This window comes from Balaenoptera borealis (assembly GCF_965194805.1).
Source record: "Balaenoptera borealis genome assembly, chromosome: 11".
Lineage (NCBI taxonomy): Eukaryota > Metazoa > Chordata > Mammalia > Artiodactyla > Balaenopteridae > Balaenoptera > Balaenoptera borealis.
Window position 1 is genome coordinate 111,516,528 of NC_138868.1, and position 562,310 is coordinate 112,078,837.

Sequence of the window (562,310 nt, forward strand, 5' to 3'; positions counted from 1 at the left end):
CTGGGTGAAAACCCACCCCAGCACTTAGTAGCTGTGTATTAACCTCTCGGACTTCTCCGAGCCTCAGTTTCCTTTTCTGTTAAATGGGAAGGACAATCGTTTCAACCGCTCTGGACAAGGTATAAACAGTAAGTGAAACAATCCATGGGAAAAGCGCTCTTCGAGTTCTGAGACTGAGACTCTTATCTGGCCACTGGCCTGGAGAAAGAGAAGCCGTGCAGCAACGAGCAGCGAGCCCAGCTCCTGCAGCAGCAGCGGGCACCTGCACCGCGCATCACAGCTCCGCGCAGCCCTTCTCGACCATTTCATCTGATCGCGACAAAATCTTATAAGCACAGCTGTCACTGCCCTCACTAGAAGTAAGAGCTAGGACCTCCTTTTACCCACCACTCTAAGTCAGATCCTGTAAGAGTGCCTGGCAAATCAAGTGCGCTCAACAGACAACAGGAGTCATCACTGCTGCTCTTATGCTTCATCCTCATGATAATCTCACCCACTTAGAGGCGGTGTTTAACGGCTAAATGAGCAGGCTGGGAGCCACACAGTATACGCTACACTCCTGGCCCCTCATGTACGATCTTTACCATCTTGCGCCAGTGTCTTTACCTCCGCGTGTCTGACTCGTCGTCTGTGAAGCGTGGGCGCTGGCAGCACAACAGCGTACGGCTGTTGAGAGAAGTGAACGATATGACCGCGCTTACAGCAAAGGCTGAGTAGGTGTTACCCATCACTGCTGTGATGATCGTTACCGTCACCATCAGCATTAACCCTGTGAGTCAGCACAACAAAGGATCCTTTAAAAATAAAATGTAAAAGTTTATAAAGACTCTGAGAAGTCAACAGCACAAAGTCACAAATGAGCCTCCAGCGGGAGAGGAACCAGAGCCCCGCCGGCTGTCTACCAGCCAGGGTTCCTGCCGCCACCCCCTGCTCCCCCTTCACCACAGCTGGACAAGCGGGCAGACTCCTGCCCCGGCGCCACCCCCACCCCTGCAGAGAGCGGCCGTAGCCACAGACACACACACTCTCTTTTCCCGGTCCCGAGACAGACGCTACATGCCGCCCATCCAGCCGCCACCGCTTCTCTTCGTCCTTGTAACAGAACCTCACCGGGCGGGGAGAGCCATGCAGCCAGGCCCAGGGACGAGCCGCCCCACTGCCCTGCAACAGTCACAGAACCTGAATTCCCCTGTGCCATTCCTGGCCAGTGAGATGCACGGGGATGCAGCTGAAGCCTTGGGGGAACTTACGGGACCCCACCCACTGTCCGCTCCAGACACAGTGTCCCCCAGCCAGCTGTCCTCACGTCTCCTGAAAAAGGGACTCCAAGCTGCCATCCTCCCTGTCGTCACCCACCACGTTCACAGCCTCACGTCCAGCTTGGACCCTTCTCCGAGGCCTTCGTTCATTCATCAACACCTACCCGTGCCCAGCACCCGGCTGGTTGCTGGAGAGGCAGCTGTGAACAGGGCGGCCATCCCTGTCCTCGGGAAGGTGCCTACACTGTTGTCAGCAGCTCAGAGCCCAGCGTCAGTCTTCAAACCACCTCCCAACCACCCTATGGGACAGGCAGAGCAGAAATCAATACTCGTGTGTGTGTGTGCGCGTGTGTGTATTCTTTAAATGTTTTAAATGAGTCTCAGAGAAATTAAGCCACTTGCCCTTGATTAGACACATCTAGAAAGTAACAGAGCTGGGACTTCAAGTTTGATGTTCTTTCCACCACAGGAAAACTTAAATTCTAAGAAATACGATTCAAAGAGGCCTCCTAGGGTCAGAGACGTCCCGCAGTGATGGAGGAGGCCGCTCACACAGCCACCCGCTCACGCCCAGCAGCACCTGCGGTGGCCGAGGGTGGGGGATGGGAGGGAACTGGGCCCGTGCTCAGGGGATCACGACCAAGTAACCAAAACTCGCAAGACCCCCCACCGAGGGTCCTTCTTTGGGGAACTCTTCTGCCTCTTTGCCTGTATCTGTTTCCACTGTACCCAGTCCATGAAGAGCAGGAGAGGGCTTACTCCTGGCTACAGAGCAGGAACCCTGATGGGGCCTGTGATGCCGAAGGTGACAGGGAGAGAGAGCGAGAGAGGCCCCTGAGAGGAGGAAGTCTGAGAGGGCTGTTCATGCCCGTCTGTTCTGTCAGCCTGTGTTCCTTACACGGCCTTTCGTGTTCAGTGACAAATGGAAACAGCAATCCCAGAGGACGGCCCCCAAGGCTGTTCATCGCTACAGGGACCCTCACCCCAGTGACCTTGGGGAGATGCTTCTTCCACTGCGGTTCATTCAGGCCTCACGCGCCTGTGACAGATTCCATTCGGGGAGGAGGCCCACGGTCTGCACGTCAGACCTTCCACGCCCGGGGGCGGTGGTGGGTAGGGGCACCGTGGAGAGACGCAGGGGTCAGTACCGCAGACGGGGTGTGGGCCAGCCAGGGTCTGCGTCTCCAGGGGGTCGGCTAGGCTGCACTGCCTCAGCTCAGCCCCTACTGGGCACCCACCGAAGATGAACAAAACATCAATCTTGCCCTAAAGAATCTTACCATCTAGCAAGTCTGACAGGACCACAAATGAAAAAAAAAATTTAAATACAGTATGAAAAGAAATTATGCTAAAGAGAGAGATAGCGAGATATGGAACATGATCCCATTGGCAAGTTAGGAGCAAGGAGAAAGAGGAAACATTTCCAGGGGATGTGGCATTTGAGCTGGGCCTCAAAGGGCGAGTGGAATGTCCAGGACAGGGAATGGGGTGGGGGGCGTTCCAGCCTGAAGACACAAGGTCCACACCGAGTCGTAGGAGAGGATGAAGCCTGCAGGACAGCCCACTGGCGTGTGGACAAGCAGGGCCCTCGCCGTCTGGGAGGGTTGGGTCTGACCTAATGGGCATGGGGCGTGGAGTAGGAGAAACTGGAGGCCCCACCTCATCGTTCACAATAACTCTGGGAAGTAAAGAAAGGCACGAACCGAAGACGGGGATGACATCCGTACAATCCTGCCCACCACCTGCTCACCGAGGAACGTTCGTCCAAACCGAACTTCCCGATGCAAAGCCTGGAGGGTCCTGGGGTTGAAGCTGGGAGGGTCTCAGATCTGGGGGTCTGGCAGGGAGGCCGCCTCGACCCACAGTGCAGCTTCCTCCTCCCCTCTCGCGGGCCTTTCTGCCTGTCGCGAAGTTACGCTTGGTCACTGACGACATCCCCCAGGCTTCTCCCCGCTCCTTCAAAGCCCAGGGCGGTGGATGCCTAGATGGAAACACAGCTTTTCTGATGAAAAAGACCCCTGAGAGCTGGAGGCAAGGGGAAGCGACCACTGTCTCTGTGCTGCACTGATCGTAACCACATCACTGGGATCTCAGCAGCGTGCAGGACGCCGTCAGAAGCTGCACGTGCCTTGCTCTGGCCCTGCTCAGGGTTACTTTGACTCCCATTTTACCCATGAGCCCAAGGCCACAGTCAGCCCAGCCTTCGAGTCCCTCAACGCACCCTGTTGAGGGACTCCTACATGGCTCCCAAGGCCAGGCGACTGGACCCAGCACAGAATAAAGAACAGGCCTCAGAGCCAAGACCCAAGACCAGCTGGACCCCAGGGTCCTGGCCAGGCGCAGAGAGGGGGAGAAAGTACCGATCAAATCACAATTGCTTTCCCCGCTCCAACAATGCGACCACCATCGGTTCGACAGTCCCATCCCCAGAGCAGTGCGGGGAAGCGGGTGTAGACACCCGGGCTGATTTGCCCGAGGACTCCTGCACTCTGGAGCAGCGGAGGGCAGGGAGGGGCAGGAGGGCAGACAGCACAAACTGTGTGCTGGCTCTGCCACCTCTGATACCGCCACCCTGAGAGGGACACTCGCACCTGACAGAGGGGACAGCCCACGGCTGGAGGAGCTAAAGGGCTCAGCCATGGCCACACAGCCAGCAAAGGCAGGGCAGGGACACACTCAATGCTGTTGCCCCCACCCCTCCCCGAGAGCTGACAATGGCCCCATAAAAGGCAGCCAAAACAGTGTCAGCCCCAAGGAAAGCACCTGGGTGCGCCCTTTGCTTCCCAAGGCCTCACTGGTCCTGATGGCAGGAGACCCACGTAGAGAAACGCACACACCCCAGGCTGACAGCTGGACGTCTCCCCTGCAGGAAGCAGAGACAACCCCCTCCAGGAAGAACTCAGAAAGCACTAGAAACCTAAGGGGCCCTGGATGGGGGGGATGAAAGGTGAGACAGGCAGGAAAGTGAGGGCGTGGAAGGGACTAGAGCTGAAGAGGGCCCCGCGGGAACCACGCTCTGCATGACTTGTCTCTCTGCTTCTCTCCCTTTTGTTAACTCTGGGACCAAAGCAGAGCAGGACTCCGCTGGGTGGTCACGAGCTAATTGGCCGAAGACGCTTCCGAAGACCGGGTAGAGGAGGCAGCAACGAGAGCAGCACGTTCCCTCCCAGGCTGACCCAGGAGTCCCCAGGTTCTCTTCTGCCAACAAAGGGCCCGAGGACAGCTGTCTCAGAACAACCTGCATGGGCCTCATAAAAATGCAGGTTCCTGGGCTCCCTCCCCAGGCCACCCAGTAAAACGAGTCGGGTGGCGCTCAGCCATCTCCATCGTTAACAAGTGCCCTGGCACTGTGGTGGGATTCTGACGCCCACCAGCTTCGCACAAAGCGGACACAGGACTTAGGCCCTGAAAAGGGACTCCAAAGCCCCAGCACTGTTTGCAGTGACGCTCCTTCCTTTGGCTGCTATGCCCTGCGTAGCCCCCATCCCTCCCTCGTGAAGGGGGTCCTGGAAGCCCCGAGTGGCGTGCAGGCAGGGACTGGGCTTTGTGGGCTAGGAAGGTGACCGCCCTCCTCCTGCCTCTGCCTGTGGCCAAACAGAGCAAGGGGCCTCCTCCCCCGTAAAACTAAGGCCTGAGGTCCTCTGCCTGCTCCCCAAACAAGGGGCCCCGAGTGGGCGGAGGAGCTGAGTGCGGGCGCTAACGGAGGTGCTGGGAGCCGGTGAGCCCTACGTGGTGGACAGTGTGGCCAGAGGCACCATCGAGGGACCGGCAGCTGGCAACACCAGGGCAACAGCACCCTCTGCTGGACACAGGACACCACACCACCCTCCCGCCTGGAGCAGGCCAAGCCGGACGCCTCTCTCCCCAGACCCCAAGGGAGCTCAAGGCCAGAGGAAGTACCTTTCCTCAGTCGGCACACGGGCCCAGAGAAGGCCCCTCCCAGGGCGTGGGGCGTCCCCGGGTCCAGCTGGTCCCCAAGGCAGGCCTCCAGAGCCCGCGGAGCTGGCAAACCTCACCCACCCGAGGGGCCAACCTGACTCGCCTGTGCGTGGGTCTGAAAACACAGAAGGATCCATGACCCATAAAGCCTTTATTAGCTCTTTCAGCTTCATTTAACTACACAAATGGCTTGGTCACAGCTGACTGGTCCCAAATTTGCCAGTGATTTTCTTTTAATTTACCGTGGCTCAGTCCCCCTGTAATACAGGTAGAGGAGGCATATTTGTTCCCAAACTCCCCTCCTGGGGTTAATCACGCACAGAACAAAACTCCATCTGAGCCACTTAATGATTTCATTTCCACCCAGGGTCTGGAGGAGCCGCGGCTACAATACCAGCGCGGGTCCCTCGCTCCCCACACTCCAGGCGCTTGAGCGTGAGGGCGGCCGTCTCCTTACTGTCACCTCCGGCCGGGCCCAGGACTGCGGTCTCCCTTCCTTCCCGGGGGCTACAGCGCCCCTGCTCCTCCAGGTGCCTGAAGCTGCAGCCGAGCGCACGCCGCCCGCCCCCGGCCAGCACGCACGCCGGCTCCTTTCCTCGGGCACCCTGGCAGGGTCCACGGGGTTCTCTGGCGCACACCTGTAGGGTACCCGCCTCCTCTCCCGCCATGATCTCCACCACACCCCGCCTTCCAAACATTCAGGGCCAGGCCCGCGTCCCTAACTGTCCTCCACACCTTCCCGTAGGGATGTCCCCTGCCTAGAAGACCCCTCCTCGTTGCCAGAGCCTGGAGAAGCCTCTGCTCAATGTCCCCTCGCAGGGAAGTCCACACCTTCTCTCAAGCAGAGACCACTCCCTCCTCTGCTCTCCCGTCTGTGCTCACGCAACCCTGCGTTATGTCTGTGCCTGTCGGCCTTCCACCACCCTGAGCCCCTGAGGACGCGACAGAATGCTCGCCTGGGGAGCCGCTCGCGGCTGCATGTAAACGCTCGGGACGCTTCATTTGAGTTGTGGCCCTACCATAGTTCACGGATGTGGACGTGAACTGTAGTCACCATTAAACTAAGATGCTCAAAGGCCTCCCACCTGCTCACGCTTCCCACGTGGCGATAAAACCTAAACCCTGCGGCGCACACAGGCTTCACCTTCAGGAAACCAGTTTTTGCATGGAAATGGCACCATCTGGTGGTTTCCGGCAAAACTGGCGCTCAGTTTGGACTGTGGAGCAGGTGTTGTCCCTTCACGGAACTGTGACCCAGGAGCCTGAGGCTGAGAGGCCTGGCCAGCTGAGCGTCTCTTGGCGCCTCCCCAGGAGCGTGAGGAGAGGTCGGGAGGGCAGAGCTTCTGGGACTGCAGAGAGTGGCCCGTGGACCTCTTCCCTGCCTCCATCCTCCTGCCGAGGTCTGGACTGCAGCCCTGCCCACAAAGGTCAGCCTGGTCCTGCCCCGGGCACTCTCAGGGGCCACCCCTCCAGCCTGGCCCTGTCTGTCCATCCACCTGCTGGACATCACCTGCAAGGCCACCTCAGGCCCCAAGCTGAGCCCACCCCATGAGACCCCTTCCTGGGCAGTGCACCCCTGTCGCCAGCTGTCCCCACGTGCCTCCTTCCCCGCTCTGCAGGTGCCACCATCACCAGCTCACCTCCGTCCTGTCTCAAGCCCGTCCCCTCGCTCCCTGGGGACCCCTCCTGGGACCCCCGCCCCCATCCTGCACCGCAGCCCGGTTCCACAGGTAACACTCCTGCGCTTCCCACCTCTGCTTCCCACCCGCGTGGCCCGGCCCGGGCCCCGCTCAGCTCCCTCCCCTGTGCCCCTCTCCTCCGCTCCTGTCCAGCCAGAGCAGCCTTGCTGCTTTTCCTCCTGTCCTGGAGCCCCTGCCTGGCCAGTCCTACTGCCGCTCTTCTCGCTCCCCTACCCGGCTACACGACCAGGCAGAGGGAAGCTGGGAGGGGACGGCGATGGGAAGCAAGTGCAGGCATTCCGGACCTCCAGGTATAGCGGGGCAGGTGGCTAAGGACCCGTCCTACCTCCACCCCCTCCCCTCCACCGTGTCGGGCTGGCCAAGGTCACCACCACCACCACTACTGTCCACCAAAACGACCCCTCACCCCAGCGTACTGCACAGAGGTATGGCCTGAGACGGCCTGCATTCCAATCCTGGCCATGCATCTAATGGCTGCGTGGCATCAGGAAAGCCACTGAACCTCTCTGAACTTCCAGTTCTTCATCTGCAAAATGAGGTGATGATTCAGCTCTCTTCTCCGATCAGGGCAAGTTCCCATTATATATAGTACTTCTCCTTTATGGTAGTTGTGAAAATTGTGACTAATGTAGTCTAAAACTCGTCTCCCCTGTCAAACCAAAAGTTCCACCAGGACAGGGACGGGGGTTTTGTTTACCGCATGTTCCCCAGCCCAGCCCAGCCCAGCCCAGGGCCCACACACAAAGTGGCTGAGAAAGGAGGCCTGGAGCCAGAAGGCCAGGCTGGGCTCCATCACTCCTCAATCACAAAGTGACTCTGGTCAAGGTAACCACCTCTTGGTCTTACGTGGCCTCCTCGCTAATAACAGAAGTATCTACACCAAAGGGCTGCTTGGGTTAAGCGCTTACAGTCCCTGGTACGTGGTAAGAGGTCACCAAACACTGGTGTTATTCTACTAGACACTCAGTAAATGTGAGAACGATATCTCCAGTCTCTGGTCTGTGTGTGAAGAGCTTGGAAGTCCTCACCCATCCTCGCAATAAGAAAAAAAGCTGAATAAACCGAAGAGCAACAACTCTTCCCAGATCCATCAGAGAACTAAGGTCACGGGGTAAACCGCTGACCTGAAACCAGGAGAGACAGACAGGTGGATACAGAGACTCACAATGTACCAGAGCAGAACCTCAAGGAACCAGGGCCAGGGAGCCAGGCTTAAACTATAGCTGATGGAGTGCTGGTAACTCAGTGTGGACAGGCTTGGGAGTTAATGAGTCCAGGAGGCCAGTCCTAGGAAGGACCTAAGGAGCCCCACCAGGTTCTCATAGTGAAAGATCAGAGAAACCTCCCCCACCCCCATTTCCCAGCAAGAGGAGGGGGAAGTAGCCATTTTGAAATATGTCTTAAGCATTCTGTTTTCCTTAACAAAGGCCTGCTCTCAAGGAAAACTATTTTGCCAGAGCCTACCTGGCCGAGGGAAGGAAAATATTCAACTGTAGCCCCCTCCCGCTTTCCCGTCCCTCCTGAGGTAGGAGTGGGGGAAGAGCTGAGAAACACATGTGAAGGTCACAGGCCAGGGGCACAGGTTAACTGAGACCAAGACCAAGTTAGAGGATTACAGGATGCTCCCCTCCCTGCCCCTCACACCTCACCACATCAACAGGGCTCCTGTAAAGTAAGAGGGGATTACACCTCAAAGAACTGCAAGCTTCAGGCCCTATTTAAGGAGGAATCTCTAGGGAAACCCAAAGACAAAAAGCAAGGACATGAAAGGAAATTTTAGCCTCTGACACCACAGCTGCTGGAAGGAGTAAACACAGCCTGACCCCTAACCAGATAAGTATAAAACCTCACACTGGGCTTCCCTGGTGGCGCAGTGGTTGAGAACCTGCCTGCCGATGCAGGGGACACGGGTTCGAGCCCTGGTCTGGGAAGATCCCACATGCCACGGAGCAACTAGGCCCGTGAGCCACAGCTACTGAGCCTGCACGTCTGGAGCCTGTGCTCCGCAACAAGAGAGGCCACGACAGTGAGAGGCCCGCGCACCGCGATGAAGAGTGGCCCCTCTTGCCACAACTGGAGAAAGCCCTCGCACAGAAACGAAGACCCAACACAGCCAAGAATGAATAAATAAATAAATAATAATTTAAAAAAAAAAAAAAACCTCACACTGAAGGCCTGCCTACCTCAGTTCCTCTATCTCATTCATCTTACCTGGCTTTCAGCAAAAAACTACAAGGTATGATGAAAGGTGAAACATACATTCTGAAGAGACACAGCAAGCATCAGAACCAGACTCGGACATGGCAGAGAGGTTGGAATTACCAGACTGGGAATTTAAAACAACCTTGATAAATAGGCTAAGGGCTCTAGTGGAAAAGGTGGACACCATGCAAGAACACATGGGTAACATAAGTAGAGAGATGGGAACCCCAAGAAAGAATCAGAAGGAAATGCCAGAAATAAGAAACACTGAAATAGAAATGAAGAATGCCTTTGATGGGCTCATCTGCAGACTAGACATGGACAAGGAAAGAGTCAGTGAGGTTTAAGAAATGTCAATAGGAATTTTCCAAATGGAAAAGCAAAGAGAAAAAAAAAAGAATGAAAAGAAGTGGAAGAGAATATGCAAGAACTGGGGGACAATTACAAAAGGTGTAACATTTGAGTAATGGGAACACCAGGAAAGAAACAAAAAGAACAGAAAAAATATTTGAGGTAATAATAGTTGAGAATTTTCCAAAATTAATGACAGACCCCAAACAACAAATCCAGGAAGCTCAAAACACCAAGCAGGATAAACACCAAAACATCTACACCTGAACATATATTCAAACTGCAGAAAATCAAACACACACAAAAAAACCTTGAAAGCTGGGGTGGGGGGACCTTACCCAGAGAGGAGCAGGATAAAAACACATCCAACTTCCCTTCAGAAACCATGCCAGCAAGAAGAGAGTGGAGCAAAATATTCAAAGTGTTGGGGGGAAAAAAAAGACAAAAAACCCTAGACTTCTGTACTCTTCAAAGCTGTCCTTCAGAATGAAATGGAAATACTTTCTCAGACAAAGGAAACTGTTGCCAGCAGACCTGCCTTTCAAGAAATATTAACAGTTCTTCAGGAGGGAAAAGGATGTAGGTCAGAAACATGGGTCTACATAAGGAAAGGAAGTGCTCTAGAGGAGGAGTAAATGAACATAAAATAATTGAGTGAAACAGACACGCCACACCTCCCCCAGGAAGTCCTCCTGCCCCAGCACAGCCCTGCCCCTAACACCCCAGGAGCCCCAGCACAGCCTGCTTCACACAATGGTAGGGGCCTGTCAGCTGTCTCCCCACAAGGCTGAGAGCCTGCGTCCCCAGAGGCAAGCCTGTGAGGTGCTCAGGGTCCAATGAATGAACGATGGCAAAGCACTCACACCAGAGGCCGGGATGGTGGTTAAACAGTGCATCTCTTTATCAGCAGTTCAGCAAGAAGACTCCAGTGCTGCCACTGTCACAAGGAAGGGCTCACCCACTGGATTCTCTCTGCCCAGGTGTGGTAACTCCTCAGGTCAAGGTCGGGTGGACATCCTTCCGACACAGGCTGCTCCTCGACCCTGAAGGGCATCAACCTGGGAGGCAGGGAAATGCCCAGGGGTGCATCACGGAAATGTGTGAAGGCTGACAGGCAGGGCTGGCGATGCCTCCTTAAGCCCGCTGCTCTCGACATTCACAGAGCAGGATGCAGGAGCGGGAAGACCCACGAGGAGGAGAGGTGGTGTGTCAGGCAGAGCTGGTACGGGAGCCTGGCTCTGCACCTTCAAACACAGAGGTGCCAGCAGGCACCCCCGACTCCTCGTCCCTGCTGACGTTAGCAAACCACTGACACAGCGCTTGCCACGTGCTGGACCCCACGGTCCACAAAGCAACGTCCTAAAGTCAGGAAACAGGCACCAGGGCATGAAGCAATCACCCACGCTGGAGCTGGAAGAAAGCCAGCATCTGCTCCCCAGGGTGGCTTCATCTCTACTGTGAGTACAGCTGCACCACCACACCCTCCTCTTACAGTCATCTGGGTCAGATGAGAAACCTAGGCAAAGCGCCTTGTGCAGAACTGGCATACAGCAAGTGCTCAATAAATGCCAGCATACACCTTCACGGCCCTCCTCTAAGTGTGCTGCTGGCCCCCCCGCCAGCCGCCACGACGATCAGCATGGTCTCTCCTGCGTGGCAGGGGTGCAGCAACCTTTCCCGGACAGAGGCCTCCTGGAGAGGCATCTCCTGGCCTCGGCACGCCACCTTCCACAGCAGCACGGACAGCCACTGCCGTGACCACTGGTACTGCGTGCAGGCCGAGAGGCCACACGACCCAAGGTCACGGCTCTGATCGGGGGCTGGGCCAAAACCTGTGCGCCCTCGCTCCCACCCCAGTGCCGTGTGACCCTGTGACTCAGAGAGGGGCCAGCAGACCAGCAGCGGCTACGCCCAACAGCTCTAGCAACTCAGAGCTGCAGGTGCCATCGCAGCCTCGACCGCACATCCCCTGAGACCCCTGGGCCCGTGGACAACTGAGAAGCACCGGTCTGAGACCCCACAGTGAAGAGTCAGAGACGCAAATCTGACCTTGACTCCAAGTCCTTCTGGAAATCTGAGAGGCGTGGCAGGAGCCTCAGGCAGCTGCCTGCTCCCCGACCCCCAGTGGCCCAGGTGCAGGCCCTCGCTGGTATTCTCAAGCCCCACCCAGTGTGCCGGCTCCCTGCCCAGGGAGGCCGCCCTCTCGGCCCGGCCCCTCACCTGTCAGCCCTCTCACCTGCTGCTCTCAGCAGTCTGAGTAGGAATTTCTCCTGTGAAGCTCCTGAGATGCTTCATCCATAAGATGGCATATGCTGCAGGGGACAGAGGAGAGGAGAGGAGAGGCAGGGGGGAGACCACAGGGTGGCAGAGCCGCCCCCCCCCCAGAGGACAGACCCAGACCGCCGCACAGGGCCGGGTGGGGCAGCAGCCCGAGCCTGGGCCCAGGACCTGAGTCCTGGGAAGAGGCGCTCAGCCCAGAAGGGCCCCTGGCTTGGCCGGGCCCAGGGCTGGAGCTAAGGAAGACCCACGGAGAGGCCAGCAGCGCTCCACCCACCTGCCCCCAGTTAGGAACCGAAATCAACTCGTCTCGAACGCTTACCTTCGTCTCACCTGCTCTATCCGTTCTCGCATGGCATCATTTCTCACCTCGCTTGGCACTTGGAAGATACGGGTATGGCTGCAAAACACCATCAGACGTTGGGGTTCCCGGGTTCCTTCTCTACTAACCAGTCACCGTGGAACCTCCAGGGTTGGAATCATGGGGGACCATAGCTCTGACCCTGTCGCCATGAGCTTTTGAGCTGCACCTTCACCCTCCTTGTACCAGTAACACAAAGCGTTCTTTTTACTAACCAAGTACCCCTGAGCCCCCCAACGATCCTGGGCAGGTAGCAAATGGTCCTAAGGAGAGTCAAGGAGACGGAGAAGTTACGCGCCTTTGCTAGAGTTACAGAGCGGGTCTGAATTCCTCTCCAGCTTTGTCACCAGCTCTCTCTCATCAGCATTGTGCCACAGTCACTATGGTTCAGAGATCCTTCTAGAACATTCTGTCACAAAGAAGCTGCAGGCTCCTCTTTGCTGCTGTTGTTTTTGTTTTATTTCACTGTTCTGGACTTGCCTTCCTCACCACGGTCCACTTCATGCCCTTCCCAACTCCACATCCCAACAAACCCTCACAAACCCTCCACTCCAGGAAAAGCAGCCTGCCCACTGGACTCCCCCATTCCTGACAGTGCCTTCTGGGTAATGCCTTGCTCTAGGTGCTCTGGGGTTTTCCCTGTGAATTTAGCTTTGATACCGCCTGTGAGGACCCGCAGCCCAAACGTGCTCCAGAACGTGGCTCGTAGAAGATGGAGCTGGTCAGTGCCCAGAGAGAGAGAGAAGCAAGGACAGAGGGCCTGAGGGGACAGGGGGACGCCTCCGAGAAGAAGGGGACACAGAGGACTGGACGGGGTTGGCCGAGGTGCCAGGCTCCTGCCCGTGTGGAAGGCCCCACCTGGCTCGGGCTCCTGTGTGTCCAGTCCCTGCCCAGACACAGGTCAGCCCAGGTGAACGTCCTGCTAGGAACCCTTCTGAAGCCTAGGCAGCAAAGCCGAGAACCTGTGCAGCCCGGGCCCCTACTGTGCCCTCCTAGTGGTGTCCCCAACATGTCCTTCAGGGCTCACATGCTTCTCCACCCAGGTCACTTGTATCCTTTCAAATGGGGAACTTGGTTTATGTTGTTCTCTCTTCCAGAGGCCCTAGCAAACATCAGGTGGCCAGTACACATCTACCATATAAATGAGCATTCAGTGGTGCTTAATAAAGGGATATGCAACCCTGACTACGTACTTCATGAAACTAATAGGAGGATACCAAAATCAGCGGATCGGAGGGAGAACCAGGCTGAGTTTATTGGTTTAAAATCTCCACAGAATATCCAGAGTGGAAAACTTGTATGTAGATAATTGACTGATTTCTGTCCCATGTCTCCAAAGCTTTAACCTACTTACGCTACACAGCCAAGCTCTAAAAAATACCAGAGGGTGATGTTCGTATTATCCAAACCCCTTAAGAAACTGCAACAGCTGGAGCTGGTGGCGTGGCCAGGCTGGGGGAGGACAAGCCTCCCACAGGCAGGGCGGTGGACGGGGGACAGTCACCAACGTTCATGATTTGGGCGACCTTGGCCGGCTTCCCGTCCAAAAAAAACCTTTCCCAGGGAGGCTTCAAATTAGACCACTCCTCTTATGCAATTCTTGAGCATTTGAATCCTCTTTTAAAATGCTAATGCCACTGGAAGGGGTAAACACAGGAAAACTGTACATCCTGAAGCAAAAACACATTTCTTGAGAAACATATCTTCCTTGATAGGAGAGAGTAAAGCTGGCGATGGGGACACAGGAAGGAAGCCAAGTCCAGAGATGAGAGAGGGCTCCTTCACAGCGGGGGGAAGCCCAGCGGAATCCCACAATGACTCTACTGGGAAAAGAGACCCAAGTGAACATGCATCCCAGAAGGAGGCAGGGAAGCGTGTGCCGAGGCAGTGAGCCAGGTTCCAGGCCCAGCTCCCCTGCCTGGAGCCTTGCCCTTCAGAGCCAGGAGAGGCGGTGTAGATGGTCTGTGCAGGCTGGGGCTGACAAAGCAGCTACTGTGGAGCACAGAATTCTAGGCTCGGGGCCGAGAAACCTCCTCTCACCTCTGCCCAAGACGAGGGCTTTGGCTTTTGCACTTTACGAGCTTATTTTCTTTTATCTCTTTAAAGTGCAGCCACTTCTGAACAAATCAAGTGCAAAAACAACAGAAATCTGAAATTTATTCAGAAGCGCTTAAGAAATGGTAAGCAAGCCCAGTTTTCCAACCCCTCTAGTCATTTTAAAATTTAGCAATGAGCTGGGATTTCAAGATAGCAAAAATATTCCCTTAAGACCCCAAAGTAAGGGCTTCCCTGGCGGCGCAGGTTCGAGCCCTGGTCTGGGAAGATCCCACATGCCGCGGAGCAACTGAACCCATGTGCCACAACTACTGAGCCTGCGCTCTAGAGCCTGCGAGCCACAACTACTGAGCCTGGGCGCCACAACTACTGAAGCCTCCACGCCTAGAGCCCGTGCTCCGCAACAAGAGAAGCCACCGCAATGAGCAATGAGAAGCCCGCACACTGCAACGAAGACTTAACGCAGACAAAAAAAAAAAAAAAAGACCCCAAAGTCAGGCTGAAAAACTCAGTCAAAGGAGTCGACGTCTCTAGAGAAGGAGAGCCGTGGGTTTGGGTTGGCCAGTAATCCCGAAGAGGGGGGCTTGTGCCTTCTCTGCTTCCCCCTCCCCACAGTGTGCCTAGCTCGGGGCAGATGAGATGCTTTACCTCCATCTTATGAACTGGATTCTTGTTCTTTCCTCCAGGACCTCCTGACTCTGGTTTGTTAACAAATCAGACTTTGAGAGGTGGTGCTTCACCTAGGAAATCCGGGTGGAGTCCAGTGGTTACTGCCCAGCAAGGACTCCACGGCCAGGGTGGAGCCCAGCCTGGACAAGCTCTGCCCACTTGCCCAGGACCCTTTGCGGTAGGACCCGCCTCCCCCTTCCCCTCCCCTCGCTCCCCCCCCCAGGATGGGCAGCTCAAAGGTTCCATTACCACGTCTCTGGTCACATGTACATCTTGGCCATGCGTGGGAGGGCAGTTGGTGGACATCTTCTCCTTTATGTCCTGGGAAGCCTCTTCTTCAGTCTGAAAGGCAAGCAATTTCCCTCAGAAAGTGTCACTCTATCTGGCCCCAATTCTCCCTCCTCTTCCTTTTCCCTTTTCTTCTTCCCCATCACAACACACACATGCGTGCCCACACAAACACGCTATATCGCACAGTTCCTGCAATTAGCTTGTCTACTGCTACCTTCCTGTGGAATTCCAGGGACTCAGTAAGTCATGGGCCCAAGGTCCTCCTGAGACACCCTGCAGCGGGGCCACGCATCTGAAACCCCCTCCCCTCCCGTGTGCCTGAGAAGCAGGGTGGGGCTGGTGGTGACGCCAGCCCGTCTCTGGCGAGGGGACAGCCCGGGTCCTTCCGGACATGTGGTGGATCAGACACGGCTCTAGGCAGGCTGGTGGGCAATGAGCTTGGGTTTCCTGGGTGCAGGGGGAGGGACGTCCAGCTCCCTGCACCCACTGAGGCCAGCTCTCTACAATCTGTGGTACCCCGAGTCCCAGAGGAATCTCACTCACCTTTTTCAACCAGTGCTGTACTACAGACACAGCCTCGCTCTCCACAACTTCCACGTCCTGCAACAAAGTGGTAAGTCGATGCCCTCAGAATACAGAGAGACCCAGCCCCTCCTCCATTATCCACAGTTAGCAGTGTGAGAGCTTCTCTCCAGAAGTGCAGCAGGGGCTCAGAGGGGAAACGACACCTGACACACTTTCCACCTGGCTACCTCCAGCCCCACTTACCGAACTGACTTTTGGTGGGAAGGGGAACCCGGCACCTTTCCGGGCGAGAATGTACACAATCCATGTTGTAATTATCATCTTTGGACTTATGCCAGGCCTCCTTCGTGGCTCCCTCCTTCCATTGAAGCAGGCTGAGAACTCCTCTGGCACAAGGACGTCCTCGGAGGGAGGTGCCCACCTGATTGGCTGGCCAATGATGATGTGACAATGACCTCCTTTAATCCCCAGGGTCAGAGTGGAGGTAGAAAAGAAAGGTGAGGAAGTGTCCACATTAGTGATGGCCACAGCTCAGAAATGGAGGTGGGAGGTGGGCAGTCAGGATATGAGCCTGAGGAAGATACAAGGGGTAAGTTACTGAATCAAAGACAGAAATTTTGGAGGGCAGGGGAGGCTTATGGCTGGTCACCCACTCTTGAGCACTGCTAAGCAGGAAGAGATTTTATAGTCAAAAGAATAAATTTGTAACAAAATAACCTGGGCCCTCTAGACATTCGTTCAAACCATGCCACAGCTTTTCTTATTCTTCCTCTTACAAGTGGGGAGAAAGGGCCTGTCCACCCAGAAAACATCAAAGATGGAGGAACAAAACTCTCAACAAGGACATTTTACTTTTGTGTCTACTTTGTTTACACAAGTAATTCAAATCACAAAAAATAATCCAAACAATAAGAGGTAAAGGGTAAAAAGTGCAAGTGCCATTTCTTGTGAAGCATATTTCCTGATTTTCCCAAGTCACCCATGGTGGACTGCCTAGGTGGAAGGACAGTTAAGTGGAAATGAAAGGGGGATTCTGTTGTGACTTCACAGTTGGGGGCAAACAATTGACAGGGGCTCAGCTGCTATTCCCATCCAGAACCTTCACCAGGGAAGTGAAGTTCACAATATCCTAAAGCAAATGTTTAGCTGCTCTCAAAAGTAGTTGTAGCCTAACCCTGAGACTGTTCTCAAGGTCTCAGAAATGAGGGTTGTAATCCTGTCTCCACCACTAACTTGTTATGTGATGTTGACCCAATCATTAGTCCCTCTGGTCCTAGTTTCTTTGTCTTCAAAATGAAAAGAAAAGAATAATGTCTCCAGTTTTCTTCCAGCTCTAATAGTCTATAAATGTTCTATTCTGATTCTTCTGAAGAGTATAGAAAACCTTTATCTCACTCTCCCCAACTTTCCTAAAATAGCCACTATATCTCCTCACTCTCAACAAATCATCTCAACTTTACATCTTCTCTAGGCTATGCCAAGGCAACAAACAAGTCCCCAAATGAAAGCTGAGACTCACTCTCACTCTCAAAACACAAGTTCAGGGTAGCTGTGCTCCATGTGGTGACTTAGAGATACAGGGATGAATCCGTCCTCTGGCTCCATGCTGTCAGGATGTGACCTCTGTGACTGCCAAGCAAAGGAAGGGAACACATGGAGGAATAAAATCACCTCTTCTGTTCCAGCCCAAAGGCTTCTTCTTAAAGCTTTTTGGCCAGTATTAGTCATATGACCCCAAACCAATGCCAAGGGAGACTGGAAGCTGTAAACCAGCAGATGAAATTACTCATCAACACCTCTGTTTCTGCTACTATCTCCTAAAAACTGTTTCCATCCTTACTGATGTAATTTTATTGTTTGAATACTTAAAACATCAATGTTATTCAAAATTTAAAACTACATGAAAAGACAAACTCAGGGAAGTTCCATCTCCTTCCGTCTCTTCAACTTTGTTCTTCAGAAGGATTTTCATAAGTTTCTAGGCTGTGCATCTGTGTTTATGTTTCCAAAATGAAACACATACATAAATCTATTCTCACATTTTATTACTATGTTATGAAATGCATACAGTAAAATATATAAATACATTCACAGCTCAGAAAAAAATTTTAAGCATGTGTGCACACATGCGCACACACACATATGTGTTTATATACACACACGCACACACATACACATGTTTAACCACCACCCAGATCAAAATATAGAACATTTCCAGCACCCCAACAGGCCCCCAGACCCACAAGGGGACCGACATTTTGACATCTATCACCATAACTGTTTTGCCTAGTATCCCACTGTATTACCATAACACAAATTATCTATCAAATTTACAACTGATGGACATTTGTGTTATATCTAGTTTGACGCTTTTTAAAGTAATGCTGCTACGAACATTCTTTTACCTATCTTTTCCTTGACATAAGCACTAAATCTTCTGTACATATACATAACAAAGAGCAGAGTTGCTAGGTCATAGGCTTTACATATATTTGGTACTAGTATATAACAAAGAGCACTGGGGACTTCCCTGGTGGTGCAATGGATAAGACTCTGCACTCCCAATACAGAGGGTCCAGGTTCGATCCCTCATCAGGGAACTAGATCCCACATGCATGCCGCAACTAAGAGTTCACATGCCACAACTAAGGAGCCCGCCTGCCGCAACTAAGGAGCCAGCGAGCCGCAACTAAGGAGCCCACCTGCTGCAACTAAGACCCGGTGCAACCAAATAAATAAACAAAACATTTAAAGAATAAAAATAAAAACAAATTCTCACAAAATGTTAAAAAAAAAAAAAGAGTACTGCAAGGCGGTTGTACCAACTACTGCCTGTAATAGTTACTTAACGTTTCTGCCAACACTTGTTACTGTCACTCTTTTAAAGTTTAGACAAATGATTGGAGTTATAATGCTAATCAGGAATAGTTTACTTTTCACTTAATTAAGTGATTAATGGCATTATGCATTGGAGCTATATGGTAACTCTATTTTTGAGGAACTGTCAAAATCTTTCCTAAATGGCAGCATCATTTCACATTCCCTCCAGAACTACATGAGAGTTCCAATTTCTCCACATCTTTGCCAACATTGTTAGCACCTGTCACTCTGATATGAGAGATTCTAGTGACTATGAAGTGGTACCCATTGTGGTTTTGATTTGTATCTCTCTAATGATTAATGATGCCATGCATCTTTTCATGGGCTTATCGGCCATTTGTGTATCTTCTTTGGAGAAATGTCTATTCAAATCCTTTGCCATTTTACAATTGACTTAATTGTCCTTTATTGTTGAGTTGTAAGAGTTCCTTATATATTCTGTGTACAAGCGTCTTACCAGATACATGCTTAGCAAATATTTTCTCCTATTCTATGGGCTGTCTTTTCACTTTCTTGATATCATTTGAAGAACAAAGTGATCAATAAAGTCATCATTTATCACACAAAATGATGAAGTCCAATTTATCTATTTTTACTTTTGTTGCTTGTGCTTTTGGTGCCATACCTAAGAAACTGTTGCCTAGCCCATGGTCATGAAGATTTATTCCTTTGTTTCTTCTAATAGTTTAATAGCTGTAGCTTTTACATTTACGTCTTTGGTCTATTTTCAGTTATATACAGTGTGAGGTGGGGGTCCAATCTCATTCTTTTGCATGTGGAATCCAGTTGTCCTAGCACCATTCGTTGAAAAGAAGTACTTTCTCCATTGAACTGTGTTGGTACCCTTGTCAAAAATTAATTAACTATAAATGTAAGGGTTTGTTTCTGGACAGTCAATTCCTTTCCATTGATATATGTATCTATCCTTATGTCAATGCCACACTGTCTTGATTACTATAGCTTTCTAGTATGTTATGACATTGAGAAGTGTGAGTCTCCAACTTTGTTCTCTTTTTTAAGATTATTTTGGCTATTGTGAGTTCCTTGCATTTCCACCTGAATTTTAGGATCAGAATTGTCAAGTTTTGCAAAAAGAAAAAAAAAGCCTGTGGCATCTTCATAGGGATTGCATTGAATCTGTGGATCAATTGCAGAGTACTGTCATCTTCACAACAATCTTCCATTCCAAGAACATGGAGTGTTTTTCTATTTATTTATATATTCTTTAATTACTTTCATTGAAGTTTTGTAGTTTTCAACGTACAAGTCTTGTACTTCATTTGTTAGGTTTATCCCTAAGCATTTTATTCTTTTTGATGCTATTGTAAATGGAATTTTCTTAATTTCATTTTTGAATTTGGCATTTCTTCTATATAGAAATATAGTGGATTTTTAAGTATTAACCTTGTATATTATAACTTTGCTTAAATCATTGTTTGTAACAGTTTTTAGTGGTTTTCTTAGAATTTTCTACATACAAGATCATGTCTTCTGTGAATAGAAATAATTTTCCTTCCTTTCCAATCTGGATGCCTTTTCTTTTTCTTGCACAACTGCCCCAGCTATGCATTGTTAAATAAATGTGGAGAGAGTAGATATTCTTTTCTTGCTCCTGATTTTAAGAGAAAAGCATTGTCTTTTATCATTAAGTATGGCATTAAATGAGGGGTCTTTGTAGATGCCTTTTATCAGGTTGAAGACTTTTCCTTCCTATTCCTAGATTTTGAGTGTTTTTCTCACCAAAAAGCATTGGATCTTGCCAAATGCTTCTTCTGCATTTGAGATGATCATGTGGTTTTTGTCTTTCACTCTATTAATATCGTGTATTTTATTAATTTTTGATTTTCCGATGTTAAATGAATCTTGTACTCTTGGGATAATTCCACTTGTATATAATTCTTTTTATATGTTGCAGGATTCAGTTTGCTAGTATTTTGTTGAGGATTTTAGACCTAGATTTATAAGAGCTATTGGCCTATAGTTTTATTTTCTTGTAATGGTCTTGTCTAGTTTGGTATCAAGGTAATACTGGCCTCATAGAATGAGTTGGAATATGTTCCCTTCTCTTATATTTTTGGAAAGAGATTGCAAAAGATGGATAATATTAAACATCTAAATATTTGGTATATATTTAACTTTTTAAGAAACATCAAGCTTTCTTCAAAAGAGGCTGTGACATTTTACATTCCCACCAGCAATGTATGAAAGTTTGCATTTCTCTGTATCTTCATAACACTCATATTTGTCTTTTTATTTTATAAATTTATTTTTTTATTTTTTGGCTGCGTTGGGTCTTCGTTGCTGCGTGCGGGCTTTCTCTAGTTGCAGCGAACGGGGGCTACTCTTCGTTGCAGTGTGTGGGCTTCTCATTGCAGTGGTTTCTCTTGTTGCGGAGCACGGGCTCTAGGCGTGCGGGCTTCAGTAGTTGTGGCACTTGGGCTCAGTAGTTGTAGTGCACAGGTTTCATTGCTCTGTGGCATGTGGGATCTTCCCAGACCAGGGCTCAAACCCGTGTCCCCTACGTTGGCAGGCAGATTCTTAACCCACTGCACCACCAGGGAAATCCCTGTCTGTCTTTTTAAATCATAGCCATTCTAGTTGGTGTGTAAAGAGGTATATCATTTGGTTTTAATTTGTATTTTCCTAATCATTTATAATGTCAATAATCTTTTCATGTGTTTATTATCTACATACTTTTTTTTTTTTTAATCTTTTGGCCACACCACACGGCATGTGGGATCTTAGTTCCCTGATCAGGGATTGAACCTGCACCCCCTGCACTGGGGGTGCAGAGTCTTAACCACTGGACAATCAGGGAAGTCCCTACATATACTTTAGTTGGTGTAATATCTATTCAATTTTTTAAATTAGGTTTGTCTCTTTTTTGTTGAGTTTTAAGTTCTTTATATATTCTGAATGCAAGTCTTTTATCAAATATGATTTGCAAATGTTTTCTCCCCATCTGTAGCTAGTCTTTTCATTTTCTTAATAGTTTCTTTCTTTTTTTTTTTTTTTTGAAAGGAAAAAGCTTTTACTTTTGATAAAATCAAATTCTACATTTTTGATGGAGTATGCTTCTGGTGTCATATCTAAGAACTACAAGGTCATGAGGACCTTTTCCCTATGTTTTCTTCCAGAAGTTTTATAATTTTAACTCTTATATTTAGGCCTATGATCCACTTTGAGCTATTTTTTGTGTGTATAGCATGAGGAAGGATCTGAATATATCGTTTTGCATATAAATATATAATTATACCAGCATCATTTGCTGAAAAGACTATCCTTTCCTCCCACTAAACTGCCTTGGCAGCTTTGCTGGAAATTCAATTGACCATAAGAGTTTATTTCTGTATCTCAATTTTGTTCCATTGACCTACATGCCTAGCCTTACACTAGTACCACACTGTCTAGATAATTATAGCTTTATAGTAAGTTTTCAGACAAAGTAGTATAAGTTCTCTTTTTTTTTTTCTGGCTATCCTAGGTCCTTTGAATTTCCATGTAGAATTTAAAATTAGCTTACCAATTACTTTTTTAAAACATACTGTTGGAATTTCGATAGGCATTGTTTTGAAGCTATAAATCAATTTTTTCTAAGTTGTCTAGTTTGTTGGCACAAAGCTGTTCATAGTATTCTCACAGAGCCTTTTTAATACCATGGGGTCAATGGTGATGTTCCTTCTTTCAATTCTGATTTTGGCAATTTGTGTCTTCTCTCTTTTTTCCTGCTCATCATAGCTAAGTATTTGTGTTTACTATTGTTGTTAATCTTCTTGAAGACCACCTTTTGCTTACATTGCTTTTCCCTATTTTTTTTCCTCTGTTATTTTTTGGTTTTCTATTTCACTGATGTCTAATGCAATCTTCATTTTCCCCCCTTGTGTTTGCTTTGGGAATAAATTCTGTTTCTAGAATGCAATGGAGAAATTCTGCCTGAGTTTCCAATCTGTGGGCCTGCCCTGCAGATCGTGGACTTGCCAGCCTCCACACTCACGAGTCAATTCCTTAAAATAAGTCCCGCAGGTAGAGAGACAGGTAAATAGATGATATAGGTACAAAGATGACATAGCTATCCTATTGACTGTTTCTCTAGAGAAGCGTGAATAATACGGACTTTAGTACCAAGAATAGTTCTAGAAGAACAGAATTCTAAGGATGTTTTCTGAATTGGCTCTGGGGTTTCTGGAATTGGTTCTCCAGAAAGCATTTTCCATAACAAGATGTGGTAATAGAGATATTCATAATATAAATATTGGATCCTCCTAATCAAATACTTACAAGAGGTAAGGTTCTAGGTGACTCTGAATTCGATACTTTAGAACATTTCTGTCTAACAAGTATAATAAGTTTGACTGGCTGCGCCTAATTACAGTAGACAAAGTGGGGCAAGAAAAGGATGAGCTTAGGGATTCAGATTCCCAGTTTAAGCACTGCATAAATGACCTGCAAGTTTCAATAGCTTCCCTGAAAGAAACCTTTATCTCCTGTCACAGTGCTGAGATTACCTTAAACCAAACCCACAGTCTCACCTTGCAAGTGGCTAAATTACAACACAAGTTGAATTTCCAACCTCACGAGGTGCCTGCTGGTACCGTGAAGGTATTGATTGAGAAGTAATGGGATCCTGAAGACTGGAATGGGGACGTATGTGCAGATCCTGATGAAGCTGGGGATACTGAACCCTGACATTCTGCTGAGTCTTCTTTGCCAGCAGAAGCAGTGCTTTCACCAAGTTTGAAGAGATTAATCCTGCTTTGCCTCAGGAAACTGTAATGGCCTAACCCAAGATACTTGCCTTGCAAGACACTGTTGATTCTCCGCAGGACCCGTCCCCACTACCCCTCTTGGCTTTTACATTTATAATTGCACTCAGCGGTCCTTAACAGGTGAGGGACAAAGTGTGTCCCACGAGGAGCTGCACTACACTCTCAAAGAACAACGTGATTTTTCTAACTTCTACATATATGAATCTGGGGAGAGTGTGTGGGTGAATATTAAGGGTCTAAGATGATGGTGGAAGGAACCTAAAGTCAGATCTGGACCAATTTATTGATGTGGGTCCACTGAGCAGATTCTCATTTAATATTACAGCTTGAGGAGTTAGAAAGCGTTCTAACAGTTTGTTTGGTTGAAACATGGACCAGCAGGTGACCTACACTCAATGAATTTGAAATGCCAGAATTGCTTTGGTGTGCTTTAGAGAAAGGTATCCAAAGGTTTAGGGAGGTTGGAATGCTCGAGTGTACTTATCGTGTAAGACATGCTCACCCACCCTTGGGGATCCAGAGGACACACCTTTCACCATCACTGTGAGGAATAAATCTGAGGGGAGCTCCAGCATCCTCGAAGAGCTCAGAGGTCACACTTCTCTGTAGGTCAGAAATTACAGTGGCAACTGCTGCCACTGAATTGGGGGGATCTAAATGCAATGGGGTACTTGGATCCTGAGTAGCAGGGGCCAAGTGGCAACACTTAATCATCAGAGGCAAGGTGGGCGTGATTACTGTAATGGACAGCTGAGTGAAAGCAGTAATAAAAAGTCTTGACTTACAGAGACCTATGGTGTTGGCTAGCTGCTCATGGTATCCTTAGATGTGAAATAGATTGGCGGTCCACTAAATTCTCGCTTGATCTATTTAAGTGGGAGAATTTTAGGTCAAGTGAACAGAAGTCAACTTGAATCATAAAAACAGAGCCATGGCCCTTTGACCAATTCTGATTTGAGCCAGTGTACAGACCCAGAACTCCTTGAATTACGGAGAGGCCAGATCCCCTTGAGGAAGGACCCTACTACACTACGAAACATGCCTACTGTTAACCTTTCTCCTGGCCCCCCTCAAAGGGACTTACAGCTTTTTACCAGGGTGACTGTGCCTGGATGGAAAGAAGTTAAACTTTTCGGGGATTACTGCACCCTGACTCTGAACTCATACTAATTCTAGGAGACCCAGAAAGTTACTGTGGTCCCTGAGTCAGAGTCAGGGCTTACGCAGGTCAGGTGGTCAGTGAAGTTTTAGCTCACGTCTATTTCACAGTGGGTCCAGTGAGTCCCTGAACCCATTCTGTGGTTATTTCTCTACTTCCGGAATGCAAAATGACAATAGACATAATGAGCAACTGGAACAATCCCCACACTGCTTTCCTAACCTGCAGAGTGAAAGCTATTACGGTAGGAAAGGTCAAGTGAAAGCCACTAGAACTGCCTCTACCTAGGAAAACAGTAAACCAAAAGCAATGCCACATTCCTGGAGGAACTGCAGAGATCAATGCCTCCCCGAAGGACCTGAAAGGTGCAGGAGCAGTGATTCCCACCACATCCCCATTCAACTTGCCTATTTGGTCTGTGCAGAAGACAGATGGATCTTGGAGATTGGCAGTGGATTACTGTAAAGTTAACCAGGTGGGGACTCCAACTCAGTTGCTGTTCCAGATGTGGTTTCACTGCTTGAGCAAATTAACACATTCCCTTGTACCAGATATGTAGAAATTTATCTGGCAAGCACTTTTTTCCCAGTGCCTGTTAGTGAAAACCCCCAGAAGTAGCTCTGCCACTTAGGCCATGTGACCCAGTAGTTCAATGGTGCTTGAACTATCAGTGGCACATAGGGATGCTATCTGGAACCTTTGGCAGCCCCTACAGGTAAGTCACAGCGGGAACCATTAGGATTTGGCAGCAAAGCTCTGCCATCGTCTATGGACAGCTACTCTCCTTTTGATATACCGCTTTTGATTTGCTATTGGGCCCCAGTAGAGACTGAATGCTTAACCATGGACCACCAAGTTACCATGTGACCTGAGCTCCTCAGGAATTGGGTGTTGTCTGACCCACCAAGCCATAAAGTTGGGCACGCACAGCAGCACCCCGTCAGTAAATGGAAGTGATATCACTGAGATCAGGCCCAGGCAGGCCCTGACGGCACAAAAGAGTTACGTGGCCCAAATGTCCATGGTCCCCACTCCTGCCACACTGCCTTCTCTCCCAGTCTGCACCAATGGCCTCCTGGGGAGCTCCCTACGATCAGTCGACAGAGGGAGAGAAGACAGGCCTGATTCACACATGATTCTGCAGGATACGCAGGCACCACCTGAAAGTGGGCACCTGCAGCACTGCAGCCCTCTCCAGGAGAACACGGTGAAGGGAGATCCTCCCAGCGGGAGAACTTGGAGCAGTGCACCTGGTCGTGCACTTTGCTTGGAAGGACAAGTGGCCAGACCTGCAGTTGTATACTAATTCATGGGCTGGGGGCAATGGTTTGGCTGGTCAGGGACTTGGAAGGAACATAATTGGAAAACTGGTGACAAGGAGGTCTGGGGAAGAGGTATACGGATAGACCTCTCGGAACGGGCAAAACACATGAAGACATTTGTGTCCTATGTGACTGCTCACCAAAGGGTGACCTCAGTGGAGGAGGATTTTATTAATCAAGAGGACAAGATGACCCGTCCTGTGGCTCCCAGGCAGCCTCTTTTCTCAGCCACCCCCGTCATTGCCCAATGGACTCATGAACAAAGGGGCTCTGGTGGCAGGGATGGAGGTGATACATGGGCTCAGCAACATGGACTTAACTCGTCAAGGCCGACCTGGCAACAGCCACTGCCGAGTGCCCAGTCTACCAGCAGCAGAAACCAACACTGAGCCCCTGCCATAGTGCCATTCCCTGGGGCGAGCAGCCAGCTACCGCACAGCAGGTTGATTACACTGGCCTACGTCCATTATGTAAGGGACAATATTTCGTTCTTACTGGAATAGACACTCACTCTGGCTGTGGATTTGCCTTCCCTCCACACAGTGCTTCTGCCAAAGTACCACCAGTGAACCTACTGGATGCCTTATCTCCTCTCACGGTGCTCTACACAGCACTGCTTCTGATCGAGGGGCCTTACGGCACTTGCAGTGCAGCCATGGCCTATTCTAGCACTCACCTCACCACACTCCCTTCCATCCTGTAGCAGCTGACTTGCTAGAACAGCGGAACGGCCTTTTGGAGACTCAACTACAGCACCATCAAGGTGGCAACACCTTGCAGAGCTGGGACAATGTTCTCCGAGAAGCGGTACATGTCCTACACCAATACCCAGTGTATCGTTATTCCTCCCATGATCAGGGTTCAGGGGTCCAGGAATCAAGGGGCGGAAACGGCAGTGGCACCATGCACTATTACCCCTAGTGACCCACCAGCAAAGTTTTTTCTTCCTGTCCCCACGATCTTATGCCCTTCTGGTCCAGAGACCTTAGTTCCAAAGGGAGGGCAGCTTTCACCGGGAAACAGAAGGACTCCATGGAAATGGTACCTAATACTGTTGCCCGGCCACCTTGGGCTCCTCATGTGCCTCTGAATCTAGAGACCAAGCAGGGAGTTATCCTACTGCCTGGGGTGAGGAAGAGTATGATGGAGCGCAGCAGAGCCACCAGAGTGTCTCTGAGCACCGTCATGGCCTGTGGCTAAGGTCATGGAAAACTGCAACAGCCCAGTTCAGGCAGAAACTGTTAATGGCCCAGACCCTGTTATTAATTTACCAACGATGTCCTTTATATTACGCTTCTGTTTCACGCTTAAGAAAATAAATCCTACCCCAAGGCCATGAAGACAGCCTCATGTCTTTTCCTAGAAGCTTTCATACTGATACCTATGTTCGTGTCAAATTCGTCTTGTGTGATGTGTGATGACTTAGAATCACGCAGTGCTACCACAGAACGTGTCTACCGAAAACCCGTGACGTGAGTGGACCCGAACACTTTGCACCCAAGCTGCTCAGGTTCAACTGCACGTACACACAGCAGTGCCACGGAGCCGGGCGGGGGGCTGAGCATGGTGCCCGCTCGCCCAAGGCCCCGCGAAGAGTTACCTTCAGCCTCCGGTGCCCTCGCCCTCAGGGACAGCTGTGACCAGACGGGGGGAGCCCTCTTGCCCAGGAAGACCAGGCTCCTGCGCCCTAGAGCTGGTGGTCGCTGAAAGACTCTTTCTTCACTGGTTACCTCCTGGGCGTAAGAGTGGGGCCACCAGGCCCAGGTGGTAGAGAGGTGGCCGCTGGTAGCACCCATGAAACCGGGGCCAGACTAAACGCCCCAATCGTAACACCACCAATGTCGTAAACCTGGGGTCCACACGTAAACACACTCAGCCGTAAACCAGGCCCAGGCATGAACCCACCAAGTCATGAACCACGCCCAGAGATAAACCACGGGTCCAGACGTAAACCGCCCCAGTCGTAAGCCGGAACCAGACGTAAACCAGGGGCCCTGCCGTAAACCTGGGGCCCAGACGTAAACCGCCCCCAGTCGTAAGCCGGGCCCAGACGTAAACCTTGGGCACAGATGCACCCCGCCCCCAGTCGTAAACCCGGCCCAGCGGTAAACCTGGGGCCCTGCCATAAACTTGGGGCCCAGACGTAAACCATCCCCAGTCGCAAGCCGGGCCCAGACGTAAACCTGGGCCTCAGAGGCAACCCCCCTGAGTCGTAAACCCGGTCTAGCGGCAAACCTGGGGCCCTGCCCTAAACCTGGGGCCCAGACGTAAACCGTCCCCAGCCGCAAGCCCGACCCAGACATAAACCTGGGGCCCACAGGCAACCCACCTGAGTCGTAAACCCGGCCCAGCGATAAACCTGGGGCCCAGACGTAAACTGTCCCCAGTTGTAAGCCAGGCCCAGACGAAAACCTGGGGCCCAGACGTAGACCAGGCCGAGACGTAAACCTGGGGCCCAGATGCAACCCACCTGAGTTGTAAACCCGGCCCAGCGGCAAACCTGGGGCCCTGCCGTAAACGTGGGGCCCAGACGTAAACCGTTCTCAGTCGCAAGCCAGGCCCAGATGTAAATCTGGGGCCCAGATGCACACCCCCGCCCCGAGTCGTAAACCCGGCCCAGCGGCAAACCTCGGGCCCTGCCGTAAACCTGGGGCTCAGACGTAAACCGTCCCCAGTCGTAAACCGGGCCGAGACGTAAACCTGGGGCCCAAAGGCAACCCCCCTGAGTCGTAAACCCGGTCTAGCGGCAAACCTGGGGCCCTGCCCTAAACCTGGGGCTCAAACGTAAACTGTCCTCAGTCGCAAGCCGGGCCCAGATGCAACCCCCCCCTGAGTCGTAAACCCGGCCCAGCGGTAAACCTGGGGCCCAGACGTAAACCGCCCCCAGTCGTAAGCCGGACCCAGACGTAAACCTGGGGCTCAGATGTAAACCGGGCCGAGACGTAAACCTGGGGCCCAGAGGCAACCCCCCTGAGTCGTAAACCCGGTCTAGCGGCAAACCTGGGGTCCTGCCCTAAACCTGGGGATCAAACGTAAACTCCCCAGTCGCAAGCCGGGCCCAGAAGTAAACCTGGGGCCCAGATGCAACCCCCTGAGTCGTAAACCCGGCCCAGCAGTAAACTTGGGGCCCAGACATAAACCGTCCCCAGTCGTAAGCCGGGCCCAGACATAAACCTGGGGTCCAGATGCACCCACCTGAGTCATAAACCCGGCCCAGCAGTAAACCTGGGCCCTGCCGTAGACCTGGGGCCCAGACGTAAACCGCCCCCAGTCGTAAACCCGGCCCAGATGTAAACCTGGGGCCCAGACGTAAACCGCCCCCGGTCGTAAACCCGGCCCAGCAGTAAACTTGGGGCCCAGGCGTAACCTCCCCACCCCCACTTAACTCAGAAGCCGGACACCGGCCAAACCCCCCACCCCGCCCCTGGAGCTGCTCTCCGCTCCCGTGAGGAGACTGCGCCGTCAGAGCCTGAGCGCCCAGTGACCCCTGGGTCAGACCCAACGCCGACCCCTCAGGCGACTCTGTTACCCTGAGGAGCCTCTGACAGGACGCCCGGCCGTCAGGCGACTCCGTGACAGGACGGCCGCCTGATGGGGAGTGTGCACCGCCCTCAGGTGGGTCTGCGGTTGGAACCCTCGCTTCTCGGGTGCGGTCCCTCCCAACGGGGGCGGGGAGGGGCGTGTTGATGGCGAGACCGCCGCCCTCCCGCCCGACCCGGGGCCGCTCGCCCAGGCGCCTGGGAGGCCTCGCCGGGTCCGGGCAGCTCCGGGGGCTGGTCCGCTGCACCGGAAGCCCCGTGACCATTTCATGGTGTCTCTGGTTTTTCGGTTTTGGTTTTTTTGGTGCTGAAGATTTTCTGTGTGTGTGTCATCTAGCTTTTCTCTTACGCTGAATTATGAAATATGTTTAGGAGGATTTTTTTAATCTGAGATTACAGCACACTTTCTGCTAGTTCTTTTATGATTTTATTTACCTCATAGGTTGTTTCTAGACTCAGAATTATTTTGGTTAAAGATATGAATTATCCAAATTTAGGTTTTTCTAGGTGGCTGTACAGCCCTAGTTCCTGAAGTATCAGTCGTTCCCCGCTGATTCGTCCGTCTGTTTGCGTCTCTGCTGACAATTATTTGGGGTGTACACAGAGCGTGAACTGCTAGGTCGTTTTCGGATTCTGCGTTACACGTTTTGAGGGGCTGCTTTCTGCAGTGGCCGCACTGGTTTATATTCCCCCACGCAGTGCATGAAGGGTCCAGTTTCTCCACATCCTCACGGACACCTTATTCTATACTTATTTCCTTAGATTTTTATTTATTTTTGTTGTTATAGCTGTCTTACTGACGTGGTATGTCATTGTGGCTTTGAATTGCATTTCTCTAATGACTAACCATATTGAGCATCTTTTCATGTATTTATTGGCCATTTGTATATCTTTGGGTAAGTGCTTATTACAGTCCAAATTTTAATTGGGTCATCTCTCTTTGTTATTGAAGTGTAAGAGTTCTTTATATATTCAGAGTACAAACCCCTTTTACATACGCTATTTGCAAAAAATATTCTCCCATTCTGTGATTGTCTTTTCACTTTTTTGATCATGTCCTTTAAAGCACAGAGGTTTTCAATTTTAAAGTCAAAATTCCTGTTTTTTTCTTTTGTTACTCACGCTTTGGGTGTCATACCTAGGAATTCATTGCCAAACCTAAAGCCTTGACGATTTACTCCTAAGTTTCTTCCAAAAGTTCAGTAGTTTTAGCTTTTATATTTAGGTTATTAATTCATTTTAAGATGATTTTTGTATGTGGTTGATGTAGGGGGCCCACTGTCATTCTTTTGCATGCGGATATCCAGTTATCCCAACACTGTCTCTCAGAGAGACTATTCATACCCGTTGACTGGTATTGCCATACTTGTCAAGAATCAATTGGCCATGGATGTCTGGGTTTATTTTTGAAATCTCAATTCTATTTCATTGGACTAGGGTATCTATTCTTATGGCAATACCATATTCATTTTTTATTACCATAGCCAGCCTTTGATTAATTTCCAGAGTTCTCAAAGTGTTGATTATGAAAATTTTTGCCATTTTTTTGTTGCTTTTTTGAAGGTGCAAATTTTGAGAGGTCATTATATTCCCATCCTCATGGATGACCAGTTTGTGTTCGTTTTTGCAAATATGTGCAAAATTGTTCAATAGTCATTGTGTATTTCAAACTTCATCATTATAAGAGTATTCATTTATCTCTCTCTCTCATTTTTTTTTTCCGTCCCTAAATAAAAGTTTGTCTGATATTCAAGTAGTAACTCTGGCTTTTTTATTTTTTTGGTTGCAATGATTTGTGATGTCTTTTAACATCATTTTATTTTATTTTAATTTTGAACTTGGAAGCTAACTGCAATTGGAGACATCCCATCCTATTTGTAAAACATTTTATTTTGCAGTATAATATACATAGAAGAGCAAATATCCTAGAAGTATGCCTTTCAAAGAACTTTCACAATCTTGACACATCTGTGTAAATAGCATCCAGCTCAAGGAAAATAACATTACCCAAACCTCAAAAATCTGCTCACATTTCCCTTCAGTTGTTTCTACCCTTTAAGGGTAACCTTTATCTTGACTTCTAATAGTATAGATTAGCTTTGCGGGTTTTTTTCTTTTTTTGTGTACTGTATGTAAATTATGTATTTACTCTGCATTTTCTTTTGTGTGACTTATTTTGCTAAACTTTATGTTTGGTTGTTTCTCTCATTGCTGTGTGATGTTGTAGACCATTCATTCACATTCTGAATATTATTCTGTTATGTTAACTATACCATGATTATCCAGTCTTCTGTTGAAGGGCACTTGAGTAGTTGACATTTTATGGATATGAGGAATAGTGCTGCTAGGAACATGCTGGTCTGTCTCATGGTGCATATATGTTTGGGTACATATTTATTAAGTGTAATCTAAGAGTGAGATTACTGTGTACGAGTATGGGTATGTTCAATTTTAGTAGGCGCAGGCAAAGAGTTTTCCAGCAGTATTTCCAGTTCATTCATATGAACTCTATAATACTTAGCATTTTAATCTTTTTATAAATTTTAGCCACTCTGGTGGTGTTATGGTTCATTGTGTTTTTCATTTGCATTCCTCTAATCAAGTTGAGCGCCTTTCATGTGCATATTTTCCGTTTGCATACATTTTTTCAATTGCCTTTACAAGTCTTCTGCCCAGTGTACTACTGAATTTTCTGTTTCCCGTAGTGATTTCTAGGAATTCTTTATGTATTGCGGATGTGAGTCTTTTGTTGGTTGTATGTATATATTACAAATGTCTTCTCACACTTTGGGTGTTTGTTATGTTCTAATAAACAAAAGTTCTTAACTTTGAAAAAAAGATTCATTTATCTTTTCCATTCATATAATCCTTATCCACTGAATTGGAGTAATGCCTTTGTCATAAACAGATGGCAGTGCATTGTAGAGCTATTTCTGGGTTCTCTTTTCTATTCTATTAATCTGTCTCTTTTTTTTGGCATCAATAGCACTCTTCCTTAATTTTTATTTTATCTTTGGTCTTGGTATCTAGTCATATAAATCCTCCTGCTTTTTTATTCTTTTTCATGATCATCGTGGCTATTCTAGGTCTTTTGCATTTCCATGTATATATTTAGAATCAAATTGGCAATTACCATAAAAAAAAACTTCTGGAATTCTGATTAGTATTTTATTGATTCTGTAGCTCAACTTGGAGAGAAATGATATATTTTTAAAGAGATTCCCATTTTTGAACATGCTATATCTTTCCATTTTTTTTTCATTCTACCAATGTTTTATAGTTTTCAGTGTACAGAGTTTGCATATCTCACTAGATTTATCCCTAGATAGTTGATATTTTAGTGCTACTTTCAACTTATTTTCTTATTTCAGTTCCATTCTATTTCAACTGCTTAGTGAATAATAAACAGATTTTTTAATATTGTCCATGTATCCAGTAACCTTGTGAAATTCACTTATTAATAATGGTTATTTATAGATTCTTTTGGTTTGTCAGTGTTATTAATCTTTTCAAATAACTATCCTTTGTTGATTGTCGTGTGTGTGTGTGTGTGTGTGTGTGTGTGTTCAATCTCAATAATGTCTACACTTATTACTTGTTTCTATGTTCTTTGGATTTAGTTTATTGTTATTGTTTTAGTTTTTTGAGATGGTATTATCACTGATTGTCAGCTATTTTTGTTTTCTAATATATGCATTTAGAACTAAAAATTGTTCTCAGAACATTGCTTTAGTTGACAATAATGATATTTTCAATAACAACCAACCCAAATTATTTTCTGACTTACATTGGGGTTTCTTCTTTGACCTTTACTTTATGTAGAATTGTGTTCCTTAACTGAAAAGCTTTTGGTGATATTCTAGTTATTAATTTATAAATTAATTCCACTGTATTCAGAAAACTACTCTGACTTTGGTCTTTTGAAATGAACTGAGGTTGGTGTTCTGGCCCAATGTATAGTGTATTTTGGTAGCACATAAAAGAATAAGTACATTGCAGATGTTGAAGGTCTACATATGTCAGTCAGTTCAAGTTAATTGATCATGTTATTCCCTTCTATATCTTTAGTAATTTTTTCCTTACTTGTTTTATAAGTTACTGATACAAATATGCTAAAATCTCAAACTGTGATTGTGCATTTGTCTATTTTTTCTTTTAATTCTGTCAATTTTGATTTCATAAATTTTGAAAGTATGCTATTAAGAACATACAAATTTAGCATTGATGTGCCTTTCTGTTAAACTGCTACTTTATCATCATTAAATAGCCCTATTGATCAAAAATAATATTTCTTACCTTAAATTTGACTTTAATGTAGCTATAGCAGCTCTCTTTTTGTTAGGACTCTTTATATTTTTAAATTTTATTATTTCCCATCTTTTTGTTTACTTATATAATATGCTCCTACAAAGGATATACAGTTCTGGGTTTTTATCCAGTCTGACAGTGTTTATCTATTAATTGGATCATTTAGTTCATTTTAAGTCAATGTAATTACTAATACATTTTAGATAGTTTTAAGATTAATATCTTATGTTTTTCTATTTATATAATCTGTTCTTTCCTATCCTTTCCTTATTTTATTTTAGATCACATATTTAAATTATTTCATTTTTTACTTAGAGGTTGGCTGTTCCTTTCAGCACTTTAAAGATATCTCCACTGTCTTCTGTCTTCCATTGTCTATGTGGAAAAGGTTGTCATAAATCTTATTCTTGCTTCTTTGAATTTAATGATTTTTTTTCCTGAACCTTTTAAGATTCTTCTCTTTATCTTTGGTTTTCAACAGGCTATGATGTGCCTGGTGTGTTTTGCTTTGTATTTATCTTCCTTGTGATTGATTCATTGAGCATCTCGAATCTGTGGGATAGCTTTCACCAGTTTGGGAAATTTCTCAGACAAGATCTCTTCCATGCTTCTGCCCACTTTTTCTTTCTTCTCTGTCAGGGACTCCACTTATATGTATATTAGACCTTCTAGTTTGTGTCCCACATGTCTCTTTTGCTCCATTCCTTTTTTTTTTTTTTTCTTTTCTTTTGTTTTTTGTCTCTGCACTTTGGTTTGGATATTTATTATTATCCTAGCTTCCAGTTCCCCAACCCTATCTTCTGCCATGTGTAGTCTGCTCTTAAATATATTTTTCTGCTAAACATTTAGTTGTGCCCTTTTAAGATTTTAAGTTTAGCTTTTTAGGCTACCTCCCCCATGCAGTTTCAAAATCAGGCAAATATCTTGAGGAAAAGGCAGGTTGAGTATTTGAAGAGGCTCCTCTCTCTAGCAGGACTTGGTCTCCTTAGTGCCATGAAATTACAGGATAGTTTATTCTGCCTTTTCCAAGTCCTTGGCCTAGCTCTCCAGCTATGCACAGCCCCAATCTCAGGAAAACGTCCTTTGGGAAGAATTTACCATACATTTGGAGTCCCTTGAGTTTCCAATCTGTCACACCAGCTCTGTGTGATCCCTAAAGCTTCCTGATTTCTGTTCTCCCAGTAAAGTTCCTCTGAGGGGGCCAAGACTAAATGTAAGTCTGGGCCTGGAATCAATAAATGCCTCCAGAGAAGAAAATCACTGGCAATGGTCAGCTTTCCTCAGAAGGGCTCCATTCTCTCTGGAATTTCAATTCTCTCCTTCATTTTTGCTTACATGATCTCCAAAGTCTTTTAAAATACACTTTTGTAATATATCTGGCTTTTTAAAGTTGGGCTGCTGTCATCCAACCCAGAAGAAAACCTACTCTTATTTTCTCTTCCCTCTTACTAAGAGAAGCGCACACACACACACCAACCTTGAAAATACGCCCCCCCCCCCCCCCCGCTGCAATCATTGTCTCCTGATATTCATGCCCTCGTCCAGTCGCCTCCCACTTTGAATATGGCTGGACTCTGTGTACACAAGGCTAGTTTATAGAAGACATTGCAGCCTCTGCTTTGGTCTTTCCAACTGCTTGATTTGGGGGACGTTGGAGGACTGCACGTGGAGAGTCACTGGCCTCCACCAGCAGCCAGAATCAACTTACCAGTCACGTTGAAAGCAGATCTTCCAACCCCAGGAAAGTCTTCATGCCTGTAGCCCCAGCTAAGATCTTGGCAGCCACTCCATGAGAGACCCTAACCCAGAACCACCCAGGGAAGCTGCTCCCAAATTCCTGATCCGCATAGACGCAGAGAACAGAATGGTGGTTACCAGGGCGGGGGAAGGGAAGTTGTTGTTCGGTTGGTGTGGAGTTTCAGTTCTGCAAGATGAGATCTACTGGACGGCAGAGTTGCAGTGCTGTGTTGTGTGCCCAACAGTGTGTTATAGGGTAGATTTCATGTTAAGTGTTCTTACCACCCAGAAAAGGGACACAAGGAAACTTTTGGAGGTGACAGAGTCACAGGTGTATACATATGTCCAAACTCATCAAATTGTATACGTTAAGTATTTTACTGAACACAAGTCCATGTGCCCGACACACAGTGAGGCCAAACAATACTAAACCGTCGGAGTTTGGAGCAGAAAAATGTTTATTACAGGGCCATGCAAGGAGATGGGTGGCTCATGCCTTTAAAACCCCGAACTCCCCGAAAGCTTTCAGCAAAGCCCTTTTATACGAAAGGTGAGGGAGGGGCGTGGTTTGTTGTTGCAAGCTTCTTGGTGTGAGATCCTTCATTCCTGAGGTCAGGTCATGGTCAGGTAATGATGTTCCTGTAAATCTCCACCAAAACAAATGTTATTCTCGGTTCTGACAAGCAAGGGCAAGGTCCCAAGTCACAGCTTTCACCCTCCGAGGTCCAGGTCCTGGCTAAGAGATGGGTGTCCCTGCTCGAGCCAGTTACCCTGTCCGGGAACATCCGTCCAGCACTCAGTCTGGGTCCTCCCACCAGTGCCCAGGCCCGGCTGAAGAGGCAGATCCTAGCTGACGGTGCCCTCAGGGCCAGGTCCCCAGACCCTGGCCAGACGTCATCACTGAGGGAGCCAGGCACCCAGGACCCAACTGGCCCTCAGGCTCTGCAGGCCGTCCAAACAGGGATTGGTGGGGGCGGGTCCTGCGGACTGCAACCCATGCAGACTTCCACTGCCACTAGGTCGCGGAGGCGGGGATGGGGGAGAGGTTCGCCGCTGCCTCAAGGCCTGGGCCCAGCCAGTGGGCGGCCGTGGCAAGGGCTCTGGAGCTCTGCGGGGCACAGGCCCCAGCCTTCTCCCCCGGCGCCAGCTCACACGCCGGCCCCAGGGAGAAGGCCACGACCTGCCTCTTAGCGCACTCTCGCAGCCAGGACCACCACCCCGCCAACCACTGGCCCAGCGGGGCCTCTAAACCCAGCACTGTGGTCTCTCGTAATGGTTGCCTGGTAACGGCTGTGCACCGCCCCGCTGCTATTACAAGTATGTGCACTTTTTTGTACATCAATTATACCTCAGTAAGGTTATTAAAAAAAAGAACTGAGGGCTTCCCTGGTGGCGCAGTGGTTGAGAATCCGCCTGCCAATGCAGGGGACACGGGTTCGAACCCTGGTCTGGGAAGATCCCACATGCCATGGAGCAACTGGGCCCGTGAGCCACAACTACTGAGCCTGAGTGCCTGGAGCCTGTGCTCCGCAACAAGAGAGGCCGCGATAGTGAGAGGCCCGCGCACCGCGATGAAGAGTGGCCCCCACTTGCCACAACTAGAGAAAGCCCTCGCACAGAAACGAAGACCCAACACAGCCAAAAATAAAATAAATAAATAAATAAATAAATAAATTTAAAATTACCTTTCTCTTCTTAAAAAAAAAAAAAGAACTGAGATAATAAATATTTACTGTTGCTTAAAACCATTAAGTTTAGGAGTAATTTGTTATGAAGCAATAGATAAATAATACTAAATGTATATATATGCATTTTTTGCACCTTTTTTCAATTTAATAATATAGCCTAGAAATTATTCCATGTGATTTCATAAAGATCTTTCTCATTTTTTTTGTAGTTTATAATACTACATTATGTACCTGATTGAATCTGCCTCTTGTGAATGTGTACCTCCAATATTTTCCTACTGAGGTAACACATTAATAACCCTGTGTACGTTTGTTGTCGTCATGGTTGTTGGAGGTGGGGCTTCGGGGTAAATCTGTAGAGGTAGGCTTGCTGCTTCCACGTGTGATGTACATGTAGTTTTGTGAGATGTTGCTAGATTTCCCTCCATGGGGTTGTACCGTTTTTACTCCCACTGGCAGGATGTGAGCATACCTACTTCACCAGGGCCTCACCAACAGAGTGCTTTACCAAGTTTTTGAAGTTTTGCCAACCTGATAGATGAGAAATGGCATCTCTGTGTAGTCTGATTTACCTTTCTGTAATTATGAGGAAAATTGAGCACGTATTCATTTGTTCAAGAGCCTTTACATTCTTTGCGAAGTCTTCACATGTTTTACCCATTTATCTATTGAACACTTAGTTTTTACTTTTATTCTTAAAAGTTCTTTATACATTAGGTATATTCGTCCTCTGTTTATGCTATATGTTGCGAATATTTCCTCCCAGTTTGTCATTTTCATTTTGGCCATGCTTTGCATGGCCTTTTTGCCATGTAAAAATCTTCCTAGCTTTTACACAGTCAAATTTATTAATTTTTTAGTTGCATCTGGATTTTGAGTCATAGTGAATTATATAGGAATTCATCCATGTTTTCATCTAGTGCTTGTGAGAGTACTTGTTTTTACATTTATGTCTCCAATTTGGGGGAAGTTTATTAAGAATATCAGTTTTCCCTGTGTATCAGTTATTGATTGCTCAATAATGCTACATTAAAAAATCAACTATAGGGCTTCCCTGGTGGCGCAGTGGTTGAGAATCTGCCTGCTAATGCAGGGGACACGGGTTCAAGCCCTGGTCTGGGAAGATCCCACATGCCGCGGAGCAACTAGGCCCGTGAGCCACAACTACTGAGCCTGCGCGTCTGGAGCTTGTGCTCCGCAACAAGAGAGGCCACGATAGTGAGAGGCCCGCGCACCGCGATGAAGAGTGGCCCCCGCTTGCCCCAACTAGAGAAAGCTCTCGCACAGAAACGAAGACCCAACACAGCCAAAATTAAATAGATAAATAAACTAAAAAAAAAAAAAAAAATTTAAAAAATCAACTATAAAATGTCGTGGCATATAACAATACGTGTTTATTCCCTATCCTTCTGGAATCAGTTAGGTGTCAGCTAGGTATCTCTCCTGACCTTGGCTAGGCTCATCCACGTATCTGGGGATCAGCTGGTCTACCCTGGCTTCCTATATCGGCTGCCTCCAACTGGAGCAGGTAGAGCAATGTGGCCCTGCTCCATGTCCCAGTAGTCTTCCAGCAGCTACCGCGGACGTGTTCTCGAAGCAATGGCAGAAGCACAGTAGAGCAAGCCTTAAAGCACAGGCTCACTCAAACTTTTGCCTGTGTAACAGCTGCTGAAATCCCAGTGGCCAAAGTAAGATACCTGATCAGGTCTAAAGTCAAAGAGGGAAGGCTAAAAAGCTACACAGCAAAGGATTTGAATACAGGAAGGGGTAAAGAATTGAGGGCATCCACTGCATCCTGCGGTCTCCTGTGTCTAGTTCATCCTAGAGCTCTGCTTATCATCTCAGGCTTCTTGAAAGTCTTTATCGCTCACTGTCTCTATTTTCTCATCTCCCCTTCCGCTGTATTTTGGCTTCATCTCTTCACCTTTCCACTAGAACTCTTTTCAACACAGTTGCCAGTGGGCTCTAAATTGCCAAATCCAACATGCATTTTTGGTCCTATTTTATGGGACAGAACATGTTAGTTGAGCATTAATCTGAGTCCTGATTCTGCAGGCAGATGTCTGTGCCAGACTCTTCCAGCTACCCCTCAGGACCATTCTCCACCCTGTTCTCCCTGCTCTCTTCCACTGTGGGTTATATCAGTGTACTCCTGTGCTAGCTGGCTTCAGTCTGTGGAATCCTTGTCAGGAGATTGGAGGGAGAAAGGAGAATAAGATCAATGTATTTGTTCCCTTGGTCCCATACCTGAGGTTATCTGGGGCTGGCTATGTCCTTTGTTACTGCTCCTCTCAAGGTGGCCTGCTCTGTGACTCCTTCTCCTTCCCAATTATGGTGACCTCTCCTTCTCCTCTTGCCTCCAGGCCTAGGATGGTGGCAGTCAGCCACTAATTGCCCTCGGCGCCTGCACTGCCCCACATGGTCTTCCTACGCCCCTCCCACACCTGTGAGATAGTTCCTTTATAAATAAGCCTTCCTCTCATCACCTGCTTCCTGGTGGAACTCTGACACAGCGTGGCATCATTCATCACCCCCCTCTCCGTCTCATCATGTCCATTTACATGTGGGCTTGGATGGTGCTCCTTCTCCTCACCTAATCGCACCCAGTAATTTACACTGAGGCAGAGAGGGAGAAAATGGAGACAGTTCCTGATCCCTACCTTTGAGATTCTAGGGCCTGAGGTGTCCTCACAGGAAACAAAAACAAGCACATAAAGTAGAAGGAGCTGGCACTTCACGAATACAGTGTGTGGCTCTCGCCAGGCTGTGGAGCTCAGCACTAACATGCATCCTTCCGGTCTACTTGGCAAATAAGATATGGAGTCATTGAAATGTACGGTTTCAGCGAAAAGCTATCATGATTTTCACCCCAGCTCGTGAAGACGTGCAGGTGATATTTACATGACCTTTCTGTTATCCTTGACCGTACTGACCACTTCCTCCTTATTGAGACTCCCCACCCCCTGGTTCTCCTTCCCTTTCTGACCTATCCTGCTAGGTCTGCTTCTTAGCAGGCCCCCTTTTCTCTGCCTGCCCCTTAAACATTGATGTTTCCCAGGATTCTGGTTTTGGCCCCCTGCTCACTCCTCTTGCCATGTTTGCATAAGGAATCTCAACCACTTCCATGATCTAACATGAGGCTCCATTTGTTCTTCCTCTGCAACACATTGACTTAGGGACGTGTTGGAAAAAGCCAGGGTCAGGCGAGGAACCTGGTGGATCCCAGCGAGAGCTTGTTGTGCAGAGATTCTGAGCCCCAGGGGGTGGGAAATAACAGCCATGGGACTATGCCTAGTCTCTCTGTCTTCCAAGGAGCAGAGGGAGAGCTGAACACGTGAGCTGAGTCTTCTCTTGTCCCAAGCCTAGAAGGATGAGAGATGATCAGGGAGCCGAGAGGTTCATCTTGGTGCCTTGAAAGAGGGTTGGAAACTCCCTGCTCCAATATTGCTTTCACAAGGAGCCAAAAAATGATATTTGCAGATATGCATGGTCCAGAGACTGTATCACCTATGAACATATCTGAGAAAAGAACTTGAGAAAAGACTTTACTCTCAAAAAATTTTTTCAAGTCAAAGACTTTAAGATAGAGGATGATGGAAAAGAAACAGTGGTAGGTAATAAACACATACAAAGTCTTATATATGTACATAGATACATTCATAGATATCATTTTATATACGTATGTAGTCAAATACATTGAAAATGAACATTGAGAATGTGTAATTTAAGAAATAAAAATTCTTAAAATTTATTTATTGCAAGATAAATTCTAATAATAGCTTAGAATAAATATACTAAGCTATCTCAGCAAAACCTAGATATTAGGTGGGGAGGTAGAAATGTTCAAAGATGTCATTTCAGATCAGGAAAGAGGAAAGTAGGGATGTGAAAATGTTCTAAAGCCTTATCATGTGCAGGGTGTGGGAAGCAGTCAGATAACAGGTGGGGAAGGACATATGGACTTAATAATTAGGAAAGGGAATATAATCATTAATGGAATGGGAAACAATAGTTAATTTAATAAAAGGGTAAAATAGCAATAAATAGCAACTGAAAAATAAATAGCAAACCTGGAAAAATAAGGAAAAGGAAAATCAGGAAACCACAAAATAAAAAGAATAAAAAATATTAAATAAATTAGAATGCTATATAGTGTAACAGTTGTTACTCAGTGTGAATGAACTGAATGTTCCTTGGAAAAACAGACCTTGTTAGACTGAATTAAGAAACATATTTATAGGGCTCCCCTGGTGGCGCAGTGGTTAAGAATCCACCTGCCAATGCAGAGGACAGGGGTTTGAGCCCTGGTCCAGGAAGATCCCACATCCTGCGGAGCAGCTAAGCCTGTATGCCACAACTACTGAGCCTGCACTCTAGAGCCCGCGAGCCACAACTACTGAGCCCGTGCGCCTAGAGCCCGTGCTCTCTCTGCAATGAGAAGCCCGCGCACCGCAACGAAGAGTAGCCCCTGCTCACTGCAACTAGAGAAAGCCGCGCACAGCAATGAAGAACCAACAGCAGCCAAAAATAAATAAATAAATAAATTTATTTTTTAAAAAAGAAACATATTTATAAATATGCTATTTAGAAGAAAAAAAAAAAAAAGACAGCATACTTTAAACAAAGATAAAGGTAGGTTGGAGACTTCCAGTGTTGGTAAGAAGGCCAACCAGATAACCTAAAAGCTTCCTTCCTCAAGGTCCTAGAATGCTGGATAAAATAAAACAAGCATACTCCTGAATAGATAGCCGAGTTTATAAGAAAGCATGGGTTATTGTCAGTAACCAAAAAAGTGAATTGGAAACCAGAGTCCTAACCTTGAGCCAATGCTATAGTTGACCTAAATGGGGGTGCCTGTGGAGGGGGTTGGGGGAGGGTCCAGACCTGTAAGTAAAGAGCTGAGGTTTTAACACTGAGTGGCAAGGTATGAGTTGTATGCCTGCATAAGGCAGAGTGTTGCCCTGACATGCATGTAAATCCAGGACCCCTGAAAGACCACATCCTCTTGGCAAGGAGGCTCATGTCAATCAAGAGCACTTCTCCGGCAATGGGGAACCTGTGAGCCATTAGCTACCAACACTCAAAGAAGCTGGGGGTGGATGCACTTGTCCAGTGTAGGGGATCTGGGTGGGACACTACAGCACCACCTACTGTGCTCCCAAACCTTGAATTGGTGTCCTGGGAAACTTCCACTCAGCAGTCATCAAATTCTGCTATGCTGTCAGAAATTTCCTGCCTCCTAGGCCAGGATTCATCAGTGGTCACTGTCCGACTTTCTCAGCCACTCTGTCCCCACCATTCCACTGAGGCTACCCTCGTCAACATCATCAGCCATCTCCCTCTATGCTGTCCAAACCTAAAGTCACTTCTCTGTACTTACCTGAATTTTCTTCACTCAGTGGCTTTTAGTACCTCTCTTACGCACCCCTTCTCTTCTCTTTCGACCCTCTTCCTAGGATTCACATGCCACCTCTCTGAGGATGATCCCCCAATCCATATCTCCAGCCCCAGTCTCCCTCCGGAATTCCAGACTCATATATCCAGTTACCTACTTGGCATCTCAAAAACGATGTCTAATAATCATTTCAGATGTTACAAACTCTTGACTTGCCTCCCCTTTCATATCTCCTCTTCCTTCAGTCTTCTCATTCTCAGTCACCCAGTTAAAATTTAGGAGTCATTCTTGATTCCTCTATCTCCCTCACCACTCACATCGCCTCTTTCAGCAAGCCTGTCAACTCTCCTTACAAACATGTTCCAAACTTACTTCTCTCCATCTGGACTAGGACCACCCAGGTCTAACATGCCATCTTCTCAATGTTGACTACATTAGTGGTCTCTCACCAGCTTCCTGCTTCTGCTGTTACTCTCCTGCTCTTACCACCAGCAGTTAGAGGGATCATGCCTTTTCCCAGTCTAAAAGTCTCCAATGACTTTGCGCCACACTAAAATAAAGTCTGACTCCTTGTGCTGGTTTACAAAGCCCTGGCTTCCCACTCCAGCCTTATCTTCTTCTCCTCTTTCCCTACACACTCAGCATCCCACTGCTTTTTCTGGTCTTCAGACGTACCGAACTCAGTCCTGCTCTGGGGTCTCTGCATTAACTGCACCCTCTACGTGGATGATCTTCTCTGTAGAACTTTACCTGGCTGGTCTATTGGTATCACCAATGAGACAAGGCTTAAATGTTACTTTGGAGAAGTCTTCCCTAACCACCCAGTTTAAAGCAGCCAACCAGTTGCTCTATGTAATGCCCATTACAATTTAATATGGATGGGTTGATTGATTGATTGATTGATTGGCTGGCTCCCTACACCAGAAAGTAGGCTGTGGGAAAGCAGAGACTCTATCTGCTGGTTCCAGGTCATTCTCCTCCCCTTCAGCCTGTTCCTTCGAGGTGTAAGCCTTTCAAATCTACCGCCTTTCCCCTCTCCTCGTTGCTGACATCTCCCATCCTCAAGACTCCCTTTCATTCATTGATGGCTTTAGCCCCTGCCTCAGTCTTCCTCTCCTCCAACTCTGCCATCCCTCTCAGTGATGGCCTACCTAGGTGATCTACCCACCATCCTGGCCTCTTAGCTCTTCAAGCTCCTCATCTTCAGTGAACTTTTCTCTCACCCTGTCTGAGCCATCCACTCCCACAGGCACATCATGGACCTGGTCATTACCAGAAATTCTTCTTCCTTTAAATTATGAACATGTCTTACCAAGATCTCACCACAGGCTCCTATTCTTCAAGCACAGTGGCTCAGCACTGCCCCTCCCCCAAAAAACAGGTGTTAATCAAGACTCCAAACCACTGTACCCATCATCTTATATTTGTGCATATGAGTCTTGTTCTCTTATTTACTTATCAACTTTAGATTCCATGGTTTATTATGGTTATTATTTTATAATCTCCCTAAACTACCTTGTCCCTCTACCTCCATCATACGTTCTGAGAAAATCCACTAGTCTGGATAAACCCCAGTGTATTATCACCAACCTCGGATTGACACAGAAAACAGCCCAGCAATTCTCAGCAATTCTCATGTGAGCTCATTTACTCTTCATAGTTTTTCCACCACCATGACCGCTCAGACTTTTCATCTGATAACCTCGTCTCTCACTTCAAAGGAAAACACAAGTCATCAAAAGAGAATCCGCCCCACCAATTCCCATGACATCTGGCATCTTCCTCCTTCCTGTCCCAAACAATAAAATAGCTCAGCTTTTCTCAATGGCTGGTTCATCCGTGTGTGGTCTGGATCCCCTTTACTGTCCTTGTATCAAGGACCTTGTTACTTTTGTTATCACCTCTCTCTCTTGTCATTAGTTTCTTCCTCTGTTGGTTCATTCCAGCAGCATAAAAACATACTTTATTTTGTTGTTGTTGAAATGTAAAAACATACTTTAATATCTCCCAACATAAAAGTGAGTAAAGCTCACCCTGTGACATCATGTCCTCATTGGTAACTATCCCATTTCTCTGTTCCCCTTTGCTACAAGGTGTATTAGCTCTGTCTTTTATTTTCTGTATTCTGATGCTTTTTTTATTCTGGAGCCTTGATGACCCTGGAGGGACTGCCCCTCCCAAGATTAGCCACTTTCCAGAGAGAGCAGATAACGTGCCCATAAGTGCACTTTTCAAATACAGGCCAACCAATCCAGTGCCTACAGCGCAGCCACCTCCTTTATCAGACTCTCACACTCCAGGACGTTATTCCCCACCCTAACCACCCCAGGGCCAGGTACCAACCAACCAGTGGCAGCCCCTATGCCCTGCTGAAATTACTCAAATCAGCCCATCCTAAGCCTGCCACCCTGCCTCGCCCATTCCTTCCCCTGGAGACCACAGTAAAGGCTCCTACCCACAGTCTCCCCCAACCCCCAGCTCCTGACCACCCTGGTGCTTCCCCATGTGGCCCGTTATGGCATGGTATGTCCCCCTGTCCTGGCACTGTAACAAACTATTTTTTTAATGGCAATTGTCTCTTGATCTGTTGGCCTTACTATATATACACAAATGTCCTATATTTTAAAACACCAGGCTTCTCAAAAGTGTGTCTCTAACTGCTGACTTCCCGTGCCTCACCTTACTCCAGCCCGGTGTCTGTTCCATCATCCCACTGACACTGCTCTTACCGAGGTTACCAATAACCTCCTTGTCCAGTGATGCCAAATAGAAGAGGTGTTTTCTAACTCGTTCATTCTTTCAGTAAGTTTTTAATAAGTCCCTCTTTTGTGATAGGCACTCGGGCCCCAACAGTGAACAGGACAGACAGGGCCTAACCCCCAAGGAGCTTACACACTAATGAGGCAGACACACGATGAGCAAGTGTATCAGAGTGTTAAGGGCACTTAAATCCTGCTGCCTTCAGATTGGCAACCCAGACTGAGGACGAACAGGAGCTGTGTGCCTCTCCTTCTCAAGAGGGCCGTTACCTCCAGCACCCCCTCCCAGGGGGCAGCCTGGCCGGCCCTAGCACCATGCACCGGGCCTCTGCAGCCTGCGGAGGCTCCAGGGCAGAGTGGCTGCCTGGCCAGGAGACACTGTAAAGGCTCTGGCACATCCTCTCCTCGCTGTGCGGGTTCAGAACGGGTGTGCTTCCCCTCGAGCCAAATGAAACAAGGGCTCCAGGACAACCCGCCCCAGCAGGAAAGCGCGTCATCTCTCTCGTTGGAATGGCCAGTGGCTGAGCTGCAGAGCCTGTGACTCAACCTAGGGCCTAGGGGGTCCTGAGGGACCGCCCGGCATCCCTGACCCCTGACATTTGAGCCTGTATGCCACCCTGCACCCCACCGTGTGTCGAAAGGAGGGAACCTGGCAAGACCAGCTTCCTCAGGAAGGATACATGGTTTGCCCGCGTTCATCAGTTACTAAACGGGGAGCCGACATTGTAAATGCAGATGGTTTAGGGGCTGGGGCTGAGGCACAAGGAGAAAGGCACGGTTTCTCAAGAGCAGAGTGATCCGGAGCTGAGATCTCAGGGTCCTGGGGAAAGGACCCTGTCCCCGGCTGGTGAAGAAACAAAAGCATCTTGAGATCCTTCCTTGACAACATGTTTGTAGACAAAGGGTCTGAGGCCCCTGACCATAGAGGAAAAGGGTTCAGTGGAAATAGGGGAAAGGGCCCCAGAAGGGGAGGCTGGGGACACAAAAGGAGCTTTGGCTGGTTTACAGATCTGACCCGGCCACACCCTGTACCATGCCATCGACAAGGTGACGAAGGGTCCCTTCCTGCCCCAGGACCAGCCCGGTCTGTCCTGCAGCCTAAATCAAAGGGTCTGGATCCCTGAAATCAGCATTCTTGAGGTTTATGAAGTCCATTAAGTTTTCTTGGCACATGGTCTCTCCCACCTTTTTTTTGTCACCGTAATTTACCTGAATTCCCATTAATAGGTGTACTGACATTGCTCAGTAGGGCTCCGAAGTCTCATCCCCTACGTGACCTCACTGGGGACACAGCTGTCCTGGGGCTGGTTTGTGTCTGTCTGAAAGTTAGCCTAAAGAAAGCAGTACTGGGCCAGGACTCAAGACTGAGGCCTCTTCTTGCTTTCTAGGCAACTTCTTGCTGCCTCAAAGCCTTTGTGGAACAAAGAGGGGTATGGAAGGAGGAAAGGAAAGGAGGGAGGGAGGGAAGGAGGGAGGGAAGAACGCAGGGATGGTGTAGGCAGTGGGGGGGAGGGGGGAGGGGAGAGGAAAGAAGGGACATTGGTTGGTTGGCTCTAATGGGTCTCACTGCCCACTCCTGTCTCTAAAAAAAGAGAGACCACCACCTGTTTTACTTAATCCATAAGGTCACCATGGGCACCAAATGAAATACACGTAAAAGAATGTTCTAAAGTGTGGAGCACTGCGTTAGCATGAAGTTAGGGACAATTTATAATAGATTAAAGGCCCTTAAATATCACAGTTGAACACAGAGGAGGGCCTCCTGACCTAAACTATTTATTTCTCCTCAGTACTTAATTTTTTTAAAACTTAGCTTTGTCCATTTTCTCAGCCATCCAGGGGTCTGTCCCGGCTCACAGCCTGGTGCAGAGGAGTTTGAAGGGTTGGCACTTTTGTGTGAAAATGGGAGACTACAAAATACTTTAAGTATCTGCTTTCAAAAATTAAGACCAGAGTATATGAAATACCACAAAGATTTTCATTAAGGCTCAAAAAGAAAAAGGACTGAGGAAACAGGAAACAGACACTAGGAGAATTGTGACAGTTCATTGAGGCAGAGAAAGCCAGATAGATACTAGGAGGCGCTCTCCCGGCACAGCAGACCCGGGGCGCGCAGCTTTTTAGGGCATTTATATGGAGACTTTTTACCACGGCAGGTGTTTTTAAATTTGTAGATGGACCTGGTTTTTTTTTTTTTTTTTTTTTTTGGCTGGTGGGTTGGCTGTTTTCTTCACTTGGAACCATGAGCATAAATAGAAATATCATATTTTGGTATTTTCCCTCCACCTAAAGACCAGATGAAACTAAAAATAAGCATAGTAGGAGCTGATAGATTACCAGAGTATTGCCGAGACAGAACATAAGGAAGAGAGGCTGTTAAGGAAGAGGAGGGGTGCCGGCGTGGTGCGGGAAGGTGAGCTGATCTCGCAGTCGGTCCCGCAGATCCACCCCAGGGACGACAGCCCCTCCGAGTGGGAGGAAGCGCGTTCACCACGGAGCAGGCGCTGCACCGCTGACTTGTACGTGAATGTTGCCGCGGGCCCGTTAGAGCTGGGACCCGCTCAGACAGGTGGAGTCAGGCCCCAAGACTGTATTCATCACACAACTGAAGAGTCGGCTATCTTCTCCCTGTTCTTAAAGATGTCAGGCATTGTGAAGTCTGCAAGTTAAAAACTTTATGAGTGGTCCGTTCAGCTTTTGCTCAGGGGCTGACTTCTGAGCGTGAGGGCCCCCCGCCAGCACGGATTCAAACTGCAGCCCACGCTCCTCCTCACTCCACCTGCCCCTCATCCTGCCCTAGTTTCTTCCCAAAGCTCTTAGCACCTTATTCTACAACATGTGATTTTCTTATTGCGAAAATTGCTTGCTGTCTGTCTCCCTACCACTAGAATGTAGGCCTAGAAGGGTAGGAGCCTTGCCTACTTGTTCACGATGGATCCCGAGTGAATTGTACAGTGACCCACACATGATCTACCCTCAATGCACATCTGCTCAGTGAGTGAAGAGTATTTCCTTCACCTCCAGCCTCAAATCCTTTCACAATCATGTTGAGCCATGAGTTTAAAATCTGGGGTCGATTAAGGAAACCAAAAGCCAGAGGTGAGATTAGATGGCATCAGAAAGTACCTCCTAGGTATAAATAAAAGTTAGAAAATGAACTTTTTTAGCAAATGTTTATTTATATCAAAATACAAAACATTTCTGAAGCAGAGTAATGTTACATGAGAAGCAGTTAAATCCTAAACTTCTTTAATTTTAACTTGCAACACTCCCGGCATTCCTTCACTGGCTACACATCTTGTCTCCCATTGTGCCCTTTCTTTTCCCTTTGCTTGTTTGCCCTTGTCTGTGTTTGCTTGTTTTGCTCTTTAACTCACTATATGAACATGCAGTGTTACTGGCGATGCATTGGTTAGTATCCAGCAAGCCTGGAAATGCCAGCAAGGGGAGCCCGGCACAGTGACCTGAGCCGAGGCTAGCCACAGGTCCTCTCCTAACTGAGTCTGGGGTGTCACTCAGCTTTCAACTGGCAAGAGCCTAAGGCCAAAGGTCACTGTCTGTGGTAGGCAGGGCAGGCGTTATTGCTTAGGCCACAGAGCAGGCGTGGCCAAGGGGCACCTCTGGCCGGGTCTTCTTTGTGGATTGGGAAGAAGGGGTTGGGCAGCCTGAAGGGGTGGCAGCTGGAACAGGCCCAGGCCCAGGACGGGAGGTCAGGGGACCCTGCAGGAGGAACCCCTTCTCCAAGAAAGCAAGCCGGAGCTGGGAAGGAGAAAGGTTCCTGCCCGCCCTGACAGTCTGTTATTTGGTGGTTGGAGGTGCCTGCCTCTTGGATGGGCCCTTTATAAATGCTTAGACTTCGGAGATTTTGAGGAAAAAGCACCTGGTTGAGAGTGTAGCTATTTCCATAAACCTCCATTCCCCGACAGAGAGGAAAGGGAAGGAGACAGGAAACGGGGGAGGACACCCTACCCCTCTCATTACAACCAGCCCACTCCCAGAGCCAGCCTGGGTCTCCCCTTCAGGCCCCCGGTTGGTGCATTCACTTTGGCATTGTGCACCTGTAGCACACCTACACACATACACCCCAGCCCCCCCACATGCACACACATGCACACACACACACAAATGCCTGGTGTCTTTCCAGAGTCTACTCAGGAAGCAGAATGGTGCCCCATCTTCACCATCATCCTCTGCTCCAAGGGGTCTCCTTGGCCCACAGATACCCGAGACCCAGGCCCAGGTTGGGCACACACTGGCATTCCCAGGCTTTGAGAAGAGGGTGACAGGACAGGGCACTCACCAGAGGCAGGTTGTACAGAGTGTAGAATATGTTCATATAAGGCTTTGGTACAGCACCGGTTAAATGTTCTTATCGTTTGATTTCTAAGTTGTCTCTTAGAAGAAAAAAAAAGCTTACTGAAAAAATAGTGTTTTTATTTACTTTTGAGTTACATACCTGAAGTTCAAAAAGTAAGCCTCTAGTTGCCATTCAGATTCACACTCAAAGGTGTTCTGTGTGCATCTGTACAATTTGTTGGTTTGTCTTTAATGGTTAACCAAAGTCAGCCAACCAATACCATGAAGTCAGCTGCCCATGATAACTGACTTTTTCCAGTGCATACATACAGAAAAGAGAGAGAGAGTGAGAACACAAAAGCCACCCCTACGTCTCCCACCCCAAACCCCTAGGGGAAAAATCAAATAGAGGACAAAATACAGCAAGATTTAAGGAACCAGTTGGATGAAGGAGGTTCAGTCCAGCTGGCCTCTTCAAGAACAGCACCATAAAGCACCCTAGCGCAGTTACGTTGTAGTACTCAACATTCGAGAAATGGAAACGAGGTTTGAAGGATCTTCACGAGAAGACCTGGCATGGATGAGGGCAACCCCCAAAGAAAGTTGAAGAAGGAAAAAGCGTTTGCTATGAGAGCAGCAACTCCCATGACCAAACCGAGAGTCATACCCAGATTCCTCAGAAAAGAACTAATGCAAGAGGCCCCGGGCAGACAGAGGCGCAGGGCTGTTGGGGTGTGGTGAGGGGGCCGCGGGACCCCTCCCCGCCCCTCTCCGTGTCTGCAAGCCACTGGGTGAAATGGGGAAAAGAAATCCACACACATGCTTCCAGGTGCGCGATGGAAGAATCATACCCAGGGTGATAAAGTCTCTCCTGGTGGAAGAGAAAAAGCTGGAGACGAGAGGAACCGGGCATCACTGACATGAAGCCGATAGAGTCCCTTCAGGTCAGCGGCTGTGAAGAGGAGGAGCAACTGGTGAGCGCACACCCACCCGCGCCCCTACCTCTGGCCCCGCAGATGGCGGTTCGGAAATGAAATCTGAACGAGGCATTAAGACCTCTGGAGACGGATGTATACGACTTGGCAAGGGGGGCTTTAAACTGCTATTCTTCCCTAAGCCAGCCACTCCGTCTAAAGTCCCAGCGATCAAGACCCCTGCACACAGCGACCCCTCCCAGGCCCTGGGCACGGCAGCACAGAAGAGACCCCTACATGCCAACACCAGGGCCAGACCCTCAGGGACAGGGAACGTGCCATGTGGGTTCTCCTGTTCTCCCACTTTCTGCCTCGACGTTGCGCAAAGTGGGTCAGCATGAACACCTACAGCAAAGAGGGCGCAAGGGCCAGAGGGCAATGGGCAAGCCCCGCTTCCCCAGCTACTACTCGATGACCGAGGAGAAAGGATACGGCCCACGCTGCTCCTTGGGTGAGCAACGCCCAGTGAATCTGTCTACTCCAAACCCTGTTCCATAGAGCGGACAGAGGTAGCAAAACTAAAACAACTCTGTAGACGCCCCCACCACCTACCAACAGGGAGAAGCCCCAACATTCAATATCCCTTCCACCACAGGGAGACCAAGGAGTATGGCACAAGCACATGGGGCGGCACGTGGCTCCAGGCCCCAAAGACCTAACCAGAGCACCCATCCCACCCGCCTGTCTTATCAACTGAGAGGTTCAAAGACAGAAAACTTTGCTTACTCCACATATAATCAAATCTCAATCCATTTTGCCCCACCTGCCTTTGTGAAAGGCTGGTTCTTCAGAGAAACTGGAGATCTCGGCTGGGCTATCTATCCTTTCCCCGCCAATGTCTACCCTTTCGCCATCTTTCTGAGGCTCAGGGCCAGGATCACAGACCAGGTAGAGATAAATATCACATCCCCTTCAAGCTCTGAAATCTCAAGGTAGGGCTATGTCCCTTGTCTTCACTTTTCTTCCCATAAATGAAGACTCCAATTGGAGGTAGAGGGATGGGATGGGAATGCACAGGTCAGTGACTCCTTGATGCTAAGGACCACATCTAGGCTCTCATATGGAAAGAAGCAAGAGTTTGAGAGTAACCCCAGACCCAGAGGGGTACTAACCCTCTGAGGGGCCTGTGATGCCGAGGTGATTTGTTTCGCTGGTTGCATGGTACCAGAAGTGGGACAGGGTCTGTGGAGAAAGAGAGAGGATCGCTCTAAGAGCCAGAAGAACAGTAATGGAAAGCCCTCTTGGTGTGGAGGTTTTGGCAGGTTGGAAAAGGGTGCAAGCCGGGAAGGGACATAGAATGTGCTGCTTTTCCTCTTGTTCAACCTCCCTGAAAAATCTTACAAGAAACATCTGGCCATATCCTCCTTTGGCCTCCTGAGAAGATTGCAGGAAACATGAGTTACCTGCCAAGGATGGACACACAGCCAGTGGGACCCAGTACTGGAGCTCCCCCGGTATTGCATGGACAGAGCCCATTTTCCTTCAGTATCCTTGGGAAATGAGAATGTCTTGAGCAGGAATGCAAGGGACTAAGGACAGTGCCTGAGTGAATGCCAGGGCCCCTTAAGTCTACAGTATGGTGGGAGAAGGGTCAGGAGTCAAACTCGAGCTCCACCCCTACCTGTTCTTCCCATTAATACCCCAAATGTAAAAAAATACCCTTCCCATGGCTGAGGCATCTGAATTCCTCTAATGACCAGACTCCATGAGACAAAAGCTCTTGGCTACCATGACACTCTAGTTGGGGAGGAGGGGTTAGTATTGCATTTTTTTAGTTGACCAGCCGGGCGTGGGCAGAGAGACTGCCTCCACAGGTCTCTCCTGGCTGTCTGCACCATTTGGCCCTGCACCAGCTTCAAACACATCACTCTGAGCTCTTGGCAAGTCAACGAAAAAGCTAGCACCCAGAGACGATTGCTGAGGCTGCAGGGTGCGTGGTCCTTGCAGCATATTTGAGGTCTTGAGTTCTCAGCAAGGTAATCTTCAGGGCACACAAAGTTTCTTGCTCAAGTGCCACTGAGTGCCTACTCCCCAGACTCTCCAGTTCTGGGTCAGACTCTACTGATACACTGTTCAGTTCTGGAAGTCCCAGGCCAGGTGCCAGAAGGAGGGTCCAGCGGCCCCATCCTCCCCATTATGCCCCAAGTTCTCCTCTCACTTCTCCTCCTCCACTCAGTGTCCCAGGATTGGACCATTCTGTTTCCAATGCCACCTAGTTTCCAATTAAAATAATAACTGGAAAAAAGCGTCTATGATGTATTTATACCAGATACCACACCCACACTGATTCCAAGAATCTGCAGCAAGAATGACCAGGGTGTTCTTCTCCAAGACCAAGCCCATGCCATTGGCCTCACAGAACTCTCCTGAGATGCCACACCCTGCAGAAGTGCTTGCGTCAAAGTGCCACAAACCAGGATAGGTACTGCCGTCAGCCCCCAGGTAACCTCAATGAGGGCACCACCCCCAGCAATACGGAATATGGGGACGGACTCAGAGTCTTCCCCTCTCCACACTCACTGTATTAAGCACCTGTGCCAAAGCTTTCAAGCCGCAGTGTCTCCTCCCAGTAACAAGAGACGCTGTGGATCCTGACTCTCCAGGGCTATCAGATCCAGTAGCTTCCCACAACCCTCGGCTCACTTGTCCTCTCTTCAGGAGCACTGTTTGTTTTGTTATTTTTTAAACTTTTACGTACACATTTCCATCAGAAAGACCCAAGCAACTCTGAACAGAGAGTGTCTCAAAAGACAAGGCATGGAGGATGGATGGCGAAGGAGGGGGCACCAAGGCATGAGCTAGAATCCCAGGTCACCCCAGGTGGTCCTGCTCCACACGACTCTAAGCACAAGTACAAAAATAAAGCCAACTATGACTGCATATAGATATATAGACAAGCTAGATAGATAGACTTTATATAGGTTTTCTGTCCATTTATATATGTGTGCCGAGGGCATGAATCCCCGATCCTCTCACCCGGCTTTAGTCTCTTGCCCTCCCATTTCCCACTCCCCAGATGTCCCACTACCTGAAGCCTCCCAATCATGACTACTGCATACTATCCCTGCACCCACCCCCCCTTACATAAGCTCCCCTCTCTCCTTAAAATAGAACAAATTATATATATTTATATAATTTTATATACAATCTCCATAAAAAATACACTAAAGATGGTATATTACTAATTTCACCCTCCTACCAAAGTAGGAGTTGCTTCGCAAAGAAAGACTCAACCAAAAAGAGGGTCTCCTAGGCCTGAAGCTACTCAGGCCAATTAGTGTGTCCCTACAAATCTCTTCTACACATATACACACTCAAATACATACCACAAACACACCACACATACACACCACACCACAAACATACCATACACACCACACAACACACCACATACCACATGCATAGGTACACACACATACACACCACACCACACACACCCCACACCACACACACACACCATACAAACGTCACATACCACATGCATGCGTGCGGACACACACACACACACTCTCTCTCTTACTTCCTGAGCCCAGGAAAGGAACATGGACAAGACAGCTGGCTGGGGCTAGAGACCAGGGAGATAGCCTGGTGACTGCAGAGAGACAGGTGAGACAATCCCACCTCTCTGCCCCAGCCTGGACACTGTCTGCTCACAGCAGACCCCTCTTGGTTCGCAGTAGGCAATAGAAATATTCGTTGAGAGTGACTGACAATTTCCCTTCCAAAGACTGCAAGATGGCCGTCAGGAGGTCTACTCCCCACGCCAGAAACAAGGTCCCTTAGATGCCATAAGCCAAAAGGGACCAAAAAGCCCCTAAGCCCTCATCAACCAACAGGAGGAAAGTCGGCATTTGCCCCTTCCATGTATGTCGTACATCATCAAAAGCATGCTCGCAGTGTTTCTAAGGCTGAAAATGCAAATCCCCCCTCCCCAGCCCAAACCTTCTCCCCTCTCAGATTCCCTTCCCCACCCAACCACTTCCCCATCGTAAACCATGCACAAGGTCAGGATCCCTGGAGCCGTGAAGAAGTGGGATAGGAAGGAAAAGGAAGTAACTGGTGTGTATATGGGGCGGAAGGGAGAGTGTGGCCTGGGTCCTAAAATAACGCCAGGGAATCCAGTGCCAGGGAGGGGAGGGATTGGTAGAGCATATTTCTTCAAGCTCCGAAAGAACAAGAGGCCCAGCAGCCATTCATGTCACCATCAAGTGGGATGGGAAAGACAGATGGCAAAGGACCAGGGATAGGAACTGAGAACTTGTACCACTTCTCCCTGACCCCCGAGTCCAGCTCTCCCAGCCAGTGATCTGAAGCTACTGTTTCTTCAGCCTTCTTCAGAAACCCTAACTACCACTGCTGACCCACCACGGAGGAGACTGTCCAAGCGAGTTTATGAATGGCTGCTGTTCTACCAGAGTATTTAGCAGTCAAGATGCACCAGCTCTTCTAGAAGGTATGGGCCGCCAGCCGTGATGTTTGCACTTATGCCTCACTTTTCCTCATCCTACACAGAAACCCTTGGGGTGTGGGAATGTCTTTGGATAAGAGTCAACCTATTGATTTATTCTTCTATCTTAAAACAGGTCATAGAAACACTTCTACCCTCTCAGTAACCCAACAAACAAAATATTATATTTGCTCATGAAAAACTCATTTGAAAGCGCAGACAGGGGGCCCAGAAATAAAGCACTGGGCCAGTGTGGATTCCCTGCCAGTCAGAAGGGGCGGTAACGGACACCCCTAACCAAACATCCAGTTGCTAAAGCGCTGAGGTCCAGTCTGGGCATTGATCCTTGGTTTATCAACTTTTTAAATTCTGCCTCTTGACGTGAAAGGAGGCAGACTTGGAGACATCAAAGAGGACAGAAGAATGGCTGGTCTGATTTCAGGGTGAACCCTTTCACCCTCCTACGTCCACCAGACTGGTAGCTTTCATCTCAGAAAAGAAAAAAGGTGAGGACGAAAGCTGTAGGAACACAGCCTCCGTGTAGCTCTGTGATCTGGAGCAGTCTTGCCCCCTCAGGAGGAAAGGCGCAACCCAGCCTCAGCCCCTCCTCTCCATCCCCAGTTTCAGATCATGGAAGAGGCCACCTGCCCTTCTCCTTATGAGAACAGACGCAAATCCATAAGAACAGTTCTTCCTTCTCCACTAACACAGAGCTGGTGGTAGCATGGGGACCTCAAGACAAGTCTCCCAGCTTTGGGCCTGAGGAGTCCCCACATCCTCAGGCCCTGACATCACAGAGAATGATGTCAGACCCTGATGTCCCTGACATCACAGAGAATACGTCCGTGCTTGGTTTGGGCACTCAGTGTCGTAGGCTGACTCTAGAGGGAGCAAGGAGGTCCAGCCAAGAAGCAAGACCCCTTTGGGATCCAAGACTCACCCCCAGGCTTCTTTCAATGACTGGATCGCCCCCCTCCAAAGGTCTTCACTGCCTCCACCCCCAGCCCACCCCACCCCAGGGCAGCCTCTCCTCTTTCTCTTCCTGGGACCACCCCCAACCTGTACATGGCACCCTGAATGGTAGCTAAGTTACCATGTGCCCAGAGAAAAAGGTAAGCTTGATGTCCCTGGCTTTGGTCTTCCTGTCACATCCATCCCCGCCTCCCACTCCGGGGCCGACCTGGCTGTCTACTCCCCTTCCGGCCTTACAGACACACGGCTGCCGACCTCCTCTCCACACTCCAGCTCTCTAACGCCCTTTCCAAAACACTCCTGGGCCCTCTCCTCTAAGCAACAATGCAGCCCCACGGGGCTCCGAGCCTCCAGCCTCCCTTTATTTTGAAGATAGAAAGGCAGAGCTGAGCCATGGATGCCCGCTTCCCAGAGCGGGTGGGGGACGAACTCAGGGGAGCCCCCAGGCACCTGCCTACCCTCTACCTTCCTGCTGTTCCCCAACAATCCCTGTGATGCCCCCCGAGAGCTCTGTCACATGCAAGCAAAGCAAGCCTCGGATTAACCATGAGCTTTTCTTTCCCTATATTTCTCTACATAGTAATAAAATGTACTTTATGTACAGTTCCTCCCCCCCAGCCCACCCCAATCCCCCAAAAGGCTTTTTCTAACAAAATTGGAAGAAACAGCTCCAGCTACGCACACCTTGGCCCCGAATTCTAATCCTGGCGAGTGACAAAGTCGCCCTGATGCTCTGTGAAGTCTGTTTCCTCCCTGAAGCTATCTTGTCAACCTTTTAAGAAAAAAAAAACCCAAAAAACCCTAGTCAGGAAATTTCACCTGTGAATCCTACCAGGTTTCCTCTGCATGAAAAGGGCAAAGGAAAACAGCTGAAATCAGTTTAACCCCAAATTTTAGATCTCAAATCAAAACTACAGAGTATTGAAAAATATTAATAATGACTCCAATCCACCCCTGCTTGAGACACCGCCACGCACACGATCATGGGACATGGGCCCCTCCTCAAAGGGGGTGCAGACCCTGCCCGCCCTGTGGGATGCAGCATCCTTCCCCTGGAGAAAGCAGAGTCTCAGGTCTCTCAGACCCGTGTCTCTGAGGAAAGCTGAGGGAGACAGACTGGGAGCTCACGGACAAAGCTGACCACCGCGTGCTGGGCGGGGTCCACACTCAACCCCACCTGGTCAGCCAGCAAATCAAGAAACAGGAAACCCACTTTCCTTATTGCTTGTTTTTCCCCAAACAACTTATGGCATCACTTTACCCTTTCCCTGGTCTCCGAGTCACCTAACCTGAAACAGCTGCAGTCTCCAGGCAAGATGCAGGATGAAGGGGCAGGTTACTTCTATGCAAGGCTACCAGATCATCCAAGGGGCAGTTTGGAAGGCACCTGATCTCCCATGGACTGGAGCGTGAAAGTCAGAGGAAGCTTCAGAGTCGTCACTGTAATTGTTCAAGGGCAGAGTGCAAAGGACATCTGGTCCTTAGAAATGGCTGTCCACCATGCAGACATTCACAAGCACACCCTCTCGCACATGCACACACCCAGCACTTCAGTGTGCGCCTGTGACATCCCTGTCTCCATCTCATGGGCAGAGGGAACTGTATTCTGCCAGTTTCCATCGCAATCCTTACAGGAAGTACTGAACCAGCTCCCCAAGGCGCAGGAAGGCTGCCAGTCTCCGTGCACACTGTCACAAGAAGGAAGCCCTCTTGGGAGGAGAAATGAGTCCGAAGCTGTTGAGAGATAGGTCGGCCTTATATCCTTCCCCAGCTTTGGGGACACCCAGCACAGCTGCCACCCAGTGGCCAGCAAAAAGCACAGCTCCAACCATTTGGTCTTATCTGCTGAGGTACAGGGCACAGCCAGAGGAAGGAAGGAAGGAAGGAAGAAGTCAGCACCTTTGTCACCACTGGGGATGGCTCACGGGCGGGGCCCTGTATGCCACCCTAAAGAAGCAGAGCCTTCCCCCATCTCCTCTTCTGTTGTAACCTTGGGGCCTATAGTCCCAGCACGGGGCTCAGAAAGGGTGGCCTACTTCACCCTGAAGACGCACAGCCCTGACGTCCCACGCACAGTCCAGCAGGATCTGCTCTGCTCGAGAAACAGCCACCATGAGAGTGCAGACAAAGGCCACAACTGACCCCAGGGCCCAGAGGAGGTGCCCGTGCATCCCCTGTCGGGCACGGTGGCAGAGGTAGTGCTGCCTCAGGAAAGAAGCAGAGTCGCTGCTTCGCTGGAGCTGCCGCCCGGAGGGTGGCTTGGACTTGGACTTGGTGTCCAGCGAAGTGCACTGGCCAGAAGGTGCAGGTTCCACCCGGGGGCTGGGCAGTGGACACAGAGAGGCCACAAATGCTGCCCCTGCCACTTCTTTCTCCACGATGTGTCACATTTGGAAAGAAACTGTGGTTTTGTGACTTCTGAGGCAGAGCCTCAAGGGTGGAATTGGTCCCCACTCGCTGGGCGAGAGAAGGAAGCATGGGGCGGGTCTGCGTGGCAGCGGATTCACCCCTAGGATGGAAGCTCCCAGGGATGTGCAGCTGCCCACTCTCGGGCCGCCTTGCCTGGGTCACCGGGCTGAGAGCCACAGAAGTCTCCAGTGCTTTGACTGGGCCAACATCCAAGCAGGTATCTGGGGACAAGGGATGTCCCCAAACCCACCAAGACAGCAGCACCAAGAAGGAAGTACTTGGCAGAACCTGAGAGCCCCCTCGGTTCTCGGGTGGCCAAAAGAGCAGGCTCCTGCACGAGAGGAGGAGAAAGAGGCCAGACGCACCCCATCCACACTCAGGCCTTCTGCCCGGTCGAGGGCAGTACCGTTACCTTACTGGAGGAGAGAGATACATCGGTAGTCGCTATAAGACGACCTCGCAGAAGCTTCTGGGTGCTAAGAGTCTGAGTTAGCACAAGAATCCGGCAGGGAAGGATGGAGCCTGGCTCCTGCCTCCCACCCCTTCCAGCTTCACTCCCAGGCCTCAGCCCGTTCTGCATAAACAGACCTGGGGGAGGAGGGGGCCTGAGCACCTCCAGAACCCGGAATCTGAGGCCCCCAGCTTTATCTGATCCCATCCTGTGGGAGCTCAGGCCTGCGGCGGGGTGCACGTGGGGAGCATGGAGAGGAGCGCGGGCGGGCTCCCCACATGTGGCAATTAATCAATCTGGGGAATTAGCTCCCACAAAAGGAAAGGAGGAATCCAATCAGGGCTTTGGAACAGCACTCCAGAGGGTGCGGAGCCAGGCTGGGATATAAATAGAGCCGCGGCGCGTGGTGCTCGGCACAGATGGCTCCAGAGTGGGAGGCCCTCGGCCACAGGGCTCCCGGCCTGGCTGGACCAAGGGGCTGACGATGCGCTTGAGTCTGAGCACAGGCCCACCTCCCAGCCCCGCTGCTAAGCAGCTTCTACTTCTGAGCCAAACCATGAAACGAAGAGAGATGCCCGTCTGGCCGTTCACCAGCCCCCTTTCTTCACCCAGAACCAAGAAATAAAGGCTGTGTTTAGTTCTGTGGTAACTCACTGCTGAACCCCCCAAAGCAGGCAGCAGGAACCATGGCAAGCCCCTGCTTCCACTCTGAATGGGAGAAGGTCAAGACAAACGGGGAATTCAGCTGAGAAGGCATGAATCCCATTTCAGAAGGACTCATTCCCGAGATATAGACACCAGGGCCCCCGCCAGCCCCTCTCACAAAGCCCACATGCCAGCTGCCCTCTCCCTCCTCCTTCCATTGACCACAGAAGTAAACAGCATTTGCTTCCACGTACATATATATACATAAAGAAACCCACAAACTACACACATACGCATTTGCATCTATATCTATATATATGTAGAGTCTGGAAGATGGCAGGAAGTCCAGCCCTCTTTCAGGACTTGAGAAACTGAACAGAAGCAGACAGCAGTGAGAGCCATTGCTTCCTCTTTTGCACTCCAGAGAGATTTGAGGAGGTGGGAAAAATCCATCCAGTGAAGAGGGGAAGGCGGGGGAGGAGGCACCTCTCTCCCCGTCCCCAGTTCACTTCCCGAGCTCTACACACAGCCACAGCGGCCAGTCTGCCCTCAGCCCTCTCTCCTGGACACGAGGCCGGCAGGCCAGGATGCGGAGGAGACACCCGCTCAGGCCAGAGGGGGAACAAGCAGAACCAGGGTCTGAGCAGCCCTGGAAGCTAACGGCCAGCCCACCCCTCCACCGGCAGGAGAGGACGAAGCCCCGCACACCCGTCGCCCGTGCCCACCCTTGCCCCTCGGCCAGCACCCTCGCCCAGGGGACGCTGGAGTTGCGGCATCACAGCAAAGTGGCGTGGCTGGGGTCATCGTGCTCCACGCTGCTGAGAATTGCCGTCTGGTCTTCCGGAAGCTGGCGGTGGCACAAGTCTGAGAGGCGGGCAAAGGGGTCGGGCCGGGAGTGTCTCTTCTTCCTCCGGAGGCAGACAGCTTCATCGGGCCACAGGACCTGAGAGTTTGGAAGGTTCTGAGCCTGGGAGGCAGAACCATCTGGGGAGGAGCAGGTGCACACACACAGGAAAAGAGAAGAGAGCGGTGAAAGGGAGAAGGCAGCCTCACCCCCCCCAGCCGTCCTCTGTGGGCACGGTGCCCGGCCTCTAGAGTCACACGCCGGAATCACCCCAGTGTAGAATGTGCAGCAGAGAAACCATGCAGGGCCCGCGCCCGGGGCCGCCCCAAGTGCTGTCCTAGTGAGAGCCAGGAAGCAGGACGGCTGTGGCTCTACTTCCTGCAGATTCACAGATCTAGTCAAGCAACATCTCTTTTTCATCTTGTATTTAATACTGAATATATTCAGTACCTTTTATCTAATATTTCTTCTATTTATCGATATTAAAGAAATATTCATACGTCTCTTTTAGTGCCTCCTGGGTAGCAGGCATCATTCTAGGTACTGGGGGTGGGACTCAGCACACTTTTCCCACCGCCTCCCCCAAGCAGTGACGGACGTCACACAGATTTTATCCATACGCATTAGAGTCAGGTCTGGCCCACCCTGGACTGCCAGGGCCATCCCTCTGCCTTATGGTCCTTCTGGGGACACAGAGGTAAAGTCCTTGCATTCTAGAAGATTATAGTTCAATGTGGCAATGGGGAGAAAGAGACAAACTATAAAGACTTAAAAACTACAGATATAAAACTGTCAGATACTGCAAGTGCTACCAAGAAAGATAAAATAGGATCACTAGACGGCAAATGAGTGAGGCACTGCTTCTATTCTGAAGGAGTAACACCGAGGTGAGTCTTGAATTATGAACCTGCCACAGACCTGGGGGAGAAGTGTTCCCACAGTGTGAAAGCCCCAGGCTAAGAGCAAACGTGACCTGTTCTGGAGACTGAAGGAAGGCCATCACGGTAACGCAGAGTGAGCAGAGTCGGTGAGGCAGGAAGGGCAGGCAGAAGTCTGTTCTGATTGCACGGGGAAGCTTCTGGAGGGTTTTAATCAGAAGTGTGTGTGTACGTGTGCATGCATGTATGTGTGTGCACACTCCCGTGACTTTCTAAAAATCACTCTGGTCGCTGTGTGTTGAATACACCGCGGGAGCCAGGACGGAGGCAGGAGGGCCAGAGAGGAGGCGCTGCTTTGGGCAAGGTGAGAGATGGGAATGACTCGTAATTCAGCTTTAGCAATGGAGACAGAAAAAAGTGGTCACATTCAGGATGTGTTTTAAAAGTTAAGTCAACAGACCTTACCAGATGGACTGGATGTAAGACGTGAAAGGAAGAGGGTCAAGGATGAAGTACCCTGAGCAACTGGGCAGGTAGGAGTGCCTTTTATGAAACTGGGGAAGAACCGAGGAGAAGCACATCTGGATAATCAGTAACTCTATTTTGGACACGGTAAAGGCTTCCAGAACATCCAGCTGCGCATGGAGCAGGCACCTGGAAATATGAGACTTGAGCTCATGGACAAGATCTGGGCTAAAGACGGGGGGCATTTGGGAGTTGTGAACATATGACAGGGAACAGGACCGCTGCAAGCAGAACAACAGAGAATACAGGCATCTCGTGGGACTTCTTTGCAAAAAAAAAAAAAAAAAGGATAATAGATAAATGATAGGTAGGTAGGTATGTAGACGGGTCTTAACCTGAAATGGGCTTAAATGGGTTGAAAACTCAGCTTTGGGCTCTAATTTCTCCCCCAAAACCTAAAAAATTCATTTTCTTTCTCTCTACCTCAGTATTCCAACCTATAAACTAACAGGATAATAGTACCACCTGAAGGCTAAGTGAGAACTAAGTACTCACTGCCTCCCAAAGATTCAAGGGCCTCTGTGTATCACTCTTCCATAACCCAGCCTCTGCAGAAAGTTGCGCTCTGGTAGATAAGAAAGACTGGCAAGGAAGCTGTGCAATGGTCTTCTTGGACGGCCTGTCACAGCACTTCTAAAACCACTGGTAAAAAGAGAGCACGTGATAAATATTAGGGAATTTTCTAAGTCTGAAAAAGGGCTGAATTATTTTTGCACTATATTAGAAGCTACCAATCGCTGCTGGATAAACATCACACATTTCAGTAGTGGTGTCCTTTTTATGAAATAAGGCAATTTCACTCTATCTCATGGAGGAAAGTCTGGCCAGCCCGCAGAGGCTGAGTCCATGCCACAGTGACCCCTTAACACTGAGTAGGACCCCACAATTTCATGTCCAACCAGAGGCCTGAAATGATAAAGAGGAAATATTTAAGGAGATAGGGATATGTCCAAGGCATATGGCAGAATGAGAAAAAAAAGTACTATTTATGTTGTTAAAAAATACAGGGGACTTCCCTGGTGGCGCAGTGGTTGAGAATCCGCCTGCCAATGCAGGGGACACGGGTTCGATCCCTGGTCCAGGAAGATCCCACATGCCGCGGAGCAACTAAGCCTGTTCACCACAACTACTGAGCCTGCGCTCTAGAGCCCGGGAGCCACAACTACTGAGCCCGCGTGCCTAGAGCCCGTGCTCCGCAACGAGAAGCCACCGCAATGAGAAGCCCGCGCATTGCAACGAAGAGTAGCCCCCGCTCGCCGCAACTAGAGAAAGCCCGCACACAGCAACAAAGACCCAACGCAGCCAAAAAAAAAACACACTAAAACAATGCCATGTATTTTCTAAAGGTGTATGCACAGAAGGGTTCTGAACACACACCCCCCCAAGAAGGATGGTTCCCAGGCTGGATGAAACGGAACTGGGAGGATGATCAGAGACTTTTAACCTTACTTTCCTCATTTTTTGGTATGAAAATTCTATTTGCGTATTACTTGACAATTAGTATTTAAGAGAAGCAAAGAACGAGATAAGCTGGAGGAGTCGATTGTGCAGAGGACCCAGGGCTGGGATCCTGAGCCAGACAAGTCCATAGCGGCAGGTCAGGGTGGGAAGAGAGGAGCAGGGTGCTTCTCGACATTTACCGGATCGTTTCTTTGACTTCGAGGAGCCCTTGGATGACTTTTTGGGCTTCTTTATCCGTTGGTATTTCAGAGCCTCCAGCCTCTCAGGTACAGCAGCATTCCCAGGCGCAGGTGGATGTGTCCTGGAAGGGACAATTGGAGAGGCACAGGTCAGCTCCCGGACGAGAGAGCTTTGGAAGAGGAGCTGGAAGAAAGCCAAGTAGCTGACCCAGAGGAGACAGAGCACAGCTCTACGGAGTCCCAGGTGCCCGCGACGGCTCCTTGACACCTGCCTTCCTGCTGCTCCTGGAAGAGAGAACCCCAACGGGGAGCTCCAGCAGTGGGAGGCCGGCTGCAGGTGGACACCGATCTGCAGAGCCATCAGATGACCTAGGAAAGGGGGAGACGGGCTTGAACGGCGAGCCCATCACATGGCACTCAAGCTGGCGCAAGGAAGTTGGAGAAGGAAGCAGCTTTGACGTCTGAAGTGTGTGGATCGTCACAGTCAAGACCTTGCAATGAAAAGTAAAGGGCAGATTAAAGGAGGGGGAGAACCCCCCCACCCCACTGACTGTCCTCCTCCGGGAAAGACAAAGCCGGGCCGGACGGGGACCCGATGCCCAGTGACATCATCCCCTCCATCGCCAAGATGCAGGCAGAACCCCGGCAGCCAACAGCAGCTAACAGCTGTCGTCCACCAACATTTCAGCAGCAGACTGGGCTCAGGCTTCATCAGTCACGTGAGAGAACAGAAGAGTATGGAAGTGGGTTGTGACAGCGAGAGTGTCCAAATCAGGCAGGCTTGCAAAGCCCGTGACATCCGCAGCAGGTATCCAGTGGGTCCATATTTTAAGGTTCGACAGAGAAACCAAGGTTATGGGAGAGGAGACCAGCTACGTCAGCATCTCTTTCTGCCCCGGTTGTCGAGTGGGTGTAGCCATTTGCCTAACAGAGCAACTGCATGGTTAGGACAACGGCAACAACTTAACTGGAGCCTGTGCTGCCCAGGTGACAAAGGGGCCCAAAGAGAGCTGAGAGGATGGACTGTCTGTGACAGTCTGCACTTACTGGAGAGAACTGTTCAAGGGTCATAAAAGAAGAAAATCTAGAAGACATGGATCAATGCCATTTCTTCTCAAAGTAACCCAAACTTGGACCCTGAGGAGTAAGGGGGGGAAGGGAGAGACAGGTCACTCTTTCTTTCCCTCCAGTGCTGGCATTAGCACGCCATCAGGGAAGCAGGGACACTCCAGGACCCTGGTGGATGGGGGCGAGTCACTCTCCCTCCATCCCCACACCTCCCTCTTCCATCTCCCTCACAATCAGTGGTGGGTAAATTCTGATAGGAGGGAGTAGGACAGCCAAACCTGTGAGGGGAAAAAAAAGTCCCCAGTGGTGAACAAGCAATCTAAGGTTTAAAAAAAAAAAAGAGGGGTGGGAAGACTACAGCCGCATCCCCCCAACATCAGATATCTCTGCAGGGATGAGAAAGAAAAACATACAGACTAATTGTAGATAAGCCTCTGGTTCCTGGGGTTTCTTGCACTAACTGACAGTGAAGCAACCTACATCTTCTTTGATGGATGCCATCATTCCATCGTCCTTTAGTAGATAAAGCATGGAGAAGCTCCTCCCAAGTTCAGGTCAGAGACGTATTAATTTTCAACAGCCCCCTAAGAGCACAGAACTAAGAACCCAGCTACATGCACACACGGTCTCAGAGAGAAGGAGTCCAGCTCACCACTGGAGGTCGGGTCTTCACCCCGAAGACCTGACTGCCAACTCCCCCTTCCTTCCTCTTTCACAAACCCCACAGCCTACCCATGGACCCTGCACAGCAGCAGTTGGAAGGAAACTTGGGAGGCAGACAAAGGTTGGAGATGGCCAGGGCACGAGGGAGCATGACTTCCCAGAGCTGATGCCACGTCCTCACCCCCCGCTCATCCTGGACTAAGGCTTCTTCGTGCTGCCTAGAAGGAAAAAGACATGAATCCACAGCTCAGTTCATCTGCCTTCCGGTCCTGGCCAGCGTCATCCAAAAGGCCATACAAATGAATGGTGTACAGTCTGAGGCGGCGCATGACAAGCAAGTGGACCCAGGGTCCAGTAAGCAAACAACGCAATTCAGGGTGACCCTCTGGGCATGAGAGAAATGGGTACAGGGTGCCCCCAGAAACTCCTAGGGATTCTCCAAGCCAGCTGAAACTTCCAGGGACAACATTATTATTACAAGCAACATATTACTACTATTATCACTTTTATCATACAGCATTTACTTACCACTTACCATGCCAGGCACTGATCTATGTTCCCTGCAGTAATTTTCTTTAACCCTTACAACATCCCTAAGAGGCAAATACTGTGCTGACCCCACTTTTCAGATGGAGAAACTGAAGTTAGAGAGGTTAGGCAGTTTGTCTTATAATCCAGTTATCACGGGATAAGAGCCAGGACTCTCAACATCAGATAAACTGCGTGTCCAGCTTCTTCCTCAGGGAAGCAGGTACAGAAGCTACATGGAAGGAAAACACTGCTTTCGCATTCACCTGAGCAATCAGCCTGCCCTGCACGCACTCGCTGCCACAGTCACTGACATTCTCTGCTTCGGTGGCAGAGCCAGAGAAGACAGACCAGGGAAGGAGAAAGCTGGCTCAAGTGATGCCCTCAGGCAATGATTCCCGAGCAGCAACAATCCACTGAGGGGGGTGGGGGGGAAGCCAATTTTCCCTTGTGAAGCAGCCAAGCTCCAGCTCTTCCAAGACACCTGCTGTCCACCTGTTTTCGCATTTGGCTTGGTGCTCAGGGCTCAGATGCACGACCCGAGAAGGCTCCCCAAGGCACTGGAACGCTCTCCCGGTACAGGAGGCAAAAAATAAAACCAAGGGTCTGGAAGGACGGGAGGTGCAGGGGAGGGGGCAAAATTGGTCTTTACATTCAGCTAATTATGTAGAAAAGTCACATGAAATGTGTCCCAGCAGACTGGAATCAAACCACCTCCCTTCCCTGGGAAGGGGGAAGGGGGACCATGTCCCCTATCAATGCCAAGCCCCCCAGGGGACTTGCAGGTGCCGATGACATTCAGACAGTAGGAAGCTGGGTGAAGCAGCTCCATCCCATCCCTGGAACAAGGGCAGCAGGTCGGCCAGGGCTGACCAGTGGGGTGCCCTCCAGGGAGGTGAGGCCGGAGCTCTCTTTCCAGTCAGCCCCAGTTCTTCCAGAACACACAAGAATTCAGCAAACTTGGACCCCATCCCCCAGAAAGTACGAGCATTACTGAAAGGTGAAGGCCTGAAATTAAAGCCCAGGGGCTTCTCCGGACCGTGTTCCCCATGAACCCCAGTTCTCTGTCCCACAGGTGTTTCTTTGTGGTTCACACCTACCAAAGACAGCCTGAAATTGACCTTAACACTCTCTTTTTCTCTCTCTCACTTGTTATAAAATCCATACAAAATCCAAATCACAACCATATAGCCCCAGAGGCCTTAAGCTGCGTTATATCTCTATGCTCACCCAGAGCAGTGGAAGACAGACACAGCCAGGTTCAGAAAGGCAAACCACAGGGTAGGACAGTCGAAATCCTCCGGACTTTTCCTGCCCTCCTGCCCCAAGAGCTGGCCGTTACCCCCAGCGGCTGCTGTGCCCGGTGACAGGCAGGGCAGTGACGAAGGAGCACTTCCTTCCTCTCCTGAGCGCACGCTCTGATGTCTGACTACAGGACTGGGGTGGAGACCGAGGAAACCCACTCACATCCACGGTGTAGCCAGGACATGGGTGAACCCACCCTCTGTCACAGCACAGCCAGCCAAGAGTTCGGAGATCGGTGCCCACCAGCTGCGCCCACAGACAGCCCCCCTCTGGTGGGCCCAGTGTGTGGCCTCCGAACTCGGGAGAGGCTTTTACCAACGGGACCTCCTTCCCAAGGTTCACCCAGTACAAGGGGCCCCAGCACGCTCCCAACCCACCTGCCTCATGGAGGCCAAGGTCAGTATGAACAGGAATGGGGATCAGAGGGGATGCAAGAACAGGGCCGCTACTGGTGTCAGACAGGGAACTGAGAGCCCCATCCACAAAGGGACAGGTCCGAGAAGGGAGCTGGGAGGAGGAGGAAAGGGGAGAGGAGGAGGGGCGGGGCGGAGAGTGCGGGAGCAGGAACGGGAGAGCGAAGGAAGTGGGAACAGAGCAAGGACACACGTAGACGAGACGAGTCACACCTTCTCCAACGACACCCAGCGGGGACACGTGCAAAGGCAGAGTGAGGGGGGCGTCCGAGGAGGAGCCTGGCTCCTGCAAAGGCCCAGCAGCCTCCGCCCAGAGCTCTCAGCAGGCAGCACGGTGAGGGCCCGACCCCCCAAGGCTGGAGAGCTGGCCGGCCCGGGCGGAAACCAGCCCGCGTCGCGCCCCTGGTTTCTGGGTTTACCACAGCAGTGAGAGGACACTCAGCAACCCCCCCGGTCTGGCAGGTGGGGACACCGGGGAGGGGGTCACAAACGGGGCCCGGGCCCAGGCACTTTCCCGGAGTGGAGTGAGAGCTGGGCCTGGAGTCATCACTCCTCTGGGGGCAGCAGGGGGCGGTCACAACTGGGGGCAGGGAGGACAGCAAGAAGGTGGAGGGCGGTCCCATCACTGTCACCCCGTTGGCCGCTCATAACTACGCTGTCCCTGGTCTCCCCGAGCTCATGGCTGTGGCGTGGCACCTGGCCAGCCTCACACAATCCCGCAACCTCTGGCTGCGGACACTCTCATAGCTGCAGATCATGAGGAGATGGCACGGCCGTCCTGTTTACGGGAGGCCATCCTTACGACTAGAGGAGACGGATGGTCACGAGTTAGGACCGTGAGCCCTCCTGCCGTCTCCAGGTGGGGAAGGGACGCAGAGACTTCAACCCGGGAAGCCAGAAGCGCCCAGAGGAGGCTCCCACTCCCATCTGAGGGCCTGGTGCCTGCACTTGCTTGTTGCCAAGCACGGGACGGGCGTCCGCGGCAAAAGGAAGCACCTTGCCAGCTGCCGTGACACTGAGCAGGCCTCAGGTGACCACAAAAACCTCTCAAAGAGACTTGGCACCCCTCTGCTGTCAAGGTCCTGAGACCTCCACCTGGAAGAGGAGTCGCCCACGTGGACAGCAGAGCTGCCTTCTGCCCGGGGGCCTGTCCTCTCCTCCAGCGGAGCTCCTCCAAGACCCCTTCCCGGAGCTGTGGCCCAGGGAGATCAGGAGTGGCTACTGCAGGGGCCTTGAGAGCAACGTGAGCCCGCGGGCGAGGTCCACGCCTCAGTCCTGTGACGGCCAACAGGCTGCAGGGCAGGCTCAGGAGTGGTGGCCTCCCCCTGCCCCTGCCCCTGCCCAAGAGGATGACAGGCGGCCTCGTCCTGAGGAGGACCCGGCTGGTGAGGAAAGGAGCAGGGCCATAGCCCAGCCCCGTGCTCCTGGGAGGACCGACCATCAGGAGGATCCCGAGAGGACAGTGAGGGAGCGGCCACCCCAGGGGAAGATCTGCACCCAGGGGGCTTAGGGAAGAAGGGGGTCTCTACGCCTGCTACTGGGGAAAGCGGGCAGAAAGGGGCCGGTGCTCCGAGACACCACGTGCCCAGCCAGGTCTCCAAGGTGCAGAGGTGCAAAGCGCTCGTAGGCATTCTAGGCCCCTCAGGGTGCATGCAGGGCCCCAAGGGCTTCTGTGGGGAGCTCTGGGCAGCAAGATGGCGAGGTGTCTGAGTGCAAAAACTGCAGGGAGGCTCTGGGAGGGGCTCAGAAGCTGCAGCGAGGCGGTGCGAGCGAGGCCCGGCAGCTGTGGCAGCAGCAGGGCGTGGGGACCCAGAAGCCGCGCGCCATCGGAGCAGAGGCTGCCGCCCCACAGAGGGGTGAGGGCTGCGGTCTGGATTCCCCTGTGGAGGAAGCGCTGGCCCTGCGGAAGCCCGCTTCCGTCCGCTGGTCCGCCCCCTGCCCACCCACCCAGCCGGAGCTCCCTTACCTATTGAGCTGAAGAGAGGCTTGTCTCGACAACACTGCCCAGATAGCTGAGATCAATCAGAAACAAAGCGGTTATCAACACGGGTGCGAGGGAACCACCCACGCACACCCAGAGGGAAGGGGAGGAGCACGGGGACCAGAGAACCGACAAGCGACAAGCGAGGCCAGAGAATGGGGTGAGGAGCAGTAAGGAGAGAGACAGAGACCCAGACGGCACGATGGGACGAAGCAGATGAGGGCTGCACAAAGCACAGACGACAGGGCACAGCCCCCCGCATCTCCTGCACAGACAGCACGCAGCTCTCCTCCACCTCCCGAGCCCGCTCCCCACCTGAGCCGGGGTGGGAGGTGAGGCTTGTGCTTCCAGGTACCAGAGTGGGGGGGAGTGAAGGGGGCAAGGGAAGGGCGCTGGGCTCCCTCCTCTCGACCTCCTCCCGTCTGCCTACCACCAGGCCAGCCTCCTCTGGACTCTGCTCCCCTGCACAGGCGGCCACATCAAGAAGAGACCAAAGGACGGAACCGGGGCGGGGGGGCAGGAGGGATGGGGGACTACGGACGGTGCAGGCTCTTCCCAGCAAGTCGGGCCAACCCAAAGAAGATGGAGAAGGAAGAGAGACGGACAGAGGACGGACTTGGGAGGAAGTAGTCGGAGGAGGAGGGAGGAGAGCAGAAGAAAGACCAGAGAGAAAGAACACGGGCAGGCGTCCAGGCTGACTGGTACCTGGCACACCAGCTGCTACAGTTTACAGTGGGCTCCCCCAGGCCGGCTGATCGCAGGGGCTTGTCTGTCTGTCTGTCTGTCTGCAGCTCCCTGCGAGGCACACAGGTTGGGGTGGGGTGTGTGGCTCGGGCACACGGTTCAGAGGCCTGAGATTTTGCTCCCAGCCTCCAGGACGCAGCCTCCAGGGAGGCTGGGGGGCCAGGTGGAGGGGGGAGGCGGCACGCACTAGGCTGCCTAAGGGCAGGAGGTTGGGGACGGGAGCCTGCTGGTCCAGGGAAGTCAGGCCCCAGGGTCCTGCTTTCAAGGAGGAGAGGCTGAGGAAGAAAAGGAGGCTGGATACAAGGTCTCTGGGCCAACCCTGGAACCACCCAAAGCCAGGCTCACGGGGACGTGGTGGGCTCTCCACTCCAGAAGGCCCCGGGGGACCACTCATGGGGACACACCACACCCCCCCCCCGGCCATGTCCTCTCCCCGGCCCCCGGATGGCCTCCTGAGAGCTCTGGGCTGGGTGGGGAAGATCCCTCACGCCCCTGGCAGGGTACCTGGGCAGGTAAGCCACACCCCCACCCCAGTGACCGCGCCCTGCCTCTGCCAAGACCAGCGCTCCTCTCCCGAAGGGACGCTGCAGCGTGTCCCGACAAGCCCTGTCAGTCGGTGGATGGAAGGGCGAGGGCAGGGGAGGGAGGGGAGGAAGACGACCAGGCGGAGGTGGGCAGGAGAGGCCGGCTCACACTCACCCTGCAGCAGGTAACGGCGGCGGGGGGGGCTCCGGTCTGAGCAGCTCCTCCCCCGCCCTCCGAGGGGAAGGCGTCTGTCCAAATACATCCAAGTGGTCCACAGGCCCCGCGGGGCCCGGCGGAGGGGAGGGGTAGCCCGTGGCCAGAGTGGTGAAGCCCACCGTGGGCCGGTAGCTGGGGCTGCCGCTGCGGCTGCTCTGGGACGGGGAGCCCGTGGACGGCGTGGACTTGCGCGAGAAGCTGACGGCAGCCGGCGGCTGCAGGGCGCTCTCCGACGCCTCGGCGGGCTGCAGGAGGCCGGGGCGCGGCCGGGCCCGCGCGGCGAGCTCGGGGGAGCTGGTTCGCGAGCCGAGGGGGCTCTGGGTCAGAGGCGAGAGCCGGGAGGGCTGTAGCACCACTTGATGTAAACTGGGCTCGGTGCGCCTGGCCTGCCGGGGGCTGGGCCGGGCCCGGGGCTGAGGCTCGTACCACGGGGTGTCCAGGCCCAGCGTGCTGGGGCCGCCGTGCGCCCCCGGCTCGGCTGGCTCGGGGTAAGGCAACACGGGTATGCCCATGCCTTGGCTGGTGTGTCTCAGCTGCCCTTGGCTCACCAGAGGTTGCACAGGCCTGTCCTGCCACTTGGCGGCGGGGGGCACTGGGGCAGGGCCTCTGCCCGGCGCCTTGCCAGCCCAGCCCGTGGGCGCCTCCAAAGACAGGATGCCCGGGTAGGCTGCGGGCACCTGCAGGGAGGCGGGCGGCAGTCCTCGGGGGAGGCCGGCCGCAGGCTGCAGACTCTCGGCCACATCACACGGGTGCAGCTGGTGGGGGAACATCACGGCCGGGGTCTCCAGTCCCCCAAAGGGGAACTCCGGCCGGCCCCAGGGCTCTGGGGAGCGCCCGCCGGTGGGCGTCTGAGTCAAGGGCAGCGTACTGTTGGAAGCATTCTCTCCGTTCTCCTCGGGGATGGTGGCGTGGCCGAAAGGCCCCTCGGCGTGCAGAGGCGGCGAGGACATGACAGAGCTCAGGGGGCTGCCCACCTCCGGCATGTAGAAGGGGGGCGGCTCCACCTCCCCAGGGCTGCTGCTGCTGAGGTACCCGTAATACTGGCCGTGGTGGAAGGGCCGGGGGGCGGGCGGCCTGGCTTGGCCAGTGGCCTGGAGCCGGCCCTCCAGGCCGCCGGGGCCCTCCAGGCTGCGGGGCTGGAACCGAGGGCTGTATGCTGGTGGTGGCAGGTAGGACTCCTGGCTGGATGACAGAGGGGTCAGCTGGGACTTGAGGGCGGCCACAGACGCGGGCACCAGCGGGTCTTCATTCTCCTCGTCCGACTGGCGGAACTCAGGGTACATGTCGGTCTCCTCCGCAAAGGGGAAGCCCTCGATGCGCCGAGCCTTAGCAGAGGGCTCCGCCTCGGAGGGGTCCATCACGAAGCGGCCGTCGGGGCCCCTGCTGATGAGCTCGATGGGCGTCGTGGCCTCCGCCTCGGCCTCCGCCTTGGCCACGCTGTACTTCTTGCTGCTGATGGCCCTCTTGGTCTTCTTGTACAAGGACAGCTCCTTCTCCCGCACGGGGCTCAGCATCCTCTTGGCCGCCGGCTGGCCCTGGTCGTCGGAGGACTCGGACGGGGCGCGGAGCGTGCGGATGCTCTCGGGGCTGACCTTGCCGGAGGACAAGCTGGGGACAGGGAGAGAGCAGGAGGCGTGAGGCGGCTCAGAGGACACTACTGCTTTCCGTTCTCCCTGCAAAGCACCACAAGCGCCTAGGAGGACACTCGTGAGGAGGAGGAATGCTGGTGGGCTGCGTGTGCCGGCGAGAAAGACTCTGGCCGACTCTCCACTCCCAACTGTCTAGGCGTGTGCTGTCCACTTTCCAAACGGACGCCTCATTTCCACGTTTATTCTGCCTGCTCCTATGTTTGCTACCTCTCCCCGGCCACACCTGCAACTTCACTCCCAGGCTGCTCAAGGAATGCAAGCTCATTTTAAGAGTAACTTAAGCAAAAGGCACATTAAGAAGATACACCTGTTAGAACGGAAAAAAAATCAAAGAAACAGCTCGTCTACTATTCTGGGTCATCTACACTACTGCTCCCCCGCTTAGCGCGGACAACTTAAAATTACCATGCAGGTCAGTTAAGGGAAAAGAGCTTGGAAACACTGTCACAGGGCAGAGCAAGCCCTCCACCCTCCACCCCAGACAGCCGTACCCTGTCTCTCTGGGGCTGGACCACTTACGGAGACTCCAGGCTCTTCCTGCAGTGCGTGATGGAGAGTGGAGGGTCTGGAGGGAGAAAGAGGGGAGCCCGCTGAGGCCTGACGCCACACAGCCCTCCCCAGCTGTCAGCAGGGCCCAGAGCAAAGCCCCGCTGGGAAGCAGCACCCTAGCATCTGGCACGTCCGGGTCCAGGATCACGTGCCCCCACCGGGTCTGCCTCCACCCTCGTTTCGGTCCCAGCCGACTCTCCCACCATCAAAGCAAGTCCCGTCGGCAGCTCTGCCCACGAGGTCCCAGTTTCCCTGTTTTCAAGGCAACACCTACCTTTCTTGCGCTTGAGCTTCCGCTTGCGCTGCTTGTTGACAAAGCAGGCAGCCAGGGTGCTGAACAGGATGGCCGCAGCCAGGAAGCATATGGTGGCCACGATTCCAGCCAGTACCGGCCGAGCCAGGCCATCCTCGGTCAGGTCCGGCTGCGGGAAGATGTCTGGGGGGGATAGGGGGAGAGCACGGGTTAGACCCTCCCTCCCCAGGGCCCCAGGTGGTTCCACAACTGTGTAGGACAGACATCACTAAGGCTCCGCCCTAAAGATGAAGAGGTGGCGTGGCGGGAAGACAGAAGAAAGGGCGTTTACAGAGCCGAGGAATCGCTACCTGGCTTGTGGAGAGGAAACACCATCTGTTATCTTTTCCCTGTGGGACGCCAGCTCTGTGATGGTCTGCGCTGGCCCAGCACCTTACCAGCCACCCTCACCTACCAGCACGCTCTACACGGAACCCGTGACTAGCTGACTGGACACTGCAGGGGCCTAAGCGTCACACGGGCATCGTGACTCCCACCAGCCTCTCTACAGGACCAGGGCCCAGAGGGTGAAACTCTGCAGCAGCAGCAGCGGGGCTGTTGCCCCAGGACGCAGGTGCCCCTTCCTAACCATCACGGTGCAGGCAGGCAACTTCCGCAGGGGGTCAGCACATCCTGGTCCCCACAGGCGTGTGCTGGCACGGATAGGGGCATCAAACAACGTCCCTGTTCTGCAGGCAGAAGTGAGCCTCACTTGGTGCCCAGGTTCGCAGAGCTCAGAGTGACAGCCAAGACTGGACCAGTCCACTGCGTCACTTGTCACCTGACAGCTGTGTTAGTAAGTGCTGCTCTGCAGGCTCATCAAAGGCGAAGCCTATGTATCTTGATACATTTGGCCAGAATCCATTGCCATGTCGATGACAGCGATGGATTAAAACAATCCAGATCATGCTGACTGGCTGAGTAGAAAATGAGGGCTCAGCCTTTGGAAGTGGGAGGCTTCAAGACAGGGACGCTGAGGTAGCTGCATCCTTGTTTACCACGGGAACCTCCCCACTACCGGGAACCAGACATAAAGCCACCGAATGCAGAACAGTTCACGAGAGGCACCCCCAAACCCTCAAGTCCTCTCTTCTAGCTTGGCTGCAGCTCTCTTCCCTGGAGGGAAGCCAAGACAGAAGTACGTTTGTCTCTGCTGCTACAGCAGGCACCTCCGTGTAGAAAAAAACAGCTCCACAGTGCCTAGTACACGCGACAGAAGTCACAGCCGCTCCCCCCCGGGCTTTCTCGCCCGCCCACCCCCGCCCTCCCCGCTGCCCCCGTATCTCTCCCAGGCCCGAACACGAGCTTCTTGGCCCAGGTCTTGCCCACTGGCTCCGAGGGTCTCTGCAGGCGCTGCCTGAGGACGTGAGCCACTGCTGGATCACTAAGCAAAAATCTCTTCCCAAACCAAGGGAACCACTTCTGGGGGAGGGACCTGCTACACGTGAGGGAGTATAGCTGGAGAAAGATGAACAGAAATGGGACCAGGGCCAAGAGAAAGAAAGATACATGGAGAAAATGCTGGGGAGTTGGCTTTATTTAGCCTGAAAATATCTACGGAGAGGAAGGAATGGAGGAAAACACCACCAAACAGCAATTTTCCAAATGAAACGCCCTAATCATGAAGCCGTCTTAACGAGAGGCGCCAGTAAGTACTGCTGACCTGCTTCTGTCTCTTTGCTCCAATTCGCCCCCCGCCCCACAAGAGGATGACACTGGAAGAACAGAAATGTTATAGCAAAAAGGCTTAAGTCCTTTTTGACCATTCTAACAAGAACCTTAACTGGATTTCTTTCTGTGGTTACCTTATAGAAACGGTCATGAACGCAGCTCTTTAGATGGAGAAATCCTACCCACCTGGCAGGCTTCAGCTGGCGCTCTCCCTCTACTTCCAGCTCAGCCTCTTCCCACAAGAGCTGTTCCACAGACGCCGCCCCTCCCCCAAGTACCTGTGCTGGAGACGCCGGCGATGTTGCTGGGCTCGCTGATCAGATCCTGCATGACAGCCAGGACCCGGAACTCATACCACGTGTCCTACAGCCCCAGGGAGGACACCCCATCGTCAGCCAAGCGACCTGGACCTGCGGCAGCCGCCCATCCTCCCCCCACCCCAGCTCTGCGACTCGGAGTATCTGCCGATTTCCATGGGATAAATAACTCCCACCGTGGCCGATTTCAAGCTACCAACGTGAGGTCATTGAAAGCAGAGTTGGGCAGAGATGCCACGCGGGCTCTCAGGAGCCGATCCCAGCTCCGGAGTATGCAGGGAAGGGAGACGGGAAGATGGGTGAGACAGTGGGCATCTGAGAAATAAGCTGCTGCCTCTCCAACTAGAGAGACATCCCGGTTTAAGGGGAGTCAGCTGGAAAAAAGTACCGCCTTCTCCTCCAGGGGCTCGGAATTGTTAAAGGAGGGACCCTACTCTGGGCAAGTGGGAGACAACCCTTCTGGGAAGCCTCTGCCCACATCAGACTCCAGCAGGGAGCTGGGCCCCCAGCCCACCCTGGCTCGTGTCGGCACCTGGAGACCCCTCAAGCGGGAACAGCACTCCCCGCGGCCACAGGGCAGGCCCTGAACCTGCGGACCTCAGCTGCAGCGATCTGAGGAGGATCCCAAACCCTGGCCGGAGACCCGGGAGCACAGGAGTGCAGGTGTGGGACGGCACGCAGCCGGCCCACACACACCCGAGCTGGTCACTCAAAGCTTCCGGCGATTCTAGGAAGAGTCACGTCACTTCCGGAATTGAGAAAAGCAGGGAAAACGCTAGGCACCTCACCTGGGACAGGTCCCTGGCAAAGAAGTCCCCGTCAGTGCCGGGTATGGCGTCATCCAGCGTCTCCCAGCGCTCTCCGACGCGGAACTCCAGGATGTAGCGGTCGATGGGGAAGCTGTGGTTGGCAGGTGGGAGCCAGGACAGGAGCACACCCTGCTGGGTCCGGTTGGCTGTGAGGCACCTCGGTGGGGTAACCAGCACCAGGGGTTCTGGAGTTGTGACAGGGAATGCTGCGGGGGAGGGAGAGGTGATGGCGGGGGTGCCGAGGCCGCTGCAACCCCTCTACCCACACGTCCCTGTGGGGGCAGTGACCCGAGGGCGATGAGGGCCACATCCCCAGGGTGCAGGCATCAATTCAGGACACGTGTCCCATGAAGAGCCCTCCTGACCCAAGGGAAGAGGGCAGGGCAGGTGGGCCCGAGCCTCCTGACTCCATTTCCAGAGCACTTCTAACGACACACACAAGGGCATCAGATTCCGTGAAAGGAAAAGAGTCAGGAACTTCATGGAAGAAGGAAATGTAATTATTTTTTGAATAAGACAGTATCTTTGAAAAGATACTACAGGGACTTCCCTGGCGGTCCAGTGGTTAAGACTTCACCTTCCAATGCAGGGGGGTGTGGGTTCGATCCCTGGTCAGTTTCAACAAAGACTTTAAAAATGGTCCACATCAAATATATCTTAAAAAAGAGAAAAAGATACTACAAAACGTATCTTTCATTCTCTTCCAAGGAAGGAGGAACATCTTCCCTCAGCACTGCTGACTCCATCAGTTCCCCTCTGGCCCAGGTGGAAAAACAGGCCCCAGGTCGCAGGTCTCCGGGGCGGGGTGAGCCAGGCAAGAAAGAATGCGGGACAAGGTCAGCGGCCAACCTCTCTGGCCGCAGACAGGGGCCAAATGCAACAGGAGGCGGGCGGGGTGAGCCGCTGGGTCAGGGAGGAAGAGGCAGCAGCCCTACGCCTGCCACCAGATGAGGCCGGGGGCCAGAGGAAGGGCGCAGCGGGAGTACAGGAGGAGGAGGAAGGACCCCCAACCCCCCGGGAGGCCACAGAAAGAGGCAAACATGGGGCCAACAAGGAATGATGGAACTGAAGCTCTTCCATCCATCTGAGGACACGTCAGGGCAGCCCACAGCGCTCAGACGGGGCACGAGGGCACCCTGGCCCGGACAAAGCACGCGGGACGGTAGGACAGACCCTTACTGGGAGGTCAGTGTTGGTCGTATGAGGCACTTAGCAAGGCGCCCGCATACAGCGGGCGGGAAACGTCTGCTCTCCATCCCAGCTCCTCCAGGAGCAGCCCGGCCCGGCCTCACCTAAAGTGTTCACAGTGACCAGTTCACTGAAGGCGCTGGTGCCCAGCTTGTTCTGGGCCAGGACGCTGAACTGGTATGCTGTCTCGGGCTCCAGGGCCTCCACCAGCAGCCAGCTGGGTCCCGGAGGCACAGGCAGGGACAGCCAGTCGTGGGGCCCGAACTGTGCCCGCTTCATCCTGCCCGAGAGAGAGAGGATCGGGGACAAGGGCGCGGCGTGGGTTACACTGGAGACTCGAGAGGGCACACAGGTGCTGGAGTTGGGGGTGCTGCCCCAGCCTCCCCAGGTTAAAGGTCAGGAACAGGTCACGACCCCCCAGCTGTGGCTGTGCCGGTCCCCATGAAGCCAGGTCCCCAGCCACTACTGGTGCCTATTCTCTGAAAAGGGACCCTTGGCGTTACTGATGCTCGAGATACTGGTCAAATTACCAATTGCATTCTGGGAGAATCTCACCCTGGTCAGAGTCCTAAGAGTGGCACAGCCCTGGGAGTGAGGACACTGGGAACAAGGCAGGTACCAAAGTGGGAAAGTGGGGATAAGCAGGACCAGGGGGAGGCCGGGTGCCCTTGGCCACCCAGCCTGCCGGGCACAGCCAAAGTGGGACCTGCGTGACTCCGAGGGCTCAATCTGTCCAAGCAGGCTTGAGTCACTGAGGAGGAGCTGGGCACAGGACAGAAATGACCAGCGCTTCCCCACGATGGGGACCAGGACCCCTAAGGCTTTCTGGGTTAGAAGTCACCAAGGAAGGCCGCGCTGTGGCTACAGAACACTGGAACCAGGGGTGAGGGTCGACCCTTGCTCTGCGGCCCACCTGACTCCCTGCCAGCCATGAAGCCAGCGCCCAGGCGCAGTGCCCGGCGCCACCACGGGGAGGACACGTCGTCCTGTGGGATTGGCCACGCAATCCCTCAGCAGCCCAAAGACCCCCGTGGAGGCCAGGCCCCTGCAGGCTAAGGGCTCATGGCTCACAGCTCAAGCCTCTGCCCAGGGATCGGAGCAGAGGCAGCCGAAAGCCCAGCAAAGAGAAACCAGCGTGGGAAGGAGGCCTCCGCAGCCCCGTGACCGCCCTTCCCCCGCCCAGCACCACAGCAGGCAGCAGAGTGACAAAGCGAAGCAGAGCCGCAGGCAGCGAGGGAACCAGTCCATGCCCAGACCTTCAGCTCGGGCCTCCCCGAAGGCGGCCACACGCCCTGCCCTGGCCACGCAGCCGCCTGGCAGCGTCCCGCCTGCCCTGGGGAACAGGTGGGGATGGGAGCGGGCTCCGTTTCAACTCCGAGCCCCCCAAGCTCACCACCTAGGTCCAGCTGGCATCCGTAACTCAGAACGCCTCGGTAATCAGAGTCTGGGAAGCAGGCCAGGTCCCTCTTAACCTCCGTGCTGCTGAGCAGTGTACAGAGGGCTCTCCCTGAATCTCCAGGTGCCCCCGGCCATGCTGCCTCCTCCCCCCAGACCTGGTGAGCCTGGCTGGGGATACACACCCAGAAGAGACAGGGCTGGAAGGCAGAGGGTGAGGGCTCACCCGCCCCACTCGAGGATGTCACCCATGATGCAGGTGGCCGCTGCTCGGCTCAGCAGACGGATGTGGGGAGAGAAAATCCTGAGGCGAGGGGTGGACCCCAGCCGAGGCGCCTCTTCCCAGCTTTTCTGCACCTCCTGTCCTCAGCCTGATTCATGCATTATTAAGATGTCTGTCTACCCCGAGGTGCGGAAAAGATCTCAAATCTCTGCACTTCGCTAAGTGCACGTATAACCAGGTACAAAGACGACAGACACACAGTCCTAGAGAGAAAATGCACGTGTGCACAAAAGGCCAGGAAGGTGAGCGCCACTTCACACTGGTTTCTGGAACCACTGGTGCAGGGCCAGAATAAAAGTTAGATCTGTGCTTGTGGCTGGCTGTCTTACGATGCCCTTGAACATCAGGAGTCTCTTCCGGGCTCCAGAGAACAGAGGAAGCTGGAGGAGCGAGCCAAGGACAGGGAGGGGCCGCGAGGTCAGCTGGGGACGCACAGCACAGGGCGATGGACCATCCAGGCCCCAGCCCCGTCGTCATCCCAGACACCCCACCCCCCCTGGAGCCTGGTCACCGGGCAACACACCCCCCCCATCCGGAGGGAGGTAGGGCAGGTGGAGAGCCACACCCTTCTCATAACCTGTCCCCTGACCCCAGGGACTGACGGTGGCGGGGGGGATAAGCAGAGAGCAAGGCGTGCGGGGGTGACTCACAGAGGTCCGTACCAAACAGAGAATGTCTGCTCAAATCCTCCATCGTAGCCTGGCTCCCAGGACACGTTGGCAGTTGTCATGGAGACCTGGACCCGGACACTGCCCGGGGAATGGGGGCTGGTGCCTGCAGGCCAAGGGGACACCTCAGGCGGGAGGAACTGAGCCCGCGGAGCCGGGCTGTGACCTCGTGCACCTGGCAAAAGCGGTGCCCCGGGGGAGAGACGGGGACAAGGACGCTCTGAGGAGCTGCACCCAGCCCTGCTGGGTCATGGGGCTGCAGGAGGAAAACCGTCCCGCAGGCAGGCTTGTCCTTCCAGCAGGAGATGCGTGAGCATAGGAATAAGGGCCGGAGGGAAACCAGCCCCTGGTCATCTGCCCCGACCAGGCCTGCGCTCGTCTGGAGAGCATGGAAGCGCTGCCGACGGCCACAGGCAAAGCCCAAAGGCCCCCGTCCCACACAGCTCTCTGGCCTGAGACCCAAACACCAACGTGAGAGCCGCCCACCCGCCCAGCACGGCAGTCAATGGCTCCGGCAGGAGCTTGAGTCCTGGGCCCACCACTCAGTGCAGTGACGCCAGGCAGGGCGTCCCACCCAGACCAGCCTCGGTCTCAATGAGCGAGCGTGGGGGGAACCTCAGCTCCCACCTCACACACGTGTGTGGTGAGGCGCCACCAGGTGCTGAGCCTAAAGCTGGTGGTAAATGCTCAAAAAGCACGGGCTGTTGTACGACTGTGGCTGTCTGTCCCCAGAGGGGCACGAGGTCCTGGGGACGAGGTCTCAGGCAGAGGAAGTGGGCACACGTGCCCGGAGCCCCAGGTAAGGGGACACCTGTGCCAGGCCCAGCCCGGACCTGGGAGCAGACAGCCCCGCACCCAGAGCCCGGCCCGCCTTCCCACACCCCATACCGATGACAGTCAGGTGGGTGCTGGCAGTGATGCTGGTGACCACATTGGTGGCGACGCACTCCCACTCCCCGTGGTCCTCCTTGCTCAGGGCGCGGAACTGCAGGCTCCCGCCGGGCAGGGCGTTGTGCTTGCTTCTGCTGGGCTTCCCTACCTTGGCCGAACACGGGGGCCGGCGAGGAGGGAGGGAGGGAGGAGGGGCAGGGAAGAAGAGAAGCCACCGACACTCAGGGATCCAGGAAGGACAGGGGCGGCACCGGGCCCCAGCCCGCAGCCCTCCCTGCCCCCCCGCACCAGGAGTCACCGTCGCTACTCGGCCCCCGCCCCGTCGGAACAGCGCCGTTCCCAGGCCGCGCCCCTACCGCGCTCCCCGGGAGCCCCGGAGCCCAGAGGTACCTTCCTCCACGTGATGACGGGGAAGGGGTCCCCGGCGGCGGCGCAGGGGATGAGCAGCTCCCGGCCGGCCTCTTGCCTGTACTCCCAGCCTGGTAGCACCGTAAAGTACGGGGGGTCCTAGGAGAGCAGGCGAGGCCGTGACGTCGGGCGTTTCAGGCGCCCGCCGCCCGCATGGAGCCGCCCGCAGCCCCGGCCCCACCTTCAGGACGAGCCTCGCGGGGGAAGACTGGCCCATGGTCCCCAGGGTGTTGTAAGGCACGCAGGTGTAAGTGCCAATGGCCTCCTCTGTGGCCTCCTCGATTCGGATGGAGCCGTCCTCCAGCAGCGTCCAGCCCAGGTTCTGCTGGGGCACAGACAGCGCGGGGGAGCTGGGGTCAGGGGCCGGTGCTCGGCCCAGGCCCCGCAGCCGGACCTGAGCTGCTCTTCCGTGCGCAGGCTGGGTGCGGCGTCTCGCGGAGCGAGAGCGGCCAGGCCCTGCCGGACTCGGCCCCCGGGAAACAGCTTTGCTCTCCCAAAATCCTGGGGGGAGGGGAGGGGCCCCGGCGGGAACCACATCCCCAGAGGCGGCACCTCAGGGCCGGGGGCCTCCCGCGACCGGCACACGGCCCTCTGGCACCTTCTCAACCTGCAGGGGGCGGCCGTCCTTGTTCCACTTGACCACGGTGGCCGGTGGCTCTGCGTCCACGGGGCAGCGGATGTAGCCGTGAATTCCCACAGGCACGTAGATCACGGGGGGCATGTTGAGGACGCGGGCTGGGTCTGCAGGGCCGGGGGTGTGGGGAGGGAAGCAGAGGTGAGAAGGCGGGGCGGGGGCCGAGCCACCCCGCAGCCCAGGGCCCCCACTCGGCACAGTGCCAGGTGTCGGCCCAGCGGGGGCCACGAGATGGCAAAGCCCACCCCCCGGGCCGACCGCCCGGAGGCCACAGCAACCGTCCTGTCTGTCCAGCCCTGCATCCTTAAGAACACCCGTCTGAATGCACGGAGGCACCGCTGCTCCTGCCGCCTGCAGCTCCCCGCACAGCTCCGCCCGGAGACTCAGCAGCCGGCAGGGACCCAGTGTCCGCCTCCCCAGCCCCTAGACTCCCAACCTCAAAGCCAGCAGCCGGCCTCTCGTAAGACCCATTCAGCATCCGGGACACATAAGATAGCAGCACCCCTCCCGAGTCTCTGCGGGACCCCAAGCCCTTCCTCGCCCCACATCCTCTGCGGACGGCGGCCAGGGGCGGAACCACAAGGCCGCGTTTCTGCTCTGCCTCGGTTTCCCATCTGTGCAGGCGGGCTGCAGAGTCAGCCACGGAGCCGCTGGAACCTTCTCGGGAGAGCAGGGGCAGCAGCCCTGTGCCGTGGGTGAGTCACCCCCTCCGAGGCTCCCCGGGTTCCCCCCAGGACTCCCCGGGAGGCGGCGGGGATGAATGGGCGGCTCTGGTAGCGTCTGGAGCCCTTCGGAGAAGAGCATTACATAAATACCAGGCCGAAGTATATATTTAGACATAGCTTCCTACTTTTGTATGGTAGGTGTTTTTTTTTTTCCCCTCCAAGGTTTTCAAAGGGTTTATGAATGGGAAATACTCTGAACACTGCTTTTTAGCAGAAACAAAGATCCTTGTCTCACCCACCTGAAAATCTCACCCCCCGGGTTCTCTTTGAAGGCAGGAAAGAGGTAAAAAACGACAAGTGGGAGTGGGTGATGGTGCCAGAGGGAGACAGGGAAACGCTTCCCTCAGCAGACACGGCCCCAGCCTGGAGGATGGGAGCCTTGGTCCTGCTGGATCATCGTCCTTCGGAGACCACCCCTGCTGGCCCTCTCCCTCCGCCATTGCCCCCTCCGTGCCCGGGTGACACAGGCAGAGGGGTTCTGCTCCGCAAGGAGCCTGCCCTGCCCTTGGCACCTTCACAGCCTGGGCACACAGTAGGTAACTTATGAAAGCTTTTTCTCTTCTGGGTGGGACAGGCCTGGGGCTCTGGGTCACACAGCTTTCCTTGGGCCTCACAGCTTTCCTTGGGCCACACAGCTTTCCTTGGGCCTCACAGCTCTTAAGAACTCGGGGCTCAAAAGACAGCAGCTGAGGGTTGTCCTCGGCTGTGGACAGCGGAGAGGAGGCCCCCGCCCCCACCAGCAGCGTCACTACGTGAGGGCGTGAGGTCGGGACTCAGGGGGCCCACCGCCAGGCCCACACTCTGCCTGCCTCCCGGGGTCACCAGCTGTTCTGCTAATGTCCTCAGCTCAGATGCCACCTCTGGGCCACGCCTCTCCAGACGGTCACACTCTCGCCCGCCCCTCCGTGCTGTGGGAGGGAGTGGTTCTCGCACACGAGCCCTTGTGTGATGGCGCGCCTGTCACCTACCACGTCAAGGGGGGCCTTTGTTGTCAAAGTGACGGAGCCATCCTCCAATCAGGAGCAAGAGATGAGCCCCCGGCACTCATCCTCTCCCCCACTCGAGACCAGCGAGCTGAGTGATGCCGCACAGAAGCCCTCGGTCGCTCCGGCCCAAGAGCAGCCCCTTCCCCCGGGTCTCGGGCAGCCCTGGGAGGCGCGGCAGGGAAGCCGCCAGGGGCCCGGTGCTGGGGAAGCGGATTCGTCACCCCAGAGAGGATCTGTCCCCCTTGCCCACCCAGCAGGGGAGCAGAGAGCGGCAGGAGAGCTGCCCCACTGGGTGTGAGCTACATGCCCTCAGATACTGAGGAAAAAACACCTCGTTCAAGGTGCGGACAGAGGAGCTGGCCAGCACCGGCACGAGGACGGTGTCCAGAAGGCCCTCCTGTCCCTGAGCCCAACCGGGGCGAGGCTGACGGAACGGATTAGCGGACACGGGCGGCCGTGCGGCCCGGAGAAGAGCCTGGCGGGGGCTCGATTCACCTCCGCTGACCAGCCCAGGTCAGGCCTCCTCCCGCGCTGTCCCGTCCCCGCCTCGGCCCCTCCTCTGCCCACGCTGCCTCCACACAGCCCTCCAGCCCCCTGTGTGGCCAGCGTGGCCTGCGCCTGCCCCACTCACACTGCACGGTCAGGTACGCCGAGGCCGAGGGCGAGCGTCCCAGGCTGTTGCTGGGGACGCAGGTGTACTTCCCCGCGTCCTCAGGCTTCACCCGGAAGATGATCAGGGTCCCATCGATCAGGATCCGCACCCTCAGCTTCAGGTCGCTGCAGGGACACAGAACGCGGGACACGATGGCGGGGGGGCAGGGGCAGGCGTCTTCCCTTCCACGCTGGACAACGTGCCAGCGAGTCCTCCGCACAGCTGAGGAGGGGGACAGGCGCCCTCTGCACACACACTGGCCTCAGCATGACGGACACTCGGACCGGACGCCCCCAACCCCCGCCAGCTCCCCGAGCCCAAGGGCAGCCCCTGCTCGGAAGCCTCACCCCGGGGGGGCCTGGCTGGGCCCCAAGGGAAGGGCGGGCACTCACTTCTGGAAGTAGACATTCTCGTCCTGCCAGTACCAGGTGTAGGTGAGGTTGCCGGGATAGGCCTCTGCCCGGCAGGTGAGCAGAGCATCCTGGGATATGTTGACAGTGATGTTCTCAGGAGGGGAGACGATGAAGGGAGGCCCTGGGGGGACAGGAACAAGTGTGACCTCTCCTGGTGGGGGGGTGGGGGGGGACCACAGCGCTGGGCTCCCAGGAGGCTCCGACCCTCAGGAAGGGGCACCCCAAGCCGGGTAGGGACAGCGGGGAAGGCACTGGTCCAGGAGCTGGCAGCACAGCCAAGCGGTTGTCATGGAGACGCATCCAGCTGCTGCCTGTGCTCAGGTTCTTCCTCTCCCTGCAGGTCCCAGGGATGCAAGGGGTCCGGAGGTGTGGCCGTGTGCTCCCAGCCCGCTGTAGACGCCCGCCCCACGCACACCCCCTCTGTAAACCCGGCTTCCGAGCAGCCAGCCCACACACACACACGCACACTCACATACACACACGCACTGGGCCCTCCCTGCCCCTCCTTCTCTGCAGCGGAGCCCAGGGCAGCACACGTGCAGGAAGGAGAAAGGAACCGCCTTGCCACTGGGAGAGTAAGAGGCTGCGGGCTGACCAGATAGGGGTGGCGAGGCGGGTCGGGGAAGGGGAGGAGAGGGGTGGAGCTCCAGCAGCCCCGGCGGTGCTGGTCTTCCAGACAGGCCCTAGTCGCGGAAGCAGCGCGCAGCCCCCACCCCTCGAGCAGGACGGAGGCCGCCCCCTCAGGGGGCTTCGGGGCCCCAGGCAAGGCAGACTGGCATCTCAGGTGCTGACCCCACAGGCGCCAGCCCCACCAAATGCCCTCTGTGTTATTTAACCCTCTGGGGTTGGACGGAATTCCTATCTTTGTTTACTGATGCCATCATCAGAGGGTGGAGGCCTGAGAGAGGGCTCCTGCCCTGGGGAAGGAGGAGGCCCAGCAGGACGCCCTCCGGACATTCAGAGAAAGCAGAAACCCACTCGGCATGGCGCCTCCTGCCACCTCACGGGAGGGCCGCCGCAGGCCACCAAGGAGCCCCACGATAGGGGGAGGAGCTCCCACCACCCCCAGCTGAGCCACCCACGCCCTGGGAAGAACCCCCCAAGCTCAGTGGGGCCGGAACTCCCTGCCAGAGGCCCTGGTGTAGAGGCCAGGTCGCTCTCACCTTGGACGAGCAGGTGGGTGGTGTGGATGGCCTCCCCCTGGATGCTGTACGCGCGACAGGTGTAGGCACCTCTGTCCTCCCGACTGACCGATGTCACCGTCAGGCTGCCGTCACTCACCTGGGGCCGAGGAGAGTCAGGCTCAGCTGCCAGCCCTGGGCCCGCCAACTCCATCCCAGGTGGAAGTGGCCTGGGGCCCATGCACCTGGGGACACGGAAGCAGGCTTCTCCCTCCGAGCACACGGGTGCCAGCCGCTCCGCCTGCCGCCTCCAGCCCCACCTGCGCCTCCGCAAGCGGGACAGGTCGCGGGGCCGGAGGCGCAGGGCAAGGAGGAGAGGGTGAAGCGGCCGCGGCAGAGCTGCACTCACCTGGTACTTGCCGCTGGCGCCTAGCAGCGTCCCCTCCTTCAGCCAGGTGACAATGGGCTTAGGGTTCCCAAAAGCTGTGCAGGTCATGGTGACACTGCTGCCCTCCTTGGCCTCGATGTACTGGGGGGGTGTTTCTGTAAAGGTGGGAGGAGCTGCAAGAGACCCAAGGCACGGGGTGGGGTCAGCCAGCGGCCCTGCACACAGCAAGGGCCCTGCACTGGGCCACCCCACGAGGCCGGCGCCCTCCAGGAGGTGGGAGGTGACACAGGTGACAGGCCCTGCCTTGTGGGGGGGGGGACCTGGAACTCAGAGGCAGTGTGGCTGGATCCCAAGTCTAAACTTTCGCCATTGCATACACCCGATTCCCAATAAAGGACTGTTTGTCCAGCACCCACAGGGAGGCCCCCCCATGCTGAGCATCAGGGATGCGGCAACAGACGAGGCCCCCGTCACCCCACAGTCATCCAGACACCCCTCCTTCTGCAACCCCGGCCCAGCCAGGCCCACGATTCTGGGACACTTGCCATCTGAGCCCTGTCAGGCCTAGCGTGGATCACAAGCAGGTGACAAAGAAGCGCCCAGGCTCTGCAGCGACAATAACCCGCCTTCCCCGCAGCTGCCTTGGGGACCAGGCCGACAGCCCAGTCTACGGGCTACCCCCTTCCGAATTCTCGATGACCGTGCCAGGCTGTCCCCCAGCACCTGCCTCGGAGTTCTGACTAAAATCCCATCCAGCATGAATAACACACTCTGTCTCACCTGTCTGAGCTGCCTATAGAAGCCACCTGATCAACCCCAACTCCCTGGACGATCATTCGGGGTCTTCTGGAGTGGGGGGCAACTGCTGACACTAGCCTAGGGTCCACAGCACCGGGCTCAAGGCTCCAAGTTCAAGTCCAGCTGCCACTCGCTCTGTAACCCTGGGCTCAGCCGCTCTGGGCTCTACCTAAACCCCACCCTCCAGACCAGTGGCAGGGATTAGCGAGGTGAAGTCCGTGAAAGGAGCTGGTAAAACGTAAACATGTGAAACGGTGGCCATTCTGTCATCGCTGTCATTGCTGTCGGCCGCCCAGGGCTCCTGAGGCCCCGACGAGAAGCTGTGAGAGGGGTCTCCTCGGAGGCTGCCCTGCCCCAGGCCCAGCACACGCTGGGGGTCGCGGCCACCCACCACCTGCCACCAGCCTCGCCTCCCGTCGCACACCCCTCAACTCTGCTCCGACACAACAGCCTTCCCGCCTTCCTACACATGCCAAGGACTTCCATTCCTGGGGGCTCTGCGTCGGCCATCCCCGCTCCTGGGCTGTACCCACATCTCACCCTTTCGGTGCCTGCTCGCCTTTGCTAAAATGCCACCCCTGCCTCACCTGGTCAGCCGGTCTAGGAAGGCACCTGCTGCATTCCTGTCTCCTCAGACTGTTTAAAGCACTTACGACCAAGTCTCCTGAGAGCAGAGATTTCCAAGAATCCCACTATGTGCCCAGCTTTTAGCGCAGTTCCTGGCATGTAGGAGAGTCTCATCAAACATTGGTTGAACGGACAGATGAATGCAATGAAAGATCCGCACACATGCACGCATGCACGCACACACACACACACACACAACAGGCCAACACAAACGCAAACATAAAACCGAAGACAAGACCACGGCGAGACGGCTTTCTTCAACATCTCCCCACCCCTCCGCTGAGCGTGGCCCCAAAGGGGGCACAGGAGTGAGGGCTGGGCAACCAGGAAGCAGGCTTCCTCACGCACGACACATCCTTGAGAAAGTCCATCCTCACCCAACGTCTAACACACCAAAAGTGACGGTAAAACTCATTCCAAGTCCTTGCAGAGGGAACCTGGCATCCGAACCCCAGGCCCCTCCTGGCCTGGCCGTGCGCTCACCCCAGCAGAGCCCTCCCGCCACGCCTGCCCTTGAACTCCAGCTCACACAGCCGTGGCCTCTGTTACCTCTGTGTCACGCTTAAAGAAAAGATAATATGGTAAATTACATCCTGAAGTGACAAATTAATTACTAATTACATAATTACTTTACTATTTAGGTGCTAATCAGGAAAGCACTTTGAACAATTTTGAGTTTTCCGGAAAATAATGGTTTGACTCCCGATTATTTACTGGATTAGGTGTGAGCTTACCAGCTGCATTTCTAGGCTTAATTCTTTTTTACAAATGCCCTATAATTAATCGTGCACGTTAGAAATAGGCTGGTCTCTCCTCCAAGCAATTCATCGACCTAAAGCAAGGTTTGACTCTGGCTTTCCAGGTATTTTATATGCAATAAAGAAATAATTGGGTTTGTTTCCTCCCAACTGGTCTTCAAGAAAACACAGAAGGAGAATAAGACAATCTGTGATTCTAATTTTTCATTTTCCAAAGGTGATCCCAGTCAGAAATGCCTGACATTAAATATTCTAGTTTGGAAGCAACGGAATGTTGGTGCTCCAAACTCTTTCCTTCGATAACGGAAGTATTTACGCGGGAAGGAACCTCAGAATGCAGGAGGAAGAAAGGGTGAGATCGCTCACCTTGGGAGGTGCCTGTGGTGTCCACACTTTGAGAGGGAGGCCCCTGGTGAGGGAAAGCATCCGATGATGAGCCCCAGTGCTAAAGCCTGACCCTTCCGGAAGAACAACCTGCCAGGTTGCCTAAATGCGCCGGCTCTCCTTCCTCTGGGCCTCCAGGCATACTGTTCCCTCTGCCCTGGAACACCCTTCCCGCCTCCTGCCCCCGCACCTGGCAGACTCCTCCTCCCCGAAGGGTCTCTGCCCAGGGGAGTCCTCCATCCCTCACGCTCCCAAAGCCCATACTGCAATTCTCCCTGGACCTGACTGCCTCTTGACGTGTCCTTCAGAGCTGGGTCTGGGTCACACCCACTGCGTTTCCCCATAGCCTGCCAAGTGGATGTTCAGAAGTGTGTGTTGAATGGGTGGTCGTGGGTGTATTCCCAAGGGCTCTCCGACCACCACACACAGGCCACCTCTCCCAGCCTGAGGCGCCTCCTGTGCGACCCGACTTCATCCTTTTCTCCCTTAAGGAAGAAGATAACCAGCATCCTGCACACAATGACCCCGCGCAGCCAACCTTCCAGGCGCCGTGCCAGACATCTTCATCCACAGCGTTTCCCTTCATCTTCACAACGGCCCTACAAACAGGCTCTGTTCTTGGAAACACAAAAGGGAAGCTCAGAGAGGTGATATGGGTGCCAGGGATCAGACAGCTAATGCGGTGGATTCGTGAAATAAGCCCAGTCTCATCGGGTCGCGTTCCGTGCCGGTCCCTCCGAGCAACGAGGAATTCCCAGCCATGAACTCCCCCTGGGGCAGACGGAGCCCGAGCTCTAACAGGACACACGACTCCGGACGAAGCTCTGCGTCCCGGCTCGGAGCGTCTGCGCATGCCTGCTTCTCCGCTCGCTGGACCGGACCCATTAGTGATGTGAGGGGAGGAGGTGGGGCTGCAGGAGGCGTCGGCCCGCCTCGGGAAAGGGCACAAGAAAGCAAGTAGCGTGGGGCTCTCGGCTCGGTGCTCGTCAGTGACGCTGTCAGCAGCAGGTTTACCTTCCTAATTATGTTTTGCTTGGGCTAATATTAAGCCGAGTTTTCACTCTGGGCACACACAACAGCTGGCATCGAAAAGGGATGACTCAAAAACTCGCGGGTGGTGGGGACAGCCCAACCAAGATTTATAATAAGCCTCCAATCGGTCTCTGGGGACTGCCCAGCAGGAGCCGCCTGCACCCAGAGGCTCAGGCAGCCTGGACCACTGATCCAGGGCCACCGTCCCTAAGTTTGCTTTCCAGAGACCAATGCTCCGGCTAAAATAATCTGTTCTTCCAGGGCCCTGGATGGGTTTTCAAGGCGGAAGGAGCATGGCCTGACCCGACCCCACAAAGCAGGGACCGTCGAGGCTCAGAGAGACTTGCAACCCAGGCAACCGCCCATTCCTCTCTCCCGACCGCGGCACCCAGGGTCACAGACATCACACCCAGAAAGACCCAAGCAGTGGGGGGCGCGTCCAAAGCACATGCACTGTTGACACCTCAATTACCAGCTCAGCGTCTGCAACACGCGGCGGCTGAACACGTCGGCTCATAAACTGAATCAAGAGTAACTGTACGGTCAGAAAAACAAATCAAAGCAAAAACCCTGCTCCCCTCCACCGTGGGGACCACTTCTCCTTCCACTTTCTCCCGGTTCCGGCGCTCCCTGGCTCCTCAGGAATGTCCCCTCCCAAGGGAGGGCTCCCAAGGGCACAGGGGACCCTCGGTCCAGGGAAACCCCGGCCCCCTGGGAAGCACGGCACAGCACGAGGCCCGTCACCCTTCACCTGGGCGGTAAGTACCCGCGGGCATCAGAAGGTTACCCTCTGGATGGGGACCAGCAGGATCCCTGCCCGGCCCTGGGTTTGCTCTGCTGCTGCCAATCATCCAGCGTAGAGACTGGCGCCCAACGGTTACCGAGGCGAATGGACTAAAAGAAGGCTGTAACGGGGAGATGCCCGGAGAGGGTCTTCCTGCGGCTGCGCCCGAGTCCGCCCCGCAGATCCTCAACCCTACCGGTTTCAGATGCCGGTTTCCACCTCCCTGCGCTGGGCTCTGATGACCCCGCCCGCGGCAAACGCCCTGGTGCCGGGAGCTGCCAGGCCTCTGCGCCCACGGCCCCCGGGGGCTCCAGGACGAGCCAGGGGCCTGGGGCCCCCAGCCCGGAGGCGCACACGCACGCACCACATATGCAAGCTCTCACGCAGGCACGCATGCACGCTCACGCGCCTGCGCGCACACTCACGCAAGCACGCACCACGCACGTCTGCCCGCTCACTCGCACGCACGCACGCACCACGCACAAGCCCGCGCGCGCGCACGCACGCACCGTGGATGGTGAGGTGCACCCAGCTGCCGTTGTGGAAGGTGTCGTATTGCTGGTCCAGCAGGAGCACCTTGCACTCGTACCAGCCCTGGTCCTCGGCGCGCAGCTGCTCCAGCCGCAGGGACGCCTTGTCGTGGAGGCTCGCGCGGCCTGTGGACAGGGGACAGAGCGGGTCAGGGCCGCGCAGAGCACCCTTGCGACCCCAGTCCGCCGCCCGCCGGGCAGGCCCAGAGCAGGGCGGCCCCGAGAGCCCCAGCCTCGCTGCCCGCCAGCTGCACCGAGGAAGCCTCAGTTCCCTGCAACTTCCCGTTCTCTTGGGGCCAAGGAAAGGCAGGAGGCATATGGAGCTGGCGGGAAGGGGGCCAGAGAGCCCAGAAGAAGAGGAGCGGGACCCCGCCCCAGCAGGTCCCCGTGGCTGCCACACCCAGCACCCTGTCTGCCCAGCACCCCTACGGGGGGCGGAGAAGAGGCCGCTGGGGACAAGGTGCCGGCGTCCCCTCCTAGTCCTGTCGCGGAGGCCAGAGAGCAGAGCGCTCATCCAGCCAGAGCCCAGGTTCCGAGCTCGGCCGCAGGGCCTGTAGCCCGAGAATGAGGAGCGGCTGGCAGGCGAGCAACGCCCCGAGCCACCCTCCCTAACTCCGTCCCCTTCCCCAGAGCAGCCCTCGGGGTCCCCCCTCCGCTCACTCTCCACTCGGGCCCACCCCTCGCCCCAGTGTCACGACCTCCTGTGCTTTCCTCCTTGTCTCCTCAGCAATGGCAATCTGCCTACAAACCAGACAGTCAAAACCAACCAGGGCTGGAGAGACATAGACACAGGAGGAGAGAGAGGGACAGAGAGAAAACTAGAAGCTGAGAAAAATGCAATGCAGACCTCAGAAATCAGAGGTAAAGATAAAAGCTGTGTCCCACCAGTTTCCTCTCTTCCTTTAAACCCCAACACACGCGCATGCGTACACACACTCAGAGATGCATGCACACACACACACAAGCCCACGTGCAACCCTCGCACAGGCACACGCCCTCCTCCTTGGCGGGCAGGCCCTGACAGTGACTCAGTGAGGCCACCGCTGGCAGGAGTAATTGCAGAGCAAGACAGCACTGGGGCCACAGGAGGAGGGAGGAGGGCGGAGGGCGGCCGGAGGACGAGGCAGCGAGTGGAGCAGGCGCCCCGACACTTCCTCGCACTCAGGACTCAGGACGGGATGAGGCCCCAACTTCAAAGCCAGAGGGAGGGAGTGGGCAAAGCCAGACAGAGCAAACCCCGCGGCCGCCATGGCTCTGACGCAGCTGCTCCCGCCGAGCCGCCCTCCCGCCGGCCTCCTCTCCCACCCATCGGCCCCTGGCCTCCCTTCTCCTCCGGCCTCGGCCCCTGCGGCCCAGTGGGGCTGTGAGGAGGCTCTGTGTCTGCCCCACCTCCGCGTCCCTCTCCTCATGCCACTTAACTAAAGCCTCCCAGAGTGCAAAGGATGACGGGAGGACAGAGACAGCGACGGGAAAACAGAGATACGAGGCCCGTCGGAAAAGACAAGAGGCCACGAGACACAGGCAGGAGGGACGGTGCGGGGGCCCCGGAGCCAGGCGGGAAGGCCTTACCTGCATACTCAGGGTCCACATGGGGCGGGTAGTAGCCAAACTTGATGAAGATGGGGATGGGCACCCCGAACTTGAACCACTCGACGACATAGGGCGGGGGCTGCCCCGTCACCGGGTGGACCACGTCGCATCGCAGGACCACGCTCTCGCCGGCCCTCGCGGTCACGAACTCGGGCTCCTCTCGCAGGCCGTGGGCACCTATCGGGACAGCCACACAGGAAAGGAGGTGAAAGGAGATCCTGCCCGGCCCCCACAGAGGCCACCCCTGCCCTGCCAACCCCACAGAGCGGAGCCCGACCGCGCCCTCCCCCATGACACCCCCGCCAGCTCTGAGGAGCGTGGCCACTGAGAAGGTGGAGGGGCCTCGGCCCCTCTGCGGACACCGTGGCCCGGGCGCTGCAGCGGGTGAACAAGGGCCGTCTTCCTGCACCAGGATGCTTCCCACCGGAGCCCGGCAGGAGCTGCAGAGCCAGCCGTCCTCCCACGCCCCGCCCCCAGCTCAGCCTGATGTTCAGGGCACAAAGCGAGGGTGCTCCACGCAGGAGCGGGGAGCCCTAACAGGCTGAGCAGAGGCTGCTCGTGGCATCACCAGAGGGAAAACCCTGGGGGCCGGAGCTGGCCTTTCTGCCCCTCCTCCCTCTGTCCGCTGCGCCTGCCGCCGAGGGGGGAGCGGGAGGGGCCTCCAGCCCGCCAGTTTCCACGCCCCAAGCCTATCAGGCTGCGAAGCCCCAGACATCACCATTAAGGCCGCAGGAGGCTAGGGGCGCAGGAGGGGGACCCTGGGGCCGCTAACCTCAGCCAGCTAAGGGGAACATCCCCACCTCCGGCAGAGGACGAGGCGCACGGCTGGATAGGGCTCGGCCACCCTCCCGAAAGGGCCTGGAAGGGACGGGCGATGAGGCCAGCCCCACCCCCAGCCGCAGAGAGAAGCGGTTAACCCAGGCTCCGCCCCGAGGCCTGCACCCCCCACCTCCAGCCCAAAGGCACCTTGTCCAGCTCCCTTCCCAGTGAAAGAGGCCCCTCCCCCTGCCTTCCCTCCAGTTCCCACACTACCCTCCCACCCCTCCCCTCCCCGCAGTCCCGGCTGGGCCCCTCCAGGCAGCACCAGGGACAGCAGCCTCCGCGGAGGCTTCCAGCCGGGGACGCCCAGGAGAGGCGCGCCTGTCCTCCGCGTGCCTCTGGGCCTGATTCTGACCACACCTCCCTCCCCTGCGGGCTCCTGCCCCGCTCCTCTCGTCCGTCTATCCTTCGTGTCTCTGTGTCTTTCTGACCCTCTGGCTTTGGCTCCTCCTCCAACGGCCGTCTCGCTGTGTCCCTGTCACTCTCTCTCTAGCTCCCCGCTACATGGGTGATTCTGTCTACCTGCCAGTCTCTCCCCACCTCCTCGTTTGCATGTCTCTATCAGCGCGTGTGTGTGTTGGGGCAACGTGTGGGGTTCCGTTCGCCTGTGCCGGGGAAGGGGTTTTGCTTTTCCACTGCCCGGTCTCCGTGGTGCGCTCTGCCTCCATCTCTCTGGGTCTGTGTCTCTGTCTGTCTCTCCTTTTCTCCCTCCCGCTCCAGCTCCCTCTCCTCCTGCAAATTGCGGAAGAAGGAGGAGGCAACCCTTCCAGAAGCTGATTGGCTACCGGTGACATCACTGTTTTCTAGAGAAAGAGCTAAGATCACAGAGTATTTTTGGAGCAGAGCAGAGTGTTGCCCTCACCTGCCTGAGGCCCCAGCCGGTTTCCCAACCCCCCCAGCTCTGCTTTAGGCTAAGTCTGAATCCCAGCCCCTCAGGGAAAGCGCAGCAGGCACCCCCGCTACCCCAGGGGCACCAGGTGGGGACAGAGCCCGCCTCGCAGCACCCGGGCACAAAGGCTGATCCTGGACCCTGCAGGGATGGGCAAGGAGCAGGCCGCCTGAGCGAGGAGGGAAAGCAGCGTGTGTGCACGCGTGTGCGCGTGTGTGTACGTGTGTGCATGCACGTGTGAGTGTGTAGACTTTGGAGGAGAAGAAGAGAGGAAATACAGGAGGCAGGGTAAGAGGAGGGGGCTCCTCCCGGGGGCCATCACCTGGGGGGCAGAGGTCTCCACAGAAGGGGCTCCTTCCCAGGCTCCGGCCCCAGCGCCTGGGGCAGGGGGCAGGGTCGCTTGCCCCCCTCTCACAGCGAAGGCTCTGGAGGCTCTGGCGGGGTGAGGGTCTGCACCTGGGCTGCCTCATTCTCACCGCACAGCAGCGAGGCAGCCTCTTCCACACCGGCCCCCGCCAGCCTGGACTCAGGGCTACGCACCCACCCCGCCAAGGCCCACCCGGGCCTCAGCCCCGCCTCCACGATTCTTCCCGAGGACCCTTCCACCAGCGGCCGGCAGCTGGGAGAGGACACGGTGAGGCCAGCAGTGCAGAGACAGGGAGCAAAGCCAAAAGAGACCCGTTTCCCAGGAAGAAGGCCGGGGCGGGGGGAGGCCCTGCCCCAGCTTCCACGCTCAGACCAGCCCTCCTGGCTTTCTGAGTCCTAAAATATTTATCAGTTTCCCTCATCTCCTCAACACACACCCACACACACACACACACACACACACACACACACACAGCGTGTGCTCTCACTCCATCACCCACGAGCACTTCCCCCTCAGCCTGAGCCTTTCTGAGCCAAGCATGTCTAATAAAACACTTTCTCCAGAAAAGCTCACTGCAAAAAAAAAGTAAACATTGCTGGCAGCAGAGACGGAAGAGGGGCTTGATGAAGGAGAGAGATGACCTCAACCCTAGGAGGACACGACCGAAGTCGAAGAGTGAAAGAGAGTCCAGGGGCAAGAATGGAGACAGATGGTCAGGGTGCGAACAGACAGAGACAGAGAGAGACAAACAGACAGGCAGAGCTCAGAGGCACACAGGACTCAGCCTGGGACTCAGAGACACAGGCCTTCAGAGGGCCCAGAGCCAGGAGGGGACAGAAGGGAGCAGGAAGGGGGGGGAGGGGAAGACAGGGATGGGTGGTGACCCGAGGGGGAGGGCTGCAGGAGGGGGAGGCCCCAGACCCCTCCCCACCACAGAAGGCTGCAGCAGCCAGGGACAAGGCCGCGAGCCTCAAAGTGACGCTGGCGTCCGCAGGGTGAGCACCGCTGGGGTGGGAGGTGTTCTGGCTGCCACACACCCCTTTCGGAGAAGGCAGGACACAGCTGCACCCGGAGGAGCAGAGCAAATTTGCATCTTGGGGACGCACGCTGGTGGGCAGAGAGGGCAAAGGAGGACGCGGTGCCCCTGCGGTCTGGCTGACCTTTCCGAAAGCCCACAGGGGACAAATCTCCTGCTCTCTGGGCCAGGTGGTGCCCGGCGGGTAGCCGGGTCCAGGGCTGCCACTGGATCCCCGGTGAGCACAGGACCAAGGGGCATCCAGGGCCTGGCACGCCCCCCCCCCCAAGCTGGGGCTCTTCCACAGGCGGGGCTGGGGGAGGAGAGGTGCCAGGACGGGAAGGTCTGACGGCGGGGAGAGCCGGCCACCAGGCAAACTCGGCTTCCTCTAGGCCGCTCCTACATACCCGGCCCGTGCTCGGTCGCAGCACTAGCTGACAGGCGTACTACCATCTCCATTTCACAGGTGAGCAGGCTGGGGGCCCCCTGGCTGGCTCAGCCGCCCGCCGGGCAGCGGGTCGAGGCAGGTTCCAGCTGCTGTGTCTCCCCTTGGCCCCCGCTCACCCGACCACAGGCCCAGGGACCAAGGACGAAGGCCCCTCCCGCGCCGACCCAAGAAGCAGTCCCCTCCCCTCCGCTGAGTCAGGCCAGCCCCTCCACACCGCACACTCTGGACAGGTTCTCACAGCCAGAGCTCTGCAGCCCCGGACCCAAGAAGGATGACGGTGGGGTGCGCCTGGGTCAGAAGGCAGCTGCCGGCGCTGGGCTGAGCCCCCTCCACCTGGGACCCGGGAGCTCGGGCTGGGTGTGGCGGCGGCGCCAGCCTCCTCCTCTGTGAGTACAAGTCCTCCGGGAGCCTCCCCTCCCCTCCCCCTCCCCCTCGGGCACCGGGCTCCCAAACCACAGGCCTGTTGTCTAATAATACCAGCGCCAGCCACCACCTCCATCTGCCAGCCTAAAAATAATCCCTGCTGAGTCCAAAAAAGGCACAGCCCCCAACAGTCCCCCAGTCCCTCCTCCCTGACACGCCAGGGGGTTCCAGGAGATTCCAGGGAGCTTGTGATTGGGCTCCCCCGGAACAGCACCCACCCCCTACCCGGGGGGTGGAGAGCCAGAGGCTTGCACGAGGAAAGCGGAGGACAGACATACCACCCAAAGCCAAGTGTGAGATGGAGGAACGGCTGTGTCCACGTCAGGCCGCGCCCTGGCTGTCCCTTCCAGAAGGCAGGTGGGCCAGAGGGCACCGGGACAGCCTGCCTCCGGCCAGGACCTCCACCCCACCCCCCGGCAGATCCAAGGAGAGGTCCCCACCCTCTGCAGTCTCCCCAGTGCTGTCCTCACGGCCCTTCGGCCCCCACGCCCCATCAAACTCTCAGGACCCAAGTCAAGGGTCAGTTGAGCCCAGCCTGGCCCTGGCTGGGAACCTTCCCATCTTCTCTCGAGGCCCTGGGGGAGGGGCAGGATCTGCAGGCCCCCTCCTCCGTGGGCGCCTCTCCACCCTAACCCTCCTGGCCCAGGCAGCCCGAGAGGCAGCAACGAGGCTATTAGCAGCCTTAATTTGCTCTGGGCTAGATTGTATTTCCAAGAGCCTTTCCCCAGGAGCCACTGGCAGGAAGCAGTCAGCAATCCGCCTGCAGTGGCTCCTCCAGGGACAGACCCAGCGACACCCACCCTGCCCGCCTGCCGGACGGGCGCAGGCCTGGTCCAAGTGCCCGCGAGCCGGGAGAGCCCTCGGGTAAGGCGCCAGGTGGACACGAGTAAGGGGGGGGATCGAAGCCCTTGTCTGCTCGTAGTGAAGCGTCAGCAGCGCTCCCTACTCAGAAGCCAGAAACCAGGACAGCGGCTCCCCTCGTACAGTGTGTGCAAGTTACCTGCCACAGCCTGTGGCCGGGGCCTGGACCAGGAGGGAGCTCGGGGCGGGGCGGGGTGGAGGGACGGGCTGAGAGCAGCACCCACTCCCCCGCTTCCAGGAGGACAGGCAGGCTGGCTGAGACCTTGCTCACAGTCTGGCCCACGAGGAACTGCTCTCCAAAACCTTCGTAGAGGCCCCGACTCTGCTCACCAGTCTCCTGCTGATTCACGCAAGAGAGGACAGAAAAGCAGGAAGATTCCTAAGAAAAATAGGTCAGCTGCCTCGGGCAGGCTGGGCTCACCCCCGTGGGCAGGGCCAGGCTACAAGCTGCCTCTGCGCCCGGCTCCCCAGGGACCCAGCCCCTTCTCCACTCAGGAGTCTGGGCTACTGGGCAGCCGAGGCCAGAGCCCACCTTACAAGACAGACCCGTCTTCTGCGTCCCCGGGGCTCTGCCCGTGTGTGTCCCCACTGAGGCTTTCTCTCGGGGAGTTCAGGCATCCTTCAACCAGCCCCTGAGCTGAGCTTCTGGGCTGCCCAGACTCAGGTGTGGAGCAGGGGGCAGGGAAGCCAGGCGTCTGCTCCAAGTCTAGCCTTACTGCCGCCCACGGCCATCAGCACTCAGACGGGAGTGATGCCCACCTCGTTCCTAGAGACTCTGGGTCGCCTGTCTGCTGCATTCACGTGCACATGCAAACACACAGCTGCACACACAGCGTGCACACACGCGCGTGTGCAGTCACCTCCAGCAGCTTCCACCAGTGACAGCTCTTTCCACAATTCAGATCCACTCTCACACAAGCTGCTTTACCCATCCTCGGGCTCAGACAGGAAAGAGCTGCTCCCCGAGACCCGAGACCCGGGCCCAGCCTGAGGAGGCATGGGACGTGCCGGGGGACAGGGAGCCTTTCAGAGAGAAGAGAGCTCGTCCCTCTCGGGCCTCACCCCCTCGCGCCCAGGTCCGCCCCTCACTCCCTCAGCGCAGCAAGGCTGTGGCAGCCAGGCCCGAGGAAGGGAGATCTGAGGGAGGAGAGCACAGGGCCAGCAGCCAGGACAGAGGGCAGCCAGAGCAAGGCTGGAGTTCAGCATCTCCCGGCCAGGCAGCATCTGCTCCTTGGGTAACCAGATCCCAGCTTTCTGTCTCAGAGCCTCAAACCTGAAACCACCGGCCCTGGGACCCGGCAGCTCCAGGTCCAGCACACGCCGATCTTGGGGCCAGCAGCTGAAAGCTGATTCTTCCCACACACACCCTGCTCAGCTTCTCCTGAGCGCGGCCTGCCAGACACACCCCTGCCTCTAGCGTGTGTGCTGGGGACGCACACATGCCACTTGGCCACGTCCTGCTCAGCTGAGAGGCTGCCCGTGGGTCTCGCAAGCAGCCTCCAGGCCTAGACCTCCTCCCTCCCACCTTCGCTGCCAAAGGGAGGGAGGAGGGTCAGGGCCAGGCCAAGAGCACAGGGCACTGGTCCAGCTACCAGCAGGATCTGAGTCAGAACCCACTTTATCTGGGGACACTAGTCATGCAGGATTTGTAGTCAACAGGAGGAGGCAGCCTTGGCGGTAAAGGCCCGGGTCCTCCCCCCAGGCTTGTTCAGCAAACGTCTGGGATGCAGACTCCATAGCCGTCTTCCAGGCTCTTCTGCACGCCCTCCCCAACCTCTCCACTGCCCCCCGGACGCACGTGACTCAAGCCCATCCCTCCCTCAGTCCCAACCCTCTTGCCCCTCTGCTGGAGCAGCCCCTGCTCAGCCAAACCCTAAGACTGGCACCGCAAAGTCCCTCCCCTCAGGAATCTCCCGGAAGTCGCCTCTGCCAGTCGGAGAACAGCTGAGCTCACACAGCAGCATGTGAATGCTGGCAGTGTGCGGGCGGCAGCCTCACAGGCCCGTCTCCTGCCCCCGGAGGCTGTGCGTGATGAGCTGCCTGCCTCCTGGGCTCGCCGCATCCTTCCCACAAGGCTCTGGCCACTGACAAAACTCCAGGTTTACAGATCTTTCGAAGGATTTCCGAGCAGCCCTCCACGTCTCCCCGGACAAGGTCTGCCTGGGAAACCAAACTTGGTTCCCGACAGAGGCAGCATCTGAACTTTACCCCAAGGCATTCCCAGCTCCCAATGCCCTGAATGGCTCAAGGGAAAGACATTGAGAGGGGGGCCTGGAAGCCCCAGACACTGAAACCATCGTCATCATCATTTACTTACTTACTACAGAACGCTAATGTTCACAAAAACCCTACAAGCTCAGGCTAACCCCCTATGAGGCAAGTGACAATCAGAGAAGCGAAGCAACGTGTCCAAGGTCACAGGCCAGCAAGTAGCCAAGCCGGACTTGAGTCCAGGTCCTGTGACTAGACCTAGGTCCTTCACCACCACACGCAGAGCCCCTTTGGCTAAAAAGACCCCCAAGACCCACAGGGGTGGCGGGCAGGGGTTCATGTCCAGCCACCCCAGACAGAAGAAGGCAAAAGCTTCATAACCAACAGCCTTCAATGCTGGGAAGTCCTTCCTTCTGTCTAGCCGCTTTGTGTGTTGCTGTAATAAAGCCCATTTTCCTTTATTCTGTGCTTAAACTTGCAAAAAGTCCATCCGCCTCCCCTGAAGTCTCAGGCTTGGAGGCTATTTCAGAGCCTCCCTTCGGAGTCTCTTTTTTATTCAAAGATCCCAGCACATCCTTTTGTGCTTTCAGCCACAGTCCCATAGCAGGAACATACCAAAAACTGGAGGGGAGGAAGCTGCGGGCATCGGAAGACTACAAGGGAATGGGGGGAGGGGGGCCTGAGGCTAGAGACAGGTTCTCAAGCGCAGCTCGAACCACCTCACACCCCACTCCACGAACTTCTGCGGTCACTCTGGCCTCAGTTTCCCCACCTGACAAAGGGAGAGTTTTAAAACCATCCAGGTCACACACCATTTAACAAAATCACCCTTCCTTTGGCCCTCCTCTGTTTGTATTCACACCCCCCCAAACAGCACGGAGACCTATTCCATTCCAGAAACTTTCCCAAATCACTTCCCCTCCCCCTACACAGCCCCAGACACGGCGAGGAGAGGACCCTCCTGCTCGAGCGCGGCCGGACGCGGGGTATCCCGCTGCGGGTCCTCCTGCTGCCGCCCACCCCCGGCGGTTCTCCCCGGAAGCCATCCCTCCCGGCCCTACGAACCTGTCCGCAGCCGGGTCGTGTCTGCGCGCTGAGCACCGTGAGCTCCCGGCACCTCCAGGCTCCGCTCCTACTTCCATACAAGGGCCGAGAGCCGCGGTGTCACACAGAGGCGGGCAGGTGGCTCTGCCGTCTCCAGAGCACAAGCCCGCGCGCTCACGCGCGCATCACCCAACGCGCGGGCTTCCCTCTGGCCTCTTCCCAGCTCAGACCGGAAAAACGGAAAGAGGAAAACCTCCCTCCGCCCGGAGACGCGGCAGTGGGGACCCCCTTCCGCCGCCCTCGCCCCCGGCCAGCTGTGTCCGGCTGCGGCGCGCTCCCGGGGAACTTTTGCCCGGCCGGTCTCAGGTGCGGCGGAACGGGGCGCGGGCAGGGCCAGCCGAAGGCGGCCGCTCCTCGCAGCCGGCGAGGGACCCCGCGCGGAACCAGCTCTTCTCCTCTCGCGGGGCTCCGTGCGCCCCGCCCTGCGAGGGGACCCGACCTCCAGCTGCCAAGACGTGTGGTCCGGAGAGACGCGAGCCGGAGCCAAGCCCCACAGCGGCTCTCCTACGGAGCGGTGGCGCTGCGCGGGGTCCAGCGTGCCGCAGCCGCCCGAAGACCCGCAAACTCCCCGGCAGCAGAGTTCAGAAAGCCGCCGCCTCCCCAGCGCTCGCGGCGGCGGCTGCGCCCGCGAAGGGCACCGGGCGCGGCACCCGCTGTGAAGCCCTGGGGCCAAGGGTGGCGAAGTGGACCCAAGCCCGAGGCGTCCTCTCCCGAGCGCCGGCAGCCCGGGCTCAGGCCCTTCACGCCGGCCGCGGCCTCGGCCCCCGCCCTCCCCGCGGTGCTCGGAGCGCGCCCGCCGGGAGGGCGCGGGCTCGGCGGGAGGACGGGGCCGAGAGCGCCGGGAGGCGCAGGGGAGGGACGCTGCACTTCAACTCACCTTGAGCCGCAAGACCTCGGGCGCTGATCACACTTGCTATCAAAGTGGCCACATACCAAATCATAGTACTACCGCGCGCCAGCCAGGAGCCTCATCCTATCGCAAAGTGCCCCGCGCCGCCTACGCCCCGTGCCGGTGCTCCCGCGGCTCCTGCGGCTCTTGCAGCCCGGGCGGCCCGCTCCCCATCCCTCCACTGCTCCGCTCGGCTCGGCGCGTAGCCTCCCGCCCGGCGCAGCGGCACCTGCACTAGAACCCAAGCGGAGCGCAGCCAGCGCCGAGGAGAAGCCCGGCGGCACCGCCCCAGGCCCGCCCCCGCCGTCCGCCCATTGGGCGCGGCTCGCGATCCCGGGGCCCGATTGGCTGGGACGTCTGCCCGTCGCGGCGAGGGGGGAGAGCCCATTCAAGGTGCGTTGACGTGTGGCCAGCCCAGAGCCGCAGAATCATGCGCATTGCCGGGGAGAAGGCGCTACCGCGTCTCCGCTCGGTTCTGCTCCCTGCTCCCGCTGCCTGGCAAGTTTCTGGGGGAGGGAATGTGGCTGCCGGGCCGGCTAACGGGACCCTGGAGTCTCGGGTACTCTGCTGGTCTGAGGGGTCGGCGCCCCCGCCCACCTAGTGAACCCAGCATCCGGTTTCCATACAGCAAACAGGCGTCCCGGGAGGACGGTGCTGATTCAGTGATGGGGAAACCCGGGAACGGCAGCCTGGGGAAGCTGGGAACGTCCTTCGCCGGAGATCTTTTCCAAGGGGTCACGCGCTACCGCCACCACCCCCTTCCCTTCCACACACGGCCACTCTTTTCTCCCCAACGCACCCCCTCCCACCCAAACGTGAGATTACGTTCAGCTCCATCCAGCCCGAAGGCAGGGGGATGACTAAAATGACCTCTAAAAGTCGCTAAGATTTGGGGTGATTCATTGGCTCAGCTGCGGGAGAGTCACGGGCCCCGTCGGGAACACACGTGTGCATACTGCCACCCCCAGTGCGGGTCATAGTTGCTCATCACCACGAAATCTCGACTTTGAGCAGTGAAAGTGTTTGTTCTTCTCCTAAAAAGGCTGTCTCCTCAAGCACAAGGTTCCTCCCCCCTCCCCACCCGCCTGGGAGCCTGGCCCCATCTCAGCAGCATGAAGCCAAATGGATTTGGGGAGCAATGTAGGGGTCTGGGATGGAGGGACCCAGGGAAAGTGGGCTTCTTATTCCTACAGTAGAGGACAGGGAGGAAACTGGAAGGTGTTCATGTTTCCCAATCTCATCCCCTCCCCCAGTGCAGTTGTATTTGCAGAAGAAATAAACAAGTGTCATGGAAACATCTACTACAAACAATCCCCTCACACGGGCGTTCTGAGGCTGCAGTGAAGATGCCTGTTCTTTCAAGGAGTGAGAGCAGTGGTGAGAGGGGCACAGCTCCCCAGGATGGGCTGCTGCCACAGAGGGGAGACAGAGGGGCGGCAAAGGGGAGCTCACTGGTTCTAGGACATGGAGCTCAAAGAAAAAAAAAAAAGAGGGAAACTTGCTTCTAAGAAAACACACACACACACACACACACACACACACACACACAGACCATGCATCAAAAGTGGCCTGAACACTGGAGAAACAGCCTTCCCTGGAAGGTGAACCCTCTTAGCTCACCGCCAGCCAGGAGATGGAAAGCTGGGACCCCTTCCCCAGCAGAGCAGCAAATACACTGGTAAAGTTTAGCATTTGGATGTAACCTGGAGAACCAGAATCCTGCCCTGCCCAACTGCTCCAGTCATGAGACAAAACTCTGGTGATACAGGGACAGTTCTCCCTGAGCCATCACTTTAGGGTCTCTTTCTCTGCCAAGATGCCTTTCTTGGGGATGTGAAATGAGTTGGAAGCTCTGGTCCCCCACTGAAGGGCTGATTCCCAGCCAGCGTGTCCAGGAACTAGAGCTCTGCCCTCAACATATACGTGTAACCAGGGTCCTAGGGCTATGAGCCTTAAGGGATCCCTTTGCAGAACTAACGATAACAGGATTCTCTTTGTAAAGCCCCTAAGCAGCTAGCTGGCCTAAAGAGAAATGCTGGGTTCCCCCAGGGCCGCCCCAGTCCCTAGCCCTTTGTAGGCATAAACACGGCAGAGGAGTGGGAAACATTCTTCTAGGGGCCTGGAGGGTAAGGAAAGGGGTGGAGCCACTCTCACCATCATCTTGACTGTATTTGCTTGGCCATTGACTTTGTCCTACTCAGCATAGTGGTTTCTGCTAGGGAACTAAAACTCTCTGTCAGATTGAAAGGAAAAAATAACATAAAGAGCTTAAGAGCGTGAGTTCGGTTGGGAAGGGTTTCAAAAGATCTATCTGAAAAGGGAACTAAATTTCTTCTGGCTAAATCTACCGGAAATGCAGCAGAACAGGGGAGTGAAGGCAGAGAGAAAAGGGAGGAAAGTTGAGATTCAAAGGTAAAAGTTAGCGTCATCCTCAGACATGTCTCAGTTTGGTTTCATATCAACTCAAAAGAGATGTACAATATCAGGTCACAGGGAGGAATGAGACAATTAAGTCTTTCCCTCTTGGCACGTGGCTAATCTCGGGACCCAAGAAGGATGGGACACGTCCAGTAATGGACTCAAGGTGAGCATGGACCCCAGCATCCAAGACGGACATGAGGGAAGGATGTATGCCACTCCTGGGAGCAGCTCCTGGGTGTACCTGGTGAGTCATCAGTGTCTCTAATAATGCAGGTGTGTACATCAGGTAAGGGAGTAGATGTCATCCCTCCTACATTTTGGAAATGCAAAATGCTAGTCTTATCAGTTCCTCCATGTAAAACCATCTAGCTACCTACCCACACATCCCCCTGGAGCCCTGAAGGACAGGTGTCTGCGGAAGCTTCAAATCTAGAAGAGGAGGGGGTACTCACTCCCTCCTCACATCCACTGAGCACATAGGGCTCAAAACCAGTTGTTCACTCACTGTCATCCCCCCTTCCTCAGTGGTCCCAGACCTCTTTGTAGAATCTAGGTGAGGACGGCCGTCAGAACAGCTGCTTGTGAGGAAGAGAGGCATCTCCAAGTCCAAGTAATTTACCCCAGTGAGCACCAGAGAGGGTGTTTAGTGTTTCTATAGTCAGGAACTGTATCGGTTATCTTGCCATATAAAAAAAAAACCATCCCAAAATGTAGCGACTTAAAGCAACAAGAGTCAATTATTTGCTCACAAATCTGCAATTTGGGCAGGGCATGGTGGGGACAGCTCTTCTCTGCTTCGCACAACATCTGACCAACCGGTGGAGGGAAGCGGTGCGCTGGAGGCGGCTTACTCATGTGGTCAGCAAGTGATGCTGGCTGGCAGCCAGGGCTGCAGGCAAAGGACTGCAGTTATTCTCCAGGTGGGCTTCTCCGCGGGACGCTTGGGCTTCCTTACAGCATGGTGGCTGGGTTCCAAGAGCTGGCATCCCAGTAGAACCAGGCAGAAGATAGACTTCCCTTTATGTCCTAGCCCTGGAAGACACATAGCACCACTTCCAATAGAGTCAAAACCCAGCCCCGATTCCAAAGCAGGGAATGTAGATCCCTACCTCTTGATAGGAGTGGTGTCCACATCCCAAAGCTCATGGGATGGGAGGTCGTGCTGCAGCCACTGGGGAAATGATACAACTTGCCAGGAAAACAGTCTCCAAAATTCAGCCAAAAATGAACTCTAGAGGAAATCCCTAGAAAGAAAGCATTTGTAGACAGACAGTATCTAGATCTTAGAATTTTCTCGCTTGAATTCAAGCTGCCACCACCAGTCCCAGGCACACAGGGATGTGAGCGTGACCATTACAGAAGCCTAGCCCATTTATGAAGCAACTTCTTTCACCTTGTTTTCTCTCAATATGCCAGAGACCAGTCAGCATGTTTAAAAGAACTTGGAAGGAGAGAAGAAAATAAACAAAGGAAATTGGATTTCCGAAGTATAAATATCTCATCTTAAGATCTGATGCAGGAGAAGTGGGGAAAATCTTTGCAGGATTCTAAACCTTCTTATCATAAGAATTTTCCATCTCAGCTCAGAATGCTCACAGATCTTTGCAGGCACCTGCAGCCTCTGGCCATACGTTGTTTTTCTGGACCCGAATAGCTGTTCTAACAGTCCACTTTGTCCTCTCCAAAAATAAATTCCTGGAGACTTTGCTTTTTAAAACTCAAACTTCATTATGATTCTAATTTCCCAGAATATCCAGTATTCTCCTGCTCAGTTACAGTTTCCCTGAAGGCCACATCTTGGTGAGATGGAGGTGGTGACTGGCCCAGAGACAGATCCAGGCCTTCCTGGCTTAAGACACCTGTTCCCACCACATAGGATTATTTTATGATGTCTCATCCAGATGGGTCCCCAAACATGGGAGGGGGTCTACCAGGACCCCACCTGTTACAGAGCGTGATACTGCAGAACCGTGTGTATGGTAGGATATAGCAGGTGGGCGCCAGTTCTTGGAATTTTAGCCAAACTGTATTCGTTTTTTGTCTGGCTGAAAGAAGATCAAGTTTTTGCCCAAGGAAGAAAGTAGAGCCATAATTTAGGACGATTTTTATCTGAAAACCAGACGATAACCCTCTCAGCCTTACCAACCATGCTCCTCTCCCTTCGTGGCTATCCAGGCCAGCTATGAACAGTCTCAAAGAAGACGTGTTTCATGTTTTTGTGGCTTAATGTAAGAATGCAGAAAAGAGGTTCTCTGCTTTGCATCAGATCTGTCCTACAGAGCTTAGGAGCCCTAATGACAGCCCTCCCTGTGAAGTACCCACAGGAATACGCGGCCGTGACTCTTCAGAAACCCCTCACCTTGCCAAGGGCTGCGTCACAGAGAATGTGATTCACAGGACTCCACCTGAGTCTGCCCTTGCCTGCCCGGGACTAAAGGCCCAGCAGCAAGGCACTGGAGCAGGTGGAAAGCTGTGGCCCTCACTTACACGCTCTGGCTTCCAGGTGTCTAAAGGGGGCCATCCAGCTCTGGCCCTAGCAAGCTGGGAGTCTGGGTCATTCTTTTGTCTGAGCCATACTCTCTCCATCCATAGAGGGGACAGGAGAAGGTAAGGGGGATGAGGGTCTGCAGGAGAGGAATCTGAAAGGATGTATGTGCTATTTCTGTCTCCGGTTCTGTGCCCCTGCTGCATTACATCCGAGAAAAACTGGGCCCAGCCTCATCCCAAGACTGTTGACTGACCAGGGATTCTAGTATAGTGTGGAAGCTTCTACAGAGGCACATGGAGCCATGGATTGGAGCTCCTGGCATCATTGAAATTGGCAAAAGATTGATGTCAGCGGAGGATCAGGAATTTATGGGGACTCTGCCAAAGAACAAGTCATGCCAGCACGCAGGAAATGGAGAGATCAAGGAGCAGGGCTCAAGGAGCATCAGAGGAAGGAATTCTCCAACTGACAGGCAGCCTCGGAACCAGCTTGCAGTCAGCACTGTGCCAGGCACCGAGGAGGAGGACAGAAGAGTGACAAGCCAGCATCCCTGTCCCCCGGGAGCTTAGTATCCATTTGGAAGGATGAGGCTGAGCGCTTGAGCAACACTTATTACTCTGTCAGCGGGGGCCTGGGGGCAGACTGTGGTCCAGGCTCGAGCCTCCAGAAGGTGGAGACGGGTGAGAGCGGAGTGGAGGGCGTGCGGGGGCCTGGGGAGAGACTGTGGTCCAGGCTCGAGCCTCCAGAAGGTGGAGACGGGTGAGAGCGGAGTGGAGGGCGTGAGGAATGAGCTAAACCTTCGGTGAAGGAGCAAAGGAGGCAGGATGGGGAACAGATGCTGCTGCCAGGGAACCTGCTGGTCTGGGAGCCCCGAGGGCAGAGCTGGCCTGCCTCACTCTCTGCTCTCCGTACCCTGGTGCCTGCCAGGCAGCAGCGTTCAGTGGGCGTGCGTGGGGATGGACCTACAGGTGGGGTGGTACGGTGACATGGGGACAGCAGAGACTGCTCTGGAGGACTGAGGAACCAGGTGGGCCAGGAAAGGTGAGGAGGAGGAGCGGCAGATAGGAGAGAGGGAGGGAGGGGGAGGCGAGAAACAGGCTGAAGAGAAGCATCCCTATCAGCTCAAGTGAAACCAAGGGGCAAAGAGGGGTGGGGACGAGGGGCCCAGGCAGTGAAAGGGGAGGGGCTGCGCTTCTGCTTTGGACACAGATGGAGGGCGGGGGTGGGGTGCAGCCACAGCTGGAGGGCTCGAGCGGGTCTATTTCTGGCACACATTCGGCCCCCAGCCCTCTCTTTCTCGGGCCCCTCCACACTTGGTTCTCAGCCCCCGCACAAAAGGGCCTTGTGCGGGAGCGCTAGGACATGCCCAGGGCATCTTTATTCTGTGCCCCCCCTCCCCCAGAGCCTTGGCATGAGCATCGCTCTACCAGGTGCAGGAAACAGGACGGGGGGCTGGGGACCAGAAAGGAGCCAGAGGTCGGGTGCGGATGCAGCCCCACCCTCCCGTCCCCAGGCCCCTCTGCCCCCAGCGGCTCAACCCTCACCCCCCGCCCCTTTGTCCCTGCCCCCCTCCTTCTTTCACTGCCCCCTCTATCACGAGCCCTCACTGCCCAATTTTCTCTCCTTCTCTTGCTCTCTGTTCCTCCCCTCGTTGGGTTTCAGAGTCGTATGGGGAGCCTGGAGACAGAACCGGATTTATTCTTGGAAAAAGCATCCATGGCAGAGGGTACCACAGCAACAAGTTGCCATGGTGCTTGGACACAAGGTAAATATGGTGTAAAGAACAAGTTGCTGGACCCAGAGTCAGGAGACCTGAGTCCCCTCCCTGCCTTGTCTCACCAACAGTGCGTCCTTAAGAAAGTTGTGCGACTTCCCTAAGCCTCGCTGGGAATTCCAGAAACGTCCAACCATGTAATCAGCAGCTGGCACTCACAAATGCGTACTGAGCACCTACTGTGAGCCAAACACCCCGCAAGGTGCAGGATGAGCAAGGCAGACACACCCTTGTTGTCACAGAACTTACAGCTAACAGCCGATAGGGTTGTTCAGAAGAATACAGAGAGCTAAAGGGTCAGTGCAGTGGCCAGTCCATAGCCGGAGAAGGAGGTGTACCAGAAGCCCCTGTGGGACGCAGCTGCTTTGGCGCCGGTTAAAATTAGAAGATGGTGCTGAACCTCTAACCTTGCTTGCAGCCCCGTGTCTGTGTCTAGGTGGTTAGAAAATAGGAAACAACGTGACAGGGTGAAGATTTATCTGCACAGGAGACAGGATTGCCGACCCAACCTGGGAAGAACCAGCTATAGGGAGATTCTGGCGTGTGTTCTGAGAAGGGTGTGTTCCCTGGGGTAGGGTGGGAGAAAGACGTAAACAATGATGGGCACCATTTTGGAAAGGAGGAGAATTCTTCCAGAGCCCCAACTTCTGAGGGCTTCAAAGCTAAGCTCCCTCCCCCCTCCTTTTCTAGGAAACCCACTTGGAAAAGCCCATGGCCTTGCGGAGTGGGGGGAGAGTCATGGCTGTCAGGGAAGCCCGGGGCAGGAGGGTTTGTGGGAGAGGCCAGTTGAGGCGCTGAGAAGATCCCATGGGGGACCCAGGACAATGAGCCCATAGAAGGAGGGCTGTGCAGAGAGGGGGGGCGGGGGGAGGCTGCCATGACGGCTGCTCTCCTGGCAGCCTCCCAAGGTTAATTGAGGGGCACCAAGACGACCCTGCTCCATTCCAACAGGAGGGGGGCTGGTTTGAAAAGAACATTTGCTGTGGGAGAAAGGGCCTTTCTCTGCCCGGGGCTGCTGTCCTCTGTGGAGGCTCTTTGAGGCATGAGCCCTGCAAAAAGGCGCGAGGCGCGGGGCGCAGGGCCGGGTGGATGGTCTGCAGCCTCAGCAGCAAATGGTCGTCCCTGGGGGACGAGAAGGGGGTCAATGGCTGATTCCGCTGCCTTCAGTCCCCTGAGAGGTTGTTCTCTCTATGCAGAATTCCAGCGTGTGACTGTCCCCCATGAACGACGGGTATTTACAGGGGGGCAGAAAGGGAGAGAAGGGAAGAAGCAGCTGGAAATCGGGCAGCACGTTTAGAGGGTGGGGTCAGGGGTTCACAGCCCAGGAAAATATGTGGACCCGTCCCAGGTCCTTGCCTAGGTTGAAGCCTTTGGCATGATAACGCCAAGGCTTTACCATGTGGCGTGTTTGTACCACTGGAACCCACCTCTCTCCACAAACACACACAGTGCACACACCTTTGCAGGGACTCACACATGAAAAATCACACACGTGATGCGGGACACGCCTGTGCCCACCTCCATAGGCAGGATCTCTTCTGACAGCCACGCACGTGTCATGTCCACCTCTGTACACGCCTGCAGCGTGCATATCCTCCCGAGCTCTCACACGGCAGGCGGGGGCCTCAGCCTCCCGGCCCCGAGCGTGCCACGTGCCCGGACCTCCTGCCTTCCCGGCCAGGACGCCCAGCAGGGCATCCGGTCCTCTTGCCTAAGTCAGGCCCCAAGGAGCCTTGTCCAGTGACGTCCACCTTCCTCAGACTCGCCCTGAGCCCCGCGTCCAGGCGGCTCTGGGCTTCGCCCCAATTCTTGTCTCCGGGGGCCCAGCTCCCCACCCCGACCTGTGCAGACGCTGGGGAGTGGCCACCAGCAGGTGGCGCCAGCAGGAGCCGCCTGTAACCCCGTCTGGAGGAAAAGCGGCGGTGCAGGTGCATAATCCCCTCTCTGTGTCGGCCGAGCCCCGTGAGTGGATCCGAGCACCAGGCCAAGGAGCGCCGCTGCCAAGGGGCCGGAGGGGAGCACGGGAGCAGGGGCTGCGGAGAAGAGGAGCCGAAGGTCAGGATGGGGAGGTGCAGGGCGGCAGCCGTGTGGACGCGTGCGCTCACGTCTGTGTGCGTGTGCCCTGCACCACTGCCGGGCTGCCTGTGCCCGTGGATGTGGAAGACGCAGGTGTGGACAGGCTTGAGGGTGCAGGTGCGTGTGTGTGCGCGTGTGCACCTGCGTGAGCGGCTCGGGGCGGGGGCGGAGATGAAGCCCGGCTCGCGGGGCTCCTCCCCACGCCGCACCGCCAGCACCACACGCCGCAGTCGTTCACCCCCGTCCACACTCTCCACACCACACACTCCAGGGACACACGCTCTCACCGCCCACGCGGACAGGTGCTGTGGCACCACGTTCGGACCTGCCCGCCCACGCACTTTCACACATACATGTGGCCTTGCGCAGAACCACGGGGATGCAGATAGATGCCTCCAAGACGCTCGCCGGTGCCCAGCACCCGCGTCACGTGTGTGCACACTTGCACATTCCGTGCCGTATCCGTGAGCTCTCGGTGCCACCGCTCCCAGGAGAGACGGCTCTCCCAGCCACACAGCATCCCAATTTCTGAGCCACCAGAGCCCCTGGTCTGAGGAGTGTGAGAGCAGAGTCAGCACTGCGGACAGCGCCTCCGCCTGCAGGGGACCCCTGGGCCGTTCTGAGGGGGAGGACCCTGGGGCTCCCTGATCTGCACCCAGAACAGCACTGGAGTCAGAGACGTTCAGGTCCCAATCCGTGGACTTTGGGGTCTTATAAACGGGGGCTATTGTGAGGATCACATGAGCTGAAGACCACAAGGGCCCCAGCACCGTACCTGGCAGGGTGGCAAGGACGGCAGCTCTGGGTTCCAGGCCATGACCCTCTAGCCCGGGAGCTGACTAGTCCGTGCAGAGAATATTGATTTGATTGGTAAGAGGAACTGAGAGCTGGTGATCTGCGTTTGAGCTCCAGCCTTGCCAAATTTTACCTCTGAAACCGGGCAGCTCGCTTACCCCGCTAAGTCTTGGGCTCTCCTTTTATTGACCAGAAGCAGCTAACACTAACCGAGCCTCCTACACACTGGCCCTATTCCCAGCACTTTACAAAGAGCAGATCACTGAACCCTCGTGACGCTAGGTGGGACGCTCTGCTACATCCCCATTCTACAGAAGAGGAAATGAAATCCCTTGCCTAAGATCCCACCAGCGGTAGGAGCTGAGGCAGGGCTGGGACCCAGGCAGCTGCCTCCAGAACGCGTGCTCGTAACCGTGAGGCTGCACTATCTCCTCCTCAGTGTCCTGCGCGCCAGTGACGTCATAGGCACAGTTTGTAGTTTGCAGACCACGAGGCCTGTCACAAACGTGAGGGCCAGTTGTTATGCCTCCCGGCCTGGCTCGTGCTCCGAGTAACTTCACGGGAGCGAGAACCGGGATGAGTGCCGGAAACAGGACGGGCTCGGTGCCACCTGGGCCTGGCACGTCACTCCAAGAAGAGAGGGGGTCCACGCCCCAGCCGTGAGCATCCTTCACTGGGGCTACACTCTTCTCAGGCCATGATGGCCTGGCGCTCAAACGACTTTGTGGAGCATTACAATCATTCTCAAGTCTCCCGGGAAGTGCCTCTCAATTCTAACTGCGGTCTCCCCAGCTCCCTTCCTGTCAGCACCCTCAGCCACAGCCCTAGTGTAGACCGTGTCACCTGCGGTGGCATATTTGGGAGTTGCTGTGATGGGACAGCCGCTGCTGTAGCCCAGAGCGTCCTAGGAGGGTCTCAGAGCAGAGCCAGGGTGAGCGTGCATCAGGCCCCCCTGCCGCCTCAAAAAGCAGGACGTGGAGACCAGGAACTCTGTTTGCAACTTGCTTCGGGGAATGGAGACCCCTGAACAGTCCTTGAACCCCAACCTGACTCATCCTGGAGAAGATTCTCTGATTCTCAGAAAAGAATTGCTCCACAGATGTGGGGAAAAGCCCCATCTTTTTGGAAGCTCCCTGCCCCCCGACCTCACTCGGCTCCACATAAGACAGACTAGTCACTGGCTGGGGACGGAGAGTCCCTTAAACCCCTCACACCACCCCAACTCCTGCTTTTCCCAACCCTCCTTTCCAGAATCTTCCCCAGCCTGGTCCTTCCTGCCTTCCTCTCCTGGCTGATGACCCATCAGGACAGAGTCCTTTTCGTCTGCCCCTCAAGCTGGCAGCGTGAACCCAGGCGTTCACTAGGAATGGCTGTGAGCCTGATGCTATTAGCAGAGCCATGAAGGCGCACAAGCCTCCCAGCTGTCTTGTTCCCACCCCTTTTCCATCTCCTATCGTGTCCCCCTCAACTCAGTCTGGATCCCCCTCCTGCGTAAGAAAGACACAGCATCTCACCCTCTAAATTCCAAAGAATGAGGGTCTTCAGGAGCACGCACTGAACTGGGGAGGCTGGAAACCCTGTGAAGGGGTTGCCGTGAACCCCAGACATCCTGGCTCTAAAGGGTCGTCGTCCCGCCCCCTCTTTATTCGTGGCTTGGACCGTACACCTCCCAGCACCTTCCCTTCTCTTTCCACCTACCGCAGGCCCACACGGTGCCCATCACTCACATCCTCTCGCAACCGTCCTCGCCCTGAGCTGGAACAAGCTTTTCCTGATGTCCTCCTTCTCCTCTTCTCAGCCCGTAGCGCTGTGCTTCTCCACAAGCGGCTCCTGGTCCACCTGCGTTAGGAGCACCTGGAGCATCGGTGAAAATCTCAGGTCTGGGCCCAGCCCTCCTGAGAAGCAGGAAAGGCCTGAGGACTCGCCCTGCAGAGCCCCTTGTGGCTCAGGCCCACACTTTGAGGACCTGCTGCCCTAATGTGCAGGAACCAGCCTCCAAAGCCATCCTTACTCACAAGCCTTCACCCCAGACACTTGCATGTCTGTGCTGCACTGGAGAATCGCTGGTGCAGCCCCAGGCTGGGCTGGGACGGTGCACAGCTCCACCCCGACTGTCCGCGGTGACTCGACTGTCCCCGTGCCCCTGGCCTATGCCTCCTCATCTGTAAGATGGGGTGATGCTTGTTCTCTCACCTTAAAACTATGCTCTAAGGTTGAAACGAGAAAAGAAAAGTGAAACCTTGTGGAGAAGCTAGAAGCCTTGACTAAATTACATGTGTTTTTATTATTATGTAAGCGATGCATGGGAGGGGGCGACGGAGCATCTGTCAAGGGATCCCGTGCTCGTGCCCCGGCAGCAAGGCCAAAGCTAGGAAGCTTGGCCCCCAGTCCTCACCCTGAGCCCGTCCCAAGCCCAGCGAGGAAGGAAGGCTCGTTGGCAGGAGGGCTCGTGGCAGAATCGCTCAGACCCCCTTGAATAAGTCTCCCTTCCCCGGCGCCCTGGCTACCCAGGCCACCAGCCTGTCAGGCGCAGGGCCCAGCCTCTGCATCTGCTCCTCAACTCTAATCACTCTGGCGCCAGCCCTGCAACCAAATTACAATTGATCCTTCACTCCTCCTGGGTCAACGCCATCGACCCGGAACAGGGGGACGAATACAAACTCCCCTCGAGGAAAGCAACGGCCCGAGGTCAAGCCCAGCACAGACCTGCCCACCCACACTGTGCACGTGAGCACGTGGGCACACACACGCGCACGTGCACTCGGGCACACACAAACATGCACGTGCTCTCGGGCACATACGCACACGCGCGCGCACGTGCCCAGGAAGGCACACGGGTGAGTATGTGCACAAAGGGCACCAGCCACACGTAGGTGTTCGCGTGGAGACACATAGTCTGATGCCATTCCTGGATACTCTCGTGCGTGTGTACACAAGTGTCCACAGACACACGCGCACACGTGGGGGCACGCACCTGCCGTTGCACGAAGAAGAGGCCCTTCGGAGGCACAGAAAGAGCATCCCGGCCAAGCGGAGAGCAGACTTTTAGTCCTCCGCAGCCCCTCCCGCTCGCTCCCCGCCTGCACACTCAGGGCCCACAGGCTTGATTCACACCCACGTGCTCCTGACACGCCTCACCTCTGGGACGTGCCCTGTCTGCTAATCTCTGCGGGGGCTGAGCAACGCCCGTCGACTTCCTCAGTCGGCAACGCCCACTGCAGCTCAGCCGGGCTCCCGCTGCACCGCCGTCCGAAGAGAAGCCTGGCGCGCGTCTGCACCGGGGCCCCGAACAGCGGGCAGTGAGGTGCCCAGCCATCCAGAAGCCAAAGCAACGGAAAGCCACCAGCGCGCTCCCGTCGGCTGCGGCGTGGGGACCAAGAGAGAAGGTCAAGTGTAGAGCAGAGAGAAGGCAGAATGGGACCCCCGCTCGGTACGGCCCACGCTGAAGCCCAAGGCCTCAGGCTGCGCGGACCTCTGCCCTCGAGGTCAAGTTCATCCACTCAGCCTCACACACACACCCAGGCCGCTGGCCTCACGCCAGATCCCCCTCTGGATCGAGTCACAGAAGCACAGAATGTCAGAAATAGAAAAGGCCCGGGTATTATTGGGGACCCCGCCCCATCCTCTCAATGCCCACCTTTCCTTGAGGACTTTCTGGATAAGTGACCGTCCGTTATGTAAACATGTCGGAACCTTCATCCAGTCCCAGGATGAACAGCTCTCAAGTTCTCTCCAGATAGAGTCAAAACCTTCCTCCCGACAGCATGCACCACGTGGCATGAAGCAGAAGGAAAGCCATTGTAATCATAAATGGCCAGTTCTGCTACTGCGGCTACTTCCGGAAAGGGTCACCGTTTCACAGCGTTCCTGCTCACAGCTCCCAAAAGGAGGCGCTGTGAAGAGGCGGACGACCGGGCCCCAGGCGGTCTGCCCCTCGAAACACATGCAGGTGACTTTGACCTCCATCGTGCAAGACGAGACGTTGGAAAAGTCCAAGATGCTTTCAGCCTTTGCAGGAAGCCTGACTTGGGTTCCGGCTCTCATTCTGTAGACTGATCTTCCTAAGTGACAGTGGGGGTCCTCTGGGTTCACAGGATCGTAGCAGATGCCACGTCCAAGGTCTGAGACGAGCATGTGGGCTGCCGGGCGCACCTGCACATGGACGCCCAGCCTCGGCCCAGCTGTAGACTCTGGCCCTCAGCCCAGGAAGCAGGGTCCCTGAAGTCACATTCTCCACTTTGTTTGAACCTTCTCTGCATGACCCAGCACCCCTCACTCACGCAGAGCCTTCCCAGCCCCTCCCTCTAGGGCCTGAGGACCCTCAGCCACGCCCCTGCCCCCCCGCCAGGCTGTAACTGCTATTCATCCCTCCGTCACTCCAGGCAAAACAACAGAGGGTCCGTCTGGAGGAGAGAAGCCTGTGGGGGACCCCGGGGTGGCTCTGCCACCCCATGTCACTCCCCCGCCCCACCATCTCTATGGAGAGGTTGGAAGCCGCCCCCCACCCCACTTGATGCTGTGATTCCAGGTGTGAGTCAGGCCCCGTCCTCGACACGCACCCACACAGGATCTGGACGCCGAGCAGGTGGAGGTGATGTGCCTGCAGCCTTGGCTGCTGGGGGCCTCCGGGTCGCCTGCCGGAGCTTCCGTGTTCATTCTTCATTTTCTGCATTTGGTAAACAGCAGCCTCTCCATCCGACTGTCTGATCCCCGGAGTCTACGGTCTGGGGCCAGTGGCAGCTCCAACCTCACCGGGCTCGGCCCCCCGGCAGCCTCGGTGCGTCAGCGGCCCGGATTCTGCACTGGTCTGGGAGGTTCTAGTCGTCCCAACAGTGAACCTGCCTCTCCTGCCCTCCAAGCGTGCAAGCCCCTGCGACCCTGTAGCACACCCCTCTCTGCTTGGAATCTCTAGAGGGGAGACGTCGTCCTTCTCTGGACCTGGACAAACAAGGTGGCGCTGGGTCAAGGGCAGTTTGGGAGTCAACTCAGTGTAGCGGGTTCTTGATGAGCACAGACTGTTTGTTTACCCTGGCCCGGTGCCCACGCAGACAGGTACACATCGAGGGCAGGGGGAGCAGAGTCTCACCCCCCCAGCCGGCGAAGCTCAAGGGAGAGAGGCGTGTGGAAGAAAGGGGGCCTTGGCAGGCGGGCAGGCGGGCTCGGGCCTGGCTCCAGGGCTCACCGCTGTTGAGCGTTGGCACGCTGCCTACGCTCTGTCTAGGGCTCGGCTCCTTTGCTTTGCCCCTCCTGCCCCTCCTCTCCTTTGTCTCCATCATTCATCTGCCCAGACGCAGGGCGGTGTCCTCTCCCCAAGGTCCCCTGGATCTCCACCATCAGTGCCTCTGTTCTACACTGACCTCTCCCATGACCTCTCTGCATGGTCCATACAAAGTGCTCAGTAGACCGAGGGCTTCCCTGGTGGCTCAGTGGTTAAGAATCCACCTGTCAATGCAGGGGACACGGGTTCGAGCCCTGGTCCGGGAAAACCCCACATGCCGCGGAGCAACGAAGCCCGTGCGCCACAACTACTGAGCCCACAAGTCTCAGCTGCTGAAGCCCGTGCACCTAGAGCCCGTGCTCCGCAACAAGCGAAGCCACTGCAATGAGAAGCCCGCGCATCACAACCAAGAGTAGACCCAGCTCGCCACAACTAGAGAAAGCCCACACACGGCAACAAAGACCCAACGCAGCCAAAAATAAATACGTTTAAAACATTTTTTAAAAAACCAAAGTGCTCAGTAGATTGAATCCATCTGATTCCCATTCCAATATTTCTTCTTTCACACACACACACACACACACACACACACACACACACACACACACACACAGAGAGAGGAAGAAGCTATCTGTCTTAGGTCGGGTTCCCTAGACACAGAACCTGAGATGGGGATCCTTGTGAAGGGATTTATTGGGGTGGGAGCTCCCAGGAGGAAGCTAAGAGGCTAGGGAGGAAGCCAGGAAAGATGGGGTTCCGTGTGAAGTCGCGCTCTCCCCTGGAGTCCCCAAGCCCCCGCCTTGAGGAGAGGCCTTTGTAACCTGCAGGTCGCCCAGGCAGGGACACGACCTCCCCAGTGTTTCCCTGCAGGGCAGCTGCGGCCGTAAGGCAGCCAGATGAAGGGCCTGGGAGGAGCGCCGCCTGTGAGAGGAATGGAACAGCAAGTGCACTGCAGGATGTCTGGCGAGTAACACCTGGACAGACGGGGTCAGGTTCCGAGTCCAGCTGCCTTCCTCCCCCTCCAGCTGAGCCAGAGTGGGTGGAGCAGATTCCGGCCAGGACGGCAAGATGGTCACAGCAAAGACCTGGCTGTGCTTGCAGGTATGTGGGGATTAATTAGGCACCATAAAGCTGCAGGGCGTGACTCTTCTCACCCGCCACAAGCAGGCCTGTTGTCTGGGTCGCAGTGAATTCTGAACAGTCTGGTGGGACCCGTGGGCCACCAAAGGGCACAGCAGGTGGAAGAGGCCTTACTTGCCAAGGCCACCTCCTCTTAGCATCTTCCCAGGAGGCAAGGGGATGTCTGGCACCCCCTCTTTCCGAGCAGCCTGTAAGCCGGGGAGGGACAGGAAAACTTAGTGCTGGGAAAGCAAGGGCAGCCTGCAAAGACACAGCAAGCAGGGGCTGTGTGGCCTGAGTCCGTCCTTAGTATTCCCTTAGCCCAGAGAGAGAAAGAGCAGAGCTGGCCAGAGCTGGCCTTTCCCAGAGAGAAGGCACAGCCCAGGAGCCCGCAGGGTGCCCTGGGCCCTTGGGCTTTGGCCAGGAGGGACAATGCCAGAGTGACCTGATGTCTGGGCTTCCCCTTCCAGGGGACTGACGTCAGAGCTGCTTGCTGCCTGCCTTAAGGAATCTCCGATCTTGGCTTGTTTGGTTTCTCACCTCTAAGCCAGGAATCTTGAGTCCCACATGCCCTACAACAGACTCCCAGGAGGCCAGAGTCACCAGAGCCGGAAGAGCAGCGCTCTGGGGGCCTCCAGTCCCTCTGGCCTCAGCCCCACTGCCTTCCCTTCTCCCACCTCCCCCTGCCTGAAAGAAGCAGGTGGTGATTCCTCTCGGAGCAACTTTGCCCCAAGGGCTACCTGCTCTGGCCGAGAAGAGACAGCGACAGCAGCAGGTCCCGGAGAATCCATCTGGAGACTGTGGATGCCCGAGCAGCGACGCCCGCACGTGCCCCTCCGGCCGCGGGTCCCCGGCAGGCGCCCGCTCTGCCTCCCAAGGATACACGGCGAACGGTGGCTCCCTGCTCCCGGGGCCACGTCGTACGGGCAACAACAAGGTCGGCTCTGGTCTACGGGGCGGCGCGGCGCCGAGCATTGAACACGGGGTCGCACTTTACAATAGTTAAGAGTCTTTCCCACGTGGTGAGAAACTGCTGGACTTTCAGGTGTAGCCAAGCAGATGGGACTCAGGCTCCAGGGGAGGTGGGGAGGTGGGTGACACAGGTGGGGCGAGGAGGGGCCTGGGGGACAGAGCATGTGCACACGTACGGTCTGCCTGGGTCAGCGCGGCCCTGGCCGGTCTCCAGGCTAGAGCCTGCCCTCGCTCCCTCTTGTAACCCCCAAGCCCTCCGGCAAGCGTCACCCACTCACCTCTCCAACCTCTGGATGCCACTTCTGGTGGAAACGCTGCACTGGCTCCGCTCCGGAAACTCTTCCTTCTCCCTTGAGCCCTTGTCTTAAGCAGCAGCCGGAGCTGGGAATGCAGAAGACTGGGGGGGATTCTGAGGTCATGCAGAGGTCAAGCCGCCCATCCCGCTTCCTCCTGTCACGCTCCACAAACCACGGTAACTTAGAAGACAATGCTCAGCCGGGCCACGGAGCCCGCACGCCTAAATGCCTCCCCAGCCCCGCGGCGCCCCTGCGTGGGGGACAAAGCCGGCCTGGCGTGGTCTTGAGGTCTGGGCCGCAACCCCCCGTGGAGGAAGCAACACCCAGAGCGGCCGGGGTCTCCTCCACTTCACCAGCGAGGACAGGGAAGCAGAGGTCAGAGCGTTTCTCCCTAAGGCCCCTGCCAGGAGCCCCCAGGTCAGGACAGGTCACCAGTGGGAGAGAAAGAAAGTCCGGGGCAGAGACCACACCTGCAGCACCTGGGCCCCAAACCATCCTCGCCCTTGGCGCATGGAAAGCCACCTCCTTCCCGCTTGTGCATGAAACGAGCAGGGCAGCGCTGGAGCCTCCCCGACAGCCAGCGGTCCCGTTAGGAAGCCAGATGCACTTCCTGCCCTCAGGGTCCTCTTACCCTCACCTGAGCTAACAGAGCGAGAAGCCAAATCGCTGATGCGGTGGAAGACGTCAAATGGTGTTTCCTGTAGGTATTGTCTCCAGCCTAATGTTGTATTAGCATAGCTCTGCCTGGTGATCACCATAGTATTATATACTAATTACAGGAGAACGAGGCACACACCTGCTTCTCTCCACAGTCCAGGACAAGATGCCTAGATCCTGAGCTCCACACCTGCCTTCCCGTATCTGTGCCTCCACCCACCGTGGGGGCCGGCCGTGCGCTCAGCACCCCTTCCTGCAGGTGAAGACAGGGGGTCATCTTCCGTCCGTCTTCCAAGCTAACAATGTCCGAAGCCAGAGTTTGGAGCCCACACATCCCTGCCACCCACTGGCCTGTCTTTCATACCCTCAGGTGGAAAAAGCTAGCAGGCAAACTAAGATCCGAAAGAGATGAAAGAAAATTCTGATGGTTTGCTGGGATCCAGAAGAAGGCAGGAGAGGCTGGAGCCGTGCTTACCCGGGCCTGGGCCCCTCGTCCACGGCTGACTCGGCTCTGCTTTGTCAGGCACTCACTCGTCCCCTTAGCAAGTATCTGTTAAGCCTCTGCTCGGCAGGCACCGCTCCTACCCTGGAACTTCACTCCTGACGGAGGGACCACATCAGGCCGTGGGGACGCAGCGTGAGAGGTCTTGGTCCCTGACCCCTCGCGAGGACACTGACCGACAACGCAGGATACCGGGTAGCGTTGTGACCTCATGAGTAGAAGAGCCAGGGCGGGCAGTGCGGGAAGAGACAGGACACAGGAGCAGCTCCCAGCCCTCCAGGGACGGCTGACTCCCACCAAAGGGCCCCGCACGCGGGAGGCACCCGCGCTCCTCGTCATGGGACTGCCACTTGCCAGCGGTGACGGACACAGCGACTCTGGGGCAACGAGAGCTGTCAGGACACAGAGGCAGTGCGGCCGCAGCAGCACAGGCGAGAAGAGGAGAGTAAGAGCTGAAATCTATTAGCAGCAGGAAACCCATAACCGGGTCTGAGGCCAGGAAAGGGACCTGCAAAGAAAAGTCTATTCATGGTGTATTTCCTTCTTGTCGCAGTAAATGGTCGGCCAAAGAGGCCTTGCTCTGTGTTAAAACCCTGCTGTCCTTTCAAAAGTGCACGCAGACACCCTGCATCGCAGCTGCCGTGTGTACGTGGGGGCGGGGGGGACGCACCCCTCCCACTCACAAGCACAGGGCCTGTGGTGTCTGAGGGCTCACACTCCAGTGACGGGCAATCCTAGGACTTGTGCCTCGGGATAAACGCCACCCTTTCCTCTTTTAAAGATATTTTTATTTATCATATAATTATTATACAGCAGCAAATGCGGCTCTTTTTTCCTTTGGTGAAGAGTTCTAATGAATTCCTACCCACATATAGGTCCGTATAACCACGATCCTGAGCAGGCCACGTGACAGCGCCATCACCTCCCCCAAAACTCCCTCCACCACCCCTTAGTACGCAAGCCCTCACCCACCCCGCTGATCCGCTCCCCATCACCACCGCGTGTGTCTAACAGACGGAAGCACGCGGTCCATAGCCTTTCCCACCGGCTTTCCCACCAGCGCGTCTGAGCGAGTTGCTGGCCTGTTTCCTGCACCCGCGGCTCACGCTGTCTGCTGAGCGTGTCCCCGGGGGATGGACCCGAGTTTGCTCCCCTACCCTTTAGGCCCGCCTCATGAATCCTCCGTCCCTTCCTCACATCGTGGGCAGAGGAAGCGAAGGGAAGACACCTTGCCCTTCCATGTCTCTCCTTGAGCGGGTGTGGGCTGGGTCCCCCACAGGTGAGCACGCCCTGTGACTGGGGGTGCACACGACCGAACTGTAACCCTGACGAGGGGACAGTGTGGGGTGTCAGGAGGTGCTGGGTGCTTTGGAGCAGAACAGAGGAGGGCAAGGGGAGTCAGCGGTGTGGGCAGGGGGCGGGCTTAGGGACGGAGGAGGAGACATCTGGGCCAAGCCTTGAAGGAGAGAGTGGAGCCCCTTGATTCCTGAAGCCGAGCAGCCTGGCGAGGAGACCCTTCGAGGAGGGGAGGTCCCGCTGGAGCACAGCTCGCGACGCACGCCGGCTCGGGGGAGGGGCAGGTCCTGCAGGCCTGGGGCTCAGCCTCCCCCTGGGACCGCGACATCCCAGAAGATCCTGGGGAGCCAAGCATGGGAGGGCACCGAAGCCCACCGGAGCACGTGCCCACGGAGGGGGCGGCCTCCCTAACCCGCCACAGCTACACCCAGCCCCCCAAGCAGCCCCAAACCAGAGACCCTCGGGTCCTGACCAAGAGTCTATTCTGCTCCCAGGAAAGTGGCATCCTGGTCACACTCTGCCCGCACATCAGCAGGGCGACGCCGGGGCCAGATGCAGCCCGAGTCCTCGGGGCTCAGGCCTCGCCAGGCTGAGGTCACGGGGCCGGAGTCCACAGGCCTCTGCGAGAGAACCTGTTAAGCCCTCTGAGAGCCCAGCAGAAGGGCGCTAATCCTTGCCTTCGTCGCTGGCTAGCGTTCCAGATCTCATTAGCATTTATAGAAGTTGAATTAATCCTCCCTTGATAATCTGGTGGTTATTGATTTTTATTTTTAACTCTTGTTTGATGAAGACAAATAAAGTGCCTTCCACGGTGCAGATGTTCCCAGGGGTGCCGAGGAAGGGGAGAGGCAGGACCCGGGCATTCAGACAGGACCCGGGCATTCAGACAGGACCCGGGCATTCAGACAGGACCCGGGCATTCAGACAGGACCGAAGAATCTCTTGTGGCCGAGTCAGCTGGTCCTGGGAGCAGGACAGGACATCAGAGTGGCCAGAGTCAATTCAACTGGACGGGGACAGAGGAGAGCCCCAGAGGGGACCTAGAGGCCCAAACCCCTAACTCCCCAGTTAGGACCACCTGCAGCTGGTGGGGGCAGTTCTGACTCACCTTCATCGCAAGCAAGTTAAAAATAAGCATCAGTAACCAACAGCTGGCAGAGAGGAGGGGCCGTTTTGAGAAGCAGGCGAAGTGGGACGTCCCAAAGCCAGGCAACGAGGTGCAGTCCCTGACCCCGCAGCAGGCCTGGCCCAGGACCCTTGGGAGGCTGTCCCTTGCCCACACCTCTCAGGACCCAGCCCAGAATGGAGCTGCTGCTTCTCCAGGCTGGAGCCGCGGTGGCCGCCGCACCAGTGCCTTCACAGTCACGACGGTGCAGTGGCCAGGCCTGGTGCCGGATGACGTGGCTCCAGCCTGAGCTCGGGCTCATCCCAGCGGAGGGAGCTGGACGCTTTGCAGGCCACGGGGCCTTGGTTAAGGTGTGTCACAGGTATACCGGGAGGCAAGGGCCTGCAGGGGGCAGGTCTCAACAAGCCTCACCCATTCCTTCATGTTCTGTTTCCCTCAGAAGACAAGATCCACTGGGTAGAGAAATTGGTTTAAATTATAGAAGATAAAACACTTGATTAGACATCTCATCTAAACCAGGGGCCAGAGATTCTGCAGGAATATACGGGGTCCTTGGAATATATATTAAATTCCCAACTCTTACCCACACAGAGCTTAAAAATCAAGCTGGGCTGTTACAGACATGGAGGAAGCAGAAGTCAGACTCTCCTCCACGTCCACACAGACATCGGTGCACGGCTCAGACTCCGTTCTGCCAGGAGCAGGGGCAGGACGACGGGAGGGTGGAGGCTGCCGTCTTGCATCTTCTGCCCACGACGCCGTGTTCAGCCCTCACAGGTCTGCAGATGAGGAAACCGAACTCAGATGAGCCACGTGACTTAGAACCCGGCTGGGGTTCTAAGCGTGTCTGTCACTGTCGGCCCAGGGCCCCGGCAGCCGCCCCTCCGCCCGGATGCAGAGCGGGGAGACCTCAGTCCAGCAAAGAGTCTGGACCAGGGGACTCACCAAGTCACCCGGAGCCTGGGCCCGTCCCGACCGTGCTCTTGGCTCCAGCGTCCCCGAGTGCATCCGAGGCCCCTAACTGCCCCGTTAGCACAGACTCCAGCCCCCTCCTCACCTGCCCCCCTCGGCTTTCAGCCCCAGGCCGGGCAAGCTCCAGGGAGGGCAGGGCCCGGGTCATCGCCAGGCACAGAGACCTTTCTCCACGGAGAAATCGTCACCTCTCGCTCCTGGTGTGGAGACCAGCTGACTGGGAAGGCTGCATTAACCTCCAGTCAAAACTGCTCTGTAATACGAGCTGTGACAAAATTGTCACGTTAGATGGAGCTGAATAAAGTCAGCCGGGCGGCCGGCAGAGCACAATTTTACATCATTTTGACAGCCTGCATTAAGCAGCTGCAGGCGCCACCGGGAAATTACCTCCAAGCTCAGCCCAAATTACAGCCACTGCAGCACACGCAGCCTTCGCGGGGTGGGAGGCTGCCCGGGGGGGCTCTTCCTCTCCTGTCCTCCCACAGCCAGGAGGGGAAGAAAACGGCCTTTAGTGCAGTTCGGGGTGTTTAAAACGCAAAGTTCTACCGAGAAGGTGTCAAAGCTCTTACTGGCTTCATTCAAATGTTCATGAATCGGGCTGCGTCCATCCAGCAGACAGAAAGGGGCTCCAAGGAGCAAAATGAAGGACTTCCACAGGCAGGGCGGGGGGAGGAAGTTACCAGCAGCACGCCGGTAAGGCTGGCCGTGGCAAAGCCACCCTCCCTCAGGGGCCGGGTGGCAGGGGTCTGCCCGACAGACCACCCCCCTAGTGCGGACCAGGTCATTCCACATGGACTGGTTCAAGAGTCCACTCCGGAGAGGCTGAAGCTGTGATTAAGTGAGGTATGAAGTCTCGGTTTGGTGACGGGGCTTAAGCACACGTGACTCCACTTTAGGCCTGCTGTCCTCTTTCTAACGGGGAGACCGGCTTCCTTCCATCTGACCAGGAGCCCCTGGGCTTGCACTTCTGTACGGTCTCCCAGGTGAGCCGTCCGGGAAACACACTGGATGAGGGAGGGAGGGGAGGTGGGAAGGAGGGAAGGAAGGAAGGGAGGGAGGGAGGGAGGGAAGGAAGGAAGGAAGGACGGAAGGAAGGCAGGCGAGAGGGAGGGAGGAAACCACCAACAGCCAGGAGCAACCAGGTGTATTAATTATTCGAACAGCCTGTGCTTAAAGGTTCAGGGTGGCCTTCTGCAGAAGTAACCATCCTCACAGGCTTCGTGGCAAGTAAGGAAATCTGTACATTTAGCATTTTCCCAGTGGGGAGCTTGGATGGCCAGAGGCTTCCTGCCCCTGGAAGGGGGAGGTAATGAGAACTAGGACCTCAGGGGTCCTGCGGACGCCCAGCCTCGCAGAGGCAGAGGAGGCCTGAGCTCTGCGGGTCTCCACCTCCCAGCCCAGGTGTCCCAAGTACAGTTTGATGGAGCAGGCTGGGCTGGGAGAGATTGAGGGGGGAGGACGCAAAAGGGCGTGAGGCTCTGAATATTCATGACGCTAATTAAGCAACAGCTAATTGGAAAATGCTGGATTTTATTAAGACCTCACACTTATATCGCTGCAACATAATAACAGTCATCTAATGGGCACTTTGGGTTCCTTCCAGAGTTTCTTTCCTCTCTCCCTGGCTGTTAGTGTGCAGGAGAGAGCGTGGCAGTGAGCAGGCCAGGCCGAGGGAGCCGGCCTTACAGCTTGGCTTGGGGCCCCGGAGCAGAACGTTAGACCGGAGGACCCGGGGGCACTGCCCACGTCATCAGGGGCGGGGCTGCAGAGGAGGCTGGTCTTCCCCCTCCCCTCTCCGGCGGTCCTGAGATGGGGGAGGCAGGGAGATACACGGAAGGAAGAGGGCGGGGGGAGGAGTGCAGACCTGGGGTAATGCTTTGCACTCAGCAGACAGTTGGTGCTGATGGCCGAACAAAATGGCCTTGGGGTGGAGTCATGCTGGCACCCTCCCAAGAGCTGGGACCCGGCCACTTCCGTGCCCCCGGGAGGACGCTTCTCACAGCCTGTGTCAGCCTGAGGCACAGAAAACAGCTCGGAAGTAATTTGGGGCAAACTCCCGTCTACTGGTTTAATTTCCCTACCCTGCAGACAGAAAGAGACACCACTCGGAAGGAAACTGCGTAAACAGGGAGAAGTGCCCTGGAGCCTCTGGGCGGTGCGGTGCTGGGGACAAGGTGCAGGCCCACCGGCTCTGCCTGAGACTTGCGGGGACGGGGACGGGGCAGCGTATGGAGCGGGCCAGAGGGCGCGGTCCCGGAAGCCCCCTGCCGGTCGTTTATGAGGGCAGCACAGCTCAAACACGCTCCGAGGTCACATCCCACTTGACCATGGAAAGGACGGAGAGGGAGGAGCAACAAATGTCTAGTTAGACAATCAAAACTGAACATCAGAATCAGGGGAAACGGCCACAGACACCCTGGTGAACAGTGCTGGACTAATCCTCTGCAGGACAGCCTTGGTCACCAGCGGCCGGCAGCCCCTTCCCTGGCAACAAAGACGCAGTGAGCCGCCCACGGACCCTGTGATGGGGAGCAGGGAGCCGTTCCTGAGGCGATTTCACTGTCCTGCATCTGCCAGGGACCCCATCCGCCACCCTGCCCAGCCAGCCCAGCCCACAGGCCCCTTGGTGACCCTCTTGGGGTGGGAGTTCTCCCCCAGGCAGGGGGGCAGGCCCGCTGAGGAGGAGGTGGCCCCCGGCCCCCTCTCAGGCAAGGTGCTCCTGACCGAGGGACGGAAATCAGGCAGGGCAATGAGCGTCTCAGGGAGGGGTCACTCTCTGGGGACTTGTTCACAGGAAAAGGAAGACCAGAGGCCTGAACTCTGATAATATCCCAGTGGTTCGCCTTTTGTAAAAACTGGTAAGAAAGGTTTTTTTATTGACAAGAAAAAATGTTTGTTCTGTTTAATCAAAAAAGGCAAGTTGGAGAGCAGCATTTTTTGTGCAGATTAAAAGCAAACAATATGTTCGTTTAAGTTTTCTCCCATCGGTTTGCTACTAGGAAGCTCTCCCTTCCCCGTTTTGGGGGAGCGCATTACATCTGTCCTGGGAACCTAGATTCAGGCGCACTGTCATCTTTGGCCACGGCTCACCCACCCTCTAGCACCAAAATGAGCTTGCTGGCGAGGGTGTGGAGGAAGGGAGCCCTCGTGCACTGCTGGTGGGGATGTAAGCTGGTGCAGCCACTGGGGAGAACAGCATGGAGGCGCCTCAGAAAACTGAAAATAAAACTGCCATCCGATCCAGCAATTCCGCTTCTGGGCAGAGAAAACAGAAACACTAATTTGAAAAAATATCTGCACTCCCATGTTCACTGCAGCACTATTTACAATAGCCAAGACATAGAAGCAATCTGAATGTCCATCTATGGGTGAATGGATAAAGAAGATGTGGTACATATATAAATAAAGAGAAGTAAATCTTGCCATCTGCAGCAACATGGGTGGTCCTTGAGGTCATTATGCTCAGTGAAATAAGTCAGACAGAGAAAGACAAATACTGTATGATCTCACTTATATGCAGAATCTAAAAACCAAACAAAACAAGCTCATACCTACAGAGAACAGATTGGTGGCCACACAAGTCGGGGGAGGGGGAGGGGGGGTGTGAAATGGGTGAAGGGGGTCAAAAGGTACAAACTTCAGTTATAAAATAAATAAGTCATGGGGATGTACAGCATGGCAACTATAGTTACTAATACTATTTTACATATTTGAAAGTTGCTCAAAGAGTAAAGCTTTAAAGTTCTCATCACAAGAAAGAAGTTTTTTTGTAGCAATGCATGGTGACAGCTGTTAACTAGACTCATTTTGCAGTGTACACAAATATCAAATCGCTGTGTTGTACACCTGAAACTAATATAATGTTATAGGTCAATCATACCTGGATAAAATCACTTTAAAAAAGGAAAACAGGTGATGGCGAGATGCGTTGATGGATGGATGGGTGTAGGACAGCCGTGAACAGAGGTGATGGATGCGGATACACACAGCAAGGCAAAGCTCGGGGATTGACAGGACTGTGCTGTGTGACGGAAAAGGCGGGCCTGGCTTCAGTGAGAACTCGGGGTGTGCACCCGGCAGCGGGGTGGGTGACGCTGGCCCAGAAACGAGGGGGCCTCCGTGCCTGTGAGCACAGGGCCAGAAAGATGGGCGGGGCAGAGGTCTCAGCAGCCTGGACCTCGCACAGAGGGAGGGACCAGCCCCGGCCCCCGGCCCCCGGCAGGGCCTGTGTGGGCCCAGCTCCAGGGGGCACCAGGTCCACATCCACGCTGTCCTTCCTCCAGGCCACGACCCAAAGCCGGTGCCTCCACCCACCAGGCCGCCTCCGAGGACTCCGCGCGGAGAAAGGCCGTTGTTTTCCAGACTTCCAGGTCTTCTCCCCTCTGTTCTCCACGTGACCGCGCTTCTCTGGGGGTCCAGGACCCCCATGGCCCAGCCTCCCCGCAGCCTCGCTCCCGGCCTCCCTGCCCAGACTCTGCTGTGGCCGTGAACCTCCTCCTGAGACACAGAAAGCCCTGCCCACGGGACAGCTCACTGTGGTCCCCGGGTGGCTCGGGCCCGTGAGCCAGCCATCCTCCCCGACGCAGTGAGGAGACCCCCAGGACAGGATCCCACCTCCTCTCCCCCACCCCCGCCCTCTCCCTGCGGCAGGCAGGTACCGCGCACAGTGTCCACACCGGGCTCCAACTTGGAACAGCTCACAGAAGATGCCGGGGGGTGGGTGGGAGCGCGCGAGGCCTCGGCTTGCCCGCTTCTCTGCGCCCTCGCCATCGACACCAAAAGGCCCGGGCAGCCTCCTCCAGACCTTCCCGAGCCCCAGCCCTCCGGGGAGGAAAGCAGGGCGGGCAGCAGCCCCAGCTCATCTCCAGGAAGGGGCAGCCCCCGTCCCCCCTCCCCCCGCGCTGTCTTCCGTCTCCCCGGCCTCTCCCTCTGAGGCTTTAGGTGACAGGTTTGGCCGTTCCTCACCCCACCGTCTGGCCACCTCCCCGCCAGCCCCGGTTTCTGCTCCCTGAGTCACCCTGACCCCGGCTGCCACTGCCGGCAGCCTCCGTGCCCACAGCCGTCTCTCCCTGTGAGTGACAGCTCTGCTACATCACCCTGTGTGGCTCGGGCAGCGCTCCGCGTCCTTGAAGACCTTCTCCTGCCTGCAGCGCACGCGTGGCTGCCCCCCGCCCTCTGCAGCTCCCTCCAGACGCTGCGGCCGCCCTGTTCTCCCACCTCGACCTCCCCAGCGTCGGGAGACATTGTCACCCCAGCCCTGATGCACCACGTGTACAACCTTGGCAAACTTCTGACCCTTTCTGAGGCTGTTCTCTCTGTGAAACAGCAATGATAGTGCATCTTCCTTAGCCAGCCGCACGAGACGACCGGGAGGTGAAATGAGATCCTGTGTGTGGGTTTGCTGAGCACCGTTAAAAACGGTTCTTACTATTCTTATTCGTACAAGACAACACACCCCAAACCTGATCACCACCAGGTGGGGCCGGGGTAGTTTTAGTGCCTCGGGACTGTCACCTCCCACTTTCCCCATGACTTACCCCAGCAAGCTCACTCCACTCGGGTCTTAACACACGGGAAGACTATCAGGGCCCTACATGACTGTGATGCTTAATTTTGTGTCAACTTGACTGGGCACAGGATGCCCAGGTATTTGGACAACATTATTTTGGGTGAGCCCATGAGACTTTCGGATGAGATGAACGTGTGAATCTGCAGACTGAGAAAAGCAGATTGCCCTCTCCCGTGTGGGTGGGCCTCACCCAATCAGCTGACGGTCCGAGTAGAACAAAAGGGCTGACACTCCCACGAGTCAGAGGCAGCTCCTCCTGCCTGACAGCCTTGAGCTGGGACAGCAGTCTCTTCCTGTCTTCGGACTCAAACTGAAACATCAGCTCTTCCTGGGTCTTGAAACTGCCGGCCTTCAGACTGGACCTCACACCATCTTCTCTCCCGGGTCCAACTTGCTGACTGCAGCTCTTGGGACTTGTCAGCCTCCAAAATTGCATAAGCCAGTTCCTTATGATAAGTATCTTCCTATACACGTGTCCTGTGTATAGTGGCCCCTGTTAGGCAGTGTGTAGGAATGGAAATGCACTGGGGGATTTTTGGTTGTCAGAACAACTTGGGAGATGAGGTGCTATTAACAATTAGCGGGCTAAACACCACCTAACACCCACGCCCGTCTCACCCCAAATGCCCACAGCGCTCCTTTCAGAAACTCTGGATCGATGCCCGCCGGCCTCTCCAAGTTCGTGCCCTCTGCCAAAGCCACACTGGCCTCCTTTCTGCATCCCAGACACAGCCAGCTCACTGCTGCCCAGGGGTTTTGCCCTCGGCCTGGAGCCGCCTCCCCACCCCCAGACGGTGGCGTGGCTGCTTCTTTCTCGTCCGTCAGGTACCACCACCCAATGCAAGGTGGTCCCTCCACCCAGACACGCTCCAGTCCCCCATTCTACTCACCAGAGCCCTCAGAGGTGACCGTGGCTGTCGCGTCCCGCTTCACCGCTGTCCGTCTACTCGCATGGGGACCGGATCATCCCGTCACTCAGCCCCATATTCCCAGAACAGTGGGAGCTCAGTGAGTGTTGATTAGACCTAGATTGTGCATTCATAGTGAGCCAGACGCTGTGCTGGGCACGGAAAGTACAAAGTAGAGCAAGCCCTCTCCCCTGACGCGGCGGTCCTGGGGGAAGGCCCAGCTCCTACGTGTTCACCAAGGTGTTGGTACGACCAGGTTTTGGCCCCGGTCCACGGGAGTGCTGGCGCCACTTCACCTCTACCTGCTTGACCGCAGATACCCCTCTACTTCCTCCAGCTCCACCAGCCTTGCCCCCAGGCCCTCCAGAAGCTGACTCGCGGGGTGCCGACCACCCACCAGGGCCCACTTGCCCCAGGGGCCCCCTCACACCTGCCAGTCCAGAGCTGCCCCTCGGAAAAGCCCCCGAGGGCCAGCTGTTGGCCCAGGAAGCAGCCTCGGCACAGGGTTCCCACAGCCCCTGCTCTGTCCAGACCTGATTTCTCTCAGTCCTCCTCCAACTCGGGTTTCCAGAACCCCAGCCTGCCTTGTGCATAAACCCGCTCAGGTCCAGACCAGCAGACCACCTGCCCAGGACCGGGTGCCGACTGACCTTTGACCTGGTCCTCGCTGGCCCCCTGCACTCGGGGTCGATGGAGTCCCATCGCGATGGCGCGTTGGCAAACCTCTTACCTGACAGCACCTCTAGAAGCCACGTTCCAGGGCTGTGCGCAGACAACAGCGGCGGAAACAGGACAGATGTTGTAAGAATCCTCAGTGCTGCCAGCGACGCTGACCGGATCCTCAGCCAGACGCCCCCCTCCCTGCCGCCCCCCTGCCTGTAGTTCAGCGCTGTCTCCGGAAGCTTTTTGTTAAAAATGTAAATGTTGGGCTTCCCTGGTGGCGCAGTGGTTGAGAGTCTGCCTGCTAATGCAGGGGACACGGGTTCGCGCCCTGGCCTGGGAGGATCCCGCATGCCGCGGAGCGGCTGGGCCCGTGAGCTACAACTGCTGAGCCTGCGCGTCTGGAGCCTGTGCTCCGCAACAAGAGAGGCCGCGATAGTGAGAGGCCCGCGCACCGCGATGAAGAGTGGCCCCCGCTTGCCGCAACTACAGGAAGCCCTAGCACAGAAACGAAGACCCAACATAGTAATCAATCGATCAATAAATAAAGCTTTAAAAAAAAAAAAAAAAAAAATGTAAATGTTATTCTTAATATACAACCCGGGAGACGTGGAACAGCAGTATTACCAGGTTCTCATTGTATCATAAGAACAGATCAGACACGAGCTGGGAGCCAGAAAAGCAAAGCGCACCGGAAAGGAAGGGGGAGGACGCGCCGAGACAGAGGATTTTGTTTCAGAATTTCGCCTCGGGTCACACCTTGGAGCCGGTCTCCCGGGAAGGGAGCGCCCCAGGCAGGTGGGGATCACCAGGTGTCACCGCGGCACAGTCTGCTCTCCAGTGGCAGCAGCCCTGCATCCCCACCCCAGGGGTGCTGATCTGATCTCTGCCCTGTCCCTGCAGTGGGAACAATCACCTGTTTGCCTGAGGTTGGTTGATACAAGGTTGAAATTATTCTGGAAATGTAAGAGGAGAAAAGCAAAAGGGGAAATCAGAAAACACAGCCACTGCTTTCTCCCAGGGCACCTGTTTGTGCAGGTGGGAATGACCTTCTTAGAGACAGAGTTTCCAAGTGTCCTCAGGATTTGAGATTTCTGTTCATTCAAAATAACATCAAATCTATAAATGTCCCATTTTCCTTCAAACTGAATAAGTTATGATATAACAGCAGCGCACTCTAATAAATAACATAATTTGCAATATAGATTGTAGTCAAACTTTCTAATATTATGTCTTTTCATTGGATCTATAGATTTGTATCAAGCATATCTAACATAGTTGTTGAAACCACCTGGCAGCTGGGAACTGAGGCCTCACCTGGGCCTCCAGCCGGAAGGAGCTCCTGGCTGAGTCCTGCGGGACAGCCCTGGGCACCTGGTCTAGGCAGGGCTGGCCCTCTGCCCGCAGCCCAGCTGCCAGCCCCACGCCTTGCTCTTCACCCCGGAACTGAGGGAGGGATTCTTCCCACAGGCATTTGAGTCCCCAATTTAACCGTGAAGATTCTTCGGCCTTCTCTCGGTCACTAGCCAGCTGTGTCGGGGACGTTTGTATCTGGGGCCAGTCTCCCCACGTCAGTGTTGTCTGATAGGACTTGGTGCCGTGGTGGACACGGTCAACATGGTGACCTCTTGCCAGCCACAGGTGGCCTTTCCTCAGGGTAACACAACTGGGGAACTGAGGCTTTAATTCTATTTAATCATAGTTCATTTTTAAAATAATTTTTACTGGAGTATAGTTGATTTACAATGTTGCATTAGTTTCTGCTGTACAACAACGTGAATCCGTCATACAAATACATATATCCACTCCTTTTTAAGATTCTTTTCCCATATTGGTCATTACAGAGTATTGAGTAGAGCTCCCTGTGCAATACAGTAAGTTCTTAGTAGTTATCTATTGGGTTGGCCAAAAGGTTAGTTTGTTTTTTTCCGTAAGATGGCTCTAGTAGCGCTTTGCTGTCTTTAACTTCGTTCAAAACAATTTTGCTAGATTGTATTGTGACAGCTGTCATATCAGTGTGCATTTTAAAAAGACTTATCAAAATTAGTGAATTTTTGTGTAGCCATTTTAATATTGAAGATGGAAGAAAAGCAACATTTTTGGCATATTATGCTTTATTATTTCAAGAAAGGTAAAAACGCAACTGAAACACAAAAAAAAGATTTGTGCAGTGTATGGAGAAGGTGCTGTGACTGATCAAACGTGTCAAAAGTGGTTTGCAAAGTTTCGTGTTGGAGATTTCTTGCTGGACAACGCTCCGCGGTCGGGTAGACCAGTTGAAGTTTATAGCGATCAAATCGAGACAGTAATTGAGAACAATCAATGTTATACCATGCAGGAGATAGCTAACACACTCAAAATATCCAAATCGAGCCCTGAAAATCATTTGCACCAGCTTGGTTATGTGACTCGTTCTGATGTTTGGCTTCCACGTAAGTTAAGCGAAAAAAACCTTCTTGACCATATTTCCGCATGCGATTCTCTACTTAAACATAACAAAAACGTTCCGTTTTCAAAACAAATTGTGACGATGAAAAGTGGATACTGTACAATAACGTGGAACGGAAGAGATCGTGGGGCAAGTGAAATGAACCACCACCAACCACACCAAAGGCCGGTCTTCATCCAAAGAAGGTGATGTTGTGTATATGGTGGGATTGGAAGGGAGTCCTCTATTGTAAGCTCCTTACGGAAAACCAAACAATTAATTCCAACAAGCACTAACTTGTTGGAACAGTTAGACCAACTGAAAGCAGCACTCAACGAAAAGCGTCCGGAATTAGTTAACAGAATACACATAATCTTCCATCAGGATAACGCAAGACCACATGTTTCTTTGATGACCAGGCAAAAAGTGCTACAGCTTGGCTAGGAAGTTCTGATTCATCTGCCAGGATGAATATTCACCAGACATTGCACCTTCGGATTTCCATTTATTTCAGTCTTTACAAAATTCTCTTAATGGAAAAAATTTCAATTTCCTGGAAGACTGTAAAAGGCACCTGGAACAGTTCTTTGCTCAAAAAGATAAAAAGTTTTGGGAAGATGGAATTATGAAGTTGCCTGAAAAATGGCAGAAGGTAGTGGAACAAAACAGTGAATATGTTGTTCAATAAAGTTCTTGGTGAAAATGAAAAATGTGTCTTTTATTTTTACTTAAAAACCGAAGGCACTTTTTGGCCAGCCCAATATTTTATATACAGTAGTGTGTACATGTCAATCCCAATCACCCAATTTATCCCTCTCCCCCATCATAGTTAGTTTAAATTTGAAGAGCCAGATGTGGCTTGTGGGCCCATTTCAGTTGGTGACCACATGGCCCCCAGACACCACTGTCACCCTGGGGTTGTCTGGCTCCGATCAATGGCCAGCCCATCCTTCCCTGTCGGTTACGAGATCACTGACATTGGAACTTATGTTTCAACCCCTATTTAGTCCAAGAAGAGATGCCTTACTTTCATCATATTTGCAAAGCAGATTTATATCTTTAGCTTTTCATTATACCTTTAACCTGCTGGATGACCTGTGTCTCTTCAGTTTAGGGTATAAATTCCGCTGCTTCCCCAGGAGCTGCTCCCCCATGGGTGCCTGAGAAGCTGAGACAAACTGCCTGACAGGAAGGGAGAAAATAAAGTTATGTCATGAAGACCCTCAACATCAAGGAGTTTAGACACAATGCCCTAAGACGTGAAAAATTGTTGACAATTTCAGAGCCGAAAGGGACAAAGGGGGCAGGCATTTAAGGAAAACCTGGTAGATGTAAAGCCTAGCAGAGCTGAATTCGAGTCCTTTAACCAGCTATGAATAAGCGACTTAACCTTTCTGAGCCTCAATTTCTATGTCTGTAAAAAGGGGATAATTCTCACCGGTATTTGTCAGGGCTCTCCAGAGAAACAGAACCAACAGGATGTGTATAGAGAGAAGTTTATTTTAAGGAATTGGCTCACATGATCATGTAGGCTGGAAGTTCCAACACCTGCAGGGTGGAGGCCCAGGGGAGCAATGTTGCAGCTCAAGTCCAAAGTCTGTCTGCTGCAGAATTCCTTTGCTCAGGGGACGTCAGGCTTTTGTTGCATTCGGGCCTTCAACTGATTGGACGAGGCCCACCCACATCATGCAGGACACTCTGCTTTATCCTAAATCCACCGATTTAAATGTTAATCTCGTCCAAAAATACCCTCGTAGAACTATCAGACACACTGCAGAACCACGTCTGACTTGCATCTGCTCACCTTGGCCCAGCCAGGTGGACACACAAAGTTGCCCATCACTGCCCCGTAGTGAGGGTCACAGTCACTCATGTATTTGGCAGTGTTTTGTCAACGCTGGAAGAACGTCGTCATGGGGGAAAGAGTGTCCATGGTCTGGAGGCCGCATGCGGAACTGAGTGAGAGGGTGAATGGGGTCCTCGCTGGCAGAAGGCAGGTCAGTGCAGAGACAGCTGGGATCTCGGGGCCCTGGCTGCGTGTGGAGCGGGGGAGAAGTGAGCGTGGGTGGCTCCTTAGGACACGAGAGGATGCAGAAGACAGATCCCAGAGGTGGTCTTGTGGCTGGGTCCCGGGGGCCGCGGACACTAAAGCAAGGACTTCCGTTTACTCACAGGGGCAGGAAGCCCACCCCAGGCCGGCCTCCTCGCCTACGCAGGTCACTGTGGCTGCCTCTGCACGTGCTGTGTGTTCACTGGAACCTCCTCCCTCAGCTTCCACGCAGCCCCTGCCTCACTCTGCTCAGGCATCTGCTAAACATGAATAAGCGTCTGGGGAAAGCTTCCCTGATCACTCTGCATGTAATCTCCGTGCCTGGGGCCCGACCTCGGTCTTTCTTTGTCAAGCAAGTGCCTGACGGGCTGTGCCTGCAAGGCACCCACTTCTGGGCAGCAGGGGTACGGGCATCTCGCATAACCACGCGGCCGGACCCCCAGCCAGGCCCCTTTGCTTTAGAGACCCTGGTTGACTTCAGAGACTGACGGCTGGGGCCACTTGTTTTCTCTCTCTGCGCTTTAAATTCCTGCTCTTCTGTTTTAAAGTCACCAATAAAGCCTGAGCCTGTGACACCCCAGGCCCCCACCCTCGACCCCAGTGAAAGCAGAGCCCCAGGCCCTGCTCGCTCGCTCACCCCCCACCCCGCAGCCCCTCACAACTCGCTGCGTGGCCCCAGGTGTGCCGTGTAGTTTCCAGGACGCGATGGTTGTTGCTGAGGGCATCTTGCAATCAACGAGAACAACAGGGCCTGTCCTGCCACAGCGCTGGTTACGGATAGGCCGAGACCAGCAGGCAACAACCACACACGCAACAACCACACGCGCGGCAACCACACACGCAATAATCACACACACAATAATCACACAACAACCGCCCACACAACAACCACACATGCAACAACCACCCACACACAGAACAATCACACATGCAACAACCATACACAACCACACACATAATCACACCACCACACGCAATCACACACTATGATCACACGCACAACCACCACACACACCCCATCTCTAACCACCCCCCCAGCCTTGCCCGCCCCCTGGTTTCCCTCGTCACTTCCAGGCAGTTTGTGTACCTGCTCCCTGTCTGGCTTGCCCACTAGCAGGACGGCTCCGAGAGGGGAGATCACGTCCCTCGTCTCCACCATGTCTCTGATGCCCAGAGCCGCATCCGGCATGTATCGGAGACACAGATAACTTGCTGAGTGAACAAGTCAGTGAACAGATGAGCCTGTGAGGAGGACGGGAGAGGCCAGAGCCGATGCTCCGGCCCATCTTTCCCCCCTCCCCCGCCCAGGCTGCGGTGGACCCTCCCAGTGTCACTCGAGGCCCCGCGGCCCTGGGCGAGCCCGGAATGCCCAGCGCCGCGGGGCCTCCTGGCAGAGCAGACGTGGCCCTTAGGAGCTTCGTCTCCAGGAGCCAAGCGGGAGCTGCTCTCAGGGCTTGGCCTCCAGACGCCGGGTCCTGACCCAGAAGGAGTGGCAGGGATGCCCCCTGGTGCCCGGCTCCCCCGGAACTCCCTTCAGGGACAGTCATCGCCCTCCTTCCCCCAGCAGCCCCATCCCCACGACCCCGTGGAAGGAAGGGGCCTGTGAGACGGGCTAGGGGGGCCTCCACCTCCCTCCTTTCTCCCATCCGAAGGGAAGTAGCTGCCCACAGGAGTGATTTTAAAGAAAAAAAAACTTACTTCATGAGTAATATTTCCAGATAAAAAGTGCCAGGCACGTAGGAGGAACTTATTATACGTGTTTGAAAGGAAAGAATAAGGAAACTTTGCCAGCCTCCAGGTGGGGTGGGGAGCTTGGTGACCACGCCGGACCACAGCCGAGAGCCACGGCCGGCTGTCAACGTGGCATCGCGTCGCCTCCCTCAGCGTGCTCCTTCCCGCCCACCTGTGAGGACAGAGATGCTGTCTGTACACGGGGACCTTAAACAGGAAACAGGTGCAGCGCCCCTGGGGCTGAGAAGGCGTAATTACAGCTTTTCCAGACCATTCGCCGCCGACAGCGTGCTCTCTGGGCACTGGCTGGGAGGACTCTCTTCCAAAGTGGGGAGCCCGCCGCGGTGCCGGCCGAGGCAAGGCCACGGGACAGCCGTGGGAGGCAGGCCAGTCATCCCGCCCCTCTGGGCAGGACCGAGGCGGACCGTGGCCACCTCTAGACCCCTGCACGGTGCACACTCGCCGCCGAAACAGAGGACTCCACGGAGGCCCCTGGGGATCGAGGGCCTGGGCCAGAGTCAGGAGACCTGCTTCTGGTTTCAGCTCTGCCTCGACCTCGGCGTGTGCCCGGAGCCCGGGTTTTCATCTGTCTTCTGGAAGGGGGCGGCAACACGTCCTGAGGCTTGGGAGGATTTCACGAGGTGCTACATGCGAAGGCTGAGCACAGGGCCGGGCCAGTCCACGGCCCCCTCTGGCCCTGCTCAGAAGGCTCTGCCTCACTGAGCGACGTGCCTCTGTGAGCTGGTGGAGGAGACTGGCCCCTGGATGTCCACCCCCAGCTCTGTCCCTGAGTCTCTGGCCGTGAATCTCACCCTTAACCCGTCACCTGATGAAAACAAGAGGCCTTGGGCAGGAGGAGCCCAGGAAGCTGCGTCCGCTGTGGGCAGACGAAGTGCCTGTCCTCTGGAGGGAGCAGGACGGGGCGGGGCGGGCACGCACTGGGGGAGGAGGCCGGGGGTCTCCAGATTCTCTCCAGGTCTGCAGTTTGTTTGCTTGCTTGGTGAGCGGTCGAAGCAGGGGCTAAGGGGACACGGGGACACTGGTGGTAACGTCCCACGACACCACGCTTGCACTTAACATCTCCTCTTGTCCCAGAGCCCAGAAAATCCTGGTCGGATGTGACACCTCTACCAGGAAAGGCTTTGCGACAAGGCCGGTCTGCTGGCTGGAGGCCTGTGGCGGCATCATTAGTACCGTCCCGGGGTGACCAGCCATCTGGGGACCGAAGTGTTCCCAGGACGTGGGACCTGGGTGAGTGTGACAACCAAGACAGCCCTGAGCACCGCAGTGGGCGGGTCCCCATCCTCCCCGTGCCAGCGAGCCCCTCCCAGTCATTCCAAACCAGCCTTCCTGCTCGAAGCCCTCCAGCCCGTACCTCCCTCCGTCCCTGCTTGCAGGAGAGAGACAGGTGGGCAGGGCTGTGCCCGTCTGTGTCTTGGGCACTTTCAGGGCAGGACTAGTCCTTCTAGAAGCTGAGCTGGGTTAAGGACTGAAGGTGGACTCCAGAGGTGGGTGAGAAACCAGAGGTCTGAGCCATTTTATTAATGAAAAACCACCCACTTTGTTTACAAAGCTGGGCCCAGCCCCTCAAAGTCTCCCCCTCGGGACTGCAGATTCCTACTTCCTGGCTGTACTTGTGAAGGCGGTGACATGCTGCTAACAGATCTGACAAAAACATGTGTAATTTAGACACAGCAGCAAGGCGGTGGTCTCCTCCCTGGGCCTGCGTCCCGGGGGTCTCCTCTGCCCCTTCACCAAAGGAGCTGAGGGCCAGGACCAGGGCTTAGCGGCCTGGGTCAGAACCTTGGGTCTAAGGATCTAAGATGTTTCCTACTTTCAGAGCATTTACACCTTTCTAACCGCGATAGTCCTTACCTCACCTCATTTTTTTTCCAGAAGAGTTTTATTTATTTATTTTTCCAGCTTTACTGAGATGTGATTGACACAGAACATCGTGTAAGTCAGCTCATCACTTCGTACACCTTGAACACGTCACCCCTTGACCCCGCGCAGCCTCCTGAGCTCCAGCCCCCTTGTGAGCTGCACCAGGTCCAGCCTGTCTGTTTGCCGCTCAACAGCAGTATCCAACAAGCCCGCCAGGCCCTGCGGCGGCCTGGGCAGGCGAGGAGAGAGTCACGGCCACATCCTGACGGGTAAAGCCACAGGCTCCAGTGGCCTGAGACGCGGCCCAGATGTCCCCGCCCCCAGGGGCCCCACTTTATCCATCTCAGCCGGGCCTGAAGCCAGAGGAAATACCTTTCAGGACAGACTGTACCTGCAGAGCTGTCGGCGAGAACTCTGTGGGTCTCTAAATGCTGCGCTCGTTCAGACAGATACCAAAATATAACAGAGGTGTCAGCTTTTAAAAACTGCATCTTCTATAGTTTTCTCAAGTTAAAGGAGCTTACAGCAACATCACGTCCTCTGGGTGACTGCCTGCAAAGACCACACGTGCACACACACACGTGCGCACACACACCAGTGCTGAGGATGGGTGGGCTGAGGTTCTTCCCACAGTCCTTCTGAGTTATCAGCACTGATGGAGAGACAGATGTCAGAGAGGCCAGTGCAAAGGACAAGGACCCCCCCAATCAATAGCTGTGACCTTCTTTGAATCATCGTGACAGAACAATTCTTATTCCCACCAGGAAGCGTAACTCTTGATGGCAAACCGGAGGACCTGGTCTGTGGGACTCGAGCCACAATCCCGAGCAACGTCCGTTACGATTCCTCTGCGCGGAGGCCATCGAGAAGCGTGCTCACGGGAACCTGACATGTGTCACTTTGTCACTTACTTTTTTAAAAAGCCTGGAAACACACACAGGTATTAACACCTGTTTTAACAGATGTTTTAACAGGTATGAACACCTGTTTTACAGATGACGGGGTAGTGGCTTAGAGAGGATGTGGGGAGATTGGGGGTGTAGGCCCTGCGAAAAGGCTGAAGATGGAGGTTGCTTTCAAAAATACAAACCCTGCTTGAAGCTTCTACAGCTTCTCACGCACTGAGACCGAGTCCCGCGGCCACGTGTGGCTGGCGAGGCCCCGCCCCAAGCCCACCCACGCCGCCCTCCTGTCACCCTGCCGCACCTGGCTGGCACCTCCTCGGGGCCACCCCCGCAAAGGTGACTGTGGTAATGAGGAGGAGGCGTCCACCCTGGGCGGTGCCGGCCGTGCAGGCCCTCAGCCCGGAGAACAGGCTGGACTCAGCTGCCACCCCTCCCACAACAATCCCCAGAGCCGAACAGAGCAGCCCCCAAGCTCAAATATTCCTCACAGAGGCCCCCGGCCCCTAGTACTTGCTAAGTCATGATTGTATTTTTTACGTGTTTATTGGTTCATATTTGTCATCACCCTCTTGGCTCAATGAGAACAGGAACTGTACCTGACTGAGGTCCATGGTACGTACTAAGTATTAAATAAATATGAATTACATAAATAATTGAATGAGTGGATGAAACAGCAAGGTATGCTCAGATTAACTAGGTCACCTGTCGGATTCCAAGAGCATCTCCGATTAGGGTAAAAGACTCTCTGATGAGATGGACAGAACGGCCCCAACCAGACGATCTGGACCTCCCCCTTGCGCTCAGTGTCATATTCTGAATTTCCAGAATAGCTCTACTTGCTCACAATTATTTCCCCAGTGGGGACCACAGTCCCTGACACACGGTAGGTACTTAATACATTTTTGTTAAATGAACAAATGTTTCTGGCAAGTGTGGTTTCAAAGCAGTCACATTTCTGCGTTTAAGCCAGAGTCCTACTTCCTTGATCAAATATTAACAGAAAATCATACTTTCTGGAAATTATCAGAACGATCCCTAGAAAATTCAGGGTCTGAGCATTCAAACATCAGGATGTTAAATGAGTAGGTCTTGCTGTCCTGGTCTCTTTACAAATAACAATAATACAATGTACACAGTAAATGCAAATAATCTCCAACCAAATCCAGTCTCCACCATTTTCCATCATATGCCCTTCGGAAAAGCATCTTCCCTGAGCCTCAGTTTACGCGCCTAAAATGCAGGTAATAAGGATGCCTTCCACCTAGGGGAGCTGTGAGGATTAGGCTAGGTTTCTCCTGGTACGTGTAAGCAGCTACAATTGCTACTATTATAATTGCTTGAACAGAAGGCATCACTTCAGAAGGAAGCCGTATACGGCTCTGAGAAAACATTGTAGAAAAGTTTTCCTGACATCATTCTATATACAGAAAAAAGTCAGGCAATTCCTTGAAATGTGCTGCCCTAATGAGAGTATTCCCTCCTGATGCCACTTCTCTGGCAATCAACAATCCAGTTTGAGGTGGATTCTGATTGAAATTACAAAAAAAAAAAAAAAAAAATTGGCAACAAGAATGTATATTGCAAAACAAAATGTGTTGCTTTTAAAGTGATTTTGGAACCTCAGTAATTAGTCTAGCAAGTTCCAAAGATACATTCCGTAGCTGTCATTCAGTATTTGTTTCCTTTGGTTATCTGCCTTTCTTTTAAAATAAATACATAAATAAAAATAAGCTGGGGAAACATGTGTTCTGAAGCTGCCTGGGACGGCAGGGCCCCGGCCCTGGTGGGCTCTGTTTTAGGAGGAGCCCCCTTGGATCCCACACTCTGTCTTCCTGGCAGGCTGCTCTTGGGTCACCTCTCAGCTCTGGTGACTCTGCTGAAACAAGACAGATGCTGCCTGTACAAAATAACTTGAGCACATACCAGAGCCTGTTGCTTCCAGCACTTGGAAAATCTTGACATTCAAATATGCAAATATTTTATGGCACGAAGCGAAAAAAAGGAGAGAGAAGGAGCTGGAAAGTCACATTTGAAATGAAACATACTCGAGATGTAAGCAAACTCGAGTTTACACTCTGGATTATAATTAAACTGGTGCTATTATCAGAGAAGACCTCGGAATCAGCTGCGATCCGCCCAGGGGGTCCCCTGCATCTGCGAAGCCACCCACTGGGCCCTCAGCCCCTCCGGGATGGCCGGCGCGGCACACGTGGGGCCGGTGCACCTCCTGCTCTGCCGGCCCCCAGCCCCGCTGGCTCAAAGGGCAGCCGGCAAGTGAGACCACTGTCTTCCCCCATTTTCAAGAGCGTGATATGTACGTTGATTTTAAAAAGCAGGATGTCTTCAAGGATGTGGATTAAAACTCTGTCACGCATCCAAGTCCTCATAAACTCTGAGTGCTCTTCTAGGAGCGGTGCAGATGCACACGGTGGATCTTACCCTCAAACGGTGGCGTGAAAAGAAAACCAAACCGGAAGTCCCAAACCAATCTGGTCACACCGTTAACAGCTGAGCTAATTCGATCACTCGTGACTTTTTAGTCTCCGTCTCCTCAGGTGTGTTAGAGGAGCTCGTCTAGAAGATTCCAAAGCTGCCTTCCCGATCTTGGGTTCTGCGAACAATGGTAGTGGGAATGTAACCGAGCAGGACCGTATGGGGCCTTCCCGGGACAGGCCCTCGCCTGTATCCTCCGCTGGGCTCCTCTCTGAAGTAGCCACATCATAGTATCCGACGCACACTTCCTGAGCTGCTTTACAGATGCTAAAACCACCACCAAATGGAAGTTGTTAACTACCTGATGACCGTGAGCACATAGTCCCCAGGCCTCCTGGAGCCTCAGGATTGATCATGTTAACCCTGTGACCTCACCATCAACCAACCAGAGAACTGTGCACGAGCTGCTCGCAGGCCCTGCGACCCGCCCCCCTCACCTGGCCTCTAAAAATGCTCTGCCTTCGGGAGTTCGGGGGCTTTTGGGGGCATGAGCCACCCGTCTCCTTGCTGAACTCTGCAATAAACCTTTTTCTGCTCCAGACTCCGATGTTTCGGTATCGTTTGGCCTCACTCTGTGTTGGGCACATGAACTTGTGTCTGGTAACAGGAAGACTGGAACCAGGCAGATTCTGGTCTGAATGATGGTCTCATGATTTCCTCGTTTATGTGACGTTGGCGTGTTGCTTAAGAGAATGGACCCTGGTTCTCATCTATAAACAGGGATAACAGCTCCCATCTCACAAGGTCACCATAAAGTTGAAATGTAACTTTGTAAGTAATGCATTTGCCATAGAGTAAATTCTGGGTTTGAGACAGGCTGGGCCCTGGGCCCTTTGCTGCAGGACCTGCACCTGGACAAACATCTCCTTGAGCAACAGATACAAAGAAACTATAAGGGACTAAAAATAACTGCAGGCCTGGCAGGGGGGCCAAATTATCAACAAGAAGATACAAAAAGGTCACAAACCAACAGCCACTTCTGAGGTGCCGGCGGCAAGAGCAGGGTCCTGTGCACAATCCCTGCACACGCATCACCAAGGGAGCGGGCGGGCAGACCCCCTAAGCCCCGCCTCTGGCCGGACCCTTGGATCCATCCCCACCCTCACCCCATTTAAGGGAGCAGCCAGCCCTCCTTGGGGAGCAGCAAGGGCACCTGTTACTTGCCTACACTCCCTGTGCTGCAGGGGCCCCAGTAAAGCCTTGCCTGAATTTCTCCTCTGGCCTCTGATCAATTTCTATTGATTAATGAGTCCAAGGACCCAGGTCATTAACAGTTTCATTCCCTCTTTCTTAGAATTTCTTCTCCTTTGTCACGGAAGCCACAGAATTCAGCTAGATGAGAGAAGTGAGAGTTTGTGGCTGGGAACCTGCAAGGGTGACCCCATGGGTGCCGTGTTCCAGACACCCGAGGTAACTGTGAAGGTCTGGGCTCAGATCCAGTCATCCATGGGACTAGTCACTTAACTGAAAGACCAGCCTCGGCACTTTTTATATATCATTTGCCATCCTCTGATGCCAGATGCGCTTCCGGTGCCCCACCGTCATCAGGTGGTGTGTATTTAGCGAACAGCAGTAATTTTTATTATCAATCTAGCAATAAGAGGTAAACTTTACCACCTGACTTCCCCTCCCCCATAAATCACATGAAGATATCCAGAAATGAGTTTCATTGTGGGTTTTTTTGAAGCGTTAAAATTTTTATTTTATATGCAAAGAGTTAGTATTGTTTCTGAGGAAGATATGCTTGATGACCCATTCAAGAAGTTCACACCTAGTCCAACCCAATGAAGCCGATGTCCTTCGCGTACCAGCAGAAACACTGGCGGTGTATATTGAGGCCGTATTTCCGGATCACACCGTGCCGATTTGAGCGAGAACCCTGGCTGGATTTTCCCAGATGGCTCCAGTAGAGCTGCTGGTGACCCATGTTGCTTTCTCAGCTGCAATGAGGCAAAAGCTCATTGCGGTTTTTCTGTTTTTGTTTCTTTAATAAATTTATTTATTTATTTTTGGCTACGTTGGGTCTTTGTTGCTGTGCGTGGGCTTTCTCTAGTTGCAGCAAGCAGGGGCTACTCTTCGTTGTGGTGCGTGGGCCTCTCACTGCGGTGTCTTCTCTTGTTGCGGATCATGGGCTCTAGGCGTGTGGGCTTCGGTAGTTGTGGCACACGGGCTCAGTAGTTGTGGCTCGCGGGCTCTAGAGCACAGGCTCAGTAGTTGTGGCGCATGGGCTTAGTTGCTCCACGGCATGTGGGATCTTCCCGGACCAGGGCTTGAACCCTTGCCCTCTGCATTGGCAGGCAGATTCTTAACCACTGTGCCACCAGGGAAGCCCCTCACTGTGTTTTAACTTTATCAGTAACACTTATTTGACAGATACTGAAATTCATTGATTTAATTAATTCGCCTGATTCCTCTGACATTTGCTCCATATTTTTTAATACTGAGACAAGCTATTTACCAGGCACTATGCTAAGCCCACAAAATAAATGAGAGGAACATTCTTCAGTTTGATTGGATAAAGGAAGGCTGATTTATCAACAGGCTCGGCTCCAGTAAAAGACATTATTGGAAAGGGCATGGTGAAAGAAACCCCATCATAGAGAAACACACCGTATCAATAATCTACTGCTGTTTAACAAACCACTCCGAGAAAGAAACAGTGGCTGAAAACAATAAACATTTATCGTTCCGCACAGTTTGTGGAACCCAGGAGGAAGCCGACAGCAGCTCTGCTGGATGGTCCCGGCTCAGGGTGTCTCTCCTGAGGCTGCGGGCAGGTGTCAGCCAGGGCTGCGTCACCTACAGGCTTGACTGGGGCTGGAGGACCCACCTCCCGGCGGCTCAGTCACACGCCGGGAAGTTCCCCTGGCTTTTGGCAGGAGCTCGTCCCTGGTAGGCCCCTCCACGGGGCTGCTGGGCTACCTCCTGACGAGGCAGCCGGCTTCCCACGGCTTCCCCCTTCTGTGCCTCTACAGCTTCTGACTGGGCACCCAGGTGTGGACGGGGACCTCGAAGGGTGTGGGTCCCAGCAGGTGAGGGTCATCGGGGGCCATGCTGGAGACTGGCCACCACATGGATGATTGGAGAAAGAGAATGGACTTTAGGCCACGGAGGGGGACAGGGGACAACAATTCTAGCCAAAGGCAAGGAGAGGAAGGAACAAAGGCATCCACTGGGATAGAGGTCAGAGAGCACGCAGAAGCCACCGGTGTTCCTCCCCTGTTAGGAAGGTGGGCGGTGGTCTGGCCACCAGGAGCCTAACCCCGCCGCAGGGAGTGAAGGCAAGACAGAGCCCTGGGAGGGGTCAGAGGCAGTGGGAGGGCTGATGCCGCCTTGGGGGAGGGGTGGCGAGCAGAGAGAAGGGGTGCTGGGGGGGGAGCGCATGAGCAATGCAGTCAAAGCTCTGGGACACAGAGGGGAGGCGGGCAGGCCTGGGGAGGGACACGCCATCCTCCTGGACGCTCAGCTGCCATGCTCTTCCCATCGAAGGAAACCATCCAACTGGTGCTCGAAGCCCACCCCCGGCTGGGGCTCCGGTCTTCCCTCGTTCCACAGTCCAAGCCTCACAAGTTTTCTTTCCTCATGTGGTCCTAGGACAATCCCAAGAAAGAAGCATTTATAAAGACCTCGAACTAGGAGTTTTCACCAGGATATCAGCCTCCATGAGGCCCATCAGCTTGGACGCTGAAACTGGGTCTGGCTGGGATCTTTTTCCCTTCAGTGATTTATGTGGTCAGTGTTGTAACTGAGAAATTACCATGAGTTACATTTAAAAGCTTTACCCTGTGACGCTCCCGGTTTCCCACGAAGCAGATAAGTGTGTTTCCTGAGGCTCTGTGTCCTTGCCTGGGGCGCATCCCTCGGGAGTGCTTCCAGACCGGCAGGCCAGGTCCGGAAGGCTGGGCACAGGACTAGCCTGGCGGCCTGCAGGCACTGAGTGGCCCTGTGGCCTCTGCCCAGAGTTATGCCCCTGGAGGCTGCACCCAAGCCCGCGAGCAGAGATGGCAGCGTCTCAGCTGCACCTTTGAGAGGCTGACAGCCACTAAGCTGGCCTCCCAAATGGAAGGAAGGCGAGGAAGGTGCGGGGCAACTGTCCAGCAGTGCTCCACTCTCTGTCTGGGCCACCGCACAGAGTGGCTGTGACCCCGGCCCCCAGCTCCATGGGGGCAGTGAGTCTGAACTCAGAGATCACGGGTTGTGATGACCCCACTTACCCTGGTGAGTAATAAAATCAGGGCCCATCTGCTCAGATGCTTTGTCCCTCGAGGGAGGACCAGGGGCAGGACAGGCTGACGGAGAGACGGAAGGGCAGCCAGGACCTTGTCGCCCACGGAATGACGCCATCTGACAGGAGAAGCCGGCAGAGGCCGACCTCAGACCCCCTGGGGGAGAGCTTCTCCACCAGCTCCCACGTCCTTCAGGGCTCGAGGTAGGTGAACTAGGTGTCGGGATCCCTGCCAGGGTGCAGCAAATCCGGCCAAGATCACATTATGCAAACGGGACTGCCAGAGGAAGGGCTGGGACGCAGATCCCCAGATCCCGGGGGCAGAGAAAACAGCGTCTTCCCGAGAACCTCGGCTCAGCGCAAGGACGTTCCCCGTCCCCGTCTTAGTCGCCTGGGAAAGCGCCGCACCCCACCCACACGGTCATGTCAGACTCCCCGGGAGGGGCTTAGCCTCTGGGTCCTTCCCCTCCAGTAACGTCCCACGGCGGAGCCCCGGCTCCACTTCCTCCAAGAGGCTTTCGTGGTCAGGCCTGCAGGTGGGGACTTTGCAGGGCTCTGCTCTCAATCCAACTCCTAGACGAGGCGCTCTGGTACTTACAGGAATTTCCCAAAGAACGACCCTTTGGGAAGGAGCGGGGACGCCTGGAGGGACCGGCTCGTCCTTCCTCACCTGTTCACTGCCTCCCAGGCGTCCACCGCGTGTTGAGCAGCCCACAGGCCACACGGGGATCTTGGCTCCAGGAAAAGCAGAGCTGCTTCAGCATCTCCGGGCTCCAGCCCGTAAGGAACTTACCATTTCTCCATTCACAAAATGCGAAGCCCTTCAGAGTTCCTAGGTAAAGCAGAACCTACCTACCCCCAAGGTAAGCTTGTTGACTTGTAAGTAAAACCACACATACTGTGTGCACGGGCTATTTCCATACGGCGCTCAAGAGGAAAGTTTTACAAAGGGGTCAAGTCGGAACAAATGAAAACAGGTATTTTACATTTTTGAAAACCTGCCCAAAAGTTCATCACTAGCACTCAGCTCTCTTGAGTCACCCCGTGACCTCTTGCTCAATCCATCTCTCACAGGTGACAAGACAGCAGCAAGATGCTACAGCCAGAAGGTTACCCGTATCTGCGCCTCTGTCCTCTAAGTCTTTGAAAATAATTTAGGATCCAAGGGAGGGAGCGTTTCCTGAGGGAACAGCCAGGAACAGATTAACCAAATTATATCAGAGTGCAAACCCACTTACCTTAATGTATGCATGATATAAATGCTTAATGTCTCGTGTTACTTTTTTAAAGTTTGCTCTTTTTGTCCTGTGGATGGCTGCCCATATCAGGATGTCTGTCTTTAGACTTCTGATTCCTCAAAGACAAGTCTTTGTCTCAAATAACAATTGTTATTTTAAAACATGAAAAAGTACATGATTCTGAGTGGTTTTCACCAACATGGAGAACAGGACCCTCAGGAAGAAAGCAAGACTGTCCCCCTACTCACCATTCCTCCCCCCCACCCCCTGCTCCTCAAGTTAAGAGAACCTTGAGGGGAGGCCCTTTGCTATTTGACAATGTCTCGAGCAGAAAGGTTGAGGGGAGTGGGTCCTGCTGCCCAGAGACCATTAAGCTGCTGATGGAACCCCTGGAGGTTAGGGGTGGGAGGATGTGACAATGGTAAAATGTTCCCCATAATCAGGAACAGATGGTTCGTAAAAGCAGACTAGAGAAGATATTTGTCAGGGACACATGATTAAGTGTTAGAAGAAGTACGATCCTGAAAGTGGGGTGGACAGAGAGCCAGAAGCCACGGAAGCCAAGTCACACTTGTCACCAAGGGCGAGGGGAGCAGCAACAGGTTTCACAGTCACGTTCCCGAGGAGCGATGTGTCCTCCCTTGTTAGTTCCAGGCACGTGGTCGGTGCTCATGAGACACTTGTGCACAACTGGACTGGAGAATTCACAAATAAAAGGGTCTAAAGCCAGAAACATCCACTCCTCCCACCTGTGTCAGACTGACTCAGGGTTCAGCCCGAGGTGTGCACGGCAGGCTGGCCCCCGTGCCCGAGTCTCACACCTTCCAGGGGGAGCTCACGCCCAGCTCTGCATTTCTCCTTGATTGCGCTGTTCCCTGGTATTTTTAGCTTGGCTTCTTAGCAGTTCCTCAGATGCTTCAAGATGCTCACGGGTACGTCTCGAGAACTACATAGTACAAAACTGGGGAGCTCTCCCAAGACCCGCCCACTGCATCTTTATTCCACAGTCCCACCTACGAAGGTCTCTGTCTTGTTCTCCTGCCAGTTTTCCTCTCTGACGGGCTTGGGTGCCAGAAGCCCAGGCTGGATCGACCCTATAAATCAACCTGAACTTTGGCATGAAATAAAAGAGAAAGCTTTTAAAGATATTACTTTTCTGTCATTAGGCAAAGAGTCAGTTCTCCAATGGACTGACAACCTTCATTTGACTTTCAGGGGCTAAGCAGATGGCTTATGAGCAAGGAAGTTCTCATATGTCAACTTCAACAAGGGAAGCAAGGCCACAGGGAGATCAGATTTGCCTATTTGACACCCAGTGAAAAATACATAAGGGTACGTATAAGGTGGGACCCCCTTTCTCTCTTTACTGCAAAGGTTTAGGAAAGATGGCAGCAAAACCAATGAAAGTTAAATGGAAAGACTTTACTGATGTTAGGATGGCACATCCTGTCTTAGAGATTTAGAAGCGTCTGGATCACCTTCTGCATACCAAGCTTAAAAACACTTTCCCTTATAAGAAGTTTAGGAAGAGGAGAGATGACTTTAAAGCAATTACATCTAAAGGTGAGGGCAGGGTGAACTACAGGTGAGTTGGGGTAGGGGGAGAACCTTGAGGAAGCCCTTGGTCACCTCTGGATTTCAGGTTCCTCTTCTCGTAAAGGAGTCAAGGTGAAAATCACGAAGACCTCTTCAGCCTCTAACACTGCGTCATTCTGGAGATCTCACCCAGCTTGAGAAGAATTTGATTCTAAATGGTGAGTCCTGGGGTTTATAAGTTTCCACCACTGGTAACTGGCAAGTCAGTTTCTCAGTCATTCGTAGTGGAGTCTTGGACGCCTCTGATGTCACAAAGAAGAGGGAATCGTGGCCAGGCAGAATCCAGCTCTCAGAAAACCTGCACTGACAGGGGCTGTGGGGCCAGTAGTCTTCTAATTAAATGAAGACCTTTTCACTTGGCAGGGGTTAGTGAGGAGGATGGGGGCTGGGGAGACAGAGGCAAGAAACTAGGAGAGGAGAACCAAGACCTTCTTTTGAGAAAGCTGACCCCTTTGGGGACTTGGAGGGGAGGGGAGGGGACCAAGGAAGAGAAAAGATTATGTCAGAGGAGAACATGCAATATTTATTCCTGCTCCTGGACAAATCGCAGGTGCCCTATCATGATACTTCTGCCCGGATCTTCACCGTGCATTTAGACACGGGGCAGGTGGCAGAGAGGGCAGACCCACTCAGCAGCAGTCACTCGGCCTAGAAGCGTGGCAGGGTCTTAAGACAGCTGTTCTCTGTTCAAGCCTTTGTGCCAAGTGCCTGTTCTGCGTTGCCCTCATCATCTGGAAAACCCACCTCTGTGTTCTTGGAGCAGATCCATCGGTCCTGGCTGAGTGGACAGCCTGCTCAGAGAGCACAGTGGTTGGCTTCTACACAGGCGTCTGCCCTTACTTACGAGGACTCCCGCTCTTTCCCTCTGTGAAATCATAGGCGTCCAACAGGCAAATGTGCCCCCCCTGCGGCCCCTTCTCCTTCCTCTGGTCAAGCCTTCTCTTGCTGAAGTTAAGGAAGAAGAACTGCTAAGCTCGTAAGCCATCTTGTTGGCCCCCGAGGTCACGTGATGGGGTAAGTACCTCGCGATGAGATGCCCCCTGTTGACGGAGGCTGTTGTCACCACACGCTCTTTGAGCATCTTCGTCATCTTGGACTAAGTTGCCACAGAAAAGACATCCCCGCCTCTCGCCACCTGGAACAGACATCTTGCTTCTGTCTGTTTTATTGGTTGCTGTCTTATTCCCTTCCTTGCTTCAAAAAAATCTTTCCTCCCTTGCTGGTGTCTTAATTCCCCTCTCCTTTGACTGTAATTTCGGCAGCTCTGCTATTTAGCTCCGTGGTGTCATAGCAGACAGTTGGTGGGGAAGGAACTGTGCTAAGTGACAGAGCGTCAAAACCCAGGACTGGCTCTGGGTGGTTAGAAAGCCTTCTTCAAAGCTCGCTGCCATTTCATAGCTGTGCAAGGACTTCCCTTTGGCGAGAGAAGAGAAAGCAGCCTTAATCCACTACTTTCCACTCCTACACGTCTAACACACCCCCCCCAGGCGGTGTCCAGTGGGCCTTTACTGCCCACAGGACGTGGCCGTGACCATATTCCTCCCCTGGTGGAAGGAGACATGGCAGCGGGGCGGGGGGGGGGGCAGTATGGGGGGGGTTGGTGTGGCCATCCTGCTCCAGAGCCCAGAGGGCCCAGCACTGCACTTTGGAACTTGGAGAGGCTGCCTTCTCCTCTGTAGCCTCAGCCTTCTGACCCATAGCTAAGGTCACAGAACCATCCAGAAACCACTGCCTTGGTCCACACACCAAAAGGACTCAGGATGTGGTAGAAAAAAAATGAGCCTGGAGTCAGTGTTCCAGCCCGACTCTGTCGCTGCTGACGGACCGTGGGCAAGATGCAAAGTGAGAGCCAAATGATGAGAGGTGTCGGCCTGCCAGTCTCACACACCTGTTAGAGGATTTTAAAGAGAAATATTACAGCTTATGCTGTGCAGGTCTGTGAGGAAGTTGGCCTGGGACTTTAAGACCCCTATGTTTTGACAGTTCACAATTCTAATTCTTTAATAAACTCATAAACCCTGAAGCTGGGGTTATAATCATCAGCAATTAGAAAACCAGCCATTTATTGAACACCTACTGTGTGTATCACTCTGCTCTTTCCCTTGAAAGGCTTGAAATGCAGACGGGCTATATTTTTTTTTAAAGTCACTGAAATACATGCTAGCATATGCTGAGTGACAAACGACAGCATTGTGAAAGCAGAACGTCCCCCTGGGTCCCGAGGAGGAAGCAGTTACCCAGAATGCCCCAGTGACACGTCTGCCCAGCCCAGCCCCCTACACAACCTTCACCGGTTTCCCCCTCGGCCAGGAGAAGCCAAGCACAGTGGATTATTGGGCGGATGTTTTAAACTCCAGGTTTTTCGGCTCAAGGACACAGCGGGTGGTCCCAGGCCCTGCCGTCCATGACAGCATCTGTCTGGCCAGCCCTGCGGTTTGGGAGCAGAGCTAACAGGAGGTGCCCGTGGTGGCCCCTGGAGAAGGCACACTGCTGTGGGCTGTGTTCATCCTTCTCAGATGGGGAGCACCAGGCAACAGGAGACACGGCACCGTTTGGATCTAATCCGTCCCCCGGCCGGGACCCAAGTCTTTGCATTCCCCTGGGTTCGTAAACTGTCAAGAATTTTCCTCCGCATTTCAGAGGTGAGGAAACTACAGCTCGGAGTGCAGAATGCCGTTCACCCAGGTTTCAAATCCATGAGAGCAGCGCCTCGCTGACAGGACTGCTCGGTAAGGCCCAGTGTCCGGGCGGACTCTGAGATGAAGCCTCCCTGGCCGGCCCTGCTGTCATCCCCCGCCCACTGCCGCCCAAGAGTGGGACTGAGCCCAAGCACAGCAGGCACACTGAGCTGGGGCGGCGGCTTGCAGGGGGGAGACCTCTCCCTCGGGAGCCAGTTACTCTTTTGCTGCTGGGTTTATGTTTTTGGAATAAATCACTGGTGTAATAATAGAAATGAAGGCGCTGGAGTGAAACATCGTGACAGAAGAGCTCCCACTGGCATCTCGATCAGTTGTGGGTTTCTTGCCCTGATGTCCTCCTGCCCAGCGGTAGAGGGATCCCGCCCAGCAAAGGGGGGCAAGCTCCCTTCTTCCCCTCCAGCCCCATCTCCGGGGTGGGCTCTCTCCCCGCCCCTAACCTGCCTTCTTGGGAGGAGGCCTTGGTGCCCACGAACCGTATTTGTTTCTGTTTGGGTTTCTAGAGTGGTCTAGGGGGAGAGGGCGGTTCTGGGGCTGGAAGGGACTTGAGAGACCATGGTGTCCAATTTTCTCATTTTCCATGAGTTCAGGGTCAGTGACTTGCCCCGGGTCCACACCTGTATCTGACTTTCCTGCTGGGGGGACATTTCCACCATGACACTCTCCCCTCGGTGAGGAGAGGAGAGATTTCCAGTGAGTTCCAGGCAGCTGGACACCCGCCTGGCGCTCTCCCTTTTGCGTTTTCCCTTCCCTCACGCCCTTCCCCTAGTTGACCCCCAGTGGTCCAGCCAAGCACCACCTTCTCCGGGAGCTTCCTGCTCCCCAGGTTGACTTGACTATCCCTCTTTTTTGTTTTTAAACTCCTTTTGCCTGTGTCCATTATGGCCAAACATGGGCCATCACGCTGCAGTGAAGCCATTGATTTACCTGGCGGCTTCCTCACTCACCTGAGCACTGCTCGAGGGCAGAGACCCGGTTGTAGCATGGTGCCCAGCACATAGCAAGGGTGCAAAAGACGTTTGCTGAGTGTGTGCAGAAGAGCTCACGTGGCCAGCAGGAGTCTGGTCTGCAGAGAGGTGGGCGCCCCTCCCCGGGCAGGAGCGAGGCTTGGAGAGCGCGTCTGGTGGGGACAGAGCAGCTGCGCCCGGAGCAGCACGTGGAGAGGAGGAGGAGGTGGGGGGCGCGCTCGGGATCAGCTGTGGGAGTGAGACGATGACGAGTCCAAGTGTAAGGAAGTGACGGCATCGCCGGGAAGGCCACGAGCCCCCCTGGAGGCAGGAGAGATCAAGGAGGTGGGAGGCACATAGGCTGCAGCAGAGACCGGGGGACTTGCTCCGAGCGTTGGTTCCTGCAGAGTCAGGAGGCTTATCCAGGCTGAAACCCCAGAGGGTCCAGCACCCCCCGCGCTCCACCGCCGAGGCGGTCAGGCCAGGCGGACCTCAGGACTCCCGTGACACTTAGTGCCAGGCACGGGATGCCTGAAAGGGGTCGAGGTTACACGGGGTTGCCACTCCACCCCCAGAGCTGTGCCACCACGTCATGCTGGACGGGACGGCCTCTGCGGTGGCAGGAAGGCCCAGGCCTCTGATGACCTGAGCGTAGTCGTGCAGGAGCCGACGAGCAGGAGCTCCTAAACAAACCGATTCGTCTCGCCAGGTGTCGGCTGCCTCACCTGGACTCCCAAGTGTGTACCCTGAAGCTACCTGCCCCTCTGGCTCCCCACGGAGCGCCATCCTGGGCCCCACCCCTCTGTCCTGTCCCCTCCCCCCACCCCGCGGGGACAGACTCTGCATCTTAAATGCCTTGTGGTCACAGACTCAGCAAAGTTTTGCTTGTGGCAGAAATTCACAGGAGGACCAAGACCCAACATCCAACTAGAGGATGGACAGGGGAAATCCTTCTAGCATGGGGGACGTGTGCGGAGTGACGGCCTGGGACTGACAGCTGGAGGGGACGGAGACAAGCCAGCTTGTCTTCCTGCCCCTTCCTGCTGCTCCTGTGGAGGGCGGGCACTGGGATAGCCCCCCATTCAGGCCCCTCCCCTTCTTGGCACAGTGGCAGGAGCGGCTGGTTGACCCCTCGTCGGAGAAGCCACCTTCCCCTAGAAGAGCCCACCCAGCTCTGTAACCCCCCCTTTTCACTCTGCTCCTCCCGTGTTAGCAGCTCAATCTACACGCTGATGGTTGTTGGCCTGGCCTTCAATGGCAAGAGGCTGCAGCCCACACGTGCCAAGTGAGGAGGAAGTTTCCCAGGAGCATTTTCTGCTGCTCTGAGGCCAGGGGAGGCCGGGGCGTGTGTGAGGAGCTGGACTTTGGGAGAAGCACTGGGCTTCTGGGGGCAGAGAACGATGCTTCAAGGGCATCAGGCCCCTCCCACCGGCAGGTGTAAGAACCAGGATCTTGGTGACTTGGCTCCCAATCTGATGGTTAAGTCGTCCTGATTGTAGAGCTCTTGTGTCTGTGGGGCTGTTCTGGATGCATTCTGCATCCAGAATTCAGACAGGCCCGAAGGCCAGACCTGCCAAGGAAAAATGGACTTTGCTCTTCCCAAGGTCATAATAAACACTGGGAAACAGAAGGAAAGCTGGGTGTGAGTGGCTCACACTGGCTAAACAGGCCGGCTCATGGCAACGGTGCCCAGAACGGTCAGGCAGTCGGGGTGGTCAGAGCAGGAGGGAGCCCACGGACACCAGGATGGAGGCAGCATCTTGGCGGGAGCCCCAGCACAGCCCTGGCCCCCTCGGGTGGGTGTCCTCAGCTGTGATCTTACAGGGGCTCTGGGGCTGCCGGATGGTCCGCTGGTCTGGGATCGCCCTGCAGGCTCTGGCCAATGCCTCCTAGAGGTTAACGTGGTGACATCCCTAACTTTGTACCTTTGCACCTCATGTCAACCATCCCGTGTTTGCATTCTGGCAGCCACTTGAAGTCCCATCCTTGTTCTTCTCACCGGTCAAGGATTCTTCCTTCTCCTTTGGGATGAAGAAAAGTTGGAAGGACTTCCCTGGTGGCACAGTGGATAAGACTCTGCGCTCCCAATGCAGGGGGCCTGGGTTCGATTCCTGGTCAGGGAACTAGATCCCACATGCATGCTGCAACTAAGAGTTCACGTGCCACATCTAAGGAGCCTGCAAGCCGCAACTAAGACCCGGTACAACCATAAATAAATAAATAAATATAAAAAGCTTACTAAAAGAAAAGAAAAGTTGGAAAAGAATTAGACTCTCTTTCAAGGCATATGTTTGGTGTCACCCTGGCCTGAGATGGAGCATTTGACGAACCCTCCAAGGTCTAGTATCTTGATTATTTATGAAAATGGTATCTTGATCATTCTACACTGAATGTTCACACTTTCCCAACTTCTAGTTTCTAAGACTCCGAACCCAAGACAGAAGGGGTACCATCTAGGTCTCCTCAGAAGCCAATGAGGCATTTTCAAGATACGTGCACCTTTGGTACCTTCCCAAAGGCGGTTGCCAATAATAAAACGGCCTCTTTCGTTAAATATTTATTGTGTTTTTTAGCGCAATTTGCATCATTGTGTCACCCAACTTACTGTTCCACTGTGACCACTGTAAACCTGGTCCCCTTGGTCAGGATTTCTTCCTTGTCTTTGGAGCAGAGGCGAGAAACTGATGAAAAGTTACCTTCTTCATTTAGGGCAGCTGCTCAGTGATGCCCTGCCCGCCTCTGCTGCTACAGTCTGGTCCCCACAATCCCTATGAGCAGGAATTCTATTCTCTTCTTACGGGTGAGGAAACAGCCTCAGAGAGGTGGGGTCACCTGAGCAGAGCTAGGGAGTCCAAACTGGGTTCATGGCCAGGTCCCTTAACTGGACAGCCTGCCAGCCTCTCCCATCAGGGCCGTCCCCAAACCCCTCACTTTGCTGGTGTGGGCATATCACTGCTTTGCCTGGCCAGGGCCCTGGCAGTGTCCACCCTGGACCCTGGGCTCCGCCCCTAATTCTCAGAAAAGACCCCAACCTCCTCACATTACCACTGGAAAATTAAAGAAAAAAAAAAAAAACCTTTGATTCAGAATCAGAAGCTCATCAGCTTAAAAAACGCTGCTTTTTAAAGTGCCTCTGAATCACTCACCTTTTCAGCAAGCCTCCCCCTCCAGCCTGCGAGCGGGGCAGGCGAGGCGGGGAACAGAGCAGCCACGAGGAAGCGGTGGCCCCGAGTCGGCGATGACGCCCAGGCGTTCTCCTCCGGGGATTAATCACCTCCGATTACAGCTGCTGACTGAGAGCGAGTCACTCACGGCGTCACCTCCTTTGTCTGACCCTCGCCTCCCTGCCATCCGGCTGCTTGTTTGTCCACGATGCTGGAGCGTGCTGTGCTTGCTGGCACCCCCGAAAGGAAGCCCGGCAGACAAGTGACTCAGGAATCAGGACCCACCAGCCTCCCCCTCACCATCTGCTCTCAACACCGTGCGCCTCTGGGGCAAGAAGAGGGGCCGTGAGATTGCTCCCCCAGAGCCCGCAGATGACTGACCCCTCTGCTCGCGGATCGGATGGTACCCTGTGCTTCTCCCCAGCAGTGGCAAATAAAGCCATCATTTCCCCATCACCCTCTGCGAGGATGCCAACAGCCCACCCGGCCTGGGGGCGTTCCAGGGCTCACCCGCAGCTCCCCTCACCTCCCTCTCCAGCCCCCCTACCACCTGCCAGCGAAGCCCGGGGCGGCTGGGCCCCTGCTGCCTTCCTGCTCCCTCGGAATCGCCGAGCTTCCTCGCTCTGGCCGCTGATGCAGGCACATGGCGCCCAGAGGCACCGTGCCACCGGCCTGCCCAGGGGCACCCGCCCAGGGACCCCAGCCCGGGCTCTCTGCCCTGACCCACAGGCATGGGCGCATCTCTGTAGCACAATCTACAAGGACTCCCTGAGGTCGCTTCCTTTGACCGGCGCATAGCCAACAGTGACTCTACACAGTGTCCCCCAAGAAAATAGGGTACACTGTGACCCCTGCTCCTGGGAGACAGGGAAACCCAGCTCCAGGAGCCCATGCACCTGTCCCACCTCGGTGATGTGGTACTAAGTGTGGAACAGTGACTCCGCGTGTCGTGGTCCGGCCCTGGCGAGATGACATGGAGCACCCCGAACACCTTCTCGGGGCGCCTGAGTGCCAGAACCGGACGGAATGTGGCTGGACCCTGCTCTGCCTCTGCTTCGTTTGGTGGTAGGGGCTGCTCTAAGCGCTTTTCAAATGTCGTGCTGCCTCTTTTAACTCCTTTGGGGTGGGACTCAGGATCCTCGGTGTGTGGCTGGGAGAGCAGAGACCGGGCCCCGAGCTCACAGGCTGGGGTGAGGCTGGGGCGCCCTGGTCCACGTCCCCTCGCTCCTCCGACACCTAACTGCATCGACTTGGCAGATGGCTTACTTCTTTGTTGCTTCAATATTCTCCTCTCTAAACAGCAGTGGTGAGGGAACGTCCTCCCCTGGTGTGAGGGTTGATGGGACCCTGTGGAGAGGGTGTGTAAGACGCGGAGCTCAGGGCCTGGGCGCAGCAAACACGTGTGGTTTACACGGCTGACCTCGGGGCAGAGCTGCGAGGCGGAGGAGGGCGGGAAGGACGGAACGTTCAGGATGGTCAGGAGAGACACCCCACCCCCTATTCCCAGAGGTGCCCAGTGGGGCAGATGGGAGGTTTCAGGCCCTGTGGGGGTCCCCAGGTAGCACGCCGTCTGTCCCTACCCTGCCGCGCTCAGCCCTTCCTCTGCGCGCACCTCCCAAGCCTGTGGATCAACCAGGCCCTGAGATAATTCTGATTCTGAAAGCAAAAGCCTCCGTAATTGCGGCTCTTACCTACTGGGGATCTTAGTCTTCTTTGAGAGTTGGATAAAAACTATAAACTCTTTCTCAGAAAACTCCACATACACAGAGATACACAAACGTGTTCTTAGAAATCAGGGGTGATCATCTGACCCCAAGATTTCGAGCTGCTTTTCCATGTAGTCAGGAAGGATCCCGGGGCCGTGGCAGCAAAGCTGGCCGTGGCTTTCCCCTCCCAAGCTCATAAGCACCTCGGCTCTGCCGGCCATGCACTTCCTGGCTCCCCCCGAGAGCATCCCTGGACAGTGCCCCACCCCCACGCCCAGCCGCCAGTGCAGAAGCTGCAGCGGTGGTTGCGATGGCGCTGGTGACGGCAGTTGCTAAGGAGCCAGGAGGCTGGGTGGGGGAGGTGAGTGGGCAGCAGCCCAGCAGAGCTGCCCCTTATGCAGGTCTGAGCGCCTCGGGCCCTGGAAACGGTGCTCCCAGCTGGCTGCCATGGCAACTGGCAGGCTTGGGAAGCTATTCATCGGGGTCTGGACAGATTTCTCCAGCTCCCCCTGTTCTTTCTTCTCCCTAAGTGGCTGACTGCGGTGTGAACGGGTCTGCCGGATGCGGGCCAGGGGCACAGAGGGCAAAGGGCTGGTCACACACCCCACACGGCAGGCTCCCTGGGAGCCCAAGTGACTGGTGACGGGCCTGCGCCAGCTCCCAAGCGGAGGCCCAACCCCAGAAGCAGGATGCTCATCCCTCTTCCAGGGGCCCCGGCCCCCTCCTGCCGGGGACCGCTGGCTCCTGGCCCAAGGAGTCACCCTAGGAGGGAGACCTACCTGCTGTGCCCCAGGTGAGCCAGCGGCCAGGTGGGATGGATCTCTTCCAGCAGGGCCACTCAGAAGATGCGGGGACCACGGAGGGTCAGGCTGACAGGAGGCGTCAAGAGATCAGGACTTGATGGCACTGGGTCTGATTTAAGCGAGACAAAGGGACAGATGAGGTCAGAGGTTAGTGAAGTACCGTGTCAGGCCACCAGTCACTGGTCTGGTTGTCGGGCCACTTAACACCACCATCACCTGAAGCACTGTCCAGTCATCCCCACTGGGTGGTGATTAAATGGTATGCCTCTCGCAGCTTGCTCTTGGAGGCTGCCTTCCGAGTGAGCCATCGTCCTCCTTTTGAGACAAGAGAGCTGGCCTTAGGGATGTCAAGCCACCTGCCCACGTCGTGCAGCCAGAAGGTAATAAAGCTGAGATTTGAACTGACGTCTGTCTGCCTGCAGATCCATCTCTTACTGATGTGCCAGCAGGTGGCAGAGGGACCAAGGCTGCGAGGCTATGACCTGTTCACCTCTCCAGACAAGAGCAGGCCCCTCTGAGCTGGTCTGGGGTTCAGGGCCCTCGCGGCCAAAGTGCCCCCTCGCTGTGCATTGGTGACGTGTGGCTTTATTTTTATTTTTTATTTTTTTTAACAGAAAGAAACAGGTCCTCTTTTATAATTTTTTTTTAATTAATTGATTTATATATTTATTTTCTTTTGGCTGTGTTGGGTCTTTGTTTCTGTGCGAGGGCTCTCTCCAGTTGCGGCAAGTGGGGGCCACTCTTCATCGCGGTGCGCGGGCCTCTCACTATCGTGGCCTCTCTTGTTGCGGAGCACAGGCTCCAGACGTGCAGGCTCAGTAGTTGTGGCTCACGGGCCTAGTTACTCCACGGCATGTGGGATCTTCCCAGACCAGGGCTCGAACCCGTGTCCCCTGCATTGACAGGCAGATTCTCAACCACTGTGCCACCAGGGAAGCCCTGACATGTGGCTTTAGACCAACAGTTACATTTCTCCTGAACCCCGGGATCTGCTGTGCGATCACTTGGCATCATTGTCTTTAAGACACGTGTCCGAGAGTCTGTGACCAGGTCTCTGGTGCCTGGTGGTGACTCCAGGAAGCTCCACAGGAAGAAGATCCTGGACAGGAGTCACTGGACCCCCCGCTGCCAGAACAACTGGGGCACCTGGAGGACGTCACCTGGTCTCTGCTCTCAGAAGCTTGGAGGGCAAAGCGAGGACACTGGGCTGGCTGGGATCATGAGAGGAAGGGAACTAGCAGTTAGAAGCACCTACTACGCTCCAGGGATTCTAGTACATTTATTGTTGAATCTTTTTTTTTTTTTCCTGCAGGTATGATTAAAGCTTTACTGGGGTCCAGACAGGGCTGGGCCGGAACCACACCGGGAAGCAGGGCCTGCACACCAGGCCAGTTCCGGTCTTCAGGGCAGGGCTAGGAGCTCAGAGCGAGCTCTGTGGGCCAGGGTTCTTGCTGGGCTCCTCATAGCAGAAGCAACCATGGAAGGGAAGGGTCATCTGGTTGTCTTTAGTGCAGGAGGAACAATGTGGGGCGGGGAGGAACTTTGCTGAAGAAAAGTGGGGACTGAAGCTTTAAAGGATAGATGAAAAGGGAGTTGGGAGGGAGATAAGGGGGCCAAGAAGGCATCTAAAGTGAATAGAAGGAGAAAGAAAAAGACAGATGGTTCTGGGTGCAGGGAAATCCAGCTGTTTTGCAGGGCACCATCTCCTGGTTACAGGGCACTACTTGTTGCCCCACATAGCAATCTTCAGAAACAGAGGGCCTGGAAGCAAGTGAGTGGACTTCATGTAGGCAGAGGTCTTCTTCAGGCCCTCAAAAGGGGAAATGAAGTCTTTCAGGTTTGGGAATTCATCCAGGCACTCGGGCTCACACGTGCAGCGCACATCAGGATGTTATAGCCAGGACATCCACATAGGTGAGCTTGTTCCCTGCAAACCAAGGCCTCTTCCCCAGAAAACCTGAGAAGAGCCTCATCTTTTCAGGGGTCTCCTTCAGGTATGCAGGCTTCAGTTTCTGAAAGTCAGAGCTGTAGCAGATCCTGGCCATGTACAAGCGGACATCCATAACCTGGTTCTCCAATACGTCCACGCGAATCTTCTCTTGCTCTGTCTCGCCGCAGGTTGTGCTTGCGAAGGACGGCGTTGCTCTGGGTGAGCTCAGGAGCCGCGTCAATTGAGTAGGGCAGATTGGGGAAGTCCAGGCCCAGCTTGGATTTTTCTCTCAGCCGCTGGCTTCTGTCACAGTCGGGAGCGTCCCCCATCGTGTACTTCTTCTCCTCATGGTTCGAGCCTGTGTACTCTGGGAGCAGGCGGGCGGCGTGCACCAGCCCGCGGATGTCCCAGTAGCCCAGGATCATGGGCGTGGTGCTGGTTTCTGTGCTCTGAGTGGAGGTGCTTCACAGGAGCTGGGCTGGAACCGTATTGTTGAATCTTCACTCGAACCCTTTAAGGTTGGTAGTGCTGCCCGTGTTATGGAGAGAGCTCAGAGAGGACGGCGATGTGACCCAGAGCAGCAGGACCTCAGCCCGGATTTAACTGCCTCCAAGTCTGTCAGCTTTCTGTTCTATTCTCTGACCTCCCACAAGCAGGGGCTGCTCCTCGGGCCTGTGGACACCAGGGAGCCCCGATTCAGCCTCTTAGCTGGGAGCCTACATAGCCTTCTTCCTCCTCGGGCCCCATCACCACATGGCAGATGGGCATCCTTCATCCTCCAGCTACTTTTATTTCTCTTTCCGTTCTTCTTACCCTCCTGGCTCCATCCAAGCAGGAGACCAGGAGGCACAGCCAACAAGCAGAAGCCAGAGCAAGGCTCTCACCCCATCCCCCTCTCCGACCACAGCAGAGGTGGAGACTGGGGTCCTCACCAAGCCTGAGTACAAAGGAGGGTCATCGGGGAAGCCTGGAGACGGGGTCTCTGCCCCAAGCTGCAGGCTGTGCATCTCCAAACTTTCCTCTGTATCTCTGCTTCCTTGGGAAGCCCTCACATCTGCAGGCCACGGCAGGATCTCAGGGTGTCCTCAGTACCCCTCTCTCGGGGATGGACGCCTTCTGTGCCAGAAGCTGACCAAGCTCAGCCTGTCTCTGGAGTCATGTCCCCTTTTGGAGTTATTTCTTAGGCGGCAGCTTGCAATCGTGGGAAGAGCTCAAGATTGGGGGTCAGAAGATCTTTGTGCTGTTCCCACTTCTGCCACCAACAAGCTGGGTGATCCTGAGCATCTGGGCCTCGGCTTCCTCTCCTGTAGTCTCCGGACTCGCTGGCCCATCCTAACACTCTGCACTGTCCTCCGAGCTCTGCAGCTCCTCGGCCCCCTCCCAACCCAGCGATGCCTCCGCCCCCAGAAGCCAGGTGCCCCTGTCCTATGCAAACCTGCCAAAATGCAAAGCGTGCAAGGCATTTGGTTTGTTGGTGCTATGATTTCTTTTGAGGCAGGAAGTCGTATTTAAATTGTGCCCCAGTCAGCACAAAAGCCGGGAAGCTCGGGCCTTCTGCACAACGGATTATATAAAGCAGCTCAGCTCTCTCCTCTTTGTCCCTGCTCTTTCCCAGTCACTCAGTCAAGTAACCTGTATTAAGTGGACGTGTCCGCGAGGCTGGGTGCAGACGTGTGATCCAAGCCGACAAGGGCTCTCGGGAGGACTTGTGGTTCCCCAAGAATACAGCACAGACCGCGGAAGGACAAAGAGTTCCTCAGTGCCTCTGCTGTTTCCCGCACCAATGGTATTTGTCAGTTTTACAGTGAGATCATGTTTTCTGTGCCCACCTCCTGCCTTCTCATCCAGGCAGGAGATCAGGCTTCTCTCTTGCCGGGGCCTCACCTCCGGCCTGGATGGGCTGACCTAGTTCCCGCATCTCTGGCACCAGAGGCGAGGGTCTGAAGATGGTGATGTGCCGGCCGTGCCCGTCCAGGCAGATGACGGGACGCTGACGGAGCTGGCGTAGGCAGTGAGGTCGCCGGCCTCTCCGGAGGCCCCGGGCATCGGTGCTCCTCGCTGAGCCTCCCCGAGGGCAGGGGCTGCCCGTCTTCCCCGTGCGGTGCCGACGCCTCGGCACTCCATGCCTACGTCTCTAGAGCTCTGTGCATGCACCCAATGCTTGCACTCCTGCTTCTTCATTTAATCTTCTCGGCAACGCGGCAACGCAGGATTATTACTGCTGCTTCCTCACAGATAAGGACCTGAGCTCAGAGAGGCTCATGAGCGCCTCAGACCTCACAGCTGGACCAGCCGGGCCGAGCTGGGCTCACTGAGCTCTCCCGGCACCAGCTGCGCCCCGGGGAATCTCCCGGGGGAATCCGAGGGGCCCCAGCTCACTGCTCTCCTAAAACCGACACCACCTGCAGCCCCAGGGCAGGGGGCCCGGAGACCCCGAGCCCAAGCTCTCCCTGCACCTCCTCACACTGCACGGGAGACCAGGGCTCGGGGCACGAGAGCCGGGGGGGGTGTCAGCAGGGAAGGAGGTGTGATGAAAGGGAGCCGCAGGGCGTGACTGCTCCCCCCCACCTGAGGACCACACCGATGGAACCTCTTCGGTGGGACAGAGTGTTTGAAACAGAGTGGGTGTTGAAGGGTTTGTTAGATTTGTTTTTCTTTTCCAGACAGAAATAAAAGAAAGTTTAATAAAACATTAGGACATTGGCCCAGGAGTCCCATGTAAAACCGAGGTAGGCGTCTCGGGGCGGAACCGTCCTCTTTGGGTATCGGAGGCTGGCTGTGTGGGCAGGAGGGGGTGGCGGGAGCCTTCCCTGGAGAAAAGGAGGTCTGCTTGCACCACAGCTGCCCGAGGCCCCACGACCGGCCTCGAGGTGAGTCCGTGTGGCCGGGTGCCCGTCAGCTGGGTGCCAGGGCTCATAAAGAGGGGTGCACGGGCCCCACCCTGGGAGTTTAGCCCAGAGTCAGGAGCTGTGGAGGAGGGATGTGGTCCACTCTGACTGCCCACGGGGTTCATAAAGGAGGGTCGGTCCAGCCACCTTGAGGCTGCACTGGCCACGTTGTCACTGAGAGACGAAGGCCAGGCAGCTTACGAGGAGGTGGTCAGGGGCAAAGAGAGGTGAGGAATGGGAAAGGTGGAAAAGAAAGGGAGCAGAGGTGGGGGCCGGACCCCAAGGATGGGGGAAGACGGGCAGGTGCCATGAAGGTTGGGCAGAGAAAGGAGCCGGAAACCGGGGGGCTGGGGGACCGTGAGCCCCGCCCCGCCTCCCGCGCTTGTGGCCCCGCCGGGCCTGCTTCCCCCCTCCTCCCCGCCCTCCCCCCGGGGGCCGGGGTGCAGCGTCTCAGGCCCTCCTCCCTCAATGGCCACTCCCCACATCTTTCCGGATCTCTCTGTTCATTCAGCGGCCGTGGCCAAGGGCTGGAATCCCAAGCCCAGCTGTTGGTCCAGCACTGCAGGTGCTGGTGGAGCAACTCCCGGCCCGGAGCCGCAGTTCCTCCGTTTCTGAACCTCCCACACGAGTTGTAAGGGGTGTGCAATAGGGCAGGTGTAAAAGGATTGTCAATCACCAAAGGGTCAGATGCTTGGAGCCTACGTGAATTTCTAGGCCTGAACTCCTCAAATCCCTTCCACGGGAACCTGTCCCCGAGGCGTGGGGCTTCGTGTCCCCTGACCTCGTGTCCTGCTGGTCCTCGCCGTGCAGCACAGGCCTCACGCTGGAGGAGGCACCGAGAGGGTAGGCGGCCTCGCCAGCACTTGCCAGGCAGTTAACGCAGGCCAGGGTCGGAGACAGGGACGCAGAATTACAGCGTGAGAAGTGTTATTCTTCATTCCTGAAGCAGATCCAGGCTGTTAGCACTGAGAATAATCTAGGTGGATTTTCAAGGAGCCACTGAATATGTATGATGGAGAGAATCTGAACACGGGAGAAACAGCAGAGACGCGAGAAGAAACTGGATGGACGAAGGCCGAGGGGGGGAAGGCTGGGACTGTGGCACGGGTGGACGTGGCTGGACAGGGATGGGGGAGAGGCAGGAACAAGGAGGCTCAGGAGGAAGGAGGGGGAGAGGAATGGGGGCCGAGGGAGGGGCCAGGAGCCGGCGGAGCGGGCAGACGCAGCAGCACCCGGCAAGGCCCGGCCGCCACGCCCCGCAGCCCCCGAGGCGAGCAGATGCGTCCACGGAGCCTGCAGAGGGTCCTTGCTGACTCGGGCCCCGCGCAGCCCGGAGCAGCGGCCCAGTCCCTGCCCTGCGGGGCTCCGTCTCCTCCTCTCCACCCTCCTTCAGGCTCCGCCAGCCCCTCACGGGTCCCGGTGGAGCCAGAAGCCGCCACATCTCACCCGGGAGATGCGCTCTGGGGCTGAGTGTGTGCAATGTGTGTGTGGGTGTGCAAGCAGGCAGGAGGCCAGGGGAGGGGCAATGACTCGGGGGCGATGGGCCGGGGCGGGACTGATCTGCTGGCCGAGGGGAGGCTTCTCGCTGCCACCGATTTTCCTTTTACCCAAACCACCAGACTGCCACGGCCCCGCTCAGCAGGAAGGGCTGGGGTCCACCCCAGGCTCTGGGTCAGAAGAACCTTGGGGCTTCCCTGGCCTCATGCTCTCCTGCTGCTACTCACGGTCACTTTCCTACCCCTGCTTCGGGACGAGGGCAGTATCTACACGGCGTTCCACCCACAGCCCGGCCCCTCCGCAGCCCAGCAAAGCCCTTGATGCGAAGGACGCTCAGAATGACCAGGGAAGGCGGGGTTCCCACCAGCCCCAGCCCCCTCCCCCGTCCAGGCCCCTCCCATGCTACCCCCCACCACCCATCTCAACCTCCCTCCCCAAGGGTGGCCTGAACACTGCAGGGACACCGATGCCCCTCACTGCCCCCACACCCAAGGTCAAGGGCTCCCTCGGTGGCCCAGAGGGGAGAGCCAGGCCCTGGGAGGGAAGCGGTGGAGGAGGACAGCGGGGCAGGGGGGCACCCGCGGGAAAGACAGGTCCCAGGGAGCCAGATGGGCCTGGCGGGAACAGAAGTTAAGTGGGAAGAGACGAATAAACAGCAGACACCAAGCAACCAGCCAAGCATATGCTCCGCAAGCAGGCACCACCAGCACCCAGTGGGCTGGGGAGATGTGGACCCACAGCAGGGGGACGGTGGATTCGCTGCGGCTGACTGTCACCTGGCCGGAGCGGGGGGTCAAGTCCCCCTCCGTGGAGCTTCAGAACCACGGAGCAGCCTGTGCGGGCCGGGTGGGGATGAACGCCCGGCCGCCTGCCCCAGGGATGGTCTCTGGTGGAAGAACCGAGCCCCAGACTTGGACGTCTGAATATCCAGGTGCTGCCTCCAGGACCCCAAAGCAGAGACCCAGGGGCCCTGAGCAGGATTCAGGAGATGAGCAGAGAAGCAGGCCTGGCCTACCCAGGAAGTCCTGGAGCCCCGCGGTGTCAGCTTCCAGATAGCAGCCCATGCAGGCCGGAGCCCTCACTCGGGTGATGTCATCCCTTTGGTCTGCGGGAGGGAAGGGGCGGAGCCAGGCTGGAGCTCTGCGGACTTCACAGGCTCCACCCCCAGACCAGCTCAGCTCCAGTCCCTGTCTGTCTGCCCAGCTCCAACCAGGCCTCCAGGCCAGCCTGCCTTCCGGAAACTGCAGAGCCGGGGGAGGGAGAAGGGAAGAGGGTCCGTGCACACTCACCCCTGCGGAAGGCTTACCTGGGGCCCTCGTCCACCCCATCCCCGTCCATCTAGGGGAGCCCGGAGCTTCCAAGGCCCTGAGCCTGCTGGCAGGAGGCCCTTTTCCTGATATCCCAGCCTCAGCCTCCCTCTCCCCCGAGAAAGTCCAGAAATGTTCGTCTGCTCTGCAAAGTACCAGGTGTCCCAGTGGAATGTCTTCTCTAAATAGTGCTGCGGGAGGACTACCAGGGAGACAGGCCCTATCCTGGGCTCATTAGCGCTGAGCTAAAGGAATAAAAGCTCTGAGCTGACTCTGAGACTGTTCTGAGCCCCAGAGCCAGACAGCCCTCCTACAGAATGGCCCCATCACCTCTCACATGTTCCTGTGGACAAAAGCCAGCCAGAGGCCAGCTGCTGGCCTCCTTCCATAGCTGGCACTGGCCCCAGCGTGCTGCCCGCCCTCCTTGTGCTACCCCGGCCTGTACCAGCCACCATGGCACAGCTCACTGAGGACTCAGGCTGGGCAAAACCCGGCCTTCCCACGCCCGGCTCAGGGTGCTAGTGGGGGTTGCCTCGGGGCAGTGGAGCTGGGGTATCGCAGATTCAGGGGCAGCCCATCCACACCACAGGGCCTCCCGTTCTGGCAGCTGCTTGGCACGGCTCCAGGGCCCAGGAGCAGGGAGGAGCTCTCCCAGGCACAAGCCCACAGGAGCCTGGGAACCAGGCCCACGTGAGCCCACACGCCCAGGGCGGATGCTGGACCCCATGCTGGCACTCCTGGCTCTTCCTAAGCCCTTGGCTCTGTAGCCAGGATGTGTCTGGGGCAGACGAGAGTGAAGATGAGGGTGAAACCAGCGGGAAGGAAGGGTGACTGGGAGTGAAATTTCTGCTTTGGTTCACTGAGCCCTGGACCAGGAACCCTGGCAAGACCAGCTCTGGGACCCACTCACACGGGGAAAATGCTGTCCCTACCTTTGCTGGCTCTCGGACTGGACATCACACACGGGACCAATGGCCCTAATAGCCCGTGTGTCATGCGTGTTACACTTCCCAGGCTGCTTCCTTATATATCAGGGTTGGTTCCCATAACATTGCCATGATGGAGATAAAGCGATGGTATTTTCATTTACCCTATGGATGAGGAAAGTGAGGCCGGATTTGAGTATCTGTTTATTGATGGCCTCACAAGGCAAGTGAGGTTATGCAAGGATAAATGAGCCAAGGAACGTATTATGAGCCGGGCTGAGCAGACAGCCCAGGCTCCCAGCCTCCGTCGCCACATGACACTGCTGCCCATACTCAACTCTGAGGGAAGAGGCGCGGCTGGGAAGATGTGTCCCCCCAGGAATGCTGCTTGAGGAAGGAGGGGTGTGCGACGGGTGGATTGTCACCCTGCACGGGGCCTGGAACAGAGGGGCTCGGGGCGTGTGAGCACGCACTGCGCTGCGCGTTTTCAAGGTGAGCTGGGAAAGGCACGTGAGCGTGCTGGGGGTCACCGTGCAGCGTGCATGTCGGCCCCCGAGCCATGACAAACGCGGGACGGGAAGATGCCCAGGCAAGGGAAGGATGTCTTCCTGCGGAGGTGTGAGCAGGGTCTGCGTGTGTTTGTCTGGGTGACGGTAAGAAGGAAGTTCTGCAGACAGGTTCACACATGTGTCTGTGATTGTGGCCTTTGCGTCGGGTGTGCACACGTGTACCTGTGTGTGGGTGAGCAAGTGTGTAAAGGAAACTAGCACACCTGGGCCAGGCGCTTCCTGGTGCTGCCGCTAAGATGCTGAGTCAGGCGCCTCTGCTCTCCTCTCCCAGGGGCCTCAGGGGGTCTTCCTCCCCGGACAAAAAGGTGAGTGAGCCTGGCCCCCTCTGCAGCAGCACCTCCACTCGCTGCCCTCCACATCTGCAGTCTACAGAGGACCTGAGTGGTCAGTTAGAGACATTTGAATTCCAGGAGTGCCGAGGAGGCCCAGGAAGAGGGAGGAAAAGGCGGCATGGATTCCGAAGGAGGGACTGGAGTTTGCAGATCTTATCACTCGGCACCTGGAGCCCCTGAGTCCTGTGGAAGCCACGCTGGGCCAGAAGCGCAAAGGCCAGGTGGTGCCAGGACCTGCCCCCTTCCACGCCCAGAGCTGCAGCCCACAGGCCCTGGAGCAGAGGGGCTGCATCTCCTCCCCCCTCCCCGTCCACTCCCAGCAGGTGCCCCAGGCTGAGGACGAGGGGCCTCCCCCGTGCAGGGCGCCCAGCTGCCCAGGAAGCCCACCCTGTCGCCACGGAGAAGCCTGCCCCCCTCCATCTCCAGGTGTCTGGGCTGCGCTGATCTGTGAGGCTGTTACCTCTGTCAGAGCAGGCGACCTCGGCCTCAGGCCCAAAGCAGGGGCTAAACCCTAATTCCAGCAGCAGGGCGGGGTGGGGGGGGGGAAGGGGGTGTGACTGATGAAGGAGGCGGGCCTGCGGGGGCCGGGTGGCCGGGAGCACAGCGTGGGTGGACCGGCTGCTGGAGACTCCTCCCCAGCGCTCGGTCTGGGCCCAGGTCCCGGCCCCCCTGAGGTGTCGGCACGTGGAGGCTCTTCTCCCTGTCCCCTCAGTGGAGGACACACCTGTAGGGACCACGGCGGAGGTTCTGGGCACATCTGTGCTGGGAGGAACCTCAGCTCTACTTCAGTGTCCAGCCCCCTCATTCCACAGATGAGAAAGCTGAGACCCCCAAAGTGGGGGGGCTTGGCCAAGGTCACAGAGCTTGTTAGGCCACACCAAGATGTTAATGTGTTAGGATTTTTGCAAATGGGTTTTCTATAGTTTGGTAGGACTTAGAAACGTTTCCATAGCCTGGGCTGTCTGGGCCCTAATCCGCACTGTGATTAAAATTCAGCCGCAACCTGTCGCTGGGGACGAAGTGACGGAGGCCTCAGCACAGGCCAGGCAGCGGCTTCCCGCTCTTCAAACAGGGCCTCTAAGCACAGGCCCTTGCGTCAGCTTCCCGGGCTTGTGAGCCCTTCCAGTCCGAGGCAGACTTCTGAGTGTCTGTGCTCTGGACATTTTTCTGAAGAGAAGCGTACAGCCTTAATTGATTTACAAAGAGATGCAGGATGTGAAAGGTTGAGAATTGTTGCCTGAAAGCATCAGGAATCCAGACTCCAGAGAAATCAGATCTTCACAACCAGTTGCTAAGCGCCTTTGCAGCATTTACAGACATAAAAGCACTGGGCTCCTGTTCCCTGGGTTTATGCGTGTATGTTTTTCAATATGAAAGAGCTTCTAAGCTCTAGGATATAAGTTCCTCAAGGGTAAGTTTCTGGCCCACTTGTTCACTCTCTAAGCCATCCTCAGAGCCTGGGTCAGGGCCTGGGCAGATGAAAATGTGGTTAACGTATTGATCTAGGCACTTCTCTTCCATGCCCACCACTACCTGGTCTGCAGTGATGACAAGAATCACAGTCATACGGAGGCTGTGACTCAAGAATTGCAAGAATCATTTTATGATTCAATGCTGATTTTTCAGCACCCTTTTCATCTCCTGTGAAAGACTGGTCACCTTGGGGAGATCAAGGCAAACCCGGACCTCCTGACGCATCTTGGGAGGCATTCCACCACTGCCCAAGACCCTTTGGTGGGGTAGGGGGGTAGGTGCTCGTGCAGACAGGAGGGCAGAGCTTCCAGAAGCAGGGCAGCTGTGCCTGGCATGTCTCAGACCCTGGACCTGGGGAGCCTGAGTCCTCAGCTGCAAAGAGAGAGGAATTCTGAGTCCACCGAGGACCAGTGTGCCCGGCCTCAGGACACGGGCTGCAACCCCCGGCCTCTCCACCTTGCCTCTGACCCTACTTTCCTGTCCCACTTTGCAGCCTCTGCAGCTCAGCCACTAAGCCCCCCGGGGATTAAGACACTGGGGGAGGGGGCCGGAGGGCAGCTCATCTCGGGGCCGGGCCGCCTTCCCAGGAGGGAGGACAAGGAGCTGGGGTCCCAGGCCCCCTGCACCGGCCCTCCTCTCCTTCCTCAGGCTTGCCTGGGGGCTGGACCCTCCCTTGGAGAGTGGAGCTCTGTGCACTGGCTGCACCGCTGCTGCTTCTGTCTGGGGCTAAAAATAGCCTCCTCTCTGCCCTTGTTCAGCTCAGGCTGGGAAAGAGGGGACACAGGTGGGCAACACTCAAGTGCTGCCGAACGGGCACAGACTAGGGGACACAGGGGACCCCCAGGGGGGACAGAGACCCCCGGGAGAGACGGGGGACCCCCCGGGGGGAACGGGAGACCCCCTGGGGGAGACAGGAGACTCAGGTCCTGCATCTTGACTCTGACGCCCCAGAAGCTCCCCCAGGGAAGGGATGGGGTTCCTCGGGGCGGTGCTTCTGAGGGGAAGGAACCATGGAAAGACTCAGCCAGCTGACCTGGCCCTTGTGAGGTACTTGCCAGGTGCCTGCTTTCACTGTTTGAAGCACCACAGACATAAAAGGACCCTATGATCTAGGTGGTGGTATTATTATTCCCTTTGGCAGTTGAAGAAACAAAGGCCCAGAGACGCAAACTCGCCAAAGCCACAGAGCCATCAGGTGGAGGCCGCAGCCCGAATGCAGAGCCCACCCCAAGCACGGCGAGGCCCAGCTGGCCTGGGTACAACGGTCTGGGAAGAGGACACAGGGTCCCAGAGCTGCCCCGAGGAGACGGGCGTGGTGGCCCCAGCACCACCCTCCAAAGGGCTCGTCGTAATCCTGGACACAGGACACGTCCCAAGGCCCAGAGCCACTTCCTCAGATTTGCTCCGCATTTTCAGGTAAATCCTCTCTGGCCACCACATCCCTGTTTCCTGAAAAGGCCCAGGGACGTGATGTCCAGCTAAGTCCTGGTGAGTAGGGACCCCAGAGGCTCAGAGGGACGAAGGGTCACCAGGGGGTCATGCTCCTGTGAGCAGGTGGGAGGGGCCGCTCAGGACCTGAGTTCTTTAAAGGCCTGGAATGAAGCTGACTTGGGCTTCACACACAGGGGTGGCGGTGGAGAGAGGACGGAGGGAAGGATGTGAGGGAAAGAGAGAGGGAAAAGGAAGGCGAGGAGGAGGGGGAAGAGGGGAGAGAAAGAATGACAGAGGCAGTGGGGTCTGGAAGACAGGCTGCCGTCCGGGCTGCTGTCTGCACCAGAGGAGCCTGGAGGAGTGCAGGAGGGCAGGGCTGGTCCTGCCCAGCTCAGGACAGTAGCTGTGCAGAGACACCCCTCGTGTCTGCAGGAGGCTGGGGAAGGCAGGGAGGGGCCGCGGTGGCCCAGGATCGCAGGGAGCCCTGTCTCCGCTAGGATGCCTCTGCTGGCCTCGCCTTGTGGAAGGCCGCCACGCCATCGTGCCCCCCCAAAGCCACCGATGCAATTCCCGGAGCACGCTCACAGATCCTGCCTGGCCCCTGGCCGAGAGGGCCTGGCGGGGGGGGGGTCTGTCTGCCCGCTCCAGCCTCGGATGCTCCCGCCTGACCACCCTTTCCTGCGGGTGCCCCGCTGCGGGGGGGACCAGGAAATGCAGGGCAGTTGAAGAAGCTGAGCGCAGGGGGCGAGGGGCAGGGGACAGGGTGGGGACTTTGCCTGCCAAGCTCCCCAAAGCCCACAGGACCCGCCTTGGAGGGTAATTTTACCTCTGAGGACAGAGCGTGAGACCGAGGGTCTGTGCAAGGACTTGTGCATGACTTGGAGGCAGGATTGTGTACGTGTGTGTGTGTGTGTGCATGTGTGCTCAGTCTGGAAAAATTGGTGACTCACTGAAAAGGGGAGCTTTCTGACCCAAAGAGCTTATTTTCAGCTATTTTTATCTCCTCTTGTATCTTGGCCCTTTTTCCCCTTGTCTTTTTCAGAAGTGGAGGAATTTGGGGGCAGTGAAAGCTGTGTGTACGCATGTGAGGCAAAGTCTGGGCTGAGAGGGGACCCCTGGGGGTGCCGGGACGGTGCACACAGGGGTCTGCGGGTGCACAGTGGTCCCCTGCTCTGGTGCGTGCACGTGTGGGCGTACAAGCAAGGTCCCTGCCCTTCCCCCACCTGCAGGAATGCTCTGACGGGGCTGGGCTGTATCTCTGCGTTTTCCCGTTGACCTCTGCCCCCTCCCAGGCCACAGCCCCTCACACCCGCCCAGGTGGGTGCCCTCACGTGAATATGTGGCCACAGACACAGTCCTGGGCCCCTGTCTCGTGAGTGGCCCTGGCCCCTGAATTTTCTCGATTCTCTGCCCGCCATCCTCACCCCAAAACACTGACATGTTCTCAGGAAGGCCCTTCTCTGCTCTGATTGTCACTAGGGAACAAGAACTGGGCTTCTCTGGAGACTCACCCAGCCCAGCCCACCCCCTCCCTTGGCCCTGAGAGCCCCCTCCCCAGCCCAGCAGTGGTCCGGCTAGCTGGGGCCAGCTTGTGCAGGGGTTTGGGGGCCTGGCCGCTGCTCAGAGAGGCAGCTCAGAAAGAGGGACAGGAGGAGGGAAGGTGGTCCCTGATTTCTCCGCCTCGGCACCTGCCCCTGCACAGGCCAGAGCGGCCTCCTCTCCCCCCGCTCCACAGGGACAGCGCAGGGCGCAGACTGCGTCCTTCGGGGATCTAGAAGGCCTGCGTGTCCCTTACCCAGGGTCTACGTTGACGTGACCACATATGAGCATGTGTCCTGGTGTCACAAGGCACATGTGCACACGTGCAGGTTCTGCACAACGTGTGACAGACACTCTCGGTGTCCCTGCGCATGGGCATGGCCACCTCCACTGGGGGGGGGTGCAGGTGTGTGCCCGCTGCGTGCATGCGTGGGCAGACAAACAAGACACATGGCAGTGCCCTGCGCTGCTCCCTGGGGAGCGGAGAGAGACGAGGACGCTCCGGAAGGCCTTCACCGGAAGCCGCTCTGGCCTCTGCAGGGGCGGGATGGAGGGGGGACAGATGGCCAGCCCCTCCGAGGGCCGATGCCCAGTGTCCATAACACACCAGGAGCTGCGGAGCCTCTGGGCAACCTGAGCTCCACTGTGTCCCGCTGAGCTGGGCTGTAGTTCACGCCCGGCTCAAAGGCCCCGGCCAGCGGAGGGCCCCGAACCCAGCCCATGTGCCCGGAGGGGGCATGTGTCCGGTTTGCCCGCCCAGAGGCTCTGTAGCTCCTGGTGTCCAATGGACACTGGGCATCGGCCCTCGGAGGGGCTGACCATCTGTCCCCACGCTCCATCCCACTCCACAAGCATCTGGGGAGCGTGCACCCCTTCACTGCAACGGAGAGCAGAGCAGAGCCCCGGACCATCACAGCCCTGTGCAATCACCCGACACCAAGGCTGTGTCCCAGCCTGCATCGCCCCGGGGTGGGGGGGTGGGTCACTGCCCCTTCCTGCAGAGAAGAGGGCAGAGGGTCTGCCTGGGCCTGAGTGATGCGGAGACCTCCCTGGGAAGGTGTGGGCTTGGGGAGGGCAGACAGTGCCTGGGGGCGGCGGGGAGGAGCAGGCCGCATGGGGTGGGGGTGGGGAGAGGTGGGGTGGGAAGGGGGAGGGGGAGGGGTGGGGTTGGTGGGGGTGGGGGTGGAGGCAGACCCCGCCAGCAGGCAGCCCAGTTTCAGATCCTGCCTTGACTCTGGCTTAGCAGCCTGGCCTCAAGGAGAAGAGGTTTTGAATTATAATCCTCTCTTCTCACCCCACATGGAAGGGAAAATCTTTGGCTCTCTTGAAAGATCTGAATCCCTTCCAAGGGGTGCCTTCTAAGCATCTATGAAGTGGGGATCCTGATAGGACTGCCCCACAGGGAGGTTCTGAAGATTCACTCAGGGGAAGGGTGAAATACGCACTAACTTATCAGTCATTATTATCGGCCTGATCTGTGAGCGAAGACAGTGGTTCTCAATCGATGGTGTCCCAGAGGACATTTGCAGTGTCTGGACACATGTTGGTTGGTGAAAGCTGCCGGGCTGGGGGAACGGGCCTCTAGCTGACAGAGACCAGGGATGGTGCTGACGTCCTGCAGAGCACAGCGGAGCACGCGATCCGAGAGGCAAAGAGTGCAGAGGCTGGGAACCGGGGCAAGGAGCTTGCCTTCCTCCTGAAGGCGGTGCGCTGATGGCGAGCTGCGGCGGAGAACGGCACGAGGAAATCTAGGTTCTGGAAAGACAAGTCCAGCGAAGCTGTGACATGACTACGGAGCTCAACTAGGGGCCCTGCAGACCTGCAGATCAGCAAGGTGCCATGAGAGGGGCCCAGGGTGGCAGGGAGACCAGGATGCGGGACCCGTAGAACTGGCCGGGGCCGGGGGTATGCTGAGGCTTCTAGCTTGGGGGACCGGGCAGGGAAAGACTCTGGCCTCCAGGAGTCGTAGTTGAGGCAAAAGCACCTCCAGCAACCTGGACGTCAGCCGTGTCGCCTCCACTGCCCCCACCCTTCCCCCAGGACACAGGACCCCCTTCAGGAGACCTTTCCGCACGCCCTTGGGGCCCCGAGAGGTGGGCATCAGATTTCCTCCTCCTCTCCCTTGGATGGGTGGAGACAGAGGCCCCTCAGCAGACCAGCCGCAGACAGAAGAGGACACTCTGGCCCCGAGGCCAGCACCCTCTGCAGCTTCCCAGGGACCGGAGCTGCTGGGGGCAAAGGGGAGGACATGGAGCCGGGTGGGCTTGACCAGCACGCAGACTGAGCCTCCTTTAGCCCCGGTTCCCCTGCCCCTTCACACGGGTTCTGAAGACAAGTTACAGGACATGGGGAGAAACCCCAGGGGGCCACGCCATCAGCAGGTGAACAGGTGGAGTCCTGACCCGACACCAGAGCAGTTTAAGACATCGCCTCATGGGGAGGGCAGAGGACAACCAGAAGACAGAGAGGCCCCGGCGTGGTCCAAGGAGCACTGGGTAAGGACTAGACCAGAGCTCCAGCCCGCACTGTGCGGCCCGAAGCGGGTTCCCCACCTGTGCAGGTGACCTCCGACTGTCTAGGTTAAGGACGGCGGTAGCGCTTCTGCCTGGAGCGCTGGGTTGAGAAGGACTCTGAGGCTGTGGTTGATTTGTGACACCGGTGGGGAATGCCTGAGGATGCCAGTCAATATATTGCTACTTCTCCACCATCCTGATTAAGAGCAACGGACAGGGGTCATTTGTCAGGGCCCTTCCTGCCCGCAAACTCTATCATTCTATGATTTCGATGTTAAATTTCCAGGCGCTGGCTGGAAACACAGTAAGTCAGAGGAGGAAGGAATTGAGTGGGTTAGAACCCTCAGCGGGGGCTTTGGGAAAGAGGCGGCTCTCCAAAAAGCCGTGCGTGTGACTAGCGCGTTTTCTGTACTGGAGGTGGGAGGACATTTATGGGCAAGAAAAGGGGGCTGAGCAGGGGCTGTTCCCGGTGCAGGAGGAAGAGGCCGGCGTCACGGGGACACGCGGTCTCCATCTGGGACAAACAGGATCACGTGTGTGAGGTCAGTGGTGCGTGAAAACCAGAGCCAACTCCGTGGGAAGCCAAAGAGGCAGATGTCTCTGCGCACGTCGTCCCAGGGGTCCTCGCCCGCGCCCCCAGGTGAGACCCGTCAGCAGCCTCCCCTTGAGAAGGGGACGCAGGTCAGGGCCGGGGGTGACTGGCTCAGGGAGAGCCTGGGGGTCAGCCAGGCTCGGGTTCCGATGTGCAGGCGTGACCTCTGCGCTGTGGCCCCTCCTCTTCAGAGCAGTGGAGATTCCCTGAGGTCCAGAAGGAGCGCAGGGACAGCTGCACCCCAGGAAGGAAGACCTGCCCGAGGAAGTGGACTGCCCGACAGATCCCAGCCAGGGACGCCCGTGTGGGCGCTGACCACAGTGAGTGCCTCAGGCTTGGGTCAGGGCTCCTGGACGCTTTCCCCAGGCCCTACCTGACCAGTTGGATTATGTCCCCAAGCTGCAGATAAGGCAGGAGGGCCTGAAATTCCAGGGCCTCGGGGCTCAGCCTGTGAGGGTGAAACAGATCCTGCCCCCGGCTCCACCGCAGCCCGAAATGAAATTAGAGCTCACTTCAGAAATCCTGGCTCAGCTTGGCCCCTGCCCAGGGCCGCAGCTCCCTCCCCTGCACTGTCACCCAACCCCCCACCCCCACCGCCGCCAGCCCTGCTGGTCGCTGGGCACTTCTGTCCTTTCTCCCTCTTCTCTGCCTCTCCTGTTCCTGCCCCCCCCTCCCAGGTCTCCCCAGCTTTTGCTCAATGGGACCCAGGAAGGTCTGCTGTGCTTCTCCTGCCTCCAGGCACCCGGGCAGAGGGAAGGCTGGTGTCCTCTCCTCTGGGACTTGTCCGCATCCACCTGGGCCATCCGGGCCCGGCTCACCGCCTGCCTCCCTCCCTGCTGCCCACCCGGCTCTTTCTCAGCTGGTCCCGCTCATCTCAGGGCCCCTTGAGGTCCTTCCTCTAGCTCCCCCGTCTGGGCTCAGGGCCGCCTGGGCCCCCACGAAACGTCCTCGCATTGAGGAGGGGGCAGAGGGTCGCGATGGGCTGGAGGCTCCCGCGGACCACCAGCTGCTCCAACTGCCACCCTAAGCTCTCCTTCTTGTCTACAACATGCTCCCTCCCAGGCCACTGGGCCCGCGTGGCCATCCTCACCGTCGGGAAGTTCATCCTCAGCTCCCAGCCTGGTGTCACTCCCTCTCGTTCTGGGGAGTAGCCGGCAGGATGCTGCAATGGTGTCGCCCCCCAAAACACACCCCCTTACTTTCCCCGCTTTCCCAGAGCCTCCAGCCCCAGCCCCCTGAACCTGAGGCATGAGCAAAAGCGCTTTCCTTCCAGCAAGTCGTAAAGGGCAGCAACGCTGGGCATCTGCAGGGGCCTCCGGCTGCCTCCCAGAAGCCTGTGGAAGCCCCTCGACTCTCCACGGGCTCCCGAGCCCTGCTTTCTCCCGGGGCCCCGGGGCCTGCGTCCCTTGGCCAGGCCTCTCCCCGCCAGTCTGTCTACAAAATCACTCTGGGCCTTATCTGGGCTCCCTGACAGAACCATGTTGTGACAGGCAAATGGGCTCTGGTGTCAGAGACAGGAAGCCCAAAGCTGCATCTCCCTCTGCCTGGAGAGTGAGGTGATAAGAGAGCAGAGAGAGGACGGCCCTGCAGCAGCCAGGGACCTGGGAGCCGGCCCTGACCGCACCTGCCGCTGGGGCTCGGGCGGATGCAGGAGTCACAGGGCGCTGTGGGCGCCCCATCTTCCCATCAGCCCCGCCTGATGCGGGACCAACAGGAGGGAAAGGAAGGCATCCCCACGGGGCCTGTGAAGATGACCTAAACCCCCTGCCAGTGGGAATAAACATCAAAGTGCTGCTTCCTAAGGGGGCCACCACCTGGCTGGGCAGGTAGCAGGGGCTGGAGCAGGCAGGTCCTGCTGGGGGTACAGCAGCCATCCCGGCCCATCAGGTCCTGTTGTCTTTAGAACAGAGGGCCCGTTACATAAGATCCAGCTGACTTGGGAGAAGCTGTGACTCAGAAAACTTTCCAAAGACAGTTGGTGGCCCTCCACCCCCTCTGAGTGGTGAGAACCCCCCACGGAGAGGGGGGCAGAGATTAGGGCTCCGAGGCCCTGACTCACCACACACACAAACACTCCCCAACACTCTTTCCCAAAACGGTTCCCACCCACCCGTCCGCCCTCCTACCCGGGCTGGTGACAAAAAGAACACCCCAGAGATCTTGCCAAGTTCTGGGCCAGGCTGAGCCCAGGGAACACGAAATTCCCCGTGGAGTGGGAGGCCAGATCCCCACAGAAGCAAACAACGTCCCTTCAGGGGACAACAACGTCTGCAGCCCACCAAGATCACCCTGTGGTTTTGCAAATAGCCGGGGCTACTCTCCCTCAAAGAAGAACTCCCAGCTCTGTAATCATAAATATTAGCTTGTAAAGGGGTCTTAAAGACCACCCTTAGCCCGTCCGCAGCCTCCGCATTTCCAGGTACCTACCCATCCACGCACATATCCACCTATTCCGTCACCAGATAGTTACTGAGCTCCTACCATGTGTCATGAACAGTCCAGGCAATGGTGACCCAAAGACTAGTCTTTCCTCAAGGAGCTAATCGCCGCGTAGGTGAGAAAGGCAAGGAGGCAGCTGCAGGCCAGTGCGCTAAGCAGGAGGACAGGAGGAAGGCTTGTTCTAGAAGCAGCAGGAGTGGGGTGGGGTGGGAGGTTCATGGAGACTTACTGGGAGCAATGACACGTAAGCTGAGATATGAAAAAGAGGACATTCCCCTTTATTCCCTAAGGGGTCTGCTCAGCCCGCAGCGTGGCCAGAGCAGTGCCAGGCAGGCTCCGCAAAGACGAGCTAGGATGGTATCCACTGGTGGAGCTGGCCACCTGGCGAGGGTGTAAGATAAAGGCCCAGATGACCGGGATGTACCGTGAAGCATCACCCAGGAGAAGGGTCCATGAGTCCCCGGGTGGCTCCAGGAGAGGACGAGGGGATGGATATGCAGTTGGGAAGATCAGGAGAAGCTCCAGGGAAGCAATGGAATTTGGGTTCCCTGTGGGGATGGATGGAATTTAGAGGCACAGATGAGGTGGGGTGGGCACCCCAAGCAAACGGAATGACACCAGCAGACTTTAAGAGCCAGCGATGTCTGTTTGGAAGGAGGAGAATAGACCGGTGTGACTGCAGCACGAAAGAGGACGTGATGGCGGCTGCGGCTTGAACACAGACCGAGGCCTTACAACGGGAGGTTCTGAAATTTAAGGCGAGGCCCAGAGAGGCTAAGCAGTTCTCTCAAGGTCACAGAGTGAGTAGAGAAGCAGCGTTCACCTCCAGCGCTCCTTCTGCTGGCCTTAGGCCGCGGGTTCCCCTCCCAGGCTTGGGGACCCTCCCTGTGGCCCACTCCCCTCTCCCCCGCCAGAGGGGTCTCGCCCTCATGGCTGGTAGACCCCAGGCCGCCAGTGCAGGCTGCCCGGCTCCCAATCCTGCATTTTTAGATGAATACGGAAATGCTCTTAAAGAGGGTAGAAAAGTCCTCTCACAGCCTGGGTTAGGGGCTCGCCCTGGCCCAGCCCAGACTGAAACACCTGGAATTTTCCTAGCTGGCCCCTCTCCTCTTCCTCACCCCAACCAGGTCGCTGACCCGTGGGTTTCAGGGCCATAACCCTTTCTGGTTCTGTGCCCCATCCACGTCAGTCCACAGAAGTCCCTCTGAACAGTGGACGCAGAACAAACAGCTGGGGTTGGAAGCCAGCACGGCCTGCGTGAGGGCTGGGTTGGCGGGGAAGGAGCTGTGGCGGCAGGAGTGGCCGCCAGGTGGCGCCATGAGCCTGGCGCCCGGCCAGCCCGCTGGTGGCCGACACCTGCTGTCCGGGCGGCCGGGTGGCTGTCCCGAGGGGTCGCGGTGGGCTCTGCAGCGGGATCGGAGCGCGGGGGAGGCCCAGGCCAGGGCTGCTCTCTGCCCCCTCCTCTCCTTTGTCAGCCGTTGGGGACCACGCGGTTGGACCCTGCTCAGGTGAGAGGGCCAGCGTCGGGGGTGGGGGGGAGCTGGAGGAGGGGGATGTGTGTGTGTGTGTGTGTCCTTGGAGTTGTTTTGGGGTTTTTTTTGGCTGCGTTGGGTCTTCGTTGCTGTGTGCGTGGGCTTTCTCTAGTTGCCGCGAGCGAGGGCTACTCTTCGTTGTGGTGCGCGGGCTTCTCATTGCGGTGGCTTCTCTTGTTGTGGAGCATGGGCTCTAGGCGTGCGCGCTTCAGTAGTTGTGGCGCGTGGGGTCAGTAGTTGTGGCTCACGGGCTCTAGAGCGCAGGCTCAGTAGTTGTGGCGCAGAGGCTTAGTGGCTCCGCAGCATGTGGGATCTTCCCGGACCAGGGCTCGAGCCCGTGTTCCCTGCATTGGTGGGCGGATTCTTACCACTGCGCCACCAGGGAAGTCCCTGTCCTTGGAGTTTGAGAGTGGGGGTGGGACAAGGTCAAAGATGCTTTTTTCTTAGTCTAACAAGCTTCTTGGAAACAAAGCCAGTTCTTGGAGGGAAGCCAAACCCTGGATGTTTGCTGCTGCCCCAGAATCGGACATTTTAAGGGGCTTATCCATGAGATAACCATAAAAGGTAGTCAACTTCCGTTTGGATGCTTCTGAGAAGCTTCCTCTCTGTTTTTCATCCAAAACCCAACCTTCCCAAAGTCCACACAATCAAACACTTTTCCCACCTCAGTTCATTTCTGTGGTTAAATATGCATTTCTACAAATGTCATTTTCCACACACACACACACCCCAACAGCTTTCTGCAACACACAGCTCAGACACGCATCTACGCACACGGGTTCCTCCCCTCGCCAGCCCCCGTCCCCCCCACTCCACCTCCCCACGCTTCTCACACGGGGGCTCCACACAGAGTTCGTGCATATTATCTCATAGGCACTGCTCCACGCAGACAGGTAGATGCACGCCCCTGTGCACACACATGCACGCACGCGCACACACACACACACACAGACACCGAGACAGCAGACACAGGGTGATGCAGAGACAATAACAAGCCCAAGCAGGGTGAGGCCTGATCACCGTCTGACCTTGGGTGGGAAGTTTGTTTCCCTCTCAGCACAGGCTGGCTCTGAGCTCAGCTGGAGGAGGTAGACGTGGAGGTGGAGGAGGAGAAACAGGACAGTCTGTCCTCGGCAATGAGGAGAGGGAGCCCCAGCTTTGGAATCTTCTGTGAGGTCAGGGATGAGGGAGACCCGCCCGGCTCCGCAGGAGCCAGGAAGGGTTGCCTTTGAACTTGGCCTTTGCAGGTCAACCAAGGGTCAGGGAGTTTGTTGATGCAAGAACAGAAGTTACAAGAGCGTGGGGCTGCGTGTGTTCAAAACAAGGGGGAACCTGCAGGAGAAGGGAAGGACCACACCACAGAGATGGGAGCAGCGGCTGGGACGGTGAAGACCAACGAGCCAGTGGGAGAAAAAAAAAAAATCCCAGAGGCGGGAGAGGGGATGGAAGCTGAGAGGCCCGGGGAGGACCAGCCTGGGACTGGGGCGATGGGAGTGTGGGGGCGGGGAGCCCGGGCGGCCGGTTGGCAGCTCAGCTGCTACTTAGGAGCACACGGGCCCCTCAATCCTGATTAACAGGAATTAAGCGGCGTGTGGCTAATCCTCCCGCGCTCCGTTAGCACTCCCAGGCCTGCGGAGGGACCTGGCGGCCCTCCCCACCCGGACCCGGCCTCCCTGTATTCACCGACCAGGACGTCCAGCCAGGGGGGGTAGGAGGACGTGGTGGCTGGAAAACTTTCTCCACCGACCTGCACAGAACACCCATCCTCTGTACGTGGGCCCTTTCCTTTTCCTTCTTCCGAAGTTCGTGTCCCTTGTTTCCCGTAGATCATCACAGGACGGGAGACCACGCGATCCATCCCCGTGAAAGAATTAGGAAAACAAACCCAGAGAATTGGGAGAATTTAACCCAGGACTGCCTGCTCAGTGGACGACCCTGGGCATCCTTGCTCCCCGCCCAGCCCAGCCCGAGAAGACAGACGGTGGCTGATTTGCTCCTGGAGGAAGGAAAAGAGGAGATGGGGTGGGGGGAGGTGGGGGAGTTTGGGGGAGGTAGGAGGAGGAGGGGGAGGAGGGGGAGGAGGGGGAGGAGGGGGGAGGCGGGGGAGGTGAGGGAGGAGGGAGGAGGGGGAGGGGCAGGGGGGAGGGGAGGAAAGAAAAGAGCTGGAGAGACTTGAACTTGCGACAGTGGCTGGGTCAGAGCCAGCATGCCCTGAGCCCAGACCCAGTGCTTTGTGACTGAGGACCCCGACCTCCTTCCGGGTAGCGTGGGAAGCAGACCCAAGGTGGTGAGGATTTGTGTGGAAGAGAGTGCCCCCCCAGGGGGGGACAGTCAGAGGGTGGAGAGCGGGTCAGGGAGGGGAGAGAAAGGGTGCCTTTCAGGCAAAGCCTCAGCCCCAGCCCATCCTTAGAGGAGCCTGGAGGGAAAGCCAGGGAGCTGGGCCTCATCCTAGCAGAAGAAGCCCCTCCCCACCTGCGACACTGACTCCCAGGCACTGGGCCCCCTGAGCAGGTGCAGGGTGCTCCGGGGGCCCCAGGCAGTGCCCCGAAGAGGGGTGGGCCGGCCACCCAAGGGAGGGGACAGAAGCTGGGAGAGCATAGAGCCGGCACCCTCTGCTACTCACAGAAAGGTCGCTGGTGTCAGACCCTCACCATTCCCATAAAAGGTAGCTAACTTAGATTTCTGAAATGTTTCTTCCCTTTAGGAGTTCACAGACCAGAAGAAAGACAGTTGCATGCTATATACACGTGTACATAAATAACGACATACTGTGATAGATGCTATTTCAGAGATACCCTCCAAGAGGCTTTGGAACATGGAGTAAGTGCTTAATTCTGCCCGGGGTGTGTCGGGAGTGTAACGTGGGGCTCGATCCCCTGTTAGAAAGCCTTCCGTAGTTCCCATCTCCTGTGGGATGTGGTACAAAGCTCAGCCTGGCATCCAAGGACCTTTGCTGGAGACCCCTTCACCTGCTCCACTGATCTGGAAGTTGAGCACTTCTTTCCTTTTAAGGAGCACCCCCTAAATGTTCCAACTCCATGCTCTAATTTTAAAAGTCTAATTTAAACATTAACTGTCCTCCCTATGCTCTAAGTGTCTTCCAACCCTAGTTTTTTATGTTATTAGTGTCTAGTAGTTTGGCTTTATTTTTCAAAATTCACAGGATAGGTTATTATTATTATTATTATATTATTATGTGTTTGTAGAGCCAGTGCTTACTTGCAGATGCCCACCTGCTTACCAAAGTTTTTGCTCATCTTTGCTTCTTTCATCCCATTGCTTCCTTCTGGATTGTTTCCTCCTTTTCTTTTTATGCTTTTCTTTTAGAGCATCCTTGAGTATCTCTTTCAACACCTAAACAACTGATCTGCTCTCACATTTTTTTACCCTAACCCTTGAGCCCTACTTTACCGGGAGATAGAATCCTGGACTGACTTCTCATTTCCCTCAGCTCTTTGGGGCAGTTATTTCCTTTTGTTCCAGCCTCTACTATTACTGCTGTTATTCCCTTGTACATAGACCATCTTTTCAACGTAACTAACTTTGGGATGTTTCTTCTAGTTTTGGGTTCTGATACTTCACCCTGTTATGTCTAGGGATGGTCCATGTGGCTGGGTGACTAAACAAAAAGGAGACATTTCTTTATCCTGGGCTATCATGTGGGATACCTCCTCAAACTAAGGATTCATGTCTTTCATCAATTCTGGAATTTCTGAGCCGTTATCTCTTCAGTTACTGCTTTTTCCTTGTTCTTATTTTATTCCTCTACAATTCTTATCCTCTATTGCACATCTTAACATCTTTTTCACATTTTCATGTCTTTACTTCTCTGTGCCTCATCCTGAGTAATTTCCTAAGATCTCTCACTTTGCTAATTTTCTTTCAGTCAACTGTCAATTCATCCACTGAGTTCTTTTTTTCCCTCCTAAATGTTTCATTCCTAGAAATGTGAGCAGGACCCCGTGGGGGCCTTCCAGGGACAGGCCCTCCCCCATATCCTCTGCTTTGCTCCTCTCTGAAGTACCTAGATAATAGTGTTTGATGCACACTTCCTGAGTTGTTTTGTGGATGTCAAAAACCCCCTCTCCAACAAATGGAAGATGTTAACGACTTGAGGACCATGAGCACAGAGCCCCAGGCCTCCTGATAATGTTAACCCCTGTGACACCACCCAGCTACCTCACCGTCAGACAACCAGAGAATTGTGCACAAGCTGATCATTTACCCTGCGTCACCTCCCCCTGCCCCTCCCCGCCCCGCCCCCCCAGCTTTTAAAAGTGCTTTGCCAAAACCCTTCAGGGAGCTTGGGGCTTTGTAGGGCATGAGCTGCCTTGTCTCCTTGCCTGGCCTTGCAATAAACCTTTCTCTGCTCCAAACTCTGACGTTTCAGTTTGTTTGGCCTCACTGTACGTAATCGGGCACACGAACTTGCATTAACAGAAACTCTCTGTGGCTCTTTTTCTTGTCTTCCTAGTCCTTCCGATGCCCTTTTATTCCTCCATGTTTTCTAGCCCTCTTATCTCTGTGTACTTTGTAGGGCAACTTATTTTGTTGTCTCTTTTGGATTATTTCATTATCTCAAGATTTGGGGGGTGAGTCTCCCGCTGGTCATGGGCTGCCTCTGAGGCGGGTTGTCTTCTCCGGAGCTTGTAAATCATGCTTAGCATCCTTGCGGGGTGTTTATTCTGTGGGGCCTTTATGCCCTCAGGACACGCCAGGAAGAGTTGTCAGTTTGCTTCAACTGGTTGCCCCGAGGTTTCCCCACTGTGAGAACAAGTTTTACATTAATTTGGGGGTTTGGGGATTCCCACACCCTGAGAGATGGTGTAAGTTCACATCCCACACCTGGAAATTTGAGTTTCTCACAGGAAACTGTTTTCTTTTTCTTACCCAGAGCCTAGGGCAGAAAATGATGGATGGAGGTTTTTCCTAGCCAAATTCCCCTGAGGGAGCCGGGATTTCCCTCCGAAGCCCTGCTTCACATGGGCCCTAAGGCCTGTCCCTTCCCGGTGTGGTGATGAACTGCTCCCCTGGTTCTGCACAGCCCCCTCCTCCCGTTAGCTTTGCCGTGGCTTCAGTTTGCAGACTTACTACTTTGGCTTTAAATTCCTTCCTTGTTTCTGTTGCTTATGGATTTCTTTATTTCAAACTCAATATGCATTTTAATTTTTCTGTCCCTATTTTATTGAGAATCTCCCTGTGTGATGCAACAGAGCAGTGGAGATCCACGTTAGCTCATTCTGTGAGTTACTTGATGCCTAGGGCATGATTATTTTTCCCCCTCTCTCTCCTACCAGACTGTGGGCTCCTTGAAGAAGGAAACTGTGCCCATATTATTTCTGGTTCTTCGCTTGGTACCAGGCACAAACACAATACGCATGGCGTTTGCCGGGTGGATAGTTAAATGATGGAAGGTGATTATCAAAGGTTATACAGCTCTCTCCACATCTGCAGGAAGAAGATTTCCTCAATCATTCCAAACACAAAGATATTCCTTTATTCTGAAAGATCTTTTACAGGAGATTCTGTAGCATATGTCATTATTATGACGTCTATGTGCATGTGTTTCTCAACATTCTAATGCGGTCATCAAGCAAGCGCCGCGCGGCAGGCCCTCAGAAGACGTGACACAAGGCCAGCACTGACCCGTGGTCCTCCAGCTGGAGGCCGTGACTTGGAAAGCATGGCTATCACATGATCGTTTGCCGTGATTTCACTTATGGAGAGAACTATGTCTGTTTGGAGGAAAATGTTCACCAGGCCCACTTGGGAGAGCAGCTAAGGCTTCAGGGAACTTGACAGGGAGAGGCTGCTGAGGCCTGAGGCTGGCAAGGGCAGCCTTTTCCTGGTTGAGGCCTAGGCAGAGGGGGAGGGGAGGAGCGGAGGCCAGGAGGGTGAAAGCCACAAGCTTGCCCCATGGTGTCCTCGGGATGGCACGGTGCTCCCGAACCTGTGCACGTGTAGCAAACATAGAAACGCAATGATGAGACATCCATAATCACAGCCTGATATTTAACCAAACTTTCCCAGATATTAATAACTAAAGTAAAAAAGGAAGGCAAAGATATTGACCTTTTAAGTGGCACAATAAATAAATTTAACTGAATGTATATGCAGAAGTCTGTACCTAACTGAGGCAGGAGACAGACGGGCCCCAGGCTGAGCAGCTGTGGCCCCTGGGGTTTGGGAATGTTGGACAGAGACCCCCAAGATAAACATAATAGCAGGAGCAGGGAGGAGCTCCTTCCCCTAACCGCAAACCCTGGAGGAGGGGCTGACCCCCGGAGGGACTCCAAGGCAGACAGGCCTCCTGCAGCAGAAGAGGACACCCTGGTCTCTCTCCGGTGCCTCCAGGAAGTAAACACTCCGTAGTAGCATTTGTGTGAAGAGAAAATTAGCTCTCATTGGAGGGTTGGGATAAAAATATCTCCAGTCTGTAAACACGTCGGTTGGGGCGTCCTGGAGGCACACGACTGGGGCACCACGGGCTGCAGGTACCTGTCTGCCCTGCGTCTTCTCACCCTCACAAGTGCTCCTGGCTTTGCTCCAGGACAACGGGGTCGCACACGTGTCCCCAGCCCCGGAGCATAGATTAGGAAAAGTTTCTCACTTTTCTCCAGGTCAGTGGAAATGTTCTTGAGGCCAAGTGGAGAGAAAGAAGGAGCTGGTCTGTTTTATCTCTCGGCAGATGTCCTTCCGGAAGGCGATGGGCAGTGCTGTTTATCAGCGTCCCTGACCCTCGTCCCTGGCGTCTTGGCACTCAGCCAAGCCCTGTTTCTCTGCTTCCTCAGAGAAGGTGCTGAGGCTGACGCCCTGACAGGGAGCTTAGGGCTCTCAGCCCGGGAGAAGCAGCTCCTACGTCAGGCTTCCTCGTGGCCGTGTTACTGTCCGTCCCTGTTCGTGGTGCCATGGCTGTCTGCACGCTGGGGAGTAAAGAGGTCCTGGCTGACGCTGACCCTGGGCAGAGGGGAGGGGCTCTTTCTTTCACCCACAGCATGTATGGTATCTTTACTTAAACACACACGCACACTGACACACTCTAGCACACGACACCGAGCCTCCTTCGGGTGAAACGTGTAAGGCCTGCTCAGTCGCTTCTTACAAAAGTTCCTCTCTAGGAAGCCACTGTAAGCCCAAACTTTAGCATTAATATGACCTTTTTCGAGTGAACCCCTACAAAGGAGAGGAACGTGCAAATAAATCAAAGTGCAGACTTTGCTTCTTAATCCAGCATAAGCAGCATGTCTGGTTGTTACCCCAGAAAAACTGGGTTCACCTCTTGGTGGGTGTGGAGCCAAAAGACACAACCAAGCCAAAGAGTGGGACAAGGAAGGATTTATTACTTGCAGCAAGTGAGGAGAACACAGGGGATCTTTGCCGAAGCAGTGTCTCCCCGAAGAGCAAAACTGGGGAAGTTTTACCCTAAGGGTCACGTGCATCTTCATGAAGGGGCTTGAGCAGAGGCAAACTCAGCATAGAATTGGGGCAAAGGTCAACAGAGTCCACACTTGAGGGTCCACATCATTGCTCCGTCCTCCTCCTGGGTGGGGGCCTTAGTTCCTGCAGAGCTCAGAGACTGGATCACATGTTATATGTAGCCCTTGAAGAGGAAATGGGACTCTGTTCTACTTCTGAGCTGTTGTTTCTTGACTGCTTTTCCTGTGTTCCCACATTCCCTTACTTCCCTGAGAGCATGGATCACTGAGACCTGTTCAAGGGCAAGCACTGTGGCCAAGATTCGATCACAAAATGGCTTAGGCCAAAAATGCCTTCTCTTATGTCTAGAAAGCCATGCCTGGTTCTCTGTCTCCGGGGACCCCCTACCCTATTGCTAAAGGGAATGTCTGCTACTTGCGCACAAAAAAATTGTTGCCTGCCATTTCATTAAACAAAGAATGTCGCCTGCCATTCTGGTCAACAATGAATGCTGCCCACCAGCAAGCCATCAGACGCTGCAGCCCACCCTGCTGTGAGCCCTGAGAGGAACTCAGGATGGAGGAAAAAAGGATACAGGCCCTAGATAGTTAAGGTGCACATCAAAGGACTGATTTCAATGAGCCCAGACTCTTGCATCCTCCCATACATAGACAAGCACTGAAATCATTAATTTGAGATGTCTGGTTTTTTTGTGATTAGCAGTCATCTTTTGATGTTTGACTACATGTGATTTTTTTCAGCAAAAACTTCTATACATCCTGGCTCTCCCCTACCTCTTTGGAGCAGTCCCTCAGAGCTATCTGCGAGGCTGTCTCCCCACCTGCTGACCTCGGTAAGGTCCCGAATAAAACATAACTTTCAACTTCCAGGTTGTGTGTTTTTTTTTTCAGTCCACATACTGTTTCCTTAGGTTATGGAAAGGTGTCCTCCTATTCAAAAAAACCAAAGGAAAGACACTGAAGAGAAAGAGAAGATGATAGACGAGACAAATGTGTGAGAACAGAGTTGGAAATATTGCAAGAAGTTGGGACTTGAAGAGAGGGGACCTGGAGCCACAGAACCTTGGATCAACCCAGCGGGGGAGCTTTACTGGAAGGCTCTGGGGTCAGTGACTTCCCTGTCGGTGGATCCCACTCTCTCCTGCCGGGAGGCTGACTTCAGGTCATCGCTCTGGCGTAGAATGCACAGCAAAGGAACAGAAGCACAGTCCTGTTACTTTTTCAGAAGTTAGTCACACTGAATCTGAGCAGGACCCTGTGGGACTCCAGGGCACAAAAGTCTTTCTGTGTCCCCCATTTCTTGTTTGCAGGAAATAGGCTTCATTCAGCCTCCAAGACCTTCCCAGAGTTCCAAAGGGCAGGTTCAAACAGTTGCTAATCAGGGAAGGGAGGGGCTGCAGAGACAAGGGAGGAGCAGTGGAGAAACCACAGTGCAGCCGTGAGGCAGGGTCCTGGTGCCCCCTCAGGGGATGCACATCACAATGTCTTTGAGCTGTTCTGCAGATACTGAAACTAACTCCCTCCAGGGGGGAGAAGTTAACTGTCTGCCACCCACGAGCACGGAGACCCCAGACCAGTTGGAACCAGGTTGATGATGTTGACCCCTGATTACCTCACCACCAATTCTTCTGATTGCAGAACAACGTCCACCAGCTGGTCACACCCTCCTGTCTGAACCATCACTATAAAACTCCTCACTACCCCCTCCAGGGCGGGACACACAGTTTTGAGGGCATTACTCTGCTGTGGCCCCCTTTGCCTGGCAAAGCAATACAGCTATGCTTTTCTACTTCACCCAAAACTCTGTCTCTGAGATTTAATTCAGTGTTGGGGTACAGAGGCTGGATTCGGCATCAACACCAAGAGAATAAACACACTTTGATGTAAAACTCCCTCTCTGCTTCTCATTCCTTCTGACCCATCTGCAGGCTTGAGTTTCTTTTCTTTATCAAGACTTTCCAGGAATGTTATACCATTTTGCCCAATCTGAACCAAAATAGTAGGAAAGGGAAGGGGTCCAGGCAACAAACATGTATTGAGCACCTCGTATGCTCCAAATCTTTATCTCACATGATCTTCAAAATGACCATTTGAGGTGGGTATTGTTATCCCTGTTTTACAGACAAGGAATCCAAGGCTTAGAGAAGTTAAGCAACTTTCCCAAGTTTACAAAAACCAAGAATTTGAATCATTGTCCTTCAGACTCCAGAGCCCATGTCCCCCCCATGTTGCTTCCAGCATCTCTCCAGTCTGTTTGGAGGTGAGTTTGTTTTTGAACCCAAGTTCGTGTGCTCCACGCACAGTGAGGCCAAACAAACCGCAACATTGAAGTTCGGAGCAGAGAAAGGTTTATTGCAGGGCCATGCGAGGAGAATGGGTGAGGGCGCATGCCCAAAACCCCCATAGTCCCAGGTGGTTTTTGGGGAACAGTTTTTAAAGGCCAAATTGGGGGTGAGGGCTTCAAGGTGTGTGACTTCCTTCTGTTTGGTTGGTGGGGATGTAACAGGGCAGTGCCCCAGGAATCTTGTGCTCAGCCTGAAATTACCATCCTCCACCTGGGTGGGGGCCCTGGTTCCTGCTGAAGAACTCAAAGACATATTGTTATGTAAATCCCTTAAGGAGGAAACAGGACCCCTCTTTATGGAAGCACTATGGTTTCTCAACTGCTCCTCCCTTGTCTCTGCAGCCCCTCTCTTCTCTAATCGGTAACTATTTGCATCTGCCCTTTGGAACTCAGGGAAGGTCTAGGAGGCTGAAGCCTTTTCCCTGCTGTGGACGAAGAATGTCTGCCCTCCGTATCAGTAAACAAAGGATGTTTCGGCCATCAAGCCCTCAGCCACTGGAGCCGCCCCCAACTGTATACCCTGAAGGGACTCAGGAGGGAGAAAAACAGGATACTGGCCCTAGATAGTTAAGGAGCATATCAAAGGAATGATTTCATAAGTCCAGACTCTTGCATCTTCCTATATGTAGAAAAGAACTTAATTCATTAATTTGAGATGTCTGGTTTTTCTTTAATTAACAGTAATCTCTTGCTGTTCTGACCACCTGGTTTTTGTTGCAAAAATTCCTATATATCCTGGCTCTTCCCTCACCTCTTTGGAGCAGTGCCTCAGAGCTATCAGAGAGGCTGCCACCCAGGCTTAAGTCCTCAGCAAGTCCGCCAAATGAAACCCAATTCTCAACTTTTAGGTTGTGCATTTTTTTTCAGTCAACACTACAAATGAGAAACGGGGGACATGGAAAGGCTTTTGTACCTGGGGGTACCCCACAGGGTCCTGCTTGATTTCAAGTCTCGAAGGAAAATTCCACTCCCCGTTTGCTACTCGATTTGCACTTTGTGTTGGTTTGAAAAGCATTGCAAATGCTTTTGTTCAAGTTTAGCACAAATACATTTAGTTCCCTGAGTTCTTTTAAGACATGTATCTCTCCTTAGTAAGCCACCATTAGAAACAAACATAGTTAGTTGGATAATGTGGTGAAAGAAGCACAGACTCCACAGCCTCGCTCACTGAATGCGTCTGGGGCTCTGCTGCCTTTCTGCACAGGGCCAGAGCTCTCCAGAGAACAGTGAAATCATAAGCAGGAGCAGATCACTTGACAGTCAAGTGCCTCCTACCATGTCACTAGTTAGGCTCCATTCCAGGATCCTGTCTCAGCCACTGGTCATGACATGTGTACTCCATCTGTGGAGGAAAATCAATGTTTTACAACGAAGCACCTGCATTCAGTCTCATAGGAACCTCTGCTCCATATAGAATATTCATGGAGCCTTTCTCTGTGATCTTGTTCTGAGTTTCAAAAGATTCCCTAGCAGAAAAGACCATTTAACAGACAGGACAATTTCATAATGCAAACACAGGAAATTCAGCAGGAGAAAAGCGGCACTGCTTCTGAAATCTGCTCTTTCCACAATCAGACACCACCTCGTATTTCCCAGGTCACCACAATGGCAAACATGCCTGAGCATATAACCAGGAGCTGAAGGGAATGGCAGAGCAGAGAGACAGCAGAAGGAAAAGAAGTCAGTGAGCCTAAGTAGAATTCTACTGTTTTTAATTTCTCTATTGTGTTTAGTGATGGGACAGACCATCACCATAAAATAATTTTTACTTGTGACTTGGGAACATGGTAAACTAGAGCAGAAAGAAGGTTTAGTAAAGGAAAGACAATAGAAACACAAGAGGTGATGGAGTTATTTCAATATTTTTATTCTGTCTTTATGAGATTTGGAGGAATGTAATTAATTCACACTTACAAAAGTGTGAGCAGTTACAAAGACTTAGAAAGAAGATCATCTAGTGATGGCAGTTGAAGCATATCCTTGTCAACAACTTCAATCTATTTCATGTTTCTTGGCATTCATAATTTAGTATAGTAAATTATATATGTGTATACATACTTATTTTTAAAAATTAATTAATTAATTAATTTTTGGCTGCATTGGGTCTTCATTGCTGTGCGCGGGCTTTCTCTAGTTGTGTCCAGCGGGGACTACTCTTCATTGAAGTGCGCGGGCTTCTCATTGTAGTGGCTTCTCTTGTTGCAGAGCATGGGCTTTAGAGCGCGGGCTCAGTAGTTGTGGCGTACAGGCTTAGTTGCTCCGCAGCATGTGGGATCTTCCCGGGCCAGGGCTTGAACCCGTGTCCCCTGCATTGGCAGGTGGATTCTTAACCACTGTGCCACCAGGGAAGTCCCTGTATATACATACATATATACACACTTACAAAATTCTACTTTGTAAAAACTAAAAATACTAAAATACTAAAAAAACAAAAAACAAAACAAAAAAATCCTAGGGTGACTGTATCAAAAATGAAGTCCCTAAGTTAAACATTAAAAAATATTAGTCATTGGAAAGAAACTCTGTCATATTTTACTAATAACTATACTGAGAATTCTGTTTTGACTCTGTTGCTTCCTGGAGCATTAGGGATGTACTTTCCACGTTGGATGTAAAACAAGCTATTTCAAGAATTTCCCACAGTGGGACTTCCCTGGTGGTCCAGTGGTTAAGACTCAGCGCTCTCAATGCAGGGGGCCTGGGTTCGATCCATGGTCAGGGAACTAGATCCCACATGCCGCAACTAAAGATCCCATACGCCACAACAAAGATCCTGTGTGCTGTTACTAAGACCCCACGCAGCCAAATAAATAAATAAATAATAATAAAAGAATTTCCCACAGTATTAAACGTATCAAGATCTCCTGCATCCTTGAGTCCAATTTCCAGTATGTTTAATCCTTCTCTTCATCTTGTGTGCTGGTCCTCATAAGATTCTGTTCCATTTTTCCTCCCTAACCTTAACATTTCCCAATATTCAGAAATCAGAGCAAAGAATTATCTTGCTTTTCTGCATAACAAACTATTTGGTATACCATCATGCTTTTGATCTAACACAGAAACGAAGGATTATGTTTATTTTAGAAATACATCACTTTTATGTACTGTATAATGCACGTCTTGCTTGTTTTATACAGATTTTAGTGCTTTTCCCTCTCATCACATTTAGAATCTGGGCCCCAAAAGAGGCGCAGGCAATAATGCTTCCACGGTAACTGGGCTCCATCCTTATTTGTAAAATAAGAAGCACTTCGTGTCTCAAATTTTAATGGAGCGTTCCTTCCCGGATCTGTAGTGACGGATTCATTTTATAGATGTGGAAATTAACCCCGCCCACTCTTGAACGCGCTCCTTCACCTCCTTCCACCAAATTCTTTGAAAGAGACCCCGGGGTCCCGGTCCAGAGCATCCCTGCCTCCATAGCAACCAGACTCGTCTCGGGCTTCCCGTGCACCATGGCGACGGCGCGCCGCCGTGGTCGCTATGGTGACCGGGGCGGGCGCAGGGCCGCGGGCAGGGCGCCTGCGCCGGGAGCGGGCCCTCGGCCCCTCAGCTGCTCTCGACATGGCGCTGAGGCGGCGGCCCGCGCTCGCCCTGCTGCTGCTCCTGCGGGGTGAGTCCGCGGGCCTCTGCCGGGCGCGGCCGGAGGGGCCCGGGCGGAGTGGGGGGCGGGCGCGGGGGCGCGGGGGCCCGGGGGTGGGCGGTGCGGGGGGTCCTGGGTTCAGGGAGGGGAATCCCGAGGATGCGGGGGTCCGGTCCATGTACGGGGTCAGGGATGCGGGGGTCCCGGGGTCCGGGAGGGGCGGGGAGCGGCCCCGAAGGTGCGGGGGGCGCAGAGGTGCGGGTCCCGGGTCGGGGTAGGGGGTGCGGGCCGGGGAAAAGGTGCGGGCGTCGGGGGTCCCGGAGGTACGGAGTCCCGGGGGTCTGGGGGTCTGGGTGCAGGGCGTCCCGGGGTGCGGGGTCCGGTCCGGGGCCCGTGGCCCTGCGCTCCATCACTGCGCGAACAAAGCCGACCCGTTCCCGGTCCCCTTTGTCCCGCCGGCGCCCAGCCCTGCAGCCCGCCCTGGAGTGGCCCGGGGGCCGCCCGGACGGGGCCTTGGTCTGTCCTTCCTCCCCCCAGGCCCCCCCAGTCCCCGGCTGGAGGCCTCGGGCAGCCGGACGGCGGGACCACACGCTGGGGGCCGTGGGCGCACGCTGGGGGCCGTGGGCGCGCGCTGGGCGCTCGAGACCGCGGTCCTACGTAGTCCTCAGAGCAGAGTCCAGAGAGAACACTGAGCCCGAAGTCTGCCCCCAGGAGCAAGGGACACTCAGACCCGGGGTCCCGAGCGCCGCACCAGCCTCGCCTGGGGCATCAGCAGTTCCCCCCCGTTCTCGGGTCGGTCTGTGGTCTGCTTAGTTGCCATCGTCATCCCATGATGTTTGCCAGAGTATATACAGCGAAGCCCCAAGTGACTGTTTGGGGGTGGGGTGGGCGTACTAGGAAAACAAAGGCTCCTGTGTTGGAGGCTCACTGGGGGGTGGTCCTCAGGGGTGGCGTGAACAGTGAGGGTCCGGGCAGAAGCCGGGGAGCAGGGCTCTGTGATGAGGGCGAAGTTCAGGGAGTCGATGTTGTCCCTATGCTGTGCTTGAAAGTGGTTTCCATAAACGTGTGGTTGGGAGAGATGAATGATCAAAGGCTAGCCAGGGGACAGGGGTGTCAGGAATGTCCCCTCCCGGCTTTGTTGGTCACACTGACACTGTCCTATTCACAGACTGGAACAACTCCCTATTGTTGAGAAGATCTGTTCACATGAGAGTTTGCAGTTTTTATTGCAGAAACATTTGGCAGTTTAGTTCAGGAATGAGTTTCAAGTTGGTGGTTTGTTAGTGAAACTAGTGGATGCTAAGGCCTTCACATCCCCTTAACTTCTTATTTAAAAAACATTTTTTTTAATATAATTTAATTTTTTTTTGTTTTTTGGCCACACCGTGTGGCATACGAGATCTTAGTTCTCCCACTAGGGATGGAACCCTTCCCCCCTGCATTGGGAGCGGGGGTCTTGCCCACTGGACCGCCAGGAAAGCCCCCATTAACTTCTTCTTTTGGCCTCCTGGAGGGGCTACTTGTGTGCCTTTCTTAATGTTAAGGACTGGGATTCACCTGTAGAACATAGGAGGAATAATCACAGTTTTGCAAAATAGCACTAATGACAAAGAATAGAGGTGGTAGGATGTATTAATACACTTTGAAGGGATGTAGCTATCATTTTTAATAGGGAGCTCTTTTCTATTATTTGCTTATGCTCTAAATATACAGTAATATCTTGAAAACTATTCCTTCACAGGGCATCACAGCTGTGTCTCTTTTATTTTCATGATTACACTTTTCAATTGCTATTATTTTTGCGTGTTCTCATTTTAAAAAAATCTGGTTCCTGATATAATAAAAACATTATTTATTAGCTACCCTTTGCCAGGTTCTGTTATAAAAATTTAATATGTATTCATTTAATATGGATAACTCTAAGAGGTTGTTAGTATCATTTTGCCCGTTTTGTGGACTAAGAAACAAGTACGGAGAGATTCGGTAACTTGCTCCGGGTGACATCCCATGTGGTTCGGATGCGGAAATCAACCATTTGTGTTAATCCATTTTTTTGGTTACTTGTATTATTCCGTTTGACGTGGAGTTCTTGTTATGGATCATTTTAACCAGATTATTAAATGTTCAACGCTGCGTGGTTTGTAGATAAAGTATTCTTTTGTTGAATTGGTGACAGGTGCAACTCCTCTTTGCAAATGTTATATACCACATGTCTTTTTTTGAATGATTATGTGGTAATTATCGTTGGGTTTCCAAATCTTTTGATGTCCTAGAGAAGTGCTTCATTTAGAGTTAAAACAGTTACAGTTTGTATTCTTGGGATAAGACAGTTTGTGTGTGAAAGTTTAGCAAAATCTGAAAATCATAATTTCCGGGAAATTTTTGAAAAAAAGTATAAATTTTCCATTTGCATATGTTTGGACCTCTGAAACGTTTTTAAATGACCTATTTTGTGTTGTTTTCAGTCTTTTGAATTAATTATATCTGACTGATATAAGCGTTATCAGACATGCGTGTGCATGTGTGTGTTCAGAAAAACAAGGACCACCTGCCCAGAAGCATGCACTGCTTCAGATCAGCTGCTCATTCCTGAAAGGCCTGTTGAAGGCATTTGTTCTGAGTGCTTCAGGCTGGGGAGACTGAATGGGCAGCTAGCTATTCGAGAGTCTTAATCACAAGTAATTGCAGCGTTACATACAGACAAAATGCTCACACACCCAACCCCAAGCTCTGGGAAACTTGCTCTTAAGGCAGCCTGGCTGGGTAGGCTTAAATCAATTCTTTTGAAAGAAACCAGATTTGTATTAATAGCCCACTTTTTGAGTTGGCCATATAATGTGACTGAAGAGGCTGTGGATTTAGTACAATCCAACCAGCAGCTGTTAGCGATGTAATATTAGCAAATTCCTTCTCCACAAATTCTTTGCATTTTTTCGCAAGCACAAGTGGAGTAAAACAAAGGAAAATTTGTGTGTGGATGAAGTTAGGGTGTATGGAGTCTGCTGAGTGATACCCTAGTCATGAAGCTGGATTCTCTTTAAGACGAGTTTATAATCAGGTGGTGAATGTGATGCTGTTAGGCCTGAAACAGATTTCAGATCTCCTGTGTTTACCCTCTGGATGCTCACGGTATATGCAGATAGCTTCAGTGGACTCTAAAGGGTTCCTGAAAGAAAGTTTTGGTAAGCACATTCTTTTACACCTAGTTTAGTAAGGACAGTATCCACTGTGGTTCTCTATGTGGAGATCTAAGGCCTTAATCAAGTTCTGCCATGTTCACGGTGTCTGCTTTGCCCAACTTAACCTCAGCTCACAGTGATCTTTACTGTCTCTAAAGCATGGCTTGTAGTTTGTAGTTCTGTTCAGTACAACAGACGTTTACTGAGTATCTGTAATATGTCCTTCATGCTAGGGGTGCAGAAAGGAATAAGGCATCCCAAGCCCTTGAAGAGCCAGGATTATTGCATGCCGAATTATGTTGCACTTTAGTTGTTGGGTGTAAATGCATTTTATCTTCTCAGTGTTATTAAAAATTCATTGGGAACAGAGGCTGAATTTAATTTCTTTTGTATCTTTTCAGGGACTATAGTAAATATTGTCTTTGTCACTTGAAAGTCAGTTAACATTTCTTAAACACTTCCTATGCGTCCAAGCATCTTTTTATGTATCTTATCTCCAATGACCCCAGAAACTTTTGGAAATTCTTGGTTTTTACTACAGTAAAAACAGTTTTTGTGGAAGAACGAGAATGGTATTTCTTGACTTGGTTTACTTTAAACATCTTCTTTCTCTCATCTACTCTATGTAGTTTTATGAGGTTAAGAAGAAGAAAAAAACATGGGGAAATGCTTGTGAAGTCATTTAAGTAACACAGTCGTATACCATAGGATTCCAATTACTCAAAACATCTTATCCTTAGAGGAAAAACATCTGGAAGATAGTGAACCAAAATGTTGATAGGTGCTGTCTTTGAGTAGCAGGTCTTACGGCTCATTTTTTTAAAAAAATTTATTATTTATTTATTTTGGCTGTGCTGTGCAGCACGTGGGATCTTAGTTCCCCGAACAGGGATCGAACCCGTGCCCCCTGCAGTGGAAGCGCAGAGTCCTAACCACTGGACCACCAGGTCTTATGGCTGATTGTTTTCTACTTTTCTCTTGTTTTTCTGGCTGATTCTTTTGGTTTTTTCCCCCCAAGTTTTCTTTGATAAGGATTTTTTTTATATAATGAAAACAATTGCATTTTTGGGGGCCTCCTAGACAAAATAGTGGAATTTTAGAATTGACACTTAGTAAGGATTTTCTTTTAAAGTGGGAAAACTTAGTTAAAAGTGATAGCATGTGATTGTGGCTTTTTCTAGCTCCTGAATTAATGTCAGCTGCAGTGCAAGAAGGACGGGCAGCCTTGAAGTTGGGTTTGATCACGCATCCTTTGTGACTCATTTGAGAGATTTGCTGTTACTGGCTCTTGGGTGGGGCAGCCAGGTGTGGCACCCTCAGCAAGTGCTTAGCTGGCAAACTGAAAGAGAGCTGATGAGAATACCTGCCTCTTCCTTTTTTTGAACAAACAAACGGAATCATCTGAGTAGCTGCTTTGGTCTGCCTTTTCGGCATCAGCCCGTGTTTACTGGACCCCTCGTTCGTGCCAGCCGGGCAGCTCCCGGGGGACTCTTTTCTTTGTCTTGGGTGATACAAATACCAGGTCAAATTGACTTCCTTGGGAAACAGACTCTGAAAGATGTTTCCTGAAGTAAGCCGACAGCTGAAGTTCCCTTATCACTTCTTCCTGCCCACCAGGACTTCCTCCTGGGATGTCTTTCTCTAAGGAAAATATTTGACGTCTTTAGAATGAAGTGCAGCTGTCTGGAGGATTACAAGGAATGCAGCACATCCTAAGACAACTGCCTTTTCTTTCCTTTTTTCTTTTTTTTAAATTTGGTGCCATGTTTTTCCTCTAAAGTGTCTCTACCAGGGTGCTGGAGCTCAATCAGCCAATCCATCATTATTAGGCAAAAATCTCCGTTTTCATGGCAGTAGAGCTTTCCACAGGCAGAACAGGGACAGCTAGGATAAGCGCTTCCCCAGACCAGAAACATCGCACAGTTTAGGCAGTTAATGAACAGAGTAGCACTTTGGGTAAATGTTTTACGTGTTTAGAAGCGAGAGCACTTACTTTGGGCTGGCCTGGTAGAGGAAAATTTCAAGAAGCAGCTGGACTTTTGACAATAATTTGGTTGACTTAGTGCAGATTTTTGGGGAATGGACGTGTTAGGGACCAGTGAAGTGGAGGAAATACTGTGAGCAAAGGCGTGGCATTGGGAATGCATATGTTGTATTTTGGGACCAATGAGTTATCATAATGATAACTAATAACAGCTGCCAGTTATTGAAAGTCTGCGCCAGGCACTGCGGAGAGCGCTACGTTATGGGGGTCTTACCCATGTCAGCGGTCAGTCCCTATAGGGCTCACTTTGCAGGTGCTGAACCTGAGGCTCAGGCAGGTTAGTTACCTGGCCCAGGTCACAGCTGGTAAGTTGAGGAGCCAGATAGATGGTCATGGACCTTATTATGTAGGTTCTAGAAATTCATGTAGCAGTTTGAAGCAGGAAGTGATCTGATCAAATGATTTTAGATGTGTTGGACTGATATTATATTCAAGATGGTGGGAGAGGGAAGGTCAGTTAGGAAGCTTCTAGAATAGTTCACAGTCACTCCCTTTAGGGTAGGTCTCTCGATGTTGAATTCATTTTTGTTTATATCTGAAAATATATTTATTTTCATCTTGTTCTTGAAGTATAGATTTACTGGGTATGTAATTTTAGGTTGACAGTTATTTTGACTTGGAGCCTGGGCTCCCTTACACGGGTGCTTCCTGGTTTCCATCGTTCCTGTTGTGAAACCTGCAGTTACGTCATCAGCCTGTCTTTCTCCAGCTACTTTAAAGATCTTGTCTTCTCTTTGGCATTCTGAAATGTTACTATGTGTGTGTGTCTAGGGTGCATTTCTTTTTAATCTACTTGTTAATTTGTTATACTTTGTGTATCTGTGACTTTATATCTTTCTGGAGAATTCTCAGGTAGTGTGAGTTCAAATACTGCCCAGCTTCTATTTTCGTAACTCTTTCCTTTTGGAACTCTGATTAGATATATTCAGTCTTCCATCTTCCAAGACTGTTAACCTTTCTGTTGTAATTTCATGGTCTTCTTTCTTTGTGCTGTTCTGGGTTATTTATTTAGTTTTGTTTTACAACTGTTTCTTTTGCCAGCCATGTCTAATCTGTTATTTAACCAATGTATGAAGTTTTTTTTTTTTTAACCCATTATATTCATTTCTAAAAGTTTACTTGGTTCCTTTTATAATCTGGTTTCTTTTGCCTGCTCATTTTTCACTCCTTTTTAATTTTATTTATTTATTTTTTAAAAATTAATTTATTTTATTTATTTATTTTTGGCTGCGTTGGGTCTTCGTTGCTTCGCGCAGGCTTTCTCTAGTTGTGGCAAGCGGGGGCTACTCTTCGTTGTGGTGCGCAGGCTTCTCCTTGCGGTGGCTTCTCTTGTGGAGCACGGGCTCTAGGCGCATGGGCTTCAGTAGTTGTGGCTCTTCAGTAGTTGTGGCTCGCGGGCTTCAGTACTTGTGGCTCACAGGCTCTAGAGCACAGGCTCAGTAGTTGTGGTGCACAGGCTTAGTTGTTCCGCGGCATGAGGGATCTTCCCGGACCAGGGTTCGGACCCGTGTCCCCTGCATTGGCAGGCGGGTTCTCCACTGCGCCACCAGGGAAGCCCTTACTTTTTTATTTTTAAACATTTCACGCACAGCTGTTTTGTATTCTGCATGTGAGACTTCAAATATCTGAAGTTCTTGGGGGTCTAAATCTAATGTTTGTTGTTTCTTATGACTCTTACTTGCAGTGACTTGTTTTTCTTTACTTGTAAATGGCGTTTGGTTGATCGCAATCTGTGCGGATCTGGGGACGCTTTTTGTGAGAGACGATGGTCATCTGGGATGGCTTTCAGGGGCCCTGGCAGTGTTTGGTTGATCGCAACCTGTGCAAATCTGGGGACGCTTTGTGTGAGAGACGATGGTCATCTGGGATGGCTTTCAGGGCCTGGCAGTGTTTGGAAATCTCAGGCTCAGCTCTGCCTTCCTTCTGGCCCATTGGCACAGTCTCCCTAATGACCCTCAGGGTCATGCCCCACCCATCCTATTATTTTCTGGGTTCAGACTACAGCTATTTCACTTGCTGCGTTAAAGATCGCCCACTTCCCAAGAGCCCAGAGGTGCAGTAAAAACTACAGTTTGCTTGCGTGGGCTCTCCAAAGTTGGAGTGCCGAGGCCTTTTGGAGAAGCTAAGCCACGGCTGGAGCTGGAAACAAGAACCTTGGCTGTACCTAACGTAGGCCCCCTTCTATATAACTTAAGGGTCACACACCTTCCTTTAAAAGTTTATATTCTGAAGGTAATGCTTTTGTTTTCATTTTTCAAGTATAAAACGAAATTAAAATATTGGCTCTGTTTTTTCGGAGCACATCTGCACCCACGAAGGTCTGATAGGGTTGAGGGAAGGGGTTGAATGAGTCTTGCTAAGCATCACTGCTGTCAGGATGGGGCTGTCATGTTATAAAGACATTTATATACCCAACTGCACAGCCGTCATCCCTGTCCTTGGGTGGGTTTATCTGAAGAGCAGTGAGCGTTGATCATTTGAGACACAACAACTTAAAATTTGGAGAATTACTGCTGTCCCACACTCGACAGGTGTCTGGGACAGCAGCTCCCCATTCTGCTGGTAACAGGACAGGTGAAGAATTCTCCAGATTTTCAGATTCAGATTCCTACCGGGTGAGGTGAGAGGGACCACCCATCCCAGGCTCCGCTGTCCGCTGCCTCTCAGATACTTTTCTGGGTGGAGGAGGGAGCACACGTGGGTGTCAGGAATTCTGGACCCACTTCCCAGCTTTGCACGTGATTCATTTTGGGACCTTGGGGAAATAATATTGGTCTTAATCCAAGTCGCTTGAAAGTAATTTAAGCAGCATTCCTCTTCCCCTACCACCAACACATTCACATTTCTTTCCCCTGTTAGATAACTCACAGTGTGAGTTTCAGATCCAAAGAAGTGGTTTTATGGGAATACAAGAGAATTTTTAACTGATTCGTTGAATTACTTTATTTGTTAATAAAAAGTGCATTTGAAGGTTTTGAAAGCCCAGTTATAGAAATGTCTTCCTCTTCTGAAAGTTTGGAAGTTTTTAGAGCCGGGTAACCTTGGTTTGAAGCCCTCTTCTACTCCAAGAGGTTAGGAAATTACATCTTTCAGAACCTCAGATTTTGTGTTTGTTTTGTTTTTTTAATCTGCTACAACCGTACTTACTATATCTAGTGTTTTAAGAGTTCCTGTGTTTGTTTACCAGGAAGAAAAAAATAGACCACTATTTGGTTGGGTTGGTAATCTGTTGTTTGATATCTAGTGTCAGATATGGAGTTTTCACTCTGACCATATTTGGTCTCGCTTTTAAGTCCACTGCCGGTAGAGAACGTTAGCGGTGAATCTCTAGAGCAGTGGTTTAGTAAGAACAAATGTTTGTGTCTTTAATTCACCAGGTCCTGTTTCAGACCTTCATCTGTGGAGTAGTTTATGTGAGGAACACAGTGTAGATGATGGAAGTTATGGCCCTTTTTTCCAAATAGTACTTTCATGTACATATGTGGAAGTTTTATATACTACTTAGGGGGTTACAACCCCCAGAAGATCATTTATGACCTCAGGTTGAGAGGCCTTCTCAGGGGCCCAGGGGCCCTGGAGTGCGTGTCTTCTGAGGTAGATGCTGACTGCATGCAGAGCTCAGGACTGGTATACAAGCGTGTTATTTTATTATTCTGTTACTTCTTCTTTCCCTTAACTCCGTCCCAGCCTGACGCTTCTGTGAGGCTGTGTTATGGATGGTGAATGTCCGTGTGAAGCATCTGGTCGTAATTTGCGTACGTTTCCAGTTTAGCTCGCTCTGTGGGTAGGTCAGAGGGAAGACTTTGATTTAAATGGAAAACAAAGTATGCATGTGGCTTCAGAGGTGCTTAATTCTGTGATTTCCGCAGTGCTCTGTCGCGTTAGCACAGCTCCAGCAGGTGTGCAGGGTGAAGCCCCAGGAAAAGCAGCGAAACCCTTGCTGGAGCTGCCTTTCCGTCTCCCTCGGTGTCCGTGTCTGTCTGTCTGTCTCTACCCTAGGCAATGGTGATGAGAGGACAGACCTAAAGGACGTCTCGTGACGTTGGATGAGGGATCTGGCCCTTGCTGAAGCCGGAACAGATACCCTCCCGGCGGCCCCATGGCTGACCCTGCTCCCCTGTCCCCCACGTGTGGTTTCTGCTCCCCCGGGCATCCTCAGGCTGGTGACGTTCTCTGGGACGAGTTTGTTTTCGTGTTTTGTTCCCTCTTCCACTAACAGATCTGCTTTCTGTGCTGTCCTCAGCAGGTACGCTTTCTAGGTGCAGAGTAAATAAAACGTGTTAGGACTTTGGTGCTTCTCTCCTTGTGCGAGCAGCGCCTTCCAGCTCCCAGTTTTGAAGCTACTTCTCACGAAACTTGGAGGAAGACTCTTTAACTGGCGCTCAGAGGCTCCAGTTTGGGGGTCCTGTCTCGGCTCTCCTGCCCTGCCCCTCAGGGCTGGGTTGTACAGTCCTGGGCTCCAGCAGGGGCGCTGCCTTCACGGGAGAATCGCCAGGTTTGGGCTTCGGGTGGCGGAGACGAGGCACTTTGGCGTCCACACCAGCCCTCTCTGTAGAGGAGTTGGGCTCTAGAGAAACGTAGCCTTTTCCTTTTCCTTTACAAGATAATGGCTATGTCATAAAGAGAAAATTGACCCTAAGAGTGTATTCACTTAATTCAGTTTTGTCGGGGAAATCACACAATTTGGAGCATGGTCTTGGGCTCTGTAGAAGTGTTCCATCACTGTCTCCTGAATCACCCTTGTGTGTTGCCATTTCTGTTTTATTGTCATCGCCCATCTACCCCCGTGCAGATCACCCTCTTTCTGTTCAGTTCCGCTCATTCCCCAGTATCCAGCTCAACACACTTCTCTGTAAAGGCTTTTTTAGGTCTCTGGCCTGTAGCGATCTCTTCCTTTCTGAATTCCTGTTCATCAGGAAGAACGTAAGCTAGACCAAGGTTTGAAACTCAGCTCCACTGTAGGACTTGTCCAAGTCAATCTCCTTATCTATAAAAGAGCAGAAAAACGTATAACTCTGTAGGATTGTTTTGCAAACCAGTGACTATATTATAGTGTTCCTATCAAAGTTATCTATATGAGTGATAACAAAAATTACACTAATCGATATAGTAAAATTAAAATTAATTACATGAGTGCTTAGCAGAGGGCCTGGTATAGTAACAAGCTCTCAGTGCTGGGTTTTCGGGATTTACTGTCACTGCTAACTGTTGATGCTGCTGTTACTACTTTACTACAATTCATTGAATCCTCAGTTAATCAGAGGCAAATTGAAAATGAACCTTATCAAGCGTAGGCTTTTGGACTCCTCCATTACAAGGAGGCCCCTTCCAAGGCCCCAGGTTTCATCCTAGCAGTGTCCTCAGATTTGCAGAACTTAGACGCCTTAGCTATAATCAGGTAAGACTGTGCTCTTCTTCCCCTCTGCTGCCTTCGTGGCCTTGCACTGGCCCAGCAGAGGGAGGTGAGTGTCTGTTCTTAGTTGTGGTTTGGGAAAGGGGCAGGGGCTTCACTAGACATTTTAGATGGGGGCTGACACGTATTTCTATTCAAACAAATTACAACCTGGACAGATGAGAAACCAAGGCCTAATTTGTATGTTTCTTAATTGTTATTTTAAAGTAATTTCGAGTCAGAAGACCTGGTTTCTCCTTTGGTCTCTGATACTTTCAAGTTTTGAGGCTGTAATTGTCTCCTAATATATCCGAGCCCTCTTCTCTTTATCTATAGATAAATACCCACTTTACAGGACTCTTATGTGCATCAAGTGAGACTGTACGTGAAAGTGGTCCTGTACATTATAAAGTGCTGTGCGGATGTAAACAGTATCATTCTTGGCTTTATTCCCCTTGGATTCTAGAATTTCATTAGTCCTCTGGTTCTTTTTTTTTTTTTTTTTTTTTAAATTTTTATTGGAGTATAGTTGATTAACAATGTTGTGTTAGTTTCTGCTGTACAGCAAAGTGAATCAGTTATACATATACATATATCCGTTCTTTTTTAGATTCTTATATAGGCCATTGCAGAGTATTGAGTAGAGCTCCCTGTGCTATACAGCAGGTCCTTATGAGTTATCTATTTTATATATAGTCCTCTGGTTGTTTAGGTTACAAACCTAATTTAGAGGAACTTTCTCATATTAAAGCTTCCCTGATGGCCTATTTTCATGGGATAGAAAGTTTTTACATTTATTTTTTCTGTGTAGGAAAGACATTTCATCTAAAGTACAGATTGGTGTCCTGATTTTTTCTTAGAAAAACAAAAATCCAGTTTTAAGTTTCAAGAGTAAAGAAGAAGAAATTATCTGACATTCTTGGATTTAAAAAGTGGTTCAGTGATATTTGTAGAAAAGATTAGACCTCTTTTGCTTGGGGACATTTTCAGGCCTGCACTAGCAAACTTTGAATAATAAAAAGTTTCAGTGGAAATTCCAGCATATCTTTAAGTAGAGGAGCTGCCAATATAAATCAGTGTGTTTACATTAAAAATAAGCATCTTTTTAGATAAATAGCTATGAAGAATGGATGAGTTCAGGACAAGAAAATGTCACGTGAGTATATAGGCCTCAGTATCCACAGGAATCCCGTGTCCTGGGACCAGGGTGCCACACGATGGTGGGCGCCCTCAGCTGCGAGCGTGTCCAGAGAAAGTAGGGGAGAGGATGAAGGAAAGCCCTCAGGAACTCAGCAAGTCACATGCCTCTGTTTAGACCCAAGGGGCATGTAGTTTCCAAGAAGTGCTAAAACAGACCATGCATTAGGCATGGAGTCTGACCTCCCAGCTCTCCTGGGTTACGTTCATGCTCAGTTCAGGGCGTCAGCTGAAGAGCCGAGTCCTGCAATCCGCCTCGTTCCAGACCTGCGAGATAAGATGCGTAAAACCATTCCCTCTTCCTACGAGGGATGTTGGTGTTGGACTTCTGTGGAGGAGGGAACCGTCTTACAGGCCTGATTTCTCACTACCTGTCTGGTTACAGGAGACCTGGGTGCACCCTGGTTTACACTTGGTCTCAGCAAGTCCTTCAATCCTCTTTGTTAGCTTTATACCCAAAGAAGTAGTATCTACCCCTCAACTCAACAGACATGTAGGTTATAGAGCTCTAGAGCTGAAAGAGACTGTGAGACAGGGTTTCTCCAGCTCGGCGCTGTTGACGTTTTGGGCCGGTTAATCCTTTGTTTTGGGGGCGCGGCCCTGTGAGTTGTGGATGTTTAGCAGCACCCCAGCCTCTCAGCGCCCCTAGCAGCGCCCCCAGCCGTGACACCCAGAGACGACTCCAGGGGATTCCGGGTGACCCGGGTGGCAGGGTCTCTGCAGTGGAGACCCTCTGCTGTGAGAGGCCCAGAGACGCGCAGTGCCCAGCTTGGGTCATGACTCCCGCCTGAGTGGGAGTGTGGAGCTACACCCACTTCCCAGTCTCCCCTACGTTAACGCGGAGTGGAAATACCGCCTAAAAACTGTCTGCAGTTGCTGCTCTGCATTTCAGGGCGTTTTTGCACGTTGGATGGAGTCCTGGCTGGTCACCTGCTCCCTACCTCGTGTGTGGGAAACAGGGTCCTTAGCGACACCTTCACCTTAGATTAGTGACATTCTCAACTCACACTGCTGGGGTCTCTTTCGGGCATCAGTGACAAGCTCAGTGTCTGTTGCAGAGACACCTCCTGGCCTGGGCTGGCCTTGAGCGGGGAGCAGGCTGACTTGTGGTTGTGAGTCAGCTCTGCAGGTTTTTTCCTACTAGCGGAGAAGGAAGCATTGTTAGGAACGCAGAATCCAAACTACAAAGAATTAAAAACAATTTAAAACGGTATTTTACTTTAAATAATATTTGTTATATTTCTGACCAAAGAATGTTTACTTCAGGTTTATGTTTTCTTGCTTTCTTTTTCTATTACAAGATGCCACTTTAAAAATCCCCCAAATCATGGAAAGTCATTTTAAGGTGTGATCTTCAGGTTTTTAAATTTAAAACCTATTCTTAATTTTCCTCTTCCAGATCTGTGCCCTTCTTGGTGCTGTAAGATGGCTACTGAGTTCATGCCGTTATTAAGGGCTCTAGCCCTTGCGTTCTTGAATATTTCATGCTTTCGCAATTGCGAGCACGGTTCATCTTTTCCGGTCATTTCCAGTCCGTGACAAACCTGTCCACTTTGTAGGGTGCACGGGAAACATCCCCCTTGAGCTTCGCCGCTTCATTCCCCAAACCTCAGGGTCCCCCACCCCCTGGGTCCAGTCCGTATTTATTGAGTGACTGCTGTATGCACAGGGCATCGCGATGAGGCGTGGCCAAGGCCGTGTCCCTCCCCCCCGGGAGGAGACCGCGCTGGCCGCTCCTTCCTCGCCCTGTGGGCCTCTGCCTGCCTGCGAACGCGGAGGCTGCAGTGTAGACGGCTGTTGTCTAAGGAGAGAGCCAGAAAGTTCACCTTCAGAGAGGAAGGCTCAGCGCTTCCAAGCTAACGAAAGCTTCCGTGGGAAAGAGGTGTGTTAGTGAAGCGAGCTAGTTCTTACAAAAAGCACAATAACCGAAGCCAGATGAAACCCAGTAGAAGGTTCACGTGAGATATTCGGAATTTGCAAAATTAGCTTTAATGAGCCGAGAAAGGTGCGAACTGTTTCTTCCAGGGCAAGATCTGCTTTTCCCGGACATGTAAGCCAGAACCAGTGGTCCCTGAGCCGAAAGGCTCCCAGGCCGCATTCCCTGTGCAGTGGGTCAGTGTCACCTGTCACCGGTGGGAAGCCTTCCGCTGCATCCGTCACCCCAGGGCGCCGTCAGGGCCCTCAGCTGACGACTGGCTGTGAATTAGACCAACAGCACTGCCTTCTCTTGTGTTTTCAGGCCTGATTTTTATGGTCTTCTGAAGAGCCAGCGCCGGCCCCCTCCTCCGACCTCCTGCAGAGTCTGCTCGGGGCTGGGGGGCCGGTTACAGCAGCACGGGCCTGGCGGGCGCCGAGGCTGCTCCTGGTCTAGAGGTTCTTTTCCTCACCCCCGCCCTCTACGTGGTGGAGGGTCCGGTGCACACGGTGAAACATGATGCAACCGGCCGGGTGAACTGTCCCCAAGCTTCTGCTTCCATTAGGAGAGGGCTTTGAGGTGACCCCCTGTCCCCCTTTTTAGTGCCTTTCTCTGGACCTTCCGTGGAATGACCACTTCTCTGATCCAGACGAGTTTCCGGGACTTAATTGCAAGAACCCGCATTTCCGGAGGCATGGCTGCCCCCCCCCACCGCCCCTGCCCCAGCCCCCCCAGGCCCCCCCAGGGCCCAGGGTCCACCCACACAGCCTTTCCTGATGAGGGGGGGGCGCGACGCAGGGGAAGCCCCGTGCTTTTCAGGCCCAGATGACGAGGAAAATCCCTCAGGAAGCTGCACGTTGAACGGTGGGGGGGGGGGCGGGTAGCAGGATGAAGAAACCTGTCATCAGGCTCCCGTGAGCTCCGAGACCACCTTGCGGTCCCGCTCTTCGCTGATGTGTCCCAGCTGGCGGTGAGCCGGTACTCCTTGGCGGCAGCATGCGTGGAACCGCACGCGGCAGGACAGCAGCCCGGGCGAGAGCGCACGTCTGGGGCCGCGCCGACCCTCTCCCCGCGGGGCCTCTCCGCGGGCCCGCCTCTCTGTTTGGGGGTGCGGTCATCACAGTGCTGCCTCGCGGGGCTGCCGGGAGGACCGTGAGAGCCCAGAGCCTGCAGGGGCCGGTGCTTGGCACGCAGGCGTGCTCCTGAGGACGTCGGTGCGCGTGCGTGTGTGCGAGACGGTGCACAGCCCTGTATCTGTGTGAACATCTGTAATTCATGTCATGTGCACACACACGCTGCATTCTTGTTTAGCGTATGGCTGTAGTTTGACTTGGAACCTGCATGTCATTCCTGTTCCCGAGTGTACAGCTCATTTTAAATTGCTTTCCTGTGTTAAATGTTGCCACATGAGAGGGCTGCTTGTCACGTACAAGCTATTTTCTGTTTTCAGAGACCTGCTGTCTTCCTTGGTTCTGAAACCGCCTTCGCCTTTGTGTGATAAGGAGGCTGAGGAGGAGGGAGGAGAGGCTGGACCCCGATCGCTGAGTTGCTTGGCTCAGGGAATACGCTGGGCCTGAGTTATAACAGTGGGAGATTGGGCATGTGGGTATCCTGTTAATTTATGGATCTACAGAAACGAAAAAGTGAAACACTTCTCCGCTGAGACAAATTATCTAAAAAGAACACAGAGATTCCTGCTTTATTATTTATCTGGAATGAGAGCAACACATTTTTTTCGAAGCTCCAGTTTGCTTTTTCCATTTCATTTTGCAAATTATTTATTTATTTTTGAGAAATGAAAATCAAATACATTTAAGGTACATGTATATGTGCCATGTAATTTTTTTTAATTGGAGTATAGTTGTTTTACAATGTTGTGTTAGTTTCAGGTATACAGCACAGTGATTCAGTTATATTTTTTTTTCAGATATTTTTCCCTTATAGGTTATTACAAAATATTGAGTATAATTCCCCATGCTATACAGTAGGACCTTGTTTATTTTATATAGTTTGCTTTTTTTAATATTTTATTTATTTTTTTGGCTGCATTGGGTCTTCGTTGCTGCACGTGGTCTTGCTCTAGTTGCGGTGAGCAGGGGCTACTCTTTCGTTGCAGTGCGTGGGCTTCTCATTGCGGTGGCTTCTCTTTGTTGCGGAGCACAGGCTCTAGGCACGCAGGCTTCAGTAGTTGCGGCACTCGGGCTCAGTATTTGTGGCTCATGGGCTCTAGAGTGCAGGCTCAGTAGTTGTGGCGCACGGGCTTTTAGTTGTTCCACGGCGTGTGGGATCTTCCCAGACCAGGGCTCGAACCCATGTACCCTGCATTGGCAGGTGGATTCTTAACCACTGCGCCACCAGGGAAGTCCTTACAGTTTGCTTTTAACTTGTGATTTTTAACCATTTCTGCACTTTCCCATTCTTTGCTTTATTCCTTGGTACATTGTAGGGTCCCATTTTAAAGTTCAAAAACAGGGCCAAAAACTTAATTCTGGATGTGTGGGGAAGATTGTTACATGGTCTGAGAAAAATTAGGAGCTCCTTCCTTTTGAAAACTATGATTTTACTCACCCATAGGATCATGCAGAAGGACAGAAATGAAGGTGCTTGAATCGTCACTGGTGTCTTTCTGTAGCTGAGTTAAACAATGGATGTGTGGGGTGCAGGCAGGCGTGCAGCCCCGGCCTAGGAAAGGTGTAGTGAGGACAAAGCGGCATCTTCAAGGAACCGTGTTAGTCCTGTATCCTTATGCCCTAAGCTCCTCAGAAAGGAAGAAGTTCGGGTTCCTCTGTACCTGTGTCCAGTCTTGGGAGCGAGGGCTCTGGCTTAGAGCTGCTGCATCCTTATTCTGCGGGTCACCATGTCACAGGGCCACCCATCTGCACCTGTTTTTCAGTTTTGGAAACTTTTAGAAAAAACAGTTGAGATATAATTGACATATGATAAACCACACATATTTAGTGTAGTTTGATAAGTTTGGCCTGTACATGAACTCCTGTGACTTCTGCCACAGTCAAGATTTTGGTCCTGTCCACCGCTACCAAGTTTCCTAGTGCCCCTTCCTCTCTGCCCACCATCCGCATCCCACCCCATCCTGCCCTGGCCCCAGGCAACCACTTACTATTTTCTGTCACTGCATGCTGGTTTGGATTCCACAGAACTTTGTGTAAATGGGATCATACCACAGGTACTCTTTCTCATCTGGCTTAGTTCACTCAGTATAATTATTTTGAGATTCATCCATGTTGCAGCAGCGTCAGTAATTCACTTCTTTTTACTGGTGAATGGAAATAACTGCAGCTTGTTCATCTATTCATTGTTTATGGTTGTTTGTGTTGTTTCCAGTTTTTAGCTATTACAAATAAAGTTGCTGTGAATATTTGTGTACAAGTATTTCTTTGAACATCATTCTTTTTGGTAGGTATCTGGGAATAGAATGATATATAGATAAATAAAATGAATCAAATGATAGGTATGTGTTTAAATTTTAAAGAAACTGCCAAACTCACTTCCAAAGTGATTGTGCCATTTTACACTCCCACCTACAGTGGATGAGAAATCCAGTTTTTCGCATCCTTGTTGCGAAAAGACTTGACCTAGTCAGTCTTTTTAGTTTTAACCATCCTAATAGGTGTGTAGTGGTGTCTCATTACTTTAACTTACATTTCAATAATGGCTAAAGATGGGGAGCATCTTTTCTTGTGTTTCCTTTCCATAACGCCTCTGTCTCAGTTACTCTACTCTGCGCTTTGGGGTGAGAGCAGTAAGTAGATGAATGGGTGGAGCTGTGTTCCAGTGAAACTTTATTTATCCAAATAAACAAACAACAGCAAGAGAAAACAGGGAGCAAGATGTGTACGGCCTTTGCATCGTAGTTTGCTGACTCCTGACATAGATGATCCTGATGTCTGCAAGTAAAGATAGATTTACTTCTTTTCCAATCTGGATGCATTTTAAAATTCTTTTCATGCCTGATTGCACTGGCTAAACTGTCCAATACAATGTTGACTGGAAATGGTGAGAGCAGATATCCTTGTCCTGTTCCTGATCTTAGGGGGAAAGCAGTCTTTTATCATTAATTATAATCAATCTTAGCTGTAGATTTGTTGTGGATACTGTTTATCAAGATTAGGAAATTCTCTCAAGCTGGTTTGTTGATTTTTTTTTTTCTGTTATCTATCTCAGGAAGTTCTTTTTTTTTTCTAATTTTTATTTATTTTTTATTTATTTTTATGGCATGTGTTGGGTCTTCGTTTCTGTGCGATGGCTTTCTCTAGTTGTGGCAAGCGGGGACCACTCTTCATCGCGGTGGGCGGGCCTCTCACTATCGCAGCCTCTCCTGTTGCGGAGCACAGGCTCCAGACGCGCAGTCTCAGTAATTGTGGCTCACGGGCCCAGTTGCTCCACGGCATGTGAGATCCTCCCAGACCAGGGCTCGAACCCGCGTCCCCTGCATTGGCGGGCAGACTCTCAACCACTGCGCCACCAGGGAAGCCCGGAAGTTCTTTTCTATTCCAAAAATTTTTATCAGGAATGGTAGATAATGGTTAGATGGTTAATGGATAATGGTTAGATTTTGTCAGATTATTTTTGGATTTATTGAGAATGTCATATAGTTTTTCTTTTTTAGTTTGATTGTATGATGAATTATATTAATTGGTTTTCAAATGTTTAGGCAAGCATCTATGTTCATGAGATATATTGGTGTGTATTTTATTTTCTTATAGTGTGTCTAGTTTTGATACTGGGGTAATGTTGGCTTCATAGAATGAATAAGTTGGGAAATATTTCCTTTTCTTCACATTTCTGGAGCAGTTTGTTCAGAATTGGTATTATTTTTCCTTAAGATGTTTTGTAGAATTTACCAGTGAAGCTGGTACTGGACAGCTACACACAACAGAATCAAACTGGACTACTTTCTCACCATATACAAAAATAAACTCAAAATGGATTAAAGACTTAAATGTAAGACCTGAAACCATAAAACTTCTAGAAGAAAACATAGGCAGTACACTCTTTGACATCAGTCTTAGCAATATTTTTTTTTGATCTGTCTCTTCAGGCAAAGGAAACCAAAGCAAAAATAAACATATGGGACTACATCAAACTACAAAGCTTTTACACAGCGAAACTTATCAACAAAGTGAAAAGGCCACCTAGTGGGTGGGAGGAGATATTTGCAAACGATATATCTGATAAAAGGTTACTATCCAAAATGTAGAAAGAACTCATACAACTCAACGTCAAAAAAACCCCAAACAACATGATTAAAAAATGGGCAGAGGAGCTGAACAGACATTTTCCCAAAGAAGACATACTAATGGTCAACATGAAAGGTGATCACCATCACTAGTCATCAGGGAAATGCAAACCAAAACCACAATGAGATGTCACCTCACAACTGTCAGAATGGCTGTTATCAAAAAGACAACAAATAACAGTGTTGGTGAGGATGTGGAGAAAAGGGAGCCCTTATGCACTTTTGGTGGAATGTAAATTGGTGCAGCCACTGTGGAAAACAGTATGGAGATTCCTCAAAAAATTAAGAATGGAACTACCATGTGATCAGCAATTCCACTCCTGGATATTTATTTGAAGAAAACAATAATACTAATCAGAAAAGGTATATGCACTTCTGTGTCCATTGCAGCACTGTTTACAGTAGTGAAGACATAGAAGCAACCTATGTGCCCATCAATAGGTGAATGGGTAAAGAAGATGTGATATATATATGTATATATACACACACACATATACATACATACACACACACACACACATACATACATACACACACATACACACATTGTGGAATATTACTTGGCTATTAAAAAAAAGAATTAAATCTTACCATTGGCAACAACATGCATGGACCTAGAGAGTATTATGCTAAGTGAAATGATTCAAAGAAAGACAAACATTGTATGATTTCACTTATGTTTGAAATCTAAAACACAAAACAAATGAAGAAACATAACAGAGACAAGGTCATAGATACAGAAAACAAATAGGTGGTTGCCAGATGCAAGGGGGTGGGAGGGAGGAAAGAAATAGGTGTATGGGTATGAAATGTGAAGTGTAGGGAATGTAGTTAATAACTATGTAGTATCTTTGTATGGTGACGTATCATAACTAGACTTATGGTGATCATTTTGAAATGTATAGAAATATCAAATCACTATGTTGTGTAACAGGAACTAACATAGTGTTGTAGGTCAATTACACTTCAATAAACAAACAAACTCATAGAAAAAGACATCAGATTTGTGGTTACCAGAGGTGGGGGCTAGGGGGAGGGGGAATTGGATGAAGGCAGACAAAAGGTACAGACTTCCAGTTATAAGATAAATAAGTCCTAGGCATGGAGTGTACAACATGATAAATGTAATTAACACTCGTATGCTATATATGAATGATGTCAAGAGAGTAAATCCTAAGAGCTCTCATCACATGTAAAAAAATTTTCCATTTCTTTAATTTTGTATCTGTATGAGGTAATAGATGTTTACTAAACTTACTGTGATAATCATTTCATGACGTATGTAAATCAAATTATTATGCTATACACCTTAAACATACAGTGCTGTATGTCAGTAATATCTCAAGAAGACTGGAAGAAAAATAAAAATAAATAAATTGTAATTATGTCCTCTTGATGAATCGACCCCTTTAACATGAATGACATTTCTAAAAATCCCTGTTAATATTTTTTGCTCTAAAGTTTACTTTGATATTAATATAGGTACCCCACTTTTCTCTTGACTAGTGTTAGCATAGTATTAGGTGAGCCAAAAAGTGCCTTTGGTTTTTTTAAGTAAAAATAAAAGACACATTTTTCACTTTCACCAAGAACTTTGTTGAACAACATATTCACGGTTGTGTTCCACTGCCTTCTGCCATTTTTCAGGCAACTTCATAATTCCATCTTCCCAAAACTTTTTATCTTTTTGAGCAAAGAACTGTTCCAGGTGTCTTTTCAATTCCAGGGAATTGAAATTTTTTCCACTAAGAGAATTTTGTAAAGACCGAAATAAATGGAAATCGGAAGGTATAATGTCTGGTGAATATGGCAGGTGAATCAGAACTTCCCAGCCAAGCTGTAACAGTTTTTGCCTGGTCATCAAAGAAACATGCGATCTTGTGTTATCCTGATGGAAGATTATGCGTTTTCTTTTGTCTAATTCTGGACGCTTTTTGTGGAGTGCTGCTTTCATTTGGTCTAACTGGGAGCAGTACTTGTTGGAATTAATGGTTTGGTTTTCCATAAGGAGCTCATAATAGAGGACTCCCTTTCCAATCCCACCATATACACAACATCACCTTCTTTGGATGAACACCGGCCTTTGGTGTGGTTGGTGGTGGTTCATTTCACTTGCCCCATGATCTCTTCTGTCCCACATTATTGTATGTTATTCACTTTTCATTGCTCGTCACAATTTGTTTTAAAAACGGAACGTTTTTCTTCCATTTAAGTAGAGAATCGCATGCGGAAATATGGTCAAGAAGGTTTTTTTTGCTTAACTTATGTGGAGCCCAAACATCAAAGTGATTCACATAACCAAGCTGGTGCAAATGATTTTCAGTGCTTAATTTGGATACTTTGAGTATGTTGGCTGTCTCCTATGTGGTTTGATGTTGGTTGTTCTCAATTATTCTCTCGATTTGATCGCTATCAACTTCAACTGGTCTACCCGACTGTGGAGCATTGTCCAGCGAGAAATCTCCAGCATGAGACTTAGCAAATCACTTTTGACATATTCGATCAGTCACAGAACCTTCTCCATATGCTGAACAAATCTTTTTGTGCGTTTCAGTTGCGTTTTTACCTTTCTTGAAATAATAAAGCATAATATGCTGAAAATGTTGCTTTTTTCTTCCATCTTCAGTGTTAAAATGGCTACACAAAAATTCACCAATTTTGATGTCTTTTTTTAAATGCATGCTGATGTGACAGCTGTCACATACAATCTAACAAAATTGTTTTGAATGAAGTTAAAGACAACTAAGTGCTACTAGAGCCATCTTATGGAAAAAAATGAAGGAAACTTTTGGCCCACCCAATATATCCTCTTATTTCTAATCTTTTTGTATCTTTATATTTAAAGATGTCTTGCATTTTAAAGAACTCTGACAATCTCTGCCTTTTAATTGGGATGTTTAGACCATTTACATTTAATGTGATTATTTTTATAGTTAGGTTTACATCTATTATTTTGCTGTTTGTTTTCTACATGTCTCATCTGTTCTTTATTCCTCTTTTCCTCTTTTCTCACTTCTTTCAGATTATTTATTATTTTATTTTATCTCCTTTGTTAGTTTCTTAGCTATTACTCATGAGCTTGACACATTTAAAGAGTAGTGGTTGGGTATTTTGTAGAATGTCCCTCAATTTGAGTTTTTTTGATGTCTTCTCATGATTGGCCTTGGGTTATAGATTTTGAAGGGGTAGGTGGGAGAATTCCATAGAGGTGTAGTACCCTTCTTATCATCATATTACCATGACATTTCACTGATGATGTTGCCTTGATCTCTGTGTTTAGGTGGTGGCTTCTGGGTTTCTCCCCTGTGAAGTTACTGTTTTTCCTTTTTTGAACACTATTAGGGGTTCAGCCAGCCTACCTCAAGGGGAGGGCAGAGTATCAAATAATTTGTGGACATATGAGAAACCACCACAATAGCTAATAAATATTTGGTGGGATCAGATATTCTGAAGCTGTCCAAATATTCTGTTTCTCTTTAAAGTTTTTCAACTAAGTTTGTCAGTCATCAGTGGATCTTGCCTGAAGCAACTATTACTTTGTTGTTCTAAAGGTGGTTTTCTGTTTCCCTCATTCATTCTACATTATTAATTGGGATTCTTCCATAAAGAAAGTTCTCTGTCTCCCTTCCATTTGCTTATTCATTTGCGTATTCATATCTTATGGACTCACAGATATTTATTTTATTCTTTGTGTTATAACAGTCTGTCATTTATTTTTTGCTCAGATCTTCCAGCTTTAGCCTTTGGAAGCTCTTTCAGTTGGGCTTCTGGTCCTTTGATATTTTTGTTTGTTTTAACACTTCCTCACTTTCTGGCACTACAAGATGCTCCAGGCTTATCTTGTATTTTCCCTGCCCCAGCCTTTGAATTACCATTTTTCCAAGTACCCCTAGTTCCCTTTACCAGAGAATGGTATTTAGAAATCAGGATCCGGACACTGAGTGTGCTCTTTGTTATGGAGGTGTCAGTACTTCTAGGCTCTTGGTAGACAGGGCTAGGAGATGTATGTATTTATACTAACCCATGTATGCACACATGTCTGTACTTATTTCTCTATTTGTGTATATTTGAAATAAACATTGATTTGTACTAGTGTCTCTGACTGGTCCAGCACTACAGGGCTACTTCTAGCTTCCCTCTTTCAGATTCATAACTTCTTTCTTTGACAGTGAGAAACGTGGCTCTCATTATTGATGACATCTTTATAGTTCTTATTTACTCAACCCTGTTATACGTGTAAAGTATTTTCAGAGTTGCTAACCCATGCTGCTATGAGAAGTAAATTTACCAGCTAGAGTGCAGTGTTTGTGCAGAATTCTTCTCTTGGTAGCCTTGTTATATCCAGTCAAAACGCTGTTTCCCAAAGTCATTTATGTCAACTCCTTTCTTCCCCATCTCCTTAAGTGGGGTTATTTTACTTGTAATACAGTTAGTTTCATTTCTCAGAGTACGCATTCCATCCCGGTTCCCTGGACATTTTGTATGATACGTATTTTTAAAATGTTCATGCAGTATAAAGTTCACTCTTTGTGGTGTAGAGTTCTGAAGGGTTTGGTGAATGCTTGGCCATGGATTCACCATCACAGTACTGCACCCTAATATGTCTATCAGGCAGCCCCTTGCCTCTTTTTAAAAATGAAGGTATTTATTAAAATAAGTTATTACATGGATCCTTATAGTGTATTTTGATATTAAAATAAACCATATAATGCTAAAGTCATTTCTTCAGAGCAGCTTTTGACATGAAATACCGTGCAGGTCAGCCAGAGCTGGAGTTCTTGTTAGGTTGAAATCAGCAGAGAAACAAGCGAAGACAACCATGGCTTTGCTCGCTTTTTGTCCCAGAGTGGTAGAGTCTTTGATGTGGCTTCCCAGGGAAGAATTTCAGAAAATCAGGCATCTCTGATTTTCCTGTCCATAGTGGAGCTGGTAAAGACCAGGTTAAAAAAAGCAGACTGAAGCTGCCACGGCAGATGCTTGAGCAATCTCTAGTGCTGACTGTTGGTCTGTATTCCATTTCCTCTTCTCTGTTGGTCTGTATTCCATTTCCTCTTCTATCTCCTTTCTTACACTTCTGCACTTTCTCCCTTTTCCTATGTTCATTTTTCTATGCTATTTCTTTTCTTCTTCTTCTTCTTTTTTTTTTTTTTTGCCGTGCTGCTTGTAGGATCTTAGTTCCCCAACCAGGGATCAAAACCATGCCCTTGGCAGTGAACGTGTGGAGTCCTAACCACTGGACTGCCAGGGATTCCCTTCCTGAATTCATTTATATGTGCATTTATTCAGTAAACTTTATGTATTTAGTCGTGACTGTGCCTGTGTCACTAAACTCTAGATTTTTCTCTCATATTTCCTTGTTTCTTTCTGTCTCCTTACAACTAGCTTTAATGTAAAATTAAAATATTTATTTTTTAGCGTTAGTTATATTTTTGAATATATATGTTTAATTTGGTCTGAATTTAAAATATAAGTGGATTGAATGCTTCACTCTTGAGACAAGAAAAAGCAAATTAAATTGCTTTATAATGATTTGTTTAGTCTGTGTATGACTCAGAGGCCATCCCCCCATGTTAGAGAAGAAATAGAATCTATTCTTCCACCTCAGGTGGGATGGCGCCAAAACCAGTGTGTATAGACCCCCTCCACCTCCCCACCCCAGCACCTCGGTCCCCACTGGAGTATTTCATAGCTTTTCCAACATGCTGACCCTAAAACCCACTTATTGTAGCTTGAATTTGTTTCCTCTTGTTGGTGGATCAGTGGAATAAAACAGGAACAGGAACAGCACCATCAGGGGACTTCCCTGGGGGTCCAGTGGTTAAGAATCTGCCTTCCAATGCAGGGGACATGGGTTCGATCCCTGGTAGGGGAACTAAGATCCCGCATGCCACAGGGCAGCTAAGCCTGCACGCCACAACTACTGAGCCCGTGTGCTCTAGAGCCCAAGTGCCACAAGTAGAGAGCCTGCACGCTGCAACTACTGGGCCCGCGCACTCTAGAGCCCAAGCGCCACAACTAGAGAGCCCACGTGCTGCAACTACTGGGCCTGCGCACTCTAGAGCCCAAGCGCCACAACTAGAGAGAAGCCTGCATGCCACAAGGACGATCCCACGTGCGGCAGCTAAGACCCGACACGGCCAAAAGAAACAGCATCATCGGTAGCCCTGCCTCTGCTGTGGTCCTTGGCAGTGACACACCCCTCGGGCCTTTGACGAAAGCGGCAGGCGACCCCCAGCGCCTCTGGGATGGGCTGCGCAGACGCACTTGGAGGGTTTCTCTGCGGCTGCGAGCGTTCGTCCTCTCACCCTTGGCATTCTCTGACCCCAGAATCTGTAACAGCAGAACGGGGCTCACGCTCAGGGCCAGGTTTGGGGGACTTATTTCCCGGGGAGGCGTTTTACAGAATGACGTGCTTGACATATGGTCTGCGACGGTCACACATACTTGTCAGACCCCAGTGCCTCTGAGGCTTTTGTACGTTGATCTGGGCTTTAGAGCCAGGGCTGGCGTACGGTTGGTCCGACTGGTCTGCGGTGCTGGGTTCATGTGACGATGGTGCCCACCGTCCTCCAGGCCCACTGGAGCCCGTGCAGCTGGTACCCGTTTCAGCACAAGCCCAGCTCACGGGGAGAACAGGGCCCTGCAGCAGCTCTGTCCCTGCACAGATGTGCCTGGAGCTGCTGCAGACACCCAGGACCACTGCACTGGTGCCGCAGGCGTGCTGCCTGTCTGGGTGCCCTTTCCCTTCCTCTGCCAGGCCCTCTGCCTCCACCACACTCTGCTCGGCTGCACCCCCCTTCCTCTGCCCTTCTGGGCCGACTCCCCAAGCTCTGGTTTACTGAGTGGTTTGATGCCGACGGGCGTGTAGGACCCAGCCCTTCCCCCTTTCCCCCCGGTTGTCCCCTTCGGCTTCCTTTAGTGACGGGGACTCCTCCCTCGGTAACCCTGGACGGTCTCCCTGGACCGTGCCTGAGATGAAAGAAGGAGGGGGTTCCCTCCAGAGCGTTAGCTCTTCAGACGCTCTGTCCAGGTGACCGCTTGATGGACTTTTATCTGCTTTGACCTGGCCTGGTTAGTCGGACTCGTGGTCAGAAATCTTCCACGGCTTTGGCTTGGAGACAGAATTAAGTGAACTGACGTCAGTAGTGCCTCAGCTGACGTCTTGCTGCTGAGCCGACCCCTGAAGCAGGATGTGACGGTGCTGAGACTGTCTAGTGTCGCCACTGAGCATTCTTCATGGGGCACGTGAGCAGTTTCCGATAAGCTCGGGATTCAGAGCAAGACACGCCGTGGCCAGGGTATGAGTCAGGCTCTCCAGAGAAACAACAAACAGGATGTGTGTGTGTGTGTGAATAGAACACAGTAGAATTTATTTACCTTATGTATATATCTTCTGTACAGATAAAGAGATTGATTATAAAGAACTGGCTTGTGTGATTACGGAGGCTGGTGAGTTGACACTCTGCAGGGCGGGCTTGCCGGCTGGAGACCCAGGAGGTCTGAGGGTGCCGTCTGGTGGAGAAACACCCTCCAGCCTGGGGAGACTGGTCTTTTTGATTTGTTCATGCCCCTCAACTGATTGGATGAGGCCCCCCACATTACGGAGGGCAGTGCATTAAAAGTTCACAATTTAATGTTAATCGCATCCCAAAACACCCTCCAAGCTGACACTTGGACCATCACAGCCAGATTTATTTGGAATTCCATGATGTTTGGTTGGGTCTCTTTATACTTTAGTATGTATGTATGTATGTATGTATGTATTTATTTTTGGCTGCACTGGGTCTTCGTTGCTGTGCACGGGCTTTCTCTAGTTGTGGTGAGAGGGGGCTACTCTTTGTTGCAGTGTGTGGGCTTCTCGTGGTGGCTTCTCTTGTTGCGGAGCACGGGCTCTAGGCGCGCGGGCTTCAGTAGTTGTGGCATGTGGGCTCAGTAGTTGTGGCTCACGGGCTCTAGAGCACAGGCTCAGTAGTTGTGGCGCACGGGCTTAGTTGGTCCGCGGTACGTGGGATCTTCCTGGACCAGGGATCAAACCTGTGTCCCCTGCATTGGCAGGCGGATTCTTAACCATTGCGCCACCAGGGAAGCCCTATACTTTAGTTTTAAGGGTCTCTTTGGATAACAATGTAGTTTAGCCAGAGTAACAGCGGGCCATCTTTAACCAGAGCTTCAGCTGCCTGTGTTCTCGTCAGAGCCCATACTTGATGGGTTTACTGTGGATTCTTTGCTGTGTGTCTGGAAAATCTCACGGACGTGGACTTCTCCCCCTGCTCTTAAATTCCTCTAAAAATTGGTTAAGGAACCAGAACAGTGTTGAAAACACGCTGTGATGGGGTAGTTTCTTGTCTAGGACGGGTTCTGCTAAGCAAGCACACAGAAGCTGTCTTGAGGATGGCCGTGCAGTGTCCTCGCTGCAGAGCCCGCGCTGCCGTTTATATTTAGCCTGGAGCCCCGGGGAGCAGCGAGGCCCGCAGTGGAGCCACCGCACTGCTCCAGGCCTGGTCGAGAGCGGGGGACGTGCTGGATGGAATGTCAGAGGCTAAATGTAACTCTTTACAGAGCCAGACACACATCTGACTCGGAGTGGGAGCATTTTCTAAAAGAGCTGCTTTTCCCTCTCGGTTTACAGTAATGAATAGAAACCCAAATCAGTCTGACTTCTTGTTGAGAGCTGTCTCTGCAGTTAAATGATCACAGGTGCTGTTGAAGGTAGAAGGAAGGCCCCCACCCCGTGCCCATCCAGGAGCCAGCAGGCCTGTCTTGCTGTGTTCAGAGTGGTTTTGCTTCCACAGGAGGAAAAGACGGGTAGTTTTTCCACTTCACAGCCTTGACGTGTCTGGATGTGGGTTGAGAGGTCGACCTCGGCGTTTCGTTTTCCCTTGGTCTCACTCCGCGCCAGGACGCGAGCTCCAGTGTGGGCTCCTCGGAGAGATGACCCCAGCAAGGCAGCCTCTGCTGGGTCAGGGGGCCTGGGGCCGGGACTGCCTTACCGCCACAGCTGTTCCGGCTTAAATGTACTTTCTTATGAGAATATTTTCTGTTGTTATTAGTTCCTTTGCCTGAGGGTTCACAAGCACTTTGTGGTTAGTAATTTCTTGAGAAAGTAAAGGGGAGCAGGCAGCATGCTGAAGCCCAGCCACAGGGCTGTGCCTCTGTGGACCCGGCGCTCGATTTGGGGTGGCCCTGACTTCATGAAGGGCTCAGTGGGGTCGCCAGATGTGCCGCACGTGAGAATCACGTGAGAGGCTTGGAGAGACACAGATCCGGGCCTTGCCTGACCTGCTGAGTTAGAATCTGGGGCGTGTGCTCTCCGGCCGAGGAGGGGGGTTGGGAAGCGGGCTTTTAAACGGGCCCCCTGAGGTGATCCCCCTACAGCCTGCCTGGCACCAGGCCCCCAGGCCCTGGCAGGATTTCTGAAAGGTCTCCCGCAACCGAAGTAAGAAACTGTACTTGTGGCTAAGAGCTGCTGGGATGGTTCCAGACCGGGAGAGAGACGGGCAGACGAGGGGCCAGGAGCCGCCGGACCCAGCATGGCCTCCTCCGCGTCTGCCTGCTCCCCGACTCCCCCGGCTTCCTGGAGGGAAAGGGGGCTGCTGGAGATGCCGTCTGCCTGTGGTTCCCGAGGCTTTCTCAAGGCCGCTTCCCTTGCGCCTGAGCTGAGGGAGGTCCGGAAGAACAGTGGGATATGAGCCGGGCTTCCTCAGGCTCCGGCTCCTCCTCACACGCCCTTGTTGCTGTCTCTTCTGGTTCTGGGCGTGTTGCTTCTTGTGAGAGACTGTGAGCTAGAGCAGGGAAGCAGGGACTGGGCGTCGGCACTCCTGGCTTCTGGTTTTCGCTCTCTGCTCACAGACATGAACCAGCTGGGCTCGAGTGGTCCCCCTGCCCCACGACGGGAGCTGGGGGGCAGGAGCCGACGCACAGGATGAGGCCCCCGCAGCACCCGGGCCTTCCCACCCCCTCCTGCTTGGTTCCTCTCTCTGTGTTAGGTCGTCCTGCAAGCTGGGCATCGGTCCTGTTCCGAGAAAAGGCCCCAGCGGTTCAGTTCTCCTTTTCAGCATCATTGTGGTTGAGCCACAAGCAGTGGCGGACCCGCACTCTCCCACCCGACTCCTTGTGCGCATCAAGGCCTCGTGTCCCCCCTCCGTCAGCTCCTCTCCCGGAGCCCTGCCGATGGTGAAGTTCATTCTCCATCCGGCACCCCTGCCCCAGCCCACCCTGGTCGTCTCAGGAAGAGCATGTTTCCCTTGCAGACCACTGTCCAGAGGGGTGGGGTCCTTGACATCCTGGAGCCCAGTTGCTTAGCCAGCTGATACTGGAACTTAGAAACGGACCCCGGTCCTCTGGCTCTCACTCTGCGTCTGCCGTGCCGGGCACCCCAGCCGAGGGGCAAAGGCTGGTGTCCAGGGCCGTGACTTATGCAGACGATGCCTCCGTGTGCCTGCCCTGCCGCCATCTCTCTGTTTCTTCCAGCTGAGCCCGCGCTGTAGGGCCCTTTGGGTCCCTTTTTGTGCATGACTCTGTCGTCTGTGTCTGAGTGTAGGCCTCCTGACCCGTGGGGCCTGTCTCTGAGTCCTCCAGGCGGGATTCCCAGCTGGGGCCCTCCCTCACAGTAGTGCCTTGTCCCTCAGGCTTGGCAGACAGATACAGGAAGGGGCACTACTGGGTGGTCTGGAGACGAGCGGTGGAGATGGCTCAGGACATCTTTGACGAGCCAGGACAGCACTCAACCTTGGTCAGGTCTTCCTACTAGAAAACTTGTGCCAGACTCTGCTGTTCATGGCCTGGGCGTGTCCCACGTGTCACCTTCCTGAATCTTGGCTTTGCCTCTTCCTCCCCTAGTCCGCTGCTTGTACCACTGCTGGGCCCCGAGGAGAGCGGGTGGGTCCTCCGCTGCTCGCACCGCTGCTGGGCCCCGAGGAGAGCGGGTCGGTTCTCCGCTGCTCGCACCGCTGCTGGGCCCCGAGGAGAGCGGGTGGGTCCTCCGCTGCCTCTCTAGGAGCTTGCTGTGGTTGGCATCCGTAGAGCAGAGGTGACCTGGCCCTAACGTGTCGTGGAATACCCTTGCCTTTGGGCCATTTTAGTGTCATTTAGCATTGGGGAAATAAATGGTTAGATTGTAGAGGAAGAGTTCTCAGACTTCTGTCATCTGCCACATTTCTTGTCACGTGTGCATCACATATACAACGAACCGCGTTTTTTTTTTTTTTTTTTGGCTGCGTTGGGTCTTTGTTGCCATGCACGGGCTTCTCGCTGCGGTGGCTTCTCCTGTTGTGGAGCATGGGCTCTAGGCCCGTGGGCTCAGTAGTTGTGGCTCACAGGCTCCAAAGCGCAGGCTCAGTAGTTGTGGCACGCGGGCTTAGTCGCTCTGTGGCATGTGGGATCTTCCCGGACCAGGGCTCGAACCCATGTCCCCTGCATTGGCAGGTGGATTCTTAACCACTGCACCACCGGGGAAGTCCCCAACCGCATTTTAATGAATTCTTTCATGGAGTCACAAGGAAAAGAAGGAACTGTAGACAGTACAGTGAAATGGGAAGGGTGTGGGACTGAGTCTGAGGATGAGCTAGAGGACAAGCTGCATCCTCCGCTGAGGCCAGTCGCTTAGCTGCTGCTTCGTAACCTGGAAATGCCACTCACCCTCACCATCTTGAAGCGTGAGCTGAGGAAGGAGTCGGAATCATCCTCACCTCTGTCCCCAGCCCTGGACTGTGCCACCTCTGATGGACGTGGTTTCAAGAATAAAGAACGCCATTGTAATAAGCCACTTCACAGCATGATGCCTCTGGAGATACAACTTAGTTTAATATTTTTCAAACAAGTAGTCCCAGTGGAGAATAGAGTGACCACTGCTGCTCCTAGAATAACATGAAGAAGGGCACAGAGGACAACAACAGGGAGAGAGACCCACGAGGCTGGCCGTCCCGTCCCCGCATGTGTCCTCAGCTCCTGACCCCGCCCTCCCTGCCCCGGTGTGTGGCAGCGTGGCTCTTCGGTTGGTATGAGGTACCTCCGCGCAGAAAGCACATATCAGTTCTCACAGTGAGCCAAGTGGTGGTATTTTTTGCTTGTAACAATAAAGTCAGAGCCTTTTGGGTGTTATTTACAAGAAAAGAAAAAAGAAAGGAAAAAAAAGATTTCCCTCCTGGGTTTAAACCTTGGCTCAGCACTGAGCTGGTATATTTTTGTAATTATTATCAGCTGGAGAACACACCAGCTTGAGGTCAGGTTTTCTCCTTAACATAGTTGGAAATGCCATTCTGTGTGGTTTCATAAATCCTTTGTCATCTCTGCTCACTTGCAGAGATGGGCCTCCCAGGAGTGGACCCCAGTGTCTGCATCCTCAGAACTGATCTGTACCCCAGCTGGGATTAAACACCATCGAGCCAGAAGACCAACAGCCTTTGCCAGCTATGAATTCAAGCATATTTTGATGCTCAAAAGATTTAGAATTTCTGGATTTGGTGTAAAGTCAGAAATCATCACTTTGATGTTTTCATTTATTTTTTTTTCTTTTTCACTGCCTTTCAGTCCTCTCCTTTTCAGTTCCTCTTGCTCCCCTTCTTTCTTTCCTTTTTCTTTTTTAGCCTGTCTCTCCTTCTCATGTCTTAGACATTGTATTGAATTTTCTTGGAATTCTCATTCGTATTATTCCACTCATGGTATCCAGGGTTAATATATTTTCTGGCCTCAGGCCTAAAGCCATTAAGTATGAAACTTACTGTTCCTTGGGCCACTAGAAGAATGTTGGTTCCTATAAAGCAACTATAATAATAACAATGATAATAAATGACCCCTCTTCTAAATGTTTATTTATCATCAATTATTGGTGAAAGAAGGATAAAGAATTTCTAATAATATTTTATAGTTGGAAGAAATGAGGGGTACAAAATCACACTGAAAGTCAATAGGAGTATTAAAAATAGGGCCCAGATTCTTGATAGTAGTTCATAGCTTCAACATATAGAAGAGCTGGGCTTCCCTGGTGGTGCAGTGGTTGAGAATCTGCCTGCCAATGCAGGGGACACGGGTTCGCGCCCTGGTCTGGGAAGATCCCACATGCTGCAGAGCAACTGGGCCCGTGAGCCACACCTACTGAGCCTGCACGTCTGGAGCCTGTGCTCTGCAACAAGAGAGGCCACGATAGTGAGAGGCCCGCGCACCGCGATGAAGAGTGGCCCCCGCTTGCCGCAACTAGAGAAAGCCCTAGCACAGAAACGAAGACCCAACATAGCAATCAATCAATCAATCAATCAATCTTTAAAAAAAAAACATATAGAAGAGCTTTGAAAATGAAATTACAAGCCCAAGACTGATTGGATCAGTCCTCTGTCCTGGACTGGACCACCTATAGTTCTTCTGTGTTGGAAACACATTTGTCAGTCCTACTTGAAGCAGTGAATCCCGGGAAATCATGGAAACCAAACCTGCCAGTTTCCCAACTTACAGTGAGAGGTGCACTGTCAGAAGTGACACCAAAAGGGCAAAGATGGTGAGTTGGACAGTCCTGGGCTTGGATCCTGGTTCTCCGGCTAGCTTCATTGTGCTCTGCAGGCTTCTTTTGTGACATTTGTCATATTCTATTGAAATCGTGTCTCTCTTCCTCACAGTCAATAACATTTCCAGAAACTCTTGCATCTCAGGTATGGTGGTAGGGAATTGGAGATGCATAAGAATGGCTGAAATAAAAAAGAAAAAAAGCAGCAATTTTCACCTGCAGTGACATCAGGAAGAGGTAGAATAGGAAACTCCAGGCTCTTGTCCCCCAACAGAAACATTGGAGAAACAAACAGGAGCTGAACCAACTGTGTAGGAGATCTGGAAACAGTCGAAGGTTTATAGCAACCACGTAAATGCCTGATCAAGAAAAAAAGATCTTCAGAGTGGTAGGAAAGTTTCATGAGACATTTTCTCACCCTTGCCCCACCCTCTACCCAGCACAGCCTCCTCCCCTCCTCCCACCAAATTGGAGGGAGCAGAACAAACCCTATTTGCAAATTATTGTGTTCATCGTTCTCACCTGCCTGGGGATACCTGAAGGAACTAGACGAGGGGCTTGTCTTTGTCTCCATGACTTGGGATGTAGGTGGGAAAGGCAGCAGGCACTGCTTGTAAGAGCTACAAGGGGATGACAAACCCACAACTGCCTGAAGAGATTCTGGTGGAGGCACACAATAGGCCATCTGAGGCTCAGGAGAGAAACTGTGGTGAGACGGGGAAGGTAGGACAAAAGCAACCACATCGCATCTCAAGGTGACCCCTACACTCCAAGCAAGCCTAGCTGAAAGGTGAAGGAGTACCTACAGAGCCAGTTTGCAAAGACTTGGGAGAGGGGGCTCCTCCCTGCCTCCCTCCCTCTCTCCCTCCCGGTGTTTTTGTTTGTTTTAGCACTTGGCATTCAAGGGAATCTTAATCAGAACATTATTTGAAGATGAGGTAAAGGAACCTCAGTGATCATGCTTGAAAGGAAATAGTGTTTGAGAAAAAAGTTTGGAACTCAAAACAAATGGACTCCTACAGCCTTCAACAATAATAATTTTGAATACACACACACGTGTGCACACACACACACACACACACACACAGGGCAAACCCTGGGTAGGGAGGATCTGATTTCCAGAGAAACTGCTTTATAATAGTCAGATGCCCAGTTTTCAACAACAACAACAAAATCACAAAGCATACAAAGAAACAGGAAAATGTGGCTCATTCAGAAGAGCAAAATGAATGAACAGAAACTGTCCCAGAGGAGGCCCAGATATTGGACTTACTAGACAAAGACAAATTGTCTTAAATATGCTCAGACTAAGGGAAAACATATGAGCAACAAAGTATCAATAAAGAGAGAAGTTATAAAAAGGAATCAAAAAGAAATTTTGGAGCTGAAAAGTGTAGTAACTGAAATGAAAAATTTACTGGAGGGGAAAAACAGCTTCTTTGAGCAGGCAAAAGAATCAGTGAACTAGAAGATAAGAAAATTGAAATTATCATGTCTGGCAGCAGAGAGGAAAAATAATGGAGAAATGTGAACAGAGCCTGTATCAGTTTGCTAGGCTGCCGTAACAATATCACAGACTGAGTGGCTTAAACAACAGAAATTTATTTTCTTACAGTTCTGGAGGGTAGATGTTCAAGATCAAGATATTGGCAGAGTTGATTTCTTCTGAGGCTTCTCTTTGGCTTGCATATGGCCACCTTCTTGCTGTGCCCTCACATTGTCTTTCCTCTGCACACACATCATTCTATGTGTCCTAATCTCCTATTTTTATAGGAGCACTAGTCAGATTGGATTAGGGCCCCTAACAGCCTCATTTTAACTTATTACCTCTTTAAGGACCCTATCTCCACATATAGTCACATTCTGGGTTGCTGGGGGTGAAGCCTTCAATATATGAATTTGGGTGGCAGGGGGACACAATTCACAATTCATCCCATATGTTTTATGGGAGTCCCAGGAGAAGAGGGAGAGAGAGAGGCAGAAAGATTATCTGAAGAAATAATGGCTGAAAACTCCCCCAATTTGACATATGGCATTTATCTACAAATCCAAGAAGCTCGGTGAACTCTAAGTAGGATAAACCCAAGAGGACCCACCCTGAGACACATTATAATCAAGCAGTCAAAAGCTAAAGACAAAGAGAGAATCTTGAAAACAGCAAGGGAGAAGTGTCTCATTACATACAGGGGATACTCAACAAGATCTTTAGCTGATTTCTCATCAGAAATGTTGGATGCCAGAAGACAGTGTGATGAAAGATTTAATGTGTTGAAAGGAAAAAAAAACCAACAACAACACTGTAAACAGAAGATTTTATATCTGGCAACACTGACTTTCAAAAAAAGGGAAAAATTAAGACATTCCCAGAAAAACAAAAGCTGAGGGAGTTCATGACCACTAGCCCTGCTCTACAAAAAGTGCTAAAGGAAATCCTTCAAGTTGAAATGAAGCAACACTAGACAGTAACTCAAAGCTGTATGAAGATCTAAAGGTCTCCAGTAGAGGTAATTAATGGACAAATATAAATGCTAGTCTTACTATAATTTTGGTTTGTAACTGCACTTTTTATTTCTGTAGAATTTAAAAGATAAATCCGTTATTGATAAGGCACACAATATATAAAGATGTAATTTGTGTCTTCAGTAACAAAGGGAAGGACAGTAGAGTTTTTGTATACAATTAAAGTTAAATTGTTATCAATTCAAGTTTGTTATAATTTTAGGATGTTATGATAATCCTCATGATAACCACAAAGTTTGGTTATCATGAGTATACGCTAAAGGATATGAGAAGGGAATCAAAATGTGTCAGTACAAAAAAAATCAACAAAATACAAAAGAAGGCAGTAATGGATGAAATAAGGGACAAAAGAATAATATACACAGAAGACAAGTAGCAAAATAGCAAAAGTAAGTCCTTTATCAGTTAATTAAATGAAAATGGATCAAACTGTCCAGTCAAAAGGCAGAGATTGGCAGAATGGATAAAATAATGTGATCCAACTTTATGCTATCTACAAGACACTCACTTTAGACCTAAACACAAATAGGTTGGTAAAGTGAAAGGATGGAAGAAGACATTCTATGCAAATAATAATGAAAAGAGAGCTGAGGTAGCTATACTCATATCAGACAAAATAGACTTTAAGTCAGAAAACTGTTACAAGAGACAAAGAATGACAATGTATATTGATTCACCAAGAAAACATAACAATTATAAACATATGCATGAAATATCTAAGCCCCATAATATATGAAGCAAATATTGAGAGGATTGAAGCGAGAAACAGATTGTTTTACAGTAATAATCGGACACTTCAGTGCCCTATTTTCAATAACAGATAGACAAGATAGAAGATCAATAAGGAATTATAGGACTTGAAGAACAATATGGACCAGTCAGACCTAACATATACAGAACACTACACCCCAAAACAGCAGAATACACATTTTCCACATGTGCAGATGGAACATTCTCTAGGATAGATCATATGTTAGGTCAAAACACAAGTCTTAATTTAAAAAAATTTTTAAGCATATAAAGTATCTTTTTTAATCACAATGGAATGAAGTTAGAAGTAAATAACTGAAGGAAACTAGAATATTTACAGATATGTGGAAATCAACATACTCTTAACCAATGGGTCAAAGAAGTTAAAAAGGAAGTTAGAAAATACCTGGAGAAAATGAAAATGAAAACAAAACATACCAAAACTTAATGGGATTCAGCAAAAGCAGTACTAAGACATGTAAATTACAAAAAAAAAAAAAAAAAAAACCTCAAATCAATAACAATCTTACACCTTAAGGAACTGGACAAAGGAGAACAAACTAAACCCAAAACTAGCAGAAGGAAGGAATTAATAAAGATTAGAGTAGAGGTTAATGAAAAAGAGAAAAGAAAAACAGTAGGGAAAAATCAATGAAAACAAAAGTTGCTTTTTTGAAAAGAACAGCAAAGTTGACAAACATTTAACTAGATTCAGTAAGGAAAAAAGAAGACTTGAATTACTAAAATCAGCAAAGAAAGTGGGGCTATAACTACTGATTTTATGGAAATAAATAGGATTATAAGACAGTGCTATGAACAAATATATCAACAAGTTGGATAACCTAGATGAAATGGACAAATTCCTAAAAACATAAAATCTAGCAAAATGTAGTCATTAAGAAGTAGAACATCTGAATAGAACTACAGTAATTAAAAACAGAAAAGCTTGGACCTGGTGGTTTCACTGATGGATTCTACCAAACATTTAAAGAATTAATACCAGTCCTTCTCAAACTCTTCCCAAAGATTGAAGAGAATACTTCCTAACTCATTCTATAAGGCCAGCATTACCCTGATACTAACACCAGGCAAAGCCACTGCAAGAAAGCTATAGACCAATATTCCTTAACATTTATGCAAAATTCTTCCGAAACTTACTAGCAGATGGAATTCCACAACACACTAAAAGGATTATACACCGTGAATGAATGGGATTTGTTCCCAGAATGCAAGAATGGTTTAACATATGAAAATTACGGTAATACACCACATTAATAGAATATAGGAAAAGAACCACATGATTATCTCAATTGGTGCAGAAAAATATTTGACAAATTCAACACCCTTTCATAATAAAAACACACAATAAACTAGGAGTAGATGAGATCTCCTTCAACATAATAAAAGATATATGAAAAACCTTATAGCCAGTGTCATAATTAGTGGTGAAAGACTGAAAGGTTTTTCCCTAAGATCAGGAAGAAGAGTAGGATACCAGAGCTCACCACTTCTATTCTACATAACATTGGAATTTCTAGCCAGAGCAATTAGGCAACAAAAAGAAATTTAAAAGTTATCCAAATTGGAAAGGAAAACATAAAATTATCCCTATTCATGGATGATTTAATCTTATACGTGGAAAACCCGAAAGATTACACCAAAAACAAAACAAAGAAACAAACAAAAAACCTTGTTAGAGCTAATAACAGGAAAACAGAAAACAAAACCAACATACAAATATCAGTTGCATTTCTATACACTAACAAAGAACAATCAGAAAAGGAAATTAAAACAATCCCATTTACAGTAGTATCTAAATGAATAAAATACTTAGGAATAAATTTAATCAAGGAGGTAAAAGACATAGTGCACTGAAATCTACAAAACACTGCTTAAAGAAATTAAAGGAGATACAAATAAATGGAAGATACTCCATGTTTATGGATTAGAAAACCTAATATTGTTAAAACTATGGAAAGCCATCTACAGATTCAATACATTCTCTATCAAAATCCCAATGGTTTTTCTTCAGAAATAGAAAATCCCATCCTAAAGTTTTATATGGAATCTCAAGGGAACCCGAATAGCCGAAGTCATCTTGAAAAAAAAAAAAAAAGAACAAAGTTGGAGGACTCACACTTGCTGATTACAAAACTTACTATGAAGCTACAGTAATCAAAACAGTATGGTACTGGCATAAAGAGAGATGTATGGACCAATGGAACAGAACAGAGAGCCCTGAAATAAACTCTTGTGTATATAGTCAAATAATTTCTGACAAGGGTGCCAAGACCATTGAATGGAGAAGCACAGTCTTTTCAACAAATGATGTAAGAAAAACTGGATATACACATTCTAAATAATGAAGTTGGATCCTTGCCTTATAAAAAATTAAAATGGACCAAAGACCTAAACATATGATTTAAAACTATAAAATTCTTAGAAGAAAACAGTGGAAGATATTCATGACATTGGATTTGGCAATGATTTCTTGGATATGACATCAAAAGCACAGGCAGGCAACAAAAGAAAAAAATAGTTAAATTGGACTTCATTGAAATTAAAAACTTTTGTACATCAAAGGATACTATCAAGAGAGTAAAAATACAACTTAGAGTGGGAGGAGGTATTTGCAAAGCACATATATAACAAGGGATTGATATCCAGAACATATAAAGAGCTCCTACAACTCAACAACAAAAACCCCAAACAATCCAATTTAAAAAATGGCAAAGGATTTGAATAAACATTTCTCCAAAGAAGATATGCAAATGGTCAATAAACACATGAAAAGATGTGCATTATTAGCCTTTATGGAAATGCAAATAAAAACCACAATGAGACACCACTTCACACCCATTAGGATGGATGTTACTAAAGAAAATTACGAATGTTGGTGAGGATGTGGAGAAATTAGAATCTGTCTGCATTGCTGATGGGATCATAAAATGGTGCAGCCACTGTGGAAAAGTTTGGGAATTCTTCACACAGTTACACATAGGATTGCAATATGATCCAGTAATTAAGCTTATAGGTGCATACCGCAAATAGTTGAAAGCGGGGACTCAGATAGATATTTGTACACCACTGTTCACAGCAGCATTATTCACAATGGCCAAAAGGTAGAAACAACCTAATGTCCATCAACAGATGAATGGATAAACAAGACATGGTATACAGTCAGCACTCCGTATCTATGGGTTCCATATCCATGGATTTAACAAATGCAGATCCAAAATATTTGAAAAAAGATTCCAGAAAGTTACAAAAAGCCACACTTGAATTTGCCTCACCCTGGCAACTTTTTATATAGCATTGGCATTGTATTAGGCATTATAGGTAACCTAGAGATGATTTAAAGTACCTGAGAGGTTGTGTAGGTTACATGCAAACACTAGGCCCCTTCATGTGAAGGACTTGAGCATTCATGGATTTTGCTAGCCGAGGGGTGTCCTGGAACCAATCCACTGCAGATACCGAGGGATGATTGTGTACGTACAGTGGCGTATCATTCAGCCTTGAAAGGAATGGGACGCTGCTGCATGTTACATGGATGTACCTTGGAAACCTCATCCTGCATGAAAGAAGCCAGACATAAAAGGACAAATATTGTGTGATTCCACTTGTGAGGTCTGTCAAGTAGGCAAGTCCAGAGACAATGGCCTGGAAGTTGCCAGGGGCCAGGGTTCCAAAGAAGTGGGGAGCTGCCGTTTAATGGGGATGGAGTTTCTGTTTGGTACGATGAGCAAGTTGTGGAGACAGGTGGTGGTGCTGGCTGCACTCATTGTGTATGTACCTAATGCCGCTGAGGTTTTACACGTAAGAGTGGTTAAAATGGTAAATTTTATGTTGTGTATGTTGTACCAGAATGAAAAACATTGTTAAATAGTGATGATGGTGAGACAGTGGGAAAAGTGGGAAACGCAGTGAGCGTACAAAGGGCGGAGCCCCACGTCTCACATTCAGTTGTAAGAATCTCCTGAGATAAAAATACCACATTTGATAAAGGGGGGATCTTGATGTCACCCTGACTCCTGTTTTCTCTGTTCACTAACCTTCAGCTGGGTAGGAACAGCAGACTTTCTACCTGCTGCTGCTGTTTTTTAGAGACTCCAAAATCAAAACCTCAGACATTACTGTTCAGTGAAATGCACTGCAGATTATTCATGACCACACGAGTATTCCTTTTATATACTTTGGTCATGAATACGGTTACGCCAGTTGATTTTTTTTAATTAAAAAAAATATTTCTTTGGCTGTGTCAGGTCTTAGTTGCAGCACACGGGCTCTTTGTTGCGGTGCATGGGCTTCTCTCTAGTTGTGGCGCGTGAGGTGCGTGAGCTCAGTAGTCGTGGTGTGCAGGCTTAGTTGCCCTGCGGCATTTGGGATCTTAGCTCCCTGACCAGTGATCGAACCTGCATCCCCTGCATTGGAAGGGGGATTCTTAACCACTGGACCACCAGGGAAGTCCCATGCCAGTTGATTTTTTAACTGATGTACTCACTGAAAGAATTCAGGAGACCTTACGTAAAAATTTTTATCTAAGTTTAAATAGTTGTTAAGTATATGATTTCTGGTGTATTGTGAATATCAATGGTTTAAAACTGTTACTTAAGTTTTTTGCATACCCAACCGATTCCAAATGCCATACTGATTTCACTATCATCATTTTAGAAATAGAGAAGTGTTCTACGATTTAATGTTGAAATAATTATAGATTCACAGGAAGTTGCAAAGGTAGTACAGAGTGGTCCAGTGTACCCTGCTAAGTTTTAAAACCAAAATTTAGAAAGAAAACTTTCCTACAATGAATTTTTGGTCCAGCCCAACTCTGGAAAACAGTTATTAGTTTCTTTAAAAAACTAACCATGCCACAACATACGACGAGGGTTTGTGCTCTTGGGCATTTGTCCCAGAGAAAAGGAAACTTATGTTCATACGAAAGTCTGTGCACAAATGTCACAGCAGTTTTATTCATCATAGCCCCAAACTGGAAACAACCCAGATGCCTTTCCGTGGGTGAGTGGTTAAAGTGTGGTGCATCCCCGGTGCAGGGCGCTGCTTGGCTGTACAAAGAAGCAAACTGTCATTACACACAAGGTGGATGGATCCAAAGGGCTTTATTCTGAACGAAAAAGTCAGCCTCAAAAGGCCACTGACTGTGTATTTCCTGTTATATAGCATTCTCCAAATGACAGAATTATGGCCATGGGGGACAGATGAACAGTTGCCAGTGCTGAGGGATGGTGAGGGCCTGCAGGAAGGAGGTCTTTGGTGCTGGAAGAGGTCTGTGTCTTGATTGCAGTGGTGGTCCCAGGAATCTTCACGTGTGATGAATGATGTACAACCATCCACATACACTACACGCGTCAGTTTTCTGGTTTTGATATTGTGCTGTAATTATGTAACCATTGGGGGAGGCTGGGTCAAGGTCACATTAAGTGAACACAGTATACTTGGAACTTACCACGCCTGCCTCCAGAGGACAGTCTTACATTTCTTTTGGAGGATTTGAATAGAAACAGACAACTACACATGTCTTAGATTCCTTCTAAGTCCAAGATTTAATAATGGGTTCCTGGGCAAGATGAAAAAGAGAGTAGCCACATTACAGCTCTGTGAGCAAACTGAATTCAACTAAATGATTTTCTGGAAAACTCACGGAGATCCAATCTAGAACATAAAAAATGCACATTGATTTATTCGGTAAACACTTTTGGAGTCCCTGCTAAATACCATTCCACACTAGATTTGAAGATACCAAGATGAGTGCGTATGATACTTGTTTCTTTGTACCGTTGATAGAATGTAAGCTCCATGAGGGCATAGATCTTTATCTTTTATTCATGTATCATCCCTCATGTTTAGGCCAGTATCTGGCTTATAAAAGGCAATAAATAAAAAATTGCTGAATGACTGGATTGTCCCAAAGAGCTTAGAGTCTGGCAGGCAAGCCAAGGTTGGTACGAAATTAAAGAGGCACAGCTGCATGTGATGGAGGCTGTAACGGATTTCCCCCTTTTTTCTCCTGCCTTCCAAAAACCCTTTGCTCAGTCTTACATAATGTAGCCTCAGTGTATTCCGGCAGCACCAGGTTGGCTTATGTCAGAACCTCGTGCCCAGGCACTGGCTTATATCCGGAGGAGTCACCTACGATGTCTTCGAGCGTTCGGTCTGGGGCTTCCGATCCTCACGACACCGTTCTGATACACAAGTTACTTCTGTAGTTTAAAGTGGGACCCTGGGCTGTTGGAGGTGGGCAAAGTAAGGAGCGTAACCGTTTCTGCATTTAAGAACAGTTTGGGAGCAGAAGGGAATGCTGAGGAGAGACTCAGCGTGGGGACTCGGCAGCGCCAGGGCCCGGCTGCTGTGAGCCATCACGTCGTCTAGCTCTGCCCTCGCTCATGTGGTTGGGCAGGAGAGAGTCAGGCCTTGGGGTGCATTCACCTTGGCCACAATGCAGGGGGAGAAAAGAGGTGATCATCTCCATCATCTGGGGCTGTGTTACCTTAGCTTCTTTTAGGTTATAAGAAACAAGTGGTCTTGGTTTCCCTAAGAGGTTTATTGTGAAGAGTCGGCCCCTGTGAGAGTCTGACCTTTGTGAACACTAGGGTAACCTCAGTGTCCCCTGGCTCATCTGTCGCCAGCTCTGCGTCCTCAGGCTCTACTTCAGCTGTTTCTGTCGTGACTGTACACTCTCTAGTTTATTCTCTTATTTCTCTCAGCTTCATACTTCTCAAGAGAAAGCCTCAGATTGGGTTGTCCTGTCATTATCCAGTCAGGCAAAGCTCTCGTGACTTACCTCTAAGGCCCCTTAGATGGCCTTTGGGTCAGAAGCTGATCCCTGGTCATAGTCATTTGGGACCACAGTTTTGGTGTCCCATCACCTAAATTACAGTGATCGCACTGAAAGGACTGTCTGAGGTCACTTTCCTTAGAGGGAACCTGTGTGGCCTTGGTAGATACTCAGAGCGTCTCGTGTTCCTCTCTGTTAGTGGGTCCCTGGGGGCTTCTGGATGGAAGGAACAGTGGAAAGGGCTGCATTAGTGTGGGTGGGTTTCCCCAAAAGGAGTAGCACGTGGTTATAAAACAAAACAGAGCAGGTGCCACTTGTCCTGGATCTGCAATCTGAAGTAGAAGTGACTGTTGTAGCAACTAATGACAGTTCAGGTATATTATACTACTTTTTTTTTTTTTAATTTTAAATTTTATTTATTTATTTAGGCTCTGTTGGGTCTTTGTTGCTGCACGCAGGCTTTCTCTAGTTGCGGCGAGCGGGGGCTACTCTTCGTTGCGGTGCACAGGCTTCTCATTGCAGTGACTTCTCTTGTGGAGCACAGGCTGTAGAGCGCAGGCTCAGTAGTTGTGGCTCGTGGGCTCAGTAGTTGTGGCTCGCGGGCTCTAGAGCGCAGGCTCAGTAGTTGTGGTGCACAGGCTTAGTTGCTCCGCGGCATGTGGGATCCTCCCAGACCAGGGCTTGAACCTGTGTCCCCTGCATTGGCAGGCGGATTCTCAACCGCTGCGCCACCAGGGAAGCCCCTATACTTCTGATTTTCATCCCTATTATTACATTCTTTAAGGCTTCTGCTGTAATTAATGAAGTCTTACTAAATAAGACAGAAAGCATCAAAACATATACTTGGAATGTATACATGTAGCTGAACCATTAAATAAGATTTAAAAATAAAAGAATGGATTGTTGTGACCTGCAGCTCAGAGTACAAGTTTTCACATTTTCTTACCTGGTGTGGTAAGCTGAGGTCCAGGGACCTTAATGAGGGTTAATGTAGGAAGGCCTTCTCTGGGGATGGCATATTCTCCTAGAGGCCAAGTAGCTGAAGAATGACATTTTGTAGGTGGTCAATGTACCTCCAGGAAAATCAGCTAAGACATTTTGAGACCATGATAACTGATTTCAATGTTGTTTAAACACGTGGATAGTCAGGTGCTAATTTTGAAAGAGATCACCATGCAAATAGCATATTTTGATTTCATCGATAGCTTCATTCAGCTAAGCTTCATGAAAATCACCATGTTGTTATTTTTCTTATTTTACCAAAGACTGGTGCAAACTTTTTAATGGATGGAAATCACAGGTTAGATAAACAGCTAATCCAGCAAGGTGGTCTCTCACCTGGTTGGTAACTGTACCCAGAATGTCCATGCCATCCTGCAGGGGAAGGTACCAGGCAGGAGGGAGGAATGACGAGAAGGCCCATGTGGGTCTGGGAGGTGATGAAAAGATTAACAGTGACTCTAAGCAAGAGAAAATTCTGAAAAAAAATTTTTTTTATTGAGGTAACATTGATTTATAACATTATAGAAGCTTCGTGTGCACAACATTATACTTCTACTTCTGTATCCACTACAGCAGCTTACCACCAAGAGTTTACTTTCCACGCATCACCATATTGACCCCCTTTACCCATCCCCACCCCCTCTGGTAACCATTACTCTGTTCTCTGAATCTACATGTTTGTTATAGTTTGGTTTGGTTCATTTATTTTGTCATTTTGTTTTTTTATATTCCACGTATGAGTGAAATCATATGGTATTTGTCTTTCTTCACCTGATATTTCACTTAGCATAATATCCTCAAGGTTCATCCATGTTGTTGCAAATGGCAAGATTCCATCCTTTTTTATGGCTGAGTAATATTCCATTCCACACACACATATACATACACACACATGCCACATCTTTATACATTTTTCCACTGATGGCCACTTAGGTTGCTTCCATATCTTGGCTACTATAAATAATGCTGCAGTGAACATAGGGGTGCATATATCTTTTATAATTAGTGTTTTAGTTTTCTTCCGATAAATACCCAGGAGTGGAATTGCTCAGTCATATGGTAGTTCTAGTGTTAGTTTTTTAAGGATCTCCATACTGTTTTCCACAGTGGCTGCACCAGTTTACATTATCCACGTGCACCGTGGTTTCCTTTTCTCCACATCCTTGCCAACACTTGTTATTTCTTGCCTTTTTGATAACAGCCATTCTGATAGATATAATGTGATATCTCATTGTGGTTTTGATTTGCGTTTCCCTGATAGTTAGTGACGTTGAACATCTTTTCATGTCTGTTGGCCATCTGTATGTCTTCTTTGGAAAAATGTATGTTCAGTTCCTCTGCCCATTTTTTAATCAGGTTATTTGGGGGTTTTTTTTGTTGTTCTTTATATATTTTGAGCATTAATGCCTTATTGGATATATGATTTGCAAATATCTTCTCCTATTTGGTAGCTTGTGTTTTCATTGTGTTGTTTTCTTTGCTGTGCAAAAGGTTTTTAGTTTGATGTGGTCCCATTTGTTTTTTTTTTGCTTTTGTTTCCCTTGCTGAGGAGGCATATCTAGAAAGATATTGCTAAGACTGATGTCAAAGGAGTACTGCCTATGTTTTCTTTTAGAGTTTTATGGTTTCATGGCTTACATTCAATCTTTAATCCATTTGGGGTTGATTTTTGTGTATGGCATATGATAGTCATGTAGTTTCAATTTTTTTTTTTGCATGTGGTTGTGCAGTTTTCCCAACACCATTTATTGAAGACTATCCTTTCTCCATTGTATGCTGTTTGCTCCTTTGTCATAAATTAATTGTCCATATATGTGTGGGTTTATTTCTGGACTTTCAATTCTGTTCCATTGAGCTATATCTGTTTTTCTGCCAATATCATGCTGTTTTGAGTTCTAAAGCTTTATAATATAGTTTGAAATCAGGGAGTGTGATATCTCCAGCTTTGTTCTTTTTTTCTCAGGATGGCTTTGGTTATTCAGGGTCTTTTGTGGTTGTATATAAATTTTAGAATTTTTTGTTCTATTTCTGTGAAAAATGCCCTTGGGATGTTGATAGGGATTGCATTGAATCTGTGGTTGCTTTAGGTAATATGGACATTTTAACAGTGTTCTTTCAGTCCATGAGCACAGAATGTCTTTCCTTTTCTTTGTGTCTTCTTCAGTTTCTTTGAACAATGTCTTATAGTTTTCTGTGTACAGGTCTTTCACCTCCTTGGTTAAATTTGTTCTTAGGTTATTTTATTTTTGTTGCAGTTGTAAATGGGGTTGTTTTCTTAATTTCTCTTTCTGCTAGCTTGTTGTTAATGTTTAGAAATAGAACAGATTTCTGTATGTTGACTTTGTACCCTTCAACTTTACTGAATTCATTTATTATATCTAATAGTTTTTTCACGGAATCTTTAGGATTTTCTGTATATAAAATCATGTCATCTACTAATAGTGATAATTTCACTTCTTCCTTTCCAATTTGGATTTTTTTTTTTTAAATTTATTTATTTTTTGGCTGTGTTGGGTCTTCGTTGCTGCATGCGGGCTTTCTCTAGTTGCGGCGAGTGGGGGCTACGCTTTGTTGTGGTGCGCGGGCTTCTCATCGCGGTGGCTTCTCTTGTTGCAGAGCACGGGCCCTAGAGAGCATGGGCTCAGTAGTTGTGACTCGTGGGCTCTAGAGCGCAGGCTTGGTAGTTGTGGCACATGGGCTTAGTTGCTCCATGGCATGTGGATCTTCCCGGACCAGGGATAAAACCTGTGTCCCCTGCATTGGCAGGCGGATTCTTAACCACTGGGCCACCAGGGAAGTCCCCGGATGTTTTAATTTTCTTTTCATGGCTAATTGCTCTGGCTAGGGCTTCCTGTGTTGAATAGGAGTGGTGAGAGTGGGCATCCTTACCTTGTTCCCGATTTTAAAGGAAAGCTTTTAGTTTTTCACTGCAGAGCAGCGGTCCCCAACCTTTTTGGCACCAGGGACCGGTTTCATGGAAGACAGTTTTTCCTCGGAATTGGGGGGGGGGATGGTTTAGGCGGTAATGTGAGCGATAGGGAGTGGAAGATGAAGCTTCGGTCGCTTGCCCGCTGTTTACCTCCTGCTATGTGGCCTGGCTCCTAACAGGCCTACTGGTCCACGGCCCAGAGGTTGGGGACCCTTGCTGTAGAGTGTGATGTTAGCTGTGGGTTTGTCATTTGTGGCCTTTATTATGTTGAGCTTCCTTCTATACCCATTTTTTGAGAGTTTTGTCATAAATAGGTGTTGAATCTTGTGAAATGTTCTTTCTGCATCTACTGAGATGCTCATATGGTTTTTATCCTCCATTTTGTTAATGTGGTGTATCATGTTCATTGATTTGTGGATATTGAACCATCCTTGCATCCCTGGGATAAGTCTCACTTGTTCATGGTGTATGATCTTTTTAATGTATTGTTGTATTCAGTTTGCTAATATTTTGTTGAGAATTTTTGCATCTATGTTCATCAGCGATATTGGCCTGTAATTTTCTTTTTGTGTGTTATCTTTGTCTGGTTTTGGTATCAGGGTAATGTTGGCCTTGAAAAATGAGTTAGGAAGTGTTCTCTCCTCTTCAATTTTTGGGGATAGTTTGAGGACAGGTATCAAATCTTTGAATGTTTGGTAGGATTTACCAGTGAAGCTGACTGGTCCTGGACTTTTGTTTTGGGGGAGCTTTTGATTACTGTTTCAGTCTCTTTACTAGTGATCTATTTAGATTTTCTTTCTTCATGATTCAGTCTTAGAAAGTTGTATGATTCTAAGAATTTGTCCATTTCTTCTAGGTTGTCCAATCTGTTGTTGTGTAACTCTCTTACAGTCCTGTTTAAAAAGTACATTCTTAGAGGAAGGTCTTGAAAGTTGTAGGGGCTTTGTTCGGGGACCAAGAAGGAAAGTGCACTCTGAGAATTCTCTTTCTCCTGGGTTCCTTCCAGTGAAGGTCAGACTGAGAGAAAGCAGTCACCCTGCTGTATCTAAGAGACTTTGTTTTGGAATATGACATTTTACATCCTCTGTGGTTAGTGACTGAAGCCTCCATGAAGGGAAAGTCTGATCTCAAGTGCGGGTTCTCTGCTCTTTTAGTGTTGCATTGTCTCTGATTTTACTTTTCTTTTTTCCTTCAGGCTGCTTGATAGGGGCTGTGAATCTCAAATCCAGCAACCGAAACCCAGTGGTACAGGAATATGAAAGTAAGTACAAGGGAGGGGTTAGGCAAAGGGGCACCACTTGGTGGTCTGGCAGCCGGTGCAGGATAGACACACACAGACGTGCCCTGCCCAAGAGGCTTGGGGGTGGCCTGCTCCCCAGCAGTCATCTGATGTGCACGTGTGAGTGAAGCGCTGCTTCAGTAGCCCTCGGGCAACTCTGCAGGCTTTCTGCTGGCTGAAACCTGATTCCTGGCCTGGCTTTGCGTTTACACGACCAAGAACGTTCTTATGTACAAGCAGAGTATTAGGGGGAACGTGTACTCTCTTTAATAAAAGTCTTTGCTAATCATCTTTATTGTTTTTCTGGCTAAAACTAAAGTCTCTTGGAGCCTGGAGCTAGCTAGATTTTGAATCTACATGACAGACCTAAATATACATAGAGCTTGCAGGGTCTGGGTATACAAGTGAACCTAGAATTGTTCCACATTCACTGACAGTTCTCTTTTTTCCTTTGCTCATTAGGTGTGGAACTATCTTGTATCATTACGGATTCACAGACAAATGACCCCAGGATTGAGTGGAAGAAAATCCAAGATGAACAAACCACATATGTGTTTTTTGACAACAAAATTCAGGGTATGATCCTGTGGTCCTCTCGTTTGTACAGAAGGCCCAGGCATGCACTTGTGGCCAAGACTTTGCTCTAACTGGACCTGCATCTGTAGCCAGGATTGGTGTCCTGTCTTGTTTTACGTATGGAAAAGTCAACATGCAAAAGTAGTGAGAATAGTGTATGGAACCTCCCTGCACCTGTGACCCTGCTTCAGTAACTATCACTTCATCAGTTAGGATTTTAGTCCACACGCAGCCGTCGCTTTGAGGTATCTGAGTGAACCTTCTCCGAGGCCATCTCCCTATCGTGACCCACGACTTTATAAGTGACTTCATTAGTAGGACAGTATGGAACAGCACTGTACACACCTGGGTGCCGAGCGCACCGCGTGGGAGGGCAGGGTCGGTGCTGCAGGGAGGTGCTGGGCCAGGAGCACGCGGGGCAGAAAGACATGGAAGCACAGGGAGCTTCTCGGAGGGACCGCCGGCTCTCGGCCCAGCAGGGGAGGGCGGACACGAGGTGGATGGCGCTTGGAAGGCCTCAGGAGGGGTGTGATGTGGTCCCACTGATGCTTTAGAGACGGGGGTGGTTGCTTTGCAGACAGGGGGCTGGTGGTGGGCACAGCTGAGAGCAGGGCCCAGTTCGGGATTCTTCTGCAGAGACCAGGAGGGGGTCAGGGTAGTGTGGACGGGGCGAGGGGTCGCGATGGGGGGAGGGGACCACCCTGGGGGACAGCAGGCGGATGGAAGAGTCAGCGCAGCTGCAGAGGCGGGCGCCCCGAGCCCTCTGAGAACGTGACAGTGTGGGTTTCAGGGAAGGGGTGGAGGCTTTGCAGATCAACCTGAAGTCACGGCCTTTCTGCCTCAGGTCCTCCACATCATCAGGGGTCATGGGCTCTTAAAAACAGTTCTGTTTCCCCACCAGTATCCTCCCACCTCTGATTTACGAAGAGATGGCAATGTTATTCTCAGGAAACAAATCGGTTTTCTCTGGCAGCTTCATCAGGCTGTTTTTGATAAGCCCTGACTGAGCGGGAATGTTCTTAAGCAACTTTCTGTTTCTTCCCAGACACTGCCACACAAAATAGAGGCCTGGAGGGAGACCTTGCCTTAGGGCAGGGCTGTGCCAACAGCGCCTGATGGGTTTGCATTTACTTGTTTCCCACACGGTGGACGTTCTGACCCCTGCTGATGCCTGGATGACGAACCTTCCCACTAGAAAATGCCTTCGGAAATGTTTGTTCTCTTATCAAAAGCATTTTGCTGTTTCCATCACGTGTGGTAAATCCTTTCTAGACTTGTCACCAATTGGCAGGTTTAGTAAATTCGTTTCTAATTTTTGTGTCATTTTCTTTTCTAACTCTTTCCCTATTTGTCAGTGCCCGGGTTCTTTGTGCTTCTTTGAAAGAGTTACTGTGTCCTTTATACTTTAAAAATGTTTTAATTGAGACACAGTAATTCACATAGCATGAAACTCACTGTTTTGAAGCGTGTACTTGGTGGTTAGTACATTCAGCAAAGATGTGTGGCCGTCACTGTCAGATTCCAGCACATCCCCACCCCAAAAAGAAACCATGTCCATCCCTTCTTCCCCGACCTGGCAGCCACTAATCTACTTTGTCTCTGTGGATTTGCCTGTTCTGGATGCTTCCTATAATTGGAGTCATACAATATTTGGTCCTGGCTTCTTTCACTTAGCGTATCGTTTTCAAGGTTCATCCATGTTGTAGCAAGTGTCTGTACTTTGTTCTTTTTTTTAAAAAAAAAATTTATTTATTTGGCTTTGTCAGGTCTGAGCTGCAGCACGCGGGATATTCATTGCGGCATGTGGGATCTTTAGTTGTGGCGCACGGGCTCTAGAGCGCGCAGGTTTAATTGCCCCACGGCATGTGGGATCTTAGTTCCCTGACCAGAGATTGAACCCGTGTCCCCTGCATTGGAAGGCGGATTCTTAACCACTGGACCACTAGGGAAGTCCCTGTTCTTCTTTATATCAATGAATAATATTGCATTATAGATATGCCACATTTTTAATGCATTTCATCAACTGCTGTACATTTGGGTTGTTTCCATTTTTTGGCTATTATCAATAATGTTCATAAACATTGTACAGGTTTTTGTGCAAACGTGATTTTTCACTTCTTGGGGATAATGAGCAGGAGTACAGTTGTGGGGTCATATGGTATCACATGTTTAGTTTTTTAAGAAACTGCCAAACTCTTTTCCACAGTGGCTGGACAATTTTACGTTCCCCTTGGCTGTGTGTTTCCCTACATCCTCAGTAACGCTTGCAATTATCCATTGTTTTGATTCCAGTCATCCTAGGGGGTGTGAAGTGGTATCTCATTGTGGTTCTGACTTGCATTTCCCTGACAGCTAATGATGTTGAGAATCTTTTCATGTGCTTATTGGCTATTTGTGGATCTTTCTGGAGAAATGTCTATTCAAATCCTTTGTCCATTTTTAATTAGGTTGTTTATTTGTTGAATTGCAAATTTTCATACGTTCTGTATACTAGTCCTTTGTCAGATATATGATTTTCTCCCAGTCAGCGGATTGTCTTACTTGCTTCTGTCCTTTGAAGCACAAAAGTTTCTAATTTTTTATGAAAGACTCGTGAAGGCAGATATAACTTTGTGTGTGTGTGGGCTTGTAATTTTGGTGACCTAAGAGATCACTGTCTAATCCAAGGTCACGGTTATTCATGTCTCTGTTTTTTCCTAAGGGTTTCACAGTTTCAGCTTGTGCAGTAAGGTTTGTGTTGTGTGTGGTGTGAGGTAGGGGTCCACGTCATTCTCTTGCACGTGGGTACCCAGCTGTCCCAGCACCGTTTGTGGAATGCTGCTTGTCTTTTAATGTTGTTTGACTTGTTTTCTCTTTTAATGGGGAACCCTTCCTGGGAATGATGAAAAGAAAAGGAGGCCCTTGCCTTAACAACAGAGACACATGGCCAAGTCCTCTTACAGCCCAGGCGCTCCCTCGGTGCTCGGCGTTCTCACAGGAACGGAGACGAGCCAGTTGCAGTTTTCCTGCCGAGGCACCAGAGATGGCCCCGGAACCTCCTCCTTCAAGCGGCAGAGCTGTCTGTAAAGAGCCCCTCAGTGCCCTGTCTTCTCCTGTACAGGAGACCTGGCCGGCCGTGCAGAACTGCTGGGGAAAACCTCTCTGAAGATCTGGAACGTGACCCGGACGGACTCAGCCCTTTACCGCTGTGAGGTGGTTGCTCGGCACGACCGCAAGGAGATTGATGAGATTGTCATCGAGTTAACCGTGCAAGGTGCGGGTGCACGTGGGGTGGCGGCCCCTGCCCTCGGCTCACGTGCCTGCCTGTGGGGAGAAGACCGGCTTCCTTCCTTCCTTTGCTTCTACGGTCACGTCCCCGGGGGTGTGGCGCTTGGCGGGGCAGGGCGGGGAAGGGGGAGCGCAGGCTGCCTGCATTGGGTTGGAGGTGAGAAGGGGAGCTTCTGCCTCTTCTGTCCACCTGCTGGAGGGGGTGGAGGCACTGGGAACGCTGGGGGGGTCACCTACGGGGGCAACCACAGGCGGCACGAGCCACGGGGGAGCGGGCCTGCCCGTGATGCGGTGTCTGGAGCCCGGCTGGCTCTCTCATTTTTGGAGCAGGTTCATCATGGGCTGTGGTGAGAACAGGGCCCTGTTGCTGACCGTAACCCCCTGCTATGCTTCTCCTGCAGTGAAGCCGGTGCCCCCAGTGTGCAGGGTGCCGAGGGCTGTGCCTGTGGGCAAGGCGGCCACGCTGACCTGCCAGGAGGGCGAGGGGTACCCCCGGCCGCACTACAGCTGGTACCGCAACGACGTGCCGCTGCCCACAGATTCCAGGGCCAACCCCCGGTTCCGAAACTCCTCTTTCCTCTTCAACCCTGACACGGGCACTCTGGTAAGGTCTCTCCGAAGAGGGGCGGGTGCGCACGTCTGTGTCGTAGGAAGAGCGGTTATTAAGAGACAGTAAACTTTACGAGACGGCAGCTTCGAACCCCGCACGTCGGGGACCCTGCCCTCCCTTTACAGACAGAAAAGTTGTAAGGGGGCCAAGGAAAGGGGGCAGTGACTGAGGAGGGTGTAGGTGGCCTTGCCGGTGCTGTCCTCGGGGCAGAGTCGGGAGGTAGCTGGGACTTGCTCCCCGGCCGCACGTCTGATGTTGAGGAACTTCTGGCTGCGTTCAGCACGGTCATGGCGTCGTGGGCACGACTTTAAAAAGTCCTTCTAGAGACACACAGATGTTGGTGGACGACCCTGTGGGGGGGAGTGAGGAGGCAGCGGGCTGGAGTTGCGCGCAGTGAAGACCGGCTGCGCCGGCTCTGGTGCCCCTGGCACGGAGGGGGCTCGCTGTGCCCCGAGCCCTGTCGTCGGGTCCCCGTTCACTCCCAGTCCCCAAACAGGTGTTCAGCGCCATCCACAAGGAGGACTCGGGCCAGTACTACTGCATCGCGTCCAACGACGCGGGCTCGGCCCGCTGCGAGGAGCAGGACATGGAAGTGTGTGAGTGTCTCTGCCGAGCCTCGCCCTGCAGGCCGGCGGGTGGGTGGGACGGTCACGCTCGCTGGTGCCCCTCAGCTGTGACCCCTCTGCGCGGGCACACAGGCTCCACCCGGGTCCGGTGGGAGGAGGCGAGGACGCACCAACGAGCAGCTGTAGGACTGACACGCGGGTCCTCTCCTCATCATGTAACTTTTAACGAAGTTTCATGAACTCCATTTCTTTGGTAACTGATAGAATTATCGAGACACAAGGTTCTCCAGAAATGTATCAAGTTTAACCGTTTTGCAGTAAGCTGAAAGCCAGGGTTTAGCCCCAGTAATTCTACCCTGTTCGGGTGCTTCTTTCTCTGGGCGTGTTGGCTCTAGGGGGGGTTGAGGGCAGGACAGGGTTAGATTCCAGGGCCCACCCTCGCCTGTGGAGTCAGCCTCCAGGGGACTCTCCTGGCTGCTGTCAGGTTTGGGAAGCTGCTCTCGGCAGGAGGGAGATTCCTGGGCTTTGCCCCAGACCTCTGGACTCTATGGACAGAGCTTGGGAACTGACATTATGAAATCAAAATTTCAGATGGACTTATTTTTAAATAACAGTGCACCCACATTCAAGAACACTGTACTAGAGGGAGAATTTCAGCAGCTTCCGAGTTAGATGGCTTTGGTCGCTACACCCCGTGTAGTTTCTGTTGCATTTTTAGGGCCCCATACTGAAACGAGAGAACGCAGCTGAGGGTCTCCTGTGGGATGGCTGGTGGCTGCGAGGCCACGTTTGCACCTCATATTTGCCCCTTTAAAAACAATCCGCAGCAAAGGGCAGCCCTAGAAATTTCGGAATTTTTTCTTCCTTAGGACTCTGGCTCCTAGCTCTGTCTTTGTAGTGTAACCATGTTGTCCAGTAAGAATGTCCCCGGAGGATTGTGACGCCCCCACAGGCAGTGCCACGTGGCTTTGGGGCAGCGGGTGGGTGTCACGGCCTGTGGGCGGAGGTGCTCCGGGCCGGGAGGGGCAGGGGCAGCAGGCCGCGTCTGCTGACCCCTCCTCTTCTCCAGATGACCTCAACATCGGCGGGATTATTGGGGGAGTCCTGGTTGTCCTGACTGTACTGGCCCTGATCACAGTGGGCATCTGCTGTGCCTACAGACGTGGCTACTTCATCAACAATAAGCAGAACGGGGAAAGGTGAGCCTGTCCTACACGAACGAGGTTCCAGTGGGCATGTCTGTGGTCCCCCGGGGGTCACTCGGCTCCCCCTCCTCTGTTTCAGCTACAAGAACCCAGGGAAGCCGGATGGAGTTAACTACATCAGGACGGACGAGGAGGTAAGGCAGCCTAGAGGCTGCAGTGTCCCGAGCAGGGAAGATGACATTCCCCTGAGAACCAAGCAGGTCCGTAGAAGAGATTTGTGAGTCACGTCCGAAGCGCGAGCCCTCAGCCCTGCCCCTGGCTGTGCGCTCGCGGGGCACTCAGTCCACAGGCCTCGTGGCCTCTCCTCAGAGCACGCTGTGGGGAAGCGGTGTCAGGCTCCCTTCCCACCGCACGCCGGGCCCTGCGTGGCCGCGGGCCGCCCTCTAACCCGGCGTTGGCCTTGCAGGGTGACTTCAGACACAAGTCCTCGTTCGTGATCTAGACGGCAGCACGGCCGCATGCACACGTGGATACCTCCACGGGGGACCCTGCTGGGAGCAGCCCCGCGAGGGGAGCCAGACGGGGCTGGACCTGCACACGAAAGCTTTTTGTTTTGGCCAAAGTTGACCGCTACTCCTTTCTTACTTTTTAACAAGCCACACGAATAAAAGAGTCTTCCTCAAGATGGGCACAGTCACAAGGCCAAAAAGTGACCGGGTTCTCAAGGCCGACCCCATCGGGGTCTGGGTGGCCTCAGGGCAGGCGCCAAGGGCCCGGGAGGCGTGGTGATCTGCCCCGTGGCAGGTGGTGTTGGCATCGGTATCCAAGGGCTGGCAGAGGGGGTCAAGGCGTGAGCCTCAGCTGCAGTGACCTGGCTTCACGGTGGCCCGTGAGCCGGGGGCCAAGTGGTCAGGCCACTTCGTCCTGAGGCTTTGCTGTCACTGCCCTAGTGTCCATCTTGGGGAATCTTTTGGGTCAGCGTTTTATAACAACAGTCCAAATCAGGAAGGTAAATTGCTTGTTAGGAGGAGGGAATCTTCTTACCTGTGGGAACCCTGCTCATCCATGGAGGGTCCCAGTGCTGAAGGAAGACCTTCATCTTATGCTAAATCTGAAATGGTACTGATACAATGTTCTGCTTTTCTATGGGTGTTTATTTTATAAAATTTTACATTCTAAATTTTTGCTAAAGATGTATTTTGATTATTGAAAATTTCTATTTAAACTGTAAATAAGTTGTCATACAATGTTAAATAACCTCTTTTTTTAAAAGTTCAACTTAAGGCAGGAGCCCAAGCTGCTCCTGTTCAATTGGAAACACCACTGTTTCTTGTGCTTAGGAAACCTTTAAGAAAATTCCAGTTGAGTATTGTCTTGCTCTGTTGGCATCTCTCCAGAAGAGACGTGAGGGGCTCTCGGGTTAGCATCAAGCTGCCTCTTCCTCGGGCTACTCAGACCACCTCTGCCCCAGACCCACAGACGCAGTGTGCAGACCGTGCTGGTTGGTGCCCGGGGTCGGGCCGCACACCTGCTCGGAGTGGTGTTGGCTCCTGACTCCAGGCCAGCCCGCCCACCCGCCCTCGTCCGATGCCCCGACGCTGACCGTGCGTGGATCAGCCCTACCTAAGGGTGCCATTCACGTACCACGTGGGTCAACCCAGGACGGTGGCAAGGGGGCGGCAAGGGCGGGGTCCTCGGTGTGGCACCCCAGCCTAGCTTCCCTGGGACAGAGGTTTTTGGCTGAAGATGGCTCAGGAAACAGCAGCCCTGCTGTCTGGCTTTTAAATTCATTTTACTTACTTGTGTAGTTCATACGACGGTCCAGGGCCAAAGGCAGTTTTGAAATCAAATCTGTTACCTACATTTATATTTTTTTAAAGACAATGAACCCCACTGTCCCTCTCTGCCATAAAGACAGCGCAGGTTCTGTCTCGCCTCACAGGAAGCTGTTCTGCAGGGCCGCAAGGCCAGCCTCTGAAGAACAGCAGGAAGGGCGGCCGGGCGACGGCCCGACTGACGATGGGCAAAGTGTGTGCCTGAGTCAAAGGCAACTAACTTCCTGATCGTGCCCCACATGCTGCCCGCTTTGTGGGGGCGTCAGGAACAGCACCCTTTGTTCTCAGCCTCAGACACGCTGCTGTGTTAACTCAGTGTGAAGCCCTTGGGAGCAAGGAGCTTCTCAGAAGGATGCCTCCGACTCTGTTACAGGATGGTTTTTATGTAGAACAGAGTCGTCTTGGGATGAAACTTTCAGCGTCTTCTTACTTGAATACTCGAGACTTCCGTTGCCCTTTCTTTTCTGAGTCGTGTGAACGCTCTGTCGTGGAGTATTTATTTGCAGCAGCAGAGGGCAGCACCTCGTCACGCTGGGGTGCCTGACTTCTTCCGTCTGGGTCTTGAGAGCGTAGACCTAAGACCGTCCCTTCATCCTCAGCTCCTCTGGGTGGAGAAGGGTAGGGCCCTTCCGCCTGTGGGGGCAGCTCCAGCCTCCTCCTCGGCTGTCATAGTGATGGGGTAGTCTTCTTGCACCCTAAAACCTCCGCCCTGCTGCCACGTGACCTGGCTCTGACGGAGGAGAGAGGAGTGAGTGTGGGGTCTGGGAGGTTGCTGCCCGTCGCTGTAAAAACGCAGACAGAAAAGGAGCATCGAGTGATTTTAAGATGTAAACGTTGCTGGAGACGTGAGGCCACGTGGGCTGCCGGGGCCTTTGTGTGGCTGCAGCTGTACACAGTGCCACAGACCTGTGCTACTAACAAACACACCTGTGAGTTGGTATTTCTTAAACCTCATTTATAAAAGCTTCTAAAAAAATAAAAAGCAGCTCAGCCTCTTCATTCCTCTCCTTCCTGTGTCGTGTCCGGCGCGGCCCTAGGTTTGAAGCGCTGGACGGAGGTGAGGGTGTTCGCTTAGGCGCAGCCCTGTGACCAACTCCGTGCACGCGTGTCAGCTCACACACGGGAGCTGGCGGGTCACGACATCCACCCTCTTATCCAACCGCCCTGTCACGTGCAGGACACGCAAGCAGCAACCCTGTGCTTTTACTTCTGTAGAACTGGGATTAAGACGTGAACCAAACAGATTTCTTTCTGGTCATTCTTGGACAAAACACACACATACAAGTGCTTTAAGGTTACCTGACGGCGCCGACAGAGGAACCTAAGGCCACTCTCCCGCAGGAACAGCCCTTAGCGGACTGCGTGCGTATTAGCGCCGCTCTTGCTCCGGGTGGGGAACACACAGGGTTTTCTTAAGCAGAGACGTGTGGTCTGTGCTAAGATGTCTGCTGTGAGGAGACAGACAGAGGCAGGGACAGAGGACCTGGACGTTAAAGACAGATTGAGTCCTTTTTCCCTAACGGGGAAGATTTGGGTTCTTAAACACTTTATGTCAATTAAATGACTACCGATAAAAGTCCTGCGCTAAAAATTCTCAAAGGCTGTACTCATACTTAACTTTTATTCATTTGAAAAAGCTTTAAAAGTCTGCAATTTATAAATAAGAATAGAAAAAATATTACAATCAAGATTTTGACATCAGATACGGGAAACTATGTACTTAGTATAACGAACTGAAACCAGCTAACAGAAGCTTGACTTACAGAAGAGAAAGCTCAAGGATTGTGTTCTTTGACGACCAGAACAGCGCCTATGAGAAGGGACTGGATATTTTCAAAGCTTTTTTTTTAAATTCACAAATCTCTCAGTTTATTGCACACAATTAGCACATGACACAGGCTGGCTGAAGTGGGGAAAAGAGGGTCACAAACCACGGTGGGGAGAAGCCGGGGAAGGAGACCTTTCTGCAAGAGCAGGACCTCCAGTCCAGCAAGGGTCCCTGGAGAAGCAGCGTGGGAAGCCGCCCCCTGACAGCCTCCTTCCGTCTGGAGTAAAGTTACAGTATTAAATGCCTAAGGCATTTCTCTAGTATTTTACACTTTTTAACCAGGTATTTCATAAGGAGAAATTGAAAAGGTTGACCAACCACACAGGTGAAAAGCTAGGCGGCGCTGGACTCACAGGCGAGCCCTTTGCTCACGGTGGAAGCGTCTGGGGCCAGGGGCACAGTGGTCAGTTGGCTGTTTTCAGGGGGGCCTTGCGGCGTGACCTCCTGGGGGCTGTGCTGTCCTTTCCTCTGGCGGGAGATGTCACTTTCCACTGTGGAGGCTGCGGGGGCCTGGGGGGAATAGGCGTGTCACCTGGGGTGTCACCTGGGGTGGGACGGCCCCCCGCCCCCCAACGGGAACACGTCTGGGCGGGGGCTGGGGAACTTACGGCATGTCGGGCAGCGACAGACAAAGAACGTTGTCCCCCTGACCCGGGGCCTCCGACACCCCCAGACTTCCTGAGGTGCCGGCATGGCTCGTGGACCTGGCCGGGGGGGAGTGGCCTCTGACGGGAAAGGGTGTCCGGGGTGAGCTGATGTAGCTGAGTCCCGCTCCAAACGTGACATTCTGGATGGTCCCTGGGTGGTGGGGAGAGTCAGGGGAGGGTTAGCGAAGGCCTTCAGGGAGAGGAACTGAGCGAGGTCAGATGCGGGTCCACTCAGGCCCACACGGTGCCCGAGCCCGGCCTCCGTCATCGGGCCACCCTGCAGCACCAGACCGCTGGCCTGACTGCCCTCCGAGAACCGGCGCGCACAGCCTTGGCTTCTCGCCGGCCACTTGTCATGCCTGAGGCCCCACCGCAGCTCAGATCCCCCTGCAGAGTCCCCCGCTCTTCCTGTCACTGCTCCAGAGTCCCCTGAAGATGCTGCCCTGCTCCCTCCCTCCCTCTGGTCACTGCAGCCCTGTTGCTACCCCAGATGTCCCCTCGCCTGCCACCTCCCCTCCCACCTTGGTCAGACTCGGGCTCTGCGTCCCACCGGTTGTGTGAGCTACTGTGGGAACCTCGAGTTTCTTAATCTCTAAAGGGGAGACACACGCACCTCCCTCAGGAGAACTGCCAGGTTTGAATGAGATCACTTGTGTTAAGTCCTTAACACAGTACTTGGTACAAGGTAAGTGCTGAAAACACTGAACCACGACTGTCGTTTACTACCTGGGTCCCCCCATCCCCAGAGGCAAATCTGTGCCCAGATCCGCGTGTGCACCCCGGTGGCTCCGTGCTCAGGGGGCCTGGCCCCCACTGCCCCCGAGACGCCCCCACCTTGTAGCCGGTAGGCGTGCTGTCACTGCACGCGCCAGGACGGCCAGGCTCTGGGCATCGCCTGCGCCGTGGCTGGCTAGCGTCTGTCGGTGCATCCGTGGTGCCGTGGGCCCAGGAGCCTCTCGCGCCCCCTGAACAGGCAGCAGCAGGGCATGTTTCCACCGCTGCTGTCCAGACCCTGGGCCCCCGGGGGCTCCGAGCCCCCTCCCCGCACAGCCTGGCGCGTCCAGGCGGCAGCACCTTCACCACCGACTTACAGCGTAAGAGGGACTTGCTACCCCCCACCTCCCCCCATTTTCAGTTAAAATCTGGCTCTGAAAATCCCTCATTTCCACTCAGCAGAAATGCCGTGTCCACACCGAGTGCAGCTGAGACCACTTCCCCATGGTCACCCCACCTGAGAAGTGGTGACAGAACCGGTATATAAACCAGAGAAGGCAGAACGTGGGCTTCTTAAGTTATCTGATAATTCTCAGAGGAGGGAGAGCTAGGAGGAAATCTTCCAGCATTTCTTTCTGGTTCAGTGTGAGGAGAGAGCCCCAGGAATTTTACATTCAAGAGACTCGAGAAAGTAGTCTCACTTCCAGTGCAAATCCAAGTGGCAGCAGCCGGGCCTCCTGTGAGGGGCTCGTGCAGTCAGGACAGAGCAGGGACTGGGGGACAAGCAGAGGACGGGAACTGCACTCCCTCCCACAGCGTCTGGCACCAAACCGCCAGGACAGGAGCACAGAACATACACCGCACTCTTCTGCTTGAAAAAGGGTGGGGCTTCCCTGGTGGCGCAGTGGTTGAGAATCCGCCTGCCAGTGCAGGGGACGCGGGTTCGAGCCCTGGTCTGGGAAGATCCCACATGCCGCGAAGCAGCTGGGCCTGTGAGCCACAACTACTGAGCCTGCGCGTCTGGAGCCTGTGCTCCGCAACAAGAGAGGCCACGATAGTGAGAGGCCCGCGCACCGCGATGAAGAGTGGCCCCCGCTTGCCTCAACTGGAGGAAGCCCTCGCACAGAAGCGAGGACCCAACACAGCCATAAATAAATAAATAAATAAATAAAAATTTAAAAAAAAAAAAAAAAAAAAAGAAAGAAAAAGGGTGACTTTTTACATACATAACATTCGACCCGTTCGACATACAGGAGCCCAAATTACCCCTGCTCGTCATGACAAAAGCTGTCACGATTCAGGCGTCATCTGGGGAGGGTGGGGTAGGAGTTCTGTTCATCCATTAATCTCCCTTAAAAGGACGACTTGGATGAAAATCATCTCTAACCGGTTAAGGATTCTAAGAGCTCACAGGTAACAGAACCACCAGGCAAGGCGCACGAACACAGCATGTGCCCAGTAAGTGCTCGCTGACGGGGCAGACTGCGCGACGGCCCAATGCCCTGAGGCCTCAGCATCACGGGCAACGGCTCGTTCCGCTCCTCCTGTAACAACGCCTACGACCAGCGCCGAGAGCGCAGTGGGGCCGGAGCAGGAGCACCCGAGTTCTTGCCCAGCTCGGCCACCCACCTGACCTCTTACCACGCCGGCTCGCAGCCCTCAGCGTCCAGGCCCGGACAGCCCCCGGACATGGTGAAGAGCAAACAGTTACAAACCAAAGCCAGACGGACGGTGAAGGACTTGCAAGTGTGGTGCCCGGGGCACCTCATCCACTCTGAGGGTCAAACGGGGCTTCTTCTGGAAGTGAAGGGGTGACGGCCAGGGGAGGGGCCCCAGGGCGCGGATGACAGGAGAGCGGGGCTCCTGCACCCTTGGGAGGACTGCCCACCCTGGGGTGCAGAGCCAGGGGCAGGTGGCGGGAGATGGGCAGAGGCCTATGGGCCACGCCAGGCGGGGCCTTGCAAACATCCTACAGACTCTGGACAGGCAGAGTTTCTCCATACTGCAGTACTTTGCTCAAAATAATGGTTTTTATGGGTTTTGAGATAATAGGCTATATAAAACGAGTAATAGGAATAAACACACTTCTAACTCACCTCTGTTTTTAAATAGAAGGAAAGCACGGGACGTTAGAAAAACCTCCCAGTGGGAGAGAGAGGACACAGGCTGTCCTCACGGCCAGCAGGGGAGGCCTCAGCCCGCTCGGTCAGCCCGCAGTGACGCGCGGTGCCGCAAGCGCTGACACCTGGCCCCTGAAGCGGGTGGCCTGAGGTGCTGGCCACCTGAGGAGTCACAGGTGTAAAAGCACCTGGAAGAGGGCGGCGGCCAGCTGTGCCCAGTCTGACCTGATGCCCCGCGACGTGGCTGAAGCAGCTCTGCTGCGACTCCCGCACACGCGGTACCTGCCGCAGAGCCAGGAGAGCGGCTCGTCCCCGCGAACCACTTACGGTCAGGGGTGCTGATCGCCCGCTTCGTTATGAGGTCAAGAGCTCCGCTGGACTCCTGCTCCAAGCCCTGCGAGGACACTGGGATGAAATGGGAGAGCGTTACCTCTCTGAAAACCCAAACAGCCCCAGGGACAAAACATTCCAATGAGAAAAAACACTTGCAACTACACAATACACTTAATGTCCCAAATAAAGTGTTCTTTTAAAGAGGTAATTCAGAAAGATACAAATAAATGACAAACACAAGAAACAACGGCCTTTCTCACTGGGATTCAAACAAGTGGAAATGAAAATGAAAATTTTTGGTCTATAAAGCTCAGCAGAGAAAGTGGAAAATTATGAAACCAGTGTTTCTCCGTAGGACCTGGGCTCTCATCGGCCACGGCAGGGGTGTCACTGAGGGGAACTGGAGACGACAGTTTGACCATCAAAAGGTTAAAGACATTCAGGGGGGTTAATCCTAAAGATCACACACATACAAGACTGTATGTTCCAGGATGTTCTTTGCGATGTGCTTTGTTTCAAAACGTTGAGAAAACCTACATTTCCAGGAACGGGCAGGTGAGGAACACGTCATGGCCGCCAAGGCACTGCAGAGGGGCGACGGGAAGCCCTCCCCGTGTTGCTGTGGTCGTGGGACTGTGTGCAGGACAGTTATAAAGCCACACAACCTCCACCACAACTGCATACACAAAACCACACACACACCTCACAGCTACGGCTGGGTCTCCACATCACCCCATTTTCCAGATCCTCCATCATAAACAGGATTGTTTTACTCCCTGTGACCCCAAGTCCCCAAAGTCCCTTGTTTAAAGACAACAAACAGAAATGCTTTGATGGGGAAGGAGAAGGGGGCCCAGGTCTCCGAGAGCCCTGGAGCCGCCCAGTGGACTCACCGTGCTCAGGGGGCTCGCCTGGGCTCTCGGGACACATGGTGAAGGGTGGCAGCCCCACTCTCCGGCCGCGATGCCGGCCGCTTGACTCCACGGCCTTCTTGACGGAATTCAGGATGGCGATGGTGCTCGGCGACATGGGCCTGTTGTCACAAAGACACCAGTGAAGCACAGAGGTGAGACGCGCCCTCATCCTCCCTTGGGCCCAATCTGCACCAACACACGAACAATGCTCAGGGTGACCTGGGAGGTGCCTCTGGGGACGTGGTGACTCGGCCCTGCACACCTGGCTTTGGGCACCAGCCTCTTCAGTGGCCCGGTGTCCAGGGACAGAGGTGCAGGCATGTGGGCAGCGTGGGGCCTGGATGTGGATGGCTGGCTGGCGGCGGTGCCCATGGTGCCATTTTCTCGGCCGGCAGGAGCTGGCGATTCCAAACTTGGAACAACCTGTCGCAGAAGAGAAATTAAGACTATGTATCTTCCAACACTTAACGTCAAGAAACGTTTACACCCTCTGAGCAGTTCCGTGTCACACCGGTGCCCCCGGCAGCTGCCTGGCACGGCACTCACAGGGCTGTCAGGGATTCTGGGAGAGCGGCGCACCCCGAGGGGGGCTGTGGGGGAGACCAGGTTCTCTGCCATCAAAGAGCAAGGACCCTCAGGCAGGGTCCTCGCTCTCCGGGAACTTGCACGCTCCCCGCGCTGGGACTCAGTGACTTTCCAGATGGGCGGGGGCGACGGAGAGAAGGCCCTTGGCGATGTTGTCCGCGGGACACAGGAACACTGAGCCACCCTCAGGCCTCCAGCCACCCCAGGGCCTCGCTCGGACGACGGCGCTCACACGTGCATGCTGGGCCACGCCGGGGAGGCGGGCGGCAGGGAGCGGACTGGAGAGGGGCCGCCCACCCACCTGCCCGGCCCGCGCCCCCTCGGCGCTCGCGGCCGCCCCGTCCGCCTCGGCCCGCCGCGCCAGCTCCTGCTCCTGGGCCAGCTGCTCCTGGTACCGCTTCATGTCGTACTCGAGCTCTGAGGCCAGCTGCTTGTCAACCGCGAAGAAATCCTTGATTTCATCTCGGTAATCCTGCATCACCTCCTAAAACAGACCCAAGGCATCCGTGAGCATTCTCTTGAATAAGGGAATGAGCTCTCCCACATGACGTCATCAATAACAGGAACAGCACTGAGGACACGTGCTGAGAGCAGGCGGTTTCCACTACGTCGACCGACGAGTGAACCTGACGGTACTTCCCCAGGAAGTGCCGGCTGCACGGTACTGACCACACGGGCAGGGGCCTGAGCCCCTGGACGCTTCCCGCGTATCTGCCAGGTAACCCGGAATCCCACCATCTTAGCCTAAAGCAGCCCGCCACAGGGCACAGAACTGCCCTGACAGCTGGATGGGGGTGGAGGTGTATCTGGGCAGCCTGGCTCGGCTCTGGGTCACCACCAGTGCAAAGGCTCTTGTGGTGCCACGAGGCAGCCCCTCAGGAATCCCAGCCAGAGGCTGGGGAGCGGGCAACACACAGTGTCCTGGCTGGAGCCGGCCACGGGGAGCTGCCCACACCGGCTTTCTCAGGGGATGCAGCTGCGGCTCGGAGCCATCTGCGTCCTGACGGAGGCTGCGAGCACATCAGGGCGCGGATGCTCTCAGGTCTTAAGGACGGATGCTAGGACCCAGCCTCTCTGCCATAAGGAAGACACCATTTTCCCTAACATGTTGGAGGAAGAAAAGATCTACCGTGGCCCCAACCACTAGGGGATGAGACCCACCCAGTCCTCCAGCCGCCCCAGGGCTCCCAGGTGGAGGAGAGGACTGCGGGAGCTGCGCCGATGGGGTCCACATGAAGCCGTGCCACCCTCCTCGGTTAAAGCCGTGTGGCCGTGCTCGGTGTGTGCTCAGAAACGGGGACTTACTTTCCTCACATGTTTAAGGAGTCTACCTAGGACCTAAGCTCTTGTTATTCCTCTCTGAGGTTTAGCAGGGCAAGAAAAACATGAGTGACCTGAAGTCCTCATTTTCTCCACAGTCAGCCTGTCTTTCCCACCTTCACTTCTGTATGATAAAGAGATATTTGAAAAATTATTATTCAATCTAATTCTTTCAGAGCCCTTTGTGGAAAAAAATGATTCTTAGCATTTTCTGAGGAAGAAAATAGCCTAGTGTAAACAAAAAGGAAAAAAATGCTGCATTTCTTTCTAATTGAAAGATTCTGCAGAGAGGCCTGAGGCCTCATTTATGTCCGCTCTGCATGTACGCGTGCCCCACTGCGCAGACCAGGGTCAGGACGCCCCGAAGCCACTGCTCTGGACAGCGTCTCCCGACTGGGAACCCAGAGACAGCGGTGGAGGCAAGAGTCCTGAATTAAACAATGAGCATTTCCACTTTATCCCACATGAGTAAACTAAGATGAGGGCTCTGCTTGTGGCCGCAGCTGAGAAGCTTCAAAACTGAATGTAATTGTCAGCAAGGACAGACTCAACTGCCCGAAAAGGGCAGGACCAGCTTCCGAGGAACCTGCGGAGTCAATCTGTCTTCCCCCAAGTCAAAGGCCGGTCTGGGGCACAGCTCCGAGCCCAGATGGACCCATGGTCAGGACTGCGGGACATCCTGAGTAACCAATGGGGGCGTGGCACCAGCCACAAATCCCAAGGCCGTCTTTACCCTGAGATAGTGCATGAGTTCCCGCAGAGCTGGGATCTTATTCTTCTCTAGTACAGACTTCAGGGAGATGATAATTGGAATAATATTTTCTATGAAATTCCTCTTCTGAACCTGTGGTAACACAAACAAAGACTGTGTGAGATGCACAAAGTTCTGAAAGACAAAGACTTTCCCTCAGCCTAGTTCTGCCTGCGTGGCCGATCTCGTACACGACCTAAGTTTACTTTTTATTTTTGATATGATTCTGGGGATTGGAGAGGAACGCCACCTCAGCTGGGGAGACTGTAAAACCATTACCTCAAAATGCTCAGAGGGCTTTGTAAAGCAGGAGGCAGACAAGTACTATTCTTATTTCTAAACAAGAAAAAGAAACTAGAAATACAGTTAACCCTTGAACAACCCCAGTCTGTAAGTTACAGAGATTTTCAACTGCGTGGGAAGAGGTGCCCCAGCCCCTGCACTGCTCAAGGGACAACTGAGTGAAGAACTTGACACAAGCTCCAAACCTCCCCACAACCCACCACGGACCTCTGGCTCCTCGCCAGACCCCTCCTTTCAACATCCTCCCTGGGACTGGGGACATCCGCGTCCCTGCAGGTGGGAGGGCGACACGGGAGGGGCCAGGCCTGGAGACGGTTTGCGTGTCCCCCTCTGTAACTCTGCACACATTTAGAATGTGCTGGGTAAATTTACACAGTGCCTTCGCAGTCTTCACCAAGAACAATCACTAACCACAAAGGTCTGCACTAAATCTCTTAGAATTAAAAATAACTCATTACAGTAGCCCACATATGCAAGACTGTCATTCTGAATCTGAAAATTATTCTTTTCCTCATTTACAGTCACTAGTATATGTTCCTTACTTGTAATCCATTCATTTCTAAAAAGTCTTATCAGAGTTCTTGAAACAGGAGGGCAAAGACTAAAGGAATAAATAATTTAATAAAGATGAGTCTGAGCAGAGGCTAAGTATAGGGAAAGCCTTAAAAAATGGCTTAAATGCATTCACTCCACAAATATCATCCAACACTTTCTCTCTACCAGACACAAGGCTAAGCCCCAGGGCTACAGAAATGAGGCCAAGAACTCTTGCCTTCAAGTTTCTTCTAGGCCAGGCTGTGCGTTACAGTGTGTGGCCAAGTGACGAGTGGCAGGTGTTAAGGGACTTTGGAAGGGGGATGCCTAAGAGGGAAGGAGCAGGGCGGGATGTGTATCAGGGAAGACCTTTGGGATGTGCAGGGATTGGGTGGCAGCAGGCGAGGACGGGGTGGGACAGGGCACCTTGGGCAGAAACGGCAGCGCGCAAAGGCACAGAGCAGGAGAGCACATCTCCACGGAGGCCGAGAGTCAGCGGGCTGGAGGGATGGGAGGAGGCATGGAGGGAAGGGCACGCTGTGCACACAGGAGTTCTGTGTGCCTTGAAGAAGAACTGGGATTTTATCCAGAAGGTGACAGGAAGCCACCAACCCACTTATTAAAGATATCACTGATGAGGTGTAACTTACATACCATAACATTTACCCATGTTAGGTGAACAGATGAACAAGTTTTGGCACAAGTATATGCTGAGTAACCAACACCGCATCTAGATAATCACCCACGATCCACGGCCCCAAAAGTCCCCTGCTCCCCCTCTGCCTCAGTCTATTTTAAGCAGGAGAATAAAATGATCAAATTTGCACTTAAGAAAGACTGCCCTGGTAGAAACCAGAAGATGGCGGAGTAGAAGGACGTGCTCTCACTCCCTCTTGTGAGAGCACCAGAATCACAACTGGCTGCTGGACAATCATCGACAGGAAGACACTGGAACTCACCAGGGAGGATACCCCACGTCCAAAGACAGAGGAGAAGCCACAGTGAGACAGTAGGAGGGGCACAATCAGAGTAAAATCAAATCCCATAACTGCTGGGTGGGTGACTCACAGACTGGAGAACACTTATACCACCGAATTCCACCCACTGGAGTGAAGCTTCTGAGCCCCACGTCAGGCTTCCCAGTCTGGGGGTCCGGCAACGGGAGGAGGAATTCCTAGAGAATCAGACTTTGAAGACTAGGGGGAATTGATTGCAGGACTTCGACAGGACTGGGGGAAACAGAGACCCCACTCTTGGAGGGCACACACAAAGTAGTGTGCGCATCGGGACCCAGGGGAAGGAGCAGTGACCCTGGAGGAGGCTGAACCAGACCTACCTGCTGGTGTTGGGGGGTCTCCTGCAGAGGCGGGGGGTGGCTCTGTTTCACCGTGGGGACAAGGACACTGGCAGCGGAGGTTCTGGGAAGTGCTCCTTGGCGTGAGCCCTCCCAGAGTCTGCCATTAACCCCATCAAAGAGCCCAGGTAGGCTCCAGTGTTGGGTTGCCTCAGGCAAAACAACCAACAGGGAGGGAACCCAGCCCCACCCATCAACAGTCAAGTGGATTAAAGTGTTAAGGAGCTCCGACCGCCACAGCAACAGTCAGCTCTACCCACCACCAGAGCCTCCCATCAAGCCTCTTAGATAGCCTCAACCACCAGAGGACAGACAGCAGAAGCAAGAAAAACTACAATCCTGCAGCCTGTGGACCAAAACCCACAGTTACAGAAAGACAGACAAGATGAAAAGGCAGAGGGCTATATACCAGATGAAGGAACAAGAAAAAACCCCAGAAAAACAACTAAATGAAGTGGAGATAGGCAACCTTCCAGAAAAAGAATTCAGAATAATGATAGTGAAGATGATCCAGGACCTTGGAATAAGAATGGAGGCAAAGATTGAGAGGATGCAAGAAATGATTAACAAAGAACTAGAAGAATTAAAGAACAAACAAACAGAGATGACCAATACAATAACTGAAATGAAAACTACACTAGAAGGAATCAATAGCAGAATAACTGAGGCAGAAGAACGGATAAGTGACCTGGAAGACAGAATGGTGGAATTCACTGCTGCGGAACAGACTAAAGAAAAAAGAATGAAAAGAAATGAAGACAGCCTAAGAGACCTCTGGGACAACATTAAACGCAACGACATTCGCATTATAGGGGTCCCAGAAGGAGAAGAGAGAGAGAAAGGGCCAGAGAAAATATTTGAAGAGATTATAGTTGAAAACTTCCCTAACATGGGAAAGGAAATAGCCACCCAAGTCCAGGAAGCGCAGAGAGTCCCAAACAGGATAAACCCAAGGAGAAACACGCCGAGACACATAGTAATCAAAGTGGCAAAAATTAAACACAAAGAAAAATTATTGAAAGCAGCAAGGGAAAAACGACAAATAACATACAAGGGAACTCCCATAAGGTTAACAGCTGATTTCTCAGCAGAAACTCTACAAGCCAGAAGGGAGTGGCATGATATACTTAAAGTGCTGAAAGGGAAGAACCTACAACCAAGATCACTCTACCCGGCAAGGATCTCATTTAGATTTGATGGAGAAATCAAAAGCTTTACAGACAAGCAAAAGCTAAGAGAATTCAGCACCACCAAACCAGCTCTACAACAAATGCTAAAGGAACTTCTCTAAGTGGGAAACACAAGAGAAGAAAAGGACCTACACAAAAACAAACCCAAAACAATTAAGAAAATGGTCATAGGAACATACATATCAATAATTACCTTAAACGTGAATGGATTAAATGCTCCAACCAAAAGACACAGGCTTGCTGAATGGATACAAAAACAAGACCCATATATATGCTGTCTACAAGAGACCCACTTTAGACCTAGGGACACATACAGACTGAAAGTGAGGGGATGGAAAAAGATATTCCATGCAAATGGAAATCAAAAGAAAGCTGGAGTAGCTATACTCATATCAGATAAAATAGACTTTAAAGTAAAGAAGGTTACAAGAGACAAAGAAGGACACTACATAATGATCAAGGGATCAATCCAAGAAGAAGATATAACAATTATAAATATATATGCACCCAACATAGGAGCACCTCAATACATAAGGCAACTGCTAACAGCCATAAAAGAGGAAATTGACAGTAACACAATAATAGTGGGGGACTTTAACACCTCACTTACACCAACGGACAGATCATCCAAAATGAAAATAAATAAGGAAACAGAAGCTTTAAATGACACAATAGACCAGATAGATTTAATTGATATTTATAGGACATTCCATCCAAACACAGCAGATTACACGTTCTTCTCAAGTGCGCACGGAACATTCTCCAGGAGAGATCACATCTTGGGTCACAAATCAAAACTCAGTAAATTTAAGAAAATTGAAATCATATCAAGCACCTTTTCTGACCACAATGCTATGAGATTATAAATGAATAACAGGGAAAAAAACGTAAAAAACACAAACAGATGGAGGCTAAACAATACGTTACTAAATAACCAAGAGATCACTGAAGAAATCAAAGAGGAAATCAAAAAATACCTAGAGACAAATGACAATGAAAACACGACGACCCAAAGCCTATGGGGATGCAGCAAAAGCAGTTCTAAGAGGGAAGTTTATAGCTATACTAGCCTACCTAAAGAAACAAGAAAAATCTCAAGTAAACAATCTAACCTTACACCTAAAGAAACTAGAGAAAGAAGAACAAACAAAACCCAAAGTTAGCAGAAGGAAAGAAATCATAAAGATCAGAGCAGAAATAAATGAAATAGAAACAAAGAAAACAATAGCAAAGATCAATAAAACTAACAGCTGGTTCTTTGAGAAGACAAACAAAATTGATAAGCCATTAGCCAGACTCATCAAGAAAAAGAGGGAGAGGACTCAAATCAATAAAATCAGAAATGAAAAAGGAGAAGTTACAACAGACACCACAGAAATACAAAGCATCCTAAGAGACTACTACAAGCAACTTTATGCCAATAAAATGGACAACCTGGAAGAAATGGACAAATTCTTAGAAAGGTATAACCTTCCAAGACTGAACCAGGAAGAAACAGAAAATATGAACAGACCAATCACAAGCAATGAAATTGAAACTGTGATTAAAAATCTTCCAACAAACAAAAGTCCAGGACCAGATGGCTTCACAGGTGAATTCTATCAAACGTTTAGAGAAGAGCTAACACCTATCCTTCTCAAACTCTTCCAAAAAATTGCAGAGGAAGGAACACTACCAAACTCATTCTATGAGGCCACCATCACCCTGATACCAAAACCAGACAAAGACACTACAAAGAAAGAAAATTACAGACCAATATCACTGATGAATATAGATGCAAAAATCCTCAACAAAATACTAGCAAACAGAATCCAACAACACATTAAAAGGATCATACACCACGATCAAGTGGGATTTATCCCAGGGATGCAAGGATTCTTCAATATACGCAAATCAATCAATGTGATACACCATATTAACAAATTGAAGAAGAAAAACCATATGATCATCTCAATCGATGCAGAAAAAGCTTTTGACAAAATTCAACACCCATTTATGATAAAAACTCTCCAGAAAGTGGGCATAGAGGGAACCTACCTCAACATAATAAAGGCCATATATGACAAACCCACAGCAAACATCATTCTCAATGGTGAAAAACTGGAAGCATTTCCTCTAAGATCAGGAACGAGACAAGGATGTCCACTCTCACCACTGTTATTCAACATAGTTCTGGAAGTCCTAGCCACGGCAATCAGAGAAGAAAAAGAAATAAAAGGAATACAAATTGGAAAAGAAGAAGTAAAACTGTCACTGTTTGCGGATGACATGATATTATACATAGAGAATCCTAAAACTGCCACCAGAAAACTGCTAGAGCTAATTAATGAATATGGTAAAGTTGCAGGATACAAAATTAATGCACAGAAATCTCTTGCATTCCTATACACTAATGATGAAAAATCTGAAAGAGAATTTATGGAAACACTCCCATTTACCATTGCAACAAAAAGAATAAAATACCTAGGAATAAACCTACCTAGGGAGACAAAAGACCTGTATGCAGAAAACTATAAGACACGGATGAAAGAAATTAAAGATGATACCAACAGATGGAGAGATATACCATGTTCTTGGATTGGAAGAATCAACATTGTGAAAATGACTATACTACCCAAAGCAATCTACAGATTCAATGCAATCCCTATCAAATTACCAATGGCATTTTTTACGGAACTAGAACAAATCATCTTAAAATTTGTATGGAGACACAAAAGACCCCGAATAGCCAAAGCAGTCTTGAGGAAAAAAACAGAGCTGGAGGAATCAGACTCCCTGACTTCAGACTATACTACAAAGCTACAGTAATCAAGACAATATGGTACTGGCACAAAAACAGAAACATAGATCAATGGAACAAGATAGAAAGCCCAGAGATAAACCCATGCACCTATAGTCAACTAATCTATGACAAAGGAGGCAAAGATATACAATGGAGAAAAGACAGTCTCTTCAATAAGTGGTGCTGGGAAAACTGGACAGCTACATGTAAAAGAATGAAATTAGAATACTCCCTAACACCATACACAAAAATAAACTCAAAATGGATTCGAGACCTAAATATAAGACTGGACACTATAAAACTCTTAGAGGAAAACATAGGAAGAACACTCTTTGACATAAATCACAGCAAGATCTTTTTTGATCCACCTCCTAGAGTAATGGAAATAAAAACAAAAATAAACAAATGGGACCTAATGAAACTTCAAAGCTTTTGCACAGCAAAGGAAACCATAAACAAGACGAATAGACAACCCTCAGAATGGGAGAAAATATTTGCAAACGAATCAACGGACAAAGGATTAATCTCCAAAATATATAAACAGCTCATTCAGCTCAATATTAAAGAAACAAACACCCCAATCCAAAAATGGGCAGAAGACCTAAATAGACATTTCTCCAAAGAAGACATACAGACGGCCACGAAGCACATGAAAAGATGCTCAACATCACTAATTATTAGAGAAATGCAAATCAAAACTACAATGAGGTATCACCTCACACCAGTTAGAATGGGCATCATCAGAAAATCTACAAACAACAAATGCTGGAGAGGGTGTGGAGAAAAGGGAACCCTCTTGCACTGTTGGTGGGAATGTAAATTGATACAGCCACTATGGAGAACAATATGGAGGTTCCTTAAAAAACTAAAAATAGAATTACCATATGACCCAGCAATCCCACTACTGGGCATATACCCAGAGAAAACCGTAATTCAAAAAGACACATGCACCCGAATGTTCATTGCAGCACTATTTACAATAGCCAGGTCATGGAAGCAACCTAAATGCCCATCAACAGATGAATGGATAAAGAAGTTGTGGTACATATATACAATGGAATATTACTCAGCCATAAAAAGGAATGAAATTGAGTCATTTGTTGAGACGTGGATGGATCTAGAGACTGTCATACAGAGTGAAGTAAGTCAGAAAGAGAAAAACAAATATCGTATATTAACGCATGTACGTGGAACCTAGAAAAATGGTACAGATGAGCTGGTTTGCAGGGCAGAAGTTGAGACACAGATGTAGAGAATGGACATATGGACACCAAGGGGGGAAAACTGCGGTGGGGTGGGGATGGTTTTGTGCTGAATTAGGCGATTGGGATTGACATGTATACACTGATGTGTATAAAATTGATGCCTAATAAGAAAAAAAAGAAAGACTGCCCTGGCAGCAAGGCGGTGCACAGCCCAGAACAAAAAGAAACAAGAGATGGAAGTGGTACAGGTTAAACAAATGCGGAGCTAGTGGGAACGTGAGACAGACGGATTTGTGGGATGAATGGACAGGACCTGGGGACACATTGGATGTTACCAAAGTCCACTCCTTTGGGCTCAGAAGCCTTCAGGGCTCAGGTGGCAATGCAGGCTCGGTACCAGAACCTGGGCCTGGTGAGGACCACAGCTGTTGTTCGAATCCCAATCCTCGCACGCACTGGCCAAGCAGTGCTCTGTGCCTGGCCTGCCAGACTCGGGCTCCCTTTAGGGTAACTTGGCAGATAAAGGTGCCCTTCTCCACAACAGAGCCCCTGGGAACCACAATGAGAGAGACACGTAGGAGGAAGGAGAGACGAGCGATTCTGCCTGAGATGCCCGCAGCACAGCCAGGCCACAGGCTGGCAGGTCCAGGCTCGCGGGAGCCGCTGGATCCACGGGCGCAGGTGGAGGACAGCCCCCCCAGGTGAGCGTGGAGGCCGCTGGGAAGAGCGAGGCGGGGCCTTGGCAGACAGCCGGGACTCAGGGCAGGGGGCGCACAGGCCCCTTTCGGGAGCAGCACACTCACCTGGGAGATGAGCTTCTTCTGAGCCTCCTGCATGACCACGTTGGCCAGGGCCAGGTCCTCCTCCTCCACGAGCTGGTCCTTGTCTGGTTTGGCCCTCATCGCCAGCAGCTTGATCTCCTTTGAGCTGAGCACCTCAAACGCGTCCGAGAGCAGCTCGCTGGCTTCCATGTCCAGGGGCAGGACGCCGTCGGCAAAGCACGCTGGAGGAAGCAGAGATGGGCTTCTGAGAGACGCTGCCGGGGGCGGGGCAAGGGGGGATGCGCAGCCGGTGGTCCGTCGGCCTGAACGGCACAGCTGACGGCCAAGGACATAAGGGCCCCCCGGCTGCAGGGCAGCTGGGTCCTTCACACACGTCTCATCCCCCACACCGGCCGGTCCTGCCTACCCAGGATGCTCAGGCAGATTTTGGAAGTGATGTTGAACCGCTGGTCGTCTGTGAAGTGCTCCAGGAGGAACTTGTAGATTTTCATCCGCTTCTCCTTGTTTGTCTTCCCCTTCAGTGAGAACAGCCGCTTCTCTCTAGGGCAGAACAGGACCCTCTGAGCACTGCCCGTGGGTGAGGCCGAGAGGAATTCACTTCCAGAGGCAGCTGGAGCCACCCGCACGCCCAGGAGGTGACGCTGCCCGTCTCCCCGCACCCTGCCCCAGCGGCGCTGACCTCTCCGACTGGGGGAACCTGTTGTACTTCTCATGCTTCTCGTAGCTGCTGAAGTGGAAGATGCACTCGATGAAGTGCTGGAAAAACATGGCAGGGTTCCTCTTCAGCAGGAGGTGGGCCAGGCAGAACTTCCCAGTGCTGCGGAGAAGGGGACAGGGGACCGTGTGCTACCGGGAGACAGCCTCTAAGTCACACCAAGACCCTGCAACAGAGGGGACCGTGGAGAGGGTGGGCGACAGCTGCACTCCCGTCACTCGGCTCCTCGGCCTGTCCTGCCCTGTGAACCCAGGTCTCACCACCAGCTCTCCTTGCAAAACTCACAGGCCACTGTCACTGAGCTACACCTCACGTGCAGGACTCCCCCCCCAGCCAAAACGGCTCCTTCAGGCGGACCCGCTGGCCACGACCGCCCGGAGTGAACCTCACCCTCCCACCCCAACTTGAACTCTGAACCTTCTCGAGCACCGGGATTAAGCACAAGAGCAGGCTAGTTCGGGTCAGCAGGGCAAGGACCCGCCACAGGCAGCAACCACTCGACCCAGGCTGCACAGGGACACGTAGGGCCCAGCGCCCACGACCCCAAAGCAGGCACACGCGGACAGGCGAGGGAACGCCCAGGCCTGGCCTCCGCTCGGGGGTCAACCCAAGGCAGTGGAGCCTGGCTCTGATCGGTCACACTGGCCAGACCAACCTGTTCAAGCTCAATGGAACTTCCACCCGACAGGAGCCCCGCCGCTCTTGGCGGGAGGAGCAGCAACAAGCACAGTCTGAGCACTTTGCTCTTGGCCTTGGGACGCGCAGGACCCCAGGAGAGTCCCTTCCCCCGATGCTCTCCTTCAGGCTAAGGGCGAAATCACTCTGTTCACAGCACACACACCCACTACGAGCCAGAGGAGGCAGGTCAGAGATCTCGACAGTGAAGTGACCTGCTGCCAACAGCAACCCTCCAACTGTTCACCCTGACACACCTGCAACCACAGCACAGCGAAAACTCTACCTACCGAAGGGAATTCCCTGGGGAGGAGGCCCGAGCGCCGTAAGCACCCTCGGTCCACTCCACACAAACCTGCTCAGGCTCTTAAAGCAGGCTGGGGGCGGAGGCCACAGGATCAGAGGAGGGGCTTTCCTGACAAGGTTACTCTGCTAGACCAGCAGTGACCACGAATGGAGAAAACCGCTAAATAAACAAACACATCCCCAAGAAACAACCTGACTTCACTGGAGGTGTCTGATGACAGTTAACCCTTCACGGGTTAACTTCAAGGGTTTTCACAGCTGCCAGACTTGGAAGTCATTCCTATGAATACATACAACCAGACAGAATCCAGCGATGCTTCTGCAAGAAGATGGGCTGCTTTAGGCTTCCATTTGATGTCAAATGCTCATCTACTCACTTTAGGTCAAGAACACGTACAGGTGGTGACTGATGGGCAAGCACACTGGTGAATAACCAGCTTAACTAACTGTACAAATAAATTCCACAGTTTAGGGACTTCCCTGGTGGTGCAGTGGTTAAGAATCCATCTGCCAATGCAGGGGACACGGGTTCAAGCCCTGGTCTGGGAAGATCCCACATGCCGCGGAGCAACTAAGCCCGTGTGCCACAACTACTGAGCCTGCACTCTAGAGCCCACGTGCCACAACTACGGAGCCCATGCGCCTAGAGCCTGTGCTCCACAACAAGAGAAGCCACCGCAATGAGAAGCCTGCGCATGGCAACGAAGAGAAGCCCCTGCTCACCACAACTAGAGAAAGCCAGCGGGCAGCAACGAAGACCCAACGCAGCCATTAGAAGAAAAAAAAAAAAATCCACAGTTTAACATAAATTATGCAAAGGAGGATTTGGATGCTGGGGCTGAAATCAAGTCCAGGGACTCGGCGTCACCAGAACAGGTGCACAGTCAGTGGTAAAACCCAGCACTAATCCTGCTGGCTGCATAATGACTGGGACCCACAGGACAAGATTCAGCCTTGACTGGATTAAGACTCACAGGTCCCCCACCAGCTTGACCAACTGGGCAAGAGGGACGGTTTTTTTAGTTTGTCAGCTGACAAGTTAAAAGAAACCAGCATCCTAATGATGCCTCTTAGGGCCGGCACCCTTTCTCACTCTCCTCACCCCACAAGACAGTTAACGGGGACCACACACAACAAACCACCAGGTCAGGGACACTGCAGATTTCACACGGCAGGAACTGTCTCATACGTAAAACAGAAGGAAGGCTAGCTAATCCCGAGTAATACTAAGAATCCAATTCTCGGTTTCAGTCAGCCCAATGAGGCCACAAGAGAAGAGCCGTCTGGTCACTTCCTTTTTTTAGATTTTTTAAAAAAAATATTTATTTATTTATTTGGCTGCGCCGGGTCTTAGTTGCAGCACGCGGGATCTTTTAGTTGTGGCATGCGAGCTCTTAGTTTCGACATGCATGTGGGATCTGGTTCTCTGACCAGGGATCAAACCCGGGACCCCTGCATTGGGAGCTCGGAGTATTAACCACTGGACCACCAGGGAAGTCCCTCCTCTTTTAGATTTAGCAAGAATCATAAAAACCCCACTTCTTTCAGATGTCTTCCCGAGCAAATGCTACTCTGAAGCAGCTATCTGCTCAGCGAAGGCTGCTGTGGATGGACTCAGAGTCCTGATTTGGCCGTTCTCAGACCGGGATGGGGGCTCAGACCCATCCACACCAGGATCAATTCCCTGCAACCACACTGACTTTGACCCACGCCCCCTCGCTCTCCGGCCCTCCTCGCTGTCACCCTGGGCTCGCTTCCTAGGTCCTTTCCCGCCTGCCATCTTCCCGTTGTATGCTTTGTGGTCCTGGTTCCACGACGTGTCGGCTGCTTCCCACTCTGTCCCTCCTCTTCATAAACAAGCGGGTTGTCCTCCAAGGACCCACAGTCCAGGCACGAGGACCACACTCCCCCCACGCTTTCATTCATTCACGCATAAAATGTCCACTGAGTGTCTCCTCAGTTTCAGATGCGAGGGATACAGCAGTAAACAAAACAACCCCTGCCTCTCGGGGAAGCCTGTGTTCTACCAGGTGCACAGATGTTATGGAAACCGTACAGAATGTGTTGCCAAAGGTGGTGTGAAGCAGAAGCTGGCTGGGGGAGGGCGTGCAGGAGGGGAGAGGGCGGGCTGTTGCTGAGAAGCCACGCCCTCCACCAGGCTCCCGCGGGGCTCGGCCTTTCCTCTGGACGCTCCTGCCACGTGCCTGTTTTGACCACTCGGTAAGTGCTGCCTGGTTTTCTCCATTCCAAACCCCAACATCGCTGCTATGGTCTGAATCCCAGTTTGTATCCCCCCGAATTCTTATGTTGGAAGCCGAGCCCCGAGGGGGTGGTATTAGGAGGAGGGCCTGTGGGAGACGACTGGGTCACGAGGGCAGAGCTCTCACCGACGGGGTGAGCATCTTATAAACGAAGCCCGAGTCCCTCCTCCCCTGCCGCAGCGTTGAGGACACGGCGCCGTGAGGACACGGTCAGAGGTCTGCTCTCTGGAAGCGCCTCCCCTCACACTCCCCACCTCCAAACGGGGAGGGGCAGTTCCTGCTGTTTATCGGCTGCCCAGTCTGTGGGACTTGGATTCCAACAGCCCAGAAGGCCTGGGACAATCTCTCAGAGCCCTTCCAGTGTCCACACAGCCTCCTGGTCCCCCGGCTTCATCGACTCAGGGACCGCCCCCCACCAGGACTCTGTGTCACGACACCGAAGCCCCCACTTCTGAGGTCGGACAACCCACCCTCACCTGCCAACCCATGCAGCTTTCTGACTCCTTCATCCCCTCACGTGTCCTGCACGGAGCCCTCTGGATCCTCAGTTCCTCCCTTTTCTCCCAAACCAAGCCATCTCGGCCTCACTTCCTTCTCCACCTCCACGGCCCATCACTGTAGTCACCATCTTGCCCTGAACCCCTCCGGCCCCTGCCTTCTTGCACGCCCAGAGCATCTGCGCGGCTCCCCTGAAACAGCCCACCTGCCCCCTGGCCGTCACCCTGACTGCTGTGCTACACGGGCACCACCTGGTGGACAGACGAGGAAACAGGTCATACAATTTTGTAGCCCTCATACTGGGGGTTTATAGGACCAATTAAAAATGCTGTGCAAGAAAACCGTAATTCGAAAAGATGCATGCACCCCAATGTTCATTGCAGCACTAGTCACAATAGCCAAGACATGGAAGCAACCTAAATGTCCATGGACAGAGCAATGGACGAAGAAGATGTGGTTCATATATACAATGGAATATTACTCAGCCATGAAAAAGAATGAAATAACGCTATTTGCAGCAACATGGGTGGACCTAGAGATTGTCATACTGATTGAAGTAAGCCAGACAGAGAAAGACAAATATCATGATATCACTTACAGGTGGAACCAAAAAAAAAGGGTACAAATGAATTTATTTACAAAACAGAAAGATTCACAGATGTAGAAAACAAACTTATGGTTACCAAGGGGGAAAACGAGGGGAGGAGTAAACTGGGAGATTGGGCTTGACATACACGTACTAATACATATAAAATAGATAACTATTAAGGATCTGTATAGCACAGGAACTCTACTCGATACTCTCTAATGACCTATAGGGGAAAAGAATCTAAAGAAGAGTGGATATATGTATATGTATAACAGATTTGCTTTGCTGTACAGCAGAAACTAACACAACATTGTAAATCAACTATACTCCAATAAAAATTACTTTCAAAAAATGTCATGCATCTTTGTTCATGCCAGAATTGCCAGGAAATCCACCACCTGGACCAAAAATAAATTCACAGGGCTCTGCCGCTATAGTCTCTTGGGAAGATCTGTCTTACCAGACACATATGGAAAAATTAAGATGTTTAAAGTAAGCAGATAGGCCTGACCTTTGGCCTAAAAATAGAGGACAGATTAATTTAGTTTTTCAAAGCTTTTCAAATCATGCTCCACATTTTTACCATGGTTCAAACAAATCCAGAACGCAGGGATAAAATGGAAAGGTTTAAGGGGGAGGGAGAAAATGCTACCAGAAGTACTGGTTTTCTCACTACAGTGGAGATTTCTGCCTGTCCTTCTAGTTTCCTTCTGACTCATGCTCTCGTCACCTGTGGCACAGGCCCTGCACGTGGTCTACAGAGCGAACAAGGCCGTAACATATACATGGAGGAGCTGATGCAAGTGGGGAAGACACCGACAGGCAGGTTAAACACCCACCCTCCCCTCCCGGGCGTGTCCTCCCCAAGCCCCCCAGCACTGGCGCTCCTGCCTGCTCCTGGGCCGCACGTGGCACACGGGCTGCAGGGCCGGCCTGGGGCAGAGGGGGAAGGCGAGAGGGCACGGCATAGCTGCCCCATCCCTTTCCCAATTATACACAGAAAAAGAAAGCATAGCAGCCTTAGCTTTCCTCTCTGACTCTAGACGTGCTAATTAGGATGTTAACCTTCTACCAGTTTACTATGTAAAATGTTTCTCCTTGGAAAAATATACCCAAAGGAAACCGAACAGAAGTCCTTCCACGGTTTACCAGAGTAAACCACTGGTGACCACATTTGGAACCAGAGGGACCCATTACTATATGCTATTTATGGTTAATGCATCTGTAAAGACCTCTTCCCAACTGTGGTGGCTTCTGCCATGCATTCAACATTCTATTTTCCAACTGCAGACTTGCTTTAAAAAGAATTACTCATATAATATAATCAAGGTTAGCAAATTCTGTGAGATCATTTCTAAACCCCTTGAAAATACATCTTTAATTATAGAAGGATAAGAATTAACAGTGGCAAGGCCGTCCCCCTGCCTTCCAATTCTTGGGAAATACCCATTTCCAAGGAGCCTTGTAAACCATACCCTATGATTTCACACTAAGCAATTCTGTGTTAATCCCTAGAATTTCTTCCTTGCAGCTTCTGCACTCAGGAGAAAGTCTGAACTCTTCCTACACCAGCCTAGAAGCCAACACTTACTGGCTTCTGCTCTCGACAGCTGACCACGGCAGAGGCCCACACTGCTCTTCCCTCCTCCGTTTGGAAGAACAAAGTGTCAGCAAATGTGGTCAGGGCTGGGATTATTCGATGGTCAATCTGGACAAGGGCTTCTTTGTTTTTTGTTTTTAAACTTACGTGAAAACTAAAGCTTTGTTACACAGCTTAGTATTTTAAAAATCGGTTAATTTTCTAGCAACTGCCAAAAGCTCACTAAATCCTAAATAACGCAACTCTAAACCAGTTTTAAAGAAAAAGAGATCTTTTCCAGCAACTAGGCCAATCACTCGGCCAGCTGGCTGGCGCGAGGAAAGACTCACCTGGCGATGTCTGGGTGCGGGTCCACCAGCGTGCTGACGAACCGGAAGAACAGGGAGCCCTTCCACTTCACGAAGTCCTCCTGCTCGAGAGAACGAAGGCTCACGCTTACAGGGGCCTCAGCACACAGCCCTCTGTCCCTGGGGCCGTGGGCGCTCACATGGGAGAGTGTGGGCAGGAGAGCCCGACCGTGACTCAGCGTCCCTGCCTGCGGGGAGGCGGCTGCACCCCGCACGAGACAGTGAGGGCATGGACACATCAGAACAGACACACAACACACTTAAGAGATCAAACAGCATTTTCCCCTCACATCAGGCTACACATGCGCACTCGAGCTCTGTCCACGCAGACGTGTCTCTGCGGGATCTCGGAGCATGTCTGCGAGGTCACCCGGGCAAGCGCGAGGGTCCTCATTGTACAAATGATGATGGTCCATCTGGGAACAACGACCGTTCACAGAATCGGAACCAGACCTACTCGTCTATACGTGCTTTTCTCTACGTGCTGTTTACTTGTGAAAACAAACTTCACCCTGCACAAGGGGGTCTCTGAACAAACACCCAGAAGGAATATTAGGAAGTAACAATCTGTTTAAACGTCTGTCCAGAACGTCAGAAGAGTGGTATGTGAAACTGCACGTGAGCAAATACCTGTGCCTCTACTACAGTGCCGCCCGACTCCTACGCTGCTCAGACCCCCGAACAGGAGCAGCCGGCCCGGCGAGCCCTCATGCGCACCTGCAGGAGGTTAGTGAGCAAGAAGAGTGTCTGCTTGCGGATGAAGGGGTCCGAGTCCTTCAGACACACAGAGATGCTGGGGATGTACTTGTCCACCATGACCGTGTACCGGATGCAGAGGTCGCACAGGACGATGATGGCGTTGTTGCGGACGGCCACGTCCCCGCACACCTCCAGCTCCCGCACCAGGGCCGGGATGCTATTCTTCGCCAGATCCTCGTGCTGCAGGCACAGCTTCCCTGCCGTCGAGAAAGACAGACACCCTGACTCGACTCTCATTCTCTGCCTCACATTTTCTCCAGCTGTATCCTGCTATGGATTTTATTTAATCAAAGTTAAAACATCACATCAACAATCACAAACAAAAAATCCAAGGCAGACAGACCCATACTATATATTAAGAAGTGCCAAATAACCCCGGGTTTCATGAGACAGACACTCCGAGATGTTCCTTCACTTTCTTTCAAAGTCAACATCTGAATTTTGGAGTTATCAACTTACCTGGAAAAACACCAATAAAATGTAACCGATGACACTTTTTACTTTTGAGTATACACATAATTGATAGAAGCTAAAAAGTTTAATAATGAACTTGAAATCTGAGCTAGATGAATACGTAATCGTGTCATTTATTTCATTTCTTGTTCATAGTTAGGAGAAGGAAGGCTGTTGTTGAGTTTTGTGTTTGTATGTGTTTTTTTTTTGGCCTGGGGAACATTTTGCTCTTACTTACACTTCTGAGATTTTTGAAAAATAACCATTATTACCAAAAAATTCGTAACACGTGTTGAGCATACACAATCACAAAAAAAAATTCAAATTTTTTTGTGAATACTGACAGAAGTCCGTCTTCTTAAGATAAACAACAGTGTGAGGTCATGCAAAGTATCAAATAAACTAACTCTGTGTGTGTCTGTGTGTGTTAGTTTCTGCTTTATAACAAAGTGAATCAGCTATACGTATACATATGTCCCCATATCCCCTCCCTCTTGCATCTCCCTCCCACCCTCTCTATCCCAACTCTCTAGGTCATCGCAAAGCACCAAGCTGATCTCCCTGTGCTATGCAGCTGCTTCCTACTAGCTATCTATTTTACATTTGGTAGTGTATGTATGTCCATACCACTCTCTCACTTCATCCCAGCTTACCCTTCCCCATCCCCGTGTCCTCAAGTCCATTCTCTACGCCTGTGTCTTTATCCCTGTCCTGCTCCTAGGTTCTTCAGAACCATTTTTTTTTTTTAGATTCCATATATATGTGCTAGCATATGCTATTTGTTTTTCTCTTGCTGACTTACTTCACTCTGTATGACAGACTCTAGGTCCATTCACCTCACTACAAATAATTCAATTTCGTTTCTTTTTATGGCTGAGTAATATTCCATTGTATATATGCGCCACATCTTCTTTATCCATTCATCTGTCAATGGACACTTAAATTGCTTCCATGTCCTGGCTATTGTAAATAGAGCTGCAATGAACATTTTGGTACATGACTCTTTTTGAATTATGGTTTTCTCAGGGTATATGCCCAGTAGTGAGATTGCTGGGTTGTATGGTAGTTCTATTTTTAGTTTTTTGAGGAACCTCCATACTGTTCTCCATAGTGGCTGTATCAATTTACATTCCCACCAACAGTGCAAGAGGGTTCCCTTTTCTCCACACCCTCTGCAGTATTTATTGTTTGTAGATTTTTTGATGATGGCTATTCTGACTGGTGTGAGGTGATACCTCATTGTAGTTTTGACTTGCATTTCTCTCATGATTAGTGATGTTGAGCATCCTTTCATGTGTTTGTTGGCAATCTGGATTATCTTCTTTGGAGAAATGTCTATTTAGGTCTTCTGCCCATTTTTGGATTGGGTTGTTTGTTTTTTTGATATTGAGCTGCATGAGCTGCTTGTAAAGTTTGGAGATTAATCCTTTGTCAGTTGCTTCATTTGCAAATATTTTCTCCCATTCTGAGGGTTGTCTTTTCGTCTTATTTATGGTTTCCTTTGCTGTGCAAAAGCTTTTAAGTTTCATTAGGTCCCATTTGTTTATTTTTGCTTTTATTTCCATTTCTCTAGAAGGTGGGTCAAAAAGAATCTTACTGTGATTTATGTCATAGAGAGTTCTGCCTATGCCCTCCATCTCTTTATGATGTGAACTGCAAACTTATTTCTTCATTCCCAGAACTCAGTGCAGTGTCTGGCATACAGCTCTTGAAGAACAGACTGCATGGTGCTACATTATGAGTATAAAACAATCGCAGGTTTGATGGTAATAAATTAAACAGAGAGTGTCCGGCAGAGCTGGGCGCTCCTACAGTTACCCCCGAGCTTATAAGCTTATAAATCACAAGGCACACGTGGAGAGGCTGCCCCGTGTCTCCTCACTCACCCAACGTGATGACGGCATGTGCTCTGATCACGGAGGGCATGACAGAGCCCTGGAACTGGGAGATGGGCTGCGAGGATGTGGCCTCACTGCCGCCTGGGTCCGACGTGGTCACTACGGGAGGGAAAGGAAGGGAGGAGAGGTCTTGCTGCACTGCCACAGGGCAAACCCACCCCGAGGCAGCAGGCGCGGAAGGCACGCCAAGGGCCTTACAATGCTCCGTGCTGGCGGAAGCAGCCAGGATGGATTGCATCAGCAGGAAGGCTCTCTTGTCCACTCTGGCTGGGCAGAGCTGGGCGACGTCTCCTAAGGTGAAAATGTACTTCACCTGCCAAGAGAATGGGTTTTGCAGTAAGAATAAGGCAAAAGAAAACGAACTCTATCTAGGTTAAGGCCGTGTCAGTGGAGTACTTTTTCTGTCCCCCAAATTAAATGGCTGGTTTTTTCCCCCACAACAACACACAGCCATTGTAAAAATCCAGTCACTGCTTCAACTAGGGTGACTGTATAGGTTTATCATCTATATCTAGATACTCCTGCAAGTCAAAGGGGTGCTGTGACAACAGAGTGGACCTCGGTGCTTCCAGGTAAGTGGGGACACGGAACAGCTGACTGACAATCCCGCCACCCACAGACACCATCCTTGTTTTTCTGTATGACTTTCTTTTTATAGTCACACGGCTTCATGTTGGCTTCTCTCACACACTTGCCAATCACACTAGGTTGAAGTTTGTGATTCTAAATTTCAGTATCAGGCATCCTTTCATGTCAATATATACGATCAATATGTTTAATGACTACGTAAGTATGTTAAAAACTCTGAATGTCATCAAGGTTGACCGCACTATTACTATACATTTATGTTGACCTAATCCCTTCCTGTTTGCATCAGCTCTGATGGACACCTTTGTGCCCTGGGACAGTGTTCTGCCTCCTCAGAGGGGACGTGCGGGGTGAGAGGGCGTATAGCCTGTTGCACGCTTTAAACTCACTTCCACACTGTCCTCCTGCTTAGCTTACTAGTAAGACTCCTACCAGAACTTGTGAGAACGTGCTTCCTCAAGCCACCACTACTGTGTCTTTATTAAGGACCTTCAGCTTAACAGTTAAGTAATACTTATTTTTTTCAATCGCAAAAATACAAGGGTGATGCTAAATAAACAGCAAAATGTTGAATAAAGGCTTTTTAGAGTAAAAAAGCTAATAATAAGGATGTGTGTGTTTAAAGAGAACTGAACACACTGTATCTCAGTGGATTAGCAGCACATTTGAATTATATTTAAAGAAGAGTGAAGTAAACAATATATATAGGGCAAACTTCTCCATATATTTTGACCAAAGGGTAAATTTTGGTGACATATTTAACAAAAAAAAAAAATCTTAGCGGGGAAAACTCACTGGTCACAGTAAGCATTTTTCTTAGATTGGGTCGGGAATCCCAGACAAATGAGTGGAGCAAGACCCTCCAGAGAAACCCCGGGTCGGGACCACTCTAAACATTGTGGCCTCTGACCCAAAACATCTGGGTTCTCGTTGATCAGGATATTTTTATTACCGAACTGGGTGTGTATTAATGCCCTGGCACAAAGGGTCTTCTCCTCCAACAAATCTAAACATGGCCATCAATCCCCAGGTCCAAGTGTGAGGGGGCAAAGAAGGAATTGAACACAGAAGGGAAGTGCTCTACTAATTTTCAAACAGACAAGGAAAATGACCAGTTTTGGCGAAATGATGGCCTAGTCTGAAGGGCATCAAAAAGCAGCTCATTTTTGCCCTTATGGGACAGTGTCAGATGCTGGAATCAGAATCACGTTTTGCTAACAGTCAGCTACTTGAACCAGAAAACGGGCCCCGCGTTTACTGGCTCAAAGGCACCTCTTCACGGCACAACTTCTAAAGCAGGGTGCATGCCACACAATCTCACTGCTCCCAGGGCAGCAGCTTCTCCAGCTTTCAAATATCTCATTTGTTTTAGACATGACCTGGGAGCTGTTCTACAGTCTGATATTCAAACAGCTTGCCAGACACATTAGACAATTTAAAAAAAAACATCAAACCAACAAGCCGACAGAACAAAGAGGATGCTCACTTTACTCTTTTCTCACCTATTACTTCTGAGCTCACAACACACACTGTGTTTTCCCTGTCGGATCAGGAATCTCACAGGACCCACCTGGGAGAAGGATTTACCATCATTTTCCCCCAGATGATAAGTATGGGAGAGAAAAATGAATAGGTCACCAGTAAAAAGTTCTTCTGAAACAAGAGTAAGCCCCAGGCTAGGAAAATCCCTTTCTTGCTAAGAGTACTGAAGACACACCTCACACCGCCGTCCACAGGCCCGGCCGACGCGAGGAGGGGAGGAGGACGCTAAGAGCGGCAGCTACTCACCGCCAGGTCTTCGTTCATCCTCCCGGTCCCGTCCTCCTTCAGAACGATGTCGGAGAGGCAGCGCACACAGGCGGAGAGCACGTCCTCGCACGCCTGCGCCAGTAATCCCTGCGGCAAGCCAAAGGCCACCTCTGAAGGGCACCGCACATCCATCACACTGCCGCGACACACAACTTGCTCACAAGAAACTCTACGGCCTTCAAATGCATAAACCGCAAGCCACGGAAACCCCAGCCATCATGCTTTTGCATCTTTGCTCTTTCAGCAATCTGGCAATGCGAACTGGCTAAGTGGAATTCACGAAGAACACTTATGTATGCTCTTTGTAATATGCTATATTTACTACAAACATATATATTTATGTATTATCTTTCTTTCTATTGTTACGTTTGCCCTATAAGAGGGAAAGACATCTATTTAGGAAGATCTACTGCCCTAATTTATAAGAGATCTGTAATAGCAGTGCTCCTCCAACAGAGAAAAACATTGCAATTCTTCTGGCATATGTAGATGGTGAATTAACTACTGTAATAAAGAGTATATTTCAAAAAGACAGAATAAAAAAGAACAGTTTTTACCCTCCTGAAATGTATTCATCAGAGACAAGTTTTCAGAGTCTCTTATTAGTTAAAGTGACCTCAAGGGGGTCCCACCTCCAGCCCACACGTCTCACCACGCTTATGGGCCGAGGAGCTCGGTCACACCCTATAACCCGGAAGCCACTTTCCCCGGGAGGCCGTCCCTACACACCCAGGCTGAGCTGAGTGGCTCCGCCCCAGGACCGCCACGTTACCAGACACTCGCTTCCGTTTCAGGAATTATTCTAAGACGTTGGGACTGCAGGTTAACGAGTAGGCCTCCCACACTATGCGGCCGGCGCCTTAGGCAGGGGCAGTCTGAACCACAGCCCACAGCCCAGGAAGTGCCCAGCAGCAATGCCACAAGACGGCGCTCTAAGTTTGCCAAATTGCTGGCAGACCGTCATCACGGTCCAGACATTCGTAGTCCGACTCGGCCTAAAATGTGTCAAAGCTATGGTCTTTATTACCGTTTCACAAAATGACTGCACTTAAGATGTTAACAGACTGCACAGCCTGGAGCTTCTGAAATGCACGCGCTCTGTCCCAGCTTGGCTGAGTGCTTAGGCCCAGCACCCGGCTGCTAGTGAGAGGAAGACCTCAGAGTCTGGGCGGGGCCCGTGGTGCAGGCCTGGCTCCGCACTAACGAGCGACGTGCCGCACACACTTGGGGGACGGCGCCCTCACATTCTGCCACAGAACCTCCATTGTTTCCTGCAGCATTCGTTCCTCATCATCAGCCTTTTGTTTTGTTTTTACCTGTTTTCTGCTATTCAAATATGCTCCCTACTTAGGTAATGTTCCTTATTTAAAAGTATTTCACACACTTTCTTGGATCAGAGATAAACAGAAAATCAAATAAAGCAAGTATCCCCTTCACCAAAAAGTGCCAAAAGGTTTATGCCAGGTAAACACCAGACACAGAAAGAGCTGGGCATTTTTAATTAACTAAATTTTAACCTGTTTTAAGTCCTAAGCAAAAAAGTTACAGTATATTGTCTTACTACAATGGTTAACTTATCAGGAAAGGACTTTTTAAAAAGAACCTATACAAGAAAATGAAGCTTAGGAAGGTGGCACGTAGCTCAGATGAAGCAATAATGTTTTTATTCTGGGAGATTTAAATATATTTCAGCAATTATTTAAATTAATTTTTGACTTCTAAAATCATTATTAATAACCCCCAGTCCTAAAATTTTTCATTATGATTAGCACTGTCTAGGAGTATATTTCATGATAAAAACTGAATACATGGTAGTAAGATAATTTATCATTAGAGATACTTAAATGGATAGCTTCTGGGGAGTCAAAGTAACCCTCTGTGTCACACAGAACGCTGGTTTGGGGTTGTGATGATGAATCCATAGGGAATGTCAGCAGGAGGCTCTGGGAACTCTGGGGACAAGAGATACTAGGGTGACAGGATGATGACTAATCAGAAATCTTCTGGTCTGGAGGGAAGCCGTGACTAGGAGGAAACCACTTACACATCCTTGGAGTGAGGGAGGAGGGTCTAACAAGCTATTGTGAGCACCGAGGTTACGATGATTAAAAGACAACCTTGTAGATTCGATCTTGGGAACAGGTGTCCGGCTGGTGTGCTTCCTAGAAGACACTGGTACCCAGAACCAAGGAGGTGACCTCCTAAAGGAGCTGTGTGTCTTCAGCAGCCAAGATCTTCTTGGGGAATGTCAACTGCTTGTCACGTAGGTGCTTCCTTGGAGAACTAACTGATGGGGACCACCCGCCCTTCCAGGTCTCCGTGGAGAACACGCCCCCAGCTTCAAGGCAGAGCATTACGTCTACGTACAGACAAATGACAGACACACCCAGGAGAGTCTGTAGCGTACCTGCTCCTCCGCTGGCGTCTCTGCAGATGCTCTACAGAGTCTTTGCAAAGTATCAACAGCTGGGCTGATCAACTTTGGTGACCACCAGAATCCATTCAGCTTACTTTTGATAACATCTAAAAAAGAGAGTCAATTCCCTTGAAGTTTAACTCTTAAAAATATATATAAAGTGAGAGGCAAAGCCTTTTCATGATTCTCCAGTAGACACTCACCTGTCACCTTGTTCCGGGTGCTCTGAGGAAGATGCTTTGCAATATGCCCGATAACACAGAGGATGTGCCCTAAGGTGTCTGCATTGGGGTCCTGCTGCCTGTGGAAAGGGCAGAAGAAATATCAGTATAGAACCAAAGTAAAAATTGCTGCCAACAAAATACTTTTCTTCTGGATTATCAGTACTGGAAGAAGTAGGGTAGCATGGTTTAGGAGTAGAGTTGGGGAGCATTAAGGCACTTAATGTACTTGGACAATGAAAGCCTAAAAGTGATTCTTTTTTTCCTGTTTGTTTTTATGCCAGAATTTAAAGAAAAGATCTGGGTATATTAGCAGCTATGAAAGAGCCCACTTCCTTAAGACATGAGCTTTGTTTCCAAGACTCTCTCGTGTCTGGTGGCAGCTACATCACAAGCACGCGAACCTGCTTATTTTCTCCCAGGACTTTATGACGTGGGTGTAGTCCAGCGTGGGTGACGAGCCAGCAACCTTGGAGAGCAGCATCCAGGCCGGGGCAGCGTGCTCCTTGCCAGTGTGGGAGAGCACATTGCTTACAAAAGTGGAGGAGAACTTATCTTTCTTGGACCAGACATGAAACGCCTTATTTAAATAGCGGCTGGAAAAAAGATGAGAAAGCAGAATTGTAACCGTAAATACACAAAACTGTTCAGACCTGCCCCTCGGTGAAGGGTATCAACTTCTGCTCCAGGATTCTGGCACATAAAACATGCAAACAGAGGTTCCTGGCTAGTGGCTCATCTGATAGCAAACTACGTATCTTTCTAATTATTATTACACTGAATAAGGTATATTTACGCCTCCCCTGCCCATAAAGTATTTATTTTTAAAGAAAATAATAAAATTTCATAATTCACTTGAGACCCTCTAAAATTTCTATGCAAACATATGGGGTAAGTTACCAATAACAGGTACATCCAGAGTCTACAGGGTTTTAGTAACAAAAAAATGTAGACATTGTCCTTTTTTCAATGGAAGGATTGGAGAGAAATGACATCCTAGCATTTAAATATGGTGATATTAAATGAGCTCGACTTTGCTATGACCTGCCAATACCACTCAGAAATACATATATCAAACTTTTCTAAAATAAAAAATGCTTCTGATGCATTAAAGTGTTTGTGTGATGTCACTGCTATTTTTAAACCATTTCTTATTTTACTTTTTCCTATAGCACTGAATGACATCATATGACTCATGAGACAAATGCAGTATTATATATTTAAGTGGAGAGAAAAATACATTTCCTCCCCCAATTAATTTCTTCTACCGCTAGGCACACACACACACTCAGATTAGCAAGACTTTCTCATTAAATGAAAAAAAAGAATTCTCAAAGCACGCAGAAGGCAACTATAAGAAAATAAACACATCTACACACAATAAGCATATGCATATAAATGAATGGTTTTATTAATAAATTAGCTTTTGGTTAAAAATCTATCTAGAGTTTTACTGCAAATGACTAACATAATTTATATCTGACTGCTATCCAAAAGCAAGATACATGAAATCAACAAATATTTGAAAGTTTACGTACAAGCATCACACAGAATATTAACTGAAGTTTACTGCAGGAAGCAAACAGAACGACAAAACGTCCTCTGAACTTCCAGCTTTGAGATCTCAAATCTGGCTCCTCTCTGACCACGCACACCCTCCACATGGGCTGAGCCGTCCCCAAAGCCTCCCAACTGGACCCTCCATTAGCCGCACCGCCCATCACAAGCAGGGGATGCCGCACCACTCAGAATGCGGTTCAGCAAACACCACCTGGTTTCCTGAAAAGCACTGCCGACCTCTATCCTAATATCAAACCAAAGCAACACCCCTCAGTGCCCATCTCAGTGCCCCCTGCTGGACAGAACTGACCACGCTCTCCCTTACACTCCAGTCGACTTGTTTGACCTTTTCACTAATTCCTTTTCTTCTAATCACACCAACGGCTGATTTTGAAGAGGTCTGTTCTTAGTCATCTTCTCTAACCTACAACCTAACTCTGGGCGATGTCCTCCATCACCAGGATCGTCGCAAGCTCACCCTGAAAATGGGACTCCATCCCCAGCCCTCCCTCCACCCCCCGCCCCGCCCCACCTCTGCTTTCCGGGCCTTGTTCAACAGCAACCCCACCCAGAAGCCCTTTCAGTTAGGATTCCTGGAGCGGCGGGCCTCTAAGCCTTTGCGTTGCTATTTCCTGCCTGGAGACCCTCACCATTAGGCCTGCCTGGTTACTCTCAACTCTTTCCACCTCTAGGGATGATTGAGGTCACACCACCATCAAAAGGAAGCTACCCTAAGCTGACAAAAGAAAAAACGGTAACAACCCATGCTGCTCCACGTGCTCCCTCCTGGCTGCCGTGACTCCCTTTCCACTGGCCTGTGGGCAACCAGAGTGGAGGGCGCAGGGCGTCCTCAGCCCTCAGAGCCGGTCCCCCCTCCGCAGCTTCCCACCGCTGGACAGCTCCTCTGCAGCCAGCTGCTTCCCCTGGACCCGGTCGCCGCGCCTTGAGCTCGAGTCATTCACCGGTGGCCTGTGTCCTCAGACTCTGGTCACAGACACAGCCGATCCGTGACACCTCCTGTGCTATGAACTCCTGGGGCCCCTGCAGCACACACCACGCATGCGCCCGCGGCCCTGCACTGGCTGCGTCCTCCACGAGAGCACCTCCCGCCCCTTGTTAACCGCCAAGGTCCAAACTCCAAGCTCACCTGCTCTGCGGAGTCTCCTGTCCCGAGCAGCTCCTGGAATCCCAGTTACCTTCTGCTTATTAAAGAACTTGTGATCACAAGAGTTTATTTATACAACTCTATTCCACTAGTCCAACTGTTCTCAATCCTTTTTTAAAGTTGATTCCCTTGTTCAGTGGCTCTCACACTTTTTCTGCTCAGGGCCCTTTTAAACTCTTAAAAATTACTGACCACCTAGAAGACCATTTTTGTTCATGCGGGTTATACCTATCAATATTTGCCATACTAAAAGTTAAAACAGAAATTTAAAAATACTTATCTATTAATTTGTCAGAAATAACAATAAGCTAATTACATGTTAACATAAATAATGCAATTCTTTCCCCCCCCAAAACCTGGTATCTTTCTCAAAACAAAAAAAAACTTGGTAAGAACAGTGACGTTGCTTTGTACTTTTGTAAATCTCCTTATGGCCTGGCTTAAACAAAAGACGTGCATTCTTACATCTGATTCTCCATTCAATTTGTTTCAATATCATCACATGGCTTCTAGGAACTCTAGTACTGTCAAAGAGTAAAAGTGGCAATGGCACATGACATCTTAATATTACGATAAAGGCTGCCAACTAAAAACTGCCACTTGCCATCTGCCTCTACAAGGATAAGGTCACTGGCCATTGCAGTCCCTTGACCTTCTACACCTCCTGAGAGGAGTTCAGGGCCAAGACCAGGAATGAGGCCCTCTGTGCTCTGGGAAAACTGGCAGAACAGGCCTTCAGATAGGTAGGTATTTTCAGGAAGATTTTATGAGCCCAACTTCCTGCATCTTCTCATACCTAGAAAAGCACTAAAACCATTAACAGAGACATCCGCTCCTCGTGACCAGCAGCAACCTTCTACCGAGATGTGTGCTTGATTGCCCGTACGCCCCTCACCAAAACCACGTATATACTGACCCCCCGCCCCCCCCCCTGCTGCTACCTCTTTGGAGCACTTCCTCAGAGCTACTGAGAGGCTGTCTCCCAAGCTATAGTCCTCAGTAAGCCCCAAATAAAACTGAACTCACAGCTGTTACACTGTGTGGTTTTTTTTGTTGTTGACAGTTTTGGCGACCAGAAAGGGATCCAGAGCAGGGGACTTCCCTGGTGGTCCAGTGGTTAAGACCTCGCCTTCCAATGCAGGGGGTACGGGTTCAATCCCTGGTGGGGGAGCTAAGATCCCACATGCCTTGAGGCCAAAAAACCAAAACATAAAACGGAAGCAATACTGTAACAAATACAATAGACTTTAAAATTGGACCACATCAAAAAAAAAAACCTTTGGAAAAAAAAAAAAAAGGACCAGAGCAGACTTCTCTCTGTCTGAACTCTACAAGAACCAGAGCCTGGTACCAGCAGAGGCCTCTTGCACCCGTCCACCTCCTCAGAGAGTCCAGACGAATTTGGGTGAGTCTCTCCTGGTTCTCAGATCTGCCATATTAGTTGATAACCTTGAGCTTTATTTCAAAGTATAAAACAGGTACCTGGCCCCCTTGCTCAGTTGAGACACTGGGCAGTCTGAGCTGAGTGTTTAGGTAGGAGACTGACCTGAAACCTTTCCCCAATTCGGCTGCCTGAACAGAATTTGTCAGGATAAAAGTGAAGATATTACGTGAGAGCGCTGCTCTGAAGAAAAGGGCCAAGAGTCCCCGCGGTCAGTCACGGCCTTCTCAGGCAACTGAGAAACTTACAGGAATGGAAGAGGCAGAGCCCTCACACTGCGCAGTGGTCCCAGAGGGAAACCCACTCATTAATTAGAACACTTGCTCATCCAGGGGTCACATATAAGAACTGGCCATTCAGTGATCCGAGCAGCCATGATGGTCTTACACTGTAATACCTGATTCATGACTAAGTTTTAAAATGAAGCTATGAGATCTCTGGTTGGGTCTGTCTATATTGTGCATTTTTTATATATATAAATTTTTTTATCTTTGGATGGTATTATCAAAATTAATTTGTAAATGAGCTCTACTTAATTGGCTTAAAGGAAATTAAGCACTTATATAAACTCTCAGAAATATAAAAGAAACTAACCCAAATGAATTTCAGGCTCATGTGAATTGGGAAATATTCAGTATTAACGCCTGGTGTTAAAGTCTGTTGGTTTAATCAATACAGACATGTCTTTAGAGCCAACAACATGAAGTTTAATACAGTGCAGCCAGGTTTAACAGAGGTCAAGTAAGATCTTATTATGTCTGTTGCAAATCTGTCAGCAAGAAAAATAACTTGGTATTGTGAAATTCTTTAAAGTAAATTAAATGTAAATGAAATAAGAACTTTTGAGTGAACTCTTGAGGACTAATTATGTTTTAAGAATGTCTGCTTAAAAATAATCTCTCCAGATATTTGGTAACTTGAAATTTTAGAATTATAAAAGGAGCTCAGGGTAGAGATCAGGAATGACGCACTCTGTGCTCTGGGAAAACTGGCAGAACAGGCCTTCAGATAGGTAGGTATTTTCAGGAAGATTTTATGAGCCCAACTTCTTGCATCTTCTCATACCTAGAAAAGCACTAAAATCATTAACAGAGACATCCGCTCCTCATGACCAGCAGCAACCTTCTACCGAGATGTGTGCTTGATTGCCCGTATGCCCCTCACCAAAATCACGTATATACTGACCCGCGCCCCCCCCCCCCCCACCTCTTCAGAGCAGTTCCTCAGTTACAGAGAGGCTGTCTCTTGGACTACAGTCCTCAGTAAACCCCAAATAAAACTGAACTCACAGCTCTCTCTGTGTATGTGTGTTTTTAAGACGACAAGAGAGTCTAAGCTCCCGAATCCACCACACTTTGAGAACTGTTGCCCCTAATTCTACCCTCTCCTTCCTAACTTGGGCAAATACATTGTTTTCTAAATTGTGGTAATGTACATAACAAAACATCTTTTTAACCATTTTAAAGTACAGAGATCAGTGGCATTAAGCCCATTTGCACTGTTGTGCAACCACCCCCCTCCAGAGCTTTTTCTCACCCCACACTGAGACTCTGTACCGTACCCCTTAAGCAGTTCCTCCCCACCGCCCCTTTCTGCCTCCCAGAGTCTAACTATTCTAGGGACCTCACATAAGAGGAACCATCCAATATTTGTCCTTTCATGTCTGGCTTATTTCACTTAGCATGTTTTCAAGGTTCATCCATGTTATAGCATCTGTCAGAATTTTGTGACTTCTTAAGGCTGAGTAATATTTCATTGCGTGTATAGGCCACATCTTATTTATCTCTTCACCAGTGCATGGACACCTGGATTGTTTCCACCTTTTAGCTGCTGTGGATCACGCTGCTGTGAACATGCTGTACTGGGCAAACACTGAGCATCACTTTACGGAGAAGAAAAAGGCTGAAAGCTCTAGTGCTTATATTATGTCCTCTTTTGTGTTTCTCTCTTCCTGTTCTCTGTGTTTCCTTTTATTTCTGGAGCTCTCTCCTCCTACTTTATAAAGTGTATCCTTTCACATATTGTTCTTTTTCAGAAACTTTATCCCTTTCAATCATCCTCGATATTTTCTACATACTGGTTTTCTGACCTCAAATATGCACAGGTGTTTCCCCCATCTTAAAATGAAAACAGAGAGCCTATGAAGGAAGCTATGACACATCTTAATTGCAGGTAAGTTAAAGACCTAACAATAAAAGGGAAAGAAAAAAATCAAACTTCTAGGAGATTATATGGGAAAATATGTATATGATTCTGAGGTAGGAAAAGATTTCTTTAAAAATACATTAACTATAAAGAAAACCACTGACAAACTGAACTCATCAAAAGACATCATTAAGAGAGTAAAGAGGCAAATCATGGGATGGGAGAGATATCTGTAATACATATAACAATGCTTGTACATAAGTATATAATGAACACTTCTGCCTGAACAAGCAAAAGAGTGACAGCCTAATTAAAAAAAAAAAAAAAAAGGGCCCGAGACCTGGGCAGGTAATTCACAATGTGAATATCTAAATGCTAATCCACCTATGAAAAGAGGCTCAACTGCATTAGTCAACATGGCAGTGCAAATTAAAACCACCAAGAAATACCAGTATTGGTCCAAAATGGACCAAAAAGGCTAAAAAGGAAGACTGACAACACGAAACGCAGGCCAAGATATGGAGCAACTGGAACTCTCATTAAGTGCTGCAAGGAAATGTAACTTGGTCCCACCACTCTGGAAAGCTGTCTGGCAGTAACCATGAAAGAGGAATGAAAGCATACTCAACAGCACTGCTCCTAGGTGTACATCCAAGAGAAATGTGTGCCAAAGATACGCATGGGAATATTCACAACAGCATTATACCTCGTAATAAAAAACTGGAAACGACCCATAATCTATCAACAGTTGACTGGATAAATAAACTGTAGCTTATTCACAAATGTCATACACACACACACAGAGCCATGAAAGTGAATGAGCTATAGCTGCACACAATAACTTGAATGAAATCTTGTATTCCTTTGAGTAAAAGGAGTCAGACACACAAAGAATACATACCACATAATTCCACTTACATGAAGATGAAGAGTAGAGAAAACTCACACATGGTGTTAAAATCACAGTGGTCGTTCCCTTTGAGGAGGGAAGGAGAGCGACGGGAAGGAAGAGTTTTCTCAGGCCGAGCAATGTTCTATTTCTGGACCTGGGTGGTGGTTACATGGCTATATTTTCTTTTTGATATTTATTGATCTTACAGTTTGTACGTTTTTCTATACATGTTATATTTTAACAGAAAAGTTAAAAAAAAGAAATGAAATAAACCTCCCAACAGTTTCTCATGAGCTAGTATACACTGGGTGTGCACAGTAAGATATCCCTAAGAAACGCAAAAAAAGTAGTTGATTCTACTGCTGGCTAAATTCCTCTCCCTTCCAGGAATTTCAGCAAAGCATACAGTTGGTACTGAGAAAATATTTAATGAGTGAATGCATTTTCAGTCAGATTTTTAACAACAAAAGGGACCTTAAGAGATCATGTAGTGTAACCGACTCTTCTTACAAATGAGAAAACTAAGGCCCACAGAGATGGGGTGATTTGCCAGGGCCACAGACGGTATACTAAATCTATTATTATCTATCAGTATCTTTTTTTTTTTTAATTTTTATTTTATATTGGAGCATGGTTAACAATTATTAGTACCTATTATGATACTACATCTATTATTCTTTCTATTGTATGATAATGCCTCCAGAAGAACATGGAAACAAGCAGGGAGGTGTTTCTTGTACGATAAAGAAAAAAAGGAAAGGAAACGACAGTCAAGGGAGCAAACACTAACCAGCCGCAAGATTACTGCAGTAGAGACCAAACTGATCAGTGCAGGTGCTAACTCTTCACTGCATTGCTCACTGCACAGTGAACACCCAGCAAATGTTATCAAATGGAAAAAATGCTGCAGTGTGATTAAGTCAACCAACCCGATACGATGTCAGAAAAAGTCTAACTTGTCATACCCAGGAAGTCATCTACCATAGTAACTAGTACTGTGGAAAGTTAACGTTAATATAGCAAATCCATTAATGCTTTCTACTACATATTAAGACATCAATTCGAAGCTGGAAAACACTCAGAGAAAAGCAAAGGAAGGCTTCACAAAAACCGTCACCACAAAAATGCTAAGAGATTTGAACTAGGTCAAGGGAAAAAGATCAAGATTGAGTCTTCGTATATTAAGCAATGTGGAGAGCTGATTTTCCGAGATCGACACAGGAATTGGCAACGAAAGCCCTTCCTAAGGACAACCAGTTGCACGCGAACGTACCCCAGCTCCTGGCGCTCTGTGCTCAGCAGTGTCAGCAGCGTCCAGGCGAGCACCTGGCTGTTGTCCCCGCAGTGGAACTGACCATGATGCCTGATGTTCTGCAGCAGGAGCTGGTCCAGACACTCCAGGGCCTTGTCCTGCACGGTGCTCTCACCGTCCATCACGGCCGGGACAACGCCCCCCAGCCAGGCCTTCTGCACCTGGACACACTGAGGCTGTGCCTGAGGAGTTGAAAGTCAGGAAGTCATAAAGACGCCTACGCTATCACAGGTCTGAACACAAATCGGGGAAGCTGTGATCGATGTTTTAGGATATGTTACAAGTAGTTGCTCACATAATTACAAATAAAACATACAGTGGGAAAAAAAACAACATTCCAAATATATGTGAAAACCAAATTCAAGCTACAGTAACTGTAAATCAGTGCATACTGAAATTTTAAATTTATTTATTTATTTATTTTTGGCTGCACTGGGTTTTCGTTGCTGCACATGGGCTTCTCATTGCTGTGGCTTCCCTTGTTGCAGAGCATGGGCTCTAGAGCACAGGTCCAGTAGTTGTGACACACAGGCCTAGCTGCTCCGTGGCATGTGGGATCTTCCCGGACCAGGGATTGAACCTGTGTACCCTGCATTGGCAGGTAGATTCTTAACCACTGCGCCACCAGGGAAATCCCATACTGGAATTTTAGACTTACACAGTGATTATCTTATTATTGGTAGTGAAGCAGCACTTTTTCGTAATTCACGATCGAGAGCAAATAATAAATTTTTATCCTAAGGAGTAATTAGAATAGATGCTAACAGAGAAAGTCAAAACATGCATTGCTTAATGCCTTCTATCATGAAATAAAGAAAAAAACTCACTTTTAAAATTCTTCAAAAACTAATTATTTGGCAAAAGTAAATTATATATAGGATTAGTGGATCTGCTCTTTTGGCAATATCACCTATATAGGTTTTAATGGACAAAAATTAATCTAGGCCTCTTGCCTAACCAAATTAATTTTAAAATTCTCATTTCTATATGAGATTTAACCTGAAGTCAAGAGAATGCTAACCATTAGCATTCTCTAGCATTAGTCATATTATATTTAATATGAAATGCAATCTACCAGAGGTAATGGACAGATTCCTTTCTCTTACACTGTAGAGTCCTACAGTGGACTTAGGAGAGTTTCTAACAGGTACTTCATCAAGCTGAATTATTTGTAACGTAAAATACCACCCATCAGACACACGGTGGCTGCGTCTCACCATAAGAAGCTCGGTGAGAGACTGCAAGGCCTGCTTGCGGACAGACACAGCAAGGTCCCGACACCGGTCCTGCAGGATGGACAGCTCTTCTTTCATACCCGAGACGTCACAGTGCTTCAAAATGCTCACTAAGACCTAGAAGGTCATGTGTAACATGAAGGGGTGACTTAGGCATAATGTCAATACAAAAAGCAAAACTGCAGACAAAACACTGCCTTTTAAGTTTGTGATTCTTTCATTTTTGAGATCATAGATCCATCCCCCTTCCCAGTAACATCCCACCTTTTAGAATCTGATAAAATTTAACACCTTTCTGGAGAAAACTTGACATACATTTTATACAAACTAGTACTCTGAAACAATTTCAGGGGTTTCATGAGCCCTATCAAAATCCATCCATGGTCCCCAGGTTAAGAATCCTTATTCTAAAAAATGAAATTAAGGATATAAAATTGTGATTCCTAAAAAGCCAGCAACCCAGTAGGAACACTTAAGAACAGATGATCCTTCAGTTCATCTATGTAATTTACATTTAACAGGAACAAGGTGAACTAACATTGGGAGAAAAGTGAGTAATGAATATGGCCAAAGGGTTTTTAAAATAGTCTCTTGCATCTTCAAGTTCTTAGTGCTTAAAAAGAGTACATGAAAAGAATGTCCAGAAAAACTCACACCTGGAGTGCAGACTTCCTGACGTTGGTCTTCTCGTCTCCGACCCTGCTCCTCAACATCATCATGAGACCTCTTCCTGTTGAGGAAACATCACAGTCATTACAGCCTGAGAACACCACACAATCCTGAGAACATGCTGTAATCCAAGACTGACTCATTAGCTGGTTTTAAATCATAAGAAATCAGAGCATGAAATGACATAGAAAAAGAAGAAAATTCAAATAATTAGCTATTCACAATAATGCAAAAGGCAGAGTAGTAAAATTTTAAAAGGGCATAAATTCTGGAAAATTTAGTTTTAAATCCAGGCTCCTAAGTCTAAAATTCTGAATGATTTATTTAGATCTCTATTCTGTTTACTACAAATGGTAAGATCTAAACCATCAGGTTTTTTAAAGACTAAGTAAAACAATACATAACAGTAGCTTTAAAACCTTTCCATAAATGGTCCCTTTACACTATTAGAAATTACTGAAGACTCCTAAGAGCTTTTTTAACGTGGATTATATCTTTTAATATGAATTAGAAATTTAAACTGAGAATTGTAAAAAAATTTAATAATTCATTTTAAAATAGCAAGGCACGTCACTTATAAATGGTATATTTTTTAACTAAAAAATAACTATTGTCCAAAACAAAAAAAATTTAGTGAAAAGAATGCCACTGATTTACATTTTTGCAAACTCTTTAATGTCTGGCTTAATAAAAGACAACTGATAGATTCTCATCTCTGCTTCTATCTGCTTCTGCCTGTCTGGGACCTCTGCAATACTCCAAGTTACACTTGTGAGAAAATCAGAGTGTAGAAGGTAAATGACATCTAGATATTATTATGAAAACTGTATTCACTTCAAGGACCCACTGAAGGAGGCTTAGGGACCCCAAACCACACTTAAGAACTGCTGAGGTACAAGAAAGAACATTAAAAAATGAAACAGAATACGGAAAGCAATAAAGAAAATCAATGAAATCAAAGTAGGTTCCTTGAAAAATATCAACAAAATTAACAACATTTTCCTAGACTAAGAAAATAAGAGAGAAGAGTCAAATTGCTAAAATCAGGAATGAACGAGGGAACATTACTACTGACTTTACAGAAATAAGAAGGTTACACTACGAACACTACAAACAATTTTATGCTAACAAATTAAGTAACCTAGATGAAATTTCTACAAAGATAAGAATTAGGGAAACTGACTCAAGAAGAAACAAAGACACACTTCCCCCCATACACAAAGGGCCAGGACCAGACAGCTTTACTGGAAAAGTCTGCCAAATGTTAACAAAATCGCCAATTAACAAAAATTAATACCAATGCTTCATAAACTCTTTCAAAAAACAGAATCTCTTCTGTTTCACTTTCCACCTCCCTCTGTGAAGCCAGTATTATCCTGAGAGCAAAACCAGACAAAACAGCTCAAGAGTACAACAGACTCAAATCCCTCCTGAATATAGACATAAAAGCCTCAGCAAAATATTAGCAAATTAAACCTAGCAAGATACAAAAAGGATTATACACCATGCTTGGGATTTTTCTTTTTCTTTTTTTTTTTAGAAAGTTTTTTTAAAAATTAATTCATTTATTTATTTATTTTTGGCTGTGCTGGGTCTTCGTTTCTGTGCAAGGGCTTTCTCTAGTTGTGGCAAGTGGGGGCCACTCTTCATCGCGGTGCGCGGGCCTCTCACCGTCGCGGCCTCCCTTGTTGCGGAGCACGGGCTCCAGATGCGCAGGCTCAGTAGCTGTGGCACACGGGCTTAGTTGCTCCGCGGCATGTGGGATCTTCCCAGACCAGGGCTCGAACCCGTGTCCCCTGCATTGGCAGGCAGATTCTCAACCACTGCGCCACCAGGGAAGCCCCATGCTTGGGATTTATCCCAGGACATGGGAAAATCACTCACTGTGATATACCACCATAGAACAAAGGACAAAGGCCACGTGATCATCTCCATAGATGCAGAAAAAGTATTTGCAAAATCCTACACCTATTCATGATAAAAACACTCAACAAACTCAGAACAGAAGGAAACTCCTGCACACCGATAAAGGCCATCCTGAAAAAACTCACAGCTAACCACTCAATGGTGAAAGACGAAAAGCTTTCCCTCTAAGAACAGAAGAAAGACAAGGACCTCTGCTTTCCCCACTTCTTTTCAACACCACTAGAGGTCCTAGCCGGGGAAAATAGGAAAGAAAAAGAAATAAAGGCATTCAGGCTGGATAAAACAAATAACTCTATTCACAGATAGCATGATCTGATATGTAGAAAATCCTAAGGAATCTCACACACACACACACACACACACACACACAAAACCTTTTAAGGCTAGTAACAAATTTAACAGTGTCACAGGACACAAGATCAATCATCAAAAATCAGTTGTAAAACCTAGCAATAAACAATTCAAAAATGAAATTAAGAAAGCAATTTCATTTACAATAGTATCAGAATTCAGATTGCCTCTCATTTCTAATGTAGTTTTTCCCCTACTATATTATGCTAAGTCATAGTATAAGTGAAGGAGAAGCCCAGAAAAGGAAAGTGACTTTCTGAAGACCATACAGCTAGACAGAAACAGAATCTGAGAGTAGCTCCAGGTCTATCTACTACCTAGCCCAGGTGTATTTCTTCCCTCCTGAATCACACTGACACTTTACCATCCCAGATTATTCTGGCTTCAATAAGTCACTGAAAGAGAACAGGCATCATTTGTGTTCAGAATCCTGTGCTGGGATCCATGGGAGAGAGCACCCTATAACCACGCCACACGATGTGTACGACCCATTAAAGAACGGTTCATACTGCTGGTGAAGAGAAATTATCTAAATTCTGAACTTTTTCAATGGAAGCTTGGGCTCACATTTCCCTACCATGTATTAAAAATGGATTCTGGGATGGCTTAATCAGAGTCAAGATGCCAGGTGGAAAAAGTAATAAGGAATAAAAAACAGACACAAGGGTGAGTACCATAGTATTGTTTATCTTTTCCCCTCTTCCGTGATGACTTTTCTCCAAACACAAATTTAATTTCTATTGCACCTTTCCTAGTAACTGGTCCGTTCTGGCCAGCAAACCCAAGTGTTCAGAACAACGGACTTCACTAAGGAAATAAAATATTTGCTAACATTCTCTTAAGTGTGACAGAAATACTGGGTTTCAGTACACGACAAGTGAAATGTAGCTTATTCTTTATCTTAAAATGAAATACAGTATAGTGCAAAGACATGGATTAAAGATATAAAATAAAAATTAATCTACTTTTAAGGGAAAAAAGAGTTCCAATTCTTGAGGGTGAATTAGTTAGAAAAAAATTCCAAGGTTTTGAGGCTCTACTTACAGTTGTCTGAAATCCAATAGTTATTACTCATCTGATAGGGATAAAATCTGACATACCCCTATATCCAGCTGTTTCACCACTGTTGTCTATATTGATCACCTCTGAGCCTCCAGAAGGGTTAAATGTCTGCCTCTGATAGGAAAAAGCTTAAAAATAAATTTTAAAAAGGCCCAGTCAGTACAGTAAAAACTTGTTATACCTTTAAGTAATATAAGCATGGCATATTCCACGTTTAAGTTACTACACATCATTACTGAAATGAATTTCAATTTCTTTGATGAAGAAAAAAAGTGCAGTATTAAAACAGGTAATATGGAGATAGAAAAAAACACGCAAATAGTCAGCAAGCCCTTTAATTAAAAGGACAATTATTCAATATCTGATAATATATTGACCCATTTCATTACCTGATGAATTTTTCAGTGAAGTGTCATGGTGGCTCTCTATTCCTGAAACTGCAGGAGCTAAAAGTAAGCCGGTAGATAAGAGAGAAAAGTCTTAGTATCAAAAACCATACATAAATATTTACAGAGGAATCAAAACCCAGATAATTAGGCCTGAAGACAAGACAGAGTCTAAATGCTGACAGTTCAGTGTTCTCCTTGGCTGTGCATTAAACTGGTCATCAGACCCGATACAGCCAATACCAACGATGCAAAGGAATAGTGAGAGCGGCCAACAACCTCAGCCTGAGGTCAAGAACACGTGAACTGCTTAAAAAGGCTCGTCCAAGAAGTCATTCGACAGTAAAACCTACTGAAAGGGTCTCTGAGGGTCCCAGTCTATCACAGCACACCTATCATTCCTGCCGCCGCACCTTCTGGACCAGCAGGAGCCAGACCCGGTCTCGTGGTGCTCGGCACACTCACTGTTAGCCAGAAGTTCCAGAACGCTCTCTGACGCGGCTGTAGCAGAGGACTCCAGGCAGTGCGCAAAACTGGACAGTGCCTTGCTGCGCACAGTCGGGGCCTTGTCTACACAGCGGGCAAACATGATTTCCTGCACCAAGAACTTATGCTTCAGGAACTTCTGATGCTCCGGGGCCAGCGTGCCGTCCACCTCTCGTTCAGGCAGTTCCAGCAGAGCCAAGGCAACATCAAGAGTGAACACCCGGTATGGGATCTGGTAAAGCAAAACCACACGCATCTCCGTCAGAGACAAAGAAAACTAATCTTCAGAAACAGATCTTCAGATCTGGCCGTCACTAGAAGGTTGCAGAGCCAGGAGCCACGATTTCAGGCAGATGTAGCTCCTACCTTGGCGTTTCGTGAATATCCATAAAGCCAGGCCACGAAAGAAGCATATTCCGCACAAGGAAGCTTGCTGAGCAGCTGGACCAGGGACTGAGCTGCACAGGTCCGGTACTCGGATTTATCGACCACCTGAAACACAGACCCTGAGAAGCTGCCCAGCCAGTACCCACAGCAGGACGATGGAGACGCATGTGGTAGTGCGATCGGATGATCGCTGAGTGCACCTGGCTCCGCGACAGTGCCGAGCGTTTACACGTTACAGAAATGACTAACCAGTTCTAGGTCTCAGACCCCTTGGGAAACTAGCCTATAAGAAACCTGTAAGCCCACTCCTCAGAGCCTAATTTCAGAGAGTTTACGGACCCCTAGGGTCCACAGAGTTCAGGTAAAGAATCATCTGTCCAAACTGCTATAAAAATTTATGAGACAATAGTAGAAATGCAAACACTGACCGGATACTGGACAATATTAAGGAATTACTGTGAATTTTTTAGGTGTGTTAATATTTTGTGGTTATGTTTTTAACGAGTTCCTATCCTTTAGAGAGAGACATGAAATATTTATGTCTGAAAGGGTATGATGAAATCTGCTTCAGAAGAAAAATCCAGTGTGCATATGTGCTGGAGGAGCTACAGCTTATACAAAATCACTGAAGACAGTGTTCGTCACACTATTCTATTTCTATTTGAAGTTTTCCAAAATAAAAAGTTGTTTTCCCCCGAAAACCACACTAGAGGGGAACACCTAGTGAATATACTAAATAAAACAACGTTCAGTAATGATGTAGACTCATTTCCAAGAACACACGCGCACGTTTACCTTCATGTGTGTTTATACACCCTCATTAAAGCAAACAGTACCTTGACACAGATGTGCTGGAGTAAGACACGAAGGACTGGAAACATACTTTCTTTTAGCTCATCCACAAGTGAGCTACAAAAGGAAAGAAACACAGCCATGGTTTGTAATACACCTATAGTGACAATAAAGTAGCAATTTTCCTTGAATCTGTTCTCAAAAACAGAGAAATTTCTACCTTTTTGAAAGCCTAACTGTTAAAAACCACCCACCCCTGTACTGCAGGCACTGCGAGTGCCTGGAGCCTGAAGACGAAGTGTCGCAGCAGAGCACCCGCCACCACGGCCCGGGCCCTCTCCCAGCTGCTGCGAGCAGCCAGCCAGCCAGCGAGGGGCAGGGGTGCCGTCCTCACAGGGCCCTTGGACTGCCTACGACGTTTCAGATTAAGGCTGAAATACATCCTTTTGCGGTAGAGGATAGATGGAGACACAGTACCACCCGGTGGTAGCCCAGTGAAATGCATTTCTAACAGTACCTCTCCAAACTGTAACCCCAATAGAAATTATTATAATGCCCAGATTGGACCCATTTTCAGTGTTAAGTTTCCTTGTACCATTATAGGAATATTACTGCAATCGGTGACATCATGAACTCATGGAAGAACTAAAATGAGTGTTTCTACTTAAAACATCTTAGTTATTTAATGTTTAAAAAAGTCCTTAACGAGACACTCGCTCAAGGATCAGACAGCAGCCTGCACCTGGATTCCAGCATCCACACCCCACGCCTGCACCCACAGCACGCACCACGGCTGCTTCCAGGTATGTACACACTCTCACATACACACCTTCCCCTTCTTCCCACCACCTCCACGCTGCTGCCGAGTAGCCAGTAACAGAAAGAAAAGCTGAGGACACAGCAAACATATCTTCCCCAGTAAAGGCCAGACACAGGACTTCGCAGGTGAAGCTAAGAGACTCTTGAGGGGAGAATTAGTCTATCAATTATTGCTAAAGAAGTTAAAAAAAAAAAAAAAAAAGTGGCAAGGAACAAAAAGAAGGAGACTAAGAGGAGAGAGAAAAAGCAAAGGCGGAGACAGACTTGGAGCGGCTAATACTAAGGCCGCTGCCAGAACTCAGAGCTGACTTCACGGGCTGGTCCACAAACTGCAGACCCCTCATCCCCGCAACAACCCAGACCACACAAACCAGATGAGCTACCAAGTGCTTTACTTTGAACCCTGAACCACAAACAGCCCAGACACTTGTTAGTTGCTAAAGGTGTCAGAAATCCTGGTTAGTACAGGCTCCAGAAGACTGGGAGAGCGACAGAGAGTAAAGATCCGAGCTGTGTTTCACCTGACAAACTGGACTGCCTGGTTTTTACCACTGATGGCCGGAGAAGTGATGGCAAGGGGGGCGTGATGGGAGCCTTTGCCCACTTCTAACATTAATATTACATAGAGCATTCGATGGAAAACACATCTGATAACCTGGAAGAGAAAAGAAAATTCAATTTAAGGCATGACAGAGAATCCCAGGGCCTTGGAGACCGTGATGCAGACCACAGTGAACCACTTCAAGGACCTGAAGTTAAGTGAGGCTGACACAGGTTTTGGTTCAACACTAAGGATGCACTTCCTGGACGATGACCAGGTATCAATACATGCACAACGGAGCAGTGTGAAAGTGCTGCCTACAGATAATGATAGGAACTCCAGCTGGCTTCTCTGCTCGCCCTCTCTCACTCCAGCCCAGAAATTTGGGACTATAGAGAATTAGTTGTAACTTACGAAGGGCAAAGGATGCTACTGATTACCCCTTACAGAAAAGAGGAAAGTGATGATTCTTTACACCTGTATTACACCTGAAGCTTACAGAGCACCTTCCAATATACCATCACACCTGTATTACACCTGAAGCTTACAGAGCACCTTCCAATATACCATCACACATCATTTACTCAGCTACTTAATTCATTCATCCAGTAGATAAAACAATTTACTGGAAACCAAATATGTGGCAGGTATTGCATTAAGCATGTCCATGTGTTACTAGATCTGACCACACTTTCTCTGAAACCTCTCAACTCCACGAGGTCGGCAAGGCTTTTCCATTTTGTTCTTAATACTTTTACTATTATCTCTACTTTATACATAATAAAAGACTCCCAAGCTGAGTTGTCCGAAGTCAAGTAATTAAAGGTCAGGCCACAACCAATGTCGCCCAACATCAGGGCAACACTTTCACAATGAAAAACACCATGTCCTTAGAGACACTGTTGCCTGAAAGGATAATTTCCCAACCTCCTTATCTTCTAAAATGTTAAAAAGGGCACAGGAATTAAGTTTTACTGTGAATGCTATTACATCCATATTTCAAACAGAGAAGTGACAAAGACATAATAAATTAACGAAACATGGGACGCTTTCTAAACAGCAGGCATTGTGCAGAGGCATTCTTCCCTGTAATCCTCCTGAGAAATCCACGAGGAAGGGAAGCCTTTCACCCTCTTTGTCCAGATGAGGAAACTGAGGCCTCACAGGAGGACACACAGGCAGTGAGGGGGGAGGCCCAAGTCTGGACAAAGTGCAGAGCCCCGAGTGCCCAGGGCCTTCTCATTCACACATCGTTCCCCTGGAAACTAGCTGTATCGCAGGCACCAAAGGCACAAGACCTTGGTCCGTCACGTTTTTTGCAAACTCCTGTTTCATTAACAACATCCAGGTTTAGTAACACCCTACTGCTTAAAAAGCTGTTAACTCCAGTGTCTAGAGCTGCGGGGCTTCGAAGGTCACTGGGGGCAAATCTATATATGAATGCTAACTAGGAGCGTGTTTGCACAATCATCCACTAAAACACAAACACTAACAGAAATACAGGGGCACACAGGAACTGCTGAGGGAAACTGGGAAGTCTGTGACTGTCTACTCTTCTCAGAAGAGTTTGGTAAATACTTCTGTAAAAGTAATGCTCAGTAGCTTATCTTTTCCTCTACCCAGGTCACACTGGAACCATTCTTTATGCCTTAACCCAACAAGAACTTCCTGTGGCCACCAGGTACTTGGATATAAGCCTGGAATGAACAGTGGGCACCACGTAGTGACGGGGATGATTTTCATTATACAAACGTCCTCAAGTCATGACAATGACCTAGTGAGTTCACACGGCATCACATCGAATGCTTCCAGCGTTTTCCATCCCATGACCCACATGCTTTCACTTCAACCAGTAACTCAGTGGGGTCCTGTCTCCTTTACCTTATCTCCTTCTCTGTGAATTGGGGAGCACAGCAAATACAATCCATGATAAGCCAGTTCTGGTATGTATTTTGCTTGGTTAAGGTTTCTAAAAAAAAAAAAAAGCAAAAGATTAGTTAATGGATGTGATTTCACTTGGAATAGCTCCTAACCCTATAAGCTATATTTAAATGAATAAATTCTACCTGTGTGCCAATTAGGGTAAAATGGCAGTAAGGCTTCTGATGGAGCAAAACTCATTGTACCATAATTAAACGTTAGCACTGGAAGATTTAATGGCTCACCTGGCTTGTGTAACATGAAATTCATGTAGAACTGGTTCGAAATTAGTCAATGCAATGAAGACCTGGAAAACAGAGACCAAGAAAAGGCCTGAGGGCTTCCCTGGTGGCGCAGTGGTTGAGAATCTGCCTGCCAATGCAGGGGACACGGGTTCGAGCCCTGGTCTGGGAAGATCCCACACGCCACGGAGCGGCTGGGCCCGTGAGCCACAACTACTGAGCATGCGCATCTGGAGCCTGTGCCCCGCAGCGGGAGGGGCCGCGATGGTGAAAGGCCCGCGCACCGCGATGAAGAGCGGTCCCCGCACTGCGATGAACAGTGGTCCCCACTTGCCGCAACTAGAGAAAGCCCTCGCACGAACCGAAGACCCAACACAGCCAAAAATAAATAAATAAATAAATAAAGTAGCTATAAAATTAAAAAAAAAAAGGGCAACAAAAAATTAAAAAAAAAAAAAAAAAAAGAAAAGGCCTGGTTTTTCCCACTCTTTAAGTATTAGCCCTTGTCCTCGCTCTTTGAACTTGCCCAAGGTTCCTGGAATTCTCACTTACCTCTACACAATTCTGTATACACTGTGGCTTTTCTTTCAGGGAAAACTTGGGCAGAAGCCTTAAAAAATTCTTCAAGACGTGAAAGATGGCATTTCGAATTTGACAAAGGTCTCGGGAAGAAAAAAAAATATTCTCTTCATCCTCTTCTTCAATCACTTCATCCATCTAGATTATGAAGAAATGTACAGCTGACTGTGTAGTACTGCCTAATAGTTTGTCCCATGGTTTCCATGTACCCAGTCAAGGGCAGTGAAACTCCAGGTGGGCGCTGGGTCGCTGACCAGGCACCTCGACTGCTCGGGGTCTCCACCGCCGCAGCCGCTAGCCGCTGGACCAGATGGAAGCTACCACAGTTTCCAGTTCCATACTTTCACGTCAGTGAGATCTCTTGGGTTTCTTAGAAGTTCTGGTGTCAATGAACCTCTACCACCCTACCCAGTCACACAAAAATTAGGAATTAACGTTATTCTATTATGTTCTATGGACGAGAGTCCTCAGGATACTTCGACCACCGTCTCTAATGACAATAAGATAATGTGGCAAACACACTTGTTGGCCTGTGGTGAGCACACCTGGGACAAGGTGGGAGAGACATGATGGGGAGGCTGGGAAGATGGTAAGGGGAACGTATGCTCAGCGGTACACGAGGCGACCGCAAGTCCTACGGGAAGGATGGCGGACAGCACGCTAGGGCTCTGGTATAATCGTGACCCCTGAAACTCTACCTTAATATAAATTCTTAAATAAATCAGATATGCTTCATGACCCCACTCCCTCTTACCTCCATCTCCTCTTTCCTGGGGGGCCTTCCTCTCTTCCTACTCTCCCTTGGGTTGGCCTGAGCATTCTTCGGTTGTTCTTTCTTTCTTTTCTGATTCAAGCTGGATTCCTGAGGCCAGCTCTTCTTTAGAATCTGAATACATTTGTCAAACATCACTGGGTGGAAAACTTGGTTGGCTATACTGCCTATTCGTAAAGAATAAAGAGTAAGCAAGGTAGGTTTAATTGTCTTGAAATAAGTCTGTAACAACAATGAAAAATTAAAAAGCAAAACCAGACTTTTCCTTAACTTTGAATAACAGTGAACCTTTAGCAAAAAAGTTCCATTCAACTTCAGCCCTAGGCAGTGAGCCAACAGGCCTCATCATAAATAAATAATGAGATTTCCGCAGCTGGCCGTAGCAGAGTAACTGGTTTTACACTTTTCTTCCTGCCATAAACAACTATACAACTGGATAGAAATTTATAAAGTGACCATCTAAGACCCAGAGCAAGAGGTAGCCTAGCCACACAACCCCTGAGAAAAGGGAAACCAGTGAGATAAACCCTAAAATTGACCCGATTCTGTGTCTGGAGGCAATGTCTGGACAACAGCAGAAAAACGGTGACCCCAAGCACATTCTGATGGACTTACTACGTCAGGAATACAAGGATCAGTGTCAGGAAGGCCGAGTAGCTGGAATGCACGGAGCAGAGCACTGGAAACGAGGAAGCCGCATGGAGACAGTGCTGAGAGGTCTGCACAGGGCTGACCTTAGCTAGGACGCATGGGGCGAAATCCATGACGGTGGGCAAAGAAAACCTCCAAGCAGGTGGGAGATGGACGGTTTTCGGAACGCACACAGGGGAGAGATACGTCGGAGCCCCAGCCAGCCACAGTGACCTGGAACATTCACGACACACTCGGAGAGAAACACACCTTAACAGCAGGGCTAAACTAGCTCCAGAGTAAAGGCTACTTTACAGCTGCCCCAACAAAGCTTTCAAACAAGCCTCAAAAAGACCAAGTTAATGCACCAATAGCTGCCTATCAAAACATACTTAAAGGAAAACAACAAAATCAAGACACTCAAAAACTTCACATTCAAAATGTCCAGCATCCAATAAAAATGTACTGGGCATCCAGAGAGAGGAAAACGTGCCCTGTGGTGAGAAGGGAATCGTCACTAGAAACAGTCCAAGAAATGACAGAGCAAGCAGAGAAGAACCTTAGGGCAGATATTATAAATAAGCTCAAGAATTAAACAGTAGCAAACAAAGCAAGAAATGAAAATATTTTAAAGAATCAAATGGAACTTCTGGATCTGAAAAAGAAAACTTCACTGGATGATCTCAACAGTTGATGAGATGCTACAGGAACAAAGGCAGGTGAACTTTAAGAAACAGAAGCACAGAAACAAAAAAAAGTTAATAAAGGCCCTGGGACCCATGGGAGGATATCAAGCAATCTAACATACGAGTAATTGGAATCCCATAAAAAAGAGAGGGAAGAAAATACCTGAAGGAATAATAACTGGAAAATTTCCAAATTTGTTAAAAACTACAAATTCACAGACCCAAGAAGCTCAATGAACCAAACTATGATAAACACCAAGGAAATCACACCAAAGGGTAGATAATCTAATCAAATCGAAACTAATAATAATCTAATCAAATCAAAACAAACTAATAGAGAAAATCTTCAAGGTAACCACGCCAAAAAAAAGACACAAACCTACAGAACAGCAATGATAAGAGTCACGCAGACTTCTCATCAGAAGTGAAGTAAACCAGAAGACAATGCAATAACACCCAAAAAGCACTGAAAGAAAAAAATCCGTCAACCTAGAATTCTATACTCAGCAAAAACATTCTTGAAGGTGAAAGATACTTTCATGGAATCAAAATCCAAGACGGTGGACGGCTAACAGATGCACAGCATGAGAAGAGTCAAAGAGAGTTCTTCAGGCCAAAAGAAAATTACATGCGATGAAATCTTTTAAAAAGAAAAGACATTTATTTTCTCATTTTCTAAAAAAATTATTTAAAAGATAATTCAGAGAAAAATGTTATGAATAAATTGTGTGGTTTACGACACACAGAAATTCAACGTATAACTACAACAGCACAAACAGGAGGGGAGAAAGGAAAGCACACTGTCTTAAGGTTTAACATTATCTATAAATAAGTAGAATATTATTGGAAGATAGACTATTTAAGTACTTATTGTACACCCAAAGCAAGCACTTAAAACATACACACACAAGTAAGTATAGACAGACAGGGAAGGAATAAGGAAAATTATGTCTATTCACAGATGACATGATCTTATATATAGAAAATCCTATTGGAACCAGTAAATGAGTTCCGCAAGGTTTCAGGGTACAAGATCAATAACCAAAAATCAGCCAAGGGACTTCCCTGGTGCTCCAGTGAGTAAGATGCCATGCTCCCAATGTAGGGGGCCTGGGTTCAATCCCTGGTCGGGAAACTAGATCCCACATGCATGCCACAACTAAGAGTTCGCATGCCGCAACTAAGAAGTCCACATGCCGCAACTAAAGACCCTGCATGCCCCAACAAAGATCCCACGTGCCACAACGAAGACCCAGTGCAGCCAAAATAAATGATTAAAAAAAATAAAAACCATAGCCAAGACATGGAAACAACCTAAGTGTCCATCGACAGATAAATGGATAAAGAAGATGTTGTATACACAATGGAATACTACTCAGCCATAAAAAAGAATGAAATGAGGCCATTTGCAGCAACACAGATGGACCTAAAGATTATCATACTAAGCGAAGTAAGTTAGAAAGAGAAAGACAAATATCATATGATATTACTTATAGGTGGAATCTAAGAGATGGCACAAATGTACATACCTACGAAACAGAAACAGACTCACAGACATAGAGAACAAACTTGTGGTTGCCGAGGAGGAGGGGGGTGGGGGAGGGATGGATTGGGAGTTTGGGGTTAGGAAATGCAAACTATTATATACAGGATGGATAAACAACGAGGTCCTAGTGTACAGCACAGGGAACTATATCCAATATCCTGTGATAAAACATAATGGAAAAGAAAATAAAAAAGAACAGGTGTGTGTGTGTGTGTGTGTGTGTGTGTGTATACGTATATATATAAAACTAAATAACTTTACTGTACAGAAGAAATTAACACAAAATTGGAAATCAACTATACTTCAATAAAAAAGATAAACTGTACTTCTATACACCACCAGTAAACAATTTGAAAATTAAATTAAGAAAACAAGTTCATCTACTATAGCACAGAAAAGAATAAAATACTTAGGAATAAATTTAACCAAGGACGTGCAAGAGTTGTACCCTGAAAACTACAAAACATCATCAAAACCAATGAAAGCTCTAAATAAATGGAAAGACGTCCATGTTCACGTTGGAAGACTGAACACTGCTAAGACAGCAACACTCCCCACACTGATCTACAGAGTGAATGCAACCCCTGTCAAAACCCCAGCTGCCTTTTTGGAAAGAAGTTGACGCGCAAATCCTAAAATTCATATGGAAATGCAAGGGATCTTGAAAAAGAACAAACCGTGATCAAATATTAAGTATCAACAGTACCCCAACCATAATCCAGAAACATTTAAACACAGAAGGTAACTGGCAGAAGTACGACTTGCTGGAGAGCTGCAAGTGGCCCTACGAGTAACAGCCAGCCCTCAGCTCTGGGCTGAATCTCAACCTTAATCAGAAGGCGCTGCGCCCAGCAAGGAAGAGAAGAGTGAAACTGGGTTTCCAAGGCCACCACTTTGCTAAGAGCCCAGTTACACCTGAGATATCGCTCAGCAAGTGAGTTCTTTGGGAGCTTATTTCATTATTTCAAGTCATGATGGGAGCATTAGCAGTAAAACAAATCAGTGTTCCAGGCTTTACATATCTCTTCACTAATTCCCAAGTCAAATGGAATAGGCCCTTAACATCTGCTATGAACGCGCTGACACGAGCAACGACGAGCTGCAAGCCAGCTGACCCTGATTTTCTCTTCCACGTGAACTCAAGGTCCCACAGCTGCAGCTCCCTCTGCGCCCCACCCTCTCCTGCCCTGGGCTGGGGTGAGTGGGGAGGAGGGACTCCTTCATGGCTCCCACCCGAAGGAAGTGGGGGAGCATCACAGACAGACCCCTCCCCCGGGCTTCCTTCCTCAGCCCTACTAGCTGTGCTCCGGCCTCTACTGGATAAGAACGGTCCCAACTACTGTCCACAGCCACGCGGGGGAGACAACACTTCCCCCTCCCCCCCAGCACTTTTCTCAGCTTGGACAGGGTGTCAGAAGGCAGGGCGGTATCAGGATGGTATGCTGGGTGGGGTGGGTCGGAGCGGAGCTCTGAAACACCCCCTCCAGCCTTACCCCTCTCGGACTGTTTGTATTAGGCTACAAACCCAGCATAACAACATCAGAAAACACATTTACAGGAAAACAGGAGAGCTTTCTGGAACACCTGTAACATGACATGTGCTTCACAGATTTCCTCTCACCTAGCCTCCGAGTGAGGAAACAAAGTACAAAACAACGTAGACAAATTAAAAACTAAAAGCCTTGTCCTATCACACCAAACACACATACCGTACCTGGTACTTCCAGCAGCAGAAAATAAAGCCCAGCGGCATGAAGGCCAAATTCCCGCTGCTGGGCACTGACGTTTTTCTTAAGGACCATCTGAACGAAGTGATGGAACAAGGCCATCAGCGCGTTGTGGGAAATGCTGTTCTCCATGAAGAAGGTCCAAATGCTCTGGGGGAGGGGCGAACCATAAGAGCCAATAATTAGAGAAATGGGAAAATCTCCTAGTACCTGATTTTTCTGAGTACTTTTAGTGCCTTATAAAAAAAAGGAACAGACCATTCTGGCTCCTAATTGTAAATGTTTGTCATCTTCACAGGGACTAAAACAAAATTTAAAAGTGTATTATTCAAAATTACAAGGGGAATTCCCTGGCGGTCCAGGGGTGAGGACTCCACGCTTTCACTGCTGAGTGCCTGGGTTTGATCCCTGGTTGGGGAACTAAGATCCCACAAGCTGCATGGCGTGACCAAAACAAAACAAAAAAATTACAAAGATAAATAACTATACAAGAAACTTAATTAACCTTTCAAAATAACTTTGGGTAAGAAGCACATATATTTGGGTAACCTTTCAAAATAACTTTGGGTAAGAAGCACATATATTTCTGAAATTACTATACCTAAAAGCTACACCAAGACTATGGGGACACCCTACATCAGTAATTATGCAAACAAGTTACTCTCCATCTATGTCAAATGTACCCCAATTCATTTATCACTCAAATTACTAACTGAAGAAATCAGAGCAATTTATTTAAATTGAAATGTTCTATGGGCAATGGGAGCAGGAGAGGAAATACCGGAAAGTGTCTCCCTCAAGAGATTTCAGAAATAGCCTAGGTAAGACAGGAAATAAACCCTAGAGCATAAACCACAATCTTATTAATTTTATCACGGTTCTATGCTTTCTCCTATTAAACATGTGAACAGGAAATAGGTTATTTGTATAAACCAAACATAGCAGGAACTAAATATGGTTTATTCTGGGCTACTTTAAAAAAACATAAGCTCACAAAAGTTCAAGAAATCAGACCTTGTATATCCTGCTTCCCTGAAAAGACAGGGAAAACTCTCCTCTTTCCTTCACCACGAATCTTCTGGAAGAAATCAGTTACATCCTCATTCCTAAGGCCACCTCAGCTCCACTCCACTCACCTGTAACTGTGACCCTGGGGGACCCAATCACCTCTGCAGCATTTCATACCTGATAAAAGCTAAGTTCACAAAACTCTATTAACTCCATCTGAAAAAAAGTCCCTAGTTGTTACCCCTCCTCCCCAGTTTCCACAACCGTAACTCCAGACCACGCCGTAACACACATTAAAAAAAACAGATGAGCAAAACACAGTTCAACAGTTGGCTGTTGAACAACACAGGGCAAGTCGAAAGTCCTCGTGGAATTCAGAGCCGGCCCTCTGCAGACACAGTTCCTCCACATCCATGGTTCTGCATCCACAGACTCAAACAACTGGAATCGTGGAGTCCTGTAGTTACTACCGGAAAACTCTGCATGCAAGTGGACCTGTGCAGTTCAAACCCGTGTTGTTCAAGGGTCAGCTGTACTGTCCCCAGGGACCTCTCTGAGTAAAGCGTTTCCCACTTCAGTCCATCTTCGGTCAAGAACATCTGTCTGAAACAGATCTCTTCAAGCTCCTCAGTCTACGGCTCACTAGCACCTCTTCCTCCGAGAGCTGGATGTGAGGATGAGTGGGTTAATCTATGTATGACGCTTAGACCTGAACCTTGTATACCACAAACACCTCAGCCTCGAACCCCACTGTGGACCCCACTTACAGCTCAGTCCTGGGTGCCCCGCCCTGCCCCCATCCCCTCGGCACTCGCTGCACATCCGCACCGTGATGATCCCTCCGTAGGCTGCCCTAGGACCCGCATTACTGCAGTCAACATTCTATCCATTTGTGAAGACTTGCCTCCAGCTAGCTACTTTCTTTCTGGGACCTTCCCAATCTCACCATGCTCCCTTTTCCATACCCCTATGAGATGGCATCTAACCTGTCCTAGAGCAGTTTCTACAATGCAGACTTCGGTGGCCTGGTGCTTCTCCACGCCTGCGGATGTGGTCGCTGGACATGCCTGGCCAGTGCAATGCCAGTGGGCGCCCCAAGAGCCAGTGCTTAATTCTCCCCTCTCCCCCAGGTAGGGGGAGGCTCTGTACCTTAACCGTCATGTTATCTGCCGAGGTACTTTATGCGGTACTCAGCATTACGCTTAATGAATGTTTAACAGGATGATTTAATTTTTGAACAGCTACATGAAACCTCTAACTGAAATATTTTTGGTAATTTAGATCTTTCAGAGATGTTAATATCTAAGTATTCTTTGTTCTGCTTTTGAGTCCCTCAGTTTTTGAAAAGCAGTTAATGATCTAAATAGTAATAGGTAGAACTCAGTATTTAAAGGAACTCTTTTTTCCATTTTTAATTCAACTCATCACTTTTCAGTTTAATATCCAATTTTCCTAAAGTTAAGGCATGCCCGAATTGTTACTGCATTGTCCTTGGCCATCTTTTCCTATTTCGCTTACCTGGTTTCCCTCCTTGCCTTGGCCTTTATTCTTTTCCTTTAATTTGCTGTTGTAAACAGTGGTCATGTCTTGAAAAAGAATCACAGATTAATACCTTGAACCTCTGGGAGGAGAGCTATGCGGCTACCCCAATAAATGAACCACATTCTTTATGCCACTCTTTATCATACTCTTTCTGAACTATACACTAAGAAGACTAAGCTTTAGATGATAATAGGGATTTTTATCTTCCACTTCTGACAACTAAATGGCTAGCTTGATTTTTTGTTTGTTTGTTTGTTTTTACCTCTGTAGCTCCAAGCTCTCCAGCAGCAAAAGTTAAAAGACTGTCATAGAGATTTGTGAACGCGCTCAGTCCGGTCTGCACGATCTCTGCTTCTATGGTGGGATCCAGAGGCTCAGTTTCCGTGAATTCCAGTTCCCATACTGTGGCCACCCATTCTAGTGGGAAAATGCAATGAAGTCAACAAATGTTCTATAATAAGGAAAGCCAATAAGCTTTAGACTCTGAGTACATTCATGAAGAGAAAAGTTTACTAGTCACAACTCACATTTAACTATACCATACAGGTGAGGCAGAATTAGAAGGAAGCAGAAGAGATTAGAAAATCTTTTTTTAATCATTAACTGACAGCTGGCTATTAGGTTGGTCATCACCTAAAAATATCAAGAAGGAAAACACTTTTTAGATGTAACAGTTTTGGGGACGATCCAGCCTTCCCGTATGTTCAATCTGGAGAAGAGGAGCTTAATAAAAGGTTGCCTCAGCTGTCCCTTTGTGAAAATCTTATAATCAAGTTAATAAACCCAAATAAAGTGTACAGCACAAAGGGACAGCTGAGGCAAATGACTATTTAACATGCTTTAATTATTCATTCACCCTTCCCTAACTGATCTCCTAACAAATACAATCAGCTTCCTAAAAATGTTCTTGCATCTTTTCTTGCCTTTTTCTCTCATACATTCTCCCACTTATTTTATATGCATATTTTTAAATGAACACCCATATTTCTGACCTCATTTCTGAATCGAAACTACGAAGTCCCAGTGATAAAATATCTGGAATCAGGAAACCAATATATTCAACAAATGACAGCTATTACCCCGTGTACAATGGACAGGTGTTAAAGCAGTAGTAGACACGTACAACAGTAGAGAGCAGCTGGAGACTATTCCAGGGGGAGGCAGGGGGCGGAGGGGGGAAGGAAGACATCCTTCAGCTGCTCCAGCACGTGTGGGTTACCGGGGAAAGAGACACCGAGAAGGGCATCTCAGGGAGAGACAACCCCATAACAAAGCACAGAAGGCAACAAAGTATCACCTGTTTAGAAACCAACACCACCGTAACGGCACTGAGCTCAGCTGTGAAGGGTGAGTTATCTATCAGCACTTACTCATCAGGTGGTGTAATGCCGCGGGACCCTAGGGGCCTTCTCAGACCAGCCCCTCCCCCCACGTGCTCGGCCTGCCTCTGTCTGCAGAACAACTCGAGTCAAAGGATAAATTTAATGAGAAAAGTGAGAAAATGCAGAGAGAAAAACAGTCAAGCAGAGCAAAATAATAATAAATTAGCCAATAAACAAAGTCAAGGACCTTTAGCTCCTCCTCAAGGACTACAGATACTAGCCTGAGCCATGTCCTTTGAGCTGTTTTGCAGACACTGAAACCACCCCCCCCTCCACGGGTGGGAGAAGTTAACTGCTGCCCACAACTGCTGCGGTAGACTGGTTGGAACCAGGCTGATACTGCTGACCCCTGACTACCTCACCACCAACCAATCAGAAGAATGTTCACCAGCTGATCACACACCCCTCAACTCTCCTCCCTCACCCTGTCTTTAAACTCTTCCCCTGAAAGCCTTTGGGGAGTTGGGGTCTTTTAAGCACAAGCTGCCTGGACGCCTCGTCAGTTCCTGCAATGAAGGCTGCACTTTGCTTCACCACAACCGGGGGTCAGTAGACTGGCCTTGCCGCGCACGGGCAAGTGGACCCAAGTTTGTTTTGTTAACAGCAGGTGCAGGTGTTAAATCAATCTTCACGAACGCCCGCGAAGTAATCTTAGAACCCCCATTTGACACAAGCGACCGAGGCCCGCGAGGCTCGGGTGCTCAGCGGCGGACCAAGCCGCCGGCCCCGGGTCCGACTCCAGAGCTCAGCTCTGGGAAAAGAGCACCCGCAGGGACAGGTGAAGCCTCTCGCCGCAAACAGAGGCTGTAGTAACTCTTAGGAAGTCGGGGGAGCCACTGAAGGGTCAGAGACCCGGCGGGTCACGCTGGCCTTTTCAAGGTGGTCCCGGAAGGGGTGTGGGGCCGGGTCGGGATGGAAGTGCTGGCACCAGAGGGGCAGGAGGTGCCCCAAGCGCCGAGGCGGGCCACAGCGAGGGCGCGGGTTGGACCGCAGCCTCGGGAAGCGGCGGGCGAGGCTGGGACGAGGGGCCGCCGCCACCAGAGGCTGGAGGTGGGGGAGGGGGGCACCTCCTGCCCTTCAGAGAGGATGGGCGCCCGGGGACGCCAGCCGCACCCCTGGGCCTCAAGTTCAGGAGGTCGGCCCGGCCCAACAAACAGACGCGCTGCCGAAGCCTCGGCACCAGCGGGGCTGTCCGCGCAGACCCGGAGGCAAGGCCGAGAAGCAGGAGCACAGAGCGGAAGGAGCCCGCGGAGGAGCGCCAACGCCGCTGCCCGGCGCGGCCCCTCCCCGGCAGCCCCCGGGCCCCGGCCGCGTCCTCACCTGGCCTGAGGTCCAGCGGGCACCAGGGGTGTAAGGCGCTCGCCAGGTCCCGCCACGCCGCCATGACCGCTGCTCGCCTCAACTTTCAAAGCTGCTCCGGCGCGCGCGCCGAGAAGGCCCAGCGGGCTCAGGGGGGCACGGGGTTCGCACCAACCAATTACCGCGCCCCGCCGGCCCGTCCGCTGGCCAATCAGCAGGGCCTTCCGCCGCATGCGCAAAGGGTGAGGCGGGTCCAAACCCACCCACGCAGTCGAGGTGGGGGGTGGTTTTCAGCTTTTCCTCGGAACTGGGGGTCAAGAAGAGAGCTAAATCTAATGTCCTTCCCACCCCGTCTCCCTAAATGGGGACACTCTGAAGAGAATCTGAGGCAGGATTTTTTTTGTTGTAATTGTCACCTCTGCCCCCTGTCAAGCGGCATTTCGCGTGCGTGTCAAAGGGCCGCGTTTACCCATCAGACAGCATCGAAGGTGTACACATTCGAGTGTGGGTGGCGGCCTACCGTTTACCGAACTAAATAAAGGAAAAGTAAAACAGGGCATTCAGAAAGGACATCTTTAGTTCTGAACTTTACGGGACATCTGGCCGGAGCTCCAGAAGGAAGCCCTGGTCGCCATGTCAACTGTGGGAAAGCCGGGCGACCCTCTCCCGGCGCGCATGCGCAGCGCGCGCTCCGCCGGAGGCTCGGCGGCCGAGCAGGAGAGGCGGGGGCGTGCGCATGCGCGCGGCGAGTCCGGCGCGTCCGGCTGAGCAGCGGAAGCGGCGGGCGCTGCTCCCGGGCCGGGCGGCTGGCTGGCTGGTCGGCGCTGCAAGCACCGGCGGGCGGGTGCCTCGCGCCTGCTCTGCGCTGCCCCCGGAACCGCGCCGGCCCGGCGAGCGCGGGCGTCGGCGCCGCGTCCAGCCCTCCGGCCTTCCCAGGCCCGGCCGGCCCGGCGGGGACATGAGCTTCTTCGGCTTCGGGCAGAGCGTGGATGTGGACATCCTGCTGAACGATGCGGACAGCAGGAAGAGGGCCGAGCACAAGACGGAGGATGGGAAGAAGGACAAGTACTTCCTCTTCTACGACGGGGAGACGGTGTCCGGGAAGGTGAGCCTGGCGCTCAAGAACCCCAACAAGCGGCTGGAGCACCAGGGCATCAAGGTCGAGTTCATCGGGCAGATTGGTGAGTGCGGGATCCACCCCACCCGGCCCCGCCCCTTGCCCCTTCCCCCGCGCCCCGGCCCCCGACCCTGCCCTCCACCCCCAACCCCGACCCCGACCCCTGACCCCTGACCCCGCCTTTGACCCCCCCCCACTCCCGCTCACTAATCCCTGGTCCCTGACACGACCCCCGACCTTTGACTTTGACCCTGCTCCCTAACCCTTGCCTCCTAACCCCCGCCCCCATTACTTGGACTCCGTATCCCCTTTCCCCCGCCCCAGGCCGCGCGGCCTTGTTGCCCACCGGGGGTCCGGGCTCCTTGTTCCTGCCCGGCCTTCGGTGCTGCTGGGCCCGCCCGCAGGTCGTGGCCACCGAGTCCTGCGGCCAGTCCACCCCTTCCTAGTACCTGTGTCCCACCCACCTCTCACATCCCACCTTCACCGGGAGCTGTTTGAGAAAGCAGCCCCGCGGGCTCCAGCGTCAGCCCTCTGTCCAGCCAGCTGGCGTACCTAAGACTTCTTGATTAGAACCTAGCCTTTGGCAGACTCATTTTCTTAAAGAAATGATGCTCCTGAGACCCAAATTAAGTGGTCACAATTTCTCAAGGCTCTAACACTCTTCTAACATGAGTGTTAGCAATTACAACTAGACAATAAAAGGCAGTAGCAGTACCGAAGATCTGAGAGCTGCCAGTCAGCACGGGGTTGTTTCCAGTTCTCTTTGGACACTGTGTTTATTAAAACTCGCAGGTGCTTCTGAAATAAATTGCCATTGTCATTCGTTCAGGAGTAGATTCACAGTAAATACCCATGTGGCCTGAAAAGACCTTTGGCGGAGAATTCATACCCCATACCAGGCGCTGCACGTCTGGCCCTGGGGGGGTGGATTTCCTGCGAAAGCTCGTTGAATGCTCACTGTCATTCCCTGAGAGCCCCGCGCAGAACCTTGCTCCCCTTTTACAGAGGCAGGAAGCGCTGGAGCCCTGGGAAAGGCCGTGTGGCCTGCCTCTGCAGCCCAGCGCTCAGCCTGGAGTATTGGCTGCTGCTGTTTGAGGAAAGGGAATCAGGTTGAAGACTGGCTGATCCTATAGGAACCTGTTTGTTGTGACTTTAAACCCAGAATACGAGTGGCCTGAAAGGGAGCTGAAGAGTGAGTTTCAGATCCTCTGCTCTCTTGCTACCGGCTTGGATAGGGTTTTTCAGCAGCAGTGCTGTCGACATTGTGGGCCTGATCATTCTTTGTTGTGGGTGAGTGTTTAACAGCCTCCTTGGCCTCTACCCGCCAGATACCAGAACCACAGAAACGTCTTATGTCCGTGGAAGGTAAACTCACTCCTAGCAAAGAGCCACTGGGTAGACAGGATGAACCCACAGCGTTCTGTGCTAGGCGTAAGATGTAAGAAGTGGAGAAGTCCTTGCCTCCTTATAATTAGTATTTTCACGTCGTAGCTTTAAGGTTATTGCTGGATTCTTTGGCTCTGCAATGTGAGTGCAGACAGGCATGTCTAGCCAGTGTCTGTACCTTCATTCCAGGGGGTGACACCTCACCAATACATGAAAGGTAACCAGAGCGTCCCCTGCCCCCCTGTGCCCCAGCAGTTGTGAAATGAGCTGTTCAGGGGGACGCTGGCAAGGCCTCCCTGCAGCCTGAATGAAAGGGAGTTGAGGAAGCGCCGTCCCTGCCTGGCTTCTTGTCTGTCTCCTGGCATCCCAGGACAGCAGCCCTGCTCAGATTTCTCAGGACCTTTTGTTGCTTCCATTGATAACTCTTCCTGGGCCCCTGAGCACTCTGGGCTGAGTCCACCCTTGGCTTCGGGGAAGCTGTACCCTTCTCTGGGCCTCAGCTTTCTCACCTGTAAGGCAAGGATAATAACAGAAGCACCTTGTTGAGATGTCTAGGGACCAGGCTTTGGGCAGAGTGTGGTGTATTTGTGTCCTGTACCTGAGAGGCTCTATGAACTGACCTCAGGGCACTGGAGCGAGGCTGGTGAGTAAGTTCCCCATGGTTGTGGTCGTGTGGTTTTCTCCTTCGTTGCTTTCTTGATGCTGCATGAAGTGGGTGGAACTTCGGTCGGGTTCTAAGGTCTGGCTGTACGGATGACGCACAGGATGGTCCTACTGCTGGATGGGGGTGAGAACGGCGATGTCATTGTGCTCTGGACACCTTCTTCATTGGTTTCACTCAGAACTTTTCTTCTTACAAACCATAGTCTCTTGGATTTGGTTCTTTTTTTCTTCTTTCTTTCCTTCCTTCCCTGCTTCCTGGGAAGAATTGGACAGCTTGAAAATGAAGTGGTTTATGTAATTAACTTTCCTATCCTTATGATTAATTTCTTTTGCCTGCAGACGAAAGCGTATATGTCTTGCCTGTGCCTCCTGTAGAAAGACAGCCCGGTGCGTGATTGAGGGTCAAGCAGAGGGTTACTTAGCTTAGATAAGGCTCCGTTTATAAGGTACAGACTTCGCAAGGGTCACGTGAGGACTAGAGATCATCAACGTACGTGAAGTGCAGGGTTTGGCACTCATCGCAAATACTCATAATCCCTGTTAAGCTGGATCCTTCCAGAAGTTTCCAGGGGCTGGACCTTTAAAACGTCAGCCCTGATTCCTCTGCCGACCGCCCATGGGACTGTTCACGCCAGGCCCGCCTCCCTGCACCTCCTGCCCGGTGTGTTCTCCCAGCAGGCGCGCTCTCCCGAGGGAAAACCTGTGAAAGGGTCTCCCTAGAGTCCAGGCAGAGACAGCTGTCTGGTAATCTTTGCATCGGTCCTCTTCAGACCCCATGCCTCACAGCGGCCCAGCCCCTGCTCGGAAAAGCTCCTGGCTCGGTCTTGGTTTGGGAGGTGGGCAGGAAGGGGGGCCCTTCTGTCTGCTGGCCCTTCTCACACTCTCAGCTACTCTGGCAGCCTCATCCGCACCCATCACTGCAGTGTCCTCTTAGAATCCAATGACTCCCAATCCTTTGTCCTTACCTGAACTCTCCTCTGAGTTCCATGCTTGGGTTTCTAACCGTCTTCTAGAGTCTCCCGCTGGATACCCCTCAGGTCCCTCAAAAACACATCCAAACCAGAAACCTTTTTCTCTTCCTGCTCCAGCCCCAGCCCTGCTGCTTCTCCTGTTTTCTCCACTCTGGCCTGTCACCTGGGTCCATTCAGCCTCAGAAATCCGGGAGTCCTCAAGACCCCTCCCTCCCCCTCCTACGCATCCAACTGGCGTCTCAGTTTGGGTCCTCTCCAGCGGCTCTGTAGGGTATCTTGAGTCTGGGCTTCCTCTCCGCTCTCGATGCTACTAACTTTGATGCTTCTGTGTGTAGCAGCCTGACTGGCCTGCCTGCCTTTGTTTGCCTTTTCTTTCAGTTCATCTTTTGTAAGAGGGAACTTTCTAAACGTCAGTGCTGGCATGGTCAGTCACCTCCTTAAAATTCTTCTTGTTGACTCCCTGCTGGTTGAAGGGGAGAAGTCATCCAGCTCTTTCCCGAGCTGCCTCTGCCTTTCTCCGGCCGAGTCTCTGCGACCCTTTCCTCCTTCCACGTGTGCTTTCCTCAAAGTATCATGTTCCTTCTAGAGGGGTCTTGGCCTCTTCCCTTTGTATATGAACATCTTTCTGCAAGGAATGGCCTACCACCCAAGCTCTCACTCATTCTTAAAGCCCAGCAGGCATGACACCCGTCAGAAAGCCTTCCCTGACCTCCCCTGGCCAACGGAAGCCTTTCTTCCACCGTTATTCTAGAGGCCTTGTGATTTCTCCCTTAACATAAGGAGATGAGAGTTGTCAGGCCCCCATTCAGTTCTGCACCGACAGCTCAGGTGTTGCCTCTGATTCATCCACCTGTTGTGTGCATTTTTCTGTCCTCCTCCTCAAGTTTTTGAGCCACTTTGGGATTCTTCCTGCGTCTACTGTGCACTTCCCAGCGGCTTGGTCTGTGCTCCAACAATGCCAGCGAATGTGTGCTGAGGGCACCCCCCGTGTCACTAGATGGCCCATGTTTTTAGAAGAACACAGTGTGGCACGTAAGGAGTATCAAGGGAAGGTCTGTAATTAGAAGATGGAGAGACCATTTTTTAGGTGGAATCGTTGGGGGAACACTTGTGGAGGGTGTCAGGCCACCTTGGAGACTGATGGGGTTAAATAAACCAAAGGTAATTAGACAGTCACACTTGGCGAGGAGGGAGGACCTGAATACCCCTGCACTCCAAAGCCAGAGAGAGAACTTCTGGATTTTTTTTTTTTTTTTTTTTTAAATAATGCCACTGGGTGAATCTAAACCCATCAGCCCCAGTCGAGCCTGTGCTGTTAAGACTCTGGAGGCTTTCTGTATTTTAATTCATTAAGCCGTGAGTGCCAAGTGAGAGGCACGCTGATTCTCACCCGCTAATAGTCTGCTGCAGGGCTTGGAGCAGAGCGGCGGCTGGCTGTGCACGGGCAGCCCGGAGACGGCACTGCTCCCGCAGGTTTACCAGGCCCAGGAGGTCCAAGTGGCCGTGGCGAGCGTGAATCGTGGCCAGGTTGCCCGTCAGCAGACAGCAGCTGGGAAAGTCAGGGTGAAGAGCGGGCTGTTTGAAAGAGCTCTTTCTGCCCTGGTTGGCTTAGGGTTCTTCCAAGGCCGGCGGGAAGCCTGGCCCAGCAGCGAGTCTCCGGGCGCCCTTCACGGGATGACCGCGTGGGGCAGAGCTGGCTCAATTTCCTTCCACAGTGGCAAATTCACTCCTCAGCCATTGGTGGCAAGTTTCATGGTGAAAACATCCTGACTACAGAAGTCATTTCCTCCTGGTGGACTGAGTCGGGGAAGTTACCTTAAGAAAGAACTGGTCAGTTCCTCCTTCTGGCTTGAAATGGCTGGTCCCTGTGGGCTTTGGAGGCTGGGGAGAACTCGGGGTAACTTGGGAAGAAAGAGGCAGTTGACAGTCTCTTTAGGGCAGACCTCCTGCTAGAACAGTCTTGGGTTTTCTGTTCTAATTTATGCGAGAGGAAACCAAACTTTCTGGCACATAGTGAAGTACGGCTGCTATTTCTGCCCCTTTGCCCCACAGTGTTTCCAGAAGCCTTGCAAATGGCTTATAAAGTGTACGGTAAAAAGCCCAATCAAGCCCCACTCGGACTACGCACTGGCCACTCTTTCATGATGTTTGGGGGGAGGCGGGGAAGCCCTGGGAGGACGTGCCGCCAGGCAGGAAGGCCCTGTCCCCCCGGGGGTCCCAGCCCAGCCAGGCTTCTCTGCTGGGACCCCTGGTGCCGGCGCTCTGTGTGCTCTGTGAACACTGTGGATCCTTCTCTGGTTTGTTTCTCATGTTGCCTCTGAGGCTGTGTGAGCACATTTGTGTGTTTTTCCATCCTTCTCTTCCCATCTTTCTCTTGACTCCGGGATTTCCCACTTAAAGTTCACAGACGTTGGGGCTTTGTTCCGCTTGCTTCTGTCCCCTGAAACTATGGCAGAATCCAGTGCTTGGGAATGGAGGCACCACTTTCCCCAGTTAAGGGGTCAGTGCCCATCAACAGAGACTCCGGTAGCAAAGAACCAGCAAGAGTTAGTGGACGGGCCCTTGTCACAGGCTGGCCACTGGCTCTGTTCCTGCCTGGTCACTGCACTTCCTTACCTTGGTTGGGGGCACAGTTGTTGGATTTCAAAACGAGGGATGGCTGTTCACCTTTCCCCAGCACCCCCTGCCCGGAAGGTTTGAAGTGCCCTCCCCCTTTGGCGGCTTTGTGGGTCATCACTCCCTACCCAGAGCGCTGCCTGCTGCTGATTCCACTTGGTGTTTGGAAGAGAAGGTGGATTGTTTGCAACGTCAGGTGGATCCAAGCGTAACTGTGTAGGAAATCAGCACAAGGTGTGCTCACAGGGTGCACTGGGTGTGCGTACAGAAGCAGCACACTGGCTGGGGACTGACCGCACCGCTGCTGCCTTCTCGAGCTGGACACACCTTAGGACAGAGCCCACTGTGCTTTCCGGTGCCTCGCTGCCTGGGGAGAACAGGCTGCGGGGGTGGTGGTGTCAGGGCCAGCGGCCAGGGCAGCAAGGCCGAAAGCACCCCTGGAACCACGTTCCCCTCCCGAGCGTCCCCAGGGCAGGCCTGGACACTCTGTCGGCTCTGGGAGGCAAGAGCTCTGGTTTCTTGAGCCCAAGAAGGCTTTGATCCTGGGGGGCTCAGACCTTTGCTGTCTGGGGTCTGCCCTAGCCCAGGCTGCTCTGGCTGTCCCTGAGAGAGCTGGCGCGCTGCGCTCCAGAGAGGCGGGCCAGGCCGGGCGGGCGGCTGTCCCAGGCACGCCTCCCTGTGGCCCTGTCTCTCCCCAGGCAGCCGACGGCAGAAGCGACGAGAGTACACTGCCTGCTGCCTGTCCTGCTGCAGGGTGCCCACGGGTGGTCCCTTGACTGTAACGTGGCCACGCGGAGTCGCAGTCGGTATTAAGTGTCCCTGCTGCACAGCCGGGGACTGGGGGTGCCAGGAAGCTGGGGACGTAGGCCTTATCTCTAACGACCATGCCTGGAGCAAAAGTTAACACATAGCAGAGGACAAACAGGCATATATAATCTAGGACAAATAGGTGGCCTGACTCATAATAAACAGCAGAACTGTTTCCAGAGGAGGATGGGTGAAGAGCAGTGCTCCTCAGACTGTGGTCCCTGGACCAGCAGGAAGCATCTCTGGGGGTCTGTTAACAATGTCCATTCTCAGGCCCCACCCCAGACCCCCGGAATCAAAAACACTAGGGGTGGGGCCCAGCCGTCTGTGTGTTAACACAGCCCCCGGTGATTCTGATGTTCACAGAAGTCTGGGGACCCTGAGCTTAGACGTGGGGCGTCATTACAGCCCCTCTGTCCCGTCAGCCTCGTGAGCTCCTCTCTGAAGGGTAGAGGCAGCTGATACTTCCGGAGCATCTGCCGTCTCTGAAGTGCCTCTCCAGGTCCTCTACCTGCTTCACCTCGTCCCGTGCTCACAACACCTGCAGTGCGTTATGTCGCTGCCCCCATTTCGCCAGGTCCAGAAGTAGACGCAGTCCAGCGGGAGACCTGGGACCCTAGGCCAGTCACCGACCCCGCTGTGCCTCAGCTTCCTTGGCGGTTAAATGGGTGATAGGGCCGTCCTAGCTGTCTCACAAGGTGGTTACGAGGATGATGTGACTGAAGAACTGCGAATATGCTTTCCAAAGTTAGCAGTAGTTTTAAGTATGTTTAAGGAGCTGTGGCGTTTTGATCGCGGCCCCCCGGTGTGTCCCCCACGGGTGCTGCCCGGTGCCCTGGAGCAGGAGCGTGTCGGGTTCTGGGCTGCAGCACAGGGGCAGGGCAGGAAGCGAGGGAGCCATAAGCCAGACTGGGGGCTCTGTGTGTTGGCGGGAGGCTCCTGCAGCTGGGAGCCCCCTCGCCGGGCCGCGTAGCTCAGGGTCTGGTAGAGGTGGCCGACGCTCTCCCTGCAGAACTCTACTACGACCGCGGGAACCACCACGAGTTCGTGTCCCTGGTGAAGGACCTGGCCCGGCCCGGAGAGGTCACCCAGTCGCAGGCCTTCGACTTTGAGTTCACGCACGTGGAGAAGCCCTATGAGTCCTACACTGGGCAGAACGTGAAGCTGCGGTAAGTGGCGCCCCCAGGGTGCCCCATGTGGACGGGCCCTGACGCCGTCCCGTTTCTGAGGCTCTGTGTGGCCGTAGGGAAGGTGTGCTGCGGGGGGGGGTTTGCAGTGGGCCTCCCTCCAGGAGGAGTGCTCCTGGCTTGTCTGTCCGTTTCTGGAATGTCAGTATCCCCACCGTGGCCCCTTTCGAGCCACTGACCCAGCGCCCCTGGGTGCAGAGTTGAGAGGTATGCACCTGCCCCTCGACAGCACGCTGCTGCACAGACACCAAACGTCACCCCCCCTGCCCCAGGAGCAGAGAGGACCGTGACACCCCAGAATAGCTAGGATATTACCTTTGTTCTTAATATAATTCATTTGATTGCAAGTGTCTATCATTTAATTTTAAATGTTGTGATTAACAGCTGATTCTGAAAGTTCCCGAAAGTTGGACGCTCGGCTTTCACACACCCCTGGCTGGGCCTCAGGCCACTGATCCTCATCCAGCTCTGCATGAGACTGCGGCGGGGTCCTGAGCTCTGTCACTTGAGAAGCGGGTCATAGATTTGGATTCTAATCCTAGACCCGTCCTCTCCATATTTTGGGACAATGAGGGAATAAAACGTAACACAGTAGGACAAGTTTTAAAACATTAATACACACCTTTTAAGTATATGGGATTGTTTTCCTTGTTCCAGTCTTGGAAGCTGTGCGGGTGGGGACTGATTCCAGGGCCTCCGGGGTATGTGATGTCACTCTGGCTGCCTGGCTCCAGGTCTTGGGTGTCACCTGAGGCCTGCATGTGGCATGGTGTGGGCTACTGCAAGCTCTCCCCTCTCCCGTCAGAAGAGGGGCTGCAGGCTCTCCTTTCCAGCCTGTGCAGAGAGGTCTAGCACTGGTGCTGCCCCGCTTCAGCAGCGTTGCGTGACTGCGCTCAGAAGGCAGCAGCGGCGAGGAGTATCTAGTCATCACTTAAGCTGGGCTGGGGGCTTATTGCTATTTAATTGGATGTTTTGCAGTGGACTTCTCATAAATGTTCTTATGTCAGAAAGAAAGGTGTTGAAAACAGCATGGCGGTTCTTCAAAACAGAATTACCATATGATTCATCAATTCCACTTCTGTGTATAAATCCCAAAGAAGTGAAAGCAAGGACTCAAACAGATTTATGTATACTCACATTTGTAGCAGCATTATTCACAATAGCCAAAAAGTGGATACAACCCAAGTGTCTATGAGTAGATGAGTGGATGAACAACATGTGTATCCACACAGTGGAATAGTATTCAGCCTTGAAAAGGGGGGAGATCCGACACCTGCTACGGCATGGATGAGCCTTGAGAACGTTGTTCCCAGTGACATAAGCCAGATACAAAGAGACAAATACTGATTCCACGTTTTTAAGCAGTTAGATAGTCAAAATCATAGAGGTAGAAAGTAGAATGGTGGTTGCCAGGGGCTGGGGAAGGGGGCTGGGGAGTTAGTGGTTGATGGGGCAGAGTTTCAGTTGGGGAAGGTGAACAGGTGGAGATGGACAGTGGTGACCGTTGCCCAGCACCGTGAGTGCACTTAATGCCACTGAACTGTGCACGTAAAAATGGTTAAAGCAGTACATTGTGTTACATATATTGGAGAAGAGGAAAAAACTTTTCCCTCCACCATGTTAGGTTCATTGGCGGGGGCTCTGCAAATCGGATGGACGGAAGACGGATTGGCCAGAGGCAAGCAAGCAGGTGTATTCCCGTGTGCATTGCTCCCACCTGAGCTCTGCCCGGTGACTGAGGGGCAGTTGAACTTGGGCTTATGCAGCATCTTAACAGAGAAGTGAGGAGGCAGAGAAGGGGCCCTGCACTTGCAGGGGCTCGAGTTGTGGGAAGCACGGGGAGAGGCTTGCTTTGGCGAGGAACGCTCTGCGGGCGGCACCCCCAGCAGCTCCCAGGCCGCGCAGCCTCTCCTGGTGGAGAGGGCCCCGGAGTCTGTCTTGTGTGCACTGCTTCTCTGTTGCTTTCAGCTCAATAGAATCCTCGTGCCAGAGTGGCATGTTCTGGGGTGCGTGCTCTGCACCCTGTATTTTGTATTTTATCACAATGGAAGAAAAGTGTTACTGTCTAAATTACACGAAGACTTTTGGATTCACGCTGAGAAAGGAGGTAAAATCGGGAACATTAGTTAATGGAAGAGGTACATTCCAGATTAAGGGCTTGTGTCTTATTACAGGCAGAGGGGAAACATGAAAAGATTATTTTGGACTCCTTTTCCTTTGTTTTTAGGCAGGGCAGTGGTTCTGTTAGAAGATTGAAGTCACTGTGTCGTATTTGATGGGTGGGTGGAGTGTTGGTCCTGAGTTTTCCTTTAGTGGACACCATGGGAACAGGCAGAAAACAAGGAATTTAATAGACGCCAGCAGAACTGACCATTGAGTGGAGATGCAGACATAGGGCCATCAGGAGGAGGAGATGACCTGTAGATGAGACGATTCATCCAGTTCCAGGGAGGAGTCTGAAGCACTGGCAGAACAGACAATTGGAAATGCAAGCCTGTCGCTCAGTATAGAGAAATGCACTGTCAGAAATCACCCGCTCGGAGCTGGTAACTGATAGGTTGTTCCAGGAGGGGAGCTCTGGGAGAGGAGAGCCCGGGACCTACTGGGACTCTTGGGGACCCTACTGGGCCTCTTGGGGACGGAGGAGGAGCGGGGTGATGCGTGAAGGAGGAGGGAGTGTTTTACGCTCTAATGCAGAGCTGATGCCAAAAAAAAAAGCCCCTGGACTTGGCAGCTGGGAGGCCTGTGCTGCCTTTGGGAGGGCAGCTCCTGTTGGGTGGTAGAGACGGAAGCCGGGGCGAGGCATAGGGGCTGGGGACGAAGCTGCAGGGTTAGAACAGGACCCCCGGACAGCTGTCTCTGAGGAAAGGTAGAGTGTGGGCCTGGGAAGTGTCCTGGGGATTGATGGCTTTGGGACTTTTTATAAACTCAGGAAGAAGCTTTAGCTGGAGAGAGATTGGATGTGTTGAGAAAGTTGGGAAGTTGAAGCATCAAGATGCCAGACAGTAGTTCTCTACCAAGAGTCCTGTGTTAGAATCATGGGGGGGTGGAGGGGGCTTTGAAAAATATAGATCCCCGTGTCCCTCTCCAGAGCAGTTATGTGGCAGACGCGCCCCGGAGTGAGTCCCCTGCGCCTCCAGACTGCTGGCACAGGAGAGGCGCTCGAGCCGCTGGAAGCTTCGTGGAGCCTTCCCTTCTACACCGCTGCCAGGGCCCTCTCCACAGGGCGTGGGGGCTTGAGGGCCTGAGCCTTAGGGCCGGCTGGAGCCACGTCTGGGGCTGCGTGGAGGGAGCAGGCGGAAGGGGAGGGCGGCCGGGGGGTGGTGAGGCCGCAGAGGAGGGCCACCAAGGTCTCCACCAAGGCCTCCCATCCCAGCTTTGTTAGAGGGCCGCACAGAGTTAAGGGGACGAGGGGTGCGGGGGGCGCCACACTGAAGGGCTGGCTGGTGGTCAGGCGTGGCTCACTGCCCTTCAGCGCTGTGTTTCTCCCTCTTTCTAATGTGTCCCAGGACCCTAGGCTCAGCCGGAGACCATCCTAGTTCAGACCTGGGGCTCTCCCACCTCTGTTGCTTTAGTTCTAAGGCCTGCTCCTCCTGAAGGCGCCCCTCTCTCCCCACAGCACTTGATTCCTGCCTCTGAATGGACACTTTGCATGTGTTCTAATTGTTCTGTTGATTTGCCCGTCTCCCCCAGGGGACGATGAGTCCCCGCGAGACTCCACCTTATCCGTCCTAGGCCCGGCAGTAAACGTGCGCAATGCATCACTGACCTGATTCTCCATTATCTTATTCCTGTTGTTTAACTGTGAGGGACTTGAAAAATGCTCATTGGTCGAGTATTGTTAAATAGCGTGCAAACATAAGAGTATACGATCCCTGTGCCCACAGAGCCGGGAGTTAGCTGAAGAAACAGAAGCTGTGCACGGTGCCTGGCAGGTGGCAGCAAGGCTGCTCTTGAGGTGCAGAGAGAGGCGTCACCTCTTACCTCGGAGCTCAGGCTCAGAGGAGGGTTGGGGCAAGGCCTTTGATCGCCCTGCAATTGTAATTGCAGGATTTTGTGTGTGAGTGCCTTTTCCTGGGAAGGGGGTGCCCGGCGGTGAACGCTCAGGGCAGTCGGACCCCCCGGGGGTGACCTCTACCAGGGGTCCTCTGCGGGGTGGGCCCCGGAGGCTGGGAGCGGCCCTTCACCGCACGCCTGCGTCCCTCAGGTATTTCCTTCGCGCCACCATCAGCCGCCGCCTCAACGACGTCGTCAAGGAGATGGACATCGTGGTCCACACGCTGAGCACGTACCCGGAGCTGAACTCCTCCATCAAGATGGAGGTTGGGATCGAGGACTGTCTGCACATCGAGTTTGAGTACAACAAATCCAAGTGAGTGTCGGGCCCGGCTGGCTGGTGGTGACCTGCGGGGGCGGCCACAGAAATAACGCGGTGGGTGTGCGTGCAGGCCGGCCGAGGTCGCGGGTCAGGAAAGAGCTGCATCTCATTGCAGCTGAACTGTACTAACTTAAGAGGGCAAACTTCAGTTAAACATCCTATGAGGTCTTTCAAAGTCAAGCGAAACTAACTTTAAAGTATTTGTTTTGGATTCTAGGTACATCTGTTTCCTTCTACTGATGAGATTAACCTCAGAATACCATTCTATTATCATTTGTATCCTGTATACAGTGTGTCTTTAGAAACCAAAGTGAGGAAAGCCAAGTTGACTGCTTCCTCCTTAAATTAAAATGAATTGTAACAAAGAATATTTGATGCCTTTTTATAAAGGTCTTTAAATAATTTTATTTTAACTGGCCATATATGTTTTAAACTGTCTCTGCTATTACAACATCTAAATATGTAAGTGCTTGTAAATCATAAAACTTATTGACAGTTCAAAAATGTGCTGCAAGCAGCTTTCTTTTTAAAATGATACATTCCTGAAAATGTTCAAAAATCAAATATGCAAAAGTAAACGTGTATTCTCTTCACAGAGAACTAACCCTTCCCCCCGCGAGTCTCTAATGAGGGTTCTCCCCGTGGGGAGGCCTCACCTCAGACCCGCTGGCCTCCAGAGGCTCGGGGGGTGGAGGCCTGAGCGGCGGCTCTCCTGTGAAGGGCTGGGAACACACGTGCTTCCCAGGACGGGGAGGGAAGGCCGTTTCCCGCCGCCGCCTGGCCTGGTGCTGAGCGTGGCCCCGATGGGCCTCTACACGACAGGCAGGGCGAGTCTGGAGCAGGCCCCTGCCCTTCCTCCTCATGGTCTTGGGGCTCTCGGGCCCTCCTGGGACAGAGCCCCCCAAAGTGCCTGCCCGCCAGCGCCCCAGCCTCCTAGTGAAGGGGGTGCCACCTCGAAGGCGCTCAAGCGCCGCAGCCAGCAGTGCAGTCAAGACCAAGGTGAGCGTGAGACAGGCGTGTCACAGACGGGCGGGCTGGACCGGGTCCTGCCCCTGCAGAGCAGGCTGCCCTGTGAGTGCCAGGCCGTCCGACCAGACAGGAAGAGCCCGGAGCTTAGGACAGCGTCCCGTCCTGCCACTAAGGACTTGGGCTCAGGTTAGCAGGTACTAAGACTTCTGTAGCTGGGGTTTCTCATCTGAAAAATGAGGGGTTTGGTCAGGTTAGTGGAAAGGTGCCGTGAAGGAGGAGCGGGGCCCGGGCGCCACGCGTGGCTCCTTTGTGTTTCTTGTGTGTAAGATTTCATTTAGAACAAAGGAGCGTTCGCCCTTTAAACGTTTGAATGCCCAGAGAATCTGTGCTCTGAGTGTTCCTTCTAACGCGCTGCAAGCAGCAGAGTTCTGCTCTCCTCGGTCCTTGTGCGTCCGCCATCTCCCCAGGCAGGCTGGAGGCAGAAAGGTGGCGTGGAGTGGTGGGGAGACCCCAGGCCTGCAGGTTGGGAACCTGGGTCCACACCCGTGTCTGCCCCTCCTCGGATCCCACCACGTCATCTGTCTTCTTTGCACTCCCTAGGGCTCCTGCCCTGTGATCCGGGAGCTCGAATGCTCAGGTCCCCCGTCCTGAGCTTCAGGTTGAAGGTTTGCTTTCTGTGGCCACACCTGGTACAGAGCAGCCCTGCTGCCGGCTGGCCCCGGGGGGAAGGCCCAGTTCCTGGAAGCGGGAGGAAGAGCGGGACCCGGTCTCCGCACTTGCGGGTCAGCCTCTCACACCAGAGCCTCTAAAACACATGCACTCGTTAAAGCGCTGAGCAGAGGGTGACGGAACCGCGCTCTGAGGTGCAGGCGGGACAGCAGAGGAAGTGACGCAGGTTCAAGTGTAGAAGGTCGTTGGGACTCGCCCTGCGGGGCAGTGCCCTCTCCTGGAACCAGGAGGCCTGTCACGTGCGGGGGCCGCACCTCTCGCCTTCCTCTCCACAGGTACCACTTGAAAGATGTCATTGTGGGGAAGATCTACTTCCTGCTGGTGAGGATCAAGATCAAGCACATGGAGATAGACATCATCAAGCGGGAAACGACAGGCACGGGCCCCAACGTGTACCACGAGAACGACACCATTGCCAAGTACGAGATCATGGACGGCGCGCCCGTGAGAGGTGAGCTCCGGCCCCATGGCCTCGGCCCGGCCCCAGTGTTGGAGGGGCTTCAGGGATCATCCTGTCAAAGTTAGGTGGCCTGGGAGCCTGTAATTTCTTAATCTCTAACTGTGCATTATGGGTCCCGAGAAGGAGGAAAAGGAGGTCGGGGATGTGGAGCTCAGGCCCCGATCACCTTCACCCAGAAGACGTCCATGTGGACCTCGTTTATAGACTGAGCTTGTACTGGAGTTTAAATCTCAAGAGTTATGTCTGTTAAAAAAACAAAAGACGTTTGAAAAGTACCAGTTTAGCAGATACAGTTTGAATGCTCTGTTTACACTTTCCTATTGACATTCTGAATTTCTTTGCTGCTGGGGGGCAAGAGATGAAAGCAGAATCCTCATTTCTGTTACTTAGTTCCAGCTCAGGTAAAACGAGTCGTGCTCTGAATTCATTCGCCAAGTACAGACACCCTGACCGACACTTCCCAGTGCTGCACACGGTGCCGGCGTGACCTCTGGGACGAGTGGAGCTGAGAGCTGGGTGGGAAGTTGTGTGATTTTTGGGAGGAGCAGTCATGTACGTTCTTCGTTGGCTCTGCAGCAGCTGATGATGAAGTGTTTTCACGTAGCAGTGCTTGGTGCTGCTGAGGTTTCATTCAGTTTTTTCCCAGTCTGCTCCCCGTGGAAGGAGGGGTGTCATAGCTTTCTCAGGCCCTCGGGCATCACGAGCGGGGTCCTCGGGGCAGGGCTGAGCCATCCTGCCTGCTGGTTCCGTGTTTCCCAGGCCGAGCAGCTGGGCTGAGCTCACCCTCCCTGTGGCACTGACAGGACACCGAGAGAAGCACAGAACAGTGCGAAGTGAAACAGGGTTCGTGTTTGGCTTTAGGCCGCACTGTAGGTTTGGACTTTCTCAGCAGAATTCTGCCCTGATTTTGTTCCACTTATCTTAGAAGAGGCACAGTGTTAGAGCTGGAAGGGATCTAAAATATTATGTTGCCTGATATCGTAATTTTCCCTATGAGAAAATGAAAGTCCACGGAAAGCAGCAGACTTCCTCAGAGTCATACCTCGGGTCAGTGGAGAGAACTGGGTCCAGAGAGAAGCTTTTCTGTTTTCCAGACCACCACACCCTGCCACCTCGTCTTAGAGGGGAGGGGTACGGGGTGGGGGCTATGCTAATTGGGATGGAGGGACCTGATGGTGGCATCAGAATTGCTGGGTGACATGGTGGGTTAGCTGGGGTTTGACAGTGGCTCTTAAACCCAACAACTATACACATTAAATGAGTCAGAAGATGCTTACCTAGCATTCTTGTGCTGTTCACACTCACCGGGCAGCGGCAGGCGCCTCCCCGAAGGCAGAAGCGTTGGCTTGGGTGTCCAACGCCCCCCCGCCGCAGGCGGCCCCTCCACCGCGGTGTAAGGTGGGGCCCCCTGCCCCCGCCCTGACTCCCGCCCGGCCCTTGCAGGAGAGTCCATCCCCATCCGCCTCTTCCTGGCGGGCTACGAGCTCACGCCCACCATGCGGGACATCAACAAGAAGTTCTCTGTGCGCTACTACCTCAACCTGGTGCTGATTGACGAGGAGGAGCGGCGCTACTTCAAGCAGCAGGTGAGCCGGCCGCCCCCAGGGCCCCGGCCGCCCAGACAGAATCCGAGGGCATCGTTCCCGCCAAGGTCAAGCAGACGGGACGGGGATGGGGGGCGAGCCGCTTAGTCTCTGTGCCACTTAGTTTACCCCGAGCCCCACAGCAAGGACGGGGGTTCCCCGTTGACACCCAGAGTCTGCTTTCTCGGGCCCAGCCCCTGCGGCTGCTCTGCCCTCCCGGCCACACCGTCAGCGGGCACCCGGGGCCCAGAGGTGTGGACGGCGCTGTCATTGGTGACGTATGAGCGGAGGCTTTTGCCTGAGGCTCCCGGGAGAAGGCAGAGCCTCGGGGACCCTCCCCAGGCCTCCCTCCCACGTGTCGCCTGCCCCCCCCCCCCGCCCATCCTACAGGAGGTGGTGCTGTGGCGGAAGGGCGACATCGTCCGCAAGAGCATGTCCCACCAGGCAGCCATCGCCTCGCAGCGCTTCGAGGGCATGGCCCCCCTGGGGGAGGCGCGCACCCCCGGCCAGCTGTCCGACGGCAGCAGCAGACAGTAGGCCTGGGGCCAGGAAGCTGCTGGGCTCGCACCCCGGCTCCAGGCCCCCGGGCACCAGCGGCCGGGGCAGCAAGATGCTCAGCTGACCCGCTACTCGCAACCTGAAAACAAATCATGTTCTTGATGTAAATTCTTTTTCCTGAAGAACCTAAGGGGTTGGGGTTGGGAGGGAGTGTCTCTGGGACGCTGTGGCTGATGGGAGCATAGGGAGAGGGGGCGTCCCGGGGAGAGCCGTCTGCGGGGCTGCCTGGGCCGCAGGAGCACAGCGCGGCCCGGGCTCCGAGCCTCCCGGGACAGGAGCTGGGGAGGGGGGGGCGTCCCACGGGTGGTCCTGTCTCACACTCCCCTCCCCCGCCCCTTAGCGAGTGGCAGGGGGTGTGGCGCCCGCCCCGCTGTAACTGGCGGTGAGGGTTCAAGCCCAGGAAGCCGCCTCCTTGGGAGCCTCGGATGTGGTGCTTTGGAGCCTCCACAGGCCACCCTCCTTCTGGCCCTTCTCTCACCGCTGGGACCGGGCACCTCCCGGGGACTGTGGTCAGTCACGTCCTGGATGGAACGGGAGCTTGTGGTAGGGCCTTTGGCTGATGTCCCTGGGCACAGAGACATCTGTGTCACCGGTGGATGGCAAGCAGGTGGACCTCGGCGGCTGTGCGTGGTGCGGGCAGCCCTGAGGGCCGGAGGTCCTTGGCCCCGGCCCCTGAACGAGGACATCTTTCCCCCGAGAAGAGGTCCGGGAAGGGCCCGTTCTCCCCGCCTCCCCGGGAGTGGACCCTCTTGGCTCCCTGCTGCCCATCTCACTCCTGGGAACCGGGGCTTGGTCTCAGACACGTAGAAGCTTTGTGCTCACCCTGCGAGCTGGGGGGAAGGGGAGGGCCTCCTGAGCCGCCGTCCTCCCCACCAGCCGGCTGCCCAGAGCTTAGGACCATTGGTGGTGTGTGTGTGTGGATGCTCTGGTCATGCTAGAGAGGGTCTCCCGCTGTCGCACTGCACCGCGCCTGTCCTGTTAAGGCTGTGGAGGTCCTTCCTGTCTCCTGTTGGCCTCTCTTCCCTTCTGGAAAGACCAAGCAGACCCCCACGGCCAGCAGGTACAATAGTTGGTGGTCTGAGTTCTCTGTCGTTTGGGAAGCAGAGGGGTTGGTTCTTGGGTCATCTTTCAGTTAGTGTGGAAAACGGGGACCCGTCTTTTCCTCGGAAATTGGTGCAGCGGTAGGCCTCGGACTGGGCAGGGCTCACGGATCAGAGCCGAGATGGGAGGGAAGGGCGTTCGGGGTGACGCTCGAGGTGGGCTGGGGGCAGCAGAACCGAGCAAGGGAAGCTGGTTCCCCCAGGCTGGACCCCGGGTTCAGATGTGAAGGACAGTCCCCGTGGGGACAGGACCACCTGTGCAGCTGCCCCTGGATTATCAGGGCCGGGGGCCTAAGCGTGGGAGAGGCAGTTCCTGTGTCCCTCGCCTTCTCTAGAGCATGAGCTGGGGCTCTGGCGCCTCCCACGACAGCTGGCCCCTTAACTACTAGGTACCCGCCGATCCCTCTGCCTTCCAGCCGACCACAGATTCACTTCCCAACCTTCCCGACCCCTGAAGCCTGTCTCCTGAGAGAACTAGAGGTAGAATTTGCTTCTGTCCTCTCGGGAGCTTCTGTTCTTTCCCCTGCCCCATTCTCTGCCTCTTTGTGCATCGGGGAAGGGGAGGCCCATCCCTGGGACCCTGGCAGAGCATAGGGACTGAGCCAAGTAGTGTGGCCTGGGGCTGAGCAGCTGCGGTGTTTACAAGTTTCTCAACGTGTGTCTTTTCAATGGCTGTTTTAAACAAAGCAGTCTGTTTCAGCCGTCTCCCTGATTAAAGCAAGCCCCTGGGCTCCGAGGCATCGTGCCCACGGTCCACCAGACTCTGTGGTCTCTTCTTACTGCCCCGCCGCACACAAGGGGAGACACCCCGCCCTGACCCACGACACCAGCCCTCCTGGTGTCTGTGGCCCCTGGTGAACAATGACACCCACTTTATTAATGCCTGTTTTAGACAAGCACGTGGCCGAGGAAGGAATTCTGGTTTTACTCCAGTCTGGCAACCTGTCCTGAAACTGCTGGTTTTACCCACTCTGGGACCAGATACTTCAGGGGTGGGCAAGGAAGGCTGGTGTAGAGACAATCCATGTTAGTGGGTGTCACCAGACTGGGCCCTGCATCTGGCCGAGAGGATGTAAAAACGTGCAGTGGAGTATTCTACCCCCGATGCTGATTTAAAAGAAATGCCTCCAACTCAGACATTCATGTTTTATTAAAAAGGACCCAAACCCGACGTCTACACACAACCCCGGGTGAACACAACCAGCATGTTCCCCACGCCGCCTTTTGTCTTGTGGAAGCTTGACTTTGGGGCAACATCTTGCCCACTTCAGCAGCCGTGTCTCCGTTAACTCGGTTCCTTTTCCTCCAGGCTCAAAATAAAATCAAACTCCTCTGCCGAAAAGGGCAAGAAGAAGAGGAAGAATTAGGTCTGTGTCTCCTCCTGAACAGGGCAGTCATGGCAGGCATTTCTCAAGTCGCAAGGCAGGTAGTCGTTCACTCGGAACCCTCAGGGGCGTTTCGACAGGTGCCGAGCACGGCTGCCCTGGGCAGCTCGGGGGGGCTCCTCCCTCGTGGGAGTTACAGGTGGGGAGACAGACTCAGACCTTGACCGCTGTGCTCGGGGCTCACCAGCTATAGTACGTGTGGATTCACCGTCCCTCTGGCGTGTGATCAAAAGGCAAGGGCCGTTCTTACCTCGGCTCAGGGGCTGGACCGAGAGTCTCTGGCGGGTGAAGAGAGCCATGTTTTGTAAGGGCCCGCCAGTGGCTCTGTGCGCTTGGTGGTGGGTCTTGAGCTCAGCCAGTGGGATGAAACGCTTCATCATCCGAACAAACTGCACGTCCACCTGCATGGCAACAGTGTGTGGGACAGAAAGCCATGTCCACTGGACTCTGCCTGCTGTGTTTTAGCTGCTTGCAGGGGGTCCTAGGGCCTGGCTGCCAGTGTTTGTCCTTCTCTCCAAAAGCAGGGTAACCTCACCGGACTGACAGCGGGGCTCTGTGCCCCGATCTAAAGATACCCCAGACCTTCTTCCTCCCTCTCTGTCCATCCTTTCTCTTTTGTGAAATAGGAAGAATAGTAGTATCTTTACCATGGACCATTTGGGGTTGTCTTCTTTGCTGGATGGATCATAATGGGGATTGTTTTTCTCAAACTGTGTGTGGTCTGGGTATGCCTCCTTCACAATCTGAAATTAAAGCCAAGTCTCCAATCATTTGTCTGTCCAGTCAGCTCCATGGCCAGGCTTTAGTCCAAGTCCAACTGTCATTTCCTACTCTACGTATTCTTACCCCATCTGTCTCACTGGTGAGCCACTGAGGGCTCAGGTATCTGGAAGTAATACACAGTCTAAGGCAAGCAGAGGAAATCAACCCTATTTTGACAAAAATCTTAAAAGTATGTCCTAAACCAAACATTAAAGGTTATTACTGGTGCCACTGTTTCTCCACCTGCAGTTAATTCTATCCTGGTAACTCCTGGCCTGGAAGAGCTACCATCAGGCCTGTTTTTGAGTGAAAGACCAAGGTGCAGAAATGGAGAGAGGTGTGTGCCAGCGGGGCCGGAAATGAAGGCCTGCCTTGTTGCAGTCCTGTCACATGTTTCTGAGACAGCAGGGATAGGGAGGAGGGTTACCTACCTAAGCTGTTTCCCTAACCTGCAATGAAAGGAGATGGACTCAGACCTAAGCCTGTACAACCGACCTTCATAAGCCCCACAATGCCTGGCTCTCTGCAGTTGCTGTGGTAGAAGAAGGCTTCTTCCTCCAGCTTCATGGCTCTCAGAAAGTTCCGGGCCTGTTCCAGCAGAGAAGAAACAAGAACTATCCTCCCACCGGCCAGAAAACACTAGCCCCCGGAAATCAAGTCTGCTTTTATTAGATGAGATTTTGTTTCTTGCAGCTTCCCCCCCCCACCCCCCCCCCACCAGTTCAATTCAATTCTTGCCTTTTACCCAGAGTTGTATCAGGACACTGGCTGGAACACAGGCCATTTGAAAACTGCATGCAGTCAAAGCAATCAAGGCATTTGTTAATATATTTTCAGGTTTGGGTTCTGGGAAAAAACAACCTTGGCCAAGAGATTTTGCTACTGAATAAGTCAGAAGGAAGCAGGCTTTTATCCCCCGCCCTGGGTCTCGAGGTCCTGTCTAACCCGCTTACCTGGTAGTTGCGAACACCATCCCAGCATGCTGTCTGCTTGGGCTGTGCTTTGAGATCCTCAATGCTGAACTAAGCAAGAAATAAGGTCATTCAGTAAACAATCCTGGGCCAATTGGTAAGAATATATGGAAGCAGACAAGTTCCTTCCCCTATAGGGTGTTGCCAGCTGGCGTAGCATATGAGCTTACTGGGAAGCTCTTCACAGAGCCACTCATACTGCGCAAGTAGAAGTTAGCTTTGTGTTACCTTGTTAGCCTTGCTAATTAAGAGGATTAGCTGAGTGGATAATCTGGTAATTGCTGATTATCTGTATTTCATTTATTAAAATATTATATATCCCTTCTATAGTATCTCTAATTTTATTTTCTCCAGGCTACTACGAAATTTGATTTACATTCGCCTCCTGTGTACCAACTGTTGGCAGGGAGATACCTAGGAGCATGGCAGGTGGCGAGAGAAAGGCAACCTAAGACTGAATGTTGCCTAGTTCGGGGGTTGGAAAACTATAGCCTTCAGGCCAAATCTAGCCCATGCCTGATTTTGCAGATACTTTTATTGGAACTCAGCCACACTATTTGTCTATGGCCACTTTCTTGTGATGCCAGCAGAGTTGCAACAGCACCACCTGGCCCTTTAGAGAAAATTTTTGCCAACCCCTGCCCTAAGTAGAAGATTCACAAAACAGATAGTGGATGGCAATAAATCCTGTTGATTCTATTCTTTATCACCTTTTTCCTACCCTTCGAAGGTAAGAAGTGGGTGATGGGACCCTGTGGTGTCCCCCATGCACTTTGGAGACAGGTGCGGGACCTCACCTTCACATCTACACCTTTCTCCAGTCGGCTTTCTGGCTCTGACTTCATCAGCCAGTAGCTGCTTAGATTCTTCCCACAGTCTTTAGAGGCTGAAGTCTCCTGGAGGCTGGAGTTCTCCACCTTAGCTGATGCCTCCCCTGGGTTCTCAGTTTTGGTACGTTTTCCTTCTGGCCCCTTCTTGTCTGCAATAGGAGAAGAAAAAAGAAGAGAACTTTCTTGCTTGCTGAGAGAGAAAGTTCTGTTGCAGGAAAAGCACATGCTTTGGAGTCAGAGCTGGACTCAAATTCTGGAGCTGTCAGTTACTAACAGTGGCAGCTTCATTGTTGAACTTGTTCCTCATCTATAAAAATGGGACCAGAATGCCTACCTTACAGGACATCTTCTGGGTTACCCATTCAGTGGGATAAGGATACCTCCCGTGGCATCTATTAAGTAAGTAGTCAGTGAATGTTTTCTTTTCCTCACCCTCTCCTCTGCCTTTGCTGGGGCTGTTCTCTCCAACGAGGAAACCAGGCACCTACTGCACGGACTTGCTTTGATGATTAAATAAGATAATACAAACAATGGGCTGAGGCAGTGTCTGGCGTTACCATAAATGCTCAATAATATTAGCTATTATGTCACCTCGACTTCTTCCTTCTTGTTCAGTATGCTCTGTGGCCTGCCTCCTTTCTACTCCTTGAAGTTGCCAAGAGAAGCTGGATAAAACAGCCACTCTGGACTTTGCAGACATGGTCAAGACTGGACTTTATCCTACAGAGTGAGGGAAATGTGCCTGGAGCAGAGTGGGTGCCCAGTAACTAACAGCTGTTAAATTCTTACCCTACGTCCTATGTGTTACCACCCTCACTGTAACTCAGTCTACACAATCTATGAGGTGTTCTGTCCATCTGTAAGATGTGTCCCAGATCACACATCAGGGCCTGCCACGCTGGTCTATCTGAATCCACTTAACGACCATCCTACGCAGCCTCTGAACCAAGTCCAAGCTCCTACGTATGCCATCATGATGGACGTCTAACACGTGGAACCTTCCGAGGGTCCTGGGGGTCCCCCTGGACTTGATCAGCACACTGTAAACACCGTGTGTGCTGTTAAGTAACAATGTGTTGTGGGCAACTCGGAACCCTTCCCCGTCTCGAAGAAGCACTTTCTCTGCCGTTCGTTGCTTTGCTGCTGCTCCTCTTCCATTTAGAATGCCATTCATCCTTGGGAACACAACGCGGATATCCCGCGTTCCTACCCATTCTTTACGGCTAGACTCAAATCCCCTCCCTCTCAAGGCGTCCCCCCAACCCCTCCCTGCTCTCACAGCCCCAGTGACCCTTTCCTTTCCTCGTCTGGCTCCCCGGGGAGCGGGAACTGTAAGTGACCGGCCTCAGCGCCTGCCAGCCCGTATCCCAGCTACTTTTCGTGCTTTCCAAACAGCTACCGCTCGGACAAGCAAGCAGCAGAGGGGCCCTGGGCATGAGCCTGGTGGGAGGCTCGGGACACCGGACCTCAAAACGACCCACTTGGGCCTTTCCCCACGCGCAGGGGCGGAAGGTGAGCGGCGCTGAGCAGCCGGGCGCGGCTCACCTGGCCTCGCGGCCCCCGCCGGCCTCTTCCGGGCTCGCGGCATGGCGTCCCCGCGCGCCGAGGAGCGAGGGTTCCGCCGTCGCCCAGGGCGCCCGCGGAATCCTCCCGCGTTACCCACGCCCGTATGTCCGCCTAGCACAGACCGCCGCTGAGCGCCCCCGGTGGTCTTCTCTCTCAATCACCGCTACCCGCGCGGGTCCGCAGGCCTTCGAAGCGCTACCCCCACCCCACCTCCCCGCACGCCGCAGGGCGCTGCAGAGCGTCCCCGCGGCGCTTTCTAGTCTTGGCGCGCGCCCCGGGGGCCTCTGGGAGTTGTAGTCCCGTCTCCTCGCGCAGGCGCCCCGAGTCCGCACGCGGGGCCACGGCGCGCACTACAGCACCCAGCGTGCGGTGCGGCGCGGCCCTTGTGGCCGGCCGGCCGGGGTCACCGGCGCTTAGACCTCTGCCCGAGCAGAAAAGAGTGGAGCAGGCGGCGGCTATGCTGTGGGGCCGGTGCTGGCGTGTCGGGGCGCGGCTGCGCGGTTTGCGCGGCGGGCTCCAGGCCCCCGCCGAAAGCGGCCGTCGGGGCGTGGTCTCCTGCATCGACCGTAAGGCTCGCCCGGGGGTAGGGGTCCGTCCACCTGGCCGGCCCGGCCGCCCTCCTGGCCGGCCCGGCCGCCCTCATTCACCGCGTCGGCCCGTCCGGGCGCCCCGGGCCTAGTGGTCTCCCCGGCTTAGACGTGGCGCGGCCCCGGGAGCGGGCGACCCTCGTTGGCTCAGCCCGGTCCCGGTGGCCGATGCTGGTCCGTCCTTGTACAGACCGCCCATACCGTGCTTTGCGTTATGAACCTGGCGGTACGTTTTGTGAGGCCGCCCCTGCGACCTTTTCTCTCACAATTCGGAGCTACGTCGTTACCCATCTGCTGTCGGATAACGACGGGCTCCGCCGCGGAAGCTCGTGACTTTGTTTTTTTAAATCACAACCATCGGTTTTAAAGGCAGTAAGAATGTGAAAAGCCCGGGACTGGTTGTGATTGGTGAACAAAATCTCCGGTGATACAAGGTTTGCTCCCATATATAAATTATAGAACAACACCTATAACTACAAAACACTTCAACTGTTGAAATTTCTGCAGAAAAATAACCTGTTGCAAATGGGAAACTACCAGAGCTTACAGATCTGAATGTCTCCTGGCACCAGGCAAATAATTTCGATGCCAGTAACGGAGTGGGGGGGACCTAGGCCGCCTAGGAGGTAACCAGACACTTTGTGACGATGTCGGGCGCCTAACCACTTTTTTCTTTTGAAGTCTTTCTTTTTTAAAATTTTTAATAAATGACACTTGAAAACGGCAGAGTAGCTTCTGAGGGCCTTAGCTCGACATCCAGAGCTGTAAAGGACGCCAAGGTATAGGACAGTTTTCTTCTCAATGTCCTGAAACACCTTCACAGGGTGCCACCCTATCCTAGCACTTAGAATTCGGTAAGCAAGGTCACCTTTGTTGATTGGCAACAAATTGGTTAAATGTAAGTATTTCCGGTGGCTAGTGGTGTAACTTCAACCAGTGTTGAAGGTGCTTTTTAATCCTCTTTTAATTAGTAAAATGAAAGGAAACTGTCCTTTTAGTGTATCATTCTACATATTAGAATATCAAGTTAATGGAAGTGATCAACAAATGTTTCTCATTGATTCATGGCATATTTTAATGTGAAAAGTAATTTTTAAGAGCGTCATGATTTTCATTATGTCTGATATATCATTTTACAGATGAGGAAACTTGCTCAGTGTCTAGTGCAGCCCCCTGGTTTTACAACGGGGCACCTGAGGCTGAGGGAGGAGTCTGGAGGCCTGACTTCCTGAAAATTGTATAATTAATAGTTGCAGACCCAGCTCTTGAACGCCTGGTTCCTTGTCCAGCGCTCCCTCATTGTGATTTGCTGCAGCTTCCCAAGCATTCCTTGAGCACCAGGATTCTCAGAACTGTTGAGTCTCTGGCTAGGTTTGGCCTTTGGATGCATTCAAAGATTCTTTTTTTTTAAAAAAATAAATTTATTTATTTATTTATTTATTTTTGGCTGCATTGGGTCTTCGGTGCTGCATGAGGGCTTTCTTTAGTTGCAACGAGCGGGGCTACTCTTCGTTGTGCGCAGGCTTCTCATTGCGTTGACTTCTCATTGTGGAGCACAGACTCTAGGCACGTGGGCTTCAGTAGTTGTGGCACAGCGGTCTCAGTAGTTGTGGCTCGCAGGCTCAGTAGGTGTGGCTCGCGGGCTCTAGAGCCCAGGCTCAGTAGTTGTAGCGCACAGGCTTAGTTGCTCCGCTGCATGTGGGATCTTCCTGGACCAAGGCTCGAACTCGCGTCCCCTGCATTGACGGGCGGATTCTTAACCACTGCACCACCAGGGAAGTTCCTGGGTTTCGTCTTGTTTTGTTTTTCAGTGCATGTTTTCTGAGAACTTAGGTATTTTTACTCAGTAACCATGCTTTCTTGTGTATAATTTACTTTTTAACTTGCCTTTTCCACTTTTTTTCTCCAAGCAGTGTTCTCCTTTTGTTAGCATTCCATTATCTAGAATTGATTATTATCTATCTTAAATAAATATGTAATTATGTTGTATTTATACAGGTGCACCTCAGAGATACTGCAGGTTTGGTTCCATACCACTGTAATGAAGCAGATACTGCAATAACGACTTTGTTGTTTTCCCGGTACTTGTAAAAGTTACGTTTACACTGCACTGTAGTCTATTAAGTGTGCAGTAGCATTGTGTCTAAGAAAACAATGTCCATACCTTAATTTAAAAATACTTAATGGCTAAAAAAGGCTAAACATCATTTGACAACACAGGGTTGCTACAGACCTTCAGTTTGTAAAAAACACAGATTCTGCAGAGAGAAATGAAGGGCAGTGAAACAAGGTGCGCCTGTATATCTGATTTGTGTACACCCATTCCCTCTTATTTACTTTGTACGCAATTCAGATCTACTTCTTAAACCTTTTATAACCTGAACTACTTGTTTTATTCTGTCAAATACTAATAATAATATCTGTAGACACGTATTGAGCTCTTGCTGGGACGGAAGTTTTGTAGCCCGTGTACAGTCAGATGTTTGCTTTCTCACCACTTACGTCATCCTTTGGGTGACTGGACCATTTTCATCTTTGACACCCCAGCACTGCTCCATGGTAGACACTCAGTCAGTATTCTTTTGTGAATGGAAAATGGCCCGACTCCCAGGCAAGGAGCCATGAATTGTTTATCCCTGACCACGTTTCCGAGAGCAACACCCAGCGTAGTTTTCTGCTTTGGACTTCGCAAGGTCGCGTTTGTCTTTAATCCTCACAGCTCTTCACTTCTGAGTTTCCCATGTTGGTGAGGGTCCTGCTACAGACAGACAGCTTTGTCCTGCTTCACGCAGCAGCCGCTCCTGAGGCCCAGGCCTACCCCAGAGACATGTGCTGCCGCCTGCCCTTGTTCTCCGTGGGAGGGGCCGCGCAGGACAGTCGGGCACTGAAGGAAGTCGTGGTTGGGGTGCCTGCACGCCTCTGGTGCTCTTACCATCACCCCAGGACCAAGAGGCTGAAACCTTAGAAAGCAGTGCAGAGCCCGGCACTTCCTCTTCCCCTGACGTTTTCTCAGCCACCACTGCGCCTCCAGCTGCAGCAGACACATGTGAGGCAGGCGGTCCCTTCAAAACGGCAGTCCTAAGAAAACAAAAGAAAGATAATGTGAGCAGCGTAAGTCCATCACCCTGTGCAGGTTGCTGACCCTTCTGCATGGTGGCTCCCAGGATTCATGGTCCGTCCTTTTCTAGATTCTCTACACGGTCCCCAAAAGGTTGTGGTTTTTCACAGGAGCTTTGCTTAGGTTCTTCCCTTTTAGCTTTTCTGGCCTGCCTCTAGCTGAAAGTCTTATCACCTTGCAAAACGGGAAAAATATTTCAGGCCCACATGACCAGCTAGGTGGCCTGTCGCTCTGCTTTCCAGTTGAGTCCTATCTCGTTCCGCACAGTGTTTGAAAAACAACATAGAAAATAAATAGTGTTCGTGTCATTCGGGGAACTGGCTATTTAAAGAAAAGTTGTAAAGTAATGACACTGTGAATTGAGTGGTCACTATTTCACGTAGGCTGATGCAGATATCTTTCTCCTAAAGAGTATCACCTCCGATGAAATACTGGAATAGTATAGTCTTTTACAAAATGCTTAAGGTTCTAGAGAAACTTGTCCTGATGAAGCTCCACTACCTGTCTGTTGGTATCGCTCAGTCAGTTCATTTCCTTAGCTTTTAAGTAGCTTAGACCTGGAAGTGAAGGAGTTACCCAAAGTCACGGCATTAACAGTTAGGAAAGAAAATAGTCTAAAAATTCTGAATCCATTCGGTGAAGACGGATTTAGGAAGGCCTTAGCCATGTTTTCAACACTGGAAGACTCATTATCATTGTTATCAGTGACTGTCAAATGCACAGCTTTGTTACAGGATCTTTTCCTTAATTTGAAAGGTAAGCCAAAGTACCGTATCTTCCTTTCCTGACTGATCTTTTAAAATGAATATGTTGTAGCTGGTAGACAAATACGCACAGATTCCAATACCGAGAACGCAGGACATCCTGAAGGAAAAAAATGTTCATCAAAATTTGAGGGTCAGTGTGTGTTTATTATTCCTTTAATGTGCATTCATGAGGAGGAAGAGATAAAGATGAGTATTGAAAGAATAAGTAACACGGTAAATGAAGTCAGCCAGTCTATTTGGGAGTAAAGAAGGAAGGAAGCAGGTGATGCTCTATCAAGACGCTGATTAACGGTGGGTGCTGGAGGTGGTGTGCCGTGTGGGAATGCTCTCGTAGGCCCACTGCCAGCCCGGGCTTCGTGGTGCTTCTTGCTTGCGGTGCACTACCCTGACCCCTGTCCTGGCTCCGAGTAAATGCCGCCTCGCCCACAGCTTCTACGGGACTAAACGAAGAGCAGAAAGAGTTCCAGAAAGTGGCCTTCGACTTTGCTGCCCGGGAGATGGCGCCAAACATGGCGGAGTGGGACCAGAAGGTGCGGGTTTTCCTTGTGCTGGATGTTCCCACAGATGCCTCACTCAGGGACCCTTATCTCCTCCTTATGACCCAGATTGTTCAGTATTTATTCTCCACTTAAAACTCTCACAGCGAATGCAAGTTCCAGGAGTGGTGTGATTCCTTTCCTGGAAAGCATCTCCCGCATCCTGTAGATATCATTTTTTTTTAATTGCACAAAGATTTGGGTACTCTTAAACCAAGGCAATTCTATTGATAATGAAAAGAAACTTTCATGCCAGAAACCAGTCCTTACAGAATGCACTTCAACTGGTTCCACTATATAGATGACAAAAGGCACGTTGAGTTAAGAGACCCCCTACTCTCTCCCGAGTGCAAGCGTCTTGACCCTTCCTTGTGCCCTCTAAAGAAAAGGCCGTCTGTGAATCACTTGCCGATGACCCTGCCCTCTGTGTGCGCAGGAGCTGTTCCCAGTGGACGTGATGCGGAAGGCAGCCCAGCTGGGCTTCGGGGGGATTTACGTACGAACAGACGTAGGAGGGTCTGGACTGTCACGGCTCGACACCTCTGTCATCTTTGAAGCCTTGGCCACAGGCTGCACCAGCACCACAGCCTACATAAGCATCCACAAGTGAGTGGCCAAGGTGGGGAAGCACAGTGACGTGCTCGTGCGGGTTGACTGGGAAATTTTATATCAGCAGGGAGAAGGTTTCTCTTCTCAGGTTGGCTGTCCTTGAAGGACTAGACAGTTAAAAGTTCACACTGAGCTCTGCTGCTCCCTGTTGGACTTGAATCTGTCATCTCGTATGTTGCTTAGAGAATGCTGGCCTTCTCCCAAATTCCAGATTGACCTGGTACCAAACAGGCTTCTCCAGTGGAGTGGTTGGGGCCTGTTCCCTTTTCCTCAACCCAAAGATGAAGCCTCCACTAATTTGGGAAAGGACATAGGACTCCTTGATTTTTAGGGAGCTCAGTTAACCTAACTAGAAATAGTATGAACAGCATCCAGGTGAGAAATACCTTGGCCCTGGGTACGTCTGGGTAGTACGTGTTCCAGGAATATGTGTTAATCCAGGCCTTTGCTTTAAAGATGAATCTTCTCAATTGTGACTTTTCCCTTCCCACTCTGTTCTGCTTCACTCTACTTTGCTGCCTTTGTTCTCTTTCCCCATTCCCCTCCCCCCTCAAATTTCCTTTTCTTTTTTTCTTTCCGTCTTTATCTCTGTCAATGTCTCTTCTTGGTGTACCTGTCAGCATGTGTGCCTGGATGATTGATACCTTTGGAAGTGAGGAACAGAGGCACAGGTTTTGCCCTCCACTCTGTACCATGGAGAAGTTTGCTTCCTACTGCCTCACTGAACCAGGTGGGTTTGCCGTGCTGCCGATGAGGTGCAGCGGGAGGTGTGACTCATGGGAAATCACGGGGTGTGCCTTCTCAGCCCCCGGCACATGTAGCCGTTGTTGACCAAGGGTACCTGATGGCCGTGACCTGATGTCACAAGGCGAAGAGCTCTCTAGGGCAGAATCTTTCCAGGCTGCAGACCAGAACCTCCTTGTAGGAGGCTCCCTGCAAGCTAGTGTGATGGGAGATGGAAAAGGGTCTGATTGCCGTATGCAGTTTTCACAAGTATAGAGAGCTTCTCAACCGTGTGGATTTTAAAGTATCAAACGCTGAGGTGTTTTTTATGAGGGAAGATTTCTCAGGTGGAGCCTTGCCGGGGCTCCCTTACCTTCCCAAGCTCTCTGCCACCTCTCCGCTTCCCTCCCATCCCTGCCACAGGCAGTGGGAGTGATGCCGCCTCCCTCTTGACCTCCGCCAAGCGACGAGGAGATCATTACGTGCTCAGTGGCTCCAAGGTACAAGCATGCCGTCCTCGGTCCTCCCCGGGCCACTCGGAGGCTGTCCCCGTCCTGCCTCCACAGCCTGGACCCCGGGTCTGCGAGTGAACATTCCCGGGGTGGTACGTGTGGGAGGGAACCTCACACCGACTTGCCCGTGTTCACCGTCACTGTTTCCCTTCTGGTCTCAGGCCACTTCGTTCCGTTCACTAGTGTCTCCTTTTTACAGCCTCGGTGCAGGCTCTTTGTAACCCTCCTTAGTTTCTCTGTGCCGCCATCTCTCTCACTGTCCCATCGTCGGGGGACCTCAGTGTTTTCCCCTCTCCAACCCCGCAGGCCTTCATCAGTGGTGGAGGTGAAGCAGACATCTATGTGGTCATGTGCCGAACAGGAGGACCAGGCCCCAAAGGCATCTCGTGCATAGTTGTTGAGAAGGGGACCCCTGGCCTCAGCTTCGGCAAGAAGGAGAGAAAGGTGAGTGCGATCGGACAGGGAGAGTCAGGTTGTGAGCCTCTTGCTTCTGCCCGACCAGCCTCTGCTCTGTTTCGGGAAATGGGTTCCACACTGGCTCACTGGCCTTGGAGGCTGTTGCTTCAATTAGGGTTTCGACAGTGTATCAGGTGGGATAGGGCGTTGTTAGAGTGCGCTGGGCCGCTGGTGAAGTGGCAGCATTTGCCAGTAAGTTCATCAGTGGGAGGGATTTCTCCGTCATCTCTCCTGCAGCCACTTTTGGCCTGTATTTCTTATCTACCTTCTTATCTTGATGCCCTCTTGTTCCCCCAGGAGGAAATGCTTACAGGAGACTAGAGGTCTCAGGAATGAAAAGCATATGGGCCACTTTTCTTCTCCAAATAAAAATACAGTAAAACTCACTGGAAGCGATTGTGGGTCTTTCAGTAATGTAAGAGGAAGAGTGTTTCCATAGGCTTCGGGAAGACGTTTTTAGGATTAAGAAGTAGTCAGGCCATGAACAGTAGACCTGTGGTTATGTAACTGTCACTGGTAATGAGGGTGGGATCTAGTCAGGTGGGCCAGGCCAGGTGCCTGGCCTCCGCCTCCAGCAGGTACTGTTAGAGTTGGGGCTGTTGGAGAGAAGTCAGTAATGAGACGGCCCCTAATCTACCTCTCCTCTCCTGGCTCCCCGGATCCCCGTTCGTCCCTTCACGACCTTCCTGATCCTTTGCAGCTGCTAGGAGCGCAGAGGTTCAGTGCCCCTTCTCTCGTACAGCAAAGCAGGGCCTGCTAGACACCGACGGTGCAAAGTCTTACACTCACTCCTGGGGGTACAAGAATCACCACAGCTTGTCTGGGATTATAAGACATCGTCTTACCTTTATAAGCTATGTAAGCTGTGTACACGTGGTGTATGAGATACGTAGCTAGAAGACTTCTTAATCCTAGGAATGTCTCTTTGGGGTTATAAGACAGACTGACATGGAGCCTGACATAATTTTACAGGACCGAGTTATACTGATTCTGGTGTTTGTGCTTATAAAGATAGTGATGATAATTTCAACACATCAATATTTCTGGTATCGGTTGATAGCATACCATAGCTGACAAGGTTAGGGCCTGGAGAAAAACTGTAAATAAATTCCATAAACAAAAAGCGTCTCTTTCCCTTTACTTTCTGTGTCCTCTCGCTTTTAAGCATATATATTGTATCTCTTTTTGTTTGTTTTCTTCTTAATTATTCATCTTGCTTTACCTGTCCTATAATGTGTGGGGAATTTGGAAGGGTGTCTCATTCACTGAGCAGCTGGCAGGGGTCCACTGTACCGAGTGGTGGGACAGAGCAGGGGCCGCACGGACGCGCCCCGCCCTGTAGAATCGGCCCGGAGGGCGGGCGCAGGAACAAACGCGGTGCCTTCCGTCAGCACTCAGGGCAAGGGGGCAAGGCAGGCGGGAGACTGCGACGTGGACGGAGGAGAGCTTCTCGGGGTGGGGACAGATGACTCTGAAGATGAGGTGTCCTTTGAGATGAGGTCTGCAGCGTCACCGGGGCCGGCCGTGAGGGTTCTGGGCAGAGACGGCAGTGGGACGGAGGGCCCGAGGTGGGGATGGGATGAGCCTCTTTGAAGGAGCCAGAGCCTCTCCGTGTGGCCAGGGGGTCGTGAGCAAAGGGAACGGCGTGGGGTGAAGTTGGAGAGGCAGGCAGGGCTGCGCAGGCCGGGCGCAGGGTCACCCACTGGTCGCCATGGCTGATTTGGCTGCCGTGGTGGCCTGAGCAGCCGGTCTTTCTCTCCAGCCCCATGGCCGTCTTTCCTGCAAGCACATGCTTCGACTTGGCGTACTGAGCACATTTTGTAGCTGAGAGCTTTAAACAACCAGTTTTGCATTGGCTTTGTGGGAAAGTGGTGTGAGGAATTGCTTTATCTTGGATTTAATTGTTAAAAGGTTTCGTACAGAAGAATGCGTTTTCCCGTAGGAGGGGTGGCGGTGGGAAGGCAGTCTGTGGAAGGAAAGACAGACGGACAGGACAGGGCTCGCCTGGTCCTGGGCGGGCGGGGAGGAGGGTCTTCTTTCTGGCCGCAGCTTCCCAGGGGCTCTGGGGGGTGAGGAGCGGGGTTCTCTGCCCAGGGGAGAAGGGAGGTGTTTTCACAGGAAGGGGCTAGGAGGTAGCAGCTGTTAGTATGTGGTTCTCGTTGATTGGCTGTTGTTAAGGTCTGCCTGTCTGCCCCGTTCCAGGTGTGTATGTTCTGGATGGGAGGTAAGTTCCAGGGAGACCACACAGGCCAGTGTGGGAAGGTTTCAGACTTGGGGGCCTGAAAGGCAACGAGGTCAGTGCTGGCTCAGGCGACCGGCAGGGCCTCAGGAGGTTGCAGTGAAGCTTGACTTTGACGGAGGTTGGGGATGGGGAGTGTTCCCAGGCAGGGAGCAGGAGAAGCAAAAGTATGGTTTAAAAAGCCCAGCCGCACAGTTCGCGGAGCAGTTTGAGTGGAATTGAGGGTACGGGGTGGGTGACGGACAGAAGAGAAGGACTGAGCCCATGTTGGAAGAAAAACCTTGAGTAAAAGGCTGTGGACGGAGCGCCTCTTCCCACGGCAGGGAGCCCTGAACGAGGGCAGTGGGGCTCTCAGCTGTCGGGGACCCGGGGGCTTTGTCTGGTCTTGTGCTCTTCAGGATCTGCCTCACTGAGCCTCAGCTCCCTGGGAAAAGCAGCCACCAAGAAGCCCCTCATGTGCAGGGTTTGCCAGTTTCTGTGGTGGAAATACTCTCCCCGGACCGATTTCTGGCTTCCGGGGTGATGTCACCGGGATGGTGTCGCCAGGGTGACGTCACTGGCAGCCAAGCTGGGAGAAGGTGTGTGTGACTGGCTCCCACGCTCCAGGGCCCGCGCCTCGCCGGGTCTGTGCAGCCGGTGGCCAGCGTGGTGGACGTGCAAAAACGCTGAGTTCTGCAAAGGACGAGCGTGGCTCTTGGTCATCATTATCCTTGTGCTGTCCTTGTAAAAGGACACATACCCCGAGTAATCCTTCCACTGTCAATGTCTTTTATGAAAGAATGTACTCATGGAAGTGCCACAGAGGAGGAGCGTTCTGCCCGATCCTGAAGGAGCCGTGAGAGCTGTGTGGGGACAGGTGGTTCTGGTGGAGCGGGCCCTAGGAAGTCGATGCTCTTAATGTGCTGAACGAGGAAAATCGGAGTCGACGGATCTTTGTGTGGCCTTTCTGTTTTTCCTCACTGACGTCCTCGAGGGGCTAAGCCCAGGGATCGGAGAGCCTGGTGGAGGGGGCGCTGCCCTGAGCGGGCAGCTCCCGGGCAGCCACACAGCCCCTGATTTTTGCCAGGTGGGGTGGAACTCACAGCCGACCCGAGCGGTGATCTTTGAAGACTGTGCCGTCCCCGTGGCCAACAGGATCGGGGACGAGGGCCAGGGCTTCCTCATTGCCATGAGAGGACTGAACGGGGGGAGGATCAATGTCGGTGAGGACCCCAGGGGGCCGGAGCGGCGGGCGGGCAGCGCGGTCCCCTGGCTCACTTGACGTGTTGGTACCGTCCTTCCTAGCGTCCTGCTCTCTGGGCGCTGCGTATGCTTCGGTCATCCTCACCCGAGACCACCTCAAGGTCCGGAAGCAGTTTGGAGAGCCCCTGGCCAGTAACCAGGTAACTTCCCCGGTGTCCCAGCATTTGCTCTTGTCTCTAGAACATTCTCTACAGCTGTGGGGCCCTGATGTCTCTTGTGGGTTCTGCCCCCATTTCAGCCAGAACCTGTGCTCTATTTCTGTCAATAATTGTTTAATAATTTTTGCTTATAGTCGTGAAAAGATTCGTGATACATTGACTGGCAAGAAAAAGCACGACATTTTAGAGGAGTATGCTTCTGCTTTGTTTACAGAATACATGAATATGTATAAGTTTTTTTTAATTAATTAATTTGTTTGTCTTTGGCTGCTTTGGTTCTTCATTGCTGTGCACAGCTTTCTCTAGTTGCGGCGAGCAGGGGCTTCTCTTGTTGTGGAGCATGGGCTCTAGGTGCATGGGCTTCGGTAGTTGTGGCACATGGGCTCAGTAGTTGTGTCTTGCGGGCTCTAGAGCACAGGCTCAGTAGTTGTGGCGCACGGGGTTAGTTGCTCCGCAGCATGTGGGATCTTCCCGGACCAGGGCTCGAACCCGTGTCCTCTGCATTGGCAGGCGGATTCTTAACCACTGTGCCACCAGGGAAGCCCTAAATTTCTTTTAAAAGATTTTTTTTTTTTGATGTGGACCATTTTTTTTTTCTTAAGTCTTTATTGAATTGTTACAATATTGCTTCTGTTTTATGTTTTGGTTTTTTGGCAGCGAGGCAGGTGGGATCTTAGCTCCCTGACTGGGGATTGAACCCACACCCCCTAAATTGAAAGGTGAAGTCTTAACCACTGAACTGCCAGGGAAGTCCCTGTATAAATATTAATAAAACATTTTCAGGGATACGTCTGAAAAATGCAAAAAGTAATTATTTCAGGGGGATGTGATTAGATGATTTATCTCTTTTTTCTTTTGCTTGTGTTCCAGTTTTTCTTTCTTTTTTCTTTATTGAGGTAATGCTGGTTTATAACATTATATGTTTCATGTGTACATTATAATTTGACTTATGTATGCACTACAGTGAGCTCACCACTGAAAGTCTGATTTCCATCCATCACCATACCGTTGATCTCCTTTACCCATTTCACCCTCCCCTCACCCCCTTCTTCTCTGGTAACCACCAGTCTGTTCTCTATATCTATGTGGTTTTGTTTTGTTTTGTGCATTCATTTATTGTGTGTTTTTTAGACTCTTCGTATGAGTGAAATCATATGGTATTTGTCTTTCTCTGTCTGAGTTATTTCACTTAACATAATATCCTCTAGGTCCATCCATGTTGTCACAAATGGCAAGATTCCATTCTTTTTTATGGCTGAGTAGTATTCCATTGTATACGTATACTCCGTCTTCTTTGTCCATTTATCTATTGATGGGCACTTAGGTTGCTTCCACATCTTGGCTGTTGTAAATAGTGCTGCAGTGAACATAAGGGTGCATGTATCTTTTTGAATTCGTGTTTTCATATTCTTTGGAAAAATACCGTAAATGGAACAGCTGGATTGTAAGGTAGTTCTGTTCCGCTCTTAGCCTAATGGGGTTCCTTTGTAGGTTATTGCCCTTTTTTTCTGACTGCCTTTAAAATTCTTTCTTTGTCATTGACTTTGGGCAGTTTTAATATTATGTGTCTTGGAGATCTTTTTGCGTTGAGATAATTAGGTGTTCTCTTAGTTTCATGGGCTTGTGTATCCAGTTCCTTCCCCAGATTTGGGACGTTCTCAGCTTTTACTGCTTTTTTTTTTTTTTTAATTAATTTATTTTATTTTTGGCTGCGTTGGGTCTTTGTTGCTGCCCGTGGGCTTTTCTCTAGTTGCGGTGTGCGGGGGCTACTCTTCCTTGCGGTGTGCGGGCTTCTCATTGCGGAGGCTTCTCTTGTTGCGGAGCACGGGCTCTAGGTGCACGGGCTTCAGTAGTTGTGGCTCACGGGCCCTAGAGTGCAGGCTCAGTAGTTGTGGCGCACAGGCTTAGTTGCTCCGCGGCATGTGAGATCTTCCCAGACCAGGGCTCGAACCCGTGTCCCCAGCATTCGCAGGCGGATTCTTAACCACTGTGCCACCAGGGCAGCCCTCAGCCCTTACTTCTGTAAACAAGCTCTGTGCTGCCTTCCCCTGTCTTTTCCTTCTGGGATGCCCACTGTCCTTCTGTTGCTCTTCCTGATGGAGTAGGATAGCTCTCGTAGGATATCGTTTTTTTAATCTTAGCTCTCTCTCCTCTCCTACCTGAATCATTTCTAGATTTCCGTCTTGGAGCTCACTAATTCTCTCTTCCTTGTGGTCGGCTCTCTCCCCATAGCTTTCTAATGCATTTTCCATCTCACTTATTGAGTTCTTCAGCTCCAGAATTTTGGTTTCATTCTTTCTTAAGAGTTTCAGTCTCTTTGGTAAAGTAGCCCTTCTGTTCATTAGTTTTATTCCTGAGCTCATTTAACTGCCCACCTGACTTTTCTTGTAGCTCATCGAGTTTCCTCATGCAGCTATTTTGAATTCTCCATCAGTTAGGTCCCAGTATTCCATGACTTTAAGTCTGGTTTCTGGAGAACTGTCGTCTTTCTGCGGTCCCATGTGTTACCGTGCTTCTGCATGGTGCTTAGTCAGTTGTTCCTCTGCTGGCCCATTTGAAGCAGCCAGTACCTTCTTGGGTAGAGCTTTGTTACTTGGTTCTAACTTTCCTTTGGTTTCCAGCAGGTGGCGCTGCAGTGTGGGCTTTGGTTTCTCTCGCCTCTGCCGCCGCCGCTGCCAGAGGCGCTGGGCTGGGCGTGCTGGTGCTTGCTGTGCCCGGGGCTGTGCCTGTGGCTGATGTCGCCTCAAGGGGCACCGGATGGCGGGCACCTCTGCCACATCCGGGGTTGCCTGGGTCACGGGCGCTGCCACCACAGCAGGTGGGGGGGCGGGGCTGGAGCCGGGGTCGCAGGCGCCCCGCTGTGTCTGGCTTGTTGGGTTCGGGGCGCTGCTGTGGCCTGTGCTGCTGCTGCCGGGGCAGGGGTCTCGGGCACCACGTCCACTGCCTCCCGGCCCTGCCCGCGCTGGGTCCCAGCCCGCCCCCCGTGAGGTGTGCAGCGGCGCGGGGCCCCAGGACGTGCCGGGCGGAGCTGTGGGCGTTTTAGCGGTTGTGGGTGGAAGGGACAGAGGGAGCGTCTCCCTAAGGAGGCGAGAGGCTGACGTGCAGGGAGTGCAGTGGACTTAGGACTTACGGGGCGCGTTCTTTGTGGCGCCTCGGCCCCTTAGAAGCGGCCCGCGGTTAGAGGTGCCTCTCCGAGCCTGTCTGCGTCTGGTTCTCTCCTCTCCTCTCACTGCAGTACCTGCAGTTCAAACTGGCGGATATGGTGGCCAGGCTGGTGGCCTCGCGGCTGATGATCCGCCACGCAGCCGTGGCTCTGCAGGAGGGGCGTGAGGACGCGGTGGCCCTGTGCTCCATGGCCAAGCTCTTCGCTACAGACGAATGCTTTGCGGTGAGTGGGATGCTCTGCCTCTCCTGGGTGACCGGCATGTGGCGGGCCGGCCGTCGCTCCTGGCGCGCGGCGTGAGGCGTCAGTTACTCGGGAGAGGCCCACGCGGGCGCTCTCGGCCGGCGCTTCACCCGCTCCACGCCGCTGCACATCATGTTTTGTCTCTGCCGTTTGGCTGTGCGCTGGGTGAGATGCTGCCTTTGGAAGAAGGGTCAGACCACAGCACTGTGCCATGCTTAACTGTCAGGGGCAGAGCCATTTCCACAGTGAGGCTGCATCTGCCGCTTGCCAGAACTCCAGCTGGTGTGGGGCGGGCAGCCTCTCCCTGCAGACAGCAGGCGAGAAGGGCAGAGGCCTCTGAGTCCCTCGTGGGTGGGGACGGGCTCGCTCAGGAGGCAGACTTCCCTCGTTGTCCCCGTGCACACAGAACCAGAGCCCCTCTGGCCCGGCTGGCACCTTCACCTTCCTCGCGTTGGCTCAGGGCAGGCGGCCAGATCAGGGCTGGGGTGGAGAGAGGAGCCCCTGTTCCAGAGCCTTCCCAGAATCCGAGGTATCTAATCCCTGTGTCCCTGCAGATCTGCAACCAGGCCCTGCAGATGCACGGGGGCTACGGCTACCTGAAGGACTGCGCAGTCCAGCAGTACATGCGGGACTCCAGGGTCCACCAGATCCTCGAAGGTAAACGTGGCCAAGGTGGTTCTCTCCCTTTCGGAGCCGCCACCCCTGCCGTCTCTCCCCGTGCTGCCTGTCTTCCTCCTCCTTGCTCCTGGCCCCCTCTGGAGGGGCCTGCTGTGCCCTCCTGACCTGGCCTGGGGGCCAGGAGGCCCTGCTCTGTCCCCGCGGAAGTCACCAAGTCACCCCCCTCCTGCCCTTTGCCTTTGTCATTTATAGAGACAGCGCAAACTAAGGTAACATCCGAGAAAGCATTTTGAAAATTGCAGCAGTGGCTGTTCTTCACTGTTGTACCTGGTCGTCAGGGGTCCCAGGACTTCTCCACAGTAACTTCCAGGGCAGATATGAGCTAGTTTGGTCTCCAGCCTCTACACACTGATCACGATCACCAGTGTTGCTGATGGCGCTTTCAGTAAATTAATTGTCACACACGGGCATGTTCTTGCTGATCACAGGCCCACGGGCAGGAGATGGCTAAGCTGCTGGCATCGGGCTCTGCATGGCCTTCTCCACTCCACGCTGGTGTGGAAGTCTTGAAATTACATGACTGTTGTTTAGCCAGTAGGTAGCTGAGGTTGTTACGCTGTAGCCAAGGCAGCAGATGAGGCAAAGGCTTGGGGAAGTGACTTTGAGTGAAGGAATGTGAAGGAAGCACGGGCCTCCCTGTGGCTTCTGAAGCATGCTTCTCGGACCCGACCAGCGTCAGGACCACTGGGAGGGTTTGTGAGCGCAGAGCCTCTGACTCCATGGGTCGTGGGTGGGCCTGGGAATCTGCATCGCTACGAGGCTTCAGTGAGGTTGCTCCTGCCTGTCACATTGAGAGCCACCACGGGGTGTCACGTCCAAGTCACAGGCTTCAGTGTCTGCTTTCTGCTGCAGACCTTGTCCCTAAAGTGTGTTTACGAGCATGGTTGCTAGCAGGCCAAACCCCGCCGCCTCATTCCTTCTGTGACTCCAGTCGTACGTAGCTGTTGCTTTCCAGCCTTGGTGAGTGCAGGAGACTTCCCTTCATTCTGACTCTGTCTTTCAACCCTGTTAGAATAACCGAGAAAAGCCAGCTATGCTTATTTCAGGCCACACCATCATCCGCTTGTAGGAAAATGGGCGCACTGGTCTTTGTCACTTGTTTCACCCCAGACTTTGTTACTGGATAGATAGGAAATTTCAGCTTTGACTTTATTCGAGATGTATGATTATTCATTCCTCATGGTGGTTAATGTTTCTTTTTGCATTAAAAAGAGTGGAAAAATGAAGCAAGCAACTGACCCCCCCTTCTTCCAGGGAAAATGTTTTTGTTCTTTTAAAATTCAGTTTTCTGATTACTGATGATGTTGGTATATTTATTGTTGAAGACTTAACAAAATATAGGAAAAGTTAAAAAAGAAAAAAGATCATTCATGTTTTGACATCAGAACTAATACTTTGGGCTCCTTTTATATTTAAGACCGAAAATATCTTCTTTTGGACCTTTTTCTGTGCTTGTATAGATACATTTTATTTTTTAATTTTATTTATTTATTTATGGCTGTGTTGGGTCTTCGTTTCTGTGCGAGGGCTTTCTCTAGTTGTGGCAAGTGGGGGCCACTCTTCATCGCGGTGCGCGGGCCTCTCACTGTCGCGGCCTCTCTTGTTGCGGAGCACAGGCTCCAGACGCGCAGGCTCAGCAATTGTGGCTCACGGGCTTAGTCGCTCCGCGGCATGTGGGATCTTCCCAGACCAGGGCTCGAACCCTGTCCCCTGCATTGGCAGGCAGATTCTCAACCACTGCGCCACCAGGGAAGCCCCAGATACATTTTTTAAGTTAATTTTTATTGGAGGATAGTTGCTTTACAATGTTGTGTTAGTTTCTGCTGTACAGCAAAGTGCATCAGCTATACGTATGCATATATCCCCTCTTTTTTGGATTTCCTTCCCATTTAGGTCACCACAGAGCACTGAGTAGAGTTCCCTGTGCTATACAGTGGGTTCTCATTAGTTATCTGTTTTATACATAGTGTGTATATGTCAGTCCCAATCTCCCAATTCATCTCACCCCCCATAGATACATTTTTTAAAAATAGAATTATACTACATATACTGTTGTATGTTCTTCTGTTTTATTTTGTTTGTTTTTTACCTAATAAAATCACTTTTACTATCAGGAGAGGTTAGGTTTTTTTGTTTTTTTGTTTTTAACATCTTTATTGGAGTATAATTGCTTTACAGTGGTGTGTTAGTTTCTGCTGTATAACAAAGTGAATCAGCTATACATATACATATATCCCCATATCTCCTCCCTCTTGCATCTCCCTCCCACCCTCCCTATCCCACCCCTCTAGGTGGTCACAAAGCACTGAGCTGATCTCCCTGTGCAACGTGGCTGCTTCCCACTAGCTATCTATTTTACATTTGGTAGTGTATATATGTCCATGCCACTCAGAAGAGGTTTTTTTAAAAGTAAATTTTTTCCTCACTTCCTGACATCTTTCAAGATAAAAAGCGACGTTGCCCTTTACATCCCTAGTCAGAGCTTCACTGACTCTCAGGCCCGGCAGCTCCTAAGCCCCTGCATCCTTTCGCTCTTGCAGGCAGCAACGAGGTGATGCGGATACTGATCTCAAGAAGCCTGCTGCAGGAGTAGCCCCTGGACTGAGGCTCTGATGGGAGGATCAGTGTCGAGTGGTTCCATGTGGACGGCGCTGTCACAGTGAGTCCAGGACGCGCTGGAGGGGCTGTGCTTGTCCAGGGCACCATCACAGCGTCAGCTGGAGGGCCGCAGCTGGAGGGCGGCACCTGGAGGGCGGCAGGAGCTGCCCTGGCTGGAACGTTACAAGAAGTCGTGCCGCCTTGTTTTCCTGATGCAGAGGGTGACCGGTGAACACTGACCACCAAACCACTGTCCTTTCCTGGATCCACAGAGTCTTGATTTGTCTGCCTTTTGCTGGTTCACCAGATCCCTCTTCTGGGAATCTGGGTACTTCTGTTGAGGGTTATTCCTGACTGTAAAGCAAAGGAGTGGGAAAGGAGAAATGGAGAGAAAGTGTCTTCCTGTCTTTTTCTGTTCTTTGTGCCTCAGCTAAAGATGCAGAAGGTTTCTATGGGCTGCTCTTCCTTTGCAGCAACTCCTCCTCTGAATGTAAATCATGATGAAATGAGTGTTTGGAAATCCTTCTAAGCTGTGATTTAGGGCGTATCTGCACTTCTGGACTATCTGAATATCAAGGGCTGAGATTATTTGGAACTGTGAATACTTGTTTTAGAAGCATGTGGTCTGGGAATGGTATTCAAAGTTCCTGTAACATTTCCTTATAAGTGCTTTGAGTATATTTGTTTTCTGAGTTTTTGCTTTTTTGCTCCTCTTTTTAAATGTTTTTAATCACTACATTAATAAATAAAATCTACCCCTCTCTGTACCATTTTCAGGTCTACTGGCTTTTATTTTATCTTTCTAAATAAGCCTTCACGACTATTTTTTAAATTTTTATTAACATTTAATTAAACATTTAACTAGACTTTGGGATAATAAACAAAAATCTCTCCTTGACCAAGTTGACTTTTTAAAAATAGGTTCCTTAAATTATTAATAGCCTTGTAAAGCAAGTAGTGTTTATGATTTATGAAAGTAGATTTAAAGTAATACCCAAAGATGTAGACTTTTTAGAGAACCCTGTTATAAACGATCATTGCATTATTTCATCTCATCTCTATAAAAGAAATATCCAAGGTATTTTTTTAACTATAAGTCAGTGTTTAGAGAGACCAACATATGTGCCCTTAGCTACGACAGGTGTTTTCTGTTTTGACCTCGAAGTCTAAGGCACTGTACTGGGCAGTGCAGGGGGACAGGCTGTGGGTCTACCGTGAAGTTGAAGTTAAATTTCCGCCTTCAGAAGCCTAACTCCACAGCTGCAGTGCAAGATAATGATGGGTCTACGGAAGAGAGAATGATGCGGCACAAGTGTTATAGGAAGGAATTCATGGAGGAAGTAGGAATTCAAATTAAGCCTTTATGATGATGTGTGGTATTTAAAGATAACCAAGAAAGTCAGCTTCAGACAGGAAAGAACCAGGAGCAGGAAAAGTGCAGGCTGTGAGTGGGAGCTGTTTACACTTTGCTTCAGCGGGGCGGTCCCGGGATGGAAAGATTTAAGTTGAATCTGGATGCAGCGTTACGAAGGCCGAGGTGTGGGTTTCATTTTGCGAGCAGTGGAGAGCCACGGAAGGCTCTTAATGAGGAAGATGTGATGAGGTTAATCCACTGAGAGGAACATTCTGGGATGCCCGTGGGGGAGGAATTTGAGTGGGAAAAGACGGAGCATGAGGCCGGCCAGTCAGTAGGTCCTTGAAGCCGGCGAGGTGAGGCTGCTTGAGCCTGAACTTGCCAGGTAGCAGGAGGGTGGGTGGGCGTGGTGCCGCCTTGGGGCCTGGACGGCCTCCCGGTCCTCAGGATGCTTCCAGCACCCAGTTCTGACCCAAGGCCGGAGCAGGCACGCCGTCGGTACCATTGAGAGCTCGGTGAGCCGCTGGGATTACGCACACACGTGCTTTCGCCTTTGGTCATTTATTAGAGCTCAGCTTCCCAGCAGCCTGAATTCGGGCCCTGTGGCAAGAACACAGTGAACTTGGAGCTCATCTCTGTCAGACATCGACCATTCAGCTGGTCCGTAAACGAAACCAGCAGAAGCAGAGCAGACAGGTCCTGTGGAAATCCACTGCCAGGGGCCCTGTTGGGCGCAGGACGCGCACAGGTGACCAGATGCAGCCCAACGTGGCTGGATCTGACGGGCTGGAAGGCTGCTCGGGGTGTGGCATCGAGGACCAGGCCTGCACAGAGCGCCGGGCCGGGGGTTGGGGCTGGGGGAAGGGGGGTGGCTTGAGCCGGGGACACGGTGCCTCAGTTACAACTGCATCTCCAAGGGGTCTGAACTCTTCCAGGTCTCCTCAGACTGCCTCTACTCTGACCCTGCCACGGGGGAGGAGAAATTAACCATTCCAGTATATGGATGTTTAAACAGAGGAGGGTTTCGGTCACCTGTTAAAAATGTCTCTATCCCTTATAGATTTGAGAAATTAGAAGTACTGTCTCTGCTCACAGTTATTTTAAAAACAGTAGGACTTCTCCAAAACACTTTCCTGTAAACTATCTCCTAGTTTTCACAGGGGGGTCCTTGCACGAACAGACACCCAAGAGGTTACACTCAAGAGGTGTTTGTTGTGTTAATTTATTGGAATTGAATTGCAAGGCAGCCCTGCTGAAAACTGGTGCTGCCGTTCCCTCGAGCCTGGGCTCTGGGGTCAGACTCCCCTGCCCTTTGATTGCCAGCTTTGCCACCAACTGCGGCTTAAAGCAAAATCGCTTAAATTCTGCCTGTTTCCTCCTGTAAACTGGAGAGAATAAAAGTTCCTCTCTCATAGGATAGCTGGTGAATCAAGTGAGAGAATCCACACAAAGGGCTCGGAATGGAGTGCAATAAGCACTCGCATCCCACAGACGAGCACAGTGAACTGCAGGGAGGTTAAGTGTCTTGCTCAACTTACACATCTCTTCTGTCGGACTTGACGATATTTAAATCATGACTCGTTGTAGTCAATTAGTGCTGATTACCAGCTGTTCCCCGTCTGCCTCTTCCAGGTAAATGGCAGGACTGTATCTCCCTTTGCCAACATTACAGAAACGCATAAGCACAAGAACAAGTCACTAAGGTTTCTCCCAGGATCTTAGAAGGGCCCAGAAGTCTCAGCTTCATCAGCTCCACAGTAAATGTCCTGTGGTCCATCCTCTGCTTTATCTGAACATTTCCATATATATTCTTTTTTTTTTTTTTTATAAATTTATTTATTTATTTATTTATTTATTTTTGGCTGTGTTGGGTCTTCGTTTCTGTGCGAGGGCTTTCTCTAGTTGCGGCAAGCGGGGGCCACTTTTTATCGCGGTGCGCGGGCCTCTCACTGTTGCGGCCTCTCTTGTTGCGGAGCACAGGCTCCAGACGTGCAGGCTCAGTAGTTGTGGCTCACGGGCCCAGTTGCTCCGCGGCATGTGGGATCTTCCCGGACCAGGGCTCGAACCTGTGTCCCCTGCATTGGCAGGTGGATTCTTAACCACTGCGCCACCAGGGAAGTCCCTCCCTTTTGTTTAACACTTACAAGCCTCTTAAGATAAATAGGGAAGGTTTGGGGAGTGGTAAAAGGATTGGTGGGTTTTGGATTATTTTTGGAGCCACACCTCTGGTCCTGTAAAGACTACATTTGTAAAACAAGGACAGTTTTGCTTTCTTTTTCAAAGAATTGGGTGGTTACCTCAATGATATTGAAGGACTGACATACCCATTCACCCATGTTGGAAAGTTTTACTTTTCCTTGCTCAACTTAAGGGAGTAGGCCTCTTCCAAAATTCCTATCAGGCTCTTAATATCAGCTATGGTCAGTTTAGTCAGACCAGTGGCCTCGTATTTGGGCAATCTACTTACAAACATTTTTGAGGATCTTCCCTAGGTTTAAGAAATTTGTACCTTATATTTAGACACTATATAACCCTTTTTACTTAATAATCGCTGGCTGGATATCTTTGGCCAAGCCCGGAACCTCAATATTCTGCATTCCAGGGTCTACTAAGGCTTCTATTTTAGCTTCAGATTTTATCTGTTCCTTTTTGCATTTTGTTAGAACCATTTGGTGATGAGGGTGGTTCCCTTGCCCCTCGAGAAACAGAGTGGCCCCTAACTTGGTTAATAAATCTCTTCCCATTAAAGGGATGGGACAGTCAGGCACAAACAGAAAGGAATGTAAAAACAGCTGGCCATTGATCTTGCACAAAAGGGGTTCCAGGAAAGTGTGCCCCTGTCTCTTCCCTGACAACCCCATTCATTACATATTTCTTATGATTGCTAAGGTTTCCAACCCTTTGGGTTAAGACCAGAAGTTTGCACCAGTGTCTATAAAAAAATTTTATCAAGTGGCCCACCACATCAATGACCACCTGAGGCTTGACATTAGTTATGTAGATGGTATCTCTAGGTAGAGCCACTTTCGGCCTTGGGCCCCTTCAGTCTTCTGATTGCAAAACCATCAATGGCTGAGGGGCCCCGTTGCTCTCTGGCATCTGGGGCATTCCCTCTTCCGATGCCCTGGCTGTTTGCAAAGGACACGTTGATCACAATCCTCCCTCCGGTGCCCCTTTTGTCCACACAGGGCACACTGGCCTTGTTTGGGTACCCATGGGCCTTGTGGTCTGCCAGGGCCAGACTGGCCCAGAAGAGTTGGTTTCCCCTTTGGTGGTCTCTGAGCGGACAAAACCACTGCAATCATTTGGGCCTTCTGCATATTTCTCTGGGTGCGTTCAGCCTTTTTGGCCATATCCCTATTCCTGAAAACCAAATAAGCCAATTGGAACAAATCATTCATTGGAGTCTGAGGACCAGCAGTTGCTTTCTGAATTTCACACCTGATGTCTGGGGCAGACTGGGCTATGAAATGCATAACCAAAGGGCCTGTGCGTCTGGGGAGGAGGGATCCATGTTCATTTGGGATCCGTGGCCCTGTAGGGTGGGTCAATTAAAATGTCCTCTGTGTCCTTCCTAGAGTTATCCCTCCAAGCTACACATGCCTGAAATTCCTTTTGGGTTCCATTGCCTAGATACAAGGCCATGAAAATTTGAACATAGGGTACTTCACTCCATTTTAAATTTCCTAACTCTTATTGTGGCCAAACCTGATTATATAACCTACTAAGTTTTTCCTTTTAATTCCTGTTGTCCAAATCTTTCCCAATCCTGGTGTATATGGCCCAGAGGGGTATTGGTTGGGATTGATGCAGCCTGACCCATTTCAGACAAGCCTAAGGTGATGTCTGTTTCTCCCTTTTTAACCAGCCCAACGTCTCTCAGAGCTGCTTGCGGGGTTTGTTTCTGTAGCAGGTACATTAAGGACCTTTGTAACATCAGAAGCAAAATTTGTCACCCAAAATGTGTCTCTTTGGCATGAGGAGTAATTTAGGCCGATTATTTCTAAGAAACAGAAGACTCAGGAAGTCTTTCTTTTTACCTCCCCCTTTGCTGCCTAAAGAATTTGGATAAAGGGTCTGTTCCCAGAATAGAGATGTCTGCACAGAATCTGGGCTCAGGGGACCTGGGGATGTATCCACTCTGTCCCATTGATTGTTTACCACACATGTGCTTTTCAGACTCCACGTGAAGTGCCTTCCTCCCCTTCAGAGTCCCAAACCTCTACCCACAACATCCTCTTTTTTCTTTAGCTGAAGATGGTATTTAGGGTGAGGGTTTTGGCCATTTTGGTGAGTTACTTTTTTCCTGGGTTTCTCCCACAGGTACATGTTATTAAATTTTTGTTTGATTTTCTCCTCTTCATCTGTCTCCTGTCTGTTTAATTCTTAGACCAGCCAGAAGCTCCCAGAAAGGCAGAGGACAGTTCCTTCCTCCCCAGTAATTTTACTGAAACGTTTCAGAACAATGTTGCAGGATCTCAAAATCCCGTATTCTAAAGCAACGCAAGCACTGCAGATGGTATATCCCGAATCTAGTTGGCGTCATAGCCAACTAAGGAAAGTTATGGTATGAATATCTGGTAGTCCTAGTGGGCTAATGTAATTTAAGTTGGAGGGTGAATAATTTTGTTATATCCATCTTTCTCTGGCTCCCTTTTATGGCTAGACATTCTCCAAGTCTAGCCCATTCCCCATTCTTCGGAGCTGGAAGAATGTTTTTGGTGGTCTCCCTTAAAAGTCTCCACGCAGAGTAGCAAGGATGCAAGAGTCCCGGGATTAACATACAGTCACTGTGTCACAGCTGACTTTACCAGGCTCGATATCATTCTTTCTCAAAAGCCATTTTAAGATGCAAGAAAATGCTAGTTTCTGCAACAACTAAAATAATGCTTCTCTGCTGTGGTGAAGTTTGAAATCTTAAAGATTGCTGCTCAAGTGTATGAATGACTTAGGTCTGATTTTCCACCTACAGAATTTAGATCAGAGAATTTATTCTCTACAAGGTTTAAGATTCAGCAGAAGGGAGAGATTGTTGTTTATCATTCTAGGCTTTGTCTACACTCTCTGGAGCTGCAGAATTCAGCTGGTTGTCCTCCAATGTGCAGATAATAAAACACAATCAATGCTCGACTTCTGCCCTGGGCCAGTGAGACACCCAGTGGGGAGGGTGTCGCAAAGGACCACTCTGGGAATAATGCAGTCAATCTGCAGTGAATTCCCCTCCACGAGCACTTGGGGACACTTTTTGCACATTCTTCTAAAGGAGCAACTAAAGTTTACTTATCTGTACTTTTTTGCATAGGCTTCTCCTACCCACATTCTTCTTGTAACAATTTGAGTTAAAATAATCGGTTGCCTTGAAGCTTGCTACTTCTGACTGCAAAGGCAAAAGAACATTTCATCAAAACGAATGAAATAATGTTTCAATATGCATTCAGTGGCACTCATAAAAATTCACCTTTTTATTTATTTCAAAAGCAAATAATGATTAGACTAATAAATATGAGGGGGTTTATGGGAGTCTATTTTGATGGAAATCAACAATATGAAATTATTGGGAAAAAGTGCAAAGTAAAAGCTATAGCTAAAAACATGACGTGTAAGAACAAGGTGACGGGACATGAGTTTCATCTCAAAGGACTGTCCATCCAGGACGGGCAGGGGAGAGCATCAGTGTGACACTGCACTCAGAGACTGTATCTCAGAACGGTTTCTAAATCAGATCTTTTGCTGAACATAATTTTGGAATTTTAGGACCTGGCATTTCAGGTGAGTGATAGTCGTCAAGGTGAATAATCAATAAACCATCTATAATAAGGAATGGAAGAGAGTTTTTACTTGAGCCAAGCTGAGGACCAGCCCAGGAGTACAGTCTCCATCCAGGAGGAAAGCGATTGGAGAAGCATGGTTTTCAGCACAGTTTTACACCTTTTCAGGACAAAGAATACACACCAAACACAACAGGGGTACGTTCTTCCAAGGTTTCAACAGAGATGAGCACATCCACGGCGCGTCAGCACGATCCTGGCACCTGGGAAAAGAACCTTATCTTTGAAGGAGTGCTAGTAGCATTGGCATCATAGGAAGGGAGGCTTATACAGTTAGTTACATGAGTTGTTTACCAAGAGTGATAATTGGGGCTGCAAGAAGTAAGCATGCTTGTTAAGTAAGGATTGTTTGAGGTCTGAAATGGTTGCATAGTCACAAGGGGAGACCTTGAGACCATAAGGTTGCAGCGGGCAGGTGCTGTTCTGAATATGGCGGGTCCAGCTTGGGTCTTGTACCAGCTGGGTCCCTGGATCTGGTGCAGCTCAAAGAAAGTTCGAGTTCTCAGTGGGGCAGGGATGGGTCTGAGACCAGGTTCTTAATGGACATGATGAAAACAATAATTCACAAGCCGGACTTCATTAAAATTAAAAATTTCTGCTCTGTGAAAGACAATATCAAGAGAATGAGAAAATAAGCCATAGACTGGGAGAAAGTATTTGCAAAAGATGTATCTCAAAATAAGACTCTTATCCAAAATATACAGAGATCTCTTAAACTCAAAAATAAGAAAACAAACAACTCAATTAAAAAATAGGCCAAAGACCTTAACAGACACCTCCCTGAAGAAGATGTACAGATGGCAAATAAGCATATGAAACAATTCTCCACATCATATGTCATCAGGGGGTGCAATTTAAGACAACAATGAAATACCACTACACACCTACTAGAATGGCCCAAGTCCAGAACACTGACAACACAAAATGCTTGTGAGGATGTGGAGCAGCGGGAACTCTCATCACTGCTGGTGGAACGCAGGATGGTGCAGCCACTCTGAAAGACAGGTTGGTGGTTTCTAACAAAGCTAAACATATTCTAACCATATGATCCAGAAATCATGCTCCTTGGTGTTTACCCACAGGAGCTGAAAATGTGTTTCCACACAAGCCTTTGACAAAATCCATCACCATTCATGATAAAAAAAAAAATCTCAGCAAATTAGGACTATAAGGGAACTACTTCAACTTGATAAAGAACACACACAAACCCCACCCACATCTAACATCATACTTAGTGGTAAAAGACTGTTTTCTACCTAAGACTGGAAACAGGTAAGGATGTTGGTTCTCACCACTCTTATTCAACATAGTACTAGGAATTCCAGCTACCACAATGAGAGAAGAAAAAGAAATAAAAGACATTGGAAGGATTAGAAAGAAAAAAAAATTGTATTTGCAGATAACATGACTGCTTCTTTAGAATGTCCCATGGGATTGGATTTTCAAAACTTTTAGAATTAATAAGTGAGTTTACCAAGGTCACAGAATACAAAATCTACACAAGAAACTCAATTGCATTTCTATATGCTAACAATGAATTTGCTGAAACTGAACTTGAAAATACTATACCACTTAAAATAGCTCAAAAGAAAATGAAATACTGAGGTATAAAACTAACAAAATATGCATAGGCACTGTGTGTTGAAAAAAATCACAAAATTCTGATTAAAAAAATGAAAGAAGACCTAAATAAATGGAGAAACATAGCATGTTCATGGATTTGAAGACTCAAGAGTAAAGATGCCAAATCTTCCCAACGGATCTATAGGTCTAACCTAATTCCCATCAAAATTTTAGCATGGCTTTTGGTAGAAATAAGCAAGCTTTTTCTAAATTTTATATGGAAAGGCACAGGCCCAAGAATAGTTTTAACAATCTTTTTTAAAAAAAATATTCATTTATTTATTTGGCTGTACCGGGTCTCAGTTGGGGCACGCAGGATCTTTGATCTTCATTGCGGCATATTAACTCTTAGTTGCGGCATGTGGGATTTAGTTCCCTGACCAGGGATTGAACCTGGACCCCCTGCATTGGGAGCCCGGAGTCTTAGCCACTGGACCACCAGGGAAGTTGCAGTTTTAACAATCTTGATAAAGAAGAATACAGTTTTGTGGCTGTAAAACCAAATTTCTAAAACAAGGTATATTCAAAGAAATTAAATATTATGCTTCTGTGTAAGAAGTAGAAAGTCACAGGAGTCCATTGCTTCCAAACTAAGAATGAGAGAAAGATGGATATTCTACAAAATTCTCAGGGAGCTGAGGTCTCAAGGACGAAAATGTACCTGTAATGAGTGAGACAAGAGAGAAAACACACACACACACACACACACACACACAACATTCTCTGAAAACTGTAGTCTTGATTTCAACCTGTTACCACAAGCTTTGTTCTTTCAAATGGGAGAGGAAAAGCAAAGGCTTCGAAAAGAAAAGGTCAGAGGATTTTCTGATTTTCCGATCTCTGAAAAGAGACTTGCATCACAGGGACTTCAAATCCAGCCGTTCCAAACTGGGCTCAGCACCCTTTTCTCTATTCAAACCCCGATCACTCCCTGTGTTTCTATTCTCAGTGAATGTCACCACTCTCTACCCAACTCACACAAGCCTGAAGCGCGGCGGCCATCCACCTCCTCTGTGCGTCGCCCTAACCCTCATCCAAGCAATTACCAACAGTTACCAATTTTACCTCAACATTTTCTTAAACCCCTCCCTCTCCTCGCCAGAGAACGGCTCGGGCCCTTATCCTGGGGTCACCAGCTCCACTGGGATGACCTGTTTCTCACCTGACCTCCGCCTTGTACCAGGGAATCCCGATAAAACTAATACCTGACTTAACTTTCTGCCTGAAATCTCGGCAAAGAGGCTGAGTTGCTAGTTACCACGGCCTCCGCCGCGCGCTCCCTGACCAGCCTCCTCCGGAGCTGACCTCTGCCCCCGCATCTCTGCTCCTTTGTAAACGAAGCATTCCAAACTGTGGACCTCGCACACACGACGTAGCTACTTTGAGGCTGTTCCCACGGGTAGGAGTAGCGTCCCTACTCTTCCTTCCTCTGGTAATTGTCACTCACTTCCCGACGCAGTTTGGGAAAACGACTCCTCTTGTGCGCCCGGAGCCAGAGGGGTTCTCACTAAAGTTGCTGAACCGGCGGAATCAAAACTTCCCGGCTCTCCCGCACACCTAGGGTAAGTCGCCCTTCGGTCCTACTTCTCCCCGCCTCTCTGTCCCGATTGGTCGGTGAAACACAGTTTCGGAAATTCAAGGTCAGGGCGATAACCCGACACCCTCCCGCCTTCCTTCCGCCGCTGAAAGGCATTTGCGCCCAGAGGCGGTTCGACACTCTCGGTCCGTTGCGGGGCTGCTGTTCCCGCCGCCCAGAGCCCGACTCTCCGCCTCCGTCCCCTGCGTCCCGGGCGGCGCGCGCCTGAGACCGTCCCCGCGTCCCCGCAGCGCGCACCTGAGCTGGGCCGCGTCCCCGCGTCCCCGCGCGGCGTCTGGGCAGCGGAGAGGCGGCGGGAGCAGCGCGGGACGTCGGCTCCTCGGCCTAGCGGTGATGGGCTCCCCGCAGCGTTCCAGGTGAAGGTGCCCCAGCCCCCAGCCCACCTGCCCTTCCAGGCGCGGGCTCGCTCACGCCTCATCCCGGTTCCCCATCGCCCCGAGGGCAGCTTACCTGGGAGCCTCCTAGACCCCCTCCGCGTTCTGTCAGTCGTCATCCACAGGCATTTATTGCGTCAAGCCCTGGGAACGTTACCTGGGGCAAGGGCCACCTTGCACTGGGACACCCTCCTGGGCCCTCAGATCTGCCCAAGACTCTCCTCATCACCCACCCACCCCCAAGCCTTCTCTCCTCCAGTGCTGTTCCTGCCCCCCCTGCTGGGGGTCTGTCCGTCACCTCCGATGGAAGAAAGTCAGGGTGTGGGTGCTGAGAAGGCGCTCCTCCTGCCGGTCACCGAGTCCTTCCCGAACCTGGTGGATGTAACGCTCCCGCCTGGCACTGAGCCCCGTTCCCCCTCCCCCACCTTTCCCAGGACCCTTCCCCGCTCCCCAGCCCTGCCCTGTCCCTGGCTGTAGGCTTTTAGGACGGAAAGTCCGTCCCCAGCTCTCTGTCCAGAATGAGGTGGGCAGTGGGACCGCCCCGGTGGCCCAGGACCCTGGGTGGACCCGGGTGGAGCGCAGAGACCCGCCCGAGTCGTGAGCCGCCTCCGGGCTCCTGCCTTTCCCTTGCCTCCGACCTGCCATCTGGTCCCTCCAGCATCCCTCGCACCTTCCGTGGGTCACTGCTATTTCTTTCTCTTTTCAGCCCCTGTCTCTCCTGGAGAAGAGTCCTGTGCATCTTTTTCCTGCCATTTATTTCATCAGGTTTTGCTCCTCGGGTGAAACACAGAGATAACTTTGTATTTGAAAACGACCAGCTGAAGCCAGACCAGCGCAGGTGTGCCCGAGCGGGGAGGGAGGTGGCCCCTTCTCCTTTCTGGGAGGAAGTAACATCAGCGCTCGGCCACTGCCATGCCTTCCCTTTCTGCTAGGGCTCCCACAGCCTCCCTCTCCCCCACCCCTCTCTCCCTCTTGCCCCTCCACAGCTTTAACTGGTCGCACCTGACCCCACTCAAGCTGAAGGACCGCTCGGTGGGGCTTCAGACTGAAGAGAGAGCAGGAAGGAACCCGTACTTCACGCTGGAGGGTCATGAGTTCCTCATCTTCGGGGGCTCCATCCACTACTTCCGGGTGCCCAGGGTCTACTGGAGGGACCGGCTGCTCAAGCTGAGAGCCTGCGGCTTCAACACCGTCACCACGTGAGCATGGCCCCAGGGGGCTTGAGCCTCTGGCGTGGGGAGTGCAGCACACGCCTTTCACTTACCTCGCGTGCTTAGTTTGCTGTGGTCCGTCCTTGGATGGGGTGACGCAGGGCTTTGCTCAGGAGCCTCTCCAACGGGAGAGTCATTGTGCCCCTTAAGAGAACTCAGTTTTACGACAGATGCTCAAAGTATATTTCCAGTTAAATACATGGTTTTTTTTTTTATATATATATTTTTTAATTTATTTTTTGGCTGCTTTGGGTGTTTGTTGCTGCACGTGGGCTTTCTCTAGTTGCAGCGGGCGGGGGCTACTCTTCGTTGGGGTGCGTGGGCTTCTCATTGCAGTGGCTCCTCTTGTTGCAGACCACGGGCTCTAGGCGTGCAGGCTTCAGTAGTTGTGGCACGTGGGCTCAGTAGTTGTGGCTCACGGGCTCTAGAGCGCAGGCTCAGTAGTCGTGGTGCACGGGTTTAGTTGCTTCGCGGCATGTGGGACCTTCCTGGACCAGGGCTCGAGCCCGTGTCCCCTGCACTGCCAGGCGGATTCTTAACCACTGCACCACCAGGGAAGCCACTACACGGTGTTTTAAAAACAATCTTTATTTATGTCTATGGAGATGAGCACATAGAGGAATAATCCTAGAATAAGAAAGAAACATGTAAGGAAACACCAGCATCAGGAAGGTGAGGGTTAGTGTTGAAAGGGCAGGAATATTGCAGCTTAGTGACTGAGGGGTCGGGGTTTAGCGGCAGACAGACCTGGTCTTCACGCCCAGCTGTGCCTCCAGCCTTCACCTCTCAGGGTCCTGTAAAGCCTTATAACTTTGTGTTGATGATTCAATGAGAGAAAACCTCTATCTTCTTTATAACAAAAATGCCTGTCGCCATGCCTGGCACATACATGTACTCAATGATGGTGACAAAAAGAAATGCAAGCCCAGCTTGGTCAATTGGAAGAATTTTAACGTGACCTTAACCTGATATTTAACTTGACTGTATCTAGGGACAAGAGGTGCCGTGTGTTTAGCGTGTACCGACGACTAGGGACAGGAGGCGCCATGTATGTAGGGTGTACCGACGACTAGGGACCAGAGGCGCCGTGTACTTAGGGTGTACCGATGACTAGGGACAAGGGGCGCCGTGTACTTAGGGTGTACCGACGACTAGGGACCAGAGGCGCCGTGTACTTAGGGTGTACCGACGACTAGGGAGAAAAGGCGCCGTGTACTTAGGGTGTACCGACGACTAGGGAGAAGAGGCGCCGTGTACTTAGGGTGTACCGACGACTAGGGACCAGAGGCGCCGTGTACTTAGGGTGTACCGACGACTAGGGACAAGAGGCGCCGTGTACGTAGGGTGTACCGACGACTAGGGAGAAGAGGCGCCGTGTACTTAGGGTGTACCGACGACTAGGGACCAGAGGCGCCGTGTACTTAGGGTGTACCGACGACTGGGGACCAGAGGCGCCGTGTCCTGAGGGTGTACCGACGACTAGGGACCAGAGGCGCCGTGTACTTAGGGTGTACCGTCGACTAGGGACAAGAGGCGCCGTGTATTTAGGGTGCACCGGCGACTAGGCATTTTCTGAGCGTTTTCAAAACATCGCTTGATCCTGACAACTGTCCTGGAGGTCGTGGTGTAGTCGCTGCCCTGAGGGCTCTGCCAGCTGGTCCAGGGCCGGCATCGCCTCGAGGCCTGACCACGCCACGGGAATGAGGCGGCCCGAAGTCACACGCAGCAGAGGCTCCTGCCTGCTCACACACGGCAGGTTGAGTAAAAACCATGCCCCAAGCAAAAGCCATATTTGAATGAGGAAAGTGGTGGTCCCTTCATAAGGGACCTATTTCCAGAAAAGTCTTGAAACTGAAAAAACTGAGAGTCTATAATGGTGGGGTGAAGGTGAGCCCAGACGGAAAACGCTGGAAGCGGCTGGTAAAAGGATGTGCGGGAGCTCTAGGAACAGGGCTCCCGAAGGTGGGGGATGGCCGGGAAGCCTTCCGTGTAGCGACCCTGCCATTGCCGGGACCAGCGTTGCAAATTTGAACACATCGGGCCCTGCACAGGGAGCCACCAGACCTCCTCCCTCCCGACACATGTGCAGTATTTACACACTGCCAGGCCTGTGCTAAACCCTGGGAAGGAGGGACCCCGCCCCCCGCAGCGATCCCACGGGGCGAGGGGCGTCACTGTCTTTGGTAGGTGAGGACACTCAGGCACTTGCCCAGCTGTGCTGGGGGTCAGGCAGGCCCCAGGCCCGGCTGCCTTTCAAAACTGGGCTCAGCTTGGGCATCGGGGTTACATCCACAGCACTTTGCAGCCCTTCCTGTAAGGTCTTGTTGTCAAGTCCAAGTGCCCTTTGCAGGGTATTTCATCATTTTATGATGCAGAATATATTTTTCTGGTTTTATTCTTTTTTTTAAAAAGTAACAACAACATAAATTTATTTCCTATATTGTCTTCTTAAATGTCATTACACTCGACATAAAAACTTCTAATTGTTGGGATATGCAGAAACTGAATGAGTTATTATAGGTTACTTAGGTCAGTGGTCCCTAAATACCTACTAAACTTTTTCTGTTTCTTGATGAGATGTTTGTCACCAGCAATTAGAAAGCTCTGTTGCTTTTATGGTCAAGGTGTTGGGTTTTGTTAGTTAACGTCAGGAAAAAGTAAAGGCAGTCCTGAGAAGCTGGAACTTACAATATAGAAAGAAAAAGAGCAGAAAAATGTTAGCAAACGCCATGGGGCACATAATACAGTTTTACATCTGTAACTGTATTCATTATGTTCATTCCAAAAGATTTACGTTCCCTTGCCTTTCCGGGTTAACCCTCCATTGGTCTTTATGGATGGTACTTATAATGTATTGAATTTTGAAAGAAGTAGGGACCGTGGGGTGTCCTCACACCACTGACCAGTCACAGGACCAGAGAAATGCAAACCCAGAGCAGAAGCCCTTTGCGCCTGAGTGTCCCCACTGCCCCCATGTGGCAAAGCTAAGCATCACACTCACTGAAGGGGAGAGGATGCTTCCAGGGCCCGTCCCTTAGTGCAGAGCTGACCCCGAACAGTGGCTTGGACGCTGAGAGCAGTAAATTGATAATTGGCTCATCTAATATGCAAATAATTTAATCATAAATAATTGTTGAGTTTTATTGAGGCCTTTCTGCATCTGTTGAAGGGATGATATGGTTTTTCTTCACTCTTCTGTTAAAGCGGTAAATTACATTGAAAATTTTTCTGATATTGAGTCCATCTACGGCTCTGGGATGAATTTGGCTTGGTTGTGAGACATGCACCTGTGAGTACCCACATACAGATTGCTGGACTGGATTTGCTAGTGGTTTTTTTTTTTCATATTTTTTTGATGTGGACCATTTTTTAAAGTCTTTATTGAATTTTTTACAATATTGCTTTTGTTTTATGTTTTGGTTTTTTGGCCCTGAGGCATGTGGAATCTTAGCTCCCCGACCAGGGATCAAGATTCGCTAGTGTTTTATCTCAAATACGTATATTTATGACGATAACTAAACTTGACTTAAAATTTTATTTCTTTTTTTTAAAAAAATATTTATTTATTATTTTTGGCTGTGTTGGGTCTTCGTTTCTGTGCGAGGGCTCTCTCCAGTTGCAGCAAGCGGGGGCCACTCTTCATTGCGGTGCGCGGGCCTCTCACTGTCGCGGCCTCTCTTGTTGTGGGGCACAGGCTCCAGACGTGCAGGCTCAGTAGTTGTGGCTCGTGGGCCTACTTGCTCCGCGGCATGTGGGATCTTCCCAGACCAGGGCTCGAACCCGTGTCCCCTGCATTGGCAGGCGGATTCTCAACCACTGCACCACCAGGGAAGCCCAATTTTATTTATGAGTGTCTTGTTCAGTTTTGAAATCAGTCTTATAATAAACCCATTAACTGATTTTATCCTCTTTTTCTATTCTCTGAAAATATTTTGCAAAAAAATTATCTTTACCCTGAATATTTCTTAAAATTCACTTATAAAACTCTGCGACTGCTATCTTTTGTGATTGTGAGGTGAAGATTCTGGGGACAACACAACTCTCTTGAACAGTTATTGTTTAATTCATGCTTCTGTTTCTTCTAGAATATATCATATTTTTATTCTATAGCTCTTTTTTCATTTCCTTTCTTCTTTTGGATTGACCGGGACTTAAATTCTTTCTTTCTTGGAAGTTATACATCATATTGTGTGTTTGGGACTTTTTCCTTTTTTCTTACTCAATCTTGTCTGAACTTTTAGTCTTTTCAAAGAACTAGCTTGTAGATTTATTCATCTTCCCTATATCTTTTTCTGTTTTCTATTATATACTTTCTGAGTTACATATAATTTTCTTTTCTCTATTTGATTTTGTGCTGTCTCTCCCCCCTCCCCCTTCTCCTTGTCTCCTGAGTTGAAAATTTAGCTCATTTTCTTTCCAGGATTTTATGTTTTCTAATATATCTATTCAGGGACATAAATGTACCTCTAAGTATTGCTTTGGTTATATTTCCCACAAATTTTCCTATATAGTAGCAAAGTTGTTTGGTTTCAAACATTTCAGCTCTTTGGGAATATGCTTTCTGCTTTATTTCTTTTAGCTTTTACTATTCTTAAAGTGAAAATTTCTAACTTAGTTGCATTTGCCTTGGGATCGTGGACTATTCGATGTAGATTTTGGAATTTGTTGAGATTTACTTTGTATTTAACAACTGTTCCCTGAGTTTTTAAAGAAGTACGTGTTCGACATTGTTGGCCACTGCTTTCTCTGTGTATTTATTGGATCCATCCTTTCAATTGTGTTGTTCAAATCTATATCCTTACAATTTTTTTTTGCTGTTAGTATCTTTGTTTCTTAGAGAACTATTTTAACTCTTCCCACTATGACTGTGGATGGATCCATTTCCTCTGTGATTCAGTAAAGTTTTACTTTACTTGAAGCTGTGTGTTAAGAGCGTAGAAGGTCATCATATCTTCTTGATGGATTATTCCTTTTATTTGATGCCTCTCTTAACATTTATTTGTGGGGTTTTTTTGCCTTAACATCCATTTTGCATGCTATTGAATAGCGCTAGAATAATTTTTCCTCATCCATATCTTTTCCAATCTTTTTGTTTTCAACTTGTTTTTCAGCAATTTTCTTTAAAGTAAGTCACTTGTAAGCATCATTTAGCAAAATTTTTTCACTCTATTCTCTCAGTGTAGAGCTATAAACTTTGCCAGGCATATTTAGTCTTGTGCAAACCAACTTTTTATTCCTCCTCATAACAAAAGATCTTGAAATACAGTCAGTTCAGCCATAAGGCAACGTATGCACTCTTAAAAATCTGCACTCTGCAAAACTGTGTAACAAGAACTATAGGGCTTATGAGAAACATGAGGTTAGGGGCACAAACCTCAAAACCTTTGTTGGTGACACACAAAAAAGATACTCACCTAATAAACATAGCACGTAATAAAAATTTTACATGTTTCTTTGGCCCTACGGACTAAGCCCTAGGGGGAGGTCCTGGCAGGGTCCTTCTTGCTAAGGTCTATAAGTGGTACCTTCTTTTATTTTATCTCCATTAGCCTCATAGAAACTCCTCCTCTATCCTTATTTTGATGAATTTTTAGCAATAATTCATTGGGTATATAGAGACATTTGTAGTTTTTTCCTTTTCTTTATATTTTTAATAGATACTACAAAGAATAGGGTGGTGAGTGGGATAATTTATGCATAAATTCAAGGGATCTAGACTCATAGGATTATTGGCAGCTGAGAACACAAGTGGGTAAGAGAGAAAGGGACTATTGAAAATAACCACTGTTCATGTGACAAGGTCTACGTGCCAGTGGAAGCTTCAAGTTATTCCAAAAGAGAGCTCTCCCAGGGATTGACATGGGTTTGGGACTGACCTAGCAATTCGGAGGAAAGAAATACAAACATCTTATTGTAGCTCCCACTTTTCTACCACAGCTACATTCCGTGGAACCTGCACGAGCCGGAAAGAGGCAGATTCGACTTCTCTGGGAACCTGGACCTGGAGTAGGCGCTCCTGCGGCTGCGACCGGCCCGGGGCAGGGGGTGCGGGGGCTCCTGGGGTGGCTGGGGTCCCCAGGGGCACCTGGGCTCTGCCGTGAGAGCAGAGGGAGCCTGGGGTCTGCAGCCTGTTCTCAGGACCCCAACGCTCTCCAGTCGTGACCCCCTTACTCCCGGGGGCCCGGGCCTGCCTGCCTTGAGCCCAGACCTGTTCGCTGCAGCCCAGAGGGGCCCCATCCCCCAGGTGGGCCCTGCCCTGCAGGGTGGTCCTGCCACCGCCGGGGTGGGGGCCGGCAGGGTCAGGCTCCCCGTCGGGACCCCTGTGCCCCGTCTGAGGCCCGTTGTCCTCGTGCCCCCAGAGGTGCCGTGCAGATGTCCTAGGCTGGGGGCCACTGCTGTGACCCGGCTGGGCATTTCCTGCTGTGCTGGGGGGTCGCATCCCGCCCTCAGCGCCCCCAGCCCCCCGGGGGAGGGGAGGGCGGGCGAGGGGAGGGGGCGGCAGCTCTGCCCTGCGGTGGGGCTGGGCCGTCCCCCCTCGGCTCCGAGGCCTGAGAGTTGGTGACACTGACCCCCCAGGGCCTTCGTCCTGTTGGCCGCGGAGGTGGGGCTGTGGGTGATCCTGCGTCCGGGCCCCTACATCTGCAGTGAGATGGACCTCGGGGGCCTGCCCAGGTGAGCGGGGCCGGGGCCTCAGCTGTGTCCGGAGTGGAGCACCGCTGACGCCGTCGTCCAGTCTAAGGAGAACAGGGCCTGTCCTGTGTCTCCCCGCGCACGCGTTGTCCCAGGGAGCGCGGGTGGTGGTGGAGCGCTGAGGGCCGGTGCCGCTTCAGCCCCCGAATCCCCGGTTCACCGATGAGACGTGGGTCTCGGTCGTGCAGCCAGGAGTGCGTGGCGGAGGGGAGGCGTCAGCTGCTCGTGCTTCTTTCCGGGAGGGAGCTTTGCCCGCCTCTGTTTCCTGTGGTGGGAAGAAGGGAAGGGAAGCTTAGACAGTGGGAGGGAGAACTTCTGGGCTTGTTCGGACTACTCCTGGTTTTTCTCGTATTTTGTTGACAGAAGCTCTGTTCTCCAGGGCACCGAGGCCCTCAGCTCTCTCCCTCCCCCCTCCATTTTCTTTGCCTGGTCCTGCCCCTGTGATGCTGGCCCTCAGTCAGACAACCAAGGTTCAGGGGGAGAATCCAAGGATGCTCTTCTGTTATCTCTAGAGCTGACGGGACTTCCCGTTGGTCCACACTCTGACCCCAGGTGGACGGTCTACTTCCTGATCAGGAGAGGCTTTGCTTTCCTCCAGGATGGGCTTGTCTCCAGCCCAGCTCAGGAGACACCTGACCTGGGGGAAGCAGCGAGTCTGGCTGTCAGCTTCTCTCTGTCCAGGTCTTAGAGGAAAAGTAACTCTGTCCCTAAGCCTATGCTGTGCTCAAAAAAAAGTTTTTAATGAGCTGAAAAAGAACGCAGGAGAGCATTCAACGAAAGCTTACACCACCTCTCATTAGGATGCGGGCAGGCAAGCCTCACGGGGCTGATGGCACCTCCTGGCAGTGGAGGTGGAATCTCTCCCACATCTCACAAGTCCGTGAGACTGGTCCAGAAAGCTGGCATCCTTTCAGGGCCTTGAGTACCCAAGGTCATGGATGTGAGGGCGGAGACGTAAAACCTCCGAAGGGAGCCCCGATCATCCTGCCCCTCCTCGCGCCTTCCCTCCCGCCTCACCCGCTGAGCCTCGCCCCCTCTCCCCACTTCTCCCCCAGCCGGTTACTACAAGACCCCGCGTCGCAGCTGAGGACCACCAACCACAGCTTTGTGGAGGCTATTAACAAGTACTTCGATCACCTGATTGCCAGAGTGGTTCCGCTGCAGGTAAAGACTGACGACCGTTTCCTGCTTTGCTACCTTTGCTTTAGGACAGCAGCTGTCCTGGCTCACTGTGAGCAGAATTCCCGCACGAGAACAGAGGCTGACAGGCCTGCAGTTTGAATTCTAGACCCGCATCTTAGCGCAGCCTTTTCTAGGGCTTCTAGAAAGAGGCCGAAGGAGAGGCTGTGAGGGAAAACATGCTCACTCTCCTGGTTCCAGCTCAGGAGCCGGTGCCCGTCGTCCGTCGTGCGCTGTAGGGAAGGAAGGTGCGCCTCCCTGTAGAGCTGCTGTCGCCCTGCAGGGGCGGGGTGGGGAAGCAGATGCCACTGTGCCTGCGGGGTGCGGACAGGCTTCCGGGAGCAGAGAGTGGACGCAGAGTGGACGGACGTTCCCAGATTAAGTTAAACATTGAACACGTGACTGGGGGCACCGTCGATGGCTTAGTGGCAGACCGGGTGGTTTGAGGAGTGGGTACAAGTGAGAAGCGGAGACCGTGAGTGCGGACAGGACACTCAGGAGTGGGGCCTGCCGCTGGAGGCGTCCGCGAGGACCCAGCGCTCCACCCTCTCCCTCTCTCTGGGGTGGGGGTTCCGGGTAGTTTCCATGGTGATGGGAGTCAGTGGGTCTGGCAGGGAAGGATGAAAGCACAGGAGGAGAGGGCCCAGCACGGACAGCCGCGTTCCTGAGCTGGGACGGGAGGCAGGGGGGGCTCTGCACGGTGGTGGCGTCCCCCTGCGACGCGGAGCGAGGAGGTGGGAAGGTGGAAGCAGGTGAGTTTGCAGGTTCAGGATCTCACAGTGGAGGAGCCACTCAGTATGAGAAATCAAGGGGAAACCTTGCAGCGGCTGATGCATGAAGACCAGGGAGGTGGGGCTGCTGGCAGTAGCCGGAGGGCCTGGAGGTGACAGTGGCTGCCGCATGGGGAGGAGGGCGGTCACAGCAACGCCCAGGCCCCTGGCTTCCCTGGGAGGCTGACCCTACCCGTCTGCCTGTCTCGTCCCCAGTACCGCAAGGGAGGGCCCGTCATCGCGGTGCAGGTGGAGAATGAGTACGGCTCCTTCTACAAGGACAAGGCTTACATGCCCTACCTTCACCAGGTGAGACCGGCTCTGCTCCGTGGTCACCTCTCTCACAGCCTACACGTGAGTCCCTGCTACACAGTGACCGTGCTGGACCCTGGAGGAGGCGGGACCACGTGGGACCCAGTTCAGTGTCCCTGTGAGGCCACAACAGGGTCAGAGTGACCAGGAAGGGCTCAAATGGCATTGTTATGAGGTGAAACATGAGGGTAAAAGGTTGTTCCTTTCTGTCCCGTCTCTGGGATGCACGGTTGTCGTGAAAGCTGGGGTGGTGAGTCCTCACCCGTAGTAATAAATAGTGCTTCCTGGGCCGAGTGACAGCGCCCCCTTCTCTGACCTGTGGTGTGACTACTCTTTCATCTGCTGCCTTTGCTCGTCCGTGGGTGGGGTGGCATGTCTCAGGCCAGGGGATACCTGCCGTCCTGCCTGGTGTCCTTTCTGGGGGGTCAGGCCCCTCCCAGCCCCCAGCGTCCCACGTTCAGGAAGCTGATGAGTTCTGGTTTAAACCGGACCCACCCAGGTTGCTAAGTGGGGGCAGCAGTCCCATGTGCTCTGCCCACAGAGACCCCTGGGTGGGGGCACTGGGGAGGGGAGAGAGAGGGGCAGGGCTGGCTCCGCACCGTCCTGGCTCCCGCCCTGCAGCCGTGGTTCTGCAGCCCACGTGGTGTGTGAGAAGCTTCCCTCCCCAGCATGGCTCGGGGACATCACTTCAGACCTCTCAGGTCCATCTCATTCAGCGTTACTTTAATTATTCGATTTTTAAAACGTGCCCCTCGACTCCCTCCAGGCCCAGGTCTGGCTCAGTGAGCACGTAAGACACACAGACGGGGTCCTTGGCTCCCCGCCATCGTCTGCTCCCTGGTCCCTCAGTGAACACGACTTTCAGATGAGACCCCTGCTTCCCCCGCCTCCCCGAGGCCGGCGGGCCTCCTTCTTTCCTTGAGTGTCCGGACGGGACCCGGGTTTGTGACTGTGGTCTTTCTCAGGGGCTGCAGCCTCGGCCTCCCCTTCCCAAGTCTCCCCTCTCTGTCCCTCTGGTTTATCGTCTGTGTGTCTATGGATCTCTCACTTTCTCTCTCCCCTCCCCCACCCCGTTAACTATCTGTCTATCTATCAACCTATTATCTATCATCTATCTATTATCTATCATCTATCGATCTATCATCTATCTTCATCTATCTATCACATCTATCTATTATCTATCATCTATCGATCGATCTAGCTATCTCTCTATCATCTATCATATATCTATGTATCATCTATCTATCTATTATCATCTATTGATCTATTATCTATCATCTATCGATTGATCTATCATATATCTACCTACCTATCTATCATATATCTATGTATCATCCATCTACCTATCATCTATCTATCTATTATCATCTATCAATCATCTATCTTTCATATCTATCTATCATCTATGTATCAATCTATCATATCTATCATCTATCTATCATATCTATCTATCATCTACCAATTTATTATCTATCATCTATCTATCATCTATCGATATTATCTATCTTCATCTGTCTACCTACCTATACATTATCTATCTATCATCTATCGATATTATCTATCCGTCATCTATCTATTGATCTGTTATCTATCTATCATCTATTATCTATATCATCTAACAATCTATCTAGCATCTATCTATCTATTATCATCTATCTATTGATCTATTATCTATCATCTATTATCTATCATTTATTGATCTATCTATCATCTATATCTATCTATCTATCTATCTATCTATCTATCTATCTATCTATCTATCATCTGTTTATCTACATGTCTCTCTCTCCCCCCTGGTTGTAGACCCTCCTCCGGGTTCCCTTGTGAACTCACCTTTGTGCTTTTCCTTTGGGGCCCATGGCCATGGGGTGTCAGAGTCTATACGCAGCTGTGCGGTCACCCCCGGGAAAGACACCAGGCTGGTCAGAGACCACAGTCCCCCATTTTGCTGAGCTGCACCAGGGCAGACTCTTGATTTGTGCCTTCCTGTCTAGTTCCCATTATGCCCGTCTGAGCTCAGGTGTATATATTTCCTAATTTCCTTGTACTTCCTTCTTCCCAGGGGAGCAAGGAGGTGGGCTCATCTAGTCCAGTTCTCTCAACAGGCCCTGCTGCGGAGAGGGATTGTGGAGCTGCTCTTGACCGCAGACAATGCAGATGCAGTAGCGAGAGGCCACATAAAAGGAGGTATGAATTTAGACTTATTTTAAGGGAGAACTGAGGCTCTGAGCTGGACTTCTGAATCTTGAAGGAGCCGCAGAAAGACCAAGTGTATCCCTGATACCTCTCTTTCCCGTGTGCACTGAAGTGGACCCCAGAGGTTTGATGTCATGATGATGAGGACCCAAGGTCAAAGGTAGTGGCACCTGGCCAGCTTGCTCCCTGGTCCCCACTCCTGAGATCTTCCAACAGAGCCTCTGTCCTCAGGGCACCTTTCCATCTTTCCCAATTTTTCTGTGGCTAAGAGTCTGGGCTGGTGCCAGGCATGGCTTAGAGTCAGGTCTTCTCCACCAGCACCAGGAGCCTCGTGGAGAAGCAGAAGATGGTGCTGTGTCAGGAGGCCAGCCTGGGCAGAGCCCAGCCCTGGATCCCACAGCCTGAGGCTCACTGTGGACGCTGCTCGCGTCCTGGGAGTAAAGTAGCCGAACAGTTCAGGACAGAATCATGAGGTCACGACAGTGAGGGAAGTGGCTGAGGTGGCAGCACCCCCGGGAGTCCAGGGGACATCTGTCATGTCCTCTCCTCCTCCTCAGTGGCATGTCCCCACATTACCATCATGTGGTGGAGAGTATGCTGACCTTGGGACCAGGAAACCTGCGTGCAATTCCCAGGTTTAATCAAGTCGTGTGACCTTGAATTGTTCCACTTTTCTGCAAAAAACATGGCTACTTTGAACTGCCCTCCTTCCCTCACGTTGTCTTTGAAGTGCCCAGCGATGTGAGGGCAAGTGTGGCAGCCCTTTGTACCCTGTACAGAGGGATGCAGCGGGGTCCTGGTACCCTTCCCTCTGCGGCTGGCCCCTCCCCCCTGACGGGGACCGAGGGGCCTCAGCAGCACCCCTCTCTCTGCAGTGCTGGCCACCATCAACATAAAGACATTTAACGAGGACTCGTTGAAGCATCTTTATAAGGTGCAGGTAAGGAGGAGACCGCCCGGCCTGGGCAGTGGTGGTCAAGAGAACAGGGGCCGGCCCTGGGGCCTCAGTGGTTTCAAAGCAGTTGGGAGCTCATGCCGATTGTCACGGGGAGTGGGTGTCACCTGTTAGTGGAGTGCCTCTTGGGGACACCCCGAGGAAGGGGGGTGGGAAGTGAACGGGCTGGGAGGTGGCCGGGTTGCTAGGGCAACCTGTTCACAGGTTCTGCAGATCATGGGGACGCGGGGCCATTGACCATGAAGTCTCCCCCAAATGTTCGTTGAGTAGCTCTGCTCCGTGGGTGACCCCGTGCGAGTCACGGAGATGGATGGACACGATTACCAGGATGGCATCCTCTCTCCCAGCACAGCGGGGACCCAGGTCTCCGGACCAACTCTGCTTCATACACACGTGTGTTCCCTTGTGCCTCCGATGCTGTCCAAGCCCCTGGTGCCCTCGAGGCCTGCTGTGCCTGGGATGCCCTTTCCAGGCCCAACCCCCCTCTTCTCCTCCCCACAGCACCCTCCCCTCAGCCTTCCCCCCTCCTCCACAGTTTTAATCAAAGAATGAATGATTCTTATTTCCTTTGCTCACCAATTTCTGCCCAGGTTCTTGTCGAGTAAAAAGAAGGGGCTCTGCCAGGGGCGGCACCATGGCTATCTCTAGTTTTTAGTGTCTCCTTTATTGTTTCTTTTTTCTCGTTCCTTTTAAAAACAGCTTTATTGAAATACAACTTATACACCATTAAATCCACCCACTGCAAGTGTACAATTCAATCTATAGAGTTTTACAACCATCATCACAATCTAGAAGGTTTCCTTATGCAGTTAATCCCCCTCCCACCTCTGGCCCTAGCAACCACTCATGTGGTTTCCGTCTCCATAAATTTGCCTTTTCTAGATGTTTCATATACATGGGATCCTACAATATCCAGTCTTTCATGCTGCTTGATGGCTTTGAGGTTCATCCATATGTAGCGTGAATCACTGCTTCATCTCTTTTGACAGCGGAGTGGATTGTGTCTTTGCTGCCATACCTATGACCTCAGACCAGGCCCACCTCCTCTTCTGTGCTAATACAGTTAACGTGGATTTTGAATGCTGGCCCGGTGTTGCATTCCTGGGGTGAATCCCACTTGGTTGTGATGTATTCTCATTTTATATACTGCTGGTTTCAATTTGTTTGTATTTTGTTGAGAATTTTTGCTTCCATGTTCATGAGAGATATTGATTGTTGGTTTTCATTTCTTGAAACATCTTTGTTTGATTTTGGAATTAGGGTCATGATGGCCTCATAAAATGAGTTTGGAAAAATTCCCTCCTTTTCTATCTTCTAGAAGAGATTGTGTAGAATTGTTAGTATTTCTTACTTACTGTTTGGTAAAATTCACTGTTGAAACCATCTGGACCTGAAGTTTTCTTTTTTAGAAGGTTTTTGATTAGGAATTTAATTTTTCTAATAGATATTGCACAATTCAGGTTATTGCTTCTTAAGTGAGTTTTGGTGGTTTGTGTCCTTCAGGGGTTTATTCTATCGTTTTTCACCTAAGTTTTGAATTCATGGCCATAGAGTTGTTTGTAATGATCCATTAATATCCTTTGAATGTCTTTGTTGTAAGTAATGATGACCCTTCTTTCATTCCTGATATTGGCAATTTTGTGTATTTTTTTTTTAAATCTTGGTCAGTATGACTAGAAGCTTATCACTTTTATTGATCTTTTCAGAGAACCAGATTTTGACTTTTTTTCCTCTATTATTTTTCTGTTTTCTATTATTTCATTGATTTCTGCTCTGATCTTTAATATTTTCTACCTTCTGATTCCTTAATGGATTGAATTAACTCTACTTTTACTAGTTTTTCTTTTTCCTGGTAGAAGCTTAGGTTACTGATTTGAGACTTTCTTCTTTTCTAATATAAGCATTTAGTGCTATGAATTTTCCTGTATGTGCTGGCTTTGCTGCATCCCACCAATTTTGAAATGCTGCATTTTTATTTTCAAATAATATTTTTAAAAATGTTCAAAACATTAAACTTCCCTTGAGATGTCTTCTTTATTCCATGTATCAGTTAGAAGCATGTTGGTTAATTTCTCAGTCTTCGGAGATTTTCTAGATATCATTCTGTTATTGATTTCTATTTCAATCCTGTGAAAATCCAAGAATATGCTTGGTTTGATCTCTCTTCTTTTACATCTGTTAAGGTTTGTTTTATGGCTTATAATATGGTCATCCTTGGTAAATGTTCTATGTACATTTTGGAAGAATGTGTATTTTGCATTTGTTTGTACATTTCCATTAGGTCAGGTTGTTTGGTGATGTTGTTCAGGTAATCTCTATCCTTACTAATTATCTGCCTGCTTATTCTATCAATTGTTAAGGGAAGAGTGTTGACATCTCTAAATAAAATAGTGGATTTGTTTATTTGTGTTGTGTGCTGGTCTCAGCCAATCGATAACTAGTGCAGTAGCAGGACAGGCCCCTGTGGTTCTTATTATGATCACAAGATGCCCTCAGCAATAACCATCAGGTTATTATTTCCTTTACTGTACTCTTTGGTTTATTTTTCTGTTTTTTTCTAATTTATTGAACTAGATTTCAGTTATCCAAGAAATTTCTAGTTTCTTGGATAATTAGCCCCTGAAATTTTATGTTTCTTTTTGTTCCTATGTTTTAAGGTACATATGGTGTATTTTTGAGCTTGTAGGGGAAGAGGAGGAGCCACTGCTGTGGATGGTAGCAAAGGTGTAGTGGGTGAGGGGATGCAGGGAGTAAGCGCTGAGTTGGGAAAAGTGGAAAGCGAGAGTTCCTCAAATACTCATTTGTTGTATTCAGTTTTTCTGATTTTTCTTCTTCCTTTTGTCAGACTTAGTATTTGATTTGGTTTGTTCCTAGAGCAATAAGCCCATTTTGATCATGGAATACTGGGTCGGCTGGTTCGACACGTGGGGAAATGAACACATGGTGAGAAATGCGGAAGGTGAGTGCTCTGCAGTGTTTGACCCAGTGGAGCGGTCCTGAGTCAGAGGTCGTTCACACATTTCTCTGCTCATCAGTCAGCTCTCTGACCTGCACCTACTATGGCCAGGGACATGGCCAGGCCTGAGGGTGCACTTGGGGGTACAAGTTACCTGGCTCCCACACCCTGGGAGCTTGTCAGCTGGTGGATGGACAGGTAGTTAAGAAGTAAACAATCAGTGTAGAGTTCCCCACCCAACGAGTGCTTTGAAGCAAAAAAGCAGGTGCAATGACAGAAGAGGCAGGGGCAGACCAGCCGTGGGGGTCCCGGGAAGGGTCTCTGAAGAAGGGCATGCATTTGCTGAAAATCCTAATCATCTCTGGAAAATGCACAGACCACTGCTCTGGAGATGTCTGCTGAGGGGCAGAAATTATCAGGAGATGAGAGAGGTCGTAGCTCCTGCGGCCAAAGCGACAAGGATTTCAGCCCCAGCTCTGCAGCCCCAGTGGGGGTGACCCCCCTGCTGAGCCTCCGTGGCCCACCCCTCCCCAGTAGGGCTGTTGTCAGGATTAAGTGTGGCGATCCACGTAAACCGCCCAGAATGGTGCCTGGCAGAGGTTGTCAACAAAAGTATTTTTCTACTAACGATATTTTGCTATGGCTGTTATAAAAGCAAGCTCACTTGTACCGGAAATAAAGAAAACCACTGAAAGGTAGTGGGTAACTGAGAAAAGTCTGCTTTGGGCTGAAAAATAAAAAACAAAACAAAACAAAAATATCTCCGGACCATCACCAGTAAATGACGGTTTCTGACCACATGTATATCAGGCACTGTGCATGTTTCTTACATATATGCCACCATCAATAAGTCTCTCATCCATCCTTGATGTAGTAGGAATAGGACCTTCATTTAACAGATACGGGAGCAGAGGCTCTGAGAGAGAAAACAGACTGAACAAGATCAGACGGAATGCAAGGAGCACAGCCAGCATTGAATCCCACCTCTAACTAACCTTTAACCAGCCCATGCCTGTTACGGCCAGTGCAAAGGTGACCTTGAGACAAAAATGAGTGCCTCCGTGGCTAGAGACTGTGGACTGTTGCAGTGGTTCTAAGTCAGTGGCCCCAGAGATACTACCCTACAAGGTAGTCATAAGGGTATACTAATTATTTCTACAATTTCAAAAAATCTAATGAACATTAGATATTTAAGTGACATAGAGGTTCTCAGGCTGTTATTTAATAGATGTAGTTTGGAGTCAAATCATGTACATACCCTGGGAGAAATGATTTTTGAAAAGACTCTTGGTATTGATAAGACTTGGTTTCCTAGGGCAGTTCTGGTCAGTTCTACCTATTGTCTGGTGAGAATCTTCATGGAGGTTGAAGGACAAAACAGTTGAGTTTACTGTGGGGCAGGGTTGAGGAGGAGAAGATTTCACAGACTCCTGTCTTCTCTGAAGTGTTAATGTTCTCTATTTCTCATCTCCCTCCTCTGCAGAGGTTAAAAGCAGTGTGTCTGAATTTATCAGATTGGGGATCTCCTTCAACGTGTACATGTTCCACGGGGGAACCAACTTCGGTTTCATGAACGGGGCCACGCATATTGACAGGCACAGAGGCGTTGTCACGAGCTATGGCAGGTGTTTGCTGGGAGGGTCCCCTCCGAGCGCGGGGGCCCTGTGGCTTTACCGGGGAGGCCCACAAACACGTCCTGGCATTATGGGGCTCTTGACCCATAATCTACGCTGAGCATTGAGTGTTCTCTTATCTCTTTATCTTCGTTCTGAGATGCTCACAATGCCGTCAGCAGGCTGTCCTTGCCGTGGATGGGGCTGCCTGTGAGCTCCAGCTCTGCTCCGCTCACCCGTACCCTGAGCCCTTGACCTAGACCTCCCCAGGTAGAATCCACTGGTGGTTGCCGTGTGGGCCCCGGAGGCCCCGGTGGGCAGTCAGGTTGAGGGGAGACGAGAGTGTCCACTATGAAGGGAAGCAGAAGGATGAGCCCAGGGTCGTGGCAGTCTCAGACCCCCAGGAAGGGCTGTGGGGAATGTTCCCAGGGTGGCCTTACTCCCCTGCACCCCAGCCTGGTCCAGCAGTGGGAAGGCGTCTCCCGTCCCCCTCCGGTGGCCCTGGCCCAGCTCGTGGTGGGGTGTCCCCTGCCCAGCGACGGCGGCTGGTGTCTTGCAGACTACGATGCGCTGCTGACAGAGGCCGGGGACTACACAGACAAGTACTTCAAGCTCCAAGAACTCTTTAAATACATCCTCGGTACTCAGCTGCCAATTTATTGGAGGGGTGGCCCTCCTCAGGAAGCGGGAGGGGAGGAAAGGGAAGGGTTCCCTGTGAGCAGAAGCTTAAAGGCGCTCGTAAGGGCAGGGGCAACCTTCAGTTCAAATCCTGGCTTTCCCACTTACAAGCCCTTTAAGCTGTAGTGTCTTCTCTAAACATGAGGACAATGGTCCTTGTCTCATATAATGATTGTGAAGTTGAAGTTACTATTTATAAAGCTCTCAGCATGATGTGTGACATGATACCCTCATATACAACAGCAAAAGTCATCCTATTGAATTGTATTTATTGAAATTAAGTTAACAAACCACCTACTATGTGCTAGGAAGTCCGACAGCACCGGCATCGCCAAAGGGCATCAGGCCCCTGTGGGGTCTGTAGCCATCAGCCCTCTGTGCCCACAAAATAGCTTCAACTTAGTCCCACCAGAGTTTCATCAGTGTTGGAGAAGCGCTGGCCTAGGACCCGCCTCTTTGGTTGGCCCCGGGACACAAGAGCTCCTGGAGAGGATGGGGAGGCTTGGAGAAGGAAGGGGACGTTCCAGGAGCTTCTTGCCCATTTTCTTTGCAGTCACCCCTCTGCCCCTCTTACCGGAGCCCATTCCCAAGACTGTGTACCCCTCCGTGGACCCATCCCTTTACTTGCCACTGTGGGATGCCCTGAAGTACTTGAATCGGGTGAGTGACACCCGGGCTCTGGGGGAGCGGGGTGGCCCCTGGAGACACGGGGGGGTGGGGGGGACAGGCCGAGGCCACAGAGCAGAGATCCCTTCAGGGGTTTTTAGTGGGAAGCGTGAATGTAACCCTCTGCATCTTGTCCACATTTAGAACTAGGGGGCGAGAGCCAGGAGCTCCTTCTGGGCGGATCGAGAAGGGGTTTGAACTTGAAGAACAAGAAGGGGTGGGGAGAAGCAGGACATGAGAGGCTCCTGGCTCCCAGCTCCAATGACCCCCCATCCTGAGTTGGGCTACGCGGTCCCCACGGAAAGGGCTGCCAAGCCAGGAACCGTGAAACGCGGTTTCCGCCTCCTCTTCACCATCAACTAGGCCGAATCACTGAACCCCTGTGGGTCCCTGCTCTCCCTTTAGGACTAGACTCTGTGTCCCTGCAGAAGAAAAGGTGAACATTGTTTGGAAGATGTCATCTTGAGTTCACATTGTTGTGCCTCCACTGACCCTCCTTCCAATAAGAAGTCGTGCCTGGCACGTTGCAGATGTGAAATAAATACTTGCTCAGTGCGCCCTCTTTGCTGGCCCACAGTTGCGCTAGGACGCGGCTGTTTACTCTGTTGATTCAGGATTAGAGCAGTGGCCCCCCTGCCCTCTCGCCACCCACCCCATCCCAAGTGTTCTGGTCAGTGGAGACTAGGGCACAGGCGTCATCACACAGCATCTGTTTCAGTTCCTCATCCAAAGGGCTTTTGGGGACCGTTAGGAGGGCCAACAAAACATGCCCAGGGTCTTAGGAAGAAGGCCCCCGTTCTTACCCCTGGCTCCCCATCCGTCTCTCAGCCGGTCATCTCTAACATTCCACTCAACATGGAGAACCTGCCCATCAACAACGGCAACGGCCAGTCCTATGGGCTCGTGCTTTACGAGACGACCGTCTGCTCTGGGGGCCGGCTCCACGCTGACGCGCGGGACATGGCTCAGGTGGGGTAGGGCCATCTGGTCGCAAGCAGGACACTAGCCCAACTCCGCCGCGGGGGCGAGCGGTCAGTTGCTGGTCCACTTTGCTATTTGATAGCATTTTTAAGCACCTCTGTGTATGAGGCTTGACTGGGATGTAAAGCTGGACGAAAGAGACCCGATTTACTTACCATGACTTAAGTCTATAGGGGCCTCCGGGTCGGGCCAGCTTCTGGCTGCCTGTGGGCACTGAGGCTGGTGGCTTCCTTTGTAGCCACCTCCCCTAATCCAGGCCTCCCTCCCCGCTTCTGCCCCTTGGACCTACCCATCTGACACCGGCTCTTCTTTCGCAGGTGTTTTTGAATGAGACAAGTTTAGGAATTCTGGCTGATGGTTTTCAGAACATAGACATTCCTAAAATCACGGTATGTAATTCAGAAGTCTAGATGCTGCCCTAGACCACGGACTCAAGTGCAAACACGGCCTGTTCCTGAGATAGACCCGTCCTGTCCCCACCTCTGCCCCTGGGCGTCGTGCCTGCCTCAGGGTCCCGGCAGGAAGCGTTAGGGCCTCTCCCAGGCCTTGGTGCATCCGGGGCTACAGCATCCGCTTCGGTGTGGATGGAATTCCCCTGCCAAGCGCCTGGCCGGGCTCTGACCACAGGCACAGCTGAGTCCCTCAGCCTCTCCGAAGGCAGACCAGGCGGGACAGAGTTTGGAGCAGGAACCCACGGGGTCCTTCTGGTGGGGGGCCCCGGGGCACTGGGGCCTCCTCTTTTCCCATTCACTTGTCTGCCATCTGGGACTCCGAGAAGAGTGGGTTCCAGAGTAAAAGCCCTACGTGGCCTTGTGGTCCCCATGAACTGGTCTGTCCCAAACAGGAATGTCAACTTCTAAGGATCCTGGTAGAGAATCAAGGACGCATCAGTTTTTCATGGAAAATTCAAAATCAGCAGAAAGGTGGGCTCTGGGCCTAAGAAACAGGCCATGACCTCCCTTCATGGTGACTTGGACCTGAAGATTGGGGGTGGAGTTGGGAGGAAAGACTGGGTCCCCAGGCAGTGGCAGGGCCCCTGAGTCCTGGGACCAGTGGTGCACGTGCCTGCTCCCTTGTCCTGCCATGTCCTGCTCCCCGGGGCGGAGGGTGCTGGCTGTCGGAGCAGGACCTGGTCCCCTTGTGGGAATTTAGGGGAAGTTCTGAACCTGGGAGGGGAGGTTTCTTGTTGGTATGGAGACCTTCGGTTGTGCAGGTCACACCAGTCTGTTCCCTCCTGGACGAGCCCTGGTCACAGGGGGGTCCAGGCTACGAGTCTGCATCCGGACGATGGAGAATGTCCTGTCCATCTTCTCTCTCCTCCCTCCCCCCCTGCAGGATTAATCGGACCTGTTACTCTGAATAACATTCCCCTGCAGAGTTTCACCATCTATTCTCTAGAATTAAAAATGAGCTTCTTCAAGAGGTATGCTCCTTCTAACCCTAACCCTAACCCTAACCCTAACCCTCCTAACCCTAACCCTAACCCTCCTAACCCTAACCCTAACCCTCCTAACCCTAACCCTAACCCTAACACTCACCCTCCTAACCCTAGCCTTGGAGGGCAGGGAGCTTGAGGTCTCCAACTCTCCACTTTGCAGATGAGGGGCCAAGATTCAGGGCCCCGGAGTGATGGACTCAGGATTATAGAGGCTCCTGATTCCAGCCTAGTGCTTCTGGCCTAGCACATCCCCTGCTGCAGAATCCTCGTCCCTGCGCGGGAAACCTGGGGTCAGTGTGGGGACTGCAGCTGGGAAAGGGCTTTCCTCTCCCTCAAGGCGTGGCCTTCTTGCAGGCTCCGCTCTGTCTCCTGGAAGCCTGTCCCGACTCACTCCCTGGGCCCTGCCTTCTACCTGGGCACCTTGAAGGCGGGCTCTTCTCCCCAGGACACCTTCCTGACGCTCCCGGTGAGTGGGCGCCCTCCCCGGCTCTGGGGTCCCCACCACCTGTTCTCTTGGGAGGAGTCTGGGAGCAAGGCCATCGTGTTCCTGGCAGGAACACTCCCCTTTCTGCCTTTCTTTCTCTTCCTCACTTTTAACTAAAGTTTACAACATTTCTCAGTCCTCCTAACTTATCATTGTTTAAAAAAATAATACATCAAAGCACAATGGAAAAATTCGAATACTAACAAGATGTAGAGAGCAAAGGGCTGTCTTTCCAACCCTCTCCCACCTCCAATTCCTCTCTACTTCTCAGAATTAAGCATGACCAAGAGTTTGCATGGTTCCATGTGTCCCTTTGCCTAAACACATGCACAATCACTTTTTACACTAATGGGATGGTTCCATAAATTGTATTCTCCAATTTCCTTTTTTGGGGGAGGGTATTATTTTTTACCTAGTATATCTTCTGTTTGTAAACACACATGGATAACGTAAAGGCACAAAATATGAACGTACAGATCAATAAATTGTCACGAGGCAAACACCATAAAATTACTGTTGAGATAAAAAATGAAATACTGTCAGCACTCCTCCCAGTCTTTGCCTCCCCTAACAGGTCCCAACGCAGAGTGCAGATTAGTTACTGAGGTTCCCGATACCCAGTTTTCCCAGATGACATCTAAACGTGTGAGAGTGCAGATTAGTTACTGAGGTTCCTGATACCCAGTCTTCCCAGATGGCATCTAAACGTGTGAGAGTGCAGATTAGTTACTGAGGTTCCGATACCCAGTCTTCCCAGATGGCATCTAAATGTGTGAGAGTGCAGATTAGTTACTGAGGTTCCCGACACCCAGTCTTCCCAGATGACATCTAAACGTGTGAGGGTGCAGATTAGTTACTGAGGTTCCCGATACCCAGTCTTTCCAGATGACATCTAAACGTGTAAGAGTGTAGATTAGTTACTGAGGTTCCGATACCCAGTCTTCCCAGATGACATCTAAACGTGTGAGAGTGCAGATTAGTTACTGAGGTTCCCGACACCCAGTCTTCCCAGGTGGCATCTAAACGTGTGAGAGTGCAGATTAGTTACTGAGGTTCCCGATACCCAGTTTTCCCAGATGACATCTAAACGTGTGAGAGTGTAGATTAGTTACTGAGGGTCCTGACACCCAGTCTTCCCAGATGACGTCTAAACGTGTGAGGCTCTGACAGTTCTGCTCGGCTCCTCAGCCTCCTCCTCCTGGACAAGCAGGTGCCTCTAGTGGGAACACTGCTTCCATGCCTTCGCCCAGGCCTTGGTCCTGTACTTCTTCATTGGATTGCAAGCAGGTTAGAAAAATGTGCAGCTTTTATGGTTGTTGTCAGCAGCAGTGTTCACCTCTATTGCCTAGTACTTGTTTCTGGAAGCAGAAGAGCTGCTTTTTAGAAAAAGACGGCACCATCTGTCACAGGTCAGGCGCCGCACTGCCTCAGCATCTTGTCTGCCATCCGTCGACCAGGTGGCAGGTGGGACTGGTAGGACGTGTCCCCTTCTGAATGCACCTCCACTCTCAGTGCCTCCGAGCATCTCAGCCGTGCCCTCGCTGCCCAAAGCCTTAGGCCTTACCTTGCCAGAGGGAATCTGTTCCTGTGCCTCAAGCTCCCTTCCCTTCCAGGGCTGGCATTATGGATTTGTGTTCATCAATGGGCATAACCTTGGGCGATATTGGAACATTGGGCCTCAGGAGACCCTTTACCTTCCTGGTGCCTGGCTCCAGCCAGGGGACAATGAGGTGCGTGGCCCCCACCCCCATCTTTACGGCTCATAAGCGCTCCGATCTGACTTCATTCCCAAAATACGTATCGCAGTGTCTTTCTGATTCTGTACTGGGCTCACCCTTTCTTACTGGCAACCCGTCTGTTCTTCCTAGATCATCGTGTTTGAGAAGAAGAAGCGTGGGCCATACATCCACACCACAGACAACCCCAGGTGGTAGGACTGGGTTCTGACACGCTTCTTGGCTTGTTGGAGTTCATCCACAGGCAGTTTTTCAGGAGGAAGGTTTACATCAAGAATATCAAATACACACTCTGTGTGTTATATATGAACGATGTCAAGAGAGTAAATCCTGAGTTCTCATCACAAAGAAAAAACCTTTTTTTCTATTTCTTTAATTTTGTACTATATGAGGTGATGGAGGTTCACTAAACTCATTTTGGTCATTATTTCATGACATATGTAAGTGAAATCATTATGGTGCACACCTTAAATGTATACAGTGCTGGTGTCAATCATATCTCAATAAAACTGGAAGGAATAAAAGATGTAAGGGACAAGGGCCCATGTCCCTCCAGAACCCCAGTGCCTGAATGAAGGCAGAATTAAGTCTTGTCCACCAGTGTGTCCCCAGCACCCAGCACAGAGCACGAGCTCAATGAGGCATCCTGAACAATTTAACCACCTGTCCGCTCGGCGTAGAAGGACGTGACAGCATTTCAGGGGAGGGACACGAGTGAGGGTCAAATGGTCTCGTATGTTCTGAGAATCACAAATAACCTGTTACAAGGTTCACGTCAGGACAACTTCTCCCCTCAAAGCATGTCACTGTCACCCTGTTCCTTCCTCAGCAGGTTCAAGAAATTAAACCATTCACAGTTTGTACATCCTATGTTGCTACTATTATCTGTAAAGTGTGGTATTAAAGCTTTAATGGCACCAAAATGGAGGAGAAACATTTAAATTCATTACTCATCTATCACGCTGTTGAACTTCAAGAAAACTGTTTCTGGGCTTCCCTGGTGGCGCAGTGGTTAAAAATCTGCCTGCCAATGCAGGGGACTCGGGTTCGAGCCCTGGTCCGGGAAGATCCCACATGCCACGCAGCAACTAAGCCCACGTGCACAACTACTGAAGCCCGCGTGCCTAGAGCCCGTGCTCCGCAACAAGAGAAGCCACCGCAGCGAGAAGCGTGCGCACCGCAATGAAGAGTAGCCCCACTCACTGCAACTAGAGAAAGCCCGCGCGCAGCAAGGAAGACCCAACGCAGCCATAAATAAATAAATAAATTTATTAAAAAAAAAGAGAGAAAACTGTTTCTGTATGTACAGATATCTGAGATACTAAATATAGATATTTCATAATATCACTCACTGGTGTGTAGCAAAATATAAACTCAGGAAAAAGGTTTTCAGTAACATGTCTTGTAGAAGAAACCTGGCACCTGAGAGTCATAATGTGGGCAGGTTTTAAGAATCCTTCAGCAGCTGAATGACTGAGAATAGCAAGGTAAGAACTGTTTTGAGAAACTTCTAATTTAGACTCCGTAAACTCAGCTATAAGAAATTGTCTTAAAGGACCATGAGAAGCCGTCCCTTTGCAGTTTGTTCAGTGAGAAGAAAATGTGCCTGCTTTTTGTTTAACACTTGCATCTATTTTTCATATGTTTATTCTGTCTGGATCGAAGACAATTCCTCATGGATGTAGCTGCACATCACCTTGGAACTCCTTCTCCTCATGAAATTTCAAGGTAGTAAGAATTCCCAAAGAAAATCTATTCTCCCAAGACTCACAGCTAGAATGAAATTAAGCAATTAAATCCAGTTTATAAAAAGCATGTTGTTTAATGATAGGAACGGTATACATCAAACAGTTCAACAATGAAAAAAACTGCGGTAAAACAATCTTTTAAGATATACCTTAATTATTGTCAATATCTTAAAATTTATATACTATATAAATATATAATGTGTATGTATTTTATGTTTAAAAATTATCTATTTTATATACATTTAGCTTATCTATTTCATATATCTTTTCTTGGTTCAAAGAGGATATCATAGTCTTCCTACCCTTATAAAGCTAGTGTACTCTCTTAATATTCTTATTAGCTGTCAGTGTATTTCCCCATGTGCTTAAGTATTTGAAAGTTCTTAATAATTGTTTTGGTAGCTTATATTGAGTTTTCATAATAATCGTTAATCATTGCTTTATTTTACTTCAACTTAATACAATTTTATTTTATTTATTTTAATTAATTTTATTTTTGGCTGCATTGGGTCGTCATTGCTGCGCGCAGGCTTTCTCTAGTTGTGGAGAGCGGGGGCTACTCTCTGTTGTGGTGCGCGGGCTTCTCATTGCAGTGGCTTCTCTTGTTGTGGAGCATGGGATCTAGGCGTGTGGGCTTCAGTAGTTGTGGCACACGGGCTCAGTAGTTGTGGTGCACGGGTTAGTTGCTCCGCGGCATGTGGGATTTTCCCAGACCAGGGCTCGAACCCGTGTCCCCTGCATTGGCAGGCGGATTCTTAACCACTGTGCCACCAGGGAAACCCCAATACAATTTTAATGTTTCGCTTTACGTCACATCTCAGATGCATACATTCAGATATTAACAACAAATTCAAATGACAAGGCTAGTTCTCATTTCTGATAGTGTCACGCTGTTTATATTTGAAATCTGTCTGTCGCCGAGAAAGCATGATGTCTTGAGTGACCCGGTCTGCTCACCCCAGAGCCTGCCCTTCACAGGCCACTAACCCGTCCATGGCACCCACTCAGGATGTAGCTCCAGAAATTCCCCACGGTCTCTCCTGCTTCAGTGATTTTCACCCTCTTTGATCACGATCGTGTCAGTGTACCATGCCGTGGTTTCTCCCACCTGAAATGGAAATGAAAACAGGGCAGTACCCTCGACTCAGGGTCATGAGCCACCAGCTACATTCCCATTTATTTACTCCTTTTTCCAGCAAATATCCACGAACGAGACTCATCTGTATCCACCGAGATTCCTCCGCCTCCTCTAACCCGTTCCAGTCTCCCCAACCCCCCACCTGCCTGCATCACAGTCACCAAAGTCTTATGTGGTGTCTCCACCTGCACGTCTCCTTGATGGCTCAACTCCCCCCCCCCTCCACCTCCCCAGCCCGAGCTGGGCTTCTGGGACTCCCCGACAGGCTGACCCTTCCAGCCTCCTCACCTCAGGCTGTAACAGGGAAGAGCAAAATAGGACTCCATGTTGCATCTGTTTCTTTGACGTTAACCTTTGCTTTCCGGTGCTTTTGTTATTATAATCATACATAATGGCCTGCCTCAGGGAACCCTGCCCCGCTGCCTGAATGTTAAACTAAAGGGCCTCTGTTCAGCTCACAGGGAGACAATCTGACCCTGCCCACCTGTGAATGGCTGCGGAAAAGAAGAAATTAACACATCCCCTCCTGGAGGCTGGCCAAGCCAGGCAAAACCAATGGCCTTTTTACTTTACTTCCTCACCGCCTCCCCCTCTCTGTTCTAGAAAAGAAACTGGCATTCCAACGTGATGGAGTCATTCTTGAGTCCTCTTGATTTCTCTCACCCCACAAACGGTCCAGGAATCCAGACTCCTCTCCACGCCAGCTGCCACTTGTCTGAGCCGCAGCAGTTGGTATGCGACCCCTGCGGTAGCCGCGCCCCCCGCCCCCCACCTGGTCTCCTTTTTTCCACTGCTGCCCGCTCCTGGCACCTGAGTGACCTTTTAAAGCATAAGGGATGCCACACCCAGAGCCTGCGCTGGTTCCGTTTCATTGAGTCAAAGCTCTGCCCCCAAAGGCCTGCCTGATCTGGCCCTGGTTCCTCTGCCTCCCCCCACCCCCTGCAGTCCTGGAATTCCGGGCGTCACCCCTGCCGGAGGCCTTCGCACTCGAGGTCCTCTCTGCTTGGCTGCCCTTTCCTCGGCACCTGCAGGCAGGTAACGCTCCTCGTTCAGATCTTTGCTCAGCGATGCCTTCTCTGTGAGACCTGCTCTGCGCACCCCTCCTCCCCAGTCTTCCTTCCTTTGTCCGCTTCCTTTATGCTCTGGATTTACCACCTTTGAGACAGGCTGGGCCCTGGGCCCTTTGCTGCAGGACCTGCACCTGGACAAACATCTCTAACAAGAGATACAAAGAAACTATAAGGGACTAAAAATAAGTGCAGGGCTGTGCAGGGGGGCAAATTATCAACCACAAGATACAAAAAGGCCACAAACCCAACTGCCACTTCTGAGGTGCCCGGAGCAAAAGCAGAGTCCAGTGTGTGATCCCTGTACACACAGCACCAAGGGGGCGGGCAGACCACCTAAGCCCCCCCTCAGGCCAGACCCCCTGGACCTGCCCCACCCTCATCCCATTTAAGGAAGCAGCCCGACCCCCTCCGGGAGCAGCAAGGGCACCTGTTACTTGTTCTCGCTCCCTGTGCTGCAGAAGGAGTCCCTGTGCAAGCCTTGCCTGAACTCCTCGTGTGGCCTCATCAACTTCTGTTGATTAAAGAGTCTGGGGTCAGTATCACCTTTGAACACTTTATGAGTTACGAATTCATTTGTTGATTTTTGTTATCCTTCTTCCTCAGCTGGAACAGAAGTTTCAGGGGGAGGGGATCTTTGTCTGTTTTGTGCACTGATACCTCCCAAGCACCTGAAACAGTGTTCAGCACACAGTGGACGGTAAACGTTGTCGAGTCCTTCTTAATGAACGAAACGCTGTTGAATCAGATCTTGGCTTTTCAGCCTTCCAAAGGCTGAGCTGAAAAGTGGCATTTTGGCAGCTCCAAGGCCAGCACTGAAGGCAGTACATCCCTCGCAAACACACAGGCCCCTTCCAGCCCCAGCGATGTGCCTTTGGGGTGAGAGGCCTTGACTACCCATCTGAACTTGGATCTGTTTTCCTTTTTCTTTTTCCAAGGACAAGGACTTTCTACTTTCTTTTCATCCAGGGTTGACATTGCACTCATTTAGGCTCAGGAATTCCCCCTGTTCTTAGTTTCTTGGCTCAAGACTCCTTGGCAACTTGAGTAAAGGAGCTGGAGGGGGTGAGGGCCCAGGGCCCACAGGACTGTTCTGACACAGAAGCCATATCCTGCATCTTGTTCTAGTGACTTTAAGGGAGATGTTGTCAAGCATTTTCCTACAAATCGGATACACTATATTTAAGGCATTAACACAGTGCGCTGAAAAATAAGATATGCCAATGAATGAATATCTGATCTATAAACCTGTTACCTTTAAAAATAAAAAGTAAAACAGCCGATGCTGTGAGTTTGACTTAGTTTGACGTGACTATTTTGGTTATTTTTCTGGAGAGTCGCCACGTGCTGACTCCAAGTGAGCAGCTCTTCCTCTCCCGGCTCCTTGTTCACACTTGCTTCCCACCGGCAATGCGGGCTACGGGAATTCTCAGCGCGGGTCTGCGAGCTCTGGGTCTGTTGGAGTTCTGACTCAGAGTGGTGGCCTGAGGATATCAACGGGACTTCATTTTTTTAAGAAAACATTTTTTTTCTATTTTCTGAACCCCTGGCATCAGAAAGGCAGCCTGCGCGGGTTACGATCGCCTTGTGTCAGGTATGATCTTCCCGCGCACCCAGCCAGACCGCTTTGTTGACAGCCCCGTTAGACAGTTCACTGAACTGTAGCCGCCATGCCCGGTGATTTGAGTATTTCACGGTCTGCTTGGGGTCAAGATCAATCAAGCATTTTGCAAAGGACTATCCTGAAGGTGTATCTTGCTACAATTTAAAAAACCCAGTTTTGTCTCCTCAGCAAACACATCTGGATTAGAGCTACCTCTGCAGCACCGTCCTGCTATCACGAAGTCCAGATAGAGTAAAACTGTTTTTAAACTGTGAGTAGGGTGTGTCTACAGGTCTGCACTTCCCAGCAGGTTAAGGGGTAATGATTTTTTCTTTAGCACTGAGTTATTTACATTTCTCTCCCGTAAGTAAAAACAAAGGACACAGGGCTGGGCTAAGGATTTCAGGGTTTTTATAGCCCATGTTAACAAGTTTAAGCTAATGTCTGAAAAAAAGAGGAGATGCTGGTACTGTTTAAATAACTTAAGGATGCCCTGGTGTTTAATGCATTGTGCTGTTCACTGCTCAGCAATGTCACCAGGAACCAGGGCCGACTCGGGGGCGTGGGGGGGGGGCGCGGGGGGCGTGGCTGGGGTGCGCCTCCGTAGGTGGAAAGGGGACTAACATTTGACACCTTCCCCATATGTCTCATGGGCCACCTTTTATCCCAATTACACCAAAATACCTTCATCATAGTCTTAACAACTATCAGGCAGTTATGGATTAAAACGTGGATAGAAGGTACTGACTTTGGAGCGTTGGCTAAGGGGGAGAGACTGCTCTCTGCATCTCCAGGGGCGGCTCTGGCCCTGCTGTCAGCCCCAAGCGAGCCCCTGCGCTAGGCCTTTCCCCCCTTTGTTCATTTGTTTTTGTCTCTCCTGGGTTTAACTTTTGCTACCTGACTAAATATTTGCTTAATGCTACAAAAAGAACCCTTCACACTAAACTCGCCTTGTTTTCTTCCAGAAGTACAATCTCATTGTATTCCTAGCAGCTTTACAAGTCTAAAGCTGTGTACAAGCGCAGGATATGGTTTGAAAACATGCAGCGGTGTGTGTGTGTGTGTGTGTGTGTGTGTGTGTGTGTGTATTTTCTAGAAACTGATGCTGTGAAGAAACATCAGTCTCCCTAGAAAATGTTTCAGATTTTCTTTCAGTAAAATCTGAATTCTGTTCTTGGGATTAGGTGGGTTTGTGATTGCTAGAAAGCATAAATTTTGCCCACATATCACACAGCCTCCTTTGTGACATAATTCTGTGCCAGAATAAGAATTTTATTCATCCTGGGGGAGGGTATGGCTGGAAACGGCGAGGGCCACCGTCGGCCACTCTCCGGGGCGTCCTCGGGCTGCAGGCAATGAGCACTGGGGGGCGGGGCGAGCGGCGGCCTGTTGCCCCGGCGACCCGCGCGCGGCCCCGCCCCCGCGCCGCGCTTCCGCGCACAGGGCTGGAAAGCAAGCGGGTCCCAGTGCCGCGGACGCGCGATGCCCAAGTGGAACGTCCGGCGGAGGCCCGGCCGCATGCTCGGACTGCTGCTGCTGGTGATCTTGAGCTTCCTGGTGCTCCGCAGGTGAGCAGACGCCCCGTCCTGCACACCTGCTTTCTCGCCTCCCCTCGCGCCGGGGGAGCCGGCCCGGGAGCGCGCGCACAGCCGCCCGCGGAGCCCGAGTCCCCACGGGGACGGCCCTCTGGTCCCGTCTGATTTGGAGCGCCGGCGCTCGGTCCCTCTGCGCCCCCAGCGCCCTGGGTGACGCCAGGCGCTGCGCTCCCGGTCCCCGGGCGTCTGTACCCAGGGCTCCCCATCCTTTTCCGCGGGAGGTCCGCAGAACTGGCCTTCAGACGCCTCTCCGACAGTCCCAGCTCTGTGCGCCCCTAGGCCTCCTGCTGAGCCCCAGATGCCCAGCGCTTCTCCCAGGTCCCCACATTTCCTGCCAAGCCTGCTGCGAGGCTTCTCTGTTCGGCAGAGGCCAGAGCCCCAAGGGCTCCCAGCTACGGTCCCTCTGGCCGGCCCAGCGCGGTCACGAGGTCGCTGCCCACGGGTCCTCCAAGCTTCTCGCTTTGGGTGTAGTTGCCCCGTTCTCGGATTGATGTGTCTTCTCTCTCCACTCGCCCTCCAGTCACCAGGTCACCCCTTCCCACTCTCCCCCCTCCCTTACAAAGAGTTATCTGGGAGTGCATTTAGTGGTAGAATGATTTACCCGCTGCCTGTGTGGGTGCCCGAGCCTAGAATTTTCCTAAACGGTGTCTGTTTACAGGATGCTACAGCTGTGACCCTATTTTTCAGGTCGATGCCTGGCACTTGACATATTCACAACCTCCAGTGTTGCTGGGAAGGCAGGCCAGCAGCGTCAAGGGCTTTGGCAGGGAAGTTAGTATGGAAGCTGAAGGCTGAGCCCGTGGACCTGCTGCAGGCACGCCACCCTCAGCTTTATCTTCTGCTTCTTTCTGCCCCCCTCGTCGCTTCTCTGGACTTCCTCTGGGAGACAGGGACGTTTGGGAGCGAGAGAACTCTTTCCATTTATGCCTTTCCAAGACTTAGGCGTCACCTTTGTTTTGGAGATAAGGAGGGTGTCACAGGGTTGTTGGGAGAAGGAAATGGTGCTCTTCTCCCTCTGGGCTCAGAAAACTTAGGAGGCATCTTGTTTGCCCAGTTGTTCCCAAGACTTTTCCATCCTGTCTATGATCCCAGCCTTTCCTCTTTGAGGACTGGCCCTGGCTCTTGTAGACACAAGGCTGATGCACACCCCAGAGGGGTTCTCGGAGGAGACGCAGCAGGAGCCTCTGGCATACAGCCAGGTATCCAGGAGCCCACAGCCCCAGGGAGAAAGGCCTGAGGTGTGCAGGAGCATGTGCTTTGTTGTTGGAGGTCAGGGACGTAGCAGCCCATGCAGGGAACCCAGACAGGTCACCATGAAGGGTGGCTCCGAGGGGCTTGAGGTGGCCCAGGTGGTACACCCTGATGGTCCGCAGGAGGAGGTGCGGGAAGGAGGCTGGTACTTGTTGGTGTCCGGAGGGACAGAAGGTGCAGAAGCATGGGCTCTCGCAGGTGAGCGAACGTGTCCCCACCTGGTGGAGTGGCCGCAGGAAGGGTAGGTTGGGGGGGCTTGTGGGGCCACCCAGGAACAGCAGCAGCGGGTGAATGGCTGTGACTCACGCCCTGGAAGAGTTTTGGCATGTTTAGGAAAGACGTGGCTTTTCCTGCTGTGCTGTCTTTCTCAGCAGGTAAGATAGAGGCCAGAGAAGCTCTGAATGAGTTCAGGGCCAGTGCCTAGGGTCCTCTGGAATACTTGTCTTCTGGGCATCGTTTGGACTGTGTCACCCTCACGGATGACTTTCGCCCAATGCCTGCTGTCCAGCTTGGGCTTTTCCTCTCAGGACTTTTCCTCTCAGCATCAACGCGTCACTGAGCGACGATCCAGGAGCTCTGCGTCTCTCCAACCCTAGACGTTAGCTGGCAGAGTCAGCAGAGGGGAAAGCCGCCAGGTGGGCGCCGGCACCCCGCCTCCCACCTCCTTTGGAAGGCCTATCTCTTAGCTGCTCCTGCCCTGCCTTGTCTGGGTTCCAGACCCCCATTCCTCCCGTGCCTCTCAGGCTCCTCGGTGAGGGCAGGTCACTTAGCCAAGGAACCAGGCCACTTTCTTTGGTCCAAATCATGGCTGGTCCCGTCCTCCGGGGGCATGTGCACAAGGTCCCTTCCTGGGCATCTGTGAAGTCACTGATTTTATGAGCTTTGCCTGTTCTGGGCGCTGCTCTGCGTGGGGTCTGAGTCATCGCCTCTGGAACACTCCGGCTCTTTGAGCGCCGTCCCTCTTGTGTTCTGGCAGTGAAGCTTGCAGCCTCTGGAAGTGTCACCCCTGACAGGCGTGGGGAAGCGGGGAGAAGCAGGTATCTGAGCCCCTGTGCCGGAAGAGAGGGTGGGCGTTGAGAGTCGGAAGGGGACCCAGTGTCTCAGTGAACACACGGGCAGTGGAGGTGTATTTGTGATCAAGGGACCGGGGTACCCAGGAGACCGGCGCTAAGAGCTCCAGAGCCTCGGTCCCCCAAGCATCAGGACATGGGCCAAGGAGTCCTCTCCCCCTTGGGGCGAGGAAGGAGCCACCAGTGAAGTAAAAGCACTTCATCTTCGATGATGTGACCCTGACTCCCATCGTATCGCCTGGAATGCTCTTCTGATGAAGAGGCAGGAGATGCCGGGGCTGAGAGAGACCGGCTCAAAACGTGTGGGGCCTGCAGAGGACCCTGGGGCCCAGGCCCTGCCCTGGCACCCAGCAGCGGGGTGTTTGCAGCCCCCTCTCCACTTGGTTTTACCTTTTGCTTAAATCGATTGCTCTGGATGCTAAAGGCCATTGAGAGGTAGTCCCCTTATGTGGTGCCTCCCCTGGGACGGAAGGGCCGGGGGTCCTTAGAGGCTCACGGGAACAAAGCAGACGTTTCTCAACAGGGCTCCGTGGACGGAGACCCTTGGTGGGTGCCCCATGCTCCCACCCTCACCCTCCAAGGGACGGTTGGTGGGGCTGTGCCTTTCAAGAGCACATTGCGTTGTTCTTGCAAAGGCTATTTTGTGGGTAGGTAATCTAGGAAGAGGATGAAATCTTCAAATACTATAAAGGGGAAGATAAGGCCCCCCAGTTCTGGCCCCTGGGCACCCCTCTCCCTGCCCAGAGGCTTCCCTGATCACAGTTTCTCTCCGGAGTGTTCTGTGCACATAGAGACAGCTGTAGACATTACCCTGTTGGTTCATTGGGCTCATGAGTTATTTAAACTGCCCTCTTCTGAAGGGCATCCATGGCTGCAAACCAAGTCGCAGTGAATATCTGTTGGAGATATTTCTGTACATAGAATTGCTGACCGTATGAGATACTCATTTTAAATCTTGATCGACATTTATAATAAGTAAGTAAATAGCACATTCTATTTCTGTTGGATCAGCCTGAGCTCTGTAGGCTCAGGAGCAAATTCCGTTTAATCTGTGTGGGTAGAGTCTTTGTGTCCTGTAAGAACTAGCCCAGCTCTCGTCTATCTCGGTAGGTTAAGTCCCACGTGTTGGATTTTAAAAACCATTTATTTACAATACGTCGTGCCCTGTTTAATGAAATCCTTTTATTCTGATTCCGTGAGTGTCTCTGAGATCAGAGTCTTGTCATCAGGGGCGCCCGGGGGTTAGCTAACAGAGCTTTCCACTCTTGGCACTTTTTCTATTTATGATGCTGTCAATGGAAATTTTCCCCAAAGTGAGAGCACAGTGTCACGTGACATCCGATCACTTTTTGTTGTTGGTATGTGGTTGATTTCGAATGAGGAGTTTTTGTTGCTGCATGACTGGGTCTCAGGGTTTCCTCTAGTAAATGCTTGTTCACATACAAACTCCTGCGGGCTTTAGCAGATGCTGCCTGGCTTGGCCTGCTGGAGCCCGGGTGCGTGACCCATTCCTGACCTAGCAGAGCCTTCTCGGAGGGAAGGGCAGAGGTTCCAGGCTTACAGTGGTGCCACAGGCTGCAGGGTGCTGCACGATGGCCAGGCATCTCCGTGGAATGAGCGACTCGCTTGTGGATGGAAGGCCCCCGCCCTTTGGAAATATTAAGGCCTCTCCCAGCAAATCAGGATCCAGAGCCTTGGGCCCAGGCCAAGGAGCACATGCAGGAAGCCAGGGCAGACCTGGGGACAGTGCTTCATTTCCTGGGGGCTGAAGCTCGTGGGGCTCCAGGATTGGTGCAAGAGGCACTCTTCTGGGTTGGGGGCGTTAGGGGCACTGGCCGGGACCGGAGAGTGGGCGGGCCCCTCCTTGGGCCCCCAAACCTCCCAGCTGAGGGAGGCGTGCACAGGGCTGAAGACTGGTGAGACCTAAATACCCCCGAGGGGGCAGTTCACGGGGTCCAGCCGAGGAAGCTGGACCTCATGGGAGCCTGTAGCCACATCAGAATCTTGAAAGTGATGAGGAGAAATTTGTATTTTAGACCCAAGTGAGGAGATTTCTATGTGTGATGATGTCTTCGGGGCAGTTTAACATGTCTGTCTGGGTGATGGTCTCCGGCATGGCCACGTGGATGGGCGGAGTGTTTTCTTGGTCAGCATCTTTAGTATGAAGCCCTGGACCCAGATTCGGTTGAACATTTGCTTAGGGCAGCCTGAGGGGGGTCACAGTGCACATTATGTACGGAGCCAAACTACTGATGCCCGGGACCGGTGAGGACTCACGTTCTGGGGATGGAAGGACTGTTTCTGCAGGTTCCTACCTCGAGTACCAGCTTGTCCACACCCTTGTTAGCCTGAAAGTGTGTGAGCCTGGCCTGGTCGCCGCTGGGGGCCACACGTCCCGGGAGTTGACGATGCTATCTCTGCCGTGTCTGGTTGCGGGGACGCCGGCCTGTCTGGATCGGGACACATGCGTATGTAGGACAGAAGACAAGGAGGTGGCTGTGACCCAGTGTGAGGCCTGCCGGTCCCACCGTGGCCTCAGTTGTGGTCAGTGTCTGCAGCGCTCACAGGGACGCCCTCTGGCTCAGCTGGGACGTTTCAGACCGGGCCTCATCAGCCTCATTCAAGGAGGTGGCGGGATCTGGCCCTTCTACCTCCCGCTGCCCTGGGAGACCCTCTCCGAAAGCGGAGGATCACTTCCTGGGCTCACCTCACAGGAAGGAGGTGGTAAGCTTGTCACCTGCGCATCTGTCCGTTTTCACCCAGATGCGTCCACTCGGCACTTGTGGCCATGTCCAGTGACATGCAGCCTGGGCCCCGTCCTCAGGCTCTGTGCAGTGATGGGGTAAGGTGCGGGCAAGCTCCTGCCCCACCCCCGTCCCCACCTGACGACCTCCCTCCCCACGGGGAGCCAGAGCCCCATCTCTGCTTCACGTTTCCCTGACAACCTGCTGCTCTGTCCCTAGAAGGGATGGCGGCGACAGGGTGGTGGGGGCCCCGCCGGGGGTCCCGACACGCTGCCTTCTCCCAGGAGCCCCTCCGGAGCCACGTCAGTTGGGGCCAAGGCCAGCTGTCCAGGTCATTCTAGGACCAAAAGGCTGCTCATCCTACAATGAATCGAAGACACAAAGGTGACAGGAATTAGAAGGAAGTGTAAATATGAGCTCCAGCTGGAAAGAAGGCAGGGGCCCCTGGTCTTATCAGAAAAGTTCACCAGGAATGAACGGCTCACGGGAAAAGCAGCAGGAAGTAGGGGTCCCCGGGGCTAGGTGGGCTCCGTGCTAACGGGCCTCCATCAGAAGGAAGGGCCTCACCTGATCCAGCTGCGCAGCTCATGGTGGTTTTATTGTGACTAGTTAGCTACTCAGGAAGCTGGAGGTTGTTACTAGTGTTAGGGGCACCAGTACTGATGGTCATTATCTGGGTTAATAACCATTTACGTTGTTGTTTACGAAGCTCTAACGGGTATTACCTCGTTTTCTCACAGTGAATTCTTTGGAGAAACCCAACATTTGTCATCCTCATTTTCTCAGTGAATTCATCCCTTTTATTAATGTATCAAGAACTTGCCTAGTTACCTACAAGAAAATCCTCAGAAGCAGTTGAGTTCTCCAGAGTTTGGAATTTGATGACAGCTCTAGCTTTTGTGGCTTGCAGTGTTAATTTCATGCCTCTTAATAAGCACTGAGAGGAAAAAATTTTTTTAATCTAGAAAATGATAGGGTATAAAAAAACCGGCAAAGGGAAGCTCCATCCAGGAGGAGACTATATATACATGTATATCAAAGGAGAAGATGCAGGTTACTGCTTCTCAGACCCCTGGGGTCAGGTTAAAACGCAGACTCTGATTCAGTAGGTCTCAGGTAAGGCCTGAGTGTCCGCATTTCTTTTTTTTTTTTAATGTTTCCTCTTTTTAATTTATTTTATTATTTATTTATTTATTTTCGGCTGTGTTGGGTCTTCGTTTCTGTGCGAGGGCCTTCTCTAGTTGTGGCGAGCGGGGGCCACTCTTCATCATGGTGCGCGGACCTCTCACTATCGCGGCCTCTCTTGTTGCGGAGCACAGGCTCCAGATGCGCAGGCTCAGTAGTTGTGGCTCACGGGCCTAGTTGCTCTGCGGCATGTGGGATATTCCCGGACCAGGGCTCGAACCGTGTCCCCTGGATTGGCAGGCAGACTCTCAACCACTGCACCACCAGGGAAAACCCTAGTGCCCGCATTTCTAACGAGCTCCAGGTGCAGGTACCAAACCAGGAGGCAGAGGCGCCTAATGGCTAGTCGTCCACTGGGGGACAGACCACGAGTGTGTGTCACCAGCAGGGACTGTGTTGGAATGAGGGGGTCCCAGAGAGCCCCCTCCCCGCCTACACCTTTGCACCGGCCGGGTGTGGGGAGGGAGGCTCTCACAGCTTCTGGGGAGACACAGAAGTTAGGTCAGTGACTTGGTGAATGGGAGCTTGTTCCTTTGAAGTTCTGGCCGGTGATTAGGGATGGCTTCCTGGTGGAGTGGTTGTGTGTGTGCGCATGTGTGCTCAGCGCCTGACGGTCAGCGTGCCCCTGTTGTGAAGAAGAGAATGTGCATGCAGCTCTTCCCATTCTCGCGGCTGGGCCGGGCCGGGGGCAGACAGGTGAGGCTGAAGGGCAGGAAGCCTGCGGACCGTGAAAGCATGAAGGCAGAGTGCGTTCTTTGGGGAAGATACGGTCAAAACCCAGGGAGACCACACTCGGCTGTGCGTGAGCTGCGTGTGCCTCAGACACAGCTGGAATAGTCAGGGGCTTGTGCAAAGGAAGGCGCAGGCCGGGGAGCCAGGTGAGGGGCGGACACGGGGCCCCAAGGTCTCCCTTTGCCGTCCAGGGCCTCGAACTCCAGGGCTGGGTCGGCAGCTTCCTGCAAAGGCCCGGGTGGTAAACGTCTCCAGCTTTGCAGACCCTGCTGTCTGTCGCAGTGACTTCGCTGAGCCCCAAAGCAGCACAGACAATATATAGACGCACGGCGGGTTATCCATGAAACTACTTATGGACGTTGAAACGTCAAGTTCATACAATTGTTTTATGTCCCAAAGTTCTCTTCTTTTGATTTTGTTTCAACTGTTTAAAATATGAAAACCATTCTCAGCTTGCAGGCTGCACACAGGCACGAGGCCATGGCTGGAGTTTGCGGACCCCTGGCTTCTGACCGCATCCCAGTGGACAGAGCTTTCACCGTGAAATTTACAAATTGGAGTAAGATGGCTTGGCACAAAGTCCAGCACATTAAATATAACCAGATGCTGAATTAAACGGGAAAGAAGGGAAAGCTTGGGATTATTTCATATTAGGGGCATTAAAAAAAATCCACTGAAGTTATTCTAATTGCAAAGTGTGTTAAAATAAATTTATTTCAAGTAGCGAGAAGATGCTTTTTTTTTTCGCTTGTGAGAAACATCTTTTTTAACAGGTCTTGTTAAGCCTCTCGCTATATGCCTCACAGAAGAACGTGCTGGACACAGCTGGTGAGGAACATCATGTCACAGGCCCTTCTATTGCATTTCCCTGGTGTCTGATCCTCATGCAGCCCTTGTGAGCAGTCAGGACAGGTGATGGCCCCGTGTTACAGGGGAAGATCATGCCCTCGGAGCCAGGGTCCCTAACCCATGGGGACGGCGCTACCGAGGGGAGGGCCAGGGCTCCCGTCCAGACCCTCCTCTCAAAGATCCTGCTTTTGTTTTCACTTCCCCACGTCTGTGGTCCTTTGGGAGAACTGTTTTCTGAATTGTCATTTTAAGTCACTTGGAAGGTGGAATTTTTGGAGAAAGAAACCAGTGCTAGGTTGCGAGGTTATCCACAGACCATTCCTGCGATGCTGCAGCAGAGCTGGCGTCCGCAGCTGTGGCTGAGGGTGTCGGGTGCTGGGGCTGAGAAGGAGAGTAGGTGGAAACAGTTTCCTTTGTCCAGGACTGGCTCTAGACAAATTCCCAAGTGGCCAGTGATGTCTGTGGCACCTTCCGCCCTCTTGGCATCGTGCTGTCCTGTGTCTGGCCACCCGGGGCCCCCGGCCCTCCTGAAAAACTCAACCCCGGCCAGCGGCTCTCAGCCTTGCCCTGAGGATCTTTCTAGGACCAGTGCCTGTGCCCGCCTCCAGAGGGAGTTCATCGGTCTGCGGTGCAGACTGGGCTTCAGTTGTTTTTAAAAGTTTACCGGGGACTCAGGTACGCCGCCAGCTTTGAGAACCATCGTGGCTGCACGCAAACCCCCCTACCTCTGGTGTAGCTGAGTCTAGCTGGGCGTCAGGGAGGCCACAGTGGAGACTGCACGTGCTCTGGCCGCTCCCACATCTGCATCCGCTTGGGCCCCACGCTGGTACATTGCACTGGTCAGCGTGCTTGTCCTCCGTCTCCGTGACCACAGCTGCCTGAGGCCAGCCCATTGCTCCTGTCTGGAGCTACGCTTCTCAGCTTCTCAACCTGTTACTTGGTGAAATACAGTAAAAACAAATTGCTAGAAAAAGAAAATGGAGAGAAAAAATATACAAAATACTGCCCCAGCCTTTCTTTCTTTAGTTTTTGGCCACACCCCGCAGCATGTGGGATCTTAGTTCTCCAACCAGGGATCGAACCCGCACCTCCTGCATTGGAAGGCAGAGTCTTAACCATTGGACCGCTGGGGAAGTGCCCCCTGAGCCTTTAAAAAAAATGTTCTTTTTAATTAAAAAAAACTTTTTATTGGAGTATAGTTGATTTACAATGTTGTGTTAGTTTCAGGTGTACAGCAAAGTGAATCAATTATACATATACATATATCCACTCTTTTTGATTCTTTTCCCATATAGGCCATTACAGAGTATTGAGTAGAGTTCCCTGTGCTATACAGCAGGTTCTTACTAGTTATCTATTTTATATACAGTAGTGTGTATATGTCCATCCCAATCTTCCAGTTTATCCCTCCCCCCGTTATCCCCTGGTAACCATAAGTTTGTTTTCTACATCCATGACTTTACTTCTGCTTTGTAAATAAGTTCATTTGTACCCTTTTTTAAAATTCTGCATATAAGCAATATCATATGATATTTGTCTTTCTGTGTCTGACTTACTTCACTCAGTATGATAATCTCTAGGTCCATCCATGTTGCTGTAAGTGGCATTATTTCATTCCTTTTTATGACTAAGTAGTATTCCATTTATGTATGTACCACATCTTCTTTATCCATTCATCTGTCGGACACTTAGGTTGCTTCTGTGTCCTGGCTATTGTAAATAGGGCTATGATGAACATTGGGGTGCATGTACCTTTTTGAATTATGGTTTTCTCCAGGTATATGCCCAGTAGTGGGATTGCTGGGTCGTATGGTAGTTCTATTTTCAGTTTTTTAAGGAACCTCCATCCTGTTCTCCATAGTGGCTGTACCTGCCCCAGCCCTTGATGATTAGCTTCTGCAGACGTGCAGTCGTTCTCGTCACTGGGGAGGCACCTCAGTTTCTGTCCTGACCTCAGCGAGGACCAGGCGGTGACACCACCGCGGCCTGCACAGCTGAGGAGCACGGGCTGCGGTGGGCCGTGCACACTCCCTCTCCCGTGGACGGTCAGAGCTGAAGCCCTTGGCGTGTGGGCAGAGGAGAAGCCGGTGCTGGTGGCGGAGGTGGGGAGAGAGCCGGAGGAGGATGGCGCGTCCCCATGGTGCACGTGGCCGGCGAGGCTCGAGTGGTCCCTTTGAAGATTGTGCCTCAGCCCATGTCTGGTTCTCCCGTGTCTCTTTCAATCAGCGTGTGGTTTTAGCTTTTGTTTCAAAATGAATGGAAAGAACAGAAACGATGCAGGGACCTTTTTATTTTAATTAATTAATTAATTAATTTTTGGGGCTGCGTTGGGTCTTTGTTGCTGCGCGCGGGCTTTCTCTAGTTGCGGCGAGCAGGAGCTACTCTTCGTTGAGGTGCGCGGGCTTCTCACTGCGGTGACTTCTCTTGTTGCGGAGCACGGGCTCTAGGCGCATGGGCTTCAGTAGTTGTGGCTCACGGGCTTAGTTGCTCCGCGCCATGTGGGATCTTACTGGACCAGGGATCGAACCCGAGTCCCCTGCACTGGCAGGCGGATTCTTAACCACTGCGCCACCAGGGACGTCCAGGACCTTTTTAAAGCAGAGGAAAAGGTACCAACTGAAATTTGCTTTTGCCTCAACTCACTTTTGGTTTTTTGTCTCCAGCTTTCCTAAATTTCCAGCTTCTCTTGCTGCTTCTCTCTGGGCTGTCAGGAGACGGGGTGGAGAAGACAGGGAGAGGTTCTTAGAGCCCCGAGTCACGGGGGTCATGTGAGGGCCTCCCCCTGGCCAACCCACAAGACACCAAGAGGCGCTTTTTGGGGACTCACCCCTCCTGGCAGCCCTCCCGGGTGAGGGGGCCCCCTGTCCTACTCGGGTGCCCCTCGGCCAGCACTCCTTCTCCAGGTGTAACAATTAAGACCTGGAAATTCGGTCAATGAGCAGACACCGTTTCTAACCGGTACCTCTTTCCAGGTATCTGCACCTCCAGCCCGGTGGCTGTGACCGTGAGGTGGCTCGGAGGTACTGTGTCAGCTGCTGCTTTGATGTGTGTCAGATAGCCTAGCTGCGCTGGCCATTGTAGGAACCCGCATCTGCCCCCGAGTCCCCCCAGCCCCGGCGCCTGAAGGCAGCTGCTCGGCCCCAGAAACCTCCCTGTGCTGTGTGTGCCCTGACTTCCCTCCTGTGAGCACGGCCTCCATGTTGAAGGCCGAGTCTGTCGTGTTCCTGGCGGGCCGCATGGGCTGGGGGTATGGGTGGCGCTGAGTCGGGGTGGGGCTGAGTCGGGGTGGGGCTGCGTCGGGGTGGGGCTGCGTCTGCGCGGCGCTGCGTCTGCGCGGCGCTGCGTCTGCGCGGCGCTGCGTCTGCGCGGCGCTGCGTCTGCGCGGCGCTGCGTCTGCGCGGCGCTGCGTCTGCGCGGCGCTGCGTCTGCGCGGCGCTGCGTCTGCGCGGCGCTGCGTCTGGCCGCCCGGCACAGGCCCTCTCGGGAAGGGATGCCGGGGGCTGGAGGAGGAGGTGGGGAAGCCCGGCTCCGAGGCGCCCACTCAAGGCCCAGGCTGGCAAGGATGGGCACTGAGGCCGCCTGTGCTCCCTGCAGGGTGAACTGGCACAGGCTGACCCCCTTGTGGATGAGGCAACGGCGCTTGGGGCTGCAGGCCAAAGGGCAGAACTTCATGCTGGAGGACTCGGCCTTCTGGATCTTCGGGGGCTCCGTGCACTACTTCCGGGTGCCCCGGGAGTACTGGAGGGACCGGCTGCTGAAGATGAAGGCCTGCGGCCTGAACACCCTGACCACGTGAGTGCGCCCCGACACCCCGGCCGCCACGCCTCGTCACCAAGTGGGGCTCCTGGGCCTGCGTCCAGGCCTCTCCGTCATGTCGGGAGGGTGAGCGCTGCTTGGTCCTCCCCCTGGGCAGCCTGCAGGAGTGCCTGCGGGCTGAGCTGTGTGAGGGAAGAGTCGCAGGAGCCCAGCCTCTGAACGGGGGCAGCCTCCCCGCCGCACACCGCCAGGGGGCCGAGGAGGGGGGGACTGGACGCGGGCTGGGGGCAGAGGAGCGACCCTGTCTGAAGGAATCCAGTGAGGGAGGCCGGTGTACACGCCGCAGGTGGTTAAGTAATCACAAGTAGTCTTTTAACCAGCCCTCTGCCTCGCGTCTGTACAGTAGGTGCGCGTAGACCTCTCCAGCGTAGCCGACGCGGTTTGCAACCTTCCTTTCTGGAATCATCTTCAGAGCTTTGGCTTCCCTCTTAGAACAAGCACAGGGTCAGCACGTGGTGGTCACTCAGTGCAGCGCTGACGTGTGAATCAGTTAAAAGCGTGCTCAGTGGGGAAAAATCTTGGATCATTTTGTGGATTTATTTTTCAGAATTTCCAACGGATATTTGGATCCAAGTCTGTGAAATAAAGTGGGTGATCAGGCTGGGTTTTATTAAAATTTCAGGCAAAAATGTGTGATTACAAGTCAAGGACATGGATTTTCTTGGTGATGTATGAACTGCTTTGAAGACAGCTCTAAATACGGGGGTGTTCTGAGCTATGACAGCGTAGTTGAACAAAGTATGTGATTTTCCAGGAAGATTACCTAATGGGATCCATTTATTTGCATGTGTAAGTTCTGATCTGAGGGTACGTGCTCATGTTATAGGGCTCCTGAAGCTTGCAGGAATATTGCAGGGGGAGCATTTTGCCTTACGAGAGCAGGATAATCTACATAATCTCTTGAGTCTGAATTGGGAGCCGGCAAGCCCCTCCTTCACCTGGGCACCCTTTGCAGTCAGAGAGGCTCCCCAGAAGCCGGGGGGGTGGGGTCCAGGAGAGGGGCAGCCGGAATTACTGTTAGCACGCGTGACTCTACATCAGGCCCTTTAATGAACTTACTTCATTTCCTTATCCTTTCTTCAGTGTGAGAACCTCTGTCCTGTTCCAAGGTTTGGAATTCTGGAGGCTTCATTAAAAATAAGACTGATGATTAGGGTTTCTTCTTACCCTACTTTTGTTACCGACCAGGGTTCTTGGACTCTTTAAGCAATAGAATTTGACAGGAGGCCAGATGAGGAGTTCAGGCAAGGCTTGACTGGGACTCGTTCTGCAGCACAGGCAGCGAGAACAAGTAACAGGTGCCCTTGCTGCTCCCCGAGGGGGGCGGGCTGCTCCCTTAAATGGGGTGAGGGTGGAGGCAGGTCCAGGGGTCCGGCCGGAGGGGGGGCTTAGGTGGTCTGCCCGCCCCCTTGGTGATGTGTGTGCAGGGATCGTGCACAGGACCCTGCTTTTGCCCCCAACACCCCAGAAATGGCAGCTGGGTTTGTGGCCTTTTTGTATCTTGTGGTTGATAATTTGCCCCCTGCGCAGGCCTGCAGTTATTTTTAGTCCCTCATAGTTTCTTTGTATCTGTTGTTGGAGGAGACATTTGTCCAGGTGCAGGTCCTGCAGCAAAGGGCCCAGGTCCCAGCCTGTCCCACATTTCACTGATTTTCCTATAAAGTTACTTCTTTTTCTTTGATGAAGAGAGAGGATGATGGGGAGGGCTGGGGGAAGAGGGAGTCACCTAGATCTCCTGGGCCTTCTCTCCCTCCTTCCAGGGAGAGGACTTGCCCTGGCTTCTCCGAGGTCCCAGGTCTCTTCAGTTTGTTCTCGGTTCCAGCCCTGACACCACTAAGACAACGTACCTAAGAAATACATCTTCAACCATCGTGAGGGGTTTTAGGGACGAAGGTGCTCATTTGGGAGACAAGGTGGGATAAGTGGAGAACTCATGCCTGTAATTATCATTTCTACCACAGCTACGTTCCGTGGAACCTGCACGAGCCGGAAAGAGGCAGATTCGACTTCTCTGGGAACCTGGACCTGGAGTAGGTGCTCCTGCGGCTGCGACCGGCCCGGGGCAGGGGGTGCGGGGGCTCCTGGGGTGGCTGGGGTCCCCAGGGGCACCTGGGCTCTGCCGTGAGAGCAGAGGGAGCCTGGGGTCTGCAGCCTGTTCTCAGGACCCCAACGCTCTCCAGTCGTGACCCCCTTACTCCCGGGGGCCCGGGCCTGCCTGCCTTGAGCCCAGACCTGTTCGCTGCAGCCCAGAGGGGCCCCATCCCCCAGGTGGGCCCTGCCCTGCAGGGTGGTCCTGCCACCGCCGGGGTGGGGGCCGGCAGGGTCAGGCTCCCCGTCGGGACCCCTGTGCCCCGTCTGAGGCCCGTTGTCCTCGTGCCCCCAGAGGTGCCGTGCAGATGTCCTAGGCTGGGGGCCACTGCTGTGACCCGGCTGGGCATTTCCTGCTGTGCTGGGGGGTCGCATCCCGCCCTCAGCGCCCCCAGCCCCCCGGGGGAGGGGAGGGCGGGCGAGCGAGGGGAGGGGGCGGCAGCTCTGCCCTGCGGTGGGGCTGGGCCGTCCCCCCTCGGCTCCGAGGCCTGAGAGTTGGTGACACTGACCCCCCAGGGCCTTCGTCCTGTTGGCCGCGGAGGTGGGGCTGTGGGTGATCCTGCGTCCGGGCCCCTACATCTGCAGTGAGATGGACCTCGGGGGCCTGCCCAGGTGAGCGGGGCCGGGGCCTCTGCTGTGTCCGGAGTGGAGCACCGCTGACGCCGTCGTCCAGTCTAAGGAGAACAGCGCCTGTCCTGTGTCTCCCCGCGCACGCGTTGTCCCAGGGAGCGCGGGTGGTGGTGGAGCGCTGAGGGCCGGTGCCGCTTCAGCCCCCGAATCCCCGGTTCACCGATGAGACGTGGGTCTCGGTCGTGCAGCCAGGAGTGCGTGGCGGAGGGGAGGCGTCAGCTGCTCGTGCTTCTTTCCGGGAGGGAGCGGGGCCGGGGCCCTCAGCTGTGGCCGGAGTGGTCCTGCGCGCTTGTGCAAAATGCAGAGCACCAGCGTAGGTTTGATTTTGCTGTTAACCTGTATTTTTCATTCTGTGCTGAAGTTCCTTTTCAGAATGAGTGGCACCCAAAGGGCGTCAGTGTAAGTGATGTCAAAGTTACTGTCGTCTTCAAATTCCACGTGGCTTCTCTGCGCGGGTGCGGGGCTGGCCCTCCTCACGTCCTCGGGCCTCTGCTGCGGGGCTGGCCCTCTGTCAGGTCACGTCTGCTCCGGATGGGCCTCACTTTCTGAAAAATGGGAAGAGTCAAACCCGTCCTTCTGTTTCTTAGGGATGTTACCAAGCATTTTTTAAAAGTGCAAGCATTTTGACAAAGTAGAAGAGAAGCAAGTTGTTTTAGTTCTAGCCTTCATCTTCAGATCTCAGGCCCTGATGAATTACCTTGGGGTGTGGTCTCCAGGGGGTCAGTAGCGGGTGTGTGGTCAGGTCAGGAGTCGGGTGGGATCAACTGGCACCACGGCCAGCCCTCGTCCTAGTGGTTACTACCACTGGTGTCCAGCAGAAGGGTTTTCTGTTGACAGGCACGGGGTCCTGTCCTCCCAGTCTCCGGCCCTTGGCTTCCCCTCCCCCGGCCCCGCCGCCCTGGAGGGAAAGAGGAGGTTTGCCTCCTCCGGCCCGCCTCGCTCTCATCTCCAGGGCGACCTGGGCCCTCCCTGGGCTAGGCCGGCCCCCTCCACTGCCTCGCCACCCAGGATCCCTTCTCTGTCGCCGGGCCCTTCTGCTCGGCAGCGAGGGGCCCCCCACAAGGCTCACACAGCCACAGCGGCCTCGCCACCCTGCGGATTAGAAACCCGTGTGTCAGCGATGTCCCTGGGCTCCGGCCCGGGACGAGGACGGATTAAGTCCGAGCTGAGAAGCAGCTCAGACCTTCCTGCGCCCCACCCCCATCCACTCAGGTCCGGTTGCGTGGGGGATGGGCTCGTGGGTGGGCACCCCGGGAGGCCGAGCTGGGTGCACTGGAAGCAGGCAGAATCCCAGCGGGGACGGGAAACCCGAGCTGTCCGTGTGGGATGGACGTGAGGTGTCAGACCAGAGGGCACCGCGCTCTCCTCGTCCACGGGTACCTGACACAAACTTACAGTTTTCCGAGCCTGTTCACTTCTTGCAGGTCAGGACGAGAGAAGCATCAGGCCTTTTGTAAGAAAGTATAAATGTTTCTCAGAATTTGGAATGAGAAGGGAGAAGACCTTGGCTGCAGTGCTGGAAGTCACGCTCTGTGTTTAGCTGGCGAGTGTGGTCGCTACAGACAGGTTGCAGGAGCCCCTCCCCTGAGCTGAGCTCTGAATCCTGACGAGGCCGATGCAATGGGGGGCAGCTGGACCAGGCGGGGAGACCAGGGCTAGCTTCTCAGCTGCCGGTTCAGGCTTCTTTTTATGGGCGACACTGGAAGGTGGCACCTGTGTCCTCCAGTCCCAGGGATGCCTGACCCCTTTGTCTTCACTCCTTTGTGATGAGATTGTAGTGTAAATGCTTGAAAAATGGGCCTTGGGTTCAATGAAAAGCTTTTCTCCCTCTGACTGGCAGCCAGACCTATAGCCATGAATCAGAACTAGAATGGCCACTGGTGCTGGTGTCCTCGGGTGGGAAGCAGGCCCAGATCCATGCCCGCGTCTGCCCCGAGTCCTGGCTGAGTGGACGTGGGGGGAGACTGGTCTCCACACTCATTCCTGGGCTCTCTGAAGCTGGTTCCTTTCACCCATCACCCTGCCCAGAGAAACACCCAGACAGTAAAACTAATCATCCCTCCCCTTTTCATTCCAGCTGGTTACTCCAAGACCCCGACATGAGGCTGAGAACAACGTACAAGGGCTTCACCGAAGCAGTGGACCTTTATTTTGACCACCTGATGGTCAGGGTGGTGCCGCTCCAGGTAAAAGCCAGCAGACCCTTCCTTGCTCTCTCCATCCTCCCACTGGTGGTAAAGAGTCCAGGTGAAGCTCTCAGACCAGGGCTCGCAGCCCTTTGCACACGGGACACCTTCCCCCCACCGCCTGGGACGTGCATTTGGAGGGCCTTGAATGGTGGTCTTTGCAGAGGTCTGTCTAGTGCAGTGTTGTCTTAGGTGGGATGCAGACGTTGCTGGCGCAGTGCCGGGGCTGCAGCACTTGATGCCTTGGTAACTGGAACACCCACCTGTCTGCGTTCCAGCAGCACAGTGGTCCAGCTCTGCTAGAGGGGAGCTTGTGTGGATAGACCCTCGTCTGTGAGATGGCAGGACTTCTTGTCATTATAGTTACCACTGGTGACTTTGCAAAGTGCATCCCTCTGCTACCAAAAAGGTGCTGCACGGTACATGATTATTATTCAAAACATATGTCTTAAAATGCATTTTGGGGGGAAAGTGTCTTAACTTGGCATCTAATAATTGGAAGCAACGAAAAAGCAGGAATGGGAATAATTAACTCAATTGCTTCTGTAAGTGTGACACTGAGAAATTTGTACATCAGTAAAATATTAGTTCATCAATAAAAATTGTTTTTGAGTCAGTGGTTTGGGATATTCACAGCACACATAGATCAAAGGAACTGTTGGTCATTTGTAGGGTAGGCAGATAAAACACAGGATACCCAGTTAAATGTGAACTTCAGATAAGCAAGGAATAATTTTTTTTAATTAACGTATATCCTAAATATTGCATGGGACGTACTTATATTAAAAAATTCATCGCTTATTTAAAAATTATTCATTGTAAATTCAAGTAGTATAACTGGGTGTCTTGTATTTTTATTTACTAAATCTGGCAGCCCCAATCATGAAAGAAGCAAGAAGCTAGGAAAAGTATTAGCCTAGACTTTTACAAGGAAGATGGGATTACCGAGGTGATTCAGTGAGTTGTAGTAGGTTGGGGGGTGGGCGTGGGCGTGGAGGCTGTGTCAGGAATATGGCCCAGAAGCATTCTTAAGCATGGAAAGGGCATCCCCAATCCATTAAAAAAAATTTTTTTCTGGGTATAACATAATTATTTTATTTTTTTATTACGGTTAAATATACATAACATAAAATTTACCATTTTAAGCATTTTTAAGTGTCCAGTTCAGTGGCATTAAGTGCATTCACATTGTTGGGCAGCTGTCACCACCGTCATCTCCAGAACTGAAACTGTCCCCATTAACACATTATTGACTGGGGGATTTTTGCAGAAACTAACGCCTGTGGCCGTAATATGTCTCCTGTCAAGAATGTGTTAAACACGAACTTCCATTCTCCCTTCTCCGTAGCCCTGGCACCCACCATTCTACTTTCTGTCTCTGTGAATTTGACCCCTCTAGGGACCTCATCTAAGTAGAATCATACAGTACTTGTCCTTGGGTGACTGGCTTATTTCACTGAGTGCAATGTCTTCAAGGTTTATCCATGTTGTGGCATAGGTCAGAATTTCTTTCCTTTTTAAGGCTGAGTGAGATTCCATTGCACGTGTATACTGTTTTGCTTTATCCGTTCGTTAATCAGTGGACGCTTAGGTGTTTTTGCTCATTGTGAATAAAGCTGCTCTAAGCAGGGTGTATCTGTTTCAGTCCGTTTTCACTTCCTTTGGATATATACCCAGAAGTGGTATTGCTGGATTACACGGTGATTCTGTGTTTAAGTTTTTGAGGAACAGCTATATGTTTTCCACAGTGCACCATTTTACATCCTCAGGGGCAATGCACAAAATTCCAGTTTCTTGACATCGCTGGGCAACCGTTGTTGTTTTCTGTTTATTTTATAAAAGCCATCCTAATGGGTGTCAGGTGGTATCTCGTTGTGGTTTTGATTTGTATTTCCTAATAATTAGTGATGTGGAGTATTTTTTCATGTGCTTACTGGCCATTTATATATCTTCTTTGGAGAATTATCTATTCAAATTCTTTGCCCATTTTTTATTGGGTTGTTTGTTTTTGTTGTTGTAGGAGTTCTTTATATCTTCAGTATCCGTCAGTATCTTGCCAGATGTATGATTTGCAAATATTTTCTTCCATTCTGAGGGCTGCCCTTTCACCCTTGTTGATTGTGTCCTTTCATGCACAGAACTTTTTAATGTTAAGTCCAGCGTATCTTGTTTTTCCTTTTGTTGCCTGTGCTTTTGGTTCCACCTCCCAGAAATCACTGCCAAATCCAGTGTCATGAAACTTCTCCCCTGTGTTTTCTTCTAAGAGTTTCAAGGTGTTAGCTGTTACATTTAGGTTTATGATGTCCTTTGAGTTAAGTTTTGTAGATGGTGTAAAGTAAGGGCCCAGGTTCGTTTTTTGCACGTGGATATCCAGTTTTCTCACCACCATTTGTTGAAAAGATGACTGTCCTTTCCCCATTGAATGGTCTTGTCATCCTTGTAGAAAATCTCTTGGCCATACGTGTGAGAGTTTATTTCTGGGCCCTCTATTCTATTCCATTGGTCTGTATGTTTGTCTTTTTTTTAAATAAATTTATTTATTTATTTATTTATTTATTTATATTTTTGGCTGCGTTGGGTCTTTGTTGCTGCGCGTGGGCTTTCTCTAGTTGCGGTGAGCGGGGGCTACTCTTAGTTGCGGTGCGTGGGCTTCTCATTGCGGTGGCTTCTCTTGTTGCGGAGCACGGGCTCTAGGTGCGCGGGCTTCAGTAGTTGTGGCACTTGGGTTCAGTAGTTGTGGCTCACGGGCTCTAGAGTGCAGGCTCAGTAGTTGTGGCGCACGGGCTTAGTTGCTCCGCGGCATGTGGGATCTTCCTGGACCAGGGCTCGAACCTGTGTCCCCTGCATTGGCAGGCGGATTCTTAAGAACTGCGCCACCAGGGAAGTCCTGTATGTTTGTCTTGAGGCCAGTACCACACTGTTTTGATTACCATAGCTGTGTAGTAAGTTTTGAAATCAGCGAGTGTGAGACCTCTAACTTTGTTCTTTTTTTCTCCAACATTGCTTTGGGTATTCAGAGTCTCTTGAGATTCCATGTGGATTTTAGGATAGCTTTTTCTGTTTCTTCAAAAACATTGGAGTTTCGACAGGGATTACATTGAATTTATAGATCACTTTGGTTAGTATTGACATCTTAACAATATTAAGTCTTTCAGTCTATGGACCCAGGATGTCTTTCCATTTATTGGCATCTTCTTTAATTTCTTTTGGCAACATGTTGTAGTGTTCAGTGTATAAGTATTTTGCCTCCTTGATTACATTTATTCCTAAATATTTAAATCTGTCTGATGCTATCATAAGTAGCATTCATTGGTAGTGTATAGAAACAACTGATTTTTTTGTGTGCATTGATTTTGTATCCTGCAGGTTTGCTGAATTTGTTTATTAGAACTAACAGGTTTTTTTTAATCCATTCTGAAAATCTGTTTTTGGTTGGGGAGTTTAATCCATTTACATTTAAAGTAATTACTGATAGGGAAGCACTTACTTTTCTTGTTTGTTTTCTGTGTGCCTTATAGCTTTTTTTCTCCCTCATCTCCTCCATTACTTCCTTCCTTTGTATTTAGTTGATTTTTTAATGACAAGTTTTGATTCCCTTTTTTTTCCCTTTTGTGTATAGTCTACAGATATTTTGGTTGTGGTTACCATGGGGATTATATACACTGTCCTGAAGTTAAGACATTCTATTTTATATTTATACCAACTTACCTTCAATCACATACAGAAACTCTACTTTTTTACAGCTCTGCCCTCTTTATATTATTGCTGTTACAAATTATATTTTTATATATCATGTACCAATTAATATAGATTCATAATTATTTTTATGCACTTGTTTTAAATCCTGTAAAAAATAAAAAGTGGAGTTATAAGCTAAAATTATAATAATAGTGGATTTTACATTTTTTCACATATTTACTTTTACCAGAGAACTTTATATTTTCATTTGGCTTTGAGTTCTCATCTAGCATCCTTTCATTTCAACTTGAGGAACTCTGTGTAGCATTTCTTGTAAGGCAAGTCTAGTGGTAATGAATTCCCTCAGCTTTTATTTGTCTGAGAATGTCTTAGTTTCTCTTTTACTTTTGAAGGACAGTTTTGCTGGATATAGAACTCTCAGGTGATAGTTTTCTTCCTTCAGCTCTTTGAATATAGTATCCCACTTCCTCTGTCCTACAAGATTTCTGATGAGATATCTACTGATAGTCTTATTAGGGATGGTTAGCAGACATTTGGTCCTGTCCAAAATGTTCATAATACATTTGGTCCACACTAACAGGGCTGTGATGTTTGGTTCTGTCCAAAACCATTTGGCATGGACCAAATATGCTCATGGACATTTTGGATAGAACCAGATTTCAAGGACCTTTTGGCATGAACCAAATATCTTATGGACTGAATGTCTTATGGACGTTTTGGACAGGACCAAATGTCCTGCAAGGTTGGGGATCCTTTGTTCATGTCTTGTTGCTTTTCTCTTGCTCCTTTTAAGAATCTCTCTTTGTCTTCTGACACTTTGATAATGTGTACTGATGTGGGTCTCTGGTTTAATGCTACTTGGAGTTCACTGAAGCTTCTTGGATTTGTATATCCATGTCTCCTCCATTATGTCTTCAAATAATCTCTCTGCCCCTTTCTTCTCCTTTTGGGGTTCCCATAATGAGTATATTTACTGATTTGCATAAGTCTTTCAGGCTCTGTTCACTTTTCTTCATTCTTTTTTCTTTTTGCCCGTCAGACTCAGTAATTCAAAATAACCTGTCGTCAAGTTTGCACACTCTTTCTTCTGCCTGTTCGAATCTGCTGTTGAACTCCTATGGTGAATTTTTCTATTTAGATAATGTACTTTTCAGCTCCAGAATTTCTGTATAGTTCTTTTAAAAAATCATTTCTCTCTCTTTATTGATATTCTCACTTTGTCCGTAAGTCCTTTTCCTGATTTCTGTCCATGTTTTTCTTTAGCTCTTTGAGCATATTTATGACAGTTGTTTTAAAGTCTTTGTCTAGTAAGTTAAGCGCATGTGTTTCTTTAGAGACTGTTTCTAGAGATTTATTTTGTTCCTTTGAGTGAGCTACGTTTTCCTGTTTCTTTGTATGCCTTGTGTTTTTTGGGCGAAAACTGGGCATTTATAAAAACAGTGCTCTCTCCCAGTGTTTGCTGTCTTCTGGGGACACCTTTACTATTTAGTGGGCTCCTGGGCCTTGAGATCAGCCTGGGATGCAGGCTTAAGATCTTCTCAGATATTTTCTTGGCATGTGTCCTGTCTGGCCTGTGTGTGTACTTTTCTTTCTTTCTTTCTTTCTTTCTTTCTTTCTTTCTTTCTTTCTTTCTTTCTTTCTTTCTTTCTTTCTTTCCTTCTTTCTTTCTTTCTTTCTTTCTTTTTTTTTAATTTCTCCCAGCTGCTTTTACATCTTGATTTCTCAAAGAGTGTCTCCCTGGCTTCTTCTTGTGTCTTTAGATGTTCTATCGTATTCCTCTGCCTGTAATCCTTTGCCCCCAGGCATCCATGGGTTTGTAGTCCCCCTGAAATGTTTACATGCTGTGACCCATCACTGCCTTCTGCAGCTTCCAGCCTGAGGTCCAAACTATGCCAACATTTTCTGTCTGATCTCCAAGTCAGATGAGACAGAAACTAGTCCCCTGGGGAGCCTGCAGACAGCCCAGAACATTGCAAACAAGTTCCATCTTGCTCCTTCTGTCCTCAGGGAGGGAACTGGAAATTGGGATGCGTCCTTTTGACTGCACCATGCTATGCCAGGGAGGGGGTGGGACAAAGGTGATTGAATCCATGGAATCTCCTACCGTTTTGAACATGTCTTTTTCTTGATTGGGTATTCACTCATTTGCTTAAACATTTGACTGGTTTCCAGAGCTCCTTTAAATTTATTTCAGTCAGTGTGCAGTTGTTTGTTTGATGTTTCCATAGGGGAACGAGGGCCTGGCGCTTCCTACTCCCTGTCTTACTGACACCACTCAATTATATACCAAACCTTTTGAGACTTGCACTTTCTAATGGGTTGTTTTGCTATAATTGGCAATAAGTGTGGTGACATTAGCTAGTACGGTTCCCACTACACACTCAGCTTCTGATTGTTCTCTTTTCCCAGTACAAGCATGGAGGACCCATCATTGCTGTGCAGGTGGAGAATGAGTATGGTTCCTACAACAAAGACCCTGCCTACATGCCTTACGTCAAGAAGGTAAGAGTCAACTTGGGTCACCTCTTCTTGGGGTGTTCTGGGCTCTGGTGCGATGTGAGGGTCTGATGTCACCCAGCACCATTTATTAACTGGTGAATCCTTTCTCCGGACCTTTATTCCAACAGGGTCCTCACTTATTTGCCCTCTATTGGCTGAGTTTAATGGGGATTGCAGTACACATGGGGCTGAGAGTAATGGAACTACCTTGATTGAGGGCGATGGTTGGAGGCCTTCCTGGAAGGGTGGGTTGCTGCTCTCACTCCAGCACCCAAAGCAGCTGCCCCACTGTCGGCTGCACATTGGCTTCATCTGGGGAATCGTTTAAGCTCACTGTGCCCAGGCCATATGCCATCCCATTAACTAAGGGTCTTGGGGGTGGAGCTCAGACATCTGATTCCAGCGTGTGGGTGGCTGGGAGCCCCTGACTGAGTGTGTGGCAGAGCAGGGAAGGGCAGGCCCAGGACGACACTTAGAAGGACAGGCTTCTGCTCAGAGGTGGTTCCTGTCACTTGGTGGATGAGACCTGGAATAAATGCATTCATTTTTCTAAACCCCCACTTCCTCTTCTGTGCAGTTGGGCTAACAAGAGGATTTGCCTCTCCACAGTGTGCGTGTAGGGAGGTTGCAGACGCAGTGCTGTTCCAGCATCCAGTGAGCAGTCAGTAAACAGGACCGTGATGTTACAGGAACACTGGTGTTTTGTACTTGGAAGGGTCGGCCCCCGTGTGAGGCGAGGAAGCTTTAAGTGGCCTCAGTGACTCCACTAATTTAATTAGAGCTGCTCCGGCCCCTGATGTCCTGGGTGGCATCCCTTCTGCTGTCACAGGCAGAGTTGTGTCCATCTGGAATTCCTTTAGTCCCTGCAGATGGCTTGTAGGTTCTTACCCACTCTCCCCTGCCCCCTGACCCCCCGCAGAAGCCCCCTGTGTAGGGGCAAGGCTGTCTCTGGGGAGGGTGGTGTTCCTGAAGCTGGATGGGGAGAGATCAGTCCTGACGGTCAGTCCCAGTCACACCCTGGCCTCCTCCTTGGGGTTGGCTGGAAGGATCCCGGCCAGGGCTCAGGCCAGGAGGGCATCTACTGCCCCAGCACAGCCCCCGAGACTCTCCTGGGCTGGGCTTCCCCAGCAGGTGCTCACTGAATCTCTGGGCTGCAGAGAAGGAAGCTGCCCCACTGGGGACGGGGGCAGCCCCGCAGAGACCTCCCCTGCCTAGTCGTGACCCTGGTGTCTGGGAAGGGGTGCATGTGAGACAGGTGGACAAAGGGACGCCTGTGTGGTCCCAGATGGACGGCCTGTCAGAGCCGCTCAGCAGAAGACTGCAGGGCTCCGGACGGATGGGCCGGGACCCCCAGGGCAGCCCACCCCTCCCTGCGTTGGTCCTCGCTGCAGCCACGCGCCCGGGGAGACGGGAGGGGCGCCTTGGAGGGTGCGGATCACAGGATGAAACTGCAGCAGGAATGCGCGTGATGCTGGGGCCGACTGGTGTCTTTCCCCTGGGAGCGGCGGCCGCGGCTCAGGAGTGATCACCATCCTCACTGAAGCCCCTGGGAGGATGTGCTCCTGAGTCGTGCGCAGCTTCTTCGCGGCCCTGCAGATGTGGGACTGCGTAGGATGGCCACGGGCAGGTCACTTTGCCCTCTGAGCCTTAGGGTCACCACATGCACAGCAGGGGCGGGAGCGTCCTTGTCTCGGCCCTGTGGGGAAGCAGTGAGGTGGTCGACACAGCCCAGCTCTGCCTGGCGGGTGGCGGGTGCTCGGGGGCAGCGACTGTCCTTCGCGGTGCAGGCGGTTAGTCTGTGCCCCTAGGAGATGGACATTGTCCAGTCGTGTTCCCCCCACCCCCCAATGCCGTGCATGGGGGGCCTGAGCAGGGTCTGCTGAGCATCGGTGACGGGCTGGCTGCTTCGATCCTGCACTTGCCTCCCCCGACGGAAGTCCTGAGAACGAAGGCCTCTCTGCTGCGTCCTCACGGCCTCCGGGCGGACGGGAGCCTTAGTCACTGCTCACTGCCTCACCTCTTCCCAAAGGAGTTTGGTTGAAATAAGCAGTCTTGTCATAATACCTGAAGAAGTGTCGGGAAGGTGCCCTTGCTGGGGTTTCTGGTCCGCAGGCCCCAGGCCCCGTGCGGAGCCCGACGGGGATGGACCGGCTCAGATGCGCACCTGCCCGCCAGCTCTGGACGCTGCAGCCCTTGTCTCTGAGGCTCCTCGCCCTGCAGTGAAATGTCAGGTGTGAGGCTGACCAGGACGGTCTGTGCAAGGCGCTCGCAGGGGCGCCCACATGATGGAGGTTGCTCCTGAGCCGCGGCCGCCGGTCGGCCCCAGCACCACGCGCATTCCCGCTGCGGTTTCATCCTGTGATGTGCACCCTCCAAGGCGCCCCTCCCGTCTCCCTGGCGCATGGCTGCAGCGAGGCCCGACGCAGGGAGGGGTGGGCTGCCCTGGGGGTCCCGGCCCATCCGTCCGGAGCCCTGCAGTCTTCTGCTGAGTGGCCCTGACAGGCCGTCCATCCGGGACCAGCAGCCAGCGGCCCGGCGCCCCTCGGGCCTGACAGCCTGCCGCGCGGTGGGAATTCAGTGTGTGACGTGGCAGGGGGTTGAGGAACAACAGGTTGACTCATGTCACTCCCCCACAGGCCTTGGAGGACCGGGGAATCATGGAGCTGCTCTTGACCTCAGACAACAAGGACGGCCTGAGCAAGGGGATTGTGGATGGAGGTACCCACCTGGAGGCTGTGCGCAGGGATGGGGACGGGGGACGGGACGGTGGCCTGGCCTGCCTGTGCTCCCCGGATGGCCTTAGCCACAAAGGAGTCTCTGACGCCTGTTCTCCTGTGTGCGCGGGGCTGGGCCGCAAAGCTCAGGGCCTTGGGCCTGGAGGGGCCGCGAGAGGTGGGCTTGCATGGCCGAGTCGCTGAGCACCAGGGACGCTCAGGGCCCTGCAGGACACGGGGCAGCGGACACGGTCCTACAAAGAGGGCCGGGCAGACCAAGTGCCGGGTGTCCCGTGGGGACAACTTACTCAAGTCCTGCCTGGGGCTGTGCGGACCACAGCGCCAGCCGGTCATCTGGGCGGCGGTGTCCGGGGGTGAGCACGTGGCCCTCGTCCCGCGTCCCCCTGCCCTCGCTCCACCTCTCTCCCTGTTACTGTGGACGCCCCACCTGGCACCGCTTCCGGGCCAGACGCTCCCACCTGGAGCAAAACCCTTTCTCCTGCCCTGCCCACGTCACCCGATTTCCCTGCCCTGGGTCCTTCCCGCCCGTACACGCCTGTGTAGCTGTTTCCTCCTGAGAAGCCCCCCGACCCGTTCCCCGCAGAGCCATCTCTCTCTGCCCCGGCTTTTAACCACGCTCCCTGCGTCCACGCTCACTGGCTCCCCGGCCCCTTTCCTGCTGTCTTAGGTCCTGTGATCATCTCTCCGCCGACACCACCCTTTTCAAGGTCGCAGTGACCTCCACCTGACACATTTAAGTTGTCGTGCTCGTCACCTCTGACCTGTCCGATGGGGCCTTTGGTCTCTTTTCTTCTCACTGGCCTTCCGGGGCACGGTTTCTCCGACCTTGACCTCGGGCAGCTCGGTCCTGTTCTCCTCCCGACAAGTTTCCTGTCGTGTCCACGCGGTGGTGCTGTGTCCCCGTGGCGGCTTCCAAGGCTCCCCGTGGTCCGCCTGGTCCGCCTGTCGGGTCAGGTCAGGGCCTGGGAGGGGCTGTGGGGCTTCGAGTCCTGCGGGCAGGACCCTCTGGAGGCGGGAGCACGTTTTAGCCGCCGGCGTCCGCAGAGGGGGCCTCCTGGGCTGCTGGTCCCCACGCCCCGTCCCCTGCAGGCCCTGCCTCTCGCCCCGACCCGGCCCCTGCCCCACGCCTGCCGCCTGGATTGACTTTGTTCAATTAGTTAAAAATATGATTACAGGAAGGCTTTCACAAGGTGTGAAAGTAAAACCTTAGAGATGCTTCTGAAGAAACACCGCGGAGCCTCCGCCTCCCCTGCCCAGGAGTGACCATTTTGAGCTGTTTAGCGTTCCGTCCTGGCTCTTCCTCCATGACTGTAAATCCCATGCAGAGAGAGCTCTGTACTTAGGGACGTAAAACTCTTGTTCCGGTTGAGGGCTCAGGTCTCTCCTGCCACCCTCGCCCCACGGCTTTCCTGGGGCGGCCCCGCCCTCACGCCCCCCGCCCTCCCCGGCCCTCATGGACGCGATGCTCGGGGCCTGCGTTTTGACACGTGAACGCGGCCGGGCGGTGCGTCCGGTGTCTGGACGGTGTTTGTGGTCGACTCGCTTCCAGTGTAATTATCTCATTGGTTTTCCTTTCCTTGTAAGTTCTTTTCTGTCCCTCCTTCTCCCTGTCTCTCTCTTCAACAAACACTTTACCAACAGCTTCCAAACCCCCATCATGGTGTTTTCAGGCGCCTCTGTGTGTCGGATTCTGATCCAGTCCGATGGCACCGGCGCCCCACTGTCCCCAGCCTGATGGCAGCCCGGGTCCCCTGGAGTCCCACGTCCTGGGACGTCGAAGCCGTCGTCCTGTCGTTTTCTTTGATCCGCTGTCGCTGCCAGAGGACGAGCGCATCCTGTTGTGGGATTCAGCTTCAGGGTGTCTCTGTGGGACCTGCCCCTTCGCGGATCTGACTTGGACAGTGTGATCCTTGTGGTGGCCTCTCCCTGCTGTGCTGTCCTGTCTCTTCTCTGGTTTGGTTGTTTGTGGGTCCGACGTGCGTGTTGCCCCTCTGAGCTGCGTAGCTCTTGAGCTTTTTTCTGTCTTCGCCGTTTCCTTCTACGTTCTGGGTGACCACCTCGACTTTCTTCTCCCAATCCTTCCGTTTCCTGCATCTCGTTCTTCTTGGATACATTTCTTTTCTCACAGCGTACTTGCTAACAGCTGTGACCAGTGCCCCCCGCTGTGGGGAACCAGGAGTGGGGTTTGGAGGGCTGTCTTTGGCGGGATTGACTCCGGAGGGGAGCCCTTTGGGCCGTCATGGCGGGTATCTGGGGGCAGGAAGGGGCAGGAACCCCTCCTGAGCTGTCCTCTTCCCGCAGGCCCTGGTGCCCGGGGCCGCCGTGCTTGGCTTTCCTGGGGGGCTGGCCACGGGGCGGTGGGGAGGCTGGAGGGCGGCGTGAGGCAGGGTCCGCGGGAGGCCTTGGGCTGGGGTGGGTGGTCACCTCTGCTCTCGCAGGCTGGTTACAGACCCCCAGACCCTTTTCAAGCTCCCGAGCTTTCCCTGAACCGTGGCCTCTGCTGTGTCTCCCGCCCCGTTCTTTCTCCCTGTGGCCCCACCTCCTCATCCTTCACCTGTATTCACCAGGCTGTCGGGGGGGTGATGGGAGCAGGTACACTGGGCTCCGAGGTTTCTGCCGGCTTGGTTCAGACCCGCTCGCTGTCTTCAGGGGTCTCCACTTTAGGTGAGGAGGGTCCGGATGTGGGGTCTTACCCACATCGGGTGGGCCTGCTTCCCAGCGCTGTGACCTTGAGGCAAGTTGTTTGGCCTCCCGGAGCCCCAGCTGTCGTTTGTCTCTAATCACTGGTGATCGGGGCTCGGGTCCGACAGGAGGGCGTCAGGGTGGCTGGGCGGCCAGGCTGGTCCGGTGACCATCCCGCCTTCCCGGGCGCAGCAGAGCTCAGGCCTGGCCATGCGAGACCCTCCGTCCGGGGGCAGGAGGTGGACAAGGAGCCTCAGAGCCAGCTTCTGCTCCGGGGTTGGCCACGTCCATGGCCGTGGGCAAAACATAGCACATCTTTCTCGGGCGTACCTTTCCCTGGTGGAAAGCCATGGAAAATATTGCTGGGGTGGGACAGAAAACTAGCTCTCATCTGAGATGTAAAAGGGGAATCTTCACTTAGATCGTCACCCAGTGCCGGAGGCTGGAGGTGCAAAAGTAAAGATCAGACTCTGAGCTCCTGCAAGGAGTAATGAACAGAAATGCACTCTGGTTGTAAAAATTCCATAAATCGAGCACAGATGCTTAGCAAGTGGATCTCTGTGAGGTCTGTGCTGAGTGGTGGAATTTCCAAGATGAACCGGCTAAGCCTCCTGGTGTCAGAGGAACTAAACTCTGGTTGGAGGTGGAAGGTGGTGTCAAGATTAGTTTATTTGCAGGTGAGTTGAGAATGGTCAGGGGAATTCTGAGTCCTCCTGGCTTTTGGGTGATAGCCGTTTTCTCTTCTCCTTTCCACCTGCAGCGCTGGCCACCATCAACTTACAGTCACAAAACGAGCTGCAGTTTTTAACCACCTTTCTGCTGAGTGTCCAGGTAAGTCAGGAGGTGAGCTGAGCTGAGCCGTGGTGTCAGGAGCTTAGCTGGGCCGGAGGGTCTCTGGGCCCAGCCTTGCAGCTCTCGGCCCCCCTTGCCCCTGCACGGCCCACACCGCACCCGTGTGGCCTGCCCCTGGCGAGGGAAGCAGTGTGACGGTTGCTCTGAGGGGTCGCTGTGTCAGCTGGTGCTGGGAGGTGGTTTCCAGCCTCCTGAGAAGGGGCCCTTTCTGAAGCTCTAGGCGGGTGTGCTCACAGAGGCCTCTTGACTAGAGTTCTGTGGACTCAATTTGGCCCCAGACGGGCTCAGTCTGGGCCCTGGGGATCGAGGGGAGAGACACGTCCCTGCCCTGTGTCTGACTGTCACTGGTCAGGCTGCTCTGGGCCCAGAAAGAGTGCTGTCATCTGCCAGGCGGGGGCCTGGCCCGCCCAGGCCAGAGGGGAGCGGAGCGTCCGGATGTCCCTCAGCATCCGTGGGGCTGATGGGAAGTTGCAGTGAAGTCCCGTTTTGTCGATTTCTCCTCTCCCCTAAGGGGAGAGGAGGTCCAGCTGAGGCGGCCCATTGGCAGCATGGAGGCCGCCTTCGCCCTGTGCTATGTACGGGGCCTGGGTGCCGCCCTGAGGCCTGCACCCGGCGGGGCTGTTGGAGGGTTCGCTCCCCCCACCCCGAGGATAGACGCCGGCAGGGGTGCTGGGGCGCCTCCCGTTCCGGCTACTCCTTTTCTAGAGCAGAGGTGGTGTCCAGAGGCTCGGCCACAGGAGGCCCGCAGGGCAGTGTGACGCCCCAGGGCTGAGGGCCACCATGTGCTGCTGTTTAGAGGGACGGGCAGGGGGTGCCCAGGAGGAAGCAGGATGGGGGGGCCCGGCGGGCTGCTCAGCAGATTGGGGGCGGCAGCGTGCAGGTGGGTACAGGCCCAGCCCCCTCCCTCCTTCCCGCACCCCGTACCGCGCTTGCTGGGCGTGGGTCCGCAACCACAGGCTCTCTGCCCTCGGGGAGTTTGTGACCCACTTGGAAGAGACGCGTTAGGTACGTAGTTGCACAGGATCTGAGTAGGGTCGTCCAGGACAAGGACGGTGCTGTGACCCCCAGCTTCTCTTCCCTCTTCTGTGAAGTGGGGATCGTGCTGGCACCTACTCGTAGGGCCGTATGCGGGTCAAAGGGGTGATGCTTGGAGAGCCCCCAGAAGAGCCATGCTCCCCACGGGCGCCTGCAGAGTTGTCCGTGGAGAGGTGGCCCCAGGCCAGCCGGCCTGTCCATGGCGCCTGTGGCCACCGGCCTCTCGCCCGCTGCTCAGCCATGTGTTTTCCTCCAAGAAGGGGCCGTGGACTTGTCCCTCTTCAGATCAGAGGCCCCTGCAGATGGTCACTGGTGGCCCTGCCCCCCTTCACTCAGGGTGTCCGGCTGCGCCTTGCCGGCCCGGCCCGTGTCCAGTGACGGGAGCCTGGACGCGGGTGTCTCTGGGCGCTTCCCAGGGCCAGGCAGCGTGTGCTGAGGGCTCCAGGTGCCTCATCTCATGTGACTGTCCCAGTAGCCACGTGACGGGCCGCCGTGTAGCCGTTTTACAGTCGAGGACACAGACTCCAGGACGGTGTCCCCCGGCAGTGGCAGGTCAGGGCATGTAGCACAGTTGGTGCCGAGCCAGCCCTGAGCCACGGTGACCTGGGCCATTTGGTGGACGGCTCAGCCCAGCCCTCAGGTGGGCCCCTCCTGGCACTGGAGGCTGCTGACCTGTGTGACTTAGTGACCCAGATGTGGTATGAGTGTCCCCTCGGGAGGTAGGCAGCCCTAAGAAAACCAAGCCCCGGGCCTTGCTAGAGAATTGTCGTGACTTATGTGGCCTTTCCCATGGCGTGGTCGGGCCCTTCTACTCAACAGGCCCTGAGCCTGCCGCCCCCTGGGCGGGGCAGCGATGGTCTGTGTGCACTGGGCCCGGACGCCAGGCCGACAGTCGCGGGCTGCTCGGCGCGGGAGGAGGGTTCTGTGGCGCGGAAGCTGCGGGGCCGCCGTCGGGCCAGCACCTCCCCCGCTGCTTCTGTGCACGTGGGCAGAGCGGAGCTGGGCCCGGGCCTGGCCGCTGCGTCCTGGGGGCAGTCCTGTGCAGCCTCAGGGCGCCGAAGCAGTGTTAGACCTTCCAGCGTCCTGGCCGAGGCGGCGGGGGCGGGGGGGGCGCCGGGCTGCAGAGCCTGCACTGTGGAAGCTGGAGCGCCCTCATGTTTTGGTCCAGTTTTGCGTACTTCTGTTGAAACCAAGCTAGACCTGGGAGAGGGGCCGCTCCACAGCCCCCTGACTCCTCCGGCCAGAGGGACGCAGCATCTGAGGGTCTGTGTCCATGGTGTGGCTCTCAGAGACGGGTTTCCCCGATAGAAAGTCCTCCTGCCCTGAAGAGGACACACGGGGCTAGATCAGCAAGCCGCTGTCAGGACTGCAGGTCAGGTGCTGTGTTCTTGCGAAGGCTCACCTCGGGCAGGTCCCCGGGTTCCCCGCCAGCGCCGCATGCAGCACCGAAACCCCATTAAGGCCCCGGGCCTGCTGTGCCCACTTTGGTAGCTCCATCCACCCCCTGCCACGTGGCGGCCGCACGTGGAGGACCAGCCGGTGCGGGTCCCCTGGGGGCTCCCCTGTGCTCTGCTGGCAGCGGCCCCGAAGGCCAGGTGTGCAGCCAGGGAAGGGTGGGGAGGACGGAGGTGCCGGCTAACTTCTCACTTTGTGGTGCGCAGGGCGTCCAGCCCAGGATGGTGATGGAGTGCTGGACGGGCTGGTTTGACTCGTGGGGCGGCCCCCACAGCATCCTGGATTCCTCAGGTGGGTGCTTGTGGGACCCCCGTCCAGCTTGTGTGCTGGCCTCAGAAGCAGGAATAAGTTCCAGATAAGCTGCTAATCGATGTGAATTAGCTGAGGGTGTGGGGCTCCGGGAGTCTCTGCGTGTACAGTCAGCCCTGAGTGTCCAGAGCTGTTTGTCTTGACAGGTGACACGAGCGGTCAGACACGGCTTTGGGGTGTCTCTGTAATTGCTCTGGAGTAATGCATGCCAATCGCAAACGTCTAGCCAATACAGGACGTGTATAAAGGAGAAATAAAAACCCCGGAGCCCAGAGCAGACATTTCGATGTGTGTAGTACAGGCACCCTCTGTCTCTCTGTCTGCCGCCCCGGGTGCACGTGCAGGTAGAGGTGAGGGCAGGTGAGGGCAGGTGAGGGCAGGTGAGGGCCGGTGAGGGCAGGTGAGGGCAGGTGTGGGCAGGTGTGGGCAGGTGAGGGCAGGTGTGGGCAGGTGAGGGCAGGTGTGGGCAGGTGTGGGCAGGTGAGGGCAGGTGTGGGCAGGTGAGGGCAGGCGTGGGCAGGCGTGGGCAGGTGAGGGCAGGTGAGGGCAGGTGAGGGCAGGTGTGGGCAGGTGAGGGCAGGTGAGGGTGCGTCTGCTCATCCACCTGCCTGTTCCAGTGGCCCAGCTGCCTACACTGTGCGGTGTGGATTCCACCCCTGTTCTGGAGAATGCAGAGAACCCCCTTGGGCCGGTGGCGTACCCACGATCTCTTATTGATGAGGACCTGGGTGCTTCCAGGGTCTGTGCTTACGGACCCCGTGCAGCGGGCGACCCTGCGCGTCAGTTTGGCTCACCTGGCGTGTCTCCCTGCGATAAGTTCCCGGCAGTAGCCCTTCTTCCTTCATGTGGGTTTGATCTGTGTTAACTGAACTGCCCTCCAGGAAGGGGACAATCCTCCCTCCACTGTTAAACGAGATGCCCATTCCCCACAGATTCATCAACACCAAGTGTTAAATAATGTCAGCGTTTGCTGTCTGATAGGTCCTTGTTTAGGTCTCATTTCTTTGACCAGTGCCGGGGTTTTAAACTCTATAGAGATATGTGTTAACCATTCATATTCCTTCTCCGCCGTTACTGTCTGTGTCACGGGCTCATTTTCCAGTCCAGGTGGGGCGGGGAGGTGGTCAGAACCGTGTCTCTAATTGGGTCTCGCCAGCTGAGCGTCGCCGGCAGGTGGGTGGGCCTGAGCTGCAGCCCGTGTGAGGTGCGGACTCGCCTGGGACTTGAAAGCAGCTGGAAGCCGGGCTCTGGGGCTGGGGTCCCGTCCCCCACCATGGACTGCGGTTGGGTTAGGGAGACCTAAGGACGGAGCTGTGAGGGGGACCTTGAGGGGGGCCGGGCTCACGGCGCCCCAGGCCCCAGCTCCGTGCGCCCTTCTCCTCCCACAGAGGTTCTGGAAACCGTGTCCGCCATCGTCGACTCCGGCTCATCCATCAACCTGTACATGTTCCACGGTGGCACCAACTTTGGCTTCATCAGTGGAGCCGTGCACCTCCAGGACTACAAGTCCGATGTCACCAGCTACGGCAAGTGCCCCCGACGCGGCGCCCCACACCCGTGCCTGGGCTCTCGCGGGGCGTCCCTCGGGGACAGCGGCTGGCATCTCTAATGTGAAGGCAAGGTTTTGTCTGGACGGTCACTTTTAAGCTGCCAGGGCCATAGGAGACAAGCCAGCTGACGTGCCTGGGCCTTTGGTTGCCAGCTGGGGAGAGGAGGGGGGCCCAGGCCGGGAGGGGAGGCCCTCGGGTGGGGGTAGCCCCTCCCCTCCTCAGGGCCCTGGGATGAGGTGACCCTGGCCCCTTGCCTGGAATGTAGGGTCTGGGCAGTTTGGGGGCATTCGGTCGCGTCTAGTGCGTATGGTATTTTGACTGACGGCTCACGTCACGTGTTCTGCCTCCCACGTTGCTGGGGCGAGGACCCCGCTGCCCCGCCAGCGCCCGCTGTCTCCGTTTGCCTCCACACTTCCGTCCTGGGGGCTGAGGCCCGTGACACGGCTAGTGTCTTGCAGACTATGACGCGGTGCTGACGGAGGCCGGGGATTACACGGCCAAGTACACGGGGCTCCGGGAGTTCTTCGGCTCCATCTCAGGTACCTGCACGCGCAGGTGCAGGCCCAGCTGGGCGCCGGCTGGCTGTTGCTCTGCGACCCCAGGAGACTTGCTTCCTCTCCCCCCAACCCCTCATCCCCCGCCTCAGCCCCAGGTGATGCGTGTGCAGGAACGAGGACAGGCAAGTCTGAGCGACTGTTCTCATCCGAGTTGGGGTCTTGCCGGCTTCACCTCCTCCTAGGTGTCAGGGTTCCTGAGGATGTGAGCAAGCCCCTGCCGACCTGCCTCCTGGCCTCGCCTTCCTGGCGGGGTCTCGGCGGGCCGGGAGGGGCAGGAGCTGGGGCAGCGGAGGCTGGAGGCGCAGCGACTGTTGGGGTCCCTTTGGGACGGCCCTGCCGTCTGCTTGTGTTGCAGGGGCCCCTCTTCCTGCCCCACCTGACCTTCTTCCCAAGACGGCGTATGAGCCAGTGATGCCAGCTTTGTACCTGTCCCTGTGGGACGCCCTGCCCTACCTGGAGGAGGTGCGTGCCGCTGGCGGACGGGCTGGCCCGGAGGAGGCGAATCCCAGGTCTCCACCGCCTTGGGCTCCACTCCCCAACCTCAGAGCTCAGAGGAAAGAGGACAAACGCATGTGGAGAAGCAGGAGGGACGGAGGGATGAAAGGAACCAGAGGAGGAGCTGGGAGCACAGCGGGGAGGAGGCAGAGAGGAGGGAGGAGGTCGGGCGCATCCCCCCGGCGCCAGCTCAGGGCTGCCGTGGTGCAGAGATGACACTGGTCACAAAGTGCCGAGGCCACCGTTCATAGCCTACCTTCTGTCCTTATCACATGCCCTCCGTCCCTGTCCCCGAGAGCCTTGCAGACTCTGACGAGAAACCAAAATCAGGATTGTGGAGCTTGATAGTGTAATAGAAGTCAAATAGAAAAAACGTTCCGCCCCCGCCCCTTCCCCTCGCGTGCTGACCCCCGTGGGGGCTGCCGGCTCCCCGAGCCCCCAGAAGGCGAGGCCGCCTCTCTGTGCTGAGCCTCTGCCTCCCGTCTCGTGTCTGTGCAGCCGGTCACCTCGGAGAAGCCGCTCAACATGGAGAACCTCCCGATAAACGGGGGGAACGGGCAGTCTTTTGGGTACACGCTGTACGAGACCACCATCACCTCTTCTGGCATCCTCAGTGCCTGTGTGCGGGACCGGGGACAGGTAGGGGCGACCCTCTGAACTGCTGTGACCCACCGCACACCAGACCCCTCCCCTGAGGCTCTCACGGGCAGCACCCGTGTGTGGAGATGGCCCATCCCCGCCGGCCGTGCTGCCCGCTGGAACCTGGGGCCTTCGTTTCGCCCCGGCCTCTGAGCGCTCGGCAGGGACCCCCACGCCTCCCTCCTGCTGACGTGGGTGGGTCTTGTCTGCTCCTTTGGCAGGTGTTTGTGAACACGGTCTCCATAGGGTTCCTGGACTATAAAAGGAAGAAGATTGTCATTCCCTTGGTCCAGGTTTGTCCCGGGGGTTGGGAGGCTGGTGCCAGGCACCTCCTGGGCAGGTGCGGCGGGAGGCCTGGAGGGAGGCCTGGACGAGGGGGCTGCTTGGCCACAGAGCTGGGAGTGGGCGTGGCTTTCTGATGAGCAGGGACCCCCATCCCGTCCTCAGAGTTTAGGGAGAACTGGGGCTCCACAGAGAAACCCCAAGGGGCAGCTGTGACCCGGTGGTCGGAATCAGGCTTCGTCAGCGCCCTCTGTGCTCCCAGCAGGGGTTCACGGTGCTGAGGATCTTGGTGGAGAATTGCGGGCGAGTCAACTACGGGACTAATATCGACGACCAGCGCAAAGGTGGGTCACAGCACACGCGTGGCTGTCCCTTCTCCACAGCAGCACCTGCAGGTCATGGAGGCTGATGTCATAGGTGGGGCCACGGGGGCCCATCGGGGGGAGGTGGGGTCCTGGAGGCCCCTGGAGGGAGGTGGGTCCTGGAGGCCATCGGGGGGAGGTGGGTCCTGGAGGCCACCGGATGGAGGTAGGGTCATGGAGGCCACCGGAGGGAGGTGGGTCCTAGAGGCCACCGGAGGGAGGTGGGTCCTGGAGGCCATCGGGGGGAGGTGGGTCCTGGAGGCCACCGGACGGAGGTAGGGTCATGGAGGCCACCGGAGGGAGGTGGGTCCTAGAGGCCACCGGAGGGAGGTGGGTCCTGGAGGCCACCGGAGGGAGGTGGGTCCTGGAGGCCGCTGGACGGAGGTGGGGTCATGGAGGCCACCGGAGGGAGGTGGGTCCTGGAGGCCACCGGAGGGAGGTGGGTCCTGGAGGCCCCTGGAGGGAGGTGGCATAGGACCTGTGCCTTCTTGGTTCTTCACACTGAGTTTCTGTTTCGATCCACCTTGGAAACCTCTCGGTGACCTCATTGGTGGTGGGGAGGAGGGCACAGGATGTAGATGAACAACATACATGCTCTTGGGGGCCCTCCCCCCGGGAACATCCCACTGGGCTCCCTGAACCTCCTCTGCTTGAACTTGCCTCTTTCTTATCATCTATCAAAATGTGGGTGGTTTTATGTAAGTTGTGAAATAGGACCTCGGACAATAAATCCTACCCTGGAGGAAGCCTGGTGCCCTCCTAGCTCTCGTGGCCGTTTGCTTCTGTCATCTCGGGGAAGAGCTGTGGCCCAGCCCCGGGGACTTCCTGGGTCCTGGGAATGTGCCCCTCCAGAAGGGCCTCAGTGTGCTTCCCCTCCCCTCCGCTCCCCTCCCCTCCCCTGAAAGCCCCCCGGGTTCCTCCCTAGGTCTCAGCTTCTTCCCTGAGGAGCTCGCGGTGCTGGCCGCCCTCGCTTCCTCTGTTCTCCTGGGGGCAGAGAGGATGGCAGCCTGGCCCTGGTCGCAGGCCCTGCCGTGGGGGGTGCAGTCCTGTCCTCTGGAAGGGTTCAGGGTTCACAAGTCGCAGACCTCCTCTCCAGAGCCGTGTGCACCCCCTACACCTGCACCTGCAGTTCAGGAGGGTCTGCAGCCCTCTGAACACCCTCAGCCTGTCCGGGTTGCCAGTCTGGCGACGCAGCAGCTCTGTGACCGAGAGGACGCAGGACACGCAGTGGGCCCCACCCCGAGGTGCTGGGAAGTCACTGTTCAAGTGTGTGCAGTGCCTTAGCCTTGGGTGTCCCGGCCATGGTGCTGTGTGTTCACAATTTAGATACTTGAAAAAAAACCTTTAACGCTGGCTTGTGTAGAAGATTTCTGGCCGAGTTACTAGGTCTGTTTCGTCTGGGACTCCACTGAACAGACCTCGAAGCTGGGCTGGAGCCGCTGTGACCTCTTGATCACACGTGTCCTTTTGGCCTCCTTTCATGGTGTTGGAATCCTCAGCCCCCAGAAGGGAGCGCCCCCTCCCAAGGGCCAGAGGCTGACACTGCCCTCGGGCGCCGCCTTCCCTGCGCGCTGTAGGGGGCCTGGCAGGCGCTGCTGTCCCGTGCTCTCATGGCTTTGGGGCTGCAGGCAAAGGTTTTATGCGTGCAGAGAGCCCCCTAGGGGTGCTGGCCCTTCAGCAGGAGTCCTTTGTTGAACTTTGCAGAAACGTTCCGTGTATGTGCCCAGCCGGCGGGTCAGCTGTCCCCCCCACCGTCGGCCTCGCTCAGTGTCTCTGCCTCGTCCCCCCAGGTTTAATCGGAAATATCTATCTGAATGATTCTCCCCTGAAAAAGTTCAAAATCTACAGCCTGGATATGAAGAAGAGCTTCTTTCAGAGGTGGGTCCTGCCCTGCGCAGCGTGGGAGCAGCTGGACGGGCTGCAGGAGAGCCAGGAGGCCCGAGGCTGCCCCAGCCTTGGTGCCGCCCCGCAGCCCTCCCCCACGGCCTGAGAACCGGAGCCTGAGCGCCCCCGCCCCTCCCCCTCCCCCGGCTGCCACTGCTGTGCCGGTTCACAGGGCGGGGAGGACCTGAGAAGGTGCCCCCCACCCCTCGTCTTCTGCCCTGCGCATAGGTTCCACGCAGACAAGTGGAACCCTCTCCCGGACGTGCCCGTGCTCCCTGCTTTCTTCCTGGGGCCGCTGTTGGTCTCCTTCTCCCCCCGTGACACCTTTGTGAAGCTGGAGGTTTGTAGCCCCGCCTGCCAGCTGCTCTGGGCTCCGCTCCTTGGGCCCCAGCCTGGTGCTTGGCCTCCTGGAGCCCCCATACCACGTGTGCCCGGAGGGTCTCCGTCGTGGCCTCCGTGGGTGCGGGAGGGAGTCAGAGCAGAGGAACCACCTGGTGGGCTTCTCAGGTCCGGGCTCCGGTGGTCCAGTCTGAGCCCGGGTGCCCTGCCGGGGCTCAGCACGAGAGGGAACGGGATCCGGAGCTCCCCGCCCGTTACCGAGCGGCTGTCGGAATGAGTCTGGTCCCTGGGAAGCTGAGAGGAGAGCTCACGGCCTGTGTGCGCCTCTGCCTCCCGTGTGACTCTATGTTCGGTGGTTTATGTAGTCAACTAACACCTCCTCTCCTCTGCTTAAAGGGCTGGGAGAAGGGGGTTGTATTCATCAACGGCCAAAACCTTGGGCGCTACTGGAACATCGGGCCCCAGGAGACCCTCTACCTCCCAGGTGCCTGGTTGGACCAAGGCCTCAACCAGGTGGGAGCACTTTTCCTGGGACCCCTTCTCATCCCTGCCCTCCCTGTATCATGGTGTTTCTCCGGGGGCCCTTGGTGGGCAGGGGAGGACGGAAGTTCTGGCCAGTCCCTTACGAGTGGGCCCCTGCTCCAGCTCCGAGACAGACTGGCCGTCTCCCCAGGTCATTGTCTTCGAGGAGAAGATGGCGGGTCCGGTGGTACAGTTCACGGAAACACCCTACCTGGGCCGGCGCCAGTACATGAACTGAGCGGCCCCCAGGCCTCCCGGCGGGGTGGCAGCAGGCCCTCCCTACTGACCGCGGGCCGGCCTGCTGCTGCCCCCTCTGTCCCTCCCCTCGGGAGCCAGGCCTTGGCCCTGCCCACGGCTGCAGTTCAGACCCTCCCCTGCAGAACCGGAGAAGCGAGATGGGGGCAAGGGAGGGCCCCTCTCTGAAGAGCTTCCCGGCTCTGTGGCTGGTGCTGTCCGACTTCGCTGCTCCCGCGGGCGGGATGGAGGGTCTGGCTGGGACTGTCCCCCGTGGGGTGAGTGGGGCACAGCTCCTGGACAGTCTGCTCCTCTGAGTGTCCCTGTGGGCCCTGTTCCTGAGCTGGGGGGCGCGTCACCATTTGTGGAGGGTGGGGGCACCTGGGCCAGCCTTCTCCGCCATCCAGGGAGGAAGTCGGTCCGGTGGAGGGACCCCGGCCCCCTTCCACCCCACTCGGATCGCCTCTGACGGTCAGGAACGCTGGGCCTTACCTCCCAAGACAGCGTGTTTCCCTCTCATTCCGCGAGGGGCAGCGTCAGCCCAGGAGGAGAGGCAGCTGCTCCGGAGGGTCCAGGAGGCCACGGGCAGAAGGTGTGGCCGCAGGGGCCTGGGCAGGAGTGTTGGGGTCCTGGGGCCCCCGCCCTGGGCCAGGCGGCGGGGGAGGGGCAGCCTTCCTTCCAGTTGTCCGTCCAGACCCCGGACAAGCCCCCCCCGGGATGAGCCCCGGGTTTGGGCTCAGGTTCGCTGCCTTGAGTTGCGGTAAAGCCACAGAGTTGCATCCGATCCTCCTTGGTGGTGTTTGTCTTATCCCGCGTGTGCCGGGCACACGGCTAGCCCGGCCGTCGCCGTTCCGGTGTGGTGGGCGGGGTGGGGCTGTGCTGGGTGGCCAGGAGTGGCACGTGTGCTGGCCCCGGCGCTGAGTGTGTCTCCCCGGCGACGTCTGGATCCTCCTGCCACAAACGGACGGTCTCCAATCGTAGTCCAAGGGGACGAGCTGATCCCTCCGGGAGTGGGGGGACCGGGTGGGGAACCGCGGGCTGAGAGCCTCCCAGCGGCGCCCTCCTCCCCAGGGCGGGAGCCCGTGCGTGGCTTAGGAGGGGTCTGCACAGGGGCAGTGGTGCGCAGCCCCTGGGCCCAAGAGCGGAGCCGGGTCAAGGGCAGACGGTCACAGGGGGCTGGGCCCGAGGGTCCCGCTGGGGGCAGAGAAGTGGAGCTTACTGAAGCGAGCCTGGTGGACCACGGCTGGGGGGCCCCGTCCCTGATCTCGTCCAAACTCACCAGCTCTTCCTGTGCCGCCGCGAACGGGGAGCCTGGGGCTGAGCGGTGGGAGCGGGCTCTGTGGACGGGGCCAGCCTGGGCGCCGAGCCACCCTGCCTGGCTTATGCCGCGTCCCACGAAGCGCGTGGGGGGCTTCCGCTGGGGAGTGTGCACGGAGCTGGGGTTTGAAAGACTCTTAACGGTGACGCCGTCTGTGTGATGAAGAGTTCCCCTTGCGTGGCTTTTCCGCACCCACCTGCTCGCAGACGCCCGGCCCTTCCTGGGTGAGGTCCCTGGGCCAACCTGCCTGCCCAGTGACCCCAGCTTCCTGTCCAAGCACCTTGGCAGGGAGTGCCCTCCTCATCACCCCGGCCTCTAAGTGCTGGGCGCCTCAGGCTGCTCCCAGGCCGCCTCTGCCCTCTGCCGTCACTCGGTGCGGAGGCCTCGCCCACGGGCCTTGGCAGCAGTCTCCACACTCGTTCTCTCCCACGTTCATCCCCGTCGGGGCTCCAGGCACCGCCGTCCACTCACCTCCCCTGTGAGTGTAACAAGCACGTGACCCCAAACTTACTGTCACATTGCCCCCTGCAGTCTGCCCGGAGCAGTGGACACGGTTCTGTTCTGTCTTGGTTACTCGGGGCTATACTTGTACCTCACGTCCAGCCCATCAGCAAACCCCTGACCCGCGTCCAGAGCCCGCCCGCTGCCCTCTCGTCAGGGCTGCACCTCGTCCGACTCACCGTTGTCTCGGGCTGCCTGCCTGTGTTCTGTTTGTGGGCAACACAGGAAGCGAGCGATTCTTCTAAAAGGCCGGTTCGACTGGGGCCGTCCTCTGCTCCAAACCCTCCGACAGCCTCTCTTTCACTCCCTAGCTGCAAGCTTCGCCCTGGTTCCAGAGCAGAGTGTCCGGGCCCCCTGCTCCCACCTGTGACCCACCCCCCGCCCCCAGTCAGCTGCCCTCAGTGGCCTGTTAGCTAAGCGCTCTCCCGCGGGGGGGAGCTTCTCTTTCCTGGACCCAGTTCTCTGCCCGTCTGCTCGGAGGCCACCTGGCCAGGGAGGCCTTTCTGACGGCCCAGGTGGGGTGCCGGCACCTCCCCAGCCGCACTCCGCCCCGCTTGCCGCATCCGTCACCTTGGAATGATGACGGCTGTCCGGAGCACCCTGGCTCTGTGCGTCTGTGCCCTCTCCGGAGAAGGCAGCCCCGGGCAGGCAGAGCTTTGGCCCTGTGCTGTGCCGGGAACAAGGCGTGTCCCCCCAGGCGCCTGATAGTACAGGCTGGACGGTTAAAGGAATGAGGAAAAACAAGGCAGGGCTGAGGAGGATTAGGACTGTTAAAAACCATAGTTGACTTTTAATCTCAAAACAAATTAAATACAGTTAAATTAAAACAGACCCGATAGTGCAGCTTGGGGGCCCCACCCTCCCCGTCTCTGTCCTCCGTACCCCGGCCCCCACCTCGCTCCTGTACGGGGGCGAGCAGGGAACAGGCTGCGTTTGGAAAACAAACTGTAGCCATGGGCCCAATTCTGCTTCATAGCAAACTCATTCCCAATGAAGGTGAAAGCTGCGGTCCATCAGGGTTATAATGATAAATAAATACACATGCAGCTAAGAGAGGATATTAGGTGAAAACAACAGAACTAGCATCTGCCAAAAAAAAAGAGAGGAACCATGTTGTCGTTCATTATCAATTTCCTGAAAACGAGCCCTGGGTTTCGGGCCAAGGTGGCCCAAGCCCAGCCAAGCTGACCCCGCGTTTGGGGCTGGTCCCGGCGCGTGAGGCAGTGGAGTACCCTGCATGAGTTCACTTGCTCAACGGTGCCCGCCCTCGCCCACCCTCCCCTCCCCACCACCCACTTGGTTCCCAGGCAACCATGGGTGTGGGACGTCCTGCAGGTGGCTCAGGGCCCTCAGGGACGTGAGCCCTCCCTCGAAGCTTTCGTGACTATGGTGAGGAGTTAAATCCACTTCAAAACAGGCAGCCGATACTCCTCCGTGAATGTTAGATCGCTGGGCTGCGGCCCACCGCCCACCCATCCACGCACCCAGGAGTGGGCTCTCCAAGGCCCGCAGGCCCATCCGGTGAGTCTAAGCGGAGTAGGGGCTATTAGTGGTTAAAAGTAAACACCTGTTCAGCGGGCTCGGGCCCTTCCTCTGCCTCCACGGGGGAGGAAAATTGTGCTTCCAACGCTCAGGAGTGTGAGTGGAGACTGGCAGAGGGCCGGCCCCGTCGGGAAGCCAGGGAGACGGGCACCTCTCCTCCTGGCTGAGGGCCGCGCACGGTTCCTTCTTTGGGGCGGAGGGGCGGCTGGACATGAGGCCGGCTTGCTCTTCGGGCCCCCAGTTTAGGGAGAAGGGAGGTTTTACTTCTCACTTGGTGTGTAAATCACATGATTTCCAAAGCAGTGTGTGCTCAGGTATCCTGCCCTCAGGGTCCAGATCATCTCTGCCTGCTTCTGTAAATCCCTCTGCTAATCCAGAGTCCCCCAGCCAGGGGCAGGGAGGAGCCCTGGGACCGCCCGGGCCCCTCCTCTCTCTTCCTGGCCCACCTGCTCCCTCGAGCCCCTGAGGCCTGTGGTTCTCACGGCTCTGGATTGGGGGCTCCTGCCTCCCCAGTCCCAGCCCAGGCGAGGGGCCCGGAGCCCAGTGGGCGTTGGGGAGGTGCCGTGTGGTCTACACCCTGTGCTGGGTCGAGGGCCCACCTCCTTCCTTGCGCTGGGACGAGAGCCGGGGAAGGCGCTCTGCTCCCTCCACGAGGTTGAGGTACGGGGAGGGCAGCCCGCTGGCAGCCTGACTCCCCGCACACAGGGCTGGCCACCTGCTGGGAGCACAGACAGCCTTCCGCTCCGGAGCAGGAGCCAGAGGAACGCCGGCCGGAGGGGCTGCGTCTCGGAGCAGCTCGTTCCTGATGCCGGGCGTGGGGGCTGCTTGCCGTCTTCCGCAGTCCCTGGCCAGGTGTCCTGTGCGGTCGTGGGGCCTCGAGGGGGAGCCGGGGAGCCCTCTGCTGGACTGCCGGGGTCTTTCGCCCCCTCCCAGCCTGGCATCACTCCTGGGCTGGGGCCCATGGTGTCTGCCCCGGCCGGCCCTGCCAGGGCAGACGGAACAGAACAACAGGTCTGGGGTTTCTGTGCTTTAGGGTCTCCGTCCTTTGTCCTGGCATCAGGCTGGTCTCTCTGAAGGCCCCAGAGTAGAAAGGAGGGTGACGGCGATTCCACAGGAGTCCGCCTTGGAGGGACCACCCGCGTGGGGAGCACAGGTGGCCAGGAGCAGGTCTGAGAAGGGGGCTCCTGTGAGGGGGAGAAGAATGGGGGAGGCGTGAGGGAGCCGCTGGATCCTGGGCCCCCTAAGCGTCACCCAGGGGCTCCGCAGAGCCCACCCCCAGGTCCCCACTGAGAGGCCGGGAGCGGGAGAGGCAGGGAGTGATGCTGTGTCCCGACACAGTCTCAGTGGCAGTGACTGAGGTGATTTTCTAAGTTCAGGGGACAAGATAAGCAGACCCCCTGTGGTCCCCTGTGGGCAGGACCATTGCCCAGGTGATACAGAAGCTGCAGCCTGACTCCAAGGCCAGAGGACAGAGGTGTGTCCCACCGTCTGAGTTCCCACCTCTGATGAGATCACAGAGAAGCTCATAGAAAATTCCTGGCTTTGCCAATCACCTGGCACAATTCACTTCAGCTTTACTCAACCTCATTCCTTTGCCTCTAAAACACAGATGGAGCCTGTGACCTACTGCAATACAGGGTTTTAACCAAATAAAGGGACTTCCCTGGCGGTCCAGTGGTTAGGACTCTGTGCTTCCACTGCAGGGGGCATAGGTTTGATCCCTGGTTGGGGAACTAAGATCTGCAAGCTGAGTGGCGTGGCCAAAAAAAAATCAAACAAATAAAAATAGCAACACTTAGGCAGGACTTATTATGTGCCAGACTGTTCCTGATGCCTCAACAACCCATTTTGCAGACAAAGAAACTGAGGTCTAGAGAAAGAAAGGTCAAACCGAGGAAAGTGGTAGCTTGGGAGTCAGGCCAGGCTCCTCGGTCCACGCTTTCACCAGGACGGAAGAGGAACCTGCAGGAGACAGAGCCTGGGCGGGTCCACACAGCAGCGCCTCATAAGGGGACCGGCTGGTGGCCAGGGTAACAGTGGTGATGACAGGGAGCTGTCACCAGGCGGTGCCTGGAAGGTGAGGCCTTCCAAGCAGCTGGTGGTAGAACCACCCAGCCACGGGGGGAGGCTGGCTCCTGTTGACTTCAGCTATGCCTCCTCCACTCTATGGGGCATTTGCTCTGACCTTCACGATTAAAGACTAAGAGGAAAAGCCTTGGCAGGTTTACTCTGCATCCAAGCTTGGGTGGCCCGCCCGGTGCGTCACCTGCCTGCATCCCCCTACCTGTGTCCTGGGGCTCAGATCTCCACCATGGGGTCAGTGAAGCCTTTTTTCCCCTCGTTCACCAGCACCGGCTTCTCAGTCCGTGTGTGCCAGACCAGGATCTGTGTGTTCAGAGACATGAGACCACATGGGGCGGGCCTCTGACCTCGCCCTCCCACCCCTGCCCCCTCCCCTTCTGCCCTTGTTCCAGCAAGATTTTCTCCATTGTTCTTTATTTCTACCTACCCCCTCATTCTTACTTTTTGTACATAGGCTGCATTCAAAATATCTGTTGGAAACAGAAAGTCTACAGCTACAGAAAAGAGACAAACAGGTCTCAAGATTTCCTCTTGCTTCTCATCCTCCCCTGCATTTCTTGATGGGTCCAGAGGGAGAGAGTTCTGGGACCTTCAGCTCAGCTAAGTGACAGCCCAGGCCCTGGCTGGAGAAGTCCAAACTAGAAGCAGCATGTGTGTGTGTGTGTGTGTGTGTACATGTGCATGCATGTGCGTGCATGAACACATGTATATGTGTGCCTGTGTGTTGTGCATATGCACGCCCATGTACGTTCCAGCCATGCGTGCATGTGTGCACATGCATATGTATATGTGTGCCTGTCTGTGCATGTGTGTGCACACATGGAGGTGTGTCTGGCAGGAGGGTCGTGGAGCCCAGCTGCTTCGAGGTGAGGGAGGGATTCAGTCCTGGGCTCTGTCTCGCCGGTCGCCCCTCCCTGCTCCCCCACCTGCCGTCAGCGTGGCTCCTGAAGGGCGATAAACTGCTGTCTTGGGAGGCTGGTTCTCCTTCGCAGGCTGTTTGGGGCCCTATCTCCTTCTCCCTGATCTAGAGGGAGGGCTTTGTGGGCTGGAGAAAGCTTGCATCACAGCTGTCAGCTCTGCCGAGGGTCTTACCTTGGTGCAGTTGGCTGCCTTGGGCTCCAGGTCACTGAGGGTGACAAGTTCTCGCAGGAGGCTGCTTTCCTGGTAGCCCCCCTTCACGCCGCGAAGCTTGAAGTAGGCCTGGCTTCGCTGCAGAAGGAGCCGCAGGTTGACCGCAAAGCCCGCCATGTCTATGGCAAACGGCCGGTGGGGGTCGAACACCGTCTTCCAGCCGACCACCTTCCCGGCCCCATTGACCCTCGGGGCCTCGTACCGAAGGCCGCCGACGAAGGCTACGGGCCACACGGACACCCTCCTGGTGCTGCGCATCTACAGAGGGAGCAGAGTCAGGGCGCCTGGGCAGGGATGGGAGTCGGGGCACCTGGGCTGCTCGGGGCGGGCATCCGCAGAGGAGCATGCCTGGGCTGTGGGCAAGGCCACCCCTCCAACCAGCTGATACTCCCCTTGTCATGTGGCCTGCCCTCTTTGTCCTTTGCTGCAAAACTTCTGTCTCCCCAGTTTAGAGTCTGAAATGACTCCTTCCCTTCCCCCACTGTCCTGACTCCCGGACCCGGAGGACACTCAGAGAGTCGACAGGGAACCCCCTTTCCCTCTCCCTCTGCTGGAAGCCCTCGTGCAGATGTGCCCAGAGGCCAGGGCTACGGTCAGTCTGGCAGCCCGACGCCGACCTCCTCCCCCTTCGCCAGCGGGGGCTGAAGGCCGCGCCACGTTCCCCACCCTCCCTGGGGCCCCATACTTCCACGGAGCGCACCTCCTCAAAGAGCTCCAGGCTGTAGGTGTTGTCGTCGTCCGCGAAGTACACGACGCCGGGCTGGCTGGAGTTGCGCGGGAAGGTCTCACGCAGCCAGCGCAGGGCCAGGTTGCGCTGCATGGTGCCCCGCGGGATGCGCGGGTCGCGCGCGTCCCCGCGCAGCTTGTAGTTGCGCGGCGTCTCCACGTGCAGGTGCGTGTAGTTGAGGCCGGTGTCGCGCAGGAGGCGCGCGGTCAGCGGCGTGCGGTGCGGCGCGTCCTCCACCACCAGCCAGTGCAGGTTGGGCACGTGCAGCAGTGTGTTGGCCAAGCGCGTCAGCTCAGCCTTCTGTACCGGGCGGCTGTAGGTGGGCGTCACCACGTGGATGGTGGGCAGCGTGTCGGACCAGGGCGGGGGCCGCGTGTACACGTACTCGGTGCGCACCACCTCCACGATGTCGCGGTCGGACATGCAGTACTCCCTGGGGTCCGCGCCGGGTGGTGCCTCGCGCCGGGGGTCGCTACCGTCATCTGCGGGTTGGAGGGGGGGTGTGGGCAGCTCCGCTGCAGGGACCTCGTCCCCCCGCCCCGTGCGGCTCTCCTCTGCTCCACCCACGGGACCGGCAGCGCATCGCTGCCTGGGGCCCTGTGGGCTGAAGCTGGCGGTCAAGGCCGCTTGCCTGACACCCTCCCCTGCCCTCTGCTAGTTCTGACTCCCGAGATGACACAGAAATGACCTCTCCCTCCTTCTCGCATCTGACAGCTCTGTAGCTATTTGAGGGCAGCTGGCCAAATTCCAAGATTGCCTCCGCGGTTCCCAACTGTGTTGGGTTTTATATGGCAAAGTGTCCTGTCCTCACCACCCTATGCCCTTCCCATCTGGCCAGAGCTGACTGCACTGCCCCGCACAGGCTGGGGCTGCAGAGCCCCGGGCACTGCCTCCCATGCCCGAGGGCAGTGTTAGTGCTGTTGTGGCTACAGCGCACTGTGGACCCAGGAGTCTGCGGTTACCTCGCCCCGATTTTTCACAAACCGTGCAGTCAAGTGGGGCTTACGTAATCCAGCTTCTGAATCTTGGTGCAGTATTTGATACTTAACTACTGCATTTTGTTCTAGGGTGTTGCCCATAGCTGGCAAGATAATTTTGAATCCTGTGCCTGTCGTTTCTGACTTTATTCCCACATTTGGGCAAAGGGGCAGGGTGGAGACCCATCTCAGCTCTTCTGGGATTTGGTGTCTGTCTCCTCATCTGCACTCTCTGGTCATGCTCTTTCAGCCACCTGGAACCCTACCTATCCCCACACCCAGCAGCCGTGTGTGCCCACGTGTCCCCAAGTACCCCAGGGGAGGCGTGTGTGAAACCTGGCAGAGGCCTGGCCTCTGTGACACACTCACAGGGACAAGCGCCCCTCTCTCCGGAAGGCACCCTGTGCCCGCTGGGGCGGCTCTAATGACCAAGCTCTCTCTTGCATCCTGGACATTCTCCCCATGGGCAAAGCCAGCAGTCCTCTCATGAGAGGAAATCAGCCTGCGGGTATTGTTTTTTTTTTTTTTAAATGGTGTTGATTCATGTCTTTTAAAAAATTTTTTATTTATTTTTTAAAAAATTTTTATTTATTTAGGCTGCGTTGGGTCTTTGTTGCTGTGCGCAGGCTTTCTCTAATTGCGGCGAGCGGGGGCTACCCTTCATTGTGGTGCGCGGGCTTCTCATTCTGGTGGCTTCTCTTGTTGCAGAGTGTGGGCTCTAGCGTGCTCGGGCTTCACTAGTTGTGGCATGCGGGCTTCAGTAATTGTGGCATGCAGGCTCAGTAGTTGTAGTGCACGGGCTTAGTTGCTCCGCGGCATGTGGGATCTTCCCGGACCAGGGCTCGAACCCGTGTCCCCTGCATTGGCAGGCGGATTCGTAACCACTGCGCCACCAGGGAAGCCCCCACGGGTATGCTTGTTCTTAAAGAGTCCCTTCTCTCTGAGGTGTGTCTTCCTGTTTGAAGGACTGTGGGCCCCTCACTGCTCTCATACCATCTCAGCAGGAGGTGGCAAGCGTCAGAGGACAGACCTAGGGATCTGAGTGCCTGGGCTCAGACCCTGCGCCACTCTGTACTAACCATACGGCCATGAGCAGGGTGCTTGGCTTCTGGTGCCTCAGTTTTAGAAACTGCAAAATGGAGCCAATACCTGCATCTCCTTTATCGAGTTACACATGGGTTAAAGGGCTCGGAACTCTGCCCCGAGGCTCACCATCTCTGGTAAGCGGCCCTGTTCCTCATGGCTTCTTGCAACTATGGAGAGGATGGCGTGAGTGGTTACCTGCAGGGGGCGAAGTGGGGTCCAGCCAGCTGCCGCCCCCTCCCTCCTTCCCACGTTTCTTGTTAGCCCGTGGTGTGGGTGCTGGCATGGGGTCGGACGCTGGGCGCTGAGGCGGGGACACGTGTGCTCCCGGCTCCCAGGGAGCTCCCAAAGGCCAACAAGACACCCACGACGAGACACACAGTGGTAGTGGGAGCCTGTGCCCGGGCCGTGGGTGCAGGGTGGGGAGACTAGTGCAGATGCAGGCAGCCAAGGGGACTTTCAGGAGGAGTTTTGGGTCAGACGGTGAAAGACAACAAACTTGAGGAGAGCAGCTTCTGACCAGGGTATAAGTAAAGATGAGTTTATCCTGCTGAGTAAAGTTTTGGAAACCAAGGCCCGGGAAGGACACTGAGAGTCACTCCCCCTCCCTATCCCTTTCTGCCGCTCAAATCACCCCCCCGCTGGCAGGTCTGTGCCCTGGTAGTTCTCCGTGCCTATGACAGGGCTGGGTCAGGGCTTCTGCTGCCTTTGGGTCCTAAGGCCTCCCTAACTTCCTTTGCTGCTGCCTTCGTTCTGTCTGTCGTGGCTGCTCTGGGGAGAGCGGATGCCAGTTCCCGTCCTCAGGCAGGAAGGGCAGTGCTGAGCGAAGCAGCCTGGCGTCTCTGACCCCAGAGCCCTGCCAAGAATGGAAGCCACGTGGTATTATGTCCCTTTACATGTGGTAAATGTAGTGATGTGTTGTTGGGTGACAACTCTAAAATGATAAGCGCCAGGGACTTCACTGGCGGTACAGGGGTTAGGACTCGGCACTTTCACCGCCAGGCCCCGGGTTCAATCCCTGGTAGGGGAACTAAGATCCCACAGGCCCAGCAGCATGGCCAAAAAAAAAAAAAAAAAGTAAGCACCAAGGAGAGGCGCTGGATTGGGAGGAAAGGATACACGTCAGGAGGCCAGCTCCAGGTGCCCCAACAGGCAGTGGGCATTTAGCCATCTTCAGCCTGGCCCTTCCTCACAGAAGCCTCAGGACCCACCGGGGCTGAGCAGGCCCTGACGTGTAACTGTGGAGCGGCCCAGCTTCAGACTGTGGCTCTTGGCCCTGCCTGCACCCAAATCACCGATTCCCAGCATCCCCCCACCCACCCCAGCCCTGTCAGCTTTCTCCCTGGGACGGGCCTGGGCACCTCTGTGTTTCATCAGGCTCCCCGGGCTCTCATGGGAGAAGGGCTCGAACAGAGAGGGGAGTGTGGGACTAGACTGGCAGTGAGGGGCAGGCCCGGGGGGAGGGGCACGTGGACGGGTTTGGGGCACAGGGGGCCCTGGTGTGAGAGGGAAAAGCTCTGGGCTGGGAGCCAGGAGAAGCCAGTTCTAACCTGGCTTCGGGGGACTTGCCTCTGTCCAGCCTATTTTCAGCAGGTGGCACTGGATCAGGGCTTCCTGACCAGGAACAGAGGAGCGAACACCACACTCGCCCTAAAAGGTTTTAAACAACGCAGGCCGGGAATCCTGGCCACCCACCCGAGCCCTCCCGGGGTGCACGTCCTGGGAGCAGGTGCAGAGTTGGCCCCTGAGTCTGTGCCTGTGTGTGTGGCGTCATCAGAGCCCCAAACGGGCTGAGACACCCCCCGAGGGTACGGTCATCAGCCTGGCTCGGCCTCGGTTCCCCAGCTACCGAGCGGGTGAGAGTCAGGACTCCAGAAGCCCTGGCTGTGGTCACCCCATCAGCAAAGCCCGGCAGGTGGGGCCGGGCGGGGGCTCACCCTTGTGTGCGGTGAGCAGGGGCGCGATGGTGCTCTGGTGCCACACGGTGACCAGCAGCGTCCAGGGCAGCACGATGAGGACAATCGCGAGGATGTCCCGTCTCTTCGGCATCTCCAAGGCTGGCTGGGCCCACAGCTCCTCGTTACCTGCGCGGCGGCAGCGGACAGCGGCGAGCACAGGGGAGAAAAGAACAGGAATGGGCCGGGTGGGCCGGGCACGGGGCAGCGGGAAGCTGAATGCTGGCCGGCAGGCCTGACCACGCTCACAACCCACCCATTGCCGAAGCAGGTCTGCGGAGTCCGGCCCTACCGGAGTCTGGTGGGGGTTGCCTTCTGGGGTGGGTCAGGAACCCTGCGGGGTGGACACCTGCAAGAGAGAGCAGAGGTGGCGGCCAGAGACCTGGGCAGAACGGGCCCCCGCAGGGCCGGCTGGCACAGCATCGTGTTTTCAGGGTGGAGCCTGGCTTCTGCCAGCCTGTGGGGTGCGGCCAGCCTCTGTCTTCACAGGTGGCGGTGGGTGCTGCCCACTCAGGGTTCAGACACACCTGCCTGGGTTTAACCCCAACTCACTTCTGTGCCTCAGTTTTCTCATCTATGAAATGGGTGCCATCAGCACCTACTTCCCAAGGCTTCTGGGAATTAAATGCGTTAACACCCGTGGAGCCCGTGGGCCGGCACCAGATGGACACAGCAAGCACTCGGAACGAGTTAGCAGCTGTGATGGTCACAGGCTTGTGCCCAGATGGTTATTTCACAGCCTGGATTAAGGAGTCGGTGCTGGGGTGGACCCGGGCAGGATCTATTCTCGTGAAGCCCCCGCGGAGGTAGGGCGGAGGCTGGGCGCTGCAGCTGGGCGTCAGCCAGGAGAGGTGCTCCCGGTGGGGCTGCCACGTCCCGGGGAGACGGCACTCAAATGGCAGCAGCAGGGGCTCCAGGAGAGGTGCCCTGTGGGGACAGTTCCCCTCCGGCCCGGCTGCCCACGTGCCAGGAGACAGGCGCTCAGCCTCCGAACCGCCATGGAAACTGTCACATCCCAACGTTCACCTTCCTCCTCACTTCTGAGCTGAGTGCCGTGCAAGTTGCAGCTGGGGTCCACAGGGGGAGGCGTGAGGGAGGACAGCCATGGGCGGCCCTGGCCTGTCCCGGTGTGTGGGCCGCCCCAGTGCCCAGCACCGGCACACCGAGCCCCGAGGCCGCTCGCTGCCCAGGAGCCCCAGGCAGACGCGCATCCATCTCCCGTGGAGCCGAGAGCCACGGCCGAGAAGGATCTGGGCTCCCGTTTCGGAGGCAGCGCGTCCTCCTCCTTGCCTGGGCCTCTCTCTGCCAGCAGTCCTCATGCCTGGTGCGAGAACCGTGTTGTCTTCCAGCGACGGGCGCTGCGGTCTCCCGGGGTGGCCCCGCTGCCCCTGCCACCCCAGGCTCCACAGCCTCCTTGGAGGCAGATGGTGCACGGCCCGCCCCCCTGCCAGCGGGGTGAAACGGTGCGGGCACAGAGCAGGGAATGATCCTGGGGTGCGAGCTGTCTCCTCCACGCTCCTTGTTGTGGCCCGAGCAGGTGGGAGCCCAGAGTCCCACCCAGGATGCCTGTCTGGGTCTCCTGTGCCGCGTGAGCTCGTGCTACATCCCCGCCCAGCCCCTGCCCTGCTCCAAGGCCACAGGCAGGGCTGCGAAGGGCTGAGTTGGGGCCTCGGTTTGGCGGGGCTGTCTCAGGCCACGTGACGGGGGTCAGAGGCGCTTCCAGCAGGGCTGGCAGGGACGTCTCCTCTGGTCCTGTGATCACCCTGGAGCTTTTCCAGGTATCCTGGTCTTGGGGAGGCTCTGGTTCCGGGGGGGAGCCGTGGGGAGCTGGCCTGCCCTGGCACTCAGGTAGCTGCACTCGGGCAGCCTCCAGCCTCTGGCACCTGCCCCTCCCTCGGCCACCCGGGCTGCAGTTTGAGCAAAGAACAGCTGGTGGGGAGCGTCTGTGGGGACAGAGATGCACTTGACACTCCACGTTCCGTCTTCCCAACGCCTGGGCCGCAGGCGCTGACCTTGACCCCTTCCACCTGGAGTTTGCAGAGGCCGTGAGGGCCAGCATCTTGTCCAAGTCACCGTCGGCATGCAGCGGACCCAGGCCTGAATCCAGGCCCTTTGGGTCTGAGCTGCATCAGGAGCTCGGGAAGGAGGGTCAGGCCCCAGAGCCCCTTCCGGGAGGCCCCCTGCAGGTCCCAGCACCTCCCTGCGGGGAGCAGGAGCAGGAGGGGGACTAGGAGGGGAAGAGGAGCAATGGAAGCTGGGGCCCTGGAGGGAGGCTCTGATCCCATCCGGTCTATCTGGTCAAAGCAACTATGAAAGGAAGGGGGTGGGGTGGGCAGAAAAGCTCTAAAAATAAACTTAGCCATAAACCCAGTTGTGCATTAATTACTCTGGAAGCCATTACGGCTTGAAAACCCCATAACTTTAATGCAGGCTATTATAAGCATAGCAGCAAAATCATGGAGCTAATTACCAGGCGGTTATTAAGCAGAGCACAGAGAGCCCCCAGCCTTGGAGAGCACCAGCTGGCCAGCAGGGGGCGGGGCTGAGGGAAACGGGGCCTGGGGTTAGGGGCCTGGGGTGGGAGCAGGGGAAGCTACCGAGACCCAGAGGCGTCTGAGATGGGGCTGCAAGGATGACCACTGGCCACGGCCCACTTTTCCTGCCCGGCCCTGGAGGGGTGGTGGGCAGCCTGCCTGTGGTCCAGGCTCAAGCAGCCGCAGACCCAGGGCTGCCCTGGGCCCTTGGTGGGCATGGGCAGAGGAGTCCGTGCAAAGATGGAGGAGGGGCTCGGCCGCACCCAGAGCCAGGAGGAGGGGTGCGGCAGGGAGACTGCGGTGCTTGAAGCACGGTCCTGCCGGCGAGGGCGAGGGGGGCCCGGTGTCCCCTGAGGCCAGGACTCCCCACCAGCCACCGCAGTTGGTGTCCGTGACTGGCCCCCGCCGCCCAGCCCCTCTGCAGGTGCAGATGCGGGGCCTTGGCTGGGCACAGACAAGGCTGTGCTGAGGGGCGTGTGAGCCCAGTGGGATGGCAGAGGGGACGTGAGGGGGCGGGACGGTGCTCTGGCTGCTTCCCCGGGGCCCCTGCTTGTCCTCCTCGGCCTCCACCCTCCTCTGCACACACACAGCTGGACTGGCAGGTTCCAGTGAAGTTTCAGTTCTGCCATTTTAGCGCCTTCAGGTTAAGACAGGGCTCTGCTGAGAAAACGGGCTTGGGTGGCATTCAAGGCCAAAGTCAAAGCAAGAGGCCGGCATAACAGCTTTCCAAGCAGCCCTGGAGATTGGCCACGTCTGAGGAGACCTAGTTATAGGAATTTGCCTATGGGTTTTAGGGTGTCGTGGGCTGTGAGAACCAGGGGGTGTCTGGGACCCAGATGGGGGGCCCCGATGTGCCCAAGGCTGGGCTGCAGCCGGGCAGGCTGGACAGGAGAGGCTGGGCCTGGGGAGGCAGGGCCAGGGCGAGGTTGGCTTCAAGGCTGGACGATTCCAAACGCATGGATAGGCTGCCTCCTGAGCTGCAGGGTTCAGACGAAAACCTCACCCGCGTCCCAGTACCTGCGGAGGAGGCTGGTTTAATTCCATTCAGCAAATACTGGTTCAGCATCGGTGGTGGGCAAGGCCCTGCTGGATTCCCCGGACCACCCTGCAGCAGGGAAAGGGGCTTCGCGCGGCTCCGTCCCATCCCTCGGGGAGGTGCTGCAGAGATGGCGTGTGCATGTGTGTGGCGGGGCGGAGGTCAGTTTCACACAGACCACCCCAGCCCTCGTCTCTGGAGCAGGGTAGGAGCCGTGGTGCCCATAAGCCCGGGACGGTGGCGGGTCACAGGAGGCCGCGGGGTGAAGAATCCTTCGAGGTGATGCGGACGCTGCGCGTGTCCCGACAACTGCACGATCAGTGGCCCTGTCCCCGACCACACGCTCTTCACTGGCCAGCGTGGCACTGCCCGCTTGGGGAGCGGGGCTGGGGCCCGTCCTGGGAGCTCGCCACCCTCTGGGAGTCGCCCCGCTGGGCACACCGCCTTTGGCCTCAGCGCCGACTTCTCTGAAGTGATCCGAGACCTTGGGACACTCGGTGAGCAACCTGCGCTGCATCCTTTAGAATTGTTATGATGTTTCCCACCAGTCTTCACCTCATTTGGAGAACTTTTTCCCTAGACTCGCCTCATGGAATCTTCTGAGAGCACTCAACTTAGTTTTCCTAGAAACGACACATTTCTTTCTTTCCAGCTCATGTTTCTTGGTTTGTGTCACGTTCTGTGATGAGGAGAACACGCAGGACTGTTGCAAACAGGCTGGGAACCAACATCACGGACGCCTGGCTCACTGACCGCCCGAGGGCACCCCCGGCCCCCTGAGGACATCGGTCCTGGTCACTGGGGGAGAGGTGGTGAGGAGAGCGCCGCCGTGCCCGGGAGGAAAGACACGGGCTCGACACCGGGAGCCTGAGTCCCGCTGGGGCCGAGCAGCTATCAGGGCCCGGGGGGCGCGGGGTGGTGGTGTGAGACGACGGGCGGGGGTGCCAGGGGCTGCAGGAAGCAGGGCACGGGGCGGGGTTAACAGCAGACAGCAGGCCGGTGCGGTTAGGGCGCCAGTTCTACCCTCCAGCCCCAGACGGTGCCCAGGAGGGAGGCTGGACGCTGTCCCCGAGACCTGCAGGGGCCCTAATGGGATCAAGGGATTAGTATTGATCTTGCGGCCGCTGCTCAGGACAAGCCAGATGCCAGAGCTAATCAGCTCCTGTCCAGTCAATCCACACTCCATTAAGCGGCCCCAGGCCTCTCCTCCCTGGCCACTGCACCCACACCGGCTCCACGGGGGAGGGGGCAGGACACGGGGGCCTCTCCACCCACCATCTCTGTCCTCTTCCTGCTCCTGTCCCCACCACCCGCAGGGGACTGGACACAGAGGGGTCCACAGCTCCTTCCACCCACGAGGAGGGCGTGACGCCCAGGAGGGCTCTGGGTTGGCCCTGCAGCTCACAGCGCTGCCCTGCGCAGGTGGGGTTCGTTTCTTCATAAAGCCGGTCCTTTATCTCCGCAGCAGCCTGGGAGGCAGGCAGGGAGGTTTCATCCCCACTGTACGCGTGCGGAAACCGAGGCTTGGCAGGGCCCAAGGTCCTGGAGTCAGCGGAGCTGCTCACATCCAGGTGCCCCATGCACAGCGCTCCCTGCCTGCAGGCCGGGCCCCTAGGGCCACCCCCAGGAAGGGGCTTCCCAGCGGGCTTTCACGGTGGGGGCTGAGGAGGAGGGGTGGCCGGGCCCCGGGGGTCCTGCATCCTGGACCCCAGGCCTCGTGCCATCTCGTTCCCTTCTCGCCAGGAGACCAGGCCCCGGCTGGGGCGGAAGGACGTCAGCCCAGCTCAGCCTGGTGTAAACCACACGAAACAGCTTTGGGTTTCTTCTGCCCATGAGTCAGGAAACACAGTTCATTGGTCGTCTGTTTGAGGTGGTTTCCTCGTTTTCTTTCTTGGTTTTTCAGATATAGCCTTGGGATCAGGTTTGGATTCTTAGTAAAGAGTGAAAATGGGGGTCTGGTCTGCGTGGTCCCCCCTGCGTCACTGCAGGAATTTGAACGGAACAAGCTATCAGCCCCAGCGGGTTTACTGGAGTTCCTAAATCAGCGGCGTGGTCTTTGGGCAGAAGGGTGTCCACTCGTCCCACAGCCTCCTTGCAGGAGGGCTTCATTCGGGGGGTTTCCTGCTGCTGCTCTGGGCGGGGCCCGGGGCACACGGGGGACCTGCGGCTCGGCTCAAGTGGGGACAACGACCGGAGGGGCACAGACCGGATGGAGAGCTGGGCGGTCGGACAGTGGCCGGCTGGGCCGAACGCCCCCCGTGGAGAGCCACCACATGGAGGGTCTTGGGGTGGCCGTGCAGGGCTGGGCGGGGAGGGCACCCAGCAGGGAGGTGCTGACGGGAGCCCAGGGCAGGCGGGCAGAGAGTGGCGCGGCCGCGGTCCTCCCCTGCGTGATGGGGGGGCCGTGAGGGCGGGCCCGGCTCTGCCATCTGTGGACTGGGGAGCGGCCCCTGCATGGAGTCCAGCTTCTGGCCCTCGGCTTGGCCTGGGGTTGGGGCGAGGCTTGGTCTTGGCAGGAGCTGCCTCCCCGACCCCCGCTTCCCCCTTCTCCCCTGTATCTCCATCCCTGCCCCCTTCTGGCAGCCGTGCTAGCTTTTAAGAGAACGCCACTGTCCCCAAGACGAGTGCCCCTGCGTTCTCCCGCAGCTAACCTGTGGTCACGTGCTTACAGCTCTAACCATTTAGCTCTCCTCCATCTCCACCTTCCGTGGGTCAGGAGCCCAGCCGACGTGCGGGGTCCCCCGCGCAGGGGCTCCTGGAGGGTCGAACGGGGTGCACTTGCTTCCACGCTCGGGGTGGGTGGGCGGCAGAGGCCACTGCCCCAAAGTCACAGGACCGTGGGTGGCACTGCCCTCAGCTCCCTGCCCCGTGTCCTCGGCCAACACGGCCACCCACGCCCTGGGACCAGCAGAGAGGGCGTCCGGGGCAAGTCTGCCGCTGGGACGTGTCCTCCAGGACACTATGAGACTGCAGGAGGGAAAGCCCATCACCTTGACCACGTTCTCCTGGTCACAGGCGTCTCCACACTGAAGGCATGGACAGCGGGCGTCAGAGGTCACGGGGACACCTTAGGGCCTGTCCAGCACAGCAGGGAGGCCAGGTCACTTCCCGACCTCAGCTCCCGTCTGGCCCCGCAGCCGGCACACCCGAGGGGCTCCCTGTGGCCTCCCCCTCCCCCTGCCCGCTCTGGCCTCAGTCCCCTCCTCCAGCCTGGAGCTGTTCTGTGTCTGGAATGTTCCACGGACGCCTTGAACACAGCAGAGACCCCACCGTCGTCTTTCTTCCCAGAGCAGCTGCGTCTTCCTCCTCGTCTCGGCGGCCAGCACAGAAATCCCGGGCTGTTCCCACGGCTCCCTGCATCCGCCGGGCCGGGCCCGGATGCCGGGCCGGGCCTGCTCTTTCCTGCACGGCCTCCCTTCGAGATCTGTCTGCACAGTCCACCCCACTGCCTGGCCCGCCCCCCTGACCTGCTCTCCCCAAGACCTCCTGAGTCCCCCTCCCTGGCACCCGAGGCGCTCGGTTCTGCAGCCTCACCCACCACCAACTGCATCCTCTCTGCTTCCATTCCGCCTTCTGCCACCACCGTCCCTGACCCCACATCCAGCCCGGCGCCTTCCCTCCCTGCAGCGCTCGTGAGAGCTCTGGAAGCCGGCAGACCTGCCTTGGTCCATCGGACGGTAACTCCCCTCCCACCCCGAGGCCTGGGCCAGCCCCGTGGGTACAGGTCTCAGGCCGAGCCCAGAGACCCAAAAAGCCAGCCAGCCCGGCCCTCACGGCCAGCATCCCCTCATGTCCTTCCTCCCTGCGGCCTCTGACCCCCGCTGCCCCCTTTGCCAGGCCTCTGCCATGGCCCAGCGTGGGGGCCTGTGTGTCCCTGGGCCCGCTGGCTGCCACGAGGCCCTTGCCCTGTGGAGCCCCGAGTACCAGCTTTGTCACTGTGCCCCCACCCCCGCCTGCTTGACACCATCTGACTGGCCCGACGGCAGTGGCCGCGGCGCCTGCTCTCCCTCCTCCTGGATGTGGAATTTGTAGTTTCACCCAGGAGTGCGGCTGGGCCTGAGTCCATTCTGCGAGCTCCACGGGGCCACCCTCTCCGGGTGGCTTCACAAGGCTGCCCGTTCACGTCTTCACACACGTGTGCATGCGTGTGTGCTCGTGCCAGCACCCTATCTGAATGAGTGCACATGTATCTGTGGGCGCACGCATGGGTCTCCGTTCAGCGGAAGACGAGCTCTCGAGCAGACCAAGGTCGGCTTCTCCGTGCCCGCGGCACGACCCCGGAGAGCAGAGGACTCCACTCGCGGCTCCGAGGACCGTCTCCCTGCGCCCTCCGCCTGCCCCCCGCCCCCCCCGGCCACAGGCTGAGCGAACCGGCAGGCAGGTCACCCTGGCACAGGCCGAGGTCCCGCCGGCACACGGTCCTGCCCGGTTCCAATACGGTCGCAGCAAATGCCCTTGATGGAACACGCCAGCCTTTCCCGCCAGCGCCCAGCTCGCTGCCTCGCCCAGCATCCTGTGAGGTGTGGGGCAGCTCGGGACACAGTGACACCCACCGGGTCAGGCCAGTGCCCGCGGGGGCAGGAGCCGAGCGCTCCGCAGGTTCTGATACGAGATGGACAGCGGGGCTGGGCGGCCGGACGAGCAAAGGCAACAGCTTCTAGTGGACCAGGGCAGCAAGAGCCAGCGGGCGGCCGGGCGGGCCTCCCCTCCTGGCAAGCTGCTCAGCGTGGGCGGGAGCGGTGCGCCCCTGCCGAGGCTGAGGACACCAGAGCGCGGAAGACTGTGGGACCCTCGCACCCTGGGCTCCGGGAGCTGGGGTGGTGCAACCGGGTCTCCTTGACCCCCCTCCACTGGGGAGCCCCAGGGAGGCTGAGGAGGGCCCAGGGCTGCACTGCCTGGTGGGTGTGGAGTGCTGGCTGCAAGGACGGTCCACAGCGTGGAGCCTGGCACAGGTCCTGGTGACCCTGGCTGGCCAGTGAGCAGGGCATGTGGTCTCAGCAAGGCCAGGGCACCAGAACTAAGCTGGCTGGGTAACCTGGAGGTTCTGGCCCTGGAGCTGAGGGTCTGACGCCTGGCTGGGCCAGGACAGCTGGCTGTGCAGGGCTGTGGGCGAGGCTGGGATTCGGATGCCCTGGAGGGGTGTGAGCGGCCAAAGGCAGTCTGTCCTCACTGCACCGTCCCCTGCCCTCGGGCTGTGCAGCCTCCATTTCCTCTGGTGCTGATGGCGTGCGGTTTGGGGTGGGGTGCTGAGCGGGGGAGACCACCTGGAGCTCTGCGCCCTCGGCCTTATCCCTCCCCCTTCGCAAGCTTTCCCAGGCCTGAGCGTTCAGTGCCCACACAGCGAACGGCCAGCCCGCATCCTGTGTGAGCTTGTCGGTTTTCGTGTCTGTCCGCAGCCCCCAAGCCATGGACTCCCCTGGATCCACCCCAGGCCCGGGCCGGACACGGAGCAGGGGCTGCACCAGTGTCCCTGTGACTGAGTCCCTTCTCTGTGACTCTTACCAGGCCACTTTGGGATCAAATGAGGGGTCCATGGAAAACACGATCATGGCACTTGGCGCACAGAGAGCACCACAGTTGCTGGGCGACGCCAACTGTAATAGAAATCATAGCGGCAGGCATGTTGCTTGAATCCAGCCGAGTCCAAGTGTCTGGAAGAGAAGGGGAAGCCAGGGCACCTCAGCTCCCCTCCTGGGTCAGCACTGACCGGCCCCTGGGCAGTTCTTCTAGCAGATTCCTCCCTCCCAAGGACAAGGCTGTGCCGAGGAGGGTGGTCCACAGGGCGTGGGCTCCGTGGCGGTGTGATGAACGGGATGTCCGGGCTCCTGGCCGCGGGCTGCCTGCCGTGGGCTCACGCAGCTCCCTGGGCGAGCACCGCTTTTGCTGTTCCTCTTTTACAGATTCGGAAACTGAGCTGGGCCTGCCCTGGTGTTGGGACACCTTCTTGTCCCCCCCATTCGTCCTGTGTCCCTGCCCAGCCTCCAAGATCCGCACCCAGGGCAGGACTGGGGATTTCGGAAGGTCAGGGGTCCCCAGTCTCTCCTCCTGTCTCCAGAGCTGTCAGAGCTGCGGTTCTCCTCCTTCGGGCTGAGCTTGGGGGTGGGGGCCATCGACCCCGGGCTGCTCGTTTCCTGCCCTTTCCCCCTGGAAGCAGGCGAGGGCTCCCGGAAAGCCGCTCTCACCACCTCTGCTTGCTGTGTGACTCCTGCCGGGTCCCTCGTCCCCTCCCCTGTGTGCCAGCTGCTCCCACTGCCTGATGCGAGACAGTTCAGGGAAAGTGTTGCAGGAGGTGCAGGGGTCCAGCCCAAGAAGGCCTGTGAGCCCGCGTGGGCAGCACATGCCCCCCCCGAGAGGCATCATGGATGGAGGGCCCCTAAACTCAGCCCCCAGACGGCAGATCCCGCCGACACTCTCTGTCTGTTTTACGGGCCGTGCATTATACAGCCGGCAGCAGGGCAGCACGACGGCTGAGACGGGGCTGAGCACCGCGGAGCTGCGTGCAGAGGGGCTGGCCCTGCGCACAGGGGCTCCTGGGTCAGCAGGGCTCCCGGCCCAGGGACAGGCTCTGCGAGGACAGGTCCCGGGTGGGGGGTATGGAGGGAGAAGGGCAGGCGACGCTGTCCCTACACCGGCCCCACCTGGTACCTCTGCCTGGCATGCTCGTCCTTGGCGGAGCTCCTGCCCCACCTCTCGGCTGGCCAGGCGCACTCTCCCGGGGACTGTCATGAGGGCTGGGCACTGGGGACACGCGGCGGGCGAGCTCCTGCCCCACCTCTCGGCTGGCCAGGCGCACTCTCCCGGGGACTGTCACGAGGGCTGGGCACTGGGGACACGCGGCGGGCGAGCTCCTGCCCCACCTCTCGGCTGGCCAGGCGCACTCTCCCGGGGACTGTCATGAGGGCTGGGCACTGGGGACACGCGGGGGAAAGCAGGGCTCCGTCCTCCCTGCTCCTCATGGCACCTGGTGCTCAGAGCACAGAGGCGTCTGCGGCCTCCCGGAGGGAAGGGCAGTGGGGAGGCACCACTGTTGACCACTTCTGCCCCATGGTCTGGCATCAAGCGACCCGCCAGCCTGATGACCAGGCAGACAAAACACATCCACACGGTGCGATCCAGCCCGAGCGAGGACAAAGCCCTGACCCCTGCTCCGAGGTGATGACCCCGGAGGACGTTGCACTCAGGGAGGGGCAGGCGCAGCAGGGCCAAGCCCATGTGACCCACTTACAGAGGCGGGTAAGTGGTCAGACTCATAGGCACAGAAAGCAGAGGGGTGGCTGTCAGGGCTGGCGGCGGGGGGTTTAAAGGGTACAGACTTTCCAGTTTGCAAGACGAAAAAGTTCTGGAGATGGATGGTGGCATGACACCACGAACGTACTTAATGCCAGTAAGCACTTAAAATCGGTTAAGATGGTACATTTTAATTTTACTTTACATGTTTTTCTTTTTTTAACTACAAAAACGAACCTGTCACCCAGAAGTTCTGGTTAGATGGGTCAGCAATGACACATCCAGACAGTGGGGGGGCATAAGAGGGCTTTCCTTGCAGTGGGGCTGGGTGGGCACCTGTGTGTGGTCCCAGCGCGTGACCCTCCTGCTGGCTGTCACTTGGGAGCGTTACCATGAGGATATACGCACAGGGCACGCCTGGGGGACGCAACCCCAGGGGTTCCAGATGAGCTGCTAGAAGTGAGCAAGACGTGGCCAGAGGATGGAATGCACACACACACACACACACACACGTGCACTCACACACGTGCACTCACACATATGCATGCATGCACACACGTGCACTCACACACGTGCACTCACATATGCATGCATGCACACACTCAAACACACACACGTGCACTCACACGCATGCACGCACACACGTGCACTCATATGCATGCATGCACACACTCAAACACACAGGCATGCACACGCAAAGCAGCCTGCTGGGTCTCCAGTCTTGGGTGTGGGGAGGGGTGGAGGCTGGAATGCTGGTTCTGAGAGGGAGATTTACAGGAGGGAGAGAAAGTTAATATTGGCAGGTGATGAGTTAGGTGAGTAATGCTTCGGCTTTAGTTCAGAAGCTTTCTGAGGGGAAAAGGAAAGAACAGAGCCTGCTCAGAGGCAGTACGGCAACCCAGGCAGAGCCGCCCGGGAGCAGAGCGGGCCCGGGGCCCAACGGGCAGCCCCGCCGTGAGCCGGCCCGTCCTGCTCTGTGCTGTGCAGGGAGGGCTTCCCCGGAGGCCTGGTGTGGCCACTCCACTGGCCGCACCTTCCAGTAGCTGGGCCTCCAGGGGTGCAGCCTGACACCCCGAGTCCACTCTGACCTCCAAGGGCATCGGGTCAGTGACGGGGGAGGGCGCTGAGGAGGAGCCTGGATTTCCTCAGGCTGCAGAGGCCACCCGGGGGTCCCCAATCAGCTAATGGGGACCCAGGGCTTCGGGTCTGGGCTGAGTGGAGCTGCGAGCCCCCAGAACCGGTCTCGAGCCAGCGAGGGCCCCGATGGCTCACCCAGCCTGAGGATTTCCAGGCTGACCTCGCCCCTCTGGTCAGAGTGTGCACGCACATACCATGCAGGCTGATGATTCACTGGCTTAATTAAGGTTTCGTGTGTATTTTTAATGCGTTGCCTGTGGCCTGAACCAGCTGACCTTCCCTGGGGCCCTGTCAGGATAGTTTAGCTGGGTCCTCCTGGGCCAGCTATCATGGGAGGAGAGGAGAGCGAAGGCCTGTGCCGGCTGGTGGGGGAACGGAGTCCGGCTCTCAGTGTGGGCCTCCTACCCCGAGCCTGGGGGGCTGCTCCTGTGGCCCCGCTGCCTGTCTCTGTCCTGCAAGAGCACAGGGGACCCGAGAGAGGGAGGGGTGGGCGTTGGGAGACTCAGGTCACAGTCTGGGACCAGGCACCAAAGTGCTGTGTGACCTGAAACAGGAGTGGACCCTCCCTGGGCACCGGCTTCCTTAACTGTAGAAAGAAGGAAGCACCTACAGCCACAGAACCCTAATCACAGCCCAGACCGTCTGCTGGCCTCACCGCTAGCCCATGGCTACGGATGCGAATTCCTGCTCCCAGGTCCGTTCCCTCTTCCCTCTGCCTTCTGGGCTGGTGGGCTCCCCACCCCTGCCTCCTGCTCCTGGGGCGTCCGTCATGCAGAGCTTACCAAGGGAAGCGGTATAATCGCGGCGGGAAGTGTTCACATGCTTCCTGCTCCTTTCATTTCAGATGAGGAGACAGAGGCTCCTGAGATTCTGTCACCCACAGGGCGGCCGACACAGCTGGGCCTGGCACCGGGCTCAGCCAGCTGACCGCTAATCCCGTCTGGCCCAGGGCCCCTCTCGCTCCGCTGGCCCAGGGCTCCTTCCCTCAGGTCCAGGGCCGGGAGCCCAGGCAGAGCCCTCACGTCCCCACCGAGATGCTGGCGGAGGCCGGAACCTCATTTTCTCCTTCTACTTTGAACACACGGGGGCTGAGGAAATGCTCTTTGGTGGGAGGTGCGTCTGCTTCCCTGTGGATCCGGCAGTGTTTTCTGCCCCACCTCATTTTCTGTCCCTGCAGCGTGGTGCAGGGCTTATTAACCGGCCACGTCCCCATCACAGCGGAGGAAACTGAGACTCAGGGTGGCTGGGAGACGGAAGCAAGGCCACACGCTGGGCCCCTCGGCACGCCTGGCGCAAAGTAGGCTGTTCCCTAAGTGTCTGTTAGGTGAAATCTTAACTAAATGAGTAATAAAAAAAATTGCTAAGCAAAGCACTATTCACGTTCTAAGTGAGTAACGTGATTAACTGTAATCCTCATCCCTGCCTCACAAACATCCTGTTATCCCTGCTTAGAGACAAGACATGTGGGGCACAGAGAGGTTAAGCGATGGCCCAAGCCACACAGCTGTGCGTGGCAGAGCCGGGACGCGAGTCCAGCAGCCCACGCTCTCAGCGCCTCACTAAACCAGCTGTGTAGCGCCCGGAACAGCACTTGCCAGGAGAACCTGGGGACGCTGGGCACGTCCTACGTGCATCCGTGCCATCCAATATGGTGGCCACAGGCCATGTGTGCTACTGCGCTCTTGAAATGTGGCCGGTGTGGCTGCGGGGTGCCCACCAGGGAGGGAAAGCAGCCCGCCCCATGTCCAGTGTTGGGCTCTAAGGCTTCTGAGCGCTGGTTAAATGAACAGCCCAGAGTCCGCAGCCTTAAGAGACTCACGGCCTCAGAGGACAGATTGTTCAACTACTTCACGCAGAAGGAAGCAAGACGGAGAGAAGTGAGGGGGAGGAGACCGCATGCGGCCAGGCTTGCACGGGGGTCAGCAAGGACCCGCACACCGGGTCCCCTCCTAATACCCGCAGCCCTGCCCTCTGGTCTCTGCTCCCCCTGCTTCCCTCCCCCCTCCTCACGAAGCAATAATAACGGCTCACGTCTTCTACCTGCAGGGCAGGAGAAACCCTGCTCACGGCTCTAACACTGCAGGCAAGGCTCATCCCCAATCCAGCCAACTCCTGGAGGTCCAGACTGAGACTCCCCACTTTTGGGTTTATCGGTGGCAAAGCCCTAATCCCTGCCAGGCGCTTGGCTGGAAGGCCGCTATCCTGCTGTCAGCTGGTGTGCTCAGAGAGTACAGATTCATTTTAATATTGGCTGGAGCTAAACCTCATTAGAAAAGTAAATTTGCTGTAGCTGCGGAAAAAAAAAAAAAGCAACCCACACAGTCCTTCCTCCTAAAGCTAAACAGAAAACCTGATTTGATTTTGGATTGTTTGATGCTTTACGTCCCCAGCACTGGCCCAGAGCCTGGGACACAGTAGGTGCTCAGTGAATGTGTGTGGAAGGGGGCTTTTGAGCAACTTCCGCCCACCTTGCCAGCTTCTAGCACCGATACCAAGAGGCCACTGGCCTGGGGTTCTCGTCAGTTGTGTGGAATTTTTGGGACAACCACTGTCTGAGACGTGCAGTGACCACACTGACCACCGATTAGACACGGGACCCATGTTGCTGCCGCTCGGCAAGGGGACACCAAGCATGTCTCGATGCAGAGGCACGGCAGGGGCTGGACAAGGCCCAGAGTCTGGGAGTCTGAGGGGAGAGCCGGCAACAAGGCCAATGTGACCGGCCCCAGAGTGGGCCAGAGAATTGCTACTCCAAATTCTAGAGCCATCCAGATCCCAGAAGAAGGTGGGGAGGTGAGCGAAATGCAGACGTTACAGTAACATCCATCGAGCACTTCACCTACAAACAGCCTGGTGGGAGGGGCTCCTGGATTTATGGGCCTTCGGGAAACCAGGGCTTAGAGGGCTCCGCTTTTCCCGAAATCCACCCAGCTGGTCACAGAGGGGCTGAGGCTGCCCCAGCCTGGCCAAGCCTGTGCCCTGCACGGCACTACCTCCCCGCCCCCCACCCCACGCTCTCAGCAGGGTCCCCAAAGGCCTTCTGGCCTGGAGGCCTGGAGATGCAGGAAGGAGGTTTTCCTTTTCCTTCTCCCCAGGTGCTGGATCCCTCAGAGTCCACTGTACCCCGGGGCCGGGAGGGGTGTGGGGCAGGCACCAAGGCACCAAGGGATGGGTCTCCCTGAGAGTCCCAGATCTCACAGCCTGCCCCCCTTCTGCCTGAGGACCTCCCTCTGAACCCCACGTTCATCCGAGCCTCGGGAAGGCCGGCCCCCTGCTCCACGGAGGGCCTCCTGCCCTGGCTGATGGCTGCCGCCGGGGGCATCCTGGAAGGAGGCCCGAGGCTGGCCCACCTGTGCCACTGGGCCCCGTCGTCGGTGCCTCTGTGTCTTTGTCTGCTGTCTCTCGCGCTTCCCTGCCGGCCTCAGACTCTCTCTTCCCGAGCCCTGCCTCTCTTCCCCTTCAGTTCTCAGCCGAGGGGAGCGCTCAGGCACCTCCACTCCAGCTCAGCCCCCTCCTCCAGCCAAAGCTGAACCAACACGCTCCCTGATCCCAGAGCCTGGCTCGGGGCAGCTCACCCTTCCATACCCGCCACGCTTGCAACGCTCCTGCCCTGCCTCATACGCTGTGCTCACGACCAGAGAGGTACAGCCGCTTGGGGCCCCTCACCCCTCGCCCTTCAAAACTACGGTGGGAAAATGCAGGTCTGTCCAGAGGCCCGATGCCGGGGACAGGGCGGGCCCCACCGGCATCTTCCTCTGGAGGCCCTGGTCTCTGCCTGTCCCCGTGCTTCAGGTGGACGGTCAGTGCCTGCTGGTCCAGAAACCTCTGTGCATGTATTCAGCCCAGCACCCGTGAGCCTCCAACAGGCGTGAACAAGGAAGGATTCCCCAGCATCTGCGGGTCAGGTACAGAAATGTGCACAGCAAGCCACTCGGCGCCGGTGCTGAATGGGGCACAAATCCATCAACCCTCCCTGTTCCATAACCTGGGCAAGACTTCCCGCTCCCACCCAAAGGGGCAGAGGGGAGTGCATGCAGCTCCAGAACCTTTGGGGGTGACGGGCATGAACTGGGCACAATGGATAGTCTCTTTGAAGGTCTCATGGGGAAGGGTCTTTGTTCCAAACAAAGGAAGAGGAGGACTTGATGTCTGGCCCAGTAAGGGCAGTAGCAGTCACCAGCTAAGCAGGTTTGGGAGGAAATGTCTCAATCTCTGTGGTGAGGCAGGGAGATGCGAGGGACAGAAGGCAAATCTCAGAGGACCCTGGAGCCCCCGTACTGTGAAGCCACCCGCCCCACGACGCCAGTAAGTTAGGCAGCTGTGCCCCGTTTCCACACAACCACACCGGAGGCGCCACAGGCTCTGTACTGGGACATCCGCGCCCAGTCCTTTGAACTGGTACATGTTGCACAGCCCAAGCTCCCGCTGGGTACCCCACCCAGACCGGTACCCACGCAGGAAGAGCTGTCCCCACCAGCCTGGGGCGACCGACCGTCCGCAAGGCTGGCTTCAGCGTCCAGCACAGAGAGCTCCCCGGAGCCCCTGAGACCCAGTTTCTACAAGAATACAGGCAAACGGTGCCCAGCTGAGACTAGGCCTGGCCAGGGGAGGACGGGGCAGGGGGGCCGGTTAGGGCCTTGTTTACACATCTGTGTCTGGGTGGGTGCGGTCTCTCCGACCTCAGCTGCTGGGTCCCAGGCTGTCCCCGGGCACCTACTCCAGTCCCTCCTGCCTCACCTCTCTTGTTCCTTCTCGGAAGTTGCGGGCTCTGGCTTGGGAGGGACCAGGACCCCAGGCCGGAGCCCGGGGGCGGAGGGCGGGTGGTGAACTTGGTCGTGCCTCCCCCGCCCCCTGCACTGAACGTCCTAAGGACGCTGGGTCCCCTCGCCACCGCTCAGCCCCTCAGCCTCCCGGCAGAGCTTCAGAGACTTAACTTGCCAGTGGCTGGAGCCTCAGAGCTGGGGGACGACGCTGGGGAGCCGCTGCGGCGGGTGCTGGCCCCCGACTCCCGGCCACCGGGAACCACCTGCTGAGGTGGGGAGGGAGGAACCAGCGAGCTAAGAGCCCGGCCGGTTGTTGGAAGCTGCCGAGAACCAGCTTCCCCTTCCCGCCGGCCCGAGGAGGGCAGGCATTGCCCAGGTTTGGTTTCACAGCCCCTCGGCGGCGGCAGCGCCTTCCGCCCCGGCCGGGTCCCCAGCTGGCTCCCCAGCCGCCCCACTGCACGCACAGCCACACACACGCGCGCGCACACACACACACACACACACACACGGGCGCGCGCATACGCGCCCGGGAGGACATGGCGCGGGGACCGATGCGGAGGCATAAAGGGGCTCTGTGCGCGGCAGCGGGGGCACTGACCTGCGGCGACGAGTCCGGATCGTCCCCGGCGCGCTCCATCGCGGTGGCGGCCCCTACGCGCCGGCCCCGGCGCCCCCAGGCTGTTGGCCCGGGCCGCGCGCGCCTCCAGCCCCGGGGGCTCTCGGGTTGCGGGCCCCCGGCGGCCCCTTCATCGCTGCGGGGTCCGCGCCGCCCGCCCGCCCGCCGCCCCGGCCCGGCCCGGCCCGGCCCTTCTGCGCTCGGCGAGGCGGCGGCCGAGCCCGGGAGCGCGCGGGGGGGCGCGGGGCGGGGAGCCGGGCGGGGAGGCCGGGGGCGCAGAGAAGAGCGGGGCGGGCAGGCCCGGGCGCAGGGCGGAGGCGCGGGCACCGGGGCGCGCGGCCGGAGCCCAGCCGACCGGGCCGGCGCGGAGTCCCCTCGGTGGCGGCGGATGCGCCCGGGCGGCCGCGTCTGTGACAGCGCCGCCAGCCCCGCCTCCGCCTCGCGCCTGCCCCGCCCCCGCTGCCCGCCCCGCGCCCGCCCCGCCTCCGCTGCCCGCCCCGCCCCCGCCCCGAGCGAGAGCAAGCAGCCGGCGGGACCCGCACAGCGGATGGTCGGTACCACCCTCGCGGGCTGAGGCGGGGCGCGAGGAGGGAAGGACCCCGGAGTGGTACCACCCTCGCGCCCTCCCCGGCCGAGGCGGCCCCGGTCCCTGGCGCTGGAGCTGGGCTGCGGGCGGGGCGACACCGCCAGGCCTCGCTCTCGGGAGTTAAAGCCCTCCAACCCCCACCCCGCCTCCATCCAGGCCGTTCCTGGCGCCCGGCTTGGCAGCCTTTCTCAAAGGGTGATTGTTTCCGGGCTGGGCAGTTGGGGGGGCGGTTCTCTGGGACCAGGAGGCAGAGCGGGAGAGTGGGGAGGGTGCGGCTCCCCCTTGGCTTCAGGCACCCGGAGAGGGAGATGGCTGGTGGGGGCGGGTGGTACCTGCCCGGATACAGGGGTGCCTGTGGGGTGGAGTTGGGGAGGTCCTTGGCTGTCGGGGCACTGCTGCCCTGTCGAAGGCACGCCAAGCTGCTGTGGGTCAGCCTCTCCACCTCCCCCCATCAAAGGACCCTGGACTTTCCAAAGAGAAGGCAGCAGGCCATCTGGGGGATTGAAGAGAGGAGCAGAGGGCCAACAGGTATCCGGAAATGTCAAGGGCTCCTTGGGCCAAGAAGCCCCTGCATGTTCCTTGCCTGTGTGTGCCGGGTGGGCTAGGGGTGTGAGTCCTTTGCGTGCGCATGAGGATGTATGGGGTACAGCTGTAGCCCTCCGTGGAGATACTTCCAAATGCTCTTTTGTCAAGTTGCCGGAGACTTAGAGGCCATCCTTGTATATGTCTTAAGGGTTTGCACTCCCAGCGGTCCTTCTCCTGGACATCTGTAGTCAGGGCCACCCTGGTCCTCCTCGCAGACCCAGGAAAGCCAGCTCCAGTAGGTGGGGTTCTGGCCCCAGGGGGACCGGAAAGATGTCAGTGCTTTTTAGTTGCTCAGAGACCTCCTTCCCTCACTCGGTGACTGACTCTCGACCCTCTGTCAGGTGTTTCTGGATCAAAGTGGTACCACTGGGCAGTGTGTCTCTGTGCACTGGGGGACCCCTTCCCCTGTCACCTTCTCTGGCCTGGTCAGTACGGAGCTAGGCCCTGCTTCTTGTGCTGAGTATGTGAGGCAGGTGTGGATCGGGGTAGGGGCTTCACAATCAGCTGCTTTGGTCAAGATCTTGAAGTGAGGAAAGGGTCCCACCGAGCATACTGTCTCAGGGACATTTGAAAATATAGTTAATTACTGCCTCTAGGGACAACTGTCCCTCCCTCCACTCCCTCTTCCATCCTTGTGTTTAATGGCCCTCTATGCCATCAGGGAAGTTCTGCCAAATCTAACCTGAGTACCTCCTGCTGCAGTGCAGGATCCTTTCTTCATTCTTGTAATGAGGCAGGAATTACAGCAAGTCCTCTCTGCTTTTTCCTTCCCCTGTTGGAATAATCCTTGCTCCTTGAGACTCTGCTGAGAGGCCCTCTCCTGATTCAGTGCTCTCCTTGCCTCCTTGTGGACAGTGGGGGTGGGGGGAAGAGGACCACGCAGAAGAGCCCGGGGGGGGGGTGCTGGCCTTCACTTTGCTTGGATACCCACTGCCTCCCTCCCCATTGAGTCGTGGTACAAAGGACAGGGCAGAAACCACCCAGAGACCTTTAGTTCTCTCTTCATCTTACAGACAGGGAAGAGAGAGTGTGGAGAGTGGGTGTGAGGACAGGACGGGGTCACCCCATCCCTCCATCAGTTCCCCCAGGATGAGGCACGGCCCCCAGCCGCTGAGCTCGGGAGGAGGCCATGTGGAGGCCTGGCTTTCAGGCCGATTCTGAAGGCCCTGCCTGAGTGACCCCCTCCCTGGCCGCCAGTCTCTTCAGGAGCAGTCAGTTGAGAGGTTGGACTAACTCTTCTGGTCCTGACTGCCGCGGCCAGGCCAGCGGGCCCTCTCTGCAGCTGTTCCCGCCTGCCCTCCCTTTGTCTAGCAGGAGGGGAGCCAGATGGGACTGGGGCGGGGTGGGGGTGACGGGATGTACCCTCACCGTTGTTGGAAGAACAACAGTGACAGTAAACCCTTTTCCAGGGACCTGTCTTGCAGTGTAGCCCCAGGTTCTGTTTATGGAATTTTTAAATTTTAATTTTTAGAGCCAACGTAACACAATAAAGTAGGATTAAAATTAGAATGATAAGTTTCGGTGAGGAGAGGACAGCTGCCGTTAGTTTCGGTGGGAAGTTTTGGCAACACCCCAAGTGCGTGGACACACACAGATGCGCACACAGCTATGTGGACACAAAACACGCACACAGAGGGAGATACACACGCAGACACACGCACCTACGCCCTCTGATACCCCGCGGGCACATGCGCATGCTTGGACCCCCCCCCCCCCCCCGCACACAGGCAGACCCACGTGTACACACCCACCAGCCGCCACAAAGTAGTCGCTGAACGCCTGCCTTCCTGCCCGTTCCCTGTCTTCTTGTTGGCCTGTCAGGTCTGTGGAAATCTCTCCCTTCCACATCTGGATTTAAAGTCCTGGCTCCAGACATCTGGAGCAGCCCCTGGGTCTCCAGAGTGACTGATCGTCCCCTCCGACCTCTTCCCCTGCCGGGACTGAGCCCCTCTTCTCAGAGGCCCCCAGAGCCTAGCGCTAAAGTGTTTAGTATGCAAAGCCGGGTCTGTCCTCAGGGACAAGCCTTTATGTGTTTATTGTGTAGTTAAGCCGGACGGGAGCCCTGCCCCGCTCTGGTCCTGGCCCAGCTCCTACATTCTGCCTCCCAGAAGGGTCCCGTAAAGCCATCATCTGCAATGCAAAACCCGTAAAACATCTGGGAGGGTCTGTGGGTTTTCTCCAAATCACCTGTGCCCTAATTTAGTATGAATAACAATTAGTTTGCTCTTATCAGCTAATTGTCCCCCTTGTGGGCTCCCTCTGCCTTGGCCCTCTTTCTGTAGGAGCTCGGTTTGCTCCTGATTTCTAAAGATGCTTCCTTTGCCGACAGCCCTTTCTGCTCCCCTGCCCCCCTTCCCCTCCCCCACCGCCAGAGGTGCAGGAAAGCCGCTGAGCCGCTCCCTGCCCGGCGGCTGGGATCCAGCGCCCCCCTTAGCTGTCTCATTGCTGGGACCCCCAGTTCTAGGAGTCACCCCCCCACCCCGGAATCTACAGCAGTGGTTTTGCTGATGTGAGTGTGAAGGTCCAGGGAGAGCCCTCACCACGTGCTGCAGGTGCACAGGCCTCCCTCTTGGAGGGTGGGGGGAGGAGGGGAAGCACAGCTGCCCCCTACCCAACCAGGGAGGCGGGGCGAGCTCCCCAGGCCCAGCCGTGCCTTGCGGCGTCTGGCGGACACACGTGAAACGCCCCGTGGTGGCTCGGACTGGCTGTGCACCTGTTGTTTTGGGTGGTTGAGCTCAGGGCCCAGAGGGAAAGGGAAGGAGGCCTTTTAACTCTTCTCCTTCACTGGGTTCTGGTCAGAGCTCTGGACCCTGAACATTCTTGTTTCCCGTGACAAATTGGAAATCATCCTTTGGTCACCAGGAAGCTCAGCCGCCCTCCCCTCTCCCTCCTCTCCTGGCCATCGGGCTGGCATTCTTCCCGAGCTGAAGCAAACTTCTGCGTCCACAGGAAGAGACCGTCCATGGCTTCAGACTGCTTCAGTGATGGAATTTTCGTCTTGCTTTGTTTTCCCGAGGCGGAGGGAGGTGTGAGAGGCGGCGGGAGGGCCCTGGACTTGGAGGGGCGTGTACCTGAGGTGAATGTGGGAAGAGAAAGCAACCCAGGTTGGCCCTTGACCTGCCCACTGCTCCCTGACTGCTCGCCAGAGCCTATTACCCCCAGTCCCTCTGGAGCCCCTTACGATCCGGGCCGGGGTCAGTTGCAGAGCAAGGCCTAGGTCCCCCAGATCGCCCAGCTCTGGCCCTGTGCTCTCTTCCTGCAGCCTCTCCGGATTCCCAGGCCCCAGGAGGTGGCCCGCCTTCCTCAAGTCCTGTCACACTTCTTCCTGTCTAACCCGGAGGCTCTTCTTGATGTGTGCACGCCTTCGTGTGCTCAGCTGACGATACGCACCCGTCATGATCTCCTGTGGTTCGCCGGGCACTGTTCTGGGTACCAGGATGTAGCAGGAAATACAGCCGTTGGCAGAGTTAACTTTGATTAGGCCCTTTGTGTGTGCCAGGTACTGTTGGAGTCTTCACGGGCAGTAACTAATTCCATGACGTAAGGTATTGTTTGTGAGGTGCCGCATATGCTCAGGCTCTGTGATAAACTTTATCCTGTAGGTCGGGAATCTGGGGCGACTATTCAGGTGATTTAATCAAGGTTGTGTGTGCAGTAAGTGACAACGTTGTCATGTGATGCCGGCAGGCTCGTTCCAGGACTCAGGCTGCCATCACCCGGATCGGCAGGTGGAGAGCTGGGGAGAACCCTTGGAGGGGCTCTTCGCAGCCGAGGGCCAGGGAAGCCCCCGTGGGAGGTCGTGGTCCAGCCGGGACCCGCAGCTGCGTGTGGAGCTGGAGGCTGGGGCAGGAGTGGGGATGGCAGCCGGCCAAGCTGGGGGAGGGGGCTCCCTGCGTTTGAGAAACAAAACGGAGCAAGTGCCGGGGCGTGGAGAGCAGGGGCAGCGCGGTGGGAGCCGGGGTCTGAGGACGCGTGTGTGTGCCTGACCCCCGCACTCCTGTCTTCCAGGCGGGAGCTATTCAGGAACATGATGGGTGTGGTCCTGACCCCCCTGCCCGGCCCCCCATCGGCCAGGCGGGGCTGGAGGTGCACAGCCCAGACCTTCGGGTCGGCAGAGCTTCTGCCGAAGTGACTGCCGTCCCCGGCCGACGCTCACCTCTGCTCTGGGATTCGGAGCAGCTGAAGGAGCAGCAACGTCTTCCCTGTGGGAACCCCTCCGTTCCTTCAGCCGCCTGCTAGCAGCTCTGATCGGTGCTGACAGGCAGGAAGTGAAAGCCCAGCATTAAAAGGTTTGACAAATCTTTTTGTGCTCAGTGTATCCGAAGCAGGTCTCTCTCCTCCCTCTCAGGATTCCTCAGGTCTGTGAATTCCTTCCTCCCTCCCTCCCTCCCTCCCTTCTTTCCTTCCTTCCCTCCTCTTTCTCTCCGTGGAGCCGAGAGAATGGCACACACAGGGCAAGGGATGCTCAGAGTTTGCTGGCCTGACGCTCTTCGTCACCCTGCACGTGGCCTGATCTAGTTTTGGCGAGTAGGAAAGAGAACTCACACTTGGGGCTTCCTGAAGCCTCGCTGATCTTGGGAAGCTGAAGGGTCTGGGCTTGATGAGGCAGTCGAGTGTGTCAGGATTTCTGGGAAGCAAGAAGGAGGAAGCGTGGGCGGGTGCACGGAAAGGGTGTGCACGTCGAGGATCAAGATTTTCCTCGGTGTTGGGAAGAAGTGAGGGGCCGAGGCTACTGGAAGCCTGGACACAGGCCAGCATCAGGCCCTTCCGTGAGAGCCCAGGGCCGGCAGCCCTGAACCTCCTGCCCAGACACGGAGCCCCCAGGCCAGGTGGCTGCTCCCCGGGGCCGTGCCCAGGGATGGCTGCACCCGGGCCTTCACCTAGGGCTGCTCCTGTCTGTGTACACTCGGCGTCTCTGCAGGGGAGTGGGTGACCTGTCTTCAAGCAGCCTGTGATGGATGAAGGGCAGGAGTCAGGGAGTCCTCTTATGGGGCCCTTGGTGTCAGGGCACACGTCTGACAGTCCTAATTCTCCAGCCCCGCTTTCTGCAGATGGATGGTCATTTTGGACTTTCTGATGTCTCATTCCTCATTCAGCAGGGCAAGCACCCTAAATCCCCAGCAATGTAGGGTTTACAGCCTCCCATGTACATAGGAGCGCTTCAGCACCAAGGCCAGCGCCACTCACACCACGTATGTTGTCGCATCTGGACACCAGCAGTATCGAGACTCGGGAAGCCCCTTGGGCTTGGCAGGAGGGCCGCATGTCGTGGGGGCCAGGCTCACATCCACAGACGGCCCGTTTCCAGGCCCCGTAGCTGTGTGTCTTTGAAAAGGACAGGACCTTCCTGAAAGTGACAGCCAGACGAGGCATTGAGTAGGACAAAGTATTTGGGGGAGGACCAGAGACGGTTGGGGGGCCCATGTTCCAGGTGAGGGGACGAGGGGAGCTCAGGAGGCCCATCAGCTGGTTCAGCCGTTGGTTGTGGTGTGAGGAGGCGGTGTGAAGGGTCTGAGCCGCCTGCGGTGAGCAGGGCGCGTGTCACGGGCCACGGTGGTGTTTGCCGTGAGTGGGTGGGAGGATAGTAGTGGCTCTTTCTGCCGACTGGGTAACATCTCAGATCCTTGAACTCCCAGGATTATTTTAGCCACTCAAAGATCAGTGGCTCTATGTGTTCTCTTCTTTCCGTTCTTCCTTTTAAAAAAATCACCCTCATTTGTTCATTCGTTCAGCGGCCGTTTATGGAGCACCTGCTGGTCTCTGGGCAGCTTGGTGACTTACCCTCTATGAGCTTACAGTCCAACATGGAAGGGGGCAACTAAAGACACACGACATGTGGGACAGAGACGCTGCCGTGACACTGGTGACGTGTTCTTGGTGCAGTGGAGATGGGATGTGGTCCTGGCTCAGGGCTCTCCACATCAGGTTCCAGTACTGCTTGCATGCTGGTGCCCACCTGGCGGGACCTGGAGGGGGCTTTCCATGGCTCAGCTGCAAGGGCCAGAAAAGAGGTCCCCGGTGGGCCATCAGGTTGCTGGAAACCCACCTTGAGAAGTGGCTTTTGCCTATCGATGTGACAGTCCGCCTGGACGCCTGTGGTCACCCGCACACCACCTGGCAGAACTCCACGGCCGCTACACGGGAAGGCCCAGCAGATCCCCAATTTGAAACCACCTTAAAGCTCCTAGCATTTTTCGAGGGGCGCTGGGATGCCCACATTCCAGATTAAGGGCTCAGGGGAAGGATGAGCGGACTTGGGAACACCACCAGAGATGCTGGGACGACCCGTCCTAATGACCTTTCTCCTTGTTCCCTAGTGAACCGCTATCATCTTATGAATTTCAGCAGACTCGCTTGCGGTAGACCGGGCTTAAGAAGCCTTCAGCAATGGAAAGTGGACATGCTAACTTCACACCTGGGCCCACAGAGGTGCACGGAGGAAAGGAAGCTGCCCCGAGCTGCATCGCGTGACCACTGGTCCTCCTGCAGCAGGCCCAGGGAGCCGGGACACGACGGCGGTCGGGGCCTCCTGAGGCTGAAGGCCGCAACCCCGTTCATTCACCGCAGTGATGAGCAGTGAATCTTTCTGCCTCTATGCAAGATCCCACAATTAAACAGGCAGAGAAGTGTATTTCATAAAATATGTATATTGTTTGCTTCATGCAAAAGCATTTTAATCTCTCTTAGCTCGTAGCCAAGATGAGCAACGGGGGGATCCGTCTTTCACTGCACATGGAAAAGGCTCTGGCAGCAGCGTCTTCCAGGGTGACCGCTTGTCCGGTGGTCGGCACCACCACTAGCGTCGCCACCATCTCCACTGTCCATTTGGTCAGTGGTGTACAATTTCACATTCGGCAGGAGAACAGACTGTGTCTTGCTCGTTAAATCAGCCCTTTCACCTGGTACAGTGTTCAGTACGTGCTAGCTGCCAAATGAATATCAGATGTTGTAAATGTTTATTAAAAATGAATGAATGAACAAATGAGGTTTCACCTATGTTAGGGTGTTTGTTTGTTCCTAAGTAAACCCCAGGAGATAGTCTCACCAGCCCCAGTCGTACATAAGGAACCGGAGGCCCAGGTGGGTACGTTGTCCTGACCTGGCCCTGTCTTGTGGTCTGACCTCCCAGGGATGAGTGTCCTGCTCTGGCCAGGCGTTCTTCCCCGGGCAGAATCTGGGCCCCGGCCTCCCTGCCCTTGCCTCCCTCCTGGCCCTGGCTGGGTGCCCCGCTGAGGGCTGAGACAGCCCTCACCCCACTGGCTCCCGCGTCCTATCAGACTAACCTCACCACGTGGATAATGGCTCCTGCCAGCCCAGAGCCTGGGGAGCGAACTCTTCATTATCAGATGGAGCTGGCACGCAAGGACAGTTGGACTAAATTGACTGTATTTTGCAAATCACCCAGCTTCTAATTCTATCTGGGAGATGGACTAATTTGAACAAGATTCAGCTTCGAAATGGAGAATCCCAGCCCTTGACCAGGAAAGGAGGAAAGGGTCTTTGTGAAATCAGGTGGAAGGAGGTTTGTGGGCTTGTGATGGGCACAGCGGCTTCCCCAGAAAAGGGCCCTGTGTACAGAGGAGCTAAGGTATGGTCGGGACAGGCCCCCACCACTCTCCGCTGCCCTGCTTTCTCCTTCTACCTGGACTTTGTGATGGTGTCGCAAAGCCAGCTCGGGGGGTCCTGGGCTTGTGTGCTGCCCCCTGGACCCTGGACAGAACCAAGGCAGTGGGCAGAGGTGGGATGAAACCCCTCCTACCTCAGAGTGAGCGGGACCCACAGGCCATCCGTCCAGCCCTGCAGGATACCTCACCCCTCAGGCAGCACCCCTGAGAGCGGCCTTTCCTGCTTCTGTTCTAGCCCAATGTCAGAGGCCCGTTGGCCTTTGACACAGCCCGTTCCAGCTCAGTCTTCTCCCTGAACTAAGAAGTTCTTTCTACTGAAACCAAAAAGTGCCTCCTTTTAACTCTACGGGCTGTGTCCTCGAGGGCGGGGCCTCTCAGGCCCCAGGGTTCTTATTTAGGAATCTCCCGATTCCGACTGCAGTCTGATGAGAACGTAGGTGCTGACTGGGTAGGCCCGAGATCCTGCATTTCTAAAAAGCTCTGAGGTGATTCTGCTGCCCCGGGTCCCTGAGGTTCACCTTGAGTAGCGAAGGCTTGTGGGCTTAGGACAGGGCAAGAGTTTGGAGGCAGTGATAACATCCATCTTTCGATTTCTTTTCACCAACATAAACTCCTACATTCCACTAAATTCATAGCAAACAAGTTTTATAAATTCGCAGATTGTTGAGTCTGGAGGAGACCTCCTTCTAAAGAAATCTTGCTTAAATTTTTTCATCTTGCAAATGAGGAAACTGAGGCCCAAGAGGGTCGAGAGGTTTGCCTAAAGTCACAAGGCTGGCAGAGCCAGGAAGGCTGGGCTGAGCCGGGGCCTTTTCTCCTCGGCTGTACTGCCTTCAGGCGTCGGAGGTCCGAGGAGTGGGTGAGAGAAGGCACGGGATGTGGTCCCCCAGCCTCTGTGTGTGGGCTCCTCTCACTGATGGCAACAGGATTCGGAATGGTGGGGCTTAGTTGGTCCTGCCGGGGAGAAAGGGATGGAGACGGGTGAGTGAGAGGAAGGAGGAGGGCTCAGGAGAGGTGGGAAGAGCTGTGCAGGGTGAAAGCAGGAAGAGGGTGAGGTGACCAGGAAGAGGTGCTGACGGTGGACGGAGGGACGAGGGGACCGGATCCCTTAACACGTGTTGGAGAAAGTGGGCCGGTGCTTCCGGTCCCGCAGCACATCCGGCCCCGCGTGGTCCTCACCTCTGAGCAGCGTTTCCTGGTTACTTACCTGCTTCCCCACCTGCATGCAGTGAGCGTCTTGACGGTGGGACCACAATGGGTCCACCATTACTTTCCAAACCTAACTCAGGGCCTGGCATACAGCAGGTACTTAATACATATTTTTCGAATGCTTGAATACCTGAATAAATAACTAGAAGTAGAGGTCAAAATCTAGGACCGTACAGCCTAATAAGGAAAATTTGATTACTGTCGACATAAGAAAAATATCTTGATAGGAAAGTGTGGTGAAAATGTGGCGATTAGACCTGGGGTCACCAAGAGGACTCATGGGTTTTGGACACACAGGATGAGGGAGGTTGAAGACTTGACGGTAACGCCTAGGTTTGCGGATCAAAGATTTAGGGGAAGATGGGGAGAGTAAGATTTCTCAGGAGAAACCAAGGGTTCTCTTCTGGGCGTTAAGTTTGAGATGAATGCTAGATATTTAGGGAAGGTCTGAGGAAGCTGTTGGGTGCGGCCGGTCTCCCTGGGTCCGGATATGCTCTGGGGGCTGTAGGGGTGGCCCGGGTCCCTGCCCAGCCCTGCGGCGGAGAGCTCGCGGCCCCAGGCCACGGGGTAGGGGCAGGGCGCCTCCCTCGCGGAGCTGTGCTGGGGGCTGACAGCGCACCCCCAGGGCTCACGGGAGTTTGCTGTGGCTCAAGGGACCTCAACGGCTCGAAAGGCCCCGCGAGGCAAGTACGGGGCAGCATCGGAAAATGGAAACACACCCGAGGGTGACAATGACCAAAGCACCCAGAGCAGGCGGCTCTACCAGAGGACACGGGGAAACTTCTGGAACTGAAAGTCATGTGTTCCGAGTCGTAAGATTCAGTGGCTGAAGGGAAGAGGAAGGTGGCACCTCCTGAGAAGTGAATTAGTGCCTCCGAAGGTCAGTGGAAGAAATATCTCAAATACGGAGCAAAAATAATGATCTGGGAACTGTGAGGAGAAAGGAAATAAGACACTTGGAGGACAGATTCCGGAGGCTTCACATGTAAACAGGAGAAGTTCCAGAAGGAGAAAGAGGGACAGATGGAGACACAACACATAAAGAAATAACGCAGGGACATTTTCTTGGTTTGTCAAAAACCTTGAGTCTGGAGATTGGAAAAGCTGGCTGAGTCCTAGATGGCACTGGCGAAAATCCACCCCCTGCCCCCCTACCCCGGCGATGCTGGGGGATGGGAAGCTCGTCTCACCCCCCTGCGTCCAGTCCCCTCAGAGCTGGAGAGAGGAGTGTCTTTACCCCAGCACGTTGACGCCCTGTACGCTGACCCAGGAAGAGCTTGGGCGTCTCCGGTCTGATGGGTCCCATGGTCAGGGTGAGGGTGATGGGAAAGCCAGCGGCTTTAGACCTCACCCAGCCGTGGAGGCAAGACCCAGGCCTGGGGGTCCTGGACATCAGCCCATGTACCCACAGAGCGGGTAAGGGACCAAATCCCAGATGCTTGTGGAGGCAGGTGGCCTAGGAGCCCGCGTCTGGGCCCGGAGGGTGTATTCCAGATGCTGCGGGCTCTCCCTCGAGGCCGCGCTCCCACCGCAGGGGCCGGGGGCCGGCGTCTCTAGGCCGCGCTCCCCTCCCACCGCAGGGGCCGGGGGCCGGCGTCTCTAGGCCGCGCTCCCCTCCCACCGCAGGGGCCGGGGGCCGGCGTCTCTAGGCCGCGCTCCCCTCCCACCGCAGGGGCCGGGGGCCGGCGTCTCTAGGCTGCGGGCGAGGCTTGGTGATGTGGAGCCGTGCTCCATCCCGCGCGCCCGGCGGGATCCGGGCACCAGGGCAGAGACGCCTCAGCGTCACTTGGCGTCTCCCCGGGACTAAGGGACCAGGCAGAGCTCTTTGGAAGAAAATGGGTGGAAGCCACAACAAAGTCACCCGACAGGACAGGAAGTGCCGGAGCTCTGCACAACCCGGAGCCCTGTGACCGCTGACCAGCCGGGACCCCCATGTTCTGCAGCCCTGCCTGAGCCGGCGTGGGTGGACCTGGAGCTGCGCGCTGCGGGAGAGGGTCTGAGGCCCCAGCGCCTGGGGATGGGCCGTCAGGGGTTCGGACGCGGTCTCCCCTGCTGGAGGACCCGGTCCTGCTCCCCTCTGTGCTGAGAGCCGGCCCCCCGGCCCCCGGGCAGCCGCTGCGGGACGTGGGCCGTTGGGCCCATCCCTGTCCTGCCCTCGGGAACTCGTGCTCAGGAGAAGCAGCCTTGTTAGCTGCCGTGCACAGCACCTCGTACAGTGCAGAAGTCAGTCCCACACGTCACCTCTTTATCCCGGGGATGTTCCGTCCTGGCCGCTGGCACCACCAGGCGGGGCAGGGGTGACTGTGAGCCCTCTTAGGGTCACTGGGGACCGAGGCCCTTCTGCAGGCGGAGAGGATGAGAATCTGAGCGCTGCCTGGCCCAGTCCTCTGCACCCCCGAGTCTGCACCCTTGTCCCCGTCTTATGTGTGAAACCTGGGGCCCCTAGTCTTTGGCTTTGGGCCTGCGTCGCGTACCTTGGACGTGGGAACGGGGTGGAAGTGGCAGCAAACCCCTCAGAGGTGGACCTAAGGGGTCTCGTCCGCCTCGGCCACGGCTGCGAGGTGCGTTGCTGCCCCTCAGCCTGGACCCCAGAATCACCGCGTGTGGAGTGGACCCCCCGCGCCTGCCCACCTGCAGCTGATCTGTGAGGACAAATGGCTGCGCTGTTAACCACGGCGGATTTTCGGGCCCGTCTCTGCTCTGCAGGATGAGTACGGCAGCGGCTAACGGATGCTCTTAGAGAAGGAGTGTCCCCGAGTTCTTCATCCACTTCTGTGAGCAGAAGAGTCCCTGAGGCTGTTGTGAAGACAGACTCTCAGGACCCCAGGGGAGTCTGATCGACTAACTCGGGAGGGCCCAGGAATCTTCATTTTAGCATCTTCGTGCTTCGTGCTGCAGGGCCAGATGCCTGCCTGCTACACACCGACTGGGGACAGGTTCCCAACCAAGGGCTTTGCCTCTCAGAGTCCAGGTGTTTCCCCTGCAGCCCGGGTTCCACAGGGCAGTGTGTGTGTGTGTGCACGTGTGTGTGTGTGTGCACGTGTGTGTGTGTGCACGTGTGTTGCAGGGGCACGTGTGCGTGGTGGGGGACGTGTATGGGGTGCAGCTTGGGCCCCCCTCTGCGCGCTGTGCCTGGTGTGGTTCTAATCGGGCAAATTGTTCCAGGAACCTGGTTAATGCTGTGCTCGGTGCTGCTCGCAGCTGCAGCTTCGTGAAGGCACTGCCCCTCCCGAACACACACACACACGCGCACACACACGCACATGGGAGATGGCACTTTTCTCTCTGCAAAGATCAAATTGGCCTCCTTGTTGCTAGCTCAAAGCAGCTGTTTATTTGTTGTTTTCATGTTTTCAACTGTTGTGATGAGGTCTGCTTCCTTCTCCTCTAACTGAATTACGAGTCATTCAGCTCCACACAGGCTACAGAGGAGCTGGATCCTCCCGTCGGGTGGGCCTCGGACTCCTTCTCCGTGCTGCAGCCCGACTAGGCCAGCGCAGCCGCGTGCTTGGGCGCCGAGGGAAGGGTCAGAGCACAGGGCTTCTCCGCTGAGTCTGCCGTCCTTCGGCGTCTCACCTCCCTGGGAGGGCAGCTCGGACCGAAGGCTGAGAGGAGCGTGCGGTCCCCGCACCCATCCTCACGCCCACATGGTGTGAGAGTCAGGAGTGTGGGACCCACGTCTGCTCGGCCTCGGGTTCTGGGTCCGCTGGCCACGTTGTCTTGGAGCTTCTCTGGAGCGTCCATAGCCAGACGTTCCCTCAGTTTTCCCACTGCTGAGCCCTGGCCTCCACCCCTGACGTTTGGTCCGATCTCCACGTAGACACACCCAGACCCTCTCCATTGCCCCGCTGGGTCCAGAGGAACCGTTTGTACCTTCATAAGTGAGTGGGTTGCTGTGTGACCCTAGTCATTGTTTCCCCTCTCTGAGCCTGTCTCTCTTTAACCCTGGAACGGGGTGGCTGGGCTAGATGAGCCATGTCTAAGATTTCTGCTAACTCTAAATGTCTTTGATTGGCATGTATGGCTGTGTCTAAACTTAGTGACTTCTTAGTAATTCTGCAGTGAAATGGTTTGGCGTTGTCAGTTTAGCAGCGTGGTGATAAAGGTCCTTGATCCTCAGGTATATTAGGAATGGCGACCGGCTTGATAATATTCAAAGGGAGTGGGGCTTCCCTGGTGGCGCAGTGGTTGAGAATCTGCCTGCTAATGCAGGGGACACGGGTTCGAGCCCTGGTCTGGGAAGATTCCACATGCCGCGGAGCAGCTAAGCCCGTGCGCCACAATTACTGAGCCTGCGCGTCTGGAGCCTGTGCTCCGCAACAAGAGAGGCCGCGATAGTGAGAGGCCCGCGCACCGCAGTGAGGAGTGGCCCCCGCTTGCCTCAACTAGAGGAAGCCCTCGCACAGAAACGAAGACCCAACACAGCCATAAATAAATAAATACATAAATAATTAAAAAAAAATATTCAAAGGGAGCTGGGTAGACTCCGAACCAAGGTCTCTAAGATCCGAAGTTGACTCGGCATCAAGTACACTGGGGGTGGTGAGGTCAAGAGACCGGGTGGAGCAAGGCAGCCCAGGGCGGGTGTTAGCAGCAGGGAAGATGGGCAGATGGATCCCGGAGGCCGGAGGCTGTGGGCAGTGGAGGTGGGCTAAGAAAATGAGAACACTGGATATCATGATATCAGTTCTTCCCATATTAACTCACAGGTTTAATTTTTCTGCCAACTCTGATTTTTCAGGGGGAGGGGAAGAAGGCACAATATTTTTTAAGTTCATTTGAAAAAATATACAGGTGAAAATAGCTAAGAATTATGACAGAGAAGTTGACTGATGGGGGGTTTGTTTTACCAGCTATTAGAACAAACCATAAATCACTACTAACGAGGACAGTGCAATAGTTAAGGAAGAGGAGAGAGATTTACAGCCCAGGATCACCGGGATGAGGGGCCTCAATGTGGGAGGGCGTGGGTGATGGAATAAATACTGCTGGGAAATATACGCAGTTTAGAACCTCACTTTATACCATACATCAAAAATGACATATGTTAATGGGAAAAAATCAAACCATATTGACATGAGAAGAAAATTTAAGTCAGTGCTTACCTCTAAGTGAAAAAAGATATTCTAGGCATAAAAGTGCTTATGGGGCTTCCCTGGTGGCGCAGTGGTTGAGAGTCTGCCTGCCAATGCAGGGGACACGGGTTCGAGCCCTGGTCTGGGAAGATCCCACATGCCGCGGAGCAACTAGGCCCGTGAGCCACAACTACTGAGCCTGCGCGTCTGGAGCCTGTGCTCCGCAACAAGAGAGGCCGCAATAATGAGAGGCCCGCGCACCGCGATGAAGAGTGGCCCCCGCTTGCCAGAACTAGAGAAAGCCCTCGCACAGAAACGAAGACCCAACACAGCCAGAAATGAATAAATAAATAAATAAATTTATTAAAAAAAAAAAAAAAAAAAAGTGCTTATGGAATAAATAACTATGCATTTGATTATATTAAGAAATCCTATATATCAAAAGGATTCTACAATGAAAAGACAAAACAATGGAAAACTTACAGCTTTCAAAACCAAAGAATGAATTATGCTGACACTGGTTAAAAAAATTACTAAAACCCCAATAGGAAAATAGGCAAATATTATAAATGGGCAGTTTGAAATACCAATGACTAAGAAGGTGTTGTATCAAAAATGTTAATTCTTCTTAGAAATCAAATGCAAATGAACAACAATGAGATACTATTTTCACTTACCAGATGAGCAAAGATTTTAAAAGTATACTTTTGTTGTGCTTCGGTGAGTTGAGGACGTCCTGATACCCGTGCTGTTTGCTGGCAGGGGATCACTGGTAATATCTTTACCTAAACGATATGGACACACGTGTTTAGAAGCCTCTATATATGTACAAATGGTCTGATTAAATAATTCTCCTTTGTGTTTGAGAGTCACACACAGAGGTTCATCACGGTGCTGTTTGTAATCACAGCCCAAGTGTTCATTAATTCTTTAAGCCGTTGATTCAGTAAATATCAAGGTTATGTTCTAAATCTGGATCAGATGTTGGGGACACGCTGGTGAGTAGAAAGCACATGGTTTGTACATTTTGTGGAACTTACCATTTAGTGGGAGGCAAGCAACAAATGAGTTAACAAACAGCTAAGAATTGCTCAGCAATTATGGTAGAATTATGGTGACTCCTTACAATAAAATTTCATGTGACCGTAAATGTGATGTGCGTGTAGAATGGCTCCATCCATCTGTCCATCCAACAAACAGGGGTTGAAGACCTAATGTACATTGGGGACTCTGCTAGACTTGAAGGACACAGTCGTCAAAACGGGCACAGTCCTGCCCTCAGGGCCCCACACAACCAGGAGGTTCTACGACTGTTGATGGGGACCCTGTAGAAGAGGTACAGGACCAAGGTGGCCGCTGGGAGAGGCCATTCCTTGAGAGGTGAGTGGTCAGGGAAATCTTCCTGGAAGAAATACCATCCCAGCTGGGACACCCCAGATGATAAGGAACGGGAAGAGAACCGTGTCACCATCAGACCCCAGGGAGGGTTAAGATAATGCAGGACACAGGATGTACGTGTAACATGATACCAAGGGCATAAAGATCTGTGAGCCGGACCAGGGGGAAGTCTGCTGAAATGTTACAGAGCTGGTGGGGCCTCCCCTGCCCTCTCCTCTCTGTGGAGTCCAGCCCAGGCCTGACCACTGCCCTCTTTCCCCAGGTGTCCCCTGGGAACCGCTGGCCATTGGCTGCAGTGGCACCCAGCCCAAGAGGTGGTCCTCTGCGCTCCAAAGCCTCCTGTCATTAGGAAAGTGCCCAGAGCAGCGGGGGAAGAAGAGGCCTCCCTCCCCACCGGGGAGAGAAGGTGGGGAATCTATTTCTCAAGAGGAGCTGTGCTCAGGCGGCCTCGATGTTTCCGTGTTGTTTGTGATAGAAATCATCTCTTGGAATACAGAGCAGGAAGGTCCACATGCGGTGTGAGATGGGCTGAAGGCCAGGAGCTGGGTAGGGGAGACCTGGCGGGGAGGTGCGGGACACACGTGTTGTGCCTTCCCTGTACCCCTGCAGCCCCAGACCCGCTTCTGATGGGGGAACTCTCCTCCCCGCCCAAGCCACTCCCGGGATCTAACATGCCACGGCTGCCTGTTTCCAGGAACGACCCCAGCTCTGCAGCCGCGTGTTCCAGGTGTCCTGAAGCCTGGCCCTTCTGACCTGTCCTCCATCTGGAATACCCTCCCCTTTCCCCAGCTGTGCCGGGAAAGCCAACTCGTGCTGTAGGATCCTGTGAGAAACCTCACTTCTCTGTGTGTTTGTGTGGTCTTTCCTGATCACCCCAATTCAAACAGGCATTTTCCTCTAGACTGTCTGGCATTCGCTGTCAGAAACACTCATTTGACATTTATCACATTCTGCCTTTTATTGCCAGTTATTTGTTACTGTTTGAACTCTGCCCCTGCCCCCCGGTGTGCAATGCTTTTCTCTCTACTTAGGAGGTGACCCGTCCCTCTTCTGTCCACTGAACCTCCCAGGCCCAGCTCACAAGCCCCCCGCCTGGGCTTCCCCTCTGGCTTTTTGTGAATCACAGTCTATTTTTATTCACCAGAATGAATCCCCCGCAAGGCTAGCAACTATATCTGACTTATCTTAGTGTTTCCAGAGGTTTCCAGCTCAGCGATGGTGTGATGAATGCCGAGTCAGCACTGGGAGTTTTTGAGGACCGTTTGATGTGTCCTAGGTTATAGGTTGGCTGCATCGTGCTTTTTTTTCCCTATTGCATAGAAAGTACTGTGCACGTAACAGGTGCTTAACGAACAGGAAACACTATTAGTTGTGATGTCTGTGTTGATAACACCATTACCAACATTATTGTTCAATGCTGTGGCAGAGGCTGTCAGGAAGAGGCAGGTGCTTGGTCCATTTCTCATCCTGGCCAGGGGAACCCTGTCTGGAGTCGTCCCTGTTCACAGGGAAGATGCCAAGGCAGCTGGATTCCAGCACAGCCCTGGCCTGCGTCTGGGGGCTGGTGCTCCGGCCGGCGTCCAGCTGCCTCACCAGACAGGGTGCTTTTATGAAGCGCCCTAACCCTAACCTCCAGCGGGGCTGTCTCGCCCTGTGAGGGCCGCAGGTGCAGGAGCAGAGCCTGGGTCTGCTTCCTGTCTGCCCGCCGGCCCGGGTGCACGTTCAACTAGGGACCATGGAGGTGGGATTCCAGGAGCCACCAAAGTGCCCGAACAAGTCTAGGGGGCGTAGAACCCCTCTTTACCTTTCTGACTTGACTGTTGAGACAGGTCTGAGCTCTGGGCCTGGCACCAGCCTGACGGTTTACGTGACGCTTTCAAAGCCGGTGGCTCCCCCGTCCCGTCTCCCGTGAGCGTCTTGGTGCTGGGAGCTGGCTGGACCCACAGCCGTTCCACTGAACATCTCAGCGAGGAGAAAGAAAAACCAAACAAACCAAACCCCCTAAACTCCAGCTCAGCAGAGCCGTGCTGCTGACTGCCTGTATTTATCCTGACAGTTCTGTTCCTTGTCTTTCTCCCTGAGTAAAGCTGTTCTTTTGATCCCAAAATTCTCAGAGAGAAGCGGGGCACAGAGATAATTATTTTTTAAAGTTGCTGAGGCGTCACAGCCATAGAGAGTCACGCCTCCATACGAGGGCAGATTCTTCGGGAGAAGGTCCCCAAGCTGTCTCCCGGGCCCTCGGCTGTGAGCGTAGTTGTGGGCAGAGGTGAGATGGCACAGGTGCCTGCAGGGTGGTCCTGGCCCCTGCCTGCTGCTCGGACCCCAGCCTGCCTGGGCTCTCGGGAAAGCCCTCACGTGATGCGTTTGGGTCCCGCTGTCCTGGCAGAAAGCCTTGTTGGGTGACAGTTGTAAAAGGACCTGGGGGTGGATCCAGGGCCCCTCGGAGAAGGGAGAGAACAGGCAGCAGCTGTCACCGGGTGACGGGAGAGCAGAGGAGGGAGACAGATGGAGATGCGTGTGACTCCACAAGAAGCGAGCCGGCTGGGGGCGGGTGGAATGGGAATCAGGTTTCTCAGCCCACACAGTTTCTTCTATCAAACCCACCATCCTGGAGAGAGAAATGGGTGACATAATGTCCGTTGTATGTCAGGGAAGATTCTGGAAAGCATGGTGGAGTATGGAACCCGTTCGTTCTTGGGCTTGCCAGCCTGACCCCTGAGCCAGGATTGTGGGAGGAGCTTGACCCCAGCGGGGACTTGGCTGGGAAGGGCTGTCTCTGGCTGGGCCGAGCTCTGCAGCCTCTACCGCAGTTCTGAGGCCATGCTAACTCTTCTGGATCCCTTTGGCCGGACCCCCTTCTTTATTCCTGGCCCCCTCTTCCATGCGGGTTCAAGGGTCACACAGCTCTGGGTGAGATCATGGGCTGCCCCACTTCCTGGAAAGCTCATTTGACCTCCTGGAGCATCTGTTTCCCTGAGGGTCCAATCAGGTAACGTGGGCAAAGCCCCCGAAGTCCCTTTCCCCCAGGGGTCGTCCTGCTCGGAGCGGTGCAGTGTCCTCTGGGCCCTGCTGCCCATTGGTGGGCCTGGTTCCCTGGTTCCGGGGAAGCCAGTGTGGCACTGGGGGGACATTTCTACCTGGCACGTTCTGAACCACTTCTGTGATTCCAGAAAGCACAAAAAACAGAACCCGGCCCTTGGTGACTGGGGCAGGCTGGGCCCTGTACCGTGAGCCCGCGTGGCGGGCCGTGGAGGGCCAGCATCACACAGCCGGGTGGGCAGGACTTTCCGTGCACGTGGGTTGGGAGGTCCAGACTCTGCAGCCCCGGAAGGTAAAGTCTCGACCGTGAGCCAGCCCTCTGGGTACCAGTGGCTTCTCGAATCATCCAGAGATAAGGAAGCGGGTCTAATCTCTCGCTGCAGTTTCCCTGAGGCTTTTGCTGCTCTTTCTGCAGCATCAAAGCCACGTTAGTGAGCCCAAAGCCCCTTTGTAAATGGTCTGACTCTAGGGTCTGCTCCCTGGGGGACCGTTTGTTTGGGGGCTTGTGGTGGATGGGAGGACTGGAAGCTTCTGGAAAATGCCCGTGGGCTGGGTGTGTTCCAGCCTCTGTGTTCCCATCTGAGAACGAGTGGAAAGTTGCCCAGTTTTCTGGGCGGGTCCTAACACCCATGGCCTTTCTGTCCCACGTCCTCACAAACCTGGCTGAGCCTTAAGATGCCACGCAGTGGACATGTGGAGGAAAGCGTCACTCCCCGCGACCCAGAGATGAGGGACCACCTCCCTCATCTCCCGCCAGCACTCCCCACCCTGCTCCACAGTTTGCTGCAGGGACCCCTCCTGCTTCCCCCAGGTGGTGGATAGAGAGGGCTGATGACACATTTAATGAGTTTAAGGAAAGGATGAGAAAGAGAGAGATAAGAGGCCCTTCACAAGCGGATCCCCATCCAGGCCTCAAGGACAGAAGACCCAAGGCCTGCGGGCAGGGGAGGAAGCTGCCCACGCTGAGGACAGGGGCCAGCCCTGCTCCCGTCCCCGTCCCCGTCCCCGTCCCTGTCCCCGGGCGGCCCGCAGCCCTGCTCCCGTCCCCGTCCCCATCCCCGGGCGGCCCGCAGGCCTACCGCCCGTCTTCCCGCAGGCCTACCGCCCCTGCACGGAGAGTCAGGGAGGAAGAACGGCTCATCCGTCGCCATCTGCCCTACAAGGGTCGTTTCTGTCTTAGAGCATCCCCTGATGGCCTCTGCCACGTCCTCCGCGGGTGGGGCCTCCAGCAGTGCTCTGGTGGGCGGTGCTGCCCCTCGCTGGGGGCTTGAGGAGGGTGGAGCTCCCCTTCTCTCTGTCTCTGGGTTGCGGGTGGCGCCCGGGGACGTCTCTGTTCTCTGAGTTCCCGCAGAGGGCTCGTCCCCCGCTGCAGTTTCATGCTCTGATGGTACCACGGGCAGCAAGGAGGGGCCCCCCTCCCATTAAGGGCAAAGGCCAGCTCTTCCTCTTCTCCTAAGCTCCAGGCTGGCTGTATGTCCAGCTCATCGTATTCAACACAAAACTCATCACCTTCTAACTTTCCTGTAGTTTCTGGCATCTTCATTCTCCCTGTCACACCCGAAACCCCAGAGTCACCAGTGACCACGCAGCCCCTTGCCCACCTCCATCCAGTCTTTGTGTCCAGCTGGTGCGTCCTTCTCACCTCCTGCCACATCCTTCCCGCCAGGCCCAGCCCTGACTCAGGCCCTCTGGCCGCACCTCCGCGGGGCAGCGATCCCCTCCTGGGCTCCCTGCAGACGCGGGCAGATTGATCATCCCGAGGCTCTCCTTTGATTACAGCACTTTTATAGACACATAAAAAAGAAGCAGTTAGGCAGTCAGTCATGGTAAATGTTAGCCATCTTTACAGATTTTTTAGTGCAGCCCATCAAAATTGCCACCAGCCCTGAAGGCCCCACATTTCCAGGGTCCAAGGGAGCACCTGCCCGGGCAGGAGGCAGCAGGCACCTGGGGACACGGGCGCAGAGCCGGCTCTGAGGGCTGTGTCCTCTCCCAGGTCTGACCTCACACGCCGGGGCCGGCGCTGACCCACCCCAGGCCCGCCCCTCCTGGGTCCGCCCAGAGCCCGCGCTGGCCTCCGGCTTGTTTCACTCAAGAGGGATGAGCAGTCGCTCCCTCTGGACCCTGTGAGCTTCCTCCGTGAGAGGCCATACATCACAGCGGTTAAAAATGTGGGTCATGGGGTGTCAGTCTCTCAGCTGCTGGATGGGGGAAGCCTGGGGTGTCCTCGGGATGCGCTGGGGTGGGCGGAGCAGACAGGCATCAGCAGCAGATATTAACCGACCAGCAGGGGAGCAAATACACCCACTCCTTGATGGGGCTGGATGGAAATGGAGCCAGGATTTGCTGGGGTTGGGCTACGAGGGGTTGTTTTCTGTTAAAACCCAGTTGATGTTGCTGCCACACATGGTGATAATGAAAGAGCCAGCACTTCTGAAGGAATGAAGGCACTGGGAAATAAAAACAGTTTGGTGGGTTCTGGAGTCAGACTCCCTGAGTTTAGAACCCAGCTCTAACCCTTACTGGCTGTGTGACCTTGGCCCTGACACTTACCCTCTCTGGGCCTGTTTCTTCATTTGTAAAATGGGTATAAAACAGGGTTGTTGTTTTGAATGAGCGACTCAGGACCTGAAAAGCGCTTTGGCACAGCAAGTGCAGCCGTGGGGAGGGGTGCAGGGGGATGGTATTGAGGGCAGAGGTGCTGCAGTGCATGGTCTGGGTAGGAATGCTGACCAGCTCACCCTCTGGCTGGCCTTGTTCTGAACTTGCCTCCTGCACTTTGCTTGCGTGGGTCTGCTGCTCCAGGCAGGGTCTGCTGTGTGTCGTCCTGACGCCCCATCTGGGCCTGCGCCCCGGGTACGCCCCTGCTCCCACCCATGGGAGGGCTGTCGAGTTTGGTTATCTAGCATCTCCACCCCAGTGAAGCCTTCCTCTGGCCGACTCAGCTCGCCGAGGCCTCTGCGTCCTCTGGTCCCAGGGACTCACTCTTGGAACTGTCCCCTCGGCGTCGGGTGTGGCTCCTAGAGCTGCGTGTGTCAACGCGGCTGGACCTTGTTTTCCCGGCTGGTTTGTCCATGTGCTGTTGGAACGTGGACTCTATGCAAATTCCTCCTTGACCCTGTGGTGTGCAGTGTGACCCTACGCACGCCAGGAATTCTGTCTGATGGATGCTAGTTCACTGCCAAGACCGCGTGCTTGCTGCCTGGTGGCTGGGGGACTATGGGGCGGGGGACACGCGGGTCCCCCTGCTGCAGGACCACAGGCCTGAGGTTGGCTCTGCCGCCTTCTCTCACTGCTGTCCCCCAGAGCCACCTGCGCAAGGGTCAGAGCCAGCGTGGCCCAGCAGGCTCCTCTGCCCCTCGCTGCCCCACGTGGAGCTGGAGGAGGGCTCCCGGACGGGTCCACGAGACGGGAAAGTGGACGGTGAGCTCAGACAGGGATGGCAGCCCCCTCGGCTGTGCAGGGCCTGGCACTGCAGACGCACACGTGTCTCCAATGTGGACTCGGCCTCTGGGCTTCCGAAGCCGGCGGCAGCCCGATCTGGAGAGTCCTTACCTTGGAGGGCCATTGGGAAGAGGCTGGCTCCGCCGTGTGCGTCAGCCCGCAGGAAGCAGGCTTTCTGTGCCATTAAATAATTAACTTGGTGCTACACAGAGAAAAGGCTTTGGTGTTAGTAAAAGGCTTCAATTAATTGCTTTCACTTTAGCCATGTTCTGCGTCTCCAGGAGGAGACAAGAGAGAGGGAATGCGGGTTTTGAAGCCGAGCGAGAGACACATCCTCATAAAAGGCGACAAATGCCTTCTTCCCGTCAAGTGGGGCAGCACAGTCACGGGAGCGCGGGCCGTGGCAGCCACTGCCGGCTCCAGGCTCTGGCTCTCTCCCACCGGCTCCTGGTGAGCTGGGCGGGGGGTGTGGGGACCAGCTCCTTGCTGAAGGGTGACGGCCTCTGATGGGCTGGCCCAGCTCTGAACAAGGCTGCGGCAGTCACGGGTTGCTTTGTGATCTGCTACTGGAAGAGCCCGAGTCATCACAGGCCTGCCCGCCGGGCCTTGAAAACAACGCTGCTGTTTCCAGGAAGCGGCTGTCAAGGCTGGGGCCACACCTGGTGGCCCGTGATGTCGCTGAATCATGAGGTGACGAGGTGGAGGAGGTTTGCACTTTCACGGCCCAGTGCCCGCCTCAGTGTGCTGTCATCGCTGGTCTGTGTCAGCCTCCCCAGATGTCCATCCTCGAGGGCAGACACCGTCCTTGTCTTCCTGGCCCTGCTCCAGCGGTGCTCAGGGCCTCCCGCCCCTTGGGCTGGTCCACAGACTAGGACGTGGAGGGGCCTCCCGGGCCTGCTTTAATGAGGGAAGACGGACTGTAAAGAAATAAGAAAGGAAAATGTACAGTATTCTGATGGTTTTGAGGACAAGAAGAGCAATAAAGGAGCAGGGTGGAAATGCCAGGGCAGGGTAGGCACGGGGGAGCTGCGTGTTGAGAAGGGCGGTCAGGGTTCTTGCATTCAGGCAGAGGCTCAAGGAGCGGGAGATGCCGTGTGTCCGAGAGCACAGGGCTTCCCCGGCAGAGGCCCTAAGAGGAGCACAGACCTGGCGTGACTGAGGCATCCCAAGGAGGCGCATGAGGCTGGGACTGAGCTCGAGGGAGGGTGGTGGATGCAGCCATCAAAGAGGTAACGGGACTGGACCGCGCAGGCCTTGTCAGTGCCTTAGCTTATCTTTGACAGGAAGTTATGGGGCAGTTTGGAGCCTCCGAGCCCTGGTATGGAGACAGTAATGGCCCCAAAGACAGGGCCCTGAGAATATGTGCAGGTGATTAAATTAAGGCTCTTGACCTGGGGATAACCCTGGATTATGTGGGTGGGCCCAGCGTCATCATGAGGATCTTTATATGAGGGTCAGAGAGAGGGGGCCACGGGGTGGGGGAAGCTGAGTCACAGTCAGAGAGGCTGGGAGGTGCTTGGCTGGTGGCTCTGAGGATGGAGGAGGGGCCGCAAGCCAAGGGGTGAGGTGCTCCAGCAGCCGGCCCACCCTGGGCTCTGACCTCCTGCGCTGTCAGGTAATGAGGGATGACTTGTCGTGCAGCAGCAGCAAACAAGCCCAGGCGTCAGGTGTGCTGCTCTGTGACTCGCTGGCGGCCCTGGGTGACTCAGAGTCAAGTCACTGGGAAGAGCAGAGCCAGCGGTGGGGAAGCCGGGTGGGGAAGCCGGGTGCGGTAGCGGTAACGGAGGGAGCAGGGAGCGAGCTCGCCAGGTGGGTTCCAGAGAGCGGCCTGGAGGGAGGTTCTTACGCAGACCTGCCAGGCGTGGAAGCAGAGGAGCCTGCCCGGTGGAGGGTCCCACCCGGGCCGGTCATTTGTGGGGCTGCGTCTCCTGGACCAGCCCTGGCGACCGAAGAGAAGGGGGCCCCGGGGCTGGGCGGGAGTCAGCTGCTGGAGCTAAGACGCGGGTGGGCGGCCGTGATGGGGCCAGCAGTGCAGACTTCAGAGGGAGAGGCGGCTCCTCGGCTCCCGGCACTGTGGAGGGCCCGGAGGAGAGCGTAGGAGAAGAACCAGGGCTGCAGCGTGCTGCTTCTCCAGGTCACAGAGAGGACCGTCCCCTCCGAGAGCTGCCTCCCCGGCCCCACTGGCCTGGGCCTCCAATCCACCTCCACACCTTCTTCAGCGTGGGCGGCCCGCTCTTTCCCTCCACCCGGCGCTGAGTTTCATCCTCCAAGCGGGGTTTTACATCTTCCTCCTTCCAGAAACTTTCCAAGATTGGTCAAGGGAGAATCAACAGCTTCTCTGGCCCCACTGTCTGGGAATCCTGACCTCGCAGTATTCTTTTCCCAGCGTGCTTTTGATATGAAATATGCTGCGATCAACTTACTTTGGTCCATTGTGGGCTAATTCCGCATGCCATACTCAGTTTTTTTTTTTTTTTTCAAATGAGTGGCCTTTACAAGGTCTTTAACAAAGGCTTTGAATCCAGGAGATTACTAGAAATCATATCCCTCTCTCCCTCTTTCCATCCCTCCATCTCCGCATCCCTCCCCCCTCCCTCCACCCCTCCCTCCATCCCTCCATCCCTCCCTCCCTCTACCCATCTATCATCCCTCCATCCCTTCATCTATTCCTCCCTCCCTCCCTCCCTCCATCCAGTTTCACTGAGCCCCTACCGTATGCTAAGATCTGTTCTCAGCACCGGGGACATGGCCGTGAACAATGCAGGTTTAGTTGTTGTCAAGGGGACTGCATTCCAGTGATACAGTGATATGAACCAACACTTAATTAAGTCTTTTGGATGTTGGTTACCTCAGAAACGGAAAATGTCAGGGCTGGAAGGTACCTTATAGATCATCTAGTAAAACCTTCTCATTTTACAAACGAGGAATCTGAGGCCGGAGAAGGAATGCGGGGGCCAGAGGTCCCTCAGCTGGTCAGCGGCCAGAGCGATCGCTTGGCATAGTGAGGCCCACCTGCCCACGGTCCCAGGCTTGCTTGCTGTCTGAGTGGCTGGTTTTCAAGACTGAGGAGAGCACGCTGTGGTCCCAGTCAGAACAGGGAACATGGCGACACTTCAGGCAACTGGAATCTGGGGTGAGTGGCAACACTTGTAGAGTGGAAACACCTCATGCCTGTGGGACGTGTGGTAACGTCTCCAGAGGGTGGGGGGCTCCTCTAGAGCATCCTGGGACGACTTCCTGATGGGGCAGAGGAGACAGGTAAATGCAGTTGGCCCTGCAGGCCTTCACCTGGATCGGATTTGAACCCCAAGTCTGGGCCCCCAGGTAGGGTAAACAATCCCCCAGCCCCCCTGCCCACCTGGCCGGGCTGGACTCCTGCCGCTGGAACCGCAGCTCAGGGCCTTGCCCCCCGAGCCTCCCTGGGAAGCTGCGGAATCTGGCTGGCGTGCCCACCACCTAAACATCACCCCTACCCGGTTCTCCTTGGTTCCTCCCAACCTTGCGTAGAGAACAGTGTTGAGTGGCGTACAGGGTGGGCTTGAAAGTGATTCGTGGGTGTCTATGTGGGACTTGGAGAAAATGGTCATCACATTCTTTCTGTATTACTAAGGGTGATGGGAAGTTCTAAAACATGCAATTTAAAGAAAGATATTAAGTAATACATTTGTTGAAGAGTTCTAGAGATCCATAAAACTTTTTAAATGAGCAAGTTGAGCTGGCTTTCACGAGCATAACTTTTTTATGTGTATCAGTTTTGATGCTTAAAAAAGCTACAAGGCCATTTCTGCCTCAGACGTAGTGATAATTTATTCAAATTCCTGATGGACCATTGACTAGAAACTTTGTTCACACAAGTAGGTGATAAAAGTTTTAAAACCATTTTTTTTTTTTACAGCTGCTCAGAAATTTACAATAGTTGAAATTCTTTAAAGGCTCAGACAGTCCTTCCTTCTCCTTCAGGACCAGGGGAATGTTGGTGTTTCCTGCCCTAGTTTGACCTGATTCCTTGCTGGCCTTTTATCATCTCAAGCCAAATAATGAAACAACGGCTGCATGTCCCGTGAGAGCATCGGGTTCAGACTCCGTGGGAGGCCGTCCGCCACCGGCTGTGTGGACGTGGCCGCGTGGCCCTCTGTCCGCAGCTGCACCTGCTGGAAGCCCTGCCGAGCCCCCCCCCCCACCCCCGACCCTGATGCACCTGCTGCACACGTGCCCTTGGGTGACGGGGACACAGACCCTCCGTGGGTCCCTTGCCGATGAGGAGCTGCTAGAGCAGCACCTCCCCCCTCGGCCACAGGCAATGCGTCCTGCGCCGGTGGCCCGCCCCGAGAAGCCCCCCGGGCCGACCCGGCCCTCTGTCCTCGGAGCTGGTGCTCCTGGCCACCTGGGAGCTCTGCTCGGCAACCTCCCCACCGAACCCTGCAGCGCCCCGTCTGCCTCCCTCCGAGCAGGCAGCGTTCTCTCCTCCTTTACTGGGAAGGCTGAGGTTGCTCAGGGGAGACCCCCGTTTCCCCTCTCTTGTACCTCTAGTTCTGCCTCCCTTGCCTCCCTCTCTTCTCGTCTCCCATTCACTCCGTCTATGCTGGATTCTTGGTTGGTTGCTGTGTAGGCCATGGAGAAGCCGGGTCTTTCCCGCTGGGGGTGGTGGCCTGGCGCGGGGGGTGAAGACCCAGACTGGCCGCCTCTCCAGCATCCTCCCCATGTCCCCCTCCTCGTGTGTGTCCTCTGACAGCCCCCCATGTCCGGTCTCTGCAGAGCCTCTGCCCACGCTCGCCCCCGGCTGCGGCTCCCTCCCCCTCCGCCAGGTTCAGGTTCCTCTGGCCCGGCCTCCCTCCGGCCCCTCCGCCCATCAGCCTTCAGCGTCGCCTGCTGGATCCTGCACACAAGCTTCCTCCAGGAATGCAGATCAAGGCCGTTTCCTCAGCCTCCCCTCCGGGTCTCCCCGCAGGATCAGCCTTCATGCCCGCAGCTCCCCTCCTGTCCTGGCGGCACTGCATCCTCCTGCCCCCTCCTGCCCCCCAGGGTTCCCTTTAACCTCCGGAGAGATCAGCCCAGGGACGGGAGGTGGCTGAGGGCAGGACTGAGCCCGAGGGGAGGGGGCAGGGGCCACCGTGCACCCGGCTCCGCGGGCTTCTGCTTGGTCGTCTTTAGTCTTTGGCTTTCATCTCCTGGCATGACAGATAGAAGCATCCTCAGCAGCAGAAACGCGCTTTGTGTTTGTTTAAGAAACAGCAGGGAACGGGCCAGTGACCGGATCCCCTTTTCCAGGTCGGCTCTGTGGATGGAACGCCGGCGTCTGGAGGGGCTGTCCGGCCAGCCTCCCGGCGGGGAAGCTGCACACGCCGCCCGGCACTCGCAGCCCCGGCGCCTCCGGGGGGACGTCGTCCACCACACCATCAGGACCAGCGCAGCCCCTTCCTCTGCTGCCGAGTCAGTGCGAGCCCCTGTCTCCGCCCTCCGCACCTTCTCTCCGACATCTCAGCTGTTCCAGCGGCTTGAGCTTCTCTCCGCGGTTGGAGTCTAGATACATAGTGCTGTAGGCTTTGTCCTACCGAGGTTTCCCCCGGAGGCCAGGCCTGAGGGAAGGGCTTGGAAGCTGTTTGTTTGGACAGTGACACCAGAACCGGGGTGAGGGGCTGGGGGAGGGAGACCGGCAAGGAGGTGCACTGCTGAGCCAGCCGTCTCCCGGGAACGCTGGGCTCCGTCCTCCCGGCCTGTGTGGAGGACGAGCGTCACCATCCCCTGAGGGGTAGGGGAGGGCCCTAATGTGCCCACCTTCCAGGGTGGCACGTGCAGAGGGCAGGCTGGCCCCAGCCCCTGGTCCTCAGTGAGGTCGAGGTCCTGGGAGGCCTGCCTCCGAGATGAGATGCGCCTTCCCTGGGAAAAAGTGATGGTGGGGGGGGGGGCGGGCAGCAGGAGCCCAGGAGGGACGGGACCGCAGGTGTGGGTGGTGTGCTCCGTGCGGGGGCAGAGCTGCGTGTGCGCAGCGAGGGGTGGCCGGGCCTCGGAGAGATGTCGGGTGAAGCCACGGCACCTGGATCCACGGGGGTCAGGGGCTGTCGCGCCAGACGCGGCCCTCAGAGAGCGTGAAGGGCCACGGGAGGGGCAGAGTGCGCCGTGTCTGCACGGCGGGCGGCACTGCCGAGCAGCCTCTGCCCGGTTTCGCTGCAGAACGTGGGCTGTGGTCCTCAGCGAGCCCTTTGCTGCCTAAGCTCCCGAGCTAAACGTCCCTCTAGTGACCACTTCCCCCAGCTCCTGGGCTCCAGAGCCCACCTGATGACGGGTTACTGGCCAGGGCGCAGCACACTCACAAGACGCTGCCATCAGCTAGACCTGCAGTGCGGAAGGGAGCGGGGCTCCCCACACTCGCACACACGGTCACCACAGGTTCTGCTCCTGTGAACGGCCGAGCCGACCTCCCTCTGGGTGCTGCTGGTGGCCAGTGCAGGTGCGAGAGGGCGACCGTGTGGGGTTGAGCCGGTGAGCGGAGGGCAAACGTTGTACCTGATTATACAGTCTGAGCAAACTTCTAAAAGGCCGCTTCTCGGAAGATGTATTTGTCCAGTAGCACATTTAAGGTCGATAAGGATTTCGTAGAGTTTATCCAGGGGAGTGAAACATTAGTGATCTTTCTGTTGGTTGAGACGTTGATTTTCTTTCTCTTCTACTGACATAAAGAACTCCCTTATTTGGGGAGGGGCTGATCTCGTCAGAGGACTCCTGTGTCCAGAGAAGGAAAGGCAGAGACGCGACCTCAGAAATCCGCCAGTGCGTGTTAACGGGGCTAGTGTCCGGCGCGTGTGGGGATGCCCCTCCTGTACCAGCCCTGGGGGGGTGGCCCACTGTGGACTCTGCCCAGAAACACCAGCGTGGTGATGGGCGTTCCTGCCCCCAGCGCCAGCCCCTCCCTGCACAGGCCTGCCGTCCTCGAGTTCTTAGTGTGGCGCCGTCTACTTTAGCAGGATCATCAGGGCCTTCCACAGGTGGGCTGGGCGCCGCAGACCACTGTCCTCTCCCCGAGGGGCTTGGTGAGAGCAGCCCCCTCCGCTTGTCACCCGCTCTCGTCAGTGACGTGGAGTAAACTGGGAAAATCGTTAACTTCTCTGACCCTTGCGTGTCACCTGTACAATGGGGAAGGGGCAGAGCCACTGGGTGGGAGGCGTGTGGGTTACAGGTGCAGCTGGTAGGGCGAGCTCAGTCATTACCTGATGTGGTTGGTTTCGTTTGCCCCCAGATTTCACTCCTGTGCAGCTGGTGCCACAACTTCCCACGGGGGTTTCCACTGGGTGTCAACCACCCCAGGGCTCACCGCTGGCACATGCACAGATGCCCAGGGCTCCAGCCTCCAAACCTGCAGCCTGGCCTAGAAAAGCGCCCAGAGGACAATGCAGGTGGGTTTTCTAACCTACAGGAATCAAACTGTCGTGGGGGAAGGAGGACCAGGCACGTGTAGTAAACTTCCCGAAGCAAGAGCCAAAGTCGGTCAGCTCTGCGTGATTGCAAACCTGCTCTGGGCTTCCAAGGCTTTCAGTTCTAATATAGTTTCCCTTAAAAATGTTGCACCAGCCAAGCTTGTGATGGCACAGATGACATCGTGTAGAAAAACCTGAACGTCACTGAATCAGGAGAGTTGGATTCCGAATGGGAAGAAGTTTTAAGAACATCTTAGCCAATTTACCAAACTGATAGTTTTCTTCTTGCATGGGTAAAAGAGTAATATATAATAAAAAAATTGCCAAAATAAGCCTAAACAGCTCTTTGAACAAATATAAAATAAAAATTATGTCATAAGAATGCATTGCACCTAGTTTAATTGGCAGTCTTTTCTTTCCTTTTTTTTTTGACTGCTTGGCTCGTGGGATCTTAGTTCCCCAACCAGGGATTGAACCCTGGCCCTCGGCAGTGAGAGCACTGAGTCCTAACCACTGGACTGCCATGGAATTCCCTCTTTCTTAATAAATAGTACATAAAATAAAAAATACAATGCAATTGTTAGTGTCTTAGATTCGGTGAGATACAGTATTAGGAGAGTGGCCAATATCTGTGGTTCCTTTAAGTAATTTCCATAGGACATGGTCCAGTGAGTGTGTTTTCCCTCTCCTGGTTGAGTTTGGGTTGGTTTGCCCATGTTTTCTTCGTGATGGCTAATTTTTGTGCCAACTATGGTGTCCGTTGCTCAGTCAGATGCTAGTGCAGATGCCAGGGAGGTGTTTTGTAGATGTGATTAACATTTACAATCAGTGGACAGCAAAGAAGTAAAGAGAGTATCTTCCACAATGTGGGGAGGGGCTGATCCAATCGGCTGGGGGCCTTAAGACCAGAAGAAGAAAGGTTTCCGCTTCCAGACGGCAGCACCAGCTCTTCCCTGAATTTCCATCCTGCCCTGAGGATTTGGGACTTGCCAGCTCCTGCAACCCCGAGAGCCAGTCCCTTAGAAGAAATCTCTCTCCTCTTGGTTCTGCGTCCGTGGAGAACCCCGACACACGTAATCTTTTAACACGTGTTGGTTCGAGTTGAACAGTGTGACCACGTAAAGCAAAGAAGAGCCTTAGAGGTCAGTGTAGAGAGACGATTTCTGCACCAGTGGCTCTCGCTGCAAACCCCGCGCCCCACCTCGTGCCGGTAGTGTGGCTCAGCCCCGAGTCAGTCACCCCGTCTCCCTGCGTTCGGCCCGGGCTTCAGGCTACGGGTGCCCTCCCCGCTCAGGGCCGGCACGGAGCCGCCCCAGGTCTGCTGGGAGTGCCCCAGGAGGCCGCGTCCCTGTCCCGTGGGGCAGGTGGGGCGGCGCTGACACCATCCTCCCGGCGGCCGGCATGGAGTGGCTGCCCCGGGGCGCCCAGCATCACCAGAGCCACCTGCTCTGGGCCCGGCTGCACGTGGGCAGAAGTGAACGGCTATGTTAACAGTTTCCCCGGAATAATCCATCATCCCTCAACAATGCGTTTCTGACAGTTAATTAGAATCCACACGGCGGAATAACGAACGCCGTGTTTAGAATGACAACCACTGCTAAACATCAGGGCAGCCGGTCTGTGGTCTCTGGTCCCGGACGCCTCCTGAGCGCACCTGCCAGACCCTGTTCAGCGCGTCTTCAGCCAGTGATCCTGCCGAGTGGGTTCAGACGCCTTCACCATATGGAGGGCCCGACCTCCCTGGCCATGGGCAGGGGTCCAGGCATGGACGGAAGGGAAACCGCCGGGCTGAAGGCAGCAAAGCCTTGCCTTTCCTGGAGCCGCAGTGATGGGGGGACAGGAGATGGGAAAGCGTGAGTTAGAGGGACCTCAGAGGAAGAGGATGCAAACATCCCCCCACGTCCCACGGCCGTGCTTTCCCGTCTGTCCACCTGGGTCTGGACCCTGCGGCTGGCCGGGGAGGTGCCTGGCCTCCTGCAAGGGCGCCCAGCTGCTCAGCAAGTCGAGAGCCTTCCTCTCCGGCTGCCCCTCCGTCTCAGCCCCACCTGCTGCACCTGCTGGAGAAGCGTCCCTGGCTCACCTGGTGGTGCTGACTTCTGTTCTGCCGTCACCTTGTGGGGGGCCGGTCCCACCCTAGAGACCAAGAGGACTGCGACTGGGCTGGGGCCTGCGAAGAGCCAGCGTCATTCGATAACCTTCGGTCTGCGCCCCTCCCCCAGGGAAGTGTCCTGCTGTACTCTCTGGGGGCACAGCCACGTCAGCCCTGGGCTGTGTGCTGTGGGCTGTGGGGTGGACGTTATCGCCCGCAGGCCCGGAGGCCCGGTGTGCAGCGTGTGGATCCCGTGGTTCGGAACTCCTGCCGTGGCAGCCTTGGAGCTTCTGGTCTGGTGTCGGAGCTGGAGGGATGAGGGCCTTTGGCTCTGACCGCCAGGGAGGGTGGGTCCAGTGAGGTGGAGACGGGACTGCTGGCTGGTCCAACACCCTGTTCTCACCCCCCTCCTCGCTCACACCGCCGGAGGCTGAGGCCGCTCCTTTGCCTGGTTCTTCCCACGTACGCACAGCCGGTCTGGGACGACAGTGGTGCTGGGTGGCTTTCGGGCCGAGCTGCAGCCCAGAACCTCCTAGAGCCAGTGGCCTTTCACCCCCTGTGTCACTGCGTCCCTTCTGAAGCCCACAGCTGGCTGTGGAACGTGGCCCAGTGTTCACGACAGACGCTGTCAATCACGAGTCACACTGGGCACAGCCGAGGAAAATCAAGGAGCCCGTGAAGATCCCATTGCACGAGGCCTGGGGCCCGTGGGGGCCTGCGTCTCTCCTGTCCCACTGAGAGCTGCACCCAGGAGCTTGGTCTTCTTCTGCTTTTAACAGCAGTGGGTGGGCGGCCCATACCTTAGTGCTCCTGGCCAGCTGGGTCTCAAGTGGTCTGTGCTGACCACACCCCCGCCCCCTGGGGCTGCGTTCAGGCCCCTCCCCAATGCTCTAGACCAGCCGACCTGGGAGGCCTGCCCATGGGGGGGCTTTGCTCCCTGCCCCCCGCCCTGCCAGGTGGGAGGGAGACGCAACCCAGTGACGCAGGTGGAAATGCCTCGTTACAGCTCCATGAATCAATCAGGTGCCTTGCGGGAAGATCACAGTATCTCGGATGCAAATCCCCACAAGACAATAAATATAGATTCCTTGGTCGTAATCACAGCTGCATCTTCATCTGCCGGCAGTGATTAAAGTGTAAGCAAACTGCCATTTAATTTCATTCCAGGCCATTTCCACACTGTGTTGTGTAAAGACGTCTGGACACAGAAGCACTGCCTGCAGCCCAGGCTGGGTGTGAGGGACTCTGGCCTGGAAGGCACAGCTTGGGCAGGGGTCCCGCCCCTCATCTTGGACTGTCTCTGCGGGGGGCGTCCCTGTCCTGCATTTGGAAGCCCCCTCCATCCTCCCATCTGCTTGCAGCAGATGCCTGCCCTGCAGCTCAGAGAGGCTGAGACCCTCCAGGCCCACTGACCAAGTGCCAAAAGAGAGCTGTTTCCACAGAGGCTCCGCCCACACCTTCCCTGGGGGCGAATGCACTTGGCCCCAAATAGCTGCCCCACCTCTGCAGCGAGGGCGGCCTTGTTGCACCGCAGGCCTTACCTGAGCCGGAGGGAAGAGGGCAGAGACCTCTTGTTCACTCAGGGGTGTCTGAGGCCTGGGCTGGCAGAGGTGAAGAGGTAGCCATGGAGGAGGCCGAAGTCCCAGGTGAGCCAAGGACGTGGTCCAGCCGGGCCGGCGGGGCTGTCTGGGAGCTTCGCTGCAGCCCCCGCGACCGACAGCTGACCCGCTTGCTCCGGTGGGTCTTCGAAGGCTGGAGCGCCCGTCTGTCTGCGTGGGGCTCTCAGGAACTGGGGCGGGGCTGTGTAGGCCGATTCACATGATGAGTAGAGACCCCTAGGAATGCCTTTCTACCTTGTCAGCATCCGGAGAGAGAGAGGTGGGAACAGAGTCTCTAGGGTGAGAAGGGACGGTGGCTGGGGTCCCAGGGCTTGGGGGTGGGGCTGGGACTCGTAGGAGCTTCTGCTGGTTCCCCTGCAGAAGGAGGAGACGGCTTTAGCTCATGCAGGTCCTGACAAATCTGGGATCCCATTGTTTTAAGAGTGCACCTTGGAGGTTCCAAAACGGAGCAAGGGAAGCGGGTGCTGAGTAGACCGGGAAACACGTGTGTGTCTTTGTGTGCTTGTGTGTGTGCGTGCGTGCACATGTGTAAATGTGTGTGCACGCACGCACACACCCGGGGGTGAGCTCTCAGCTCTCTGTCTGCGGGACGGACAGAGCAGGGGAGGGGAGGGTGGCGGCCACGGTCTGGGACGCCTGGAGCAGCCTTTCAGGAATCGCTGCCTGCAGCGCAGGCCGGAGGGAGGGCCTGGGGACTCTGAGAGCATTACTTACGGGGCTGCAGAGGCCCCCTCTCAGGGCCAGCATCCAAGGCCCGGAAGCGCTCGGCACGCGCAGGCTGACCTGAGGGAGGACAGGGAGGGCCCTGGACGCGGGGCAGCGGGACGCACGGCCGTGAGGAGCTGCCCGGCCACACCGGCGGTCAGCTGAGCTCAGCCTGGCAGGGAAGGCAGAGCCCACGGGCTGCGTTTCCTCCGAGCCTGAGAGCTCCTCCAGGCGCTGTGTCCTCCCTCCCATGACCGGCTGGGCCCAGCACATGGGCGCTGGTCAGTGCATGGCGTCCCAACCCCGGGGCCGACAGAGAGCAGCTGGAACGTGGCCTGTCGGACCCTGTTCCTCCTCGTCTTGGAGACCAGCCTGGCCTGTCCTGTGCCCCAGGGTCCCTCCCACTCGCCGCCCCCCCGCGGATTCGCCTCCTGTGTCCTCCAGTCTCCTCACGGCTCTCCGGCCCTTCTCTCCGGTTCCAGCTCCACCGGGTCCCGCCTGCCCCCGGCAGCAGCTCCAGCCGCGCCCCAGCTCTCACTGTTCATGAGTCTCTCCCCACCGTCCCTCTGCTCTGAACCCCCCGATGACTACACGCTGCCCAGGGGTAAAGCCCAGCTCTACCCTGGGCCTTCCTGATCCCAAGCTATGACTCCTCCAGTCACCCCTCTGCCCACAGCCCTGGCCTCCAGCCCCGTGAAACTCCGGTCCTGCCCCCAGGCTGCTTCGCGCTCTGTCTTCTGTGGACGTTGCGTCTCCGGTTCCCTTTCGCGTGACCCTCCTCCCCGCTCGCCGTGGGGCCAGCTCCTCACCCTCCGAGCTCGGCTTGGGCACCTATGCTGTGTCCCCCAGGGGTTCCCGACGCCCCGCCCGTGTCCAGCCCGCACGGCTCTCAGCTGACCCCCACGGCTCCCCCATCTCTTCGTGGCCTGTGGGCGCCCTGAGGAGGGACCCCAGTGGTCCCAGTGCTGCGCACACTGTCCGGCCCAGATCGGTCCTTAAAACTGTCCTGTATTTCCTTCATTCTGAGGACCGTCCACAGCGCAAGTTGCACTGCCCGTGTGCATCGTAGGAGGAAAAGGAACGTGGGCCCTGTTATTTTTGCCTGAGTGTGCATTTACCGAAGCCACTGCATTTCTGCTTCAGGGAGGACCTTCCTTCCTTCCACTCTGAGGGAAACCTTCCCAGGAGCCTCACGGCGGCCACCGTGGTCCTTGGCACGCGCCTGAGTGGACGGACCTCTGAGGACTCCAGGATCGCGGGTGTGATGGCGAGAATATTGGAAAAGGCCGCGATTTCTTCTGCTTTCGCTATTCGATTAAACTCAGTTTTAATTTTTTCCCTATATTGACTTATAATTGCTGGAAGCAATGCAGCCCATCTCGAGAATGAGTCCGACGCTGCTCTGCCCTGAGTAATGATCCCCTGGGATGTGCGCTGTGGTCCCCCTTCCTGGCAGCCCCAGGTGCCCGTCGTCACATGGCAGTAACTGAAAGGCCACCTCCAGACGCACGACCGGCTGTCCCTCCGATGCTCGGTCCTGGGGGTAGCCTTTCTGAAGACAGTTTTGGTGAAAATTATAGATTCGTCTTAAAGAGGAAACTCCACTTACTGCGATGCCAGCAGATCGAAGCTGACTAGTTCACCACCTGGAACCCCACGGGTGGAGGGATGCTGCGTTTGCTCCGCCCTCCTCTGCCCGCAGCAGAGATGGCTGTGCGCAGATTTACTTCTCTACCTGCTGTCCGTCCGCACGTTTCTCCCGACCTCGCGGCGGGATTTCAGTGAGACTCAGTGTGACGTCACCTAGGAGCAGAGAGACACGGTGCCTTTATAAAGTGACTCCGCCCCTTTACTAAAGTCTGGCTGTGTCTCAGACACCCGAATGGCTCCTTAATTGTCTGCAAGGTCGTGCTTACCCTCTTGGGTCTTACCCCGGGGTGGGGGGGCTCCCTCCTGCACCCCAGCTCCTGTTCTGCTTTGTTTTGTTCCAGGGGTTTCTGGAAGGGCCGGCGTCCCCACCCTGGACTCAGAGGATGATCGTCCCATCTAAGGAAAGGCGCCCATTGTCTCTGCTGCAGAGGCCCTGCCGGAGGCGGGGTCCTCAGCCTCACGCCCCTCCACCAGGTCACTCCCACCAGGCGTCTGAAGAGTTCAGGCTCTCGGGCTCTGTTGTGTTTCTCCCCCGTTGACTCACATGCTCTCTCACTCCCGGGAGCCTTTGTACAGGCTGGAGGGGTCCTTAGAAGATGCTGCCGCTGAAGGGCTTGGGGGTTGAGGCCCCTCTCTCGTGCACCTGGGGGGCTTCCCTGTGGAGTGAGGGTCCCGGGTCACCTGCTGCAACCTCTCCTCCCGCCAGGACTGTGGTGCAGCACCCCCATCCTTCTAGGGACCCTCCCTCCTGTTTCTCTTCTTTGGCCTCTGTCTCTTTTCCAAACATCTGGGCGTGGGTGAGGCCTCAGCGAGGGGTGACTTCAGGGACAGAAGACTTATTCAGGCTTGAAAAACCCAACCCAACCCACTGCTTCAGTGACACTCAAACCCTGGGTTTTGGATGGTCGCCCCACCCCGTCCCTGGCCCTCGTGCTGTCACAGCACTCTTGCTGCCAGAGAGCACAGGTGATGATTATTCAATAATAATCCACGTTTGAACAGTTATTTTCAAATTGCAAAGCACTTTTACTCAGGGTATTTCAATTTCTCCTCACATTGACTCTCCGACTCACTGTCATTCCCCTTTTACGGATACAGACAAGGTGAGCTGGGGTTACTCATTCATTGATGTGCGTTTCATCCATCAGGAAGTACTCACTGGGTGCATAGTATGTACATACCCCTGAGTTAAACTCTGTGTAAAATATCACAGAGTAAGGAAAATATAAAATATGGAAATAAGGTAACACGAGAAGTGTAGAGGTAAAAACTGCTGTGGGATCACACACGAAAGGGAACTGTATTACCTGTAGGAGGTGGTCTGCTGTGGTTGGTACGCAGGGGCGATGAGGTTAGAAAGTTCTCCTGGGGACTAAAAGAGGGTGAACTTTTAGAAATGCCAGGCAGGAAAACCGTCCTTTATATTACAGCGGCCGGGGTGAGGGTCATGGTCCTCCCTGGCAGAATGGGAGGGAGGGCCCGGGAGGGAGGTGAGCCTGGCCCGAGGCCTGGGTGGTCAGCAGGTGGCAGAGGCGGCTCTGAACCCCGGGTCCTCGCTGCCTCCCTGACAGCTGGCTGCCGTGCTCTTGGTAGGCGCCTCCGTTTCAGGCACGGAAGGGGGGAGGGAGTGAGAAGACCCAGGGAGCTGTGGCCAGCTTGCCTCGCCTGGGTCTCTTCCCTGGCCTGTCGGCGTGCAGGGTCTGTGCTGCAGAGGAGCGGTGATCCCCCGGGGCCTCCGGACTCGGGAGGCTGCTCTGTCCCGGGTGCGACAGCTCTGCCGAGCGTTCTCTGGCCAGAATGACTCTCCCAGAGGGCGCAGAGAGAGCCTTTCCCCTGCTCCTGGCCCGGGATGGGGGCCACGAAGTCCAGCAGGGCCTGGTCCTCCTGGCGCAGGTCCCGTGAGCAGGAGGTGACAGTGGCCTGTGATGGTGACCACCCTCTCGGCCGGGGGCGGAGGGAGGGAGCCCTGGCCCTGCGGGGAGCTGGGCTTCTGTTGTCACGTGGGTGAGGTCCGAGCCCTCGAGGCGAGAGCTGTGACTCCCACCTCCCCCTCTAACTGCGTCTCTGTCCCTCCATCGATGGTAGTTCACAGGTCAGTGACTGTAACGCGTGGATGGGGGACGCCGAGGCTGGGGAGGGTGCTGAGGGTCCCGCTTCATTCCCCAGACATCTCTGGGCACAACTGAGGCAAGGACGTGCCAGCGGGGAGGTAACGATGGCGGTCAACGGTCTTTGTTTTCCAGGAGCTTCTCACCCAAGGAGAGAAATAACTCAGCTTTGGCAGCGTTGGGGGCTGGGGGCTGGGGGAGTGCTTCTGGGCTCTGGGACCTGGGGCCAAACGGCCCCCTTCACCTCACCTCTGTTCACGTTAATTCAGCCACCTGTGCTGAGCACCCATTTCTGGGGAAACACGTGGCTGAGGGGCTAGGGCGGCGGTGGGAAGGCAGAGTCCGGAGCCCACCTTCCGCTCTCTCCTCCACGTGTCTGTCTGTCTGTCTCTTCCTCTCTGAACAGACACCTGTGCGGCTCCCACCACACGCCAGGCCCTGCGCTTGGAAACTGGGGAAGAATGAGAAGCTGGAAGAACCTCACCCTCGTCCTTGTGGAATCTCCCCACGTGGGCGGGAGCGTCGAGCACTGACCAGATGGGCACCGAGTGTGCCATGAGGGGGTGTGGGTGGCCCGAGGGTCAGTCTCGCTGACGGGCCGCCACCTGGGCCTGTGCCACGGCACTGGGGCAGCTGAAGCCCCTTGGTGCTTTGCTGTTGGTACGTTTATGTTACATGAGATATATAATATTATACACACACATGAATATGTATTATATCTTACATATACTATATATTATAGAATAGACATTACATTATGCACACATATATGTGTATTTTAAATTGCAACCCGTAGGGTATGGTTCCTGCAATAAAAAGGAGTCTGTTTAAGAAACTAAACAGCAACAGAAAATGTTAATTCACTCAAAGATTTTACGTGTTAAAAGAGGACAGAAAACATGGGAGAATATTTGTATGATCTTTGGGTGGGTAAGGCATTTCAGAAGCACGAAGGAAAAGGCTGATGCTTCTGATCACATAACATTTTTTTTTTTTTAATTTATTTATTGATTGATTGATTTTTGGGTGTGTTGGGTCTTCGTTTCTGTGCGAGGGCTTTCTCTAGTTGCAGCAAGTGGGGGCCACTCTTCATCGTGGTGCGCGGGCCTCTCATTATCGCGGCCTCTCTTGTTGCGGAGCACAGGCTCCAGACGCGCAGGCTCAGTAGTTGTGGCTCACGGGCCCAGCCGCTCCGCGGCATGTGGGATCTTCCCAGACCAGGGCTCGAACCCATGTCCCCTGCATTGGCAGGCAGACTCTCAACCACTGCGCCACCAGGGAAGCCCCACATAACATTTTAAAGCTTTAGAAACCGTGGGCAAAACCGAGCAACAGGTGAGAAGTCTCACTGGTGGCAGGTTGCTGACGTCACCTGGCCTGCAAGGGCGGTGCAGCTGGACCACAGGCCAGGGTGCTGCTCGGCTTGTAGACCAGCTGGCAAACAGCTGCTTCCCTGGGCTCCGAGTGACCTCCCCCCTGTCACCAGCTCCCCTAGGACCTGCCTCCCCTGCCCCCCCCAACAGGAAAATGCAGATTTGTGCCTGAAGGGTGCTGCCCAAGGCCACAGCCGACGTTCATCCTAATTGGTTGATGCTTGTGCTACACGATTGTCAAAATGTTTTGCATTTCACCCCGGCTTTAACATGTCACTGAATGCTTATTTTGTGCTAGGCACGGACTTATCTGTGTCGGGACTCACTAACTTACACGATCCTCACTGCGCCTCCAGGAGGACGGGGACGTTATCACTATGCCAGGTAAGGATGCAGACACAGAGAGAGGTCCGTTCTCGCCCAGGGTTGTACAGGTTGGAAGAGGTGGAGCCGGGACTCATAACCACTGGGCATCACTGCCTTTTCAGATCAGCAAGAACAAGGACAAAACCCAATAGAAAAATGGGCAAAGTGTTTGAACAGGAGATTCTCATGTACAGCATACATGAGACACTGATGCACAAAAAACCTACAGAAAGATCTCCATCTCCAGTAAAAATCCAATAAGTGCAAAGAGCAACAATAATGAGACATTTTTCATGATCATATTGGACAGAATTTAAATCATATTCTCTTCCATTATGGTTTATCACAGGATATTGAATATAGTTCCCTGTGCTATACAGTAGGACCTCGTTGTTTATCCATCCTGTATATAACAGTTTGCATCTGCTTACCCTAAACTCCCAATCCATCCCTCCCCCACTGCCCTCCTCCTCTGCAACCACAGGTCTGTTCTCTATGTCTGTGAGTCTGTTTCTGCTTTGTAGGTATGTTCGTTTGTGTCATATTTTAGGTTCCACATATAAGTGATATCATATGGTATTTGTCTTTCTCTTTATGACTTACTTCACTTAGTATGATAATCCCTGGGTCCATCCATGTTGCTGCAAATGGCATTATTTCGTTCTTTTCTATGGCTGAGTAATATTCCATTGTATATATGTACCACATCTTCTTTGTCCATTCATCCATCTGTCGATGGACACTTAGGTTGCTTCCACGTCTTGGCTGTTGTAAATAGTGCTGCTATGAGCATTGGGGTGCATGTATCTTTTAGAATTATAGTTTTGTCTGGGTGTATGCCCAGGAGTGGTATGGTAGTTCTATTTTTAGTTTTTTGAGGAACTTCCATACTGTTTTCCATAGTGGCTGCACCAATTTACATTGCCATCAGCAAGACACTGTAACTCTTAAAAATGGTGATTCAGGTGAAATCCTTGAATGACATTTTGCATGAAACAAGATGGTAGAACAGCTTGTATAGAATGATGCCATTTGTAGAAAATTATATGCACACGTCTATCAAGGGGCTGCTCTGGAAGGACGGTCACCGCAGAGTCAATGGTTGGTATCTCCAGGCCGGGGAGGTTTTTTCTCTCTTTTTTGGGGGCAATTTTCATGGTGTTTGAATTTTTATACTTGAAAGGTGTCATCCAAACGTCCAGTCCTCGGCCTGCTCAGCTGCCTCCCCCGTTCCTCCCCCGACAGCCACAAGCAAGGGCTTTGCTCGGGTTTCCTCTACTCCTTCTGGATCCTGGAGCTCCCCCAGGCACCCTCTTCTTGGGAACCGTGAGTAACAATCTACCTTTGGGGACAGTTGCCTCCTGATCTGCTGGCCTCACTGTGCCTGATTAGAACTAATCTTGGGTACTTTTCAAACAAGGGTCCATCAGCCCCAAGTAACGCAGGCGCTTAAAATCCCCAGCTTATTCCGAATTATTCCTAGTGGGCTCAAGCCCTCGGAAGATCTACACCATCACTTTGCTGATGGATTAACGACTCCAGCAGAGGCGCCCCTGGAGGGCGAGTGCACTTAGGATCCACTCCGTCAGAACACTGCCCGGGGGCTGGCTTAGTCCTGACCTTTACGCTCCCACAGCGTCGGCTCAGGACGTCTAGATAAGGATGCATTTCAGCGCTGAGTATTTGGACATTTGCAGGAGCACTCATTCATTCAATGGCCCTGAGAGAAGGTGGGAATCATGTCTGTCCAAGATGTGTCAACAGTTAAGGCAGCGCTTTTCCGAATCTTTTCTCAGAGGTCTCTGGCTGGAGGTGTTAAGCCACCTGACACCCTCCTGGATCACAGCAAGATGCACCTGCAAGTGAGGATGTGGACGAGCATGGCTCTCTCTCTCACATCCTTCCTGCTAGAAGACGGTGTGAAAGCTCTCAGGCCAGTTCACGCCAGGGAGACGTTGTGCTGGAGGCACTCAGGCTGTTACAGGAGGTTGTCAGCCAACCTCTTAAGCTCCTGGGAGCTTCCAAGGGCAGAGCAGGATCATTCCTCCTGGATTCGAACACACCACCAATTCACTTATGGATGAGAATTCTTCTAGAACAGAGGCTCAGAGCTCCTCCACGCTGGGGTGTGGTCCCAGCGGCTCTTGGTCAGGGACCCTGAGTCCCCTGCGGGGCTGTTCCGTTTTCCATTCTGCCTCCTGCCCAGGCAGGAGGGGAGGCTGGGGGGCTGGTGAGAGAAGCTGCAGGGGGAGACCTGGTGGGTGCCACATCCCCCAATAGAACTTCTACAGACCCCGGTCTCCTGCTCTGTGGGGAGGGAGCCACATTTCAGCGGCGTCCTGGTGATGGGTGAAGCGCGGTGGTTATAGGGGAGGGCAGAGAGCCCAGCAGACAGAGCGCCTCCCCACACCCCGTGCTAGCAGGACCCTGGGCCGAGTGTGCTTCAGCCGCTCACACGTCCCGGGGCCCGTGAGGCCCACGGTCCTCCCGGCGGTGACCTCTTCGCTCCTTACGGTGACGGTGTAGGGTTGTGATTACATCCGTGGACGCGGAGCCCGAGGCTGGGGGTGAACGTCTTGCCTGAAGTAACGGACGGTGAGGGTCAGGTGTGGACTTGAGCCTGTGTCTGACACGGACGCCTGGCCTGTAGCCCATGCTGCAGGGGGGCCGTGTGGCCCGATTCACCGCGTCTGCTCTGGAGGGGAGCTGAGGCCAGCACCCCCGAGGCAGCCGGTCCTCACACGGTCTCCTCCCCGGAGGCAGGCGTCACTGGCCCTCCCTGCGGAGCCCCTGGAGGAGGCGCCGGGGCCGGGCGACCCCGTCGCAGGTGCTCAGGCAGGCCACAGGGCTGCAGCGACTGGGTGGAGGTGGAACGCTGGTTTCGGAACTGGATGCTCCTCCAGTGGGGCAGGCGGTGTGCTGGGCTGGAGTCCTGCTGGCCCCGCGGCCCCCGGGCTGCCATCCTCCCAGGGACCCGTCCACACTCACAGAAGCTCCTGCGAGGCCCCGGGCCCTCTCTGGAGCCCCTGCTTCTCCGTGAGTACAGGGACCCTTCGCCTGGGCTCCAGGTGGGGTCTGAGCAGCAGGCATGGGGAGGGCGGGCGTGGGGGGGAGGGGGCCGCGAGGGCAGACGGTACAGGCCTCCCTTGGAGTCGCACGCGTTCTGATTTCACCCGCCTCCCAGACACTCAGATTCCCCTTCTCCAAGGCGGAGGAAATCACTCCAATCGCAGAGGATTGTTGCAAAATTTAAATAAGATTAAATACGTAAAAGCCCTTAATGTGCTTAGCTCATGGTCAGCTCTCAGAGATGCTACTTAGGCACTGCCCCCCCACTCCCTCCCCTCCCCCTCCCTTCCCCTCCCCCTTCTCCCTCCCTCTCCTTTCCCCTTCCCCCTCCTCACCACTCCCCTCCTTTCCCCTCCCTCTCCTTTCCCCTTCCCCCTCCTCCCCCCTCCTCTCCCTCCCCTCCCCCTCCTTTCCCCCTCCCCTCCCTTCCCCCTCCCCTCCCTTCCCCCTCTCCCTCCCTTCTCCCTCCCCTCCCGTCCCACTCCTTCCCCCTCCTCACCCCTCTCCCTCCCTCCCCCTCCCCTCCTTTCCCCCTCCCCTTCTCTTCCCCCTCTCCTCCCTTCCCCCTCCCCTCCCCTCCCTCTCCCTTCCCCCTCCTCCCCCTCCCTCTCCCTTCCCCCTCCCCTTGCCCCTCCTTCCTTCTTTTCTTCCATCTTCCCTATCTTCCTCCCCTGACTCCACTTGTCAAGGCTCAGCCTCCAGAACCAGGTGCTGCTGGCGGGTTAGGACACGAAGAGGAAAGCTGACCTCTCGGGCTGCACAGATGCCCCATGGCCTTGCCCTCAGCTCCCTGGCCCTGGAGGCAGGACCGGCCCCACGGCACTGTTGCCCTAACGACACGAGAGAGGGAAAGAGCGGGGTGAAGGGTGAAGCAAAATGAGGGCTGGTGTCCTCTCTTCCTCCTCTGGAGAAAAATGAAATTTCTGGGACTGTAAAGCTATGCTTCCCCTACAAAAGAGAAGACAATTAAAACTCACTTCTGCTGTGATGCTGTGAGTAAAGACAGAAATAACCGTCAACATCAGGAAATGGCTCTGCCGTTTTTTCATGTCTGAAGCCAGAGGTCCCCTCCGCAGCCGGCTCACTCATCCCAGCATTAATTTTCTATTAAGAATAAAACTAATGAGTTTAGCCAGTTTCTGGTGCCCATAAAGTCGTGCTTTTCATTGCCAAGTTTAAAAGCCTGCTGGAGACACCAGCTCCTGGAGCGGCACCAGAGCCAGGGCTGGCAGGTGCCCCCCGCCGGGGCCCAGGGCTGACCCCCACCTGTCCTGCCCTGGGGCCCCGGAGGCCTGCTTCCTCTCCCTCCCGCCCCACCAGCCCCCATCTTATCCACCTTCCAGCCCGAAGCTCCCGCTCCCGGGATCGTCCCTGATTAACCCTGAGCATTTCGACCGTGACCTCAGCCTCCCAACACCTGGGCAGAGTGTGTGAGAGGCGGGGCTCCTCCTGGGGTGTGGGGTCAGGAAGGCTTTCTGAGGATGTGCCCGGTAAGTATCAAGGCTGGGGACCAAAGGGTGGGTAGGAGCTCTGGGGGTGAAGCGGGGGTGTGGAAGGCAGGGGGCCACGATCTGGACTTGACTCACTCTAAGAGCCCCAGGACGAGCTAGGGAGACGGGTGGGGGGCAGGCCGGAACTGGGGACCCCTCATCTGTCGTGTGTCTCTCCTCACAGCGCATCATCCCTTCAGGCTGGAGGCCAGCAAATCGTGGCCCTCTGGCCACATCCCGCCCGCTGCCTGTTTTGTGTTTTCTGTTTCACCCGTGGCCACCCATGGCGGCTTCTGTGCTGCCCCATCCAGGGGCTGTGCCAGGGCCGGCGGCCCCAAGGCCACAGCAGCCACTCGGTCCCTCTGCAGAAGGGGCCTGACCTTGCCCCGAGCGCTTTCCGCTGCTGGCAGTAAACCTTCCTGCTGCTGGACCTCAAACAAAACCTCCCCGTCCTCTGCTCTGGCGCCTTGAGTATACGTAGTAATGTTAGGTGTTAAGAACTAATATGACGATAGGATGCAAACGCGGGGCCACGGCAGTGAGAGCACCTACGCTGGGATCTGGTTCCAACTGGTCACTGACGCTGTGTAATAATAATAACGAGCTAGTGAGTGTAGTAAATGCAGTAACAGTTTCTATTAACTCAGCAATTGTCACTTGATAGGCTGGACTTTAAAAATATTTTATTCCACTTAAATTCTCATAAAAAGTCCTGGACACAGGTCCTCTTTGTCCCCATTTTACAGAGTCTTTAAACGAAGACTCATAGAATATAAGTGATGAGCTTGAACCAGTTAAGAATTATGTTCCACTTCAGCAAAACCAGCTCCTTAAACAAACTGCAGGGCGTCCCTCCTCCCGTGACAGAGACCAGGAGGCCAGCACGCGTGGGCGACGGGGCAGCCTCGCTCACACTCAGGCTCTGCTTCTCACACCACCTTCTGTCCCAGGATGACGGGGAGGGAACTGGGCAGGACCGTCGTCTCCCTACAAGCTTCACACAAAATCTGCTGCTGGCATCTCAGGGGTCAGAACTCAGTCCCCCGGCCGTAACCACTGCCCGGGGCTGGGCATGGTGTCCGCTGCACGCGGTCACTCTGAGCCCAGCAGTGACACGCCGCTCACCACGCAGACGCGCAGAAGGGCCGTTGGAGACGACGGACAGGCCAGCTGTCTCTGCCACTCCGCCCCCACTCCCCCCGACAGGACACACGCCCGACTCCCACGGCAGCCCCCAAATCCCACCCGGTCGCTGCTGCCAGGCCTCTCAATGCTGTGTGACCGGCAAGGCCTCACCCCCGTCCCAGGTCGGCTCCCAAGGGCTTGAGACCCATGAACAGAAAGCTCTTCACTCCAGCCCACCGGAGACTCCAGCATGCAGAAAAGCTAACATAACCACCAGGGAGAATGATCCACCCTCCATCCAGGAACGGGGAAGAGGAACCGATGACCCGTCCGTGGCGATGGTCAGCCCTGCGGGCAGGGACGGGGGAGCCGCTCCTCGGCCTTACGGGGAGCTCCCTGGACACGTCCCCTGTGTCTCTAGCTGCAGCCCGGGAGGGTCCTTGCCTCCTTGGTGGGGCTGGGGAACCGGGCTTTCCAGCCTCAGGCTGCGGCAGAGCGAACTCTGCAGAGACACGGTTCCCTCAAACCCGATCGGGTGCTGGTCTGTTTGCTCCTGCGCGCCTCAGTGAGCAAATCACCGCAGCCACAGTTCTTCACGTCTGGACGTAGCTCTTAAGCGGAATATTTGTGTGTCTAACTCACTAGCCCCTGAAGCTCGACACGCCCCCTTAGCTCGTAAATTCATGGTGACTGTGGTGATAACACCCTTATCTGATCTCTGTGGGGCGCAGACTCCTGCTGTCCGCCAGGACTCAATAAAAGCGCCTGATAAATGCTGGGGTCACGGTTTTCTCTTCCACCAGAGCTCCGGCTCACAGCCCCCATTTATAACTCTCCGTTTGGGGGACGGCAGCTTGCTGGGTCTCAGCTTTGGAAGAACTCTCCTCCAGCCACCGCATGGGGTGTGGGGGGGTGGACGCGGCACCCCTCCCCTTCTGCACACACAGCCAGCTCTGCTTGGGCCCAGCTCGCTCCTGCAGCATTTTGTTGACAGTGACAAGAGTGGGACATTCTCTTTACTTCCACCTTTTCCCAGGGCTGTGGCTCAGAAGCCTGTAGCCGCGCTTCCCAGGGAGCAACGCGCGGGCTGGAGTGGGTGCTGTGCCAGCCGCCCAGCCCAAGGCTTCCCCAGGTGCCGCCCGGTTCCCAGGGCAGAGCTCTGCCGCCTCCAGCTCTGCCGGTGCAGCCCCACCTCTGACCGCCGGTCCTCCTTAGAAACGGCCTCTGGCTCTTATTAGGCGCTTACTAGGGCCTGGCCACAGGCAGCTTAAACACGTGACGGTCTACGGATGGTGCAGACGCTCTTTCTGAGGTCAGGAAGTGGGGTCGGCCGCTGCCGCCCGGCACAGGGGCCACCCTCCGTGTCACCAGCTGCGGTCACTCTACCTGACAAAGAGGTGCCACCATTCTCCTGCCTCGCGGGGCTTCTTGAGATGATGAGGTATGGTGTGAAGGTACTTTTCACCATATGTTGTCCTAGGAACATTCGACGTCATCCTGGGGATGCCCTAGGAACATGTGATGTTACCATTAAAGTGTTTACACCTCTGAGAAGCTGATTTGCATCTAAGAGGAACTTTCAAAGTCAGACCCAAAGGAGTGATGCTATTGGGAAATTTCAGGCATCAGGCCGGCCAGTGTTACAAGGTCACAGGACACTGGTGACAGCTTCCAGCCCCTTCCCTGTCATCCTTCACCATCTCCTCCTTCCTACGTTCCTCCCCGACCCCAAACCCTTTCCTCAGCTCCGTCCCTCCCCCGCCCTGACCCTGAGCAGGAGCTGGCCTGGTGAGGGAGGATGTCCAAGCACAGCATCATTTGAGAGGAGCCAGGAGGTCAGGAGGGGACTGGCAGCCCGTGTCTCAGGGACCAGGAGGGTTTCTCACGGAAGTTGGCACCAAACTGGAGAAGCCCGTGGCCCCCACAGGACAGACAGTGCAGGGTGGCTGAGCTCCGGCTGGTTGCCGGGCAGCAGGGGGGACCCGGACATGCACATGGGGACATTTGGGGACGTCCGTGGTGGGCTTGGAAGCCCGTGGTTCTGGATGTGGGAGAGGAGGAGGCTGGGAGTCATGGGGGCTGTAGGGGGGCAGGGCGCGGCCCCCAGCGGGCTCTGCTGTCCTGGGCAATCCCAGGGGCTGGGGGGCTTGCTTTCCGCACATCTGGCACGGCGTTCCCCACAGCGCCCGCATTTCAGGGGCTGAGGGTAGGACACGGGCTGGAATCCAGACCTCTGATGTCCCCTGGCAGTCACTGCCCAGAGCATCCTGACGTCTGGGGACTGCATTCCTGATCAGTCAACAATTCATCCTCCTCTATTGCCAAAGTAATTCAGCTAAAACCAGATCTGAGCCAGGTCGTTCCCCTGCATAGAAGCCTTCAGTAGCTCCCCATCACCTAGAGACAAAACTGCTGTTCTGAAAGGGGCTGTGGGGTCACTGTGCCAGGTCTGTGACTCGTGCCTCCCTGGGAGGGACGCCCCAGGCCACGTGTTTCTCAGCTCCGTGCCCTCTTCTGCCTGGGCCCTCGCAGCCTCTTCTGGTCAGCGCCCAGCCGCCCCTGCAGGCCTGGCTCAGGTAGGCCTCCCGGGAGCCTTCCCAGCCCCTCCCCCAGCCGCTGACCTTGTGGATCCTGCCCTCTGCCCCCTGCCCTGCACGGGCCGGCGTGCGTCTGTGCCCATCAGTGCCGGGTCCCTGACTGCGGCTCTGGACTAGGCGGCTTGCTGTTCACGGGGTTGGAGGAGGGAGTGACGGGACGGCCCTTCTCTCTAGCCTTTGGTCTGGGAGCTGTGTCAGTGGGCGCAGAGGACCGTTCGGGGTGGGGACGCGTCAGGGTGCTTGTCCCTACCTGCCCTCTGGGGGATTCTTCCAGGTCGGCAGCTCTGGGGCCCCGGGCGGTCAGGACGGTGCTGAGCCTGGGCTGCACTTGGCAGGGGTTGTGAGCAGCCAGAGCTCAGCCCCTTGGCCTCAGATCTGAGCTCTGCTTTGGCCACGTGTCCAGCTGGTGTGTGCGGCCTTGGGAAGGTCACTAGGCTTTCCTGGGCCTCAGGGTCCCCGTCCCTAAAACTAGCAAGGAGGCCCCACGTTCCTTCCATGTCTCCTGGCCCTGATGTTCTGGGGCTCCGAGCTCCTTTTGCTGGAGAATGGCCTAAGAGCAGGGGCTCGTGGAGAGAAAAGGGGGCAGGGGAGAGATGCTCCGCCCCCCTAGCTTGGGGACCACAGCTGCGAGTCACAGCCGGGCCTCCCGCAAGGCTCGGACAGAGGCTGAAACCGCCATTTCTTTGCTTTCCCCGTAAAGAGCATTTATCTGGGGGGCAGAACGAGGGAGTCAGGCCACACAGGTCAGAGCCCTGTGCCCCCCGCCTCTTCCCTCTGCCCCCCGCCACGCCGCAGCCAAGCATCAGGGTCAAGGGCCTGAGCCTTCCCAGGGGCCTTCACCACAGGGTCCGGACACCCTCGGGCCTTTTACAGCAGTGGGAATTCTGGAATCTCCTGTAATATTTCACAAGAGTCTAATAAAAAGTGTGCTTAGACCCACCTGAAAGCTGCGAAGGCAACAGAAACGTCAGAGTCTTTGGCTTTGGTGTGAATTACAGCAGCTAGGCAAGTGTACCCAGGCCCATCACCTCTGACGGGTTCTTGTAACATGCACTGACTTGTTGGAAAAAAGGGAGACGAAGCAGCAAAGAGAGTCCAGCACACCCTTCTTCGCCACGTACGGCAGCCACAATAAAAAGAAAGCTCTCCTTGGGCTGGTAAGTGGGGGATGGCTGGGCCTCCCTCTTGCAGGGGCTGGCGCTCCTGGCGGGGGGCCCTCGGATGAGGATGAGGAGGGAGGGGTCCAGACTGTCCAGGCCCTGTGTTCTCCGGCCACTTGTCCCTCCCGCTCCTGCCCCTGCAGACTCTTGGGGAGCCAGGATGGGGTACGACCGGGGCCCTGGCTGGAGCCCCTTCCTCAGCCTCAGAGGGGAGGGATCTCTGGGCGCGAGGGCACGCCCTGGGCTCGGCGGCCCCTCAGCTGGTCAGGGATGTGGGCAGACGGGGCTGCGCGGGGCCAGTCTGCAGCGAGCGGGGAAGCCTGGAGCCTGCTTGCCAGCTGGGAAGTGACCAGGGGCGGCATCGTCCTCTGCAGGAGGACGGGGGGAGCCTCCACCGAGCCAGCACTGGCCGCGCGGGGAAGTGGGCATTTCACATTGAGGCCAATAGCCAACGCCTGGTGTTTGGCCCTGCTTTCAGACGTGGCAGCGGAGGCTTGGGGTGGGCGTCAAGCCCCTGGCCCTCAGTCCTGTTATTCCTAAGGGAAGGAGCTGGGGTGGGACCTGGGGACCCACTGGTGGGGCAGTGCCCCTCCTGCCCTGTTCCCCCCACCCCGCCCCCAACCCGTGGCTGAATCTCACGTCGGCCTGAGAGCTCAGTGGAGGCGGCTTTGGGTCACGTGTAACTTCAGGAGCTTCACCCAGGTAGCCTTCCCTCCTGTCCCGTGTCACAGCCGGAGGGACCATCTTCCGAAGGACCACACTGTGTGGGAGCTGGGCCACGCTGCTCCCCTCTCCCCTCCACCACACGGGACCGCAGGCCCGGGGCGGCACCCCTGTTCTGTGTGCAGCTTGGTTGTGTCTTGCTCAGCCCTGGGGAGTGACTGCTGGGGGGTCTGAGTACACAGGGCTGGGGGGTCTGAGTACACAGGGCTGGGGGGAGGTCTGAGTACACAGGGCTGGGGGGACGGCCTGAGTACACAGAGCCTGGGGTGAGGAGGCAGAGGGGATCTGGGGGCTCCATCTCCCTTGCGGATTCAGCTTTGGAGCCGGTGCTGGCTGTTGTCTGGTCCCCCCAGGGACTGCTCCTCCTGCTGAGGTGGGATCCACCCACCCCAGCACCTACTGGGCTCTGTGCAGAGGCTCCAGGACTGGAACAGGAGCCGGGCCGGTGGGGGGCCGGGTGCCTCCATCCCGCGGGGCTTCTTGCTGAGGTAAGCAGTTGGCAGCTCCTCGGCCACCGCGGAGGTGGCTAACACGTTCCCGCGATTGCAGCGGCTTCCTATTCCCCCGGAGCCCGAGGTCTCCCACCCTCAGTGCTCAGGGAATCACAACCAGTTTCCACGTCTGTTCACTGGAGAAGGAGGCCGGGGGCGCCCAGCATGGACCTGCAACACACGATCCAACACGTACATCTGTGCCGTGGTGAAGTGCAACCGAGCAAGGGCTCCCCTTCAGGACCGGAGCTGAGGGCTGCGGTAACAGGCTGGCAAGTGTCCGCCTGCTTTGGAACCTGGCTCTTGGGGAGGGGCCGCTGCTCCCCGCAATATGCTTGGCGAGACTGAAGACACACTGCGCTTATCAAGTGGCCGTGGCTGGGAGGGAAGAGTGGCAGCCGGGGCGAGGCGGGGGAGCCGGCGGGGGGTGGGCAGAGCTTCTCCAGGAGGGCACAGAGAGGGTCCTGGAGCCAAGACCCCTGGCCGTGTCAGCACGGCTCTGACCAGCCGCTGGGTGGTCTCAGGTGCCTTTCGGACACGCTGGGCCTCAGCTTCCTCGCCTGTAAATTGTGGGTTTTGGACTAGCTCGTTTCTAAAGATTTCACCAGTCCTGACATCCTGGTTCCTAGAAGCCTTCGGGAAGAAGAGACCTTCATCGTTATTTCATCATATTTGGTCTTCGCTCTTCCTTGGTTGGGAGACTAGAGGTGTTTAGTGGAGCCGAGAGGCTGGTGGGGAGTCAGTTAAATTGGCCCCTGTGACCCCGGGGACCCGGGAGACGTTCATTCCCGTCTCTGACTGTGGACCTGTCCTCTCAGAGAGAAGTGCAAGGGACCTCTAAGGGACGGTGCTGGTGACAAAGGGGCAGGAGGGGCGGGAACTGTCCAGCGGGGGAAGCTCCTGAAACCCGGGAGGCCTCGTTCGTCCCAGAGAACCTGGTCCTTACAATGTAGGAGTTGTGCCAGGTGCTGGGAGGGAGGCCCTGCAACCCTGACCTCAACCCGACCCCGAGGAGCTTATACCCGGGGACAGGGGTGGGCACCAGCACTGCAACTTCCGCTGCTCCGCTGTCAGGAAAAGACGACCAACAGTGAGGGGTTCAGAGGACAGAGAAGGACGTGAGCTCTGAGCGCTCGCCCAGAGGGGCTGGGGATTGAAGTGGGCTTGAGTCGTGCGTGGGTACAATTTAGTGGCACGTCGGTGGAATTTCATGCGGAAGGGATGGCACCAGCAAAAAGAGGTTTGCAAGCTTTGTAAGGGGTGGGGTGGGGGAGTGGTGAGGAGGAAACACAGAGAGGAGGAACAGAAGGAGAATACTGGAGAAGAGGAGGAGGGCGGGAGGGGACGGAAAGAGGCAGATGCAGAGAAACCTGAGGACAAGCCAGCGTGAGGCCCACGTGTTGGCTGGAGCCGCTCCAAGCTGTGGGCCTGGAATCCAGTCTGGGAGGAGAGAGCTGAGTGCAGGGGGGCACGGGAGGAACAGGAGGAGGGACAGGCAAGGGGGCGCCCTAACGGAGACACCCCTGCCCCCAACCACGGGTCCAAGGTCCAGGAGCCGGAGCTGCAGGGGAAGGCCGGCAGCTGCCCTGCCGTTCCCTCCTCCCTGACCGCCTCCCACTTGTTGGGTCGCTTATCCCTCGGCGGAAGCTCCGTGGCCCACGGCGCCAAGACGAACGTTGCACAAGCGGCATTCTTGGCTGCGCTGGGGTGTCAGCCGCCTCTAGGAGTGTCCACGATTCAGGGTAAACGAGGGGTACGTCCCCACCACCCGAGCCTGTGGTTAGACTACCCCCTCCCTCCTTCCCTCTGTGGGGACCCCCTTGGAGCCCACCGGTTCCAAGAAGTCTTTATCGCCTAAGCTCCCAAGCCAGCATCATCTTTACTCAAAGCTTAACTATTGAATTTTCCACTCAATAGATTAGAATTGACTTGTTTTTTCATTCCTTAACCCCTTTAAACAAGCCTACACCTGCACGGCTGCCTTCCTGCCGGTCTAAGCTGGTCCGAGAGGAGGGCTTTGTGCTAAATGAGATTTTGTTAATATCCCCACCAGCGGAACACACTGGGTTATTTCTGTGCCTGAGCTTCCTTCCCCCACAATGCTCTCCTTATTCCCCTCCCACCTAGAAATCGAGGCAGGCAGTGGGGTGGGAGATAGGCTTTTAGAAAGATATTCTTCAGTGAAGACAAAGGCCTCTCACAGCAGTTATGGCTATTGGAATTGTTTCCTTTTGTAATTTATTGCTGGGGCTTCACATGGGAGTTCAGCCCACGCTTTCAAGTGTTCAGTATCAAATAACAGTTGGGGCCAGGCTCCCTCCCGAGGAAATGCAAGAACAATAACCTTTCACAGAGAGGGAGATGTAGGTTGTATTCCATAAGAACTTCCCAGGTGTCAAGCATTGACTTCCGTGGGTGCATTTTATTGGGGAGGGGGTCCTGGGTGGTCCTAAGTGGAGAGGGATGGTTGATCTAAAATAGATCGAGAAGAGTATAGGCTGAAAGTTCTGGTCACCTGGCCTAAATCTGAGATTTTGTGACATGGCCAATCTCTGGCTGAACTCACGGTACCCCGCCCCCCCCCCCCCCCCCCCCCCCCCCCGTGCTGCCCTGGGGACCTGAGCTATTGTCTCCTCTCTGAAAGAAAAGGAAACATCCATTATGAAAATCAATTGCTATAATTTGAACCTGCATGCGTTTAAAAACTAAATTAAGCGGGTTCATAAAATCTAAGCTCCTGGTATAACAAGCTTGGTTCTGGAAGTGTCTGCTCAGACCAGGAGTGGACATGGGGGACGCACAGCTGTCGGGGGAATTGCTGCTGTCCTCTGCCCTTTCCATCCAGGTGGGTTGATGGCGCTGGCCCAGGGTTCCTGCAGTGCGGGTAGGGGACGCACTGTGCTCCTAAGAGGGGCCTCCCGCACCCTTGCAGGTCGTGGCAGGCTCCTCAGGCCTGGGCCTGGGTGGGTGGGGGGGCACACCTGCAGCAGCGCCAGCAGTGGGTTCCCAGCCCTGCTGTCCCCTCCCCGCCTGGCCATCACTGCCCACCATGACGGGCACCAGGCCCATTACAGTTACAGGCTTCCGTCTTCTTCCTTCTGCCTGTGTAGCTAGAAAAAAAGGATTCTTAAAACTGGAAGAACCCGCCTTGACTTCTCTGAGAGATGGATGGAGTTGAGGGGCTGGAAGCATCAGTACATGTTTTCAGTGATAGAGTCTGAGCTCATTTTGGAAAGATTTGAGGAGGCCAACAGAGCAGAGCTGAGGGAAGACAGCCCGCACCTGAGAGGGCAGCTGTCCTTCCAGCGCTCAGGGAAACCCAGGAACAGGCAAACCCGAAGTGACGGGAGAAGAGGTGGAGAGCCGCAATGCTGTCTCTCTAATTGGAGGAAATGAGACGCAGCTCCAAGAAGCTGACAGCGCTGGTGGCTAGGAGCCCGGCCCGCAGCCCAGACAAGCGGGGAGACGAGGGATTCCAGGCAGGCTGGGAAGGAGGGCTGATTCCTGTAAGTAGGAATTTGGTTAACTTACTCCAAAGGGCAGAAGCTGAAAACTGGTATGATTCGTATCTAAAAGTACTTATATGTTTATGTTCTTCTAAATAATTCTTTAAACTATAAATCTAGTGTCAGTGTAGTTTTCTGTAATTGTATTTAATTAACTGCCTGACTTCAGTTTCGGAATAAATAACAAAAACCCACAATAGGATTCTTCAGCTTTCTGCTTACTTGTTAGGAAATGTGCTTTTATAAGGCAAGTGTGTCCTCTAGAAGAGCTTGCTGGGGCTCTGGGGTGCTTGAGCCAGGTCATCAGGTCTGCCGAGGCCTGGCATTCATGTCGTGACGTCTCCATTCAGATGTGAACACCAGGCAGCTGACGTTTAGCTGGTTCTGTGCCCACTGCAGCCCACGGAGGGGGAGGGGATGGGGGGGTGGGCTCCCACACAAGCCCGGCACCCTTCCTTCCAGCTTGGGGACCATGTGGTCGTGTGTTTCATGGAAGCTGACCTCACCCAGGGGGCAAGTGGATGAGGGTCACGTTTCCCTGGTAAGGCCTTGGCTCACCTCCTTGGGGTAAGTAGGGCTCTGGGACATGATCTTGGCCGATGAGATAACAGGGAAGGGAGGTGAGAGGCTCTGAGGAGGGTTCTTCGAAACGAGACATGAGGCAGAGGGCACATCCCTTTTTCCTCTGGATGTGTCATTCCCAGCTGTGATGCCGGAACAGTGGCAGCCTCTCTGTGACCATGGACACCTAGCATGAGGACAGACCCCCAACATAATGAGGGCGGAAGAATGAAAAGACGTAAAGAACCTAGGTTCTTGATGACATTGCTGAGTCATTCAATTAAAAAACCCTGGAATTTCCCTCGCTATGACAGTGTGTTTTGTGGGATAATAAATTGCCTTATTGGGGTTGGCTTGTGAGTTGGGTTACTTGGACCCATAGGTAGCCATGCATGTATTTCTTAAACCAACAATCTTATGAAGTAGGTATTACTATTACATTCATTTTGCAGGTGAAGAAATTGATGCTCAGAATGGTTAAGTAACTTGCCCAAAGCCACACAGCACGGGAGTGCAGAGGTGTGCTCAGGCCACTGCAGAGCCGTTGCTTCTTTGACACTGACGGCTACTCTATACTCACCTGAGTCCTCTGGAAGGCCAGCTAGCCAGGTTGGAACCTGCGGGGTGGGTCCTCTCACGCAGGAGCCAGGCTCGGCCCTGCACCCCGTCCTCTTCCTCCAGGCAGAAGGTAACTGCAGCAGTGAGAGCAGCTTTGATGGCAAAGGGTGACAATCTGTATCTCTCATTTCATCACGCTGTCTATCAGCAGTCAGGCTCTGAAAAATCACCCCCGCACTGACTCATCCGCCCGAGATGCGGCTGACAACAGGCACCGTCTCCAGCTGCAGGCTGCCCGCGGGCAGTGCGTCTCCAGAGGGCCTGTGCGGTTTTATCCTGCTCTTTGAGACTCAGCCGAACTCCTGCCCCCTCGCTGGTGAGTCTGCCCCTTTGCCCGGGTTTGGCGGAGGTGTGAGCGGATGACGTGGTCCTGCCTGTTCCCCTGGCCTCCAGCTGGCCTGGGCTCCCCTAAGGGGACCACACGGTCACACTGGTGTTTGATCCCATCAGGACCCAGCAGCAGTCAGGACACAGCTGCTTTATGGGTCACTTTGTCAAGATGGTCCACCCGCCCCTGTCCCTTCGCTGCAGCCAGGAGGACACGGCTACGGAGAGTGCCAGGGGCATTGTGGGGGCAGCTCCCAGGATTCGGGACTAGGGCCAAGGGCAGGAGTCGCAGGAAAGACGGGAACAGAAGGTGGAGAGGACGGCAGACGGAGGGGGCGTCTGACCTCAGGGACTGGGAAAGGCGGGCTCGGGGGCGGGGATTAACGAAGACCGCGTGTCCCCCTGGTGTCAACAGCCCCCCCCCAAAACGACAGGAGCCGCCCAACCGTCCTCCCCTCCTGCTGACGTGAGTCACCGCAGCACGATTGTCGTGCTTTCCTCCCGTGGCTGAGGGTGAGCTCTGATGGCCACTCGGGCACAGCTGTGGTGACTCTGGAACCAAAGCTGAGTTCCTCTGCTGGACCCCTGAGCCTGTGTTTCCGTGGCCATGTTACTTTGCACGGGAAACAAGGTGGTCAACTGCACCACGAGGAAACGTAGATTCCAGTCGTTTAACCCCGTGAAAGTCATCACAGGCTACTTAAGGACGTTTTAAGAAGAGAAACGAGGAAGGATGCGCGGAACTGCCCAGCAGACGGCCTGGGTCCTGGTTCTCCTGGGCCTGGGTGGGCAGAGGCCAAGCAGAGAGCGGGCGCCAGCGCGTGGCGAACTCGTCGAGGTGGATTTGGGGCTCCTCTGCCTTTGCTCCCCACGCCCGGGGGCAGAGACTCGCCCCTGTGGTGCTGTCTGGCTTTACCTCGCGTTCCAGGGCCCACCAGAAGCTAGCCGCGTCCGCCCTCTGCCTTCGGCTGCAAGGCAGCTAGTTACCCGGGCAGGGGCCACAGCTCCGAGTGTCAGCCCCCAGGGCAGGCAGGGTGGCCGGGGACCCCTGGCGCTCAGAGCTGCGCGGGTCACCTCCTCTGCAGCTGAGCACTCTGGTGAAGCCCTGCCTGGGCTGCCTGAGACCACGCACGTGGGGTCCTGGCTGGCGTGCTTCCGCTCCCCTTCCAAGCAGGCAGGCGCAGGCAGAGGTGGGGGAGGGGCGGGGCGGCCTCCAGAGGAGCTGGGCTCAGCCCTGGTGCTCACAGGCCCCTGGACTCCATGCCAGGAGCAGGTGTTTTCCAGTCTCCCTGCGGAGCTGGGGGCCTCTGGAGAGCTCCGCACCCACAGGGGCCTGGCACTGGCCAGCTGAGGCTGGGCCCCTAGCTGGACACCACTCTATTATTGCAGCCCCCGACTGCCCCTGGGTCATGGTGTCAAGTTCACAGCTGTCTCTCAGCTGCCCACAGACCGTCTGTATTTCACCCAGGAGCCAGGAGGGAAAAACAGCAGGTCCACCTGGACATCACCTCCTGCCCTGACCAGTGGGCAGGAGTGAGCCCAGCCTGCTCACGGAAGCCCTGGAGCCACTGCTCTGTCCCTTCCCAAGCATCATGGATGTGTGCGCCTCTGTGACGGTGTGCACGCCTGTGTGTGCCCCGGGGACACTGCCTATGCATGTGTGTGCCCGTGTGCCCACTTTTGCGCACACATGTCTACTCATTCAGCAAGTGTTTACTGAAGACCTACTACGTGCCCGACACGGGCCCCAGGGGACAGACCAGCTCTTACGGCCTTTCCTGTCTAGTGGCGGAGACATGTCAATCAGGATGACAAGCTGTGTAAACTTCAGGTGTGAGATGTGCTCCTGAAGGTTCTCAAGTTCGTGCACGTGCGCTCGAGGGGTGTCTGTGCGCCTGGGGGAGGTTCACGTCGCTGGTGCCCCGTGTGCACCTGTGTCTGCCGAGGCAGCACCGGCCAGCGCCGCGTCCTTAGGAGATGGGACCCTAGTGGAAATAGTGCATCTGGGGGTCTGGTGGGGGGCGGCATCAGAGGACGCCCAGAAAAGTCATCAACAGGCCGCAGGGGACAGAGCCTCCACTGGGCTCTGGGTCGCCTCAGAGGGCACAGAGCAGGCGTGTGGCCTGGCGGGGTGGCCTGGGCCTGGGAGGCACCCGCCACACGTCACAGCCGTCACCTCCTCCTCCAGCTGTTTGTAAAACCAAGATCGCAGGTTCGCGGTCCCTGGGGCCCCACTGAGCCTGATGTTCTGTGAGTCTCGACATGACCCCTGCCCTGAGGGAGTGTGTCCTATGAACGGGGTCCCAGAGATGCCCAAATACACAACCACACGCACAATTACACATACGCACACACATGCATGTACACACAAGCTCACACATGTGGACATGGCAGTGTGGAAGTTGGGACAAGAGGCTCCCAAACAAGTTAAAGCGGTCAGAGGAGGCCTCTTGGGGGACTTAAACGAACCATCAGGGGCTCATCAAGGTGGGGAAGGGAGGGGGGCCAGGGGTGGAGAGAGCGGGAGTGAAAGGCGGCTCCAGGTGCCAGAATGTAGGACCACAGAATGAGGGGCTTGAAGCACAGATGTTTACTCTCTCGAGTCCTGGAGGCTGGAATCTGAGGTCCAGGTGTCAGCGGGAATGGTCCCTCCTGGGACCTCGCTGGGGTGCAGACGCTGCCCTGTCGTGCCCTCACCTGGCTTCTCCTCTGTGTGTCTGTCTATGTCCAGTCACCTCTTGGCAGGAGGACATTAGTCACGTGGGGTTAGGGCCCACCCTAGTGACCTCATTTACCCTAATTACCTCGTTACGGAACCTGTCTCTGAATGCAGCCATGTCCTGAAATGCTGGGGGTCCGGACTTTAGCATATGAGTTTGGGGAACACAATTCAGCCCATGACAAGACGGGTGGCAGGAATTTTTCCCAGCAAGACAGGACTCAGGCAGATTGGCTGACATGGGTACCGGGAGTGTCTTCCCACCTAGGGGTGTAGGGCAGCGTGGGGGGAACGAGGGGGTCTGCTTCTCGGGACCCGGGTCCAGGACCAGAATCGCGGCGTCTCCACCAAGCGAGGCTGACTCAGTGCCTGGCAGGGAGCAGGGAGGCTGCAGGGAAGCTGGTGAGGTTAGCGCTCTGAGCAAACGTACAGGGAGGGACAGGAACCACGCGGTGCTTTACTGGGGGCGGCGGGCGCTGGGGTGTGCTCGGAGCCTGGCTCAGCCGGTGGGTCGTGTTTTCCTCATTCCTATGTGGTGGGGCTGAGACAGGAGCGAATGGGGTGCGAGTGGGGCCGCGACTCCAGGCTGGGGAGCCAGTGCTCTTGTAATGTAGTCGTGGGTCCCCGAGAGCGCGGGGGACCCTCTCGTCCCAGCGCCGAGGGCGTGCGCTCTGATGCCGCGTGGGCTGCGCTGGCATTGACTTTAGAGATGTCCGCGAGACACGCTTGTTTTCCAGCCGTCGGAGCGCTTGCCTTCCCGAGAGAGAGCAGAGGGAAGTTGTGCCGAGAGGACCCCGTGTGAGGGCCCGGGCTGGGGGCAGAATCTGACGGGCCGTTCCGCGGTCCTGGCTGCGCTCCTGCAGGGACAGATCCCGATGGGGGATCTGGGGCGGGTGGAGAGGAGAGTCCCCTGCTGTCCCGATGTCGTGGGCTGGCCTTCCCACAGATGACACATCCCGGGCAGGACGAGGCCCCCAGCGTCAGCCAGGCACCGTCTGCTCTGGAGGGCAGGGCGCGACCCCCGCACACCGCCCCTGACCAGCCCGTGCTCCGTGTGACCCGGGAGCCAGGGCCCTCCTGTCTCTCACTCCTGGCAGGCGCCTCCTTAGTCTCGTCCAGAGTGGGGCTACTGCGTTCCCTCTGGAAACAGGAAAGGCCCGAGTTCCCAGTAGAGCGAGGCTTGGATGACGGCTGCTTCCAGCACCCTCCGTCCAGGCGGGGCTGCCCAAGCCTGTCTCCTCCCCTTCCCTCTCGGCCTCCGCCCAGTCCGCAGGCCTCGGGGCACATTCATCCCCGTGGGGCCTCCCGTCTAAGCGGCCAGGCGGGTAGGGGCTGGGGCTCAGCCACGGCGGGTGGGGAGGGAGCTGTGGGAGCACAGACGGGAGGCCTTTCCCGTGGAGGCAGCCCCAGGAGCAGAGACGAGAGGCTTGGGCCGGGCAGGTGCGGGCAGGTGCGGGCAGGTGCGGGCAGGTCGCCTCCCCAGGGCTGCGTGGTGGTTAGAAGGGCAGGTGTTAAAGCCAAGCAGAGCCTCGTGGGGTCCTGGCTGCTGACTGAAGCCTGCTCTGGTCTGAGCCTCACTCCCTCCGCGTCTGCGAAGGGGGAGTGCTGTCAGCCCCTGCTCTGGGCGTCGTGAGCATTGACTGGAGGATGCGTGTTCAGGCTCAGGGCTGCTGCGGAGTACACGTGGGGAAGCGGGGCCTCCCTCGGGGAACCAGGGGTGCTGGGCGTCTCCCCGCCCAGGAGCCCTCCTCCCTCCCCCGGTCTCTGTTCTCCGCGTGCTGGGTCCTCTCTGTGCAGCAGCCCGTGGCCCCATCGCGTCCCTTGGCTCCTGCTGGCGCTGGGGGGCTGGGCCCCCTGTGGCGGTTGCATTTCCCCTCCCCGCCCCTGGTGCTGACCCACGGCCTCCCTGGTTCCATCCTGAAGCCCAAGACCAGCTCCCAGGGCTCCTTCCGGACCTGGACGCCCACCCCTCCCTGCTGCCTGCCCCACCAGGACTCGCCTCAAAGGGAACAGCTTTGGGGAAAAGTGAAGCTGCTTTAAATATAAATGGCGGGGGCACAGGAGGACCTTATTAAAATACGGAGATTAACAAGGTCTCATTCCCCTAAATTATTAACAATGTACTTGTTCTTCAGAAAAGTACCCATGAAAAATTAAAACACATGAAAATGGTTGTTCACGTAAAACTGCTCAGTTAATCTGTGAATAATGTTTTATTCAGAGCATTTAATGAGTGGGGGACTTTGGACACCTGCTGTCCCCCGCCCCCCCCCCCCACCCCGGGCTCCTTCATCCTGGAGGGAGAGGCAGGAGGATGGGCCAGGGCCTAACGGCAGGACCCCTGGACCTGGGTTCCCAGGAGCCGTGGGCCAGAGTCCTGAGGCCCACGCGGAGCCAGGGAAGCCGCTGCTGGAGGGAAGAGGGGACGCATGGCGAGGAGGTGGGGACCCCGGTGGGTCCTCTGCTGTCCGTGCGGCCGCGTGCTCTACTCACCCAACGGCAGCCCCTCTCGACCTCCCCATCGCCAGGAGGGGACGGCTTTAGACCCGGAGGGCAGGGCCTGGGCCCCCTGACCAGGTGGGGTTGGGCAGACGGGATGGGCCGGGCAGTGTGCGGGGGGGAACCCTGGCCGGGTGCCCAGCTGCACAGGCGGTCGGGCTGCTTTCTGCTGACTGTTCCCTTTCCTGCTCCTGGGCCTGAACCCGGCCGAGGTGGGAGCTGAACACGCATCTGCTGAATGGACCAATAAAGGAGTAAATAAATGAACAGGGAGGGGGCCCATGCCTTCCTGGGGACCCCGGGGGGGTCTCAGCCTGCCCACCTCCCGGGGCCTGGCTGTGACTCTGGGACCCGCAGGCCTGGAAAAACAAGCACGTGAGTCCCGGCCCCCCTGGAGTTACAGACACGGGCTCCACGCCCACCGGCGCCGCAGTGTCTGCCGGGCCCCGTGCGGGGGCCGCGCTGAGCACAGGGCCTGGCGCCGAGGACTCTGGGCCGAGCGGTTTTCTGTACAGCAGTGTCTTCCCGAGCCCGTGTCCCTTCTTTCAAAACAGCCCAGAAATGAGCTGAGGGCTGGCCACGACAGTCAGGCTGGGGGAACGCGGACGTGGCTCAGAGAGGGGCAGGCCCGTTAGGGCCACTCAGTTTGTGCCGCTGAGTGGGAGCCAGGGGGGCAGCGGGGGCAGCAGGATCGGGGCCGGACAGAGGGTGCCAGGCGTCTGTTTTAATGGTCATGCGTGGGGCTGTGATTGTGAAGGAGGACGGGGACAGGGAGGGACTCCCTGATGGGCGTGCCGTCCTCGGGAAGGATGCCCAGTGAGGGTCCTGCAGACTCACCCCGAAGCACAGCACTTTACAGTTGGCAGAAACAATGAAGCCCGGGGGTCACTTGTGCATTCAGCAGCACTCGTCACAGATGAGCTCCCGTGTTGGCGGGGACAGACACAGTGAAGGTGAACCAGAGTGGAGTCGGGCTGGGGGCCGAGGAGCTTTGCCAGAAAGACCCCCGACCTCACGTGCTGACCACGTGAGGTTACGTTTGACCCTTGCATTCGTCCTGAGACGGGGGGTGGGGGTCATTTGTGACCAGCGGAGGCAACTCAGGCCTCGTTCCCACAAATGGTCCCTCCCACCGTCTTCCTCTCCTCCTTCCGCAGAGAAACACCAACCCCCAGTCTGCGCCCTCGGGTTCCTGGCTGGTCCCACACAGGTCTGCAGGCTGGGGACAAGCCCCTGGAGACAGTGGGGCCCCCTGCCTGGATGCGAGAAGAATCCAGAGGTGTTTGCCCCTCCCTTTGCTTGCTGCCCTGGGACCCAGGCTGCCAGCCCTCTTAACTGAGCGGAAATGTGGTTCTGAGAAACAGACTCATAGGAGGCCCGGCCCCCGAGGGGTCATCCGTGTGTCAGGGCAGGAAGCTTGATGCTGAGGCCGGGGTCCTGGTCCTGGTCCTGATCCACCTGCGGTCGGGGTGCTGCCCCTTCGGCCCCAGTATTCGATGGGGGAAGTTCTCTTTCAAAAAAGAGTGAGGCTGAGTAATTGTCCTGGGAGGAAAGGGTAGAACTCGACAACCAGGGAGCTAAGAGGCTGCTCATCAGAAGTAGGTCCTGGAGGGCGAAGGGCCAGGGAACAGGGAGACCCGGCCAGGCCCTCGTGGGGACCAGCTCAGCCACCCCTGCTCCTCCAGGCCAGAGGAGGCGTTGGGCTAGACAGGAGAACTCACCGGGAGGGAGTGTGTGCGTGTGTCTGCGTGTGTGCGTGGGCGTGCGCACACGTGGATGTGTGAGTGGGCCGTACGTGGTGAGGGGCGAAGACCCAGGATTACAAGGACCTGAGAGAACGGCCAGCTCATACCCTCCACTCTGTAGGTGTCGAGGCCTGTATTGGCACTTTCCCATCTTCCACTGAGCGAACCTCAGTTTCCTTCAGCTTTTCTATTATCAGAAATACTTATGGTCCTAAACCCAGGCTTTCCCTGGTGTGGATCTGGTGTCACTCCACGAGTCAGGCCAGATTTCGAGGGCTGAGACCCCGCCCCTCCCCCTTTGAAAAACGTTGGCGTGTCAGCACATTAACGAGGATTTGTGTGCGTGTGTGTGTAAGGGTGTTTGGCCGGGGTGGGTGTGAGGGGGGGTAAGGATGGATTCTGCTCTGGAGGAACTCAGTCTGGGTCCAGAGGTCAGACACCTGCACAGGGCGTTACCATTCAAGACGGGGCTGGAAGGCCAGTGGGCCACTCGCATCGTCGTCTTAACCTCCCGTGGGAGGGGCCCCCGAGCTGTGGGCTCTCGGGGGCCAAGAGTTACATGTGTCCAGAGACGTTCCTGTGTCCCCATCCCGGGGGCCACAGCTGGGCTCTCACCTGGGGGCTCCTGGATGGCAGCTCTGGCTGGCTGCAGACACCTGGGCCCCCAGCCCGGCAGCTGTGTGGCCTGTGCCTGCCTTTTCCTGACCCCTCCAGGACCCTCCCCGCACAGGATGCCCCCACCCGACCCGCAGCAAACACCCAGGGCCGTGGCTTGTAAGCCGCAGGGCGGGCAGCTCCCTGGCCATGCCCCTGCCCGCTGGGGGTCCCCAGGCTCCCCACCCCGCCCAGCCTTCTGAGGAGCCCCCTGACTTGGGCTCTTTTATGCTTCTTCTGGGCACTTGGTGGTTCTCTGTCAGTACTTCCAGCCAGCGGCGGGGTGGGAGGCGCCTCTTGGTCGCCCAGAGCCAGGCGCCTGCCGCAGCACCCGTACAGCCCGGCTCCCGGCCGGCGATGTCCAGCCCCCGCTCGGACACTCGAGCGACAGGTTTCTCGCACCGTCCTGGGGAAGCAGATTCCAATTTCAGTGTGAGAACAGGCCTCCTCTCGGTGAGTCACTCTCCGTCTTCCCGAATCTTCCAACGTTGGCTCCCGTTCTGCCTCCTGGAGTCTCCCGGAAGAAAAGCCTGCTCCCTCCGGGCCCGGGGCAGGAGCTGTGTCTCAGGCTGCCTCCTGCCCCCCCACTGGACTCGGGCATCACGCAGGGCCCACGCCCGTCTGCTCTGGGCCCCTCTCTGCCCGGAGCCTCCCCTCACCCTGCAGGTGGGTGGCAGCTGGCCCCACGCCTCTCCGTCCTCCCGGGAGGAGCTGGCGGGTGTCAGGGCGACGTCCACAGCGGGCTGAGCCGGGCCCCGAGCCTCTGCACGAAGGTCTCGGCTCACCTGCCCTCCGGAGGACTAACGGACAGACAGGCGTCTAGGGAGAAGCGAGCGTCTCTGGAAGCAGCTCGTGGAGAAGGAGATGTGCCAGGAGCCCAAGCCCAGCGTGTGGCACCTCCCGCTGTGCTTCTGGCACCGCACCTTTGGCAGCGGGAAGGAGGCGGCCCTGGCCCTGCCGTCACAGCTGCCTCCCTTCCTAGGAGCCTGGCGCCCACAGGCGGGGAAGGGGCTCAAGGTCACGCAGGAGGGCGAGATGGCCCTGTCCCTTCCCTTTGGGACGAGGTCCAGTCTGCCTCTGCACACGCAGTGTGGGAAGAAGGGAGCCTGTGGGCCGCGTGCGCGGGATCCTCGCGGGGAGGGAGCCCTGGATGGGATGCTGCTGCTAGAATCTTCCTCATCTTCCCACACAAGCCTCCACTGCTGCTCTGAGCGGCCGGCCAGTCCCCTGCGCCCCCTCTTCATTACCACCCTCCCCCCACCGCGCCCCCTCCCCCTAAACCAGAGAAGCAAGGACTGCACAGGCTGGGTGCGTGTTCGTGTCAGTGGGAACATCACAGCAACTCGAGGGCAGCAGAAGTTGTTGTCGAGAGGCTCTGGGAAGCAGCCCTGCCTGCCCGCCCTGCCCCGCGGGGGTCGGGGTGAGCCTGGAAGGCGGAGGACCTGCTGCACCCAGGCCCGCAGTGGGTGCCCCGACCAGGGGAAACTGAGAGCGTTGGAACCAACAAGATGAGCGATGTCCTGCTTCTGAGTTGTGTGCTCTTGGGAAACGTCCCTGCTCTCTGAGGCCAAAGGCTGGGAAGGTAGTGACCCTCGGAGGCAAGATCCACAGCTCAGTTTGCATCTCTGTCGGCTGCTGGACCCGTAGGTGGTATCGGCTCCAACACTGGCCTCAGAGTTTGAGGGGGTGACCGTGCCCCATGTTTGCTAGTGAGCAGAGCCCGGCTGCGGGGTCCGGAGGCCTGGGGATGCGACCGCTGCAGCCAGAAAGACACAGGACCGGCCCCTGTCGTGGGAGGCTGGACGGGGCACAGGCCCTGGGTCAAATCCAGAGCCCACCACTTTCCGAGTGGAGCGAGTTTGGGAACAGACCTCCATCTCTCTGTGCCTGGTTCCTTGTTCTGAATGTGAGGAATAGTAGGACCTACCTCACCAAGCTGTTGTGAGGCTTGAATGAGAGAATCCAAGGACAGGTGCCTGCACGTGTCTGACAAGTGTCAGTTGGGACAACTAACTTGGAGGCCACGTGAGCCGTCGTGTGTGAGAAGCACCCATGATGAGTCACTGTCGTAGCAGAAGCGCTTCCATTGTTGAACCTGGGAAAACCCTCTGGGCCTTCAGTTCTCATCTGTAAAGTGGAACCCATGTCTCCCGTACCTCCTTTGTGTCTCGGGCTCATGTAAATTAATATACGCCCCCAAATTTGCACCTGCTTCTGAGAAACGTAATCCCAGAAACACAAGAATTACCTCAAATATACACCTGCCCCCCACAAAATTAACAGTGAGTCTCTGAAGCCTGTTTTTCTTTTTAAATATTTTACTTATTTATCTGGCTGCGCTGGGTTTCATTGCGGCGCGCGGGATCTTCGTTGCCGCACGCGGGATCTTCTGAAACCTGTTCTCGTGCTGCCTCCACGGAGACCTCCTGCTGGTGAGGGCGCCTCCCCACCTAAAGGAACCAAGGTAATTAGAGCAAGGAGGGAGACGTTGCAGGGGCAACACAGCTGCAGGGAGGATGCCCTGGGCCTCTGTGCTCTGGGGGTGCCTGGGCACTGAGCCTCCCCCCAGGAATCTCTCTCCAGACGGCCCGGGTGGGGCCTCTCAGCCACCTGTGACCCCTACGGAGCTCCCCGGGGGCCCCCCTGGGTTCTGCAGCACCGGCTGTAGCGTCCACAGGGCTGTTTGTCAAAGTGTGGTCCCCGGGCCGGCAGCATCAGCCCTGCCTGGTCACTTGTGAAAAGGCGTTTTTCTTGCCCCATTCTACGCCTAACGAGGAAGAAACTCCTGGGGAGGGACCAGCAAACCCCACGGAGTCTGATGCATGCTGGCCTTGAGAACTTTTTGGTCTACACCAAGACATGATCACAGAAATCTTCTGAGTTGTAAAATGGGACACACCAGCATCTGTTCTCCAGTGTACAAGGGGCTGGACAAACATGAACTCAAATCCTGATTTAGCTTTTTGCAATTTGTGTGATTTGGGGCAGTTGGTTCCTCTGTTTTGTCATCTCTAGAATGGGTAAATAACACCCCTCCTGAGGGTCATTGTAAGGATGAGCTGGGACACAGGTGAGCTGCTTGGCACAGGTGGGTTCTCCTTCAACGGAAGACAGAGGAGGAAGCCACCCCCCCAACGCCCACCTTTCTGTCCACTTTCCCCAGAACTTGATTCGTGCTGTGGACGGCATGTTTGTCTGTCCAGGTTCATACCCCAGTGTGATGGCGTTAGGGCTGGGGCCCTGGGGAGGGGATTAGTGCCTCCCAGGGGAAAAGGCCCGTCCTGGCTTCCCCAGGCGCGGTGCTGGTCTGGCCCGTATCGGCGGGGCCGGGGGGTGCTCAGGGCGCTGCCTGTCTTCCGTCCTCTGGGGAGAAGCCCCTCCAGGTCCCTTGGCCCCTGCAGGGCAGGACGGGCTGGGGGCAGCACGAAGCTCAGCACCTGCCCTGAGAGGAGCCAGAGGGCTGCGGCCAGAGGAGCCCGGGGTGTTTTTACTGCTGCTCCAGGCGCCACGTTGGTTGCAAAGCGCCTAGTGGACCGAAGACCTGAGAACCTGCCGCGGGCAGAGCTGCCTGGGCATCATCGGTTCCCTGCTCCTGCCGCCGCTGCCGTAAGCAGCAACCAGTGCACTAGACAGACACGTGCTCCATTATTCAGTGTCCACAGCGGCTGGGCCAGGGGTCTGGACGTGGGCTGAAGCCACGAGCTCTGCCCGGAGCTGGCGAGCCTGCCCGAGCCTGGGTGGTGAGGTGCCCTGGGGCTGGAGGCCCCGCACGTGCGGCTTGGGCGTGGCTGGGCAGGTCTTGTCCCACCCTCACTTCCTCTGCTTCACTTTGGGACCGGAGCCACCCCAGCTCTCACTGCCTTTAAGCTGAGGTGGCGGGACCCATCCCCCCACACATCCGCCTTGGGCAGGGCGTTCACATGCGGAGCTATTCAGTGGCAAGGCGGCAGAACCGGACCGGGACAAGGAGCACAGACTTTCTCATTCCAGCCCTGGGGCTGAGCCCTCACGTGCTGCCTCTGCTCCTTGTGTTGCGGGAATAATGTGTCGTTCTGCATAAAATGTTGGAATCTGGACCCGGTTGAGAAGCTTGTGGGCCCGGAGATGCAGCACGTGGACCCGCCTCCCTGGAGGGGTTGCGGAGACCACCCACCCAGGCACAAATCTCCAGGGAGGGGTGCTGGGTTTCCAGTGGGGAAGGGACGACAGGGAGGAGGGACCCCTATGTGGCTGGGAAGAGGGGCTGGTACCCCGGGGGCCCTGGATCACAGTGCCCGGGCACCTCGACTGTCTGGTGACACCCGCCTCTGTATGGGGACCGGAGCTCGGACGGGCCAGAAGTCGGCCCGAGCCCCATAGCCATCCCTCGCAGAGCTCTCTCTCTCCCACCCCTAACCCCTCGTCACTACGCCCAGGGTGGAGGGAAGGGAGGTGACCGTGCTCCCCCCTGCGGGCCCTAGTGGGGGACCCGGGGGCAGAGCAGGCTGCCACACGGCTGCCCGCCAGGCTCAGAAGCAAGGGTGGGAGCTGGGCTTGGAGGGAGGGGCACTGGACCCAGCACTGCCGTGACGACCGACCCCACAGCCTCAGAGGCTCAGGGGACCCTCACTGGCACCCGGGCCGCGACCCCACGGTATGGCTCAGCCACCATGCCACGTCGGGCCAGGCGGGCTGCCATCCCCACAGCAGGCTCCACGTTCACCACCGTTTATTCTGGTCCTTTTCCCAAGCTGGCTCTGATGAACCTTGAAGCAGAGATCTGAGGCCGGGTGGGGACAGGGAGCAGGCAGGGTTCTCCCCCGGATCCGTCCTGGGAAATGAATGTCATCCTTCCCAGTCCTGCCCCACGTCAGACTCCGCCAGCCTCCATCCAAATCAGAGGCCCCATCTTGGGGATATCAATGCATGGCCAGTCCCTTTCTGATTAAACAGATGAGAAAGACCAGCCTGTCATTTAAGGCCCGGGGTCCTTTTCTCCTCTGGGTGGTGGGGCGGGGTGTCATTTTCCCCCTTGGAACCGGCAGGTGCTACCTCCAGACCGGCTTAAATCAGGCTGGAGGCTGTGGGGACCGGAGCTGGGAGAGGATGGGACATTTTTCTTCCTAGGAAGACAGTAATTGCAAATTTGTCACCAGTGGTGACATGTGGTGAGCAATTAATTCTGGGGGCCTCCCTCCTGTCACCACGCATGGCTCCTGCCCCGAGCAGCCCCTCTTGCTTAGAAGACTTGCAACTTGGCTTTCAGAAGACAAGCTAGGTTGTGGTACACCCCGTCCCCTGGGGCAGCGAGGCTCTTGACCCTGAGGGGTGAGCACACCAAGGGCCTGATGTTGGTGACATTGCCCTGAGCAGCGGGGAGGGGGACGCAGAGCGGATGTGGCGAGGGCAGCGTGGGCCCGGGGCTCACACGCGCCGACACCCTGTGGGGCAGGCACTGCTCTCATTCCCCTTTTCCTGGGGAAACTGAGGCACAGAGAGCTAATCAGCTGGCCCAAGGACAGACAGCCCAGGGGGCAGAGCAGGATCCAGTCCAGCCCGCCTTAACCTACAGGGCTCCCTCCACCAAAGAGCAGGCGGGAAGGAGTACGTCAGCATCGGGCTGGCAGGTGCAAGCCAGGGTCATTGTCACGACTTGTGCATCCTTAGGTGAGCTGCTTATTTCTTTTCTTAAGCCTCAGTTTTCTCATCTGTGAAACAGGGACAGTGGGACCCGCTTCAAAGGGTTGTCACGAAGGCAGGACACTGAGCTGCCTCCTGACTCCCAGCCTGTCCGCTCCCAGGGCCCATGTGTGAGTATTTTCCCAGTGCCCGTGGGTAACTGCCCTGCACTACATTGTTGTCTAGATCTGTCTGGTTTCTAAGGCTCAAGGACAAAATTTAGAACTGAATACCCTAGAGATTTGGAACCTGAATTTATTGTTTCATTCTCTGCAACCCTGACGGTGCTGCTGCACATGGGGCCTCCAGGGCTGACGGTTCAGAGGCCGAGTTCCCCTGCACGGGGCGTGGGGGAGGGCAGTCTGGGGGGTGCCCAGGGCAGCGGGGGCGGTGGGCGCGGTGCTGTGTCCTCTGCACCCACCAGAGAGCAGGTAGTCCGGACAGGCTGGAAGACGCTTTATGTGCTGGGCTGGAAGAAGATCTACTTCCCTCATTATGATTTTTTTTCGAGCTCATAGTAAAGTAAGTTAAAAGCCTGGAACAAAGTGCTGGAAGGGGGGCCACGGGAGCAGAGAGGGGAAACGGGGTGGGGGGACCTCGGGTCCCTCTGTGGTAGCTCCACTTCTGCGGCCTCCGTGCCTCCATTTCCCCAGCTCAGAGCCCGGTGCCTAGTGTCCAGTGAAATCTAGAATCTCAACCGAGGTTTCAGGGCAAAGTGAACCCCTTTGGCCCCCGTGTGGAGGAGAGCCTGCCTCTGAGGAAGGCGGGCCCTCCCAGGTCCCACCTCTGCCGGGGACACGCTGGCCTTGGGGACACCCTGGCCTCTGGGCCAGGCCTCCTGCTCACACCCACGACCCACACGGGGCGATAGAGCTGCTACAGAGCCACTGCCGCCTCTCACGCCCGCCTCCCGGGGCTGCCGGCTTGGGGACGTCCATGCTGAGGGACGGCCGGGGAGCTGAGAAAGCACCGGATGCCCGTCCCTCCGGTGCCGCCGCCAGCACCTGTCACAGCAGAGCAGCCCGCTCCCCCGAGATGGGGAGGAGACCCCTCCAGGGCCCCCGGGATGCGACCTGGGGCTGCAGGGAAGGAGAAGAGCTGTCGCCTGACTGGCCTCCAGGACCTGTGTCTTCTCCCGGCCGGCAGGACCCCATCTCTCAACGGTGGGGACACAGGGACTGGGGGCTTCTGTCGAGCTTTCGGGTTAATTAGGAGGATTGAGGTGAGAAGGAGGTGGGAGATTCAGGCCGGTGGGATGTGCTTCTGTGGGTTTGCAGAACTTCCCCACCTGCCCACACGCATTTCCACCTGGGTCGGGGGGCAGGGCGCGGGGTGGGCAGCAAATGGTCGAGAAGTTCGGCTCAGCCCCTACCTCTTCCTTTCACAGGCTGTGTGATTCAGAGCGAGTGACTTAACCTCTCTGGGCCTTATTTCCTCAGCTGAGAAATGAGACAGTGGCGGCCCTCACATCCGTGGGGCGTGTGCTGAGCCGGCCCTGCACCTGCAGCTCACGCACCTCATTGACTCCCCACAAGCCTGTGAGGAGACTCTCCAGTCCGGGTGCTCCGGCTCTGCTGGGGGGCTCCATTCGGGGTCCGCCCTGACCAAGCCCCTCCTCGTGGGTGACCCCGACGGCTGCTGTACCCCCTCTGCCTGGTGCTCAAGGCCTCCTGACTGAAGACCACCCCCCTCCTGGACCTGCCCCCCACTCTTCTCCCGGGGTCCCTCCACTCGCCTCCGCCCTGGGGAAGGACAGCCATGTGGTGCTGACCATCAGACTTTGGAATCCACCTGGGCTCCAGGCTGAGCTCGCCCACCTCTCAGGTGTAAACACTGGATTGAGACAATATTTGTCCTTTTGTGGCTGGCTTATTTCACTTAGTGTAGTGTCCTCAATATTCATCCACATTGTAGTATGTGTCAGAATTTTCTTCTTTCTTAGGGCTGAGTAATATCACATTTTATACACACACACACACACACAGTTTTCTTCACTCATCTGTTGATGGACACTTGGGTTGATTCCATATCTCGGCAATTGAGAAAGCTGCTGCAATCAACATGGGAGTACAGATATCTCTTTGAGATACAGATGTCCTTTCCTTTGAAAATATATCCAGAAGTGGGATATATCACTGGATCATATGGTTGTTCTATTTTAAAATTTTAAATGAATTTCCATGCTGTTTTCTATAATTGGCTTTACCAATTTACATTCCCACCAACAGTGCACGAGGCTTCCCTTTTCTCCACATCCTCACTAACACTTGCTATTTCTTGTCTTTTTGATAATAGCCATTCTGACTGGTGTGAGGTGATATCTTCTTGTGGTTTTGATTTGCATTTCCCTGATGATTAGCGATGGTGAGCATCTTTTCATGTGCCTCTTGGCCCTTTGTATATCTTCTTTGGAAAATGGTCTATTCAGGTGCTTTACTCATTTATTAGTTAGGTTACTTGATATCGAGTTATTTGTGTTCCTTATATATTTTGGATATTAACCCCTTGTCAGATGTATGGTTTGGAAATATTTCCTCCCATTCTGTAGGTTGTCTCTTCATGCTGTTGAATATTTCTTTTGCCGCACAGAAGCTTTTTAGTTTGATACAATCCTGTTTGTCCATTTTTGCTTTTGTTGCCTGTGCTTTTAGGGTCAGATCCAAAAAATCATTGCCCAGACCAATGTCAAGAAGCTTTTCACTTATGTTGTCTTCTAGTAGTTTTACAGTTTCAGGTCTTACATTTATGTCTTTAACTCATTTTGAGTTGATTTTTGTATATGGAATGGTATAAGGATCCCATTTCATTCTTCTGTATGTGGATAACTTGTTTTCTCAACACCATTTATTGAAGAGACTGTCCTTTCCCCACTGTGTATTCTTGGCACCTTATAGAAGCTCTAATGACCATAAATGTATAGATTTATCTCTGGGTTCTCTTTGTTACATGGCTCTGTCTTTGTGCCAGTATCATGCTGTTTTGATTACTATAGCTTTGTAGTATATTTTGGAATCAGGACGTGTGATGTCTCCAGTTTTGCTCTTTTAGCTCAAGATTGTTTTGCCTGTGCATAATCTTTTGTGGTTCCATATAAACTTGAGGACTGTTTCTTCCTATTTCTGTGAAAAATGCCACTGGAATTTTAAAAGGGATTGCATTGAATGTGTAGATCACTTTGGGTAGTATGATCATTTTAACAATATTAGCTCCTCCAATCCATGAACATGGCGTATCTTTCTATTTATTTGTGTCTTCAATTTCTTTCATCAATGTTTTAAAGTGTTCAGTGTATAGATCTTTTACTTCTTTCATTAAATTTACTCCTAAGTATTCTTTATGCTATTATAAATGGGATTGTTTTCTTAATTTCTTTTTCCTATAGCTCATTGCGAGTGAAACACAACTGATTTCTGTATGTTGATTCCATATCCTGTAATTTTACTAAATTTGTTTATCAGTACTAAAAGTTTTTGGTGGTGTCTTTAGGGTTTTCTATATATAAGATCATCTGATCTGCAAACAGAGACAATTTTACTCCTTCCTTTCCAAACTGGATGCCTTTTATTTCTTTTTATTGCCCAGCTGGTCTGGCTAGGACTTACAGTACTATGTTGAATAAAAGTGCTGAGAGTGGGAATCCTTGTCTTATTCCTGATCTTAGAGGAACAATGAATCTGATGTGAGCTGTGGGCTTGTCATATACGTCCTTTACTACGTTGAGGTACATTCCTTCTACACCTAATTTGTTGTCAGATTTTGTCATAAAAGGCATTGAATTTTGTCAGATGCTTTTCCTGCATCTCTTGAGATGATCATACGATTTTTTCTCCCTCATTCTGTTAACGTGGTGTGTCAGATTTATTGATTTAAAGATATGGAACCATTCTTGCCTCCCTGGAATAAATTTTACTTGATCACTGGTGTATGAACCTTTTAATGTGCTGATGAATTCAGTTTGCTAGTATTTTGTTGAGAATTTTTGCATCTGTGTTCATTAGAGATTTTGGCCTGGAATTTTCTTTTCTTATAGTATCCTCGTTTGGCTTTGGTATGAGGGTAATGTTGGCCTCATAAAATGAGTTTGGAAGTGTTCCCTCCTCTTCAATTTTTTCGGATGAATTTGAGAATGAATCATGCCAATTTTTTTTTAATGTTTTCTAGAATTCACTAGTAAAGCCACTAGGTGCTGGACTTTTCTTTGTTGGGAGGTTTTTGATTACTTATTCAATCTCCTTACTCACTGTTGGTCTGTTCAGATTTTTTTACTTCTTCTTGGTTCAGACTTGGTAGGTTGTATGTTTCTAGGAATGTGTCTGTATCTTTCAGTTTATCCACTTGTTGGCCTATAAAAGTTCATGGTCTCTTAGGAGCCTTTGGGCTTCAGTCGAAATGCCTCCTCTTTCATTTATAACATTATTGATTCGAGTCCTCACTTAGATTGTGTGTTTCAATGCAATGCCTATTACCTATGCTTTACTATCTGTGCTTCCAGAACTACCTGTTCTGGAAAACCGTCTATTACCTATGCTTTACCATCTGTGCTTCCAGAATTTAGGGCCACTCTGCAGCGGAAGCTTCTGTCTCTTGAAATTGGAGCCCCCAGGTCTCCAGTCCTTAGTCCTCAACTCCGAGTCTAAGATGAATAGAGCAACAAAGTGGTGAAAGGAGCTTGTCTTTATCTGCCTCTGGGGCTGCTCCAGCGCCTCTGCTCACCAGCTCTTGGGGGTCCAGCACAGCCTATCTTTTAGCTAGAAAAGCGGTACCAATTATGTATTTATCTTCATCCTGATCCTCTGTGGGTGCTGACTGCTTTGAAGGTTTCAGCGTGGATGCAGAAGCCAGAGGCCTAGGGCCCGCAGCTCCTGGAGGGCAGGAGGGGGCAAACCCCGGGGACCCCGAGCCCAGGAGAGCCACGTGGGAGACAGCTGGGTGTCTTCCCAGTAGCACAGCTGAGAGAGGGGTCTCTTCTGTCCAACTCGTGTGCAGCCCGGCAGCCTCCGCCTCCCAGGGAGCTGGGTCTCTGGGCCGATTCAGCAGGACCAGGCAGTGGGAGAAGGGGTGTGGATTTTGGAGTCAGAAAAACCTGAGTTCCAACTCCAGCCGCATCATTTTCTGGTCTGAGACGCTGGATGCGTGACCTAACACGTGTCCTCATCGGTCAGGGGGGCCGTTGACACCTTGTACCGGGGTTTCTGGGTGTGGCGGCTCTCAGGAGGTGCTGCCTGTGCCCCCTCCCTCCCCTTCCCATCTCCCCTCCCCCCTCCCCCCTCTATCCCCCTTCCCTCAGGCCCTGGTATCTCTTCTGGCCTCTCACCCTCCCCAGCCTCCCAGGTAAAGGTCGGCTTCACATCCTGTATCTGTATCTGTGCCTGTTTGCTGTTTCTCTCTCCTGTGAAATCCTTCAAGGTTACGTCCAGCTGACAGCTCGGCTGCCCCCCCGCTGGGCAATGTCTCCATAGCAACGGTTCCTGCTGCTCCTTGCCTCCTTCTTCCCCAGGCTAGAAGCCCGGCCCCAGGATCCGGCCACCTGAGCTGTGCTGGCCTCGAGGGGACAGGCCAGCCCCCCTTCACCATGGCTGTCATGAGACCTGTGTGGTCTTCTGACTCGGAGTGGTCCAGAAAAGGAACCAAATGACTTGGATTTCTCCCCAAAATGCCATCAGAAATGATTATATTAGCTTTCCTCTGAGAACTGGCGAGGTTAGAAGAGGAATGACCGGCTCCGTTGCAGCCGGGTGGAGGGAGGTGGTGCCGTCCACGTGGGGCTGCGAGGGGGACCTGCTGCCCGTCTTCTCAGGAAACGGGGAGATGCTGCAGGAGCAGGGGTGACGATCAACAAGAAAGGCAGGCGTCTCTGTCCTGGGCCAAATTCAAGCCAGTTTTAAATAACGCCGCTGCTTTCAGAGGCCCGGAGGTCCCCAGGAGGATTCATCATGGATGAGCGCCTCCCTCCCCGGAGAGAGCCTGCTGGGGCCTGTCCTCACGTCACACGGCGTGGGGGGCTTGAAGACGCTGGCCCAGGGCCTCTCCTCCCCACCCTCCCAGGCCTGGGGGCCCCCTTGCCTCGGCCTCGGCCTCACCTGCCCCTGTGGAGCAGAGTCTGCTGCACTTGGGGCCTCAGGGTTACCCTCTTGCCCTCATCCCCGCCCCCCTGCACCTCCCAGGGCTGGTCCCACAGCCTCCGACTGCCCCCCTGGCACCTGCCTCCCCACCCCACTTGTGCCAGCAGCCCTGCCAGAGCTGGGTCCCCTCTGGCAAGCCCTCCGCGGCTCCACTGCTCTCGGGCGGGTCCAGCCCCTTGGCTGCTGTGCAGGCCCCTGCCCTCCCAGCCCTCCCCTGGGAGGTGGGCATTGTCTGCTCGGGCCCCTCCTCCCGCCCCTCCCCCCGCCCCTCGGTACCCATTACTGCCTCCTTAGTGCCCAGCGCAGTGCTGGCCTGCGAGGGCTGCACAGGGTCTGATGGGCTCCTGGGCAAAGGAAGGAATGAGAACAGGGTGAAGGAGGGAGGGAGGAGGGGCGGAGCTCCAGGCTGGGGGCGGCGACTCCCGTCTCCACCTCTCAACTCCTCCGGGCCGACTCCCACCAGGGCCATGGCAGGAGCCCCCTGGGCACAGGAGCCCGCACTGTCCTCATGCCTCTCAGGACATCGCCACGTGGGGCAGGAAGTCGGGGGGCACCTGCTGGCCCCTGTGTGGTCGGGGCTGAGGTGCCCGAGCCCTGGGCATGGCTGGGGCTAGCTGGGTGGTCAGGGAGATGAGGCCCTCAGGGGCGTCCTCTCCAGGGAGTCTGGCCTGACTCGGGCTGGCCCTTGCTGCCACATGGGAGGGGGCTGGGGCTCGGGTCCTGAGGCTCTGGCTGCACTGGTCGGTCCTACGGGACCACCGCAGGGTCTCACGTGTCAGCGGCTCGGTCGAGTGCCAGGGCCCCGGTGCTGGCCCTGCCTGTGGTGGGGTGCCTTCTGTCTTCTGTCTTGCGGTCTCCAGGGATGCGAGGTGTGACGCTGAGAGCAGGGCCGGGGAGGTTCCTGGTTACCACGAAGAGGATGCAGGCCAGGCTGGAGAGCGCAGTGGGTGCAGCAGGGCCAGCCTCCGGTGAGCAACCTGCCCCAGGTCTGTGGTCAGGTCAGTAGGGGCCGAGGGGCACCGGGAACCACCGTGTACCTGGCGGAATCCCTGGCTAGCAGGGCTGGAGCCCTCCGTGTCCCGGCGGGGGCGGGGCTGTACTCATCAAGTCCCTCCCTCTTGTCTGTGAATCCCAGGAGGGTCAGGCCGGGTGCGGCTGCAGAGCTGGGGTGCCCGGGGCCCCCATCAGGCACCTGACTCTACCTCTCCTAGAAGGGGGGGCCTGGGCCCAAGTGTCTCTTCAGTGTCTGGCGGATGTGACGAGATCCTGGGGGACGGTGGTGAGTTGATGCTGTGCCCTGGGGATGCTCCAAAGGGGACACAGAGCAGAACACGCCCCCAGGACCCGTGTGGCGTCAGACGCTGGCATCACAGCAGGCAGGCAGAGCCGGGTCCGTACAGACACAGGAGTGTTGACCAAGTGACCACATGCATGTGCTTGGAAGGTACAGATGAGGATGCAAGAAAGAAATGGGGACCCCAGGTGACAGCCCCGGGGAGGCACTGAAAGCCAGCACTGGAACAGTGTGAGATCTCACTGCAGTGACTGCGTGTGCTCGTGTGTGTGTGTATGTGTGTGTGTGTGTGTATGGGCCCGCATGTATGCACCCGTGTGTCCCTGTGCCTGTGCGCCCACGTGTGCAAGGATCTGGGCTCTGGGCTCTGACCACACGGGGATGGGAGAGCCGACCTTGAGCCTCAGAGGCGAAGCCTGCCTCCCCCGGGGAGCTCTGCCCATGGTCTGGGGGGAAGAATCTCCCAGGCGTCACTGGTACCTCAGCCTCTGCCGTGCCTGGGTTTGGAGATGGGAAGGACAGGGTCCCCAAGCTGAGCAATGAACATGAACTCGATCCCAGGTCTGGTGTGCCAGGAAGAAGCTAACGGAGAACTTAGGTGATGTAGGATCCCATGGAGAGAAAAGTCCTTGCTGATTATGAGATCACAATAAAAATGTCACACATGTCCCAGGCATCTTTTCCTGAGCTGGACCCCGCAGCCCAAGAAACTGGGGTACTTGAACCCCAGGACTGAGGGTCACACAACACTGTGAAAGTCTACAGAAATTATTAGAGAAAGAGGCATAAAACCATGAGGAGGAACAGGAAATCACTATAAAAAACACAAGGGTTTGAAAACCTAATGTCTCAAAATTAACATAGATTGTGTTAAAATTAAAAACTAACAGGCAAGGTGAGCAGCTGAACTTGCAGTGAAGAAAATGCATGGACGACAGGTGAGGACACCCCCAGTGGCCAGCGCCCGAGATGGGATGACAAACGTCACGGAGAAGAGGACCTGGAGGACAGAATCAGAAAGCCCCGTGTCGGCTCCAGGAGAGAATGGGGAGGATGGGGCCGCATTCAGTGAGGCTTGGCTGAGAAATCGACAAAGCCAGTGAAAGACAGGAACCTGCAGATTGAGGACATACAGGCAGAAAACATAATACATTATGGGCTGAGTCCATCTATCCATTTGGCAATTTTTTGAGTTCCTTCCGGGCACTGGCCGTCCCACGTGCGTGGACATTGGGTCCAGGGGTAACGCTGGGAGAGGTGTCTCCCGTGAAGGGCCGGCGGTGGGGCTCAGCTCAGGGCCAGGTTCATCTGTCCCCCACTCTCCTAGAGAGGACTGGAGGACAGGGCCAGCCTGGGGACAAGGAGGCACCGTGCTGACCAGCACCTGCTCCCAAGGGCCATCCCTCCCTCCTCCCGAGGCCTCCTGTCTCAGGCAGATCCCTGGCTCTGAGCTGGAGACAGGCCAGCCCAGGGCTCAGGATCCCTTCCCCGCGCTTTGAGGGACCCCGCCTGCTCTTGACGGTCGGGGCCTCCTCTGGACTTTGAGGCTCTGACCCTGGGCCCCGCTCCCCGAGGGCAGCCCCCCGGCAACACCCGCTTATACCCAAGCACTGATCAGAGGAGGCCTGCACGCGGGGACGCCCGGGTAAACGTGCCTCTCAGGCCGCAGCGCGCTGGGTAAGTGTGTGTATCCTCAACACTGCAGGGCTTGGCGGTTCTCACTTTCCTTCTAGCCTGGCAGCCCCCGTGAACGGTCACGAAGGGCAGAGTCCGGCGGGGTGTCCAGTCCCAGCACCAAGCTCTGTGGGCAGAGTCCTCCCCGGCCAGGGTGCTGGCCTGTGGAGTGTCTCTTCCTACCGTCCAGCCTCTGCTCTGGGCTCGGGTCCCCCTGGGGTTCTTCCGCGGGAGGCTCAGAGCAGGGAGGACCCGCGTGCCAGCCTGGGCTCTTGACCTGGAGCTCTGTGCCTGCCACCAGCACCCCCCCCCCCCATCTGCAGAAACTTCCTTCCAGCCTCCACCGTCCGTGCTTCCTCTCAGAGAGGCAGGCAAAGCCCAGGGAGAGGCTATCGCTGCAAAATTTCTCTTTGCAAAGAGCAGAGATTCCCTCCATCAGTCCCGGTGAAGGCTCTGACGAGTGGTCATGGCTCCCATATCTGCCAGCCATCCATTTTTCAAGATGAGGAAGAGGGAGCCTTTGCAGGTGAGATAAGGGAAGCTTCCCTAAGCAGCCGCGTTCGTCCATCACCAGTGTGGCCAGGACAGGACAGCATCCGTCGCGGAGCCGTGGGCCCCCAGGCAGGGCGACAACCTCCACGAGACCTAGTGGCCTGTGAATCACTCAGCTGGGGACAGGCAGATGCTAGGAGCGGGGGGAGGGAAAAGCAGCAGATCCCGAGGGGCTGGAAGGAGAGCGCGGAGGCCTCAGGGACGGGCCCCAGCATCAAAGGGGCAGTGGGACGGGGCCCTGGGGGCTGGGCCAGGCAGGACCCGGGCAGGATTTGTATTTAATTGTCCCATGCGCTGGCCTCCGCCCCATGTACCAGCTCATGGAATCCTCACAAAAACTCTAAAAGGGATTTGCTTTAGGGTCACAAGACAGCTTATTGTCCAAACCGAGACTGTTCTGAAGTGAGCGGAGGTCTGACCACTAGGGACCCCTAGTTGTCCTGTGCCAGCTGACTCGTGGGGTCACCACGGGAACCTGGGCTCGGAGACGTGGGGGCATTGGCCCAGGCTCAGCGACCCCTCACGCCAGGAAAGAGCACAGGTGGGCGGTGGCCACCTGGAGGGGCTTGGGCGTGAGGGTCCCGCTTCCCACACCCCTGATCCCCTCGTTCGCTGCAGGCCAGCCCAAGCTGGGATTGCGGGGTGGCCTCGTGGGAAATGGACCAGCCTGTCTCTGCGGTCATTGACAGCCCTCGGGTCTGGCCGGCACTGTCCTGCACGTCCTTTGAGGGTCAGTTTGCTTGTCTGACGTCTTTCTCCTTCAAGCCCGTGGCCTCTTCCCTCCTGGAATGCGGCTTCCTGAGTGACAGGACAGTTCCTCCTGCTGGGCCCTCCCCACTCCCGACACGGTACCTGTGTGCATACGTGTGTGTGGACACACCCATGGCTGTCTCCCAGCAGCTCTACTGCAGACAGACTGTGTTTTCCTGACCTGCTTTGCTGCAGACAAAGGAGCGGAGAAGGACAAAGCATTTCCTTTCACCCCTTCCTTCCCTAGACACTATTTACTGAAAACCTACTAAGTCTCAGACACCATTATAGGCGTTGAGGATGCAGTAGTTTAAAAAAATTTCAAAAACCCCATAACCCCAAATCTGACATTTTACTGGGTAACACGGCCAATAACCAAATAACAAAAAAATATTTAAAATATTAGGAGTTGATCGATGCTCTGAAGACGCCCAAATCCGGGTTAAGCGGGGAACCGGTTCAGGACCACAAGGTGTCCCCAGGACACGGGCTGGAGAGGGAGGGACCCCGTCCAAGGCTGAGGGTGGCCTGACCAGGCGCAGAGCGTCAGGCGCTTGCGGACGCTTGTGTGTCTGTGCTCGTGACACAGAGCAAAGCGCTCAGCCGCTGGTGAGCTGCCTGAGGGGTGGGAAACGGTACAAACGCTCAGAGAAAACGAGTTTCGGGAAGAGCAGTGGGGGGCCCCCACGGGCCCTGGGCGATCCTGGGAGCCGGCCAAGAAGGACGCGCCCTCTCGGGGTCCTGGGGGCTTGTTCCTCCGACCCGGCCCTCTCCGCCCGGCGCGCAGACCCTTCCCGAGCATCCTTGCTCCGCGGCCCCCTCTCAGAGGCAGCCCCAGGCCCCGCCCTCCAGCCTCTGAGTTCAGAGTCCGCGTCTGTCCCTCACCTTGAGTTTCTTACTCCTCACATCCTGGGGGTCCGGGGGGGACAGCAAGCCGCACCCCCCCTGGAGTGAACAACCTGCGCCCTGCTCCCTGAGGGGACCCTGTGTGGCAGCAGCTGGGCCCACCCTCCGCCTCCGCCCACTGGGTGAAGAAGGACCACACCATTAGGACAGTTCTGCCCACAACACGGAGGGGCCTGACCCCACCCCAGAGGGTGGGGGGAGCCAGCAGGGTGCCCAGCACACAGAAACGCTGTCACAGCTTAGCTGCTGTTGTGACTTCTTTTGTTGAGTCCACGGCAAGTGTCTGAAGCTGTGGTGAGTGTTTTACCAAAGTCTGCCTGATTCAATCCTCACAAATATTACCTACTCTTCCACTTTGTAAACAAGAAAGCTGGAGCTCAGAGAAGTTGGGTGAACATCGTGGGTCACACAGCAATTACGAGGAGGAGCTGGGACTCCGTGCCAGGTCTGCGGGACCTGGCCTGGCCTGAGGGGGGGCCGGACCTGCGTCTCCTCTTTCTGGGAGCTGGGGAGGGGCAGGCGGAGCGAGGCACATCCTGCAGTGAATTTCGGGATCATGCTTTGCAGCCAACAGCAGTCAGAGAACAGTTGGATGCGATGGAGCAGTTTGTGTTGGAATCTATTACGGTCCTGACATAAATTAATTATAACCCTTCTGCTGGAGCAAGCTTCATGTATAATTAACATTTGCTGGAGGGAAGAGGGGGAGGGGCTGGAGGAGCTGCCATCTGCACGAGGGGCCCAGCGAGGGGTGGAAGTAACCCTCTCTGCTGGGGTCAGGTCGCAGGACCCTGATGCCAGCTGCTGTAGCCCCTGGGGAGTGCCGACCACCAGGATGTGAGGAGTAAGAAACTCAAGGTGAGGGACAGACGCGGACTCTGAACTCAGAGGCTGGAGGGCGGGGCCTGGGGCTGCCTCTGAGAGGGGGCCGCGGAGCAAGGATGCTCGGGAAGGGTCTGTGCGCCCGCCGTGAACGTGCGCGTGTGTGAGCATTGCATGTATGTGTACACATGTGAGTGTCTGCGTGTGAGCATGTGTGCGTGTGTATGAACGTGCGCATGAGGATTGCATGCATGTGTGTACATGTGTCTGCGTGTGAGCATGTGTGCATGTGTGTGAACGTGCACGTGTGTGAGCATTGCATGTATGTGTATACATGTGAGTGTCTGCGTGTGAGCATGTGTGCGTGTGTGTGAACGTGCACATGTGTGAGCATTGCATGTATGTGTACACATGTGTCTGCGTGTGAGCATGTGTGCGTGTGTGTGAACGTGCGCATGTGTGAGCATTGCATGTATGTGTACACATGTGAGTGTCTGTGTGTGTGAGCACGTGTGCGTGTGTGTGAACGTGCGCATGAGGATTGCATGCATGTGTGTACATGTGAGTGTCTGCGTGTGTGCACGCAGGAGGGAGCACTGTGAAGAGGCTGGGGGCGTCGGGTGGTGAGGAGGTGCCGAAGGACCCCTGGGCTTGGAGCTGGGGGCCAGGGTGGGGGAGGATCAAGGCCTGCTCACGGGGCCCAGGAGCCGAATCCCCGTCCGTGCCCCGTCCACTGACCGCTCTGCGGAACGAAGCAGAAGCTGGCGCCGCACCAGGCCCTGCTGGAGGGATGTCGGCCTCCTCCCCGCCCCCTCCCGTCTCCCCTCGCTCCCCACCCCAGGGCTGCTCTGGTGCCCACGCACCAGGGTCGGGGGCCTGTGGGTGTAGCAACCGGCAGGCTGGGCGTCCGCATCGCCCCACGCGAGGCCCGGGAACCTGGAAGCCGGCTGATGAGGGCTTGGAGGGCTGGGATCTGCAGGAGGAGCTGTGAGCTCAGAACCGAGAGATGACCCACTTCCTTCGCAGCCTCCTCCCCACGCCCTCCGCTTCCACCGCCCGGAGCCTAGGCCACTCTGGCTACATTCCTCTCCAGCTGTGAGACCCCCTCTTCCTAAACATGACCTTTCCAGAAATGCAGAAACTCAGGCCCCGGGATTGTCTGATGGTCCCCAAGCAAACTGTCCAGATGTGCAGAGCTGCCCCGATGCTGTCAAAACCCGCATCACATAAAGACACGGGGAAACTGTGGTGTCTGACCCCAGGTGGAGCGAAGTCTGAGGAGAGCAGTCAGTAAGAGTGGCGCTGGACCGGCCTCGGCTCTGATCCCTCGGCGTCCTGCCCCTCGCCTGCCGTGTCCCAGCCTCCGGGCTGTAGGCAGACAGGCTTTCCTGCCCGATCTTCCTAACTCCTGTCTCCTTCCAGCTCTTGGCTGCTCTGCTCTCACCACCACGGCCACCTGAGGTTATTTGTCCTGAACACAAGGACCTGTTCTGCTTTGTTCTGCACCTGACGGCTGGGCGGAGCGTGGGGTCAGGCACACGGTGGACGCCAGACAAGTGTTTATGGAGTGAATGAGGGCACGTGGGCGCTCATAGGGTCATTTTCCAGGGAGGACGAGCCACCCCCAGGCTGAGCCTGGCCAGCGGTGTCCACCGGGCTCTGAGCCTCACACACGGGAGCCTGGGCTCAGGTCCCCTCCAGGAGGTCCGGGCGCGGCTTGTTCTGGTCTCTGCAGCCCCGCCGACCTCACAGTCCTCTTCTTCCCAGAGAGCCACCCTCGGGGTCGCTAGTTTCTCTTTTAAATTCTCAAACACGCACAGCGACGACCGTGCCCAGACTTGAAGCCCACACATGGACACGGCTGCTCTGGCAGAGGTCCAGCAGCGGCCGCAGGAAGATTCCTCGTGATTTGAGTGAGCATATCAGATGCAGAGGACAAAGAAAACGGGGCGCCGAGCTAAGCCTATAATGCACCCCGCATCCTCCGCGTGCTGTCAGGAGGACTTAGGAACGGGGTGGGTTCCCAGCCAAGTTCTCCAGCCAAAAGCTGGGATGACAGGGCCCGGTGTCCAGACAGCCAAGCAAGGGAGACTCAGGCCTGCGGGGCCTCGAGGAAACCGTGAGTCACACCAGAGCCATCTCATCAGCTGCCTGGCTGGTTTGCAGAGTGTTCAGTGAGCTTCCTGTTAGTGGACCTATTGTTCTGTTGTTGTGAAACCAATGAGCTTTTAGTTTTTCCACCAATCATACTTGGGAATGAACAGCTACACATTCGGTCGGAGGCTGGTGGAGGAACCCTGAGCATCTCCAGGTCCTGCTCCCTGCTAGCCCACTGGAGTGGGGGAGGCCTGGGGAGGGGAAGGGAGGGGAGGGGAGGGGCTGGGATGGATGGGGCAGCCAGAGAAAGAGAAGGAAGAGAAGGGGGAATGGAGGGATAGAAAGGGGGACAGAGGGAAGTGCCCCGACAGAAAACCAGAGGCTCTGGCATCCGGCCACGTCCGTGATGGCGCTGACACCGCATGGCCCCTGACAGTCGAGAGGCCCATGGGGCTGTTCCCAGGTGACTCTCGGGAGGAAACCGGGACCCCGACAGGACGTGGGACCCTTACACATGATGCTCGACTCAGCAGAAGGAGGCCACCTGCAGGATTCGAAGGGGCCGCACGCAGAGAAGGATGAGATTTAACACTAATCACCCTCCTACTACAGGCCAGGCACTTTACAAACATAATCTCATTTTATCCGCACAATAATCGCTTTGGGATGGAGATTATCTTTCCTGTCGTACAGATGAGGAAAGGGAGGTAACAGCCAGTCCCCGAGAACACAGGGCGGCTGGGAAGGGTGAGTTCTTCCCTCGGGAACACAGCCTCCTCCGAGGTCCCCCAAGCCCCTACCCTCGGAGCTGCTGCCGGGGCGGGGGGGCACCTGCTTGGGGACGAGGGCTTCTTAGAAGGATTCAAGCACCGGCGGGGGTGCCCTTGCCTGGAGCAAGTGGTAAGATGTTCACACTTCAGAGGAGGGAGACCAGGTGACCTTACCCTCGATGCCAGGATGTGTTTTCCCCAGACTCTGTTACCATGTGAACTGGGACTAGAGGGCGGGTCTCCTGACTTTCTGCTTCACTGGGTGCTTTCACGAAAGTAAAGAAGGGCAAACGGTGAGAGGCTCGCATGGAAAACACTGTAGTAAAACACAGGGAGACACTTGCCACGTAGACAGGGCGTCGTCACTGGTGGGGCTGTGTCTGCACCCCTCCCTGATAGGGAAATGTTTTGAATATATTTTTTTTTAAAAAATTAATTAATTAATTATTTTTGGCTGTGTTGGGTCTTCGTTTCTGTGGGAGGGCTTTCTCTAGTTGCGGCGAGCGGGGGCCACTCTTCATCGCGGTGCGCGGGCTTCTCACTATCGCGGCCTCTCTTGTTGCGGAGCACAGGCTCCAGACGCACAGGCTCAGTAGTTGTGGCTCACGGGCCTAGTTGCTCTGCGGCATGTGGGATCTTCCCAGACCAGGGCTCGAACCCGTGTCCCCTGCATTGGCAGGCAGATTCCCAACCACTGCGCCACCAGGGAAGCCTGAATGTTTTTTTATAAAATTGATTTTGTTAATCTTCCTGGCCTAGGAAATTCCACCTTTAGATATTCATGTCTTTGGATTGTAAAGCTTTTGGGCCTAAACGCGGATGCCTCCAGGAGAAACAGTGTGCGCAGTGTAACGTGGAGGACGTGGTGTGCCAGCTCCTTTCCCAGAGTGGCCTGGAGGCGGCCCTGGGCGGCGGGGGGCAGGGGGGCGCTGGGAGCCCCCCCAGAGGCACGCTGCCCATTTCTCAGCATCGTCCTCCTAAGACCAAGCGGTAAGAAGACACTTCTGCTGCCCTGACCCTGACTAAAGGGTGTCCTCCCCAGTCAGGGGCCTGCGGCTCTGACGAGACCCGAGGGGCGACGGCAGAGGGTCTCAGAGAAACGTCGGTGGGAAGGAAGGGCTGGGGACTGTGACTGTTTGTCCCCACGAGGAGGAGGCTGGGGGGCACCTCGTGCCCTCCTGTAAGCATCTGGAGGGTTGTTCTGGAGAGAGGGTGGTGCAGAGACCCCACTAAGACTGCGGGGCAGGGATCGAATCAGATCCTCCACAGAACATTCCTCCTCGGGGCGAGGCGACTGCAGGAGGCCTGCCCTTCGGGGACAAGTTGGACACAGGGAGGTCCCGGCTGTGTCGGCTCCTTCGCGAGAGCTCTGGTCTGAATGCACCTGCGGCTCCTGAGGGCTGGTGGCCTGGGAGGGACGCGGTCCAGGAAGCCCTCCTCTCTGTCCACTCCCCACCCCAAAACCTCCAGGCTTGGGGGGCCCTAGACCTTCCTTCTCCCCCCGGAGCAGAGGGGAAGGGGGCCGACGCCACGCCCACCCCTCCCAGCCTCACTTCCTCTGCCGTTTGGGGTCACTTGATACTAAAAATAAGCAAGTACAAGTCTAACCTTCCGGCCAATGGCAGTTTAGCTACCCTGCAATACAACAAATCCGCGAACCCGCAACACATATTTACATCTCATTAGCAGAAGCCAAGTGCAACAACGGCATTAACATTAAGAAATTAGGCCCAATTATCCCGTCGGCAGCAGTTGGGGAAGTTGTCAAGGGCTGCTTTACTCATTGGTTTGCACAGAAGTTGAGCGGCTCCCCAACTGTGTGCTGCTACCTTCCACCCCCTCCTCCTCTCGCTTTAAGACATCATCTGAGGGTTCATCTGTCTGCGGTGCAGCGGCCTGGAGCCGGCGGGGCAGGCCCAGCTCCTCCCTGGGCTCTGTGTCCAGTGCAGGGCTGAGGAAGGCGGGCACCTTCTCGGCCGCTGTGTCCCCACAGGGGCCCTGGGTCCCTTAGATGTGGAACATGGCATGGCTCTGTTGGGCATCTGCGGGAAGCCGCGTGGCAGCGCTCAGGACAGGGATGCGGGAAGCGAGGCTGGTGGTGCCGGCGGGGACCCGACGGGAGCAGCCCCGGCCGCGTCACTGGGAGGGCCGGTCCTCACCCAGCTGGCCGGCCGCGTGGGACCTTCTGCGCTCTGCAGGGGTGTTGACGTGACGGGGCCAGCAGGGCCGGCGTGTGAGGGGAGGGTGAAGGTCAGTGTGACAGGTCGGGGCTGATGGCCACGGGGAAGCAGAGGCACAGGCTGGAGGGAGTCTCAGGTGGGCTCCTCAGAACCTGGGCCCACGGGGTGGGGAGGGGTGACGCCCGGGTTTCCACTTGGGGGAATGTGTGCAAGAAGGAGGAGTTGGTGTCTGGTGGGGAGGAGTCTAGTCCTGGCCGGGTGGGTTTGGGCGCCTGTAGGTCGTCTAAGCGGAGACCCTCCCCCCGTCCACGTTCTCCCCGCGTCCAGGTTGACCCAGCGCTGCCAGAAGAGGGGCCGGGCCGGGGGCGTCACTGGACTCTGGCCACGTGGGAGCGGCCTCGAGCCCACCTGTCCTCGCCCTGTCCCCACTCTTGTCCTCGTAGTTGCACTTTGATCCCCGGAGGCTGTTGGAATTTTTTTTTTTTTTGCCCCCAGAATTTGGACCAAGAGAGACACAGAGGCTTTCCCGGGCAGCCCCCCGGGGCATCCGACCCCACTGCCAGGAGGTCGGGTGGAGGAGGGAAGAAGGACATGACAGCCTTCTCGGGCCCCCTAGTAGCTAAGAGCTCTACATTTGTAATCGGTTTGTTTCTGTTTCTGCTCTCAACTTGGAACCCAAGTAAGACGGCCGGGGCAGGGCCAGGGAGAAGGACCATGTCCACCAGGTGAGGCGTCAGGGGCGGAAGCTTAGGAGGGTCTCAGGAGGCACTTTGGCCTGACCATCTCTGTATGTGTTTATTTTCCATTGGCTTTTAAGTATATTTACATTTTTGGCAACTAGGCAAAGTACAGAGGTTTAAATTGTTAAGATACTGGAAAATGCACATAAAAGGCACAAATATCTTTGATGAGCTCCTTTTCTGTTGCCTTTGGCGTTTTGGTTTATAGCTTTCCAAAATGTAGGCATTTCCAGAATGCTTAAAGATACATTTTAAAGAATATATCAAATACAAATACAAACAGAAAGGTGTACGAATCTTAAGTTTACAGTTCCACCATCTGAGCACACCTAGTAATGAGCCCCCAGATCAAGAAACAGACCATCACTGGCACCTGTTTCACCCCTATGTTGTTACTGATGTGAGTGGGTCCAGAGCTGTCACATGACCACTGAATTCCTGGTCGAACAAGCAGCTCTGTGTCCTTTTTTCCTTTCCTTTCTCCAGACCCTTTGGATTAATCTGATATTTTTTAATTTCATTTTTTCTAGTACCTTGCTCTGTATACCTTCTTTTATGATTTTTCTGTTACTGCAGATAGTTCAACATGCATCTTTGACTTCTCACCGTCTAATAAAATGGTATTTTTACCACTTCTCTGAATGTTTCAACTCCATTTACCCCTGCTGCCTTTTGCTTTCATGGTGATTATTATCCATCTTAATTCTGCATGTATTTGAAACTCCACAAGCCATTACTACTATTGTGTCTACAGTTGATATTCATTTTTACCGGCCCATGTATTTTCACCTTCTGGTTATTTTCATTTATTCATGCAATTCTGTGTTTCTATCTAAGACCTTTCCTTTCAGACTGATTAATTTAATTTAGTATTTATTGTAGTTAAGTTTGCTGGCACTACTTTGCTCATATATATATATTTTAATCCAAAGGCTTATTTTTAAAAATTATCTTCATTTTTACAGGGTTCACCCTTTTTCTTTTAATGCTTTAAAAATAACATTCCATTATCTTTGGGTTTCAATCCTTTCTCTTGAGAAGTGAGCTCTTATTATTGTTTCTTTAAAGGTGATTTTTTTTTTAGCCCTAGGTTGTTTTTCAGATCTTCCTCCCTCCCTCCCTCTGTCTGTTTCCATCTCCCCCCCTCTCCTCCCCCATCTCTTAGCATTGTGACCATAATGCATCTACCAGCATATTTTCGGGTTTCTGTCCTGCGTGAGGTTTGCTGAGCTTCATGAGTCTGTGTGCGGCTGTGCTTGATCAGTTTCAGTCATCACTTCCTTGACCCTTTCATCACCCTGTCCCCATGCTGCTACGATCGCACTCATCCCAAGCCTGCTGGGGACTCCTGCACGACTCCATCCCTGGGTCTAATCTCCGTGACTCTGACTTCACTTACAGTTCACCAACCTTGTGTTTGGCTCCATCCAATATGATTTCAAACCTGTCAATTAAATATTAATAATCAGTCAATACTTAATAACTGAATAATACTCAGATAGTGCATTTTCACTTATTTATAGGTTCCAGTTATACATGTCAAAATGTCCATCTTTTCACCTACACTGTCGATCTTTTCTACTATTCATAGAACTATTAATCAGAGTTGAAAACGTTTTTGCTGCTAAGTCTAATATCTGAATCATTGGTCCACTTTTCCTCTTAATTAGAGACTTTATTTTTTTTTAACTTCTTTCCTGCCTAGTAATATTTTGCTTTATTCTGTGTCACATATTGTGTGTAAAGAGCTTTAATGACTCTAGGTGACATTTTATCCCTCAAGTTGGAGTTTCACTTTCCTCTGTTGGGCAGAAGGGGGAAGGGCTTATGGCTTCAGTCATGAAATGGGCTGGACTTGGGCTGGATTGTAGCTCTGATAAGACCCAGCTCAAGGCTGGAGCACAGAGACCTCTGCTGGGAGGTGGCCAACATCTGTGGGGGACTTTCTCGGGGCTCTTCCCAAAGCCTGGGCTGCACGCAGGTGGTGAGACCAGTGAAGTCAAGCAGGCTGTGGGTTTGAGGACAAAGGTTATTCAGAGGTCAAGGAGCCCTGGGTGGTGGTGTCTCAGGCGAGCCAGAGCACCTAGGGAAACACGGGGAGGCCACGGCTTCAGAGGGGGGACACCCCCCAGAGTAAAGGCTACTCCTCCCCAATGTAACAATGCCTCAAATTAGTTAAACACTTTGAAAATAACTTTGGATTTGGAGGTTGAGTTCTGCCAGTCAGAGGGGCTGGTATTTCCACAGGGTCACATCACAGCACATAGAACCCAGACTGTGGTTAAGGCAGCTCACCTGCAGTCGAGTTAATTGTTAGAACAAACACCCACAAGTCCTCAGAGGAACATAACAGAATCCAGAACTCCTATAGTGAGTGATCACAATGTCTTGTGTACAATAAAATGTTTCTAGAGAAAAAAGAAACAGGAAAACCAGGTCCATTGCAAGAAATAAAATCAGTGAATAAAAACCTTTTGGGATGGCCTAGATGCTGGGTTTATTAGACAAAACATTTGAAGCAGTTATTGTAAACATGTTAAAGAACTTTACAAAATGAATTTTAATGGGTGAACAGACAGGGATTGTTGGCAAAGGAGTAGAAATTATAAGCAGGAGTCAAAAAGACATTCAGCACTAAAAATAGAATTACTTAAATGAAAAAACTCACTGAATTGGGCTAAACAACAGAATGGAAGTGGAAGATCAAAAGAAGTAATGAATTAGGAGACAGTTCAGTGAACACGATGCAATCTGCAGAAGAGAGAAGAGGAAATGGAAAAAAAAGAGCGAAGTGCCACTAACCAGTGAGACAGTATTGCACAATGTAGTGATGTAATTGGATGCTAGAAAAAGTAGACCATAAGAATGTGGTTACAACAATTCTTTGAGGTAACAATGGCCAAATATGCCCTAAATTTGAAAAACAGACCTAAGAAGTTTAGCAGTCCCTTGGAACGATACATACAAAGAAAACCACATTTAGGCAAACTCCTGAAGATCAAGAATGGAGATCAAATCCTGAAAGCAGTTTGAGCACATGGACCCACCACATACAGAGGACCATGACGTCAGGACAGAAACGTCCCATCAGAAGAGTGGAGGCCAGAGATAACGGAGCGACAGCGTAAAGGACTGAAAGGAGAAACAGAGCGACGTCAACCCAGAATTCTACATCCAGTGAAAAATCCCTCAAACGTGGCTGTAAAAATAAAGGCATTTTCCCACAAACGAAAGTTGTGAGGGTGTGTTGCCTGCAGACTGCCTTGGAAGAAATACTAAAGGATGTTCTCCAGGCTTCAGGGAAATTATACGAGATAAAAATCGGGATCTACAGGAAGACGTGAGGAGCAGTGGATGCTAAGTGTGTGGGTCGATGCAGAAACCATCCGCTTCCTTCCATCCATTTTCTTAACAGACACATGACTTATGCAAAACAAAGACATCACCTGGGGATTTAACACGTGGAAGGAAAAGATGGAACAGCAGTAGCACAAAGGATGGAGTCAGGAAATGAAGTGATACCTTTTTAAAGGCCTCACACGTGTGAAGCATGAGGCTGGATGTGAAGGGAAGTGGTACAATATTAATTCCAAACAGACCATGATAAGGATGGATAATATAATCCCCAGAGTAACCATTCACAAGACAGTAGTGAAGAGGTCTAGTTTAAAAACCACTGAAAAAATGTTCAATGGACCCCAAATAAGGCAGAAATAGTGCAGCATCAGAGGAGCAAACCCCGAAAGATCCAACAGAAAACCGGCGTCCAGAGGGCAGATTTAGACCCGGTTGTCCATGTTCATTCAGTGTCAATGGACTAACAGAAAGTAGAGAATGCCAGTCTGGATGGCAGTCTGGTTACCACCTTGCGCCAGTGGGAGGGCGGGAATGTTAACTGTAAACAACAGGCAGAAGCAACAGGAAGGGACGGGCCGGCTCAGCCTCTGGTTTGCCCGTGTTCACGGCTCAGCCCCGGACAGCGGGCAGCCAGAGCCGCCCTACGGGCTTCCAGAGCCCCCGACTCCGGCCTGGGGCCCCAAGGAGACACACAACCTCCAAACGTCCCGAGGGGGAGGCTGGCCGAGTTTCGCAGGCAGGCCCCCTCCCTGGGGGGGCCTGTGCTTCCCGAGAACAGCAAGGTTTCTTAGGCGGCTCCACCCTGACTCTTGGAAGCGTTGGGCTCTGAGCCGTCTCCACGGCCGGTCTCCACCGCTGGCCCCCCAAATGTCCAGGTGTGTGTCTGAGCGTCTCAGACACCCAGCCTGCCGCTCGGCGCCTGCACGGCGGCCGAGGGCTTTGCTGGTTAGTCTTTCTTCCCATCCGTCCGAGCCCAGAATCAGCAGATTTGCCCACTGGGAAAACCAGCTTGTGATCCTCAGCTCGCCTGGCCACGTTCTCTTTTCCCTGGAATTTTAGTGCCTGTAGAAATGCGATATCTGTAATTTATCCTGTTCTTTTTTCTACTTACCCTGCTTATCTCACTTTCCGCATAAGTGCTCTCCTGCTGGGACACACTGCCTCTACGGGCTGAACGGGGGAGTGTGTGGTGCTTCCTCCAAACAGCCCTTTGGGGTGGACCTCAGGGTTGATAGTTGCGGGGGATGGGTGGGCCTGGGTGAAGTGGACATCTATCAGCTCGATGCCATAGAATCCTTCCAGAACCTTCCAGGGCAGGCGTGGGTTGGGAAGAGGTTCTAATTTCTAAAGTTCATGTTCTGTCCACAGCGCGAGCCACCTGCCTCTTGGACGAGTTCCTCGAAGAGATTTAGATGCTTGGAGAGACAAGGTTATTCCTGGCTGGAGGAGCACAGCCAGCGTGGGGTGTTGAGTTAAGGACTTGGGGTCAGTCCGCAGCTCTGCGTTTACTGAGACGTAGTTTGGGAAAAGGTGTGTAAGCTCAGTGACCTCGGTTTCTCCGAGTGAAATGGAGAAAACAGAATGAAGCATCTTTTGGGGTTGTGGGAGGATCCAACACAACAGAGTTTGGGAAGGTGTTTGGAAAGTGCAGCCCTGGGTGAGGGGACTCCTGTCCTCCTTAAAGCACAGATGCCCCCTGGTGCTCTGGCTAAGTGCACAGAAGACTCAGTCCAGGAGAAGGACGGGCATCGATCTTTTTTATCCTAAATCAGTGATCAGTTTCCGTGTTGATTTGTCTCAGCATCCAGCATTCAGAGGCTAGGGCTGTCAGATTTAAAACCTTCAAGAAAGCAGGCAGGGGCTAGAGGCCCTCAGGCTGGGGCAGAGGCAGGGTTTTGGGTCAGGGTCATTTGAGGATGGTCTGCCCACCTGGAGCATCTGCCGGACTGCAGTTCCCTGAGGGTCAGCAGGGCGGGGTGGCCCTGCAGCCTTAGCCCGAGTGGCTGAAACGAGCCCTTTCCGCAGAGATTCAGCAGCCCAGTTATTTGTCACTGAAATAAAGTGTCCAATTTCTCCTGCAGTTTTAAGAAGCTGTTTTCAACTGAGTCTCCAGCTGGATTTATTTTTGAAGAGATTGTTCTGCAGCTCATGGCGGGCATGTGCTGAAAGGCAGCGGGCCGTTACCCCTCTGGTCGCCGCCAGGGAGGCAAAACAGTGGCTTTGGGGGGCGAGCAGGTGCCACCAGCCAGGCCGGGCTCCAATCCGCCCCAAAGGCGCCGACCTGGCTTGTCTGGCTCCTCCCCGGCTATCAGTTGTGTGTGACTTCCGGCCACCGCCCGCCGTGGCCCCTGCGGCCTGGGCCTCGGGACCAAGGGCGCAGTGAGGCTCTGGGCCTCTGCTCTGGGGGGGGGGTGCCCGTCACACCGGCTCAGTCCAGAGTGTCCCCTTGCCCAGGGCTGTCCTCGCTCCTCGAGGTGGTGAGGGCTGAGCGGCCCGCAGCAGAGGACGGAGCTTGCGCCCCCTCCCGGCCTCGTGTGGCCAGTTAGGGGCCAGCGGTCAACACCGTAGACCCCGCGGCAACGAGGTCTCACAGCCACCAAGTGAGGCTGCTGTGGAGACACGAGCACAGTCAGGTCCACGGAGCGCGCAGTGTGGCTGCGGAGCCCGTGACCGTCTCCCCGCGTGGCCTCGGTGGCGCTCGGTGGCGCTCGGAGCAGGGAGTCAGAGGATGTGAAGCTCCCTTCCCACCAGTGGGGGGCTTGCGGCTCAGGCCTTGGCCCCGGTCCCTTGGGGGGACACGCCGTGCCGCGGGCGCTGTTCTCTGCGGCAGGGGCTGCTTTCTGCATCCCGGCTCAGGACTCGCCACCTCCCCAACCAAGAGTCCCCGCGCCGCTCCCCTCCCGGGACCCAGAAGTCGGAGGGTCCGGGGTGGGACGAGTTTTTCGCCAGCTCTTCCTCCTGCTCACCCGCTCTCCTCCGTGGCCCCCCTGCCCTGTTCACATGCAGAGACTGGCTTCTTTGATTCTTGTTCTTGTTTGACTGTGCAGTGGAGATGTAACTCAGCAGGCCGCACTGATCAGGCACCCATCCCGTGAGGTCGCTGCGCCGTGCATAGGGGCTGCAGCCGTGGACCCCAAGCAAAGCAAGAGCAGTGGTGGGGGGGACGGGGCCGGAGCCTTGCTGAGGGCACAGAGCACCGAGGTCCGATCCGGCGGACGCTCTCCCTGGCCTCGAGCCCTCAGCGCCCCGCCTCCAGACCAGATCGAGGTGCCTGCAGGTGGATCGCTGGGCAGCAGGACTCCCGTGGGGACACCCGCCTGCATCGTCCTGACCCCACGGCCACAGCAGGGTCGTCTGGGCGGCTTTTCCACTCCCGAGCCTGTCACTGGCCCGGCCACGCCACCTCCCAGGGATGTGACCTTGACACCTTGTAAATTAGTCAAGCTCCCTGGGCCTTGGTTTCCCCCCCTGTTGTGGATGGAAGGTTGCTCTGGGGATTAAGCGAAGTGGTGCCGTGGGTGCTGACCTGGCCCGGCCTCCGTGCATGGTTACTGCTAGCTCAGCCCGGCCAGCGTCCTGGGAGGTGGGCAGGGCGGGCCTCATCTTTTCCTTGTCACAGGAAAGTGGGTGGAGACCCGAGAATAAAGAGCCGTGGCCAGGTGAGCACCGGCTGAGGTTCCACCCAAATCTGTTCCATCACCAGGGGAGAAATGGATCGTGCGCTGTGCCTAGAACAGCACACGTTCCGCCTACTGAGAAGGAGAGTGAAATGCTCGGAGCTACTGCTTTGGAGCAACTTCCAAGGCTGCTGAGAACAGCATCGGGGCGCCCTCGCCCTCGCTCTGCCCACACTCCAGTGCACCCGGGCGGGGGGGCGGGGGATGGGCGGGGTGTGCAGGGCTCAGGCCGGACCTCCCCCAGGGCCCGGCACAGAGGATGGGGTGGGGGGGTAGCAGGGGGGCCGCCAGCCCTGCTGGGAAGGAGGGGAACAATCTTGAGGACAACCAATTACACTTAATTCAATCTATGGAAATATTTGATTACATCAATCGATGTAATTTATTATGCAAAGTTGCCCTTTCTGACAAATGGAAGCGGCTCGGGTAAGTGGGGCTGTGGCTTCGTGGGCAAACAGAGCCAGCTGGGAGCCCGGGTGCCGTGCTCAGGCACGGAGCTGGGGAGGATGCTCGAGGGGTGCCAGACTTTCCAGAACTGTCTCTGGTCTCCCCTCTCCTGGTAGAGTTGCCAGTGGAAGGAGTGGAGCTGTGAAAGTAATGGGACAGCTCCACCTAAGCAGAGGTTTTGGACGCGGCATTTCTGGATGGTTCCATGGATAACGCCATCCAAGATCACACCCTCAGGTCAAGGCTTGGGGCTCTCAGCCCCTCGAAGCACCCCACGCCCCCTCCTCTGGGATCCTGCAGTGGGACCAGGCCCGACTCTCCGGACAAGGGACAGCCCCGAGGTAGCTCCGTGTGCTGGGCAGAGGGAGGAAAGCAGATCCCGGGAAAGGAGCCGGTCACCCTCGCTGGAAACAGGATGGGGGCTGTCTTGAGAAGTTGGGGACAAGCTGCACCCCTGGACTCAATTGTCTTCCTTTGTCTGCAGGGGCTAACTTGTTCCTCGGCTTATCGTCTGATGGTTATTTAATCTGCATCTGTAGTCACTTCCCTTCCATCCTTCATGCCGATGGTCTTGCTTTTTTTCTCTCGTCTCTGAAGCCCTGACCTACATTTCTCAGCACAGAAGCCAGCTGCGCGGCCAGCGCTTCCTCGGGGATCAGGGATGGCCAGCGTGGTCTGGGGGCCTCGTCCTGCTGGCGGTTCTCCTAGCCTGAGTTTTCCCTGCTCCTGGTGGGCTGGGAGCCTGGGAACCTTCCCCGGAGCCCCTGGTCCCCGGGATGGTGGTCTCAGCCTGGGGTGGGGCTGCAGGGGCACATGGTGGGGCGTCAGTGGGTGACTCGGTGGTCAGTCTGAGTGACCTCACACCACATGCTGTGTCTGTCAGGCTGCACTTTGGACAGATGGAGACCACTATCCCGAGTGGGAAAAGGGCCTGATGGGTTCTTGTGCGGTTACAGGCAAACGGGGAATCTACTTAAGATCAGGGCTGTCTCCGAAAATCCAGGCCACACCACTGCTGTTCTTAGGCCGTCTCTTGGTGCAGAGCAGGAAGGGAGAGCAGGTGCTGTGGTCGAGGTCCAGGACTGGTTCAGCTTCACACGCTGGGTAATGTTTGCAAACCTCGGCCTTTCTGGACCTGCTTAGTTGTCGCGGGAGGCTCAGGCCTTGGAGCGTTTCTATGATGATCAGATGAGCCCCTCGCCATCTGAACTTGTGGACTAGAAAGGGTGGCCGAAAAGATAAGCCTTCATCTGTTTTAGAATCTGCACTCTCGGAACTTTCTATCTCCAGCTCGAGAAGGGCAGGCCCAGGTCGCCCTGTCCCTCTGGACGGCAGCTCTCACCGTGGGAACCTGGGCCGCAAACGCGTCTGGGTGGAGGGGCACCGTCTGTCAGGGGCTCCTGGTGCTGACAAGGCGGCGTCTCCATTCAGCCGCCTGGCGCGTGTTCGCAGCCCCTGCGTCCGCATCCGGTGATCCCGCGGTCCTGCACCCAGCCGGGAGGAAGGCCGGTGGGTTCGGGAAACGTGGCTCTCCACCGAGTCTGAGGGGCGTTGCCTGGGTCTAGACCCTGGTCTCCACCTCCTGCACCCGCCCGGGTCGCGTGGACGCTGCCTGTTCTCAGCGCCAGCCCCATCCTTCTCCCGGGAAATCCTGTGCAGCCAGGAGGCCGCTGCCCAGTCAGAGGCGAGGGGACGGTGAACCTGGAACTGCCCCTGCCCACGGCAGGGACAGCACCGTGTGCCAGACCCGCAGGCTGTTCTCTTGGGGTCGATTATCTCGTGCACAGAAAATCGTGAGGGTCTCACGGGAACCCTCCCCATTGAGCATAAACGACGGGGTGGGATATATTTCAGGTCTGGTGGGGTTGCTGCTAGGAATGGGGGAGTGGATTTGATAGCCCGACAATTAATTTCGATACTGAATTTTATCTCAGGCTTTTCCTTGGGAAAGTGGTAACAGGTCAGGTTACCTAAGGATTGGTACAGCAGAAGGAAGCAACAAAGACAGAGGCTTAAAACCGGCCTCAAAGTGTACTGACGTCTCCTTATCCCCTCACCGGGAACATGCTCTGTTAATGTTAATTGTGTGTGTGGACAAACAACTAAATGATTGAATGAATAAATGTGTTATGAGCTTGAACCCTACAATAGAGAGACCTTTGCACCCTGGAAAGTTACAGGCCCCACCGTGACGCGGGATTTAGGACTGGAACTTCTCATGAGTGATGCTCTATGTAAGTTACTGAGGCCATGCCTACCGTCGCATAAATAGGACGGCTGAGTGACTTGCCCAAGGCCACACGCTACTTGGTGAAGAATCAGGACTCACCCCAGGTGTCCTGCCGCCCCCCGGTGCTCCTTCCCGTGATCAGCCTTTAAAGGTCTCCCGGGTCACAGCCCACATGTCTAGTCTTGCGGGGGCACAGGCTGGAGACCAACACATCACAGACTCAGAGTCTGGTCTCTCCTGGCTAAGGTGCTGTCACCGTCCCATGAAAGATACTCCTCCTCTTGTCACTCCTGGCCCCCGAGGAAGTCAAATCATCCTTGCAGAGAGAGGTCCTTTGTGATGGGCTTTTCTATTTTTCACAGGAGCCCTTTCCCTGCCCCTGTGTCTTTATTTCTACTTCTGTAATATGGATTTATGACCTTCTATAGCCTTTGAGCAGGAAAAATGAGGGTCACTGCTGCCAGGTGCCCTCAGGACCCTGCGTGCAAGGGCAGGAACACCCTGATCTGTGGTACAACACATCCCACTGGGTGGGGCTTAATAAATTGTGCACTAAATGGGTCTGTCCAGGAGACAGAATCTGTCTTACTCAGGACATTGGGCAACCAAAAATTATTGCCCACGCTGACACTTTTTCTCCTAGAGGTATCCTGACTCCTGTTTTCCTTCAGCCATCATTGCCAAATAAGAAACATTTACTTAGATAACGGGGTCCAAAATTAAAAGTAAAAATGTGCAGGTAAGATTCTTTTTTGTTTATGATTTTTAAAAAATTAATTTATTAATTTATTATTTATTTTTGGTTGCATTGGGTCTTTGTTGCTGCGTGTGGGCTTTCTCTAGTTGTGGCGAGCAGGGGCTACTCTTCGTTGCGGTGCGCGGGCTTCTCATTGCAGTGGCTTCGCTTGTTGCAGAGCACGGGCTCTAGGCATGCGGACTTCAGTAGTTGTGGCTCACGGGCTCAGTAGTTGTGTCTCACGGGCTCTAGAGCGCAGGGTCAGTAGTTGTGGCGCACGGGCTTAGTTGCTCCGCAGCATGTGGGATCTTCCCGGACCAGGGCTTGAACCCGTGTCCCCTGCATTGGCAGGCGGATTCTTAACCACTGTGCCACCAGGGAAGTTCTACAGGTGAGATTCTAATTCCTCTTTTCCTACTGTCCTCTGAGCTCCTAGGGCTGGGATGAGGCTCTGGGTTACTGGTCCAGGGGTCCAGGGCCTTGCTCATCTGTGGACCGGTTACAACCTTGGGAAGGGTTGGGCCAAGCATCCGCTTCTGTAAAGCTCAGGTTCAGGGTGGGGAGTCCAGGCAGACAGGCTAGAATTGACGTGTGCCTCAGAGGGCCTTGTCCTACACAGTTGGCCTCGTGTCCACTTTTAAAGCCTTTTTGGAAGAATTCAGAGTTCCCGGGATATCCTGTTCCACAATTTAATAACCTCTCTTCTCTGAAAGCTGGCATGTCTGTCTATCAATCATTCTATCTATCTATCATGACCCAAATCTCCCTAAAGCTGACTTTGCTGTGCAGCTCTGGGAACCGTGCTTAACCTCTCTGTGCTCACGGTGGGTTTCAAAGCCATGGCTTTGCTCTTTATATACCATGTCTATCTGTCTGTTGTGCTGCAGCCAGCAGGGTCTACTAATATAGAGGACAGATTTCCTGCAGCCCATGGCAGAGGCAACACGGGCAGCTGAGCGCCTTGTACAATCTAACACAGTGGGGTTGGCCTTTCCTTGCGGGGGGATGGGCAGGGGGCTGCCCAGGGCTGCCAGGAGCAGGGCTGCAGTTTGCCCGTCAAATGTCCATCACAGCACACGGAGTCTCCAGCCCTGGCTCCTTGCCCTGCATGCCGACTCTTGCCTGCAAGCGCCGGCCGTGTTCACATGCCCTCCAGGCCCAGGCCCGGGAGTGGTGCCCATGCGCCCGTCCTTGTGCTTTGGTTGCCAGTGGGACCCCCAGCGGAGAGAGTGGACCCTAGGTGAGACAGAGGAGGAGACAGGCCGGGGTACCGAGCTCCTGCCTCTCCCTTCCTGGGCTGGCTGGCTGCCTCCCTAATGGTTCCTATTAGGTGGCTCTCTCTCTCCAGTGCCAAATGAGAAACACCCAAATACTCGCCAATAGTAGAACAAATTGTAATATATTCACACAATGGAATAGTGTGCGGCAATGAGGAGAAACTGCTGCTACACCCAGCAGCACGGATGCTCATCACAAACAAAATGCTGGGCCAAAAAGCCAGACACGGGGTGTGTTTACTGCTCTACTTCCAGACGAAGGCAGCCAGCGTGAATCTGGCATCAGAAACCAGGGCAGTGTTACCTCTGAGGGGGATGTGAGCAGTGCCGAGAACAGGACGGTGAGTCCGCTTTGCAGAACGCAGGAGACCACCTCAGATGTGAGTACTTTTATGTAGATATGTTTTTCATTAATTTAAAAGTTTATGTAAAAATCTGTATCTCTGTGAAACTTCTTTAATTGTATGTCATATCATGGATAAGGTTTCTAGCAGAATACACAAATGCTTCCGCTGATGATTTTTTCCACGCACAACTGCACTTATTCATTTAAAACTGGATTCTTCTTCATCCTCTGACTCTGCTGCTCATTGTAGACTGGCAAACGTTACCACCTTAAAAACCAGCCCAAACAAGTCTACTAGGGTTCTACTGTCAACCCCCATCGGAATTGAAGCCTGCATCACTCAGGTATCCATTAAGAAAGGTTTTAGATGAAAACTTCAAGGTGTTAATTGATCCCTCAGGGGCATTGATGTTCCTTTCCTTTTGTAGTTTCTTTGAAGCTTTGATTAGTTTCACCAAAGAGACATCCACTGATGTCAGCTGAGTGCCGATCTAATTGTTTGAACACATGAAAGATCTTAGCGCAGGTGCCCCAAATGAGATTCACCTGCATTTCCTGGACTTTACAAAGTTTCCTTCTCTATAAGATTTATAAATTTCCTTCACTCTGTGGAATATTTGCTCACGTCTATTTTGGAGATGCCAGTGCATCAGACAACAGAAGTTCCCAGCGACCTTGGTCGTGGGGGTCAGCACAGCCTGGGTGAGGAGCCCACGGCCTCGGGTTGGAGGCGGAGAGTTCGCTCCAGGGCTGATGCCGCGTGAGTGCAGCGTCAGGCGTGAAGTGGGGCCCATAGCTGGGTACCTGTCACGGGTGATTTCCCAAGGCCCTGTGACTATGAAGCCTAAAAGGCAGTTAATTCTATATTCCCCTCTCAGAAGTGATAAGTAAGGTACACATATTCAATGGCCACAAACACCTGCCCTTTTATCAGCCAAGTCTTTGCCAGGTGCTCTTAGTCTCCCAAGGCAAAAGAAATAAAAGCAAAAATAAACAAATGGAACCTAATCAAACTTACATGCTTTTGCACAGCAAAGGAAACCGTCAAAAAAGGAAAAGACAACCCACAGAATGGGAGAAAATCTTTGCAAATGATGTGACCGGCAAGGGGTTAATCTCCAAAATATACAAACAGCTCATGCAGCTCAATATTAAAAAAACAAACAACTCAATCAAAAAATGGACAGAAGACCTAAATGGACATTTTTTCCCAAGGAAGACATACAGATGGCCAACAGGCGCATGAAAAGATGCTAAACATCACAA

The 562,310-nt window shown here is 53.5% G+C and overlaps 10 protein-coding genes, 4 long non-coding RNA genes and 2 pseudogenes across 46 annotated transcripts; 8 read left to right on the forward strand and 8 right to left on the reverse strand.

Moving 5' to 3' along the window:
* Positions 1 to 1,051: 1,051 nt before the first annotated feature.
* On the reverse strand, positions 1,052 to 34,845 carry SPATA19 (spermatogenesis associated 19). 7 transcript variants are annotated; one of them, XM_082342611.1, is made up of 8 exons: positions 29,286 to 34,845; positions 17,149 to 17,258; positions 15,873 to 16,200; positions 15,648 to 15,704; positions 15,063 to 15,155; positions 14,793 to 14,884; positions 12,051 to 12,128; positions 1,052 to 3,240 (listed from the first exon to the last, which is right to left on the reverse strand). In XM_082342611.1, exons 3-8 carry the CDS (start codon positions 15,948 to 15,950, stop codon positions 3,006 to 3,008), a joined length of 633 nt encoding a protein of 210 aa, XP_082198737.1. In that variant the 5' UTR covers positions 15,951 to 16,200; positions 17,149 to 17,258; positions 29,286 to 34,845; the 3' UTR covers positions 1,052 to 3,005. The 7 variants fall into 7 exon arrangements, with proteins under 7 accessions (XP_082198737.1, XP_082198736.1, XP_082198735.1 ...); XM_082342610.1 differs by lacking the exon at positions 29,286 to 34,845 and adding an exon at positions 28,952 to 29,023; XM_082342609.1 differs by having other exon boundaries at positions 15,873 to 17,258.
* A 10,826-nt stretch (positions 34,846 to 45,671) lies between these two features.
* IGSF9B (immunoglobulin superfamily member 9B) lies at positions 45,672 to 101,504 on the reverse strand. 3 transcript variants are annotated; one of them, XM_082342841.1, is made up of 20 exons: positions 101,263 to 101,504; positions 92,228 to 92,425; positions 90,638 to 90,784; positions 85,767 to 85,918; positions 85,400 to 85,517; positions 84,216 to 84,357; positions 83,803 to 83,948; positions 81,425 to 81,567; positions 81,008 to 81,148; positions 80,809 to 80,925; positions 80,416 to 80,566; positions 79,522 to 79,633; positions 77,286 to 77,461; positions 75,973 to 76,199; positions 75,146 to 75,230; positions 73,179 to 73,340; positions 72,875 to 72,920; positions 70,665 to 72,314; positions 63,264 to 63,385; positions 45,672 to 60,360 (listed from the first exon to the last, which is right to left on the reverse strand). In XM_082342841.1, exons 1-20 carry the CDS (start codon positions 101,324 to 101,326, stop codon positions 60,152 to 60,154), a joined length of 4,308 nt encoding a protein of 1,435 aa, XP_082198967.1. In that variant the 5' UTR covers positions 101,327 to 101,504; the 3' UTR covers positions 45,672 to 60,151. The 3 variants fall into 3 exon arrangements, with proteins under 3 accessions (XP_082198967.1, XP_082198966.1, XP_082198968.1); XM_082342840.1 differs by having other exon boundaries at positions 79,510 to 79,633; XM_082342842.1 differs by lacking the exon at positions 45,672 to 60,360 and adding an exon at positions 69,207 to 69,252 and having other exon boundaries at positions 63,271 to 63,385; positions 79,510 to 79,633; positions 81,008 to 81,151.
* A 41,197-nt stretch (positions 101,505 to 142,701) lies between these two features.
* On the reverse strand, positions 142,702 to 146,315 carry LOC309605292 (small ribosomal subunit protein uS14 pseudogene; annotated as a pseudogene). Its single transcript has one exon. The product of its transcript is annotated as a small ribosomal subunit protein uS14 pseudogene (transcript).
* Positions 146,316 to 157,808: 11,493 nt separating this feature from the next.
* Positions 157,809 to 162,944, reverse strand: LOC309605926 (glutathione S-transferase Mu 1 pseudogene; annotated as a pseudogene). Its single transcript has one exon. The product of its transcript is annotated as a glutathione S-transferase Mu 1 pseudogene (transcript).
* Positions 162,945 to 173,488: 10,544 nt separating this feature from the next.
* On the forward strand, positions 173,489 to 180,981 carry LOC309606611. Its single transcript, XR_014231990.1, has 3 exons — positions 173,489 to 175,306; positions 178,081 to 178,225; positions 180,784 to 180,981. It is a non-coding gene; the product is annotated as an uncharacterized lncRNA (long non-coding RNA).
* Positions 180,982 to 192,220: 11,239 nt separating this feature from the next.
* JAM3 (junctional adhesion molecule 3) lies at positions 192,221 to 249,056 on the forward strand (the record flags this gene model as incomplete). 4 transcript variants are annotated; one of them, XM_082341085.1, is made up of 10 exons in its annotated part: positions 192,221 to 192,350; positions 239,992 to 240,057; positions 240,538 to 240,651; positions 243,752 to 243,904; positions 244,320 to 244,522; positions 245,025 to 245,124; positions 246,164 to 246,293; positions 246,379 to 246,433; positions 247,513 to 247,600; positions 248,182 to 249,056. In XM_082341085.1, the coding sequence occupies 9 exons, from the start codon at positions 192,221 to 192,223 to the stop codon at positions 247,588 to 247,590; spliced, it is 1,029 nt and encodes a 342-aa protein (XP_082197211.1). In that variant the 3' UTR covers positions 247,591 to 247,600; positions 248,182 to 249,056. The 4 variants fall into 4 exon arrangements, with proteins under 4 accessions (XP_082197211.1, XP_082197212.1, XP_082197210.1 ...); XM_082341086.1 differs by having other exon boundaries at positions 246,706 to 249,056; XM_082341084.1 differs by having other exon boundaries at positions 247,513 to 249,056.
* Positions 249,057 to 249,676: 620 nt separating this feature from the next.
* On the reverse strand, positions 249,677 to 311,737 carry NCAPD3 (non-SMC condensin II complex subunit D3). 2 transcript variants are annotated; one of them, XM_082341072.1, is made up of 34 exons: positions 311,095 to 311,737; positions 308,655 to 308,809; positions 305,830 to 305,992; positions 301,236 to 301,420; positions 300,455 to 300,619; positions 299,906 to 299,967; positions 299,622 to 299,709; positions 297,721 to 297,854; positions 296,425 to 296,497; positions 295,568 to 295,693; positions 295,181 to 295,433; positions 294,719 to 294,775; positions 294,368 to 294,457; positions 290,978 to 291,051; positions 290,304 to 290,438; positions 289,048 to 289,268; positions 280,976 to 281,167; positions 280,554 to 280,651; positions 280,342 to 280,457; positions 277,914 to 278,021; positions 275,736 to 275,850; positions 275,526 to 275,636; positions 273,145 to 273,383; positions 272,410 to 272,489; positions 266,116 to 266,253; positions 265,843 to 266,003; positions 265,458 to 265,657; positions 257,269 to 257,379; positions 255,517 to 255,699; positions 254,893 to 255,053; positions 254,610 to 254,749; positions 253,711 to 253,788; positions 250,511 to 250,700; positions 249,677 to 250,412 (listed from the first exon to the last, which is right to left on the reverse strand). In XM_082341072.1, the coding sequence occupies exons 1-34, from the start codon at positions 311,156 to 311,158 to the stop codon at positions 250,307 to 250,309; spliced, it is 4,572 nt and encodes a 1,523-aa protein (XP_082197198.1). In that variant the 5' UTR covers positions 311,159 to 311,737; the 3' UTR covers positions 249,677 to 250,306. The 2 variants fall into 2 exon arrangements, with proteins under 2 accessions (XP_082197198.1, XP_082197199.1); XM_082341073.1 differs by having other exon boundaries at positions 265,843 to 265,976; positions 311,095 to 311,735.
* Positions 311,738 to 311,806: 69 nt separating this feature from the next.
* VPS26B (VPS26 retromer complex component B) lies at positions 311,807 to 330,351 on the forward strand. Its single transcript, XM_082341083.1, has 6 exons — positions 311,807 to 312,254; positions 319,646 to 319,802; positions 324,028 to 324,192; positions 326,172 to 326,347; positions 327,800 to 327,942; positions 328,330 to 330,351. Exons 1-6 carry the CDS (start codon positions 311,810 to 311,812, stop codon positions 328,474 to 328,476), a joined length of 1,233 nt encoding a protein of 410 aa, XP_082197209.1. The 5' UTR covers positions 311,807 to 311,809; the 3' UTR covers positions 328,477 to 330,351.
* A 378-nt stretch (positions 330,352 to 330,729) lies between these two features.
* THYN1 (thymocyte nuclear protein 1) lies at positions 330,730 to 335,367 on the reverse strand. Of its 3 annotated transcripts, XM_082341088.1 has the most exons (7): positions 335,091 to 335,367; positions 333,513 to 333,694; positions 332,698 to 332,766; positions 332,240 to 332,332; positions 331,630 to 331,725; positions 331,233 to 331,383; positions 330,730 to 330,929 (listed from the first exon to the last, which is right to left on the reverse strand). In XM_082341088.1, the coding sequence occupies exons 1-7, from the start codon at positions 335,131 to 335,133 to the stop codon at positions 330,883 to 330,885; spliced, it is 681 nt and encodes a 226-aa protein (XP_082197214.1). In that variant the 5' UTR covers positions 335,134 to 335,367; the 3' UTR covers positions 330,730 to 330,882. The 3 variants fall into 3 exon arrangements, with proteins under 3 accessions (XP_082197214.1, XP_082197215.1, XP_082197216.1); XM_082341089.1 differs by lacking the exon at positions 332,240 to 332,332; XM_082341090.1 differs by lacking the exon at positions 331,630 to 331,725.
* A 94-nt stretch (positions 335,368 to 335,461) lies between these two features.
* Positions 335,462 to 353,512, forward strand: ACAD8 (acyl-CoA dehydrogenase family member 8). The gene is made up of 11 exons (XM_082341082.1): positions 335,462 to 335,677; positions 340,013 to 340,113; positions 340,556 to 340,725; positions 341,349 to 341,458; positions 341,875 to 341,951; positions 342,270 to 342,407; positions 345,725 to 345,860; positions 345,943 to 346,040; positions 349,294 to 349,446; positions 350,019 to 350,121; positions 352,683 to 353,512. The coding sequence occupies exons 1-11, from the start codon at positions 335,569 to 335,571 to the stop codon at positions 352,733 to 352,735; spliced, it is 1,248 nt and encodes a 415-aa protein (XP_082197208.1). The 5' UTR covers positions 335,462 to 335,568; the 3' UTR covers positions 352,736 to 353,512.
* A 9,606-nt stretch (positions 353,513 to 363,118) lies between these two features.
* Positions 363,119 to 388,244, forward strand: GLB1L3 (galactosidase beta 1 like 3). Of its 2 annotated transcripts, XM_082342317.1 has the most exons (21): positions 363,119 to 363,498; positions 364,223 to 364,354; positions 364,503 to 364,715; positions 370,665 to 370,733; positions 371,304 to 371,399; positions 372,473 to 372,581; positions 373,583 to 373,675; positions 375,772 to 375,865; positions 376,750 to 376,814; positions 377,100 to 377,222; positions 379,704 to 379,788; positions 381,269 to 381,410; positions 381,854 to 382,038; positions 382,630 to 382,736; positions 383,571 to 383,711; positions 384,041 to 384,112; positions 384,568 to 384,646; positions 385,059 to 385,146; positions 385,516 to 385,627; positions 387,259 to 387,375; positions 387,514 to 388,244. In XM_082342317.1, exons 1-21 carry the CDS (start codon positions 363,476 to 363,478, stop codon positions 387,577 to 387,579), a joined length of 2,211 nt encoding a protein of 736 aa, XP_082198443.1. In that variant the 5' UTR covers positions 363,119 to 363,475; the 3' UTR covers positions 387,580 to 388,244. The 2 variants fall into 2 exon arrangements, with proteins under 2 accessions (XP_082198443.1, XP_082198442.1); XM_082342316.1 differs by lacking the exon at positions 377,100 to 377,222 and having other exon boundaries at positions 363,119 to 364,354.
* A 1,758-nt stretch (positions 388,245 to 390,002) lies between these two features.
* Positions 390,003 to 390,978, reverse strand: LOC309605944. The gene is made up of 2 exons (XR_014231587.1): positions 390,556 to 390,978; positions 390,003 to 390,237 (listed from the first exon to the last, which is right to left on the reverse strand). It is a non-coding gene; the product is annotated as an uncharacterized lncRNA (long non-coding RNA).
* Positions 390,979 to 394,356: 3,378 nt separating this feature from the next.
* GLB1L2 (galactosidase beta 1 like 2) lies at positions 394,357 to 433,997 on the forward strand. 11 transcript variants are annotated; one of them, XM_082342324.1, is made up of 20 exons: positions 394,359 to 394,505; positions 405,336 to 405,383; positions 405,958 to 406,155; positions 408,141 to 408,209; positions 408,784 to 408,879; positions 410,975 to 411,083; positions 417,192 to 417,284; positions 419,918 to 419,999; positions 423,459 to 423,529; positions 426,247 to 426,331; positions 427,738 to 427,875; positions 428,358 to 428,438; positions 428,812 to 428,918; positions 429,450 to 429,590; positions 429,812 to 429,883; positions 430,138 to 430,216; positions 432,025 to 432,112; positions 432,347 to 432,458; positions 432,854 to 432,970; positions 433,131 to 433,353. In XM_082342324.1, the coding sequence occupies exons 1-20, from the start codon at positions 394,420 to 394,422 to the stop codon at positions 433,215 to 433,217; spliced, it is 1,959 nt and encodes a 652-aa protein (XP_082198450.1). In that variant the 5' UTR covers positions 394,359 to 394,419; the 3' UTR covers positions 433,218 to 433,353. The 11 variants fall into 11 exon arrangements, with proteins under 11 accessions (XP_082198447.1, XP_082198449.1, XP_082198450.1 ...); XM_082342328.1 differs by having other exon boundaries at positions 394,363 to 394,505; positions 433,103 to 433,997; XM_082342319.1 differs by lacking the exon at positions 394,359 to 394,505 and adding an exon at positions 396,719 to 396,820 and having other exon boundaries at positions 433,103 to 433,997.
* Positions 433,998 to 435,793: 1,796 nt separating this feature from the next.
* Positions 435,794 to 462,189, reverse strand: B3GAT1 (beta-1,3-glucuronyltransferase 1). Of its 6 annotated transcripts, none has more exons than XM_082342616.1 (8): positions 461,825 to 462,189; positions 453,602 to 453,750; positions 444,822 to 444,878; positions 444,512 to 444,658; positions 440,488 to 440,996; positions 439,749 to 440,045; positions 438,859 to 438,959; positions 435,794 to 437,758 (listed from the first exon to the last, which is right to left on the reverse strand). In XM_082342616.1, exons 4-7 carry the CDS (start codon positions 444,621 to 444,623, stop codon positions 438,873 to 438,875), a joined length of 1,005 nt encoding a protein of 334 aa, XP_082198742.1. In that variant the 5' UTR covers positions 444,624 to 444,658; positions 444,822 to 444,878; positions 453,602 to 453,750; positions 461,825 to 462,189; the 3' UTR covers positions 435,794 to 437,758; positions 438,859 to 438,872. The 6 variants fall into 6 exon arrangements, with proteins under 6 accessions (XP_082198742.1, XP_082198740.1, XP_082198743.1 ...); XM_082342614.1 differs by having other exon boundaries at positions 444,786 to 444,878; positions 461,825 to 462,188; XM_082342617.1 differs by lacking the exon at positions 444,822 to 444,878.
* Positions 454,545 to 457,838, forward strand: LOC309606070. The gene is made up of 3 exons (XR_014231636.1): positions 454,545 to 454,633; positions 455,072 to 455,332; positions 457,308 to 457,838. It is a non-coding gene; the product is annotated as an uncharacterized lncRNA (long non-coding RNA).
* A 5,705-nt stretch (positions 462,190 to 467,894) lies between the features above and the next one.
* LOC309606210 lies at positions 467,895 to 469,998 on the forward strand. The gene is made up of 2 exons (XR_014231703.1): positions 467,895 to 469,589; positions 469,708 to 469,998. It is a non-coding gene; the product is annotated as an uncharacterized lncRNA (long non-coding RNA).
* Positions 469,999 to 562,310: the final 92,312 nt, after the last annotated feature.

Coding starts and splice junctions, on each gene's coding strand:
- SPATA19 (XM_082342611.1), bottom strand. CDS start 15,950: ATGATAATTACAACATGGATTGTGTACATTCTCGCCCGGAAAGGTGCC. Junction 15,156..15,647: donor TACAGCACTGGTTGAAAAAG/GTGAGTGAGATT, acceptor CTTGCCTTTCAG/ACTGAAGAAGAGGCTTCCCA. Junction 3,241..12,050: donor ATAGAGCAGGTGAGACGAAG/GTAAGCGTTCGA, acceptor GTTTCCATCTAG/GCATCCACCGCCCTGGGCTT.
- IGSF9B (XM_082342840.1), bottom strand. CDS start 101,326: ATGATTTGGTATGTGGCCACTTTGATAGCAAGTGTGATCAGCGCCCGA. Junction 92,426..101,262: donor CCGAGGTCTTGCGGCTCAAG/GTGAGTTGAAGT, acceptor CTGTCCCGATAG/GTGCCCACGGCCTGCGAGAG. Junction 84,358..85,399: donor CACCCACCTGCTCGTCCAAG/GTGAGAGCGACC, acceptor CTGTCCCCCCAG/GGCCTCCCTTCATCGTCTCC.
- NCAPD3 (XM_082341072.1), bottom strand. CDS start 311,158: ATGGCGGCGTGGCGGGACCTGGCGAGCGCCTTACACCCCTGGTGCCCG. Junction 296,498..297,720: donor CAGGCAGTCCAGTTTGTCAG/GTGAAACACAGC, acceptor TTCCTTTTGTAG/CTCACTTGTGGATGAGCTAA. Junction 250,701..253,710: donor GGCGATCAGCACCCCTGACC/GTAAGTGGTTCG, acceptor CCCACCACCCAG/GGACCATCCAGAATGTCACG.
- VPS26B (XM_082341083.1), top strand. CDS start 311,810: ATGCGCGCGGCGAGTCCGGCGCGTCCGGCTGAGCAGCGGAAGCGGCGG. Junction 312,255..319,645: donor CGAGTTCATCGGGCAGATTG/GTGAGTGCGGGA, acceptor CTCTCCCTGCAG/AACTCTACTACGACCGCGGG. Junction 324,193..326,171: donor TTTGAGTACAACAAATCCAA/GTGAGTGTCGGG, acceptor TCCTCTCCACAG/GTACCACTTGAAAGATGTCA.
- THYN1 (XM_082341088.1), bottom strand. CDS start 335,133: ATGCCGCGAGCCCGGAAGAGGCCGGCGGGGGCCGCGAGGCCAG. Junction 331,726..332,239: donor GCATTGTGGGGCTTATGAAG/GTCGGTTGTACA, acceptor CTTTAATTTCAG/ATTGTGAAGGAGGCATACCC. Junction 330,930..331,232: donor GGTCCAGCCCCTGAGCCGAG/GTAAGAACGGCC, acceptor CCTTTTCGGCAG/AGGAGTTTGATTTTATTTTG.
- ACAD8 (XM_082341082.1), top strand. CDS start 335,569: ATGCTGTGGGGCCGGTGCTGGCGTGTCGGGGCGCGGCTGCGCGGTTTG. Junction 342,408..345,724: donor TCGGCAAGAAGGAGAGAAAG/GTGAGTGCGATC, acceptor GATTTTTGCCAG/GTGGGGTGGAACTCACAGCC. Junction 345,861..345,942: donor CGGGGGGAGGATCAATGTCG/GTGAGGACCCCA, acceptor CGTCCTTCCTAG/CGTCCTGCTCTCTGGGCGCT.
- GLB1L3 (XM_082342316.1), top strand. CDS start 364,035: ATGAGGTGGGCAGTGGGACCGCCCCGGTGGCCCAGGACCCTGGGTGGA. Junction 372,582..373,582: donor CCAGAGTGGTTCCGCTGCAG/GTAAAGACTGAC, acceptor TCTCGTCCCCAG/TACCGCAAGGGAGGGCCCGT. Junction 383,712..384,040: donor ACGCGCGGGACATGGCTCAG/GTGGGGTAGGGC, acceptor CTTCTTTCGCAG/GTGTTTTTGAATGAGACAAG.
- GLB1L2 (XM_082342328.1), top strand. CDS start 394,420: ATGCCCAAGTGGAACGTCCGGCGGAGGCCCGGCCGCATGCTCGGACTG. Junction 405,384..405,957: donor GACCGTGAGGTGGCTCGGAG/GTACTGTGTCAG, acceptor TGCTCCCTGCAG/GGTGAACTGGCACAGGCTGA. Junction 432,459..432,853: donor ACACCTTTGTGAAGCTGGAG/GTTTGTAGCCCC, acceptor CTCTGCTTAAAG/GGCTGGGAGAAGGGGGTTGT.
- B3GAT1 (XM_082342615.1), bottom strand. Junction 440,997..444,511: donor CCTGCTCACCGCACACAAGG/GTGAGCCCCCGC, acceptor TCCAACCCGCAG/ATGACGGTAGCGACCCCCGG. Junction 438,960..439,748: donor AGGCAGCCAACTGCACCAAG/GTAAGACCCTCG, acceptor CTGAACACACAG/ATCCTGGTCTGGCACACACG.